Source organism: Heterodontus francisci, chromosome 6 (assembly GCF_036365525.1).
Source record: "Heterodontus francisci isolate sHetFra1 chromosome 6, sHetFra1.hap1, whole genome shotgun sequence".
In the NCBI taxonomy this organism is placed as follows: Eukaryota; Metazoa; Chordata; class Chondrichthyes; order Heterodontiformes; family Heterodontidae; genus Heterodontus; species Heterodontus francisci.
The window spans coordinates 96,050,549-96,589,201 of record NC_090376.1 but is presented as its reverse complement, the minus strand read 5'-3'; the positions used below and the strand labels follow the sequence as shown (position 1 = coordinate 96,589,201).

General features: G+C 42.7%; 7 protein-coding genes across 15 annotated transcripts; 4 read left to right on the top strand and 3 right to left on the bottom strand.

The window, feature by feature from the left end:
- Positions 1-90,557: 90,557 nt before the first annotated feature.
- LOC137371463 (putative methyltransferase-like protein 21E) lies at positions 90,558-123,575 on the bottom strand. Of its 3 annotated transcripts, XM_068034100.1 has the most exons (5): positions 123,499-123,575; positions 106,254-106,306; positions 98,413-98,570; positions 97,973-98,090; positions 90,558-91,859 (listed from the first exon to the last, which is right to left on the bottom strand). In XM_068034100.1, exons 2-5 carry the CDS (start codon positions 106,285-106,287, stop codon positions 91,447-91,449), a joined length of 723 nt encoding a protein of 240 aa, XP_067890201.1. In that variant the 5' UTR covers positions 106,288-106,306; positions 123,499-123,575; the 3' UTR covers positions 90,558-91,446. The 3 variants fall into 3 exon arrangements, with proteins under 3 accessions (XP_067890201.1, XP_067890203.1, XP_067890204.1); XM_068034102.1 differs by lacking the exons at positions 106,254-106,306; positions 123,499-123,575 and adding an exon at positions 106,071-106,144; XM_068034103.1 differs by lacking the exons at positions 106,254-106,306; positions 123,499-123,575 and adding an exon at positions 102,666-102,713.
- Positions 123,576-153,393: 29,818 nt separating this feature from the next.
- On the bottom strand, positions 153,394-335,706 carry ercc5 (excision repair cross-complementation group 5). The gene is made up of 38 exons (XM_068034427.1): positions 335,170-335,706; positions 327,570-328,233; positions 306,390-306,519; positions 298,805-298,900; positions 296,006-296,110; positions 281,647-281,741; positions 276,519-276,651; positions 274,763-274,846; positions 271,163-271,259; positions 264,298-264,600; positions 261,635-261,824; positions 260,084-260,170; positions 257,591-257,873; positions 250,810-250,885; positions 248,695-248,865; positions 247,994-248,078; positions 246,683-246,816; positions 242,264-242,472; positions 235,866-235,988; positions 235,637-235,799; positions 233,218-233,285; positions 216,871-216,952; positions 216,684-216,756; positions 215,511-215,615; positions 205,512-205,687; positions 202,704-202,819; positions 188,188-188,280; positions 180,879-180,939; positions 177,881-178,024; positions 174,736-174,943; positions 172,571-173,620; positions 167,143-167,423; positions 165,724-165,843; positions 162,781-162,994; positions 160,136-160,280; positions 158,706-158,906; positions 155,734-155,818; positions 153,394-154,473 (listed from the first exon to the last, which is right to left on the bottom strand). Exons 2-38 carry the CDS (start codon positions 328,096-328,098, stop codon positions 153,895-153,897), a joined length of 6,894 nt encoding a protein of 2,297 aa, XP_067890528.1. The 5' UTR covers positions 328,099-328,233; positions 335,170-335,706; the 3' UTR covers positions 153,394-153,894.
- Positions 229,525-260,745, top strand: zgc:172121 (uncharacterized protein LOC337599 homolog). 2 transcript variants are annotated; one of them, XM_068034098.1, is made up of 9 exons: positions 229,525-229,664; positions 239,087-239,154; positions 246,931-247,103; positions 248,151-248,254; positions 251,248-251,409; positions 253,520-253,725; positions 254,007-254,084; positions 256,292-256,368; positions 260,093-260,745. In XM_068034098.1, exons 1-9 carry the CDS (start codon positions 229,587-229,589, stop codon positions 260,167-260,169), a joined length of 1,023 nt encoding a protein of 340 aa, XP_067890199.1. In that variant the 5' UTR covers positions 229,525-229,586; the 3' UTR covers positions 260,170-260,745. The 2 variants fall into 2 exon arrangements, with proteins under 2 accessions (XP_067890199.1, XP_067890200.1); XM_068034099.1 differs by lacking the exon at positions 254,007-254,084 and having other exon boundaries at positions 229,529-229,664.
- Positions 335,131-447,338, top strand: poglut2 (protein O-glucosyltransferase 2). 5 transcript variants are annotated; one of them, XM_068034096.1, is made up of 12 exons: positions 335,797-335,858; positions 337,921-338,009; positions 342,705-342,910; positions 357,422-357,627; positions 369,831-369,908; positions 379,061-379,233; positions 396,834-397,071; positions 401,142-401,351; positions 413,629-413,718; positions 424,718-424,822; positions 436,025-436,088; positions 445,202-447,338. In XM_068034096.1, exons 3-11 carry the CDS (start codon positions 342,829-342,831, stop codon positions 436,085-436,087), a joined length of 1,245 nt encoding a protein of 414 aa, XP_067890197.1. In that variant the 5' UTR covers positions 335,797-335,858; positions 337,921-338,009; positions 342,705-342,828; the 3' UTR covers position 436,088; positions 445,202-447,338. The 5 variants fall into 5 exon arrangements, with proteins under 5 accessions (XP_067890198.1, XP_067890194.1, XP_067890195.1 ...); XM_068034097.1 differs by lacking the exons at positions 335,797-335,858; positions 337,921-338,009 and adding an exon at positions 335,131-335,347; XM_068034093.1 differs by lacking the exon at positions 337,921-338,009 and having other exon boundaries at positions 335,795-336,266; positions 445,202-447,337.
- A 14,005-nt stretch (positions 447,339-461,343) lies between these two features.
- Positions 461,344-468,348, top strand: tex30 (testis expressed 30). Its single transcript, XM_068034104.1, has 5 exons — positions 461,344-461,443; positions 465,638-465,868; positions 466,419-466,470; positions 466,608-466,813; positions 467,497-468,348. The coding sequence occupies exons 1-5, from the start codon at positions 461,408-461,410 to the stop codon at positions 467,662-467,664; spliced, it is 693 nt and encodes a 230-aa protein (XP_067890205.1). The 5' UTR covers positions 461,344-461,407; the 3' UTR covers positions 467,665-468,348.
- Positions 468,349-492,457: 24,109 nt separating this feature from the next.
- nepro (nucleolus and neural progenitor protein) lies at positions 492,458-509,783 on the top strand. 2 transcript variants are annotated; one of them, XM_068034089.1, is made up of 9 exons: positions 492,458-492,544; positions 493,980-494,134; positions 494,402-494,478; positions 497,317-497,448; positions 502,625-502,702; positions 502,808-503,187; positions 503,387-503,451; positions 505,946-506,187; positions 507,860-509,783. In XM_068034089.1, the coding sequence occupies exons 1-9, from the start codon at positions 492,460-492,462 to the stop codon at positions 508,299-508,301; spliced, it is 1,656 nt and encodes a 551-aa protein (XP_067890190.1). In that variant the 5' UTR covers positions 492,458-492,459; the 3' UTR covers positions 508,302-509,783. The 2 variants fall into 2 exon arrangements, with proteins under 2 accessions (XP_067890190.1, XP_067890191.1); XM_068034090.1 differs by lacking the exons at positions 497,317-497,448; positions 502,625-502,702.
- Positions 509,784-509,947: 164 nt separating this feature from the next.
- Positions 509,948-537,409, bottom strand: slc10a2 (solute carrier family 10 member 2). Its single transcript, XM_068034091.1, has 6 exons — positions 536,961-537,409; positions 533,773-533,891; positions 533,576-533,664; positions 530,768-530,943; positions 520,055-520,212; positions 509,948-510,204 (listed from the first exon to the last, which is right to left on the bottom strand). The coding sequence occupies exons 1-6, from the start codon at positions 537,362-537,364 to the stop codon at positions 509,948-509,950; spliced, it is 1,203 nt and encodes a 400-aa protein (XP_067890192.1). The 5' UTR covers positions 537,365-537,409.
- Between the last annotated feature and the right edge of the window lie 1,244 nt (positions 537,410-538,653).

Genomic DNA, 538,653 nt, shown 5'->3' with positions numbered 1-538,653 from the left:
TTTAAAATGTATAACCCTCATCTTGATTAAACTTGAGAATACAGGTAAAGCCATCATTGAAATAGGAATAATCTATTCTAATACGTTACTAAACAATGTATTAATACTACCTTTCAAAGTAATCTGAACAAAACTTTGTCAAACAGGAATAGTGTTTACAATGCAAGTTGCATGGAAACAGTGCCGTGGTATTACTGTGTTTTAAATTAAGGCCCAATATACTTGTCTTGAATCTGGACACCTGATAGGCCTTCAGTTGGCTTGAGTGGAGTTCTGTGAATATGGGTACTGGTGCCCATGTGTCTGTTATTGAGAAGATTTCCATGGAAGTGGCAACATGTTCAAAATCTTCTTGCAATTAGTTCAACCATTTTTATTCATTTTTTCAATATGTGTGGTATAACATTTATTGTTCAGAGACCATGAAAACATGATTACCTAGTGTTTCTCCTGTGTTGGTGTCACCAACTTCAGTTTAATGTATAAACACATGTATTGTCCTTTATTGAGTAAAAAAAAAACATTATTAAAATGCCAAACCGTGATGCATAAAACATAGATTTGTATGCCTTTAAGTCTCTACTTTAAATATCATTAACCATCTTTTCTATATTGTTTTCAGACTTTTATTTTCTATTTTGAAAATCATCAGTATGGCAAAAATTGGGAGTAATACTGCTCAATTTATGATCAAAACAGTTGCAGATTCAAGGCATAGAAACACATTGAAATATTAATATTTTACTTTAATATTGTACATCAAATCATTTCTTTTTACATTCCCCAATGATATTTTGGGATATTGCCCTTTGTACAAGAAATGTAGTTTTGTTGCAATCACTTAAATATGTTGAAACTTAATCTAATTTGACAAAAATGCAAGATCCTTCGTGTTAGGGTGTGTAAACTATTTTTCAAATGTGCATTTTTGCTGATAATTATTGATATCAGCCCCTTCTAATTTTGTGTCATGTTAGAATTGTTTCACCTGTTGGTTAAGTGGCCATTGTACCTTTGCAATGCTGTTCTTAAAATGTATGTACTACTGGCCTCAATATTTGTCCAAATTTCCCCACCGTTAGCTCTCCACCTTCTTTAACAACAGAACTGAGATTGCTAACTCATGCAGACAATAGTGTTTGCAAGCCCACCATTTAATACTTCCTGGCATATCATGTTGCAGTTGAAAGATTTTGCATTGCACATAATCATGTGTTTGAGTTTTTAATTCAAGTTGGCCAATCTTGGGAGAGGGAAATGCTATTCTAACCATGTTTTAAATGAATATCCTGAGTTCAATACATGTCTTTGGACCTAGATACAGAAAACTTTCCAAATTACTGCGCTGCATGTTTAATTAAGTTATTTAAGTATATTTCAAAATGGTTCTAAATCAAAAATATGGATCCATGGAAATAGGTTAGAATGCAATTCTTTTTTCTTTTGGGCCTCCTTATCTCGAGAGACAATGGATACGCGCCTGGAGGTGGTCAGTGGTTTGTGAAGCAGCGCCTGGAGTGGCTATAAAGGCCAATTCTGGAGTGACAGGCTCTTCCACAGGTGCTGCAGAGAAATTTGTTTGTTGGGGCTGTTGCACAGTTGGCTCTCCCCTTGCGCCTCTGTCTTTTTTATGCAATTGCAATTGCAATTGCAGGACTCAAATACACCCTAAATTACAAGAGCAAGACATGAGTGCTTAGATTACAGGATTGATTTCACTCCTTAGTATCTGCAACTTTTTTTAAAGTTTGTTTTTGGTCTTTTTATTTCAATTTGTGAGCTGTTTCATGTCAGCTGCAGCTGATAAGCATATCCTTGACATCTAGTATTCACATCTAGTTATTGATACTCTAGATGACATTTTAAAAGCTCTTACAATGGTTAATATGCTGCTTGCAGGATTTACCAATCTGCCTAAATTTTATCATCACCATCTGTTCATAGTGTAATTTTATATAAAGAGTGTGCAGCGTATAAAAGCCAATTCACCTCCATTTGGTATTCAGTGCCTTATTTACAGATTATAAACCCATGTGAACCCCAAGTCCCTCTGCCCCTGCACACTCTTTAGAGCTGTGCCATTAAGTCTATATTGCCTCTCCATGTCTGTTCTGCAAGAACATCCCACCTCACACTTTGTGTATTAAATTCCATCTGCCATTTGTTTGCCCATTCTGCTAGCCTATCTATGTCCTGTTGCAGTCAATCGGTATCATCCCTATTGTTTGACACACTTCCCCCAAGTTTGGTCTCATCAGCAAATTTTGAAATTTTACTCTGTATTCCAGTATCCAAGTCATTTATACATATCAAAAAAGTATTGGTCCTAGAACTGACCCTTGGGGAACATCGTTGCCTACCATCCTCTGAAAAACAACCATCTGTCCTAAAGCCAATTTTTTTATCCAAGCTGACTGACACTGACCATAAGCCTCAATTTTGTTAACCAGCTTTTTATGTGGTACTTTGTCAAAGGCTTTCTTAAAGTCTCTATAGACAATATCCACTGCACTCCCCTCATCGACCTTTTCAGTTACTTCATCAAAATTGCAATTAGATTAATCAAACATTATCTGCCTTTTACAAACACGTGCTAGCTCTCCTTAATTAACTCAAACCTCTCCAAGTGCCTGCTAATTTTTTCCCTGATTATTGTTTCTAAAACCTTACCCATCACTGATGTTAAAGTGAATGGCCTGTAGTTAAAAAGAATGTCCTAGCGTCCTTTCTTAAACAAGGGTGTCATATTTGCCATTTTCCAATCCTCTGGCAATTCTCCCATCTCAAGGAAAGATTGGAAGATCTCCACCCCACTTCCCTTAGCAATCTAGGATGCAAGCCATATGGACCGGGCAACTTCTCCATTCTTAAGCATAGCCAGCCTTTCCAGTACATCCTGCCCATCAATTTTCACCCCATCCAGTATTTCTACCATCTCCGTTTCTACCGATGTTTTGTCAGCATCCTCGTCTTTAGATTTTATTATGGCTGTAAATTATAAAGCAACATATTTTTCTTTTCTTGTTCCATTCCTATGCATTTTAGTTAGTTTAATTTTTTGTAGCGAAGTACCATGTACATAATGTTTGAAAACTCCACAAGGTAAAACATCATGGACATACATCCATTAATTTATTTGAACAAATAAACCTTGAATGAATGACAAAATCATAGATCCAAAATAAAGTACACACAGCATTATTGACAAAAAAACATTTTTGAAAAAACTTTTATATTATCATCCCCATCTGTCTTTGAATTTCCGTGCGGTTGGTGTGGAAATGGATGTGAGAATAGGATGGATTCATGTGTTTAAGCTAATTGTTCACGTGGAGGGTAAACACCAACATGAACAAATTGGGCTAAATGCCCTCTTTCCATATTGTAACTTCTATGTATTTCTATGTATCCCTTACCTTCTAAGTGACTGGTTTAAAGTCTTCTGCTAATGCTGTTCTGTGAGTAGCCTTGAGGAAGTACACAATTGATCTTGGTATTCCTGTTTCCTAAGAGGAAGTTCTTAACTGTCCCATCTCCAATGGGACTATTAGAGATCAATAAATTGCTGAGAGCTTTCAAAGTGGCTAAGTGGGTAAATACATTGTCCCTATGGCAAATACTGTGACCAGAAACAAGAGGAAACCAGATATGCTCTTTTTTGGAAGAAAATAAGTGTTGGTCAATTAACATGAATGTGAGCGAGACAGCATTGTTTAACACCATATAATTTGTGTAGTATCAATGCTGTAATGCTGCTCTTATTAGCAAACCAGTAAACAGTATTGAAGTGGCATTCTGTTTCATTAATTGATAGCACTTACTAATCTAAAATAGAACTGAAAAGCTACCCTCAAATGGAGGAAGAAGATGGAGTTCAGCTCAATGCCGAGAACTAATACTGAACTTCAGAATGTGCAAAGAAATTAATGCTCTTGTATTGGCCCAGATTTTGCAGTGGTAATGACAGTGAAACTGTCTGCATTCACTGTCATCACTCCACTGGAACTGACAGCAACTTCTGGAGTCTGCACATGCACAGAATAACGTGGAAATCTGGAAGATGCTTTCAGTGATTCTACGCTACTCCAGAAGGCACTCTGTTGCAGTACCACAGACTGCAATCAATGGAAATGATGAAAACTTCCACTCTTAAGCTGTTAGTCCTGCTGTAGAGCTTCTTTAAAAAGTTACACCTTGTTGAATGTGGTGTAACTAGGTTTTTAACGGCATACTAACTTCATAATTACTGCTCTAACCACCCGCACCAGCTTTGAGAAGCTAATTTTATACTTGTGGAATGTCAAATTTCTCCATAATGGTCATTTGGTAAAGCCTGGCTACCTGACGCAAACCTGACTACATGTGTCGGGTTCAGGTCGGGTCTTTCTTCCAGGTCCAGCATTCGGGCTCGGGTCGGGTTGGCCTGCCTCCGGGTAGTAATCTTCAATTCAACATTGTCAAGGTGGAAAACATGCAGTCTGGACTCTGCACTCTGCAGTGAGTGACTCTCTGATGTCATTGCGCTCATGCTGTAGCTTCCATACATCCAAAAGTAATTCTACACTACAGTACACTAAGTACAGATGTAAAACGAATGCTGTCAATTGGAGAATGTTTAGCAGTGGAAAGTCCTGTAGCCGGAAAAGGTAAATCTTCTGTTTGGAAACATTTCAACACAGTTGTTTTCTGCAATAGTAAAAGTTCAAGTGGATTTGTACAATGCAAATCTTGCAAACTTCTACTAAAAAATGACAGCGAAAAGACGGGAAATCCATCTTTGCAGCGGCACACTGAAAAAGGTTGTACTCGATCCACAGCAGGGCCACGTCAGTTGGACCTAACTTCGTTTGTACAGACGAGCAAAAAAAAATACCCACTCACAAGGAATCAGAAATTGCAGACAAATGCGTGAGTCTCTGTTGCAAGGATATTCGACCTTTCCAAACTGTCTCTGATGAAGGGTTTGTTGAGCTAGCACAAGAGCTTATCAATGTGGGTGCTACATACGGTCGAGTATCAGCATCAAGTATGTTACCAAATCAAACTACAGTTTCAAGAAGGTGTCATGATGTGGACTAAGAAAAGAGAAAACAACTAATTTCTCAGATTACTGACATACTGAAGGATGTGAATGTGGGAATGAGAACTGACATGTGGACGAACGACTACGGTAAAATCCATTATATGTCAGTAACTTGTCATTACCTCACAGTAGATTTTAAATTTAATGCCAAAGTTTTAACAACAACAACAACAACACTGGAGAATGCCAAAACTGGTGAAAACATCAAGCGTGAGATTTTAAAGCTGCTAGTGAATACTTTTGGATTCGACCCAGCAAATTTAAATAGATTAGTCTGCGTGACAGCTCAAGGCGCTAACATCGTGCTTGCTCTTTGACCATATCAACGTCTGCATTGTTAGATTAACACGGTCCTTCGACATTCACCTGATCCAAAGGAATTAGCTTCTGAAGCTCTGGATGTTGTAGAAACTATACATCATGCCTAAGCCTTGGTGACCTATGTTAATCAGTCTGGCCTTGCTGCACAGTTGACTAAAACTGTAAATCCAATGGGAGAAACGAGGTACAGTACTGTGTATCTGACACTGAATTCAATTCAGGATATTTATCATGAGCTGCACGAGAAACAGGAACAGCGTGGGGAAAACTACAGGCTGGAAAACATCGCCCCTGATGTCTTGCAGTTTTTGGTTGATTTCCCCTGACCATTTTATGAAGCTCAGAGGGAACTCAAGGGAGACCAGTATCCTACATTGAATCTGGTAATTCCGTGGTTTGAGAAACTTAACTCTGTATGCCACTTTCTCCAGATACTCCAATGCAAGCAGTTGTCAGGCAACGGCACAGAGAGTGGCTTCTGAAGAAAGTTGAAGTAAATGACGTGCACAAGATAGCAACATTTCTCTGGCCTAAATTTAATCAGCTACGAATTTTGTCCAACCATGATAGGGAAGAAGTTTGTTCTGAAGTGCGCAGACTTATCAACAACTTTAAAACAGATGACCCTGTGAAGGAAATGGAGGTGGTTGATGATGAACCTACAGCTGCCAAAAAAGCAGTGACTGAATTTGCTGATTAGGAGAATGTTCATGAAGAAGTGGACGCAAATGATGACGTGCAGCAGTACACAGCACAGAGGCCTGCTGTGCTGGCAATGGCAAACGAGTGTGATCTGTTGGGCTGGTGGAAGGAATACAGTGTTGTATACCCTAAATTGGCCAGCTGGCCAGAAGTATTCTTTGCATTCCGGCGAGCAGTAGCAACAGTGACAGGAGCTTCAGTGTAGCTGGAAGGAAAATTGACCAGCGGAGGACTGCCCTTAAGCCTTCCACTGTTACTCTTTTTTTTGCATGACAATGTATAAAACCTTTTGTTATTTTTTTTGCTATATCTGTAACTGAGACTGCTTACTTTCTATGTCTGTAACTGAGACTACTAAATCAAATGTTCACCTAACTGTCTATTAGGTGCTTCGTTGGAATAGGCTATTTGTTCTTTTTTAATCTGCGGTTTGACGCGATTTGTTTCTGTTTTATCTGGTTATTATCACAGTGCTGTTTGTGGGAGCTTGCTGTGGGCAATGGCTGCTGCGTTTCCTACTTTACAACAGTGACTACAATTCACAAAGACCTTCATTGGGTGGAAAGTGGTTTGGGACGTTCTGAGGTTATGAAATGTGCTAGAGAAGTTCAAGTATTTCTTTGTGGAGAGAAAATGGATAGTCTCAGAAGAGACAGGCTGATATTTCTGACAGAAAACAGAAATACTGTGTGTATTTGAAAGTTATCTACAAAAACCTAGTTCGGCTCCTAGAGTTGAGATCTTTAATTTTATGTATTCAAGGAGGTGGAAGAAAGATGTTCAATAGATACATAACTGTATTTGACCACTATAAGATTATTTGTTTTGCATTTTAATACTTCAAATCAAGGCTCCTGGGATGCTTTATCTCTTCTAAGACTGAACTGTAATCTTATCGAGGAACAAGACAGTCCAGTATGTAAAAGCAATTAACAAGCAGCGCTTGCTGATTGTACGTTTTTGTAGCACTGCCAGATAAAGATCTCAAAGGATAGATGGACACTCTGAAAGCTTTGAGCGTTGAGATTCACCCATGACATCAAATAATCGAGGGTAAGAATATTTCTTTAAAGGAAGTGATAGGAACCTTTATGTAAAATTGTATTAAATGACAATGCTAGAAATTGCTCAACATACTTTGTCAACATTAACATATCTGTTTTTTTTTATTTGCTTTGTAAGCTATTCGAGGTGCTAGCCATTATGTGTATGCTGATCAACCAGAAGTCTTCAATCAAACAGTACTGCACATCTGCAGTACTGTAGACTAATAATCAGACAGCACTGGGATTCTACAGTACTGTACATTAACAATCAAACAGCACTGGGAAAGCCTGCTATCTGATCTGCCATTTTTCCAGTCAATCAGTCTTTCCTTTCACTGAAATTTGGCTTCCAGTCCAATCTCTCTGAATTGAATTCACTGAGCTTAGGAATAGCAGTAAGAAAATGATAATTGGCGTCTGTGTTGTTCATAACATTTGGACAAGGTAGAGCACAATAACCTGTTTGATATCATTAACTTTATTACAATGGATGGATGTGGTCGGGTCAGGTTTCTATTTTACACCCGAGCAGGCTTTTATTGTTTGGTAGTACAGAACTTGAGTGTTTGCTGAAAACAGAGGCAAATGCATTAACACACAGAGTGAAAAATGAAAGTTCCCTTTTACCTTAGCCCCTCACACAAACACACACACCAGTTAACCGATAAAAGAGATTTTCTCTTTCCAGAACAGTTCTTTTCAGGCGACGGTTGAAAATCAGTTTGGCAGGCTTTCTAGGAGAAATCAGGCAACAGGAGGTTTCTGGCAGGCCTTTCAGGAGGAATGCCACATCAATTTCTCTATTTCTTACACTCACTTCTAAGAGCTTCTCAAAGAGATGGAAAAGCTGGCAGGCTTTTCAAACAGATGGAAAGGCTGAGCTGGGGTTTCGTCCTTGGCAGGTTGGTTTAAAATTCCTTTCAAAACACTCCACACCCCAACTGACTGTCCAAAGTGAAACCAAAACAATATCTCATGAGTCAAGCCTCCTGCCCCCTATAAATCTTGACCGGTCACTTCTCTGTAAAGATCTCCCCAAAGTCAAAAAGCCCCTGCTGGGTATTTATTTGAAGACAGGTGACTTCCAGTAAATGTTGTTTTCAGACAAGATCTCAGTGTCCTTTCAGTGACCCCAGTGAAAGAAAATCCATGGAATCCTTTTCAGTTTTCCCAAATAAAACAAAATACTTAACAAAAAAATATAGAAGCACCATCATAACAATTTGTATGACCTGATCGCCATTACAGAGACATGGCTACAAGGAAACCAAAGCTGGGACCCGAATAGCCAAGGGTACGTGACATTCAGGAAGGACAGGAAGCTGGGAAAAGGTGGTGGGGTAGCACTGTTAATTAAAGAGGGCATTAGTACTGTAGTGAGAGATGGCCTCAATTCTAAAGATCAAGATGTAAAATAAATTTGGGTGGAACTAAGTAACAGCAAGAGGCAGAAGACATTGGTGGATGTTGTTTATAGATTATCAAACAGCAGTGATAATGTAGTAAATTAGAGGTGCACATAACAAGGGTGATACAGTAATCCTAGGGGATTTCAATCTACATATAGACTGGATAAACCTTAGTATTAATGTTGTGGAGGACGAATTCTTGGAATGTATGCTAGATGGTTTTCTAGAGCAGTACATTGAGGAACAAAATAAGGAGCAGGATATTTTAGATCTAGCATTGTGCAATGTAAAGGCGTTTAGGAAAGAGTGACCATAATATGATAGAATTTTACATTTAGTTTGAAAGTAATGTAGTTCAATCAGAAACTAGGGTCTTAAATCTAAGCAAAGGAAACTATGAAGGTATGGGGACAAATTGGCTATGGTGGATTGGGAAACTTTAAAGTTATCAAGGTAAACAGGCAACGGCTAACATTTAAAGAACTAATACATAGTTTACAACAAAAATGCATTCCTTTAATGCACAAGAACTCAGCAAAGAAAGTGTTCCAACCATGGGTAACAAAAGAAATAAAAGATTGTATTAGAGCAATCTAAGGGCGCATAAAATTGTCAAAAAAAATGGTAAGCCTGAGGATTAGGTCCTCTGCCTCCCACTGGTCATGAGCACTATCTGACATCCTCATCACACACAACTGTCATTACCATCTCCTGGTAAAGCCTCAGCGTCCTGCCTGCTTCTTCTAATCCCTAGTCACCTGGCCCCCTCTTCATTTCTCATCCTCATGTGGTGCAGAAGATGGATGAGACACATCATATGCCACAGGCTTTTAACTAAACTTTTGATAAGCCTCCATTTTAATTTGAAGGGCTTCAACTAGCATTTTAACTCAAGTTCACCAGTTCTGATGAAAGGTCACAGACCTGAAATGTTAACTCTGCTTCTCTCTCCATAGATGCTGCCTGACCTGCTTTCTGTTTTTACTTCAGATTTCTAGCATCTGCAGTATTTTGCTTTTATTTAAGCATTTTAACTGTCTTCATCTGATGGAAACAGGTAAGGAGTAGAGTTAAAATTCAGATGGTGAGCTTAACCGTCTTTTTCCGCTCACAGCATAAAGCCATATTAACTGCCCATAGGGTGCAGTGTAAGCTATGGATGGCCACTTAGTGAAAACTGCCATTACAGCACAAGAGGCCCAAAAACACAAGTGCTAAAGTGCTCCTCCAAACTCTGCAAGAGTAGCATTGGCTACTGCTGCCCCAGGCTCCTCCTCCCCCAGTGTAGCGTTTCCTGGGCATGGCTGACCTCTGGGCCACCCAATATTGCATCAGCCTGGAGCCGTGAGCTGTATTGGGATACCTGTTTTGGATGTGCAACTCACTATATATGTTAATGAGGAACAGCCTTAAAAAATTGTCCAGGCCTGCCCCCACCACTGCCACGCTCCCCACCACCCCCACCCCACAATGGTTGAAATTAGTTTTTAAATATCAAATATTTTAACAAATTTGAACGTAATCCCAAATGATCACCTCAAAGATAACTCATTTCAGCACATTCTCTTTAGTGAACTGCCAATGACTTATTGCATCCTGTGTTTCCATTTGCTAGTTGCTCAAGAATTGAATAGCAAGTTTAATCCATCCGTCATGCTAACAATTTCAAGTTAAAATTTGCTAGAGGCTCTTGTCTGGCTGAAATTGACTTAAAACTACTCTGCAAGTTAATCACAGAGAACAGTTTCAAACTGAGCCAGTTCTGACTTTGAAAATAGTGGGTTCGTACAGAGACTAAAACAGGTAAGTTTTAGCAAACCAATTCCAATGTTTTGGAAATAAGTAAAAATAAATGATAAAACAGAAAAATAAAAGTTAATAGCAAAGCTATTATTCTCAAAACATGTGTAGGTGGCCAGCATCCATACAATGAAAGCCATGCTGCCGCACAAAATGCAATAGAGCAGACCAGTGGTATACTGAAACAATACTTCTGCTTAGATGGCTCCGACGGAGCCCTGCAGTACTTGGTAGAGCAGATGTCAAGACCCAGGATGGTCTACTGCATACTGCACAACCTCACCATCATGAAGACACATCTCCTAACACCAGCTACATGGCAAGCAGCTGAGAAGCAGCAGAAGGCTGTGGAACAGGAAGGGAGCAGGCAATCTAGGCAGCCCTTTCTGGCAAGCTGTTTGTCAACAACTCCTCTAACTGTAGTATCAGTGTAGCAGGCTTGAAGGGCCAAATGACCTACTCCTACTTCTTATGCTCTTATGTCATCATCTGATAGCCCTGGTCATCCATTAGACACCCTTTGGTTTGATGTGGTGGTTCAAATACCAATGGCACAGCAGACTGCTACAGAATGAGGGCATCATGACTGCCAGTATACCAGGCATTGACTTGCATGATTCACTGTGTATGGTCACACACTAGCTGGAAATTGAGGGAGTGGAATCCCTTTTGATTGCGGTACATCTCAAAGTTGACATGCAGTGCCCACAAAGCAATGGTACAGTCAATAGCATCCTGCACCATGGGGAAGCCTCCAATCCTCATAAAGCCCCATGCACAATTCGCTTGTTGCTTTCGACAAGAGAGAATGAAATGTAGTCATCTCCCTTGGAATAGAGAGATTCAGTGACCTCTCTTATGCAACAGTGGATGGCAAATTGGGAGATGTTGCAAATATTTCCAGTTCCAGCCCAGAAGGAGTCTGATGCATAAAAATTCATGACCACAATCACCTTCACAGCCACTGGCAATGCAGTCATTGTCCTACTCAGGTTGGAGCTTTGTGGCAGCAGCAAGTGGCAGATTTCATTGAGGACGTCCCTATTGAAACAAAAACATCTCACACTTCCTCTAACTCTCTGAGGTTCAGATAGGAGAATTGTTCCCTGACCATCCTGGGCAGATACGGCCTCCTGCCGAGTGCCCTTCTTCCCCCCGCCCCCTTTCCTCCTCCTCCCTCTTCCAGCAGATTACCCTGCTCTGTGTGCTCACTCTCCCAGTTGTGCTCTATTCTCAGAGGAATGTTTACCAGTGGGCTCATGTCTGGGAGCAACTAGTTTCTGCCAAAGCCATGAAGTCAGGACAAAGTCCTTCAGCACCTACCACATCATTCCCTGTAGGCTTTAGCAACTTAAAACAACTCTAGAAAACACTAAACACTTGTAGAATCTTAGTGACAGCCAGTAGAAATCAATCAGCAACTAACCTCAAAGTAGATGATGATCCCTTTTAATAACACTGCTAAACGCATGTTCAACCCTGTGTGGCTAAGAGACAGCATTAGCTGGAGCGTTGAACTCCAAAATGGGAACACTGGGTCAAATCTGCATTACACGCTGATTGCCAACATGGTTCGCCTACCCTGCATACTTCCCATAGATGCTCACAGTGGCACGCAAACGCCCTCACCAATATGGCATATAGTGCGACTCGCGCCAGAAGTGTGTATGCACGCTGTGGACGCCATTTTGGACAAGCAGGCCCTTATTATCTGAATTTTGCATCCTATCTGTTGTTAAAGACAACAGATTTAATTCACTATAAATTCAATATTCAAACAATTTAAGTAACAAACAATGCAAACTATATATGAATAGTAAAGTCTTGCAATATATTTCAGTGTTCTCAATGTTATAATAAAAGCTAGTGCACAACATGAAAGGAACTGAATTCTGAAACAAAACAATTCATACAGAACATAATGTTCAATGTGTAAATTTCAGAAGCATTGAATACTGTACAGGGTTTATTTAAAATAGATTTAACAGAAACCACTCTTTCTTCTGAATTAAGTGCATTGTTTTGAATGGAAAACATGCCTATTTCCCACTAACTATTGTTAGCCAATTGCACTTTTTTTGTCCCTTTAATTATTACTATTTCCAAATTAGGGATATCTGCCAGAACTACAGCATCAAATGTTGCCTTGAATTTTTCCAAAAATTCATAGTCTGAATTAAATCTTAATTTGTTTGCCCATAATATTACACTGCCTGGTTGACAAAAGTAATCAAATGTAGCCAGTAAATCATCCAGACAATCATGAAGATAAACAATATCAGCTGCTAGGATGTAATCATAATGATGAATAGATTGAGGAAAGTTTTTATCTAAATCTACATTCCAAACCAACTCCTTAACCTGGGGTTGATGCTTGCTTCTCCATCGTGTATTTCTCATAAGATTACTTTGTAAATTTCCAACCACACAAGTGAGATCTGTAGCAGTTACATAAGCACCTGAGAGGAAAGGTAAATTAATTAGAGATAAAGGTGTATACAAAATTGTCTACATCATTGACCAATGAATGATATATACATATGTTACTCCATATTAGTAAGTTAATTATGTCACATTGAAAAATATAGTGTACATATGACTTCACTTGTGCCAGAGGGTCTGTGTAAGTCAGTAAATATACACATAAAATTTAATTATGATTTCTTTAAATCAAAACTCTTGATTAATTTGATTTGATTTAGAGATACAGCACTGAAACAGGCCCTTCAGCCCACCGAGTCTGTGCCGACCATTAACCACCCATTTATACTAATCCTACACTAATCCCATATCCCTACCACATTCTCACCTATCCCTATATTCCCCTACCACCTACCTATACTAGGGGCAATTTATAATGGCCAGTTTACCTATCAGCCTGCAAGTCTTTTGGCTGTGGGAGGAAACCGGAGCACCCGGAGAAAACCCACGCAGACACAGGGAGAACTTGCAAACTCCACACAGGCAGTACCCAGAATTGAACCCGGGTCGCTGGAGCTGTGAGGCTGCGGTGCTAACCACTGCGCCACTGTGCACAAATTACTTCACAACTTCATTTGTTTGAGAGAAAGTGTAGGCTAAATTTTAACACCCAAAAATGGGGGATTGGGGTTGGGTCAGATGTTAAAAGTTTTTAAAATCTGAAACCCGATCCCAACCTATCCACTTCTGGGTTAAACAGAGGCGGGACAAGGGGCAGGCAGGCAGCCAACCCACTCCCAGGAGGTGGGTTGGTAATTTAAATATCTTACTGAGGCTGACAGCTCTGATTTAACCTCATTTCCAGGCCTTGGGAAGCCTGGCAACTGAAAAGTGAAGACAATTTCAGGGAGGAGGTAAGTGCCTTTACAGCGCTGTTTGTGTTTAAATTCCTATCTCTCTAGCCTTCTCCTCTATTACAGTCCCTCCCCTAAACTGACTGTTCCTTTGACTTCAGTCTGTTGCACACAACTTCCCCGCCAACCCCACCACCCACCTCCTTTCCATGGTAGCTAGCCTTAAACTGCCTAGGCTCCATGCTTTTGATTCCTTCCCTCAACCCCTATGCCTCTCCACCCCTTCTCCTGAAAACCCCACTCTTTGTCCAAGTTTTTGGTTGCTCCTGCTTCTTTAATTGTATGACCATGTTACAACCAAGTGAGAAAGAGGTCTAGGGTTCCCTTTTAGCCTTCACCTGGTCTTACCGTAACAGGGTTTAATTTTAAACACACTGTTTTTAGGTCCCCTTGGTGAATCTTTGTTCACCGCTTTCCAATTATAAGGCAAAGAAACCGGCACAAAAGGGCTTTCTTAGGTTTAAAGGAGAAAAGTTGAAATTTATTAAACTTAAATTCTAATTCGGTTAACACCTACCGATACACAACAAGCTAGCATGCATATGCAATGCACACATGCAAATAGAGACAGAAAGAGCAGAAGAAAAATAATGTGGAAAAGTGTGAGGCAATATCTGAAGAGTTGTTGTTACGGTTCTTCGAGCTCACTGTAGAGTTCTTGATTGTAGGTAGATCTTGCTTTTCATTGGGGCCCAGAATTATTCTTAAACCTTGTTCTCTGTAGGAGACTTTTCTCTCTTGGGGTTCATGTGTGTTCAGTGGATTCAGAGGCTTGTGAGAAAGAGATGGGAGCAGACAGGAAAGATCTTCTCCGTCCAAGAGCAAACACTCCCCCTGAGTTCAAACTCTCTGTGGCCAGTTCAAAAGAAAACCCTGGAACAGCCAGGTAGTCATGTGACCAGCTGGTCTAACCAGTCCTGCCCCTTGTGGATTGTATCCTCCTTAGCAGGCCCTGGAATGTGCTTGGTCATCTTTGATATCTGTTAGTATGTAAATGTTTCTCCAGCCACGGGTGATCTGTTTAATAAATCCTTTCTTCACTCCAGTAACAGTTTAAAATCAATGTTCATGACAAAATTAATGTGCCTCATCTTGGCATGACAGTCCATTTTTTCTTTATGCCTCCCGGCAACATCTTGAGATGATTTTCCACATTAAAGGTGCTATATACATGCAAGTTGTTACAACGAAAGTAAAAGTAGGAATAAAAATATAAGTGCATGTTTCAAAATACTAACCCAGTAAGCCAGCCACAATAGACAACAATCCTGTTCCAGCACCTAGTTCTATTACATTTTTGCCATTGAGGTTGAATTCCTTCCAGTTGTTTTCCAGAAAATGGCACAGCTCAACTGCCTATAAGAAGAAACAATTATAACCCTGGTCAATATTTATATATGTTACATTTATAATAATATTGCCTGCAGTGACTTGATGAATAGAAGTACATTTTTCCATACAAGAGTGAAATTTGTACAGCTTGTTTCACAATGATAACTATTCATTTACCTGTTTGATGTCAAAGCTGTCTATCAAAGACAGGGAGAACCACATGGTGGCACATGGTAGGTTCACTAAGCTGGTGTACAGTGGCAAGGGTTCTTTGTTCAAGCCCCAGTTCTAGACACATTTTATCTCGATATTGGGCACGAAAAAATACACTATAGATAATAGGGGCCACAAGATGTGATTATGGGGACAATTGATACTGAATCCAAGTAGAATATTTAGCATAAAACACAAAATATAATAGTGGCAAATACAAATATGTTGCATGGTTCCAATTAATTCATGATTAAAGTGATACGGTGTTTGTGATACTACGACGTGCTGTGCCATTTTGGGCCATATTTATGAACTGGCTTATTGCTGTATTCAGAAATCTGTCAGCTTCTTATCAATTTTTTTTTTAAAAGCCAAAAGCACCCACCACTTTGATACAATATAAAGTTTATCATATTGCTTAAAGAGACTCTCACCATTAGGACCTTATTTTAAAAGAAAGTTTGTTCCAACTACCATATGATTGTATTATTGCTTAAATGTTGAGTGCTGATGACTCCTGTTTGCTGATTTCAACAGTACATGGTATAAGAGAACTGCATTAACGCAGACAATGTTAATTGATCCCTGTGTGTATTACTTTCCATCTAGTAGAAAAATTCAAAGCTCAGCAGGATCAGGCAAACCATAACAATATTGTTTTTACTTATAATTATTTAAAAGTTTTAATTTTAAAAAGAGGCCTGAATGGAGCAACTCCATCTTTGATATAATATTAATAGCATTTTGGGGGGAAATAATCCAATATACCCCAATTCATCACTAATAATTGGATTTTATTTGCAATTTTAGAACATAATTTGGGAAATCTGGTCTGAAGTATACATGGGAGGGTGGTGTAAATCTATTCAACAGCATGATCCTCAGCTATACAGTGTTGTAATAGGAATCATTTTAATTTTAACTCCCTGTTAAATGCATTTACACTTTGTGGTCTAACTATGTCATGCACTATGAGAAGGTGACAAGCTGCTTCCAGGCTTCTCCCTGGGCTACTCTAACCGGGTGACCTACAGTGACTCAAGCGGACTCTCACTCCGTGTTCATAACCATCCCTAGGTGGGAAGCATGAACTTGTGACTTGCCCTCCCTTCTCTGGCACAGACAGCAACGCAAAGCTCTAGGATAGATCAACTCCAGAGAACCATAGGAAGTGTGGTGTTTGTTAATTTGTTTCTTCATGCTATGTCTCCTTTTTTTTTTCTCCTCTCCAAGCCTAAATTCTAAATTTAATAAGTGTTAAGTAAGACATACCCCTGGCCAGATCACAGCTCCAAAGTGATCAATAGATTCTTGGATGGTGATCTCATAACCTGCAAACAGGTAGTGTTCCTTTGGTGCATAGCTAAACACTGAGGGGGACCAAATCCTATGAGCAGCATCTGAAGACTTTTTGAGAATTTCTGGTGGAAAGAAAACATAAATCTACAATTAACAAAGAACATATAATTTGGATTGAAATAATAGTGTGCCATCAATAATCCATCCATTCACATACAGGTTGATGACATATTGTTCTTTATGTAAGCCCCAATGTTATTCTTGTATATTTTCATCATAATTAAAAACACACCCTAACATCTGCTTCTATTTTCTCATTTACAATGTCCTCAAGGAGGTATAAAATGTTACCTGTCTTTGAAATAGGCTGGCACTGAAAACAGAATCCTCTGACTAATCTTTAAGAATTCATGGCCTTATTTCTCCATTTGTTTTTAACCTACACCAGTCCTGCAGCCTACTCCCATGCCTGTAAATTCTCTGTCCCTCCCACTCTAGTGTCTTGTCTACTACCTCCTTTCATCCCGCAGTTTGTGGCCTTGCCTTGATCCATCTCAGCCCCATGCTCTGGAATTCCCTCCTGAATCTCCTCCACTTCTCCAGCTCCCTCTCCTCCCTTAAGTCCCTCTTAGATTCCACCTCTGTGAAGCATCTAAGCATGTTTTCCTATGTTAAAGGTGCAATATAAAGGAAAGTTTGTGTTGTTCAAGAAAGATTTTAATCAGGACATATTCATACTATGAGTGAAAATACAAGTAGTTTCAGAGTAGCATTGTTCTCTTGGCTGCAGATTCTCTGTACAGTGCAGAACTAAGGAAAAGCAAAATATACTTCAATAGGGAGAAATGTCCACAGCACTGCGGCACAGTGGCGCAGTGGTTAGCACCGCAGCCTCACAGCTCCAGCGACCCGGGTTCAATTCTGGGTACTGCCTGTGTGGAGTTTGCAAGTTCTCCCTGTGTCTGCGTGGGTTTCCTCCGGGTGCTCCGGTTTCCTCCCGCATGCCAAAGACTTGCAGGTTGATAGGTAAATTGGCCATTATAAATTGCCCCTAGTATAGGTAGGCGGTAGGGAAATATAGGGACAGGTGGGGATGTGGTAGAAATATGGAATTAGTGTAGGATTAGTATAAATGGGTGGTTGATGGTCGGCACAGACTCGGTGGGCCGAAGGGCCTGTTTCAGTGCTGTATCTCTAAATCAAATCTAAATCAAATTAAATCACCACCAACTCTCTCCCTAATAGCCTCAGATGTACCTCAGCTATTTTTTTCTTCTGATCAAGAGAGTTCACAGCTTGGTTATTAAATGAACAAGTTCCAAAATGAAAAGCACACTAATTGTTGATCAATAATTTTCCAAAGAAAATGTATTTCCATAATTTTACATGCAAGCTACCCTCCCACCTGAGATAATAAGAAAATAATAGACAATAGATGTACTTGCTCCATGTACTTGCAAAATCTATTTGTAGAAAAAAGCTACAAAACATTTACTTGAAGACAAATTTCAAATGTGCTACTTTTTTCTTTGTTGTCAAAAAATCATTGCCTCTTCACAGCAATGTGAAAAAAATAAAGCTGGGAGCTTAGGTCTGAATCGGGGGGCAGTGAATGGCATTATTATAAATAACACAAGAAGAAAGAGAATCACAGATTATGTAGAATTACATTAAAACAGAAAGTGCTGGAAATACTCAGCAGATCTGACAGCATCTGTGGAGAGAGAAGCAGAGGTAACGTTTCAGGTCAGTGACCTTCAGGTGCCAGTCCTGTTGAATATTTCCAGCACTTTCTGTTTTTATTTCAGATTTCCAGCATCTGTGGTATTTTGATTTTACTATTATTACATTAAAACATCTTGGAGATGCAGTACCTTGATTGTGATTCTTCCCATTGATGACTGAGGCTATTACTCAGCAAGTGAAGGATAACATCATAATTCACAGAATAAGGAAGATACTGTGAAGGCACATGAACAGTCTTTTGGCTTACAAGGAAAGAGGTTCTGCATAGGGAATATGAACAGCTAGGGGCTAAATTAAAAAGCAGAGCCTCAAAGGTAATAATCTCTATTATTACCTGAGCCACAAACAAATTGGCATAGGGTAAATAAGATTAGAGAGTTAAATGCGTGTCTCAAAGATTGGAGTGGGAGAAATGGGTTTCGATTCATGGGGCACTGGCACCAGTACTGGGGATAGTGGGAGCTGTACCATTGGAATGGTCTTCACCTGAACCGTACTGGGACCAGTGTTCTGGCAGGTCATATAACTAGGGCGGTAGAGAGGGCTTTAAAGTAAATAGTGGGGGCGAGGGATCAAATGAGACAAGATGTGATAAATTAAAAAGAGAGGACAAGGCAGCAATGAGGGAAATAATCAGAACATAACAGGAATGGACAGAATGTACAAAATTAAGAGTGTGCAAGCAACTAAGTTTGCGTAAATAGTAAAAAGACAGACTTGAAGTCTCTGTATTTGAATGCGCGTAGCATTGGTAATAAAACAAATGAATTGATAGCTCAAATAGAAATAAATATGTGTAAGATCTGATAGCCATTACAGAGATATGGCTACAAGATGACAAAGGCTGGGACCTGAATTTTCAAGGGTAAATGACATTTTGGAAGGACAGGAAACTAGGAAAAGATGGAGTGGTAACAATATTTATTAAGAATGACATTAGTACAATAGACAGAGGTGACCTTAGTTCTAAAAATCAAGATGTAGAATCAGTTTGAGGAGAGATAAGTAATAGTAAATGTAGGAAGTCACTTGTGGGAGTAGTGTATAGGCCTCCTAATAGTAACCACCCTGTAGGACAGGGTATAGAGGAAGAAATAATGGGGTCTTGTGAGAAAGGTACGGCGATAATCATGGGTAATTTTAATCTACATATAGATTGAATGAATCAGATTGGCAAAGGTAGCCTGGATGATGAGTTCATAGAGTGATTTAAGGACAGTTTCTTAGAGCAGCATGTTCTAGAGCCAACCAGAGAGCAGGCTTTACTAGATCTAGTAATATATAACGAGACACATTACCATGGTTTACTAAGGAAGTTAAAGATAGTATCAAATTGAAAGAAAAAGCGTACAATTCAGCGAAGAGTATTGGCAGGTCAGACGATGGGACAGAATACAATAAACAGCAAAGAATGAATAAAAGAAAAATGAGAGAGAAATTAGAGTATGAGAGAAAGCTAGATAGAAATATAAAAATGGATAGTAAGAGCTTCTACAGGTATTTAAAAAGGAAAATAATAAGTAAAGTGAGTGTTGATCCTCTAGAGAGTGAGCCTGGGTGTTAATAATGGATAATAAGGAAATGGCGGAGGAACTGAACAGACTTTTTGCATCTTTCTTCACTGTAGAAGATACAAATAACATCTCAGAAATAATTCTGATTCAAGAGTTGAAAGGAGGGAGGAACTTAAACAATTGCCATCACCAGGGAAAGGGTACTGAGAAAATTATTAGAACTAAAAGCTGACAAGTCCCCAGGTCCTGATCGATGTCATCCTAGGATCTTAAAAGAAGTGGCTGCTGAGATCATGGATGCATTGGTTTTAATTTTCCAAAATTCCCTAGATTCTGGCAAGGTCCCATCAGATTGGAAAATAATAAATGTAACTCTGCTATTCAAGAAAGGAGGAAGAAAGAAAGCAGGAAACTACAGGCCAGTTAGCTTAACATCTGTCCTAGGAAAATGATGGAATATATTATTAAGGAGGTTATAGCAGATCATTTAGAAAATCTCAATGCAATCAGGCAGAATCAGCATAACTTTGTGAAGGGGAAATCGTGTTTGACTAATTTATTAGAGTTCTTTGAGGAAGTAACAAGCAATGTGGATGAAGGGGAACCTGTAGATGTGGTGTATTTGGATTTCCAGAAGGCATTTGACAAGGTGCCACATCAAAGGTTACTAAACAAAATAAGAGCTCATAGTATAGGGGGTAACATATTAGCATGGATAGAGGATTGGTTAGCTAACAGTAAACAGAGAGTAGGCATAAATGAGTCATTTTCAGGTTGGCGAGCTGTAAATAATGGAGTGCCACAGGGATCTGTGCTGGGGCCTCAACTATTTACAATCTATATCAATGACTTGGATGAAAGGATAAAATGGATGGTTGCTAAATTTGCTGATGACACAAAGATAGGAGAGTAAGTTGTGAAGAGAACATAAGGAGTCTGCAAAGGGATATGGATAGGTTAAGTGAGTGGGCAAAGATTTGGCAGATGGAGTATAATGTGGGAAAGTGTGAACTTGTCCACTTTGGGGAGAAGAATAGAGAAGCAGCATGTTATTTAAATGGAGAGAGACTGCAGAATTCTGAGATACAGAGGGATCTGGACGTCCTAATACACAAAACATAAAAAGTTAGTATGCAGGTACAGCAAGTGATTAAGAAGGCAAATGCAATGTTGTTGTTTATTGCAAGGAGAATGGAATATAAAAGTAGAGATGTTTTGCAACAGTTATACAGGGCATTGGTGAGACCATATTAAGAGTATTGTGTACAGTTTGGTTTCCTTACTTAAGAAAGGATATAATTGCATTGGAAGCATTTCAGAGAAGGTTCACTCGACTGATTCCTGGGATGAGAGGGTTATCTTATGAGGAAAAGTTGGACAGGTTGGGTCTGTATTCACTGGAGTTCAGAAGGATGAGAGGTGATCTTATTGAAATATATAAGATTCTGAGGGGACTTGACAGCTTGGATGTTGAAAGGATGTTTCCTCTTGTGGGAGAGACTAAAACTAGGGGGCACAGTTTAAAAATAAGGGGTCTCCTATTTCAGACAAAGATGAGAGATTTTTTTCTCTCAGAGGGTCGTTAGTCTGTGGAACTCTCTTCCCTGAAGAGCAATGGATGCAGGGTAATTGAATATTTTTAAGGCAGAGGTAGACAGATTCTTGACAAACAAGGAGTCAAAGGGTATCGGGGATAGACAGGAAAGTGGAATTGACTCCACAAACAGATCAGCCTTGATCTAATAGAATGGTGGAACAGGCTCAAGGGGCCGAATAGACCATTCCTGCTCCTAGCTCGTATGTGCAAATCTAGATCTAAATCTTCTTTCAAACTTGGCTTAAATTCCTGAACTTCTCTTGACATCTAGAATATGCTTCTGCTCTGGACTACACTGGTTATACTGCAAGACCTAATCTGATCAGTCTCTGATTTGCTGCTCTTTTGTGATATTTAAAGTAACCCTGATCAGTCTACTACCCTTCCCACATCACTGCTTTGAGAGACCTCAGTCTCCTGCTGAGCCTGTGACTGGCCACTGCTTATACTGGTTTTTCAACTTCAATCAATTCCTGGACAGAATATCAGCCACTTGGGCAGAAGAACATACCTCTACTGCTTCAGGATTTTATGGTTTGCTCCAACTTCGCCATCATCTTTTTAACTGACTCTGTACACCTCCTGGATCTTCATTTGTGTGAAAGTACCTCCATCAGTGCATGCTCCAATACTCTATCCTCAAACAGCTTCTGGACTTCACTCACTACACCTGTCTCCAAACTCAGACAACAGCTCATTGATGCTCTATGCTGATTTCACCCTCCCTGAGTCATCATTATTCCACTACGGGGCCTCCGACTTTATCTCTGGACTCCTTCCTATTATCTCCATCTATTTCCCATTTACTATCATGTTTTTATGTACCCTAATTTTTATGTAACTAGATCAATGTAACTCAAGCTCTCCCTGAGTCGATCCACGTGCACATTTTGGATGCTCCTCTAGACCCAAGCCCATCAATCAATTTCCACTTTCGCTCTTTCTCTTTAACTTCTTTTCTCTTTACCCCTCTGTTATGACCGACTGCTCCAGTCAAAGCCCCCAATCAAAATATATGATTCTGATTGTGGTGGGAGAAATGCACTGTTAATTCAATCCCGTCGCTCCACAGATCGCCTAACATATCATTTAAAACTTTCGAAATTAAAGAAAGACCCAGCCAAATTGTACCATCTATTAACCCCTGAATGAGGCTAACCAAACCAGGTGTCTTTCAATCAACAAATTAACTGTTTAATTAAAAAAAACTAAATTCTTAAACACTATGAAGATGTAAACAACATTTAAAATAGAAAAAATTAGAGTCCTTGCAAATTTACAGTCCAATGTTGCTTGAAGTCCTCACAGCCATCCAATGGGGAAAAAAGGTTCTTCAACAGTAGAACAGTCCATATTCTAACTCCAGCAGTAACTGATGCTTCCTTCTTCAGCGATGGATTTCAACAATTAACAATTTGCAAACACTTTCAATAGAATCAATCTGACTTTAGAGTTTTTGAGGGATATAAGATTGTCACAGTCTAACTTCCCTTCCTTCAGTTCAAATTATCAGAGATCTCTGTTTTGGCTTGACTTTTTTTTAGAATTTTGAGAGATGATAATTAAACAGACTAAAAATCTCTTTCTTCAGTTTAAATGGCTAAGAGCTCTTTTTTCAGGTGTTAACACCACAGCTGTCTGTCTTCTCTGTGTTCTGTTAGAACAAACTGTCTTCAACTAAAAAGCCAGTTCAAAATTGAATTTTAACAAATGTATCGCCTGATACTCACTCCAAGTGGCTGTTTCTATGGTAACGAGAATGCACCCTTTGCATCGCAGTCTCCAAATGGTTGTATCCAACGGCAACTGAAAATGCATTTTCTCTAACTCCTGAGGCTTGCTGGTTCTTAAAGCAGTACTGATCCTTTGCAAGCCTTAAAGGCAAACCGCATATTCCCAGAAAAAAAACTACAGGACCATGACACATCCTAGACTCTCTTCTATTGTCATGCCTCCTATCAATTCTCCACTCTCGGGTACTCTGCCCTCCCACTTCCCTACCGTAACCATTCAGTGCTCCTCGGCCTTCCTGCACTCTTGCTGTCAAGCTAGGCTTGAATCCCTATTAGTTGAGCCTAGAGCTTTCCTCTGTGCCTCTCTTGGTATCCTCCAACAGGCTCATCGAGGCAGTCAATGCTGGCTCATTTTGAGCAGCAACCCCAATTGCCCATCCCACTCCCGTGTTGACCTTCCTACCCAATGCGCCCACTGGGGGCTAATTGTGTCTATCTTCTTCCTGTCCAACTCATGCCTCCCACTGCTGACCCTGTGGACTCTGCCAGCGGATCAGCTGTCACCACCCCTCTATGCATCTCTCACCAGAATGTCCGTTCACTTGTGAACAAGGCCCTTGCCACCCATGAACTTATTGTGTACAATTGCATTGACATCGTGGCCTTAACGGAAACCTGAATGAAGGGTGATGACAGCTTGCCGTTTAATAAAGCATCCCCACCTGGCTGCATCTTCCACCATTTACCCTGGCAAGAACGTCATGGTGGCAGCGCGGTGCTACCCCGGATCATCCTTGGCCTGAACCCTTACTCCTCTGGCACTTTCTCCCCCTTTGAGCATCTCACCTCATTCCATCCCTCCCACTTCTCTTTCAAAATCATCATTCTCTACCTTGGTCCCAAGTACAAAGATATTTTATCACTGAGATACCTTCACTGCTTTCCTCCCTCAGCCTCTGCACCGAATGACTTCTCACCCTAGGTGATTTCAATCTTCATCTCAACTCATCATGTTCCCTCTCCTCTGATTTCACTGCCCTCTTATCCTCATCTCACTAACTCTCTCCCTGCATGTAAACTCCCCAACCCATATTCAGGGCCTCCCCCTTGACCTTGCAATCTCACGTGGTGTTGCTAATCCCATCGTATCACTTCCTTATATCACTCTCCTTCCACGCCCCAACCCTACCCATTCTGTATCCGTCCCTGGAAAAATCTATCCCCCTATTCACTTACAACTGCACTTTCAAAATCTCAACTATCTAGCCTTTGGCCCTCCATTTACCACATTTCTGCAGCTACTGATTTGCTCAACCACATCTTCACCTTTACCTTTGGCCTAGTCCCTAATAAAAAGATCAGTTTCTCTCACCCTGGCATTCCCCCAGTTTGGCCTTCACCTCTACTCCCTTAAGTCCAAGGGACATAGACTTGAAAGGTAATGGCAAATAACTGGTTTAGTCATCCACCATCAGATCTGGTCAGACCACTTAAAATACTATTGTCTGCTAAAACTGCTCACTAATCCATGATCATCCGAGAATGCAAAGATAACCCCCGGCTTCTTTTCTCACCTGCAAACAGTCGTCTTAAACCCCTCTCCTCTGTCCCCTCCACCCTCACCTCCAACAATAAGTATGAGGAGCTCATGGACTTCTTTGTCACTAAGATCACCATCCAATCAGCTGCCTCTGCCACGCCTTTCCCTTCCACTAGCTCACCTGGCCAAACTTCCTATAATGCTTCCCTCTGCCCTAGCCATGAAGTTGAATCTTTCTCTCCTATCTCCCTCATGCCATCTCTGAGCTCATCATGTCCAGGAGATCCACCTCCTGTTCCCTTGATCTTTCCCACTAAACTACTGATCACCCAACTTCCTCTCCTGGTCCCATGTTAGCCGATATTGTAAATGGTTCACTCTTCAGGTGTTGTCCCTCTCTCCTTCAAATCTGCCATCATCACCCCTCTCCTCAAAAAAAGCACAACCCTTGAACCCACTGCCCTTGCAAACTACCATCGCATCTCTAACCTTCCTTTCCTTTCCAAAGTCCTTGAACGTGTTGTTACTTCCCAAGTCCATTCCCATTGTTCCCAGAACTCCATGTTTGAATCCCTCCAGTCAAGTTTCCACCCCGTCACAGTACCGAAACAGCTCGTCAAAATCAGAAATGACATCCTTTGTGACTGTGACAAAGGTCAACTTTCCTTCCTCATCCTTCTTGACCTGTCTGCAGCCTATGACACGGTTGACTGCAGCATCCTCCTCCAACGCCCTTCCACTGTCATTCAGCTGGGTGGATTGCTCTCACCTGGTTCCATTCTTCTCTATCTAATCGTCGCCAGAGAATCACTTGCAATGCCTTATCTTCCTGCTCCCACACCATTACCTCTAGTGTCCCTCAAAGATCTATGCTTGGCCCCTCCTATTTTTCATCTACATGTTGCCCCTCGCGACATCATCCAAAAGTACAGCATTAGTTTTCACAAGTATGCTGATGACACTCTACCTCACCACCACTTCTCTCAATTGTTCCTCTGTTGCTAAATTATCAGACTGCTTATCTGATTTCCAAAACTGGATGAGCAGAAATTTCCTCCAATTAAATATTGGGCATACTGAAGCTCTTGTTCTCAGTCCGCGCTCGAAATTCTGTTCACTAGCTACCAACTCCATCCCTCTCCCTGGCAACAGTCTGAGAATAAGCCAGTCTGTTCACAACTCTGGTGTCACATTTGACCCCAAGATGCACTTCCGGCATCATATTCATGCCTATTTCCACCTCTGTAACATCACCCGACTTCGCCCCGTCATAGCTTATCTACTGCTGAAACCCTCACTTGTGTCTTTGTTACCTCTAGACTTGATTATTCCAATGACTCCTGGCTGGTCTCCCACATTCTACGCTCTCTAAATTTGAGGTCATCCAAAAATCTAGTTTCCTGTGTCTTAACATGCACTAAGTCCTGTTCTCTTCAGCAGCGCTTTGAGGATGATGTACTGGTGTTGTCAACCATGCACAAAGTGGTTAACCCTTGTCACCCAGGATCCAGCCGCCTACTTCGGCTGGTTCCTCAAAAACTGCTGGCAACTGGGAGTTCCTCAAAATGTAGGAGTCGTGACAGCTCCCTGGGAAATGTGTGCAAACATGCATGATTCTTCTCCTGTGGTCGCAAACCAGTTGTACACTTGAAGAGTGGAAGCCTTTGCAATTGACAAAGACAGCAGGCTGGTCCCAGGGAGCTTGAATGGCCACATGAATACAGTCGGTCAACCCTTGCACTGTAGGGAACTCAGCAATGGTACCTGGCTGTCCTCGTTTACAGGTAAGTAGATGAAATCATTGGCATATTGAAAAAGGGCACTGTTCACCTCTTTGATGCACCTGTGGGTCGCAGACTGCGAGATACCACATATGTCATCTATGGATCCCTGGAAGGACCTGCTAGCAAAAAAATTGAATGCAGCAGTCATCTTGAGGGCAACTGACATGGGATTGCCACCTGTAGTTATCGGTCATGCTGCAGGATCCTAAAAATTTCTGTGACCATTTCACATGACATCCTTCGGCATCTCTGGCATTGCCTCTCTGACACTTAAATATAATTTATCCTTGTCCTAAGGATGTGATGACGTGCCAGTGCTCATTTTCGATAAGGCCATTCCTGGATGTTATCATTTTGAGGATCCTCACCTTCCTGTTCTGCCTGTTGCTGCCATCAAGAATTGAGGGAAAAGAGCCCTCCTTAGTCTCGCCCTTTGCTGTTCTTCCCATGGTACCTGACAAATTGAGTGTATGAGACCCATGTCTCTGCAGTTTTTCTGAACAATAAATAAGTAGAGCGTGGCAATTCAGCCCACTGTTGCCAGTGAGCTAAAATATTGAGGCAAAGAGCAGTTCCCTTATATCTGCCTTAAAATTGCAGCCAGGTAGAAGACACACGCACTATCATTTGCCTCCACCCATTCTCCTGCAATCCTTGAGCTGTCACGTGGTTTTCATTATCATTGGAGAAACTGGTGTGTAGAATTCATGGCAAGTTTCCCCACCTTCCAACCTCCTCCTGCAATCTTCCAGCCTGAACCTATCAGCCTTGACCCACCCAATGTTACTGTTACCCTTCCCTCCTTTACCACTGAACCTCCCTCCATTACTGTGCACAGTATAATAAATTTATTCATGCCATTCGTCCCCCGATCCTACTCCTGTTACTACTGACATGCCGACTCTGACCCTTGATCCTCCTCAAATTGACCTGACAATTGTTGCTGAGTTCCGTTCCCCTCTCCATGATGTTGTTGAATACCCAACCATAAGTCTTGACCTTCCCCCGCACTACAAAATCCATTTGTCCCATTGACTGTGACCATTCCCTTTACCAACCAGTATCCTCAATTTGCCCCACAGATCCATGATGTTAACAGCACACATCCCTCCCTTTAGGCCATTGCCAACTAACTTCTGACTATAATGCTCTAATCAAACCACCATCCCCGGAGCCGCCCACATTCATCTTCAGCAGCAATAGCAAAATCCTGGACACTCCGCTCCTCCCTCCCCCACTCCTCTATGCATCTGATCACCCCACCCTTTCCTTCCCGAGTGACCTCCCCTGATCCATGCCTTTGCTGCCAACCCTTGAGATGAATCACCCTTGTTGCTGAGACTGGAGGCAAACATCCATTTCAATGCTACCATTCGTTTTTTCAATGAGTAGATGAGGGCGGCACAGAGGCGCAGTGGTTAGCACCTCAGCCTCACAGCTCCAGCGACCCGGGTTCAATTCTGGGTACTGCCTGTGTGGAGTTTGCAAGTTCTCCCTGTGTCTGCGTGGATTTTCTCCGGGTGCTCCGGTTTCCTCCCACAGCCAAAAGACTTGCAGGTTGGTAGGTAAATTGGCCATTATAAATTGCCCGTAGTATGGGTAGGTGGTAGGGGAATATAGGGACAGGTGGGGATGTGGTAGGAATATGGGATTAGTGTAGGATTAGTATAAGTGGGTGGTTGATGGTCGGCACAGACTCGGTGGGCCGAAGGGCCTGTTTCAGTGCTGTATCTCTAAACTAAACTAAACTAAAGAGAGGACAACACAGACCTGAGACGCAACTACACAAATCCGACTGTTGTACGTCACGGTGAAACAATCGTGAACTGGGTGGCATGGGAGTAAAGCTCGCCGTTCACTTAATCTGGCAGGTACTGAATTGTAACTAAGCATAGGGTAATGTGTATTCATTGCATGTAAATGAATGCAAAGCTGCAGTCCGCCACTGTGCGGAACCTCAGAACGCCACAAACACACCACCGACTTAATTTCTTTAAAATATCCTGTGATTGGGAATCTGAAAAAAACAATTCCCGCCAAATTAAATCACCCCACACGCCACCAAATCCACTCTTGCACAGCCCATAAATTCCACCGCAGAAGTTTCTGTCAGTTTCAGAGGACGAATACTGACAGTTTCACCCTCAATATTACCACAAAATCAGGCCATATTTTTATGTCAATGGTGTACTCGTTGCTCTTGCTGCTGTATGTTCCATATGCCACCATTCTCTTTTTAATGTGGCCTGAGTACAGCCATATGACTCTGCCATGTGGTCATCAAATGATCAGTAGAATGTGGAGTTGAGTCAGAATTCTCTTTTGTAGTCTACAGCTTCAACTTCATTTTATATTTCTTTTCTTTAATATTAGCACATTAATCACCATTGAAGAATCTTGACATTTTTATACTCTCCCATATATTTAAATACATCCATGCTCCGGGAGAAAGAGAAATGCACAGTTACTATAAAGATGCTGATCAAATGCTATAACTATATATTGGTTAACTATACCTTCATTTTCACCAGAGGATTCCATTTCTGACTGTTCTTCCTGGTGTTGAATTTCAAATTCTTCTTCACCCTCTGCAGATATATCTATCGTCGAGATGGTCTCCATTGCAGAAAGATACTGCACAAGTCAAAATTAGATTATTGCACAATACCAATAATTTTGGGGGGTCAGTTGAGTGGAGTGTGGCAAGGGGAAGACTAGGGATGACAAATAGAAGGCTGCTGGCTCCAGTCCAACAGGGAAGAAGCATAGGTGGCGGAGTGACTGAGGAACATTTCTCAGTGTTCAGAAAAACCTCTCAATTGCTTTAAGTTTGGGATCAGGAATGGGGATGGACAAAAAGAGGGCAAATGGAAAGAGTTCTGCTCCCAGTATTTCTCTTTTCTTTTTATTTCATTTGCACTTTGGTGTGCTATTTATTCCAATTCCTGGTATCTATATTTTTCAGTCACTCCCAATCTGTTTTTTAATTAGATGTCGTTTAGTGTTGTTGACTATAACTCCCAGAACCCATCAGCTCATGAAAACATTTTTGTCTCAAATTAACCATGGGAGACAATAATGTCTGTTCTGTCCCCCAACCAAATTGATCGGTTTGGTACCCTCAAAACCGGCCTTTCAATTGATCTGATTGAGCCCCCAATCCCAGTAGTAAACTTGATATTTTCTTGTGAAATAAAGGAAGATAAAGAGTGAATTATGCAGTCTTTTTATAGTGCTTGTAATTTATAGTGCTTGTAATTGACGTGTAAGATGTGGGACTTGAGACCTGCTGAATAGCCTCTAGAGCTAACCACCAGGAGGTAGAAGCAAGGAACACTGATTGCTTAGCCTGGGCTCAGTAAATTCTCACCGCAGCACAGCAAGATTGTGAAGTTACATATAGGTGAATCTGTATCTTTGCTGTGCAATCCATGCTGTGTTGTGCTAGAGAATTCTTTGAATGGAGGCGGAAGGCTGCATATTTTTTCTTAGGTTGGGGGAGGGGATTTGTTGGCCAAATGCTAAATCCTGACTCCCCTCCTACAAAATTAATGTGATAAACCCAATCACAGTCCTTCCCTTTGTTCTTTCCTTTCCCCATTTTCTCTGCTTCTGTACTTGCTTAAAAGCAGTTAATCTCTAACATCTTCCAGGTCTGATAAAAGGTCATCGATCTAAAACGTTGGCTGGAATTTTCCCAGCATCTTGGAGTTGCGTTCGGATGCAGGGGCTGGGAAAGTGGCAGAAAAACATGTTGGGCCAGCTCCCTGGTGTGTTCCCGCCTCCGTGCACTTTTACTGGGAGTGGCATCGTAGTATTGATGGCTACCCACCCGGAAGCGCATGAAGCAAGTTAAGGGAGATGATTAGGCTGCATTTTTTCGCACCATTCCTATCTGCCCAGAGGCAGCCGGGAACCCCGCAGTGTGCACGACTCACCAGCTGATAGGAGGTGAGTGCACAGGGGGAGGACCTATGGCTCCAGCTTTACATGGGATTGGTAAATAATTGGAAGATAACAGGAAGCCTGCAACCGAGGGTAGGCAGAGGCCTGCCATTGCTCTTGCAGCGTACTGGTCACTGTAGCTGCACTCCAAAAACAAAATACTGCCAGCCTCCCTCACATGCCAGCTCCTGATTGGCCCTCCCGCTTCCACAGCCCACCCACCATCCCAAATTAAACGGTGAACATGGAGCCAGCCTATTAATTGGCTGCCTCCTGTAAAGTTAAGCCAGCAGGCACACTACTGGAACTCATGGGCTACGGACCTGCAAATGGTTCTGACACTGACAGCAAAATTCAGCCCATTAACTTTGTTTCTCTCTCCGCATATCCTTCCAAACCTGCTGAGTATTTCCAGCATGTTATGTTTTTATTTCAGATTTTCAGCATCTGCAGCATTTTGCTTTTGTTCTTGTAGGAATAAGTTCTGTTCTGTTGCGTTGTTCATTTTAATTTAATTAAAAACAGAGTGACCAAACCTGGCTTCATTTTTCTCAACACTTCACTGTATCAGCACATAATTATGCAGAGTGGAAAGTCATTCAATCCAGGACATACACACTGTTGGAACTGAGACAAAGAAGTATCACTTTAGAAGTGGGGTTTGGTAATGAATTGCTAACTTGGTTAATCTAGTCCGTTACACTATTTGTTGACAACCAAACTAAAAGGGTTACACTGATCATGTTTCTTGGACCTATTCCCCTGGTGTTAATGTATTTCTTCATCATTACTTTGCTATGCTTTAATATTTTTAGGTTGGTCACTTATCAACTTTTAGTAGATTATTTGGCAGTCAGTGCTCAGGGCTTACACACAGCCATGCAAACCCTTTAGCAGCTGCTGAATATGAAGACCCAATTTATTTCTTACAAACATGATTTAGGGGCTAAATTGGATAGCCCCTGAAAACAGGATCAAGGAGCACAATGTGCAATTAACCCTTGCCTATTCAATGTAATGCAGGCCGCATGCCAACTTCGTGTTGCTGGCCCATTTGAATGCTTGGTATGTACATCCAGCGCTAACCGAGTTGTTCATTTGCTTCGCACATCAGCAGGGGATCCAAAATCGTAACTTGCTACCACCACTTAAAGCTTGCCTGCACTGCTTAAAACTAAAGAGAAGGTGCATTTTGACTGAAGCAGATGCTGACAGTTGTGCAGGAAATGAATGTGACCTGGGAAACAGTGAAGAATGGCACAACATGGGAAAGAGTGGGCTCCAAGTTCTTTGGATGTTGCACTAAAGACCTTGGTGGAGAAGCTGGAAAATAGGAGAGATGTCCTGTATCTGCAGGGCACCAGGAGCCCCTCTCGACTCGCTCTAAAAGGAGTGGGACCAGATAGCCATAGAGAGTTAAGTCCCGAGGCCCTGTTTGCAGTTCTGCAAGAAGTTTAATGACCTTACATGAGTAATGAAGGTCCATGAAGGCATATTCAAAAAAGCTATATCCTATCAACTGCACCATTAGGCTCAGCCAAAGCTCAATTTCCCATATCTCATCATTCACCTACCAACAATCTCTGTCGATCATGACATACCTAACATTCATATGCCTCACCTTACCCCCACAAAATTAGTATTGCTGCATGCCTCACACTCACATCTTACAGCTTGCACACATTGTCAGCTATTCAACCATGGCAGGCACAACACCCAAACACATTGCACAACACTCACAGAAACACTTCCCTTTCTCTTGCAGGACAAGTTGGCACAACTGGAGGCAACAGGAGGTACCCCAATGGGGACAGGCATACCTCCATGTCCTAACCCCCATGGAAAAGACAATACTGGTCATTATTGGGCCACCCATTGCTGAGGCCGTGGTCAGCAGTAGGATTGAAACCATCGAAGATGCTGGTATCCTCATATCTAATCCTCCTTTTCATGTCCCACTTTCCCCTCATCCCACATTCTCTTCTGATTTACAAGCAGGTGTAAGCATGCACCTCTTACTTTTCCCCCTCCCCTACCCCCATCATATCTCTGGCCTTGTGCCTTTCCACTGTCAGATACCCAGGTGCAACCTGGCCAGGAAGTGGAGGCACACCAAGAAGAGAGCAATGGTCAAGACACAGCACCATCAATTCATTTCACAATTGCAGTCACCAGCTGACATACTGGCACTGTGCATATCTTAGAGGATAGATTAGAGGTGGGATCTGCACATGGTGAGACCCCAGGCACAAGTGGTTTGCAGCCAGGACTGGGGGTAAGGATAGCGCAGGTGTCAGTTCATTGGGGTGGTAAGTCGCACATGGGTTTCACTGCAGAGGACTCAAATAATAACTTTCATGGTGCAGCTGACAGAAGAACACTGATGGGTATACACAATGAAATGCTTGGTGTCTTGGGAAGCCTACCAAAAAACACGAGGTTAATGTTGAGGAGCATGGAGGAATGCAGCACCAACTTGGCACAGGGCTTTGTGCAGAGCTTGGAGCCCAACCTTTCCAGCATGAAAGTGGTGGCCAACTCCCTTTCCACACATGTGGACCCAACCCCACCGTGTCTGATCGCCAATGGCACAACTTCTACCACAGCACAAGCAGCAGCCAATATGTGAGTGCTGCAATGGAAACTCAGACATCTCTTTCATGGTCAGCTTGGGCATTGCAAGCTTAGGCTGCTGCCATCATAGGCTGTGGATTACATTGTGGAAAGGGGCTTGTAGCGTGTGACAGTAGCCCAACAATCTGTCCTCCGAAAGATGTTTAGGATTGCTGAGGTGCCATCCAGGGGGATTGGTAATGGCTCCATGGAGCACAAACCTGCTGTCCTCCTCCAGAAGACAGCATTCATCCTCCCACCATTGTCAGTCCACCCAGCCAGCCAACCCAGACTGCTGCCACCCATGCCGAGGTGGTACAGTCTACAGCCAGAACTTCTAGGTGCAGAGCTGCTCAAGGTTGTCATCCAAAGTCAACTGCATTATTTCCACTGAAAATCAGCAGCCTTCCACCAGCCATGCTGCAGCCACTGGGGTAGCACATGGTAAGAGCACGAGGACAGGCAAGGACACACAGAATATAGGCACTAAGAGAATACACAAGGATGGTTTGTTGACTTTTGTATGCAACATGATTTCATTTATAAATTTGGTTTGGAATGTTTATTTTGCAGTGACAATTATTTGTGCATTGTAGCCAAGCAGGGACTGTGATGGTCAATGACAGAGGGAAGGTAAAGTGTGGGACAGTTGGTGAATGGAAAAGGGGTGTGAAGTATTGGATGTGATAAACATAGGGAGAGGGGAAGTATTAATGGGATTAGCATCCTTGAAAGTTGATAAATCACCAGGGCCGAATGAAATGCACCTCAGGCTGTTAAAAGAAGCAAGAGAGGAAATAGCAGAAGGTCCAACCATCATTTTCCCGTCCTCACTGAATACAGGTGTGGTGCCAGAGGATTGGAGAACTGTTAACGTTGAACCTCTGTTTAAAAAGGGAGTGAGGGATAGACCGAATAATTACAGGCCAGTCAGTCGAACCTCAGTAGTGGGCAAATTATTGAAATCTATTCGGAGACAGGATAAACTGTCACTTGGAAAGGCATAGATTAATCAAGAATAGTCCACATGAATTTGTTAAGGGAAGATCTTGTCTGACCAACTTGATCAAATTTTTTGAAGAAGTAACAAGGAAGATAGATGACGATAGTGCAGTTGATGTGGTCTACATGGATTTTAGCAAGGCTTTTGACAAGGTCTCACATGGCAGACTAATTAAAAAAATTAAAAATCCCATGGGATCCAGGCAAGGTGAATACAAAATTGGCTCAGTGGCAGGAAACAAAGGGTAATTGTTGAGGGGTGTTTTTGCGACTGGGGAGCTGTTCCCAGTGGCGTTCCGCAGGGCTCAGTGCTGGGTCCCCTGCTTTTTGTGGTATCTATTAACAATTTGGATATAAATGTAGGGGGCATGATCAAGAAGTTTGCAGATGACACAAAGATTGGTCGTGTGGTTGATAGCAAGGAGGATAGCTGGAGGCTGCAGGAAGATATTGATGATCTGGTGAGATGGGCAGAAAATTGGCAAATGGAATTCAACCTGGAGAAGTGTGAGATGATGCATTTGGGGAGGTCAAACAAGGCAAAAATAAATGATTAATGGGAAAATACTGAGAAGTATAGAGGAAGTAAGGGACCTTGGAGTAAATGTCCACAGTTCCCTGAAGGTACCAGGACAGGTTGATAAGGTGGTTAAGAAGGCATAGGGAATCCTTTCCTTTATTAGTTGAGGTATAGAATATAAGAGCAGGGAGGTTATGCTGGAACTGTATAACTCATTAGTTAGGCCACAACTTGAGTTAATGTGTGCAGTTCTGGTCACCTCATTACAGAAAGGATGTAATTGCACTAGACAGGTACAGAGGAGATTTACGAGGATGTTGCCAGGACTGGAAAAATGCAGCTATGAAGAAAGATTGGATGGGCTAGGGTTGTTCGCCTTGGAACAGAGAAGGCTGAGGGGAGATCTGATTGAAATGTACAACATTTTGAGGGGCCTAGATAGAGTGGAGGTGAAGGGCCTATTCACCTTAGCAGCGAGGTCAGTGACTAGGGGGCATAGATTTCAAGTGATTGGTAGAAAAATTAGAGGGGAGTTAAGGAAAACATTTTTCACCCAGAGGGTGGTGGGATTCTGGAGCTCACTGTCTCAGAGAGTAGTTGAGGCAGAAACCCTCAACTCATTCAAAAAGAGTCTGGATATGCACCTCAAGTGCCATAATCTGCAGGGCTATGGACCAAATGCTGGAAGGTGGGATTAGAATGGGTGGATCGTTTTTCGGCTGGCACAGACACAATGGGCCAAGTGGCCTCTTTTTGTGCCTTAAACTTTCTATGATTCTATGATTCTTCTATTCTAATGGGGAATTGGGGTTGCAGTTACTGTTATCTCACTCAGGTTATTTCTTCATGAAAAGCCTGGACAGAAAGGGGATGTCTAGGTTGCATCCACCCAGACTCTTCCTCCTGTTCCTCTTACTGCTCCTCCTCATGTTCCTGCTCACCATATAGCTCATGGCAAGGGTTGTCCCCTCATGATGGCAAGGTCGTGCTGCATACAGCAGACCACCATGAGTACTGAGTATGGCAGGGCTCCTCCAGAGGGACAGAACCATTGCTTCAGCGCAGAAAAAGTCTGCCCTATCATATTTTGTGTGATGGCATGGCTCTTATTGTCTTCATGCTGTAAACGTGTGCATTGATTGCACAACAGTCATCTGTCATACCATCAGCTGATAGTCCTTGTTGCAAAGTAACCACCTTATGATTTACTGTGGTGGCTCAAATGCAGATGGCACAGCAGACTGCCACAAAATGAAGGCATCATTAATGCTTTCACACACCAGCTTTTTTCCATTCTTTCATGGGATGTTGGCATCGTTGGCAAGGCCAGCATTTGTTGCCCATCCCTAATTGCCCTTGACAACTGAGGGGTTTGCTAGGCTATTTCACAGGGCAGTTAAGAGTCAACCACATTGCTGTGGGTCTGGAGTCATATGTAGTCATATGTAGGCAGATTTTGTTCCCTAAAGGACAATCAATGATAGTTTCATGGCACCATTACTGGCTTTCAATTCCAGATTTTTATTATTAATTAATTGTATTTAATTGAATTTAAATAACACTAGCTGCCGTGGTGGGATTTAAACCTGTGTTCCCAGAGCATTAGCCTGGGCCTCTGGATGCCTAGTTTAGTGACATTACCACTACAACACCATCTCCACAGCTGGGCATTGAGGGAGTGGAATCCTTTTTGGTTCCAGTACAGGGCAGAGTTGACATGTTGCACCTACAAAGCAATGTGCATGCAGTCAGTGGAACTGTGCACCATGCGGAAGCCTGTAATCCAAGCATCACTGCTTGCTTGCTCTGCCTGCTTGTCTCTGGCAACTGAGAATGAATGCAGTTGGCTCCCATTGAATGGAGAGCCTCAGTGACTATCCACCTCCTACTGCACCTCCCTCCTTCCCCCCAACTCCCGGCCTTATGCAACAGTGGTTGGCAAACTGGGAGATGTTGCAAATATCTCCAGCTCTGGCCTGGAAGGAGCCAGGTGCTGAAAGGTTCATGGCCATGTTCACCTTCTGAGCTACTGGCAATGCGATCCTTGCCCTGCCTGCTGTAATGTTGATTTGTGGCTGCAACAGGTAGAAGATTTCATTGAGGATGGCTTTACTGAAGCACAGACATCACATACATTGTTCCTGACTGAGGTTCAATTGGGAGAATTGCTCCCTGAACATCCTGGGAAGTTATGACCACCAGCTGAAATACCTACTCTACCCCTCCTCCTGCTTTCAGCAGCTTATCATGCTCTATGTGGTCTCTGTTCATTCTTTAAGTCTGGCTGTATGCAAAGGGACTACCTACTAGTGCACCCATATCTGGGAGCAACTGGCTTGTGCAGAAACCTTGAAGTCAGCAAAAAGTACGCCAGCACCTGCCACACCACTCCTTGTAGACTTTTGCAACTTTAAACAAACTCTTGTAGATTTGTGTCAATCGCCAGAAGATATCAAACAGAAACTAACTTGTAAGTAATTAATGAGCCCTTTAAATAGTACTGGTGGGTGTCCTCCCTGCTGCTGAACACGTGTTCAGCTGTGCGAACTTAAGAGAAAGCGTTAGCTGGAGCACTGACCTCCAAGATGGCACCACTGGTCTCAAATCAACGTTAGACGTTGATTGATGTTGCGATCTGCCAGCTCTGCATACTTCTGCGGCACAGTGGCGCAATGGTTAGCACCGCAGCCTCACAGCTCCAGCGACCCGGGTTCAATTCTGGGTACTGCCTGTGTGGAGTTTGCAAGTTCTCCCTCTGTCTGCGTGGGTTTCCTCCGGGTGCTCCTGTTTCCTCCCGCATGCCAAAGACTTGCAGGTTGATAGGTAAATTGGCCATTAGCAATGCCCCTAGTATAGGTAGGTGGTAGGGAAAATATAGGGACAGGTGGGAATGTGGTAGGAATATGGAATTAGTGTAGGATTAGTATAAATGGGTGGTTGATGGTCGGCACAGACTCGGTGGGCCGAAGGGCCTGTTTCAGTGCTGTATCTCTAAAACTAAAAACTAAAAGATGTTCATTGCACATACTAACATCCTCACCAATATGGCATCTTATGCAATTTGCCCCAAAAGTGTGCACAAATGCCCTGGATGTCATTTTGGATTTCTAAGGGCACTCATAGCACCCAAAAATCAGTCACAAATGAGTGCCAATTTCTTGCTCTTTGTTTCTAATGGTTAGCAGTAATGTACAATAAATACTAATTCAAGTTAAGTGCACATATTTTAGCAAAACGTGAGAAAAATATGAGCTAGAAAAATTCAGTGATGTACCACATGTGAATGAAAGTAAAATAAATTTTTACACATTGAGTAGATAAGCAGCATGAATTAGTAATATAAAAATACACATAAAAACTTGTACCTTTTCCAAAGTAGATTGAGAACTGTGATGTGTCTTCACTCTTGTGAAGTGTCAGCAGCAATCGGAGTTGGACTGCAATAAATAAAGCTAATTCCGGAGGACACGCCTCCCCTCCAGCAAGGCCAAATAGTTTAGTTATCGTCAATTACAGAGCAATATTATCCAATAACAACAGAATTTATTATATAAGGGGAAGAGAATTCAAACACTTGCTCCTGGTCTCGTCTAAGTGAGGATAGTGCCAACACTACAACTCGCCTAAAATGCTGAGCAGTTATAATTCCGCGACAGAAGTAGAGAAGGAGAAGGACACATCTGGGAGAAGGATTCTATTCCACATTCCGGCATCCTGAAAATGGAGCAGCCATAATTCATTCGTCTCTAGTTTGACTTCCTGTAAGTGTAATCTATTGACAGCGCCAATACTGATGACAGGCAGACACCAGATTCAAACATCTGACATGACTTGATCATTGAGAGAAACATCCTGAACAAAAAGGATGAATTCTGGATTATCCCCTAAAATGTTGGTGGAAGATCAACGAAAATCAGAGAATTGGCAGAAACAGCCATTTAAGTTGTTTCTCTGGGGTTTGCGACGAATTTACAATGGCAAATCAGGAGAACCCTTGTGGAAACTTCACCTCGCAGTGCCTCTGTTCAATGTGCTGCTCCATGAATCGGACTGACCTAGACGTATATCCTGGACAATGTAAGGTGCTCTCCGGGAGGAATGACCTCAGAACCTCAATGGAAAGTTTATTTAATTATTCATTTGAGCAAACAAATGTAAATGTCTGTTGGTTTGAGTGCAGTATCTGTTTAGCACAATGCAAGACCTAATCTATGTCCCTCGACTGTCCCTTGTTGCACAAAGGTCTCGACCCAGCCAGGTCAGGGCTCTGCCAATAATGCACTTTTGCGGCACGTGAACTTATGTAATGAGAGTGGCCAGCAGCTCCTGTCTTCTTGTATTAAAACGGTACAGCACTAACTTTAAAACATTTACATTCAGGCCAACAACCTAGACAGATTTAAATAAAAGCAAAATACTGCGGATGCTGGAAATCTGAAATAAAAACAAGAAATGCTGGAACCACTCAGCAGGTCTGGCAGCATCTCTGGAAAGAAAAGCAGAGTTAACGTTTCGGGTCAGTGACCCTTCTTCGGAACAGATTTATAGACAGATTTAAAGCTTGGCTTTACACGGAGCTGGCGTTATGCTACAACTAGTATGAACTGCAAGCGGTATGAGAATCCCGATTGACGTTAATCCCACATATCTTCTTGTATATTTATAAAATGATGCAGATAAGGAAAAGGTAGACTATTACTTCAAAGTAAACCAGAAAAGTAAGACCAAGAGTTTTTAAAAACCACATTTTGTAGTGAGAAAGAAAAAAAAGTAAATTTAAAAGAATAGGGAAAACTTTATTCAGAGGGGGATATATGTTTGGGATAATGTATCAGGTAAGATAGTGGATATATTTTAAGGAGTGTTCTGTGTACAGCTGAATGTTATGGAGGAGTTTGAAGGATCCAAAGGGATGAACTTTTGTGCTCTTTCTCGATCTTAGCTTTTCTGGCACTTACCCAGTTCGAGGAGCAGCCAGTGAAAGTTATGTGAGGTGTAGAGGAGAATATCTGTACTGAAAACAATATCAAAGTCAGCGACAATAATAAATAATAAGATTCCAAAAATTAAGCAGCATATTTCCCATTTTAGAAATAAGTATTAAAATGCATCTTTTTTCTGTTCATGTGTAGCTGTTTTATTTAAGTTACCGTCAATCTGATTTGTTATATGATGCCATTGTCATCAGTAAAAAGGATATCACTTTTACTAATGTTCGCTATGGTGAGGATGGTAAAGCTGTGTGAGTTGAGCAAAGCACAAAATGATCCTCTATGTGAGAGGAAGGCAGTGACATTAGCCTTTCATTTCTAATTTGTGGTCTGTCTGTAACCCGTTCAGAAGCTGATCAGATATGCTTCTTATAAATGCAAGATGTCCATTCTCAGTCTGTAACTTTATAGTGTGCACTAAATCATTCCAAGATGTGAGAGGGTCATAAGATGATGGATTTGATTTGAAGCCAATTTGATAACCAGGTAGTGGCTTATAGTGAAAGAAGTATTGCTACATATCTCACTATTAATTGCGATTTAATAGGACTGGTAGCAGGATAGTGAGCTACATTATAGGATCTGACTATGATCCTTGGTTGGAAATAAGTTCACATTTGCTGCCTTCTTTTCAGGTAGAACATTAATAGACAAGGACAGTTAAAATAGATCAGCCAAGGAAACAGTCAATCCCTCAGGTAGGTTTTTGAGACTTGGAGCAGTAATTCTATCTAGATCAACAGGGTTTCAGGGTTGCACTTCTGAAGGAAATATCTAACCTAAGTTGTCATGCATGTTCTTTCTCCCAAACTAGAAAGGTCAAAGCTGGAAGCAAACTTTGTGGAATTTTTACGATAAACACTACTAAACCTCATGTGTAGTCTGGACCTTGAGTTGTTTCCCCTAATGTTTGCTGCAGAACCTCTGTGTAAATTTGCCTCACGTATTGTGCCTCTTGCTGAGTTTTTGGTGTAAATGTATTCTGATTCCTACTGAGTTATTGGTGTATATGTATTGTGAATTTGCTGAGTTGCTGGTGTACATGTGTTGTGATTCTTGCTGTGGTTTGGAGTATATGCATTGTGCATCTTGCTGAGTTGTTAGTGTACATGTATTGTGATTCTTGCTGAGTTGAAGGACATGCGTGATTCTTGCTGAGTTTTTGGTGTACATGTAATGTGATTCTTACTGAGTTGTTTCTGTACATGTATTATGATTCTTGCTGAGTTGTACTACAGGTATTGTGATTCTTGCAGTGTTGTTAGTGTGCATGTATTGTGATCCTTGCTGAATTGTTGTGTATGTGTACTGTGCGTCTTGCTGAGTTATTGGTATACACGTATTGTGATTCTCATTGAATTAGTGGTGTACATATATTGTGATTTTTGCTGAGTTGTTGTCCATGTAGTGTGGTCCTTGATGAGTTGTTGTACATTCATTGTGATTCTTGCTGAGTTGTTGTGGTGTACATGTATTATGTTTCTTGCTGAGTTTTTGGTGTAAATGTATTGATTCTTCCTGAGTTGTTGTGTATTGCGATTCTTGCTGAGTTGTTGATGTATATGAATTGTGCTTCTTGCTGTGTTGTTGTTGGTATACATGTATCGTGGTTCTTCCTGAGTTGGTATGAACATGTATAGTCATACCTGCTGAGTCATTGGCTTATAGGTATTGTGATTGTAGCTGAATTGTTCTGGAGCTGTTCTTTGATTCTTGCTGAGTTATTGTTGGTGTACATGTAGTGTGTTTCTTGCTGGTTTTTTTGGTGTACATGTATTGTGATTCTTGCTGAGTTGTTTTTGTTGTATGTGTATATATTTATGGATAGTGTTTCTTGGCTTGTTACAACCATGTGGTGTGACATGGGTGTTCCCACTGTTCAACTCAGTGGCGCAGTGGTTAGCACCGCAGCCTCACAGCTCCAGCGACCCGGGTTCAATTCTGGGTACTGCCTGTGTGGAGTTTGCAAGTTCTCCCTGTGTCTGCGTGTGTTTTCGCCGTGTACTCCGGTTTCCTCCCACCACCAAAAGACTTGCAGGTTGATAGGTAAATTGGCCATTATAAATTACCCCTAGTATAGGTAGGTGGTAGGGGAATATAGGGACAGGTGGGAATGTGGTAGGAATATGGGATTAGTGTAGGATTAGTATAAGTGGATGTAAGAGAGCTTTTGGGCCAACCATCAAGAAGATCGCACCCCTCAAATCTAAATCAGGGGACATAATCACTGACCAACGCAAGCAAATGGACCGCTGGATTGAGCACTACCTAGAACTGTACTCCAGGGAGAATGTTGTCACTGAGACTGCCCTCAATGCAGCCCAGCCTCTACCAGTCATGGATGAGCTGGACGTACAGCCAACAAAATCGGAACTCAGTGATGCCATTGATTCTCTAGCCAGCGGAAAAGCCCCTGAAATAATCAAGAGTGCCAAGCCTGCTATACTCTCAGCACTACATGAACTGCTTTGCCTGTGCTGGGATGAGGGAGCAGTACCTCAGGACATGCGCGATGCCAATATCATCACCCTCTATAAAAACAAAGGTGACCGCGGTGACTGCAACAACTACCGTAGAATCTCCCTGCTCAGCATAGTGGGGAAGTCTTTGCTCGAGTCGCTTTAAACAGGCTCCAGAAGCTGGCCGAGCGCGTCTACCCTGAGGCACAGTGTGGCTTTCGAGCAGAGAGATCGACCATTGACATGCTGTTCTCCCTTCATCAGATACAGGAGAAATGCCGTGAACAACAGATGCCCCTCTACATTGCTTTCATTGATCTCACCAAAGCCTTTGACCTCGTCAGCAGACGTGGTCTCTTCAGACTACGAGAAAAGATTGGATGTCCACCAAAGCTACTAAGTATCATCACCTCATTCCATGACAATATGAAAGGCACAATTCAGCATAGCGGCACCTCATCAAACCCCTTTCTTATCCTGAGTGGCGTGAAACAGGGCTGTGTTCTCACACCCACACTTTTTGGGATTTTTTCCTTCCTGCTGCTCTCATGCGTTCAAGTCCTCAGAAGAAGGAATTTTCCTCCACACAAGATCAGGGGGCAGGTTGTTCAACCTTGCCCGTCCAAGAACTAAGTCCAAAGTACGGAAAGTCCTCATCAGGGAACTCCTCTTTGCTGACGATGCTGCTTTAACATCTCACACTGAAGAGTGTCTGCAGAGTCTCATCGACAGCTTTGCGGCTGCCTGCAACGAATTTGACCTAACCATCAGCCTCAAGAAAACGAACATCATGGGACAGGACGTCAGAAATGCTCCATCCATCAATATTGGTGACCACGCTCTGGAAGTGGTTCAGGAGTTCACCTACCTAGGCTCAACTATCACCAGTAACCTGTCCCTAGATGCAGAAATCAACAAGTGCATGGGAAAGGCTTCCAATGCTATGTCCAGACTGGCCAAGAGAGTGTGGGAAAATGGCGCACTGACACGGAACACAAACGTCCGAGTGTATCAGGCCTGTGTCCTCAGTACCTTGCTCTATGGCAACGTATCTCAGCCAAGAGAGACGCCTCAATTCATTCCATCTTTGCTGCCTCCGGAGAATACTTGGCATCAGGTGGCAGGACCGTATCTCCAAGACAGAAGTCCTCGAGACGGCCAACTTCCCTAGCTTATACACACTACTGAGTCAGCGGCGCTTGAGATGGCTTGGCCATGTGAGCCACATGAAAGATGGCAGGATCCCCAAGGACACATTGTACAGCGAGCTCGCCACTGGTATCAGACCCACCAGCCGTCCATGTCTCCGCTTTAAAGATGTCTGCAAACACGACATGAAGTCCTGTGACATTGATCACAAGTCGTGGGAGTCAGTTGCCAGCATTCGCCAGAGCTGGCGGGCAGCTATAAAGGTGGGGCTAAAGTGTGGTGAGTCGAAGAGACTTAGCAGTTGGCAGGAAAAAAGACAGAAGCGCAAGGGGAGAGCCAATTGTGGAACAGCCCCGACCAACAAATTTTTTTGCAGCACCTGTGGAAGAGCCTGTCACTCTAGAATTGGCCTTTATAGCCACTCCAGGCGCTCCTCCACAAACCACTGACCACCTCCAGGTGCTTACCCATTGTCTCTCGAGATAAGGAGGTCAAAGCAGGAGAAGAAGCAGAAGTATAAATGGGTGGTTGATGGCCGGCACAGACTCGGTGGGCTGAAGGGCATGTTTCAGTGTTGTATCAATAAATAAAAATAAAAATAAATAAACTGCAGCAAGTATATTTGTATTAGAGTTTAGCCTCTTGGTGTTTTATTTTTCAAATAAACAGACAGCAACAAGTTATCTTGTCGGTTTAAAAAAAACAGAAAATCAATTGTTTCTTGATCAATAGACCTTTGTGATGGAATATAGATATAATAGGCTTAATTAAGTCTTTCATCTGAATTAAGTAGAATTTGGAAATAGTGTATTATGCTTTTTAGAAGTAAAGATTGAATGAATGGTCAGTTTTCAGACCTCACTCAAATTCCCCTTTAAGAAGTTAGAAAGTTTCATAGTCCCTGTTAGAATAGAATTTCTGTTGTCAGGAATTGGACGATAAACATACACATTGAAATATCTTGTGTGACCTCAGTAAGAGGTAGCAATAAACTTAATTAGTTTATGGGGTTGTTGATGCAGACAAATTGGCTCCAGAGGTTGCTTTAAAGTACCATAAAAAGCCAATTATAGATAATAAAACAATAAATGAAATTGGACTTATAGGGACAAGAGGTCAAGTAAACACAATTATAAACATTTTGACCAGATAAAAGCTCACAACTTCAAATTCCAGTAAAACATTAAGTAGAAATGGTAATTAAAAATATGGATTTTAAACACACATATATGTTGGAAGTCAGATGACACCTTAGAAATAGTATAAAAATGAGAGGTTTTGAAAGCAAAGTTTAGAGGTGTTGTATCCTCAAACAACACTTTTCATCCCATTCCTTGCTTGGAGGATTTAAGGTAAAAGTTTACTTTAAATTTTGATGGATATTCTGGATACTCTAAGATAATTTTGATGTAACATTAGCAAGGTTAAACTTTTGGATTCTATGTTAGAAATAAGAATATGTCTTACATCTCTCAGTAATATTTGATATTGTGATATACTTATCCACTTAAGTTTGTTACATTAAAAGCAAAATACTGCGGATGCTGGAAATCTGAAATAAAAACAAGAAATGCTGGAACCACTCAGCAGGTCTGGCAGCATCTGGGGATAGGTTGTCTACTAATATCCATTATAAGATCTTTGACACTTCCCTTCCCTTCCTCGACTTCTCTGTCTCCATCTCTGAGGATAGGTTGTCTACTAATATCCATTATAAGATCTTTGACACTTCCCTTCCCTTCCTCGACTTCTCTGTCTCCATCTCTGGGGATAGGTTGCCTATTAATATCCATTATAAGATCTTTGACACTTCCCTTCCCTTCCTCGACTTCTCTGTCTCCATCTCTGAGGATAGGTTGTCTACTAATATCCATTATAAGATCTTTGACACTTCCCTTCCCTTCCTCGACTTCTCTGTCTCCATCTCTGAGGATAGGTTGTCTACTAATATCCATTATAAGATCTCTGACACTTCCCTTCCCTTCCTCGACTTCTCTGTCTCCATCTCTGGGGATAGGTTGTCTATTAATATCCATTATAAGCCCACCGACTCCCACAGCTACCTCAACTACACTTCTTCACACCCTACCTCCTGTAAGGACTCCATTCCATTCTCCCAGTTTCTCCGTCTCTGACGCATCTGCTCTGATGATGCTACCTTCCACTGATGGTGCTTCTGATATGACCTCCTTTTTCCTCAAATGAGGATTTCCCCCCACTGTGGTTGACAGGGCCCTCAACCATGTCCGGCCCATTTCCCGCACCTCTACCCTCACCCCTTCCCCTCCCTCCCAGAACTGTGACAGGGTTCCCCTTGTCCTCACTTTCCACCCCATGAGCCTCCATATCCAAAGGATCATCCTCCGCCATTTCCGCCACCTACAGCTTGATGCCACTACCAAACGCATCTTCTCCTCCCTTCCCCTGTCAGCATTCCAAAGGGATCGTTCCCTCCGCGACACCCTGGTCCACTCCTCCATTACCCCCACCACCTCGTCCCTGTCCCATGGCACCTTCCCCTGCAATCGCAGGAGGTGTAATATCTGCCCATTTACCTCCTCTCTTCTCACTATCCCAGGCCCCAAACACTCCTTTCAGGTGAAGCAGCGATTTACTTGTACTTCTTTCAATGTAGTATATTGTATTCGCTGCTCACAATGTGGTTTCCTCTACATTGGGGAGACCAAGCGCAGACTGGGTGACCGCTTTGCGGAACATCTCCGCTCAGTCCGCAAGCAGGACCCTGAGCTTCCAGTTGCTTGCCATTTCAACACTCCCCCCATCTCTCATGCTCACATCTCTGCCCTGGGATTGCTGCAGTGTTCCAGCGAACATCAACGCAAGCTCGAGGAACAGCATCTCAGCTACCGATTAGGCACACTACAGCCTGCCGGACTGAACATTGAGTTCAATAATTTCAGAGCATGACAGCCCCCCATTTTACTTTCATTTTTAGTTAATTTTTCTTTTTTCATTTTTTACAATCTTTTTTTTGCATTTATTTCATTTCATCTTAGTTTGTTCAGTTTCCTTACCCACTGTTTTTTTTCAGGTTTGCATTTGCTGCTGTTCAATATTCAGTCCGTTAACACCTAATCTGTACTAATGCTTTGTCTTTCAACACACCATTAACATATTTTTTGCCTTTGCTCCATGACCTTTTGGTCAGCTATGTGGCCTTGTCCAATCTACACCTTCTCCTTTGTTATCTCTTGCCCCACCCCCACCTCACTTTCTTATAACCTGTGACTTTTCTAATATTTGTCAATTCCGAAGAAGGGTCACTGACCCGAAACGTTAACTCTGCTTCTCTTTTCACAGATGCTGCCAGACCTGCTGAGTGGTTCCAGCATTTCTTGTTTTTATTTAAGTTTATTACATGTTAAATTCTGAAAGAAATATACAGAAGTTAATAAATTGTCTCATGTAGTATTCTGTATACAGCTACAAGAACCCCCTCTCTGTGTCTCTTTAAGTGGAGAGATATGTATTGAAGAGAGTTTCCCAGACCCTTATAATATCTGGGATATTTATGACTTAGCCATAATTATTAAAATAGGCTATCCAAAAAATGGTAATATTCTCTGTTGGTTTTCTTTCTTTCAGGGAAAACTAGTACAATTCTTGGGACCCAAATGATAGTCTGAGAATTTGTCTGGTTTGAACTTGATTAAAGGAGATTTATAGGGATGTACTTCTGATTTGGTTTAGTCCCTATAAGGGGTTAAAGTCATAAATCACTTCACCTTAATTAGTTTATGGGGTTGTTGATACATGCACGGCAACTACATCCACTCATACCTTCACTTGCAAACACACATAAGAAGAGACAAATGGAGAAAGAAAAAGGAAGGTGACTTTTAGGTGGGGGGGTGGTTGGGGGAAAGTTACGATAAACCTTTTGAATTCTCTTGGAAATCAAATTCTCAATGGATGCAAGCCTGAGATGATTGTACATTTCTCTCTTGATAGAAGTAACTCACCGTCTACAACTGAATCTTCAATCTCTCACTGCTGTATAAGGTAGATGTAGGATTCTGCAGCAGGACATTTGCTTTTTTTCTGACCCGGCCGGAACAGAAGCTGTTATGATGTTGCTCCTTTCTCTCTCTCTCTCTGTCTTTGGCTGTCTTTTTTTAAGATTAAGCTGTATATCTTACCTCCTGTTAGGAGATGCTCTGGTCTCTTCCCCATGGTGATCAACAATAGCCCAGGACATGGCTACTTTACACCTTCTTTGTTTCAGAAGAAGACATTCAATCCTGGAATGTTCGAGGATAGGTTTAAGATGGGTTCAATTGACACCTCTTAGCTTTGAGGATATATTCTTTGTCTTTGTCAGACAGTTTGAATACAAAAGGCCATTCCTTTTTTCTGATGGCCATTTTGGACCATTGCTCACTTTTTAAAATGTATGTTCATTTTTTAAAGACAAAGTCAGTTCTTCACAACTCGTCAAAGTTAGTCCATGATTGTTGTATCATTGCACTTCCGGTGTGCATGTCACTGTCTTGTTTTGTATGTGTGTTTTGATTCTCGCTGAGATTTTATTGGTGTTCATTTAATGTGACTCTTGCTGACTTATAATTATGTACATTTATTGTGATACTTGCTGAGCTGTAGGTGAACCTCTATTGTGATTCTTGTTGAGTTGTTGCTCTGTATGTATTGTGATTTTTGCTGAGTTGTTAGTGTACATTATTGTGGTTCTTGCTCAATTGTTAGTGTACATGTGTTGTGATCCTTTTTGAGTTTTTGTTGTACATGTATTGTGATTTTTGCTAAGTTATTCTACAGGTATTGTGATTCTTGCTCAGTTGTTGGTGTATATGTATTGTGATTCTTGCTCAGTTGTTGGTGTATATGCATTGTGATTCTTTCTGAGTTGTTGCCGATGTAAATGTATTCTGATTAGTTAGTCTACATGTCGTGTGGCTGTTGCTGCGTTATTGGTATAAATGTATTGTGCTTCTTGCTGAGTTGTCAGTGCACATGTAATGTCATTCTTGCTGACTTGTTCTTGTACTTGTATTGTGGTTCTTACTGAGTTTTTGGTGTACAGGTATTGTGGTTCTGGCTAAATTGTTTTTGGTGTAAATGCATTGTGGTTCTTGCCGAATTGTTGGTGTAGATGATTTGTGGTCCTTGCTCTATTGTTGTTGGCATCCTTCTATCAATGAAAGAAAAGACATGCAGCAAACAATCCATTTAGGTGGGATGTCTTCTCTTGGTGCACCTTTGTTGATGGCTGTGAAGGCTAATCCTCGAGAGGCAGGTTTTGCATCAAATTCTGCACTGGAATCTGCCAAGTGATGCTGTGGGTTGTTGTTTTTGACATTGGTGCCTGTTGCCAAACTGCTGCAGCAACTGGTCATTGTGGCAGTACATATCAGTCCAAAGGATGTGTCACCATTTCCCTCCTTCACCAGCTAATGACTCCCAAGTGCGATAGTCGACATTTTAGGGCCTTCATGTCACGCTTGCAAGCATCCTTGAAGTGGAGCTTTGGGCACCACACTGGTCATCTGGCCCCGGCTACCTCACCGTACAGAAGATCCTTGGGTACACGACCATCTTCCATCCTGTGGATATGTCCAATCCACCGAAGCCACCTCTGTTTGATTGGTGCCAACACATTTGGGAGCTCTGCCTTTGAGAGAACAATTACATTTGTGATTTTTTTCCTGCCAGGATATACTCATAATGTGCCGCCAACAGCAAAGATGGAAATTATTGCGCTTCTTTTCCTGGGAGCTGTAAGTCACCCATGTTTCATTGCCATACAGCAAGGTGCTTAGAATGCAGGCCTTATAAACCATCAGCTTGGTCATAAGGGTCAGCTTGGTGTTATCCCATGCATGTTTCGCAAGTCGGCCAAAGGTGGTTGCTGCTTTCCCTATGGGTGTATCGAGCTCTGCATCAAGGGACAGATTGTCTGTCACCGTGGACTCAAGGTAGCAGAATTTTCTAAGCACTTCCAGTGGGGTGTTACTTCGTGTGATCAGGGATGGAGATGCAACACCTTGTCCCATGACCATGGTTTTCTTAATACTATAGTCAAGGCGAACAAGATGGGAGAGACAGTCCATTCGTCTTTGTAGCTGAGTTTCTGCGTGAGTGACTAGTGCAGCATCATCAGCGTAGAGGAGTTCTCTGATCAGGACACGATGTGTTTTTGTCTTTGCTTTTAGCCTTGATAGATTGTAAAGATTGCCATCTGACCTTGTGTGCAGCTAGACTCCTTCCATATCTGCATGGAAGGCAGATATATGGAGAAGAAGATGCCAAACAGAGTGGGGGGTGGGGTTAGGACACAACCCTGTTTCTGTCCATTCTTCACTCTGAAACTGTCAAAAGTGGAGCCATCAAACTGTACAGCGCAGTGCATGTTGTCATGGAAGGAGCGGATAGCTTCTGTGGACAGCCAATTTTTCCCAAAGACTTGTAGAGTCCTGCTCGGCTGATGGTGTCAAATGCCTTAGTGGGATCTATGAAAGTAATGTAAAGGGGTATATTCTGTTCCCGACACTTCTCTTGTAGCTGGCATATGGAGAAGTTCATAGCCACAGTAGATCTGGCGGCACAGAAACTGCACTGTGCCTTCAGGTACACTCAATATGCACGTAAATAGAGTCTTTTAAATATGAGCCTAGCAAAGGCCTTCCCCATGGTGCTAAGGAGTGAGATGCCCCTTTAGTTGTTGCACTCTCCTTTGTTGCCTTTGTTTTTGTACAGTGTGATGATTTTGGCATCCTGCATCTCCTGTGGAACAGAACCTACTTTCCAGCAGAGAAGGAGAAGGTCATAAAGGTGTGGCAATAGATGGGACTTGAGAATTGCTAAAAACAGAAGCATTTTGTACTTTTCGTCTTGCAATCATCAGGACAATTCGCAAGAATACCAATGTAAGGGAAAGCAACAAATTTATACTGTATGATAAAAGAGGGCTGATTGGTTGGCAAGTGGACTCTGATTGGTAGAGGCATTGCCATGAAGAATGCACCAGTTTACGGTGACTGACAGTTAACCGCCAAGCTTTGTTTGAAATTTAAACCAGGCAGCTTGACTCTGGTCAAGGCATTTCCCTGAGGAATGAACCAGCGAATGGCTGTCACTTATTTTGTTTAGCTGAAACAGGCGCAATGTGTGTACATGTTCTTTCTGTCTGCAAAGAACAGGGCCTTGTGTATTAATATATGTAGCTTCCAGTATGGCCAAATGCACCACACTGCGAGCCCAACTGACAAGCTTAAATTGGGTGTCAACATAATTCCTAGCACACTGAGGATTATTTAGAAAATATTGACCAATCGTGGAATCACATCTAATGTTGGACACAGTGTTTAGAGTTTTGCAAGCATGGGTTGGCTGGATACGGCCACTACCTTGCCCATTGCGAACAGCAGAGGGTCACGTTGTTTGATATGATCCGCTGGTCTTTGGGATGTACGGCCTATATACCTAGCATCACACTGACATGAAAACTCATATATCACATAACTCATTTGTGTGATGGGCAGAACATCTTTTTGGCTTGGCAGCAGCATCCTGTTAGTGGCGAACACCACATGTGTTGCTACTGCATTGTAGTAGCACGAAACAGCTAACTTCACCTGTTGCTCAAATTTTTGGGATACATTACCCTTCCAGGGTAATCTGAGGTAGACTGGGCACTTTTCAGGGCCAAAAATGATGGCCTTGGGCAGCCATTCACTGGTTCATTCCTCAGGGCAATGCCTTGACCAATCAAAGTGGGAGAGCATTAAGCGCAGATTGGGAAATGTCCAATTCACAGAAATACAGCTCACAGTAGTGTTCAGCCCTTTGGGACGTCTGTTACCTTTGTCAGTGAGTACTTCACCATCTGCCAACTTCACAGAAGCAACTTTGGTGATGGCAGGGCCAAGCGCCCTCTTGATCTCTTCGTACATAGCTCGTAGATTTCTTTTGTCACGTGCAGTTTTAATTTCTTGACTTAAGCTAATCCAGTGTTTGTTTGCACGGTATCTCCCTCTCCTTTGCACCACTGTTTTGGCTACTTTCAGGTCATGCAGAGTCTTAGCTGTTGGGTTTATGTTGTGCATCATGTAGGCTTTGTTTTTTGCATCAATGTTAGATGTCTGGCTGGATTTTAAGAGCTTTTGGCGGTGACCTCAATAAATGGTGGCCCGTACACACAGGCTGCACACCGAAGAGCCACCACGATCTCCCGCGCGGTGGCTCATTTAAATAGCCGGGGTGGCCGCCACCCCCCCCCAGTCACATGGAGGTGGCGGACTGTCTGTCACCTGCAATGGCCTCAGCTGGCTGTGTGCAGGCACTGGTGCCATTTTAAAAGGGCAGCCAGCCCTGCTGGCATTTTTGAAGTTTTAAAGTGAACCACCCCCACACCCACAATAAAAGTTGCATTAGGTATTTGCCTTTACCCCCACCCCCGCATTCCACAATTGGTCCAAAACACTTACCTTTGAATTCTGACCCTAGTCCCCAAGACTGTACAAAGTTGAAAGTTCACCCCTTCCCACTATCCCCTACACTCATCATGTTTATTTGACCCTGTCTCCCATCCCCGCACTGAAAATCCTAACTCCTCCACCCTCCCCGCCAGACTGGGAGGCTTTCCCCAGACAGGGAACTGAAGGCACAGGAGTGCCGGCCGCCTGCTAAGGATTGCGGTGGACCTGGAAGATTGCCAGTAAGTTGAGGGCCCAGTAAAATCCAGCCCAACATCTCAGCTGAGTATGTCTCAAACCAGCTCTTGTCGCGGGTTCTGCCTTTACCAAATGATGCTTCTGCTGCTTCATAAATGATTGAGTTTAGTGACTTCAAGGTTTCATCAATGCCAGCATCAGTGCTTCCCACTAAGGCTTTGGTAGGTAGCAAGCATTCTAGCGACAGTCCAAAGTGCTGGTATTTGGCATCATTGTTTATGCAAGGGATGTTGGTGCTTGGCGGGCCAATGTATTTGGAGCTGTGCAACTTTTGGGAGTGCAGCTTCACTCTGCTCCTGATAAGAGAGTGGTCAGTGTCACAATCTGCGCTATGGTAGGTGCGGGTGTGAAGAACACTGGGCAGATCACGTCTCCTCATGGTGACTAGGTCTCGTTGGTGCCAATGACCAGAACTTGGGTGGCGCCATGATACTTTGTGGTGATGTCTGCCCTGGAAGAAGGTGTCGGGGATGCACAGTTCATTCAGGACATAAAGGTAGATACATATTGTGATTCGTGCTGAGTTGTTGGTGTACATGTAATGTAGCTTTTGTTGAGCTGTTGGTGTACATGTATTGTGATTCATGCTGAGTTGTGTGTATGTATTGTGATTCGTGTTGCATTTTTGGTGTACATGTGTTGTGATGCTTGCTGTGTTAGTGTAACTGTATTGTGGTTTTTCCTGATTTGTTGATGGTGTACATGTATTATATTACGGAAAGGTAGAAAGGAGTATGAGTGATTCCCACTGTTTCCTTCCAACTGACTGCAATTGTGTTTTATTAAAATGATGAGATTGCACCCGAGTGTTTTTAGGGTCAAATAAATAGACAAATGATAGGTTTTCTTATAGGTTAAAACAATTACTATTTTTACACAATTCCTGAAATGGTCACAACCTTGCCCATACACACATTCACTCACACACACATATACATGATCTTATGAAAGTGCTTCCATTTTTAAAATACTTTTGTGGAATCGGATTCATTTGAAAGACTAAAGAGATTCCATACATGCTGGACTTTGTTTTTTAAAAAAAAGTCACTGGAAGGACTTGAGATTTTGTTGAAAAATCACCCTTACTGGATTACATACCGTAAGCTAAATAAATAGCAGGAGCCTTGGTGACAAGGGAAGTTGTTTACAGAGAAGTGATATGTCACGATTTATGGTGGTCAAGAGTTGGTTTCATTTTGGATATTATTTTGAGTCAGCTGGAGGTAAGCCTCCTAAGAGTGAAAGCACCAGCTTATCCTTTTCTCACCTCTTTGAGAAAAACTGAGAATCCAGTGTGATAGCTGAAACCCCTGATGCTGAATTTCCTCCGGAAAGCCTGCCAGCCTAATCCTTGAAGTCGCCTGAAGTGAACTGCTACAGAAAGATCCCAGTGACAGCTGTCTATGCGTATTTGGGACACCAGGATAAAGGGACAACTGATATCATTCCATATCTTATCCTTTTATCTTCAAGAATTAACAAGTATTTGGCCAAAGTATTTTTTTGTCTTTTTTGTAAAGAGACCTCTGCAGAGAAAACTTCTTTATTTTTTTCTTTAAACGTGTGTGTGTGTGTGTGTGTGTGTGTGTGTGTGTTTGTGTGTTGGGCTAATTTAGAAGGGAACTTGCATATTTCAATCTGTGTGTTAATGCTTTGCATCTTTACTGAATACATCTTGTTTTATAATAAATTAATAATTTTGTTGTTAAAGAAAACTGGTTGGTGGATTTTATTCTGAAATAGAAATAGAGTATATAATTGGTTATATCAGTAACTGGGTAAAACATTTAAATATATGTTGTGATCCATGGAGAAGTGGAACTAGAAGTGGGATCTAGGTATCCAATTAAACAGTTGGACCTCAAAGCTTGTAATCTCTGTGTTTCTTCCGATGCCAGGGGCTAGTGAGTATATGAATAAGAGGTTAGAGCAAATGACTGCTTGGTTGAGGAGATGGTGCAGGAGGGTGGGCTTTAGTTTCCTGGATCACTGGGCCTGTTTCTGGCAAAGGTGGGATCTGTACAAGTTGGAGGGGTTGCACCTGAACCGGAACGGGACCAACATTCTTGCTGGGAGGTTTGCTAATGCTGTTGGGGGTGGTGGTTCAAACTAATTTGGCAGGGGGGTGGAATACAGAGTGGAAGCATAGTACGGGGTGATGTACGATCAAATATAAATGAGAAGCTAAGTCAATCTGGAGGGCAGAGTAAATGTAGACCTGTTAAGGCTCAGGCAAATAATGCAAGGCTGGATTGTATCTATTTTAATGCAAGAAGTCTTACTAGTAAGGCAGATGAATTGAGGGCGTTGATTAACACATGGGAATATGATATTATTGCTATCACTGAGACATGATTGAGGGAAGGGCAGGACTGGCAGCTCAATATCCCAGGGTATAGAATCTTCAGACGTGATATGGGAGGGGGTAAAAGAGGAGGTGGCATTGCACTGTTGATCAAGGAGTCAATTACTGCAGTAAGGAGGGATGATATCTTACAAGGTTCCTCTAATGAGGCCATATGGGTAGAACTTAAAAACAAAAAGGGGACAATCACTTGGCTGGGAGTGTACTACAGGCCTCTAAACAGTCAAGGAGTGATAGAGGAGCAGATATGTAGGCAAATCACAGAGATGCAAAAATAATAGGGTAATAATAGTAGGGGATTTCAACTTCCCCTATATTAGAGGGGATAGTATTAGTGCAAAAGGCTTAAAGGGGGCGGAATTCTTCAAGTGCATTCAGAAGAGCTTTTTGAGCCAGCACGTAGAGTCCTACAAGAGGAGCGGCGGTACTGGACTTAATCCTAGGGAATGAAGCCGGACAAGTGGTAGAAGTGGCAGTGGGGGAACATTTCGGGGATAGTGACCATAACTCTGTAAGATTTAAGGTAGTTATGGATAAGGACATAGAGGGACCAAAAATAAAAGTACTGAATTGGGGGAAGGCAGATTTCAATATGATAAAGCAGGATTTGGCCAAAGTGGACTGGGAGCAGCTCCTTATAGGAAAGTCTACATCAGACCAGTGGGAGTCATTCAGAAAGGAAATTGTGAGGGTTCAGGTCCAACATGTTCCTGTAAAGGTGAAGAGTAGGACCTACAGGTCAAAAGATATAGAGGATTGGATCAGGGGAAAAAAAGGAGGCTTATGGCAGATTCAAAGCGCTGAGAACAGCTGAGGCATGAGAGGAGTATAGAAAGTGTAGGAGGGTACTTAAAGTAATTAGGAGAGCAAAGAGGGGGCATGAAAACTCACTGGCAGACAAGATAAAGGAAAATTCCAAAGTGTTTTATAAGTATGTTAAGGGCAGGAGGATAATCAGGGAAATAGTGGGACCCATTAGGGATCAAAGAGGCAATCTGTGTGTGGAGCCGGAGGACATAGGTGAGGTTTTAAATGATTACTTTTCACCTGTGTTCACTATGGAGAGGGATGATGTAGGTGTAGAAATCAGGGAGGGAGATTGTGATATACTTGATCAAATTGTCATTGAAAAGGAGGAATTATTAGCTGTATTAGTGTGCTTAAAAGTGGATAAGTCCCCAGGCCCAGATGAGATCTATTCCAGGCTGCTATGTGAGGCAAGGGAAGAGATAGCAGGGGCTCTGACACAAATTTTCAAATCCTCTCTGGCCACAGGAGAGGTACCAGAGGACTGGAGGACAGCAAATGTGGTACCATTATTCAAGAAGGGTAGCAGGGATAAACCAGGTATTTATAGACCTGTGAGTCTAACATCAGTGGTAGGGAAATTATTGGAAAAGATTCTGAGACACAGGATTAATCTCCACTTGGAGAAGCAGGAATAGTCAGCATGGCTTTGTCAGGGGGAGATCGTGTCTAACAAATTTGATTGAATATTTCAAGGAGGTGACTAGATGTGTAAATGAGGGTAAAGCATTTGATGTAGTGTACATGGACTTCAGTAAGGCTTTTGATAAGGCCCCGCATGGGAGATTGGTTAAGAAGGTAAGAGCCCATGGGATCCAGGGTAATTTGGCAAATTGGATTCAAAATTGGCTTAGTGGAAGGAGGCAGAGGGTGATGGTCAAGGGTTGTTTTTGCAAATGGAGGCCTGTGACCAGTGGGGTACTGCAGGGTTCGGTGCTGGGACCCTTACTGTTTGTAGTGTACATTAATGATTTAGACATGAATATAGGAGGTATGATCAGTAAGTTCACAGACGACATGAAAATTGGTGTTGTCATAAATAGTGTGGAGGAAAGCCTTAGATTGCAGGGCGATATAGATGGGCCGATAAGATGGGCGGAGCTGTGGCAGATGGAGTTTAATCCTGAGAAGTGTGATGTGATGCACTTTGGGAGGACGAACAAGGCAAGGGAATATACAATGGATGGCAGGACCCAAGGGAGTACAGAGGGTCAGAGGGACCTTGGTGTGCTTGTCCATAGATCACTGAAGGCAGCAGCACAGGTAGATAAGGTGGTTAGGAAGGTATATGGGATACTTGCCTTTATTAGCCGAGGCATAGAATATAAGAGCAGGGAGGTTATGATGGAGCTGTATAAAACATTGGTTAGGCCATAGCTGGAATACTATGTACAGTTCTGGTCACCACACTATAGGAAGGATGTGATTGCACTGGAGAGGGTGCAGAGGAGATTCACCAGGATGTTGCCTGGGTTGGAGCATTTCACTTATGAAGAAAGACTAGATAGGCTGGGGTTGTTTTCCTTGGAGCGGAGAAGGCTGAGCGGGGACCTGATTGAGTTATACAAAATTATGAGGGGCATAGAGAGGATAGATAGGAAGAAACTTTATCCCTTGGGAAAATGGGATTAGTTTGGACGGGTGCTTGATGGTTTTTGCAGGTGCGTTGGGTCGAAAAGCCTGTTTCTGTGCTGTAAAACCCTATAGCTCTATGACTCTAGAGAAAGACAGTGTACTTCTCCAGCCTTGGTCGTAACAATGAATAGATAGAAAGAGAGAAAAAGCTAAGTAGTTTAAAATCCAAAGTGAGGTAGGTGTTCGTGGTTTACGGTAAACCTGTTAAATTTTCTCAGGAGGACAATCTGTTTTAAAGGTGCAGGCCAGGGTGTTTGTTTTAAAGGTGCAGGCCTGGGTGTTTGTAGTCTTGAACTTGTTGAGGTGTTGTAGATTTTCTCATGGTTAAAACTTCAGATGATGGTCGCTTTACGTTCTCTGCTGCAGCAAGTTGATGTGTAGAATTAGCAGCAGGGCTTCTTTCTTGTTGGCTGGACCTCCTTCACAGTCCCTGGCTGGACTGCTTTCTGAAGGTGTTGGCTTGATCTCCCCCTCTTTCTCCAGATAAAAATGAATCACATCAAATTTTCTGTTCGGTGACTCATGGCTCGCTCCCCTCATGTGACCACACAATGGACCGGAATGTGGACACCATGGCTATTGATTGATGTCAGAATGGGGACCCTTCTGGTAACACAGTGCTATTTCACACCTGTTCAATTTTGGTTTGTGCTGTGAGTCCGTCTGTGTTCAGAATCTTTTGCTAATTCATTCATGTTGATAAAGAGTCATTAATGCAATAGTGCTCTTTTCAATTTCAAAGGGGTTCTCCCCAGAACTATTTCAGATGAGGTTAATGACTTCCATTCTTGTAGACAGGTTTGTTGATTTCCAGTACAGGAGAAGTCATGTGACTGCTATGTCATTTTGACTGTGGTACCACCTTCTTGTGGTTTAACAGTTGATTTTTTAAAAATTCATAATTCTTCCATTTCATTGTATATTTCATCTCAGCTCCTTCCATGCATGACAGTTGTCATTCTTGTTGTGTTGTTGGTGTGCATGAATTGTGATTCTTACTGAGTTGTTTTCATGTATTTTTATAGTATGATTCTTGCTAAGTTGTTGTGTATGTGTGTTGTGATTCTTTCTGTGTTGTTATTGTATACATGTATTGTTATTCTTGCTGAATTGTTGGTGTACCTGTATTGTGCTTTTTGCTGTGATGTTGTTGGTATACATGTATTGTGATTCTTGCTGAGTTCTCAAAGAGATGGAAGAGGGTACTGATGGTGTCTGTTCTCTTGGCTGGTTTTCTCCAACTGCCTTCAAAACAGTTCACACCCCAACATACTATCCAGAGTGAAACTAAAAACAATATCTCATGTGTCAAGCCTCCTGACCCCTATAAATCTTGACCTGTGACTTCTCTGTCGATATCTCCCCCAAGTCAAAAATCCCCTGCTGGGTATTAATCTGAAGACAGGTAACGTCCAGTAAATATTGTTTTCAAGTAAGACCTCTCAGTGTCCTTTCAGTGACCCCGGTGAAGAAACATCCATGGAATCCTTTTCAGTTTTCCCAAATAAAACAATGTCCATAATTCAAAAATACGAGTACATTTTCAAATGGGTTTCATTACAAAGAAAGGGAGAAAATAGAAGGTGAAAAATATTTTAAAACACATTTTCACATTCATACTCATTCACTCTTTACCTGTAGCTAATACAGTTCTGTTTTGTACCATCCTTGCACTCAGATAACTCAAAGCAAAGTTAAATCCTAGACAGAGCATTTGAAATTACGTTATTTTTTTCCCGCAATGTGGATAGCCTTTATGTGATAAGGTTGCAATAGTAAATTCCATCAGAATAGTCTGGCATTCTGGTTTTGGAATTTTTCCACAAAGGCTTGGGTGTTATGATCAGTGTGTCTCTGTAGTCATGGCAGACAAAGGCCTCAAAATGGTTAAGAGCTAGTAATAAGCCAGGGGTTTCTTTTTCCACTGTTGAGTATCTCTTTTGGTACCTATTTAGCTTTTTGGAAAAGTATCCCACTGGTCTTTCTATGCCCGATTCATCTACTTGTAACAGGAAGAAAGACAAGTTTGGCAAGTTTCGGGAAGCTTGGATAACACGGGATATTGTGAGCCTAGTCAAAAAGAAAAAGGAAGCATTTGTAAGGGCTGGAAGGCTAGGAACAGATGAAGCACTTGAGGGATATAAAGACAGTAGGAAGGAACTTAAGCAAGGAGTTAGGAGGGCTAAAATGGGTCATGAAAAGTCATTGGCAAACAGAATTAAGGAAAATCCCAAGGCTTTTTATGCATATATAAAGAGCAAGAGGGTAACCAGGGAAAGGGTTGGCCCACTCAAGGACAGAGATGGGAATCTATGCGTGGAGCCAGAGGAAATGGGTGAGGTGCTAAATGAGTACTTTGCATCAGTATTCACCAAGGAGAAGGACTTGGTGGATGATGAGCCTAGGGAAGGGAGTGCAGATAGTTTCAGTCATCTCATTATCAAAAAGGAGGAGATGTTGGGTGTCTTGCAGAGCATTAAAGTAGATAAGTCCCCAGGGCCTGGGGGATCTACCCTAGAATACTGAGGGAGGCAAGGGAGAAAATTGCTGGGGCCTTGACAGAAATCTTTGTATCCTCATTGGCTACAGGTGAGGTCCCAGAGAACTGGAGAATAGACAATGTTGTTCTTTTGTTGAAGAAGGGTGGTAAGGATAATCCAGGAAATTATAGGCCGGTGAGCCTTACGTCAGTGGTAGGGAAACTATTAGAGAGGTTTCTTCGGGATAGGATTTACTCCCATTTGGAAACAAACAAACTTATTAGCGAGAGACAGCATGGTTTTGTGAAGGGGAGGTCGTGTCTTACTAATTTGATTGAGTTTTTTGAGGAAGTGACTTTAGTAAAGCCTTTGACAAGATCCCGCATGGCAGACTGGTGCAAAAGGTGAAGTCACACGGGATCAGAGGTGAGCTGGCAAGATGGATACAGAACTGGCTCAGTCACAGAAGACAGAGGGTAACAGTGAATGGGTGTTTTTCTGAATGGAGGGATGTTCCGCAGGGATCAGTGCTGAGACCTTTGCTGTTTGTGGTATATATAAATGATTTGGAGGAAAATGTAGCTGGTCTGATCAGTAAGTTTGCGGACGACACAAAGGTTGGTGGAGTTGCGGATATTGATGAGGATTGTCAGAGGATACAGCAGGATATAGATCAGTTGGAGACTTGGGCGGAGAAATGGCAGATGGAGTTTAATCCGGACAAATGTGAGGTCATGCATTTTGGAAGGTCTAATGCAGGTGGGAGGTATACAGTAAATGGCAGAACCCTTAGGAGTATTGACAGGCAGAGAGATCTGGGCGTACAGGTCCACAGGTCACTGAAAGTGGCAACGCAGGTGGATAAGGTAGTCAAGAAGGCATACGGCATGCTTGCCTTCATCATTCGGGGCATAGAGTATAAAAATTGGCAAGTCATGTTGCAGCTGTACAGATCCTTAGTTAGGCCACACTTAGAATATTGCGTGCAATTCTGGTCGCCACACTACCAGAAGGACGTGGAGGCTTTGGAGAGGGTACAGAGGAGGTTTACCAGGATGTTGCCTGGTCTGGAGGGCATTAGCTATGAGGAGAGGTTGGAAAAACTCGGATTGTTTTCACTGGAACGACGGAGGTGGCGGGGCAACATGATAGAGGTTTACAAAGTTATGAGCGGCATGGACAGAGTGGATAGTCAGAAGCTTTTTCCCAGGGTGGAAGAGTCAGTTACTAGGGGACATAGGTTTAAGGTGCGAGGGGCAAAGTTTAGAGGGGATGTGTGAGGCAAGTTTTTTACACAGAGGGTGGTGAGTGCCTGGAACTTGCAGCCAGGGGAGGTGGTGGAAGCAGATACGATAGCCACATTTAAGAGACATTTTGACAAATATATGAATAGGAAGGGAATAGAGGGATATGGGCCCCGGAAGTGCAGAAGGTGTTAGTTTCGGCAGGCATCAAGATCGGCGCAGGCTTGGAGGGCTGAATGGCCTGTTCCTGTGCTGTACTGTTCTTTGTTCTTTGACTGCACCGACCCCCAAGTCACGAGCATCAATTGCTACCTTGAAGGGCTTAGTGAAATTTAGAGCAGCCAACACTAGTTCATTAATCAAAATGGCTTTCAACCTCTCAAAAGATGCTTGGCACTTCCCTGATCACACTACCTTGGCTTTCTTTTTTTTGTAGCAAATCTGTCAGTGGAGCTAAAATTTAGTACTAACTTGCGGTAGGAACCATACATCCCCAAGAACCTCATGATTTTTTGCTTAGCCCGAGGATGGGGAATTCCACCAATGCTCGTACTTTTGCTGTTCTTGGCAACATTTGTCCTTGCCCGACTATATGCACGAGGCAGGTTACTCTGGCTTTTGCAATTTCACTTTTGGCAAGATTTATCACTAAATTAGCTGATTGTAATTTTCTAAACAGAGCTTCTAGTTGTTTAAAGTGATCCTTCCAAATGTCACTGTTTAACAGCACATCATCAAGATAAACCACACAGTTGGGAGCACTGACTACCACTTGGTTCATTAGTCTCTGAAAAGTGGCTGCGGCATTTTTTAGCCCGAATAGCATCACTCAGCATTGGAAAAGACCATCTGGTGTGACAAAGATCGCTATTTCTTTTGGTCGGGGTGTTAAATGTACTTGCCAGTATCCCTTTAACAAATCTATTTTTGTAAGAAACATGGCATTGCCCACTCTGTCAATACAGTCTTTCAAGCAAGGAATTGGCCTGTGTTATGCATTAAAATTTCTCTCGTCTATACAGAATCTAGTTGAACCATCAGGTTTAGGACTAACATGGTTGGGGAACTCCAGCTGCTTTGACTGTGTTCAATTAAGTGGTTTCCAACAGGTATTGGATTTCTGCTTTTACCTGGGCCTGTTTCTCTGGACTTAAGTGATAAGGATGCTATTTTATAGGAAAAGATTCCCCTATATCCACATCATGCATAGCTAAGGTTGTCCATTCTAGTTTGTCCCTACAGACTCTTTTAAATGCCGTGAGTAGCCTCTTTGTTCTGCAACTAAATAGGAAAGCATAGTGTCCAATCTCCCTAACAATTCAGTATTAGCTAACCAGATAGTAGGAGGTTCAATTTGAGAATTGTCCAGGCTGGCTTCCTTCTGCCTCATCCTTACTTTCATCGTTCACTGTCCCTGCTACCTGACATACCTGTTCTTGCATATCCTCCTCCTGACGATGATATTGTCTCGACATATTGATAAGACACAGCTGATTCTTTTTCCAGTGATCTGGGATGTCAACCAAATAATTTACCAATTCTTTTGACTACTTTATATGGACCACTGAACTGTGCTGTCAGCAGTTCACCCTGTAAAGGCAGTAATACTAACACCTCATCCCCTGGTTGAAAAGCCTTGACCAATTCTGATAAAAGGTCACAGACCTGAAAAGTTAGTTCTCCTTCTCTCTCCAGAGATGTTGCCTGACCTGCTGAGCATTTCCAGCATTTTCTGTTTTTATTACAGAAGATTCATCCCTCTATTCAAAAAACCTTTCTTTAATTAGCCTTAGAGGACCTCTTATCTCATGTGACCATCGCACAGTGCTTGTGGAGACAAGGTCCCATCTTCACATTGAAGATACCCTCCATCATGTTGTGTGGCACTACCACTGTGCTAAATGGGATAGATTTCGAACACATCTAGCAATGCAAAACTGGGCATCCATGAGGTGCTGTGGGCCATCAGCAGCAGCTAAATTGTACTTAACCACAATCTGTAACCTCATGGTCCGGCATATCTCCCACTCTATCATTACCATCAAGTCGGGAGACCACCCTGGTTCAATGAAGAGTGTAGGAGGGCATGCCAGCAGCAGCACCAGGCATACCTGCATGCCAAACAGCATAAGCAGCATGGGATAGACAGAGCTAAGCGATCCCATAACCAACGGATCTGATATAAGCTCTGCTGTCCTACATCCAGTCATGAATGGCGGTGGACAATTGAACAACTAACTGGAGGAGGTGGCTCCACAAATACCCCCACCCTCAATGATGGGGGAGCCCAGCACATCAGTGCAAAAGATAAGGCTGAAGCATTTGCAACAATCTTCAGCCAGAACTGCCGAGTTGATGATCCATCTTGGCCTCTTCCTGAAGTCCCCAGCATCACAGATGCCGTTCCTTCACTGTTGCTGGGTCAATATCCTGGAACTCCCTAACAGCACTGTGGGTGGACTGCAGCGGTTCAAGAAGGCAGCTCACCACCACCTTTTCAAGAGCAGTTAAAGATGGTCAATAAATGCTGGCCAAGCCAGCGATGCCCACATCCCAGGAATTAATAAAAAAAAGTCCATAAACTAATTTGAAATGACTAAAACTGGTAGACTCATTAGGTGAATCCCTAGTGGCAAACAAAATAAATTCTAGCCCTTTATCCTAATCATGGGGATATTCATGACAGTATGTCCTGATCATCGTTTTGAGGGTCTGATGGTACGTTCTAAAGCTCCTTGTGTCTGTGGGTGGTATGCTGAAGACTTTAACTGTGTTATACCCAAATTACCCAGAACTCACTGAAAAGTTTTAGACAGAAACTTGATCCGACTGAATGTCAATCGGTAATCCATATCTAGTGAAGAACTGGGTTAACTTCTCTGCCACTACCTTAGCAGAAACTGTGCTCAAGGGAATGGCCTCTGGGAATTGAGTCACCATATCCCTGATAGTGAGTATATATTGGTGTCCCGCTTTTGTTTTCGGTAAAGGTCCTACACAGTCTACCAACGCCCTACTAAATAGTTCCCCAGAAACTGGTATGGGAATTAGAGGTGCTGGTTTTATGGCAGATTGCGGTTTTCCCATAATCTGGCACGTTTTTAAAACTGCACCACATCCTTGTAAAGACCTGGCCAGTAAAAGTATCGATTTATACGTTCTTATTTGGTCTTCCGAATCCCCACATGTCCTGCTATAGGAATTTCATGGGCTATCTTTAATATTTCCCAGCAATACTTGGGCGGTGCCACTGTCTGATGAACAACTGTCCGTTCTTTATCCGCAGGTCTGAGAGGAGGTCCTCATCAGAATCTCATTTTTAATATATTAGCTTTCTGGAACTCCCTTTCCCTCAGCTTCAGTTACAACTAATTGTGCCACTTTATTTAACTCTGGATCGGCTTCCTGAGCCTTGATCAGAGAGGATTTATTGAACATTTCCTTTGGATTATCCAACTCCCCAAAGAAAGTTTAAAATATTCGACTATCTGACTGTGGTGCCAATTTTGCCTCCAACAATGGAACTTGTTTAGCCATTGCTCGGGTCACTACACATGAAGGAAAAATTCCTGGAACCTTTTTCTGCAACTGTTCTGTCTCTTTGACTTCACTTGGTCTTTCCGTGACTACTGGAGAAGCTACTATCTTTGCTCCGGCCAAATCATTCCCCAGGAGTGGTTAACTCTGTCTACTGGCAAATTATGGACAACTCTGACAGTTACCGTTCCAGACGTTAGGTCACACTCTAGGTACACCAGATACAAAGGTACGGGTATATACTCCCCGCCAATACCATTCAGTGTGCTCTCTGGTGGAAAAGTTATGCCTTTTCCCAGCAAAAGAGTTTGAGTGGCTCCTGTATTCCTAAGTATAACTATAGGTTTACCTGCCTTACTTGATGGATAAGGAGTTACTTTTCCTTTCGAAAAGAATTCTCTATAACTCTCAAGTATCTTACTCACAATCCCCGCACTTACAGAAGTTTTTGTACTTGGCTTTACAACTGCAGTCAGAGCTACAGCCTGATCTGTCATACTCTCGGTCAGGCCACCTTTCTCTGCTTTGGCTCTGTGTACCCCAATAAGTCCCATTGGTTTACCCCGCAACTTCTAGCATTCTGCACGAAAGTGTCCCACTTTGTGGCAATGATAACTTAGGCTTGTGGACCTCACTTCCATCCTCAACATCTTCCTTTCTGGCCGGAGGAGGAGCTCCCAGGGTGATCCCAGCTGTCCCTTCTTGTCCCCAGCTACTTGCCTTCCTTTCACCCTCCTACTTTCTATCCTTCTTGGGTATGTGTAGGTGACAGACAAAAAGTTTGGGCTTGTAAACAAGTTTGTAATCATTAGCGATTTCTGCTGCCTGTCTGGCTGCTGAAACTTTCTGGTTCTCTACATGGGTTCTCACTAACGGAGGGAGTGAAGTTTTAAATTCTTCCAGGAGAATTCATTCCCTAAGGTTCTCGTATGTGGCCTCTACCTTTAGTGCCCGCATCCAACGATCAAAATTGATTTGCTTAACCCTTTCAAATTCTATACAAGTCTGCCCAGGCTGTCTCCAGATGTTCCGAAATTTCTGCCTGTAATCTTCAGGGACCGACTCAGAAGCAGCAAGAATAGCCTTTTTGACCATCTCATAATCTGCAGAAGTCTCCTCAGAAAACATGGCATAAACTTCATGAGCTCTGCCCATCAACCAGCTTTGCATTAGCAGTGTCCAGCTTTCCTTTTGCCACTTCATCTGTTTGGCTTCCTTTTCAAAAGAAATGAAAAGTGCCTCTACATCCCTTTCCTCAAATTTACAGAGGGCTTGCACAAATTTAAACAGACTTCCACTGGGTCCTGGGCTGGAGACAGGTCTTTCCCCACCTGCATTTTCATTGGGGTCAAGGGCATCCTTTCTTTTTCTCTAGTTCCAGCCTTCTAATCTGGGATTCCCTTTCTCTCTCCTTTTCCTTTCTTTCTTTTGCTTTTTCTCTCTCCTGCTGCTCTGCTTGCTCCCTTTGAAATGTTCTCTCTTTTGTCCTTTCCTCTCTTTCCTCCTTTTCCCTTTCAAGTTCAAGCTGTTTCATCTGCAACTGAATTTTAGCTAATTCAACTGCGCTACCAGCTAGTTTGCCTTCTTCTTCTTACAGTTGCAAATGCTGTGCTATTACTTCAATTATGTCTGCTTTCTTATCTCCTGATTTTAACTCTAATGCCAACAGGTCTGCCAAATCCTGTGGTCTAACCTTGGTTAAGTTTCTCAAATCACTCAGGGATCCCTCCTTCCCCAGAAAGGTCGTAACAACTAATGAAGACATTCCAGTAGGGTAGACTTTACTCTATTGCACAAAAAACCTGGTTATTCTTTAGAGTCATAGAGTCATAGAGTCGTACAGCATAGAAACAGGCCCTTCGGCCCACCGCGTCCATGCCGACCATACTGCCTATCTATACTAATCCTACCTGGATGCATTAATTCCATATCCCTCTATGCCTTGCTCATTCAAGTACCTGTCCATATGCCTCTTAAATATCGCTACTGTTCCTGCCTCCACCACCTCCTCTGGCAGCTCATTCCAGATACCCATTATTCTTTGTGTGAAAAATTTACCCCTTTAATCCCCTTTAAACCTCCTCCCTCTCACCTTAAATCTATGCCCTCTAGTTTTAGTCACCCCTACCATGGGAAACAGACTCTGGCTATCTACCCTATCTATGCCTCTCATAATTTTATATACCTCTATCATGTCCTCTCTCACCCTTCTTCGCTCCAGGGAAAACAGACCCAGCCTATCCAATCTCTCTTTGTAACTCAAGCCCTCCAAACCAAGCAACATCCTTGTGAACCTTTTCTGCACCCTCACGAGCTTAATCACATCTTTCCTGTAGTGCGGCGACCAGAACTGCACACAGTACTCCAAATGCGACATAACCAATGCTATGTACAACTTTAACATGACGTCCCAACTCTTGTACTCAATGCCTCGGCCGATGAAGGCAAGCATGCCATACGCCTTCTTCACCACCCTGTCTACCTGTGTTGCCATTTTCAGGGAACTATGTACTTGCACCCCAAGGTCTCTCTGCTCAACAACACTCCCCAGGGCCCTGCCATTCACTATATATGTCCTGCCCTGGTTTAACTTCCCAAAATGCATCACTTCACACTTGCCTGCGTTAAATTCCGTTTGCCACTCTCTTGCCCACTTTCCCAGTTGATCTATATCCTGTTGCAACCTTAGACAACCTTCTTCACTGTCCACTATACCACCAATTTTGGTGTCATCTTCAAACTTACTAATCATGCCCCTTACATTCACATCCAAATCATTAATATATATGACAAACAAAAGAGGGGCCAGCACTGATCCCTGCGGCACACCACTGGTCACCGGCCTCCAATCTGAAAAACAACCCTCCACTATCACCCTCTGCCTCCTATCACCAAGCCAATTTTGTATCCAATTTGCTAGCTCACCCTGGATCCCATGTGTTCAAACCTTCTGGACCAGCCTACCATGCGGGACCTTGTCAAAGGCCTTGCTACAGTCGATGTAGACAATGTCCATCGCCCTGCCCTCGTCAATCCTCTTGGTCATCTCCTTGAAAAACTCAATCAAATTCGTGAAACATGATTCCCCACGCACAAAGCCATGCTGACTATCCCTAATCCAACCATGCCTTTCCAGATGCATATAAATCCTGTCTTTAAGAATCCCTTCCAATAACTTTCCCACTACTGATGTAAGGCTCACCGGCCTGTAGATCCTTGGCTCATCCCTGCTGCACTTCTTAAATAAAGGCACAACATTAGCTATCCTCCAGTCTTCCGGTACCTCACCCGTGGCTAACAATGATACAAAAATCTCTGCCAGGGCCCCAGCAATCTCCTCCCTTGCTTCCCATAGCATCCTAGGATACACCTGGTCAGGCCCTGGGGATTTATCCACCTTAATGCTCTTCAAAACCTCCAACACCTCCTCCTCTGTAATGTTGATATGCTCCAGGATATCAGTGTTCCTTCCCTTGAACTCATTAGCTTCCATGACCTTCTCCACAGTAAATATGGACGAGAAATATTCATTTAAGACCTCGCCCATTTCCCGTGGCTCCACACATAGATTGCCACACTAATCCTTAAGGGGACCTACTCTCTCCCTAGCTACCCTTTTGCTCTCAATATACTTATAGAATCTTTTAGGATTCTCCTTTATCTTATCTGCCAGGGAAATCTCAGGGCCCCTTTTTGCTCTCCGAATTTCCTTCTTACGTGTAGTCCTATACTCCTCGAGGGATCCGCTCGATCCCAGCTGCCTGTACCTGACATATGCCTCCTTCTTTGTCCTGACCAGACCCTCAAAATCCCTCGTCAACCAAGGTTCCCTAAACTTGCCAGCCTTGCCCTTCCATCTAACAGGAACATGCCGGCCCTGAACTCTTCCTATCTCACTTTTAAAAGCCTCCCACTTGCCAGACGTCCCTTTACCTGTAAACAGCCTCTCCCATTCAACTTATGAGAGTTCCTGTCAGATGCCATCGAAATTTGCCTTCCCCCAATTTAGGACTTCAATCTGAGGACCAGTCCTATCCTTTTCCATAACTATCTTGAGGCTAATAGAGTTATGGTCACTGGTCCCAAAGTGCTCTCCCACTGACACATCAACCACCTGCCTATCCTCATTTCCTAAGAGGAGGTCGAGTGTAGCCCCTTCTCTAGTAGGGCCATCCACATACTGCTTCAGAAAACTGTCCTGGACACACTTAAATTCTTCCCCATCTGATCCCTTAGCACTAAGGCAGTCCCAGTCAATATTAGGGAAGTTAAAATCACCTACTATTACAACCCTATAATTCCTACACCTATCTGTGATTTCCCTACATATATGCTCCTCCACTTCCCTCTGACTATTGGGGGGTCTATAGTATAATCTCCTCTAAGTGATCACCCCTTTCTTATTTCTAAGTTCTACCCATATGGCCTCGCTGGATGCTCCCCCCCAGGATATCCTCTCTAAGTACTGCTGTGATGTCCTCCCTAATCAATAGTGCAACTCCCCCTCCTCTCTTACCTCCACCTCTGTCACGCCGGAAAGATTGGTACCCCAGAACATTGAGCTGCCAGTCCTGCCCATCCCTCAACCACGTTTCCGTAATAGCTATAATATCACAATCCCATGTACCGATCCATGCTCTGAGTTCATCTGCCTTACCTGTAAGGCTTCTTGCATTAAAGTAAATGCAGTTTAGCCTACCAGACCTTCCACGCTCCCTGTCCTGCCCGGCCTGCCTACTGGACTTGCTTGCTTTAACCTCTACATTTGCCTCAACTATCTCATCTGAGAGACTACTACTTTGGGTCCCACCCCCCAGCAAGACTAGTTTAAACCCTCCCAAGTAGTGCTAGCAAACCTCCTCTTTTCAAATATTTTTACCTCACTTACAATTGCATGTCGTCAGCATTGGGTTATCCCACATATACCCCCAATTATATGTTATGACCAAGGTGGGAGGAGGGCACTGTCTTTTCTAGTTCCTCTTCTCCACAGGTCACAATATATATTTAAATGTTTACCCAGTTACCAATGCGGTCAATCATATGCTCTACTCTTTATCCCAGAATAAAATAAACCAACCAAGTTTCTTTAATAAAGATCAAAATTATCAGTTCATGATAAAACACGTCATAACCAGTAATGAAGCAAAGCATTAACACACAGATTGAAATATAAAAGTTCCCTTTTTACCTTAGTCCCTCACACACACTCATCGGTTAACCGAAAAATAAAGAGATTTTCTCTTTAGAGCTCTGTTACAAAAAAAAACAAAAAAATACTTTGGCAAAATACTTGCTAATTCTTGAAGAAAAAAAGAGAAGATATGGAAAGTTGTCAGTTGTCCCTTTTAGGTTTGGCATCCCAAATACGCGTAGATGGCTGTCACTGGGATCTTTCCAGAACAGTTCTTTTCAGGCGACGTTGAAAATCAGTCTGGCAGGCTTTCTAGGAGAAATACTATAACAGGGGTTTCCGGCAGGCTTTTCAGGAGAAATGCAGCATCAGTTTCTCTATTTCTTACACTTGATTCTCAGGAAGTTCTCAAAGAACTTAAGAACTAGGAGCAGGAGTAGACAATTCAGACCCTCGAGCCTGCTCCGCCATTCAATACGATCATGGCTGATCTCATCTCGGCCTCAACTCCACTTTCCTGCCTGTTCTCCATAACCCATCAACCCATTACCAATTAAAAATCTGTCTATCTCCTCCTTAAATTTACTCAATGTCCCAGCATCCACCGCACTCTGGGGTAGTGAATTCCACAGACTCACGACCCTTTGAGAGAAGTAATTTCTCCTCATCTCTGTTTTAAATCTGCTACCTCTTATCCTAAAACTGTGACCTGTCGTTCTAGATTGCCCCACAAGAGGAAACATCCTCTCTATGTCTACTTTGTCAATCCCCTTAATCATCTTATATACCTCAATTAGATCTCCACTCATTCTTCTAAACTCGAGAGAGTAAAGGCCTAAACTGCTCAATCTCTCTTCATAAGACAAACCCCTCATCTCTGGAATCAATCTAGTGAACCTCCTCTGAACTGCCTCCAATGCAACTACATCCCTTCTCAAGTAAGGGGACCAAAACTGTACGCAATACTCCAAGTGCGGTCTCACTAATGCCTTGTACAGTTGCAGCAACACTTCCCTACTTTTATACTCTATTCCTTTAGCAATAAATGCCATTTGTCTTCCTTATTACCTGCTGCACCTGCATACTAGTTTTCTGCAATTCATGCACAAGGACAGCCAGATCCCTCTGCACTGAAGCACTCTGAAGTTTCTCTCCATTTAGATAATAATTTGACTTTCTATTCTTTCGACCAAAATGGATAACCTCACACTTATCCACGTTAAACTCCATCTGCCAAATTTTGGTCCATTCACCTAACCTATCCATATCCATTTGTAAATTTCTTATTTCTTTATTGCAACTTACTATCCCACATATTTTAGTGTCATCTGCAAATTTGGCTATAGTACCTTCTATCCCTGCATCCAAGTCATTAATATAGATTGTAAATTGTTAGGGCCTGAAGACTGAACCCTGTGGCACCCCACTAGTTACATCTTGCCAACCAGAAAAAGACCCATTTATCCTGACTCTGTTTTCTGTTGGTTAGCCAATCCTCTATCCAAGCTAATAAATTGCCCCAACCCCATGTGATCTTACCTTGTATATTACCTTTTGTGCCGCACCTTAACAAATGCCTTCTGGAAGTCCAGATATACTATATCTACAGGACCCCCATTATCCACTTTGCTTGTTACAGCTTTGAAGAACTCGAGCAAATTAGTCAAACACAATTTACCCTTCATAAAACCACGCTGACTCTGATGGATTGCATTTTGACTTTTTAAATGTCCTGTTATTACTTCCTTAATAATGGGTTCTAACAATTTCCCAATGACAGGTGTTAAACTAACTGGTCTATAGTTTCCTACTTTCTGCCTCCCTCCCTTTTTGAATAAGGGCGTTATATTAGCATTTTTCCAATCCACTGGAACCTTTCCCACATCCAGGGAATTTTGGAATATTGTAACCAATGGATCCACTATCTCTGCTGCCACTTCCTTTAAGATCCTAGGATGTAGTCCATCAGGCCCTGGGGACTTGTCTGCCTTCAATTCCAATAGTTTGCTCAGTACTTTTCCCCTAGTGAAGATGGTTGTTCTACGTTCCTCCCTTTCTATAACCTCTGCATTATCTGTTACTATTGGGTTGGTACTAGTGTCCTCCACCATGAAAACTGAGGCAAAATAGTGATTTAATATCTCCGCTATTTCTGTGTTCCCCACTATTAACTCTCCAGTCTCATCCTCCAAGGGACCAACATTCACTTTAGCTACTCTCTTCCCTTTTATAGAAGGTTTTGCTATCCGTTTTTATATTTTGATATTTTATATTTTTATAAAGAGATGGAAAAGGGTGAGCTGATGGTGTTTGCTGTCTTGGCTGGTTTTCTCCAACTGCCTTCTAAGCAGTTCACACCCCAACACACTGTCCAAAGTGAAACCAAAACAATATTGCAAGAATCAAGCCTCCTGACCTCTATAAATCTTGACTGGTCACTTCTCTGTAAATATCTCCCCCAAGTCAAAAAGCCCCTGCTAGGTATTTACCTGAAGACAGGTGACTTCCAGTAAATGTTGATTTCAAACAAAACTTCTCAGTGTCCTTTCAATGAAACTAGTGAAAAAACATCCATGGAATCTTTTTCAGTTTTCCCAAATAAAACAATGTCAATAATTCTAAAATTAATGAGTCCTCAAAAAAAATTAACAAAAAATAGAAGCACTGTCATAACAATATGAATTATGCTTCTTGTTGTGTTGTAGTTGGTATACATGTATTGTGTTTCTTATTGAGTTTTTGGGGCATTGGTATTGTGATTGTCGCTGATTTGTTGTCGGTATTGTCATGCTGGGCCCCCACCTGCCAAGAATGAGGCAACATTGATTTTAAGCTGTTGCTGGAGCGAGGAAATAACTTGTCAAACAGATCAGCTGTAGCTGAAAAAAATATTTGCATACTAACAGACAGTGCTTGGAGGGACAAAGGAGCTATTCCCTGCTCCAATTTAACCCGCAATGGACTTTGGGCACCAGGTATTGTGTGTAAGAAAAGACATTCCAGGGTTGGCTAAGACAAGAGAATCCACAAACAGACATCAGACCAGCTAGTCACATGACTAACCTGCTTGGCAACCTAGGTTTTTCTGAATTGTACAAAGCGTTTGAATTCAAAAAGACTGTTTGCTCCTAGAGTGGGAAGACCTCTCCTGTTTGCTCCCATCTCTTTCTCACAAGCCTCTGGACCCACTGAGGCCACATGGACTTCAAGAGAGAAAAGTCTCCTAAATCGAACAAGGTTTAAGAAGAATACTGGGCCCCAATGAAAAGCAAGGCCTACCTACAATCAAGGACTTTACAGCGAGTTTGAAGAACAGTAACCAAAACCATCTTCAGATATTGCTTCAAATTTTTCCATTTTATTTCTTTTGCTCTTTTCTGTCTCTCTGCCTGTGTGTATAGCGTGTGCATGCTAGCGTGGGTGCATTGCCTATCCGTAGGCATTAACCGAATTAGAGTTTAAGTTTAATAAAGTTCAACCTTTTTCTTTAAACCTAAGAAAACCTGTTTGTCTAGTTTCTTTGCCTTATAATTGGAAGTTAGTGAACAAGGATTCACTAAGGGGGAGCTAAAAAAACAACGGTGTGTTTCAAATTAAACCCTGTTACAGTAAAACCAAGTGAAGGCTGAGAGGGAACCCTAGACCTCTTTCTCACCTGGTCTTAACAGTATACATGTATTGAGGTTCTTGATGAGTTGTTGTTGTTGTGTATGTGTTTTGTGATTCTTGCTGAGTTTTTCGTGTATAGTGTGTTTTTTGCTGAGTTGTTGGTGTAAATGCAATTTGTTTCTTGCTGAGTTGTTGGTGGACATGTAGTATGGTTCTTGCTCAGTTGTTGGTGTACATATATTGTGATTCTTGCTGGGGTATTCGGTGTGTATGTATATATAGATATTATATAGTGATTCTTGCTGACTTGTGTATGTGTATTGTGATTCTCGCTGATTTTTTGCTGCCACTATCGTGAGTTTCTTGCTGAATTGTTGGTATACATGGATTGTGATTCTTGCTGAGTTGTTGGTGCATAGGTATTGTGATTGTCATTGGTTTGTTGTTGTATACATGTAATGTGATTCTTGCTGTGTTGTTGGTGTACATGTAGGCCTGAATTTTACGATTGCCTGTCACTCAGCCCCCGCTATATTAAGCGCGGTGTCTCATTAGCATCATGGTGGCGCGCACCGGCACCCCCCCGTCATATTAGGTGGTCGGATGCGGTACATCCGGCGCCATGTTGGGCGTTGGCTCAGCTGTGCATTAAGTGCTGGGGCCCTATTTAAAGTGCCCCAGCACCTGCTTCTTGACAGCTGCCAAATAAATACTTACCTCACTGTTGAAGAGTGGGGATTCTGTCAATCTGGCAGCAAAACAGAAAGTGCTGGAGAAACTCAGCAGGTCAGGCAGCATCTGTGGAGAGAGAAACAGAGTTAACTTTCAGGTTTGTTACCACTTTCCGCTTTGCTACCACATACTTACTCTGCTGTGTCCCAGTGTCCTGTGCAGTTGAGATCCTCTTCTCCCACTCAAGTGTAACATTCCTTCTTGTAGGCATGCTGCACCTGGGTGAATAATCTTAATTTTGCACATACCAGAATTTGAGACTAAATTGTATCATAAAAGGCAAATACACTATCAGAAATAAAAGCATGATTTAAGAATATCTACATACTATGGGCTTTTAATTACCTGAATAGGAAAAGCCACAGACTAATATGCATTTGGAATCTATATTCATTTCTCTGCTAACTGTTATGTGAAAAGACATGTAACTCGAATTAAAAGTACTTCTTAAAGAACCAGGAAAATATGTTTATGTTCTAGCTGCATTGCAAAACAGAAATATTACATCAATAATTATGATCAGCTGCTGCAGAAGCAAAGTGTACGTGAACATGTGTCGATCTGTCAAAGATGAGAAACCAGGGCAACAGCACAGATTCCTTGCTAGACCAGCATTAGTTTTCACACATGTGTAAGACAAACCTGGCAGCCAGAAGTTAGAGCAGTTACACTGTGGAATCACCTTTGCATTTAAAAGACCAGAGTAAAAACCAAAGATGGCAGAGGGGCACTCTAGGGCAGCCCCACGGTTCAGAGATCCCTCCCTGCTCGCTCTCCTCCAGACTGTGTGGGCAAGGCAGGAAATCCTTATCCCCAGCAACGATAAGAAGAGGCCCTCCCGCCTGACCAATGCAGCCTGGTTGGAGGTGGCAGAGGAGGTAAGTAGCCATGGCGCCATCCAACATCAAAGGGTCCAATGCCGGAAGAGGATGAACGAACATTTCCCCAGCTTACCGGGGCCTTCTAGGCCTCATGCGCATAGAATACGACCGTCAAAGTCATCCACAGCCAAAGGGCAATCTGATCAGCAGCCTTCCTCCGGTCAGGCTGCTGACGCAGAAGTGGCACCGCAACAAGCATTTACAGAAACCAACATGACACAAATGAGTCTGTATGGGTGACACAGCACTGTGAAAAGTTCAATCTCTAAATCTTCTTCATGAACATGTGTGTTGCTTTTCCTGTGTGAATGATGTGTGCCAGCATGTACCGATCGTGTCTCTTCCCATTACATTATTGGCCTTTCAGAACTGCCAATTTATGGAATAATATCATTGCAATGCCAGCATCACTCATGTGCGTCTCCACGGATGCAGTAACATGGCCAATGGCTCAGGCTGCTACTGCCAGTAATGGTTGATGCAAAGATGTTGCAGATGCAGACTACTGCACAACAGGTAAATGAGGGTGCTATGTGGCTTGCAGAGCCCATGGTGGTTCCTATGGCCTGGAGAACCTTTAATTAATAAGGCATTGCCGTGCATCTCTTGCTCGCTGCTCGCCCTGCATGCGGCACCTGGATGCTCTTTGTCCTTCCATGCGCCTTTCCTGCTGTAAGTCCTCAGCATCTTCATCGTCCGAGGATGAGTCCTGCTCATGTCTGTCCTCATCCTGCAAGGCCTGCCCCCCTATTGAGTGCCTAGTTGTGCAGAGCACAGCATTCAGCAACGATACGAGCTACCCTTTCTGGCTTGTACTGCAAGGCACCACCCGATCTATCCAGGCAGCAGAAGCACATTTTCAGCATGCCGATCGCCTCTGTGGCTGTTGTATCTCAATGGTGTCAGGAGCCATGTCTGCAAGGGATAGCCCTTGTTTCCAAGAAGCCACCCCTCCATCTGAGCCAGTTCAGTGTGCCAGCTGGGACTGGCGCAGGATGAAAGTGTCATGGCAGCTGCCTGGAAAATGGGCACAGATTTTCATGAAGCATTTCCGGTGATCACATACTAACTCACATTGAGTTAGTGGAAGCCCTTATGGTTTACTTATATAACTGATCCCCCGGCGGGAGCCTTGATGGCCACATGGGTGCAGTCTATGACACCGCGCACCTGTGGGAATCCCAGAATGGAGCCGGAACTATTGGCCCTCTGGGTCTGGCTCCCAGGCTCCGTCGTGAAGTGGACATAATCACCAGCCCTCCGGTACAGGGGTTCAGTGATCTCCCTGATGTAGCTGTGCAATGCTAACTGAGTGACCCCACAAAGGTCACTGGTAGGCCCCTGAAATGATGCAGAGGTGTAAAAGTTAGGAGCCACTGTCACTATGGCATAGGATGTTCACCAAAGTTCGAGTGCAGGTCATCGTTGGGCTGCACTGGCCTGCTGGTTTTTCCCGCGGTGCATATGGATCCTCACGAGAAGCGGATCAGACAATATAGGTTGAATTATATCCATCTCCACGTGACAAATAAAGTTGTATCTCTCCCTCCTTCGGAGGTTCCTAACAGGGCAAGTATTGTTGTTGACTGTTACATCAGGTGCTTTCATGCATCAACCATGTGGCGTGGCATGGCATTGCCCATCTTAGCTCCCACTAAGATCGGCACAGGATGACCACATCAAGATTCTACCAGCTGCATCGATTGCCCCACCAGTCAGGTAACCTTTACACGCCTGCTGTTTCTGGCACCCTCCCCACTCACAGGGTGACTGGAATACCATTGCTTTCTCACTCACAAGCAAACAACGCAGAGCAGCCTCCCTTTATGGAGGGAGGATAGTCGGAACCTCCCTTCATGCCTGCGAGGCTGTGCTCCCAGTAATCCCATCCCCCTCCCACCTCCCTTCAAGTATGCATAGTGGAGACCCCAGTATACAGAGACTTACCTGCACTGTCTCCAATTGCTCCCTCTTCTGCTGTCCCGCCGTCTTCTCTTATTCATGAATGGGATGGCACGTGACCGCTGCCCGTTCAGCAAAAAATGCGAAACTGAGGAGCGACGAGCAGCAGGATGCATAATCAGGCAAGGCAAGTAGCGGTTAGCATACTTAAATTGGGGTGTCGCTGCCGAGCGGCAGGAAGACCGCACCGAGGTCCTGCCAGCACTGGTAAAATGGCGCGGGACATACCTGGCGCAGGGGTTGTGGCGGGCTTCTCCTGCTAGAATATTCTGCAACCCCCCCCCCCCTCCGCTGCCCGCCACGACATCGGAGGGCTGGTAAAATTCAGCCTGTAGTGTGGTTCCTCTTGAATTGTTAGCGTACATGTATTGTGATTCTATAAAATAGTGACTCTTGATCACTTCTGTACGTGTGTATCATGATTCTCCCTGGTTTGTTGGTAGTATACATGTATTGTGATTCTTGGTGTAAATATAATTTGTTTCTTGTTGAGTTGTTGGGGCACGTGTAGTGTGGTTCTTGCTGAGTTGTTTCACATGCATAGTGATTTTTGCTGAGTTTTGTATGTGTATTGTGATTCTTGCTGATTTGTTGTTGGTGTACATGTCTTGTGATTCATGCTGAGTTGTTGGTGTACATGTCTTGTGCTTCTTGCTGTGTTAGTGTACATATATTGCAATTTCTTGCTGAGTTGTTATGTACATATACTGTGCTTCTTGCTGAGTTGTTCTTGTAAATGTATTGTAACTCTTGCTGATTTGTTGTTGGTGTACATGTATTGTGATTCTTTCTTAGTTGTTGTACATGTCTTGTGATTCTTGCTGAGCTGTTGTGTATGTATTTTCTAAGTGCGCTGATATAATCGCCTTAATAATAGATTCTACCATTTTCCCTATGAAGATGTTAGGCTAACTGGCCTGTCGTTTCCTGCTTTCTGTCTCCCTCCGTTCTTGAATAGAGGAGTTCACTATTTTCCAATCTGATGGGACCTTTTCACAATCTAGGGAATTTTGAAAAATTATAACCAATGCATCTACTATCTCAGCAGCCACTTCTTTTAATATACTAGGATGCAGGCCATTGGGTCCTGGGGACTTGTCAGCCTTTAGATTTTTTAGTACCCTTTCCCTGGTGATTGTAATTGTTTTAAGATCCTCCCTCCCTTTCACCTCTTGATTTACAAGTATTTGTGGGATGTTAGTTGTGTCTACAGTGAAAACAGACACAAAATATCTGTTCAATGCTTCTGTCATTTCTTTATTCCCCATTATTAATTCCCCAGACTCACTCTCTAGAAGACCAACACTCACTTTAGTTGCTCTATTCCTTTTAAAATACTTGTAGAAACTCATAGTATCTGTTTTTATATTTCTAGCTAGCTTTTTCTCATACTTTAATTTCTTCCTCCTTATTTTTTTTATTAGCCACAACACTCAGCTGAGGCCAAACTAGCATTTTATAAAGGATTATCCCAGCTTCTTTGCTTTTGTACTTTATTTCTGTATTAATAAAACCAAAGATTCTATATGCTTTTTAACAGCCTTCCCAATGCGTCCTGGCAGCTTCAAAGCTTTGTGTACATACACCCCAGGTCTCTTTGTTCCTGCAGCCCCTTAGAAATTGCACCATTTCATTCTCGCAACTAGCAGTCTGTGCCCACATGCAGCAAGACATTCAGACTTAGGCTGATAAGTGACAAGTAACATTCACGCCACGCAACTGCCAGGCAATGACGATCTCCAAAAAGAGAGAAACTAACCATCTCCCCTTGACTTCAATGGTGTCACCATCGCTGAATCCCCCACCATCAACATCCTGGGGGTTACCATTGACCAGAAACTGAAATGGACCAGCCATATAAACACTGTGGCTACAGGAGCAGGTCAGAGATTGGGAATTCTGCAGTGAGTAAATCACCTTCTGGCTCCCCAAAGCCTGTCCAGCATCTACAAGGCACGGGTCAGGAATGTTATGGAATACTCTCCACTTGCCTGGATAAGTGCTGCTCCAACAACACTCAAGAAGCTTGACACCATCCAAGACAAACCCACCCACTTGTTCAGCATACCATCCACCACCTTAAACATTCACTGCCTCCACCACCGGCGCACAGTGGCAGCAGTGTGTACCATCGACAAGAAGCACGACAGAAACTCGCCAAGGATTCTTCAGCAGCACCTTCCAAACCCGCAAGCTCTACGACCTAGAAGGACAAGGGCAGCAGACGCATGGGAACACCACCACCTGGAAGTTTCTCTCCAAGCCACACGCTATTCTGAATTGGAAATATATTGCCGTTCCTTCACTGTCACTAGATCAAAATCCTGAAATTCCCCTCCTAACAGCACCCTGTGCCACTTGGACAGCAGCGGTTCAAGAAGGTGGCTCACCATCACCTTCTCAAGGACAATTAGGGATGGGCAATAACTGCTGGTCTTGCCAGCTCACATCCCACGAAAAAATAAAAAAAATTGCCTCTCCTCATTCTTCGTACCAAAGTATTTATCACTTTATTCTTCACTGCGTTAAATTTCATCTGCTGTGTCTGCCCATTTTAGCAGTCTGTTTATATCCTCCTGATGTCTGTGACCATCCTCCTCATTGTTTATTACATTTCTGAGTTTTGTATCATCTCCAGACTTTGAAATTATGCGTGGTATACCCAGGTCTAGATCATTAATATGTATCATTAAGAGCACTGGTTCTAATAACGACCCCTGGGGAACACCAATGTGTACTTGCCTCTCGTCTGAAAAACAATCGTTCAGCACTCTCTGCTTTCTGTCCCTTTGCCAATATTGGGCTGGATCTTGTTCTCCCGACATCCACTTCAATCACATGGTGGGGGGGCCTCAGCGACCCCCTTCACGGCATCACCTGTTGAAGGAGCAGGTGTGCTGGTGCATTTTTAAAAGGCTGCCAGCCTTGCAAAGAGCACAACATAATGCAGAGTTGACCTGTTTCCCGCCTCCATACAGTACATAGTACAGGATTAACCACTTCCCCCTCCATACAGTACATAGTACAGAGTTCACCCCTTCCTCCTCCATACAGTACATAGTACAGAGTTCACCCCTTCCTCCTCCATACAGTACATAGTGCAGAGTTCACACCTTCCTCCTCCATACCGTACATAGTGCAGGATTAACCCCATCCTCCTCCATACAGTACATGGTGCAGGATTAACCACTTCCCCCTCCATACAGTACATAGTGCAAAGTTCATCCCTTCCTCCACCATACAGTACATAGTGCAGAGTTCACCCCTTCCCCTCAGACAGCACATAGTGCAGAGTTCACCTCTTCCTCCTCCATAAAGTACATCATGCAGAGATCACCCCTTCCCCTCAGACAGTACATAGTGCAGAGTTCACCCCTTCCCCTCAGACAGTACAAAGTGCAGAGTTCACCCCTTGCTCCTTCATAAAGTACATAGTGCAGAGCTCACCCCTTGCTCCTTAATAAAGTACATAGTGCAGAGTTCACCCCTTCCTCCTCCAAACAGTACATAGTGCAGGATTAACCCCTTCCTCCTCCATACGGTACATAGTGCAGAGTTCACAACTTCCTCCTTCATACCGTACATAGTGCAGAGTTCACCCCTTCCTCCTCCATACAGTACATAGTGCAGAGTTCACCCCTTCCCCTCAGACAGTACATAGTGCAGAGTTCACTCCTTCCTCCTCCATAAAGTACATCGTGCAGAGATCACCCCTTCCCCTCAGACAGTACATAGTGCAGAGTTCACTCCTTCCTCCTCCATAAAGTACATCGTGCAGAGATCACCCCTTCCCCTCAGACAGTACATAGTGCAGAGTTCACCCCTTCCTCCTCCATAAAGTACATCATGCAGAGATCACCCCTTCCCCTCAGACAGTACATAGTGCAGAGTTCACCCCTTCCTCCTCCATAAAGTACATCGTGCAGAGATCACCCCTTCCCCTCAGACAGTACATAGTGCAGAGTTCACCCCTTCCCCTCAGACAGTATATAGTGCAGAGTTCACCCCTTCCCCTCAGACAGTACATAGTGCAGAGTTCACCCCTTCCTCCTCCATAAAGTACATCATGCAGAGATCACCCCTTCCCCTCAGACAGTACATAGTGCAGAGTTCACCCCTTCCCCTCAGACAGTACATAGTGCAGAGTTCACCCCTTCCTCCTCCATACAGTACATAGTGCAGAGTTCGACCCCTTCCTCCTCCATACAGTACATAGTGCAGAGTTCGACCCCTTCCCCTCAGACAGTACATAGTGCAGAATTCACCCCTTCCCCTCAGACAGTACATAGTGCAGAGTTGACACCTTCCTCCTCCATACAGTGCATCGTGCAGAGATCACCCCTGCCCCTCAGACAGTACATAGTGCAGAGTTCGACCCCTTCCCCTCAGACAGTACATAGTGCAGAGTTCACTCCTTCCTCCTCCATACAGTGCATCGTGCAGAGATCACCCCTGCCCCTCAGACAGTACATTGTGCAGAGTTCACCCCTTCCTCCTGAAAACAGTACATTGTGCAGAGTTCACCCCTTCCTCCTCCATACAGTACATAGTGCAGAGTTCACCCCTTCCTCCTCCATACAGTACATAGTGCAGAGTTCACCCCTTCCTCCTGCAAACAGTACATAGTGCAGAGTTCACCCCTTCCTCCTCCATACAGTACATAGTGCAGAGTTCACCCCTTCCTCCTGCAAACAGTACATTGTGCAGAGTTCACCCCTTCCTCCTCCATACAGTACATAGTGCAGAGTTCACCCCTACCTCCTCCATACAGTACATAGTGCAGAGTTCACCCCTACCTCCTCCATACAGTACATAGTGCAGAGTTCACCCCTTGCTCCTTAATAAAGTACGTAGTGCAGAGTTCACCCCTTGCTCATTCATACAGTACTTAGTGCAGAGTTCACCCCTTCCTCCTCCATACAGTACATAGTGCAGAGTTCACCCCTTGCTCCTTAATAAAGTACGTAGTGCAGAGTTCACCCCTTGCTCCTTAATAAAGTACATAGTGCAGAGTTCACCCCTTCCTCCTCCATACAGTACATAGTGCAGAGTTCACCCCTTGCTCCTTAATGCAGTACATAGTGCAGAGTTCAACCCTTGCTCCTCCATACAGTACATAGTGCAGAGTTCACCCTTTGCTCCTTCATACAGTACATAGTGCAGAGTTCACCCCTTCCTCCTCCATACAGTACATAGTGCAGAGTTCACCCCTTGCTCCTTAATGCAGTACATAGTGCAGAGTTCACCGCTTCCTCATGCAAACAGTACATTGTGCAGAGTTCACCCCTTCCTCCTCCATACTGTACATAGTGCAGAGTCACCCCTTGCTCCTTCATGTAGTACAGAGTGCAGAGTTCACCCGTTCCTCCTTCATACAGTACATATTGCAGAGTTCACCCCTTCCTCCTCCATACAGTACATAGTGCAGAGTTCACCCCTTCCTCCTCCATAAAGTACATCATGCAGAGATCACCCCTTCCCCTCCGACAGTACATAGTGCAGAGTTCACCCCTTGCTCCTTCTTAAAGTACATAGTGCAGAGTTCACCCCTTGCTCCTTCTTAAAGTACATAGTGCAGAGTTCACCCCATGCTCCTTAATAAAGTACATAGTGCAGAGTTCACCCCTTCCTCCTCCAAACAGTACATAGTGCAGAGATCACCCCTTCCCCTCAGACAGTACATAGTGCAGACTTCACCCCTTGCTCCTGAATAAAGTATATAGTGCAGAGATCACCCCTTCCCCTCAGACCGTACATAGTGCAGAGTTCACCCCTTCCCCTCACACTGCACATAGTGCAGAGTTCACCCCTTCCTCTCAGACAGTACATAGTGCAGAGTTCACCCCTTGCTCCCTAATAAAGTACATAGTGCAGAGTTCACCCCTTGCTCCTTCATACAGTACATAGTGCAGAGTTCACCCCTTCCCCTCACACTGCACATAGTGCAGAGTTCACCCCTTCCTCTCAGACAGTACATAGTGCAGAGTTCACCCCTTGCTCCCTAATAAAGTACATAGTGCAGAGTTCACCCCTTCCTCCTCCATACAGTACATAGTGCAGAGTTCACCCCTTGCTCCCTAATAAAGTACATAGTGCAGAGTTCACCCCTTGCTCCTTCATACAGTACATAGTGCAGAGTTCGACCCCTTGCTCCCTAATAAAGTACATAGTGCAGAGTTCACCCCTTGCTCCTTCATACAGTACATAGTGCAGAGTTCACCCCTTCCCCTCACACTGCACATAGTGCAGAGTTCACCCCTTCCTCTCAGACAGTACATAGTGCAGAGTTCACCCCTTGCTCCCTAATAAAGTACATAGTGCAGAGTTCACCCCTTCCTCCTCCATACAGTACATAGTGCAGAGTTCACCCCTTGCTCCCTAATAAAGTACATAGTGCAGAGTTCACCCCTTGCTCCTTCATACAGTACATAGTGCAGAGTTCGACCCCTTGCTCCCTAATAAAGTACATAGTGCAGAGTTCACCCCTTGCTCCTTCATACAGTACATAGTGCAGAGTTCACCCCTTGCTCCTTCATACAGTACATAGTGCAGAGTTCACCCCTTGCTCCTCCAAACAGTACATTGTGCAGAGTTCACCCCTTGCTCCTTCATACAGTACATAGTGCAGAGTTCACCCCTTGCTCCTTCATACAGTACATAGTGCAGAGTTCACCCCTTGCTCCTTCATACAGTACATAGTGCAGAGTTCACCCCTTGCTCCTCCAAACAGTACATAGTGCAGAGTTCATCCCTTCCTCCTCCATACAGTACATAGTGCAGAGTTCACCCCTTCCCCTCAGACAGTACATAGTGCAGAGTTCACCCCTTCCTCCTCCATACTGTACATAGTGCAGAATTCACCCCTTCCCCTCAGACAGTACATAGTGCAGAGTTCACCCCTTCCTCCTCCACACAGTACATAGTGCAGAGTTCACCCCTTGCTCATTCATACAGTACTTAGTGCAGAGTTCACCCCTTGCTCCTTAATAAAGTACGTAGTGCAGAGTTCACCCCTTGCTCATTCATACAGTGCATCGTGCAGAGATCACCCCTGCCCCTCAGACAGTACATTGTGCAGAGTTCACCCCTTCCTCCTGCAAACAGTACATTGTGCAGAGTTCACCCCTTCCTCCTCCATACAGTACATAGTGCAGAGTTCACCCCTTCCTCCTCCATACAGTACATAGTGCAGAGTTCACCCCTTCCTCCTGCAAACAGTACATTGTGCAGAGTTCACCCCTTCCTCCTCCATACAGTACATAGTGCAGAGTTCACCCCTACCTCCTCCATACAGTACATAGTGCAGAGTTCACCCCTACCTCCTTCATACAGTACATAGTGCAGAGTTCACCCCTACCTCCTCCATACAGTACATAGTGCAGGATTCACCCCTTGCTCCTTAATAAGGTACGTAGTGCAGAGTTCACCCCTTGCTCATTCATACAATACTTAGTGCAGAGTTCACCCCTTGCTCCTTAAACAGTACATAGTGCAGAGTTCACCCCTTCCTCCTCCATACAGTACATAGTGCAGAGTTCACCCCTACCTCCTCCATACAGTACATAGTGCAGAGTTCACCCCTACCTCCTCCATACAGTACATAGTGCAGAGTTCACCCCTACCTCCTTCATACAGTACATAGTGCAGAGTTCACCCCTACCTCCTTCATACAGTACATATTGCAGAGTTCACCCCTTCCTCCTCCATACTGTACATAGTGCAGAGTTCACCCCTTCCTCCTCCATAAAGTACATCATGCAGAGATCACCCCTTCCCCTCCGACAGTACATAGTGCAGAGTTCACCCCTTGCTCCTTCTTAAAGTACATAGTGCAGAGTTCACCCCATGCTCCTTAATAAAGTACATAGTGCAGAGTTCACCCCTTCCTCCTCCAAACAGTACATAGTGCAGAGACCACCCCTTCCCCTCAGACAGTACATAGTGCAGAGTTCACCCCTTCCGCTCAGACAGTACATAATGCAGAGATCACCCCTTCCCCTCAGACAGTACATAGTGCAGACTTCACCCCTTGCTCCTGAATAAAGTACATAGTGCAGAGATCACCCCTTCCCCTCAGACCGTACATAATGCAGAGATCACCCCTTCCCCTCAGACAGTACATAGTGCAGAGTTCACCCCTTGCTCCCTAATAAAGTACATAGTGCAGAGTTCACCCCTTGCTCCTTCATACAGTACATAGTGCAGAGTTCACCCCTTCCTCCTCCATACCGTACATAGTGCAGAGTTCACCCCTTCCTCCTTCATACGGTACATTGTGCAGAGTTCACCCCTTCCTCCTTCAGACAGTACATTGTGCAGAGTTCACCCCTTCCTCCTTCATACGGTACATTGTGCAGAGTTCACCCCTTCCTCCTTCATACAGTACATAGTGCAGAGTTCACCCCTTCCCCCTCCATACAGTACATTGTGCAGAGTTCACCCCTTCCTCCTCCATACAGTACATAGTACAGAGTTCACCCCTTCCTCCTCCATACCGTACATAGTGCAGAGTTCACCCCTTCCTCCTCCATACCGTACATAGTGCAGAGTTCACCCCTTCCTCCTTCATACGGTACATTGTGCAGAGTTCACCCCTTCCTCCTCCATACCGTACATAGTGCAGAGTTCACCCCTTCCTCCTCCATACCGTACATAGTGCAGAGTTCACCCCTTCCTCCTTCATACGGTACATTGTGCAGAGTTCACCCCTTCCTCTTTCATACAGTAAATAGTGCAGAGTTCACCCCTTCCTCCTCCATACCGTACATAGTGCAGAGTTCACCTCTTCCTCCTTCATACGGTACATTGTGCAGAGTTCACCCCTTCCTCTTTCATACAGTAAATAGTGCAGAGTTCACCCCTTCCTCCTCCATACCGTACATAGTGCAGAGTTCACCCCTTCCTCCTTCATACGGTACATTGTGCAGACTTCACCCCTTCCTCCTCCATACCGTACATAGTGCAGAGTTCACCCCTTCCTCCTTCATACGGTACATTGTGCAGACTTCACCCCTTCCTCCTTCATACGGTACATTGTGCAGAGTTCACCCCTTCCCCCTCCATACAGTAAATAGTGCAGAGTTCACCCCTTCCTCCTCCATACAGTGCATAGTACAGAGTTCACCCCTTCCTCCTCCATTCAGTACATAGTGCAGAGATCATCCCTTCCCCTCAGACAGTACATAGTGCAGAGATCATCCCTTCCCCTCAGACAGTACATAGTGCAGAGATCACCCCTTCCCCTCAGACAGTACATTGTGCAGAGTTCACCCCTTCCTCCTCCTTCAGTACATTGTGCAGAGTTCACCCCTTCCTCCCCCATACAGTACATAGTGCAGAGTTCACCCATTCTCCCCCATACAGTACATCGTGCAGACTTCACCTATTCTCCCCCATACAGTACATAGTGCAGATTAGGGGGTAGGGGGAAAGGAGCAAAAGGGAAGGTCTGTGATAGGACAGAGGGCCGGAGAGATTAATTAGGTCCTCTGTCCAATCACACACCTTCCCTTTTGTTCCCTTTTCCCCCATCTCTGCTTTATTTGCTTTAAATCTATCACATTTCTAACCGTCGCCCGCTCTGATGAAATGTCACTGATCTGAAAGGTTAACTGTGCTTCTCTCTCCACAGACTGCTGAGTATTTCCAGCACTTTCTGCTTTTATTTCAGATTTTCCAGCATCTGTAGTATTTTGCTTTTATTTATATAGCTTGTCCAGTTAAGTGCCTGGTCAATGGTGACCTCAGAATGTTGGTGGTGGAGGATTCACGATGGTGATGCCATTGAATGTCATGGGGAGATGGTTAGATTCTCTCTTGTTGGAAATGATCATTGCCTGGCACTTGTGGGGCACGAATGTTACTTGCCACTTATCAGCCCAAGCCTGAATGTTGTCCAGGTCTTGCTGCATCTGGACACAGGCTGCTTCAGTGCCCGAGGTGTTGCAAATGGTACTGAACACTGTGCAATTATCAGCGAACATCACCCCTTATGTTCGCGGGAAGGTCATTGATGAAGCAGCTGAAGATTGTTGGGCCTAGGACACTACACTGAGGAACACCTGTGACGATGTCCTGGGGCTAAGGTAATTGGCATGCACCAACCACCACCATCTTCCTTTGTATTAGGTATGACTCCAACCCAGTGGAGATCTTTTCCCTGCTTCCCAGTGACTTCAATTTTGCTCAGGCTCCTTGATATCACACTCAGTCAAATGCTGCCTTCATGTCAAGGGCAGAGACTCTCTGGAATTCAACTCTTTTGTCCAAGGCAGTAATGAGATCTGAAGCCATATTTCATACTTGTGCTGTATTGTTTTTCTCATGTTAGTGATTAGAGGAGTAACTCTTACTCATTGCACCACCCAGTCATCCTTCCTCTCATTCACTGTAGCTGTGCAGGAAATTACATTTGCCATGCAACTAAATTTGAAGTGATGAGTTTTAGCAAGATGAAAATATAACCTAAAATATATAGTCAGATGGAATAACTAAGTGTTATCAGAGCACGGGGTTCACTTTGCAATAATGATAGATCACTAAAACATTAGCCTAGCATCCCCAGATAGTAAAGAGAACAAACCAAGTGCTGCTCTGCAGAACAAAAGCTGTAACATAAATCAAAAGAGGCAATTTTAAAATTGAATGGAGTCACCTACATCGAAAGGAATTTGATATTGGAGAGGATTCAGCGATCTGCACATGATTATTACCAGAAAATAGAAAATGGAGTGGTGAGGAAGGATTATTGCTTTGATGAGCCTAGAAGACTAATGGGAGACTTGATAGAAATTTTTTAAGATTATGAAGGGATTTCAAAGGCTGGAAACACATCCATTTTTCTGATGTATACTGAATTCCAACTGTATGGTACTAGATAAGGAAAACTGAAGTAAATATGCAACTCAGAAAAAAAAATTGTTTAGCAAAGGGGTGGTCAACATATGGAGCAAATTACCAGTGCAGATGATTAAAAAGGAAACCATAGAAACCATAGAAAAATTTATGGCACAGAAAGAGGCCATTCAGACCTGTGGACATGCACTCCAAGGTCTCTCACTTCTTCTTCTACCCCTCTCAGTATCCTCCTGTTTATTGTATATTCCCTCGCTTTATTTGCCCTCCCCAAATGCAAACCTCACACTTCTCAGGATTTAATTCCATTTGCCACTTTTCCACCCACTGAACTAAACAATTGATATCTTTCTGGAGTCTACGGCTATCCTCTTCACTATTACTACACAGCCAATTTTTGTGTCATCAGCAAATTTTCCACTTTTAAGTCCAAATCATTAATATACACCACAAACATCAAGGGATCCAACACTGAGCCCTGTGGAACACCAATGGAAACCGTTTTCCACTTGCAAAAACATCTGTCAACTACTACCCTTTGTTTCCTGTCACTGAGCCAATTCTGGATCCAACCTGCCACATTCCCCTGTATCCCATGGGCTTTCATTTTACTGACCAGTCTGCCGTGCAGGACCTTGTCAAATGCTTTACTTAAATCCATGCAGACCACATCCACTGCACTACCCTCATCAATCCTCCTCGCTACTTCTTCAAAAACCTCAATTCAGTTAGTAAGACATAACCATCCCCTAACAAATCCATTCTGACTATTCCTGATTAATCTGTGCTAAGTGGCAGTTTATCCTGTTGCTCAGAATTGATTCTAACAATTTACACACCACCGAGGTCAGACTGACCAGCCTATAATTATTTGGCCTATCCCTCACACCCTTTTTAAACAATGGTTTAATGTTCACAGATCGCCAAACGTCTGATACCTCGCCTGTATCTAGTGAGGATTTGAAGATGACCCTCAGTGCATCTGCTATTCCCTCCCTGGCTTCCCTTAACAACCTTAGATGAAATCCATCCAGCCCTGGCAGTTTATCCACTTTCAAGATGTCAGACCCTCTGGTACTTCCTCTCTCATTATGCTTACCATATCTAATATTTCACACTCCTCCTCTTTAACTACAATGTCAGCATCAACCCTCTCCTTTGTGAAAACAGAGACAAAAAACTCATTAAGAACCCTGCCCATATCTTCTGCATCCACGCAGAAGTTCCCTTGTACATCTCTGATAGGGCCTACCCTTTCCTTGGTTATCCTCTTGCTTTTAATGCACTGATAAAACATCTTCGGGTTTTCCTTGATTTTACCTGCCAATAATTTTTCATGTCCTCTCTTTGCTTTTCTAATTTCCTTTTTTACTTCACCCCTGCACTTTCTATACTCCTGTAGGATTTCTAAAGTATTAAGATTTTTGTGATCATCATAAGCTTTCTTTTTCTGCTTTAACTTGCCCTGTAAGCTTCTAGATAACCAGGGGGCTCTAGATTTGGCAGTACCACCCTTTATCTTTGTGAGGACATGCCTACATTGTGCCTGTAGTATCTCGCTTTTGAATGCCTTCCACTGGTTTGCCACTGATTTTCCTTCAAGTAGCTGTATCCAGTCCACTTTCGCCAGGTCACCTCTCAGTTTCGTAAAATTTGCCTTCCCCAATTTAAAACTTTTACTCCTGTTTTATCCTTGTCCTTTTCCATGGTTTTGCTAAAACTAACTGTATTATGGTCACTATTTCCAAAATGGTCACCCACTGTTACTTCATCCACTTGCCCAGCTTCATTCCCAAAGACTAAATCTAGAATTGCGCCCCCTCTCATTGGGCTTGTTATATGCTGGCTAAAAAAGTTCTCTTGAATGCAGTTCAAGAATTTTGTGCCCTGTGTGCCCATCACACTGTTTGTACCCCAGTTGATATTGGGGTAGTTGAAATCCCCAACTATTATTGCCCTACAGTTTATGCACTCAGAAATTTGCCTTCGTTTTGTTCTTCTATCTCCCTGTCACTACTTAGGGGTCTATAGTACACTCCTAGTAGTGTGGCTGGCCCTTTTATTATTCCTGGCCATGGGCCCCATTTGATGATTCATTTAGCATATCATCCCTCCTTTTTTATCCCCCTCTCTATCCTGCCTGAAAACTTTATATCCAGGGATGTTGAGCTGCCATTCTTGCCTCTCTTTAAGCCAAGTTTCTGTTATAGCAATGATATCGTGTTGCCATGTGTCTATCTGTATCCTCAGCTCATCGACTTTATTTACTATACTCCTTGCATTTAAGTAAATACCTTTTAACACTGCCAAATTGCTGTACTGCACACTTTTTAACCTTTTCTTCTTTTGTCTTTCAGAGTCAGTCACTAATTTTCTGCCCCCCATTCCCTGCCCTGAATTTGTCCTATCTGAAACTGCCCTCAGGTTCCCATCCCCCTGCCAAACTAATTTAAACCATCCCCAATAGCACTAGCAAACCTTCCTGCAAGGATATTTGTCCCAGTCCTGTTCAGGTGTAGACCGTCTGGCTTGTACAGGTCCCACCTTCCCCAGAATCGGTCCCAATGCCCCAGAAATCTGAAGCCCGCCCTCCTGCACCATCTCTCCAGCCATCCATTCATCTGGTGTATTCTCATATTTCTATACTAACTAGCACGTGGCCTTGGGGGTAATCCGGAGATTACTACCTTTTGAGGTCCTGCTTGCTAATCTCTTTCCTAACTCCCTAAACTCAGCCTGCAGGACCTCATCCCTCTTTCTTCCTACATCATTGGTACCAATGTGGACCACGACCTCTGGCTGTGCACCCTCATCCTCCAGAATGCTCTGTAACTGCTCAGTGATATCCATAACCCTTGCGCCAGTGAGGTAATATACCATCACGTCTGCGACCACAGAAACACTGTTCCTTTAAATATCACATCCCCTACCACTATTGCTGTCTTGACTGTTCTCCTCCCTCCCTGTACATTTGAGCCACCCATGGTGCTCTGGTCATGATTCTCGGTGCACTCTCCAGAGGAACCCACTCTCCCATCGGTACTCAGAACTGAATACCGGTTAGAAAGTGGGATGTCTTCTGGGGACTCCTGTACTACCTGCCTTGACCACCTTGTTTGTCTGGCAGCCACCCAGTCCCTCTCTGCCTGTGCTCTCTTAAGCTCCGGGGTGACTACCTCCTGAAATGTGCTATCCACGTTCCCCTCAAAAGATTCACAATTATTAGTAGTTGTTACTCTTCTTTGGACTATAACAGGCAAAGAAAGATGCCAAGAACTGGCTTCACAAAGTGCACAACCAAACAAAAATGAATACAATAATTGTAAACAGAAGTTTGTTATGGTGTATTAATTAATAAGTAAATATTCTTTAATCATTTTGTACTTACTACAAAGATAAGTTACATTTTGAAAACAATTACTTCATTTTTTTTTTAAAAGACAGTATACTTGATTGTCTTTCAGTATCTGCTATATGTCAATATAATTTCCAATAGTGTCGTCTTCCTATATTCTTGCCAGAAAATTGAAGAATGCTGTCTCCCATGGAAGATATTCAGAGCCAATTCTGGTTACTGCTTCAGTCATGCTCCGTATGGCAGTCACATATGGAAGATTAAACATGAAGGTATTTTGCTAACCTAATGTCTTATCCTATGCCACAAGTGGGCATTTTTAGCAAAATTAAATCATGTTTTAACATGCTGGTGGGAGCTTGTTTGCAATTAAAATCTAAGTTTGTTTATTTTTAGAATTTGAACCTATTTCTTCATTTTGCAAAAGCTAATTTTCAAGAACAGTTTGGCAATAATTGAGCAAAATCAAAATGAAAGTGGATAGTTTAGAATTTTAACTTAAAAGAAGAAATTCTAGTGGCTAAAAAAGGTTTTGCTAAAATCAAAATCGCTGGCAATGTCATAGCACAGATGGATAGAACATTTTGATTGTTACTTGGCATGCCGGAATACTTGAATAGTGAGTTAGTGAATGTTCTCCTTCTGTAATGTAATAAATGCAGGCACTTTGTGATTGTGCTCTTAGTAAGAGGCATATCAACTGACAGTTTCTGATCCCAAGCTAATCTGTTGATGCCAAAAATCTGATCTAGAGATTTCTTTTATATTACGCCTGGAGTTTAAACATGTTTGTTGGTAGCTAAACTTGCCTTAGAAGGCTTCTTAGCTGGGAGCTCCTGGCAAGCAAGGCTAGCAATATAAACTTTGTTGGAAGCATATCACCTCATATCATTTTGTAAGTCTGATTTCCAGGGAGTTAAACTTAACTCTCCAAGATAAGGAGAACTATTGCTTCACAGGTATAAGCCGTTAGCTCCCATGTTTCCTTTCTGACCCTGTACTTTTCTTTATACAACTTTGTCTGTACATAAAACTTTTCTTTTTGCTTTATACAACTTTATCTGTAAAGTTGGAAGATCATATATAACTTCAACATCAAATATACACTTGAATTTTTCCACAAAGTTGTTGTCTTTATCAAGCCTAAATTTCATTGTCCACAAAATGATGGTATCATCTTGACATAAGTGATCAAAAGTCATTAGAAGTTCATCCAGATACGGGTGGCTATACACAACATCAGCGGCCATAACATAATCATAATGCCAAGCACTTTTGGGGAAGTTTTTTTCCAAATCTACTCCCCATCTAAGTTCTCTGACCTGTGGCTGATATTTACTTCTCATTTTTGTATTTCGTGATATATTGTACTGTAAGTTGCTCAGTAAATGAGGCAGGTCTGTGGCAGTCACGTAGGAACCTGCAAAATTGGGAATGTATATTTAGCAAGCAGGCAAATAGCATCATCAAAAATAATGCAATATGAAAGGATCTGTTAGGGACATTACTCCAAGGACTGGATTTAATGGGCCCCCAGAGATGAGTTCGGAGGCAGGGGTGCTCATAGAATTGCGGCGGATGGCATGGGTTGGAGGGCCCGTCACCTTACCTTGCAACGGATCAAATCAGCGGAGGAAAAGGCCAAAGATTCCTGCCCTGAGGCCAATTGAGGCCATGAAGTGGCCTATTATTAGCCACTTAAGGGCCTCTTCCCATTGGGCGTCCAGGGAAATCTGAAAGGTTTACCCCGTATCCTTAGACTATGACCCCTGGTTCTGGACACCCCCACCATCGGGAACATCCTTCCTGCATCTACCCTGTCAAGTCCTGTTAAAATTTTATTGGTTTCTATGAGATCCCCCCTCACTCTTCTGAACTCCAGCGAATATAATCCTAATCGACTCAATCTCTCCTCATACGTCAGTCCCGCCATCCCAGAAATCAGTCTGGTAAACCTTCGCTGCACTCCCTCTATAGCAAGAACATCCTTCCTCAAATAAGGAGACCAAAACTGCACAATATTCCAGGTGTGGCTTCACCAAGGCTCTGAATTGCAGCAAGACATCCCTGCTTCGGTACTTGAATCCTCTCGCTATGAAGGCCAACATACCATTTGCCTTTTTTACCGCCTGTTGCACCTGCATGCTTACCTTCAGCGACTGGTGTACACGAACACCCAGGTCTCGCTGCATATTCCCCTCTCTCAGTTTATAGCCGTTCAGATAATCTGCCTTCCTGTTTTTGCTACCAAAGTGGATAACCTCACATTTATCCACATTATACTGCATCTACCATGCATTAGCCCACTCTGAATTTGTCCAAATCACCCTGAAGCCACTCTGCATCCTCCTCACAACTCACCCTCCCACCCAGTTTTGTGTCATTTGCAAATTTGGAGATATTACATTTAGTTCCCTCATCTAAATCATTAATGTATATTGTGAATAGCTGGGGTCCTAGCACCGATCCCTGCGGTACCCCACTAGTCACTACCTGCCATTTATCCCTACTCTTTGTTTCCTGTCCGCCAACCAATTTTCTATCCATCGCAATACACTATCCCCAATCCCATGCACTTTAATTTTACACGCTAATCTCTTATGTGGGACTTTGTTGAAAGCCTTCTGAAAGTCCAAATAAACCACATCCATTGGCTCCCCCTCATCAACTCTACTAGTTACATCCTTAAAGAATTCCAGTAGATTTGTGAAGCATGATTTCCCTTTCATAAATCCATGCTGACTCTGCCCGATTCTACCACTGTTCTCTAAGTGCTCTGTTATAAAATCTGTGATAATTGACTCTAGAATTTTCCCCACTACCGACGTCAGGCTGACTGGTCTATAATTCCCTGCTTTCTATCTACCTCCATTTTTAAATAGTGGGGTTACATTAGCTACCCTCCAATCTGTGGGAACTGTTCCAGAGTCTATAGAATCTTGGAAGATGACCACCAATGCATCCACTATTTTTCGGGCCACTTCCTTAAGTACTCTGGGATGTGGACCATCAGGTCCTGGGGATTTATCCACTTTCAAGGATGTCAGACCCTCTAGTACTTCCTCTCTCATTATGCTTATTGTATCTAATATTTCACACTCCTCTTTAACTACGATGTCTGGATCAACCCTCTCCTTTGTGAAGACAGAGACAAAAATCTCTTTAAGAACCATGACCACATCTTCTGCATCCACGCATAAGTTCCCTTGTACATCCCTGATAGGCCCTACCCTTTCCTTAATTATCCTCTTGCTCTTAATGTACTGATAAAACATCTTCGGGTTTTCCTTGATTTTACCTGCCAATAATTTTTCATGTCCTCTATTACCTTTTCTAATTTTCTTTTTTACTTCACCCCTGCACTTTCTATACTACTCTAGGCTTTTTGTTAAGTTTTTTGTGATCGTCATAAGCTTTCTTTTTCTGCTTTAACTTACCCTGTCAGCTAAAGGTCTGCTACCCAACCCAAACCTGATGGGACCCGACAACGTGTCGGGGTCGGGTCGGGTCGCACTTCCAGGTCCAGTTTTCCGGCTCGGGCCGGGTCCAGGTCGGGCCGGGTCCGGGTCGGACACACACAGCAAGAATTGCATTTTGCTCTGCTGGTAAGTGTTAAAAGTAAAAAACCTACTTGAGCTGGGCTCAACCTCCATAAATTTGCCCAGGCATGCGCCATGGAGAGGTCACTCCACTGACCACCTCCAGGCGCGTATCTCGAGATAAGGAGGCCCAAAAGAAAGAAAGAAAGGATGTCAAGGTGGGAAACTCTGAGTCTGCGCAGTGAGCGAGTGTGCATCTCTATGACGTCATCACGCTCATGCTGCAGCTTGCTGCAGATTGGGAGTCGCAAGGTAGGTAAAGGGAACATTCCGGTGGTTGGTTCGGGTCTGGAAAAAATGGAGGGACTCGGGCCAGGTCGGGCTCGGGTCCAATGTGGTTCTGTCGGGTTCGGGTCAGGTTTTTTTCGTGACCTGAGCAGGCTTTTACTGTATGCTTCTAGATAACTAAGGGGCTCGAGATTTGGCAGTACCACCCTTTATCTTTGTGGAGACATGCCTACACTGTGCCTGTAGTATCTTGCTTTTGAATGCCTCCCACTGGTTTGACTCTGATTTTCTTTCAAGTAGCTGTATCCAGTCCACTTTCGCCAGGTCACTTCTCAGCTTCATAAAATTTGCCTTCGCCAATTTAGAACTTTTACTCCTGTTTTATCCTTGTCCTTTTCTATGCTAAATTTTATGCTAAAATTATGGGCACTGTCTCCAAAAGGGTCACCCACTGTTACTTCATCCACTTGCCCAGCTTCATTACCAAAGACTAAATCTAGAATTGCGCCCCCTCTCATTGGGCTTGTTACGTGTTGGCCAAAAGATTTCTCTCTGCCCTGCACACTGTTTGTATCCCAGTTGAAATTGGGGTAGTTGAAATCCCCAACTATTATTGCCCTATAGTTTTTGCACTCAGAAATTTGCCTGCATATTTGTTCTTCTACCTCCCTCTCACTATTTGGGGGTCTATAGTATACTCCTAGTAGTGTGGCTGCCCCTTTTCTATTTCTGAGCTCCACCCAGGTGACCTCATTTAATGTTTCATTTAGCATATCATCCCTCCTCAAAGCTGTTATTGATTCCCAAACTAATAATGCTACACCCCCTCTTTTTTTATCCCCCTCTCTATCCTGCCTGAAAACTTTATATCCAGGGATGTTGAGCTGCCATTCTTGCCCCTCTTTAAGCCAAGTTTCCGTTATAGTAACAATATTGTGTAGCCATGTGTCTATCTGTGTCCTCAGCTCATCGGCTGTATTTACTATACTCCTTGCATTTGAATAAATACCCTTTAACACTGCCAACTTCCTTTGCTGCACACTTTTGAATCTTTGCTTCTTTTGTCTTTCAGAGTCAGTCACTAATTTTCTGCCTTCTGTTCCCTGCCCACAATTTGTCCTATCTGAAACTGCCCTCAGGTTCCCATCCCCCTGCCAATCTAGTTTAAACCATCCCCAACAGCGCTAGCAAACATTCCTGCAAGGATATTTGTCCCGGTCCTTTTCAGGTGTGGATCATCTGGCTTGTACAGGTCCCACCTTCCCCAGAACTGGTCCCAATGCCCCAGAAATCTGAAGCCCTCCCTCCTGCACCATCTCTCCAGCCATGCATTTATCTGGTGGATTCTCTTACTTCTATACTCACTAGCATGTTGCCTTGGGAGTAATCCGGAGATTACTACCTTTGAGATCCTACTTGCTAATCTCTTTCCTAACTCCCTAAACTCCCTCTTTTTTCCTATAGCATTGGTACCAATGTGGACCACGACCTCTGGCTTTGCACCCTCACCCTCCAGAATGCTCTGTAGCTGCTCGGTGATATCCATGATCCTTGCGCAAGTGAGGCAACGTACCATCCTGGAATCATGTCCGTGACCACAGAAACACCTGTCTGTTGCCCTAACTATCGAAACCCCGACCACTATTGCTCTCTTGTCTTTTCCAGCGACCTGGGTTCGGTTCTGGGTACTGCCTGTGCAGCTGCACAGGTTCTCCAGTCAGGGGGATCAGCAGCACACGGTCTCCAGTCAGGGGGATCAGCAGCACAGGGTCTCCAGTCAGGGGGATCAGCAGCACAGGGTCTCCAGTCAGGGGGATCAGCAGCACAGGGTCTCCAGTCAGGGCGATCAGCAACACAGGGTCTCCAGTCAGGGGGATCAGCAGCACAGGGTCTCCAGTCAGGGCGATCAGCAACACAGAGTCTCCAGTCAGGGCGATCAGCAACACAGAGTCTCCAGTCAGGGCGATCAGCTGCACAGAGTCTCCAGTCAGGGGGATCAGCAGCACAGGGTCTCCAGTCAGGGAGATCAGCAACACAGAGTCTCCAGTCAGGGTGATCAGCTGCACAGAGTCTCCAGTCAGGGGGATCAGCAGCACAGGGTCTCCAGTCAGGGGGATTAGCAGCACAGGGTCTCCAGTCAGGGGGATCAGCAGCACAGGGTCTCCAGTCAGGTGGATCAGCAGCACAGAGTCTCCAGTCAGGGGGATTAGCAGCACAGGGTCTCCAGTCAGGGCGATCAGCAGTACAAGGTCTCCAGTCAGGGGGATCAGCAGTACAGGGTCTCCAGTCAGGGCGATCAGCAGTACAAGGTCACCAGTCAGCAGCACAAAGGCAAAGAAGCATTAAACTCACTATGTGGAGCTGCAGTTCAAGCTGGACAGGCAAAGCTTTAAATATGGTGCCAGCACTTGCATTCGTCTCAGCTGACAATACCATCGGGCTTTTGTCACTTTCCCCGGTCCTCCAGTGGGACGGCCCCGCAACTCCTGCATTCAAATCGGCTGCTCATTGCGTGATTGCGCTCAGCCAGCCATGCCTTGGATGACTTCCAGGTCCGCCACCTGGACCTGTGACAGGCTGATAAAATTCTGCCTGCTGTCTCAATTTCCTCTGGCAAATCTCTGGCAGAAGGTACATGTGTAGATACAGCTTTTGTCAACCTTTAAGGATTTCAAATTGACAAGATCAGAATGGGAGTTACCTTGGATGTATTTGACAGCACATCAGGAGAGGAAAAACCATCACAATCCACAGCAGTGACTACGTGCTGTGGTGAGATCAACACATACACAGAAGACAGATGAACAGAGGGTGGCACACAGGAGAGTGGAAGACAGGAGAGGGGCTTAGGTTGCACGAGCCATGCCCCACATCACAAAGTTTACAGAGAGATGCTCAGCTTCCTTGACCTCTGAAAGAGCAGTGCTTCCACAGGCTGGGCTCATCAGGTCTGGTGGTGGCAGACAATTGCAGCCTCCTACAGGAACACCTTGGCCTCACATTACCAGTGCTGTGAAAGTGACCACTATCCTCAACTTTTTTCACCTCCGGATCCTTCCAGGGCACTACCAGAGACATATCCAGATCTCCCAGTCGGCTGCACGTCAATGGTTTGTTTGCCAATGCCAACAGTTATGCAAATTTCCCCATGATGACAATAGCTGGAATGAGTGGGCACTCAGATTTGCGTAATTCCCCCAGGTACAGGGTTCCATTGACTTCACATGTAGCAATCCAAGCACCTCTCCACCAACCAGGAACTTTGATGAATGATTATCCCTTGCGGTTTACAAATGTGCAGCTGGTGCACAACTGAAACAGATTCATGTAGGTGTGTGCCACTTGGGAGCTGCCATGATGCCTTCATATTGAGGCAGTCAAAATCCTTGACCATTTTGTTCCAGGAAACAGAATTAAGAACTGGTGGGAGATAGCAAACAAACAAATGTAGTCTTGCCACTTTGCTCACACCCTGAGTGAAAATTATCTTTAAAGCCATTTGGCCTTTCTACTTCTCTCCTTACCTTCAGAAACCTTCCATATAGCAGTACCAACTTATCTCTTTCAGCAATCATTCAGTTTCCCTTCCTAAATTGCTTTTGCTTTTGCTTCTTGCTCAGTGCCCACATCTTCCTGTGGTAAAATTCTCTGACACTGTCTTTTGTATGAGCAATACTGTATGAATGTAAGACATCATTTTACTCACCAAGTAAACCAGCAACAATTGACACCAGTCCTGTTCCTGATCCTATTTCAATTACATTTTTATCAATGAATCTGTTCTCTTTTTGACTGTTTTCCAGGTAATAGCACAACACCAAGGCCTGTGTGATGCAACAATAGAAATATGAGTTAGTTTCTTTTTAACATATTCTATGGTTGGCAGTGGTATTTTTATTTCAAATTCTCTCACTGTTAACAAAGAGATGGAAATTATATCAAATGAGCCGGAAAATGACTTTTGCTGACACTCATGGACAAGTGCTTAAAACTTCCATATAACATTCATGTGCTTGCCATTTTATCAGATGTTTAAATCCACTCAAAACAATGGACAGAAGCATGTCATAAATGCATTAAGCATTTATTCACTAAAACCAGGCAAAGAAATTTCTAAGCTATATTATAACTGACAACAGTGCTTACCGAAGGCCAGACATATGCACCATAGCAATCAGTGGCCTCTGTAATTTTGATTTCATACCCAGCAAATTGAAAACACTCCCAGGATGTGCTTTTGAAAACATTTGGCATCCATCGCCTTTTCATGATTTCTGATGATAAATGTTCATCATCGGTCCTTTCTGAAGAAAATCAAAGGTATTGTATATTACAAAGAAAAAATATTAATGAGCATTTTATGGATTGTAATTGTTGCTACTTATTTAATGACCTATCACATAAAGAGACCTCTCGGAGTTGTGTAAAGTGCTAGTTTAATTTTTAAAAAAATCACTTTTCTGTTTACTGATAATTTTATTTAATTTGAATTTTGCACATCTATTTACATCATGCATTAAACTCTTGTATCTAACATACACTTTCTATTTGTCACACTTGTTGTCACATTTCTCTGTTCACTTTTACCATTATCTGTTGAACCAATCAGTACTTCGTAAAGTAAAAGAGAAGCACTCAGAACTGCAGAGGTGGCTAACATTTAAATCAAGAATAAGGAAAGTTACTGGAAAATTCCTAACGAATAGCTACAAATATTTTATGAAAACAACCAACACTAAATGACCAGTCAGGAGAACTTAATAATAATTCAAAAGCAAAATAAATAGCTTAAAACATGTTTTTAAATAATTTTCATCTGTCATTTTCCCCCAATAACTGACATTTGAAATATCCAAAATAAGGTTAGAAACAAAAAAGAATCTATTGTGATATTGCTTTAATTCTGATTAATATACTACTGAATATGTAATTATTTTATTGGACATCATCAAAGGAAGTGATGCAAGTTAGTATGTGATACAGTAGTTGGAGCAGTGTTAGTCAGCAGGCAATACGTGTATTAAAGAGCTCTCCTGGAATCCTGTTATTCTTCAATAAAGAACCCTTTATTTATTTACCAATCATTGTTATAGTGTTTGTGTTAACGCCAATGGCACAATATGATGGCAGCAATGCAAAGGTGCACAATGTGTTAGCAGCGGTGTTTGACATAGTGACAGTGATCACAAGTGCGACATCGTGGACAACAGGAGAAGCCAGAAAAGCCTGGACCTACACTGAAAACAGCTGAAAGAAGGAGCAGCAGTGAGATTTGGGAGCAGATTCGAAAATCACCCTTGAGAATCGGTACCCCGAGAGAGTGAGTAAATGAAAGGGGAATTTTATCAGAACAGTAGTCGACCAGAAAGGCAGTGCTCTGGCGGAATCTGGTCTTTTAAAAAAATGGATCTGAATCGGGGCTGTGAGACTGCACTGCCATTAAACGTCATGAGTTTTCCTTCAAAAAGAGCTCCATGGGCAGAGTTTCCCCATGCAATAGCTGAAAGCCTGCACTACAGCTACAGAGCTCAGGGCGTGGCAGAGGCCCGGTGCTGCAGATGCAGTCGACCTGCATTGATTTTCCTCTAAGAAAAGCCATTAAAGAAAAAGTAGTTTAAGGGAAAAGCCCTGGCAAAAAGAATTCTTGTGAAGCAAATAATTTTGATGCCATAACAACAAAATATCCAGCTATGAATTGGAAGGTTCCGGACGTCCTTTTTTGAATTCCAACTATTTTAAAAGCATATAAAGTTAAGCGTTTTAGACCTTGCAGTTATAGAACCCGACAAGCAAGCAATAAAAATAAAGATAGTAATTGACCATGAAAGTCTCCATCGCATCAACACTTCTGGACTGTCAGAAATAAACCAGAAAGACCCATCTAAACTCTGCACAACGCTGGAGGATCAGTTAAGAGTCAAGGTCAACTTCAGAGTCCATTGTTTCAAACTGATGGCCAATAAACAACAGCCCAAAGAAACTATTGACCAGTTCGTCAGTCAATGTGGAGAAAAAGGCAAAGATTGCGATTTTTCAGATGCAGAGCTCTCCAAGAGAATAATGGAACTGGTAATCGCATCAACTCCCATAGAGGTGCTCCAAAAGCATCTGCTTTATAAGAAAAAGGGATACAACAGTCTACTCGAAGATGGCAGAAAATATGAAGCCTTGGCTGTGAGCAAGCAATATATACAAGCACTTGGAGCAGTAACAACCATAGGTAAGGTAGCCAAGACAACCTGACAGGGCAGGGCGTGTGGCAAGTGTGGTCTAATGCATCAGCTACATAACTGTCCTGCATTCAGAGATACCTGCAAGGCATGTGGCCTAAAGGGACACTGGGCAAGACTGTGTGGAAAATCTGGCAGCAAAGAAGTGGTCAGAAGCCACAGCTCGACAAAAAACTGACACTGCCAAGTGTCAAGAATAAAAAAGAGTTCACCAAGTACCCATTTCAAGCACAGGCAGAGATGTAGGCAGAGACCTGGACAGCAAAGAATGCACTGAAAGAAGCAAACTCAAGCTAGAAAGTGAACAAGCTTTCCATACAGTGACAGTCACAAAACATATGGACGCAATCACACAACTGGAAGCTTTCACCGCTGTTGAAATGATATGTCCTAACAAGAGTGGCAAGTACAAGCTATGACTGAAGGTAGATATTGGGGCAAGTGCCAACATTTTACCACTGCGGATACTCAAAGACATGTACCTAGTGAAGTGGGAATCTAAGTTACAGCCAGCAAGAGCTAGACTCACTGCATATAATGGTTCACAAATCTCCTGCATGGGAGCATTAATGTTGAAGTGCAGATGTGGAAGTTCTGCACGATCACCCAAGTCTTCTATGTTGTTGGTCCAGCAGTTGCCGGACTACCAGCATGCAGTGAACTCCAGATCATGACAATTCACAAGATCAATAAAGCACCAATGCTAGATATTCAAGGCAAGTGTGACCCTATTGAGTCTATTCAGGATCTGCAACAGAAGTACCTGGATAGATTTGACACCATGGACAGTTTTATAGGAGACACCATTCCTCATCTGAAAGACGACGCAGTTCCCTCCATAGATCCACCATGGAAGTGCAGTGACCAAATAAAGGACAAATTAAAGGCTGAGCTTGACATGATGGAACAACAAGTGATTATTCACCATGTTCAGCAACACACGGATTGGTGTAGCTCTATAACCACTGTATGCTTGCATCCCAGAAGATTAAATCAAATACTCAAGACATGTCCTCACAAGATTCCTACTTTAGAGGAGCTCACCCCAAGGTTTGCTAGAGCCAAGTTCTTCTCAAAGTTGGACATGAGACATGGTTATTGGTCAGTGCACCTTTCTGAGAATTCACAGGAGCTAACAATATTTAGAACACCATTTGGGAGGTATTGCTTTCTGTGGTTATCATACAGTCTGTCAGTGAGTCAAGACCTGTTCCAACAGCATATGGATCACATTACTGAGAGTGTTCCTGGCTGTGTTTGCATTGCAGATGACATTGCGGTCATGAGAAGTAGCAATGAAGAGCATGACAAGAATCTTCACATTCCAATGGAGATGGCCAGAAGAGAAGGTATCGTGTTTAATAGCAAAAAATGTGCTATTAATGTGAACCAAATACATTTTTTTGGTTCAATCTAAATGTAAATCATGTTACGTCATTTACGTCTTTCTATGTTTCTATAGCTCTTTCTATGTTTCTATAGCTCTTTCTATGTTTCTATAGCTCTTGGGTCTAAAGGGATCAAAGGGTATGGGGCGAAAGCGGAAACAGGCTACTGAGTTGGATGATCAACCATGATCATAATGAAGGGCGGAGCAGGCTCGAAGGGCCAAATGGCCTACTCCTGCTCCTATTTTCTATGTTTCTATTTCCATACTATCCAAGGTTAAATGGATTAGCGGAAAGGATGGTGCGAGCGGTAAAGTCATTAATCTTGAAATGGAAGGAAGCTAATCAAGACATTCAAGTAGCAATGTTGCAACTATGAGCAACACCACTGGATACAGGATTACCATCCCCAGAAGAGATCATGTTTGTAAGGTAAGTCAGGACAACTCTTCCGAGCCATCATCCAAGATAAATTATTGGTGAGACAAGAGAAAATGAAAATCACACATCGCGAACATGCTGGTCTGGAGTTGCCTCCTCTGCATGTCCAGAAGGTCAGAGTGATCCACCCACAAGAGAAACATGGTTCCCTGCGCAAGTGTCCAAGATCTGTAATGAGCCACGGTCATATGAGGTAACAACCCCGAATGGAGTGACATTGGGAAGGCATAGATGTCACCTGAGAGAGTTATCCAACATCATCAAACCTAACACTCCTGTAGCGTCAAGAATATGATCACATTCAAGTTCTGAAGGTGGAGTTAAAGAAGATGACACGTACAACACTCAAGTACAAGATAATTGTCAGTCCAGACCTTCGAGTCAAGAGAAAAGAATTGACAATTCCAGATCTCGGCAAAGTTTCACTGTTATCAGATCAGGTCGAGTCAGCAGGCCACCTGGACCTTTCAGAGACACTTGATTAATTAATGTGAGAGTCCATACATGTGTAAATACTGCTCATAATTATCCTATTTCATTATGTACATAGCTTATAACTTATGTAACTTTTCTATTTAAGGAAAGGATGTTGTGATATTACTTTAATTGCTTTAGTACTGATTAACATACTACTGAATTTGTAAATAGTTTAGTATACATCATCACAGGAAGTGATGCAAGTTAACATGTGATACAGTAGTTGGAACTGTGTTATTCAACTGGTAGCACATGTATTGAAGAGCTCTCCTGGAATCCTGTTATCCTTCAATAAAGGACTGTTTGTTTGGTTTACCAATTGTTGTTATAGTGTTTGGTATATTTGTGTTCAGAGCTAATAACACAACAAAAATTATATATTCCACATTCTCTTTTTATGCCTTCATCTTTTTTTTTCTTGAAGGCTCCAGCCTCTCCATACATGAGGGCCGAGGGAGTGATACATGGGTTCTGAGAGAAGGTTCTGGGCAACATTGTCCCCCTTCCTTCAACAATGGCCAAGTGTTGGATTTTGAATCTTCATGTGCAGATGAGCACCTGAGAGCTGTCTGTAGTGGTGTTTGAACATCTGATTCCAAGCAAATTAGACATCCTCCCATGGATTCCACAAACTCCAACAGAGTCAACCCTGGTGTAATCTTGGTGTAAATGTTGATATCATGACCCATGGGTTTTGGGGTGCAGGTACCCCCACCTCCATCTCATACATTTTGCATACCCGCCTGCTGTGTATTTGCAGCTTTAAAAATGATAAGGCTGAAGAATTAAATACAGCGTTGAAGACTACTCATTTATGGTATGCATAAAATAATGGACAGTCACGGCATATAATCCCCAAGCACTGGTTAAATAAAATCCCAGAATATCATATAATAAAAGTATAATTTCAGTCCTGTAAAACAGTGGCCATAGTGTTATAACACCTTCATTGTTATAAAAAGCATTTCCTTCAACTCACTGTGAACAATACCACAGCTAGAATACTTGTATGTATAAAGTTAATATTTGCCTAACTTAACGCAAATTTCTCCTTTTTACTTTTATGAGATGCCAGCTCTGGCACATTGGTAGCATTCTCTGCTCAGAGTCAGACGGCTGTAGATTCATAGACTCCAGAGAATTGAGCACAAAAATCTAGGCTGATACTCCAGTTCAGTACTGAGGGAGTGCTGCAGTGTTGGAGGTGGTCTTTCTGATGAGACGTTATACCAATTCTGCTCACTTAGGTGGGGTCAAAAGATACCATGGCACTATTTGAAAAAAGAGCAGGAGCATTCTCCTTGCTGTACTGGTCAACATCACTAGAACAGATTACCTTATTATTGTTTGTGGAATCTTGCTGTGTGCAAATTAGCTGCTGTGATCCCTTATATTACAACAGTGAGTACACTTCTAAAGTACTTCATTGACTGTAAAGCACTTTGGGATGTCCTAAGGTTGTGAAAGGTGCTACATTCTTTCTCTTAATGCCATGAGAGAATTGTGAGTCTTATGTATACATTGCACTTCTTGTACAAGCAGCACTTAGTTTATGTAAGTTGTTACACTGATGTGAAGTGCAGTGATTGAAAATACAAGAGCTCAAACTGAAGAGTTATAAAAATTGACTTTTCTTTTAAAAAGTGGACAATGTGCTGGAAAAATGGCCGCCGAAGTTCAAACCTATATATTCAAACTGTCTTACTGTCTGGTATGAATAAAGGGTACATTTGAAAGCTAAGAGATGTCAATTACACCTATCCTGAACCCATCAAGAAACATTTTTGAATTGAATGGGTTCTTCTGAAACAAAGAAGGTGTGACATAACTACATCCTGGTCCATTGGTGGTCACCATAGGGCGGAAGAGCTATATCTCCCAACACAGGCAAGATGTGAGACCATTTTGACCTTAAAAGTAGCTCTCTGGAGAGAGAGAAAAGAGACCCAGGACAAACATCATGAAAGTCTGTCCAACTGAGAGCTGGTAGAAAATCCAGCAAGCCAAAAGAAAGGTGCCCTGCTGTAACTTCTACACTTCAACTTTTGCAGTAGAGAACTGGAAGTGATCCCCTGTCTTCAAACTGAACTTTTGACCAACAGAGAAATCTACAAAAAACCCTGGCCTAGAAATTTAAAAAGAGAAATTGACCTCCGAGAAGATTCAACAGGTTTCCATGAACCCCGAAAACCTACCTCACTTCAAACTACTTACCCTTTTTATTTCTATCGTGTGTGTGCACGCGTGTGCGTGTGTGTGTTTGTGCAAGTGAATACGTGTATGGGTGCAGTTGTGACAATTTTGGGAAAATGAATATTGCTAAATAAATAACTAATCTTCGGTTTTAAACCTACAAGAAAACCTGTTGCTGTTTATTGGACAAATAAAACACAAAAGGATAAAAACCTAGTAACAAAAACATTTGCTGTGGTCAGGTTGGAGTAGAGCAGTGGCCGTAACAAAATAAATACTTGGTGTTTTTGTCTTGCTTTATTGACCCCACTAATGTGTCACTTTTTGTCATACTCTGCTGATTGGTTCAAAGTAAAACAGCAGCACATTGAAACTAAAGAGGCGGGAAACATGAATTAAAAATGAGGAAGTGACTGGAAAACTACCAGTGAAAAACTTCTGGACTTTTAAAAACAGTCAATCTTGAATGGCTAGTCAGGAGTATCGATGAATAAAAGAAAGGTGAAAGTAAATCAATCAAAGAGTTCAAAATTTTCCAACTCATTTTATTCATCACTTGTTTCTCATTAATTGAAATGTGTAATCTCCCAAATAAGGTTGTAAACAAGATAAAAACATTAAAAGTTTTCGTATAAAATGACTTTTGTTTCTCCACTGCTTTCAGTAAAATGTTTACTTCAAGGCTCAAGCCATCCTAAACACCTAGGCTTTGACTGGATTGTTATTAACAGTACCCGTGTAATCCGTGCATGTGCAGTTTGCTGTATTTTCCAGCATGTATTAGTTAGGTTTCTATCAAGATTTGCCAAGCACAAATTTCAGCTCCTTATTCTGTAACAAAATTGCCAAATGTTAGACAGCAGATTGAGCAAGCCAGAAAAAAGAGAAAAACAAAGGCAACAGTAAAAGTTGTGGTAGCTATTGGAGAAAATGGCATATATTTAATCATGTAATTGTTAATGCAGTTTTTTCTACGTTTATCATCATAGGAAGCCTGTTTTTGAGGATTTTTTCTTAAAAAATAAATTGAATCTGCATAGTTTGAAAAAATAAAATTAGTAGTGAAATTAAATACCTAGCTGAAGGGCATGGTGTTGAAGTATGTGAGTGGATTAACTACTCATTTATAACTCAGGATAGTCCATGCTGACATCTTTAATCCAGAGCTTGTCATCATTGTAGATAAATACCAGAGCTAGCTACATATAATCTTTCATGTTAAGCCCTTAGTTCTTATTAGTATATTAATTTGTGATACCGTTTTTAATGCTGGTCTTCTCTGTATTGTTCATTGTCACAGGTTATAAATTTCTGCATAGATTAAAAGAAAATTTGGGGATTTGAAAATTTACACACAAAACAATGGTATAATACAAAGTACATATAAATAGAACATTTTTGAAATGTGCAACCCGATAAATTTCTCATTTAATGTCAGAATTTACACAAGAATAAACCTGTAATATGCTGTCTTTCTGATAAGACATTGGAACCGATTTTATTGAAAATATAACTGCATTTAAACAACACATAAATGAATGCACAAATTGACTGGCAACTTGTGTTGATGAAGAGATACCCCGTGAATTGTGATTGCCACAAGTTACTGATCAATTTGCACCACTACGTCGTTAGCTTTGCAAAAACAGCGTCTTACGCTTGACCTCTTCATGAGTTTCATGAAGATGCTGCATTTGCACCTTGATTCCCCATTAAACTCACCACAGAAAGTTAAGTCTATTAATTATCAACGTACATACTCTTTTAACAACATGATAATTGTTTGCCAATCAACCTCTCTTGCCCTGAAAATAAAATAGTTATAATTGTGGAGTCTCATTCTTTCAGGTTGTGAATTGCTTTAGAAGTGTTTAAAAATGTCACATTTTAATTTTTTCTATTTTTTCTTATTTTTCCTTTCTGTCCCTTTTTTTCTCTCTCCCAATCCAATCTTTTTTTCTCTCTATTTTACTTTCTGTATCTGATTTGACATTGAATTGACCCACTTTAATTCACCCTCCTTCTCAGTCTGTCCTCTGTTTATTTCTTAACCCTTTAATCTCATTGGTTAAGAAGATACCCTGTTTGTCCCATGGTTTAGTAAAGTCTCAGATACCCTGTTGCTCTCCGTTATCAGTTCACACTGTCAGCAACTGCATGGGCGAAAAATGTTAAAAGCTAGATGCGCACAAACAGATCTAACTCACGCGGCATACCATGAGATTTCTCGCTGCAACAGAATCTGGTCCAGTAACTGAGGCCTTGCCTGCCTGTTCAGGTGGATGTAAAAATTCTCAGTGCACTTTTTTGCTTTATTTTGCTTTATTGTTTCAACAACAGCTTAAATATATGTAGTAATGGACGGGGAGCTGTTGAAACAGGATGGTGTGGTCAGCAGTAACAAAGGCTGCATACAGGTCGAGAAGGATCAGGAGGGACAGTGCACCATGGTCATAGTTGCATAGCATGTCATTTGAGACTTTGATTAGTGCTGTGGCAGGAGTGAAAACTGGTTGGAGAAGCTCAAACATGAAATTGTGGGAAACTTGGTCACGGATTTGGGAGGTAACAACATGTTCAAGGAATTTTGGAAGGAAAGTGAAGTTGGACTGCAACAGTTCAAGAAGGTGGCTCACCATCAAGGGCAACCAGCCAAGGGCAATAAATGCTAGTCTTGCCAAAAATGCCAATATCCCAAGAATCAATAAAATAACTTCCATTTCACCAGCCGTCTGCAACCCTATGTTGCTCTTTTGTGGAGTCTATAAGTCAAATATAAACTGTGGTTAATTTGAATTTTGGCCTCAAATTAATTTATTTAAATAACATTTGCCACAGCAAAACATCTGCCCTAAAGAAATTGTAATCCTCAGAGATTCTGAAGCAGCTTGTTCTTACCACTACAATGGCACAGATATTAGAAAAAAATCAGCCTACAAAGAATGATGGAAAGGCAAAGACCCTCTGGCACGTCCAGCATGTCCCACACAACTGCAGTGTCTCACAATATGAACCTTCTCACCCGAAGGTTCTGTGAACTCCTGGGACTGGTGATAAACCAGATAAAAATCCAGGCCAACTAGGGAAAAAATCCAGAAACCTCTTCTCCAACCCCCTTAGGTGGGTGAAGTAGTCCTCAATACACCATTCTGGATTAATGTTAGACAGTTTGTATCTCTGTATGAGATGATCTTTGCCATAGCCAGAAACAAGTCCAGCTCTCACTTGAAGGAATTCAATGAATCAGCATTCACCACATGAGTCAGCCGCCTGTTCCCAAGGTCCACTAATCTCTGGAAAAAGAAGCACCTCCTGACATCTAACCAAGTTGTGGACTGACATGACTTTAGATTATGACTCCTGGACCTCCCTCAGCTACTTAGCTATTTAGTTATCTTATCAACTGTGGCCAAATCATCAGTAAGCCTAAACTTCTCTCAAGTGTGGAGACATAGCTCCTTGAGCCTAGCTTAGTAACTAAGATCTTGTGGCACTTATCTGCACCTTTTCCAAAGCCTCAATATCATCCATGTGAGGAAACCAATACAGTATTCTAACTGAGACCTGATTAAAATCTTGTAGAAGGACAAAATAGTATGTTTGCTCTTATAGTAAATTGTAAATACACTCTAGCATCCTAGTCGCTCAAGCAATCGCTTCATGACATTGGTCATGATCCTTTAGCGATCTATGCACTAAAAAGCCCAAATCCCTTCCTTTCTCATGATCATTAATAAATATATTATCATTGAAAACCTTGGAGTTGAACAAAATACCTTTAACCCATCAGTACCCCAGTTATTGGTAATGCCATGCAAGGAAGGAACCATGATGAAATAAACATTGAAATGGAAGAATTATGAATTTTTTAAAAAGTCCACTGTTAGACAAAACCACAAGAAATGGACACTTACACCGTGATCAAAATGGAGTAGCAGTCATATGAGCCCTCCTATACTGGAAATCAACAAACTTGTCTACAAAGAAGGAACTCGTTAACCTCATCTGAAATAGCTCTGCACCCTTTGAAATTGAAATTGAAAGGAGCACTATTGCATATTAATGACTCATCAACATGAATGAACTAACAAAGGATTCTGGAGACAGACTAACTCACAGCCCGAACCAAGATGAATAGCAGTGAAGTAGCACTGTGTTACTAGAATGGTCCCCATTCAGACATCAATCGATAGCCATGGTTATCATATCCTTGCCCATTGTGCTCAAAGCAGGGGACAGGGCCATGTGTCTCCAAGCAGAAACTCTAAAGTGATGAATTTTTACCTTACAAAGTTCGCCTTCTGGATCAAGCCAACACCTCAGAAAGCAGTCCGGTCAGAGGCTGTGCAAGGGATCCAGCCAAGCAAGATGAACCCTGCTGAACAATAACTGAACAACCACTACAGCATAGACATCACAAAGTGACTTTAAGACTCTCCATCTGTAAAGGTAACAAAATCCACACTACCAACTACCTCATACAACTACCTCATACTACCTCAACAAGTTCAAGACTATTAACACCTGGCCTGCACCTTTTAAAAAAAGACTTGCCTCCTAAGAAGATTTAAGTGGTTTACTGTAAATCACGAACACTTACCTCACTTTGGACTTTAAACTACCTACCCTTTTCTCTTGATCTGTCTATTCTTGTATATATGTGTGTGGATGAGTGTGTGTGTGGGTGAGGTTGTGACTATTTCAGGGATTGTATAAAAATAAATAGTGTTTTTAACCTACGAGAAAAACTGTCATTTGTTTCTTTATTTTATCTGAAAGACACTCAGGGGCTAACGCATTATTTTTAACAAAACACGATTGCGGTCAGTTGGGAGGTGAACAGTGGAAACCACCCATACCCATTTCCACCTGTCCGTAGCAGTAATAACTAGAAAGGATATCACTGAACAGGTGCAAGACATTCTGCAATGGGAAGAAGGATAGCCAGAAGTCGTAATCCATATTGGAACCAATGATATAGGCAGGTAAAGGGTTGAGGTTCTACAGGCAGAGTTCATGGAGCTTGGAAAAAGATTAAAGAACAGGGCCTCAAAGGTGGTAATATCTGGATTACTCACAGTACCACATCCTAGTGAGTATGGAAACAAGAAAATAGTGCACGTGAATGAGTGGCTGGAGAGATGGTGCAGGAGGGAGAGCTTCAGATTCCTTGGACATTGGGACCAGTTCTGGGTCAGAAGGGACCCTGTACAAGTTGGATAGGCTGCACCTGAGCCAATGGGACCAATGTTCACACGGAGAGGTTAACTAATATATGGGGGGAGGCACCAGAGCAGAGCAATAGAGAGGAGAGACTGGTTACAAAAAAGACTAGGAGGAACAAACAGAACAAAGAATAGCACAAAGAGCAGCAATTAGATGGAGCAAAAAAGCGAAGTTGATTAACATGGTGTTGGAATGCATGTGTGTTAATGCGAAGAACATTACACACAAGGTTGATGAGCTACAGGCACAAGTTGCCACATGGGGTTATGATATGGTGGCTATAAAGGAGACTTGTCTTAAACACAGTAAGAATAAGAACTAAACACTCCTGGCTACAAAGTATGCAGGAGGGATAGGGAATGAAAAAATACAGCAACCAGGAACGTGAGAGGAGGTGGGCCTGCAGATGCAATATTGATCAACATTAATATCACAGTTCTACAGAGGGGCAATATACTAAAGGGTTCAAAGATTGAATCTATTTTGTTAGAGTTAGGGAACAATAAAGGAACTGTTACATTGCTGAATGTTTACTACCAACCCCAAATAGTGAGAAGGTGATAGAGGAGCAAATCTGTAGGCAAATTTCAGAGAACTGTAAAAATAATACAGCAGTAATGGTAGGGGACTTCAATTACTCTAACCTGCTGGGAAGAAAAGTTTTAAAGGGCAAGGAGAATGAAGAGTTCCTAAAATGTGTACAGGAGAACTTCCTTAATTGAATGTTTCTAGCCTAATGAGGGAGGAAGCAGTGCTGGGTCTTGTTCCGGGGAATGAAGGAGGGCAAGTGGAGGGTGTCTCAATTGAAGAACATTGGGCTAATAGTGATCATAATATAAATAGGCTTAAAGTAGTTATGGAAAGGGACAAAGAAAAATTAAAGGTTCAAATACCCAATTGGAAACAAATGAATTTCAGTGATTTGAGAAGGAATCTAACACAGGTGGACTAGAAACAAAGATTGGCCAAGAAAACATTAAATAAGCAATGGCAGGCCTTCAAGGAGGAGATACTTTGGGTACAAACCAAACATACTTCCATAAGGAAGAAAGATGGGACATCTAAAGCTAGAGCTCCCTGAATGACAAAGAGAGCAGGAAGAGAAGCCATTGCAAGTGATTCTCTGGCTACGATTAGATTGAGAAGAATGTGAGAGCAGTCCCACCCAGCTGGACAACAGTGAGAGGCATTGGAGGAAGATGGTGTGGTTGGGGACTTCAGTTATGTGGATAGATTGGAGAAGCTGGTATTATTCTCCTTAAGAACAGAGAAGGTCAGACGAAGAGCTCTGAGGATGAGTAAATCGGGTGAGAAAACAGGAAGTAATTTTTTTTAACAAAAGCAGTTTACCTAATTTTAATTCAGGCTATCAATAAGCAAATGGATTTAAAAAACTAGAGGGTTTGTGTCGGGACGGTAGTATGTGGGAGTTTGTGGACAGCAAGACTGTCCCTGATTCCCACACCTGCAGGAAAAGTCTTTGCCTTCAGTCACTCCGGCTCAGAGTCATTGAGCTGGAGTAAACGTTAGAGACACTTCAACATAAGGGAGGGGGAGGAATTTCTGGATAGCTTTATCCAGAACAGAGTCACACACCACAGGAAAGCACAGGTTCAGGAAGAGGAGGGTGTGAGTGTCAGGGAGCCAGATAGCAGGGACTTAGGAGAGGTCAAGAAGGAGGACCTGTAGGCAGTAGTCCTATCCAACAGGTATGATGTACTTGCTAACTGTGAGGATAAGGAGAAAGACTGCAGGGAAGACAGCAACAATGCAGACCAAGGCACTCTTGCTCAGAAGGCTGTCCAAGGATGGGAAGGAGCAGAATAGATATGTAGTAGTGATAGTAGATTCTATAATGAAGGGGAGGGTAGGCTGCCATGGTAAGGGATACCTTGAGGTGGCTAGAGAGGTAATTGGAAGGAGAAGGAAAAAATGTAATTGTTGTAGTCCACATTGGAACAAAAAGGAACAGGGAGGAGATCTTGCTGGGGGAATATCAGGAGTTGGGAGCTAAATTAAAAAGCAGGACCTCAACTGTAGTAATCTCTGGATTATTGTACAAGCCGTCTGCAAATTGGCATGAGACAGACAGATTAAAGGAATTAACATGTGGCTAAAGACCAGGGGCTGAATTTTATTTCAAAATGTGCGCGGTGCACATGAGAGACGTGCGCTGTGGAGCCGCCGCAATATTTCACGCGGCGGCTTATTAACAAGGAGGGGGCGGACCGCCTGCCGCCGATGACTTGACACCAGCAATGGTGTCCAGCACCACCACGTAGGTGCAGGCACTGGCACCATTTTTAAAGGGCTTCAAGCCCTGAGAGGTTATTTTAATTTTTAAAGGGACAGGTTTGGCAAAAGATTAAAATAAAATTATACTCACACTTCCAATCCCCTCCCTCACCTCCACCCAATGAATAAACCGTTTATTATTTATCCTATCACCCCCAAAAAAGTAAGTTTTCACTCACCACCTTTCCCCCCGCAATCTTTAATCCCTTTGACCCTCAACCCCTTCCCACCAACCCCACAACCAATCATGTTAGTTTTTGCATCTACACCCCCCCCCCACCTCGCCCCCAGCGCCTTGAAAAATTCAACCCTCCCTCCTCCCCACCTGTGTCACGCCTCAGATCTCCGAACAGAGATCTGAAGGTGCGGGAATTCCGGTCACCAGCCGGAATATCGGCATGGGACGGCTTTTGCATATATTTATATTAAATTAAATATTTAAATGAAGGCTCTGCCGCTGAGTGGTGGTGGGAGGGCTGCCACAAAGCCTCACTGCTGCCGGTAAAATGCGGCAGGGCCTCCCGACATCGAGGCCCATGGCAGGCCTCTCCTGGAAGTATTTTCCGGGCTCCCCCGCCATGACCCCTGATATCGGGTGGCTTATAAAATGCAGTCCTTGACGTGGGAAAGAGGAGTTTCTTTTCATGGGATACTGCCACTAGTACTGGCACAAGAAGGAGCTAGATAATGGGACAGGCTCCACGTGAACCGGACTGGGAGCAGCATCCTAGCAGAAAGGATAAATAGAGAGGTGGCAAAGGCTTCAAACTAGTAAGATAGGGAAGGGATCTACAGAAATGAAGCAAGCCTAAACATAAATGAAACAAGAAAGAAGAACATAGGGCAGACTAAACTAAGGGAGGACATAAATGGCCAGGCAATAAATAGAATTGTAGATCAGAAGTGTAAAACGATTTAACCATCCTTTTAAAATAAAGTGAAAGGAACTGCTACAAAAGATGAGTTAAACTGTCTGTCCAGCAATGCACATGGTATCTGTAATAAAACAAGGGAAAATGAATCATAACAACAACTTGTATTAATATAGCACCTGTAACGTAATAAAATGTCCCAAGATGGAGGTAAATATAAGTTGCAAGGAACCAGATATAATAGAGATTACCGAGACATTGCTCCAAAAAAATCAGGACTGGGAATTAAACTGTCAGCTATAGGCACAGAGAGAGAGGGAGAAAAGGGGAGGTGGAGTAACTGTACTTATTAGAGATAACATAATGGCAGGTGAAAAAAGTGATGGAACCATCAGTAAAACAGAAATAGAATGCATGTGGGCAGAGATAAAAGATAATAAAAGATCAATTACAATAATAAGGGTAGACTATAGACCACCTTATAGTGGGAGGGAGGTGGAGGAAGAAATATGCAAACAAATTAGGGAAATAAGTAAAACGCATTGAATAACAATCATGCAGGATTTCAACTACCCTGAAATTAATTGGCCAGAAGAGGTAGATAAAGGGAATAATGGAATGGAGTTCCCACAATGTAGGGAATTCAATTAGGGAAGAATTGTTACTGGATTTAGTAATAGGGAATGAACAAGAGCAGTTAAGAGAACAACAGCAAGTTATATTTAAATAGTGCCTTTAATGTAATAAAACATCCCAAGGTGCATTATAAAAGTATCACACGAGCCACAAAAGAAGATATTAGCTCAGATAACCAAAAGCTTGGTCAAAGAGGTAGGTTTTAAGGAGTGTCTTACAAGAAGAAAAGCGAGGTGAGGAGTCAGAAAGCTGTAGGGAGTGTATTCCACAGTCTGGGGCCTAGGCAACTGAGGGCGCGGTGACCCATGGTGGAGCAATTAAAATCAGGGATGCACAACAGGTCAAAATTAGAGGAGCACAAATATTTTGGAGGGTTGTGGGGCCAGAGGAGATTTCAAAGATAGGGAGGGGTGAGGCCATGAAGGGATTTGAAAACAAGGATAAGAATGTTAAGATCAAGAGATTGGCTCCTGGTCAAGCAATGTCGGTCAATGAGCACAAGGGTGATAGGAGAAAGGGACTTGGTGCAAGTTAAGACATGGACAGCAGAGTTTTGGATGACTTCAAGTTTACAGAGACCAGCCAGGAGTGCATTGGAAAAGTCAAGTATAGAGGTAGCAAAGGCATGAATGAGGGTTTCAGCAGCAGATGAGCTGAGACAGGGCGACGTCGAATGATATTACGGAGGTGGAAATAGGTGGTCATAGTGATGGCATGAATATGCGGTCAGAAGCTCATCTCAGGGTCAAGGTTCAGGTTGCGGATGGACTGGCTTAATCTCAGTTTCTTTCCAGGGAGAGGAATGGAATCAGTAGCTAGGGAACAGAATTTGGAGCGAAGACCGAAAACAATAGCTTCAGTATGCCCAATATTTAACTGAAGGAAATTTCTGCTCATCCGGTATTGGATGTCAGATAAGCAGTCTGATAATTTAGTAACAGTGGAGGAGTCGAGAGAAGTGGTGCTGAGGTAGAGCTGGGTGTCATTAGCATACAAGTGAAAACTAACGCTGTGCTTTTGGATGATGTCACCGAGCGGCACAATGCAGAGGAGAAATAGGAGAGGGCCAAAGATAGATCGTTGGGGGACACCAGAGGTGACGGTGCGGGAGCAGGAAGAGAAGCCATTGCAAGTGATTCTCTGGGTACGATTAGATAGATAAGCATGGAACCAGGTGAGAACACTCCACCCAGCTGGACAACAGTGGAGAGGCGTTGGAGGACGATGGTGTGGTCAACCACGTCAAAGGCTGCAGACAGATCGATTAGGATGAGGAGGGGAAGTTTATCTTTGTCACAGTCACTTAGGATGTCATCTTGGAATGCAAAGATAACCCCCAGCTTCTTTTCTCTACTGCAAACTGTCTTCTTAAACCCCTCTCCCCAGTACCCTTCACCCTCACCTCCAACAATAATTGTAAGGAGCTCATGGACTTACATGTCACTAAAATCAAGCCCATCTTTTGCTTCTGCCGCATCTTTCCCTTCCACTCACCCACCTATGATAAGAGCTGTTTTGGTACTTTGATAGGGGTGGGAACCTGATTGGCGGGATTCAAACAAGGAGTTTGGGGAAAGATGGGAATGGATTTGTGAGGCGACAACACATTCAAGGACTTTGGAGAGGAAAGGGAGGTTGGAGATGGTAGTTTGCAAGGACGGTGGGGTCAGGGTTGTTCTTGTTGAGAGGGGTTGTTGAAGGTAAATTTGAAGGAGAGAATAACAATATCTGAAGAGAGAGAACAATTTAAATATTGGCTGTCATGGCAACCAGGGGGGGAAGTTTGGTGATCAGCAATTTAGTGGGAAAAGATCAAGGGAACAGGAGGTGGGTGTCATGGACAAGATGAGCTCAGAGAGGGCATGAGGGGAGACAAGAGAGAAAGATGTGACTTCATGGCTAAGGCAAAGGGAAGCATTATAGGAAATTTGGTCAGGTAAATAAGGTCAGAGCATGTGAAGTCAGGGGACCAGTAGCAGACTGGATAGCTAGCTGGCTGCAGGTCAGAGAGTAGGGGGTAAAAGGTTGCTATTCAGAGTAGCAGAAGGTGGGAAGTGGGGGTCCCACAAGAATCAGTGCTGGGACCACTGTTGTTCACTATTTACATTAATAATTTAGACTTTGGAATCAAAAGCACAACTCCTAAATTTGTGGGTGACTCCAAATTGGCAGAGGTGGGGGATTCATTTCCAAAGAGGACTGCAACCAATTACAAGAAGTCATTAATAAACTTACAGAATGGACATATGAATTTCAACATAGATAAGTATGAGGTATTACATTATGATAAGAATAATAAGATCACATATTACTTGAAAAATAAGAATCTAAATTGAGTAGATCTGGGAGTACAAATACACAAATCACAGAAAGTAGCAATGTAGGTTAATAAGATCATAACAAAAACAAACCAAACAGGAGGATTTATTTCTAGAGGGATCGAATTGAAAAGTAGAAGGGTAGCTATGCTAAACTTGTATTGAACCTTTGTTAGAACTCTCTTGAAGTACTGTTATAGTATTGGTCACCATATTATAAAAATTATAGAGGATCTGGAGAAGATGCAAATAAGATTTACAAGGATGATAGCAGAACTGCGAGGTTATACGTATTCAAGGATGAACAGACTGGGTCTCTTTTTTTTCTTGAAAAGACCAGGCTGAGGGGGTGACTTGATAGAGATTTTTAAATTATAAAAGATTTTGATATGTTTGACACAGAGTGCTTCCACTTAGGGGTAAGCTGAATAATAGAGGACATCAATATAAGCTAGTCAACAAGAAATCAAATAGCGTCATGATCCTTTTGGGTTTTTTTTGGGAAATATTGCGGTGCATCTTTAAGACAGCAAAAGATCAGTACTGCTTTAAGGCAGCCTCAGAAGTTACCTAGCATCTTGGTTGCCCTGGATACAGCCATTCAGAGACCAAAGACAGGACATACAATGTTGCAATTGACTTTTGAAAAACTGGCTTTTGCAGAGACAGTTGAGAGACAGACACAGACACAGCTTGGCCAGTATGAACTGAAGAAGAGAAGTCTGTCAATTTAAACTGAAGAAAGTGAAATTAAGCTAATTATTTTTACCCCTCAAAATTCTAAAAGTTAAGCTAGATTGGTTCTTTTGAAAGTTGATGCGAGTTGTTGATCTGCTGTGGTCATCACTGGAAGAAAGAGGAGTTTGAAGCTTCGGATGTTGGACTGGATTCCCAAATTCCTCATCGGACCCTGGAAGATTGCGAGTGGACTTTGAATCGGAGGACTGTTTCGTCAGGAAGCGTAACTCTGAAAGGACTTTATTGTTATTCCTATTTTTAAATGTTGTTTTCTCTTAGTAGTGTTTAAGATTTTTAGTTTTCTCGAATAAACTTTGTTGATATCTAAAGATACCTAGTTTGGGTTTGCCTCATTCGGGGGTTAATAGATAGTTCAATTCGGCTGTGGCTTTCTTTGATTTGGGAAAGCTTAAAGATATGTTATGCGATCTGTGACGTTTTGGGACTGAATTGACTGTGCGTTGCTCCCACCGCAATCAGAATCATATATTTTGATTGGGAGCTTTGTCTTGAGCGGTCGTGTCATAACAATAGGGAGTTCAGAAGAAAGTTCTTTACCCAGAGAGTGTTGAGAATGTGGAACTCGCCACCACAGGAGGAGTTAAGGCAAGTAGTATAGATGCATTTAAGGAGAAGCTTGATAAGCATACTTTGTGTCTGTCTTTATGGAGAAAGATACAGAAAATTGCCCAGAAATAATAGGGAATCAAGGGACTTGTGAAAAGGAGGAACTGAAAGTCATTAGTATTAATAAAGAAGTAGTACTTGAAAATTAACTGGATTGAAGGTTGATAGATCCCCTGGACCAGATGAGCGACATCCCAAAGTGTTGAAGGAGGTGGCTATAGAGATAGTGGATGCATTGGTGGCTATCTCTCAAAATTCAATAGATTCTTGAAAGGTTCCTGCAGACTGGAAAGTAGCAAATGTAATCCAACTATTTAAGAAAGGAGGGAGAGAGAAAATGGGGAACTACAGACCTGCTAGTTTGATGTCAGTCATAAGGAAAATGTTAGAATCTATTATAAAGGATGTGATAACTCGACACTTGGAAAATAATGATATGAGTGGACAGAGTCAACATGGCTTTATGAAAGGGAAATCATGTTTGACAAACCTGTTGGAGTTTTTAGAGGACGTTACTTGTAGCATAGATAAAGGAGAACCAATGGATGTGATGTATTTAGATTTTCAGAAGGCTTTTGATAAGGTCCCATACAGGAGGTTAGTAAACAAAATTAGAGCACATGCGATTGGGGATAATATACTGGTATGGATTGAGAATTGGTTGACAGACAGAAAACAGAGAGTAGGAATAAACAGGCCATTCTCAGGATGGCAGGCTGTTACCAGTGGGGTACCACAAGGATCAATACTGGGGCCACAGCTGTTCACAATTTATATAAATGATTTGGAATGTGGGGACCAAATGTAATATTTCCAAATTTGCTGATGACAGAAAACTAGGTAAGAATGTAAATTGTGAGGAGAATTCAAGGGTACTAGGATAGGCTATGTGAATGGGCAAGAACGTGGCAGATGGAGTATTAATGTGAATAAGTATGAAGCTATCCACTTTGGTAGAAAAAAACAGAAAGGCAGAGTATTTCCTAAACGATGAGAGTTTGGGAGGTGTTGATGTCCAAAGGAGCCTGGTGTCCTTGTTAATGAGTCACTATAAGCAGCAAGCAATTAGGAAGGCATGTTGGCCTGCATCGCAAGCAGTTTTGAGCACTAAAGAAGTCTTGCTGCAATTGTACAGAACCTTGGTGAGAGTGCAGCTGGAGTATTACGTACAATTTTGGTCTCCTCATCTAAGGTAAGATGTACTTGCCTAGAGGGAATGCAACGGAGGTTCACCAGACTAATCCCTGGAGTGGCGGAGTTGTCTTATGAGGAGAGATTGAGGAAACTGGACCTGTATTCTCTAGAGTTTCAAAGAATGAGAGGTGATCTCATTGAAACTTACAAAATTCTTACAGGGCGTGACAGGATGGATGTAGATAGGATGTTTCCCCTGGCTGGAGGGTCTAGAACCAGGGGACACATGCTCAGAATAAGTGGTTTGCCATTTAATACTGAGATGAGGAATTTCTTCACTCAGAGGGAGGTGAATCGTTGGAATTCTCTACCCCAGAGGACTGAGGAAGCTCAATCATTGAATATGTTCAAGATAGAAATCAATAGATATCTGGATACTAATGACATCAAAGGATATGTGGGATAGAGCAGGAAAGTGGCGTTGAGGTAAATGAATGGCAGAGCAGTCTCAATGGGCCAATTAGCCTACTCCTGCTCCTATGTTCCTATGCTGATAGAGTTAGATGAGGAAGAATGGGAAGAGGCTCAAGTGGAGCACAAATGCCTGCATGGACTGGTTGGGCCAAATGGCCTATTTCTTTGCTGTAAGATTCTATGATTCTAAAATCACAATTCAAAGAATGTTATCAAAACAAGTGTTGATCTTTTCTCCCATCCTGTTCTGAAGGCAGTGATTCAGATGTGGCCTTGCACCACCAACCCTTCTGTTATTTAATTTTTCCTGTCTTCCACCCTCTCACAAACCTTCCTTTTTGATCTTTTTCCCATCCTTCGTCCTTGCACTTGCTTAAAACCTATTACATTTCTAACTGCTCCCAGTTCCGATGAAAGGTCATCAACTTGTTAACTGTTTCTCTTTCCACTGATGCTACCTGACCTGCTGTGTATTTCCAGTGTTTTCTATTTTTATTTTGGAATTCCAGCATCTGTAATATTTTGCTTTTGCCTCAGATGATGTATGGTTTCACAGGTGTTGGCTGCTCTCTCATACCTCACCCCAGCATTCATTCTTCATATGAATCTAGACAGCAAGGGGGTGATTTTGGCCGAATACTTTAGGTGCAAAATATTTAGAGGTGGTCAAGCTGGGGTATGAAGCTGCAACACTGGTTTAATCTGTGTTTAGCACAAGATCTTGGTAAAGGAGTTAAAGTGCATACTAGGAAAAGCCACCTGGAGGATTGTTACGGGGCAATTAAATTACCTGCAGGTGATCATTAAAGAGGCTGCATGAAATTTTGGTAGGTAATACTTCATTTAATGACCTCTCCTAACAGCAACCAGCTGAACAGGACTAAACAGTTGTTGCTCAGGATTGTGCATGCTGTTTAAAGCCATGCTCCGCTTTCACTGTTTTTTTTATTCATTCATGGGATGTAGGCATCGTTGGCTAGGCCAGCATTTATTGCCCATCCCTAATTGCCCTTGAGAAGGTGGTGGTGAGCTGCCTTCTTGATCCGTTGCAGTCCATGTGAGGTAGGTACACCCACAGTGCTATTAGGAAGGGAGTTCCAGGATGTTGACGCAGCGACATTGAAGGAACGGCGAGAGAGTTTCACGTCAGGATGGTGTGTGACTTGGATGGGAACTTGCAGGTGGTGATATTCCCATGCATCTGCTGTTCTTGTCCTTCGAGGTGGTAGAGGTTGCGGATTTGTAAGGTGCTGTCGAAGGAGCCTTGGTGCGTTGCTGTAGTGCATCTTGTAGATGGTACACACTGCTGCCACTGTACGTCGGTGGTGGAGGGAGTGAATGTTTGTGGATGGTGTGCCAATCAAGTGGGCTGCTTTGTTGAGCTGCACGCATCCAGGCAAGTGGAGAGCATTCCATCACACTCCTGACTTGTGCCTTGTAGATGGTGGACAGGCTTTGGGGAGTCATGAGGTGAGTTACTCGCCGCAGGATTCCTAGCTTTGACCTGCTCTTGTAGCCATGGTATTTATATGGATACTCCAGTTCAGTTTCTGGTCAATGGTAGCCCCTAGGATGTTGATAGTGGGGGATTCAGTGATGGTAATGCCATTGAATGTCAAGGAGAGATGGTTAGATTCTCACTTGTTTGATATGGTCATTGCCTGGCACTTGTGTGGCGCGAATGTTACTTGCCACTTATCAGCCCAAGCCTGAATATTGTCCAGGTCTTGCTGCATTTCTACACGGACTGCTTCAGTACCTGAGGAGTCACGAATGGTGCTGAACATTGTGCAATCATCAGCGAACATCCCCACTTCTGACCTTATGATTGAAGGAAGGTCATTGATGAAGCAGCTGAAGATGGTTGGGCCTAGGACACTACCTTGAGGAACTCCTGTAGTGATGTCCTGGAGCTCAGATGATTGACCTCCAAAAACCACAACCATCTTCCTTTGCGCTAGGTATGACTCCAACCAGCAGAGAGTTTTCCCCCTGATTCCCATTGACCTTAGTTTTGCTAGGGCTCCTTGATGCCATACTCAGTCAAATACTGCCTTGATGTCAAGGGCAATCACTCTCACCTCACCTCTTCAGTTCAGCTCTTTTGTCCATGTTTGAACCAAGGCTGTAATGAGGTCAGGAGCTGAGTGGCCCTGGCGGAACCCAAACTGAGCGTCACTGAGCAGGTTATTGCTAAGCAAGTGCTGCTTGATGGCACTGTTGATGACACCTTCCATCACTTTACTGATGATTGAGAGTAGACTGATGGGGCAGTAATTGGCCGGGTTGGACTGGTCCTGCTTTTTGTGCACAGGACATACCTGGGAAATTTTCCAGATTGCCGGGTAGATGCCAGTGTTGTAGCTGGACTGGAACAGCTTGGCTAGGGGCACGGCAAGTTCTGGAGCACAGATCTGCAGTCCTATTGCCGGAATGTTGTCAGGACCCATAGCCTTTGCAGTATCCAGTGCCTTCAGTCGTTTTTTGATATCACGCGTTCTCTTTGTAATATTACTTTTCCATCTACACAGCTTGCAATGTTGCCAATCTTTGTGGAGATCTGGCTTTCTATTCCATCGTTAATATGATGAATAGTTGAGTCCCGAATACAAATTATTGTGGGACACCACTAATCACATCCAGCCAATTACAGCACCTGTCCATTATCCCCACTTTCTGTCTCTTGCTGCTCATCCAATTTCCAAACCAGGTCAGTTCCATGAGCTTCAACTTACATAACAGTCTCTTATGAGTAACTTTATCAAATACCTTCTGGAATTCACTATAAGTGACATCCATAGACATTCCCCTGTCCACTAATTTAGTCACCTCTTCTAAAAATTCAATTAGATTCATCAGGTCTGACCTACCCTTTACAAATCCATGCCGACCCTCTTTGATCAGCTGAAAATTTTCGACCTGTTCAGTCCTTAATTATAGACTCTAGTAATTTTCCAATAACAAATGTTAAGCTAACAGGTCTATAATTTCCTGGTTTCCCTCTGTCGTCTCTATTAAATAGCAGAGCAACATGAGCAATTTCCCAATCTAAAGGAATGGTCCCTTAATGAGGAGAACTTTGAAAGATGATAGTGAGGTCAGCAGGAGGACTGGCTGATTTTAACCGGTGGACAGCTCTCTGCCGGAAACAACCAGAAAAAGGCAACTGACACGTAGTTGAAGATTGGTCACTTTCCAACTCTTAGGTCAGCTATGAAGAGAAAGGGGATTTTGCCAAAGACTCATGGGTGGGAAGGACGGGAACCTGGCTAACTGAGGCGCAGATTTCTTTTCTCTGGCCCAGAGAAACGCTCCTGCTCCTTCTTATCGTAGAATCATAGAACAGAAGGAGGCCATTTGGCCCCTCGTGTCCATGCTGGCTCTCTGCGAGAGCGACTCACCTAGGCCCAGTCCTCTGCCTTTTCCTCATAGCCCTGTACATTTTTTCTCTTCAGATATTTGTCTAATTTTCTTTTGAAAGCCACGATTGAATCTGCCTCCACCACATTCTGAGGCAGTGCATTCCAGATCCTAACCACTCGCTGCTGTTGGTTCTTCTGCCAATCGCCTTAAATTGGTGTCCTCCGGTTCTCGACCCTTCTGCCAGTGGGAACAGTTTTTCCCTATCTACTCTGTCCAGACCCCTCATGATTCTGAACACCTCTATCAAATCTCCTCTCAATCTTCTCTAAAGAATACAGCCCCCGCTTATCTGATCTATCCACGTAACTGAAGTCCCTCATCCTTGGAACCATTCTAATAAATCTTTTCTGCACCTTCTCTAATGCCATCATATCCTTCCTAAAGGGAAATTGGCCATTTTAAATCCTGCTCTGCCCAGTTTCTGCCTGATGGGGAGGAATTAAAATGCCCTGCAGCAGTTTTCTATTCCGCTGTCGGTCTGTGTATTTAGGACAGGCTTCAGTGTACTAAAATGACTAACAGGTCTTCTGTTTAATAAGTTCTTTATTAGTAAACTTTGGTCTAAGTAATTTTATTTCTGTAATCAATTATAGCTATTGAAACAACAAATATGCATTTTGTCTTTCATTTTCATATAAATATAGCTGACCTCTGATTAAGGGTTTTGATTGTTACTCATTGCTGTGGAACTTTCAACATATAACTAAGTCTACACAAAGCAATCAGATCTTATTGACAGTGACATTAGTTATGGCCTTACCTAAACCATGAGCTCTTTTCCTGCAGTACAAAAGTCCTAAAGATGTGTCTTCCAGCTTTTTCCTCACATAATTCAACAATCCCAGAAGACTGTGACCTTAATTCAAAGTTCCAATATTTGCCAACAATTTCTGTGAGGCAGAAAACAAATTGCAACAGCTGCAAGTTGACAAGGTCACACAATCCCATGTCATGTAATATCTACACTAAATATGGCAATAGAAGCACTTAGAAATATCAGATTTCATCTGTGATAACTATCACTGTTTAACAAGAGGAATCAAATCAACTTATTTGACACATCAGTCAAAGTTTCTGTTGCAATATTTGACCATATTTTATTTTTTTAAAAACAGAAATAACCATTTTTATTGCAATGTACTGCAGTACTGAAGGTTTTGAAACATGCATTCTGAAGAATGTGATTTTTTAAATAAATAATGAAAAATACCAAGCAATCATGATGCATGAGGCAATATAAACTCAAGGTATAATTTTAAAGGGGTGCAGGAACAGAGACCTGAGGAGTTACAGACACAAATCATTGAAGGTGGCAGGATGAGTTGAAAAGGCTGTTAAAAAAGCATATGGGATTCTTGGCTTTATTAATAGAGATATAGAGGGGAAAAATGTGTTCACATAGCACTGCTTTAAAGCATTGCTGTGCAGACTATGATGATTTCCCGGGGGCAGGCAGCACCCCAGGCCACTATCTGCATGTAATGCGCGGTGTTCCTCACAGTGGCGCAGTGGTTAGCACCGCAGCCTCACAGCTCCAGCGACCCGGGTTCAGTTCTGGGTACTGCCTGCGTGGAGTTTGCAAGTTCTCCCTGTGACCGCATGGGTTTCCGCCGGGTGCTCTGGTTTCCTCCCACAGCCAAAGACTTGCAGGTTGATAGGTAAAATTGGCCATTGTAAATTGCCCCTAGTGTAGGTAGGTGGTGGGGATGTAGTAGGGAATATGGGATTCATGGAGAATTAGTATAAATGGGTGGTTGTTGGTCGGCACAGACTCGGTGGGCCGAAGGGCCTGTTTCAGTGCTGTATCTCTAAATAAAAAAATAAAATAAAATATCAATGGGAAATGCCACGTGGACTGCGCAGGTAAGCCACAGCACTGTCTGTCCACAGAGCATCTCCATAGTCTGCATCATGCCACTTTACCCCAGAGTATAAAAACAAGGTAGTCATACTAAACTTTTATGAATCAGAGGTTAGGCCCCAATTCTGGGCACCATACTTTAGGAAGGATGTTGAGGTCTAGAGAAAATTTAGTACATTTGGGGGATGTGAGCATCACTAGCTGGGCCAAAATTTATTGCCCATCCCTAATTGCCTTTGAACTATTGAGCTTGTTCAGCCATTTCAAAGGGAATTTTAAGAGTTAACCACATTGCTGTGAGTCTGGAGTCACATGTAGGCCAAACCAGGTAAGGACAGCAGATTTCCTTCCCTAAAGGACATTAGTGAACTAGATGGGTTTTTACAACAATGGCTTCATGGTCATCATTAGACTAGCTTTTTAATTCCAGATTTATTAGTTGAATTCAAATTTCACCATCTGCTGTGGTGGGATTTGAACCCATGTATCCAAAGCATTAGCCTGGGCTCTGCATTACTAGTCCAGTGACAATACCACGACACCACCGCCTTGGTATTAGGCACAAGGGACTTTACTTTAATGGAGAGACTGAAGAAGCTGGGCTTGTTCTCCTTAGAGCAGAGAAAGTTAAAGGGTGATTTAACAGAGGTGTCCAAAATTCTGAAGGGTTTTGATAAGAGGAAATAAGAAGAAACTGTTTCCATTGGCAGGAGGGTCACTCACCAGAGGACACAGATTTAAGGTCATTGGCAAAAATGCCAGAGGGGATTTCGTAAGAATTTTTTTTTTTTACGCAGTGAGTTATTGTAATACATTCCCTGAAAGGGGGGGTGGAAGCAGATTTAACAGTAACTTTCAAAAGGCAATTTAAAGGGAAGAATTTAATGGGCTATGGGGAAAAAGCAGGGTTGTGGGACTAAATGGATAGCTCTTTCAAAAAGCTGACACAGGCATAATGGGCTGAATGGCCTCCTTCTGCGCTGTATGATTCTTTGATTCTGTAAGTAACAAGGATCCTTTAGCACTTCTGAAGCAGTTGATGGGTCACTTAATCAGTACAACTGCCAAAGTGTTTGCCAGTCCAGCTGTGGAGTGGGCAATTTTTATGAGGGACTCAATGGATATTTAGAAACTCCCGAGTATCCACAAAACCCTGCATGTTCTGACATTTCTACTCAATAAATTGAGATCTGGTACAATATCTACTCAGGTTCAGTGGCATCAATCACTCTCCCTTAAACAATCTGGTTGCCAGCTTTTTTTTCATATTTGACTCCTATTTAGCCTGATCTGCTATTATGACAGCCAAACCTACAAGTCTAAACAATGATACTGCCCTGTAACACGGACCAGATCGCCGTGGCTTAAAAATATAGGCCATGAAATTGGCTTCGTAGTGCTATGGAATCCCTGGAGCGAGATAATGACAGTCAGAAGAGTTCTGGCCACCTCCAGTGCGGAGCGGGTGGTGCACCCTAACTGGCAGCGGTACTAGCACCGGTGTGCCATGCGTGCACCAGAAGTATACAGAGTGGGTGGATCATGACATCATTCAGTCTCAAGGCTGATTTGGCGCTCATTCTGCCAATTTTTTTTTACACAGAGGGTGGTGAGTGCCTGGAACTTGCTGCCAGGGGAGGTGGTGGAAGCAGATACGATAGCGACGTTTAAGAGACATCTTGACAAATACATGAATAGGAAGGGAATAGAGGGATATGGGCCCCAGAAGTGCAGAAGGTGTTAGTTTAGGCAGGCATCAAGATCGGCGCAGGCTTGGAGGCCTGTTCCTGTGCTGTACTGTTCTTTGTTCTTTGTTCTTTGTACCGCACAGGTCCAGTTAACATCATCTCCTAATCACTCACAGCTGAACATGTGTTTAGTTACTCGAGGGACCCCTTCCCCACTTGCTTTATTTAAAGGGCTAAACATCCAACTTCCAGTTGCAGTACTTTTGACTTATTTTTGCTGTTGGAGAGTTTGTGGTGTCCTGTGTTCTTGGAGCAAGGGAGTGGTGCTGCATCCTGACGGAGCTCAGAGGAGTTTTCTACCCTGTTCTGTTCTAGTATTGGAGGCTCTAGTTGGAGTCCCTCTTGGGCTGCAGAGAGATTTGGAAATGGAGCACAGGGAGCAGAGAGGGGAAGCAGTTCGTAGAGGGAGGAGGAGGAGAACTCTCAATAAAAGGCCTTACCTACCAAGGGTCTTTACAGAGCACTTCTTTTACTCCCACTTCAGCCAGGAGCAGTATCTGAGGTGTCTGCATTTCACAAAGGAGGTGGTCACTGAACTGTACACCTCCCACAACCAGGCCTGCAGCCTCACAGGAGGGCGAGGGCAGCACTACCAGTGGCCGTCAAGGTCATTGTTGCCCTAAATTTTTACACCAGTGGATCCTTCCAGGCAGGAGCAAACGACATCAACAACATCTCACACATCACTGTCCATTGCTGCATAGGGGAGATGACAGAGGCCCTGTATAGAAGGAGAGGGGATTTCATCATCTTCTCATTGACCAGAGAGGAACAGGAGATGGAATGTGGATTTACCAGGCTGGCAGGATTCCCAAAGGTACATCATGCAATCAACTGCACTCACATGGTTGTCTGGGCCCCACATGTTAACGGAGAGATATTCGGTAACCTCAACAGCTACCAATCTATTAACATAGAGTAGGTGTCTGACCATGACCAAAAGATCCTCTCAGTGAATGCCCGCTATCCTGGCAGCAGCCATGACAACTTCCTGCTGTGCCAGTCAGCCATACCCGCCATCTTTGGCGCACCACAAAGAACCAGAGGTTGGCTGCTGGGTGACAAGGGATGCTGGCTCTACACCAGGCTAATGACTCCCCTCCATCACCCGACCACATGAGGACAGCACACTTGTAATGAGAGTCAGGCAGCAAAAAGGAATGTCATGGAGCAAACCATCACATCCTGAAACATCCTTGTTCCACAGCCTGGACCACTTGGGGTGGGAGGGGGGTGTGTCTCAGTACTTGTCAGAGGATGTGTCAAAGTTCATGGTGGTCTGCAGTGTCATCCATAACCTAGCTATCATGAAGGTGCCTTTGGAGGCCACCTTGGGGGTGGGGGGTAGGGGGAGGAGGAAGAGGAAAGGGAGGTAGGGAGGAAGCTTTTTTTTATTATTTCCAAAATATACTTCATTCATAAAAATCTGTAAAAAATATATTACAAAACAGTTCCAAACAGCACCAAGTCAAAAAATACAAAGAGTGCAAAGGAGATCAGTTTCCTTCAATACAGGAGTGAGTTGCCTCACAACCCTTCCATTTCATTTTTCATGCCATGTACATTTAACAGCAAACAAATATTTTCCGGATACAGTTCGAGGGGTTTCCCATGGATCCAGCTCCTCAGTTCACCTTGGTGGGGGGGCCTTACACAGTGGTCTTTCCCCATTGAGCCTTTGCCACGGCTGCCCCAAGCTTTAGTGCGCCCCTCAGCACGTAGTCCTGGACCTTGGAATGTGCCAGTCTGCAACATTAAGTCACGGACAATTCTTTGCGCTGGAAGACCAGCAAGTTTCGGGCAGACCAAAGGACGTCTTTCACCGAATTGATAGTCCTCCAGCAGCAGTTGATGTTTATCTCGGTGTGCGTCCCTGGGAACAGCCCGTAGAGCACAGACTCCTGTGTTACAGAGCTGCCTGGGATGAACCTCGACAAAAACCACTGCATCTCTTTCCACACCTGCTTTGCAAAGACACATTCCAGAAGGAGGTGGTCTCTTCCCCACCATAGCCACCTCGAGGGCATTGTGAGGAGGGGGTGAGACTCCAGGCGCGCAGGAAGGATCTGACGGGGAGGGCTCTTCTCACCACCAGCCAAGCTACATCTTGGTGCTTGTTTGAAAGTTCTGGTGATGAGGCATTCCGCCAAATGACTTTAGCAATCTGCTCAGGGAACCATCCGACAGGATCCACCATCTCCGTTTCCCATAGGGCCTTGAGGACATTCCGTGCAGACCACTGCCTAATGGATTGGTGTTCAAAGGTGTTTTTCCGCAGAAACTTTTCCACGAAGGATAGGTGGTACGGCACAGTTCAACTGGATGGAGCGTTCCACGGCAATGTGACCAGGCCCATCCTTCTCAACACCGGGGACAGATAGAACCTCAGCACATAGTGACACTTGGAGTTTGCTTACCGGGGATCTACGCACAGCTTGATGCAGCCACACACGAAGGTAGTCATCAGGATGAGGGCGATGTTGGGTACATTTTTCCCGCCCTTATCCAGAGGTTTGAACATCGTGTCCCTCTGGACCCGGTCCACCTTGGATCCCCAGATGAAGCGGAAAATGGCTCGGGTGACCGCCACAGCGCAGGAGTGGGGTATGGGCCAGACCTGCGCCACATACATCAACAACGTGAGCACCTCACACCTGATGACCAGGTTCTTACCCACAATGGAGAGAGATCGCTGCCCCCACAAGCTCAGCTTGTGTTGTACCCTGGTTACTTGCTCCTCCCAGGCGTCAGTGCACGCCCCGGCCCTTCCGAACCATATCCCCAGCACCTTCAGGTAGTCTGACCTGACGGTGAAGGGGACAAAGGATCGGTCAGCCCAGTTCCCAAAGAACATGGCCTCGCTCTTGCCGTGGTTAACTTTGGCTCCCGAGGCCAGGTCGAACTGGTCGCAGATGCTCATCAGTCTGCGAATGGACAGCTGATCCGAGCAGAAGACGGCGATGTCATCCATGTACAGGGAGGTTTTCACCTGAGTGCCTCCACTGCCTGGGATTGTCACCCCTCTTATGCTCGCATCCTTCCTAATAGACTCAGCAAAGGGTTCAATACAGCAAACAAACAAGACCGGGGAGAGAGGACAGCCCTGTCTGACTCCAGATTGGATTGGGAAACTTTCTGATTCCCACCCGTTGATTGAGACTGCGCTACTGATGTTTGTGTAGAGCAGTTTGATCCAATTGCAGATTTCGTCCCCAAACCCCATTTTGGAAAGCACGTCCATCATGTAGGTGTGCGATATCCTGTCAAAAGCCTTCTCCTGGTCCAGGCTGATGAGGCAGGTGTCCACCCTCCTGTCCCATACATAGGCGATTGTATCCCTGAGTAGCGTGAGACTATCAGAGATCTTCCTGCCGGGTACAGTACAGGTCTGATCAGGGTGAATCACCAACTCCAGAGCAGACTTGACTCGACTGGTTATGACTTTGGACAGAATCTTGTAGTCAACATTAAGCAGTGAGATGGGCCACCAATTTCTGAGTTCTGCCCTCTCCCCCTTCCGCTTGTAGATGAGGGTGATGATGCCTTTCCTCATGGATTCTGACATGCTGCCGGCCAGGAGCATATTCTCATATACTCCCAGCAGGTCTGGGCCGACCCAGTCCCACAGGGCCAAATACAACTCAACCAGTAAGCCATCCCTTCCGGGAAGTTTATTCGTCTCGAAGGACTTGACGGCCTTTGTCAGCTCGTCCAGAGTTAGTGGCTTGTCCAGTCTCTCCCTCATGCTGTCATCTAAGACCTCTGTGATAGATGACAGGAAGGACTGGGAGGCTCTGCTGTCTGTGAGCTTTGCGTCATACAGCCCAGCATAAAAGGATTTGCTGATCCTTAGTATGTCGGACTGCGAAGATGTTACCGAGCCATCCTCTTCCTTCAGGCTACTGATCACAGAGCTCTCTCTGTGTACCTTTTGGAAGAAGTAATGCGAGCACGTCTCATCCTGCTCAATGGAGCGAACTCTGGACCGGAAGATGACCTTGGAGGCCTCCGTGGCAAAGAGCGAGGCCGGTTGACTCTTCACCTCATGGAAGTCCTCCTTGACCTCGACCCCTATCGACTGCAGCCGGAGCAGATTTTGCATTCTTTTCTGGAGTCGGGACATTTCTCTCTGTCTCTCTCTCGCCCTCTAAACACCTTTGAGGATAAAGAACCTCTTGATGTTCTCCTTGATCGCCTCCCACCAGTGAACTGGAGACTCAAAGAGGGGTTTCACGGTCCTCCAACCTTTGTAATCCCTTTTGAGTTCCTCAACGTTCTCTGAGGTTAGCAGTGTTGCATTGAGCTTCCATGTCCCCCTGCCAACCCGCTGGTCATACTGTAAGTGACAGTCAGCCAGTAAGAGGCAATGGTCGGAGAAGAACACCGGCTTGACGTCAGTGGATCTGACCGTGACAGCACGGGACACAAACAGGAAGTCAATCCCGGAACGGGCAGACCCGTCCGTTCTTGACCATGTGTATCTACTCTGTGCTCCGTCTGCAGGTTTGAAGACGTCGTGCAGTTTGGCATCTTTTACTGTTTCTATTAGGAATCTGGACATAGCGTCCAGTTTGCTGTCATCTCTGCCAGATCGTCCAGCTGCATCGATGATGCAGTTGAAATCACCGCCTAGGATGACCGGCCTGGATGCCGCCAGCAGCAGCAGGAGCTGCTGGAAGACGGTCAGCCGCTCGCTGCATTGAACCGGGGTATACACGTTGATCAACCGGAGTGGAGCATTGCTGTACATTACATCGGCTCCGAGGAGGCGACCGCCCGCCACCTCCTTAACTTCGGAGACAGTGAAGTTGCCTCCCCGCAGCAGAATACCCAGGCTGGAGGAACGGGAATCATTAGCCCTTGACCAGCTCGATGGCCCGTGGGACCACCATCGCAACCATTGCCTGTAGGTGCTGAGGTGTGGTATTCCACACCTCTGCAGAAACAGTAGGTCGGCTTTGACCTTGGCGAGGTAATCCAAGGTTGAAACACATCGCGTAGTGGCTTTAATGTTACGCACATTAATTGAAGCAATCCTTATACCCTTTTTTTTAAGTTAGTTGTTGCTTCCCATACCATTTGTCCTTGCTAGTCCCAGTCCTTCGGGATGTTCCTGCATACCCATAGTGTACGCAAGCTGTTTCATGTTCGTTGGGCTTAGAAACCCCTCCTGGTTTTTCATGCAGGATTTGTTCCGCTGGGGTGACATCAGGGGGTCTTGTCGGCAGCAAGGATTGGGCTGTCCTCTGCTGTTCCCCTCTGTTCCTCCTCGAAAACATCACTGCTTCCGGCTTCCCGGAGCTGAGGTGCGCCAGACGTGTCTTTGCTCTCAGTGTCCCGGAGCTGGGATGCTCTGGCCATGTCGCTAGGTGTGGCGCTTTGGGTTTGGGGCATGCCGGGTCCATCACAGCTTCCAGTGCCCGGGGGCTGGGGGGGCTTTATCTTCCAGCTCCTTTGAGTTCTGCCGCCTCTTTTGCAGGTGCCATCGTTCCGACACTTCCTCGTCCAGTGAAGAGGAGCTGCTGTGGTCTGTCTCAGACGGTAGCCTCCTCTTGCCACTGGTTTGGGTGGTGGCCTGTTCCGCTTTTGGAGGTTTTTTCTTTGCGGTTTTCCTTTGTACCACTTGCCACTGACCTGTTTGTCCATCTGCTGCCTCCTCCTCCATTGATTCTGTCTGTGGAGGAGGGGTTTCCGGGCGCAGGGTAGGTGCTGGGTCGCTGGTTTCAGCTGCCTCCCCTTTCTTCTCCTCAGGTAGACTTTCCTCACTGTGGAGAAGGTTACTTGTCTCCTTTCCAGCACCGGACGCCTTCATCGTTCCTTCTCCCAGCCTTTCCTTGGACCTTGCCAGCTGAGCATAACTGAGGCAGCGTTTGGGGCAGGTTTTGTAGAGGTGGCCTGCCGCCCAGCACAAGTTGCAACACTTACTCTGCTTACAGTCCTTGGTCTGATGGCCTTCCTTCTTGCAGTTCTTGTATACAACCGTGCTGCAGTTAGCTGCCACATGACCAGATTTGCCACAGGTGCGACAAACTCTGGGCTGCCCAGCGTAGACCAAGAAGCCTTGACTTCCCCCGATAGCGAAGCTGGAGGGAGGATGAATGATGGCTCCATTGGCATCGACGTTCAAGGTCACCTTGACCTGCCGCTTGCTGGTCCAAATCCCAAATGGGTCCTTGACATCAGTGCTGCTGCCCGCCACCTCGACATACCTGGCGAGGAAGGTGAGTACATCCACCACCGGAACATGGGGGTTGTAGAGGTGAATTGTCACCACCCGGTCATGTTGTGACGGAAGCGTGAAGAGTGGCTTCACTGTGAGGATCGACAGTGGCGCCAGGTTCCCTTTCTCCTTGAATGGCTTCAGGAACTTGATGCATCCCGCCACATTCTTAAACGTCACGTCGAAATATCCACTGCTGGGGAAATCCTGCAGGCAGAAGATGTCCGTAGCTTGGAATCCACAGCAATCGATGAGGATTTTCTTGATGAAGAAGGTACAATCAACTGGTGCATCTCCTTCCTTGTCCTTCACCACCACCCAAACAGTGTTACACACTCCCTGGCCTGAAGCTTGGTTATAGCCATTTTACTCAAAGCATACCCAGGACAGGATCAAAGACAGGATCATGGTTTCTCCCCTGCCAGTTAAGTATGCCAGGTAGGGAGGAGGCATCCAGGACTCCTTCACTCTGGACAGATTGTTGTGTACAGATACTCAGACTCTAGCTCTCCTAAGATGCCATCTTAGTCACTCTACTGTTTCCCTGCCTTCAATGCATCTGCAGTGTCCCATTATAGTGTCCTCTTGGACAAAATCCTGAAATAAAAGCCACCAACAAAAAAAAATCCATAACAACTTTATCCAGCAACACTTCCAATGGCACATACAAAAATGAACAATTCACCGTTATGCATTTGCTTAATGCCTGCCTTACAGGTGTCTTTGTCTATCCTGGTGTTCATATTCAGTGGCTGCAGCATGGCTGGTACAAGGCTTCTGACATTCAGTGGGAGAGACAGCAAATGGCCTTTCAGGATGCCCTTGAAAGGCTCTGGGCCTTGTGGGCCTGATATCAGACTGCACCAGTTCACCATAGGCAGCAGGTCTAGGCTGGCTGAAAGGAAACAGTGGCGGAAAGGAGTGGCAGTTGTGGAGGATGAATGCTGCCACCCTGAGAGAGGATAGCAGGTTTGTGCTCCATGGAACACTGCCACTCCCCTGGGGTGATGCCTTAGCAATGCTAGCAATCTGGTAGAGGATACATTGCTGGACTGCTGTGAGAGTCTGCAAGCCCCTTTGAGCTCTGGTATCTAGAGCCATGATGACTGCTGTCTGAGCCTGCATGGCACCAAGCTGGGGTTGCATAGCAACAACCATGGATCTCAAAACCTCAATCTGAGCTTCCAGTGTAACACTCAGATGTTGGGTGGCTTTTTTCTGTGCTACAATGGAAACTGAGTCATCAGCCACCAAACACTGCATCACAACTGGGTCCACAACTGCTGTCATGGAGTTGGTCACTACTTCCACATTGAAATGGATGCTCGCCAAACTCTGTGTGAAGCCCTGTGACAAGTTGGACGGGACTCCTCTATGCTGCTTGATGGTGACAGGAGGTTGTCTGGCAGGCCTGCAATGCACCCAGTATCTCCACGTGCATGATCATCTGCCTTCTCCTGTACGCCACCCCACTGGGCTCCTCTTTCGAATTCTCTGCAGTAGAACTCATCTGCAACGTCACATTCCGATAAGCTGGCACACAAATTATCCTTTCCCCTGGCCTGCTGTAGGCCACTTCTGTCCAGTCACTTACCATGTGCTGATCCTGCCTCTCTGCTGCCCTCTAAGCTTCATGTAGTGCCAGTATCTGAGCTATTGGCTGCGAGTGTCAGAACAAGCGATGGTGCTTCTTCCTCAGAGGTCAGGTGTTGCTCTCATTTTTCTTCAGGAGGCTGCATTGGCTGGCCAGGCAACAGTTCTTGGGTATCTGAAAGCAGAAATGCAGAATGGGAGGGTTGGGGTGAGGGAGTGGGGTCAGTGTGGAAAACAAAAGGTCCATGGTCACACCATCTGAAGCTTGTGCTTCGTGCCAGATAGCAGCATGTGGGCGAGGTGGGATTTCAGAAGTGGCATAGGCAAGAATATACCATCATCCTGAATGACAATGTGCCTATAACAGGAAGGAGCAGAAAAGAACAGGAAGAGGACAAGCACAGCTGCATCTTCAAAGGGCTGAGGAGATGCAGCTGTGCTTGTCCCCAGCCAGTTCTGCTCTGTTCCTTCTTGTTATAGGCCACCTTGTCCTGCAAGAGAGAGGGAAGAATGTCGCAAAGTGTTTGGGTAATGTGCCTGCCATAGTTGAATAGCTGGAGGCATGTGGAAGACGTGAGAGGTGGGTATGAGCCTGGAAACATTGGTGGATGTGTGAGGGTGATGTGGAGTATCTAAATGTAAAGCCTGAGTGCTCGGGACTGCTAATGAGTGAGTGATAGGGATGTGTTGCATTGAGCAGCACGAGAGGTTGATGGTGCAGCAGGTAGGAGATGTCATGTGAAGACACATTCATTGACCTTGACCACCCATGTGAGGTCATTGACCTTCTCCCGGCACTGCCACCTGGTTCTCAGGCCCAGACGCCGGGAATTGACCTCCCTGCCCACTTGCTCCCATTCCCTTCTCGGGGTGTGCCCCTGTGGAGATATTGTGTCTCTCCTCCTTTCCACCTCCTGTACTGATACTAGTGCCACATCAGAAAACCTGGAAGCCCTTGCTCTTGCCTGTTGCTCCATTTTCTGTGCTTTTGCTTCTCTCCAAGTCTTCCACAGATTATCTGAAGCAACTTCAGTACAATTCAGCACTCCCCAAGCTGAATTTTGTCAGGCACAGGGTCCCTAACAACGGACCTGAAATCCAGGGGTAACCCCACCACGGCTGTTTCCAGAAACCCCAGCCTCATTTTGGGCCCGCCTAGCAACTAATTAGTTGCCAACGGGGCACCTATCCCTTTAAAGGACAAGAGCCCACCTCCTACAGCTGCCAGCCAATTGGAGGGCCCTCCCCACTGTTGAGGTCAGGGGACTCTGTTGCCACAGGGGTGGCCATTGCCACTGGGGGGACCCCTCCGTGGGTCACAGAGTGCCCGAAGAGGAGGGCCCCCCACCCCATCCTACCCAACGAGCCTGCAGGTAGATTGCCTGTGTTTACCAGGCGGTCTCCCCACATGGTGGAGGGTCCACCCGCCACTGGTAAGATGCCATGGCAGCAGGAAGGCAACAGGCACTGCACCCCCCCCCCCCCACCTTCCCTTGCTATTTTACAGGGGCCCCTGTCTGGCTGGTGCTGAAGTACTTTTCTGTTAATTTAAAAGCTGGTGCTGAAACAAGTTGCTTCCAGACATGGATGACTTGGTAAGCTTTTGTTTTGGAATTAAGCATGACTGGGAGAATGAAGAGAGGCCATGCAGAGCAGAACAAGCTGCAGAAGAGGGAGGAGGAGGTGGAGAAGGGTTCTCAACACAAGGCCTTATCGACCCATTGGGGCAATTCTCTTACCTGAACTTTAGTGAAGACCAATGCTTGAGATGTTTTCACTTCATTAAAGAAGTTGTGACTGAAATGTGCAGCCACAGCAGCAACCTTAAAGTAGGGCAAGGACTGTATTGCCATTGCCTGGAGTTGTCAAGCTGACCATGGCTCTTAACTTTTATGCATCTGGTTCCTTCCAGACTATAGCTGGAGATATGAGAACCATCTCATAGCTTGCAGTACACAGTTGTATAAGCGACTGGGGTGAGGGGGCCATCGAGGTGCTCTAAACACAGAGAGACAGCTTCATCTCATTCCTTCTTGCCAGGGACAAGCATGCAGAATGAGCACAAGAATTTGCCCAGATTGCAAGATTCCCCATGGTGTAAATTGCCATTGACTACACACACATTGCCTTGCAAGTGCCTCAACTGAACTGAGATATTTTCATGAACCAAAAGGGATTCCACTGACTCACTGTACAGCTGGTGTGCAACCACAGGCAGCACATCATGCAGGTCAATGCCCACTGGCAGTAGTCACAAATCCTTCATTTTTCAGGAATCCTCTGCGCCACCTGTATTTCAACCACTTTGACTTTGCAAGTCAAAGGCTGGCTACTGGATGACAAGAATTGTCACTTATGACATGACTCATGACTCCCACCTGGACCACACATGCATTTGCTGCCTGGACTGCGCTGTAAGAGCCCTGCAGTACTTGGCTGAGCAGGTCTCAGGACTTATGCGTTATGCTGCATGCTGCACAACCTGGCCATTATGAGGGAACAGTCATTGGCACCACCTATCAGATGAGAAGCTAAAGAGCAGGAACATGAAGAACAGAAGGAAGAGGAGATGGGGGGGGATGGAAAAGCATCAGGAAGTTTTTTTAAAATTCATTCATGGGATGTGGGCATCGCTGGCCAGGCCAGCATTTATTTCCCATCCCTCATTGCCCTTGAGAAGGTGGTGGTGAGCTGCCTTCCTGAACCACTGCAGTCCTTGGGGTGTAGGTACACCCACAGTGCTATTAGGAAGGGAGTTCCAGGATTTTGACCCAGTGACAGTGAAGGAACGGTGATATAGTTCCAAGCCAGGATGGTGTGTGACTTGGAGGGGAACTTGCAGGTGGTGGTGTTCCCATGCATCTGCTGCCCTTGTCCTTCTAGCTGTTAGAGGTCGTGGTTTTGATAGGTGCTATATAAAGAGCCTTGGTGCATTGCTGCAGTGCATCTTGCAGATGGTACACACTGCTGCCACTGTGCGTCGGTGGTGGAGGCAGTGAATGTTTGTGGATGGGGACTGCTTTGTCCTGGATGGTGTTGAGCTTCTTGAGTGTTGTTGGAGCTGCACCAATCCAGGCAAGTGGAGAGTATTCCATCACACTCCTGACTTGTGCCTTGTAGATGGTGGACAGGCTTTGGGGAGTCAGGAGGTGAGTTACTCGCCTCAGGATTCCTAGCCTCTGACCTGCTCTTGTAGCCACTGTATTTATATGGCTACTCCAGTTCAGTTTCTGGTCAATGGTAACCCCCAGGATGTTGATAGTGGGGGATTCAGCGATTATAATGCCATTGAATGTCAAGGGGAGATGGTTAGATTCTCTCTTGTTGGAGATGGTCATTGTCTGGCACTTGTGTGGCGCGAATGTTACTTGCCACTTATCAGCCCAAGCCTGGATATTGTCCAGGTCTTGCTGCATTTCTACACAGACAGCTTCAGTATCTGAGGAGTCGCGAATGGTGCTGAACATTGTGCAATCATCAGCGAACGTCCCCACTTCTGACCTTATGATTGAAGGAAGGTCATTGATGAAGTAGCTGAAGATGGTTGGGCCTAGGACACTACCCTGAGGAACTCCTGCAGTGATGTCCTGGAGCTCAGATGATTGACCTCCAACAACCACAACAATCTTCCTTTGCGCTAGGTATGACTCCAACCAGCAGAGACTTTTCCCCCTGATTCCCATTGACTGCAGTTTTGCTAGGGCTCCTCGATGCCATACTCGGTCAAATACTGCCTTGATGTCAAGGGCAGTCACTCTCACTTCCCCTCTTCAGTTCAGCTCTTTTGTCCATGTTTGAACCAAGGCTGTAATAAGGTCAGGAGCTGAGTGGCCCTGGGGGAACCCAAACTGACCGTCAGTGAGCAGGTTATTGCTAAGCAAGTGCTACCTGATAGCATTGTCGACGACACCTTCCATCACTTTACTGATGATTGAGAGTCGGCTGATGGGGCGGTAATTGGCTGGGTTGGACATGTCCTGCTTTTTGTGTACAGGACATACCTGGGCAATTTTCCAGATTGCCGGGTAGATGCCAGTGTTGTAGCTGTACTGGAACAGCTTGGCTAGCGGCACGGCAAGTTCTGGAGCACAGGTCCTATTGCCAGAATGTTGTCAGGGCCTGTAGCTTTGCAATATCCAGTACCTTCAGTCATTTCTTGATATCACGCAGAGTGAATTGAATTGGCTAAAGTCTAGCATCTGTGATGCTGGGGACTTCAGGAGGAGGCCGAGATGGATCATCAACTCGGCACTTCTGGCTGAAGATTGTTGCAAATGCACTGGCCATCACATCATCCTCTTTCTCACAACACAAAAAAAAACAGAAAATGCACATTCCAATCCTGATTTATAAATTCAACAATGAATAATGCATACATAAATAAACTAATCACCCTTATGCATTCCCTTTATGCCTGTCTTCATCTCTGCTAATGTTCCTACGAACTGCTTCCCCAGAGGCTACAGCATTGGTGCTGGAAGTCTGTTGACCTCCAATTGAGGAGACTGCAAATGGCCTTGGAGGGCAACCTCAAGCAAGTCTAGGTCTAGCTTCAGGCTGCACCTTCTCACCTGGGCTGCAGCAGTCTGGGCTGGCTGGCGTGGTGAGAGCTGTCATTCTGAGCGAGGAAAGCAGGCTAATGCTCCAGGGAACCACTGCCACTCTCCTGGGGCGATGCCTCAGCAATCCTACTGATTTGTTGCAAAATAGATTGATGGACTGCTGGAAGCCATTTTGCACAGTGGTAGCTCGTGCATGATGGCAACAGCCTGAGCTTGCAAGCCAGCAGTCTGAGCCTCCACTGCAGCACCCAGACCTTAGATGAAAGCTGTTTGTGATGCAATAGAAACTATGACATTGACCATCAGATATTGCACCATGGTGTGTTCCACAGGTGTGCTAATGGAGATCAGCACCTGTTCCATGTTGGAAAGGATGGGCTCTGAGTTCTCTGCAAAACCCTGTACAAAGTTAATGCTGGACTCTTACAAGCTTCTTGGCATTGAAGACAGTCTTTCCACTCCACCAAGCCATCAGCCTTTGTCTGGACCTTAGCCCATCAAACTTCTCATCTGACTCCTCTGCAAAAGAACTAGTGTGTAACCTCACCCTCCTGGGAGCTGGCACCTGTTCTATCTTTTGCCCCCCAGCCCAGCTCCTGGCACTCATTGGCCCAGGCCTCATCATGTGCAGATCCTTCCTCTATCCCAGCCACTAAAATATTCACAGTGTCAGCATTGGAGCTGGTGGCTATGAGATCATGTCTCTTCCTCACTGTCTTCTTCCTCTTCCTCCACGGACTGGGAAGGGTCCAGTTCTTGGGTACCTGAAATGAAAAAAGAACAAGAGTGTTTTGTGGTGAGCAGAGAGGGGAAATATAAGAAGTATGTGTTTACACAATCTGTAGCTTTCAAGTCAGAAGAGATTGTCATATGGGAAATAGTGGAATGACAAAGGAGGATTAAATATACAGATACCCTCATTATCAATCTCTCCAACACGGTCCATGGCCCTGGCCTCAGTGATGCCACTTTCGTTGATGGCCAGCAATCTCCACTCCATGGGGTTGAAGCAGTGTGAAGCAGGTCAGGATCAGAGTGAAGCAGACCGGATTGGAGCAGAGTGAAACAGACCGGGATCAGAGCAGAGTGAAGCAGATTGGGATCGGTGCAGAGTGAAACAGACTGGGATCGGAGCAGAGTGAAGCAGACTGGGATCGGAGCAGAGTGAAACAGACTGGGATCGGAGCAGAGTGAAGCAGATTGGGATCGGAGCAGAGTGAAGCAGATTGGGATTGGAGCAGAGTGAAGCAGACTGGGATCGGAGCAGAGTGAAGCAGATTGGGATTGGAGCAGAGTGAAGCGGATTGGGATCGGAGCAGAGTGAAGCAGACTGGGATCGGAGCAGAGTGAAGCAGACTGGGATCGGAGCAGAGTGAAGCGGATTGGGATCGGAGCAGAGTGAAGCAGACTGGGTTCGGAGCAGAGTGAAGCGGATTGGGATCGGAGCAGAGTGAATCAGTTTGGGATCGGAGCAGAGTGAAGCAGACTGGGATCAGAGCAGAGTGAAGCAGACTGGGATCGGAGCAGAGTGAAGCAGACTGGGTTCGGAGCAGAGTGAAGCAGATTGGGATCGGAGCAGAGTGAAGCAGACTGGGTTCGGAGCAGAGTGAAGCAGATTGGGATCGGAGCCGAGTGAAGCAGACTGGGATCGGAGCAGGGTAAAGCAGATTGGGATCAGAGCAGAGTGAAGCAGACCAGGATCGGAGCAGAATGAAGCAGATTGGGATCAGAGCAGAGTGAAGCAGATAGGGATTGGAGCAGAGTGAAGCAGATAGGGATTGGAGTAATGTGCAGTAGATTGGGATCGGAGCAGAGTGAAGCAGATAGGGATTGGAGTAATGTGCAGCAGATTGGGATCACTGTGAAGCAGACCAAGATTGGAACAGAGTGAAGCGGGTCAGGATCACTGTGAAGCAGATGGAGTGGATGGGGCTGTGATGGGTGAGTCTGAAATGAACAGGAGAGGTGAAAATGGAAAAATAACCGCCAGTGACATCACAGGATAAGGAGTCATTTAGGATGAGTATGCTGGTAACTTTTTAATTTAATCTAAATTAATTAACTGTATAGTAAGACTTGATCAATTAATTAGTATAAAAACCAAAAGCTAAAGCCAATTTGATAATTATCCATATAATTAAAATCATTGCTCAATTAATCAGTTAAAGTTGGAACTAAAAATTGAGAAGAATAACACTAAAGAAGTCTGACTTTTTCAGTAAATTAAAATCTAAGGTTTTTGATCATGTACAAGCAACCTTCCATCTACGAAGGACGATGGACACGCAGCAAACAATCCATTTGGGTGGGGTGTCTTCTCCTTTGTGCAACTTTGTTGATGGCTGTGAAGGCCAATCCTTGAAAGGCTGGTTCTGCTACAAGTTCTGCATGTGAAGCTGCCAAGTGATGCAGTGAGTTGTTGTTTTTGACATTGGCGCATGTTGCCGAGCTGTTGTGGCGACTGGTCATCGTAGTAGTGCACACCAGTCCCCAGGATGTGCCGGCATTTCCCTCTTTCGCCAGCTAATGGCTCCCAGGTGCAATTGTTGACATTTAGGGCCTTCAAGTCACGCTTGCAAGCATCCTAGAAGCAGAGATTTGGGTTCCTGTCTGGTCGTCTGGCCCTGGCTACCTCACCATACAGAAGGGCCTTAGGTATGTGACCATCTTTCATCCTGTGAATGTGTGATTTTGTCCTGCCAGGATATACTCATAATGTGCCACAGACAGCGAAGATGGAAATTATTGAGCTTCTTTTTCTGGTAGCTGTACGTCACCCATGTTCCACAGCCATACAGCAAGGTGCTGAGAACACAGGCCTTATAAACCATCAGCTTGTTCCTAAGGGTGTAATAAAAACATAGAAACATAGAAAATAGGAGCAGGAGTAGGCCATTGGTGATGGCAGGGGCAAGCGCCCTCTTGATCCCTTTGTACATAACTTGTAGCTATCCTTTATCATATGCAATTTGGAATTCTTGACATGAGGTCGATCCAGTGTTTGTTTGCACAGTATCTCCCTGTCTTTTGCACAGCTGTCTTGGCTACTTTCAGGTTGTGCAGGATCATAACTTTGGGGTTTATGTTGTGCATCATGTAGGCTTTGTATTTTTGCATCAATAACAGATATCATCTCAGCTGAGTAGGTCTCAAACCAGCCCTTGATGCAGGTTCCACCTTTACCAAATCATGCTTCTGCTGCTTCATAGATGTTTGAGTTTAGTGATTTCCAAGCTTCATTGATGCCAGTATCAGTGCTTCTCATTAAGGCTTTGGGTAGCAAGTGTTCTAGCAACAGTGTGAAGTGACGGTATTTGGCACCATTTCTTGTGCAAGGGATGTTGATAGATGGCGGGCCGTAATGTTTGGAGCTGTGGAACTTTTGGGATTGCACCTTCACCCTGCTAAGAGAGTGATCAGTGTCACAATCTGCATGGTACTAGGTGTGGGTGTGAAGAACACTGGGCAGATTGCACCTCCTTGTGATGATTAGGTCTGGTTGGTGCCAATGACAAGATCTTGGGTGATGACATAATACCTTGGGTGGTTGATGGTCGGCACAGACTCAGTGGGCCGAAGGGCCTGTTTCAGTGCTGTATCTCTAAACTAAACTAAACTAAACCTTGTGATGATGTTTGCCCTCAAAGAAGGTTTTGGTGATGCAGAGTTCATTCAGGGCACAAAACTCAAGAAGGTGTTGTCCATTACTGTTGATCTTGCTCACCCCATGATGACTGAGGCATGTTGGCCATAAATCACTGTCTGCGCCAAAATGTGCATTGAAGTTACCCAGGATAATTGGCCTCTCACCATTTGGGATGTTCCTCAGAACATTACCTAAGGAGTCATAGAAATGCTCTTTACCTGAGATGCTGGTGTACAGAATTGGTGCGTAGACGCATATATTGTTGACTGTGCCTCCATCAGATGATAGGTTCAGGGAGATGAGGCGCTCCAAGGTTGCTACTGGTGGCTCAATTGACTGTGTCTGCTGGTTGCTCACCCTGAAGCCTACACTATACTTTTTTTTCAGTAATTTTCAGCACTCTTTCCATCCCAGTAGAAGGTTAGCCTCTCAAATAGAGCATGTGTTGACGAGTTTTGTTTCTTGGCAGTGTCGATAACAAGCTTGTGTAGCTCATGTTAAATCAGAGCTGTTTTACGCACGCCAGCCGTGGAGTGTGGGTTGTTGTTCATTCCAGGGTACATAGTCCTCACATTCCAGCTTCCAAGTCAAAAGATTACCTTTCTTTGTTTGCTGTGTAGCCTAGGCATGGTTTTAGGAGATACAGACTTGCCTAGCATCTATACCCCCCTCTCGACCTCGTAGGCTGGTGTCCAGAGGAAAGTTGAAAGCCTATGTGTCTGGGGCCTGTTCAGTTGCAGGAGTTGCTGGATGGTGCTAACTTGAGGGAAACACCAACTACCTAATGGGACTTCACTCCAGATTTTGTCAGCTTAACTCCCTTAGCCATTAGCTCCTGATGGTATTGCTGTTGACCAGCGGGGAGAATAAAGGAATGGGAGTAGCAGTGAAAGGCTGACCAGCGGGGAGGATAAAGGACTGGGAGCAGTGACAAGAGGCAGACCAGCGGGGAGGATAAAGGACTGGGAGCAGTGACAAGAGGCAGACCAGTGGGGGAAGGTGCGTGGGTCCAGATCCCACCGACAGCATTCAAAAAAAACTTCGTGTGATGTCGGGGAAAGATGGATAAGTGACTGTGGCATGGACCTGGCTGGAAACACCGGCAGCTGCAAAGGATAAGAAACAGAGAGCAGGGGAAGTGCACAGACCTAGCTGGAAGGTTCAGGGATTGAGGTGGCAATCTGGTGGTGGGAAGTAGCGACCTGGAGCTGCTCCCTTTGCACACCTGGAGGACAAGATGACACCTATGTTTGTGGCAATCTGAGCCCTGCTGGTCAGGACATTCAACATTACATAATAGTTAAAACATTTCAGTTAACCACCCTATAAAATAAAGTGACATCAGCAGAGAAGAAACAGGTGATTGGTGAGTAGCTGGTGAGTATTTATTTAAGTAGTACGTTTAATAGTCTAATAAATAAAGGCAGGGGAGGGCAGCTCAGACCTGTTGTGTGTGCATCCTGTTCCATGTGGGAACTTCGGAACACATCTTGTGTGCTGGACAACCTCCTGTGCAGCAAGTCTTGTCACCTGGAAGAGCTCCTGTTCTGGGTTTCGGAGCATCGCTGTGGCACATCCATGAGAATGAGAATTTCGTGGATAGCCTGTTTATAGATGTGGTCACCCCATAGTTTAAGGGTATGCAGGCAAAGGGGGAATGTGTGACTGCCAGGCAGCCAAGAAGGACCAGGCAGGCAGTGCAGGAGTCCCCTAAGTGCGTCTCACTCTCCAACCAGTATTCAATTATGCACTCCCCAGATGAACCATCACTCTCAACAGTATTCAGTTCTGAATACTGGTGAGAGTGATGGTTCATCTGGGGAATGCAGCCAGAGTCAGGTCCCATGGCACTATGGCTGTCTCAGCTGTATGGAGGGGGGGAAAGCAGGACAAAGATTGGAATAGCAATAGTGATAGGAGAACGACAGGCATTTCTGCGGCAGCAGACGAGACTCCAGGATGGTATGTTACCTCCTTGTGCCAGGGTCAAGGATATCACTGAGTGGCTGCAGAGTACTCTGAGGGGGGAGGGTGAACAGCCAGTGGTTGTGATCCATATCGGTACCGACGACATAGGAGAAAGAGGGATGAGGTCTTGCAGGCAGAGTTTAGGGAGCTAGGGAAGAAACTAGCAAGCAGGACCTCAAAGGCAGTTATCTCTGGATTACTCTTGGTGCCATGCACTTGTGAATATAGAAATAGGAGCATGATTGGAGAGATGATGCAGAAGGGAGGGCTTTAGATTCCTGTAATATTGGGACTGTTTCTGGGGGAGATGGAACCTGGACAGGTCGCACCTGAATGCTGGGACCAATGCCTTTGTGGGGTGATTTTCTCGTGCTCTTGGGGAGGTTCTAAACTAAATTGGCATGGGTGTGGGAACCAAGAGTTAATAGTAGAGAGGAAAACCAATGTGCACAGAGAATTGACACGAAAGAATGAAATAGTAAGGTATTAGGTGGGTCACAGTAAGAGGGAATGTATAAGGCTTTCCCTCTGAAACTTCTATATTCAGCCTGGTTCTTTTTTGTTTTGTCTATCTGACATCTGTCATATGCACCTTTTTTCTGCATCTTCTTGCTCTCTATCTCTTTTATCATCCAGGGAGATCTGGATTTGTTTGCCATACTTATCCCCCTCGTGGGAATGTACCTCAACTGTACCCGAATGATCTCCTCTTTAAAGGAAGCCCATTGTCCTGTTTTGTCTGCCAATCTTTGATTCCAATTCACCTGGGCCAGATCCATTCTTGTCCCACTGAAGTTGGCTTTGGATTGCTCCTTGCCTTTTTTATGACCTTATCAACCTGAGGTGCTTTCAGCCAGCCACCCCAGACTACTCCTGCCCAGGCTAATGTGGTGCAGTTCGAAGCCAGGCCAGAGATGCTCGAGGTCATCCTCCAAGGCAATCAGCAGTCTCCCCAATGAAAATCATGCTGCAGGCACTGTGGTAGCACTGCATGGAAGCACTAGGACAAGGAAAGGCACACCGAAGACGGGTACTAAGGGATTGCACAAGGGCATGTGTTGACATTTGTATGCAAAATGACATGGTTTGATTTATAAATTTGGTTTGGAATGTTTGTTTTGTGGTGGCTTTTATTTTTGCAATATGGCCAAGCAGACTCTGCAATGGGCAGTAACTGAGGGAAGGCAAGGTTCAGGACTGTTGGTGAATGGGGAATTATTGTTGTGTTTACTGGTGTTGCAGTTGGATGAGTCGTTCATGAACAGCCTGACTGGAAAGGCACTGTGTTGGTTGCCTCCTCCCTGATTATCTCAGCCATAGCACTTTCTGAGTTAGAAGGTTGTGGGTTCAAGCTCCACTCCAGAGACTTGAGCAGATAATCTTGGCTGACACTCCAGTGCACCACTGAGAGAATGTAACACTGTCAGAGGTGGCGTCTTTCAGATGAGACACCAAACTGATGCTCCACCTGCACTCCTAGGGCGATGTAAATGATCCATGTCACTATTCAAAGTACAAGGAGTTCCCTCAGTGTCCTACCTGATATATATCCCTGAAAATGCACTACCAAAACAGATTAACTGGTCATTAACACATTGCTATTCATGGCACCTTGCAAATTGATTATTACAATTCCCTACATTACAACAGTTACCCACTTGAAAAGTATTTCATTGGCTGTGAGCTCTTGGGATATGTGACATTATAAAAGGTGCTTTATAAATGCAAGTTATTTTTCTTTACCTCGTACTAGTTTTAAGATATCATTTAAATTGCTCATCTCATTTAGCCCCAACCCTATGTAATTCACACAGTGGTAGTTTCACTAATTAGAATATAATTGTGAATATACTCCCCACAATTTACACCATCCCTGCTTATCCCAGACAACACCTGTTATGGAGTTGTCAACCCTTCAGGATTGTCCTGGAATCTCCAAGAATTAAAGACTGAGCTCTTGAGCATTGCTGCGAACAACCCAGGAAAAAAATCATAGGAACATTAAAAACATTGTGTGCTTGTTTTCAATTGTCTTTGAACACTCTTGTTTAATAGTTCTTAAAATACAGGAGTTGGCAAAATAAGGCAGTTTCACAATCAAGAATCTTCCAATTAAGCCACGAAGAGACTCTTCACTTTACAATTGATGTGGGAAAATGGTGTGCCATATAAATTTACGTGTTGGTCGTGAGGGTGGGGCAATGGGAGATCAAATGATGAAACTTCCAGGACCATATCTAACCAGAGTTAGCGACCCTACACCTGTATCCACTCAATGGTGCTAACCAAGGCCATTACCATAGCCGTTTAGTGCAAAGGCACCACTTAAACTGTATTAAGCGAGCCATCTATTTCGGGAGGTTCAAACAGCTGTTTGTGGTCAATATTCACCTGCCCTTAACCAGCAGGATTCTTTCAATGATTTCTTTTTTGATTCATTCACGGGATGTGGGCGTCGCTGGCCAGGCCAGCATTTATTGCCCATCCCTAATTGCCCTTGAGAAGGTGGTGGTGAGCTGCCTTCTTGAACCGCTGCAGCCCATGTGGGGTAGGTACACCCACAGTGCTGTTAGGAAGGGAGTTCCAGTATTTTGACCCAGCGACAGTGAAGGACCGGCAATATAGTTCCAAGTCAGGATGGTGTGTGACTTGGAGGGGAACTTGCAGGTGGTGGTGTTCCCATGTATTTGCTGCCCTTGTCCTTCTAGTTGGTAGAGGTTGCGGGTTTGGAAGTTGCTGTCGAAGGAGCCTTGGTGCAGTGCATCTTGTAGATGGTACACACTGCTGCCACTGTGCGTCAGTGGTGGAGGGAGTGAATGTTTGTAGATGGGGTGCCAATCAAGCGGGCTGCTTTATCCTGGATGGTGTCGAGCTTCTTGAGTGTTGTTGGAGCTGCAGCCATCCAGGCAAGTGGAGAGTATTCCATCACACTCCTGACTTGTGCCTTGTAGATAGTGGACAGGCTTTGGGGAGTCAGGTGAGTTACTCGCCTCAAGATTCCTAGCCTCTGACCTGCTCTTGTAGCCACAGTATTTATATGGCTACTCCAGTTCAGTTTTCGGTCAATGGTAGTTCCTAGGCTGTTGATAGTGAGGGATTCAGCAATGGTAATGCCGTTGAATGTCAAGGGGAGATGGTTAGATTCTCTTTTGTTGATGATGATAATGTGCAAGCTTTGGAATTGACCAGGCCCGTTCATAAGCAGCAACTGCCACAGTTTAACCTTTGCTAGGAGAAGCTGATGATAATGTAAACTTTGAAATTTCCTATTAAACGATGGATTTATCACCCACCACGATCTTCGGGCAAATCACGTTTGCAAGAACGTGACCCCAAAATGCAACGGGGCTGTAATTCTATCTCAAACAAAAACAAGAAATGCTGGATTCACTCAGCAGGTCTGGCAGCATCTGTGGAAAGAGAAGCAGAGTTAACGTTTCGGGTCAGTGACCCTTCTTCTATCTCTTATCTTCGGATCTGCAGTGGGATATTGGAGAAAACACTACCTGGTGGTTTTGATCAGCTTCCAGTTCCATATTCACTGCTTCCTAGAACCAGCCTTTATCTTAAATCTAAAAGAGACAATGATTCAAATAGCTGGTTCAACACAATTGATATTCAACAATGACACGCATTTTAGATTGCAAAGGAAGAAAATCATTTAAATAATCAGATGAAAGATTTATTTAAAGCAGATTTAAAATTATCAGTAGGAGTTTATTATTTGCAAAATAATTGGACAAGGGGTGGCAGTAATAATGTTAAAGGTCTTTTTAAAGTTCAGTTTTAATTCATTAAATATCAATATGGAAACACTTTATTACTAAGTTATCGAAAACTGATTTTGCTGCTCATCACCTAAAATTAAACAGTAGGGTTTATTTTTCATTTTTAATATCTTTTAAAGATTCAGCAAGGAGCTAAAGTAATACAAATATTAAGAAAAGTTCATGTTCATTTAAGACTTTCACCTTTTGAAAATAGTATTAGGCATTCAAATACGTCCACTATCAATAATTTTACTTGGGAGAAAAGTTATATGTAGATATGTGTGTGGAAGACTTTGCAGATTTTATTCCATCATGATCATTCACATTTTCATCTATAATTCAAGGCCCCCAATTATCTGCATTTATAAATATTTCAATTTCATTTGTTTCAAGGAAAGAGGAAATTAATTTTTTTTAAAATTATAAATAAAATATCTTCACAGTTAATCATGTTCATTTTATTTAGATATCTTATCTTTTCCAAATTTGAGGAAAACAACTTTAATAACTTGAAAGAAATGTTTTTTCCTAAGCTGCTGCTCATTACAAAAATAAAAAAGTAACACTTTAATCATTATCCCAACATGTATGAGAATCAGTCAGTAAGACAACATTAAACTGGTTCTGGACTTTTTACGATTGAAATCTGATCATTAATACCAAGTCTGACCTGGAGTAAGATATTCACTTTACAATTTCACTCTGCAGTTGTGAAATGTTGCACAAATGGGTCATTACTGACTGTAAAAATTAGCTTTCCCCCACCCCACAGTTGGTCAGGAATCCTCAGATCCATAATAAACGTGGATAGATTTAAAAAGAACTAATTTCTATCTGTTTTGACATAGACATAGCCCTTAAAACAAATGGTAAACTAACACCTTCAGCTTACATTACAGCCATTTTACTCAGGTCTGCTGAAATTAGCAGTGAGCAATGGCAGCTCAGCTCATACTAGGTGTTTTCAGAAACGTTTGTAGGGATGATTGCCTCTAGTTGGTATTAACATCAATACAATTCCTAATTATGATATTCCTTTTTAAATATATTCATAATGAGACACACAAAAAAATGAAGCAGAGGATATCTTCTTGTTTTGTTGTGCTTAACGACTAGAACCAGTCATCCCAGAGTGGTAGACTTCCATTGCAAATAGCTCATGCCATATAGTCAAGTAGTCACATTGGATGTAGGGAACTTGAAGAGAAGAATCTGCATGATTACTAATCTGTGGAAATCCTTGAAAGGATGGTCCTTTTTGCTTGGGATCCGCAGACTTGCATTTGAGACTGGATGTAGGTTAATACTCTTGCAAAATGGAATATAATTCATAGATTTGGATTCTAGCTTGGGACTAGCCCGAAAATGGGCTATACTTCACACTGCAGTTTTATAATATTGTACTTCATCGAAATGCAACCTTACATTCATGGTTGATGTCTGAAAACCTCTTGACATGGAACAGCACAGTACAGCATACATTCTGTGTTACCATATATGTTTGCATTATTAACTGCACAGGCAAGATTTTCATCCCCGGATCCAGATTCCACCTTCCGAACAAATGTGGTAGGGAACCCACCAATGCCAGCAGCAAGACACAGAGGGCAATTTTGGTGGAGACTGGGCCAATTAACTGCCTTCTACCAGGAGCCCCGACCAGCTAAGGATGGTGGGCAGGCTCCCGTGTGGAGAAAGCCAATAAGAGGCCGTCCAGCATTGGAAGATCAGCAGCCCCACCATTAGAGTTGGGGGCTGAAGGAGGTGCGGCCTGCATGGGGACTTTCAGGTTGCAACATTGCCACACAGCTGACAGGGAACATTGCCGATAAACATGACTCCACACAAGAATGGCATAGAGCCAGACCTCTTCTTCTTTGGCCTCCTTGTCTCGAGAGACAATGGGTAAGCGCCTAGAGGTGGTCAGTGGTTTGTGAAGCAGTGTCTGAAGTGGCTATAAAGGCCAATTATAGAGTGCCAGCCTCTTCCACAGGCGCTGCAGATAAAATTGGTTGTCGGGGCTGTTACAGTTGGCCCTCTCCTTGCACTTCTGTCTTTTTTCCTGCCAACTGCTAAGTCTCTTCGACTCGCCACTCTTTAGCCCCACCTTTATGGCTGTCCGCCAGCTCTGGCGATCACTGAAAATGACTCCCATGACTTGTGGTCAATGTCACAGGACTTTATGTCGCGTTTGCAGACATTTTTAAAGTGGAGCATGGACGGCCAGTGGGTCTGATACCAGTGACGAGCTCGCTGTACAATGTGTCCTTGGGGATCCTGCCATCTTCTATGCGGCTCACATGGCCAAGCCATCTCAAGCGCCGCTGGCTCAGTAGGGTGTATATGCTGGGGACGTTGGCCGGCTCGAGGACGTCTGCGTTGAAGATACGGTTCTGCCACCTGATGCCAAGGATTCTCCGGAGGCAGCAAAGATGGAATGAGTTGAGACGTCACTCTTGGCTGACATACCTTGTCCAGGCCTCGCTACCGTAGAGCAAGGTACTGAGGACACAGGCTTGAAACACTCGGATTTTTGTGTTCCGTGTCAGTGCGCCATTTTCCCACACCCTCTTGGCCAGGCCTAAGACATATTAAAACACATTGTACACAAGCGCTTTCTGGAGTGACTTGCACTTGATTTCCTTTACTCCTTGTGAGCAAGCTACAAAAATTTGCTTACGTTCAACTTCTTGAGATCAGAAACTATCTTTTTAAAGGAACGTCAGGTGCAAAACTCCAAGTACACAGCCAGACCGCCCAAAGCATTAGCCATCTTGTATAGATAGGCACAATTAAACAACTGACAAGTGGCGGTTGCTGCACAAACATCCCCATCGTCAACAACGCGGGAGCCCAGCACATCAGTGTAAAAGACAAGGCTGAAGCATTTGCATCCATCTTCAGCCAGAAGTGCTGAGTGGAAGATCCATCTCGGCCTCCTCCTGAGGTCCCCAGCATCACAGATGCATCTTTAGCCAATCCAATTCACTCCAGGTGATATCATGAAACGGCTGAAGGCACTGGATACTGCAAAGGCTATGGGCCCTGACAACATTCCGGCAATGGTACTGAAGACTTGTGCTCCAGAACTTGCCACGCCCCTAGCTGAGCTGTTCCGGTACAGCTACAACGCTGACATCATACTGGCAATGTGGAAAATTGCCCAGGTATGTCCTGTGCACAAAAAGGACAAATCCAACCCAGCCAATTACTGCCCCATCGGTCTACTCCCGATCAGCAGCAAAGTGATGGAAGGTGTCGTCCACAGTGCTATCAAGCAGCACTTAGTCAGCAATAACCTGCTCACTGACACTCAGTTTGTGTTCCACCAGGGCCGCTCAGCTCCTGACCTTATTACAGCCTTGTTCCAAACATGGACAAAAGAGCGGAACTCCAGAGGTGAAGTGAGTGAATTCCCTTGACATCAAGGCAGCATTTGACCGAGTATGGCATCAATGACCCCTAGCAAAACTGGAGTCAGTGGGAATCAGGGGGAAAACTCTCCGTTGGTTGGAGTCATACCTAGCACAAAGGAAGATGGTTCTGGTTGTTGGAGGTCAATCATCTCAGTCCCAGGACATTACTGCAGGAGTTCCTCAGGGTAGTGCCTTGGCCCAGCCATCTGCTTCATCAATGACCTTCCCTCCATCACAAGGTCAGAAGTGGGGATGCCCACTGATGATTGTACAATGTTCAGCACCATTCATGACCCTTCACATACTGAAGCAGCCCATATCCAAATGCAGTAAGACCTGGACAACATCCAGGCTTGGGCTGATAAGTGGCAAGTAACATTCATGCCGCACAAGTTCCAGGCAATGACTATCTCAAACGAGAGAATCTAACCATCTCCCCTTGACGTTGAAAGGCATTACCATCGCTGAATCACCCAGTATCAACATTCTGGGGTCACCATTGACCAGAAACTGAACTGGACCAGCCATATAAATATTGTGGCTACAAGAGCCGGTCAGAAGATGGGAATTCTGCAGCGAGTAACTCACCCCCCCATCCCCCCAAAGCCTGTCCACCATTTACAAAGCACAAGTCAAGAGTGTGATGGAATACGCTCCACTTGCCTGGATAGGTGCAGCTCCAAGAACACTCAAGAAGCTCGACACCATCCAGAACAAAGTAGCCCACTTGATTGGCACCCCATCCATCGCCTTCAGCATTCACTCCTTCCACTGACGCAGTGGCAACTGCGTGTACCATCAACAAGATGCACTGCAGCAACTCACCAAGCCTCCTTCGACAGCACCTTGCAAACCCACGACCTCTACCACCTAGAAGAACAAGGGCAGCAGATGCATGAGAACACCACCACCTGCAAGTTCCCCACCAAGCCACACACCGTCCTGACTTGGAACCATATCGCCGTTCTTTCACTGTCGCTGGGTCAAAATCCTTGAACTCCCTTCCTAACAGCACTGTTGGTGTACCTACACGATTGCAGCGGTTCAAGAAGGCAGCTCACCACTATCTTCTCAAGGGCAATTAGGGATGGGCAATAAATGTTGGCCTTGCCAGAGACGCCCACATCCCCCAACAAATAAAAAAAAACGTAGAAATCTAAACTTCATTTAGAAGCCCAAAAGCATAAACTTTTCTTGGTGTCATATTTCATCATACAATAAGCAATTCTGCTAAAAGTTTCACTTCTTTAAAGTGCAATGTGGACATGCCTACCCAAAGTAACACTCCACCTGTGTCTCTGCAGTCAGATCCAAATATGAAATTGTGTACTGAATATGTAAAGGTTATTCCCTTTGGTTATCTTGCAAATGCTAATACAAAATTCTTGAAGTCAGTCAATAAGTGAGATATTAATTATGCCTTTCAATGATTTGCGTGCTTTAACAAGGTATGTAGCACATTCACTAAAGGAAACCACTAAGCCAGCGTTTATCATTCTTCTGTATGGGTCAAATGTTCTTTACTAGTTGTCACTGTCATATCGAATATTGTTTGTGTTCATCTGTACATTCCCCTCTGTTGCCAAACATTTTCCAAGTCGCAAACAGGTAACCATCAACTATAAAGCAATAGCCCAACTTAATTCACATTTGTAAATAATTTCACAGAACAATTTAAAACTCAGGAAGGGAGTAGGGACACAAAATTGGATAGGATGACTGAATAGCCAGCGTGGAATCTGGTCTATTGCTGAAATAATTTTGGCAATTGCTTTGAAAAGGAGATACTTAGCAGAACACAAAGACATATTTTATCTTTTGCTGAAAGAACAAACAGAAAATTACCATGAGTCAGTTTGTCTACAAGGCCACTGTTTTATGGTACAAATTTAAACATTACATATATACACTTTTTCACATTTATTCAAGGTTAGAGCCTATTGCTCCCATGATTTTGTTTTCTGCAGAACCTAAAAATATCTAATCTACACTTACAGCAAAATGAAGTTCATTATTTTTTGCACTCATTGGTGGAGGAATAAAAATAACCATTCATAATGGTAGCTTGCAAACTGGTGGTATATAGTTAACAGTTTTCGGTAATTTAAGCACGGCAGAAATGCTTTCAAGCTGTACTCCAGGGTGCAAACTGGAGTCAATTTAACTGAACTAAGCAACTTGTAGGGGTTTCAAAGCTACTTATGAACAAGACTTTAGCTTGTGTCTGGTCACTTTTGGGATGTAACCTTGAATTCACAGAAGATGCAAGAGCTTCCTATAGAAAGAAACCTCTAAATATTTGACTTTTAAAACATGTGATATAAGTCGACACTTGTAAATTTGGCTTGAAATAATTACAACTGTAAAAAGTGCTACTGGAATTTTCTCAATTTTTTTCTTGGTTTTATTTTAAGTCCTTTAACCATTCCTCTCTTTTCAAATACAGATCTAGCTGTTACCAGAGTACTATCGCCACTCTCATCACTAGAGCTGCTGCTCATATTGGCAGTTTTGATTTCAGCTTTCTCTCTTCCATCTTTCATTTGCTTTTCTGGAGTTTTTCTATTCAAATTAATCATTTTAGAATACTTTTTTGACTTAATTTCAGAATCATCCTCTGCACAGTCATCAGACATTTTAGATAAATTTATAGATTCAATAAAACCTCCTCCAGAAGGTTGTTCTGGAGATTTCTGTGTTTGCTTCCTCTTTCTGTGTTGTATTTGGGAATTATTTGATCTGCCTTTGGTTCCTGATGCTACTCCTTCGTCCTTTTCTTCTACTGCCGAGTTAGTAGCCCCTTCTGTAATACCAGTCGTTTCTTGTACCGCCCCTAAAGCTTCTTGTTCTTTCCTCAACATGCAAGTCACAGCTCTGCGAAGCCTTTGGCTTTTAATTGCTTGCTTTGCATGTTGTTCCATCCTGAAGAAGGAATCAATATGTAGTTGGGACTGCAAGAGAAATAAGTGTTTAGAACAATCTATAAAAAAAAATCTAAACTCAGCAGTAGTATATGGAGGAGTGTCTTACTGAAAAATGTTTGAATACAGTAAAAGAGAAAATTATTGGAGAAAATGAGCATGAAGCTGAAGTTTCTAAAACAGGTCAAAATATAAAATTACAGACGCAAATGTCAGCTTTTTCTTCCCTTGAGTTGGAGCATTTATACTCCAAATGATAGCTCACTCAGAGCCAGAGAGTAAACACAAGATAGTCAACTGAGACAAACTGGCCTGTAGCACGCTACTTCACTCACACCATTCTGGTTGAGATTCCAATGTATCCATTGTTTTAGCTATTAGTGCCACAAATGTCTACATTTTTATATTTCTTGAATAATTTTTTCAAATTGAACATGATTACATATATGGTCAAATGAACATCAATGTTTCTACCACCATTTACATTTCTCCAAATGTTGGAATTTTTAAAAAACATTAATAGACCCTGGAGGAAATATTTTTCCAATTCCAACGTTTGCAATTATTGGGAGAAGATATGTATTGCAATTGCTTCCATTAAAGGTACACAAATCTATTTCACTTAGGAGCCTTCAGGGAAAGGGGCTTTAACTCTCACCATTGGATTAGAAACCCGAAGCTAGTGGCAAAGAATTGTGTTGTAACTTACTGTGACATATAGGGAGCAGAGGCAGGGTGGCCATTTAATGGCCACTTAAGGGCCTCTTCCTGCCTCCACTCTAATTTTGTGGAGGATGGAGGGACCTGCCGCCCCGTGGAGACATCGCCAGAACTGGCAGCCTCCTAGTGGGGTCGGGAGGGGGGCAGGTATCCCTCCTTTGGGAGCAATCCATAGCTGCGCACCCCCACCCCAGGGAAGACCCCACCCATCCTCACGAACACCACCCCAAATCCCGTCACTGGGACCTTCCTGACTGGCCCTGGCGACCATGACCCTACTCACTTGTCCCGGGGTATCCAATGGCCCGACGGTGGGCAGTTAATTGGCTGCCTGCCGTTTGATTGCAATGGGCGACCGATGGGCGGGGCTGAGGCAGGTTCTCGCCCTGCCTTCCGGCCCACCACCAGGACCCTCATTGCCAGAATAAAATATGGTCCATGGTCCCTTTTGAGCTTCATTAAAAAAAAAACTTAGCTTACCTACAGATTTTGCCGAAGTGCTTAATATCCAAATAGCCTTAAAGGGAATGTCTACAATGAAATACTTATCACTGTTCAATTAAGATATACCTGGTGTGTATTGAGTTGCTTCATTACAGGTAAAAGAACTTCATCAGTCTTCTTCCTGGTCCAGCCAAAACGGTTCTCACAAAATGTGCCAAAAGTTAAAGATATATTTTACAAAGTGAAAAAATTGTCAAATATTATCAACAGTTGGGTGAATGTGACAAATTATTATGCACGAGTTAAGCAAAAGGATTTGGTGGCAGTGATCTATTTAATATTATCCATATTTTCTTGGTCTGGAACCTTCTCCAGCTCAGGATAGGTTGGCTATTTTGATGCTGGTCAATTTGCGTTTGAGACTAAAAGAATGTTGCCGACTTTTAAGTGAGGGGCGCTGTGGAAAGTTGCTGCAGAATGGGAAAAGATTCAAATAGGCATCATCTTGTTACGTTCCCTACTCAGATAGTGGCAGCTCTTCTATGACCTCTAAACACAAGGCGCTGAAAATCCATGCGGACTGGCTTCCCACTGTAATTCTTGTGGAAACCTGTGGAAAATGGCAAGGACCTGGTTGCACCATGTTTCTGCTATTTTCCATCCATCTTATACAGAAGTGTCACCCACCCTTTACAAGGCAACTGTTGATCAGGGCAGGACTCCCTAAGCTGAGAGTTCCTGCTTCCTTGGCTCATTCAGGACTTGGTGTAGTACTGTAGGCCCATTCGTCAATTGAGATTATGTTTACTGGCATACAGGTAGGCAGTAACATGCCTGTACAAGGAAGTGGTCTGGATCTCCTGAAGATTGACTCAAGTTTATTCTTCTCTACGTAGAGACAGACAGACAACTGCATTAGATTGGAGGTGGTGGTGGGGAAGGAAGAGAAATTTGGGTATTTCCCCAACCCATAAAAGGCAGCCAGATTTTCCAATTCCATGAAGCAGGTGGGTGCAGCTGCACCCAAAGTGAAACTTGCACACACTTGCCCCAGGCAAATTAGTTACCCTCTCACTGACCTTGCAGGCCAAAGCTCACCAGGGTCAAGACCAAAGGGTGCAATCTTCGTGCAATTACCTGGACACTTTTGAAGCCCTAACAAGATAGGGGCGGCACAGTGGTTAGCACCGCAGCCTCACAGCTCCAGGGACCCAGGTTCAATTCTGGGTACTGCCTGTGCGGAGTTTGCAAGTTCTCCCTGTGACCACGTGGGTTTTCGCCGGGTGCTCCGGTTTCCTCCCACCGCCAAAGACTTGCAGGTGATAGGTAAATTGGCCATTGTAAATTGCCCCTAGTGTAGGTAGGTGGTAGGGAATATGGGATTACTGTAGGGTTAGTGGTGGTTGTTGGTCGGCCGAAGGGCCTGTTTCAGTGCTGTATCTCTAAATAAATAAATAAATACAGGCCAGCACCTCCAAGTCTATGGACAACAGGAGTTCCTTGATCCATGCTTCTCAGTGCTACAATAAAGCATTTTCTCCTGCCCTTCAGCAGACAATGTGGTAACTGAGGAATAAAGCACAGGAGCAGCAAGATTCAGCCATTTAACAAGCTCCCTCATGACTCCTGGATATATGCCCAGCACATTCTCATCCACAGACGTGGACATCCCAACTAACTAAATGGAAGAACCAAACCTACCTACCTACCATGTTGCAGCTGCCAATCAACCACCCACCCACAACCCCTCCAACCCAGCCACAATTCTAAACTGGTTCTTCTTGAAGAACAATCAGATTTTCTGTTTCCTCACATCCGATACCACAATGATAAACAATTGCAACTTACATTTATATAGCACATCTAATGTAATAAAAAGTCCCAAGGTGCTTAACAAGAGTGATATCAATAAAAAGATTTTTGGCACCAAACCACACAAACATCTTGACAGACAGAGAGAGAGAGAGAGGGAAGGGGGAGGTTTAGGGAGGAAATTCCACAGCTCAGGACCAAGGCAGCTGAAAACACAGTCACCAATGGTGGAGTGATTAAAACCAGGGATGAGCAAGAGGTCAGAACTGGGGGAGCGCAGAGATCTTGAAGGGTTGTAGGAGGGAGGGGCAATGCCAATGAGGACTTTGAAACAAGGATGAAGATTTTTAAATTGAGACATTGTTGACTGGAAGCCAGTGAAGGTAAGCAAGCACAGATGTGATGGATGAATGAGCTTTGGAGTGAGTTATGATAGGGACAGCAGAAATTTGAATGAGCACAAGTTTGTGTAGGCTGGAAAACAGGAGGCCAGCCAGGAGAGCATTGGAATTGTCTAGTCTATTCAACAAAGGCATGAGTGATGGTTTCATCAGTAGATGAGCAGAGACAGGGTTGGAGTTGAGCGATGTTACGGAGGTAAAAGTAGTAGTCCTAGTGATTGTGCAGATATATGGTCAGATAGGCACCTCAGGGTCAAACACAACACCAAGCTTTCGAGTGGTCTTGCTCAGCTTAAGACAGTTGCCAGGGATGGAAATGGTGGTCAGGGAACGGAATTTGTGGTACAGACCGAAGACATTGGCTTCAATATTCCCAAAATTTAGTTGAAGGAAATTTCTACGCATCCAAAACTGGATGTCGGACCAGCAGTGTGACAAAGCAGAGGGGTCCAAAGAGGTAAGTGGTGAACTAGAGCGGAGAGTTGTTGGCATACAGGTGGAACCTATGTACCTTTGGAACATATAGCCTGGGGGTAGCATGTAGATGAGAAATAGAAGGGACCAAGGATAGATCTTTGGAGGGGGGAACTGTCGAGGTAAAAGTGCAAGGGTGGGAAGAGAAGCCACTGCAGATGGCCACTGTTACATAGATAAGAATGGAATTAAGCTAGGGCAGTTGCACCCAGCTGGATGACGGATATCATGATATTCTTTACTATCCAGTTTACACAGGGCTGCCTGAAGAAAAGAACATGTAATATGTATATTATATACAGTGTGAAATAGCAGATAACTAATTAGACAAATGTGGTCAATAAAATTGTATTTATTCTCCATAAATACAATCCTAATTTACTTCCATTACTTCTTTGTACAAAAGGATATTCCCTGATCTCATCTAGGTCTGGCCTACCCCAGGAAAGTGATACTTTAGATTCATCTACAGCTGGTTTCAGATATTCTTCTGCCACAGCTGGATTTGGAAACCCAGGGTAAATGTCTAGGTGTCGCAGCTTTTTTTTCACTTTAGTATCATTGGGATTATCTCGCAGTTTTTTATTTTTCTGAGCTTCAGTCCACCAGTCTCTGAAAGACAAGACATTTATTAATTCTATGTTTAACACTTCTTAATTAATGTAACTTTTTCACAGAACTATTCCATAAATCTACAATTGTATACTTTAAGACATTTTAAAACATATTTTCAATCCATATATACAAATATAATGTGTATATATATATATATATATATATATATATATATATATATGTAAACTATAATATATAAATACACTTACTGTGTATGAGCTGACTAAGTAACTCCAAAGCAAAAAATTTAGCCATTTAACACTGAATTGTTCACAATTCTATCTATATCACATTTACTTTGTAATTAACTGCCTTCTGGAAAATCTACAAAGTATGAGTTAAGTACTAAATTCATGGGGTCATGACACAACCACAACAGAACTTAATACATTGGTATAGCATGGAATTGAAATTAATTTTTAATTCTGTGAACTTATAGAAGCATTACAAAAAAAAAAATGTACTTTAGAACTTCAACACTGGGCACTGCACAGAAATAAAACTTTCAGCTCTAAACTTTCAAATCTAAATGATCAGTGCTGCTACAAAGTCCAAATATGAATTCAGCTCAACATTTACAAGTGCTAACTTATTTCTGTACTGTAGGTGACAATTAATTGTAACAGTTTCTATGCATTTATACAGTGTTAGTATGAATTTTTAGCTCTATATTTGGGATTCACTACTGAAACAAAGTGGAATTAGTGAAGACTGTCCCAACTATTACAGTTGACAGAAGGTAGCTGTAGAATGCCATTTATCTTGAGGACTGAAGACTAAGAACAATGTAGTAGTATTTTCCATAGTCACTAAATATAGATGATGAAAGGCATAATGGAGCATAACTATGTTCAACTCCAGATTAATAAACAATGCCAATCTTGCTGGGACTGTGGGGATGTTGTTTGTAGATTGCAACTGGTCAGGGCTTAATAAAAGTAGGTTGCAATGTTATCCTAGTAAACCGGAGTTTTGTAAGTTAACTTGAGAACTCGAGAACAAATTTCACAGAGCTTATTTTACTGGAATTTATTACTCACTTTCCTCATGAGATTAAAAATATTAAATAAAGCCCACGGTAAGGTATATGTTATGTGGACAATGGAAGGAATGAACAGAAAGGGCCAAATGGCCTTATCATATTCACATTCCATCCTCCTATTGTTGACCAGAAAAAGGCAACAGGATAAGGAATTGTGATGAATCATAAGCACATTATATCCTACCGAATGTGAATAAGAGGTTCCAGTCCAGGTCCAATGAATTCATTCAGGAGTTCCATTGCTGTTACATAACCCACACCAGGGATCCCCTCAGTGTAGTCACTGCCCAGAAAATAGGCAAGATTTATCATCTTTGTTCTATCAAGGCCTGAAACACAGAGACATTTGCCAAAATTGTTTCCACTGTTGCCTGAAATACTGTATTAATAACAAAGGAACATCCATCTCCCTGGCAGCTGTCTGAGGCTGAACCAGACCGTTTGCAACCTTGGTGTTGTATTTGGCGCAGAGAAGCACTCCTCCAATTCTGACTTCTTGTGCATTCCTAATTTTAATTACTCTACCATTGGCAGCTGTGCTTTCAGCTGCTTAGGCCCTAAAGCTCTGGAATTCCTCTCTCAACCTCTCTGCCTCTCTCTTCTCCTTTAAGACACTCTTGAAAGCTACCTCTGACCAAGCGTTGGTCATATTCTTAGGTGACTCGGTGTCAAAATCTGTTTGATAACGTCCTGAGAAGTGTCTCAGAACATTTTGCTACATTACAGGCAATACATAAATGCAAATTGTTGTTGGAGCTACTAACCTTGCGTAACTCATAAAAACTTGAATAGTTTCAAAAAGATTGCAAAGATAGCTGGTGTCAACCATTTGAGACATTAGTTTAAATATGCTGAATACTAATTTTGTAATGCTTCTTATTGACAAGTGTGATGTTGATTATATTTATCGTCACACCCACAATGCTGTACCTTGAAACAAGCAATGCTATTTTATTATTTACCAGGTACCATAAAGGGCTAATCTTACAGGTTAAATTTTCCATGAGAATTTAGTGGCTTCATGACAGTGATATAATATTTCAATTAGTTTGACAGAAGGATTTTCTGCAGATACCTTCTTGGGTTCAGTGGACCAGTAACTTCTGAAAGTAAATTTCACAACTCTTATGTACCAAAGTAGACTGACACTGCCCAATACCTAGACAATTGTGCCTTTTCCATATGGCCCTTTCGTACCAATATTTTCAAAGATGTATCAAGAAAATACCTAGTGAGATAGAGCAATTCTTTAGCTGCTTTGTTTTACAGCGAATAAATATCCAAAGCTGATTGAACTCACTTAGTTCAAATCAGTACCACTCATCTTTGCTTATTACAAAATAATGAATATACTGTGCTTCCCTGCAGTGTGTGGTCTTGCTTGACTTAGACAAACTAACTCTGAACTACCCTGCTACATTGTCCTACCAAGCCTGTTGAAAGATTGTCCTTGTAACTTGCTGTTCACAAACTGTGTCTGTCTTTCATTTGTCTTTTGTTCACAACCCAAAAGGAGGGTCTAAGCCACATAAAGCAATGATAAGTGCTCAAGATCGGGGATCTCCCAGCATAATGAATGTGATGTGTTTTTCGATTGCCGTGACAGAGTAATGAACTACTTGGTGTTTAAAAAGGTCTCTGGAGAAACACCAAAGCACTGCTCATTATCATTTTAATCATCTTTCTTCTGTTTTTTTTTTAACTGGTGTGAATATAATTTGATCACAACCCTCCAATGTAACCTCATTTCTCCCAAATTCACAGTGGAAACGTGAATGACCATTTCAAAATTTTAGTAAGCCTGGAGTTCAGAATCTCCAATAAATACAAAAGGGTTTGCAAATTTGGTAAAATACACATTAGTTTTGCATTAAATCCTTTACCTGCTATTTAAACAGCTTAATGTCTTGTTAAAATACTGAACAAAGGAATTTCATTTGAATGCATTATCAGTTACTAATACAGCCCAGTGTGATTTCAACCCAGAAGCCAGTTATAAATTTACAATGCAATGCAAATAAAATTAATGAAGAAAATCTCATCTGTTTTAATTACGAACATATGAAAATGACAGGCAAGAAAAGATCAGCTGGTCCATCAAGTTTGCACCACATTCATGATGCCTGAAGCATCATGATTCCAACTTCCTACCCCCACATCTGATGGAGCCAAAAAATCTGGGGGAAAAATGGGCAAAAAGAATCAGGAAAATTTCACTCAGACCTCCTCACGCAATCAAACCAAACCAATCTAGGAGACCAAAAGCTTCATTTCACACTTAATTTATGTGCAGGCTTGGTCTCTTATCTGAGGAAGGATGCTCTTGCCATGGAGGGAGTGCAAAGAAGATTTACTAGGCTGATTCCTGGGATGGCAGGATTGAAGTACGAGGAAAGACTGGGTCAACTCGGCCTATATTCACTAGCGTTTAGAAGACTGAGAGGGGATCTCAGAAACCTATAAAATTCTAACAGGACTGGACAGGCTAGATGCAGGGAGGATGTTCCCAATGGCTGGGGAGTCCAGAATCAGGGGTCACAGTCTCAGGATACAGGCTATGCCATTTAGAACTGAGATGAGGAGAAATTTCTTCACTCAGAGGGTGGTGAACCTGTGGAATTCTCTACCGCAGAAGGGTGTGGAAACCAAGTCATTATATATATTCAAGGAGATAAGATATATTTCTTAATGCCAAAGGGATCAAGCGATATGGGGAGAAAGTGGGAGCAGGGTACTGAATTAGACGATCAGCCATGATCTTTTTTTGAATGGCAGAGCAGGCTCCTATTTTCTATGTTTTGATGTTTAATTTACAAATATTTTGCTTACCCAGTTGATTATGAATGTGGATGTATTGATAATACTCCACATACTTGTCTTGATTGAAGAAGTTCTTATACACGTGACGTGCTCCAAACAGCCATATGTCACTGTCATCAGTAATAGTTCCACTGGTTTGATCAGTCAGATCCAGGTAAGCACATTGTGCTTCTGCCTCCGTGGGAGCAACAATATAAGGAATACCAAAAAGTCGCAACAACTCCTATAAACAGCACACAACCAAATTAGCAGTCAACATTCATTAATTCAAATTTTACAACTGAAAGGTAATAATTCAACTGTATTTCCCCAGTCTGAAAAGGTTGATAACCATCATAAAAACCTACACTGCCACACAGTAGAAAGTTTCTGGCATAGTTTGAATTTAAACTTCAGCTATGTTTAACTTCTAACTTCATGTCACTGTAAAACTAGCAACTGGAATTTCCAAGTATTTTGGCGTGGTGATTTTCAATTATATCACTTCATATTCTGAAAAACCTGGAAACCCACTCCAAAGGAATTTTTAAAAAAATCAATGACTACTGAAAATAATTAGGGCTGTTTTCACTTTGAAGTTCTTGCATTCTTTTCAAATAAAAAAAATAGAAGCAGGTAAATTCAAGGTGTGGGAAGGAAGATTACATTTTGAGTAGAAATCAGGAGAAAATTCAACATTTACAAGGCTCAAGAAAAAGCATTTTCCACATGTACATAGTTTAATGCTTTTTGGTAATTTTATCTTAAGTGTAAAATAAATTTGAAAAATATAAAAAGGTGAAGTTTTTTTTTTAAGAAACACTTTGATTTTAGATGAAAAATCTAAAGTGATAATGAATTTGAATTCAGCTGCTCTTAGAAACATTTACTTTGAATTAGATTCAATTAGTCCTGAAAGTGGCCAGGTTGGAGACAACAGAAACACAAAGGCCCACATTTTGTTGCACTATAATGGTAAGGCTATCAATTGTTATGATCCCCTGGAGAACAATAAACCAAAAGAATCAAATCCACCGACGGACTCCATTTTAGAAAAACAAATGGACAAGATACAAACAGTCAAATCAAGGTCGAGATTTGGCTTAAGGATTACATGGTAATTATCAGATGCAACAAAGACAGATATCAAGGCTTTATTTATTTATTTAGAGATACAGCACTGAAACAGGCCCTTCGGCCCACCGAGTCTGTGCCAACCATTTATACTAATCCTACACTAATCCCATATTCCTACCACATCCCCACCTGTCCCTATATTTCCCTACCACCTACCTATACTAGGGGCAATTTATAATGGCCAATTTACCTACCAACCTGCAAGTCTTTGGCTGTGGGAGGAAACCGGAGCACCCGGCGAAAACCCACGCAGACACATGGAGAACTTGCAAACTCCACACAGGCAGTACCCAGAATTGAACCCGGGTCGCTGGAGCGGTGAGGCTGCGGTGCTAACCACTGCGCCGCCCTTGGCAGTCCTCTCAGCAAAGATAGCACTGAGCAGTGACAAAGTTCTTTAAATTGAATTGAACTTCTTCAGGTAGAATTCCAGCTCCTGTCCTTCAAGAGGCTGAAATGGAAGTGAAATGCTCTTGCCAAAAGCGAGCATTGCAGTCTTCCCTTAAGCTTTTCGCTCTTGTCGCTTCTTGAATGATCCTGATTCTGCTCATGACTGTCTTGATGGAGTGGTTTCACCCGTAGCTCTTTAGGTCACCAAAAACAGCTGCTGCAAGTCATATTTGCCAATGGCCAGCTCCCAGAATCAAGACTTTTCTCTTTGCAGCTGATCTTTGTTTTAAAATCAACTACTTGCAGCCGGTTTCAAATTGCAGTCTTGTAAACGTGAGCTTGAATAGCTCTGGTCACACCTCTGTTTTTAAATGTTTCTCCAGAACTCTGAAGCTTTTAGTTTCATTTTCAAATAAAGAACTGTCTCAAAAAACAAGCTTTGACACCAGAGTCAGTGCGTCTAACAGTACATTCAACAAGCCAATTGTTCAGATAACAGTATGCACACACAGACTCCATCACACAATGTTGATCATCATTACAGGATAAAACTGACAGTAACTTCTGGCTTCTGCACATGAGGATAAATGCGGAAATCAGAAGTGATACTCTACTCCTTCAAAGGCTGTTCTGTTGCAGCCTTTGTCGACGTAATCAGCACAGAATGCAATGTTATGGCCTGACCTTTGCCTAATTGCTCACTATTCCCGCTATAAAGATGGATGAAAAAGTTAGAGCTGGTAGCATCAGCAGTAACTGAGTTTTTAAACAGCTGATAAGGGACATATACTGAACAACCTCTCTAGCTTTGAAGTGCAATTTTACAAGTGTGGTGTTACATTCCTGAAGAAAAGCAATGTTTCAGAATTTAAAAGAAAAATTAAAGATATATTTTAAGTTTTCTGTGTTTCTATTTAACATTGCTTCCTTAATCCCATGTGCATGCCTCAATCTTTATTTTGCCTCCTGAACGATGATTTAAATTCAATTTATATTTCCTGATTTTTACTTCCTGCTTTGACGTCTATGTGTCTCAGTGAGGATTCTTCAATCTGATTGGTTCAACAGCCTCCCTGCTCACAGCACATTCCCTGTAAAGGGCATTGAATTCAAACAGATGCCCGAAGAGTGGAAATCTGAGCTGACAAGGCTGCTGAAAGATTGTGGGCAACTATACGCAAGGTGAATAGTGAAAGCCGTTCCTTTGCCAATCACAGCAAAATCTGGGCCATTGTGTTCAGGAGATGGAGAAGTTGAAGAGGGTCTTCAAATAAACAGCAGAGAAGCATCACAATGTAAGATTCTATTTTGGTTGAATTTACTAGTCTAAGGAAGAAAAGAAGTCTATTTAAGCTCTAATATCTATTTAACATTATGAAAGCAACATCTGTTATTCAGTTTATGGATTAGATTCATCACTAGTGCACCATAAGATTATTGCTTTACCTGACTGTCCAAGTACATCTGCCCTGTGACAGTAGCAGCAATACGTTCCTGCTGTTGCTTCCGAGATTGTAGGCCAGACTGCTCTATAAACAAGTTGTTCTCTAGATCCTCTATTTCACACTAACATACAGGAAACATAAAAATTAGTATGGAATTAATGAAAAATAATGGTTGATTTAAGAATGGCAAGTTATTTGATGTTTCAATATTTTACTTTTTTTAAAAACAAACCTGCAGAGAATACACAATGTTGTTTGATAAACAATGCCTGGGCGATAAGAACCTCAACTGAAAAATCTGAATTTTTCTCTACAACTTCACTGATGTCGCTGGTGCATGCAACGACTGTGGCTGAAGGCAGGCAGTTAACTGCTCTCAGGCCTCTAACAGTGCTGCTCTGAAATCAACTGACAAGAGGGAGTTGTATTCAAGTGGCCCAGGGATAACCATCCCTCTGATTTTCTTTGACAACTTGCAGGGAGGCTTGCTATCTCCCAGGAATAGTGCAGATGAAATCAGAACCATAGCCCAGTTTAGGACAGAACCTGCACCACACCATTCATGATTTCTGTTACTTCATGTCAGCAGAAGTTATTGTGTGACCCTCCACCCAACCTAGACCCTTATGAGCCACTTTTATGGGCTACATCCAGGACCATCTTGATCAGCCCTGACACTGATGCTAACTACCTTCTACTGCATTGAGTGGCTGAATACTCAAAAAGCTGCACAAAACATTTGAAGACATTCTATTGGCCTATCAGTCCTTGATTAGATTCCAATATAATGTAATCTCAATTGCACTGTTCTCACACATGGCCTCCTTATCAACAGAATGATCTGTAATGTTTTGTGCAGGTTTGAAAAAACCCTTCCAGAAACAGTTCCTATGAACACTATACTAGTCTTCTTTCAACTGTACACAATTAATTTTTATAACATATAATATAAAAGACAACAGGTAGACATTTTGCACCACAGCATCATACATAAGCTACAATCTCCCTGCAGCAAGTTGCTCCATGGATCCTTGATCCCCATTATGAGGCATCTGTGAATGGAAGAGTACGCGCGCAAGTGAACTTGCATGGATATAATGTCTTTCTCAGCCTCTGGCCATCCCAAGACACTTTAAAGCCAATTAACTTCTTTTGAAGTATAGTCACTGTTGTAATGTAGGGAACAGCAGCAGATAACTTGCATACAGCAAGGTGCCACAAACAGTAATGAATTAAGTGACCCAATTAAACTATTTCAGTGATATTGGTCGAGGGATAAATGTTAGCCAAAACAACACCCTTGCTCTTCCTCAAACAGTGGCATGGGATCCTTTATGTCCACCTTAGGGACCTCTGTTTCGTGGCTCGAGTCAGTTTTTGATAAAATAAAAATAAAAGCATGAAGGTTGATTCAGTTTACCAGATCTAGATCACTCCAATTATCAGTTGTGGCTTCTTCCACACTTGGCTGTTTGTGCTGGTCTACCTCCACTTTCATCCTCTGTTGAACAACTTTTCCAACTTCTTCCATATGATCACAGATAAAAGCCTGTGATTGTATAGTTTCTGAAGTAACTTCCACATTACAACTGGCCATTGGTGTGGATTCAGCTGCAGGTGTCAAAGGTGTGAAGATATCAGGAAGAAAGAGTTCATTGTGCAGGTCCACCTTATTGGTGTCAATAACTTCAATGAAGCTACCTGAATATGAAAAAAAAACACTATTTGGAAATTGCGAGAGGGAAATTGAAAAAAAAAACATTAACTGAGCCCAATGAACTTCACATACTGTATTCAGGTGCTTTTGGAAGTCGAATACAGAGTATCTCATTATTGTTACACTACAACTGAGGCACCTGTGGATCAGCAGAAGCTGGAAATGTTAGTGGTTGGCAGGTTGGTCACAATATTTATCACTTATCTGTTATAAGTACCCAACGTGTAAGTGGTTGTGAAAAGAGTGCAGCATTAACAGGGTCTGAAATTTGGTGCAGAGGAGGAAAAGAGGCACTTAAAAAAAAACTTCCAATACTTATAGTGAAAGCTTGAAAAATTATTTAAAATTATTGTCCATAGCTAAGTGCAAGTTAGTGTGTAGAAGAAAAACAAAAACTTAATCTAAAAGTTAGATATGAATAATACAAATAATCAAGGTTATGATATGGCAGATCAGGTTGTGTGCCTCGACTGCAGTATATGGGAGACTGCAGACAGCACGACTGTCCCGAGCAAACCCATCTGCAGTAGATATCGCTGTCTCAAATCTCCAGCTCGGAGTCATAGAGAGATACAGCACTGAAACAGGCCCTTCGGCCCACCGAGTCTGTGCCAACCATCAACCACCCATTTGTACTAATCCTACATTAATCCCATATCCCCTACCATTCTCCTCTCACCACTAGGGGCAATTTACAATGATCAATTTACCTATCAACCTGCAAGTCTTTGGCGGTGGGAGGAAACCGGAGCACCCGGCAGAAACCCATGCGGTCACAGGCAGAACTTGCAAACTCCACACAGGCAGTACCCAGAACCGAACCCGGATCGCTGTGGTGCTAACCACTGCGCCGCCCAGAGTCATGAGCTAGAGACACTCCAACACATAGGGGAGGAGAAGCAGTACGTGGACAGTTTGCTCCAGACTTTGGTCACACATTGTAGAGGTGCAGGCTCAGAATCGTGTTGGAGTGACCAATGGTGTACAGAGTAAGGGAAACAAAAGGTGAAATAGAAAATGAGAACCACAGAAACTGATCCTATCCAACAAGTGAAATGCACTTGCTACCTATGAGGATAAAGACTGTCAGAAGGACAGGCAGAATGTGAACCATGGTACTTTGCCAAAGGTGGGTGTGAGCAGGGAGGAGGAGGAGAGGAAGCCTAATGTGATAATTGTAAGAGATTCAACAATTCAGGGCACAGAGAGCATCATTTGTAAGCAAGATCGAGAGACCCGTATGGTTTGTTGTCTACCTGGTGCCAAGGTGAGGGGCATTTCAAACTGGCTTGAAAGGATATTGTTGGGGGAGGGGGGGGTGGGGAGAAAGAGATCCAGTCATTGTGGTCCATGTTAGGCCAAACATAGAAAAAAGTAGGCAAGAGGTAGAAGAGTATCAGGGGCTAAATTAAAAGGATAAGACATCAGGCATTATAATCTCTGGATTATTAATTGAGCCATGTGCAAACTGGCAGAGGGATAAACAGATTAAAGATGTGAACACATGGGTGAAGGAGTGGTGTGGGAAAGAGGGGTTCCATTTCATGGGACATCGGCAGCAGTACTGGGACAGGAAGGAACTGTACTGTTGGGACAGGCTCCACCCGAACTGGGCTGGGACCAAGGTCCAAGCAGAAAGGACAAATAGAGTGATCACAAGGACTTTAAATTATTACATGGGGACAGAGGGCTCAGGTGGTAAAAGTAGTATAGATAATAATTTGAAAACAAACAAAAAGGGAAGAAACTAGAGTAACATTCAGAAATTGCACTTTAGGCACTACAGCTGAAGGGAAAACTCAAAGATGAAAATTCATTAAACAAGGAGAAAGAAATAGGCAATGTGTGAGCTGAAGGACAGGTTAGGGCGTGTAGTCCAATAAGCATTCTTTATACAAATGCATGGAGTATAAGGAACAAATTGCATGTACAAATTCAGCTTGGAGGGTATGACATGGCAGCTATTATGGAGACATGGCTGCAAAACAGTCTGGGACTGGGAACTAAATATACCAGGTAATAAGGTCTACAAGAAAGATAGAGAAAATGGTGGAGGGGAAGGAGTAGCCTTAGTGATTAAGGATGAATTCACTTCAATGATGAGAGGATAATAACAAGAGGTTAGCAGACAGTGGAGATGTCATGGGTAGAATTTAGTAGAAAAGGATTTAAGACTGTAGCGGGAGTTGTGCATCGGCCCCCGGTAGTAGTTGTGAAGTGGAAGCTCGTAGAAATGCTGAGATTAGACCAGCATGCAGAAAAGGCAGGGTGGTTTTAATAGGAAACCATTCAAAAGCAAAATATTGTAGATGCTAGATATCTGAAATAAAAGCAGAAAATGCTGGAAATACCTAGCAGTTCTGGCAACATCTGCGGAGAGAGGAAGAGAGTTAATGCTTCAGGTCAGTTTTCATGAAGGGTCATTGACCTGAAATATTAACACTTTTTTCTCTCTCCACAGATGCCGTCAGATCTGTTGAGTATTTCCAGCATTTTCTGTTTTTATTTGTGGTTTTAATGGGGGATTTTAACTTTCAAATAGATTGGGACAAGGAGACTAATACATGTCAGAAAGGTAGTGAATTTCTTGAGTGTGTCTGGGATAGTTTTCTGCAACAGTATGTCCTAGATCCAACAAGGGGAAAGACCATAGTTGATTTAGTAATGAGTAATAAGCCATATTTAGTTAACAGCCGAACGGTGCGTGAACATTTATCTAAGAGATTATAATTTGGTGAGTTCAACATGGTGTTTGAAAGGCAGAAACACGAAACAGCTAAGATTCTAAATTTAGGTAAGACTAATTTCAATGTGATGAGACAGAGAATGTCCACAGTAAACTGGGAAAATTTATTAATGGGTAAAATGACAGAAGATCAGTGGGAGATGTTCAAAGAAGAATTTGTGATACGGAACAAGTTCATACCCCTAAGGGGCAAAAGTTCTACTTGCCTAAAAAAGACAGCCATGGACAACTAAAGAGGTAAGAGACAGCACAAAAGAAATAGCATATAAAAATGCAAAAAAAAAAAAAAGCACAGATCCTGGCAAATGGGAGAAATATAAAGAACAGCAGAGGGTGACAAACTGATAGTAAGAGCTACAAAAAGAGGGTATGACAGGAAACTTGCAAGAGATATCAAAATCAACACAAGAAACTTTTAGAATTTATTTAAGAGTGGTCAGAAGTAATGTGGGTCCCTTTAAAATTGATAATGAATATCAATGAAAATAAGCAAATGGTGGACATGTTGAATAATTACTTTGCATCAAAACTTACAGTAGAGCAAGAGGTCAGCATGCCAGGCAATCCAAGGTTGAATTAGGGTTAAGGACACACCAAAATTAATGTAAGCATGATAATAATAATGGAGAAATTAATGGCACTAAAGAGTGACAACTCCTCAGGACCAGATGGGTGGCCATCTCAGGCTTTAAAAGGAAGTAGTTGAGAACATTGCAGATGCCCCAATTATAACTTTCCAAAGTTCTCTCTATTCGGGAACCGTTTCTTTAGATTGGAAATTGTGCATGTCACTCTGCTATTTAATGAAAGTGAAAAAAAGAAACAAGGGAGTTACAGACCAGTCAGCCTAACTTCTGTTGTTGGGAAATTGCTAGTGTCTACAATAAAGGATAGGATGAATGCACATCTTTAAAGTTTTCAGTTGATCAGAGACTGCTAGCATGGATTTGTAAAGGGTAGGTCATGTCTGACAAACCTGATTGAATTTTTTGAGGAGGTGTTGAAAGTAGTAGACAGGGGAATGTCCAGGGATGTTATTTACATGGATTTTCAGAAGGTATTTGATAAAGTCCCTCATAAGAGGCTATTAGCTAAAGTTGAAGCCCATGAAATAGGCAAATTATTGACCTGGTTCGGAAACTGGGCGAGTAGCAGGCGACAGAGAATAGGGATAACGGGCAAGTACTCTTAATTGGCAGGATGTGATTAGTGGTATCCCACAAAGATCTGTGTTGGGGCCTTGACTATTCACCATGTTTAATAATGACATAGATGATGTGATAGAAAGCCACATATCCAAATTTGACAATGATACAAAAGCCAAGCGGCATTATAAGCAGCATAGATGGAAGGGTAAAATTACAAAGAGATATTAGTAATTAAGTGAATGGGTAAAACTGTGGCAAATTGATTCCAATGTAGGCACATGCAAAGTCATCCACTTTAGATCCAAAAAGGGTACTTTCTAAATGGTGAAAACAGTGGAGAACCAAACAGATTTGGTGGTTCAGGTACATCGACCAGTAAAATGTTATCAACAGGTACAGAAAATAAACAAAAAGGCTAGTGGAATGCTGGCATTTATATCTGGAGAAATAGATTACAAGGGGATAGAAGTCATGCTTCAGCTATACAAAGCCCTGGTTAGACCATACCGAGCAGCTCCTGGCACTACACCTTTGGAAGATGATAAATGATCTTGGAGGGAGTGCAGTGTAGATTTGATAGAATTATACTGGGACTCCAAGGGTTAAGTTACAGGAGAGATTAAACAAACTAGGGTTGCATTCCCAGGAATTAAATATGTTATGGGGTGATTTGATTGAAGTTTTCAAGATATTAAGGGGAACAGATAGGGTAGATTGGGAGGAATTAATTCCGCTAGTTGGGGAGTCTCAGGATGGGGGCATAGTCAAAAAATTAGAGCCAGACCTTTCAGGAGTTAAATTAGGAAACACTTCTTTACACAAAAGGTTGGTCAACATTTGGAACTCTCTTCAGCAAATGACTAGATCAATTGTTAATTTTAAAACAGAGTTTGATAGATTTTTGTTGGACAAAGGTATTATGAGATATGGGGCAAAGGTAGGAATATGGAGTTAAGTCACAGATCAGCCATGATCTCATTGAATGGCTAAATGGCCTACTCCTGTTCCTATGTTACTGAAATACTCAATCTATCAAAATCACAAACTTAGAAAGGATGGGCAGTAAATTATCTATGGAAGAGTGTTTTAAATCAAAATTTAAATGGAAGCACTGAGAGCTTACAATAATTTCTTACTGATATAGCATGTCTTCTCTATTACTCTCTTAAGCCCTGCTGTCCTACACAACAGCCTTTGGCCTTTCATTTAGTTTTCACAATTTAAAAAAAAGAATTACCCTCCGAATCACTTCCATCTTCATTCTTAGTGCATATTTTCTGATGGTCAAAGTTTTTTTCTACTAAATCTTGCTTTTCTTTTGAAGAAATAAAACTCTTGAGATCGAACTCTCCTTTTATCTTTGTGTATGGGGGTGGCTTTACACGATCAGGCTGGATGCTCATAGCAACACCAGATGAAGAAGGATGATCCATGTTTGGAATTGCTTCATTGCTATTTTCTGCTAATTTAGTTGTTTTGAGTGGATGAACATATTTCCTGTTGTTGATTATTTCTCCATTGTCTTCTGAATGTATCTTTGTATGATTTTCATGTTCATTCAAAGTTTCAGAAGTTTGTAAATGTAGCTGCTCGCTATTAATTACTTCGGCTATATCTACTGTACCAGAATTAATATTTTGTTCTCCTGCATTGACTGAAAGGATGAGGGAATGCTGATCTGCTAGAGGAAATTTTTCTTGCATTTCACAACTTAGAACAGTTCTAGATATGATCAGTTTATTTTGAGTAGTCTGTGGATTAAATGATATTTTCAGAAGCTGATTTTCACAGTCATATACTTTTTGATCTTCATGCTCATTGTTTGAGCTGCAGCTCTGAACCATTTGTTTTCTAGCACTATCATATTGATTCTCGCTATCCTTTTTATCATCCATCATTTCATTATCTTTTAAATCTTGTTGGATGGCTTGCTGAGTTCTTGGTGACAAATTTAAATATTTGGCAGGAATATTTGCTGAATGCAGAGTGCTGCCATGCTCAACAGGAAACAATTTATCTTTTCCAAATTCCATTTCCTCATCTGAGCTACTTTCTAACATGGCTGCCTGTATGGCAATCATAGTCCGTGGGGAAGGAGGAGCAGCAGCAGCGACGTCATTCTGAGCTCTGGATGCTCTTGCTGAGAGAGGAGATTGTGAACCTGAATCTTTAAAGGGCTCCAAACCAGCATCTGAGACCAGCTCTGCAGCTGTTGATTTAGCAATTTTCTCTGGTGTAGTATTTTGCAAATTAGTCTCTCTATCTTCACTGTTTTTTGATTGGATTCCTGGAAATTAAAAGAACATACATTAATTACAATATTCAATTTCAATTCTTCTGCCATACGGACTTGCTGAAATATGAATAAGTAGTAAATTCTACTGCAAGTTCAGTTAATCATCCATGCACATTATTTACACAAGTGTCTATAATTAGAATGAAGGATATTTATTGGGTTTATGGAGCTTCAATGAACCTCAATCAGATTGTTTAGCTCTGCCATAATTTCAGGTTATTAAAGATAAAACACAAAACTGGTAAACTATCCAAAAATATTTTAGTTTTGATTTTCTGATATTTATTGCCATAATCAGCTTTTATCTGTTCTTTGACATCAGTGAAAAGAACATTTTTAAATCAAAGTGCAATATTTTTGTTGGTACTACAGATAATACTCAATGGGAAGCAGCTAATGAATTGGACAACTTTGATTTTCTCTGGGTGTTGTAATTACACAGCTCTAACATGTTAACCGTCCCCTCCCCACCACCACTCCAATAAACCTAGATCCCTGGTGAACAAGATTCAGGATATAAGTAAACAAGGAGCTGTTGGAAAAGCCCTTCCATTTGAAAATTGCTAGTATCAAATGCCACTAGTAAACTTAAAACTTTTGCAAAGTAGGGATTAATTTTTTTTTCAATAAAAAAGGGATAATTTCAGCAAAGTAAAAGACTTGGAGAAAATATCTGCTGAAAGGATGCCGTGTGTATTTTCCTTATTGTTTGTATAAAACTGACGAACATATTACAAATCTTAGTGCAATGCACTTTTGTATAAATTTCAATACATGAAAATTGAACATTGTCAAATGAGTGAAGAACGGCGCCAAAAGGAAAAATAAGGTAACAATAAATACATGGGAGGGATTAAAAAGGTGCTGTTTCCTAATCATCTTTAACTTTACTGATGACACTAAGTAAGCCTGAAATGTTCCTCATGTATTTTTGCTCTACTACAGAAGCAGAAAAATAACTTTACTTGGAGAGAGCTGCTACTAAAGCTTTGAATGAAATGGACAACATACATGAGGCAGTAATGTAAATACAATTTAATTAAAAATATTAAAGCCCATTAGTGATACATGGTAAGCACTTGCTTGTATAATTGTACTCACTGTACCTTTTATCAGAATATAGTGTGAAGCATCTTCTGATACAAGCCGCCTAGTTTCCACGTCCTTTATGAATCCCCCCTCATTATTACACTCCATTTGAATTTGCCCACAGTATTGTTTGTTCATCTCTTTCTGGATGCCTTCAATGTGTTGGTTAAGTCTGTTGCGTTTAAGGAGACCTGACAGCTGGTACTGGGAAAAATCTGTAGACTCCTTTGAAAAAGTACCAAGTCTTATTAAAACAAATTTGTGCTTAGGCATAAGATACACCTTAACTTAAAGAATTGTTACCTTTCAAGTCAATAGCTGATATAAGTAATTAATTATGTGAATTGTGTGTTAAGAAAAGCACTATTTTCCTGCAATACTCTGTCAGCCAGTCAGCTATTTATTGTCTCCATTGTCAGGCTGGTGGAACCCTATTTAATCGCATAAAGATATGGCAGTCATAATGCAACAGCCTCATAACATAAAATACAAGCTCTGATTATAAAGTACCTAGATAACGTATAGAGAATGGTACCCATAACTCCAACTAAATATTGGGAAGACCGAAGCCATTGCTTTCAGTCCCTCCCACAAACTCTGTTCCCTAGCCACAGACAACATTCTTCTCCCTGGCAACTGGCTGAGGCTGAACCAGACCATTCACAAGCATGATGTCATATATGACTCTAAGATGAGCTTCTGACAACATAACCGCACCAAGACCATCTACTTCCACCTCTGTAACATTGCCCGACTCTGTCCTGCTTCAGCTCATCTGCTACTGAAATCCTTATCCATGCCTTTGTTACCTCTAGTCTTCAGTATTTCAATGCTCTCCTGGCCGGCCTCCCTGCATAAACTTGAGCTCATCTATCTACTGCCCATATCCTAACTTGCACAAAGTCCTGTCACCTGTGTTCGTTGGCCTACATTGTCTCCCAGTCCAGAAATCCCTCAATTTTAAAATGCTCATTTTTTTTTCCATAAAGCCCTCCATGGCTCACCCTCCCTATCCCTGTAATCTCCTCCTGCCTTACAGCCCTCAGATATCTGTGCTCTTCCAATTCTGGCCTCTTGCATATCCCCAATTTTAAATTGCTCCACCACTGGGCGGCACAGTGGCGCAGTGGTTAGCACTGCAGCCTCACAGCTCCAGCGACCCGGGTTAAATTCTGGATACTGCCTGTGTGGAGTTTGCAAGTTCTCCCTGTGTCTGTGTGGGTTTCCTCCGGGTGCTCCGGATTCCTCCCACATGCCAAAGACTTGCTGGTTGATAGGTTAATTGGCCATTATAAATTGCCCCTAGTATAGGTAGGTGGTAGGGAAATATAGGGACAGGTGGGGATGTGGTAGAAATATGGAATTAGTGTAGGATTAGTATAAATAGGTGGTTGATGGTCGGCACAGACTCGGTGGGCCGAAGGGCCTGTTTCAGTGCTGTATCTCTGAAACTAAAACTAAAACACTGGCAGCCATGCTTTCAACTGCCTAGGCCCCAAACTCTGGAATTCCCTCCCTAAACCTCTTCATCTTTCCCTCCTCTTTTAAGATGCTCCTTGAAAACCTACCTCTTTGACCAAGCTTTTGGTCATCTGTCCCAATATCCCCCAATATGGTTTGGTGTCACATTTCGTTTGGCAACACATCTCTACATTATGGTCACTAAATAAATGAAAATTGCTGTCGTAAGGAATGGAACATCTAAAAATCACTTTTGAGCCTGAAAAGTGCCCAGTCTACCTCAAATTACCTTGGAAGGATAAGGTTTCTCAAATTTTTGAGCAACAGGTGAAGCTAGCCGTTTCACACTGCTACTATGCAGTAGTAACACATTAACAGGATTCTGCCATTAAGTCAAAAGATATTCTGCCTACCACACAAATGAGTAATGTGGTATATGAGTTCCAGTGCCAATGCAATGCCAGGTAAGTAGGCCGTATGTCCCAACGACTGGCGGATCATATCAAATAGCACGTCCCTTTGGCTGTTAGCAATAGTACTGACCATACTCAACCAGCCCATACTTGCAAAACTCAGAACACAATGTCTAACGTTAGATGTGATTCTGTGATGGGATTATTCAGTAAGTGCAGTCCAAAGTGTGCTAAGAATTACACCCACAACCAATTTAAGATTATCAGTCGGGCCTGCAATGTGACTCACTTACGCTTGCTTGAAGCAACATATGTTCATACGCAAGGACCTGTCCTCTGCAGGCAAAGGGAACATGTCCAGGCTTTGCGCCTTTTTGAATTAACAAAAGCATGGGGAAACAATAGTTCCCTGGTGCATTCTCCATGACAACATCACAACCAGAGTCGACTTGCCAACCTTTTTCTCATGCAGTATAAATTGTTGCGCCCTTTGAAATTTGGCATTCTTGTTTCTGTCCTGATGAGTGCTAGATGAAAAGCTTCAACAGCATGTCTTTTTTTCAGCAATACTCAAGTTCTGTACTACCAAATGACTATTTATAAAAAAGTGTATGCTAATATGGAACAGAGGAAGAGTAAAAATGAGAAGTCTGTGTCTTTAAATTTTTTAAGTATATATCATAACATCCTAGGTATTATAGTAGTAATAGCTTTCTGTAGCACTATTGTAGTGTTACATGGTATCTCAGCATCTTGGTGGAACATGTTAAAAATGTTACTGGTCTAGCTGCATTCAGTTTTGGGTACATGTTTGCACAAACAGGATGAGCTCCAATTTATCAGATCATTAGAGCGACAGGATGAACAGTCCTGACACTAGAGGGCAATGTTACAGAACTATGCCATCAGCATGGAGCCTGATTAGTGGCAAGCACAGGTCAGAGATAAATCTGTTACATTACAGCCTTGAGTTTTCAACCTGTATTCACTACTACTAAGGCTCCACTCCTCTGTTCTGGAGTCTTGTGAAGCTCTCCCTTAACTGCTTGCCATATGCTCCGCACACTGACGCATGGTGCCATCCGTATTAACAGATTAATGAATACAACCAAATTACTGTAAATTTATGGCAAAAAATTAACTGGATTTTTTCAAAATTGTGACTTGTTCATTTAATAATTCATAAAGTTTTCATGCTTTAAGATAGAATAAAGCATAAATATACAAACTAATCTCTGAATAAATCTCAACTGTAACAATTCTTGCCACTATGAAACAATGAACATACCTGAGGCATGGTCTGCAATAGACTTCTTCGACGTTTGGTGAATTCTTTGAGGTCCGTCAGGATTTCATGTCTTACTTCTGGAGGTAAACTAGCAAAGTCCTCTGACTCAATGTCTACAGAATGAGGATTCTCAAGAAATGTATTCTAAATGGAAAAGAAAAAAATAAATTAAAAAGCATTATTTGTCACCTTTCATTATGTAAAAAATAAGGTACAGTAGAAGTTTGATTATTCCTGAGAATTTGTGCTAGCCAAGCGATCAGAGGATTGCATTGTAGGAAACAACAAGCGAGGGACGTACATTGAATAGCTGTTTAGGGAGAGCCTCTCATATATGGCTCTTCTTGCATTTTGCTGCTTTTCAAAAACTTGCCAGCTGAAGAATAGTAACCTAATAAAAAAATCTGGGGGAAAAAAAAAAGAGAATTTGGAGGAGAACTGCGATTGGAGGAGGACTCTGGCAGTAGTTGGAAAATTTTTTGTAGGAAAAGGATACAAGCAGCATCAGTATCAGCAAGAGGAGTAAACTCATCGACTGTTCAGGGCAGAGATACATGACATGCTTTGGTTTTCCTCACATTTGCTTTATTTTCAGGTTTTTGTCAGCTGGACAATGTGCAAAAGATTTTTTTTTTAAAAACACATTATGTAAGAAAGGCTTGTAAAGCACTTCGGTTTCCTTAAAGTACAGATCATTGCACATGGACTGACACAAAATCATTGGCATATCTACATGATAACAATTTATATTCAATTTATTTTGCCTTATAAATGTCGCATCAGTGAGATCTCCTTTTGAGAGAACATTCATTAAGACATTTCAGTCTTACTTCCTCAACGGCTGATTAGTACAACCTTTATCCCAGTGAAATCATCATTATTCACCAATCTGTCGGAGGTGGGGAAGGTCAATTAGAACATTACAGCGCAGTACAGGCCCTTCGGCCCTCGATGTTGCGCCGACCTGTGAAACCATCTGACCTACACTATTCCATTTTCATCCATATGTCTATCCAATGACCACTTAAATGCCCTTAAAGTTGGCGAGTCTACTACTGTTGCAGGCAGGGCGTTCCACGCCCCTACTACTCTCTGAGTAAAGAAACTACCTCTGACATCTGTCCTATATCTATCACCCCTCAACTTAAAGCTATGTCCCCTCGTGTTTGCCATCACCATCCGAGGAAAAAGACTCTCACTATCCACCCTATCTAACCCTCTGATTATCTTATATGTCTCTATTAAGTCACCTCTCCTCCTCCTTCTCTCCAACGAAAACAACCTCAAGTCCCTCAGCCTTTCCTCGTAAGACCTTCCCTCCATACCAGGCAACATCCTAGTAAATCTCCTCTGCACCCTTTCCATAGCTTCCACATCCTTCCTATAATGCGGTGACCAGAACTGCACGCAATACTCCAGGTGCGGTCTCACCAGAGTTTTGTACAGCTGCAGCATGACCTCGTGGCTCCGAAACTCGATCCCCCTACTAATAAAAGCTAACACACCATATGCCTTCTTAACAGCCCTATTAACCTGGGTAGCAACCTTCAGGGATTTATGCACCTGGACACCAAGATCTCTCTGTTCATCTACACTACCAAGAATCTTCCCATTAGCCCAGTACTCTGCATTCCTGTTACTCCTTCCAAAGTGAATCACCTCACACTTTTCCACATTAAACTCCATTTGCCATCTCTCAGCCCAGCTCTGCAGCCTATCTATGTCCCTCTGTACCCTACAACATCCTTCGGCACTATCCACAACTCCACCGACCTTAGTGTCATCCGCAAATTTACTAACCCACCCTTCTACACCCTCTTCCAGGTCATTTATAAAAATGACAAACAGCAGTGGCCCCAAAACAGATCCTTGCGGTACACCACTAGTAACTAAACTCCAGGATGAACATTTGCCATCAACCACCACCCTCTGTCTTCTTTCAGCTAGCCAATTTCTGATCCAAAGCTCTAAATCATCTTCAACCCCATACTTCCGTATTTTCTGCAATAGCCTACCGTGGGGAACCTTATCAAACGCCTTACTGAAATCCATATACACCACATCCACTGCTTTACCCTCATCCACCTGTTTGGTCACCTTCTCGAAAAACTCAATAAGGTTTGTGAGGCACAACCTACCTGCTCTACACTTGCTTAAAAAGCTGTACACCTCGAATATCTCCCTTTTTTAAAAATCATTGATTTGAAATGTTACTCTCTTTCCTTCTCCACAGACGCTCATTGACCTGCTGAGTATTGCTGAGATTTGCTTTTGTAAAATTTAATGACGTCAATATAGACATCTCAAATATATATAATATATATATATGTAAAATACATTTTTCAAGAACACCCACCAGACATTCCAAAGCGCTTTACAGCCAATGAAGTACTTTTGAAATGTAGCCATTGTTGTAATGTAGGAAACCAGAAAATGGGTATGACCTGACCACACAGCGCAGTCCACTAGAAAAAATAAAATGCACCAAATAAAACTGGTCAAAGTAACCAATGAGCCCATCTCCCACATTGATCCAGGAGATTTTTCTTAAGCACATGATGCCAACACTCCTTGCATACTCTACACAACTAAACTTCCAAACTTACAGCCCATTAAAACTCGATCAGACGTCTGGTCTCACATTGCACGCATAAATTCTTGACCAACTACATGTACCCACTTCACTACCAGTCTACTAGAATTACTGCTGTTGGTGAAGTAAAGGCAAAATGTTCCAACACAAAGATCTTAAATGAACTTGTGATATTGTGGATCCTGGAGGCTGGTGCTTGTTTTACTCTTCACGGATAGTTCAGTTTTTGGGAGTTTTGGAGGAGAGTGCTTTTGATCAATAGTGCTATGTCATTTACTGTGGCGTGGTTGGGAAGACTGCTGTTGGAGCTTGGAAAGCCCATGTTACAAAGCAATGTATCCCCAGACATGATGGCCAATTCCATGACACACTGTCACACACACAAAATCATTGCAGATACTTCACCTGGAAAAGTTTCTCATTTTTCATCCGTTCTTCCCATTCCTTTTCTGCCTCTTCTTCTGAACTAAAAACAGTAAACGATTACTTATCTGAAAAGTATATATGGATTTAAATATCCTCTTAATAGCAAATCTCATCAAGTTAACATCCAATGGCAAAATAAAATAAAAGGTAAAACTAAAAACAGGCAGGTTTTCCTGCCGTCCCCACCTTGGCACTGGGCAGGAATAGAACATCTGAAGTGTGTTGCTCCATTTCTGGGATTGTGTGCTTAGACCATTGACATGGACACAGAATGCTCCTGAAGCTTGCCAGCTCATGGCTGGAGCTAATGCAAGTAAAGGAAATGGGAAATGTACAGGCATATCAGTCTTCCCACTGCATGTTTGCGTCAGGGGGTGAGGGTCCTTCTTGAAGACACTTCCAGACCCTCCAGTTTGGCAAGCGTTGGGAAGGACACAATGCCAAGTTTCTTTGGATGGCCTTGTGCAAGGGAGCTCTCCCAGGAATAGCTCAGGAAGAGGTGGTGAGAAGCCAGGAATACCTCCTCCTTACCAAGACGTGGCAAAAAGGTTTCTACCCACCATGAGGCTACACACAGAGTCTACGGCACAGAAACAGGTCATTCAGTCCAACAAATCTATATGTGCCTTTATTTGCCACTCGAGTTGCCTCTCACCCTATTTCCATATCCTTATACTTCCTTTCTTCTTTATGGGATTATCTAGCTTCCCCTTAAATATATCTATGCGATTTGCCTCAACTTCAACATTTTTGTAGCACATTTCATATCCTGACCACTCTGTGGGTAAAATTGTTCTCCAATTCCCTAACAGATTTAGTAGTGACTATCTTATATTTATGATCCTTAGTTTTGGACTCACCCACAAGTGGATATCAAATCCTATCACCTAAGGTACCTCTTAGCTTTCTCTTTGAGAGAAAAGAGCCCCAGCATGTTAGCCTTTCTTGATAAGTATATTCTCTCAGTCCTGATATCATCCTTTTGAATCTTTATTTCACCTTCTTCAGTGTATGGTCACACACATCAGAAGTGCAATGACACAAACGATGGACCAACTCTGAAGACAAAGGAAAAACGAATCCTTTTGTGTCTCAGGCACCAGACAAGATACCAGTTGTTTTCATATGCTACTGGCAGCCAAACTGACAGAAATGCCAACGGAAAACAGAACAAATACCACAGTATTAGTAAAAGGGCTTACTGGCAAATGCTTGAAGGTTCCCTTAGTTAGGATTTACCTACACAGAGTACGTTGGTTACCAGGATAGTGACAGTTGAAATCATTCTGAGTTTACCAATGTGGGGGGTGGGGGCGATGAGTAAGACCTATTGCTGGGCAATGACTTGGCAGGAAGCACAAAAAGTACCCTGAGGGTCCAGAACAGTCCATGGAGACTGGAGAAACTAAGGGGAAAAAGCAAAACCCTATACAGCTGCAGACGGCTGGGGGAGTCCCGAAAATTCCAGAGGAGATGATTGGGCCCTTTTAACTTCATCTGGCTCTGAGACAGTCAAAAAGATTTAAAGAAGCTAAGATAAAAGCCACAAATATTGAAGGAAAAGCACCAGAGATATGGTTAGCGGAAACTTTTTTTCAAAGATTTGAATAGGGACAAGGAAAGTTCTGAAACAAGGAAGCCAAGCATGAGGGAGATGCCTCACCTAGTTGACATGCCACAGGGGAGTACAGTGGAAGCTGGACAACCACCTGTGAGAAGTAATGTCCCAGAGGAAATGGGCAGATTAGGGAAACACCCACCTCTGAAGTAAAAGAGAAAGGGAAGGTAACATGCCCTAAAGTGAAACACACCTGTGAAAACTAAAAGTGAGGTCAGTGTGGATCTACCCACTGAAGAATCAAACGATCAGGTTCCAAATCCAAACTAATCAAACCCAACAATTTAGATTCAGAACTCGGCAAGAACAAGGGGCAGGAAGAAATCTCAGATGTCTCACAGGGGCTAAAAAACAATGCATCACCCACTATCACCTTAGAAATAAGAACCATCAATGTGCCAGAACCTGAATGGCAAACACCATGTATTCTGGAAGCAGTAGTTAAGGGGTAAAAGCTGGTACAGACAGGAAACCTTGCAACAAGCAGTAACAGAAATTTACATACTGCAAGCTTCACCAACAATCACATGTTCTTGGAGATTAATGTTCCTAAAGTAATACAAACTAGTGAGAGAGAAACTACAACCCTATTTGACAAAAGCTAACCAAAAGAAATGCACTTTCTTAATGGTACCTCATCCGAAGGAAAGAGGATAAAAAACTTCAAATTGAACCTGAAATGGCTGCTACAAGCAACGTCAGCTGCAGCAGCTGTAGGATGGAGGAGTGAATGAAATGAACACGTACAGTGCTGTGAGTCTATACTTTCTTAATGTTTCTTTTCCCCCCTCTTTCTAAACCCAAAAAAACCCATAAAAAATGAAATCCAAGGAATTTCATTTTCCCCCTTTTTGGGGGGCGGTGACACATACATCGGAAGTGTGATGATACAAATTATGGATCAACTCTGAAGAGTTATGAAAAACTGACTTTGTCTTTTAAAATGAACTTTTATTTTTTTTTAAATGGACAATGGTTCAAAATGGCTACTGAGAAAAAAGGTATTGACATTTGTGTATTCAATCTGACAAAGACAAAGGACAAATCTTCAAAGCCAAGAGGTATCAATTGCACCCATCCAAAAGCATTCCAGAATTGATCATCTTCTGAAACATAGAAGGCGTGATATAGCCATGTCCTGGGCCATTGGGCGATTACCATGGGGAAGAGATCAGAACATTTCCTGTCAGGAGGTAAGAAGTAACACAGCTTTACCTTGAAAAAAAGGCAGCCTAAAGAGAGAGCGAGCCAAGGGAAACACAGGGAAGCAACATCCAGCAATTTGTTTTCCAGCAAACCAGAAGGCACATGCCCTGCTGCAGAATCCTACATCTACATTAGACAGCATTGAACTAGAAGTGATCCACCGCTTTCAACTGAACTTTCAATCAAGAGAGAAATCTACAATCATCTCAGGCCTGCACCCATTGAGAACCTGATTTCCAAGAGAATTCAACAGCTGATCGTGACCCCCCCGCCCTCCCCAATAAAAATCACTTTCTGTTTTTGCCCTTCTCCATCTATCCCTTTGGCCGCGTGTATGGGGTGTGCATGTGTGTGGTGTGTGCGTGAGAAAATGTGTGAGTGGATGCAGTTACAACAATTTTGGGATAAGGCGTATTGATCAATAAACTCTTAATTTTCTGTTTTCTTTTTAAACCTACAAGAAAACCTGTCGCTGTCTGTTTATTTGAAAAATAAAACACTATAGGCTTAAACCCTAATAGCAAAACACTTGCTGCAGTCAGGTGCAGAGTTGAACAGTGGGAAGCACCCACATTACACCATGTGGCCCTAACAGTCTCTATAGAACCATAGAAAAATTACGGCACAGAAGGAGGCCACTCAGCCACCCAATCTAATCCCACCTTCCAGCACCTGGTCCATAGCCTTGCCGGTTACAGCACTTCAGGTGCATGTCCAGGTACCTTTTAAAAGAACTGAGGGTTTCTGTCTCCACCACCGAGCCGGGCAGTGAATTCCAGACACCCACCACCCTCTGGGTGAAAACATTTTTCCTCATGTCAATTCTAATCCTTCTACCAATCACCTTAAATCTGTGCCCCCTGGTAATTGACCTCTCCGCTAGGGGAAACAGGTCCTTCCTGTCTACTCTATCTATGCCTCTCATAATTTTGTACACCTCTATTAAGTCACCTCTCAGCCTCCTCTTCTAAGGAAAACAACCCTAGCCTATCCAATTTTTCCTCATAGCTGCAACTTTCGAGCCCTGGCAACATTTTTGTAAATCTCCTCTGTACTCTCTCCAGAGCAATTATGTCCTTTCTGTAATGTGACGACCAGAACTGTACGCAATACTCCAACTGTGATCTAACCAGCATTTTATACAGTTCCAGCATTACATCCCTGCTTTTGTATTCTATACCTCAGCCAATAAAGGATAGCATTCTATATGCCTTCTTCACCACTATATCTACCTGTCCTGCCACCTTCAGGGACCTGTGGACATGCACTCCAAGGTCTCTCACTTCTTCTACCCCTCTCAATATCCTCCCGTTTATTGTGTGTTCCCTTGCTTTGTTTGCCTTCCCCAAGTGAGTCACCTCACACTTTTCTGGATTAAATCCCATTTGCCACTTTTTCGCTCACTCAACCAAACATGGATATCTTTCTGGAGCCTACAGCCATCCTCTTCATTATCAACTACAGGGCCAATTTTTGTTTCATCAGCAAATTTCCCAATCATGCCTCCCACATTGTGGTATATATTAATGATTTGGACTTCAAACAGCAAGGGATCCAACACTGAGCCCTGTGGAATGCCACTGGAAACTGCTTTCCATTCACAAAAACATCTGTCAACTACTATCCTTTGCTTCCTGTCACTGAGCCAATTCTGGATCTAACCTGCCACATTCCTCTGTATCCCAAGGGCTTTCATTTTACTGACCAGTCTGCCATGTGGGACATTGTCAAATGCCTTACTAAAATCCATGTAGACCACATCCACTGTACTACCCTCATCAATCCTCCTGGTTACTTCGTCAAAGAATTCAATTAAGTTAGTAAGACATGACCTTCCCTCAACAAATCCATGCTGACTATCCCTGATCAGTCTATGCCTTTCTAAGTGGCAGTTTATCCTGTTCCTCAGAATTGATTCTAATAATTTACCCACCACCGAGGTCAGACTGACCGGCCTATAATAATTTGGCCTATCCCTCGCACCCTTTTTAAACAATCATATAACATTCGCAGACCTCCAATCCTCTGGCACCTCGTCCGTATCCAGTGAGGATTTGAAGATGATCCTCAGCACATCCGCTATTTCCTCCCTGGCTTTCTTTACCATGGGATGCAACCCATTCAGCTCTGGTGACTTATCCACTTTCAAGGATGTCACACCCTCTAGTACTTCCTCTCTTAATATGCAAATCGTATCTATTATTTCACACTCCTCCTCTTTTACTACAATGTCTGCACCATCCCTCTCCTTGGTGAAAATATTAAGAACCCTGCCCACATCATCTGCATCCACGCATAAGTTCCCTTGTACATCTCTGATATGCCCTACCCTTTCCTTAGTTATCCTCTTGCTCTTAATGTACTGATAAAATACCTTTGGGTTTTCCTCGATTTTACCTGCCAGTAATTTTTCATGTTCTCTCTTTGCTTTTCTAATTTCCTTTTTCACTTCACCCCTGCACTTTCTATACTCCTCTAGGCTTTCAAAAGTATTAAGTTTTTGTGATCATCATAAGCTTTCTTTTTCTGCTTCAACATACCATGTAAGCCTCTAGATAACCAGGGGGCTCTAGATTTAGCCGTACCACCCTTTATCTTTGTGGGGACATGGCTACACTGTGCCTGTAGAATTTCGCTTTTGAATGCCTCCCACTAGTTTGCCTCTGATTTTTCTTCCAGTAGCTGTATCCAATCCACTTTCGCCAGATCGCTTCTCAGTTTCGTAAAATTTGCCTTCGCCCAATTTAGACCTTTAACTCCCGTCTTATCTTTGTCCTTTTTCATGCTATGCTAAAACCAGCTGTATTATGATCACTATCTCAAAAATGGTCACCACTGCTACTTCACCTACTTGCCCAGCTTCATTACTGAAGACTAAACCTAGACTTGTGCCCCTTCTCATTGGGCATGTTACGTGCTGGCCAAATAAGTTCTCTTGAATGCAGTTCAAGAATTTTGTGCCCTCTATGCCCATCACACTGTTTGTATCCCAGTTGATATTAGGGTAGTTGAAATCCCCGACTATTATTGCCCTATAGTTTTTACACTCAGAAATATGCCTACATATTTGTTCCTCTATCTCCCTCTCACTATTTGGGGGTCTATAGTACACTCCTAGTAGTGTGGCTGGCCTCTTTATTTCTGATCTTCCACCCATATGGCCTCATTTGATGATTCAATTTTAAAATTATTTATGGAAACAGCTTCCACCACTTTTTAAAGGTATATACAGGTCCAGATTCCAATGACCTTGGAGTGAAATCATTTCTCTGTATGCCCCTCTAGATCTTTTGCCAATTATTTTAATTCTAGGACCTCAGGATCTAACCCACTTGCCAGAGGAAATAGCGCTTCTCTACCTACTCTTTCAAAATGTATCATCTTGAAATCTCTATATGGTCACCTCTTAATAATCTTTATTCCAAGGAGAACAGTCCTAACTTTTCTTGCCTCTCCTCAAATAAAGTCCTTCATCCCTGGTAACATCCTGGCAAATTTCCTCTGTATCCTTTCAAAGGCCTTTACTGAAATGTGATGCTAGAATTGTCCACAATACTCCTGATGAGGCATAACCAGTGATTTATAAAGCATGATCTCTTTTGAACCCCAATGCTTGGTTTGCTTTTTTTGTGACCTTATTAACCTACATCACTGCTTTTAGTGATCTGTATAGTTGTACCCTGGATTCCTTTGCTCTTCAACCCATTTCAGACTGTTATCCAAGTATGCGTCCACCTTATTCTTTCTACAAAAATGCATCATCTCACACTGATCTATATTGCAATTAATTTGACAATTACACCCCATTGTGTAAGTCTATTAATGCCTTCTTGTATATTGCCACATTCTCCACTGTATTAACTAGAATCCTCAATTTGGTGCCGTCTGCAAATGTTGAAATTTTACTTACGATTCCCAAGTCCAAATCATTCATGTAAATTGTGAACAATGGCTCCTGCACCTATCCCTGTGGAACAACTGTTCCCACCTTTTGCCAGTCTGAGCAACTACCCTGAACCTCAACTCTACTACTTTGTTTTGTCAGCTTGCTATCCATTCTGGTACTTGTTCCCTGTCTCCACACGTTCTGAGGTTAGTCATGATACTTCAATCGGAGGCCTTCTGGAAATCCAAATACATTATATCTACTGCATTACTCTTGTCTACTCTTTGTTACTTCTTCAAAGAATTGGGAATTCCTTGATGGAAAGGGTTGGGAAGGTCAGCCCGAAAACATTGAATTTAATGGTATGTAGGCATAACAATGATGGTTTTTGTTTTGGGGAAAACCAAAATACTCTTACAAGCAGTATAAGCCTGCCAATGAACATGTGACAGCACTTGAGTATAAAGCAGCATTTAGCAGAACTTGATCATCAAACCCAATATATTGCACACACAGAAATCTACTAAATTCATATACTGATTGCAACATTGCGATTAGAGCTTTAAAAGAAAACAAACCTGTTTTCCTCTTCGTTTACCAAGGAAGGTAGAATAAAAATGTCATCTGTTTCTCCTCTTCTCACTTGAGAAAGGCTGGGAATGACCTCATCACTGTTGAGAAGAAAAAAAAAACTTTTCTAAAATCTTTAATGTCCAACAAGGATATTTCTTGCAAATGCAAGTAGAAACATTGATTCACATATTCTTGTTCAATAACTCAGTAACTCTCAGTTTGGGTTCTGCCAGGGCCACTCAGCTCCTGACCTCATTACAGCCTTGGTTCAAACATGGACAAAAGAGCTGAACTGAGAGTGACTGCCCTTCATCAAGGCAGTTGACCAAATATGGCATCAAGGAGCCCTATCAAAAATGCAGCAAAGGAAATCAGGGGGAAAACTCTCTACTGGTTGGAGTCATACGGAGCGCAAAGGAAGATGGTTGTGGTTGTTGGAGGTCAATCATCTCAGCTCCAGGACATCACTGCAGGAGTGGCTCAGGGCAGTGTCCTAGGCCCATCTTCCTTCAATCCATAAGGTCAAAAGTGGGGATGTTCGCTGATGATTACACAATGTTCAGCACCATTCGCGACGCCTCAGATAATGAAGCAGTCCGTGTAGAAATGCAGCAAGACCAGGACAATATCCAGGCTTGGGCTGATAAGTGGCAAATATGATTTGTGCCACACAAGCGTCCATCTCCAACAAGAGAATCTAACCAACTCCCCTTCACATTCAATGGCATTACAATCATTGAATCCCCCACTATCAATATCCTGGGAGCTACCATTGACCAGAAACTGAACTGGAGTAAGGGCCTGTTTCAGTGCTGTATCTCTCTATGACTCTAAGAGTGATATCCCCTCATTTCCCGGCGGAGCAGCAGGAGAAGGTAGCGACTCTTCGGTGGGTGAGTGAAGGCATCAGGAGCTGTGTTTTAAAAGTAAGTACTTACTGTTTTACTTACTGTTTTCCTTGTCTTTGAGTTTCTTTTGGCGCCGGAGGAACCGGAAGCTGGTCGGCAGCGAGGACTCCTGGGTAGGTATTTTCCTTAAAGGTGCGGAGCTCCGTGGACTCGGCCTCATTTCCCGGCGGAGCAGCAGGAGAAGGTAGCGACTCTTCGGTGGGTGAGTGAAGGCATCAGGAGCTGTGTTTTAAAAGTAAGTACTTACTGTTTTACTTACTGTTTTCCTTGTCTTTGAGTTTCTTTTGGCGCCGGAGGAACCGGAAGCTGGTCGGCAGCGAGGACTCCTGGGTAGGTATTTTCCTTAAAGGTGCGGAGCTCCGTGGACTCGGCCTCATTTCCCGGCGGAGCAGCAGGAGAAGGTAGCGACTCTTCGGTGGGTGAGTGAAGGCATCAGGAGCTGTGTTTTAAAAGTAAGTACTTACTGTTTTACTTACTGTTTTCCTTGTCTTTGAGTTTCTTTTGGCGCCGGAGGAACCGGAAGCTGGTCGGCAGCGAGGACTCCTGGGTAGGTATTTTCCTTAAAGGTGCGGAGCTCCGTGGACTCGGCCTCATTTCCCGGCGGAGCAGCAGGAGAAGGTAGCGACTCTTCGGTGGGTGAGTGAAGGCATCAGGAGCTGTGTTTTAAAAGTAAGTACTTACTGTTTTACTTACTGTTTTCCTTGTCTTTGAGTTTCTTTTGGCGCCGGAGGAACCGGAAGCTGGTCGGCAGCGAGGACTCCTGGGTAGGTATTTTCCTTAAAGGTGCGGAGCTCCGTGGACTCGGCCTCATTTCCCGGCGGAGCAGCAGGAGAAGGTAGCAACTATTTATAGTTGTACTTAACTAAGGGGTAATTGAATAAAAGAAATGGCAGCCAGTGTAGTGTATTGCTCCTCCTGCAGAATGTTCGAGGTGAGGGGAACCTCCGGTGGCCCTGCCGACTTCACCTGCTGGAAGTGCATCCGTCTCCAGCTCCTATCAGACCGTGTTAGGGAATTGGAGCTGGAGCTGGATGAACTGAGGATCATTCGGGAAGCTGAGGGGTTGATAGATAGAAGCTACACGGAGGTCGTTACTCCACAAATCAAAGGCAGCTGGGTAACAGTTAGAGGTGGGAAGAGGTCAGTGCAGGGATCTCCTGTGGTCGTTCCCCTCAACAACAAGTATACAGTTTTAGATACTGTTGGGGGGGACGGCCTATCGGGGGCAGGCTGCAGTGACCGGGCCTCTGGCACGGGGTCCTGCACTGTGGCTCAGAAGGGAAGGAGGGAGAATGGGAGAGCACTAGTCATCGGGGACTCGATGGTGAGGAGTACGGACAGGCGGTTCTGTGGGCGCAGGCGAGACGCACGGATGGTTTGTTGCCTCCCTGGTGCCAGGGTCCGTGATGTTTGTGATCGCGTCTTCAGGATCCTTAAAGGGGAGGGGGAGCAGCCAGAGGTCGTGGTGCACATTGGCACCAACGACGTAGGAAGGAAGGGTGGCACAGATGTTAGAAGTGAGTTTAGGGAGTTAGGCTGGAAGCTGAAAGCTCGGACGGACAGAGTTGTTATCTCTGGTTTGTTGCCGGCGCCACGTGATAGTGAGGCTAGGAATAGGGAGAGAGCACAGCTGAACACGTGGCTGCAGGAATGGTGTAGGAGGGAGGGCTTCCAGTTCTTGGATAATTGGACTGCATTCTGGGGAAGATGGGACCTGTTCAAACAGGACGGGCTGCATCTGAACCAGAGGGGCACCAATATCCTGGGAGGGAGGTTTGCTAGTACTGTTCGGGAGGGTTTAAACTAGTTTGGGAGGGGGATGGGAACCGGACTTGTAATCCAGGGACCAGTGGGTCCACTCAGAAAGACAAAGAGTGTAGTGAGGTATTGGGGAAGGTAGCACTGTCACAGAGGACAGATGGGCACGGAGAAGGGTTAAAGTGCGTATACTTCAACGCAAGAAGCATCAGGAATAAGGTGAGTGAATTGAAGGCGTGGATGGGCACTTGGGACTACGATGTTGTGGCCATCACTGAAACGTGGATAGGTGAGGGGGAGGAATGGTTTTTGGAGGTACCTGGTTATAGATGTTTTCATAAGATTAGGAATGGTGGTAAAAGAGGTGGGGGGGGTGGCATTGTTAGTTAGAAATAGTGTAACAACTGCTGAAAGAATTTTCGAGGAGGATCTGCCGACTGAGGCACTGTGGGTTGAGGTCAGGAACAGGAAAGGAGCAGTCACCTTGATGGGAGTTTTCTATAGGCCCCCCAATAGCAGCAGGGAGGTGGAAGAGCAGATTGGGAAACAGATTTTGGAAAGGAGCAGAAGTCACAGGGTAGTAATTATGGGGGATTTCAACTTCCCAAATATTGATTGGCAACTCTTTAGATCGAATAGTTTGGATGGGGTAGTGTTTGTGCAGTATGTCCAGGAAGCTTTTCTGACTCAGTATGTAGACTGCCCGACCAGAGGGGAGGCAATATTGGATTTGGTACTAGGTAATGAACCAGGGCAAGTGATAGAGCTGTTGGTGGGCGAGCACTTTGGAGATAGTGATCACAATTCTGTAGCATTCACTGTGGTAATGGAGAGGGATAGGTATGTGCAACAGGGCAAGGTTTACAATTGGGGGAAGGGTAGATATGATGCTGTCAGGCAGGAACTGAGGAGCATAAGTTGGGAGCATATGCTGGCAGGGAAGGGCACGGTCGAAATGTGGAACTTTTTCAAGGAGCAGATAGTAGGGGCCATTGATAAGCATGTCCCTGTCAGACAGGGAAGGGATGGTCATGTGAGGGAACCGTGGTTGACAAGAGAGGTTGAGAGTCTTGTTAGGAAGAAGAAGGATGCGTATATAAAGTTGAGGAAAAAGGGCACAGGCATAGCTCTGGAGGGATACAAGATGGCCAGGAAGGATCTGAAGAAAGGGATTAGGAGAGCTAAGAGAGGGCATGAAAAATGCTTGGCGGGTAGGATAAAAGAAAACCCCAAGGCCTTTTACGCGTATGTCAGAAATATGAGGATGACTAGGGGGACCGTAGGTCCGGTCAAGGACAATAGCGGGAGACTGTGTGTTGAGCCGGAAGAGATAAGTGAGGTTTTGAATGAGTACTTCTCTTCGGTATTTACGAATGAGAAGGGGTGTATTACTGAAGAGGACGGTGTGAAACAGATTGGTAAGCTCGAGGAAGTGCTCGTTAGGAGGGAAGATGTGTTGGGGTTTTTGAATAACTTGAAGATAGACAAGTCTCCCGGGCCTGACGGGGTATATCCAAGGATGTTATGGGAAGCAAGGGATGAAATTGCAGAGCCGCTGGCAATGATCTTTTCATCTTCTCTGTTGACGGGGGTGGTACCAGGTGATTGGAGGGTGGCAAATGTTGTGCCCCTGTTCAAGAAAGGGAATAGGAACAACCCTGGGAATTACAGGCCAGTTAGTCTTACTTCGGTGGTAGGCAAGTTGATGGAAAAGGTGCTGAGGGATAGGATTTCTGAGCATCTGGAAAGACACTGCTTGATTCGGGACAGTCAGCACGGTTTTGTGAGGGGTAGGTCTTGCCTCACAAGCCTGATTGAATTCTTTGAGCAGGTGACCAAGCAAGTGGATGAGGGTAAACCAGTGGATGTGGTGTACATGGATTTTAGTAAGGCATTTGATAAGGTCCCCCATGGTAGACTTATGGAGAAAGTCAGGAGGCATGGGATAGTGGGGAATGTGGCCAGTTGGATTAAGAATTGGCTAACTGATAGAAGGCAGAGAGTGGTCTTAGATGGTAAATACTCAGCCTGGAGCCCAGTTACCAGTGGCGTGCCGCAGGGATCAGTTCTGGGTCCTCTCCTGTTTGTGATTTTTATTAACGACTTGGATGAGGAAGTCGAAGGGTGGGTCAGTAAATTTGCAGATGATACAAAGGTTGGTGGAGTTGTGGATACCGAGGAGGGCTATTGTCGTCTGCAAAGGGACTTGGATAGGTTGCAGTGCTGGGCTGAAAAGTGGCAGATGGAGTTTAACCCTGAAAAGTGTGAGGTCGTCCATTTTGGAAGGACAAACATGAATGCAAAATACTGGGTTAACGGTAGGGTTCTTGGGCATGTGGAGGAGCAGAGAGACCTTGGGGTCTATGTGCATAGATCTTTGAAAGTTGCAACTCAAGTGGATAGGGCTGTGAAGAAGGCATATGGGGTGTTAGCGTTCATTAGCAGAGGGATTGAATTTAAGAGCCGTGAGGTGATGATGCAGCTGTACAGGACCTTGGTAAGGCCTCATTTGGAGTACTGTGTGCAGTTCTGGTCGCCTCATTTTAGGAAGGATGTGGAAGCCTTGGAGAGGGTGCAGAGGAGATTTACCAGGATGTTGCCTGGAATGGAGAATAAGTCTTACGAGGAAAGGCTGAACATTCTAGGCCTCTTCTCATTAGAAAGGAGAAGGATGAGGGGTGACATGATAGAGGTTTATAAGATGATCAGGGGAATAGATAGGGTAGACAGTCAGAAACTTTTTCCCCGGGTGGAGCAAAGCGTTACAAGGGGTCATAAATTTAAGGTGAAGGGTGGGAGATATAAGGGGGATGTCAGGGGAAGGTTCTTTACCCAGAGAGTGGTCGAGGCATGGAATGCCTTGCCCGGGGAAGTTGTTGAGTCAGAAACTTTAGGGACTTTCAAAAGGCTTTTGGATAGGTATATGGATAAAGGAGAATGATGGGGTATAGATTAAATTGTCCTTGACAGAGGACAAAGGATCGGCACAACATTGTGGGCCGAAGGGCCTGTTCTGTGCTGTATGTTCTATGTTCTATGTTCTATAAGATCTTAGTAAGCAAATGAGCCAAGTACCAGGATGCAGTCATGTGACTACAAGTCTGGGGGACTCTAACTGTAACACCTCAAGTAAGTTTCTGTAAATAGTTAGCTCAGTACTGTATAAAAAAGAAAAGGAAAAAGGGCGGCACAGTTAGCACTGGAGCCTCACAGCTCCAGCGACCTGCGTTCAGTTCTGGGTACTGCCTGTGCGGAGTTTGCAAATTCTCCCTGTGACCGCGTGGGTTTCCGCCGGGTGCTCTGGTTTCCTCCCACAGCCAAAGACTTGCAGGTGGATAGGTAAATTGGCCATTGTAAGTTGCCCCTAGTGTAGGTAGGTGGTAGGAGAATTGAGGGAAGGTGGGGATGTAAGGGAATATGGGATTAATGTAGGATTAGTATAAATGGGTGGCTGTCGGTCAGCACAGACTCGGGGGGCCGAAGGGTCTGTTTCAGTGCTGTATCTCTCTATGACTCTATGAGTAGCCATATAAATACTGTGGCTACAAGAGGTCAGAGGCTGGGAATCCTCTGTGGCGAGTAACTCAACTCACGACTCCCCAAAGCCTGTCCACCATCTACAAGGCACAAGTCAGGAGTGTGATGGAATACTCTCCACTTGCCTGGATGGGTGCAGCTCCAACAACACTCAAGAAGCTCGACACCATCCAGGACAAAACAGTCCGCTGGATTGGCACCCCATCCACGAACATTCACTCCCTCCACCACCGACGTACAGTGACAGCAGCAGCAGTATGAACCATCAACAAGATGCGCTGCAGCAACACACAAAGGCTCCTTAGACAGCACCTGCCAGACCCGCAACATCTACCACCTAGAAGGACAAGGGCAGCAGATACATGGGAATGCCACCACCTTCAAGTTCTGACTTGGAACTATATTGCCGTTCCTTTACTGTGGCTGGGGCAAAATCCTGGAACTCCCTTCCTAACAGCACTGTAGGTGTACCTACCCCACATGGACCACAGTGGTTCAAGAAGGCAGTTCACCACCACCTTCTCGAGGGCAGTTAGGGATGGGCAATAAATGCTGGCCCTGTCAGCGACGCCCACATCCCATGAACGAATAAAAAAAGTCACCAACTTTTCACTCACATTAGTGAATGGAATTAAATAAATAGGGCATTGAATATTTAGGATCAACAAGTTTCAAATTTTGAACCTATCAGCACAAAGTTTTACTTTCCATTCCCATCTTCCTTCTCTATATTCCCTGCTTTTAAATGTCAGTGTGATCCATTTAACTACTTTATGTATGTATTGATTCAGCGGCACCTCTTCTCAAAATGACAATAAAGGTAACATGTTGAAAACTATCACCACTTTCAAAGCAGGTGCAGCTTAGTAGCTCCACCACGGATTATATCCCACATACATGTTAGTGCCAAGCTATTATCAATGTGGGCAACAATTGGAAAATAATTTTAACGTGTGAATGCTATGACTGCTATCCAAAAGAACAGCAATACTCAGACACAGAAGCTTCGCCCACAGGAAAATCCAACTATATGTGGCTGCAGCAACAATGACACGTCAGCAAACAAGATGGTCAATCAAACAAAAGGATCTATGCCAACCACTCAGCACATATTGATGACTTGTTACTTAACTAACTATGGCCTTCCATTAGTTGACTTTCAAAATCCCAAATGTCTAGCCTCCATTCGCCACAACCATACCCTCACCTCCACTTTTGATGCCCTAGTCTCCAATAAAAGCATTAATCTCTCTCACCCTAGCCGTTCCCCTGGTATGGCCCTCATCTCTGCTCCCTTAAGCCCGTGGGACCAGACTTGAAAGGACAAGGCAGACAACTGGTTTAGTCATCTCTCGCCAGATCTGGCAGGACCACTTAAAACTCTATCAGATCATTCTCTTGGCTTCAAAAACTGCTCACTATTCCAGGATCATCCTGGAATGCAAAGATACCAGACGCAACGGTGCGAGAGCAAGAAAGCCACTACAAGTGATACACTGACTACAATTAAATAGATAAAAATGGAACTAGGTGAGAGCAATCCCATCCAGCTGGATGACAGTGGAGGGGTGTTGCAGGAGGATGGTGTGGTCAATACTATCAAAGGCTGCAGACAGGTTGAGAAGGACAAGGAGGGAGCAGCAGCTGGGTCTCATGGACTCAGATGAGCTTAGAGAGGGCATGAGGGGAGATAAGAGAGAAACTAGAGAAAGATGCGAGTTCAGGGCTAGGGCAGGGGGTAGCATTAGAGGAAGTTTGGCCAGGTAGGCCAGTGGAAGGAAGGGACGTGATAGAGGCAGCTGATCGATTAGTCTTGAAGTGACAAAGAAGTCCATGAGCTCCTCGCATTTATTGTTGGAGGCAGGGACAGGGGAAGGAGCTTTAAGAAGACAGTAGTACAGGAAAGAAGCAAGGGGCAACCCTCCCATCTCCAACCTCCTTTTCCTCTCCAAAGTCCTTGAACTTCTTGTCTCCTCCCAAATCACGGCCAATCATTCCAGGAATTCCGTGTTTGAATCCCTGCAATCAGATTTCTGCCCCGCCACAGTACAAAACTGCTCTCATCAAAGTCACAAATGGCATCCTACGTGACTGTGACAAAGGTAAATCTTCCCTCTTTGTTCTTCTCGACCTATCTGCAGCATTTGACACTGCTGACCACACCATCCTCTTCCAATGCCTTTTCACTGTCATCTGGCTAGGTGGGACTCCTCTCACCTGGTTTTAACTGGGATGGAATTGGGAGCTGGAGTATCACTTGACGCAGCTTTTCTTTCTGCTCCTGCACTGTTACCTCTGGTGTCACGCAAGAATCTATCCTTGGCCCCTTCCTATTTCTCATCTACATGTTGCCTCTCGGCGGCATCATTCAAAAGCATGACGTTAGTTTACATGTGTTGCTGACGACACCCAGCTCCACCTCACCACCATCGCTCTTGACTCCTCCACTATTGCTCAACTAGCAGTCTGCTCATTCAACATCCAGTACTTTTTTTGGCTATTTATTCGTTCATGGGATGTGGGCATCGCTGGCTAGGCCAGCATTTATTGCCCATCCCAATTGCCCTCGAGAAGGTGGTGGTGAGCTGCCTTCTTGAACTGCTGCAGTCCCTGGGGTGTAGGTACACCAACAGTATTGTTAGTATTTTTTAAAATATATTTAGAGATACAGCACTGAAACAGGCCCTTCGGCCCACCGAGTCTGTGCCGACCATCAACCACCCATTTATACTAATCCTACATTAATCCCATATTCCTGCCACATCCCCACCTTCCCTCAATTCCCCTACCACCTACCTATACTAGGGGCAATTTATAATGGCCAATTTACCTATCAACCTGCAAGTCTTTGGCTGTGGGAGGAAACCGGAGCACCCGGCGAAAACCCACGCGGTTTTAGGAAGGGAGCGCCAGGATTTAGACCCAGCAATGGTGAAGGAACGGCAATACAGTTCCAAATCAGGATTGTGTGTGACTTGGAGGAGAACTTCCAGCTGGTGGTGTTCCCATGCATCTGCTGCCCTTGTTCCTCTAGGTGGTAGAGGTCGTGGGTTTGCTGTCGAAGGAGCCTTGGTGCGTTGCCGCAGTGCATCTTTTAGAATGTACACACTGCTGCCTCTGTGCATTGGTGGTAGAGGGAGTGTATGTTGAAGGTGGTGGATGGGGTGCCAATCAAGTAGGCTGCTTTGTCCTGGATGGTGTTGAGCTTCTTGAGTGTTGTTGGAGCTGCACCCATCCAGGCAAGTGGAGAGTATTCCATCACACTCCTAACTTGTGCCTTGTAGATGGTGGACAGGCATTGGGGAGACAGCAGGTGAATTACTCACCACAGAATTCTTAGTCTCTGATCTACTCACAGCACTTATGAAGCTGGTCCACTTCAGTTTCTGGTCAATGGTAACCCCCCCGGATGTTGATAGTGGGGTTTCAGCAAAGGTAATGCCATTGAACATTAAGGGGAGATGGTTAGATTCTCTCTTGTTTGAGATAGTCATTGACTCGCGCTTGCGTGGTTTGAGTGTTACTTGCCACTTATCAGCCCAAGCCAGGATGTTGCTGCATCTGGACACTGGCTGCTTCAGTATCTGAGGAATCACAAATAGTGCTGAACATTGTTCGCTGACGATTGCACATCCCCACTTCTGACCTTATGATGGAGGGAAGGTCATTGATGAAGCAGCTAATGATTGTTGGGCCTCGGAAGCGGTCATGGAGTGGCAATGTCATTGGACCAGCAATCCAGAGGTCCAGGCCAATTCTCTGGGGACATGGATGCGAATCCCACCACGGCAAATGATGAAATTTGAATTCAATTAATAAATCTGGAATTAAAAGCTAGTCTGATGGTGACCATGAAACCATCATCAATTGTTGTAAAAACCCGTCTGGTTCACTAATATCCCTCAGGGAAGGAAATCTGCCATTCTTACCTGGTCTGGCCTACATGTGACTCCAGACCCACGGTAATGTGGCTGGCTCTTAAATGCTCTTTGAAATGACCAAGCATGGCACTCAGTTGTATCAAACTGCTACAAAGTCTAAGAAAAGGAATGAAACCGGACAGACCACCAAGCATCGACCTAGGCACCAGAAGTGGCAACGGCAAACCCTGCAAAGTCCTCCGTACTAACATCTGGGTGCTTGTGCAAAAATTGGGAGAGCTATCCCACAGACGAGTCAAGCAACAGTCTGATATAGTCATACGTACTGAATCATACCTGACAGACAATATCCCTGACACCAGCATCACCATCTCTGGGTATGACCTGTCCCACCAGCAGGACAGACCCACCAGTGGTGGTGGCACAGTGGTATACAGTCAGGAGGGAGTTTCCCTGTTAGTCCTCAACATTGACTCCGGACCACATGAAGTCTCATGGTATCAGGTCAAACACGGGCAAGGAAACCTCCTGCTGATTATCACCTACTGCCCCTCCTCGGCTGATGAATCAGTGCTTCTCCATGTTGAACACCAACTGGAAGAAGCAATGAGGATAGCAAGGGCACAGAATGTACTCTGGTTGGGAGACTTCAATGTCCATCACCAAGAGTGGCTCGGTAGCAGCACTACTGACTGAGCTGGTCGATTCCTAAAGGACATAGCTGCTAGATTGGGTCCGCAGCAGATGGTGAGGGAACCAACAAGAGGGAAAAACATACGTGACCTCATCCTCACGAATCTATCTGTCGCAGATGCATCTGTCCGTGACAGCATTGGTAGGAGTGACTGCCGCACAGTCCTCGTGGAGATGAAGTCCTGACTTCATGTTGAGGATACCCTCCACCGTGTTGTTTGGCACTACCACCATGCTAAATGGGATAGATTTCAAATAGAACTAGCAACTCAAACTGGGTATCCATGAGGCGCTGTGGGCCATCAGCAGCAGCAGTATTCAACCACAATCTGCAACCTCGGGATCAGCATATCCCCCACTCTACCATTACCATCAAGCTGGGGGACCACCCTGGTTCAAGGAAGAGTGCAGGAGGGCAAGCCTGGAGCAGCACCAGGCATACTTAAAAATGAGGCGCCAGCCTGGTGAAGCTACAACACAGGACTACTTGCATGCCAAACTGTGGAAGCAGCATGCAATAGACAGGGCTAAGCGAACCCACAACCAACGGATCAGCTCTAGACTCTGCAGTCCTGCCACATCCAGTCATGAATGGTGGTGAACAATTAAACAACTAATAGCAGGAGGAGGCTCCACAAACATCCCCATCCTCAAATGATGGGGGAGCCCAGCACATCAAGTGCAAAGGACAAGGATGAAGCATTTGCAACCATCTTCAGCTAGAAGTGCCGAGTGGATGATCCATCTCGGCCTCCTCCTGGGCTCCACAGCATCACAGATGCCAGTCTTCAGCCAAGCTGATTCACTCCACGTGATATCAAGAAATGGCTGAAGCCACTGGATACTGCAATGACTATGGGCTCGAGCAACATTCCAGCAATAGTACTGAAGACTTGTGCTCCAGAACTAGCCACACCCCTCGCCAAGCTGTTCCAAGTACAGCTACAACACTGGCATCTACCCAGCAACGTGGGAAATTGCTCAGGTATGTCCTGTCCATTAAAAGCAGGACAAATCCAACCCAGCAAATTACCGCCCTATCAATCTGTTCTCAATCATCAGCAAAGTGATGGAAGGTTATGCACTTGCTCAGCAATAACAGTTTGGGTTCTGCCAGGGCCACTCAGCTCCTGACCTCATTACAGCCTTGGCAAAAACATGGACAAGAGCTGAACTCAAGAGGTGAGTCGAGAGTGACTGTCCTTGACATCAAGGCAGCATTTGACAGAGTATGGCATCAAGAAGCCAGAGCAGAACTGGAGTCAATGGGAATCAGGGGGAAACACTCCGCTGGTTGGAGTCATACCTAATACTGGATGAGCAGACATTTTCTTCAATTAAATATCGGGAAGACTGAAGCGGTTGGTTTCTGACCCACTCTAAACTCTGTTCCGTAGATACTAACTCCATCCCTCTGCCTGGCAACAGACAGAGTAATTCAGTTTGTTCGCAAACTTGGTGTCACATTTGACCAAGATGAGCTTCCAACCTCATATTCGCGCCATCACTTAGACTGCCAATTTTTACTTCTGTAAAAATTGCCCGACTTCGTTCCTGTCTCAGCTCAGCTACTGAAACCCTCATTCATACCATTTTACCCTCCATAAACTTGAGGTCATCCAGAATTCTGTCCCCCATGTCTTAACTCACACCACTTCCCATTCAGCTTTCACCCCCGTGCTTGCTGACTTACAGCAGCTCCCAGTCAAGCAATGTCTTGATTTTAATATTCTCATTCTTGTTTTCAAATTCCTCCATGGCCACACCCCTCCCTATCTCTGTAATCTCCTCCAGCCCCACAAAATACAATCTATTAGCATTCTTCTAATTCTGGCCTCTTGAACATCCTTGATATTAATTTCTCCTCCTTTGGTGGCCGTGCTTTCAGTTGCCTAGGCCCTAAGCTCTGGAATATCCTTCCCACACCTCTCTGTCCTTCTTAAAACACAGCTCTTTGACCAAGCTTTTGGTCATCTGACCTAATCACCTTATGCAGCTTGGTGTCATATTTTGTTTTATAATGCTTCAGGGTTACCTTAAAGGTACTATGGTGGTAGTGTGGGATGGCAGGTGCTGCTATTGACTCGGGTATAATTTTAGATTAAAATTTGATTGGAAAGAATCAACAATCTGAAATATTACAATTGAACACCAGATTTACACATCAGCGACACGGTACTTTGAAGCACTCCTATATGGCACATGGAGTGCAAAGGGTGCAGATATAATTCTCTGGTTTTATCAAATTCTCAACTGCACGGTTGAGATAGCACAGATGTTTAGTTGCTGTTTTATACCTCTCCACAGGGGTAGAGAAAATTAGCTCAAATTGGACATCTTTCAACAGACTGTCAAAGAATTGCAAAGACCTTAGTGCAAGTTACCCATTCACTTGAGGAGGAAAACCCCCATGTTCTTCATGATATTTTTCCATTACAATTTACCTCCAATACCTGTTAAGCCTGAAAGAGCGGCATGATAGAGATTTCAACGTTTTGTCTTAGTTGATGTTAGCGACACCTTAACTGCTGAAGACAGGAATAAAAAAACCCCATCAGTTTGCCTGCAGTTTCTGGTTTTGGCCACTGGGGGGGGGGGCTCATGCCACTGGATAATCAATTAATTATATATTTAAATCACTGGATGGGTCACAACATTCAATTTTTAAATGGATTGAAAAGTCCTAAATCAGATGATAGCCATGGTAAAATCTATTATAAAAGTGTTCACATAAACTGTGATAGCAGTTATACCTGTAGGTGACGCAGTGATTGGAGGTTTACAATGTTAAAAATGTCTAGTTAAATAGGTGCAAATCAAGAACTAATCTAAACTGGTTATAGAGTTTTCATGCAGCGGGTGGCTCTCTAGCAATGTTTAAGGCTCAAAACCCATGTACAAATATGAAGTGTAATGGTTTTTAAGAATAGTACTTATTATCTATCATGCAATTATCAAATTATTCTGCTTTAACGTGCTGGCACCATCCACATTGCTTAACTTCCCAAATTGCCCATTTCTGTAAACAATGGCTGCGCTGAGCTGAATACACGTCCCCTTTTGCTCTCCCAATTTGATGCCTTTTACTTGGCAAGCCTGGTCATACTCAAACTTCCCCGTGACTCTCCTAATGCGCTGGCTCTCTGCCCACTCACACATCAGTCAAATTATCACCACCCTCCACTGACTCGCTGCATCCTATTATCTTGCACTACCCAGCCGTAAGAAAGGACCCTTGTGTAATCTGTAATCTCTTCCTTTTCCCCCATCCTCAATTCAGACACTTAATGGATGTAGCATATTTATCCTTCTGTACTCCGCATGCTAACATACTGCTCTCCCATAAAATATCCCAAATATGTTTATAGTTCTCCTACCAGAGCTACTTCTCCCTCAAGTAAGTAAGTTTACAAACCCTACCTTCACTGAGTGATGTTTTCCATTATTGCTTAATTCGTTCTCCTTCCAACTCCACTGATGAAATTGTCTGACCTTACCCTCTCCTCTCTTTGAACCTTCCCACTACTTTCTCTACTTCCTTCCCTGTCCTCTCTTATTTCTCCCGCCCCATGGTCCAATTATCCCCTTTTCTAACCCAGATTAAACTGAATAGTGTACATGGTCTTTACTCCATGTGTGCAACATCCAAGGAGATAAACTACTTTATTAAAACATTCAACATCTTTTAAAACTTTTGTTTCTGTTGAAATCAAAATAATCTTAAACTTTAAATACTTTACTAACCTTCTGCCTCCGAAAGCATTTTTTAAGGCATGCTGCTTCAAGATGGTTCTCAACAGCTTGTCTGTAGTTTTCTTTGTGTCTTTAATTGCCAACTCTTTTCTCTGCCATCTATTTATCTAAGATAGATGATTTCAAATTAACCAGGAGCAAGTGCCATTGTACAGCATTACAGCATATACGAAGCCCTGTTAAGATCAACTCAAAGAAAACTGAATGAAATTAATCTTATCTGGGATAGAACTCCATTAGAGCAAACAACTGAGGGCAAAAGGTATAAGCTTGATACAAACATAATTTTTGTAAGGCTTTCATATTTTTATATCAACTTTTCTTAATATAAATTCAAATGTTCACATTCATTATGGAAGCTGCCCAAGTAAACTTACCTATTTCTGCCAGTGGTGGTGCTGTAGCTATTATGCATCACCCAGCCTCTTAGCTTGTACTTCAGGAAAACAACTACGCTCCAACCAAAGCTACATCTCTGATTCCTAAACTGCATATCAGTAACATTAATATACAGGATCAAATATAAGGATAGAATATGATATTTCAATCAGGAGAGAATTATGCTTGTACATTCTCGTCCAATTATCCCTGCAACCCTGCTTCACCTGAAGATTACAGCTGAACTTTGCTCCCCATGAGCAATGCCAGGGAGATTGTACAACTTATATTTGTAAATTGTGTCTTACCAATATTTTTTTTGTATAATGCATATACACCATTCAAATATTGAGAAATGGTTTTTGGAACCAAAAATTTGAACATTTTAAAATTTATTTTTAATTCTTTCATGGTATGTTGGTGTTGCTGGCAAGGCCAAAATTTGTTGCCCATCCCTAATTGCCCCTGACAACTGAGTGGCTTGCTAAGCCATTTCAGAGGGCAGTTAAGAGTCAACTACATTGGTGTGGATTTGGAGTTACATGTAGGCCAGACCGGGTAAGGACAGCAGATTTCCTTCCCTAAAAGGGCATTAGTACTTCTATTGTTTAGAACCTTGGTTAGACTGCACTGTGTGCAGTTTTAGTCCCCTTACCTTTGAAAGGATATTATTGCCATCGAGGGAGTGCAACGAAGATTCACCAGACTTGTTCCCGGGACGGCGGGACTGTGCAATGAAGGGAGATTGGGGAAACTGGGTTGTATTCTCCAGAGAGTTTCGAAGAATGAGAGGTGATCTACCGACAAAATACTTAAAGGGACAGACAAGGTAGACGCAACTAAGATGTTTCCCTTGGTTGGGGAGTCTAGAACCAGGGGACATAATTTCAAAATAAGGGGGAAACCACTTAGGAGGACCAAGATGAGGAGAAATTTCCTTACTCAGAGGGTTGTGAATCTTTGGAATTCTCTACCCCAGATGGCTGTGGAAGCTCAGTCATTGAGTATGTTTAAAGCAGAGATTGACAGATTTCTAAATACAAATAACATAAGGGGATTTGGGGATAGTGTGGGAAACAGGCATTGAAGTTGATGATCAGCCATGAACATATTGAATGGCGGGGCAGGCTCGATGGGCTGAATGGCCTACTTCTGCTCCTATGTTCCTAACCATATGGAGTTTTACAACAATTGATGGGATAGTTTCACGGCACCATTACTGAGACTAACTTTCAATTCTAGATTTTTATTAATTAACTGAATTTATTAATTGATTGAATTTAAATTCCACCAGCTGCCATGGTGGGATTTGAATCAGTGCCCCAGGACATTAGCCTGGGGCTCTGGATTACTTGTTCAGTGACATTACCACTATGTCACCTTAATACATTATACAGTACTTGGAAAACTTTTGGGTATATTCCTGCCAACAGTGCAATCAATTTTTTTTCTTTCTATTTCTACATTTTGTACTTTTACAGAATCACAGAAAAATTTAAAATCTTTCCTGGTAGCAAACTACAATTTCAGAATAGCCCAGATTCAGGTGCAGTCAAAAAAGTTCATCTGCCTCATTTCCTAAAACATAAACTCCCTCGTGTCAGTAAGTTACTACCTATATTATGAAACAGCAATGTGTGACAGCTGTTGTATGAAGTTCAAGTCACCATTTCTCCTTTCCCTAATTTGATTGAAGGGAGAAGCAAGAAAGGAATAGCAAAAATGATAATGAATTAGTACACACCAATCTACTAATTGAAGACAAATTTATGTTCTGATTAAGTGAAAGTTCTTAGTATTGGACAAATAATTGATTTGGCACTTATTAAAAAAAACACACAACCAGTTTCAGCACTGAGAACATCTACTTCAAGTACATCATGTCAATGTAGGAATTAAAGTTCTCTCTTACTGCCTCAGTAATATGTCTTAATTCCCTCTTCGCAAAAAGATATCTTACTGAAAGCTTGTTTTTGTTTTGCATTCCCATCATGACCTCTGCATGAGATTGCCAATTTATATGAAGTTATATAGTTGGTTTTGTGCTGTGACCTCTTGTTCAGTAGGACTTGGGTTGAGATCACCTAAACTTAGGAGTCATCTCACTTAGGATCCTAGCTCCCTGCAGAGAAAGGAGAATTCTGTTCAATTAACCTGGAGTGTATTCAAACCAAGAGAAGAAAAACTAATTAATTTTTAAGGAATATACAGGTTAACAGTTGTTGAGAAACTTTTACAAACCTGCATAAAACGATTTATTTTGTTGTACAATGTTGCTTTTAATTTTCTTGACCTTGGATGATGTTTATATAAACAATTGCACCATTTTCTAAAATAAATTTTGGACTAATAAAAATTGTATGGCTTTTGCTATCTAATCACAATCACTGAAATTAAACTGCATCATTAGACCGTACTTACCAAAGTTTGCTTCTTGAGCAGAGGTGTCTTTCCATCAAAAACAACTATTGGTCGTATTCGATAAAACAACAGTTTACAAAGTCGATGGAGCAAAATCAGAAGGTGAGCATTTGGTACAGCATTACCATGGCAATCTCGTGCTCCCTTCACTGCCTGGTTTAACCAAATGCTGATATCTTTTAAAAGTGGTTAAGAAAAATCTTTAGCAAACAGTACATAAAAATTCAAATTATAAAGTTATAATTTAGCTTCACTGAGGAAGCATCAATTCAGACCACAAAGAATTCAGGGATCCAACAAAAAAGTACACAAGTCACAGCACAACCCACAACTGTGAGACTAAACATAACATACTCTACTTTAAAGCATGAGTTACTCAGTCTTCCCAGTGGAATTATTTAACAGATCTCACTGAGAATGTGGTGGACTTAAACAACTACAGTGTTTTTTCAATTAAACCAATCAAATTTTAAAACTATTCTGTCACTGATGACACACCTGTGGAAATGTAGCTTTTAATTCAACATATTTGATGATAAACCTAAGGAATGGAAACATAAAAACTTCCATGTTGTTGGCTGTATACTTAAACTACCCGTTTTAGTTCTAAATCACAAAAATAATGTTTTTCAAAAGGAACTTTGGAAATATGCACTAATGGGATGTAATTTTGCTTATGCAATTAAGAATATTAATGCTGATAAATGTGTTTTTTTTCCCGGGAAGTATGCGTGTGTCTTTAAGGCTAGAAAAGGATCAGTACTGCTTGAAGGCAACAAGCTCCAGGCACTGTGATTCAAAGAGTGCATGCTGGTTGCCCCAGGATACAGCCACTCAGGACCAAGGACACAAGGTACAATGTTGCCAATTGATGTTTGAAGCCAGCTAAAAAACTGGCTTTTGAGAGACAGTTAACAGACAGACAGCTGGACCAGCATGAACAGAACAGAGATCTCTGATAATTTAAACTGAAGGAAGGGAAGTTAGACTGTGACAATCTTCTATCCCTCAAAATTCTAAAGCCAAATTAATTCATTAAAATGCTTGTGAGTTGGTGATCGGCTGAGGTCATCGCGGGACGAAAGAGAAGTCGAAGTTTTGGATGTTGGACATTTTTTTTTTATCCCCAACGGACAGCTGAGAGCAACCTTGGACTGTTCCACATTGGAAGATTGCACTTAGACAAGAGCGTAAATCTGCAAGGACACTAATTTTTTCTATTTTAAGTGTTGTTTACATCTTAGTACTGTTTAAGAATTTAGTTTTTCTAATTAAACAGTTAAATTGTTGATCTAAAGACATCTGGTTGGTGCCTCATTCGGGGGTTAATAGATGGTACAATTTGGCTGGGTCTTTCTTTAATTTGGAAAGTTTAAAATTATATGTTAGGCGATCTGTGGAGGGGCGGGTCTGAATCAACAGTGCATTTCTCCCACCACAATCAGAATCATATATTTTGATTGGGGGCTTTGTCTTGAGCGGTCGGTCGTAACATATGACTTGGGGGCTCGCTCACAGTTGAATCATATTTAATTAAACGACTCGTGTCTGGGATCAGAATCAGACTAATTTGGAGGGCTCGCATTTGGAATCAATATTAATTCCTTGTCTCTGGGATAACATTTAAATTGGGGTCTTGCGTTCGGCATCATACTTAATTGCTCTCACGTCTGGAATCATAGCAATTGGAAACTCAATTGTTGGGATCCAAATCTAACCCCAATTACAAAGAAATTAAAATAACCAGGTCTCTTGTATAATAAAGGTTCAGTCTATATCCATTGTATTGGAATTAGTGGATGCAGCAAAGTTTTTGGGAAAACAGAATGTTTCCCCGAGTGACTTGATAACTTTAACTAAGAACAAATTAAAAGAATTGGCAGCGAAATTGGGGTTGGAATTTAAATTAGGTGCAAAAAAAGCAGAGATAATCGACATAATAGCCGACCATCTGGAATTAGATGACGATGATGAAGGGCAATACGAGAAACAAGAAGGTAATATGGCCAGGAGTGATGCAGTGGTATTGGCTATGGTATTGGATTCAGTTAGAAACAAAAAAACCTTGAGGCTGAAAAGGAATTAAGAAAACTTGAATTTGAAAAAAAAAGGAAGGGGAAAAAGAAAAAGCAATAGCAATAAGAAAACTTGAAGAGGAAAGGGAGAAAGAGAGCACTTCAGAGAGAAAGTGAAAGAGAAGAGAGGGAATTTAAGTTAAAAGAGATGGAACTAAGACAAATGGCTAGTCTTAAATCCAGGGAAAATGTGGGTCAGGAAGAATCTGAATTTAGCTCAGGACCTACCAAAAAGTTGTTCAAATTTATGCAATTTATAAGTTCAAGGAAAGGGACATAGAGGCATTTTTTATATTAAAAAAAAATACCCAAACAGATGACACGGTCGAAAGAAAGCTGGACACTACTTATGCAGGGCAGGTTGGTAGGTTAGCTCATTATGCCAGGCTTCCTGAAGAGGCTTCAGCAGATTATGAGATGGCAAAACAGGCTATCCTCGCTGCGTATGAGTTAGTCCCTGAAGCTTACCGTCAGAAGTTTTGGAACTTACGGAGATTGGTTGGGCAGACATATTTAGAATTTGAGAAGGTGAAGCAAATTACTTTTGACCATTGGATATTGGCATTGAAAATTGAAACCACATACGAGAACCTTTGAGAATTGATTCTCTTAGAGTTTAAAAACTCCATTCCTTCAGTTGTGAGAACTCATATAAACTGAAAGTTTTGAAAGCTAGGCAAGCAGCAGAAATTGATGATTTTGAGCTTGTGAATAAGCCAACCTATTTTGTCCGTCACCCCCATAAACCCGAGAAGGATAGAAAGTGGGAGAGTCCAAGAAGGAATAGCTGGGAATGCTCCAGGATCACCTCCTCAGGTCAGAAAGGAAGGTGCTGAGGGTAGAAGTGAGGTTCGCAAGCCAAGTGCTTTCATTGCAACAACTCGGGTCATCCGGGGGCGGCACTGTGGCGCACTGGTTAGCACCGCAGACTCCAGGGACCCGGGTTTGGTTCTGGGTACTACCTGTGCGGAGTTTGCAAGTTCTCCCTGTGACCCCGTGGGTTTCTGCTGGGTGCTCCGGTTTCCTCCCACAGCCAAACACTTGCAGGTTGATAGGTAAATTGGCCATTGTAATTTGCCCCTAGTGTAGGGATGTGGTAGGGAATATGGGATTAACGTAGGATTAGCATAAATGGGTGATTGTTGATCGGCAGAGACTCGGTGGGCCAAAGGGCCCGTTTCAGTGCTGTATCTCTCTATGACTCTATCTTCATTCAGAGCGCTAGAAATTGCAAGGTAAACCCATAGGACTTGTTGGGGTATGCAAAGCTAGTGCAGAGGAAAAGACTCTGACAGAGAGTATAGCGGACCAGGCTATAGCTTTAACGACAGCTGTGAACCCAGATACTAAAATTAAAAGGAGTGCAGAGATTAAGAATAAAATACCCAAGAATTATAATGAATTTTTGTCAAAGAGGAGAGTAACTCCATATCCTGTAAGTGAGGCAAGGATACATGAGTAACCCAAACACTCTTGCTGGGGAAAGATATAACGTTTCCACCAGAGAGTGCTTTGAACGTTAAAGTTTTAGTTAATGGAATTGGCTGGGAGTGTAAAACCATACCTTTATATAAAAGTACACCTAGACAGTGACACAATATCTGGGATAGTAACTGTAGGTGTTGTCCACAGTTTACTAGCAAAGGGAATTGATCTACTCCTAGGAAATGATTTGGCTGGATCAAAAGGATCAGTTTCTCCTATGGTTACAGAGGAACCAAGTGATATTAAGGAAATGGAGCAATTACAGGAACAAGTTCTGGGAATATTTCCTGCGTGTGTAGTCACCCGAACAATGGCTAAACAGGATCCTTTGTCAGGGTAAAAGGGGCACCACAAATAGATAGCCAAGTACCAGAAATCTTATTTGGGGATTTAGATAATCCAAATGAGTTGTTTAACAGATCATCTATCATTACAAAACAGCAAGCTGATTTAGAGATATACCGAATAGCACAGATGGCTTTGTCAGAAGCGGAGGCGAAAGGAGTTCCGGGAGGCTAATACATGGCAAACGCCGTTTTGAGGAGGAAATGGAGACCACCTCGTAGACCTGCTGATGAAGACAGGGCAGTTGTTGAACAGATAGTGGTACCATCTAAATATCGATAAGTATTCTTAAGGTTAGCACACGACATTCCTTTTGCAGGACATAGGGGAATTCGGAAGACCAAATCACACAAAAGCCAACATTAGAACTGGCCAGGTCTTACAAAGGATGTGAGACAATTTTGTAGGACATGCCATACCTGTCAAATGGTGGGAAAACCACAACCTACCATAAAACCAGTACTACAAGTTCCCATTCCAGTGATTGAGGAACCATTTAGCAGGGTATTAGTAGACTGTGTAGTACCCTTGCTGAAAACAAAAGTGGGGCATCAATACATACCATCATGGATATGGCTACTCGATTTCCAGAGGCCATCCTTTGAGGACAATTACTGCTAGAGTAGTGGTAGAAATGTTAACTCAATTCTTTACGAGATATGGGTTGCCACTTGAAGTTCAATCAGATCAAGGTTCTAATTTCATGTGTAGGATATTTCAAGAAGTCATTGACAATTTGGGGATTAGACAGTTGAAATCTTCAGCATATCACTTACAGTCACAGGGAGCTTTAGAGAGATTTCACCAGACTCTCAAAATGATGATTAGAACATACAGTCACAAATATCCACATGACCGGGATAAAGAACTAGACTTTCTTTTATTTGCTACCAGAGACTCACCAAATGAGTCTACAGGCTTCAGTCCTTTTGGTGAATCCTTGTTCATTGCTCTCCAATTATAAGGTAAAGAAACCAGTACAAACAGGCTTTCTTAGGTTTAAAGGAGAAAGGTTGAAATTTATTAAACTTAAACTCTAATTCGGTTAATGCCTACGGATAGACGACGCGCCTGAGCTAGCATGCTTACGCGATATACACATGCAGATAGTGACAGAACAGAGCAGAAGAAATAAAGTGGAAAAGTTTGAGGCAATCTCTGAAGAGGGTTTTTGTTACAGATCTTCGAGCTCACTGTAGAGTCTTTGATTGTAGATCTTGCTTTTCGTTGGGGCCCAGTATTCTTCTTAAACCTTGTCCGCTGTAGCAGACTTTTTCCTCTTGGGGTTCATGTGTCTTCAGTGGATTTGGAGTTCCGTAAGAAAGAGATGGGAGCAGACAGGAGAGGCTGGGGCGAGCCAGCCAGGAGAGGTCTTTTCAGTCCAGGAGCAAACAGACACTCTGCTCAAACTCTCTGTAGCTAGTTCAAAAAACCCTGGAACAGTTAGTCACGTGACCAGCTGGTCCAACCAGTCCTGGCCCCTGTGGATTGCATCACCCCAGCAGGCCCTGGAATGCGCTTCCCCACCCCCTCACTCTCCGGTGATCAACATCCATTGTGGGTTGAATGTGTCAGGGAACGGTCCTTTATCTACACAAGCACCGTCTGTTAGTATACAAATGTTTTTTTCCAGCCACAGCTAATCTGTTCAACAAGTCATTTCCTCGCTCCAGCAACAGTTAAAAATCAATGTTCATATGACAAAATCAATGTGCCTCATTCTTGGCAGGTGGGGGCCTGTATGACAGAAGTATTAGTGTTGTTACCATTGCAGGGAGAACCATTAAAAGCATGGTTCAGTGGACCATATAGAGTGATCAAAAGAGTGGGTAAGGTAGATTACTTGATTGACACCCCTGATTGTGGGAGAAGAACTGGTTGTGTCACATTAATATGCTCAAACAATATTACCCTCGGGAGGAGGATAAGCCAGTACAAGTATGTCAGGTAAATGGGACTGTTGAGAAGGAAAAAGGACAGTGAGGATGAGGCAGAAACAGGCCTAGGAAATTTTCAGATTGAACCTCCAACTGTCAGATTAGCGAATACAGAATGGTTCGGAAAATTAGACAATATGCTTTTACATTTAGAGGCAAAACAGCATGAAGACCTAACCAGGCTTTTCACAACGTTTCAAAAGGTTTGTAGGGATAAGCCAGGATGTACAACCTTAGCCACACATGATGTGGATACAGGGGGAACCGTTTCTTTAAAACAACATCCTTACCGCTCGAGTCCAAACAAACAGGCCCAAGTAAAAGCGGAAATCCAGTATATGCTGGAAAACAATTTGATCGAACCTAGTCAAAGTAGCTGGAATTCGCCAGTAGTTCTAGTACCTAAACCTGACTTTGTATAGATTGTAGAAAAGTCAATGCTGTAACAAAGGCAGATTCCTATCCAATTTCACGCTTAGAAGATTGCATCAACAGAGTAGGCAGCGCTATGTTCCTTACCAAGATTGACTTGTTAAAGGGAGATTGCAAGCTCCTTTGACTCCTCGAGTCAAAGAGATATCAGCTTTTGTAACACCTGATGGTCTTTATCAGTACCGAGTGATGCCGTTCGGGCAAAGGAATGCCCCAGCAACTTTTCAAAGATTAATGAACCAGGTGGTAGCCAGTGTTCCCAATTGTGTAGTATATCTCAATGATGTACTAATATACAGTAACACTTGGCAAGAACACTTAAACCAATTAAAACTTTTGTTTAAAAAATTACAAACCGCAGATGTGGTAAATTTAGAAAGGCAAGAGTAACTTATCTCGGACACATAGTGGGGCAATGTCAGCTATTACCAAAAATGGAAAAGGTGCAAGAGGTTCCCTATCCCTAAATCGAAATGGGAAATAATGAGATTTTTAGGGATGTGCAGGTTTTACTGGAAATTTGTATGAAACTTTAGTGCTGTGGCTGCTCTGTTAACTGACTTGCTAAAATAAAAAGAAAAACTAAGTGGTATGGTCAGATGAATGCCAGGTAGTTTTTGAAAAGCTAAAGGCAATCCTAACTAATGAACCAGCGTTGGCTGCTCCAAATTTCACTAAACCCTTTAAATTAGCAATCGATGATAGCGACCTGGGAGTCGGTGCAGTCCTGACTCTATGACAAATCGGGTAAAGGCCTGCTACCCGAACTGAATCCAACGGGACCCAATGACGTGTTGGGTTTGGGTTGGGTCGCTCTTCCGAGTCCGGCTTTTGGGCTCGTGTCAGGCTGGGTCCGGGTCGGACACACACAGCAAGAAGTGTTAAAAGTAAAAAACCTACCTGAGCTGGGAGTCCGGGATGTCAGAAGTAAACTCTGAGTATGTGCAGTGAGTGAGTGAGCGTCTCTATGACATCATTACGCTCATGCTGCAGCTTCCTTCAGATTGGGAGTCGGAAGGTAAGTAAAGGGAACATTCCAGTGGTCGGGCCGGGCTCAGTTGTAAAAATGGAGGGACTCGGGCCGGGTCGGGCTTGGGTCCGATGTGGCGCTGTCGGGTTCGGGTAGGGGTTTTTTTTGTGACCTGAGCAGGCCTTTAGAATCGGGCATGGAGAAGCCAATAGGGTATTTTTCCAGAAAGCTAAATTGTCATCAGAAAAAATATTCCATTATGGAATAAGAAACATTGGGACTTTTACTGGCTATCAAATATTTTGAGGTCTATGTCCGCCAGGACAATAAAGAGATATTACTATACACTGACCATAACCCATCAACATTTGTGGAAAAGATTAAAAACCGAAATGCTAGAATCTTTAGATGGGAGTCTGTTGTTACAGCCTTACCATCTAAGGGTTGTACACATTTCAGGGAAAAATAATGTTATCGCCGACACTTTGATGTGGATTTAACCATGTTAACGTATGTGGATGGCGATGGAATAAACAAACGCTGTAAATTATCAATAGAGTATATCAGTAAAATCGGAAAAGAACATGTTAGCATTTTTTCAATTTGTATTTTTTACACATTGTAATGAAATGCATTCTATGAATGGCATTGCATTCCGCCAGGGACGGAGGTGTTATGATCCTGTAGTTTTTTTTTTCTAGGAAGTATGCGGTGTGCCTTTAAACCTGGAAAAGGATCAGTAATGCTTTAAGGCAACAAGCGCCGAGGACAGTGATTCAAAGAGTAAATTCTGGATACAGCCATTCAGGGCAATACAATGTTGCCGACTGACATCTGAAACTAGCTAAAAAAAAAACTGGCTTTTGAGAGACAATGAACAGTCACAGACAGACAGCTGGACCAGCATGAATGGAACAGAGATCTCTGATAATTTAAACTGAAGGAAGGGAAGTTAGACTGCGACAATCTTTTATCCCTCAAAATTCTAAAGCCAAATTGATTCATTAAAATGTTTGCGAGTTGTTGATTGGCAAAGGTCATCACTGGACGAAAGAGAAGTTGAAGTTTTGGATGTTGAACATTTGTTTATCCCCATTGGATGGCTGTGAGAACTTCAAGCAACCTTGGACTGTTCCACATTGGAAGATTTCACTTCGGCAGGAGCGTAAATCTGCAAGGACATTAATTTTCTCTATTTTAAATGTTGTTTATATCTTAGTAGTGTTTAAGAATTTAGTTTTTCTAATTAAACAGTTAATTTGTTGATCTAAAGACATCTGGTTTGGTTAGCCTCATTCGGGGGTTAATAGATGGTACTATTTGACAGGGTCTTTCTTTAATTTGGAAAGTTTAAAATGATACGTTAGGCAATCTGGGGAGGGACGGGACTGAATCAACAGTGCGTTTCTTCCACCACAATCAGAATCATATATTTTGATTGGGGGCTTTGTCTTGAGCAGTCGGTCGTAACAAATTGTAGAACCATTGGTTGGAGCACACCGCTGGGCTATAGAGGCTTATACAGCCTCCAGGGAAGTGACGAAAGTGAACAAAGTTACAAATACAATAAATTGGTAATATAGCAAAATGCAGACAAACATTCACAGTATACCATGGTCTATCCAATCTCCTGCACCAAACGGGTTTGCTGAATCAAGTGACACATATTCTAACTAACTCCCAGAATTCATTTATCTTTTTGTTTTGCCTGTGATGCATTCTGAGTGAGAAGGCAGACGTACAACCAGCTCTCCACCAACAATACTCCAATCAGCTAAGTATCTCTCTCTTGCTATTTTTCCCTAAAAGGAACATCTTGCATTTATATAACATCTTTCACAACCTCAGGAGCTCTCAAAATGCTTTACAACAAATTAATGTTTTTAAGCGTAGTCACTAATGTAATGCAATAAACACAGCAGCCAATTTGCACACAGCAAGGTCTCACAAACAATGAAATTAATAATAATCTGTTTTAGTAATGTTGATTGTAGGGTAAATGCTGGCCAGGACACCGGGTAGAACTTTTCTACTCCTCTTTGAAATAGCGCCATGGGATCTTAAGTCCACCAGAGAGGGCAGACAGGGCATCAGTATAGCATCTCATCTGAAAGACAGCACCTCCAACAGCACTGCACTTAGTATGTACTAGAGTGTCAGCCTAAGTTGTGTCCTCAAGTCTCTGGAGTGGGGTTTGAAACAATAATCTTTCAACATCCACTTCCCTCACAATACACCACAGTGTTTCCTTGTAATCTTTAAATGCATCCATTTGCTGAATGCACTTGCTCTTCAGCCCATAAAATCACGTGTTTTCAACATTCAAACAGGTTTGCCTAGAAAAAGAGGTGCTACATAATGCAATTTCTAGGCCTTTATCTCAAAAATTACCAACTCAGACGCTAATCAACAGACACTTAATGTTGCGGCTGTCATGCATTGAATAGTACTTAGGTATGAGTAGAAATACATCGCTGTCCCAATTAGAGTGCACTTACCATCGTGTCAGCGTGAAGCACTTTAACTTTGTACCAAAAGCTGCAATTATAGTGCCAATCCAGCCCCAATCCCACTGCTGATTAGCACTATGATTTACATTAAACTTTAAATGTTAGAGCAAAGACAGAAACCATTTCACACCAAACCTGAAGCTGTAATGCCAATACATCTGCAGATATAATCTGCTTTTTCAGCTTCTACCAGAGCTGAGAACACAGGTAGTCCTAACAGCCAAAAGTAGCTATATAAAGGATACCAACAGCAAGTATTTTTCCTTCAAGAGTTTCTGGATTGATGGGTTGTCCTGTACACTCCAACAGTTTCCATAGTCCCTTAACTCCCATAATGCTGCTTACAATCACTCAAAAGTCTGTAACAGGACACAAATTGAGAGAGAAAACAGTGCAATATTGGTCTTGCAAGTATGATCACAAAGAAATTTTAGGTTTGATTAGTATAAGTATTAGTATAGCTAAAGGTAGTTATAAGTTTACAAATAACTAACTTATGAGATTACCCACACCACGAACAATCACAAAATTACTTTTCATATTTGCATAACAGAACACACTAATTTAAACTTGAAAAATATAATTGCTTTGTCAAAGGTGTTGTTTTTACCAGTCTGCTCATTGAGTGATTAACTGTGGTTGAAACAGATCAGTCCCACTAATGCCAATGATTTGTTACGAAAGTGCTTCCATTTTTTAATATTTTAGATTTTTGAAGATTTGTGTTTAAAACTGAAAAGATTCCATGGAATTTTTTTAAACCAAGTTCACTGAAAGGATATGTTGTTTGAAAGCAACCTTTTGCTGGAAATCATGTGCTGTAAGTTCAATAAACAACAAAAACCTTGGTGATCTGGAGAAGCTGTTTACAGAAAAGCCATTGTTTATGGAGGTCAGAAGGTTGAATTTCTGTTTGTGGTTTCGCTTCTGAGATATTGTTTTCAGGAGCTGGGATGTGAACTGTTTTGAAGACAATTGGAGATCAACTTGCCAAGGAAAATCCACCCAGCTCACCTCTTTTTCTAACTCTTTGAAGAAACACTGCAAAGATCCAGTGTGGGACAGCTAAAATCCCTGGTGCTGCATCTCACCGGATAAGCTGGAAAAACCTGCCAAATTAATTCTCAACGCCAGCTGAAAACAACTGCTGCAGGAAAGATCCCAATGACCCATCTCCGCATACCCAGATGCCAGACCAAAAGGGACAACTGACTTCCTTCCATTTCTTCTCTTTATTCTTCAAGAATTAGCAAGTATTAGGCCAAATATTCTCTGTCTTTTTTTGCAATAGTCCTCTGCAGAGAGAATTCCTGTATTTTTTTCTTCTGTGTGCGTGTGTGTTGTTGGGTGGGAGAGAGGGGAATTTAAAAAGGAAACTAGCATATTTCATTCTGTGTGTTAATGCTTTGCTTCGTTACTGGATAAGCCTTGTTTGATAATAGACTGATAATTTTGCTGTTCATTAAAGAAACCCGGTTGCTGAATTTTATTCTGGGATAAAGAGTACAATATATGATTGACTGCATCAGTAACTGGGCAAACATTTAAATATACGTTGTAACCTGCGGAGAAGTGGAACTAGAAAAGATAGTGCACTCCTCCCACCTCAGTCGTAACATATAACTGGGGGCTCTGTACAGGATAACCCAAAGCCGACGATAGGCAATTGAAATTGGGGTAATAATAACTGAAAGAGGAAAAGGAAAAACCAAGTTTCTTGTGCTTTGAAGTAAAGTTTACATTACCAGAATGGATTTGTCAGTTGCTAAAACCTTTCTGGGAAGGAAAATTTATCCCTGAGTGATTTAGAAAACTTAACCAAGGCTAGGCTAAAGGAATTGGCAACAGAATTGGAGTTAGTTAAAACCAGGAGCTAAGAAAATGGACATAATTGAGGTAATAGCACAGCATTTGAAATTGGAAGAAAAAGGCATTCCAGATGGTCGTGCAGTTGAATCAGCTAGGATTCAGTTGCAGTTGAAGCAGCTTGAACTTGAAAAAGAAAAAAGGAAAAGAATTGGTAATAGAAAAACTTAAGCTTGGAAAAAAAAGAAATGGAAAATTAAGCTTGAACAAGAGAATTGACAATGAAAAAGCTTGAACTGGAATTTCAGAAGAGGAAGTGAAAGGAAGGGAATTTGAATTTTAAAAAAAGATGAACTAAGACAAAGCGGTGATCTTGACTCCAAGGAAAATACTGGTGAGAAAGGTCTGACTCCAGCCCAGGACCCAGTGGAGAGCTGTTTAAATTTGTGCAAGCCCTCCCAAGGTTTGAGGAAAGGGATGTAGAGGCATTTTTCATTTCTTTTAAAAAGAAAACCAAACAGATGAAGTGACCGAAGGAAAGCTGGACACTGCTTATGCAAAGCAGGTTGACGGGCATAGCTCATGTAGTTTGTGCCATGCTTTCTGAGGAGGCTTCTGCAGTTTATGAGATGGCAAAAAAGTCTACTCTCACTGCTTATGAGTTGGTCCTGAAGTGTATAGAAAGAAATTTCAGAACCTTTGGAGACAGCCTGGGCAGACTTATAAAGAATTTGAGAGGGAAAAGCAAATGCATTTTGATTGTTGGATGCAGGAATTAAAAGGTAGAAGCCACATATGAGAACCTTAGAGAACTAACTCTCCTGGAAGAATTTAAAAATTCACTCCCTCCATTAGTAAGGGCCCATGTAGAGAACCAGAATGTTTTAACAGCCAGGCAGCAGGGATCGCTGATGATTACAAGCTTGTTTACCAGGCCAAGCCCTTTGTTGGTCACCCTCACGAACCCGACAAAGGATAGAAGGTGGGAAGGTGAAAGGAAGGCATGTAGCTGGGACAAGAAAGGACAGCTGTGAACACCCCAGGATCTCCTACTCAGGCCAGAAAGGAAGGTGCTGAGGGTGTAAGTGAGGCCTGCAAGCCGTTGTCACATCTTCGTGCAGAAGATGGAGGTTGCGGGGAAAATCCGTGAGACGTATTGGGTGCAAAAGGCCAATGTAGAGGAAAGCGCCCTGATCGAGAGTATGATAGATCAGGCTGTAGCTCTGACTGCAGTTGTAAGGCCAAGTACAAAAACCACTGAGAGTGGGGGACATGAACAATATACTTGAGTGTTATAGGGAATTCTCGTCAAAAGGAAAAGTAACTCCTTATCCCTCAAGTGAGGCAGGTGATCCTACAGTTATACTTAGGGATACAGTAACCACCCAAACTCTTTTGCTGGAGAAAGGCATAATTTTCCACCAGGGAGCACACCTAATGCCAAGGTTTTAGTGAATGGTATCGGCGAGGAGTATATACCCATAACTTTGCATCGGGTGCACGGAGAGTGTGACCTAATGTCCGGAACAGTAACTGTAGGAGGTTCTCATAGTTTGCCTGTAGACGGAGTTGACCTACTCCTGGGGAATGATTTGGCTGGAGCAAAGGTAGTAGCTTCCCCAGTAGACACGGAAAAACCAAGTGATGTTAAAGAGACAGAACAGTTGCAGGAAAAGGTTCCAGGAATTTTTCCTTCATGTGTAGTGACCTGAGCAATGGCTAAACAAGTTTCATTGTTAGACGTAAAAGTGGTACCATAGACCGATAACCAAATATCTGAAACTTTCTTCGGGGATTTGGATAATCTGAAGGAAATGTTCAGTAAGTTTTTTTTTTTATTCGTTCCTGGGATGTAGGTGTCGCTGGCTAGGCCAGCATTTATTGCCCATCCCCAATTGCCCTTGAGAAAGTGGTGGTGAGCTGTCTTCTTGAACTGCTGCAGTCCATGTCATAGAGTCAGAGTTATACAGCACAGAAACAGGCCCTTCGTGTCTGTGCCAGCCATTTTCCAGCACTTGGCCCGTAGCCTTGTATGCTATGGCGTCTCAAGTGCTCATCTAAATACTTCTTAAATGTTGTGAGGGTTCCTGCCTCTACCACCTCTTCAGACAGTGCGTTCCAGATTCCAACCACCCTCTGAGTGAAAACTTTTTTCCTCAAATCCCCCCTAAACCTCCTGCCCCTTACCTTAAATTTAAGCCGCCTGGTTCTTGACCCCTCCACTAAGGAAAAAAGTTTCATCCTATCTAACCTATCAATGCCCCTCATAATTTTGTATACCTCGATCATGTCCCCCCTCAGCTCTAAGGAGAACAACCCTAGCCTTTTCAGTCTCTGTTCATAGCTGAAATGCTCCAGCCAAGCAACATCCTGGTGAATCTCCTCTGCACCCTCTCCAGTGCAATCACATCCTTCCTATAGCGTGGTGCCCAGAACTGTATGCAGTACTCCAGCTGTGGCCTAACTAGCGTTTTATACAGTTCCATCGTAACCTCCCTGCTCTTATATTCTATGCCTCGGCTAATAAAGGCAAGTATCGCATATGCCTTCCTAATCACCTTATCTACTTGTGCTGTTGCCTTCAGTGATCAATGGACAAGTACACCAAAGTCCCTCTGACCCTCTGTACTTCCTAGGGTCCTACTATCCATTGTATATTCCCTTGCCTTGTTAGTCCTCCCAAAACGCATCAGCTCACACTTCTCAGGATTAAATTCCATTTGCCACTGCTCCACACATCTTAGCAGTCCATCTATATAGTCTTGTAATCTAAGGCTTTCCTCCTCACTACTTATGACATCACCAATTTTCATGTCATCTGCAAACTTACTGATCATACCTCCTATATTCATGTCTAAATCATTAATATGCAGTACAAACAGCAAGGGTCCCAGCACTGATCCCTGCAGTACACCACTGGTCACAGGCTTCCACTCGCAAAAACTACCCTCGACTATCACCCTCTTCCTCCTGCCAACTAAGCCAATTTTGGATCCAATTTGCCAAATTGCCCTGGATCCCATGGGCTCTTACCTTCTTAACTAATCTCCTATGCAGGACCTTATCAAAAGTGGAGTAGGTACACTCACAGTGCTGTTAGGAAGGGAGTTCCAGGATTTTGACCAAGCAACAGTGAAGGAACGGGATTATATAGTTCCAAGTTAGGATGGTGTGTGGCTTGGAAGGGAACTTGTAGGTGGTGGTGTTCCCAAGCATCTGCTGCCCTTGTCCTTCTAGGTGGTAGACATCGCAAGTTTGGAAGGTGATGTCCAAGGAGCCTTGGTGCGTTGCTGCACTGCATCTTGTAGATGGTACACACTGCTGCCACTGTGCGTCGGTGGTGGAGGGAGTGAATAATGTGGTGGATGGGGTACCAGTCAAGCAAGCTGCTTTGTCCTGGATGGTGTTGAGCTTCTTGAGTGTTGTTGAAGCTGCACCCATCCAGGCCAGTGCAGAGTATCCCATGACACTCCTGACTTGTGCCTTGTAGATGTTGGATAGGCATTGGGGAGTCATGAGGTGAGTTACTCGCCGAGGATTCCTAGCCTCTGACCTGCTCTTGTAGCCCCTGTATTTATATCGCTGGTCCAGTTGTGTTTCTGGTCAATGGTAACCCCCAGGATGTTGATAGTGGGGGATTCAGCAATCGTAATGCCATTGAATGTCAAGGGGAGATGGTTAGATTCTCTCTTGTTGGAGATGGTCATTGCCTGGCGCGAATGTTACTTGCCACTTATCAGCCCAAGCCTAGATATTGTCCAGGTCTTGCTGCATATGGACACGGGCTGCTTCATTATCTGAGGAGTCGCGAATGGTGCTGAACATTGTGCAATCATCAGCAAACTTCCCCACTTCTGATTTTATAATTGAAGGAACGTCATTGATGAAGCAGCTGAAGATGGTTGGGCCTAGGACACTACCCTGAGGAACTCCTGCAGTGATGTCCTGGAGCTGAAATGATTGACCTCCAAAAACCACAACCATCTTCCTTTGTGTTCGGTATGACTCCAACCAGCAGGGAATTTTCCCCCCGATTCCCATCAACTCTAGTTTTGCTAGGGCTCCTTGATGCCATACTCGGTCAAATGCTGCCTTGATGTCAAGGGCATCACTCTCAACTCACCTCTGGAGTTCAGCTCTTTTGTGCATGTTTGAACCAAGGCTGTAATGAGGTCAGGAGCTGAGCGTCAGTGAGCAGTTTATTGCTAAGCTTCCATCACTTTACTGATGACTGAGAGTAGGCTGATGGAGCAGTAATTGACCGGGTTGAACTTGTCCTGCTTTTTGTGTACAGGACATACCTGTGCAATTTTAAACATTGCAGGGTAGATGCCAGTGTTGTAGCTGTACAGGAACAGCTTGTCTAGGGGCGCGGCTAGTTCTGGAGCACAGGTACTATTGCTGAAATGTTGTCAGGGCCCATATTCTTTGCAGTATCCAGTGCCTCCAGTCGTTTCTTGATATCACGCAGAGTGAATCGAATTGGCTGAAGACTGGCATCTGTGATGCTGGGGACCTCAGGAGGAGGCCGAGATGGATCATCAACTCGCCACATCTGGCTGAAGATTGTTGCAAATGCTTCAGCCTTATCTTTCGCACTGATGTGCTGGGCTCCCCCGTCATTGAGGATGGGGATATTTGTGGAGCCACCTCCTCCAGTTAGTTGTTTAATTGTCCACTTGTCCACCACCATTCATGACTGGATGTGGCAGGACTGCAGAGCTTAGATCTGATCCATTGGTTATGGGCTCGCTTAGCTCTGTCTGTCGCATGCTGCTTCTGCTGTTTGGCATGCAAGTAGCCCTGTGTTGCAGCTTCACCAGGTTGACACCTCATTTTGAGGTATGCCTGGTGCTGCTCCTGGCATGCCCTCCTACACTCTTCATTGAACCAGGGTTGGGGATAGAGTGGGGGATATGCCAGGCCATGAAGTTACAGATTGCGGCCGAGTACAATTCTGCTGCTGCTGATGGCCCACAGTGCCTGATGGACGCACAGTTTTGCATTGCTAGATCTGTTCGAAATCTCTCCCAGTCTTCTCTGATCAAGGCTCATTAAGCCGATCCAAAGTTAAATAAAGTGGCACAATCAGCTCTACCTGAAGCTGAGGTAAAGGGAGTTCTAGAAATCTAATATATTAAAAATGGGATTCTGATGAGGAAATGGAGACCTCTCTCACAGACCTGCAGACGAAGAATGGACAGTTGTTCACCAGAAAGTGGTACCGCCCAAGTATCGCTGGGAAATATTAAGGATAGCCCATGAAATTCCTATGGCAGGACATGTGGGGATCCGGAAGACCAAATCTCATATAAATCGACATTTTTACCGGCCAGGTCTTTCTAAGGATGTGGTGCAGTTTTGTGATACGTGTCAGATTGTGGGAAAACCGCAACATGCCATAAAACCAGCACCTCCAATTCCCATACCAGTTTTTGAGGAACCATTTAGTAGGGCGTTGGTAGACTGTGTAGGATCTTTACCGAAAACAAAAGTTGGACGTCAATATGTACTCACTATCATGGATATGGCTACTCGGTTCCCAGAGGCCATTCCCTTGAGAACAATTTCTGCTAAGGTAGTGGTAGAGAAGTTAACCCAGTTCTTCACTAGATATGGATTACCGATTGAGATTCAGTCAGATCAAGGATCCAATTTTAAGTCTAAAATTTTCCAGGAAGTTGTGAATAATATGGCTATAACACAGTTAAGGTTTTCAGCATACCACCCACAGACACAAGAGGCTTTAGAACGTACCATCAGACCTTCAAAACGATGATCATGGCATACTGTCATGAATACCCCCATGATTGGGATAAGGGGTTAGAATTTCTTTTGTTTGCTGCTAGGGATTCACCTGATCAGACCGGTTTTCGTCCTTTCGAATTAGTTTATGGACACGAGATAAGAGGCCCTCTAAAACTAATTAAAGAAAGGTTTTTGGAACAGTGGGACGAATCGTCTGTGCTAGATGATGTATCCGTGTTCTGGGAGCGGCTCAGGAGAGCCTGCAAAGTAGCTCAGGGACATCTTAAAGCTTCCCAAAGAACCATGAAAAAATGGGCAGACAAGCATGCAAAGACCCAAACATTTCAACCAGGGAACAAGGTGCTCGTATTACTGCCTTTACAGGGTGAACCGCTGAAAGCATGGTTCAGTGGTCTATATAAAGTGGACAGCACCTTCCAAACCCGCGACCTCTACCAACTAGAAGGACAAGGGCAGCAAATACATGGGAACACCACCACCTGCAAGTTCCCCTCCAAGTCACACACCATCCTGACTTGGAACTATATCGCCGTTCCTTCACTGTCGCTGGGTCAAAATCCTGGAACTCCCTTCCTAACAGCACTGTGGGTGTACCTACCCCACATGAACTGCAGCGGTTCAAGAAGGCAGCTCACCACCACCTTCTCATGGGCAATTAGGGATGGGCAATAAATGCTGGCCTGGCCAGCGACACCCACATCCCATGAATGAATTTTAAAACATTACGGCCAGCCAGCATGGATTTATAAAAGGCAGGTCTTGTTCAAGTAATCTAATTGAATTTTTTGAGGACATAACAAAGAAGGTTGATAGGGGGAAAGCAATGGATGTTGTCTATATGGATTTTAAAGATATAAAAGGCTGGTTAACAAAATTGAGGCTCATGGATTAAGAGGGTCAGTGTCAGCTTGGATAAAAAAAAAATTGGCTACAGGACAGAAACAGCAAATGATGGTAAATGGTTGCTTTTCCAGACTGGAGGATGGTATACTGTGGTGTTCCAAGGTTCAGTGTTACGATCACTGCTTTTTCCTATATAATAAATGACTTGGATATTGGAATACAGAGTAAAACTTCAAAATTTGATGATACTAAACTTGGAGGTGCAGCAAGCAGTGAGGATGATACCAATTGACAGCAACAGGACATAGATAGGCTAACAGGAATGTGCAGATAAGTGGCAGATTAAATTTAAATTAAATTAAATTTAATAGAGAAGTGCGAGGTGATGAATTTTGGCAGAAGGGATAGGGAGAGGCAATATATAACTAATGGCACAGTTTTATAGAGTGTGAACGGACAGAGGGACCTGGGGATTCACGTGCATAGATCTTTGAAGGTGCCAGGACGTATTGAAAGAGTAGTTAGCAAAGCATATGGGATCTTCTGAGTACAGAAGCAGGGACATTGTGCTGAAACTTTATAAAGCTCTGGTTAGGCCATAACTAGATTTCTAGTCACCACACTTTAGGAAGGATGTGACAGTCCTCAAGAAGGTGCAAAGGAGCTTTACAAGAATCGTTCCTGGAATGAGGGATTTTAGTTACAGGTTAGATTGGAGAAGCTAGAGTTGTTCTCCTTGGAGCAAAGAAGATTGAGGGGAGATTTGATAGAAGTGTACAGATTATGACAGGTTTAGATAAGGTAGAAAAAGAAAGGTTGTTCCTATTAGCTGATGGTACAAGAACTAGGGGACATAGATTTAAGGTTTTTGGTAAGAGAAACAGCAGGGGATATGAGGAAGAACAGTCAGTGGCAATGAGCTGGAATTTGCTACTTACAAGGATTGTGGAAGTGGAACACTGAATTTCAGAAGGAAATTGGAAGGGCACTTGAGGGAAACAATATTGAAGGGCTACGGGGACAAAGCAGGGAAATGGGACCAACTGAATTGCTTTACAGATAACTGGCATGGACTTGATGGGCCAAATGGCCTCTTTCTGTGTCATAATGACTATGACTATGACTTCACATTGAAATGCATTTGCCACATTTTTACCCATTTATTTAATGTGTCAATACTGCTTTGTAATTTTATGCTTCCATCTACACTGCTTATAATGCACCTATCTTTCTGTCATAAGCAAAGTTGGATATGTGGTTTTATATCCCATCATCTAAGTTATGAATAAATATGGCAAATAGCTGAGGCCTCAACACGGAGCTTTACAGGACATTACTCACTTCCTGTCAATTACAGTACCTGTCCATTATCCCTACTGTCTATCGTCTGCCAATCAGACAATTTCTTAACCAGGTCAATAATTTGCCTCCAATACCAGGAGCTTCAACCTTAGTTAACAGTCTCTTATGAGGAACTTCATCAAATGCCTTTTGGAAGTCCATATAAAAAACATCCATAGTCATTCCCCTGTCCATCACTTAAGTCATTTTTCAAAAACTTTCAATCAGGTTCTCCAGGCATGACCTACCCTTTACAAATCCATGCTGGTTTTCTCCAGTCAGCTGAATATTCGAGGTGCTCAATCACTCTATCCTTAAAGACTCCAGTAATTTCCTGACAACAGACGTTAGGCTAACTGGTCTATAATTCCCTGGTTTCCTTCTCTCTCATCTTTCTTAAATAACGGAGTGACATGCACATTTTTCCAATCTGAAGGAACAGTTCCCGAATTGACAGAACTTTGGATGATTTAGTTAGGGCATCTGTAATGTTCTCAACTGCTTCCTTTAAAACCCAGGAAGGGTTTCTAGTCCTGGCAATTTGTCACTCTTTTGTACCAGTTATTTTGCTTATGCTAATTATGGCAAGTACAGTCCTTGACTCAATATTAGCTTCCTTGGAGTGTCCAGCATGCTATCCACTCCTACTGTAAATACTGACACAAAGTAATTATTCAACATGTCAGCTATTTCCATATTTTCATTTACAATATTATCTGTTTTCAAGGAAGCCACATTGCTTCCAATCACCCTCTTTACCTAATATAATTGTAAAAGATTTTTGTGTTGATTTGGATGTCCCTTGCAAGTTTCTTTTCATACTCTCTTTTTGTAGCCCTGTATTGCCACCTTTAACTGTTCTTTACATCATTCCCATTCACCAGGATCTTGCTTTTTTTGCATTTTTTTATGCTTCTTCTTATAGTTTTAATGTTGTCTTTAGCCATACATGCCTTTTTCCCCCACAACTACAGCTTTTGCCCCATCTGAGTCTAATGAAACATACATGTACATGAAATTATTTACCCAACAACAGATTTGCCCAGTTTGTTGTGGATAGTCTCCGTCTCATCACATTGAAGTTAGTCTTACTAAATCTAGAATCTTAGTAGTTTCGTGTTTTTCCCCTTTCAAACACTAGGTTGAATTTGATCATATTTTAGTCACTATTTGATAAATGTTCACACACCATTAGTCTGTTAACTATATCTGGCTCATTACTAAACCTAATATCGTCTGCCCCCTTGTTGGTTCTAGGACATACCGCAGAAAACTAAGGAGCACACTCATGAAATTTGCAGAATGGACTTGTAATGGCAAATTAATTTCAATATAGATAAGTGTGAGGAGATGCACTTTGGTAGGAAGATTAAGAAGGCCGCATATGCCTTGGAAAATAAGTCTCAATGGAGGAGGGAAGCAAAGGCATCTGGGGTACAGGTATACAAAATCACTTAAAGTAATGATACAGGCTAATAAGACCATAAAAAAGCATGGGGGCTTATTTAGAGAGAGAAAGAATTAAAAAGCAGAGTTATGTTAAACTTGCATTGAACCTTGGTTAGACCATAATTTTAGAACCACAAAAAAAATCTGGTCTACATATTATAAAAAAAGATATGGAGACACTAGGGAAGGTGCAAATAAGATTTACAAGATGATACCAGAACTGAAGGGTTAGATCTACCAGGAAAGATTGACCAGGCTGGAGTTCTTTTCTCTTGAAAAGAGAAGGGTGAGGGATAACCTGATATGGTTCTTTAAGATTGTGAAAGGGTTTGATAGGGTAGATGGAGAAAAGTTCTTTTCACTTGTGGGGGCAAACTAAAACAAAGGGCCTTAAATATAAAAATAGTCACTAATAAATTCAATAGGAAATTCAGGAGAAAATTCTTTATTCAGAGAATGGTTCAAATGTGCAACATACTACCAAAAAGTAGTTAAGGTGAATAGCATGGACGCATTCAAGGGGAAGCTTGATGCACATGAGGGAGAAAGGAATAGAGATTTTGCCGATATGGTTAGATGAAAAGGGGTGGGAGGACATGCCAGGAATAGACAAGTTAGGCAGTTTCTGTAATGTATATTCTTATGTAAATCGCTTAAGATAGTCCTGACAGAGACCTAGGAGGGTTAACAGAATCATAGGATGATACAGCACAGAAGGAGGCCCATCACGTTTCTTTGAGAGAGTCATCCAACTAGTCGCGCTCCCCATTCTTTCCCCATAACCCTCCAAGGTCTCCATCAGGACTATCCTAAGCTATTTACATAAGAATATACATTAGAGAAACTGCCTAGCTTGTCCATTCCGGGCACCACATTCCAGCCCTTTTCATTTAACCATAGCCCTGAAAATTTTATCCCTTCAAATATTTATCCAATTGCCCTTTGAAAGTTACTATTGAATCTGCGTCCAGCACCCTTTCAGGCAGCACATTCTAGATCACAATAATTTGCTGTGTAAAAAAAAAGGTTCCCTCACTTCACCTCTGGGTCTTTTGCCAATCTGTGTCCTCTGGTTACCAATCCTTCTGCTACTGGAAACAGTTTCTCATTATTTACTTTGTCAAAACCATTCATGATTTTGAACAGCCTTATCAAATCACCTTCTCTACTCAAGAGAAAAACTTCAGATTTTCAACATAACACAAGTCCCTCATCCTAGTCTTCTTCTTCGGCCTCCTTGTCTCGAGAGACAATGGGTAAGCGCCTGGAGGTGGTCAGTGGTTTGTGGAGCAGCACCTGGAGTGGCTATAAAGGCCAATTCTAGAGTGACAGACTCTTCCACAGGTGCTGCAGAAAAATTTGCTTGTCGGGTCTGTTATACAGTTGGCTCTCCCCTTGCGCTTCTGTCTGTTTTCCTGCCAACTGCTAAGTCTCTTTGACTCGCCACACTTCAGCCCCGCCTTTATGGCTGCCCGCCAGCTCTGGCGATCACTGGCAACTGACTCCCACGACTTGTGATCAATGTCACAGGACTTCATGTCGCATCCCTCATCCTAGTACCATTCTAGTAAATCTCTTCTGCACCCTCTCCCTGCCCTTGACATCCTTCCTGAAGTGTGGTCTACCTAGAATTGAACACAATACTCCAGTATTTTATAAAGGTTTTGCAAAATTTCCATTGCTTCCGCTCCAGCGTAAAGCCACCACCAAACACATCTTTCCCTCTCCCACATTGTCAGCATTCTTAAGGGATTATTCCCTCTGCGACACCCTGGTCCACTCCCCCATTACCCCGACACCTCATGCCCTTGCAATCGCAGGTGGTGCGATACCTGCTCTTTTACTCCTCTCTCCTCACCATCCAAGGCCCCAAACACTCCTTCCAGGTGAAGCAGCGATTTACTTGTACTTCTTTCATACTGGGCGACTGCTTTGCAGAACACCTCCACTCAGTCTGCAAGCGTGAGCCCAGGCCTCTGAATGCTTGCCATTTCAATTCTTCACCCCACTCCCAAGCCAACATTTCTGACCTGGGCCTGTTGCAGTGTTCCAGTGAACCTCAACGCAAGCTCGAGGAACAGCACCTCATCTTCCGAATAGACACTCTACAGCATTCTCTGGACTCAACATCGAGTTCAACAATTTCAAAGCATGACTGCCTTTTTAAAAAATTATTTTGTTTTTTATGGGCCTGTTTTAACATGTTTCAGGTTTTTGCTTTTAGACAGAGCTGTTCATATTCTGCCATTAACACTCTCTTTGGACTGATGCTTTGTCTTTTAATACAACTATTAGCACTCCCTTTGCCTTTGTTCCTTTGTCATTTAGCCTCTCCTGTCCTATCACACACCTCTTTTGTTTTCCTTCCCCCTCCGTCTTTTCACTTGCTCAAAGCCTATTACATTTCTAACCTATGCCAATTCTGATGAAAGGTCACAGAGCTGAAACGTTAACTCTGTTTCTCTCTCTCTCCACAGATGCTGCCTGACCTGTACAATATTTCCAGCACTTTTTGTTTTTAGTTCAGATTTCCAGCATCCGCAGTATTTTGCCTTTATAGTAAGGGGTCAATGCCCAGCAAGATCATAGAAGGAAACAATACTGAAACAAATTCCTGAAAAGTAGCTATAGCGTTCAAGGAGTTTACTTTTGGAGGCACTCAATAAAATAACAGCAATATAAAGAAAAACATTATACATCAAGGTTTTCCTGTTAGCTCATGCAATTTTGATTAACCTCCGACTCGGACCGAACATATCTAATCCCCCGCCCCCAGTATCTCCAAACCCCATCCTGACCGAACCGAATTACCTTCACTCTTCCATGAATTTACCCGGACTACGCTTTATATCCACTCACCCGGCAACTGAAACTGCAATAAACAGTTCTGCATTATTAAAAGCGGAACTGAACGCAACGGTCATTAATCGATGCAAACGCGAAAAAAGCCAGTTCCCCGCTGCCAGACCGGAATCAATATCAATGGCGCAGGAGCTACCGGAATACATTCTATGGTACACCTGACCTTCCGATCACCGGTCTGTGATTGGTCAGTTCCGTGCCGACTCTCTAGGGTATGTTTCTATTGGTCGTCAAAGTGACGGAGCTCTGGGATGGCTGGTGAGCGCGAGGTGACGATTGTTGATGGCGGTTTAGCGACCGAGCTCGAGGCGGCGGGCTTTAACCTGCAGGTGATGGGAGCAGGAGTGTTGAGGGCTGGGAATGGCATAAGGGATTAAAATAGTTCAGAGGCAACGACTCCGCCCTACCTGATTATGCAACCTTGACCCCTGCCCCTACCTGATTATGCAACCTTGACCCCTGCCCCACCTGATTATGCAACTTTGACTCCGCCCCTACCTGATTATGCAACCTTGACCCCTGCCCCACCTGATTATGCAACCTTGACTCCGCCCCACCAGATTATGCAACCTTGACTCCGCCCCATCCTCTGTGTAACTTGGATTCTACATGGTCCTAAGCCTTTGGCTAGGAGCATCTACAACCAACATGAATGTCCAGCAAATTAAGAAGCAGTAATTTGCAGTTAGCCTGCGTGAAAATGACTTGCATTTGGTTGGTTGGCTGGCATCCTTCCATCTACGAAAGATGATGGACAGGCAGCAAACAATCCAAATAGGTGGGGTATCTTCTTTGCTGATGCCTGTGAAGGCCAATCCTTGAGAGGCAGTTTCTGCCAGAAGTGCTGCACATGAAGCAGCAAAGTGACGCTGTGAGTTGTTTTTGACGTTGGCGGCTGTGGTCAAGCTGCTGTAGCAAATGGTCATCATGGTAGCATACACCAGTCCACAGGATGTGTCGCTATTTCCCTTTTTCGCCAGCTAGTGGCTCCCAAGTGCGATTGTCAACACTTAGGACCTTCATGTCACGCTTGTAAGCATCCTTAAAATTGAGCTAACATTTCTTCAGCCTTTTATCACATCACAGTCATTTGCAGCATGGAAGGGGCCATTTGGCCCATCAAAGCCATGCCAGCTCTCCGTGAAGCACTCCAGTTAGTCCCATTTCCCCACTCAATCGTCATAGCCCTGCAAGTTTATATCCTTCAAGTACCCATAACATTTTAAATAAAATAAAAACAAGAAATGCTGGAAATACTCAGCAGGTCTGGCAGCATCTGTGGAAAGAAAAGCAGAGTTAACGTTTCAGGTCAGTGAAGAAGGGTCAGTGACCTGAAACGTTAACTCTGCTTCTCTTTCCACAGATGCTACCAGACTTGCTGAATATTTCCAGCATTTCTTGTTTTTATTTCAGATTTTCAACATCTGCAATTTAGTTTAGTTTAGAGATACAGCACTGAAACAGGCCCTTCGGCCCACCGAGTCTGTGCCATCAACCACCCATTTATACTAATCCTACACTAATTCTATCAATGTTGTCTCTCCCTTTCGCTTCTGCCAAAATGCATCACCTCACACTTGTCTGTATTAAATTCCATCTGCCACTTATCAGCCCATTCTGCTAGACTATCTCTGTCCTGTTGTAGGCTGTTCATATCATCCTCACCATTTGCCACTCCTCCAAGTTTGGTATCATTGGCAAATTTTGAAATTCTACTCAGTATTCCATGATAGAAGTGATATATATCGAAAAAAGCAGTGGTCCTAGCACTGACACCACTGTCTATCATGCTGCAGTCTGAAAAACAACCATTTACCATCACTTGCTGTTTTTTGTCCTTAAGCCATTTTTCTATTCAATTGGACATTGACCCTCCTATTCCACGAGCCTCAATTTTGTTAACCAGCCTTTTAAGTGGTACCCTGGTTCAATGAAGAGTGCAGGAGGGCATGCCTGGAGCAGCACCAGGGACACCTAAAAATGAGGTGTCAGCCTGGTGAAGCTGCAACACAGGACTACTTGCATGCCTAAACAGCAGAAGCAGCATGTGATAGACAGGGCTAAGCAATCCCACAAGCATCGGATCAGATCTAAGCTCTGCAGTGCTGCCACATCCAGTTGTAAATGGTGGTGGACAATTAAACAACTAATAGGAAGAGGTTTCACAAGTATCCCCATCCTCAACAATGGGGGAGTCCAAGACATCAGTGCAAAAGACAAGAGTGAAGCATTTGCATCCATCTTCAGCCAGAGGTTCCGAGTGGATGATCCATCACGGCCTCCTCCTGAGATCCCCATCAATACAGATGCCAGTCTTCAGCAAATTCGATTCACTCTACGTGATATCAAGAAACGGCTGAAGGCACTGAATACTGCAAAGGCTATGGGCCCTGACAACATTCCAGCAATAGTACTGAAGACTTGTGCTCCAGAACTGGTCGTGCCCTTAGCCAAGCTGTTCCAGTTCAGCCACAACACTGGCATCTACCTGACAATGTAGAAAATTGCCCAGGTATGTCCTGTACACAAAAAGTAGGACAAATTCAACCCGGCCAATTATCTCCCCATCAGTATGCCCTCGATCATCAGCAAATTGAGGAAAGGAGTCACCGACAATGCTATCAAGTGGCACTTGCTCAGCAATAACCTGCTCACTGATGCTCAGTTTGGGTTCCATTATGGCCACTCAGGTCCTGACCTCATTACAGCCTTGTCCAAACATGGACAAAAGAGTTGAACTCCAGAGATGAGGTGAGAGTGACTGCCCTTGACATCAAGGCAGCTTTTGACCTAGTATGGCATCAAGGAGCCCTAGCAAAACTAGAGTCAATGGGAATCGGGGGGAAAACTCTCCATTGTTTGGAGTCATACCTAGCACAAAGGAAGCTGTTGGGGTTTTTGGAGGTCAATCATCTCAGTCCCAGGACATCACTGCAGGAGTTCCTCAGGGTAGTGTCCTTAGCCCAACCATCTTCAGCTGCTTCATCAATGACGTTCCCTCCAACATAAGGTCAGAAGTGGGAATGTTCGCTGATGACTGCACAATGTTCAGTACCATTCGTGACTCCTCAGATAATGAAGCAGCCCATGTCCATATGCAGCAAGACCTGGACAATATCCAGGCTTGGGCTGATAAGTGGCAAGTAACATTCATGCCACACAAGTGCTAGGCAATTACCATCTCAAACAAAAGAGAATCTGACCATCTCCCCTTACCAGCATTACCATCGCTGAATCCCCCACTATCAACACCCTGGGGGGTTACCATTGACCAGAAGCTGAACTGGACCAGCGATATAAATACTGTGGCTGCAAGAGCAGGTCAGAGGCTGGGAATTCTGTGGCGAGTAACTCACCTCTTGTCTTCCCAATGCCTATCTACAAGGCACAAGTCAGGAGTATGATGGCAAACTGTCCACTTGCCTGGATGAGTGTAGCTCCAGCAGCCCTTGAGAAGCTCGACACCATCCAAGACAAAGCAGTCCCCTTGATTAGCACCCCATCCACCACCTTCAACAGTCACTCCCTTTACCACCGATGCACAATGGCAGCAGTGTGTACCATCTACTAGATGTACTGCAGCAACTCATCAAGGCTCTTTTGACAGCACCTTCCAAACCCACGACCTCTAGAAGAACAAGAACAGCAGATGCATGGAAACACCACCACCTGCAAGCTCACCTCCAAGCTGCATGCCACCCTGACCTGGAACTATATTGCCTTTCCTTCACTGTTGCTGGGTCGTAATCCTGAAACTCCATTCCTAACAGCACTGTGGGTTGTTACAACCAGGTGAGGAAGGGGTCTCAGGCTTCCCTTTCGCCCTTTCTCTGATTTGACTGCAACAGAGTTTTATTCTGTTAACACAATGATCTGGCTTACCAACTCAGTGAGCCCTTACTCACTGTTCCTCGAATATAATTACAAATGAACCAATCAGACAGGTTTTCCTGAGATTAAAAAAGAATGATCTAAGCTTATTAACCTTATCACTCTAAACCGGTTAAAATTACTAAAATACGTGACACGTCCACTCTCATTCATATGAGAGGCACACACACAAATAGCTACAGAGGGGAAAAAAAGAGTTGGGAGGTTGAAGTAATAAATGGAATTCAAATACTGAGTTTCAGTGTCCTTAGTTGAAGTCTTGAAGTCTTCGCTGGGCCACGCACAATTCAGGCTTGCTCCTCTGGCTCTTGAAGGTAGGAGAGGGGCTTTATCCGTGTTCCCTGGTTGTTGCTTGTAAAGGTCTGTAGTCTTGAGCCTTAGTAGCTGCCACCGAGGCTTCCCTGGGACTTTGCTGGAGAAGGAGAGAGGAGAGATGTTCCTTCTTGGCGTTCAGTTACTGTTTTTTTTTCTTAGGCACAATGCACAAACTCAGAGTTACACAGGCAGGGATGTCATGTGACCACCTCTTTGTTTGGAAAAACAGAAGTTTCTGGAAAGTTTTTTGAAATTCAAAATTCTTCTCAAGCTGTGCAAACGTACTTGCTGGGGTTGGGCGGGGGGTTTGGCTCTTTCAAAGGTCAATGGGTGTCGATGGCTTTTGACGACCAATGTTGACAAAACCATTCTAGTTAATTGAATGAGGGAGCACCCCCATTGTTCTGGCTAGACAGGGCAATCACCTCTGTCTCCCAGCTGGCCTTTGGCTTCTCAAATGCAAATTGTGTGTGGTCATCTTTAGCTGTTCTGCTTTTTAAAAGTTGTTTGTAATAATGTCCAGTAAAAAGTCTCAGGCAACGTTCCATCGAACAAAATTAATATTTTCCATTTGGCATGTGGGATTTCTGTCACAGGGTCTACCTACACCCCAAGGACTGCAGCGGTTAAAGAAGGCAGCTCACCACCACCTTCTCAAGGGCAATTAGGGATGGGCAGTAAATGCTGGCCTAGCCAGCGACACCCACATCCCATGAACGAATAAAAAAAACTTCATCTAATGCTTTCTTAAGATCCATAGGGCGGCACAGTGGCGTAGTGGTTAGCACCGCAGCCTCACAGCTCCAGGGACCCGGGTTCGATTCCGGGTACTGCCTGTGTGGAGTTTGCAAGTTCTCCCTGTGTCTGCGTGGGTTTTCTCCGGGTGCTCCGGTTTCCTCCCACAAGCCAAAAGACTTGCAGGTTGATAGGTAAATTGGCCATTATAAATTGTCACTAGTATAGGTAGGTGGTAGGGAAATATAGGGACAGGTGGGGATGTTTGGTAGGAATATGGGATTAGTGTAGGATTAGTATTAATGGGTGGTTGATGTTCGGCACAGACTCGGTGGGCCGAAGGGCCTGTTTCAGTGCTGTATCTCTAATCTAATCTAATCTAAAAAATCTAATCGTATAGACAACATCCACCGCATTCCCCTCATCAGCCTTGGAATCATAGAATGTTTACAGCTCAGAAAGAGGTCACTTGGCCCATCAAGTCTGTGCCTGCCAAAAAACAAGCAACCCAGCCTAATCCCATTTTCCAGCATTTGGTCTGTAGCCCTGCAGGTTATGGCACTTTTACTTCATCAAAAAATAAAATTAGATTAGTCAAGCATGATCTTTTTACAAATTTGTGCTGGCTATTCTCAATTAACTCAAACTTCTCCAAGTGCCTGATGATTTTTTTCCCCTGATTATTGTTTCTAGAACCTTACCCACCACTGGGGTTAAACTAACTGGCCTGAAGATGCTAGGACTGTCCTTGCACTTTTTCTTGAATAAGGGTGTCACATTTGCCACTCTCGAATCTTCTGGCAGCTTCCTCATATCTAGGGACGCCCTTCCTTTAGCTACTGGGGATGCAAGCCATCCAGACCAGGTGACTTATCTGCCCTAAGCATAGCCAAGCTTTACAGACACTCCTCCCTCTCAATTTTTCCCCTATCCATTGCCTCTATCTCTGCACTTCTACCGATATTTTGTCAGATTCCCTCTTCTTTAGTAAACACCGATATAAGATACTCCTTAAGTATTCTAGCTTTGCACTGTGCCTCTAAGCATATATTACCCTCTTTCTCCCAAATAGGCCCAACTCCGCCTCTTACTACCCGCTTACTATTTACATGCCAGTAGATGATTCTTGGGTTCCCTTTATGTTAACTGCCATTCTATTCTAATGTTCTCTCTTTGCCAGTCTTATTTTCCTCTCTCAAGTTATTGTATTTGGCCTGGTTCTCAATTAAAGAATTCACCTGACATGCATCATAGACCCTTTTTTTTGTTTCATCATATTCCCTATCTCCCTTGTCATCCATGGAACCCTGGCTTTGGTTCCCTTACCTTTCACTCTTGTTGGAATGTACCTAGCCTGTACCTGAAACATCTCCTCCTTAAAGATCACCCATTGTTCCATTACAGTTTTTCCTGTCAATATCTGGTTCAATTTAAGCCTGGCTGTAGCCCTTTTCATCCCATTGAAGCCTTCTTCCAGCTTAGAAGTTCTTTTAGATTGTTCCTTGATCTTTTCCATTACTAATCTAAACCTTATGATACAATGATCACTCTTACCCAAGTGCTCCTCCACAGGCACATGGTCCACTTACCCCACCTCATTTCCCAGCACCAGATGCAGCAATGCCTTCTTTCTAGTTGGGCTGAGACCATACTGATCAAGGAAGTTCGCCAGAACACAATCCAGAATGTCTTCTTCCTCCTTTCCCTTTACTCTAAAATGGTCAGAATCAATATTTGAGTAATTAAAGTCCCCCAATATCACCACATCTCTATGATTTCCTTGCGGATTTGCTCCTCTGTCTCTCTCAATATTTGGAGGCCTGTAGAATACGCCTTGTAGTGTGATCATACCCTTTTGCTTCTCAACTCTAAACAAGTGGATTCTGTCATTGCCCCCTCAAGAACATCCCCTCTTTCTAACACCACAATGTCTTCCCTAATCAGTACTGCCACCTCACCTCCCTTTTTTTCCTTCTCTATCTTTTCTGAACACTTTATATCCTTGTATATTAAGTGCCCAGTTGTCACTATTTTTCAGCCACTGTTATGGTCAACTGAGGAGGTGTCAAAGGGCTTCCCTCTTTTTCCTCTCCTTGTTCGAACACAAGAAGTTTAATTTTTTCTTACTGGCTAATTCAGAAGGACCAATCGGACAGATTTTCTAGAGTTAACAAAGAGGTTAACTTTATTGTACCAAAACCCAACTAATGAAAATAATAAACTACGTGCCAACTTTCACTCATACACATACACTGGAGGTTTACACACACACAAATAGGTTACAGAGTGGGGAAAAGTAGATTGGTTGAGTTAGACGCCATAGAAAAAAGGGCTTTACAGTCTGTGGCGTTTGGTGATTCAGCTGGCTTCCAGCTGAATTCGGTGGTCCTGAGGTTTTTAGTTTGAAGAGGTAGATGACTGGTTTGATGGGTCTCTTGGAGACAACGATGCGGATGATTTCTTCTAATGGGGTTTCTGATTGTAGCTGGAGTATGCAAAGGTGGTTGGTCAACTGGCAGGATTTAAAAGCTTTCAAGCTGGAATGGAGAGGGAGAGAGAGAGAGAGACCCCCAGTCGGGTCTGCACGTGTCAGAATCCAGTAGCTTCTCTCTGCTGCAGACAGACACAAGCTTCAAACCACAGATGGGGAGGGGCTTGTTACATGACAGTCACTCAGTGATTCAAAATATAGCAGTTAGCAGTATTTCTCTCTTGCTAAAAAGAAAAAGAACAAGCAGTTCCCTTAAACTTCCTGGGTCTTAGTTCTTGCTGGGCACTGAGTAGCCATTTCGTCTGCCTCCTTAGAGACCTTACATGTAGGATACAGTGTTGCAAACTAGGTAGCCATCTTAAGCTGCTAGCAAAGTTATCCTTTTAGCTTTTTAAAAAAAATGTCCCTTAAAAAATATAAATTCAGATCTCCAGTCAGTGGATTAAAGAAAATTATCATTCAACAAAGCACATTGGCATTACAGCCATATTTCTGTTATTACCACGATATCATATTCCCATACTGCTATTTGTGCTTGTAGCTCACCAACCTTATTCACCACACTTTGTGCGTTTACATTCATGTATTGTAATCCTGTCTATTCATTCCACGTAGCCCTTCTCAGTCTGCTCCTATCTAATATGGAACTACTCCCGTCTCTAGTACTGTTCAACACACTCACATTATACACCTTATTCCTCTTTTTTACTTCTATATGCTGGTGCCCATCCCCCTGCCAATTTACTTTAAACTCACTCCAACTACACTAGTGAATCTCCCCATGAGGACATTGGTCCCAGTCCTGTTGAGGTGCAACCTGCCCCTTTTGAATAGGTGCCTCCTGCCCCAGACCTGGTCCCAATGTGCCAAGAATTTGAAGACCTCTCTCCTGCACCATGTTTCAAGCCACACATTGCTCCTCCCTACCTTCCTATTCTACTTTTGCTAGCGTATGACACTGGGAGTAATCCAGAGACAATTACGTTTGATGTTCTACTCTTTAACTTCCTCCCTAGCTCCTGAAAATCTGACTGACATAGCCCTTGCTATGTCATTGGTACCAATGTGTACTGCAACTTCTGGCTCACTACCTTCCCCCTGCAGAATACCCTGCACCCTCTCCGTGATGTCCTTTACCCTGGGACCAGGGAGGCAACACACCGTGGGGGACTTACAATGATGGTTACAGAAATTCCTGTCTGTCGCCTTGACTATGGAATCTCCTATAACAACTGCATTTCTACACTTTGCTGTTCCCTCGTGTACAGTCCCTTGCCCATTGGTGCCATAGTCTGGACTGCACTCCTTCAGGGTATCGTCATTTCCAGCAGTCTCCAATGCTGAGTACCTGTTTGAGAGTGGCAGACACCCTGAAGTCTCCTGCACCTCCTGCCTCTTCCTAGTGTTCTGGTCATCCACCTAGTATCCTGAACTCTTACTGCCTGTGGAGCGACCACCTCCAGGAAAGTACACCTGCTCTTGACTGCAGCTGCCCCTCAAAGTTGGAAATCCTGAGCTCGAGCTCAAGCAACTGGAGACACTTCCAACACACGTGGTTGCCCAAGACACATGAAGTGTCTGGGAGTTTCCACATGGGGCAGAAATTGCAAGCAACTGATCTCAGTTGACCAGTCATGATCTTAAAAAACTCTATTGCCTCTTTTAGAATCTAGTTGGTACCTTGTTTAAACTATTAATTTTAATTAATGCCTCTGGACCTGCTGTGTGCTACTTCTCTTATTAAATCACTGTTAACTCATCCTGATTGAGGTTATTAATTTCCCAGTTCCTAATTTTAAAGACTACCCTATATAGAGACCGAAAAAAAGAAATATTCACCAACAAATCACTTTCCCACTTTCCTATGACATCACACTTTGATTTTCTCTCTCTCTCTCTCTCTCTCTCTCTCTCTCTCTGTCGTCTCTGTCTCTGTCTCTCTCTCTCTCTCTCTATATCCCTGCTGTGCTCTCAGACCTTCTGCTGTCCTTGCAGTACCTCTATTGGAAATATCTGAACAACGTGCCCTCCATCCACTGGCTATTATGCAATCGAACAATCACTCTACCTCTTGAGTTTCTTCAAGTGGCAGCAAAATGTGCAGTTTGGTCTCACTGCTTCCCCAGTCATTGACCTGAAAGCCTGTATGGCAGAGGGGTACAAATGTGGCCATATGTAGCTTGCGAGCACTGGCTATCAGGCTCATGCAGACATAGATATTCATTTGGAGGTGAATTTCATTGCGTTGATTTGAGCTAAAAGCCCAGTGAGTGTCGATTAAAATTGCACTTTAATAATGAATACTTTTATCTGCAATAGGAAGATCCATTGTGGAGTGCCAGAGTATTGCAAACTAACCCCCAGGCTATCAAAAATGTGCACGCAAGGTAATTAGAAACAGCTATTTTTGTTTTACTGTTTTAAATTTGCTCTGTAATTTAATGTTAAAGATAGAGCTCCTCTTTGTTCTTTGTTCTCCAGTTCTTTGTGGGCATGGACCTGGAGCACAATTGCCCCAACTTCAACACTGGTACTCAATTGGTAATCTGCCGCAGAGAGGTGACAGCATGGATAGCGTGAGATGGAAAAATGTCTCATGCGTGTGATAGGGGATGATCTTCAGAGGTTGGGGTTGTCATGTTTTTGGGGAAGAGCAGAGGGTCATTTACTCTGTGTCTAACTCACATGACTGTCTGGTGTATTAAGTGCTACTTTGGAAGAATTATTCCAATGGAAATATGTACTGGTTGCAAAACAAGCAGAAAGTAGAACACTGACAGCTTAATTTGTCTGAAAATTAATCAAATTAAGGTGAAGTGCTGGGTAATGTGCAAATGGGCTGGTGTCTTGAACAGGGTGAAGTTCAGGAAGCATTGCATGAGTTTGATAAACTTGATTCAAATATAATCCACACCTTTTGTCTGGAATTTTACGAGTGGGCTGGTGAAGGAGGTGGGGGTGGGAGGAGGGCATTCTCAACGCCTTCCTGCCTCCACTGCAATTTTACGTGGGGTGGCGATGGCGATCAGGGCCCTTCAGTGGCCAATTAACTGCCACTTAAGGGCCTCCTCCCACAGCTGCTGTTATTTTACCAGCAGCCAGACCGCTTGCGGGCTGGAGGGGCCCCTCCTGATCGGGCACTCTGGGCCCATGGAGGGCCCCCCCCCCCCTCCCATGGCCCAACCACCTCCACTACACAACACCTCCCCCCTCCCCTTTTCCTCGCCGGGGCCATCATCCCACTTGCTTCTATTGGCTGGGTTCAGTCTCAGTCGTGGCCACCGGTCCCAGTGGCGCTGCTGGGACTGAGAGCTGCCAGCCTGCTGATTGGCCAGAAGCTCCATTAGGTGGGACTTCCTGCCTCAGAGAGGTGGCAGTTCAAATCCAAGGCCAATTAAGGGCCTTGGGGGCATAAAATCCCAGTGTGACTCCCCATGCCCAATGGAGGCGGACTCACCCCCGACTTTTTGAGAATACTGAGAGGTGTAGAGGAAGGCGGTACAGTGGCGCAGTGGTTAGCACCGCAGCCTCACAGCTCCAGCGACCTGGGTTCAATTCTGGGTACTGCCTGTGTGGAGTTTGCAAGTTCTCCCTGTGTCTGCGTGGGTTTCCTCCGGGTGCTCCGGTTTCCTCCCACAAGCCAAAGACTTGCTGGTTGATAGGTTAATTGGCCATTATAAATTGCCCTTAGTATAGGTAGGTGGTAGGGAAATATAGGGACAGGTGGGGATGTGGTAGGAATATGGAATTAGTGTAGGATTAGTATCAATGGGTGGTTGATGGTCGGCACAGACTCGGTGGGCCGAAGGGCCTGTTTCAGTGCTGTATCTCTGTAACTGTAACTGAAGTGAGGGACCTTGGTGTGACTGTCCACAGATCCCTGATGGTAGCAGGATAGATTGATAAGGTGGTTAAAAAGGCATATGGAATCCTTTATTAGCCAAGGTTATGCTGGAAATGTATAAATCATTGGAACACAACTTGAGTACTGTGTGCAGTTCTGGTCACCTCATTACAGAAAGGAGGGAATTGCACGAGAGAGGGTACAGAGGAGATTTACGAGGATGTTGCTGGGACTGGAAAAATGCAGCTATAAGAGAATGATTGGGTAGGCTGGGGTTCTCCTTGGAACAGAGAAGGCTGAGGGGAGATTTGATTGAAATGTACAAAATTGTGAGGGGCCTAGATAGAGTGGATGTGAAGGGCCTATTTACCTTAGCAGACTAGGGGGCATAGATTTAAAGTGATTGGTAGAAAGATTTGAGGGAAGATGAGAAATAAAATTCACCCAGAGGGTGGTGGGGGTCTGGAACTCACTGCCTGAAAAGGTTTTTTTTCATTTATTCATGGGATATGTGTGTCGCTGGTGAGGACAGTATTTATTGCCCATCCATAATTGCCCTTGAGAAGGTGGTGGTGAGCCGCCTTCTTGAACTGCTGCAGTCCATGTGGGGTAGGTACACCCACAGTGCTGTTAGGAAGGGAGTTCCAGGATTTTGACCCAGCGATGGTGAAGGACCGGTGATATTGTTCCAAGTCAGGATGGTGTGTGGCTTGGAGGGGAACTTGCAGGTGATGATGTTCCCATACATCTGCTGCCCTTGTCCTTCCAGGTGGTAGAGGTCACGGGTTTGGAAGGTGCTGTCTAAAGAGCCTTGGTGCATAGCTGCAGTGCATCTTGTAGATGGTACACACTGCTGCCACTGTTCGTCAGTGGTGGAGGGAGTGAATGTTTGTGCCAATCAAATGGGCTACTCTGTCCTGGATGGTGTCGAGCTTCTTGAGTGTTGTTGGAGCTGCACCAATCCAGGCAAGTGGAGAGTATTCCATCACACTCCTGGCTTGTGCCTTGTAGATGGTGGACAGGCATTGGGGAGCCAGGAGGTGAGTCACTCGCCGCAGGATTCCTAGCCTCTGACCTGCTCTTGTAACCATGGTATTTATATGGCTACTCCAGTTGTGTTTCTGGTCAATGGTCACCGCCAGGATGTTGATAGTGGGGGATTCAGCAATCGTATTGCCATTGAATGTTATGAGGAGATGGTTAGATTCTCTCTTATTTGAGATAGTCATTGCCTGGCACTTGTGTGGCGCAAGTGTTACTTGCCACATATCAGTCCAAGCCTGGATATTGTCCATATCTGCATTTCTACACAGACTGTTTCAGTATCTGAGGAGTCACGAATGGTGCTGAACATTGTACAATCATCAGCGAACATCCCCACTTCTGACCTTATGATTGAAGGAAGGTCATTGATGAAGCAGCTGAAGATGGTTGGGCCTAGGACACTACCCTGAGGAACTCCTGCAGTGATGTCCTGGAGCTCAGATGATTGACCTCCAACAACCACAACCATCTTCCTTTGTGCTCGGTATGACTCCAACCAGCAGAGAGTTTTCCCCCTGTTTCCCATTGTCTCCAGTTTTGCCAGGGCTCCTTGATGCCATAGTTGGTCAGATGCTGTCTTGATGTCAAGGGCGTCACTTTCAACTCACCTTGAGTTCAGCCCTTTTGCCCATATTTGAACCAAGGCTGTAATGAGATCAGGAGCTGAGTGGCCCTGGTGGAACCCAAACTGAGCGTCACTGAGCAGGTTATTGCTGAGTAAGTGCCACTTGAAAGCACTCTCAACAACACCTTCCGTCACTTTGCTGATGATCGAGAGTTGACTGATGGGGCAATAATTGGCTGAGCTGGATTTGTCCTGCTTTTTGTGTACAGGACATAACTGGGCAATTTTCCACATTGCCGGGTTGGTGCCAGTGTTGTAGCTGTACTGGAACATCTGCGCTAGGGTCGTGGCAAGTTCTGGAGCACAGGTCTTCAGTACTATTGATGGAATGTTGTCAGAGCCCTTTGCAGTATCCAGTGCCTCAGTCGTTTCCTGATATCATGCGGAGTGAATCGAATTGGCTGAAGTCTGGCATCTGTGATGCTGGGGACCTCAGGAGGAGGCCGAGATGGATCATCAACTTGGCACTTCTGGCTGAAGATTGTTGCAAATGCTTCAGCCTTATCTTTTGCACTGATGTGCTGGGCTCCCTCATTATTGAGAATGGGGATATTTGTGGAGTCACCTCCTCCAGTTAGTTGTTTAATTGTCCACCACCATTCATGACTGGATGTGGCACGTCTGCAGAACTTAGATCTGATCTGTTGCTTGTGGGGTCGCATAGCTCTGCCTGTCGCATGCTGCTTACGCAGTTTGGCACGCAAGTAGTCCTGGGTTGTAGCTTCACCAGGTTGACACCTCATTTTGAGGTATGCCTGGTGTTGCTCCTGGCATTCCCTCCTGCACTCTTTATTGAACCAGGGTTAATCCCCCAGCTTGATAGTAATGGTAGAGTGGGGGATTTGGCGGGTCATGAGGTTACAGATTGTGGTTGAGTACAGTTCTGCTGCTGCTGATGGCCCACAGCGCTTCATGTATGCCCAGTTATGCGTTGCTAGATCTGTTCGAAATCTGTCCCATTTGGCATGGTGGTAGTACCACACAGCACGATGGAGGGTATCCTCAATGTGAAGACGGGACTTCGTCTCCACAAGGGCTGTGCGGTGGTCACTCCTACCAATACTGTCATGGATAGATGCATCTGCGACAGGCAGATTGGTGAGGATGAGATCCAGTATGTTTTTCCCTCTTGTTGATTCCCTCACCACCTGCAGACCCAGTCTAGCAGCTATGTCCTTTAGGACTCGGCGAGCTCAGTCAGTAATGGTGCGACCGAGCCACTCTTGGTGACGGACATTGTAGTCCTCCACCCAGAGTACATTCTGCACCTTTGCCACCCTCAGTGCTTCCTCCAAGTGGTGTTCAACATGGAGGAGTACTGATTCATCAGCTCAGGGGTGGGGGTGGGTGTGGGTGGTAGATGGTAATCAGCAGGAGGTTTCCTTGCCCATGTTTGACCTGATGACATCAGACTTCATGAGGTCCAGAGCCGATGTTGAGGACTCCCACAGCAACTCCCTCCCGTCTATATACCACTGTGTAAAGGCCTGCTCAAGTCACAAAAGAAAACCCGACCTGAACCCTACCTGGGCCGAGTCCCTCCATTTTCCCCCCCGAGCCCGACTCGACGCGAGCCCAACCCGACCACCACAATGTTTACTAACTTCCGACTCCCAATCTTCAGGAAGCCACAGCATGAGCGTGATGATGTCATAGAGACGCTCACTGCGCTGGCTCAGAGTTTCCCTGCTTGACGTTCCGGACTCGCAGTTCAGGTAAGTTTTTAACTTTTAACACTTACCTGCAATTCTTGCTGTGTGTGTCTGACCCGTACCCGGCCCAACCCGACCCGTCTTGAGCCCGAAGGCCAGACCTGGAAGAGTGGTCCGACCCGACCCGACCCGACCCGAACCTGACTCGTGTTATCGGGTCCTGTCGGGTTCGGGTCGGGTAGCAGGCCTTTACCACTGTGCCGCTGCCTCTGCAGCGTCCACCTCTACCCGGGGATGGGGATGGCGGTGTCTGGCACATTGACTGTAAGTTATGATTCCCTGAGTATGACTATGTCAGGCTGCTGCTTGACTAGTCTGTGGAACAGCTCTCCCAACTTTGGCACAAGCCAAAGTTAGTAAGGAGGACTTAGCAGGGTCAGCAGGGCTGGGTTTGCCTTGTCGTTTCCGGTCCTAGGTTGATGCCGGGTGGTCCGTCCAGGTTCATTCCTTATTGACTTTATAGTAGCTTGATGCAACTGGAGTGGCTTGCTCGGCCATTTCAGAGGGCATTTAATAGTCAACAATATTGCTGTCGGTCTGGAGTCACATGTAGGCCAGACCAAGTAAAGACAGCAGATTTCCTTCCCTTAATGACATTAGTGAACCAGATGGGTTTTTACGACAATTGACAATGGTTTAATAGCCATCATTAGACTAGCTTTAAATTCCAGAATTTTTTGGGGTTACTAGTCCATTGACAATACCACTGCCTCCCCCAGTAGTAGAGGCATAAACCCTTAACTCATTTAAAAGGTGTCTGGATATGCACCTCAAGAGCTGTAACCTGCAGGGTTACGGACCAAATGCTGGAAGGGGGGATTAGGCTGGGTTTTTTTGCCAGTGCAGACACGATGGGCCAAGTGGCATCTTTCTGTGCCTTAAACTTTCTATGATTCTATGATTTTTTTCATCAAAAATATTCAATTGGATTTGTCAAGCATGATCTGCCTTTTACAAATCTGTGCTGCCTCTCCATAATTAACTCAAACCTCTCCAAGTACCAGTTAATTTTTTTCAATTATTGTTTTTAAACCTTACCCACCACTGATGTTAAACTGATCGGCCTGTAGTTACACGGAATGTCTTACACCCTTTCTTGAATAAGGGTGTCACATTTGCCAATTTCCAATCCTACGGCACCTCCCTGTATCTAGGGACGATTGGAAGAATATGGCAAGCCCATCCGCTACCTCTACCCCCCATTTCCCTTAGCAACCTGGGATATAAGCTATCCGGACCAGGTGACTTATTCACTCTAAGCATATTCAGCCTTTTCAGTACGTCCTGCAGATCAATTTTCACCCCATCCAAGTACCTCTGTGATCTCTGCTTCCAATATTTTGTCCGCGTACCCTTCCTTAGTAAACACCGATACAAACTACTCATTAAGTATTCTTGCCTGGTGCCTCTAAGCATATATCACCTTCTTTGTCCCTAATAGGAGCCACCCTGCCTCTTAGTATCCGCTTATTATTTACATGCCGGTAGAAGATTTTTGGATTCCCTTTTATGTTAACTGACATATTCTCTCTTTGTTGGTCTTATTTTCCTCTTCACCTCCCCTCTCAACTTGCTATATTTGGCCTGGTTCTCACTTGAAGAATTCATCTGACATGCATTATACACTCTTTTTTTGTTTCATCATATTCTCTAACATCTTCGTCATCCAAGGAGCCCTGGCTTTTGTTCCACTACCTTTTGCCCTTGTTGGAATGTACCTACCCTCTGCCTGAAACATCTCCTTAAAGATCACACATTGTTCTGTTACAGTTTTTCTGTCAATCTTTGGTTCCATTTTACCCTGGCTAGATCCCCTCTCATCCAATTGAAGCTAGCCTTTTCCAATTTAGAAATTCTACCTTAGATTGTTCCTTGCTCTTCTTCATTGCTAATCTAAACCTAATGATCACTCTTACCCAAGTGTTCCCCCACAGACACTTGGTCTGCTTGGCCCACCTCATTTCCCAGCACCAGATCCAGCAATGCCTCCTTCCCATAATAAAAGCAACACCCTGCTTCTCTCTCCATAGATGCTGCCTGACCTGCCAAGTATTTTCAACACTTTTTGTTTTTATGCCTCCTTCCTAGTTGGGCCGAGAACATACTGGTCAAGGAGGTTCGCCTGAACACATTTCAAAAATTCCTCCCCCTCCTTACCCTTTACTCTAACATTATCCCAATTGCTATTTGGGTAATTAAAGTCCCCCAATATCACCACAGTATAGTTCTTGCACATCTCTGTGATTTCCCTGCAGATTTGCTCCTCTCTTTCATTATTTTTGAGGCCTATAGAATACTTCTTAGTACCCTGATCATACCTTTTTTGCTTTTCAACTCTGACCAAATGGATTCTGTCCTTGCCCCCTCAAGGGAATCCCCTCTTTTTAACACTACAATATTTTCCCTAATCAGTATTGCCACCCTACCTCCCTTTCCTTCCCTATCTTTTCTGAACACTTTATATCCTTGAATATTAAGCACCCAGTCTTCACAATTTTAAAGCCATGTTTCCATTATTGCTACTATAGCATATTCTCAGAGGGCTACCTGTGCTTGTCGCTCACCAACCTTATTCACCACACTTTGTGTGTTTACATGCACGCATTCTAAACCTGTCTATTCCTTCTGCTCCTTTCGAATATGGTACTACTTCCTTCTCGAGTACTATCCAATATTCTTATTTTATGCACCTTATTCTTCTTTTCAACTTCTATATGCTGGTGCCCATCTTCTGCCAATTTAGCTGAAACCTGCCCCAGCCGCACCGGTGAACCTCCCTGGGAGGACATTGGTCCCAATCCTGTGGTGTAACCATTTGGAAAATCTACAATATTGTATTTAAGCTTGATTTGTCATTACATATAGAATTTGAGTTAAATATGCCTATCTCTAATTTCAACACTAAATTTATTTTAAAGTATATTTTTTTCACTTCTAGGTACCTTTGTAGTGGTGCTGATGTAATTGCCACAGCCACATACCAGGCGACTGTGGCAGGATTTGTTAAGTATCTTAGTTTGAGATCAGATGAGGCAGCCCTGCTCTTGCAGTCAGGAGTACAACTTGCTAAAGAGGCTGTTGATGAGTTTCTGTCAGAATCCAGAAGTTTAGGTAAGTTTTGCAACTACTGTTAGCTTTTCACTTCAGAGATATTTTAACAATTTTCAGACTTGCTTTTCAGTTTCACTCCACAACCCATATTGTACAGGCTGAAATATTGCAAGAATTTTTTTCAACCAAACTGAGAAGCAAAAATGTAAATTTATATTTTTTCTACATGACATGTTGCTTTGAAGAATTACTTTCTGGGGCTATGAATTCCTCCAATGTCTGTTGTCAATTTTAGTATGAAATTTTAGCCAGTATTAATAACATTTACTAAAGTGAAATTATTAGTCCATAGTGCTTTATTTTTACTCAAGTTAATAAATAAGGTGTATTGGCACAGACTTGGTGCATTACCAGCTTAAAATTTTTCCTGCTTCCAAAAATTGTAACCTAAGCGCAAAACTTTGACAGCTACCAAATTCAGTTAGTGGAATGCTGAGAATCATGACCACTATGAATTCATTTTCTAATATTTTAGAAATAATTAATATTTATGTAATTTAGTGGAATCATGTCTTTGTTATTATGTTTAATAGACATTTCCATATTTTTTCTTTTTTTTTTTCAAATTTTCTTTCCTCCTCTCTTCAAAGCATTGACTCATACAGAGGTGTAGTACCAGGGATGTTTGCATTCATTTCTATACTTGGCTAAAGTGACTGCTATTAATGTATGAGCCTTAACAGTGACTGAGCAGATTATTTGATTACAAGGAGCATCACAGCCAAGCTTGATCTTGTCGTAGCCCAACATCCACATGCACACTTCTAGCAGGGGTCATTTAATAATGATCAGGAGTGGGAATGTTTCCCCAGGATATTTAAGTTAATTGTAGCATCCTAGCCACCACACTGGCTGTGACCAACTAACTTCCAACGGACAGGAGATTGAACCTGGGCACTTATTGATCAATATAACTAAGCTGCTCACTGGATAGATTTGCTGGCCTTTGAGGTAGCCACTTTCTACAAGTTCTTTCTGTAATGTAATTAATTAATTAGTTCATATTATCTTAGCAATAACCTGTTTAAAGTATTTTGTGATTTTAAGAGAGGGGAAAACCTCTCATTGCAGGTTCCATTGGGCCTTATGGAGCTTTTCTACATGATGGTTCTGAATATTCAGGAAACTATGTTGAATGGATGACTAAAGAGGTATCGATCAAATTGTATATAATCTTATTTCAATGACTTAGCAGGTAGCAATTTTGTCTTATTCAACAGCCAATATTTGTACAGAGTATTCTTTGCTGATTCATGCATAGTATCTATTTGAGTTTTCAATCTCTGTTGAAGAGACAATTGCAATGGTTATAGTACTGGACTAGAGGTTATGAGTTCAGTTGCCCTGTAACAACTTGTGAAATTGCATCTGGGAAGGGAACTTGAGGTTCCTGCCCACGCTATGTGGTTGACTGTTGATATTCTATAAAGAGCAATGGGCTGCAGGTGTAGTCAATACTTCCAGCCTTGCCAGTGTCGCCAATGCCCACAAAAAAAAAATTATCTGTGCTTTGGATAGAGTTTTACTTTGTTTGCGGTTTAATTTTTACAGTGAAAGGGGCCCTTTCCAAATTAAAAAGTGTTTAACAAACCTTAGAAGAAGAATTGTATTGTTTAGCCTCAATCAATTCAATAGTGTTACTGAGTTTCAAAAAATGAATACTGTGCCTCATGAACCCAATTGAGTTCTTTGAGGAAGAATGGTGGATTATGTTTTCTACTTTGATTTCCAGGAAGTATTTGATGAAGTCCCACATAGAATGCTATTGGATAAAATTAGATCATATGGGATTATTAGATACTATGCTGTATGAATAACTGGTTGAGATGTCATAGGCAGAGGGTTGACATTAGTGGAGTGTATCTGAATGGGACATGGTCATGAGTAGTTTCACAAGACTCTGTGTTGGACCATTGCTAGACATCATTTTCATTAATTATTTAAGTAAGGATATAAATGCTACCATTCTTAAATTTGCAGATGACATGAAAATGTATACAGGATAAGTAATTCAGATGCTATCACCAAGTTTCAGGCTGAACTAGATAATGGTCTGTGTGTGCTTGGCAGATGTCATTTAATGTGGACAAAAGTAATGTTATATATTTGGGATTGGTAAACCTGAGGCATTTTTAAACTATGCAGAGGTGTCCATTATGGATCTCAGATCAAGAAAGAGACCTGGGGTATTTGCAGATCACTCCTGAAAGGTGTACATTTGAGGTGGCTATAAATAAGGTTTTAGCTTGTATAGCTGACACCATCAAGTATAAAACAAAGATCACTGTAATTAGGTCATAAGAGGCTTTGATATGTTTACACTCGGAGTATTGTGCCCAATTTGGGACCCCACACACACTGAAGAATATTGAGGCTCTGTACTTTTGCGGAGGAGGGTGACAGAGCAATATTTCGCCTTAAGGTAGACTCAAATGTTCCCGTGCACGCTGAGCACATTTAGGAACATAGCAGGAGTAGGCCATTCAGCCCATCGAGCCTGCTCTGCCATTCAATACGATCATGGCTGATGATCCACTTCAGGGCCTTTTTCCCAGACTAACCCCATATCCCTTTATGTCATTGGTATTTAGAAATCTGTCAATCTCTACTTTAAACATACTGAATGACTGAGCTTCCACAACCCTCTAGGGTAGAGAATTCCAAAGATTCATAACCCTCTGAGTAAAGAAATTTTTCCTCATCTCTGTCCTAACTGGCTTCCCCCTTATTTTGAAATTGTGTCCCCTGGTTCTTGACTCCCCACCAGGGGAAACATCTTACCTGCATCTACCCTGTCTATCCCTTTAAGTATTTTGTAAGTTTCAATGAGATCACCTCTCATTCTTTGAAACTCTAGAGAATACAAGCCCAGTGTCCCCAATTTCTCTTCATAGGACAGTCCTGCCATCCTGGGAACAAGTCTGGTGAATCTTCGTTGCACTTCCTCTATGGCAATAATATCCTTCCTAAGATCAGAGGACCAAAACTGCACACAGTACTCCAGGTGCGGTCTAACCAAGGTTCTATACAATTGAAGGAAGACTTCACTACTCCTGTTCTTCTGCCCTTTTAAGTTACAGCTCATGCGCAGTTTGGAAAAATATTTAAAGGGTCTGCACACTTAAATGAATTGGCTGTTCATTACAATAAAAATAAATCAGAGGGAACATTGGTCGTAGTTTTCTTTTTTTGCCTTTACCAGTAGATTATGTGGTTAACATGTGGGTTAGTAATGTTGGGTGTTGCACCATGTCTGGTTGGGGCTGGCTTAGTTGTCCTATCTTTTTTCTTTCATATTTGGGGGTTTGTTTGGCACAGTTTATGTAATTTAATTGATTTTGTAAACAATTTAACAGTTTGTCAAATAATTTTCATAAGAATGGTATCCTTTTAATTGCTAAAAAGTTGTGTCATGTAGTGATGACCTATTTAAGAGTTTAATTTAAGCTTATTGATAATTACCTTGTTTTATGTGTTAATGTATCATGTATTAATTGTCAGTCTTACTCAGGCCATTGGATAGCTGGCGTGGGAAATAGAGAATATTCCACTAATGCTCTAAGCTTGGAGCCAGTTTTATCATCTCACTATGTAAAGCTTGGGAATGTAATAATTGGGAATGCTTGTTGCCAACAATTGATTCAGATGTCTGAAATAGAAAAGTTCCTAGGCAGAGAGAGATGTGGACGCTGGTAGTATAACTCACATCTGCCAGCCTCGCATTGTACTTTACAGTTGCTAGTCCGACACTGATACTAGTTGTGTAACTAGTCTCTTTAACTCTTTAAAGAGTTATTTATTGTCTATTATTTATTGTCCTAACATTCAAATTTTGGAGATGTTAAAAATACAAGGCTTTCTTTCCTAAAACATTGATCAAACTTACATAGTTCTAGAGAGGTAAGCATTTTGTTCATCAACTAAGGAGAATGAAGGTCTGGTTTATAACTTTTTCTGATTTATTGGAAATAGATAGACAATTTGCCTGATCATGTAATACAAACTGTTTTTTTGAGAAGGGAGATTCAGTGCTTGAGTTAAAATTGTAGCATAATTTTGTAACTGATTACCTTTAACTTCACATGCTTATTTATTTGTAAAATGATTTTGAAATGCTGTATAATCTTTTTATGGATTGTTGCAGGAATTAAAGGCTTGGCATCGACCTCAGATGCAGTCTTTGATAACGGCAGGAGTGGATCTCATTGCTATGGAAACAATTCCCAGTCAGAAAGAAGGAGAAGCTCTGGTGGAACTTCTTAGAGAATTTCCTAACACTAAAGCCTGGCTGTCATTTTCCATCAAGGTACTTAGACATAGACTTGAATTATTAATGAAAGTTAGCTTTTTTATTGATTTCTAAAATACTGTAAAAGCTTAGCGACAGATAGAATCTAATTTAGACTTGATGAATTATGTCAAACTACTTGGAGGAAGAGACTGAAAGGGATCCAGGAGTTCTTGTAGACTGAATGCTGACCATGTCTGGCCTATGCACAACCAACAAAACAAACTGAATGCTGAGCTATATTGCCAAATTAGTAGGTTTATGAGCTGAAGGTGATTATGAGGAAAGGTTTTGGGGCCTGAAATTCCTGGGGCTGGCAAGGATGGAAAGCCTGATTTTTGACAGGGAAGTGGGACTCATAAAATTTGTGGCAAAACATGGTTCTGCCCCATTTTTGTGTGTACACATTCCATGGGAAAATATTCTATTTGCTCCCCATGTCAAGGTGGCATATCTGGGGGATGGCCAAGGGTGACGGGGTCTGGGCTTTCTCTGGAGTTCTGCCCACTGTGACCTCAGTAAGCCTCAGCACAACACATGTTCATCCCTGAATGGCCTGGGGATACCTTGGGTGTAACGATTGTAGAGGTAAGCATTTAGCTCAACCTTCCAGCAAGTGGATTGTAAGCATCACTGAAGCACCAGCCCCAGTTATGCAGATAACCTGGACTCTGGGATTTGGAACACGTTTTCCAGCTTTGGGCTACTCTGACATACTTGTGAACCCCAGGAATTTGGGACCTTGGACTCCCTAAATGTGAAAGGAGCAGAATGAGAGGAGTCCTGTAGAGTTGCATAAACCACTAAATGGATTGGAGAAGTTAATCTTGCGCAATGCCTCAAGTTAAACTATGACTGCATGCAGGCCAAGAAGATATAGATACAAACTGGTAAGCATCAAGTTCAGGGCTGATGTTTCTTCACACAAAAGAGTGATACCTGTAGTGGCCTTCTGGTCAGCAGTTAGGCAAAAAGCCTGGTCATTCAAGATACAAATGCATGCTATAAGGGAGGGATGAAAGAACGAACGAAGAACAAGCTAAATGAGCTGAATGGCTTTCTTTGTCTTTCTATGTGATGTTTATAATTATGTAAATTGTTCCTTGGAATAGAAATAAATTGCTTACAGATGCTTTTTCTGGTTACGAATTTTCTTGGAACACTAAATGCCATTAGGACACAATTTAACAAAGCTTATTTTACACAGTAAACGAAAAGTTTCTATTGTGATGCTGCATCTCTTTTACTAGAAAATCAGAACAGGTGGGACAATGGAGTTCCCTGTGGCTATATCAGACTCACTGCGAGAGGTTAATACAAAGTAGTTTTCTTTTGAGCAATTCTTTCTCTTATGAGTGAAGTGCTCCACTGCTCTACAATGTTCCATCTGACAACCTGGCTAAGTGTTGCTAACTCTTACAAGAACATAAGAACTCATTTAATAATGAGATCATCTAAAGATAGGATTTGAAGGGAAATTCTAACTCCCTCCACCTGGCAGAAATGGGACTTGTAACAGCATCGAAATTGAGGTGATTGACTGAACACCTTGTTCACATTCCATCATCATGTGTCCTAGGGTCTGCTGGCAGCCTCATGAATCCATGCAAATAGATGACATACATAGAACTCCAAGACAATTTGGACAGCTTACTGTGCAGAGTGAGCACTGTGAATCCTTAACTCAGTAAAAATTGGTTGACAAAAGAAAGAGGCTGGAAAGGTAAATGTTAAAATGATTGTTGTGGGGCCAGGAGGAAGGACAGTGCTCTTCTGGGCTCCACAGGAATATAATGTGGGCTGCTAATGCTTCGGGCTCCCAACCTGCACAGTTGCAGACTCTTCTCCCTGTCTTATCTTTCTACTGGCTGGATAGGACCTCTGGGCTACCCAAATGGCCTGGAGATGGTGGGCTGTGGCAAGACATCTGTTCAAAATGGATTGGGCAGTTATCAACTGGCTAGTGACTGCCCAATAGTTAAAATACCTCCTTCAATTTTTTTTTATTATTTCACATGGAATTTACAATTTTTCTATTAGTGTTACCTGATCACCCTTTGGATTTTTACAGCTTTGTAGTGCAGTTTTTACATGAATTTCCTAATTTTTATTTCGAACTATGTTGCAGGATGAGCAATGTATTTCCCATGGAGAGAAGTTTGCTGATGCAGTGAAATTTGCAATTAAATCGAATCAGCTGGTAGCTGTAGGATTAAACTGCTGCACCCCTGATCTAGTTAGTCCACTCCTTGTTACTATCAACAAAAATATAAATCCAGAAAGAGGATGGATTGTATATCCCAACAGTGGAGAAAGATGGAATCCTAATACACGGTGCGTCATTTAAACCAACAATTGTAGAACCATTTTAGTTTAAGAAGTAATATAGCAATGCAGGCTATCTTATCCATTTGTCATTGGCCAACACAAATAATGGGCTGAATTTTACTGGCCCCTTGACGCCGCAGGTTGCGGCGCGGGGGCTGGTAAAATTCTATGGGGAGAGGCCCGTCTCGACCCACGATGTCGAGAAGGGCCCACCGCATGTTACCGGTGGCGGGCTCTTCATCTGCATATTTAAATAAATATTAATATGTAAATATATTTACCTGCAGGCGGCGGCTGCCCCACGCCGATTTGACGGCCGCCATTCGTGTTTCATGCGCCTTTGGAATTCCATGTGGAGTTCTGAGGTGAGAACCTGGTGGGGAGGGGGGAGGAATAAAATTTTCAGGGGGGGAGGGGTGGGGGAGCGGGGAAAACAAATTTGATTGGTTGTGTGAATGGTGGTAAGGGGTTAGAGGCCAAATGTTAGAAGGTTGGAGGGGGGGGGTAAGTTCGGGACAGGAATAAAGTATTTTTTGACAATAAGTGCCAATTAAATGATCATTTGGGGGGGGGGTTGGGGAAGGGCCTCCACATCTTTATTAATTGTTAATAAAAAAATTTATGTACCTGTAAAAATTAATTCTAAGGGCGTAAAGCCCTTTAAAGATGGCATCTGTGCCTGCGCAGTGGAGCTGTTGCCGGGGACGAGGCGGCTGCCCCCTATATGTCATTGGGGGCGGTTGCTCCGCCCCCCTCTAGTTAAATAAGCCCCCACGCGTATTATTGCGATGGCTGCTTGGCTTCCGTGTCGGAAGGCCACCGAGTTCGCACTTATAAAATTCAGGCCAATGGCTCTATTTTTAAATCCAGTAAGACTTTTAATCCTGCTGAGTCTCTTCAAACAGGTTAGACCTGTTTATTTATGTTGGTTGCACAGTGGGAAATATTAATTAATATTTTTTCAAAAAGTTTAGCTTTAAATTAGGCTTTTGATTTGATGATTGGCTGCTATGCAGATTCCAGCCTTTGGTTTTCCAATAGTAGTGATTCCACAAGTTGAAAAGATTAAAATTCATTAATGTTATCGAAATTGATGCTCTGTTGCAAGTGTGATTATCCATGAAAGATTGAGAATTTCGAGATGTATGGATCAATGGTAAAGTAAAGCCGGGTAGATTGTGATTATTCTTTGCTCACTGCAACTAATATGTGCAAACAGAACTTGAACCGAGTGACTTTCATTGTACTAGACTTTCTGAAATACAGCAGCTTACAAATAAACCAATTGATGTCTAGTATTAGCTTGGTCCACCTTTGGAGAACATGTACAGATGCCACAGAGATCCAGCCCAGAACAGAGGGGAGTTTCATTGTAATCCTCCAATCCCGCTGCTCCACTAGTAGATGTAGGATAGTGAGAGCGAATTTCTACAAGACACAAGCAACCAGATCACCTAAAGGAGTAACTAACACCACTGAACCCAAGTAAATGCCTGCAACAGACCCAAGTTTTTAACTAGGTTAAAACTAAAAAAAAAGCCAACAACATTGTGTTTTAAAAATAGGGTGTAGAGAATAAAGAAATAATGATTAATGTGTACAAAGCATTGGTTAGGCTACAGTTAATGTATGCAGTTTTGGGCACTCCATTATAGACGGAGAATTAAAGCCCTATAAAGTGCACAGTATAAATTCACCAAGATAATGCCAGGGATGGGAAACTATAGTTATGCAGAGAGACTTGAGATATTGAGACTATTTCCACTGTAGTAGAAAAGGCAGAGAAAATTTAATAGAGGCTTTAAAATTATGAAGGGTTTGATAGTGAATAGGGAAAGACAATTTCCTCTGGCTTGGGAGTCAGTGACAACAGGGTCATCAATTTAAAATTCTTATCATGAGCAAGAGGAGAGTTTAGGAGAAATTTTTCATGTGGAGAGCAGTTGGAGCATGGAATGCATTGTATAGGGAGTGGTTGATGCAGAGACCGGTGCATCTTTTGATGAAAAATTGGATGAAGAGGAAGGTACAGGGCTATGGGGAAAGAAAGGGTCTTTTGGATTGCTCTTGCAAAAAGACAGCAAAAACCCAACGGGCCTCGGAAAATTACCCTCCTTTAGGAGGGGGTTGAAAATTGGGATCAAGAATCCTTTATTGCATATGTTTTACCCATAAATGGCAGGACGGGAAGAGACACCATACCACTGCAAATGGCCTCAATAAAATGAGTAGGATGATATAGGCAGTGCAATAACAAACTGATGAGATTGTTTACAATAATTAATCAGGGATGAAATTGAAAGAAAGAGTTCACTAGGATTCACTTCTAGATGGCAGTATTGCATTTTGACCACATTTAGAGTTATGATTAATATATTGTTTTACAGGATGCATTGTTGGATTATTTTCATGCATCTTTCTCGATATTTGGAAGACAGTGAGCAGTAGTTTGGGAAAATGCTGTACTGTGAAACCCACATAGAGAGTTGTAGAAAGTGATTTTCTCTGTATGCTGTATAATGCCTAGGTTATATATTTCTTCATGTTGTGTTCCAATGTCTTATATTCCCAGCTGGGAAAACAGGCCAATCAATAGTCAACTTACAAAATTTGCACTGGAATGGAAGGAACTTGGTGCTAAATGGATTGGTAAGTTTTTAGAAACTTGGGTTGTATGGCTATGATCAAGCAGACCGTAACAAAAACAAAATGTTTTGTGTCTTTACTAATCTTAAACAGATTTCCAGATTTTTAATTCAAGATTAATTGACACCTTTGAAAGAGTGATAGGTTGGCTCTTGAGAAGGGGGATTGAGAATTGTAGGGATATTAATGGCATTGCTTATTTTTGTAGGGAAGGAAATTTGTCCAATTCTGTAGGACAGTCCTTGCATAGTTCAATTTCCACCTGTGAGCATAGGCAATATATTTCTAGCAATGACTTCTCTTCCTTATCTAACTGCTGCTTCTCTACAACAGTCGTCTGCAGGCACAAGGTGAGCTTTCACACATACATTGATTATAGACAACTCCACCTGTCTACAAATCTCTCAAGCCCTTAAATGTAAATCAAAGCAAATAGTGCATTAATACTAGATAATCTTTCCACTGCATAGAAAATCTGTACATCTAAAAAGTTAGACATGTATTTTTATTCCATTTCTGTTTCCAGCTTCTACATTTATTTTTTCCTTCCCATGTTTTTGCTAGCTACCCTTTTGCACATATAACATTTGGAAAAGCTTAAAAATATACTGAAAATATAAGATTGAAACAACTTCCAACCCCATATGTTAAGTAACCAGACACCTTCAGATGTTGACTGTAGTCCCTAACAAGAACAATTTGCATTTATATAGCATCTTTAACATAGAAAAATGGCCATAGCGCTTTGTAGAAGTGTTATCAGACAAAAATGGACGTCAAGTCAAATAAGGACATATTAGGTAGGGTGACTAAGCTTGGTCAAAAAGGTGGGTCTTAAAAGAGAAGAGGTAGAGTGGCAGAGGGGTTTAAGGACTGATAATGTGTGCAATGTTCTTCCCTTCCCTTTTTGTGAGTTCTCAGCACAACATCCGAAATGGACCAAAAGTACACCTTGCAAGTAATTAGAGCCGAACAAAAAGCCCTGGACTATTAACTATTTTTAAGCTACTGGAATTATTCCTGTGCCATTCCAAGAAGGCATCAAATGTATAACTAAACCAACCACAAATATTATATATATTTGAAATTGTCTGCTTGAATCTTTCTTGAATCTTGAATACCTTCCCCCAGTGTAGTTGGGATACCCCTCCACTGATCCCAAATCAGGAGACCCCTGGCAAAACTGGCAGACACATCTGCAGGCTCTCTTCCTCCAAACTCTCACAATGCTTGCAAACCTTGGAATCCACCACTTCCATACGTGGAAACACCCTCCCAATTGCTCCCACACTTACAGGTCCACACCCCACTACTCAGAATTCTCACAGACTCTGAGACTCGGCTGAATCCATCCTGATTGTAACACGTGGAAAAGTTACAGTTTTCCAATGTTTTCTGCATTTTATCTCTGAAAATCATTTCAGCCAATGTCTTACTGTTTGGTAGTTTCTGGCATGTCTCTTGACCCTGTTTTAAATGATGTGAGCTGCTTTCTGCTTCTTGGGAATCTCTTCCAGAATTTAGAAAATGTCACTTATAGCTCCACAAATGACACTTGGTGCACACCAAAGTGACCAAGTCCTTTATCTATTTTAATAAGGGGCAGGCCATTTAAGACTGAGATGAGGAGGAATTTCTTCACTCAGAGGGTGATGAATCTGTGGAATTCATGAGCATGTTCAAGACAGAAATCAACGGGTTTCTGGATACTAATGACAAGGAGGGATATGGGGATAGCGTGGGAAAGGGGTGTTGAGGTAGATGATCAGCCATGATCTAATTGAATGGCGGAGCAGGTTCGATGGGCTGAATGGTGTACTCCTGTTCCTATAGCCATACTTTATCATAATCTGCATTGTATAGCTTCTGTCTGGCTATCCTTTGAGGGAATTTTAAAAAATTGTTGTTATCTTGGGTATCTTTCCTTCCTGTTCCAGAGTAAAGATAAATGTATTTAATAAATCTCTCTCTTGATTTGCAGTTACCACTTTCCTGCTCTGATTTTTAAATGGACCAATATTTTGTTTATTGTATACATTTGAAGAATCCCTTGTTATTTCCATTGTTCTCATATGAATTTCTCTTAGGTTCTTATTACATTTGCCTTTCATATCTCTATGATTTGCCCAATCCTCTTGTCTACAAGATTCCTTATATATTTTCAAAGACTTTGTTTTATCCTAATGACATACTTAATTCTTCTACCATATTGGCTTAGGATGCTCTTTTTGAATAGTTTTAATTTTCTAGAATAAATTTCAGTTATAACTTCAACATTTCACCTTCCACTCTGTGATCTCACAGCCATTAATTTATTCCAATTAACCTTTTTCTCAACTAGTTTCACATTCCTTCTAAGGCTGCTGTTTTACAGACCAACATTTTTGTGTCAGTCTTTTTTTCATGAGCATTTCAGTTCCAACTGTATTGTGATCAGTGCTGGATGCTCCAGTTTCTTTCTTTTGTACCATACCTGGATCATTACTAATAACCTGGATGTAGAATAGCTCTATTTATATTGTCTGTTCAACAAACGAGGTGTGAAAATTTGCTCTTACCTATGGTATTTTGTTTTAAAGTAATGGATATATTTTGCTCAAAAACAATTGTTCTTTTTCCATAAATACATGACCTAGAATTAACAGCACTCACCGTTATTATGGAGTATTTTGGATGGCCGTTAAACTCAGAAATCTGCCCCTTCCCACAGCACCTTCCCCTGCAATCACAGGAGATGTAATACCTGCCCATTTACCTCCTCTCTCCACACTATCCAAGGCCCCAAACACTCCTTTCAGGTGAAGCAGCGATTTACTTGTACTTCTTTCAATTTAGTATACTGTATTCGCTTCCCACAATGTGGTCTCCTCTACATTGGGGAGACCAAATGCAGATTGGGTGACTGCTTTGCAGAACACCTCCACCCAGTCCGAAGGAATGACCCCGAACTTCCAGTTGCTGGCCATTTCAACCCCCTCCCCCCACCCCGCTTTCATGCTCACATCTCTGTCCTGGGAATGCTGCAGTGTTCCATTGAACATCAACGCAAGCTCAAAGAACAGCACCTCATTTACCAATTAGGCACGCTACAGCCTTCGGGACTGAACATTGAGTTCAATAATTTCAGAGCATGACAGGCCCCCCTTTTTATTTTTAGCTATTTTTTCTTTTTTCTTTGTTTATTTTATTTTAGTTTGTTTCTACTGTGCCTACCCATTGTTTTTTTCATGTTTGTGCTTGGGGCCAGGCTGTTCATTTTTCTGTCAATTAACACCCTCTCTGCACTAAGGCTTTGTCTTTCACCACACCATCAACGTACAGTTTGCCTTTGCTCCATGACCTTCTGGTTGGTTATTCTCTGTGACCTTGTCCTATCAACACCTTCTCTTTAGTTATCTCTTACCCCACCCCCACTTTACTTGCTTAAAATCTATTACATTTCTAATTATTGCCAGTTCTGATGAAGGGTCGCTGACCTGAAACGTTAACTCGGCTTCTCTCTCCACAGATGTTGCCAGACCTGCCGAGTATTTCCAGCATTTCTTGTTTTTATTTCATATTTCCAGCATCTGCAGTATTTTGCTTTTATTTGATAATAGTAAGTCTATGTTTGATAATAGTTAATATTTGTTAAGATGGATGTGTGCTGAAGCATCTCTGAGCTTTATTAATAATGCTGAAGAATTGACCCTTTTAATTTTGTATTTTTTTTAAATACCTATTATAGGTGGCTGTTGCAGAACTACCCCAGCTGATATAACAGAGCTACGAGATACTCTAAAACTGAACTTGTCACTTGAATGAGCTTCAAATATTGACAAGAGGAATGTGAATGCTGTTAACTTTCCTTGCCATTATGGAATATTACAGTTTGTTAATATATATACCATTAACCTATTAAATAAAGTATTAAATAGACTGGTTGCTTGGTGAGTTTGTAAAATTCTTATTCTGATGTACCGTTTAACTCCATGATCTAATCTCCAAATGGAAGAAAGTATACACTGATTTTTCAAAAGTTTTAATTTGGAATAATCCATAAGATGACTTCCCATAGCATGCAGATAGCATTTGATCAGATAGATCCCAAATGCACTCATGAATGAACAACATGTAAGTATTCGCTATCTCCAGCAGCAGCAAGTTTTAAATGGGATTGCTCTGTAATCTTAATTGCTTTTTTGCTGTTATTTCACTGTCTGTATTTCAAACACTGTAACCCTTGGAAATCATGAACCTAAACATAAATATTTTATTTTGTAACAGCTAGCATAATAGCATGTCTATCTTTGATAATAGTATGTGATGTATATTAATAATGTATATTATGATGGCTAGATTACTGAAAATAAAGCTAATTTCATGGTAATTTTCTTACTACATTTGAGTATCAGTAGCTCCATGGAAATTTATCATGAAATATTAATGTTTCAAGTTGTTGCAAGAGAAGCTTTATCGCAGCATCTTGAGAGTGAGTGAAGATACTGATTTTAAATTTTAGATGCTTGTTAAAAATTGCTAGCCTTGTGTAAATTAGGTACTCTCCCACTCTCCCACTGCCACAATCAGATCCTAAAAACCTTTAGGAACAGAGTGTCAGCAGCTGTTCCACTGTGCAGAACTTAACTCACACATGAAGAATGGCCACTTGGAGTGATCGTAACATGGGTTTGGATGACAAGGCCGACTTGATTTCATCTTTCCACAATACCAGTCCTACCATTTTCCCATAACAGCAATTAGCTGTCTCTTAAATGACTCCAATGTTCTGGCCTCAGTCATCCCTTCTGGCAACCTGTTCCATTGAAAAGAAATACTTTCTCCCTTTTTCTCTGTCATAAATTTCCCCTTCACAACCCGAACCTGCAATCTTGTCCTCCTGCCTAGGTGTATCTGAAGTATTGTATAATTTTAATTTCACAAACCCATTAAAGACTCTTACGCAAGCCCTATTTTATCAAGTGATTCCTCACAACTCTTCATTCTGAGTTACTTATTTTAACCAATTTTCTCTTTTCCTGAAGAAACTGACTCTTGCTGAGGTATTTTCAACCTCATTGCTCTTTTCTATTCCATCCTTGGGGTTTTTGATGGCTGCCAGTATTGCAGTGGCCAGAGCATTGTATAACTTTTTCGAGACCTCTAGAGATTTGAATGTAACTGATTTGGATCCTATTTGTTTTGTTTGTTATTCAGACATGTTGAGCGATAAATCAACTTATGTCCTTAGGTCTATCAACATCCCCCTGAGCATGCCTGCTAATTTTACTTCCAATATGCAGGACCTTGCAATTGTCAATGAGCAAATTAAGTTCATTAATCATCCCAGGCATAAAGCTTGTTGAGCTGTCTCTTAAGATATTGGTTGTCTCCTCTAGAGTTCTTAGCTTGCTGGACCGGGAGTGGAAGTATACTGCAGCAGCAGTCAGTGCCATCATAAGAATAAGAAAGGGGAACACCTGAATAGAACATCTGTTCTAATAATTTGAAAAAGCATCAACACTGCATCCAGGTAACTTACAAAGCAGTCTCTGAAAGGACTGTGTACATTGACCAAAGGGACCTAGCCTTCCCTGGGAATTTTTGCCTACCAGGTGGCAATACAAAGATGTCATATTGATGGAACATCTTGCTGATACAATGTACTGTTGAGCCATATTAGAGAAGCCTCCATTTGTTTGCTGGTCTCAGTAGCACTATTGCTTCCGAGCCAGACGATTGTGGGTTTATAGAATGTACAGACCAGAAACAGGCCTTTTGGTCCAACGAGCCCATGCTAGCATTTATGGTCCACTCAATCCACTCCAGAACTTAAGCATAATCTAGGCTTACATCTTAGTGCAGTACTGACAGACTCTGGCATTTCTAAGGAAATTCTATTGTCTATTCCCCCCCTCCCACCCGAATAATTTTCCTGTCAATTGAAAAAAGTGATTGGGAGCAATTGTGAGCTGGGGAATGCACATGTGGAAGGACCTGGCCTTTATGTCCAATGGCCACATATTGGGCTGGATTTTGTATAGAAGGGGGGCTCCCGAATCCGGGCTGTAAAGGCAAGGGGAACCCAGCCTCAGCCTTTTCGTGCCTCCACCTCCCCAAGATCAATCCGCTAGTCTTTTTACATTTAAGTTTCATGAGGTGGGATCCCTGTCCCTTTAAAGATGGAGTTCCCGTCTCCATGAGCTGCTAGCCAATGTGAGGGCTGGCAGCTCAGCAGTATTGGCAGTGCCACTGGGAGCAGTAGCCATGCTGGTACTGCAGAGGCCTTGGACCCAGTCCCAGCGCTAGAACCCTTGACCTCAGGGAAGTGAGGCGGGGTCACTGGGGCCAGTCCAGAAAGCCTTGGCAACGGAAGGCAGAGGTGGTGGTTGTGCAGTCCAGGGAGAGGCTTCCTGGGGGGTCCTCCATGGGGCAAAGGTTGCTCACAAAGGAGGGATGCCCCCTAGCCCGCAGGGCATGAGCCTCGTTTTATAAGGCGTTCTCCCCACTGATAATATCCCAGTGGCGGTGGGAAGAGACCCTTAATTGGCCATTATTAGGTCACTTAAGGGCCTCAATTGGCCTCTGGGCATGGAGACTGTCGTCAGTCTATCCCGCCCCTGGTAAGATCACTCAATGACGGGTCTTCCGTGCCCTATGATTCTCTGTTCCCCATTGCCTCCGAACCCGACTCAGGGGTGCTGATAAAATCTAGCCCATTAAATGTGCAGTTGCAAAAACACTCTGGCAGAAAACAACTGTGCTGAAGAATAATCTTTTGGCATAAACTACAGTTCCATCTCAAGCTAATCTTACAGAGATCATGCTAGATATAAACTATAAAGCTTCCTTTTGGAGACACCTCCATATTATCATGCATCATCATTTAGAAATCTATGGCTGGGTTGTAATTTAATAGGTATGTTCTAGCTAGATGTGTTGTCTCGATTGAGCAAAGATTAGTATGCAGAGATGGTTGAAATATTGCTTGCCTTGTTCAATTTTAGTTTCTCTTTGAATGGAAGAAATCATATCAAAGTGCCTCCTACCCACTGTTGCTGTCCACTTCGAATGGAATTAAAAATTATATAACAAAGTTACATTATTCTGTCCAGAAAGGGGCAGTCACAGCGATACTATACTATTAAGCATAAAAAGTATAAATGGAGTATATCCTGCAGTCCTTATGAGAATTTCCATTGAAATAGTGAAAGGCCACATAAGATTGGTGTATACCTTTCTTATTTATGTTCTAATAAGGTGTTATTGTAAATATGTTCCTGCTTAACTTAATGAAAGGAGTGATAACATTGCTGATAAACTCTGGCCTTTCTTGAACTTAATATTAGTAGCTAAATAGCCAGTCTCTAAGGCAGTTTTTCCACTTTGTGCATTGAACTGTACTCAAAATAGTTTCTGTACCACTATTTCCTCTGTGTAACTAACAATATTTCTTATGTGTGCCTTGCACAGACATCAATCCACATCCTGAATAAATTAGAAGAGCACTTTATTAATTTTTAAAATGTAATCTCTTAAAGAGATGATTCTATTTTTCTTTACAGTGGTTTCTGGAACATTTTTCTTTAAAAAAATGTCACTGAAAAATGGAAAATAAAAACAAGACTTGTCTTTGACAAGCCCTCAATGTGCTTATATTGATTTTAATTCCTACAGTTATGCAATAGTACTGTACACAACAGACTGACCTATGCATGACACATCATACAATTATAACACAGGTCTTCAACTTCACTTTTTGTAACACCTTTAACATCACTGAACAAATAATTTGTATACTTTGTTGCTGAGACCAATGTCATTTTTCTCAAACTTTTTGCAGACCACACTTTACATTTGTAATACCTACTTAAGTTCGGAAGCTAAAGCATGCCCGAGTCATTTTATGTCCCAACTAGTCATACCGCATTCCATTGAACACTGTTAAATTCATTCAATACTTTCTTCATCAGTTTCACTTTCAGGAGATCCACCATCTCTGTATTCATATAGACTTGAGTTTTGCTTCCACTCAGATGCTTGCTGAAATCCATCACTACTGTTCTTGTCATTCATTGATGGTTCATGATCATCATTTAAAACTCTTTCCAGACCAATGGCAGAATTACTGGCCTTGCAGTCTGATACCTTTGAACATGTTTCACATCTGAAATTTCCAATGTTCATCATCCAAGTGCTTAATTTTTGCCAGTTCGGTTTTTGAAAAGCTATTATGCAATGCAGGTTTCCACCGACCTATTTAGAGAACACATCAAACCATAATTAAGGCAATGATCATAGAATGATACAGCACAGAAGGCGGCCATTGGGCCCATCATGCCTGTGCTAGGCTTTTGAAAGAACTATGCAATTAGTCCCACTCCCCCGCTCTTACCCCATAGTCCTTCAAATTTTACCTTTTCAAGTATTTATCCAATTCCCTTTTGAAAGTTATCAAATCTGTTTCCTCCACACTTTGAAGCAGTGCATTTCAGATCAGAACTCACTGTGTGTAATGTTTTTTTCCTCCTATTGCCTCTGGTTCTTTTGCCATTTACCTTAAATCTGTGTCCTTATAGTTACCGAACCTTCTGTCACTGAAAACAGTTTCTGCTTACTCTGTCAAAAACTTCAAGATTTTGAACACCTCTATCAAATTTCCCCTTAACCTATTCAGCTCAAAGAAGAACAATCCCATCAGTCTCTCCATGTAACTGAAGTCTTTCATGTTTGATAACATTCTAGTATATCTCCTCTGCACCCTTTCTAAGGCCTTAAAATCCTTCCTAAAGCTTGGTGCCCAGAATTGGCCACAATGCTCCAGCTGGGGCCGAGTCACTGATTTCTCAAGATCTAGCATAACTCACTTGATTTGGTGCTCTATGACCCTGTTTATAAAGCCAACAATCAAATGTTTAGAGGTGTTCATCACTATGGCTTTTAAGTACAATTAAGCTAATTATATAGCTTTCACCCTGCATGAATTGTGATTAATGTTAAAGCATTCAAACCAAATTGATCCAGCAGCTTAAGTAGTTGCTATACTCGGTTCCCAAATGCAAGGTTGCAAATTATTAAAATTTGTTTGACTAGGTGGAGTGAATTTTACTAGTCAATATAGTGCTGCAGAAAAGGCGGCAAGGGGCATACCTATGTTTCTTTTACTAAAGACAGGCAAACAAGACTCCTGCTAGAGAAAAGTGTGTGGAGGGCAAGTTCTATTGCTAGTACTCAAGTATAATTCTCACATACACTCACACAAGAGTGTTTCAAGTTTAAAGTGTAATTTTTCTTTACCCCCTTTTATTTCGCCACCTCCAAAAGTTGTTTTTTTTCCATAAATACTCTTCCATTTGGAAGAACTGGTAAATGGGTCAAGGATTACTCCTAAGTATAAATTCAGTGCTGCTGGCAGGCACAGAGTGTGAAGAAAGGAGTTTGGTAACGGAGGGTGTTTGCTAAGGAGGGGAACTATAAATGAAGAAAAAATACATTTAATTAAATTATCACAATAAAGATGACAGGACAGGTGATGTGTCACAGCTGGAGTATGTGGGAGCTCCTGGATGCCATGGCAATCATGTCTGTAATAAGTGTCTGTGGCTTGAAGAGCTCCGGCTCAGAGTCATTGAGCTTGAGGCTGAGCTGCAGACACTTCGATGCATCAGGGAGGGGGAAGGTTACCTGGACACTTGTTCCAGAAGGCAGTCACACTCCTTAGGATAGGGTCATCTGTTTTGGTCAGTGGTCAGGGACAGGAAGGTGTGACTGCAAGTCAGGCAGGTAAGGGGATCGAGAGGTGGGAGTGGAGGAGCCTCAGCCTTTGCAATTGAGCAACAAGCTCAAGGTTCTTGCAGCTTGTATGGACAAGAGTGAGAGCTGTAGTGTGGATGAGCAGACTGACCATGGCACCATGGTACAGGAAGCTGATCAAATGCGGGGAGCAAAAAGGAAAGTAGTGGTAGTAGGGGACAGTAGAGTAAGGTGGAGTGGCACTGTTCTCTGCAGCAAAGAGCGAGAGTCCAGAAGGCTGTGTTGCCTGCCCGGTGCCAGGGTTCGGGCCATCTGCTCAGGGCTGGAGAAGACCTTAGATTGGGAGGGGAAGGATCCAGTTGTTGTGGTCCATGTAGGTACCAACGACACAGGCAGGACAAGTGAAGAGGTTCTGCACAGTCAGTATGAGGAGCTAGGCACCAAATTAAGAAACAGAACCTCAAAAGTAATAATCTCTGGATTATTACCTGAGTCATGTGCAAATTGAAGTAGGGCAAATAAGATTAGAGAAATGAATGCGTGGCTCAAAGACTGGTGTGGTAGAAGTCGGTTCCGGTTTGTGGGACACTGGCAGCAGTATTGGGGAAAGTGGGGGCTCTACCGGTGGGACGATCTACACCTGAACCGTGGTGGGACCAGTTTTTCAGCGAGCCGCATAACTAGGGACGTAAAGAGGGTTTTAAACTAAATAGTGGGGACAAGGGATCAAATTTGGGATGGTGTGGTAAATCAAAGAGTAGAGACATGGCAAGAGAGAAAGGTATAAATATAGGAAAAGATAAACAGACCGTGACAAGAAGGGACAGTGAGTACAAATCCAAGAGTAAATCGGCAGACAAGGCTAAAGGTTACAAAAATAGTAAAAGGACAAAACTAAAGGCTCAGTATCTGAATGCACATAGCATTCGAAACAAAACAGATGAACTGACAGCGTAAATAGAAATAAATAAGTACGATCTGATAGCCATTACAGAGACATAGCTGCAGGATGACATAGATTGGGACCTGAATATTGAAAGGTACATGGAATTTTGAGAAGAACAGGAAGCTTGGAAAAGGTGGAAGTGTGGCTCTGTTAATTAATGATGGTATTAGCACAATAGAGAGGATGACCTAAGTTCAGGAAACCAGGATGTAGAAGTGGTTTGGGTTGAGATGAGAAATGATAAAGGCAAGAAGTCACTTGTGGGAGTGGTGTACAGGCCCCCTCACAGTAACCACACAGTAGGATGGGGTATAAAGGAAGAAATAATGGGTGCTTGTAAGAAAGGTACGGCGATAATAATGGGGGATTTTAACCTACATATAAACTGGAAAAATCAAATGGGCAAAGGTAGCCTAGATGAGGAGTTCATCGAGTGTTTTTGGGATAGTTTCTTCGAACAGTACATTCTGGAGCCAACCAGACAGCAGGCTATACTAGATCTAGTATTGTGCAACAAGATAAAATTAATTAATGACCTCATAGTGAAGGGGCCCCTAGGCAGCAGCGATCATACTATGATTGAATTTTACATTCAGTTTGAGGGAGAGAAGAGTGGGTCTAAGACTAGTATTTTAAACTTAAATAAGGACAATTATGAGGGCTTGAAAGCAGAGCTAGCAAAACTGAACTGGCAAAGTAGGTTAAGGGATAGGTCAATAGCGATGCAGTGGTAGACATTTAAGGGGATATTTCAGAATACACAGAATAGATACATTCCAACGAGAAAGGAAAATTTCCAAGGGGAGGACCCACCCCATCCGTGGTTAACTAAAACAGTTAAAGATAGTATCAAACTTAAAGAAAAAGCAAGAAATGCTGGAAATGCTGGAAATACTCAGCAGGTCTGGCAGCATCTGTGGAGAGAGAAGCAGAGTTAACATTTCGGGTCATTAACTCTGCTTCTCTTTCCACAGATGCTGCCAGACCTGCTGAGTATTTCCAGCATTTCTTGTTTTTATTTCAGATTTCCAGCATCTGCAGTATTTTGCTTTTATTAAAGAAAAAGCATATAATTGCACAAAGATGGGTGGCAGGTCAGAAGATTTGACAGAATGTAAAAAGTGAAGAACGACTAAGATTAATAAGACGGGAAAAATTAGAGTACGAGAGAAAGCTACTAGAAATAATAAGTTTCTATAGATATTTAATAAAAAGAGTTAACAAAGTGAGCTTGGGGAATTAATAAGAGAAAATAAGGCAGGTGAATTAAGCAGGTGTTTTGCATCGGTCTTCACCATAGAGGATACAGGCAACATTGCAGAAATAGCTGCAAATCAGGAAATGGAAGGGAGAGAGGAACTCAAGAAAATCACAATCACCAGCGAAGTGGTACTGAACAAATTGTTGGAGATGTGGGCTGACAAGTCCCCGGGTCCTGATGGACTACATCCTAGGGTGTTAAAAGAAGTGGCTAGTGAGATAGTTGATGTGTTGTTTTTAATTTTCCAAAATTCCCTAGATCCGGGGAAGGTTCCATTAGATTGGAAAATAACAAATGTAACTACTTTATTCAAAAAGGGAGGGAGACAGAAAGCAGGAAACTACAAGCCAGTTAGCTTGACATCGGTCATAGAGAAAATGTTGGAAGCTATTATTAAAGACAGTATAGCAGGGCACTTAGAAAAATTCAAGGTAATCAGGCAGAATCAAAACATGGTTTTGTGAAAGGGAAATCATGTTTAACCAATTTATTGGAGTTCTTTGAAGAAGTAACATGTACTGTGGATAAAGGGGAACCGGTGGATATACTGTACTTAGATTTTCGGAAGACATTTGATAAGGTGCCACATCAAAGATTATTGCAGAAAATAAAAGCTAATGGTGTAGGGGGTAACATTTTGGTAAGGATAGAACATTGGCTGGCTAACAGGAAACAGAGTAGGCATAAATGGATCATTTTCTGGTTGGCAAGATGTAACGAGTGGTATGCCACAGGGATCAGTGCTGGGGCCTCAACATCTTACAATTTATATAAATGATTTGGATGAAGGGACCGAAGGTATGGTTGCTAAAATTGATGACACAAAGATAGGAAGGAAAGTAAGTTGTGAAGAGGACATAAGGAGGCTACAAAGGGATATAGATAAGTTAAGTGAATGGGCAAAGATCTGGCAAATGGAGTACAATGTGGGAAAATATGAAATGGTACATTTTGGCAGGAAGAATAAAAAGAAGCATATTTAAATGGTGAGAGATTGCAGAGCTCTGAGATGCAGGGAGATCTGGGTGTCCTAGTGCATGAATCGCATAAGGTTAGTATGCAGTTACAGCAAGTAATTAGGAAGGCTGATAGAATGTTCTAGTTTATTGCGATGGGAACTGAATACAAAAGTAGGGAGGTTATGCTTCAGTTATAAAGGGCACTGGTGAGACCACATCTGGAATACTGTGTACAGTATTGCTCTCCTTATTTAAAGAGGAATGTACATGCATTCAAAGCAGTTCAGAAAAGGTTTACTAGACTAATACCTGGAATGGGTGGGTTGTTTTATGAGGAAAGGTTGGACAGGCTAGGCTTGTATCCGCTACAGTTTAGAAATGTAAGAGGTGACTTGATTGAAACATATAAGATTCTGAGGGATCTTGACAGGGTGGATGTGGAAAGGATGTTTCCTCTTGTGGGAGAATCTAGAACTAGGGGTCACTGTTTAAACATAAGGGGTCGCCCATTAAGACAGAGATGAGGAGAATTTTTTTCTCTCAGAGGGTCGTGAGTCTTTGGAACTCTCTTCCTCAAAAAGCAGTGGAAGCAGAGTCTTTGAATATTTTTAAGGCAGAGGTACCATCGAACCATAGAAAAATTATGGCACAGAAGGAGCCCATTCAGCCCGTCGTGTCCGTGCTGGCCGAAAAAACTAGCTGCCCAATCTAATCCCACCTTCCAGCACCTGGTCCTTAGCCTTGCCAGTTACTTCACTTCAGGTAGATAGATTCTTGATATGCAAGGGGGTGAAAGGTTATTGGGGGTAGGCGGGAATGTGCAGTTGAGGTTACAATCAGATCAGCCATGATCTTGTTGAATGGTGGAGCAAGCTCAAGGAGCCGAGTTGCCTACTCCTGCTCCTAACTCGCATGTTCATATGTAAAACCAAATGTTAAGCTGGATGGTTGATTTGCTGAAATAATGTGTTGGTTTGTCAAAAGCTGACTTTGCTTAATGTTTTTTTCGTCTGAATTATAGTGATTAAAACTTTGCATATAATTTTACTGAATAAATTCATTTGTAACTGGATAGCTGGATTCCAGCAGCATACTGGAGTCATTCCTGGTCATACTTGTGCATATCCTTGCAGCATAGTGCCAGAGACTAAGATTTAACTGTGTGTCAATGGACAACAGACAAAAAGGAAACCTCAACATGTTGTTAAGAGGGAAAAAAGACTATCATTGGAAACCCTGCTAGATCTGTACAGTAGGTTCATGCTATTACTAGAATAAGTTCTACAGATACTAGTCCTATATAATTTAACCTAAATGATTCCAAGCCATGCATTGTGCAAGTAACTTTACTTCTGTTTCACATGGATCAGCTCATGGCTTTCCAGCAACTATTTGGTAAATTTTATTTTGCATATAGCCTATTTTATTACTCCGAAATCTGACACTGGCTGCAGGACTCAGCTCTCCGTACATATTGGGCAAATTGAACCAAAAATTTAACCCACGGTATATCCAGTTTCATGTTAAGGGAAAACTTGAAAAATAGCCTTGGAGCAAAATTTTAACAAACTCACTATGAACAGAGTGAGATGTTAAAGCTAGCCCTCAGTTTCTAGGTACGTCAAAATGTGAAAAGTTAACTCAAAAACAAGCACATCATAACCATCGCTTACAAAGGGTAGGGAAGTCACATCCCTGTATCTCGCTCTTCTGGACAGTGATCCTGGAGACCACATGTACCAGTTTCCCAAGACCCAAACCCTGCCTGCTGGGTCCATCCTGTTGTAATGCATATTAATCTTATAATTCACAGCACATGTACAAAACTGAGATTACTTAAACATGTTATTTACCATACCACAGATACCTTCCAAAAATGACATCCAATATCTTTGATACCTTTTTGGTTTTTCTGTACTGTATACCCTTTTCAGGATTTCGAATATCAAGGTACTCAGGATTCTGAGTGTTAAGATCTGTCACTATGTCTGCCCACCTAAAGTTAGAAATAAGTCATTGTATTAGGGGACACATATTTATTGCAACCCTCGATAATTTGTAGTAACTGCAAAAAAAATCTATATCCCTTTTGGAAGACGAAATCCACCATACTTCAGATTATCATCTCAACACAGCAACTGAAATAGTTCCACATAAACTTATAAGTTTCCAACCACACAATCGACATAAGTTAATGATAAAGCATAGCTTAAAACATTCAGTTAAATAATTATTTATTTAAATTGAATGTTCTGTAGAGATAATTACACAAAAAAATTAGATATGCAATGGTTCTAGTGTTAGGAGAATCTGGGTATAATTTCGGCAAAAAAAGACTTGCATTTATATACTACCTTTCCAAACTTCAAGACATCTCAAAAGTGCTTTAGAGCCAATGAAGTACTTTTGAAGTGTAGTCACTATTTTAACGTAGGAAACAGTGATTTTGTTTGAAAGCAACTAGCATTGCTAACATGTCTGTGAAGCTCCATAAATATCGAGTAGGTTTGCGTGATTCTCTTTGAGGTCAGGGAACAATTTTCATCTACTATGGTTATTATCCTCCCACAGGATATTATGTTGGAGAATTTATGACACTGTAAATTGTACAGCCAATGTGAAGCAGTGGACTGACCTTTCCTCAATTCAAAACTCCATAATATAAAAGGTCACAAAATAACACATTCCATGAGTAGGGTGGTGTGAGATGAGGGGGCAAAAAAGAAACAGGATAATTGTTGAAGCAAGTTTAAATCACAACATTCTAAATTTTAGGATATCTTGCAACATAGTTTCAGAACTGTACATGTGAGTAAAAATGTAAATTTCCCAAGAATTGTGAAATTATCTGAGTTGTCTAAATTTAGTTATGGCCATAAAAGTTAAACTTGGTACACTGCAATTTGCATTTCTTGTTTTGGTTATTTTCTTGTTTGAATACTAGAGGAAGGAAGTGAGGATAAAACAGTCCTGTTTCAGTTAAGGCAATTTTTTGACAAAGAATATCCGCTCACTGATTCTAGCTATCACTGGATATTGTTACGATCACCTAGTTCATGGTTTGTATTAATATTTTAGAAGTAACTTTTAATTTGGGAATTGAATTTGTTTTAATACAAGACAAATGAAAACACCTGGTTTGAGAAGCTGGCAAACGAAACCTAGGTGGGGTTGCAAATCAAAGCATAGCCCATGTTTATTTAGTAAGGTCATAATGGGAAGTGTGGAGACGGTTAGTCTACAGCTACCATCATCAAGAGTTTAAATTATATAATTTCCTAGAACAAAGAGAATATTTAAAGTTAGAGTTAATTAGATTAAATTGCTATCTGGGACATACTGCTATGGAAATAGATGTTGCTATGGAAATAGATGTTGCTAGGGGGATGAGTCAGAGGTGCTTTTTGATCTCTGTGTTTGCTGACAGACTTTGGAACAAGCTGTTGGCTTTTGGAAAAGCAGGTTGGCTTTTGGAAAGGCCAATGCTCAAGCTGGGAAATCCAGATTCGCGAGGTGTTGAACTGGAGGATTTTCCTAGCCAAAATTAAAGGGTGAATTCCCAGGAAATCTCAAACCTCAGAAAACAGATGAGAAAGTCAGGAAATCAAAGTAAATTCTTAAAGAGCTGAGGTACACTTTGGATTGGCCCCAGGAGAAGGGAACAAACCACCAAGATCATGTAAAGTATAGGGGACTGCTAGGGTGGAGGTAATAGTCAAACAGCTGTGTTCTATTGGTATTTAGAGTTTGAAGTATACATCTTCATGTTCTGTTCATATTTTAAGCTTGAAGTATAAGTGTTTCCAAATTTTACTGTTAAGTTAGTAGTATTTTGCTTTGTTTAATTCTTGTACAATATAGTTTGTTTAAAACATGAAATCCTGTGGTGTAATTCTTTCAGTAATAACTGGGAATTCGACTTTCCCTTTTTAAAAAATAATGGCCCCTAACAGGATTGTAAAAATATTTACAATATTATCTATATTCCTGAAAAATTTACACTTGACAAGTTAGGTAAAATTATGCTGGTCAGCCACTGTAAGTGAAACATTACCACAAACAGATGGGATTAGAGTATAAGAGTAAAGAAGTCTTACTACAATCATTCAGGGCATTGGTGAGGCCACACCTGGAGTACTGTGTGCAATTTTGGTTTCCTTACCTAAGGAAGGATATACTTTTCCTAGAGGGAGTGCAACAAAGGTTCACTAGACTTGTTCTGGGATGACGGGATTATCCTATGAGGAGAGATTGAGTAGACTAGGCCTATATTCCTTGCAGTATATTAGAATGAGAGGTGATCTAATTAAAACATACAAAATTCTTAAGGGACTTGACAGGGTAGATGTGAAAATGATTCCTCTGGCTGGGGAATCTAAAACATGAGGTCACAGTCTCAGCATATGGGATCAGCCATTTAAGACTGAGATGAGGAGAAATTTCTTCAATCAAAGAGTTATGAATCTTTGGAATTCTCTACCCAGAAAGGTAGTGGATGCTCAATCATTGAATATATTCAACACAGAGGTTGATAGATTTTGGGATTCCAAGGAAATTAAACAGTATGGGGATAGTGCGTGAAGGTGGAGTTGAGGTAGATTAGCCATAATCTTACTGAACGGTGAAGCAGACTCGAAGGCCAAATGGCCCACTCCAGCTCTTACTTTTTATGTTATTATAGTGTTCAGGCATATATGCTGTTTTAGGTCCTCTGGGGCCTTAGCTTCAAATGTATTTGTTTAGATAGTACTTTGGCTGATGCCAATTAATTAGCTAAACAAATTGCAAAATTGTCCAAATAAAATTTTGTATATGTAGTATAAATTAAATTAAAAATTAATTAAATCTAATTTAAAAATAATTTCTCCATAAAAATGTAGTCAGGTACGGGTGACTGCATAATGTCAAAGTTGTGCTATCTTGCCTTTTTAAAAAAAAACTCTACTCTGCTGCCTTGAGGAGCCCTTCCATTTCTTTATTAATATGCTAACAACACAAACCTGCATAAACAGGCTGAATTCATGGAGTACTTAAAATAAAAATTGTGACTTTTTTGCTGGTTTTCTCCCTTAAGGCATTGACTCCTTGGGGTAATTCATAGGTACCCTGTTGTTCAAGTGACTAATTTTTTTCTGTGAGCTTAGAGAGGGTCAGCTGGCTCTTCAAATGCAGGGCCCACCAGAATTTAGCCCAATCCTCTCCTCTTTTAATGCTTGTTTACGTATATAGTTATGCTGACCACCTCCAGGCGTTTACCCATTGTCTCCCGAGACAAGGAGGCCAAAGAAGAAGAAGAATAGTTATTGGATAGTGATCAGGAATAGGAACCCTTTGCCCAGCTGAGATAACTGGTTCAGTGCTGACTCATGATCAAACTTTGGACCTTTCTGTTCTGTACTGTTTCAGTACTCATCGTTTTACCCAGCTGCGCCATCAGGGGACCTTGGAGTGTAGCCTTCTTATATGATTATCAAAATAATGTTTAAATGTCAAACTTACTTTTTGCAGTGAATGGCTGGATGTTTCTTACTTGGTTCACCTATTAAAATCCAAAATTCCATTTCATCAAGGGGAAGCTTTCCTCTGTTATCAAAGGGGGAAAAAATGAACACAATACTTAACTGAAAACAGAATATGCTTTTTTCCTCCTTTCCTATGCAAGTAATACAGGCATACAAGTGACGGTTGCCATTCAATTTAGAAACAAAATGTGAAATAAAACATTTTGGGGTCAAGAATGGAAGAAGGAAATACTGCTTAAATTGTAAGAGTTTGTTTATTCGTTGATGGGATGTGGGCGTCGCGGGCTCGGCCAGCATTTGTTGCCCATCTCTAGGCTTGCTAGGCCATTTCAGAGGGCATGTAAGAGTCAACCACATTGCTATGGGTCTGGAGTCACATGTAGGCCAGACCAGGTGAGGATGGTAGATTTCCTTCCCTAAAGGACATTAGTGAACTAAATGGGTTTTTGCAACAATAGAGAATGGTTTCATGGTCACCATTAGACTAGCTATTTTTTTAATGAATGGATCAAAAGAGCAGCAACGCATACAGATAATGCCATAAAAAGACAAACCAGATCCTCTGCTTTAAAAATGGAGGCACAGAATAAAAGCAAGGACTTAATGCTGAACTTGTAACAACACCCTGATTAGGCCACTGCTGGAATACTGCATAAAGTTTTGGGAATCCAATTATAGGAATGGAAAAGGTTCATTAGGACTTTACTGGGAATGAGAGGTTACAATTATGCAGAGGGACTCGAGAAATTAGCTTTTTCCCCCTTTAGTGCTGATAAGGTGAATAAAAGGTGTTCACAATTTGGTTATAAGATAAATAGTAATAGATTGTTTCTATTGGTTGTAGATATTTGAAATATAACAAAAAGAATTAGAAGTGTGGAAACATTTTACATAGGGTGGTTAGGATGTAGAATTCTCTGCCACAAACCCATTGAAGGAGAGCTCATAATTTATTTTAGACATGAAATAATTGCTTAAAAATATGACCATACAAAAGAAGTAATTTAACCATCTTCATTGTAACATCTTTCACATACTGCAGGTATCTAACCTTTTGGTACTGCAGTAGTAGTAGGCTCTCTGAACAAATTTGTCCATTTATCTTTTGCTGATTAGTCCATTGATTGAAAACCACACTTCTTCACAATATTTATGTACCCATTTAAATTATTACTCATTCAGTTCCCTAAAATGTAAAACTTGTTTATTTTAGCAGTAATATGTTTTTGAACAGTACTTTTAGAACTTTCTAGACATCCACCTTTAGAGAAGCTTGCTTACAATTAATTGTTCAGTTGAAAAAGACAATATTTAACTTTTATAATAATAAAAACAAGAAATGCTGGAAATACTCAGCAGGTCTGGCAGCAACTGTGGAGAGAGAAGCAGAGTTAACATTTCAGGTCAGTGACCCTCATCGCAACTGAAGAAGGGTCACTGACCTGAAACGTTAACTCTGCTTCTCTCTCCACAGATGCTGCCAGACCTGCTGAGTATTTCCAGCATTTCTTGTTTTTATTTCAGATTTCCAGTATCTGCAATATTTTGCTTTTATTTTAATATTTAACTTTTTCTTGGCAGAACTTGTCTTTTGTTCCAGTTCTAATGATTAAAATTAAATAGAATTACAGCATTCTTGCAGTTTGTCCAACATTGAAATCTATATTTAAACAACAGCCTTGACAAGCTATCCAGGGAAGAAACAGTGCAGTTATAGAGTTATATGTACTCACCGAAATGCTTTGGATGCCTTTAAAGGGGTAGCCTCAAATCCAATAGGACAGAAGTAATGATTCTGGCAATGGTAGATATAGGCCATAGAGTCATTCCTCAGTCCTTGAGTTAATTTCATTAAAGCCCCTTCAGCTGGAATATCAATATGCATCAAAATCCAACTATATCACATGATTTCACATTCATCATGCCACAAATTGATCAATTATCTTTATGTTTTGATAGATTACCACAGTATTTAAAATTGGTCATAGCCAAAATATCGAAGACAAAATATGCAGTTATGGGGTGGTGAAAGGACACTATAATTTCACTCAGTATCCTGACTTACAGAAGAGGAGACAAAAAAAAATCCTGTGGAGTTCCCATTTCAGACCCCAACAACAAATCCTTGTCAGAAGTGCTATTGTGTGCATGTTTGCTGAAAACAAGATAGGATTGGCTGTGATGTCCCCCAACATTGTCAAAGGTCGCACATGAATAATCGTCAGTTAGGCAAGACACTGAACGATGCATATAGTACTATACCCAGCAGAAGTCAACACATTCAGGAGAGGGCAGGAAAGGAGAAATTGGTAAAAAGAAAGCGTAACTGGTGTTAACATAGCTCCTAGGTGGCAGGTGTGTACAGCACACAATTATCCACAATTTGTAACTAACTGGTAGTTTGAGTCTGATAGCACAAAGACAGATGGTGTTGAAACTGGTATAGCTGTGGATTGTCTAATGTGCAGTGTTATCAAGGTAAATTGCTGGAACAAGAAGGAATACATTTACAAAAGCAAAATACTGTGAATAGTGGAAATCTGAAATAAAAACCAAGGATGCTGGAAATACTCAGCAAGTCTGGCAGCATGTGTGGAGAGAGAAACAGAGTTAACGTTTCAGGTCGATGATCCTGCATCAGAACTGGGAAAAGTTAGAAATGCAACAGGTTTCAAGCAAGTGAAAGGGGGGGGAGGGAAGGTGGGAAAAAATTTTGCTCTTCTCTCCAACAGGCTTTCCGTCTGTCTCTTATACTTTGTTTACCTTCATTGCTTCCTATTGCCCTTCTCGTTTTTGATATCTACCAAAACTCACTTTCACAGCCACTCAGCAGCTGTCTCCAGCTCCAACTATTCCAACTGGATTCCAACTGAAATTCCACCCACGATTACAGATATCTCCAAGATATTCAGTGTTCCTTGAACCACTGTTCTCAGTGCATCCCGAGATTCACACTCAATACCACGCGCAGCCACATGCATGCACTCAAATTCTCTCTTCAGCAGCACCGACTCACTCTATCTCAAAGCTATCCTGGTCTGCACTTTCATTTCATCCTTCTTCTCATCCGCGCCTTAAGAAAAAACTATTTTTCTTCCTTGTGAAAGAATGTAAGCTTCAACAACTTATGGGTACCAATTCCCCTCCGGATCCTCCCTCCTCTTCACTTCCCTCTGACCCCACTCCTTCTTCTAATTTCATCCCTTGCCACGTATTCACGATACCCCCCGACCTTCCCCTCTCTGACCCTGATCTGTCCTTAGCAAAGACCTCAGCTTCATCCCCTTACGCCCTACCTCAATTTTGAGCTCAGCACAATGCTGAGCTTTTCTTCTATCATCTTTGCGTCCACTCCTTTGGTCAGGCGTCTTCCCCAGCTTATCTGATCCTTTTACCCGTCTTCAGAGTTCTCCTTCCACCTGGTCCCCTCCCCTCTGGCTCCTTACCTTTTATAGATCTTTTCACTGAGACATCCACTGTCTCAATTTCTCTGTTCCCCTTACTCACTCTAACCTAGCTCCCTCTGAACTTGCAACACTCTGTTCTCTTAGGTCCAACCCCAACATGGTCATCAAACCTGCTGACATGGGTGGTGGTGTTGTTTGGCATACCCAACAGAGGCCTAATGCCAACTCTCTGACACTTCCTCCTACCTCCCCTGGACCATGACCCCACCACTGAACATCAAGCCATCGGGCTGGATTTTCTTCTCCCGTCACTAAGAGCAGTGGCGGGCAAAAAAAAGGCGGCTCGCTTGCGCAGGTCACGTGCTGCCATGATCTTCCTCGTGGCAGCCCATGATAAGATGCCGGTTGGGCCGCTGCCGCCGCCCCCCCCTTCCCCACCCAATCATGTGGAGGGGGTGGGCTCTCTGATGCTGGCAATGGCATCAGCTGCCGGTGCCATTTTTAAAGGGCAGCCAGCCCTGCCGGCTCATTTATATTTTTAACGTTATACCCCTCCCCCCCACTGTACCGATTAAAAATCTATCGCCTTTTCCCACCCCCCAATAACAAGAAAATTCAATATTTGCCCTCTCCACCCCACAAAATACTTCCCTTCAACACGTGACCTTCCCACCCCCCCAAACTGAACAAAGTGCAGATGGGAAAATGAAGGCGAGTGCTGGCTGCTGCTCAGATGATCGCGGCCCGAAGGTAAGATCACAGTGTATTTGCTTAATTTAAATATGTTAATCTGGGTCCCATTACACAGCGGTGGGGGGGCCGCCACGGAGCCTCGCCGCTGCTGGGAAGATCAGGCCCGGCACTCCCGACGTCTAACTCCGTAGCGGGCCACTGCTGGAATGATCTTCCGCACCCCCACCCCCAGCACCTTGGAGCCCGAAGTCGGGAGCTTAGTAAAATCCCGGCCATCATTTCCAAGACTGTCACTGACCTCATCTCCTCTGGAGATCTTCCCTCCACGGCCTTCAACCTCATCGACCCCCAACCCTTAACAGCTTTTTCTACCTCCTTCCCAAGATCCACAAACAGGACTGCCCCGTCGTTTCAACCTGTTCCTGCCCCACTGAACTGATTTCATCCTACTTTGACTCTATTTTCCCCCTTGTCTTCTCTTCCCACCTACATCCGTGATACTTTCAATGCCTGTCACTTTAACAGTTTCCAGTTTCCTGGCCCTAACAGTCTCCTTTTCACCATGGATGTCCAAACTTTCTACACCTCCATCCCCCACCATGACAGTCTGAAGGCTCTCTGCTTCTTCCTTGAACGGAGGCCCAAGCAGTCCCCATCTGCCACCAGCCTCCAGCGCCTGGCTGAACTTGTTTTCACATTGTACAACTTCTCCATTAACTCCACTCACTTCCTCCAAATAAAAGGTCTTGCTATGGGTACTGCATGGATCCTAGCTATGCCTGCCTTTTTATGGGATATGTGGAACATTCTTTTTTCAAGTCCTGCTCAGGCCCCCTCCCTCACCTTTTTTGGAACATAGAGGACTGTATCGATGCTGTTTCCTGCTCTCGCCCTGAACTGGAAAATTTCATCAACTTTGCTTCCAATTTCCACTCTTGTCTTGCCTTCACATGGTCCATCTCCGACTCGTCCCTTCCCCGACTTCTCTGCCTCCAATTCTGAGCAAAGCCTATTAACCAGTCTTCACTATAAGCCCACAGCTACCTTGACTATACTTCCTCTCACCCTGCTTCCTGTAAGGACTCCATTCCATTCTTCCAGTTTCTCAGTCACATCTGTTTCTACAATGCAACCTTTTATACCAGTACTTTCAATTGTTCTTCATTTTTCCTCAATTGAGGATTTCCCCCAATCGTGGTTGATAAGGGCCTCAACTGTGTCTGTTCCATTTCATGCATTTCTGTTCTCACTCTTTCCCTGCCCTCTCAGAATCATGATAGGGTTCCCCTCGTCTTCACCTTGGACCCACTAGCCTCCGTATTCAACAGATCACCCACTGTCTTTTCTGTTCCATCTAGCATGATGCCACCATCAAATACATCCTCCCCTTCCCTCCCCTTTCAGCATTTGGACGTGACCATTTCTTCCGCAACACCCTGGTGCACCCCTCAATAACCCCCAACATCCCCTCCCCTTCCCACGGCACCTTTCCATGCAAGCACAGGAGATTCAACACCTGCCCTTTTATCTCCTGCCTTCTCACTGACCAAGGCCCCAAACACTCCTTCCAGGTGAAACAGTGTACTTCTTTCAATTTAGTATATTTGCTGCTCACAATGTGGTCTCCTGTACACTGGGGAGACCAAACGCAGGATGGGAGACCACTTTGCAGAACTCCTCTCTTCTGTCTGCAAGTGTGACCCTGAGCTTCCGGTCACCTGTCATTTTAATTCTCTATCTTGCTCTCACTCTGACTCCTCTGTCCTTGGCCTCCTGCAGTGTTCCAAAGAAGCCACGAGGTCATGCTGCAGCTGTACAAGACTCTGGTGAGACCGCACCTGGAGTATTGTGTGCAGTTCTGGTCACCGCATTATAGGAAGGATGTGGAAGCTTTGGAAAGGGTGCAGAGGAGATTTACTAGGATGTTGCCTGGTATGGAGGGAAGGTCTTACGAGGAAAGGCTGAGGGACTTGAGGTTGTTTTCGTTGGAGAGAAGGAGGAGGAGAGGTGACTTAATAGAGACATATAAGATAATCAGAGGGTTAGATAGGGTGGATAGTGAGCGTCTTTTTCCTCGGATGGTGATGGCAAACACGAGGGGACATAGCTTCAAGTTGAGGGGTGATAGATATAGGACAGATGTGAGAGGTAGTTTCTTTACTCAGAGAGTAGTAAGGGCGTGGAACGCCCTGCCTGCAGCAGTAGTAGATTCGCCAACTTTAAGGGCATTTAAGTGGACATTGGATAGACACATGGATGAAAATGGAATAGTGTAGGTCAGATGGTTTCACAGGTCGGCGCAAAATCGAGGGCCGAAGGGCCTGTACTGCGCTGTAATGTTCTAATTCTAATTCTAATTCTAATTCTAAAAGAAGCTCAATGTAAGCTTGAAGGACCAGCACCTCTCCATTTTATTGGGCACTTTACAGCTTTGTTGGCTCAACATTGAATTCGACAAGTTTATATGGTAACCTCTTTTCTTATTTAATTCTTTTTCTTTGCTTGTTTTGTTTTTCGTGCTTGTTTTTCTCTCTTTTTAAATCCACATCAAATCCTTATTATACCTCACCTCAGACTCAAATAGAGTAGTAAAACATATTGCAAGATCAATATCCCTTACTTTGAAAAATAGATCACTTTTTTAAGTTGGATGCAATTTTACATGACACAAACATATGCACATTTTAGAACTTCAAGACGGTCATGCAGTCATTAATGGATTAATGAATGTTTTAATACAGCAATAATGTGTTTCATGTACCAGTTTCTCCAGCTGTTCTATTTTTCCCATGGGGTTTGTACAGAACATAGGAACAGCCTCTCATATGAAAATGCTCATTAAGCTGCCTGAACCATCTGTGAAAAGACAGAGAGAAAAGAAAAGTAAGATTTAAGTAATCATTGAAATCTAAATGAATCTGGTTTAATTTTGGTCTAAGAATTTTTAGACTAATGGCACTGTGGTAACATTTATCCAGAACCGGCCAGATGGATCGCAATGGTCTTTTCTCATCCTGTACATTCACTACAGGGCACATTCCAACATGGTAAATCCAAATTTTTGTTATGCACATCTCCAAATATAACTATTCTGCCAGAGCATTTACTAAATAAGGAGATTCCTCAGAATAACTAAACATATTTGCATTTATACTCTGCGTTGTCAAAGCTTTGAGGAACATCTTAAATAACTATTGAATGAAATCATTTTTATGTAAGCAAAAGCAGCAACCAATTTGTGCACAGCAAGCTCCATCAAAAATAAATGACAAGTTTAGGTATTTATGAAGGTGTTGGCTGAGAGATGAATATGCTACATTTATTTCTTGTATCTAGAAATTAATTTTAAGGTTCAAACACCAAAACGACCCAATGAAGTGACTACATGTCACCTGTCAAAATGCTACAAAGCAAAGTCTCTTTAACTCATGTCCTTAACCCATCCTCCCTCTTCTCCTCAACAGTACAAACTAAAGCCTGGCTCCAGTATAAAATTAAAACCCGACCCAGGCCCGACTCGAAACAGCCAACCGAAACGCGACCCGAGCCCGAGTCCGAGTCCTTTAATTTTTTTAAATGCCCAACACAACCCAAACCCGACATGTATTCGGGTTTGGTCGGGTAGCCAGGCTTTAGACCAGTGATCGAGTACTGGTGCCAGTTGTTGTTGTACTCGTGTTCAATTAACATCATGAAGTTTTTAAAAAAAAACAAACACTGATTTCAAACAGGCTAAGGCGCCGCGATCCTGAGCACTCGCGGGAAAAAAAGTATCCACCTTCAGGAAACCATGCAATGTAACAAACAAGCTTCTGAACTGTATCAAGTTCCAATGTTATTAACAAAAAAAATCTCCACGGAGAACTCAGGTTGGGAAATTTAATCTCCCCATTTCTAGATAATTTTCAATCTTTGGGCCAAGTATAGATGAAAGCAAGAGCTCAGCTGATGTTTCTGTACTTACTGCAGTTACTGGTATTGTCCCCGGGCTTGTCAGTTTTTCCCAGACTTGATTTTCAGAGTGTAGGGGGGTTGGGTTAATTTCACTCGGTTGCTTTATGTCTGAACTTCTAGCTGTTTCTTTCCCCTCCTTCCCCCTCCGCCCCCCCCCCCCCCCACTCTTCTCAGCTCTGATTTCTGTTTGTCCTGATCTCTGTCCACGTCTAGCCCGACCGAAGCCCAAATTTTGGACCCGGAAGAGAGACCCGAGCCAACCCGAGCCCGACACATGTCGTCAGGTCCCGTCGGGTTCGGGTCGGGTAGTCATGCTCTTGTACAGATGCAAAATATTGAGGTAAGCAGAACAGAAATGTGACAAGTTCTCCAGAGGAAGAGAAGAATGTTCACCGGGTCACATTTATTTAAGTGAAAAAATCATTCCAAAAATGATTTCCACAGTCACTAGAATTTAGATCATCTAAATATCCAACTATCTTTAAAAATTCTGCTGTTCGCAGCTCGCCATCTAACAAAGATATTTAGTTATAGCCTTATAAAACACACACACACACACACACACACACGCGCGCGCGCAAAAACACAATACAATGAAATTTTTGGTCACAGCAGGAAAAGGAAGCTCGGTGGTACCACCGTGCACCTACTAACACAGTACACCTTACTTTCCTACATTACAATGCTTTTCTCATTTGACTATTTAGCAGTACAAACCAAGGATACTCAAGAGACAGCGAAATGAATGGCAGAACCTGTTGTATTGGAAGATTATAAGCCTGTGTGTCAAAATTGAATGTTGAGAGTCAACAACTATCAAAGAATATATTTTATAGACTTGCTGTTCTGGTAACTTGGCTCTCATGCTTAACGTTAGCAACTGATCACTGAAAATTTGCTAAAGAAAAGACTCAAGGAATGCATGCACAGTTGATTGCTGATGAAACACACTCCAGAATTGAAATACCAGAAACAGAAAGAGCTGGTCATCTCTTAATCTTTGGTGTGATGAAGAATTCGTACAGTAAAAAATATATATAAAAATTAAATCATCTGCGGTTAGCAAATCTGATTGCTAAATTGTGACTTAAGAGGGTAGAGACAGCAACTTTCACTTACAGAGCACCTTTAAGGTAAAATATGTCTGAAGGAACTTTATAGGCAGTTAAGAAATAAAATAGATAAAAGGGGATAAAGAATAAATGGCTGATTTGTGGTGGGAGAACTGGGAAAGGTGATTGACAGCTTGATTGAAATTTAGGTTTTGAGAAGTTTATTTTTTAAAAAGAGAAGTGAGGAGCAGGGAGATTTAGGGAGAGAATTTCAGTGGGGTAGGGTCATGGTGGTTGATGGCTCCACCACCAGTAATAGGGTAAAGGGATTTGGGAATGTACAAAAGCCAAAGTTGGAATTCTGAAAGGCAAGGAAAGGATACAAGGCTGGAAGAAGTTGCAGAGATAAGGACAGGATAAAGGGATTTGAAGGCAAGGAAAATAGTTTAGAGTAAATGTAGGCCAATGAGGAGGGGGTGATGCACAAGCAGGACAAGATGAGTTTTCAAGAAATTAGAATTTACTGAAGATAATGATGGAAGTCTGGTAAGGAAAAACATTGATGAAAAACAGTCTAGATCAAGGTTGTCCAACCTTTTCGAGCAGAGGGTCGCATTACAATTTTTGCTCAGCCCAGGGGGGCCGATGAGCAAATTTTGAAAGATGAAGGCATTAAAAATTTATCGTACTAATGAAAAGAATAACAAATGTGGATTTTTGTGAAGAAGCTTTAAATGAGAAGACTAATTTATTGACTTACTTTCTCGTCATTATATTGAAACCTGATTTAGTAACAGACCTCGCATTGTTTTTGCTTTAATAAGTAGTCAATCTCTGCCAGCATACTTGATGTAGCGATGTAGAGTATTCTGGATAGATGTCCATCTTTCAGGAGAGAACTTGATCTCTCTCTCCCCTCTCCCCGTGTTGTGTGTGTTTCTCGTTCTCTCTTCCCTCCCCCCTCCCTTCTAGGACTAGGGAACACAGATTGAAAGTTTTGTGCAAAAGATGCAGGGGGAATATGAGGAAGCACTTTTTTTACTTAGTGCGTGGTAATGACCTGGAACTCGCTGCCCACAAGGGTGGTGGAAGTGGAGAAGATCAATGACTTCAAGAGGAAGTTGGATGGCCATCTGCCAGAAATAGACTTGCAGGGCTGCGAAGATCGAGCCAGGGAGTGGGACTGACTGCATAGCTCCGTGGAAAGCCAGCATGAACTATGGACAGAATGGTCTCCTTCTGTGCCGTAAGTAAATGACTCTTTGACTCTCTCTCTCCCCTTTCTATCTCTCTCTCTCCCCTTGTCTCTCTGTCTCCCTCTCCCCCCATGTCTCTTCACCCCCCGTGTCTCCAGTGCTCCTCGCTCCCCGCTCAGTGTTCCCTGCTCTCTCTGTTCTCCCGTCTCTCTGTTCCTCCCTCCCTCTCTCCCTATTTCTCTCTCTGTCCCCCCACTCTGATCCTCTGCCCCCTCTCTCTCTTTCTGTCCCCCCTCTCTCTCTGTCCTTCCTCTCTCTCTGTCCCCCCCCCCCGTCTTTCTGCCCCCATCTCTGTCTCTCACTGTCCCCCACCACCCCCCGCACTCTCTCTCTCTCTCTCTCTCTGTCTGTCCTCCGTCTCTCTCTTTCTCTTACACACAGTTGCCGAGAGTGGAATGCTCAGCAGAAGGTTGGTCAGTTCTTTTTTTTTTTAAATCACGCTGTCAGTTTCACAGCTGACAGATGCTGACATTGGGAACAGCCATTTCCCAACAGACTCGGGGTTTTCCGACGGGTTTTAAAAAAAAAGTCAGAACCCACTAGAAAACCCCGTATCTGTTGGGAAACGGTTGTTCCCAATGTCAGCATCTGTCAGCTGTGAAATTGACAGCGTGATGTTTTTAAAAGGCCGCACTGTAAGAGGAAGACAATGAGAAATTTCTCATTTCCAGTGACAATGAGGATGAGGAATGGCCTGGAGAACAGTTTACATCCACCACTGCATGAAAATGTTTAGCGGGCTGGATCCTGGCCCGTGGGCCGTATGTTGGACAACCCTGGTCTAAATGTGGATAAGGGTTTCAATGGCAGTGGAATGAGGTAGGAGGAGACAGACATTAGGGTGGAGATGGAAGTAAGATTGTAGTGTATAGAATCCAGAGCTTGAAATTCAACTTTGCGTCAAATAGAAGGCCAAATTTTGGATGCCTGTCAAGGGAAATATTGCTAACCTTGCCACTGCTGCAAGGGTTGAAAACAATTGCCTCAATCTTCTCGATGTTCAGTTGGAGGAAATTTAGTCTCATCCTTTATATGATTTCAGACATAGGAACAGTCGGCCATTCAGGCCCTTGAGCCTATTCCACCATTCATTTACATCAAGGCTGATTTGTACCTCAATTTCATTTACTCGCCTTTGCTCCATATCCCTTGATACCCTTACCTAACAAAAATCTATTGGTTTCAGTCTTAAATTTCAATTGACCCAGCATCCACAGCCTTTTGGGGATGAGTGTTCCAGATTTCTACTATTCTTCGTGCAAAATAGTGCTTCCTTTCACTCTTGAATTGCGGAATGGCTCTAATTTTAGATCATGCATGCCTCCTTGTTCTGGGTTCCCCTACCAGGAAAATTAAGTTCTCTGTATTTAACCTATTAAATCATATTATTTTAAACACCTTGATCAGATCACCTCTCAGACAAAAAACTGACAGCATAAAATGGTTGTAGGATCTTGTATGTGGCAGTAAATTTTTTTAAAATTCCCAATGCAAAGCCAAAGTTAAAAAAACAAAAATCAAGCTACCTGGGGCAAAATCATACTGGATATGTCATGCCACATTAATCATAAAAATTATCACAGCTCTAGCTTTACTCATGATTGATGCACAAAAACCTCTTATTATGAATGCTGAACTTTGTACTATGATTATGTTTTTAAAAATGAGATTTTTAATGCAGTATAAAATGGAGTCAGAGGAGACATGTGACTTCACTCAAATTCTGCCTCGAGACAAGCCGGGGGCTTGGTTACCATGACAACTAGGAACCCAGATCAAAGACCCTTTTGAAAGCAGAGTACAAGGTTGTAACACCTGACGGGCAACAGATTTTATTCTCCCAGACTCTGAGCGTAAACAGGGAGCTAAGGACTCTGAAAATACAAATTCGAGTCGCAATAGCTAACAGCTGGAAACAAAGGAAGGCCCAGGTGGTTTTGATATGGGCAGACGTATGGACTCTGAATATTGTAAAAGGAAAATGACTATTGACTTTTGATTCTAGATAAATACAATAGGTTTTCCTAGGTCTGACAGGCTGTAAGGAAGAAAGGATGACACAAAGAAACCAGCTGGAGCTACATAATCAAACTACAAAGTTCAACTGGAGCTGCACAGCCTCAGGAGAGAAACAGAGAAAACAACCGCTCTCAGAACACAGGAACAGTGAACAGCAGCTAAGACTTAAACCTGGATCGAAGGCTCGAGGTTTGCAGAGGAGAAAAGACCAACAGGATCACCAGAGATTGCCTTATGAACAGAAGACCAGTTGAACGTGCTCGGAATAAGTGAGTAAAGAGGACATTGGCTTTGTTAAGGATACTGGAAGTTCCAACCCATTGCAACTCGGAGGAGTTTGTGACTTTTAACTGCAAAGGTACCACATTCATGAGAACACTGTAAGTATAAATGTGGTGTAGGGTTTTCAAGTGTTTTAATAAGTTCATGGGAAATACCATTTTCTGTAATTTATTGTATTAGCTACCTGCTAAGTACTGATTAGTTAATGCTGATTTTTAGTTTAGAGTTATAGTAAAAGTCTTAAAATGTGAAATTTGTTGTGTAATTCTTTAATCAGTCCGGGGAGTTCATTTTTTTTAATTCATTCATGGGATGTGGGCATCGCAGGCCAGGCCAGCATTTATTGCCCATCCCTAATTGTCCTTGAGAAGGTGGTGGTGAGCTGCCTTCTTGAACCGCTGGGTTTCATGTGGGGTAGATACACCCACTGTGCTGTTAGGAAGGGAGTTCCAGGATTTTGACCCAGCGACAGTGAAGGAACGGCGATATAGTTCCAAGTCAGGATGGTGTGTGACTTGGAGGGGAACTTGCAGGTGGCAGTGTTCCCATGTATTTGCTGCCCTTGTCCTTCTAGTTGGTAGAGGTCGTGGGTTTGGAAGGTGCTGTCAAAGCAGCCTTGGTGCATTGCTGCAGTGCATCTTGTATATGGTACACACTGCTGCCACTGTGCGTCAGTGGTGGAGGGAGTGAATGTTTATAGATGGGGTGCCAATCAAGTGGGCTGCTTTATCCTGGATGGTGTCGAGCTTCTTGAGTGTTGTTGGAGCTGCACCCATCCAGGCAAGTGGAGAGTATTCCATCACACTCCTGACTTGTGCCTTATAGATGGTGGACAGGCTTTGGGGAGTCAGGAGGTGAGTTACTCGCCTCAGGATTCCTAGCCTCTGACCTGCTCTTGTAGCCATGGTATTTATATGGCTACTCCAGTTCAGTTTCAGGTCAATGGTAGCCACTAGGATGTTAATAGTGGGGGATTCAACAATGGTAATGTCAAGGGGAGATGGTTAGATTCTCCCTTGTTGCAGATGGTCATTGACTGGCACTTGTGTGGCACGAATGTTACTTGCCACTTATCAGCCCAAGCCTGGATATTATCCAGTTCTTGCTGCATTTCTACACGGACTGCTTCCGTATCTGAGGAGTCATGAATGGTGTTGAACATTGTGCAATCATCAGCGAACATCCCCACTTCTGACCTTATGATTGAAGGAAGGTCATTGATGAAGCAGCTGAAGATGGTTGGGCCTAGGACACTACCCTGTGGAACTCCTGCAGTGATGTCCTGGAGCTCAGATGATTGACCTCCAACAACCACAACCACCTTCCTTTGCGCAAGGTATGACTCCAGCCAGCGGAGGGTTTTGCTCCGGATTCCCATTGACCTCAGTTTTGCTATGGCTCCTTGATGCCGTACTCGCTCAAATGCTGCCTTGATGTTAAGGGCGGTCACTCTCACCTCACCTCTTGACTTCAGGTCTTTTGTCCATGTTTGAACCAAGGCTGTAATGAGGTCAGGAGCTGAGTGGCCCTGGCGGAACCCAAACTGAGCATCACTGAGCAGGTTATTGCTAAGCAAGTGACGCTAGATGGCACTGTCGATGACACCTTCCATCACTTTACTGATGAGTGAGAGTAGGCTGATGGGGCAGTAATTGGCCGGGTTGGACTTGTCCTGCTTTTTGTGTACAGGACATACCTGAGAAATCTTCCACATTGCAGGGTAGATGCCAGTGTTGTAGCTGTACTGGAACAGCTTGGCTAGGGGCGCGGCAGGTTTTGGAGTACAGGCCAGAATATTGTCAGGGCCCATAGCTTTTGCAGATCCAGTGCCTCAGCCGTTTCTTGATATCACGCAGAGTGAATCAACTTGGCTGAAGTCTGGCATCTGTGATGCTGGTGACTTCAGGAGGAGGCTGAGATGGATCGCTCACACGGCACTTCTGGCTGAAGATTGTTGCAAATGCTTCAGCCTTATCTTTCGCACTGATGTGCTGGGCTCCCCCATCATTGAGGATGGGGATATTTGTGGAGCCACCTCCTCCAGTTAGTTGTTTAATTGTCCACCACCATTCATGGCTGGATGCGCAGGACTGCAGAGCTTAGATCTGATCCGTTGGTTATGGGATCTCTTCGCTCTGTCTATCACATGCTGCTTACCTAGTTTGGCACGCAGATAATCCTGTGTTGTAGCTTCATCAGGTTGATACCTCATTTTGAGGTATGCCTGGTGCTGCTCCTGGCATGCCCTCCTGCACTCTTCATTGAACCAGGGTTGGTCTCCTGGCTTGATGGTAATGTTAGAGTGGGGGATATGCCAGGCCATGAGGTTACAGATTGTGGTTGAGTACAATTCTGCTGCTGCTGATGGCCCACAGCACCTCATGGATGCCCAGTTTTGCATTGCTAGATCTGTTCGAAATCTAGCCCATTTAGCTCGGTGGTAGTGCCACGCAACACGATTGATGGTATCCTCAATGTGAAGGCCGGACTTCGTCTCCACAAGGACTGTGTGGTGGTCACTCCTACCAATACTGTCATGGACAGATGCATCTGCAGCAGGCAGATTGGTGAGGACGAGGTCAAGTATGTTTTCCCCTCTCGTTGGTTCCCTCACCACCTGCCGCATACCCAGTATAGCAGATATGTCCTTTAGGACTCGGCCAGCTCGGTCAGTAGAGGTGCTACCAAGCCACTCTTGGTGATGGGCATTGAAGTCCCCCACCCAGAGTACATTCTGTGCCCTTGCCACCATCAGTGCTTCCTCCAAGTGGTGTTCAACATGGAGGGGTACTGACTAATCTGCTGAGGGAGGGCAATAGGTGGTAATCAGCAGGAGGTTTCCTTGTCCATGTTTGATCTGATGCCATGAGAGTTCATGGGGTCCTGAGTCGATGTTGAGGACTCCCAGGGCAACTCCCTCCCTACTGTATACCACTGTGCCACTACCTCTGGTGGGTCTGTCCTGCCGGTGGGACAGGACATACCTGGGGATGGTGATGGCAGTGTCTGGGACATTGTCTGTAAGGTATGATTCCGTGAGTAGAACATAGAACATAGAACATAGAAAAATACAGCACAGAACAGGCCCTTCGGCCCACGATGTTGTGCCGATCCTTTGTCCTCTGTCAAGGACAATTTAATCTATACCCCATATTTTCCTTTATCCATATACCTATCTAAAAGCCGTTTGAAAGTCCCTAAAGTTTCTGACTCAACAACTTCCCCAGGCAAGGCATTCCATGCCCCGACCACTCTCTGGGTAAAGAACCTTCCCCTGACATCCCCCTTATATCTCCCACCCTTCACCTTAAATTTATGACCCCTTGTAACGCTTTGCTCCACCCGGGGAAAAAGTTTCTGACTGTCTACCCTATCTATTCCCCTGATCATCTTATAAACCTCTATCATGTCACCCCTCATCCTTCTCCGTTCTAATGAGAAGAGGCCTAGAATGTTCAGCCTTTCCTCGTAAGACTTATTCTCCATTCCAGGCAACATCTCCAAGGCTTCCACATCCTTCCTAAAATGAGGCGACCAGAACTGCACACAGTACTCCAAATGAGGCCTTACCAAGGTCCTGTACAGCTGCATCATCACCTCACGGCTCTTAAATTCAATCCCTCTGCTAATGAACGCTAACACCCCATATGCCTTCTTCACAGCCCTATCCACTTGAGTTGCAACTTTCAACGATCTATGCACATAGACCCCAAGGTCTCTCTGCTCCTCCACATGCCCAAGAACCCTACCGTTAACCCAGTATTTTGCATTCGTGTTTGTCCTTCCAAAATGGACGACCTCACACTTTTCAGGGTTAAACTCCATCTGCCACTTTTCAGCCCAGCACTGCAACCTATCCAAGTCCCTTTGCAGACGACAATAGCCCTCCTCAGTATCCACAACTCCACCAACCTTTGTATCATCTGCAAATTTACTGACCCACCCTTCGACTTCCTCATCCAATTCGTTAATAAAAATCACAAACACTAGAGGACCCAGAACTGATCCCTGTGGCACGCCACTGGTAACTGGGCTCCAGGCTGAGTATTTACCATGTAAGACCACTCTCTGCCTTCTATCAGTTAGCCAATTCTTAATCCAACTGGCCACATTCCCCACTATCCCATGCCTCCTGACTTTCTCCATAAGTCTACCATGGGGGACCTTATCAAATGCCTTACTAAAATCCATGTACACCACATCCACTGGTTTACCCTCATCCACTTGCTTGGTCACCTGCTCAAAGAATTCAATCAGGCTTGTGAGGCAAGACCTACCCCTCACAAAACCGTGCTGACTGTCCCGAATCAAGCAGTGTCTTTCCAGATGCTCAGAAATCCTATCCCTCAGCACCTTTTCCATCAACTTGCCTACCACCGAAGTAAGACTAACTGGCCTGTAATTCCCAGGGTTGTTCCTATTTCCTTTCTTGAACAGGGGCACAACATTTGCCACCCTCCAATCACCTGGTACCACCCCCGTCAACAGAGAAGATGAAAAGATCATTGCCAGCGGCTCTGCAATTTCATCCCTTGCTTCCCATAACATCCTTGGATATACCCCGTCAGGCCCGGGAGACTTGTCTATCTTCAAGTTATTCAAAAACCCCAACACATCTTCCCTCCTAACGAGCACTTCCTCGAGCTTACCAGTCTGTTTCACACCGTCCTCTTCAGTAATACACCCCTTCTCATTCGTAAATACCGAAGAGAAGTACTCATTCAAAACCTCACTTATCTCTTCCGGCTCAACACACAGTCTCCCGCTATTGTCCTTGACCGGACCTACGGTCCCCCTAGTCATCCTCATATTTCTGACATACGCGTAAAAGGCCTTGGGGTTTTCTTTTATCCTACCCGCCAAGCATTTTTCATGCCCTCTCTTAGCTCTCCTAATCCCTTTCTTCAGATCCTTCCTGGCCATCTTGTATCCCTCCAGAGCTATGCCTGTGCCCTTTTTCCTCAACCTTATATACGCATCCTTCTTCTTCCTAACAAGACTCTCAACCTCTCTTGTCAACCACGGTTCCCTCACATGACCATCCCTTCCCTGTCTGACAGGGACATGCTTATCAATGGCCCCTACTATCTGCTCCTTGAAAAAGTTCCACATTTCGACCGTGCCCTTCCCTGCCAGCATATGCTCCCAACTTATGCTCCTCAGTTCCTGCCTGACAGCATCATATCTACCCTTCCCCCAATTGTAAACCTTGCCCTGTTGCACATACCTATCCCTCTCCATTACCACAGTGAATGCTACAGAATTGTGATCACTATCTCCAAAGTGCTCGCCCACCAACAGCTCTATCACTTGCCCTGGTTCATTACCTAGTACCAAATCCAATATTGCCTCCCCTCTGGTCGGGCAGTCTACATACTGAGTCAGAAAAGCTTCCTGGACATACTGCACAAACACTACCCCATCCAAACTATTCGATCTAAAGAGTTGCCAATCAATATTTGGGAAGTTGAAATCCCCCATAATTACTACCCTGTGACTTCTGCTCCTTTCCAAAATCTGTTTCCCAATCTGCTCTTCCACCTCCCTGCTGCTATTGGGGGGCCGATAGAAAACTCCCATCAAGGTGACTGCTCCTTTCCTGTTCCTGACCTCAACCCACAGTGCCTCAGTCGGCAGATCCTCCTCGAAAATTCTTTCAGCAGTTGTTACACTATTTCTAACTAACAATGCCACCCCCCCACCTCTTTTACCACCATTCCTAATCTTATGAAAACATCTATAACCAGGTACCTCCAAGAACCATTCCTCCCCCTCACCTATCCACGTTTCAGTGATGGCCACAACATCGTAGTCCCAAGTGCCCATCCACGCCTTCAATTCACTCACCTTATTCCTGATGCTTCTTGCGTTGAAGTATACGCACTTTAACCCTTCTCCGTGCCCATCTGTCCTCTGCGACAGTGCTACCTTCCCCAATACCTCACTACACTCTTTGTCTTTCTGAGTGGACCCACTGGTCCCTGGACTACAAGTCCGGTTCCCATCCCCCTCCCAAACTAGTTTAAACCCTCCCGAACAGTACTAGCAAACCTCCCTCCCAGGATATTGGTATATATATATATATATATATATATATATATATATATATATACCACCTAACTCCCTAAACTCACTTCTAACATCATAGCGAGACGCACGGATGGTTTGCTGCCTCCCTGGTGCCAGGGTCCGTGATGTTTGTGATCGCGTCTTCAGGATCTTTATATATATATACCTCTTCTACTCTATATGAACCACTGAACCGTGCTATTAATGGTTCTCGCTGTAATGGTAACAAACATATATATATATATATAAAATATATATATATATACATATGTTTGTGATCGCGTCTTCAGGATCCTTATATATATATACCTCTTCTACTCTATATGAACCACTGAACCGTGCTATTAATGGTTCTCGCTGTAATGGTAACAACACTAATACCTCATCCACATAGAGTATGACTATGTCAGGCTGTTGCTTGACTAGTCTGTGAGACAGCTCTCCCAACTTTGGCACAAGCCCCCAGATGTTAGTAAGGAGGACTTTGCAGGTTCGACAGGGCTGGGTTTGCCGTTGTCGTTTCCGGTGCCTAGGTCGATGCCAGGCGGTCCGTCCGGTTTCATTCCTTTTTATTGACTTCATAGCGGTTAGATACAACTGAGTGGCTTGCTAGGCCATTTCAGAGGGCATGTAAGAGTCAACCACATTGCTGTGGGTCTGGAGTCACATGTAGGCCAGACCAGGTAAGGACAGCAGATTTCCTTCCCTAAAGGACATTAGTGAACCAGATGGATTTTTACAACAATCGACAATGGTTTCATGGCCATCATTAGACTAGCTTTTAATTCCAGATTTTTATTAATTGAATTCAAATTTCACCTTCTGCTGTGGTGGGATTCGAACCCATGTCCCCAGAGCAATACCCTGGGTCTCTGGGTTACTAGTCCAGTGACAATACCACTACGCCACCGCCTCCCCTCTCGTTTTTAAAGTTAACAGTCTCAATGTTGATTGTAACACTTCTAAACAGAAAACTTTAGAACCAGCTCTTAACTTCCTTTAACTTTACTTCCTAAATGCAGAATTCCCCCCAGCACAGCATCCTGTGAATCTGGGACAGTATTATTCTGTAGTGACACCAACATGATAACACCAGTATTCAATCAATACAATTGCAGCTCTATTTTTAAGAGCCATGGACTTCCCAGTCACTTTATCTAGTAGTAACGTCCCTAATTTAAACCGCTGTTAGGCGATCTCAGCTGGCAAAGAATCACAGAGCATTACATCACAGGAGGTGACCATTTGGTCGATGCACTAAAATTGAACTTAATGACCCTCTCCCATCACTACTGACCCTCTCTCACTATCCCATCCCTCTCACCAAGTTGAGGGTCAAGGTGTGGGAAAAATAAGGTTGCCCAAGGGTCCTGTTTCTGTGCATTATCCAGCAATTCTGCTGGAAGTACCATTGCACGCACATCAGGCTCAAATGTCTTACTCCTTTGGTTACATAATCACTGCCAAGGCTCACACAAGAATAATGCCTACATGGGTCAGTACCTGAGGACATCCAATGTCTTCAGGGGAGGAGTGGAAAATGGGGAAGGAAGACAAAAAAAGCCAAAACATGATTTTCATAGTTAGACCAAAGTGTATAATTTGCATATATTTTACATACAACAGAAATATATATTTAAGATTTGTGGGGTGGCAGGAAGCAATAACAAGGCTGTAATTTAACCCCATTCTGCCTTTGCATTTCCAGCACGTAATATCTCATCTCTTTAATTGCGATATCGCCTTATGCTACTCCCAGTCATCTAGAATCCTATTACTGGTCCTCTCTGTGAACCAGTGTCTCTTCATTCAGCCAATTTTAGCTGTATCTCAGTTTACCTGACAGTGGTTGAAACCTATGAATTCCATCAATGGGCCTTTCCCCACCCTGGATGAAAATGACATTTGTGTGTTACCCATCTTCTACAAACAAGTTACAATACATTGAACAATATATTAGACTTAAAAGAAATGTGAAATGGAAGTGATATAAGGACAATCCATGCATCCATATACATTGGTCTGAATATCTATGTGTATTCACTTAAGGTTGTGCATTTGGCAGTTGTGAACAACTGTTCATATTTCTGAATATTGAAGTAAGGTAATGGCCACCCTTTCAAGTTGATGTGTGTGAATAAAAACAGCCATCAGGGTGGAAGCAACACCAACACCACTGGGAAAAAATAAAATCAGAAAAGCAGATACAGTTATCAGTCAGATAGGCTTATTTTTAAAATTGTTAAAACTTAAAATTAATATTTTTCATAGATATGCTGACAAATATACAGCATGACAGCTTGATCACCTTGCAAGAAACAAAACTGCTTTGCCATAAAAAAAAAAGAGCTGTGGTATGGCAGATGGGAGGGAACAGAACCAATGAAAGGATAAATTGTGAAGAATGTTTGTCATGCAGTGTATCGTAGAGCATTTTTTTGCTACAATGCCAATGTAATAAAGTTCTGATCTTCTTTCTATGACTTACCTCATCAGTGTTGCATTTCCGGTAAAGGGCCCAAATCTGATATCTTCAAAGGGTTGGTGGAAACCCAAGATATGTAAGGCTTCCTCCTGGGTAATTGGTGGAAGACTGTGGAAAACATCACAATAAATCTTTACATTATCTTAAATAGCAACAACTTGTTTTAGAGATCACAACTGCCTATCCTTTTGGAACAAGATGTTTTTAATCCAGCAATAAAGAGGACTTTATTTTTATTTAAAATAGCAACAGAAAGTAAGCATGCTGTGGAATATTGACTTGGACTATTCTCAAAAGATTATGATCATCATTACCAGTGATCCTACTAATTTATCTCTTTAAGAATTACTATATACCTGGTCCATTTCTGCTTTCAAATTTTATAAAATCATAATTTGCCACATTGGAATGAAACAGGAAATTAAGAGCAGATTTTAAAAATGTATTTCACCTGACCCTTTTGGGATTGTTTTTGATTTAATTGTTTAGATTGTATTTTATGTTTAAAGTATTTTCTCAAAAATATCCATTAAAAATTCTCCAATGATTAATTTCCTTCCTATACCCATTTTGTTTTTCCTGTGCATCCTGCACCTTTGAGAATTCCACTCTTGAACTGGCCATGTGGATAGGAGGAGAGGAGAAAGAAGGATTGGGGACAGCTGACAGGGGTAGCTTTTGCATCACCTGAACTTGCATAGAAAGGTGCTGGGGAAGGAGAGCAGGTTTAGAGGTTGGGGAGTAGCGCACTAGGGAGTCACAGAGGAAACGGTTGCTTCAGAATGTTCAAAGGAGAGAGGAAAGGGTGAGGTGTTTGGTGGTTGCAACATGTACCCCTTTACCTCCTCCCATAACACTGTCCAGGGCCTTGAACACTCCTTCCTGGTGAGACAGCAATTTAGTACTTCTTCCACTCTTGTATACTGCATTCGCTGGATCGCTTTACTGAAACTCCCATTCCATTTGCAAGCGTGACCTTAAACTATCACCTTAATTCTCCATCCCACAGACCTCTCTGACCATGTCCTCCTACACAGTTCCAGTAAAGTTCATGCAAGCTTGAAGAACAGCACCTTATCTCTTTTACGAGGTACTTTACAGCTTTCTAGCTTTAACAAATTTAGACCTTACAACAGTTCCCATTTTCTCTCAGACAGCAAGTGATGCTAAAATAGAATGGGTGCACCAGCACTTCAGGATGTGGGCCTTTGCTTGCAACAGGAATTCCCTCTAGCAACTGGGTGTCACCTGTCTTTTTCTTTAACCATACTTCCTTGCCAATGGAATGTTAACTGCTTTATCAGATTTTTCATGCTTCCTCTGCTATTCCGTTGTAACCATTTACACAGCTTCTAGGTCTCAGATACATTTCTTATTTCTGTAACTTCTCTCACTATTATCCCCTTTTGTCACACAATTTATTCATCTCTCATCCTCCACCTAATCCCAGACTATTCTTTTATCCTTCTACCTCATTTTCCCTCTGATGACACTCAGCTGTATCACACCATAATATCTTTTGACCCCCTCCACTGTCTCACTTGTCACACTACCTACCCAACATTCAATACTGAATGAGCAGAAATTTCCCCCAACTAAAAAGTGGGAAGACTGAAGCTGCTGTCTTTGGATCCCACTACAAACTCCATTTCCTAGCCACCATTTCCATCCCTGGAGCTCAGCTAGACCGCTTGCAATCTTGTGTTGAGTTTGACCTAGAGATGTGCTTCCAATCACATATCTGCTCCATCACCAAGACTGCCAAGACACATCTGTAACATCACCCAACTCTACCCCATCTCGGCTCATCAGCCATTGAAAGCCTCATCCGTGCCTTTGTTACCTCTAGACTTGTCTTTCCAATGCTGTCCTGGCCAGCCTCCCCATCTTTCCATCCGACATAAAACTTGTGCTCATTCAAATCTTTGTGGCCTGAATCTTAAATCGCATCAAGTCTCATTCACCCATCACCTCTTTCATGCTCACCTACACTGGTTCCCATTCTGACAACACCTCAATTTTAAAATCTTTATCCTCGTTTTCAAATCCCTCCTCGCCCTTTCCATCTCTGTAACCTCCTCCAACCCTACAAGCCAATGAGCTCTCTGTACTCCTCCAATTCTGGCCTCTTGTGTATCCCCAATTTCACTCCAACATTGGTCGCCCAAAGCTCTGAAATTCCCTCCCTAAACATCTCTGTCTCTCTACCCTCCTTTACGATACTCCTTAAAACCCACATTATGAACAAGCATCTGTTATGAGAGCTCCTTCTATAGCACAATAGCAATATTTGCTAAGCACCTGTCCTGCTACGTTAAAGGCATTATATAAATGCAACTTGTTGTTCATTTGTTGCATCTCCCAGTTCTGGTGAAAGGTCATGACCTGAAATGTTAACTCTACCTTTCTCTCTCCACAGATGCTGTCTGACCTAATGAATGTTTCCAGTATTTCATTTTTGATTTTAGATTTCCAACATCTATATATTTATTTTCCTGAAAACTTATAGTGCAGCAAGTAGCAGCTCCGAATCCATGTCCCACTACTTTATAATGAGTTCACTTTTCTACCACTGTATTTAAGTTTCACTTTTTTTTATAATGCATCAGGTAAAAGTAGATCAAAAGTCTTAGCATACAGTCACACAAGAAAATATTGTTCTGGTTTCGTAAGAAATACTGCTTACTAAGACACTACGATAGAAATTGCCACAATCACTGAACGCTAAATATAAAAGAGTGGCCCTTTCAAAATTAAGAGAACTGACATTGATATACCAAATTGGAAAAGAAATAGCCACACCTTCCTGTTCCACAGGTACTAAACAAATAATTCCAGCATGACACTAAAGAGGAAATTCCACATGAAGTCTTGTACTGCGGACGACTGATGCAATACCTGGAATAAGACAGGACAGAGAAGAATTAAGAATTAATGTCTCAGTAGTCTTCCATATGTATTATCATTGTCCTTAAGATTCTAATTTTAAAAGATGCAATTGGGGAAATACTGTATTCTTTGAACACTAACTAAATAAAAAGTTCAAGAATGAGGTATAAAGAGGACAATATGTATACAAGTTTCATGAGTGGGCACCATTAATAATTAACAGTTTTGCAATAAAGTCTTGAGGGAGTATTAAGGTATTCTGATTTCACGACATATCAATAAACCTCATTCCTCAACTCTCTGTTCCTCTGGCTCTGGCCTCTCATCCTCCCTCCTTTGCCTCACCACTGGCAGCTATGCTTCAGCGACCCAAGCCCTACTTAGAGGGATTTCCTCCTTAAACCGCTTCCCCTACTCTCCTCCTTAAAAACTAAGGGGGGAATTTTACACTCTTCCCCCATGGTGGTTTTGGAGGCGGGAAGAGATGGAAGGACCCTGCCACCTTCCTGCCTCCGCCCAAATTAAGTCCAGGGCGGGAAAGCCTGTGAACGGCCTTCCTGCCCTGCTGCCAATTGAGGCCCTTAAGTGGGCAATTAATGTCTAATTAAGGGCCTCATCCCACCACTACCACAATTAGCCAAGCGTTGAGCAGGCCTGTCGCCGTATGGGAAGAAAAAACGTACGGATTGCTTGCCGACTCCAAGAGGGGAAGGAGGAGTGGGAGGTGGGAAAGGAAGTGGGGGGCCCGCGCTAAAAGACGCTTGGTGCCAGAACGAGGGACCCAGCATAGGGAAGGGTGGGGTGGGGAAGGCACGTTGAGAGCCACCCCAATGCCCTTTGTTCCCCCCCACCCCCGCCTCCCCTGTGACCCCCACCCCACAAGACCCCTCCCACCCTGACCTACCTGTGGCCTGGGTCCAGCTCCACTACGGGCCTCAGGTGGGTGCTCCACTGGCAGCAGCCACTGCCTTTGCGGTGGCGATGCTCAGTTAAAGAACTGCCAGCCTCTGATTGGTCGACAGTTCTCAGAGAGTGGAACTTCCATCGCCGGTGTCCCTGATCTCGCGGAAAGGATGCTGCTGTCCAGCTAAGTGCCTAATTGGCACTTTACTCGGAGGGCCTCCCACAGAAGGAGCGAGGCAGGGTTCTCGGCAGCGCTTTTACTGGAGGTCGAGACTTCCATCACCCGGATAAAATTCTGGCCTACCTCTTTGACCAAGCTTTCGGTCATATCTCTTAATCTTAATTTTGTTTGCCTCAGGATGTTTTTCTACGCTATTACAACCAGTTGAGAAAGGTGTCTAGGGGTCTGTTGCTGTCTTCATCTGGTCTTATTGTAACAGGGTTTAATTTTTAAACACAGTGTTTTGAGCTCCCCCTTTGTGAATCCTTGTTCACAGCTTTTCAATTATAAGGCAAAGAAATGAGCATAAACAGGCTTTCTTAGGTTTAAAGAAGGAAAGTGAAATTTATTAAACCTTAAACTTAAACTCTAATATGGTTAACACCTACGGATATACGACGCACCCACGCTAGCATGCACACACGATACACACATGAAAATAGGGACAGAAAAGAGTAGAAGAAAAATAAAATGGAGAGGTTTGAGACAGTGTCTAATGGGGAGTTCTTGTTACTGTTTCTGTGTTTCCAGCTCGCTGTAGAGTCCTTGATTGTAGACAGCTCTTACTTTTCGTTGGGGCCCAGTATTCTTCTTAAACCTTTTCACTGTAGGAGACTTTTCTCTCTTGGGGTTCATATGTCTTTAATGGTTTCTGAAGCTGGTGAGAGCAAGATGACAGCAAACAGGAAAGGGGTCTTCTCAGTCCAGGAGAAAAGTGCTTTCTTATTTCAAATCTGTGGCAAGTTCAAAAAACCAACAGCCAGCTAGTCATGTGACTAAAACTTGTTTGACCACTTCTTCTGTGTATTGGGGAAGCAAAGATTGGCTACCTTTGTTCCAACACTGTCTGTTACTATGCAAATGTCTTTCCAGTCAGGGGCTTGCAATTTTAAGTTTTAATGTTCATATGGCAAAATAATGTGTGCCTCAGTCTTGGCAGGTGGGGGGTTTCCCTGACAACACTAAAGGCAAGTTGTTGTTGCATTCTCTAGATTTGGCTTACAAAACTAGCTTATCTTCTATGATTGATTACAATTAATGTAACATCTTTCTATAAACTTACAATGACTAAATCACTGTCCTTTACTTTTCAATATCCAATTACATCATTCAAGGTTAAGATCCTGATGAGCACACTATCTTTTCACCTCTGGGATTGGAGTTTGAATTCAGGCCAGATTGAGGATAACAAAAATCTCTTCACTTTGCAAAATGAAAAAATACCACAAATAATGTTAATGATTTAAGAAAACAAGCCTCTTAACTGTTGGTATAAAGGTTTACGCCAGTGGCAATTGTGTGGAGCCTGCCCATTCCGAGACAATAGCAATAATGCTGCTAAAAGAACTTAAAGTATCAGCACAAATGCATCTATTTCGTGCAGAACACTAATTAAACTGGTATATTGGACATTTAATAGAGTAGTGCCAATATTTAATGTAGGAAAGGAACTTAAAGAAAGTGCCTTTCACATCCTCAGGATATCCAAACATGCTTTACAATGATTGAATTATTTTTGAACTGAGATCACTGTAGGGAAACATGATAGTTAATTTGTGCTCAGCAGGGTCCCACAAATAGAAATGACAGGAAAGACCAGTGTTATCTGTTTTCAGTAGTGTTGGTTGAGGGTCAAATATTGGCCACAGCACCAGGAAAAATTACTTGCTGTTCTTCAAAATGTGCAGTGGGATCTTTTACATGCATCATCGCAAGCAGGTGCAGCCTCAGTTTAACTTCTCCTCCAAAAGATTGCACCTCTGGCAGACTGATCAGTTGTATAAAATTTTCTACTTACTTTCTAGGTCTATCTGTATCATGGTGACCATTAATAATGGCCTAGATTTTACAGTAAACAGTGAGGCTATCAGCGCTTTCTGTTATTAAAGGGCAATTCGGACAGCAACTGCTTGCATCTCCACATGTGTAATTAAACGTGGAAATCACGAATTTGTTATCTGAGTTGCACTGCTTCTCCAGAAGCTTCTCCATACTGGTACTTCACCAAGAAACTCGGCATTGAATACATGGAGTAGTGTGAAGCTGAGGTACTTACGTGATAGATACCCACTAAGTATACCAAAAAAGATTAGGGAAGCAGAAAATGCTGGAAATACTCAGCAGGTCTGGCAGCATCTGTGGGGAGAGAAGCAGAGTTAACATTTCAGGATGATGATGCTTCAAAGGGTCACTGATCTGAAATGTTAACTCTGTTTCTCTCTCCACAGATGCTGCCAGACCTATTGAGTATTTCCAGCATTTTCTGCCTTCATTTCAGACTTCCATCTCCAAAGTACTTTGCTCTTGTATCAGAAAAAAAGGAATTGTCCATTCAAGTGTAAGGGAATTTTTAAACAGCAAAATAAGTCTTACTTACTTCTAAACAACCTCTCTGGCACTGAAAATTAATTTCTACAATTGTGGAGTCTCATTCCTTCAGATTTCAATTATTGTTGGAGATTTAACATTTTCTGTCACTTTTAGTTCTTTCTCTTAACCTCGTCTTTCTTTTCCTCTCTTTATTTCACTTTCTGTATGTGATTTGGCACAGAATTAACTACCCTTACTTACACTTCCTGGTTCAGACTCTGTGTCTCAGTAAGCATTCTTCAATTTGATTGGTTGAGGCACAGTTGCTTGCCCTGCTCACACAAATCCCAGACCCCCGTTTCGGCTCCCTAATTGCCAGCAAGTTTAAGCGTAATGAAGGGCAAGCTTTGGGTTAGGAATGGCAAACAAAAACAAAATAAAAATTAGTTCCTAGATGGTACTCCTCTAAGGGGGTTTTCCTCAAAGTACGCATGTGTGTCTATCAGATGAGAATAGAAATGGGCAGAGCTATGAGCCTTTCTATGGTAGAATAACCTACTCACATTCACCCTCAGGCTTATACATTAAAAAAGGCCAATTGGACAAAGGTATCGGAAGGTGCCTGGAATCAGTGGAATTGTACCACAGTAGGGAGATAAGTGCCTTCAGGAGAACAAAATTGGCAAAAGAATTAGTGACAAGTACGATTTGATATAAGAACAGGGTTAAAAATGACAATAAAATAAAAGCAAAATACTGCAGATACTGGAAATCTGAAATAAAAACAAGAAATGCTGGAAATACTAAGCAGGTCTGGCAGCCCCTGTGGAGAGAGAAGCAGAGTTAACGTTTCAGGTCAGTTTCTGATGAAGGGTCACTGACCTGAAACATTAACTCTGCTTCTCTCTCCACAGATGCTGTCAGACCTGCTGAGTATTTCTAGCATTTCTTGTTTTTATTTTAGTTAAAAATGACAGGCTTATTCACTTAATTTGCACTGCTCACCATTCCAGCTCTAGCTCTGTTGCAAGACACAATGAAAGATGATGCAAAGAGTGGCAAAGCGCAGAAGGGAAGGAAAAGTACAATACCAGCAAGGCTATATTACCAGAATATTTAGTACCTTTTTTAAAACCTAAGTTTTTTTCCAAATTAAAAAAACAAATGAATTAAAATTTGAATCAGAAAACTCTATCATGTGTTCTGCAAATGATTAAATTATTTACATTTGATTTTACAGGTGCTAGTGAGAGGTAAGCAACAAATTAATGTTTGTAAAGATCCTATCGGAAGTCACAAATAAGTGGTGTCAGACATAGGAAATAAAAACAAGAAATGCTGGAAATACTCAGCAGGTCTGGCAGCATCTGTGGAGAGAGAAACAGAGTTAACATTTCAGGTCAGTGACCCTTCTTCAGAACTAGCAGATATCAGAAATGTGAAAGGTTTTAAGTAAGTAAAGCGTGGGTGGGGCAAGAGATAACAGAGGAGAAGGTGTAGATAGGACAAGGTCACAGAAACTAACCGACCAGAAGGTCATGGAGCAAAGGCAAACAATATGTTAATGGCGTGTTGAAAGACAAAGCATTAGTACAGATAGGGTGTTAATGGACTGAAAACTGAACAGCCACAAGCACAAACATGAAAAAAAGTGGGTAGGCAAACTGAACAAACTAAGATAAAATTAAATAAAAACAGAATTTAAAAAAAAAACGAAAAAATAACTACAAAGTAAAATGGGGGGCCCCGTCATGCTCTGAAATTATTGAACTCAATGTTCAGTCCGGCAGGCTGTAGTGTGCCTAATCGGTAAATGAGATGCTGTTCCTCGAGCTTGCATTGATGTTCACTGGAACACTGTTGCAATCCCAGGACAGAGATGTGAGCATGAGAGCAGGGGGGAGTGTTGAAATGGCAAGCAACCGGAAGCTCAGGGTCATGCTTTCGGACTGAGCAGAGGTGTTCCGCAAAGCGGTCACCCAGTCTGCGCTTGGTCTCCCCAATGTAGAGGAGACCACATTGTGAGCAGCGAATACAGTATACTACATTGAAAGAAGTACAAGTAAATCGCTGCTTCACCTGAAAGGAGTGTTTGGGCCTGGGATAGTGAGGAGAGAGGAGGTAAATGGGCAGGTATTACACCTCCTGCGATTGCAGGGGAAGTTGCCGTGGGAAGGGGACGAGGTGGTGGGGCTGATGGAGGAGTGGACCAGGGTGTCGCTAAGGGAACATAGGGTTTCCCCCTGCCCCCATCTATTGCTGTCAGGCCCAGGTTCTCTCCCTCCACTCACTGCTGACGGAATCCACCTGTAAACAAAAGTAAATATTCCAACCTGTTATGTGCAGTAGCTGAATAATAAACGTTCCAGTGCCAAATGACGAACCGGACCAGCCGGGGGAGGGATAATACAGCCATAAATTACAAGCATTATTGATAACTGTAATAGCTCTGTACAATGTTAATTATTACAAGTGCTGGAACTCATTCTTCTCCCTCAATCCAGGCCCACTCATCATCATGACTAAAACCAAATGAGTAAAACCCATGAGAAGTTAAGTGTCTGCCAAGCTGGGAGGTTTTGCACTGGTGGAGGGAGGGGAGCAAGATGAGATGGGGTAAGTAAGAATATGGCAGGTGCACACAGGGTCCTAGAGTTGAAAGAAGTGAGAGAACTTTTTTAAAAATTGGGTAATTAAAAAAAGCACACAGTCACAGACCTTATTATGTAAGCTGCTAAACTGTGAAACAGATAGACTGGGATGTTCTAGGCCAAGGTGGTTCTTGAAGCATGTTTTCTTTCCAATGGTTGGTGGACCAATTTTTTTTGCTTCAGCCTTCACTATTACAACAATTTTCTGTGTTTTACTCCAAAACACTATAGCAGTGGCAGAAGCAATGTGGTTGACTCTTACATGCCCTCTGAAATGGCCTAGCAAGCCACTCAGTTAGGGCAATTAGGGATGGGCAATAAATGCTGGCCTAGCGACACCCACATCCCATGAATGAATTTTTAAAAAGCAGCATTAAAGTTAAAGCATTGCCCACATCTGTAAGTCATGAGAATAGGACTGAAAGATGGAGAACAAACCTCGAGAGAAACAAAATAAAAAGAATAAAACTGTTAAACTAAAAATGCCCCTTTATTTTGGATGACTTGGATGTTAGTTGGCACACATTCACCTGGGTCACAAAGTTGTGGGCCCCACTCCAGAACTTAAGCAGATATCCTAGGCTGGCACTTCAGTATAGTAGTGAGGAAGTGTTACATTAATGAATGGGCCATTTTTTGGATTAGACCTTTAGTTCATATCCTGCCTTCCTTTTAAAGTGGGGCTGTTTGAAGAGCAGCAAGTTCTCAAGGTGCTCCAACCAACATTGCTTTCTTTACCAATATCACAAAAGAACAAACAGATTAGCTAGTCGTTTATCTTATTTGCTATTTGTGGGATTGACCACAAATTGGCTGCTGCATTTGTCTATGTATCATTAGCTATACTTCAAAAATGTTATTCATTGCCTATGAGGCACTTTGACACAGCCTGTGGGTACAGTAAGGATCTCTAAAAATGCAATTTCTTCCTCTGCATCTGTAACAAAAATCAGAAAGTAAATAGGACCTGTAGGGGTAGGCATAACTATAGAACACACTAATCTATCATAATAGTCACAAACAGATCAGAAAAAATATTATCCAAATAACGTTTGATTTAAATTAGAAGCTACAGCATATTTCTTAAAACTGATGGAAGTTGGGATATACAATACTACTGCAGTTTTAAAAAGCCGCTACAGAAGATATTACTCAAGCTAACATAAAATTGCTTTTCTTTGACTTTTGGTCGTTCTTATTTTACAACAAATTGCATTTATATAGTGCCTTCAATGTAGTGAAATGTACCAAGGCTACAAGAACTCCGGGTGAATATAATTAATATACACACATGCAGATAAACTTTACATTTCATTATTACTCAAGCTTGCAATGGCCCAATCACAATTCAAATTATGGTCACTATCGGTTCATTAAAAACAAATTAACAATAAAAATGAATAAAAATACTCACCACCTCCGAAGATCCAAAACCTTGCGGTGTTTCATTTCTTCCAGAACTGTATATGGAGAGGAATCATTGTTTTTTTTGTTGTGTTTCTCCAAAGGTCTTATCTTTTTTGTATTTTGTTTCTTTAAACTACCTGCAAAGAAAAAAGCTCTTTTTTCATGGCTGCAACAAAGCCACTGAAATGAAATATGGTTTAGACCATCCAAGTCTTCAAAGCTTCACCCAGCTATGCATTCAAAAGAGACTGAGCAGGCATTGTGATGAGAAGCAAGATAAATAAAAAACATGAAAAAAATAAAAGCAAGGGCAAACCAATCAGATACGTAATTTTAAAAAATGTAATCTCAACTTACAAATTAGTCTTTCTGAACAATTAAACTTTACAGTGGTAAATGAGCTGATACGTCACTTCTAACCTTATACAATGTTTATATTCAGTTGATTAATATTGTTGTTATAATTGTCAGGCAAACTCCCCCATGTGCCAAGACTGAGGCACACATTATTTCACCAAACGAACATTAAAACTTAAAATTGCAAGCCCTTGACTGGAAAGACATTTGCATAGTAACAGAAAGTGTTGGATCAAGGGACAAAGGGCCATGCCCTGACACATTCAACCAACAATGAACTTTTGATTACCAGACGTTGAAGGTGGGGGAGCGAGCATTCCAGGTTAACTGCTAAGATAGCAGAATCCACAAACACAGACGTCGTCAGACCAATGTTTAGTCACATGACTAACTGGCTGTTGCAGAGGTTTGAATTGAGAGTTTCAAATTGCAGCAAACAGTGTTTTAAGTCAGAAATCACTTTTCTCCTGGACTGATAAGACCTCCCTCCTGTCTGCTCTCATCTTGCTCACACCAGCATCAGAAACCATTGAAGACAGATGAACACTAAGACAGTCTCCTACAGTGAACAAGGTTTAAGAAGAATACTGGGCCTCAAAGAAAAGCAAGACTACCTACATCAAGGATTACAGCGAGCTCGAAGCACAGTAAAAACCCCTCTTCAGAATTGCCTCAAACTTCTTACTTTATTTTTCTTCTGCTTTTTTCTATCTCCAAATTCACGTGTGCATGCTAGTGTGGGCGCGTCATATATCTGTAGGCATTAACCGCATTAGAGTTTAAGTCTAAGGTTTAATAAATTTCATTTTTTCTTCTTTAAAACAAAGAATGCCTGTTTATGCTCAATTCTTTGTCTTATAATTGGAAAGCTATGTACAAAGAATAATACAGGGGGAGCTCAAAACACAGTGTGTTTAAAATTAAACCCTGCTACAATAAGACCAGATGAAGACAGCAACAGGCACCTAGACATCTTTCTCACCTGGTCGTACCATAATATATCCATCAGGAGTTTTGCCATTAGAAAATTTATTTTGAGTGAAAGTAACACTTGCCAAAATGGAATGGTGAGCAGCAGACAAGGGTTACAAAAACATCTATAGTTGCAAATTCCAAATCAAACTGGAATTTTTGAAACCAGTCAAATTATATTTTCCACAGAACTAATTAAAACTCAATAACAAGACCTTACTTATGCAAAGAAGCTCTGCTTTGTAGTTGTAGTACAGAGCAAAGTGATGATATTTCTAAAATTTACGTGTCAAACTGTTGAATTTTTCATCTATTTAACAATGTTATTATTTTTGGCTTTTTAATTTTAGGCCATTATTTGTCATTATTTTATGTCGCTTTACCCTAGTTTCCCAGGTGGAAAGACAACCACAACCCAGAGAGTAGGCAGGTGACCCTACTTTCCCATGTGAATGAAATGGACCTTCATGCAGTAATTTCTCCATAGCAACATACGCTAGACTAGGAAGTCAACAGTGTAAATTCACTTTTCACCACTTCATGGCGTTACAAATTAATGCTTCAACAGACTATATCACCGTTGCATCTGCTCTCTCATTCCCCTCCCCCACCACCCTGTACCAATTCCTGTTTTAATTTCTTTCATTTCTCATTGCAACAGTCTCTACAATCAACAAAGTTCATGCAATCTTCATGCAGGGAAACATGAGAGAGCATGCAAGAGTGAAAAGAGAATAGAAAAAGTGGCACACAGATAGCACAGAATAACAAACACCTAGTGAAGCAAAGATAAAGACAATTATTCAAAAACATTGCTATTCAGACCCTTAAAAACTCTAATATAAAACAGATATAGGTTTAATTAATGGTTACTGCTGACTAACAAGACTGCAAACTAGAATTAGCTTTAGTTTCAGAATTAAGTCTAGACAGCACATGTGAGGGCAATTGTAAATTTGAGGAAATCTACTTCAATGTTGAGGTTAAAATTATACGCAAAATTACTGGCTTAGTTCTGTACCAGTTCTTTTCTCAGGTTCAATTGCTAACCCAAGTAAAACTGCTATTCCATATCAAAATTATTTGCACAAGTACTTCTTAGAAACACTTGAAAATTTCAATTATATTGTGATATTAAGGCTTACAACCATCATCCATTGACCATGTTGGAAATGAAAAACATTCACTACCTGCTCAGACATTCCTGAAGGGTGTTATATTTGAAGTTGGGGTGAGGCAAAATACATGTTTACTAAAGGGATTGCTGACAATGTGACAGAAAATTGACTGCAATGAAAGGTGCTTTGGCTTGATATAAATTATACACTATTTTCTTTGAATTATTACTATATTCAGCACTCTTGAGGAATAATAAAACCTAATGTAGTCACAAATAAATGATTTGCTCAGACGTCATCCATTAGTTTCAACAGTGCATATACTAAATTCTGTGGAGCTACCAATAAATTTCCCACAGCTATGTGTTGGTCACATGAAATTTAGACAATGTAACAAGTTTGGGGGGAAAAGTGCTCTTGTCTCCTCAATTACCACGCTTTAATTCTTCTGATAAATTAAGAAACAACATTCATGTAAGGCCAATCTTTCTAACTTCAGTTCTATTTAGTTTGTATCAGAGCAACTGGAATTCATTTTTGTGCATTTCAAGTACGTTATTTACAACACATCTATTCAACAATTGCCACTGGACAGAAATGGAATGCTTCCTCACGATGATATTTCCTTGCTTTCAATTAAGAAAATATTGGTATAATTACCTTCGTGCCTAGTCACAGATCAAAGATTGGGAGTACCTTTCTCTTTCCCCACCCAACCCAGAAACACCTTTTGACCTTAAATTTGTTCCTCAGTGAAGCTGTTGTAGCTTCAAAGCAAATAGTTTTGAAACTCAAGTATTTCAACAGATGAATTGGTAGATTATGGATGTGTCATTACTGTAATGATTTTGAAAAGAATCACATTAAATACTGTGTTCATGCAATATATTGACATTGCACATAGGTTTCTCACAACCCTGTATTCAGGTGCAGCAAATCGTGGGAATAACATGTCTGCTACTAACAACCTAGTTATCAAAATATCAAATCAAAATATTCTGGCATTCTACTATTCCCAATAGTGTAAGTACTTAGAAAACTCATGATGATTACACACAATTTGTCTTCCTAGAAATAGAAATGGCTAAGTAACGTTTCTGATCAGTTTGTACATAGCTACCATCTGGAGAAAAATCGGAAACTTACAAGGAAAAATCTAATAACATAAGAAATAACAGCAGGAGTAGACCATATGGGGTGCATGGAGTGGAGACTTCGCCAGAGTGAGAAAGAAGAATTGACGTGTGACATTTCATCAAAGAAGGTGACTAGTTGGTGAACATTTTCTCTTTTTCTCTTATCTAAGCTAAGGAATTTTAATTGGGGTTGGTGTAACATTAAATGGAACGATGAGAATAAGAATCTTCTGAGACTCAGGTAATTTATTGATAAGGTTTTTATTAGCAGCAGTAAGGTTTACCAGCAGTAGTAAAGCTTATTAATAGTGGGGCTTAGTAGTAGTGGGGTTTATTAATTAATTATGAGAAATAAATAAACACATATTAAAGATGGCAGGGCAGGTGATGTGTTGAGGCTGCAGTGCATGGGAGCTGGTGGACACCAGTGTGATCCACGGCAAACAAGTCTGCAGTATGTGTCTGCAGCTTGAGGAGCTTCGGCTCACAGTCAATGAGCTAGAGCCGAGCCATAGACACTGCGATGCATCAGGAAGGAGGAAAGTTACCTGGACACTTTGTTCCAGAAGGCAGTCACACTTGGTCAGTGGTCAGGGACAGGAGGGTGTAACTGCAAGTAAGGCAGGTAAGGAGATCGAGAAGGCAGAAATGGAGGAGCCTCAACCCTTGCAATTGTCCAAAAGGTTTGAGGTTCTTTCAACTTATATGGATGAGAGTGAGGGCTGCAGGGTGGATGAGCGAACTGACCATGGCACCGTGGTACAGGAAGCCATTCAAGCGGGGGGAGGGAGGGTAAATAGGAATGTAGTAATAGTAGGGGACAGTATAGTTGGGGGACACACACAGTTCTCTGTAGCCGAGAGAGAGCCAGAAGGCTGTGTTGCATACCAAATGCCAGAGGCTGGGCCATCTGCTCAGGGCTGGAGAGGAACATGCAGTGGGAGGGGCAAGGATCCAATTGTTGTGGTCAACCAACGACATAGACGGGACTAGGAAAGAGGTTCTACATAGGGAGTATGAGCAGCTAGGGGTGAAATTAAAAAGGAAAACCTCAAATATAGTAATGTCTGGGCCACGAGCAAATTGGCGTAGGGTAAATAAGATTAAAGAGTTAAATGCGTGGCTCAAAAATGAAGGTCCCACCACTGAGCAGTGGTGAAATAGGTTTCCATTCATGAGACACTGGCACCAATACTGAGGAAAGTGGGAGCTATACTGCTGGGACAGTGTTCACCTGAACCATGCTGGGACCAGTGGTCTGGCAAGTCATATAACTAGGGCGGTAGAGAGAGCTTTAAACTAAATAGTGGGGGCGAGGGATCAAGTGAGGGAAGATGTGATAATTTCAAGAGAGAGGAAAAGGCAAGAGAGCAAGATAGCAATAAGGGTAATGATAATCAGAGTGTGGCAGAAAGGGACAGAGTATACAAACTGAAGAGTGTACCAGCAGATAAGGCTAGAGGGTCTGAACTAACAGAGTGGGGGAAGAGTTAGGTGAAGAGAGATTTAGAAATCCAAAGAGAAAGCTTGTGGCATTGGAACAGTATAGCATTGTGGGTAAAGACAAACAGAATGGGGTAGGAAGGGACAGAGAGTTTAACAAAAATTGTATCTCAGTGAATAAGGTCATTGCAGGGAATAGAAGCAAAAAAATAAAATTAAGGATTCTTTATCTGAATGCATGAAGAATCTGTAATAATTTAGATGAACGAGTGGCACAAATAGAGGTAAATGATTTAGATCTAATCACCACTACAGAGACATGGGGCTGGATTTTAATAGTGCGCCACAAATCATGGCGCGAACATTCACCCCCTCCACATTCAGAACCTTTGACGCTCAACGCCTTCTACCATCCCCACAACCAATCAGAGCAGTTTTCCCCGCTCCCACACCCCTCCGAGTTCCGAAGGCGCAGGGGTTCCGGCCTGTGGCCGGAATATTGGCGTGGGACGGTCACCGGGATGAGGTAGGTTATTTGAATGATTTTAACTTAATTTTAATACTAAAATGAAGGTCCCACCACTGAGCAGTGGGAGGGGCCGCACTGAGGCCTCCCTGCCGCCAGTAAAATGCGGCGACGCCTTCATGGCGTCGGGGATTGTGGTGGGCCTCTCCAGGAAGAATTTTCCAGGTCCCTCCGCCACGAACCCCAACGTCGAAGGGCTAGTAAAATTCAGCCCATGGTTACATGGTGATCAAGGTTAGGAAATAAATATTCCTAGGCATACAATATTTCAGAAAGACAGACAGAATGGCAAAGGAGGAGGGTTAGCCCTGATAGCAAAGGATCACATAAGGATGTTAGGGAGAAAGGATCTGGCCTCAGAAGATCATGAAGTAGAATCGGTATGGGTGGAAATTAGGAATAGCAAGAATCAAAAAACACATCTGGCAGTAGTTTATAGGCCCCCGACCAGTAGTTATACCGTTGGACAGAAGATTAAACAAGAAATTATTGGAACTTGTAACAAAGGCAATGTAATAATTGTGGGGGATTTAAATCTTCATATAGACTGGGACAATGAAATTTGGAACAGTGAGTTTGTACAATGTTTTTGGGACAGTTTCTTGGAGTAATACCTTGTGGAACTGACTAGGGATAAAGCTATTTTAGATCTAGTTTTGTGTAATGAAGCAGGGTTAATTAGTAATATTATAGTAAAAGATCCACTGGGGAATAGTATCATAATACTATTGAAGTCTATGTTAAGTTTGGAAGTGACATATTCCAATCACAAACAAGAATCCTAAACTGGAGAACTGACCAAGATAAACTGGGTAAATAGACAAAAGGTATGGTGGTAAATAAAAAGTGGGAAACATTTAAAGAAACAATTCAACATGTTCAACAAAAATACATTCCGCTGAAAAACAAAAACTCAGCAAGAAAGACCCATCCGTGGCTCACTCAGGAAGTTAAGGATTAAAAGAGGCAGCTTACAATTTTGCAAAAAAAAAAGTAGCAAGTCTGATTGGGAGTGTTTTATAAACCAGCAAAGGGCCACCAAAAAGTTGACAAAAATGGAAAAAATAGAATAAGAGTAAACTAGCCAGTAATATAAAAAGATTTTTAGAGCTTTTATAGCTGTATAAAGAGAGTCGCTAAAGTAAATGTTGGTCCCTTTGAAGCAGAGACAGGAAAAGTTATCACGGGGAAATGGCAGAGGCATTGAACAAAGAATTTGAGTCAGTCTTCACAGTAGAAGACACAAGTTTCATACCAGAAATAGTTGGTAACCTAGAGGCTAAAAAGTGAGGAAATTAAGGAAATTAATATCAGCAGAGAAAAAGTATTGGAGAAACCTAAGGGTTTAAAATCTGACAAATCCCCAGGACCTGATGGCCTATGCTCTAGGTTTCGAAAAGAGATAGCTGCAGAGATAGTGGATGTACTAGCTATGATTTTCCAAAATTCATTAGGTATGGGAATGGTACCATCAGATTGAAAGTTGGCAAATGTTACACTGCTTTTCAAGAAAGGAGGGAGAGGGAAAACAGGGAACTACAGGCCAGTCAGTCTATCAGTCATTGGGAAAATGTTGGAATCTATTATTAAGGAAGTCTTAACAATGCACATAGAAAAAAACAGTTTGATTAGAACAAGTCAGCATGGTTGTACTAAAAGCAAATTCTGTTTGACAAATTTATTAAAGTTTTTTGAAGATGTAACTAGTAGGGTAAATAAAGGGGAATCAGTAGATATAGCATACCTGAATTTCCAAAAGGCATTCGATAAGGTGCCACAGAAAAGGTTAATAGGCAAGATAAGGGCTCATGGAGTTTGGCGTAATATATTAGCACGGATACAGGATTGGGTAATAGACAGGAAGTAAACAGTGGGCATAAACGGGGCACTTTCATGTTGGCAGACAGTGAACAGTGGAGTAGCGCAATCCTCAGCTATTTACAATCTATATTAATGACTTAGATGAAGAGACAGCGAGTAATGTATCGAAGTTTGCTCATGATGCAAAGGTAGGTGGAAAGGTAAACTGTAGGGAGGACACGGAGAGGCTGCAAAGAGATATAGACAGGTTAAGTGAGTGGGCAACAAGATGGCAGATGGAGTATAATGTAGGAAAGCATGAAGTTATTCACTTTGGTCATAAAAATAGAAAAGCAGATTTTTTTTTTAAAAAGGTGTGAAACTTGTAAGTGCTGATTTTCAAAGAGATTTGGATGTACTTGTACAAGGAATGCAAAAAATTAGCATGCAGGAGGTTTAGAGGGGATTTGAGGAAACATTTTTTCACGCAGAAGGTGGTTGGAATCTGGAACGCACTGCCTGAAGAGGTGGTAGAGGTAGGAATCGTCACAACATTTAAGAACTGTTTAGATGAGCACTTGAAATGCCATAAGATACAAGGCTACAGGCCAAGTGCTGGAAAATGGGATTAGAATAGTTAGGTGCTTGATGGCCGGCACAGACACGATGGTCAGATGTTTCTGTGCTGTATAACTCTATGACTCTATGAGGTACAGCAAGCAATTAGGAAGGAAAATGGCATGTTGGTCTTTATTGCAAGGGGATTGGAGTACAGGAATAAAGAAGTCTTGCTGCAATTGTACAGGGTTTTCATCGGACCACATCTGGAATACCATGTGCAGTTTTGGTCTCTGCATTTAAGAAAGGATATACTTGCATTGGAGGCAGTACAGCGAAGGTTCACTAAATTGGACCTAGGATGATGGAATTGTCCTTTGTGTTAGAGAAACTTCCAAGCCTGTTTGTGAAGAAGACACTGAGACTAAGGATGCTTTGGTGGAGACTGTTTATTGCTTGCCACAGAGCTTACTTCTCCACTCTGAACAACAACCAGCCAGTGCTGGCTGGCTTTTCTTTATATACACATCAAAGTACAATTAATTAATCAACACCCAACACCTGTTCACCCTATTACCTTCAACTACTAGATATTTAACATCCATTAACAGAAATTAGGCACCAACACATTCCCCTCTTTTTTTTAAAATTAAATACATATATGTATAAAAACAAAAGAGACAAAATAATGATAACTTTTTTGCATCTTATATTATTATACCATTAACCTTCAACACCAGCCATTAACATACTGTATATTCCCCCTTTATTTTTTAAGAATTACACCAAGCGATCTTAACATAAAAAAATTTCCACGTTTTTCTAACTCATCCTAACACAAGACAGCCCTCTTCGAGGACATCCAAAAATTTCTTAGAACAAGAACCTCGCTGCATAAAACAATGCGACAACTGATGACTTGAGTCTACCCATTTTATTTTGGAAATTTCTTTCCAACATTTCTTTTATACTCGCGAGATCAATCCTCAACTTCTTTTCCGTGACACCTTTTGCCAAATGGACATTGTCCCAGAAAGAATGGTTATCTATATAGCATTCTATTGGAATATTTTTCTCCGATTGCCCCTTATGTAAAAGTTCCTTTAAAATACTCGATAAATATATACTCATATCTATCCCTCCGATCGGTGCAAGTGTCTAAGCAGCTCAGGCGCTTTTAGCTATCCCCTTTATGTTCTTCAATTCCCAGACTAACAGACAACATTTATCATTTCTTCCCACCAAAAATATAATGAACCCTGCTGTGCTCGAATAACCATCAGGAAAATTAGCGTGCGAGGCGTCGCTAAAATGACTAATTTCATATCTTCTGGGTCACCCAATGCTGGAAACTAGAGTGTACATTTGTCTAAACTCAAGTTATTCAATGTCTTATTTGCTTTCAGTGCTTCCCAAACAGTAGCATGTTTCAGCATGGTGCTCAATACGCAATACATCACAACAAGTATCTGGCCTAGTTTGTGTGCACAACCAGTTTAATTGCCCGATTAAGTTCCTTAACTGGTCTGCTTTTTCCTTGGATGCAGAGTCTTCCTTTTGTGAGGATCTGACCCAACTTATTGGGATCCTATTAACATTCTCTAGGTAAGACTGTTGACCAATTCAGTCTGCCTAATATTCGACCCTATATATTTAAAAGCTCCAGCAGCCTGACTTCCAATTTTAAATTCCTGTATAACTTTATCTACCACAGATTTCTCAAATGCCAAAGATCATCCCCACACAAAATTGTCTACATTCATCAAGAAAATGCCTGCTAGTTTTTCTTCATAGTACCAATAAAACTTTGCTGGATCTGCTTTTAGCTGAATACAACCAGCTTTTAGTAGGATGGACCTAACTGAAAAATACCACACCCTGGATGCATCGTTTAGCCCATAAACACACTCGTTTAACTTCCATAATTTCCCCTCTATATCTCCAGCTTCATTTGGTGGCTTTAAAAATAATTCCCTTTGAAATTTCTCCCCTTGCAAAAATGCTGCTTTGATATCAATGGACTGAAAATCCCATGAGTGTATCGCTAAAAGGGGAGGAAATTCCTCACACTCACTTTTCCTGCTGTTGGGGAATCTACTTAACTTCTTGGTCGCCTAGTCATTTCTCAAATTCCTGGCTACAAGTCTGGCCTTAGCTTTATACGTACCATCGGGAAGTACTTTCTCCGTACAGATCCATCTCTGGGACAATGTTGGTTGTCCTCTGTCGGGCACCTCCTTGTATATGCCAAACTCTCTCCAACGCTCAAGCTCTTTTTGTTTTGCATCCTTTACCAACTTACCATCTAACTTATTAGTAGACACTAGAGCTCTATCGTAAGGGCTCCTACTTCTTGTCTGCTCTCTGGTCTTTGCTCTTGTGAAACCACGTCCCCTACTAGATTTCCTATCCCTTTCTTGACTGCTACTACTTGACTGTTCCTTCTACAACCAGACTTCCTTTCACAAGTTTGTGACCTTTTCCTTGGACTATGATCATCTTCAGGCCCACTGTCTGAACTTACACTACATTTTCTGGCCTTGCACATTTTCACCTCCTTCTGCCAATCTATAGGTCTGATATCCTGTCCCCTGTCTTGCACATTCAGCCAATGTTTGTATTTCCCTGTGGCCTTTCCTGCTCTTCCTATAATGGTGGCTTCCCTCCATTCACTAGCCCTTTCTGGCATATACGTCACTCTAGTCCCAACTTTCGATAGTTGACCATTGGGATAAATGGCCTTATGTTGATCTTCACTATCACCTGGTCCACTCTCAGTTCGCCTGTGATCTGCCACAATCTGTTGTTCGTAAAGATCCGACATATGTGCATGCGAAGTACATGGTGCATCATCAGTGTCCATCATTTGTTCAGATTCTGTCAATGTATAATTAGTGCCAATAAGCTGTGATTAATGTACTCCAATGGTTTGGTTGCCATGTTGCAAAATTACCATTTTGCCATCAGTGCCTATAACTCTTCCTGGGCCTCTCCATTCTTTCTGTCCTTCTCTTTTGTAATACACCGTGTCCCTGGTATTAAAATTCTTTTCTGATGGCCTGATCTGATACCTCAAAGCTCTCCTGATTTTTTCTGAAACCTCCACCTGAATAAATGCTCTTCTTCCTGCATGCATGGCACTCAAATATTTCACAAAAATTGAACTAATTGTAGTCCTCTCTAAAGCCGGGGGATGATCCCACATTACCAAAGATATTTTTGGATTCATGCCATAAACTAATTGATAGGTAGGGACTGTAGCCCCCAACCATTTAAGCACGTTTTTCGCATGTACTGCCCACGCCACAGCAATCTTCAATTTACAGTTTGGTTGGTCAGCTAAAATTTTTCGGAACATTTCGTCAATCACAGCATGATTTCTCTCACAAATCCCATTAATAAAAGGACTTTCTGCTGCCGTGTGCATTGCTACAATATTCATATTTTCACACATACTCCTGAACTCATCATTGGCAAATTCTCCTCCATTGTCAGTTAGAAATCTAGCCTGTCCGCAGTCCCGTTCTTATCCACTTTCCATTATCTTGTCCACTATTACTTTTTTTGTCCTTACTATAAATTACCGTTGACAGACTGAATCTAGTTGCCATGTCTTTAAAGTGTAGAAGAAAAATATTTTTGTCTTTATCCCATACTTTCAAGTCCATTGCCAAGGCTTCATTAAAGTCCCTTGCTAATGGGAGACTCACTATGAGTCGCAATGGCTTCCTCCTGTATTTTCTTTTACTGTTATCACATTTTTCACTGATATCCTCGATACGTTTAGTGTAGTCATCATCTATTATCCCAGCGTCTTTTAACAGACTCTTCAACCTATGACATGATGGATCGGCAAATTGTCGATGTAGTTTTGAAATAATTTGCTTTTTCTCCTTTAAATCCCTACCCCCGGACGGCATCAATACCTCTTTAACATCCTGCTTAGAGATGTTAGGTCTCACTAAAGGAATGCAATAATGTCCCGACTGTGTAAATTGCAAAGATAACTGCCTTATCATGTTCCATATTCCATTTTTACAAGACGTTTTACTTAGCAGCAAAGGTATTTCACTGGAAAATACATCCATACTAATAAAATGGTTTACCCCTGCTATTTTAAATGGAATTACCATCCTTTTTTTAGTGATTTCAACATGTTGTCATCCCCAAACCTGAAACAGAAACCAGAGCTTTATAAAGCTTCAGCATAACTTCCCTGCTTTTGTACTCAACAACTCTATTTATGAAGCCCAGGATCCCATATGCTTTACTAACTGCGCTCTCAATATGTCCTGCCACCTTCAAAGATCGATACACATGCACCCCCAGGTCCCTCTGTTCCTGCATACTGTTTAGAACTGTGCCATTCAGTTCATATTGCCTCACCCTATCCTTTCTGCCAAAATGCATCAACTCACACTTGTCAGTATTAAATTCCATCTGCCAGTTGTCAGCCCATTCTGCTAGCCTATCCATATCCTGTTGTAGGCAGTTCATATCATCCTCACTGTTTGCCATTCTTCCAAGTTTGGTATCATCGGAAAATTTTGAAATTCTACTCTGTATTCCAAATCCAAGTCATTTATATATATCAAAAAAGCAGTGGTCCTAACACTGAACCTAAGGGAACACCACTGACTACCATACTCCAGTCTGAAAAACAACCATTACCATGACTCACTGTTTTCTGTCCTTAAGCTGATTTTTTTTTACCCAGTTGGACACTGATCCTCCTATTCCATGAGCCTCAGCCTTTTATGTGGTACCTCATCAAACACTTTCTTAAAATTCATATAGACAACATCCACCACATTCCCTTCATCAACCTTCTCTGTTATTTCATCAAAAAATTCAATTAGTCAAGCATGATCTCTCTTTTACAAATCTCTGCTGGCTCTCTTTAATTAACTCGAACCTCTCTAAGTATCTGTTGATTTTTTTCTCTGATTATTGTTGCTAAAACCTTACCCACCACTGATGTTAATCTAACTGGCTTGTAGTTGCTAGGACTATCCTTACACCCTTTCTTGAATAAAGGGGTCACATTTCCCACTCTCCAATCCTCTAGCACCTCCCCCATATCCAGGGAATATTGAAAGATTATGGCAAGCCCTTCTGCTATCTCCTCCCCCCACTTCCTTTACAGTATTATTAAAAACTGCATCTCTCATACATCTATTTTCAGGTTGCCAGCTACATAAGGACGTGTAGCCCTATCGCAACCACTTAGAATGATCTGGAAATGAACCATAGTCCACTTCATTAGCACCACTCTTTCAGCCCCGTTCTTTAGAACTCCCAAAATTCCTCTGCATCACAACCTTCCTCACTGCTTTCAAAACCTTCCTTAAAACACTTCTCTAACCACATTTTTGTTTCCTCTTGTCTATTCATCCCTCCTGCTCACTGTTCACCTCTTGTAAAGAAAGATACACTGTTTTGTGTGAGAATTGTTGTATTAACGTATATGATTGTTGCAGCTGTGAAAATAGAAATACCACTGTACCATGCTGTAGCAAGATGGAAACTATTTGTAATCAATACATTTGAATATTTTACATTCTTTGAGAACAAATTTAGAGAAGCGATCACACTCCTCTGTATCAGTCAATGAAATAAACAGGTACAACTTTTAAACTAACCATACTACAGGCGCAAGTCAACTATCTTTGACACAACACCTTCAACCTCCATATCCACCCCTCCCCCTCAAGAAGTTAGAAGTTACTAAGTTTCTAGTTATGGGATGCATTCTGGACTGCATTACAAAGCTGTAATAAATCTCAGCACTTGAATGATGCTGAGTAACACTCAATTTTTATTCTTCCAGTTTATGTACATCTCATCTCTGAAACATTACTGTGAGCTAATCTCTTCTTACAAATGCTCAAATTCACTTTGGTAATAGGCGCTGTGACATTCCTTGATTGATACTGCAGGTGGACCCTAACCAGCAAGAGTGTAAGGTACTGAAGGGTAGGAATAGAAACAGTTTCCTACTGGTCTTGTCAGTTACTCGGAACTGACATTTCACTATCACTATCACTAGCAACATCCAAGTTGATATAGCTAAAGTCTGACATGTTCTGCACTTCCAATCATAAAAATAGATACTGAAGTAGTCTGTGCCCACTTGCAGCAAGATCTGGACAACATTCAGACTTGGGCTGAAAGTGGCAAGTGACATTCATGCTGCACAAATGCCAGGCAATGACCATCTCCAATAAGAGAGAATCTAACCATCTTCCCTTGATATTCAGCAGCATTACCATCGCTGAATACCCCTCCATCAACATCCTGGGGGTTACTATTGATCAAAAGCTTAACTGGAGAAGTCATAAAAATACTGTGGCTACAAGAGGAGGGCAAAGGCTGGGAATTCTGTAGCGAGTAACTCCTGTACTGACTTCCCAAAGCCTGTCCACCATCTACAAGGCATAAGTGAGGAGTGTGATGGAATACTCTCCACTCCCTGGATCAGTGCAGCTCCAACTACACTCAAGAAGCTCCAAAAGCAGCAGTGTGTATTATCTACAAGATGTACTGCAGCCACACGCCAAAGCTCCTTCGATTGCACCTTCTAAACCCACTTCTCACACTGGACTGCTTCATATCAGCTCCATGCAGGTCATCCTTGGCACCATTCACTTTACAGATTGTCCTTTAATAACAGCCGTTTTGGAACTTGTTAACCAGCTCCCTGGCAATGCCATTTTGTGATTGGTGGCTATAAGATCCACAAGAACAACTTGGAATGATTTTTTCCCCCAATTTCTCCTCTGCCAAGTGGGAAAATCATCTGACCTTTATTGTATCTTGGTAACTTAGTGGCTGGAAAGCTGTGGCTATGAAATCATGTTATCAGCATTCCAGCATATTGAACTTCCAATGCTCAGTGCCATTGTATTCTTATTTTCTTAAAAACACACCATACAGTACTACATTCTCATTTGGGTCCTGGTTTATACTTAATTTTGATATACATTTCAGGATGTCGTACATTTATTTTTTAAACTGAATCCTTACAGGGAGTGTGGCCCCACGCGCAACAGTGCTCTCCAGTACCTTCACAACTGGGTGCATAGTGAAAATCCTACCAATAAATCCAGAAATAACAAAACAGATCTATTCTTCATTCAGCATTCGCAACCAGAGGTTACCTAAGATAGGTTACTCATAGGTTCACAGAGATCTAACTTTCGTCTTGAGTATGAAAAGTATTTTATGAAGGCTTCAATTGTGCCAATTATTCATAACATAAATATGCTGTTGTAGTTGAAATGGCAAAGACTAGTTCTTTACATGTTGGATTTTTAACACCTAAACTAGCTTGGCAGGAGGATGGGAAACTGAGTACAGATTGAGAAGGATCAAAGCTAGAAATGAAAGGCAGAAAATTAGTAAGCAAGTATAGAAGGCACAGCAAATAAAGGTTGGAAAATAGACAACCAACAAAAGTAGTCATTCCGTGATTAATAGTATATACTTTAATGCAAGGAGTTTAGTGAATAAGGCAATTTGACTGAGGCCGCAACAGACACTTGGAAGTAGTATATCATAGCTATTACTGAAACATGGCTAAAAGGGCAGGAATGGCAGCTCAACATTCCCAGTTACAGGGTTTTCAGATGTGATAGAGAAGCGAGATAAATAAAGGAGGGGGGAGTCGCAATACTGGCTAAAGAAACAATCACAGCTGTGAGGAGGGATGACATGCTAGAAGGATCATCAAATGAGGCCATATGGGTTAAACTGAGGTACAAAAAAAAATGGACAATTACACTGCTGGAAGAAAACTATAGATTCCAAACAGCCAGAGGGAGATAGAAGAGCAAATGTGTTGGCAAATTGCCAAGAAGTGCAGAAACAATAGGGTAGTAATAGTAGGGTATTTCAACTATCCTAATATTAACTGGGATAAAACCACTGTAAAAGGCACAGAGCACACAAAGGGCTGGATTTTATGGGGCCCCCCCGAGATGGGGTCAGAGGTTGGGGAGCCCACAGAATCTCAACAGGAGGTGGAGAATCCGTCATCACTCTGTCACCAAGCGATTTTGCTAGGGGCAATTTTCCCGCCCAGAGGCTAATGGAAGTAAAGGCCTGCTATCCGACACGGACCCGACGACATATGTCGGGTTCGGGTTGGGTCAGTTTGCACTTCTGGGTCTGGCATTCGGGCTCAGGTCGGGCCGGATCGGGCACGCCCCATCACAGGTAAGTGGCTTCACTGTTAATGTAATTTTTTGACGAGAAAGGTTTTTATTTAGTTATTTTAAGCTTGTGCAGATCAGCAACAAAGTGAAAAATGGAAGGTAAGTTAACTGATGGTTGGATCGGGTCAGGCGCGGGAAAAAAATGGAAGGACTGGGGCCTGGTTGGGCTCAGGTCGGATGTGGTTCTGTCGTGCTTGGGTTGTTTTTTTTTTTGCAGACCTAAGCAGGCCTTTAAATGGAAGCCCTTAAGTGACCTATTACCGGCCAATTAAGGGCCTCTTTCCCCCTCCGCTGGGATGTAACCAGCAGTGGGTGGGGGTGGGGGAGGGCCTCCGCTTTGTAATACAAGGCGCCTTCCCTGTGGCAATCTGTGGCCCATGGAAGACCCCTTCACTGGCAAAACCTCAACCTTCATGGACCCCCCCACCACCCCCACACAGACCTCATGCCCACCCCACCTCGCCTGAGCCTTCCAAACTGGCCCCAGTGACCCCACCTCACTTACCTGGTCCAGGTCTTCAGCGTTGGGCTTGGGTCCAAGGCCTCTGCAGTACAAGCAGTGGCCACCTCTCCCAGTGGCGCTCCCGATACGGGGGAGCTGCCAGCCCTGTGATTGGCTGGCAGCTCTCGGAGGCAGGTTCCCCATGTTTAAAGGGACAGAGATCCCGGTGCTGGAAACGTCACTTCCGGTACAACGGAGGATCATGTTGGGAGACTCTAAAAGGCCGTGGTGGGGGATCCCCCGGCTTTTTGGCCCAGTGCCAGGAGCCTCACCAGCTGCACAAAATCCAGCCCAAAATTCTTAAAATGCATTCAAAAGAAAATTTTTCGCCAGTACATAGCAAGCCAAATAAGAGAAGGAACAGTTCTGGACTTAGTTTTAGGGAATGAAGCTGGGCAGGTGGAAAGAAGATATGAGTGGGAAAGCATTTTTGTCATATTGATCATAACTCCACTAGATTTATTGTAGTTATGGAAAAGGACAAAGATAGAGCAGGAGTAAAAGTTCTAAATTGGGGAAAGGCTAATTTTACGAAGCTGATATGAGATTTGGCAAAAGTAGACTGGAAACAGCTACTTGAGGGTAAATCAGTGTCAGAGCAGTGGGAGGCATTTCAGAAAGAGACAGATAGGGTTCAGAACAAATACATGCCACAAAGGAAAAGGATAGACTGCTAAATCTAGATCACCCTGTTTGTCAAAGAGCATACAGAGTAGGATAAGACACAAAAAGGGGTTTATGCCAGATACCGAGACCTCAATACGCAGAAAGCCTAGTGGAGTATAAAAAGTGCAGGGTGAAATTAAAGAGGAAATTAAGAAAGCAAAGGAAGCCATGAAAAAATATCAGTAAGTAAAATCAAGGAAAACCCAAAATGTTTTCTAAATATTGTCAGGCAAGACTGAGGCACACATTATTTCGCCACATGAACATTAAAACTTATAATTGCAAGCCACTGACTGGAAAGACATTTGCATAGTTACAGTGCTAGAACAAGGGACATTCCCCGACACATTCAACCAACAATGGACTTTTGATTACCGGACATCGAAGCAGTCCAGTTTAATTACTAAGATGGCCAAATAGACAGAAGAAGTGGTCAGACCCGTTTTGGTCACATAACTGACCGACCGTTGGAGTTTTGAATTTGAACTTCCAACAGGGAATTTGTAACCTGAAGGTACTCTTCTCCTGGACTGAGAACACCTCTTTCCTGTCTGCTCTCATTTCGCTCACACCAGCATCGGAAACCACTGAAGACATATGAAGGCAACTAAGAGAGCAAAGTCTCCTACAATGAACAAGGTTTAAGAATAATACTGGGCCCCAACAAAAAACAAGAGCTGTCTACAATCAAGGATTCTACGGAGAGCTGGAAACACAGCACAGTAAACAAGAAACTCTTCTGAAATTGCCTCATACCTCTCCATTTTATTTTCTTCTCTTTTCTGTCCCTATTTGCATGTGTGTATCGCGTGTGCATGCTAGCGTGGGCGCATCGTATATCCGTAGGCGTTAACTGTAGTATTAGAGTTTAATGTTTAATAAATTTCACTTTCCTTCTTTAAACCTGAGAAAAACCTGGTGTGCTAATTTCTTTGCCTTATAATTGGAAAGCTGTGAACAAGGATTCATAAAGGGGGAGCTCAAAACACAGTGTGTTTAAAAATTAAACCCTGTTAGGATAAGACCAGGTGAAGACAGCAAAAGATCCCTAGACACCTTTCTCACCTGGTCATAACAATATATAAAAAGCATGAGGATAACTAATGAAAGAGTAGGGCTTATTAGACATCAGAAAGGTAACCTGCATGTGGAAGTGGAAATCGTGGGCATAGTTCTCAACAAATATTTTGCATTCATCTTCACAATAGGGGAGAGCGATGCAGTTAAGAATGAGCAGCTTGAAATATTGGATGGGATAAACGTAGTGAGATAGGAAATATTAAGGGGCTTAACATCATTAAAAGTAGATAAATCACTAGGCTAGGATAAAATGTATCCCAGGCTGTTAAGAGAAGCAAGGAAAGAAATAGTGGAGGCTCTGAACATCATTTTCCAATTCTGTCTGGCTACAGGTGTGGTGCGAGAGAACTGCTAACGTTGTACCGTTATTTAAAAAGAGAGAAAGGGATAGACTGAATAATTATATACAGGCCAGCCTAACCTCAGTGGTGGACAAATTATTGGAAAAAATTCTGAGAGACAGTATAAATTGTCATTTAGAAAGGCACGTATTAGTCAAGGACAATCAGCATGGACTTATTATCGGGAGGGTCACGTCTCACCTTTGAGATGGTAACAAGGAGGATCGATTAGGGGAGCAGGTTTGATGCAGTCTACATGGATTTCAACAGGCTTTTGACAAGGTCCTACATGTCAGACTGATCAGAAAAGTAAAAGCCCATGGGATTCGTGGGAAAGGCAAGTTGGATCCAAAATTGGCTCAGTGGTAGGAAGTAAAGGGTAATGGCCTATGAGGTTTTTAATGACTGGAATGACGTTTCCATTTGGGTTCTGCAGGGCTCAATGTTAGATTCCTTGCTTTTTGTGGTGTATGTCGATGATTTAGACTTAAATGAAGAGGGTATGATGAAGTTTGCAGATGATTCAAAAATTGGCTGTGTGGTTGATAGTGAGGAAGAAAGCTGTAGACTGAAGGAAGGTATCAATGGACTGGTCAGGTGGGCAGAAAAGGGGCAAATGGAATTCAATCTGGAAAAGTGAGGTAACACATTTGGGGAGGACAAACAAGGAAGTACACAATAAATGGTCGGATGCTGAGAAGTGCAGAGGAACAGGAGGACCTTGGGAGTGCATGCCCACCCCGAAGATAACAAGACAGGTAGATAGGGTGGTTAAGAAGGCATATGGGATAGGCCACAGCTAGAGGACTGTGTACAGTTCTGGTCACTGCATTACAGGAAGGATGTGATCGCACTAGACAAGAGTACAGAGGAGATTTACAAGGATGTTGCCAGGAATGGAGAATTTTAGTTATGAGGAAAGATTGGACAGGCTGGGGTTGTTCCCTTTGGAACAGAGGAAGCTGAGGGGAGATTTAATTGAGGTGTACAAAATTATAAGAGGCCTAGGTACAGTGAATAAGAGGGACTTATTTCCTTGAGCAGAGGTCAATAACCAGGAGTTACAGATTTGAAGTAATTGGTGGAAGGATTACAGGGGAGCTGTGGAGAATTTTTTTCACCCAGAGGATGGCGGAGGTTTGGAACTCACTGCCCAAAAGGGCGGTAAAAGCAGAAATCCTTATCACAGTTTAAAAATAGTTGAATATGCACTTTAAGTGCCGTAACCTACAAGGCTATGGACCAAAAGCTGGAAGGTGAGATCAGGCTGGATAGCTCTTTTCTTCAGCCAGCACAGACACGATGGGCCGAATGGCTTCTTTCTGTGCCATAACTTTTCAATGTTTCTAAAAATGTATTTATATGATCGATTTTAAGAAGAATTAAATGAAGAAAAAAATGTGGCATTTCTATTGCAGTTTAATCAGCTGTGGATGTTTTCAGGATATCTTGCATTCTAGCAGTATACACAATTCATTAATTTATTGTACATTAAACCCAAATTAACCATCTGGCATTTTAGTGTCTGAAATTTAATGCCTCATCTCAATCGACGGGATCACTGGAATTTCAGCAATAGCAGGTAGAGGGGAAGTAAGATTAGTGAAGTCATGCCTTTTACAACAGCACTCGTCTCTCTAATTAAGTATCATGAAATAGTCGACAATCATCTTAAAACCCTGTTCAATTATTCAGATTGAGATGCCATGACTCCTTTGTTTCTAAAAGTAAAATGTAATCTGAGGACTTGCATATCCTGTGTATCCCCACAATAAAAGTTTAATTACTTAAATGAAAATGAGTTATTGGGGGAGGGGGGTAGTTTTACAAAGTGAATAAATGACCACATTATCAGTTTATAATTTATAGCGTGAAAGAGATGCTCTCACACAAGGATGGCTAGAATAAATCAGTACAAAGTGGAAAGGAATAATAGTTGAAATGTATTCACAATTAAGTAACAATTTCACTTTTGCTACTTAGAAATGGTGAAAAGAAAACCAATTTCAAGTTACCATCCAGTAACTGAATTGTCAACTATATAGATAAAACTGGACAGGAGATGCTTTGAATTTGGAAAAAATGTGATAAAAGGTCAAAGAGCAGTGTGAAAATTAGAATGTTTGCCTCAGCGCTTCCTTTCCAAATTAAGTTGACAAGTGAACAATTATGGTCAGATAGACAGTCATAAACACAAATCACCCTCACAACCTGTGTGGAAAGTAGGCATATTAAAAACAAAAGTTCCCTATATGGGAATTATTATATAAGAAGGATCATTGAATGGCATTAACGATAACATTATATTAAAAAGAAGAATGCATTGGAGGTAAGGAGTCAGATAGCCTTCAGTTCTTGAGAAAGACTTCCAAAAATAATCTTTCCAACTCAAAGCATACTGCAATGCAGCCATTTATCTTTGGTTAAGAACTGAACTAAGTTAGTTATTTATTGTTTGTGGGATTTTCTCACCTGTTCTACTTTTCAATTTAGATGTTACTACATTAAAATCTGACGTATCTATCTCCCAGGCAAGCAGCTGTTTCCCATGGCTGACAGGCAGAGCACCCATTTCTGCATTACCTCTATGGGTTACATCTGGAGGATCAACTTGAATGTCAACATAACTAGAATTATGTGCTGGACAATCTACTGAAGAAATTCCATCTTGTGCTGGACAATCTATTGAAGAAGTTCCACCTTGTATTGGAGTAGGGTCACTGGAAGTACATGGCGTTCTGGCAATAATGGTGGCCTTATTTAGTAAACCGTAATCTGAACAGACATTGTAAAACACTTCCCGAGCCCGGACCACAGGAAACATCCATGGCCCATGTCCTGTTGCAGTGGAACTTAGATTGAATGATGGAGTACCATAACAGGAGAACAGATTTGAATCAGAAGTTCCTGGTGGGTCACCAGCAGCAAGCTCATCAATAACATTGATACTCTTTATGTTTCCAGTAGGCTTTGGTGGTTGATTTTCGACAGAGTTGGGCATTGAATGTTGCTAGTAGGAATCTGGTCTTTGGTAGACTGAAGTGGCCTTCCTTAAATAACCGTAATCAACTAGATATTTGTTTTTATATTTCATGCATTTCATCTCAAGGTACTCATGCTTCGACACCATTAGAATCTAAAAGAAAATATAATGAATAAGAATGAATTTAAAATACAATGAAAGCAAACAAAATACAATATCTTTCAGTATATATTCAGAGTACACCTATGACAGAAAACATTGTAAACCTGAAGATGAATTCATTCATATTCTGGAATGTACGGAGCATTCTAATATTTCATAACTGTGAACCATATTGTCCAAATCATCGGAAAGCAACAGCAATTCTTCATTGACGTGGACTTTATGTCTGAATTAACTAAACTAGTAAATATTATGACACAACTATCCCTGGAGATGGAGCACTTATTTACCCCCATTTGATTGTGCTGGAAGGTTGACTGGAAATAAATAAATTTTTTCAGACTGTTAGTCTGAAATCGTGTCAGAGTAAAATTAAAACGTAGCTCTTAGTCAGGATAATCACTATCAGAAATCTCCAGAAAAACATCCATCCCAAATTATTTTGTTGAAGCGACATATTTTGCAACAACTAATCTGCAAAACAGAGCCTTTTTCCACCTGGTTTATCATGACTTTCAGTAACTGCAATCAAGGATTAGATTCTGGAAGCATCAGCCTCATCTATTTTCTGTCTAGAAGCAGCTAAACTTAATTTTAAAATGACATCTTTTGCATTAGTCCTGGAACTGCAACACAAAGTTTGAATCTCTCCAATCGGGTTTCCACCCCTGCCACAGCACTGAAACGGCCCATTCCCTAGTCACCAATGACAACCAATGTCACTGTCATGGTAAACTATTGCTCCTTATCCTTCTTGGCCTGACTGCAGTCTTTGGCGCAGCTGACCACACCAGCCTCCTTCAACATCTCTCCTCCGTTGTCCAATCGGGTGGGATTGCCCTCATTTTTGAGTTCCATTCCTTTCTACCCAATCGCATTCAGAAAATCAGCTGCAACGGCTTCGTATCCCACTCCTGCACTGAGACTGAGGGAGACCGGCAGAGTTTAAAAGTGCAGCGGGAAGCAGCGAAACTGAGTGAGACCGGCAGAGTTTAAAAGTGCAGCAGCAGCCCGCCGGAGTTTTGAAAAAACAAGCCAACAGTGACATCACAAGAGAGCTACAAAGTGATTGATTGGCGAGTCACTGCTGTTAGGGAATAGCTCTAAATAGCTGGGTAAGTATCTCAGGTAAGAAAAGTTTAAAAGTTTATTTCAAATATAGTAAGTAGTTTATTTTTTTAGGGAGTTCTGTAGTAACGAGGACCAGGGAAGAAGGGCCCTAGAGTAACTGATGTTATTGGACATTAAGATCTTCCAGAAGGTTTAATTTAATTTAAAGGGTTAAGGAGAGCTCAAAGCCGGGGTGTGCTCCTCGAGCTCCATGTCGGAAGCCGGGAACAATTCCAGTGCCCGGGATCAGCATGTGTGCAGGAAGTGTCTCCAGCTGCAACTCCTGGAAGCTTGGGTTTCGGAGCTGGAGCGGCAGCTGGGGACACGTGGAGCATCCACGAGGTGGAATGTATCGTGGATAGCACGTATAGAGAGGTGGTCACACTGCAGGCTCAGACCCCACAGGCAGGAGGGGATTGGTGACCACCAGGCAGAGCAAGAGGACTAGGCAGGCAGTTCAGGAATCTCCTGTGGCTATTCCCCTGCAAAACAGGTATACTGCTTTGGATACTGTTGGGGGGAATAGCCTCTCAGGGGAAAGCAGCAACAGCCCAATTTGTTGCACCACGGTTGGCTCTGCTACACAGGGGAGGAGTAAAAAATGTGGGAATGCAATAGTTATAGGGGATTCAATTGTAAGGGGAATAGATAGGCGTTTCTGTGGCCACAAAAGAGACTCCAGGATGGTATGTTGCCTCCCTGGTGCTAGGGTCAAGGATGTCTCAGAGCAATTACAGGACATTCTGAAGGGGGAGGGTGAACAGCCAGTGGTCGTGGTACACATTGGTACAAACGACATAGGTAAAAAAAAAAAAGGATGCGGTCCTAAAAGCAGAATATAGGGAGCTAGGAAGTAAGTTGAAAAGCAGGACCTCAAAGGTAGCGATCTCAGGATTACTACCAGTGCCAGGTGCTAGTCAGAGTAGAAATAGCAGGATATATCGGATGAATACGTGGCTGAAGAGATGGTGTGAGGGGGAGGGTTTTAGATTCCTGGGGCATTAGGACCAGTTCTGGGGGAAGTGGGACCAGTACAAACTGGACGGGTTACACCTGGGCAGGACGGGGACTGATGTCCTCGGGGGAGTATTTGCTAGAGTGGTTGGGGAGTGTTTAAACTAAAATGGCAGGGGGCTGGGAAACTTTGCAAGGAGTCAGAGGAGGGGGGATCAAAGACAAGAACAAAAGACAGTAAGGGGAATAAGAAAAGTGATAGGCAGAGAAGTTAAGGGCCAGAATCAAACAGGGCCACAGTGAAAAATAGTGGGAAGGGGACAAGTAATGTTAAAAAGACAAGCCTTAAGGCTTTATGCCTTAACGCGCAGAGCATTTGCAATAAAGTGGATGAATTAATCGCGTAAATAGATGTAAACAGGTATGATATAGTCGGGATTACGGAGACATGGCTGCAAGATGACCAGGGATGGGAAATGAACATCCAGGAATATTCATTATTTAGGAAGGACAGACAAAAAGCAAAAGGCTGTGGAGTTGCATTGCTGGTTAAAGAGGAAATTAACGCAACAGTGAGGAAAGATATTAGCTCTGACGATGTGGAATCTGTATGGGTAGAGCTGAGAAACACTAAGGGGCAAAAAACTGTAGTGATGATATTGGGAATGGCATGAAATAGGAAATCAGAGATGCATGTGATAAAGGAACATCTGTAATTATGGGTGACTTTCATCTGCATATAGATTGGGCAAATCAAATTAGTCACAATACCATAAAGGAGGACTTCTTGAAGTGTATATGGGATGGTTTTCTGGACCAATATGTTGAGGGACCACCTAGAGAAGAGGCCATCCTAGACTGGGTATTGTGTAATGAGAGAAGAATAATTTACAATCTAGTGGTGTGAGACCCCTTGGGGACGAGCGACCATAATATGATAGAATTCTTCATCAAGATGGAGAGTGACGTAGCTGATTCTGAGACAAGGGTCCTGAATCTTAGTAAAGGAAACTATGAAGGTATGTGGCGCGAGTTGGCCATGATGGATTGGGAAACGTTAGTCAAAGGGATGACGGTGGATAGGCAATGGCAAACATTTAAAGAGCACATGGATGAACTGCAACAATTGTTTATCCCTGTCTGGCGCAAGGCGCAAAAGTAAAACAGGAAAGGTAGCCAAACCATGGCTTACAAAGGAAATTAGAGATAGCATTAGATCCAAGGAAGAGGCATATAAATTTGCCAGGAAAAACAACAGACCTGAGGATTGGGAGCAGTTTAGAATTCAGCAAAGGAGGACCAAGGGATTGCTTAAGAAGGGGAAAATAGAGTACGAGAGCAAGCTTGCGGGGAACATAAAAACTGACTGTAAAAGTTTCTATAGGTATGTGAAGAGAAAAAGATTGGTGAAGACAAATGTAGGTCCCTTACAGTCAGAAACAGGGGAATTTATTATGGGGAATAAAGAAATGGCTGACCAACTATATGCATACTTTGGTTCTGTCTTCACAAAGGAGGACACAAATATCAGAAATGTTGGGGAACACAGGGCTTCGTGAGAGAAAGGAACTGAAAGAAATCAGTACTGGTAGAGAAATGGTGTTGGGGAAATTGATGGGATTGAAGGCCGATAAATCGCCTGGGCCTGATGCTATGCATCCCAGAGTACTTAAGGAAGTGGCCCTGGAAATAGAGGAAGAATTGATGGTCATCTTCCAAGATTCTATAGACTCTGGAACAGTTCCTACAGATTGGAGGGTAGCTAATGTAACCCCACTATTTAAAAATGGAGGTAGAGAGAAAGCAGGGAATTATAGACCAGTCAGCCTGACATCGGTAGTGGGGAAAATTCTAGAGTCCATTATCAAAGATTTTATAGCACAGCACTTAGAGAACAGTGGCAGAATCAGGCAGAGTCAGAATGGATTTACGAAAAGGAAATCATGCTTGACAAATCTACTAGAATTCTTCGAGGATGTAACTAGTAGAGTTGTTGAGGGGGAGCCAGTGGATGTGGTTTATTTGGACTTTCAGAAGGCTTTCGACAAAGTCCCACATAAGAGATTAGCATGTAAAATTAAAGCGCATGGGATTGGGGGTAGTGTATTGCGATGGATGGAAAATTGGTTGGCGGACAAGAAACAAAGAGTAGGGATAAATGGGTCTTTTTCCGAATGGCAGGCAGTGACTAGTGGAGTACCGCAAGGATCGGTGCTAGGACCCCAGCTATTCACAATATACATTAATGATTTAGATGAGGGAACTAAATGTAATATCTCTAAATTTGCAGATGACACAAAACTGGGTACGAGGGTGAGTTGTGAGGAGGATGCAGAGAGGCTTCATGGTGATTTCGACAAGTTGAGTGAGTGGGCTAATGCATGGCAGATGCAGTATAATGTGGATAAATGTGAGGTTATCCACTTTGGTAGCAAAAACAGGAAGGCAGATTATCTGAACGGCTATAAACTGAGGGAGCGGAATATGCAGCAAGACCTGGGTGTTCATGTACACCAGTCGCTGAAGGTAATCTTACAGGTGCAACAGGCGGTAAAAAAGGAAAATGGTATGTTGGCCTGCATAGCAAGAGGATTCGAGTACAGGAGCAGGGCTGTCTTGCTGCAATTGTACAGGGCCTTGGCGAGGCCACACCAGGAATATTGTGCGCAGTTTTGGTCTCCTTATCTGAGGAAGGATGTTCCTGCTATAGAGGGAGTGCAGCGAAGGTTTACCAGACTGATTCCTGGGATGGTGGGACTGACGTGTGAGGAGAGATTGAGTCAGTTAGTATTATATTCACTGGAGTTCAGAAGAGTGAGGGGGGATTTCATAGAAACCTATAAAATTCTAACAGGACTTGACAGGGTAGATGCAGGAAGGATGTTCCTGATGGTGGGGGAGTCTAGAACCAGGGGTCATAGTCTAAGGATATGGGGTAAACCTGTCAGGACTGAGATAAGAAATTTCTTCACCCAGAGAGTGGTGAGCCTGTGGAATTCACTGCCACAGAAAGCAGTTGAGGCCAAAACATTGTATGGTTTCAAGAAGGAGTTAGATATAGCTCTTGGGTCTAAAGTGATCAAATGGTATGGGGTGAAAGCGGGAACAGGCTCTGAGTTGAATGATCAGCCTTGATCATAATGAATGGTGGAGTAGGCGCGAAGGGCCGAATGGCCTACTCCTGCTCCTATTTTCTATGTTTCTACCGCTGGAATCCCTCAAGGATCTATTGTTGGACCCCTCCTATTTACATCTACATGCTGACCCTCGGCAACACCATCAGAAAACACAATGTCTGGTTCCACGTGATAACGACACTCAGTTCTACCTCGTCATCACCCCTTTCAACCCCGCTACCGTCTCCGATTTGTCACACTGCTTGTCTGACATCCAATACTGGATAAACAGGGATTTCCTTATAAGGGCGGCACAGTGGCACAGTTGTTAGCACTGCAGCCTCACAGCTCCAGGGACCCGGGTTCGATTCCGGGTACTGCCTGTGTGGAGTTTGCAAGTTCTCCCTGTGTCTGCGTGGGTTTTCTCCGGGTGCTCCGGTTTCCTCCCACAAGCCAAAAGACTTGCAGGTTGATAGGTAAATTGGCCATTATAAATTGTCACTAGTATAGGTAGGTGGTAGGGAAATATAGGGACAGGTGGGGATGTTTGGTAGGAATATGGGATTAGTGTAGGATTAGTATAAATGGGCGGTTGATGTTCGGCACAGACTCGGTGGGCCGAAGGGCCTGTTTCAGTGCTGTATCTCTAATCTAAATATTGGAAAGACTGAGCCATTGTCTTCAGCCCCACAACAAACTGTTCCCTAGCCACTGACTCCACCCCTCTCCTTGGCAACGTCAGGACGCTGAACCCATGCCATTCTATTTGAACCTGAGCTGATCTTCTGACCCCATATTTTCTCCATCATCATGACTGCCTACTTCCATCTCCATAACATCATCTGTCTCCACTCCACCCCTCAGCTCACCTGTTGCTGAAGTCTTCATCCATGCCTTTGTTAGTTCCAGACTCAACTATTCCAAAACTCTCCTGGCCAGCCTCCTATCTTCCACCCGCCATAAACTTGAGCTCATCCAAACTTCCACTGTCCATATCCTAACTCACACCAAGTTCTGTTCACCCATCACTCCTGTGTTTGCTGACCTATATTGGTTCCCAGTCCAGCAATATCTACTTCTTAAAATTCTTATCCTTGTTTTCAAATCCCTCTAAAGCCTCACCCCTTCCTATCTCTGTAACCGCCTTCTGCCCTACAACCTTTTGAAATCCCTGCATTCTTCCAATTCTGGTTGCTTGCGCATCTCCAATTTTCATCACTTAGCTTTTGGCAGACATGCCTTCAGCTGCCTAGGCCCCAAGTTCTCGAGTTCTGATGAATGGTCACAGGCCTGAAACATTAACTTTGTTTCTCTCTCCATAGATGCTGCCAGACCTGTTGAGTATCTCCAGCGCTTTCTGTTTTTATTCCTAAACTCTGGAATTCTCTCCCTAAACTTCTCTGCTTTTTTAAGTATCGTCCTTGAAGACACTCCTTAAAACCTATCTCTTTGACCAAGATTTTAATCATCTGTCCTAATATCTCCTTATGCGTGGTGTGGTGTGAAATTTTGTTTGATAATTTTGGTACGTTTGCTTCGTTAAAGGCGCCATATAATGGCAATTGTTATTGTTGTCTCCATTCTGTACTTGCACTTCCTTTGAACAACGAACTACTGCCGACTGCCATTAATCCTCCGGGACTAAAGCATCTGTCAACAATTCACAATAAGAGCCCTATGATCCGATGTGAGGCCAATGTTGCTGTCGGCTATGAGACCTGTAAAATACCACTAGACTGAAGGTTACCTGGACCAGTGGCTTGTTTCGGCTCCGTTCCACCAGCTCCTTCCTCTCACAACCAACTCTTCGACTCGACCACTGCAATCAGTCGCGGGATCAGGGAATGAAACACTCCGATCATTTGTTACGGTGAGAGCGGAACGTCGATTTGAACACGTTGTTTAGGGACACACAGACATCACAGGTAGTAATCTTTTCGTTACAATACTAGTGAGTTACCAACAAACACCACCTCCCCTTCTTCTGCTCCTATTTGCCGTGTCCAAGGGGTGGAGCTACGACGCTGCTTTGACGGACAACGTACCGGCGGCAGCCCGGTTACTAACAGTCCCAGAGGCCGGGGCTGGGAATGGTGCAGTTGCTGGGTGGCTCCACTCTCTCCCTTTCCTGCTCGACAATAATGAATTTAGTCCTCGCAGCAGTAATGTTTTCGCTGTTACTTTAATGACATTCGATGTGCTGAGACCGCGTTCTACTGCGGGCAGATTTTGAATTAGCGATCAACGCGAACGGTCTTAACCCCGCCAACAGAAAGACTACATTTCCCAACAGGCATGTGGCTCTGACGCATGCGCCGCTTTTTGCTGCGACGCCCCTTTGCAAAGTGGACGCACGATTTGTGCGTCATTGAGCAGCTGCCTGTTGTGTCCACGGTGGAGCAGGAGGGCTTTGTGTGCTTTGGAGTTTGAACTGATGTAAATATTTTCAGAAGTTAGGTAGATGGCGATATGATACTGATGAAAGTTAAAACCACATAATTGAGATTTAGCGTAGTTTAGGACAAAATGAACAAATATTAATTCAGTTGAACGGATCACCTGTTTTAGTTTGGATTCGTCACTTTAAACTTTGAAGTTAGGATAAATAACGTAGAATTTTCTCATTTAATTGCTTACATCCTATAAGACAGCATTTTTTTTTACTATGCCAGAAAAATGGTTACTTTGTACTTTCCTTCTTATTGCAATAATGAACTATGGAGTTGAAAGTACGCTCACAGTAAGTCAAAAGGGAAGTTTAGTTTGGGGGCCTGGACTGGATGCAAACATAGTTCTTCCAGCTCGATATTTCTATATTCAGGCTGTAGCAGAAGACAATGTCAAGTAAGTAAAGCATGCTTTACATTTTTACTTGTAAAGCAATTTATTTTTAGGATCGACAGTGGCAGCCTACAAAGAACGTACAAAGAAACCAATGTGATTGGGATTTTTTGTCAAGCGAAGTGTTTTTCTTGCCCAATTTACCCATTGAAAATCTAAAATGATAATGAAAAAAGACTTGCATTTATGTAGCGCCTTTCAAAAATTCCAAACATTCTTAATGTATTAATTGTCTAATATTTAAAATAAAATTATACTGTTTTCTCGATTTATTCTATTGTACAATAGCTTTTAGTGCAGAAAACACTTTTATGTTCCATGCTTTGATTTTAATTTTGCTTTTTGTAATTTTCTCCAAGTTCAAACTCTTTTGCAAGCTCTATCCTTGGTTTCCTTTCTGAGAGGGTGGGTAGGTGATTAGTTCTGAGATATTAGCCAATAAAATGTACAAGATTTGTGGAAAGTCAACTTGCTGTTTGATTTTACTCTCCCACTCGTGCAGTATCTTTTGTTTGACACTGTTGTAATGGAAGGCACGAGGTCTGGAATCAGATGATAGTATCCATGTTCAACATAAAGCACAGTAAGGGTTCCATTATTTTGATAGCTTCAGAGTTGGAAAAAAAAGTAATGTATCATGTTTCAGGTTCCACACTACAATAAGCTAGGAAAAGGTGGTGGGGTAGCTTTTGTTAATTAGGGTTGTCATTCGTACAGTAGTGAGAGATGACCTTAACTTGGAAGAGCAAGATATAGAATGAGTTTGGGTAGAGATAAGAAATAGGAAGGGTCAGAGGACACTTGCGGGAGTAGTTTATAGGTCTCCTAACAGTGGAGGACAGAGTATACAGGAAGAAATAAATGAGGTGTGTAAGAAGGGTAATGCAATAGTCATGGGTGATATTAATCAACATGTAGATTGGGCAAATCAGATTGGCAAAGGTAGCCCGGAAAATGAGATCATAGAATGTATTTGGGACAATTTCTTAGGGCAGTCTGTTCTAGAGCTAACTAGGTCGCAGGCAATTCTAGACCTGGTAATGTGCAGTGAGACAGGATTAAACAATAACATTATGGTAAAGGAGCCTCTAGGCGACAGCGATCATAACATGATAGAATTTCATGTTCAGTTTGGAAGGGAGAAGTGTGGTTTTGTGACTAGTGTTTTCAACCTAAATAAAGGTAATTTCAATTGAATGAAGGCAGAGTGAACTGGAAAACTAGGTTAAAAGGTAGGACAGTAGAGATGTAGTGGCAGACTTTTAAGGCCATATTTAATCACTCTCAGCGAAGATTTATGCCAGTAAGAAAGAAAGGTTCTTTGAGAAGGATGCATCATCTGTGGCTAAAGAAGTTAAGGATCGTATCAAATTAAAAGACACACTGTACAAATTGTAAAGATTTGTGGTAGGTCAGAAGATTGGACAGATTTTAAGAACCAGCAAAGAATGACAAAAAATTTACTAAGAGGGAGAAAGTAGAGTATGAGCTAGTAATATAAAATAGATAGTAAGAGTTTCTACAGGTATTTAAATAGGGAAAAAAAGTAACTAAAGCTAGAGTTGGTCCTTAGCGAGAGTGCCTGGGGAATTGATAATTGAAATCAAGGAAATGGCAGAGGCATTGAATCGGTATTTTGTCTCTCTTTTCGCTGTAGAAGATGTAGAAAACCTGCCAAAGATACTTGAAAATCAAGAGGTGAAATGGAAGGAGGAACTTAAAACAATCACCATCACCAGGGAAAAGGTGCTTGGAAAACTATTAGACCTAAAGGCTGACAAGTCCCCAGGACCAGATGGCTTGCATCCTAGGAACTTAAAAGAAGTGGCTGTAGAGATAGTAGAGGCATTGGATATAATCTTGCAACATTCCTTAGATTCTGGAAGAGTCCCAGTGGATTGGAAAATAGCAAATGCAACACCTTTATTCAAGAAAGGAGGGAGACAGAAAGCAGGAAATTACAGGCCAGTTAGCCGAACATCTGTCATAGGGAAATTACTAAAATACATTATTAAGGAGATTATAGCAGGATACTTAGACATTCATAATGGGATCAGACAGAGTCAGCATGGTTTTGTGAAAGGGAAATCATGTTTAACTAATTTATTAGAGTTCTTTGAGGAAGTGGCAAGCAGGGTGGATAAAGGGGAACCTGTAGATGTAGTGTACTTGGATTTCCAAAAGACATTTGATAAGGTGCCAGGTCAAAGGTTATTACACAAGATAAGAGCACATGTTGTAGGGGGTAACATATTAGCGTGGATAAAGGACTGGTTAGATAACAGGAAGCAGAGAGTAGGGATAAATGGGTCTTTTTCAGGTAGGCAAGCTGTAACTAGTGGAGTGTCACAGGGATCAGTGCTGAGGCTTCAACTATTTATATCAATGACTTGGATGAAGGGACCGAATGTATGATTGCTAAATTTGCCAACAACACCAAGATAGGAAGGAAAGTAAGTTGTCAAGAGGCGGGTAAGAGTCTACAAAAGGATATAGATAGGTTAAGTGAGTGGGCAGAAATTTGGCAGATGTGAACTTGTCCACTTCGGTAGGAAGAATAGAAAAGCTGTGTGCTATTTAAATGGAGAGAGATTGCATAGCTTGGTGGTACTAAGGGATCTGGGTATCCTGGTACATGAATCACGAAAGGTTAGTATGCAGGTACAGCAAGTGATTAGGAAGACAAATAGGATGTTGGTGTCTATGGCAAGGGGAATTGAGTATAAAAGTAGGGAGGTTTTACTGCGGCTGTGCAGGACCTTGGTGAGACCACATCTGGAGGACTGTGCACAGTTTTGGTCTCCTTATTTGAAACAGAATATAATTGCATTAGAAGCAGTTCAGAGAAGGTTCACTTGACTAATTCTGGGGATGAAGGGCTTACCTTATGAAGGAAGGTTGAACAGGTTGGGCCTATACCCATTGGAGTTTCAATGAATGAGAGGTGATCTTATTGAAATGTATAGGATCCTGAGAGGACTTGACAGAGTGGATACTGGAAGGATCTTTCCTCTTGTGGGGGAGACGAGAACCATGGGACACTGTTTAAGAATAAGAGGTCTCCCTTTTAAGACGGAGATGAGGAGAACATTTTTTTCTCAAAGGGTCATTAGTCTGTGGAATTCTCTTCCCCGGAAAGCGGTGGAGGTTATATCATTGAACTTATTCAAGGCTGAGTTAGATAGATTTTTGATAGACAAGGGAGTCAAGGGTTACGGGGGACAGACAGGAAAGTGTAGTTAAGACCACAACCAGATCAGCCATGATCTTATTGAATGGCAGAGTAGGCTCGAAGGGCCGAATGGCCTACTCCTGTTCATAAGTCCTATGTTCCTATAAATACATCCACACTAATGTACTTTGAAAATAAGCATCCTGTTTCTACCTAAATAATTTCACTCAAAGTTTACCTTGTGGTTAAGTTTTATATATAATCCCTCTCTCTCTCTCTCACTCGCTCACTCACCCTCCAACCACCTTTAATCTATGCATTTTACCAATGACTATCCAATATTCTATTAATTATTGAAAAATGACAAAGTGGCGCAGTGGTTAGCACCGCAGCCTCACAGCTCCAGGGACCCGGGTTCGATTCTGGGTACTGCCTTTGCGGAGTTTGCAAGTTCTCCCTGTGACCGCGTGGGTTTGCACCGGGTGCTCCGGTTTCCTCCCACAACCAAAAGACTTGCAGGTGATAGATAAATTGGCCATTGTAAATTGCCCCTAGTGTAGGTCGATGGTAGGGAATATGGGATTACTGTAGGGTTAGTATAAATGGGTGGTTGTTGGTTGGCACAGACTCAGTGGGCCGAAGGACCTGTTTCAGTGCTGTATCTCTAAATAAATAAATAAAAAATAAATAAAATAAGGTTGCTTAACGCACAAAATGTACAAAAGTTATGGTTTGAGAAATAAGGGTTCCGAAAAGAGCCAGCTGGGTGATTATTTTCACAGTCACCAAAGTGAGAGATACTAGAATCTTGTAAAGAGCACTGTGTTTAGAAGTCAAATCAAATAATTTGACTTGGAATAAGACACACTAATGTTTAGAATGATGTCTTAACTCAGTAAACAATTCATAGTCAGAAAGGTCAATCATTATGGCAGTATGATTTGCTATCATGATTTATATTACCTTAATCACAGAATAATACAGTGCAGAAGAGGCCGTTCGGCCCATCGAGTCTGCACCGATGCATTAAAACACCTGACCTGTCTACCTAATCCCATTTGCCAGCACTTGGCTCATAGCCTTGAATGTTATGACGTGCCAAGTGCTCATCCAGGTACTTTTTAAAGGATGTGAAGCAACCTGCATCTACCACCCTCCCAGGCAGGGCATTCCAGACCGTCACCACCCTCTGGGTAAAAAGTTTCTTCCTCAAATCCTCCTTAAACCTCCTGCCCTTCACCTTAATGCCCCACAGAATGAAGATTGGCATATTTAGGTGCATTTTCCAATATACCCTTTAATAGTTTGGCATTAACTGTGTGTAAGGGGTAACGATCCCTTTTGAAGCAAATTGAAGCTTCCAGCACTCATTGTAGTAAAGTTCTGAAGTTTGTTTGCTTTATGGTGACTGGTCATCAAAATAGCACTGATCGGATCTCCAGATCCAGAATTCCCTTCATGTATATCAGTATTCGGTTCAGATCAGGTAGTGGATTTGCAGCTAGACAAGATCCCTTAAAAACTTTTGTATTTAATCAAAACTGTAAAAAAAAAATGTTGTTGCACCCCCAGTATCCAGTATTCCTCAGTAAAGATCTGAACTAGGTTGTCTAACTTGCTATCAGTGGAATGGTACAGGTTTGTACTTCAATCTCCTCCATGCTGAGTTCGCTATTTGTGGGATGGTATCAAGCAGAAACCAGGAGTTCCTCACAGGAAGAGAGGGAATATCTGAAGGATATCTTACCTTAAATGGTCTATTCTCTCAGTTAAATTGTGGAAACCCAAGCAAAGGATAAGACAAAAAGCTTTGATAAAGTAGAGAGAGAAATCTCAGGCTTAAAAATGAATCCAGCAGTCATATTAAAATGAACTCAGCCAAAATCTGGTATTTTTAAACAGTGTTACTGGGCAGAGGATAATGAGTAGTTAGATTCTAGTGCAAAGCAACTGCAGAAGACAAAAACAGTTTATTGACAAGACAAAGGTCATAATTATAATTAGTAAAGAATAGAAATCTAAAGCAAAATAGTGTCTTGCAACATTTTGGCACCATCCGCATCTTTGTCCCTGCCCTCACTCCCCGCCCCTGCCCCATCTTGTAAAGCTGGTGACTCATGCTAGGATTCTGTCCCAATCCTCCAGTGCTTTTCTCAAGTGAAGAAAGAGTTTGCATTTATATAGTGCCTTGCATGACCTCAGGACAACCCAAAGCACATCAGAGCCGATAAATAACTTTTGAATTGCAGGCACTGTTTTAGAGGAATGCAGCAGCCAATTTGTGAACAGCCAGGTTCCAGAAACAGCAATCAGATAAATGTCCAATTAAACTGTTTTAGTGGTGTTGGTTGAGAGATAACTGTTGGCCAACACACCAGAACTCCCCTGCTATTCAAATAGTGGAATAGGATCTTTTATGTCCACCTGAGAGGACAAATTGGACTTTGGCTTAATATCTTAGCCAAATGGTAGCATGATCCAACAGTGCAGTACTCCTTCAGAACTGTGCTGGAGTAACAGCCAAAGTTATATGCTCAAGTCCTGGAGTGGGTCTTGAACCTCGACCTTCTGGCACAAAGGCAAGAGTGGTATCATTGAAACAAATGGACGACAAATTATTAGTTCTTTTATTTCTGTTAACCAAAAAATAACTGGGTTTGTACAGTGTTTCATTATTGGGAAATGAGTGGATCATTGTTTTCTTGTGATTTGCAAATAGTTTGTAAACTAGCGGAATTACAAAAATATTATGATTTGTCCATGTCTTTTAATAATTGGTGTAGCTCATGTTAGAACATCCAGATTAAGTTCTTATTTTTACTAATAGCATTATTTTTCAAATCTACTATTGAATGTCACTCAGTAAACTTTGTCGCAATTACATTGTAATGATTAATCCAATAGTATAGGCATTGTTGCACATTTAACAAATTAAGCACAGTCTGTTATTCCACTTTTTCTTTAAAGGCTGAAAGTACTGCTGTATGCAACAAGCTTTGAATTATAACTCAAAGTGGGGGGAAAAACATTTGGAATGATTACAAATAGTACTCTCATTTTGGAGTTTTTAAATGAGAAGTTTAGAACAATTTTATCATACCTTTTAAAGATTAGGAAACTGATGTGCTGTGTGGTTTTGATTTTATATTTGTCTTTGTGGCTATCTAAAACCTGTACTGGACTAGACACCTCTGTAATGTGTTCCTTGCTATGCATTATCATGTACTTTTGCAATGTTACTTGCGTTAATGATTCTCCTTTCCCAACAGCTTTACTTCCTCACCAGGTGAAAATACATTTACTGTGAACATTTATTCCCCTGGTGAGCAATTCACCCGGATTTGGGTACAAGTATTGGACCGGAAGGATGGATCATTCCTTGTCAGATACCGAATGTACTCAAGCTACAGAGGCCTGGTAATTGAGGTTAAATTCCAAGATAAACATGTCGCTCAGTCACCATATGTTTTAAAAGGTACTTGTGATTTTTCTATATAATTACCATGGAACACCACAATGGTGTAATATGTTGGTATACTAATACACTGGGCCAAATCTTACTGAAGCAAACATCTTGTGGCATATGCTATTAGAACTTTTCCTGAGCCCTTCACCTCAAACAGTTTTTGTACAGCAACTTGCTTCAGTGTGAACAGCATGGTGAGGACAACGAGCCATCTGGGATCTTAGTGAACAACAGAACCAACAGTCTATCTTAACCAATGAGATTTAAGGATTGAGAAAGAAACAGAGATATGAGGGAGCAGGAGGGTGAATTAGAGTCAAATCAGGTACTGAAAGAGAAGTTAATACAGAGAAATAAAGATTGGAGTATGAGAGGAAAAAAGTTAGGAAAAGTTTTTTAAAAAATTAATCAGCATTTTAAAAATCTCTACTATCAATTTACTACATGCAAGAATTATATAACATTTTAATTTGATTCCTTTCTGGGCTAGAGGGATTGATTGGATTGCATTAACAATTGCCATGGTGTTAAAAGAGTACATACGCTCTTAATCAGTGCACCTGATTTTCTGCGGAAGGTTTAATGGGCAATTAATGTGCAATCCAGCAAGTTCTGAACAATAATGGGGAGGCTAACGGTGAGATGCCATTTGTGCAAAGCAGACAGCGGAACCACGTGAATCAACCAGCAAGTTCTGGAGATTTGCAACTCGCATTTCTTAATCCCCTGACCGTGCTGGCCATTTTGCGGATTAATATCAGTGTGTCCCATTGTGGAAGAGCTACAGCTAATCTCATACTTTCTGGCTTCTCTTACGTTCAACTCCTGATTGCAACTGAATCACCTCAGGCAAGTACTGAACAGGAATGAGGAGCTTTCTTACAGCGAAAGAGAAGAAAGCTACAGAGTAACCTGAAACGTTAACTCTGGTTCTCTCTCCACAGATGCTGCCAGACCTGCTGAGTATTTCCAGCATTTTATGCTTTTATTAAAAGATTATTTGAGTTGGAGTACCCATAAAGCAGAAATGTGGCACAGTACAATGACATTCCAGTATGTGATGGCATAAAGTGATAGATGCAAGTTTTCACCTACCATCTCCTGCATAAGTGTAATGCAGATGTCAGCTGTTCATTTCTAGGGATGCACTGAGTGGAGGGAAAAACACACAGAGTTATACTCAGGCCATAGTTCTATGCTTCCTGGCAGTTTGTTCAAGATCCTCTAGGTAGATAGAGCCTTAAAAGAAGGCAAGGCACAAGTAAGTGGTGTTGGAAAAGCAAAAAATAAAGGTTACATACCTTTAGAGGGCAGGCAATTCCTAATGGAGGAAGAGAAAAAAATCTAGTGAGTTAGTTTTGCACATCTTGCATCACATGTTTTTGTTTCAGCTTGGGGAGAACAAGCCTTGTGCAGTATTGTCATTTTTACATTGGCGTTTTGTTCCTGTATGTGTAATCCTAGTAGAGACCTATACATGGCATGTGTCTGGCAATGCATTCTTATTTAGATGCCCTACATGATTTGCAAACACTGCAACATTTAGAATCGTGTGAAATCTTTACCACACAGGTCTCTATATACAGAAGCAGTCCCAAAACATGGTAGACACTGTCAGAGGGACTTCTTATAGCAGTAGCAACCTTGCAATATTTCTGTCTGGCGAGATACTGCAGGTCACAATGAAATTAGGCCATCATTGGTTCTTCGAATGTTGGATAATTTATATCCAGCAGAGATAGAACTGCACATCCATTCCTAGCTATGCTCCTGTAGAATGTGAGGTGAGATGACCGCCCTTGACATCAAGGCAGCATTTGACTGAGTATGGCATCAAGGAGCCCTAGCAAAACTGGAGTCAATGGGAATGATGGGGGGGGAACACTCCGCTGGTTGGCGTCATACCTGGTACAAAGGAAGATGGTTATGGTTGTTGGAGGTCAAACATCTGAGCTCCAGGACATCACTGCAGGGGTTCCTCAGAGTAGTGTCCTAGGCCTAACCATCTTCAGCTGCTTCATCAATGACCTTCAATCATAAGGTCAGAAGGGGCGATGTGCAATTATCAGCGAACAATGTTCAGCACCATTTGTGACTCCTCAGATACTGAAGCAGTCCATGTAGAAATGCAGCAAGACCTGGACAATGTCTAGACTTGCGCTGATAAGTGGCAAGTAACATTCACACCACACAAGTGCCAGGCAATGACCATCTCCAACAAGAGAGAATCTAACCGTCTCTCCTTGGCATTCAATGGCATTACAATCGCTGAATCTCCCATTATCAACATCATGGGGGTTACCATTGGCCTGAAACTGAACTGGAGTAGCCATATAAATACTGTGGCTACAACAACAGGTCAAAGGCCAGGTGTCCTGCGGCGAGTAACTCATCTCCTGACTCCCCAAAGCCTGTTCACCATCTACAAGGCACAAGTCAGGAGTGTGCTGGAATACTCTCCACTTGCCAGGATGAGTGCAGCTCCAAGAACACTCAAGAAGCTCGACACCATCCAGGACAAAGCAGCCCGCTTGATTGGCACACCATCCACAAACATTCACTCCCTCCACCACCGATGCACAGTGGCAGCAGTGTGTCCCATCTACAGGATCCTTAGACAGCACCTCCAAACCCACGACCTTTACAACCTAGAAGGATAGGGGTAGTAGTTGCATGGGAACACCACCACCTGCAAGTTCCTTTCCAGGCCACACACCATCCTGACTTGGAACTATATCACCGTTCCTTCACTGTCGCTGGGTCAAAATCCTGGAACTCCCGAACAGCACTGTGGGTGTACCTACCCCACATGCACTGCAGTGGTTCAAGAAGACGGTTCACCACCACCTTCTCAAGGGCAATTAGGGATGGGCAATAAATGCTGTCCTAGCCAATAATGCCCACATCCCACGAATGAATAAATGAAAAATAAATGTGCAGCTGCAAGGTGCATCAAGACTGTAATATGAATCACGTCAACTCTCAAGTGTGATTGAGAGAGAACAGAAGAATAGAATTAAAGCCAAGACATGTTTAAAATGCCAGGCCTGATGAAGGGTCACAGACCTGAAATGTTAACTCTGTTTCTCTCTATACAGATGCTGCCAGACCTGCTGAGTATTTCCAGCACTTTCTGTTCTCATTTCAGAGTTCCAGCATCTGCAGTATTTTGCTCTTATTTTAGTGTTTAATTTACTGCCACTTCTCTTCCAGGAATGCCTACCTTGAAGACGTTCTGCTCTTCTCTCCGACAGGATTCACGTTTATCTCTTTTACCTTGCTCACCTTCATTTCCATTTCCCTCTTAGTGCTTGATGAGGTTTCTGTTAAAACTCGTTTTCACAGCCACATTTCCTTCCTCAGCGACTGTATCCAGCTCCGACTTATTCCATGTGGATTCCAACTGAAGTTTCATCCTTCATGTTTAGAATCCACCCAGGATAACCAGTATCTCCGAGACCTATCACGTTCCTCGGACTGCTGTTCTCGCCGCATCCTGAAATCCACGCTCAGTGCCATGCGTCGTCACATGTACACACTCGACCTCTCTCTCCAGAAGCACTGCCTCACCTTATCTCAAAGCTGTCCTACTCCGCAGTTTCATTTCATCCTTTGCCTTATCCGACACATTAAGAAAAAACTTTTTCTCTTCCTTTCAGGCGTTAAGGAATGGAAGCTCCAGCAACTCATGGGTACCAACACCCCTCCAGATCTTTCTTCCCCTTTTCTTCCCTCTGCCCCCATCCCTTCTCCTAATCTGACCCCTTGTCATGTATTCACAATACCCTCTGACCTTCCCCTCTCTGACGCTGAACAATCTGTACTTAGCAAAGGACTCAGTTTTATACCCTTATGCCCCCACCCTCAATGGATTTTGCGCTCAACATGATGTTGAGCTTTCCTTCTGCCACCTTCGCCTCCTGGCTCACTTCTATGGCCAGGAGTCCTCCCCCCGGCCATTCACCCACCTCCAGTATTCTCCCTCCATCTGGACCCCTTCCTCTGGCTCTTCCTTGCTCTTGATCTTTTCATTGAAAACTGTCGGCGTGACATCAGCCGCCTTAATTTCTCTGCACCCCTCGCTCACTCACTCTAACGGACGACACTAAGATTGGTGGAGTAGCAGATAGTGAAGGGGACTGTCAGAGAATACAGCAGAATATAGATAGATTGGAGAGTTGGGCAGAGAAATGGCAGATGGAGTTCAATCAGGGCAAATGCGAGGTGATGCATTTTGGAAGATCCAATTCAAGAGTGAACTATACAGTAAATGGAAAAGTCCTGGGGAAAATTGATGTCCAGAGAGATTTGGGTGTTCAGGTCCACTGTTCCCTGAAGGTGGCAACGCAGGTCAATAGAGTGGTCAAGAAGGCATACGGCATGCTTTCCTTCATCGGACGGGGTATTGAGTACAAGAGTTGGCAGGTCATGTTACAGTTGTATAGGACTTTGGTTCGGCCACATTTGGAATACAGCGTGCAGTTCTGGTCGCCACATTACCGAAAGGATGTGGATGCTTTGGAGAGGGTGCAGAGGAGGTTCACCAGGATGTTGCCTGGTATGGAGGGCGCTAGCTATGAAGAGAGGTTGAGTAGATTAGGATTATTTTCATTAGAAAGACGGAGGTTGAGGGGGGACCTGATTGAGGTGTACAAAATCATGAGAGGTATAGACAGGGTGGATAGCAAGAGGCTTTTTCCCAGAGTGGGGGATTCAATTACTAGAGGACACGAGTTCAAAGTGAGAGGGGAAAAGTTTAGGGGGGATATGCGTGGAAAGTTCTTTACGCAGAGGGTGGTGGGTGCCTGGAACGCGTTGCCAGCGGAGGTGGTAGATGCGGGCACGATGGCGTCTTTTAAGATGTGTCTAGACAGATACATGAATGGGCAGGAAGAAAAGAGATACAGACCCTTAGAAAATAGGCGACATGTTTAGATAGAGGATCTGGATCGGCGCAGGCTTGGAGGGCCGAAGGGCCTGTTCCTGTGCTGTAATTTTCTTTGTTCTTTGTTCTAACCTGTCTCCCGCTGAACTTGCTGCACTACAAACATATGAACACATGAATTAGGAGCAGGAGTAGGCCACTCGACCCCTCGAGCTTGCTCCGCCATTCAGTAAGTTCATGGCTGAACTGATTATTCCACATTTCCATTCCCTTGCTTATCAAAACTCTATCTACCTTTGCCTTACAAATATTCAAAGACTCCGCTTCCACTGCCTTTTGAAGAAAGAATTCCAAAGACTCATGACCCTCAGAGAAAACATTTCTCCTCATCTTTGTCTTAAATGGGCGACCCCTTATTTTTAAACAGTGACCCCTAGTTCGAGATTCTCCCACAAGGGGAAACATCCTTTCCACATCCAGCCTGTCAAGACCCTCAGGATCTTATATGTATCAATCAAGTGGCCTCTTACTCTTCTAAATTCCAGTAGATACAAGCCTAGCCTGTCCAATTGTTCCTCGTAAGACAGCCCACCTATTCCAGCTATTAGTCTAGTAAACCTTCTCTGTACTGCCTCCAACACATTTATATCCTTCCTTAAATAAGGAGACCAGTACTGTACACAGAACTCCAGATATGGTCTCACCAATGTATAGCTGAAGCATAACCTCCTTACTTTTGTATTCAAGTCCCCTCGCGATAAACAATAACATTCTATTAGCTTTACTAATTACGTGCTAGACCTGCATACTAACCTTTTGCGATTCATGCACTAGGACACCCAGATCCCTCTGCATCTCAGAGCTCTGCAATCTCTCACCATTGAGATAATATGCTTCCTTTTTATTGTTCCTGCCAAGGTGGACAGTTTCACACTTTCCCACATTATACTCCATTTGCCAGATCTTTGCTCACTCACTTAACCTATCTATATCCCTTTGTAGCCTCCTTATGTCCTCTTCACAACTTACTTTCCTACCTATCTTTGTGTCATCAGTAAATTTAGCAACCATACCTTTGGTCCCTGCATCGAAGTCATTTATATGAATTGTACAATGTTGAGGCCCTGGCACAGATCCCTGGTGGCATACAACTTGTTACATCTTATCAGCCAGAAAATGACCCATTTATGCCTACTTTCTGTTTCCTGTTAGCTAACCAATCTTCCATCTATACCAATATATTACCAACACCATGAGCTTTTATTTTCTGCAGTAACCTTTGGTGTGGCACCTTATCAAATGCCTTCTGGAAATCTAAGTACAATACATCCACCAGTTCCCCTTTATCCACAGCACATGGAACTCCCTCAAAGAACTCCAATAAATTGGTTAAACATGATTTCCCTTTCACATAACCATGTTGACTCTGCATGATTACCATGAATTTTTCTAAATGCCCTGCTATAACATCTTTAATAATAGCTTCTAACATTTTCCCTAAGACAAATGTTAAGCTAACTGGCCTGTAGTTTCCTGCTTTCTGTCTCCCCTTTTTGAATAAATGCATTACATTCGCTATTTTCCAATCTAAAGGAACCTTCCCCGAATCTAGGGAATTTTGGAAAGTTAAAACTAATGCATCAACTATCTCACTATCCACTGAACACCCTAGGATGAAGTCCATCAGGACCCGGGGACTTGTCAGCATGCAGCTCCAACAATTTGTTCAGTACCACTTCCTGGTGATTGTAGTTTTCTTGAGTTCCTCCCTGCCTTCCATTTCCTGACTTACAGCTGATACTGGGATGTTACTTATATCCTCAATAGTGAAGACCGATGCAAAATATCTATTCAATTCATCTGCCATCTCAATATCAATTATTAATTCACCAGACTCACTTTCTATAGGACCAACACTCACTTTGTTAACTCTTTTCTTTTTAAAATGTCTATAGAAACTCTTACTATCTGTCTTTATATTTCTAGTTAGTTTTCTCTCGTACTCTAATTTTACCTTCCTTATCAATCTTTTAGTCCTTCTTTGCTGTCTTTTATATTCTGTCCAATCTTCTGACCTGCCTCCCATCTTTGCACAATTATAGGCTTTTTCTTAAGTTTGATACTATCTTTAACTGTTTTAGTTAACCACGGATGGCAGGTCCCACCCTTGGAATTTTTCTCTCTCGTTGAAATGTGTCTATTCTGTAATATCCCCTTAAATGTCTGCCACTGCATCTCTGTTGACCTATCCCTTAACCTGATTTGCCAGTTCACTTTAGCTAGCTCTGCTTTCATGCCCTCATAAGTGCCCTTATTTAAGTTTAAAATACTAGTCTTGGACCCACTCTTCTCTCCCTCAAACTGAATGTAAACTTTAATCATATTATGATTGCTGCTTCCTCGGGGCGCCTTAACTATGAGGTCATTAATTATTCATATCTCGTTGCACAATACCAGCTCTATTATAGCCTGCTCTCTGGTTGGCTGTAGAATGTATTGTTCCAAGAAATTATTCCAAAAACATTCTATGTACTCCTCATCTAGGCTACCTCTGCCCATGTGATTTCTCCAGTCTATATTTAGGTTAAAATCCCCCATAATTATCGCTGTACCTTTCTGACAAGCTGCCATTATTTCTTCCTTTTATACGCCGTCCCACAGTGTGGTTAATGTTAGGTGGCCTGTACACCACACCCACAAGTGACTTCTTGCCTTTATGATTTCTCATTTCTACCCAAACTGCTTCTACATCCTGGTCTCCTGAACTTAGATCATCCCTCTCTATTGCGCTAATACCATCATTAATTAACAGAGCTACCCCTCCAACTTTTCCTAGCTTCCTAAATGCTATGTATCCTTTAATATTCAGGTCCCAATCTATGCACTCCGTTCTCTCAGGTCTAACCCTGACATTGTGATCAAACCCGCTGACAAGGGTGGTGCTGTTGTTGTCTGGTACATTGACCTCTACCTTGCAGAGACTGAGCGCCAATTCTCAGACGCTTCTTCCTACCTCCCCCTGGACCATGACCCTACCACCGAACATCAAGCCACTGTCACCAGGACTGTCACTGACCTCCTCTGGAGATCTTCCCTCTACAGTTTCCAACCTCATAGTCTCGCAATCTTGAACAGCCCGCTTCTATCTTCTTCCCAAAAATCCACAAACAGGACTGTCCTGGTAGACCGATCATTTTAGCCAGTTCCTGCCCCACTGAACTTATTTCCTCCTATCTTGATTCTGTTTTTTCTCCCCTTGCCCAGTCTCTCCCCACCTACATCCATGACCCTTCTGATGCCCTATGCCATTTCGACAGTTTCCAGTTTCCTGGCCTTAACTGCCTCCTTTTCACTACGGACGTCCAATCTCTCTACACCTCCATCCCCCACCATGACAGTCTGAGGGCTCTCTGCTTCTTCCTTGAACAGAAGCCCAACCAGTCCCCATCCACCACCACCCTCCCCCGCCTGGCTGAACTTGTTCTCATATTGAACAACTTCTCCTTCAACTCCACTCACTTCCTTCAAATAAAAGGTGTTGCCATGGGTCCTCGTTATGCCTTTCTTTTTGTGGGGTATGTCGATCATTCCTTGTTCCAGTCCTACTCAGGCCCCCTTCCCCAACTCTTTATCAGGTACATTGATGATTGTATTGGTGCCGCTTCCTGCTCTTGCCCTGAACTGGAAAATTTAATCAACTTTGCTTCCAATTTCCACCCTTCTCTCTCCTTCACCTGGCCCATCTCCGACACTTCCCTTCCCTTCCCTTCCTTGACTTCTGTATCATCATCTCTGGGTATAGGCTGTCCATTAGTATTTATTATAAGCCCACCAATTCCCATGGCTACCTTGACTACACTTCCTCACACCCTTCCCCTTGTGAGAACTCCATTTCATTCTCCCAGTTTCTCCCTTTTTCTGATGATGCAACTTCCAGAACAGTGCCTCTGATATGTCTTCCTTTTTTCTCAACCGAGGATTCCCCCGCACTGTGGTTGACAGGGCCCTCGACTGTGTCCGACCCATTTCCCACACTTCTACACTCACCCCTTCCTCTCCCTCCCAGCACTGTGACAAGGTTCCCCTTGTTCTCACTTTCCACCCCACCAGCCTCCACATCCAAAGGATCATCCTCCGCCATTTCTTCCACCTCCAGTGTGATGCCACCATCAAACATCTTCCCCTTCCCTCCCCTGTCAGCATTCCGAAGGGACCGTTCCCTGCACGATACCCTAGTCCACTCCTCCATCACCCCCGACACCTTGTTCCTTTCCCACGGCACCTTCCTATGTAATTGTTGGAGCTGTAATACCTGCCCTTTTAGCTCCTTTCTCCTCACCATCCAAGACCCCAAACACTCCTTCCAGATGAAGCAGCGATTTACTTGTACTTCTTTCAATTTAGTATACTGTATTCGCTGCTCACAGTGCGGTCTCCTCTACATTGGGGAGACCAAACGCAGATTGGGTGACCGCTTTGCAGAACAGCTCCGCTTAGTCTGCAAGCATGATCCCGAGCTTCCAGTTGCTTGCCATTTTAATTCACCACCTTGTTCCCATGCCCACATTTCTGCCCTCGGTCCGTTGCAGTGTTCCAGTGAACATCAACGCAAGCTCGAGGAACAGCACCTCATCTTTCTGATTAGGCTCAATAGTGAGTTCAATAATTTCAGACCATGAGATGCATTTTTTTTGTTTATTTTTATTTTATTATTTTTTAACCATGTGCTAGTCTTAAACTTGTTTTTCATGTTTTTGCTTTCATACAGAGCTGTTCATTCTACCATTCACACTCTCTCTGGACTCGTGCTTTGTCTTTCGCTACAACTATTTAGCACTCCATTTGCATTCTGTTCCATGACATCTGTCATTTAATCTCTCCCCCGTCCATTCTATTACAGACCGTCCTTCCTTGTTCTTCTTCCCTCCACCACCACCCCCCGAACCCCTTTCACTTGCTCAAAGACTGTTACATTTCTAACTTTTGCCAGTTCTGATGAAGGGTCACAGACCTGAAACGTTAACTCTGTGTCTCCCAACACAGTTGCTGACAGACCTGCTGAATATTTCCGGAACATTCTGTTCTCATCACATGTTTAAAAAGGGTGTTTTAATTTTAAATGTGATGTCATCCAGTTTAACCAGTACACGAGCCTTTGTAATTAAGCCAGTTAATGTATTGCTGTATTGTGCATATTTTAGTGAATAAACATTCTATTTGTATTTTTCCGTACATTGTACTTTTAAATTATAATACAGTAAACTTGGGACATAACCTATAAAGTGTCTGCCTCCCTAGTATGTGTAATGGCCCAATGCTCCAAATCTAAAACATAGGAATACATAGCAGTTACAGTACAGAAACAGGTCATTCAACCCAGCCAGTCCTGGTCAGTGTTTAACCTCCACGTGAGCAAATAATTCTAATCACATTTGTGCACCTTGTTCTCATATCCTTTCATCCACTTATCCAATATAATATGAATACTGACATAGTGTTTGCCTCACCACGAACCCTGGGAGTGAATTCCATAGCCTCCTATCTCTTTGTGAAGAAATTTCTCTTGCCTCAGTTCTAAATCTCTTGCATTTAATCTTGTGTATATGGCCCTTCGATGTAACACCTCCTCTCCCACAATTACTAGAAGCTATCTGCTACCTTGTTGCACAATTTCAGACATCTCAATTATATCAGCCTGTAGTCTACATTATTTTAATGAAAAAAGGATCCAAATTTTCGAGGCTTTCTTTGTATTTGCATTTCCTCATACCAGATGGCATCCCAGTGAATCTCTGTTGTGCACTCTCTCAAGCCTCAATATCCTTTCTCTAGTGTGGTGTCCAATTATGTACACGTTACTCTAACTGAGGTCTTAATGAGATTTTATATAAGTTCAATATTACCTCTTGGCTTTTATATTCTATTTCTCTTCTGATAAGACGTAGGATTCTATTAGCTTTTTCACAGCCTTATCAACTCGAGATACTGCTTTTAATGTGATGTAAATCTACACCACCACCCCCAGGCTCCTCTGCTCTTCCACAACAACAGTCTACTTTCAGTCAGTATATAATTAATGATTTTTTCAGCCAAAATACATCACCTCATACTTGAATTCCATCTGCCACTTTTAACCCTCTTCCCCCATATCAGTATCCTTTTCCTGTTTCCTTTGGTCTTCTAAAGAACTAACTACACCTCCAATTTTGGTATCATTTGCAAATGTTGAAACCAGTCCCTCTAGACTTATATCCAAATTATTGAACAGAAAAGACCACAGAAATGATTCCTGAGCGACACCAGTACCCACTTCCAACTACTCTGGCAAAACTGTCCATAACTCTTACTCTCTAACTAATTTTGAATCTAGCTTTCTACCCTTCCCCTAATTCCATAACCTTTAAATTTCTGCAGTAATCTACCAACTTTATAAATTATGAGTTTAGAAGGAACAATTTTTTCTCTTTAATTATGCATACATCAGAATTCTTCTAATACTTTATGAATAAGTATGGATTAATATCATTTTCAAACATTAAGGGCACTGCACATAGGGCAGCCTACTCTTTTTAGTGTGTTGCTGTAAAATGCTATGCCATAGATTTGCATCTGCATTTTCCTATATTATGGGCTTAGATAGGTCAGACAACGAGACTGATAAAATATTCATTTTTATACATTACTTGAAAGGTTATATATGAAGTTGCTTCAATTTTAATCTTGAAGATCAATTTTGGATCCTATTTACAAATTTCATATTGGGTTGGAGTATAAATTTAGCTTTTTTTTTATTTAGAGATACAGCACTGAAACAGGCCCTTCGGCCTACCGAGTCTGTGCCGACCATCAACCATTTATACTAATCCTACACTAATTCCATATTCCTACCACATCCCCACCTGTCCCTATATTTCCCTACCACCTATCTATACTTCTTTGGCCTCCTTTTCTCAAGAGACAATGGGTAAGCGCCTGGAGGTGGTCAGTGGTGTGTGGAGCAGCGCCTGGAGTGGCTATAAAGGCCAATTCTAGAGTGACGGGCTCTTCCACAGGTGCTGCAGAAAAATTTGATTGTCGGGGCTGTTACACAGTTGGCTCTTCCCTTGCGCCTCTGTCTTTTTTCCTGCCAGCTGCTAAGTCTCTTCGACTCGCCACACTTTAGCCCCGCCTTTATGGCTGTCCGCCAGCTTTGGCGAACGCTGGCAACTGACTCCCACGACTTGTGATCAATGTCACAGGATTTCATGTCGCGTTTGCAGACGTCTTTAAAGCGGAGACGTGGACGGCCGATGGGTCTGATACCAGTGGCGAGCTCGCTGTACAATGTGTCTTTGGGGATCCTGCCATCTTCCAAATGGCTCACATGGCCAAGCCATCTCAAGCGCCGCTGACTCAGTAGTATGTATAAGCTGGGGGTGTTGGCCGCCTCGAGGACTTCTGTGTTGGAGATATGGTCCTGCCACCTGATGCCAAGTATTCTCCGGAGGCAGCGAAGATGGAATGAATTGAGACGTCGCTCTTGGCTGACATGCGTTGTCCTGGCCTCGCTGCCATAGAGCAAGGTACTGAGGATCTATCTATACTAGGGGCAATTTATAATGGCCAATTTACCTATCAACCTGCAAGTCTTTGGCATGTGGGAGGAAACCGGAGCACCTGGCGAAAACCCACGCAGACACGGAGAACTTGCAAACTCCACACAGGCAGTACCCAGAATTGAACCCAGGTCCCTGGAGCTGTGAGGCTGCAGTGCTCACCACTGTGCCGCCCTTAAATGCGTGGAAAGAATTGGGTTGATGTGAAGAAGTTATTTTTTCTAAATCCAGGAAATAGATCTAAGTAACTTGATTATAAGACAAGGAGCCAACAGCCAAACATAATTTTGAGAGTAACTGCTCCACATTTATTGTTTTTGTTTTGGTCATCCAGATGCTTAATAATATGAATAAAAGTATACCAACCAATAAAGTGAGAAATCCACCTAAGTAGAGTTTCTGCTTGCCTAATGTGGTCTGTGCACTCCCTCCCTACAGGGACACATCCTCCTTACCTGAGTCCAGGAAACTTGGTAATACGTTGGCAAAAGCCAAGGTTTAAAGATCCCAAGTTTGTGTCAGGATACTGCTAGAATTTAACCAGCCAAAACCATGCACATTACCAGCATGCACACTGGAAACTTATAGAACAGGTTTCCACCTAGTGCAGGGAATACAGCATTGATTGAAACATTGCTGGAGTACCTGTATTATTTCAAATGTATTCTACTAAATAGAATTTTCCCCAAGTCACTGGGCAAATCCTTTCAAGAAATTGTGGCTGGACCTGGACACCTTGAACATCCATAGCTTCTCACCCATCCACCATCTCAATTATGATCATGGCTCACATAGATCAGTCTCCTAGAACTTCCTCAATCTGAGAATCCTCCCACACTCCAGGACGTTTTCCTTCCCTCACCGTTACTCCCAAACTCAAAAGGTGGTAGGGGGTCACCCTCCCAAAACTTTCCAACTTCCCATTATCGCTACATATAGTTCTTAGAACCTGGTTGCACAGAACATCCTGATTACCATCTTCTTCTATATCCTAGACTTTAAAAAAGGTAACAGATAACATTTTCCACATAATTAACTAACTTTAATCCAGGCCTGTAAGCTGTTTCTACACACAAGTATACACATAATCACTCTGAGCACTTTTGTCTTTCTCTCCTATCACCTCTTGCCACTTGTGCCCCTGCCCTTCCTCCGAGCATCAATGCCTTTTCTTACTGATGAAAATCTCAAAAACTGGCAATCCCACCTTCCAGGATTTCCACACAGAGTAATCCCCTGCCTTTGAAAGCTTCCACACCTTGCCAGCTCCATCACAACGCTACCATACTGAAGGACTTGTATCTCACTCTCCTGCACCCTTGGACTCCACTGTCTACTCTCAACTCTCGTGCTTCTCTGTCTGAAAACCTTTTCCTTTGAGAGCATTGTGCTCCCAAACATCATGTTGTAGTATTAAAGAGTTATGGTGTTAGAAAGGGTGGTTGTTGGGTGCAGGAGCTTTACAAATAAGAGTTGATGAGTTGTGGAAGCATCAGGTATTATGTATTTATCGCGTCACACGTCTCAAATTTTATTCTTTGTACTTTAAGGGACTTGTTTAACTCGTACCTGTGGTATTTGTGATTTATGTGTTTTTCACATCTGTGAAAGAATTCCCATTATGTCACTGGTGCAATTTCCTATGTATACCACAGTCTTTACATGCCACAGGGGAGGAAGTTAAGGATACTTTCTACAATGTTATATATTTTAATTAGTGAGCCATATATGATGTGTACCAGTTTTAATAATGTACTATAAATGCAATGTTGTTCATATGGTGTTGTATTTTGCCCATCAGTACATCTTCATTTATTGCCATAGACTTTTCCAGACTATCTACACTGATGTTACACAATGAGCTTGCAATGATCCAAATTTACATTTATATTGATAAGCTAAAATAGATTGCACTCAGAAGACATGCATGCATAAATAAGGGTTTACTGTTTTTATTATTATTTTGGTGACTTGTGATTTTCTGTTAAGATACTGTTTGGGAGGTTAATGGTAACAGTAAATGCATTTTTGCTGTTACAGGCCATGTGTACCATGAGTCCTGTGACTGTCCACAAGAAGATGGAACCAAGTGGTACAAGGACATGCTTTGTCCTCCGTCTTTTCCACAGATACAACGAGATTTGGCTCATTTTCCTTTTGTGGATCCAGACAGAATTGCTATAGAAATTGCAAAAAGATTTGGCCAAAGACAAAGTCTGTGCCATTACACAATAAAGGATAATAAGGTATTTCTGTTTGATTTTGTCTGCAGATTTAACAGTAATGCTAAATCTATACTTACGTAGAGAGCTTCAGAAAGATGTTCCAGATCTTTAGTCAAAGCAGTGTTCTTATAATGTATTAACATAGTCCATTGACTGAAAATCTGCATCATGCCCTAAACATGTTGAGTGTCACATGCAGTCAGCTCCCATTGTTTTCAAAATGAGAGTACAATTTTTTTGCATAAAGTATTTCTGATAATATCTATACTGGGCCAGAATTCACTCTAGTCAACAAAGTAACAATGCTTGCCAGTTGTAAGATTTGCCCTTGCCCATTTAATTTCTATGACCTATTACACAGGAAGTTGCTGTAAATTAGAGCTAGCCAATCTACAGGGTCTCTGGGGCCTGCGTGAACAGGGCAAGCAACTGTGCCTCCCGTTTATTAATCGGATTGAAGTATCGATAATGAAAAGTGCAGAATCTGAACCAGGAAGTGCAAGTTAGAATACTGAATTCGATGTCAAATCAGTTACAGAAAGCAAAATAAAGGAAGATTGGATTAAGAGAGATAAAGGATAAAAAGAAAACATTTTTAAAAATTGTTACAAATTTTAAAAAGATCTCCAACAACAATTAAAATCAGAAGGAATGAGACTTCACACTCGTCAGCGTTAATTTTCAGTGCCAGAGAGGTTGTTTGACAGTAATTAAAACTCATCATGCCATTAAAAAGGGGACTTAGACTGAAATGAACAATCCCTAACTGTCTTTGGGGAGTTTAATCAGTATATACAATGTGTAATTACAGAACCTTCACACTGTTCAATACATTTGAACAGGGAGGCAGACGACGAGATATCATTTTCATGCAGCTTATGGAGGAGCAGGGCATCTTGGACAGCAGCTTCTGGATTTGCATGTGCACTCGCTCGCTCACTCTGCGCTTGCCTGAAGTTGCTGTCCAATTTACATATAATTAATGGTGAGTGCTATGAGCTTCACTGTTACATGTAAATTCTTGCCCATTAAGTCTTGTGTCTACAAAAAGTAAATTTCACAGTAACTTTTCATTAGTGGCCTGGCCAGTATTTATTCTTCAATCAACATCACATAACCAGATTATCTGGTCATTATCACATTGCTGTTTGTGGGAGCTTGCTGTGTGCGAATTGGCTGCGGGATTTCCTACATTACAACAGTGACTACACTTCAAAAGTACTTCATTGACTGTAAAGTGCTTTGAGATGTCCAGTGGTTATGAAAGTTGCTATATAAGTGCAAGTGTTTGCGTTTACTTGTATATTGAAATAAGAAAATCTAAGTTTTAAGTTTACATTCCCACCCGGCATATGGTGTTGATCCCTTCTTGGTCCTTTGTTGACTTTGTATACACTCTTCCTGCTGCCTGCTTAGAGCTTGACCACACACCTTTCTTGTCCTCGCCGTCAGCTCTGCCTGCTGCTCCTCTCACACTCTTCTGACCCAATGCAGCCTCAGCCTTAGCAAGTAGAGCCACCCAAATCCACAGTTCCGTACTTTGAGGATGTCTGAAACTGTTCAGATCTCTAGTTTCACTGTGCTCCTAATTACTATACAAGGAATAGAACAACCTACCTACTTACAGCAATGTGAAGCTGGGGCCTAGAAATATCACCTGCACGGGCTAGAGAGACAGCCCATCCCATATCTGTATGCCAGCTGGCCTGTGTCTCACCCATGTTCCAGGCTGGGGCTCACCATGTACAATAGTTTCATAGATTGTTAATATGGAAACATTAATTATCTGAGTGGAATAATTTATTAACTGATGGACTGTCAGCTGAATAATTTGTCTGACAAGCATATATATGGTTATTCTTCTCGCTGTCAGCAAGCATTAGATGCCAGTCAGAAATGTGGATTATATTCTGGAATTCAATTCTCTAGACCATGACTTACAAATGAGATTTTCTTGTATGTTACTAGGAGGACAGATAAAAGGAGCTAGATTAGAAAAAGAAAAGTAATGTCAAAGAATGCACAGACAAGAAAAGAAGATACAAAATCCGTCAAATGAGCAGTGGGCAGGAACAGGAAATTCTAAACATAAGGAAGAACATGCAATGTGGAATAATTAAAAACCCAACATCTAGCATGTATCTGTAGTGCAACGGAAATACCTTATAACCGTTGTAATTGTCGGACATGTGAAGTATCCATCTTCGTTTCCCACATAATAAACCCCTTAAAAAGTTACATAATTCAGAACAAAATTTAGTGTTACATTGTTTGTGTTTGAAACCAGTGTGATAATTTTCCCCTCCACAGGCGCACCCTTGTCTCGGGCCTGGCTATAAATTCTGCTACATTAAGAAAATGTGTTAAGCTGACATTTGCCACAGAACAGTACACCCATAAGCTCCCAGTTCTTCTGCATTGTAGAGAAGCTTTTGTTTTGTATTTAAAAACACAAAGCAATATTGTATGTGGAACTCAAAAAATTAAGTAATGTAGACAGAATCCACTTTGTGCATTTATATCTTGCATTTTAATTGCAATTTTACAATTTAACTGAATCATGATAATATGTATGTATATTTCTGTCAGTCTTCAGACATCACAAACTGCCTGTTGTAAACTTCAAAAGTGTAAAGGAGCAGAGTTTGTCAGTTTCAGTGTATAGAAAAGCTCTCCAGTAGCAAAAGTATTGGAATTAGAACATTGTCAGGCTTTTAATTGACTGCTCCACAAAAAGAGCCAGGATTTTCATCTCCAGCTTGAATAGCAATTAACCTTTAAATAAACAGTTTGATTTTTTACATGACACCAATTATACCTTGAAGCATGAGATACATAAGAAATAGGAGCAGAAGTAGGCCATTTGGTCCCTCGAGCCTGCTCCACCATTCAATAATGGCTGATCTGATTGTGGCCTCAACTCCACTTTCCTGCCTGCCCCCCATAACCTTTGACTCCCTTGTAGATCAAAAATCTGTCTAACTCAGCCTTGAATATATTCAATGACCCAGTCTCCACTGCTGTCTGGGGAGGAGAATTCCAAAGATTAACGATCCTCTGAGAGAAGAAATCCCTCCTCATCTCCGTCTTAAATGGGAAAACCTTATTTTGAAACTGTGCCCCCTAGTTGTAAATTTCCCCATGAAGAGAAACATTCTCTCAACATCTACCCTGTCAAGCCCCATCACAATCCTGTAAGTTTCAAGAAGATCACTTTTCATTCTTCTAAACGCCAATGAGTATAGGCCCAACCTGTTCAACCTTTCCTCATAAGACAACCCCTTCATCCCAGGAATCAGCCTTCTCTGAACTGCTTCCATTGCAAGTATATCCCTCCTTAACTAAGGAGACCAAAACTGTACTTGTATTCTAGGTGCAGTCTCACCAATGCCCTGTACAGTTGTAGCAAGACTTCCCTACTTTTGTACTCCAGCCCCTTGCAATAAATGCCAACATTCCATTTGCCTTCCTAATTACTTAATGTATGCTAACTTTTTGTGATTCAAATACAAGGACACCCAGATCCCTCTGTTCTGCAGCATTCTGCAGTCTCTTTCCATTTAAATAATATTCAGCTTTTCTATTCTTCTTGCCAAAATGGACAACTTCACATTTTCCCACATCATACTCTATCTGCCAAATTTTTGCCCACCCACTTAACCTATCTATATCTCTTTCGAGACTCTGTGCCCTCCTCTCAATTTACTTTCCTATCTATCTTTGTATTGTCCGTAAATTTGGCTACAATACACTCGGTCCTGTCACACAAGTCATTAATATAAATCGTAAATAGTTGAGGTCCCAGCACTGATTCCTTTGGCATGCCACTAGTTACAGTTTGCCAAACTGAAAATGTCCCATTTAGCCCAACTCTGTTTCCTGTTAGTTAGTCAATCCTATATCCATGCTAAAATATTACCCCAACACCATGAGCTGTTATCTTGTGTAACCTTTTATGTGGCACCTTATCAAATGCCTTTTGGAAATCCAAATACACTACATCTACTGGTTACCCATTATCCACCCTTATCGTTACATCCTCAAAGAACTCTAATAAAATTCTCAATGCGATTTCCCTTTCATAAAACCATATTGACTCTGCTTGATTGCATTAATGTCCTGCTACTACTTCCTTAGTGATGGATTCTAGCATTTTCCCAATGACGGATGTTAGACTAACTGGCCTATAATTTCCTACTTTCTGTTGTCACCTCACCCTCAGCCCCCCTCCCCTTTCCTGAATAGAGATGTTACATTTTCAGTTTTCCGATCTACTGGGACCTTTTCGGAATTGAGGGAATTCTGGAAGATTACAACCAATGCATCCACTATCTCTGTAGCACTTCTTTTAAGACCCTAGAATGCAGGCCATCAAGTCCAAAGCCTTGTCAGTCTTTAGTCCCATTAGTTTTCCTAGTATTTTTTCTCTAGTGATAGTGATTATTTTAATTTAATCCCTTCCTTTTGCCTCTTGATTTTCTGCTACTCTCAGGTTGCTTTTTGTATCTTGTACTATGAAGGAACATACAAAATACTTGTTCAAAGTCTCCGCCATTTCCTTTTTTCCCATTATTAATTCCCCCGTCTCATCCTCTAAGGGACCAACACTTAGTTTAACTACTCTTTTCCTTTTTATATGTGTGTTTTTTTATTTATTTCTGGTCTACTCTTACACTCTAATTTCTCCCTCTTTATTATTTTTTAGTCGTCCTTTGCTGGTTTCTAAAATTTTCCCAATCTTCTGACCTACCACAAATCTTTACAGCATTGTACACCTTTTCTTTCAATTTGATACCATCTTTAACTGCCTTAGTTAACCACGGATGGTGCATCCTTCTCTTAGAGTCTTTCTTTCTCAATGGAATATATCTTTGTTGAGAGTTATGAAATATCTCCTTAAATGTGTGCCACTGTTTCTCTACTGTCCTACCTTTTAACTTATTTTCCCAGTCCACTTTAGCCAGCTTTGTCTTCCTACCCTTTTAATTGCCTGTATTTAAGTTTGAAACACTAGTTTCAGACCAAAGTTCTCTCTCTCAAAATGAATGTGAAATTCATCATGTTATGATCACTCTTGTCTAGAGGATCCTTTACTATGAGGTCATTTATTAATCCTGTCTCATTACATGTTACCAGGTCTAAAATAGCCTGCTCGCTGGTTGGTTCTAGAATGTATTGTTCAAAGAAACTGTTCCTAATATACTCTATGAACTCATCCTCCAGGCTACCTTTGCAAATTTGATTCATCCAATCTATATGAAGATTAAAATTGCCCAGGATTATTGCAGTACCTTTCCTACAAGCCCCCATTACTTCTTGATTTATCTTCTGTCCTGCAGTGTAGCTACCGTTTGGCGGGCCTATAAATTGCTCCCACCAGTGACTTCTTCCCTTTGCTATTTCTTATCTCCATGCAAACTGATTCTACATCTTGATCTTCTGAGCCAAGATCATTTCTCACTACTGTACTGGTCTCATCCTTTATCAACAGAGCTACACCACCCACTTTTCATTTCTTTCTATCCTTCTGAAATATCCAATACCTTTGAATATTTAGTTCCCAGCTGGGTCACCTTGCAACCACGTCTCTATAATGGCTATCACATCATACCCATTTATTTCTATTTGTGTTATCAATTCATCCATCTTGTTGTGAATACTGCGTGCATTCAGATAAAGACCCAGGATGCTTATGGCTGCAAGTGCGGGAAAGTTGAGGTTCATCAAGGTTTTGTGTTTGAAGGGAAAGTAACCCCATACCTCTCGAGTGGGCCAAGCAAGCCCATAGTAATTCTCAGGGACACAGAGGCCACTAGATCCCTTTTACTGGGAAAAGGCCAGACCTTTCCCCCAGAGAGTGCAGTGCACACCAAAATGGGGGTGAATGTATTGGAGGGCAGTGTATGCCTGTACCTGAACACCAGATGTCCTAGCCTTGCCACGTACATTGATCCCACACTGGTCAGCCATTTCCCTCAACTCCTCCATAGACAGTGCTTTTAACTTATCCCAAGTTACTTCACCCTGGCTTGGAGAGCTTCAGTTGCAGACATGTTAGTATTCAATCACACACAACCACAAGACAATCTGTATTAATCTTGCTCTTTTTTGATTGCGAACAATTTGGCTTCCCTTTTCCAATTTCTCTCGTTTGTCTGTGGGTTAATTCCGGATGCTAGCACCCAAATTTCTGTTATGACCAGGTGAGAAAAAGGTCTTGGGGTCCCTTTCAGCCTTCGTCTTACTGTAACAGGGTTTTTTTTTTTAACACTATGTTTTGAGCTCCCCTTGGTGAATCCTTGTTCAATGCTTTCCAACTATAAGGCAAAGAAATGAGCACAAACAGGCTTTCTTAGGATTAAAGAAGAAAAGTGAAATTTATTAAACTCAAACTCTAATTTGGTTGACGCCTACGGATACACGACGCGCCCACACTAGCATGCATACGCTGTACACACATGCAAATAGACAGAAAAAAGCAGAAGAAATAAAATGGAAAAGTTTGAAACAATATCTGAAGAGTTTTTGGTTACGGGTCTTCGAGCTCACTGTATAGTCCTTGCTTGTAGGTAGATCTTGCTTTTCATGGGGCCCAGTATTCTTAAACCTTGTTCACTGTAGGAGACTTTTCTCTTTTCGTGTTCGTGTGTCTTAAATGGATTCCGAAGCTGGTGAGAAAGAGTTGGGAGCAGACAGGAGAGAGATGTTCTCAGTCCAGGAGCAAAACTGCCTTCTGCCAGTTCAAACACTGTCTCTACAATTTAAAACTCCCCAAGTTGGCCAGCAGGGTAGTCACGTGACTGGAATAACCACTTCTGGCTTTGTGTATTGGGTGGGTCAGGGAATAGTCCTTTGTTCCAAGCAGTGTCTGTTAATATGCAAAAATGTCCTTCCAGCCAGGGGCTTGGCAACCCCTTGTATCAGGCCTTCTCTTCTTCTCAGCAACAATTTGAAATTTAATGTCCATGAGGCAAAGTTAATATGTCTCATTCTTGGCAGGTGGGGTCTGCATGACATCATTACCTGTATTGCAACCCTGCACTGTTGCCTTGTCCTTTCTTGTTACCTTTCTAAATTTCCCTTCACCTGAACACTTCCTCCCTCCACAACCCACTATTTAAAGCCGTCTCTACAGCGCTAGTTATACGATTTACCAGGATACTAGTGCCAGTGAGTTCAGGTGAAGGCCGTCTGAATGATACAATTCCCTTTTTCCTCAGAACTGGTGCTCGTGCCCCATGATTCGAAACCCACTTCTCCCACACCAACCTTTGAACCACACATTTAACTCTCTAATCTTATTTATCCTATGCCAATTTGCTCGTGGCTCAGTTAGTAATCCAAAGATTATTACCTTTATGGTTCTGCTTTTGAATTTAGCCCCTAGCTGCTCATACTCCCTCAACAGAACCTCTTTCTTAGTCTTACCTGTGTCATTGGTACCCACATGGGCCACGACAACTGGATCCTTCCCTCCCACTCCCAAGTTCCCCCAAAGAGATGTCCGGAACCCTGGAACCATTTTGATAAATCGCCTCTGAACCCTCTCAAGGACCCTCACACCCTTCCTAAAGTGTGGTGACCAGAACTGAACACAGTGTTCTAGTTGTGGCCAAACCAAAGCTTTATAAAGGTTCAGCATAACATTCCTGCTTTTGTACTCAAAGAGCAGGGGAGTGGGGCTAATTGGATACCTCTTTCAAAGAGCTAGCACAGGCGCGATGGGATGAATGGCTTCCTTTTGCGTTGCATCAGTCTATGATTTTCCTTTGTCTCTTTTCCAACATAACTGAAATGTTTGCTTAACTATTAGTTTGTAGTTCCATGTATGCATTCAACATGTTAATTTGTCCTTTCTCATTACAGCAGGTCTTTGTATTTGTTCCTTTTTCTGTTTTATTGCAGTATTTGCAGTCTTTTGTTTGTGTTTTACATGGTAAATTCCTACCCTTATAAAACAATTCACTGCTTATGTAATTTATGCTAATAATCTAGAATTCACTAAAACTCTTGAGAATTCCTCTTTGTCACAAATTTTTCTTGTTGTCATGATTTAGTAATGCTGTTCTAGCGTAGTAATGCCTAGAGATAATGCTTATAATGTATCACTAATACTGGCCTCCATTATTTTTAATAGGTAACCTGAATACTGCAGTTAATCTTCCCACTGACGTGATGCGAAGCATCCAACTACTGTCATTATTTTCCTTCTGCTGCTTGGCTAACTTTACATCAGTACATTTGACCTGAAATTTTAATTCTGTTTTCCTCTCCTTTATAAAGCTTCGGTTTGGCCACAACTAGGACACTGTGTTCAGTTCTGGTCTCCACACTTTAGGAAGGATGTGAGGGTTCAGAGGAAATTTATCAAAATGATTCCAGGGATGGGGGATTTTAGCTGCAAGGTTAGGTTGGACAAGCTGGGGCTGTTCTCCTTGGAGCAAAGGAGATTGAGAGGAGATTTGATAGAGGTGTACAAGATTATGACAGGTTTAGATAAAGTAGACAAAGAAAAGCTGTTCCCAGTAGCTGATGGTATAAGTACTAGGGGACACAAATTGAAAGTTTTGAGCAAGAGATGCAGGGCGATGTGAGGAAGAACTTTTTTTAAAATGCAATGACAAAAACAAAATGCAAAAAAACAAATGCAAAAACACTCTGCCTGCGAGCGTGCGAAGATGATTAATGATTTCAAAAGGAAACTGGATGGGCACTTGAGAAGCTGTCTGACCTGTTGTATATTTCAAGCCATTTCTGTTCGTATTTGCCTAAAGATCCCCAGTTCTCTTCTCTTCACCATCTCTGCCTGCCACCAGGCTTCTCTTCCCAGACTCTCTTTCGCCCTGTACTGGCTTCTCCCACTCACCCTTCCCCTAACTATGGCCTTTCCACCTCTCGTGCTCGTCACCTCTTTTTCACCACCTATCTCCTACTTCTGCCTCTCATTCCCTGTCAGCAGTCCTCCAATGTCCTCTGCCATCTTTGCCACTGCCATAGCCTTTCCATGATCTCCTGTCATCCAGCCCAGCCTGACTAACCTTTCAGCTATTGGCTGCCTCTCTCAGCTTGCCTAGCTATGCTTCCCACTGCCATTATCCTTCTCCTTTCCCTTTCCCTTATTACTGCGAACCCTTTGTTCCCATTTCTCTTTGTCGCATTCTGAGCTGTTCACTGATAATTCTCTCTGCACCACAAATCTACCTCTGGGCCATTCATAGCCTCCTGGGTCCCACAAACCCTCTTTTGCTATGTTTGTTACGTTCTTTTGTACCCTGAAGTCTTGCAGTCCAATTGGACCTCTGTCTTTACCCACTCTATTTTCTCTCCTTTCTCCTCCACTATCATCCTTTTCTGGTGTTTTCAATCTATGTATCCCCTTCTTCACTATTCACCTTTCTTCCCTTCCTCTCTCCCTCTCCTCCCCCAATCATTTTTTTAATCCAAGAGTTCAAAATCAGAGCACACAATATTGCTCCATGTCTCCCTCTCTCCCCACTTTTTTTCACATCTCTCCCTCTCCTCGTCCCAATTATTTTTTTTCAACTATCAAAAGGATAAAAACATGGCACAGGACATAAGAGCACAGTCTTGCAGAAATTGCACAATTTAGAAAAATCAAATGATTCACATACAGACAACTACATATAGATCGAGCAGATGACAGACATCATTTAAGAAAACAGTCCACAGTTCACTACAACACATACATCACTAATGGCATAAACCAAATATGCATTTACAGACAAAAGAACCACTCAATAGCACAGATGCAAACTAACATCACCTGCATAATATATCATTCAATACACAGGCATTATGTCCCCAAACATCATAAACTGTCAAGTTCACACCCATTACTTCAGACAAATACATCAACAACTTGCACTGGTACAGCACAGAATGGGTCCCAACCCATGGAAAAGAGATTTAGATGATTGAAGACTAATTTGAAGAGAGAGGTTTTGGAGGAGATTTTTAAAGGAAGACAGAAAGGTTTAGGGAGGGAGTTCCAGCAAGTACAACCAAGATAACTGAACAATCTGTCACTAGTGGTGAAGCAGAGGAAGGGATTGTAAACTCAGGCCATTGGAGTCAGAGGACCAGAGGGTCTGTAAGTAATGGCAACCATTAACCATGTTCTACACCTTTTAAAGTTTGCATTATGAATTAGAATTAGAACATTACAGCGCAGTACAGGCCCTTCGGCCCTCGATGTTGCGCCGACCTGTGAAACCATCTGACCTACACTATTCCATTTTCATCCATATGTCTATCCAATGACCACTTAAATGCCCTTAAAGTTGGCGAGTCTACTACTGCTGCAGGCAGGGCGTTCCACGCCCCTACTACTCTCTGAGTAAAGAAACTACCTCTCACATCTGTCCTATATCTATCACCCCTCAACTTAAAGCTATGTCCCCTCGTGTTTGCCATCACCGTCCAAGGAAAAAGACTCTCACTATCCACCCTATCTAACCCTCTGATTATCTTATATGTCTCTATTAAGTCACCTCTCCTCCTCCTCCTCTCCAACGAAAACAACCTCAAGTCCCTCAGCCTTTCCTCGTAAGACCTTCCCTCCATACCAGGCAACATCCTAGTAAATCTCCTCTGCACCCTTTCCAAAGCTTCCACATCCTTCCTATAATGCGGTGACCAGAACTGCACGCAATACTCCAGGTGCGGTCTCACCAGAGTTTTGTACAGCTGCAGCATGACCTCGTGGCTCCGAAACTCGATCCCCCTACTAATAAAAGCTAACACACCATATGCCTTCTTAACAGCCCTATTAACCTGGGTAGCAACCTTCAGGGATTTATGTACCTGGACACCAAGATCTCTCTGTTCATCTACACTACCAAGAATCTTCCCATTAGCCCAGTACTCTGCATTCCTGTTACTCCTTCCAAAGTGAATCACCTCACACTTTTCCGCATTAAACTCCATTTGCTATCTCTCAGCCCAGCTCTGCAGCCTATCTATGTCCCTCTGTACCCTACAACATCCTTCGGCACTATCCACAACTCCACCGACCTTAGTGTCATCCGCAAATTTACTAACCCACCCTTCTACACCCTCTTCCAGGTCATTTATAAAAATGACAAACAGCAGTGGCCCCAAAACAGATCCTTGCGGTACACCACTAGTAACTAAACTCCAGGATGAACATATGCCATCAATCACCACCCTCTGTCTTCTTTCAGCTAGCCAATTTCTGATCCAAAGCTCTCAATCACCTTCAACCCCATACTTCCGTATTTTCTGCAATAGCCTACCGTGGGGAACCTTATCAAACGCCTTACTGAATTCCATATACACCACATCCACTGCTTTACCCTCATCCACCTGTTTGGTCACCTTCTCGAAAAACTCAATAAGGTTTGTGAGGCACGACCTACCCTTCACAAAACTGTGCTGACTATCGCTAATGAACTTATTCTTCTCTAGATGATTATAAATCCTGTCTCTTATAACCTTTTCCAACATTTTACCCACAACCGAAGTAAGGCTCACAGGTCTATAATTACCAGGGCTGTCTCTACTCCCCTTCTTGAACAAGGGGACAACATTTGCTATCCTCCAGTCTTCCGGCACTATTCCTGTCGACAATGACGACATAAAGATCAAGGACAAAGGCTCTGCAATCTCCTCCCTAGCTTCCCAGAGAATCCTAGGATAAATCCCATCTGGCCCAGGGGACTTATCTATTTTCACACTTTCCATAATTGCTAACACCTCCTCCTTGTGAACCTCAATCCCATCTAGCCTAGTAGCCTGAATCTCAGTATTCTCCTCGACAACATTTTCTTTCTCTACTGTAAATACTGACGCAAAATATTCATTTAACGCTTCCCCTATCTCCTCTGATTCCACATACAACTTCCCACTACTATCCTTGATTGGCCCTAATCTAACTCTAGTCATTCTTTTATTCCTGATATACCTATAGAAAGCCTTAGGATTTTCCCTGATCCTATCCGCCAATGACTTCTCGTGTCCTCTCCTTGCTCTTCTTAGCTCTCCCTTTAGATCCTTCCTGGCTAGCTTGTAACTCTCAAGCGCCCTAACTGAGCCTTCACGTCTCATCCTAACATAAGCCTTCTTCCTCTTGACAAGCGCTTCAACTTCTTTAGTAAACCACGGCTCCCTCGCTCGAGGGAGTTAAATTCAGTGACTGTTTAATTTAATTCTCATGTTAATCACATTTTTAAAATATATTTTAGGTTTACGTAAAAACATTTGGAGAACATGTTGGCTTTCGGATATTCATGGATTCCATTTTGCTGTCTCTGACCCGAAAGGTAAGCAATCTTGCTTGTGTTTAAGTGGGTTTTACAATAGGAACATAGGAACAGATCCTCTTAAGTCTGTTCCACCATTCAATGAGATCGTGACTGGTCTGCAAACTAACTCCATAAATCTGTCTTTGAACCTTTGATGCCTTTGTAGTTAGCAAAATTTTATCAATCTCAGCTTTAAAATTAACAATTGATCTAGCATCAATTGCCATTTTCGGAAGAGAGTTCCAACTTCTACCACCCTTTGTAGAAATGCTTCCTAACTTCATCCCCGAAAGATCAAACTCTAATTTTTAGACTATGCCCTGTAATACTAGACTCCCCAACCAGCAGAAATAGTTTCTATCTCTCTACCCTATTAAATTCCCTTGATATCTTGAAAACTTTGATCAAATCACCCCTTAACCTTTTAAATTCCGGGCAATTCAACCCTAGTTTGTGTAATCTTGCCTTGTGTTTTAACTCTTAGAGTCCAGGTATCATTTCTGGTAAATCTATGTTGTATGCCCTCCAAGGCCAGTATATCCCTCCTAAGGTGTGGTGCCCAGAACTGCTTACAGTACTGCAGATGTGGTCTAACCAGGGCTTTGTACAGCTGCAGCATTACTTTTATCCCCTTCTCATAGCATCAAAACGGCACAGAAGGAGGCATTCAGCCCATCAAGTCCATGCCAGTTCTCTACAGCAATCTAATCCATCCCATTTCCTAGTTCTATCCCCGTAGCCCTGTAATTTTATTTCCCTCAAATGCCCATCCAGTTTCATTTTGAAATCTTTAATTGCCTCTGCTTCCATCAGCCTCGTCGGCAGAGTGTTCCAGGTCATTACCACTTCTGTGTTTAAAAAAAAGTTCTTCCTTACATCCCCCCATTGCACCTCCTGCCCAAAACTTTAAATCTGTGTTCCCTAGCCGTTGTACCATCAACTAATGGGAACAGCTTTTCTTTGTCTACCCTCTCCAAACCTATCGTCATCTTGTACACCTCTATCAAATCTCCCCACAATCTCCTTTGCTTCAAGGAGAACAACCCCAGCTTCTCCAACCTAAGCTTGTAGCTAAACTCTCTCATCCCTGGAACCATTTCCACAAAGAGAAAGGGTGAGACGGCCAAATCCAGAGTCCCATGGATGTCAAGGAGCCTACAGGGTAAGATAAGGCAGAAAAGGAAAGCTTATGTCCGACACTGAGAACTCTACTATAGAAATTTGAAGAGTATAGAAAGTGGAGGGGTGAAATCAAAAAGGAAAGCAAAGAGAGGGCATGAAAGAATATTGGCTAGCAAAACCTAGGTAAACCCAAAGATGTTTTATCAATACATTAAGTAAGAGGATAACTAAGGAGAGAGCAGGGCCATAAAACACTAAAAGGTAACCTATGTGCAGGGGTGGAAGATGTTGGTATGGTTCTTGATGAATACATGCGACTGTCTTCACAAAAGAGGGGGACGATGCAGATATTGTAGTTAAGGAGGAGGACTATGAAGTATTGGATGTGATAACCAAAGGAAGATAGGAAGAATTAACGGGACTAGCATTCTTGAAAGTTGATAAATCACCAGGGCCAGATGAAATGTACCCAAGGCTGTTAAAAGAAGCAAGAGAGGAATTAGCAGAAAGTCTGACCATCATTTTCCAATCCTAACTGGATACAGGTGTGGTGCCGGAGAATTGGAGAACTGCTACCATTATACCTCTGTTTAAAAAGGGAGTAAAGGATAGATTGAATAATTACTGGCCAGTCAGTCTAACCTCAGTAGTGGGCAAATTATCTATTCTGAGAGACAGGATAAACTGTCACTTAGGCACAGGTTAATCAAGGATATTCAGCATGGATTTGTTAAGGGAAGATTTTGTTTGACCAACTTGATTGAATCTTTTGAAGAAGTAAAAAGGAAGATAGATGAGGGTAGTGAAGTTGATGTGGTCTACATGGATTTTATCAAGGCTTTTGACAAGGTCCCACATGGCAGACTGGTTAAAAAAATGAAATCCCATGGGATCCAGGGAAATGCAGCAAGTTGGATACAAAATTGGCTCAGTGGCAGGAAACAAAGGGTAATTGTTGACGGGTGTTTTAGCGACTGGAGGACTGTTTCCAGTGGCGTTCTGCAGGGCTCAGTATTGGGTCCCCTGCTTTTTGTGGTATATATTAGCAATTTGGGCGTAAATGTAGGGGGCATGATCAAGAAGTTTGCAGACGACACAAAGATTAGCCATGTGGTAGATAGCAAGGAGCATAATTGTAGGCTGCAGGAAGATATTGATGGTCTGGTCAGTTGGGTCTATGTTTTTCCTCTGTCAAGATGGCTCCTGGGCTGTAAGCTCCCTAGGAAGCTCCCTTGCTGTTCAACTCTATCCATGACCATCTGCTCCCCTTCTTAGTGTTTTCTCCCCCAATCTACCCTCTTAAACTGTTTAAACTCCCCTGGCTCTTTAATCAGTTCATTTTAGCCCTAACTACAAGCTAACAGCTAGTTTATGTTACTTGGGCCCGCTGCCCTCCCCCAGCCATACCTGCTCTTTGTTTTCTCAATGAAATTGAACGTAATCCGGACGAAACTGCAAAGTACAGCTGGTGATACTTTGATCTCAGATCCTGCTGTCTACAACATCCAGAGTGTCCGCGGCCACGGCGTGCGGTAAGTCCATTGCAGAGAAGAAGGAGCAGCGGGACCCGAGGGAAATAAGTCTATCACCGAGGGGAAGCCCCGAACACGCAAAAAGCCATGAACGGCTCCTCGGCCGCAACTTCAAAGCGCCCGCGGGAGATGGCTCGGAGAGCATCTGCAGCGCAATGTCGGCAATGCTGGTACCGGCGCCCGAGGATGTCGCTCACCTCCCGAAGGACGTGGAACTGTGTAACTCATTGGTTACGCCACAACATGAGTACTGTGTGCAGTTCTGGTCACCTCATTACAGAAAGGATGTAATTACACTAGAGAGGGTCCAGAGGAGATTTACAAGGATGTTGCCAGGACTGGAAAAATGCAGCTATGAGGAAAAATTGGATAGGCTGGAGTTGTTCTCCTTGGAACAGAGAAGGCTGAGGGGAGATTTGATTTGAGATGTACAAAATTGTGAGGGGCCTGGATAGAATGGAGGTGAAGGGCCTATTTACCTTAGCAGAGTGGACAGTGATTAGGGGGCATAGATTTAAAGTGATTGGTAGAAAAATTAGAGGAGAGATGAGGAAAATCTTTTTCACCCAGAGGGTGGTGGGGGTCTGGAACTCATTGCGTGAAAGTGTAGATGAGGCAGAGACACTCGACTCATTCAAAAGGAGTCTGGCTATGCATCTCAAGTGCCATAATCTGCAGAGCTACGGGCAAAATGCTGCAAGGTAGGATTAGAATAGGTGGATTGTTTTTCAGCTGGCACAGACACGATGGGCCAAGTGACCTCTTTCTGTGCCTTAAATTTTCTATGATTCTATTCTGGTAAATCTCCTCTGCACCCTCTCAAGGACCCACACGTCATTCCTAAAGTGTGGTGCCTAAACTGGAATGCAATATTCTAGTTGTAGCCTCACCAGACCTTTATAAAGGTTCAGCATAACTTCCCTGTTTTTGTACACAGTATCTCTATTTATGAAGCTCAAGATCCCATATGCTTTGCTAACTACTGTCTCATTATGTCCTGCCACCTTCAAAGATCTATGCGCCTGAACTCCTAAGTCCCTCTGCCCCTGTGCACACTTTACAATTCTGCCATTTAGTCTATATTGCGCCTCCCTATCCTTTTTTCCAAAGGCTGCGTTTGCTGACAAATCAACCACAAGGGCGGCGCAGTGGTTAGCGCCGCAGCCTCACAGCTCCAGCGACCCGGGTTCAATTCTGGGTACTGCCTGTGTGGAGTTTGCAAGTTCTCCCTGTGTCTGTGTGGGTTTCCTCCGGGTGCTCCAGTTTCCTCTTACAGCCAAAAGACTTGCAGCTTGAAAGGTAAATTGGCCATTATAAATTGCTCCTAGTATAGGTAGGTGGTAGGGGAATATAGAGACAGGTGAGGATGTGGTAGGAATATGGGATTAGTGTAGGATTAGTATAAATGGGTGGTTAATGGTCGGCACAGACTCGGTGGGCTGAAGGGCCTGTTTCAGTGCTGTATCTCTGAATCTTAAATCTAAAGGTGGCACCGTACCAGCACATGCGAAAATGCAGCCTCTTCCACTGAAATGTTGCTGTCTCGGATGTTCAGGCAGCTGCTGGGATTAAAGATGGCACTGCTCAATTTATCATAGAAAAACAACTTCAACCTGAAAATCCCCTCAATGGCTGACATCGCTGCCTCCATCCCACTCCAACAGTACCCAGCTCCCTCCTGCCCTTACACTTCTGTCTATCGGTCCATCCTGCACCCGTCTTCCCACCGCTGGCTCTCCGCTGCCTTCCCTTATGCACTTGCTACAGCCTCACCAATCGCCCCCCCCCCAACCACTTGCTCCAGACCTCGCCACTGCTCCCCCGACCTTCCCCTCCCCTCGGCCGATTGTTCGCCACTCCTCGCTTCCCACCACCCCGCTCTCTGGCTACTCGCTTCCTGCTTTCCCCCCCCCCCCCGCCCCCCCTGTCCAGCCCGTAGGTCCCTCCTCTTGGCCACTCACTCCCACTTTCGATCGTCCTCTGCACGCTGCCCGAAGAAGCAAGGTGGGCCGCGAAGGGTGACGGGGCGACGTAGGAACGAGTGGCCGAGAGGAGGGAAGCAGCGCAGCCTAGAGCTAGCAGCTGGGGGGCAGAGGGGGAAGTGGGGAGCGAGTGGCCGGAGAGCGGGTGGCGGGAAGCAAGGAGTGGGGAACAATCGGCCGAGGGGAGTCAGGGAGAGCAATGGCGAGGTCAGGAGCAAGTGGCTGAGGGGGGGAAGTGGTTGGTGGGGAGGAGGGAGGGAGGGGCAGAAAGCGTCGAGGCCTGGAGCAGGTGGCCGAGGGGGGAGTGCAGCCAGTGGGGTGGGAGTGAGTAGCTGTGTGGGGGGAAGGGGGTGGGCGAGTGAGTAACTGAGTTGGGGTTAGTGAGTGGCGGGGATCGAGCTGCAGGCTCCAATTTCCCATTCAGCCCAATGGAAATCCCAATGATAGGCCCATTCACTTAGGAGCATCCTTAGGCTCATTGTTGGATCAGAATTATGTAGCAGTCAGGCATAGTAGCATGGTGGTTATGATATTGGAATAGCAGCCTGGAGGTGCTGAGATTAAATCCCACCATAGTAGGTTATGAAATTGAATCAATAAATCTGGTAATGGTCTGAAAAATGACCATGAAAGCTGCCAGATTGTTGTAAAAACCCATTTGGACACTAATGTCTTTCAAGGAAGACAACTTGCTACCCAACCAATTTGCACTACACGTGACTCCAGTCCCCCCATTTTTGACACTTCTGATGTGGCCTAGCAAGCCACTCAACTGCTACAGAGTGGGATAATTGCAAAAATATAGGACAGACTATCCAGGTAAAAGATTAGGATAAGACCTGGGTAATGTCAGTCAAACTTCCTCTCCACCATCTTGGGAATTGTTCCCAAGGTGGGTAAACTGAGCTACAAGCTGGTTAAGCGACAACCTGACATAGATATCATTATGTGAGTATGACTATCAGCCAAAGTCCCAGACTCCTCCTTCACTATCCCTCAGTATGTCCCGTCCAAGCAGATAGCAGGGGGCAGGGGGATGGCAGGGGGTTGCTCTGACATCCAATTGGGTGATCATGATCCTGGGCATCCTGAACATTGATTCCAGACTCTCTGAAATGTTAGGGCTTCAGTTCAAACAAGGCCATAGAAATCTCCTGATTACCGTTTACCAACTCACAACTGGCCATGTTTTAATTTTTTCCATGTTGAACACCACTTGATGAAAGCACTGTAGGAGGCCAAGAGAGAGGATGTACTCTGTATCCACAGCAATGTTCACGGATACTTAGTAGTACCACCACTGACTGAGCTGGCAAGTTGAGAGAGATTGGGGGTGCATCAGGTGCTGAGGGACTAACCTGTTTGACCTCATCCTAATAAACCCACCCTTTCCAAATATATTTATCTATGAAAGTATTGGTAGGAGTGACCACAACACAGTCCTTGCGAAGACAAGGTCTCATTTTCACAGCGAGAATATCCTCCATTGTGTAATATGGCATCACCATTCTTAGTGGGACAGACTGAAGTCAGGTCTAACAGCTAAAAGCTGGGCATCCATGAGGTGCTGTGGGCCATCAGCAGCAGCAACCATAGTTTGTGACTTCATAGTCCAGCATATTCCTTGCTCCTGCATCTCCATCATGCTTGGAGACTAATCCTGACCTGAAGGTGAGTGTAGAAGTGCATTCTCAGAATAGCACCACGCACACCTTACAATGAGGCACAAGGCTACAATACAGGGCTACTTGCTTGCGAAACACCAAAAGCAGCAAACTATAGGAAACAAATCTAAGTAATCCTACAATCAACCAATCAGAGCAGAAACATTACTAGCATTTCCACATCCGGGTGAGAATGGTGGTAAGCAATCAGGTGACGAATAGGAGGAGGATGCTCCATGAATATCCTCCTCTACCAAGACAAGGTCCAGCACAAGTGCCAGAGACAAAACCCTAGACCCTGTTCCTGCAGGCAAGCAGTGTCAAAATTACCCCTGATAGGCTTTAAACCCAACAAGGAAACAGATCATACTTGATTTAGTGGTGTGCATCATACCAGGATTAGTTAATAGTAGACTAAGGGAATAGCTTGCAGATAGTAACCATTATGTGATGGAATTTGATATTAGAGTTAAGAGGGAAAGAAGGGTGGAATCACAAACCAGCTTTTAAATTTAAGTAAAGCAAACTTTGAAATGATGAATTGGCCACAGTAAATTGGACTGAACTATTAATGGGTAAACCTACAGTGAAACAGTGGGAAGTATTCAAAGTATTTGGTATGATACCAAACCAGTGTACAGCCTTAAAAGGCAAAGGTTTCACTTATGTAGTTAAGCAACCATGGTCAACAAACTATGTAGAGTCAGTATAAATGCATACATGGCTGAAGGCACTGGATACCGCAAAGGCTATGGGCCCTGACAACATCCTTAGGTAGTACAGAAGACTTGTGTTCCAGAACTAGCTGCGCCCCTAGCCAGGCTCTTCCGGTACAGCTACAACACTGGCATCTGTCTGACAATGTGGAAAATTGCCCAGGTATGTCCTGTCCACAAAAAACAGGGGAAATCCAATCCAGACAATTGCCACCCCAACAGTCGACTCTCAATTATCAGCAAAGTGATGGAAAGTGTCACTGATGACCCTATCAAATGGCATTTACCTGCTCACTGATGCGCAGTATGGGTTCTGCCAGGACCATTCAGCTCCAGACCTCATCACAGCCTTATTCCAAACAGGGACAGAAGAGCTGAATTCCAGAGGTGAGGTGAGAGTGACTGCCTTGACATCAATGCAGCATTTGACCAAGTGTGGCTTCATGAAGCCCTACAAAATTGAAGTCATTGAGAATCAGGCGGAAAACTCTCTACTCATTGGAGGGATACCTCGCACAAAGTAAGATGATTGTCATTGTTGAAGGCCAATTATTTCAGCCCCAGAACGCCGCTACAGGAGTTCCTCAGCATAGTGTCCGAGGCCCAACCATCTTCAGCTGCTTCATAAATGACTTTCCCTCCATCATAAAGTCAGAAGTGGGAATGTTTACTGATGATCGAACACTGTTCAGTACCATTTGCAACTCCTCATACTGAAGAAATTCATGTCCACATACAGCAAGATCTGAGCAACATTCAGGCTTGGGCTGATGATTGGCAAGTAACATTCAATCTAGAACAAGAGGTCATAGTTTTAGGGGAAGGGGTAACAGATTTAAAACAGAGTTGAGGAGAAATTACTTCTCTCAAAGGGTCATGAGTCTGTGGAATTTACTACCCCAGAGTGTGGTGGATGCTGGGACATTGAGTAAATTTAAGGAGGAGATAGACAGATTTTTAATTAGTAAAGGGTTGAAGGGTTATGGAGAATGGGCAGGAAAGTGGAGTTGAGGCCGAGATGAGATCAGCCATGATTGTGTTGAATGGCAGAGCAGGCTCAAGGAGCTGAATTGCCTACTCCTGCTCCTAGTTCTTATGACCTTACGAATTTATGCCATACAAGTGCCAGGCAATGACCATCTCCAACAAAAGAGAATCTAATCATCTCCCCTTGACAGTCAACAGCATTATCATTATTGAAACCTCTACTGTCAACATCCTGGGGTCACCATTGACCAGAAAGTTAACTGGATCAGCCATATAAATACTGTAACTACAAGAGCAGGTCAGAAGCTGTGAATTCTGTGGCGAGTAACTCACCTTCTGACTTCCCAAAACCTGTCCACCATCTAGAAGGCATAAGTCAGGAGTGTGACGGAATACCTTCCACTTTCCTGGATGAGTGCAGCTCCAACAACTCTCAAGAAGCTTGACACCATCCTGGGCAGAGAAGCCTGCTTGATTGGCACCCCATCCACCATCTTAAGCAGTCAGTCTCCCCACCACTGGTGCACAGTGACAGCAGTGTGTACCATCTACAAGATGCACTGCAGCAACTCACCAAGGTCTCTTCAACAGCACCTTCCAAACCCCTGACCTCTCTCACCTAGAAGAACAAGGACAGCAGACACGTGGGACCACCACCACCTCCAAGTTCCCCTTCAAACCACGCACCATGATGACTTGTTCCTTTGCTGTCGCTAGGTCAAAAACCTGGAACTCCCTTCCTAACAATACTATGGGCATATCTGCACCACAACGACAGCAGCAATTCAAGAACGTGGCTCACCACCACCTGCTCAAGGGCAATTAGGGATGGGCTGTCTACCTGCCACAAACTTTATCAAGCCTCAGCTTCACTGCTAGAAGAAGCATCTTTCTAAATTTTGATACAGATTAAGATCCTTTTGGTTGAACTCAGATAGCGCTAACTGTGGACATAGAGTGATACATGAACCAGGACATTGCAAATATGATTTGTGAAAGATGTATTTCAAATGCTTCATGACTTCAAATTCTCATTGATTATGTACTTGGTTGTCTCTGCTGAAATCTTACTAAATATGCAAGAACTGTGGACAGAATACTGACAAAAAATGCTTTGCCAATAAAACACTGGTGCAGTGTGTTCATGCTAATATATTTTGCTTTTAGGTAAAAATACAAGATTTAGAGTTCTTTGTAAATCTTGGAGACTGGCCTTTAGAAAAGAGAAAAACTACTGAGAAGCTTCACCCTATTTTCTCCTGGTGTGGGTCAGATAATACAAGAGATATTGTAATGCCAACGTATGACATTACTGATTCAGTTCTAGAAACTATGGGACGGTAAGATGTTATTTACAATTGCATTACTTAAAATCAACTTTTAATTTTAATTGTCAAATGTATAAATAATCCATAATATCCAGTGATCAATGTGTTAAGACAAATTATATTCATGAGTAATGCCTTGATGCTACTTTGTCCAACTAACCATGGTGCCAACAAGCAAATATAACTTGTGCTCAAGATGGCAGTAGAAACATAAATGACTTAAACTAACTTTACAGTAAAACGAGGAGGGTCTCCAGACAGTGTTTGTTCCATTGAGGATATAATGTTCCAGCTATCTGACTGGGCAGCCTGAGTAGAAAAGTCTGTACTATTAATTCAGGTGATTGAGTGATTAGCAGATCATTCCATTGGCCATATTTCAGGAGTTTAGAGGAAACTATCCAACTGAGTTGCCCAGTTATCCTAAGTATTCTAAAGGGAGAGATCTGCATATCTATTATAATTACAGTTAATTAAACTGTCACAATGTTCTGAATTGTTCTGATGTAACATAATGATTTATTACACACATAAAAGATGATTGTCCAACATTTCCAGCAAAATCCTTGGTGAATGTTTGAAAGGCAAAAGATGCTCAAAATGCATGCTGTTAATCATAGGACATGGCATTTTCGTGTCAACTCTCAAGTGCATAATTATTTATTTCATTTTTTTGTAATTTTTTTGTTAAGGGTTTATAAAATAAAAATATAGTTGTGAAGGTAACACTGGTTACTTTTGTAATTGTAGCAAGCTCCCTCCTTTACAGAAAGGGTTCAAGACTTGGATGTGTTAGAAGTAAGCCTAAAGAACATTTTTATGCCTTTGGAACCAATGGAAACAGTAAGGAGGAGTGGTGCTTCATCTCATTTGTTTTGCACTAGATTTCTTAAAGTGCTGTAATGGTAGTTGAAGGTGCTGTTTTTTTCTGTCATGCCCCTTCTGAATGGTCGCCTTACTCAGCTGAGACCTCATGGTTACTCTTGAGTAAATGCTGTCACCTCAAAGATAATCCTGCCATAACAAAATTATATAATACAGCTGGTTGAGGCACGCAAATCCCCACCTCATGAAAGTTCTGTTCTAGTGGCATGATAATAGTGATTGCTGTCCATATCTCTACTTGCTTTCATAACAACAGGACAGTGAATGGGAGGGCTGTACAAATATCTGCTTCGATGTAACCTTAAATGAAACATTTTAAATCATAAAGCTTTTGGGAGAAATGAAGAACCAGTAATACTTCTATTTTACTGAGTTTCTGTCAATGGAAATGACTCCGTAACATGTCAAGGTCTGTATTGTACCAAAGCTAAACAGCGCCTGTGTGTTTTGTACTTGCAGTTTCTCAAGTCATGATTATGACCAGTGGAGAGTCAGGTTAATTTTGTAGATTGGACCACGGACTTCCCAAATGTTGGAGGAATGTCCATGCAGGCTATCAATTACAGTTCAAAGAACAAAGAACAAAGAAAATTACAGCACAGGAACAGGCCCTTCGGCCCTCCAAGCCTGCGCCGATCCAGATCCTCTATCTAAACATGTCGCCTATTTTCTTAGGGTCTGTATCTCTTTGCTTCATGCCCATTCATGTATCTGTCTAGATACATCTTAAAAGACGCTATCGTGCCCGCGTCTACCACCTCCGCTGGCAATGCGTTCCAGGCACCCACCATCCTCTGCGTAAAGAACTTTCCACGCATATCCCCCCTAAACTTTTCCCCTCTCACTTTGAACTTGTGACCCCTAGTAATTGAATCCCCCACTCTGGGGAAAAAGCATCTTGCTATCCACCCTGTCTATACCTCTCATGATTTTGTACACCTCAGTCAGGTCCCCCCTCAAACTCCGTCTTTCTAATGAAAATAATCCTAATCTGCTCAACCTCTCTTCATAGCTAGCGCCCTCCATACCAGGCAACATCCTGGTGAACCTCCTCTGCACCCTCTCCAAAGCATCTACATCCTTTTGGTAATGTGGCGACCAGAACTGCACGCAGTATTCCAAATGTGGCCGAACCAAAGTCTTATACAGCTGTAACATGACCTGCCAACCCTTGTACTCAATACCCCGTCCGATGAAGGAAAGCATGCCGTATGCCTTCTTGACCACTCTATTGACCTGCGTTGCCACCTTCAGGGAACAATGGACCTGAACACCCAAGTCTCTCTGTACATCAATTTTCCCCAGGACTTTTCCATTTACTGTATAGTTCACTCTTGAATTGGATCTTCCAAAATGCATCACCTCGCATTTGCCCTGATTGAACTCCATCTGCCATTTTTCTGCCCAACTCTCCAATCTATTTATATTCTGCTGTATTCTCTGACAGTCCCCTTCACTATCTGCTACTCCACCAATCTTAGTGTCGTCTGCAAACTTGCTAATCAGACCACCTATACTTTCCTCCAAATCATTTATGTATATCACAAACAACAGTGGTCCCAGCACGGATCCCTGTGGAACACCACTGGTCACACGTCTCCATTTTGAGAAACTCCCTTCCACTGCTACTCTCTGTCTCCTGTTGCCCAGCCAGTTCTTTATCCATCTAGCTAGTACACCCTGGACCCCATGCGACTTCACTTTCTCCATCAGCCTACCATGGGGAACCTTATCAAACGCCTTACTGAAGTCCATGTATATGACATCTACAGCCCTTCCCTCATCAATCAACTTTGTCACTTCCTCAAAGAATTCTATTAAGTTGGTAAGACATGACCTTCCCTTCAGTATGGCCATGGCTACACTCAGCCTAAGTGTAACTAATGCAATGCATACTATTATGTTAGTAGGTCGAGACAGTGATTTAATTCCCCTTTCCAGAAAGTTGGCATGACTTTAAATGGCTAGAGAATTGAGTTTCTGATATTGCAGGGTTGCCATAAATGGCATTCATTCTTTTGGAGGCAACCTTGTGGTACATAAGGGTCAAAAAGACAACAGAATCTGCATTTATGCAAATGGAATTGTTTGATAATTCAGTTTCTGTTTCTGGGGTATCAAAGTAGACAATGAATAGGTTATGTGCTGACTTTCTTCCACTAGGTGGCCATCTTCATAATTTTGCCTCATAGTGACAATTACTTGAAACAATCGTGCCTGAGATGTTGTTGAAGTGTTTTGTAGCACAACAGTAAATTACTTTTGGAATTCAATTGACTGTTACTTTTATGACTCTGAATTGGTGCAGCATAATGTGTCAGCATAATAATGGTGGGGCAGGACATCATCTATCCACTAGTTTCCCCAGGCCCCATCACACTTTCAGGATCAGTGTAAGATTTGATTTGGGAGTCACAGATACCCAAAGAAGGGTAGTGGGGGGTGGCGGGGGAGTCAAAGTCATAGGTGGGTTTTGAAGTATTTTATTAAGAAGCAGCAGTTTAAAGACAGAAAAGAAGTATGACTATAAAAGGTTGAGCAGATTACTCATCCCAGCTCATATGGTGGGGCAGAATGATGGTGGCAGTCTCCCTGACTGATGAGGCAGGCGCGATGTTGGTGTTCTCTTCGCTCCTCGGGGTCCCCAGGCTTCTTAAACTAGCCAAAGTGTTAGACCAAATCCTTACACTCAGCTGAAGCCAAGCTTCAGGAAGCTCTCCTGTCCGAAAAAGACTATTTCCCTCCCGGGGACCTGTTTATATACATTATTTCTAGGGGCTGGCATGTGCCCAATCACCAAGGGACAGGTAATAAAAGTAAACCCCCCCCCCCCCCCCCCCATGCCCATCACTCTGCCTTGAAGTCATCTTGTGGCTATTGCTTGCTAGGTACCACTTGTCTAGAGAGGTTACAAGGCTCCATCTTATCAGCTTTAGGAATGTCTTGTTTCAGAGCCGGTGCTAGAGTCATGTCCTTGTCAGAGATAACAGGCCAATGCTGTCCTCTGTCTGTCAGCCTGGCGGACTGTTATAGAATCTTTATTGAGAGAGAGAGAGATTCTATAATCAATTAATTTGCTGAACATTTTATAATGTTATTGGACAGCCATTTCTTACATCAAGGGCATTTGTGTAAATTCAAACATTTGTTGCTCGCTTGCAGGTCAAGGAAACTGGTTGCAGAGCCATGTTACAACATTGAAGTGCTGGTTTACCAGCAGAAGATTTCAGAACTTCTCAATTATAAGAACTAAGAACTAGGAGCAGGAGTAGGCCGTCCGGCCCCTCGAGCCTGCTCCGCCATTCAATAAGATCATGGCTGATCTTTTCGTGGACTCAGATCCACTTACCTGCGCTCTCATCGTATCCCTTAATTCCTTTATTGTTCAAAAAGATATCTACCTTAGCTTTAAAAACGTTTACTGAAGAAGCGTCAACTACTTCACTGGGCAAGGAATTCCATAGATTAACAACCCTCTGGGTGAAGAAGTTCCTTCTTAATTCAGTCCTAAATCTGCTCCCTCTAATCTTGAGGCGATGCCCTCTTGTCCTAGCTTCACCTGCCAGTGGAAACATCCTCTCTACTTGTATCTTATCTATTCCCTTCAAAATTTATATGTTTCTGTAAGATCCCCCCTCATTCTTCTGAATTTCAATGAATATAATCCCAATCTACTCAGTCTCTCCTCATAAGCCAACCCCCTCAACTCCAGAATCAACCTAGTGAACCTCCTCTGCACCCTCTCCAGTGCCAGTACATCCTTTCTCAAGTAAGGAGACCAAAACTGCACACAGTACTCCAGGTGCGGCCTCACCAGTACCTTATACAGCTGCAACATAACCTCTCTGCTTTTAAACTCAATCCCTTTAGCAATGAAGGACAAAATTCCATTTGCCTTCCTAATTACTTGCTGTACCTGCAGACCAACCTTTTGCGATTCATGCACAAGGACACCCAGGTCCCTTTGCATAGCAGCATGCTGCAACTTTTTACCATTCAAGTAATAATCCTTTTTACTGTTACTCCTACCGAAATGAATGACTTCACATTTATTAACATTGTATTCCATCTGCCAGACCTTTGCCCACTCACTCAATGTATCTATGTTCCTCTGCAAAGTTTCACAGTCATCTGCACACTTTGCTCTGCCACTCATCTTAGTGTCATCTACAAACTTTGACACCCTACACGTGGTCCCCAACTCCAAATCATCTATTTAAATTGTAAATAATTGCCATCCCAACACTGATCCCTGAGGCACACCACTAGTGACTGATTGCCAACCAGAATAGCACTCATTTATCCCCACTCTCTGCTTCCTGTTAGTCAACCAATCCTCTATCCATGCTAATACTTTACCCCTAACGCCATGCATCCTTATCTTATGCAGCAGCACCTTGTCGAAGGCCTTTTGGAAATCTAGGTACACCACATCCACTGTGTCCCCATTGTCCACCTTGCTCGTAATGTCATCATCGAATTCCAAAAGATTTGTCAAGCATGACCTGCCCTTCATGAACCCATGCTGCGTCTGCCCAATGGGACAATTTCTATCGAGATGCCCTGCTATTTCTTCCTTGATAATAGACTCAAGTATCTTCCCCACTACAGAGGTTAAGCTATAATTCCCCATCTTTTGTCTACCTCCCTTTTTAAACAGTGGCGTCACATCTGCTGTTTTCCAATCTGCTGGGACTACCCCAGAGTCCAGCGAATTTTGGAAAATTACCGCCAGTGCACCTGCTATTTCTCCCGCCATCTCTTTTAGTACCCTGGGATGCATTCCATCAGGGCCAGGAGACTTATCAATCCTTAGCTCCATTAGCTTGCCCAACACTACCTCTTCCATAATAATGATTGTTTCCAGGTCCTCACCTACGTTCGTCTCTTTGTCAATTACTGGCATGTTATTAATGTCCTCCACTGTGAAGACCGATACAAAATACCTGTTCAATGCCTCGGCCATTTCATCATATCCCATAACTAAATTCCCCTTCTCATCCTCTAAAGGACCAACGTTTACTTTAGCCACTCTTTTTCGTTTTATATATTTATAGAAACTTTTGCTATCAGTCTTTATATTCTGTGCTAGTTTTTTCTCATGTTCTATCTTACTTTTCTTTATAGCTCTTTTTGTGGCTTTCTGTTGACCTTTAAAGTTTTCCCAATCTTCTAGTTTCATGCTGTTTTTGGCCACTTTGTATGCCTTCTCTTTCAATTTGATAGCCTCCCTTATTTCCTTAGACACCCATGGCAGATTACCCCTTTTCTTCCAGTCCTTCCTTTTCACTGGAATATACTTTTGCTGAGCACTTTGAAAAATTGCTTTGAAAGTCCTCCACTGCTCGTCAACTGTCCCACCATAAAATCTTTGTTTCCAGTCTACTTTAGCCAAGTCCTCCCTCATTCTATTGTAGTCCCCCTTGTTCAAGCGCAGGACGCTGGTATTGGATTTTATCTTCACACACTCCATCTGTATTTTAAATTCAACCATACTGTGATCACTCCTTCCAAGAGGATCCCTAACTATGAGGTCATTAATTATTCCTGTCTCATTACACAGGACTAGATCTAAGATAGCTTGCTCCCTCGTCGGTTCCATTACATACTGTTCAAGAAAACTATCACGGATACACTCAACGAGCTCCTCCTCAAGGCTACCCTGACTGAGCTGGTTCGACCTATCTACATGTAGATTAAAATCCCCCATGATAATTAAATGGCTTGTTTCAAAATAGACAACTGTAGTTCTCTATGAAACCGATCATTCCACAATCAATTACTGTGGAGAAACAAGTCTCTAATTGTCATGGGCTCCACTTTTGCTCGGATTAACTCCGGGCAAAGTATGTAAGCCTGTTTCATGCTGGTGCCATTGTTTCAGGAACAGTTGAAGCCAGACTGGTGGGAATTTGACTGGTTGATGTCATGCCATCAGTCTTGCCTCTTTCACTCACGCCTACATAAAAGAGAGCAAACAAAAGAAGCAGGGCCCTACTTCCTGGTGCAAACTCCAAGAGACAAAATGGGGTGAAATTGGCAGAATTTGATATTTCCCTAATTTCTGCCCAAACATAGCTAATTATTTAACAGTTGCTGTTTGGGTTGGAGAAGGTGAGTTTTATACCAGCTTAAAACAGAGTTCACTCAGGCTCTGCTTGCAACTGCGGGATAGAGGATCTGGAGGCTTGGAGGGCCGAAGGGCCTGTTCCTGTAATTTTCTTTGTTCTTTGCACCTTGTTAATTAGATAATTGGCTTAAACCAGTTTTCAGGGGCTAGAGTCAGACAGTATAAAAGTGGGTCATCTTACAGTGCTGACTTTGTTTGCACTAGAATGCTGACTTGGGTTGCATTAGAGTGCTAAAGTGGGAGTTTTGTGACTGAGGGAGTTCGGTCAGGAGGGAGTGAGGAGCTCCTTTCATTTCCTACCTCAGCGTGAGGGGAGCCGAGAGTTTCCACAGAGCACAGTTGACTGGTGAGTAAGTCCTGGTGGGTATTTTTCAAGCTGGATTGAATTGTAAGTCATTGTTTTAGCAAGACTTAGTTGATTTATTTTTTTTATTATAATAGTCTTCTAAAGTTTTAAATTTAAAGGGTTTAGTCATGGCAGGAGAGCTTAAAGCCGTTGTTTGCTCCTGTTGCTGCATGTGGGAATCCGGGCACATTTCCAGTCCCCGGGGCCAGCATGTGTGCAGGAAGTGTGTCCAGCTGCAGCTCCTGGAAGCTCGGGTTTCTGAGCTGGAACGGCAGCTGGAAACACTGTGGAACATCCGCGAGTCTCAGAGCATCGTGGATAGCACGTATAGAGAGGTGGTCACACCGCAGCTGAAGGGACTTGAGGAAGAAAGGGAATGGGTGACCATCAGGCAGGTAGTTCAGGAGTCCCCTGGGGTCCCGCTTGCAAATCAGTATTCCATTTTGGAGGCTGATGAGGCTGGTTCCTCCAGGGAGTGCGGACAGAGCCAAGCTTCTGGCACCACAAGCAGCCTGTCTGCACAGGAAGGGGGAAAGAGAGGAAGAGCAATAGTAATAGGGGATTTGATAGTCAGGGGAACAGATAGGCGCTACTGTCGCCGTCAATGTGACTCCAGGATGGTGTGTTGCCTCCCTGGTGCCAGGGTCCGGGATGTCACTGAACGGCTGCAGGGCATCCTGAAGGGGGAGGGTGATAAGGCAGAGGTCATGGTACATGTTGGTACTAATGACATAGATAGAAAGAGGGATGAGGTCTTGCATCAAGAAATCAGGGAGTTAGGCAGCAGACTAAAAAGCACGACCTCTCGGGTTGTAATCTCTGGATTACTCCCAGTGCCACATGCTAGCGAGTATAGAAATAGGAGAATAGCACAGATGAATGCGTGGCTTAAGAGTTGGTGCAGGAGGGAGGGTTTTAGATTCCTGGGCCACTGGGACCATTTCTGGGGAAGGTGGGACCTGTACAAGAGGGACGGTCTACATCTGAACCAGAGGGGGGGACTAACATCTTTGCTGGCGGGTTTGCTAGTGCTGTTGGGAGGAGTTTAAACTAATTTGGCAGGGGGAGGGGACGCAGACTCCTAGCAGAATAGGGACACAGCTAAACACCGGAAAGCAAACAAGTCAGAGGGAATACAACGGAAGTAAGTTTCAAGGGAGTAAGGCCAGGATGGATGGCCTTTACTTTAATGCCAGGAGTATTGCAGGTAAAACGGATGAGTTAAGGGCAAGGATTGACACGTGGAATTGTGATATTGTAGCCATCACGGAGACATGGTTGAGGGAGGAATAGGATTGGCAGCTCAGGGGCGGCGCAGTGGTTTGCACCGCAGCCTCGCAGCTCCAGGGATCCAGGTTCAATTCTGGGTACTGCCTGTGTGGCGTTTGCAAGTTCTCCCTGTGTCTGCGTGGGTTTCCTCCGGGTGCTCCGGTTTCCTCCCACATGCCAAAGACTTGCAGGTTGATAGGTAAATTGGCCATTATAAATTGCCCCTAGTATAGGTAGGTGGTAGGGAAATATAGGGACAGATGGGGATGTGGTAGGAATATGGAATTAGTATAGGATTAGTATAAATGGGTGGTTGATGGTCGGCACAGACTCGGTGGGCCGAAGGGCCTGTTTCAGTGCTGTATCTCTAAATCTAAATCTCTAAATATCCCAGGATATAGAATCTTCAGGCAAGACAGAGGAGGGGGTAAAAGAGGAGGGGGTATTGCAATATTAGTTAAGGAGTCAGTTACTGCAGTAAGGAGAGATGATTTCTTGGAGGGGGCATGAAATGAAACTTTATGGGTAGAGTTTAGAATTAAAAAAGGGACAGCCACATTGCTAGGTGTTTATTATAGACCCCCAGATAGTCAGTGGGAAATTGAGGAGCAAATATGTGTGCAGTTCGCAGAGGTGTGTAAAAATAATAATAGGATAATTATATTAGGTGATTTCAACTTTCCCAACATTAATTGGGATAGTCATCGTGTTAAGGGCTTAGATGGAGTGGAGTTCTTAAAATGTATACAGGTGAACTTTTTAGTTCAATATGTAGAGGATCCAACAAGGGAGGGTGCAGTGCTGGACCTAATTCTGGGGAATGAAGCCGGCCAGGTGGTTGATGCGTTGGTGGGGGAGCATTTTGGTGATAGTGACCACAACATGGTACAATTTAAGCTTGTTATGGAGAAAGAAATAGACAAGTTGCAAAAAAAGATTTTGGATTGGGGGAGAGCGAATTTTAGTAAAATAAGGCAGGATCTGGCCAAGGTAGACTGGAAAGAGTTACTTGTTGGGAAATCTACAGAAGAGCAGTGGGTGGCATTCAAAAAGGAAATAGGGAGGGTACAGGCCCAACATGTTCCCTCTACGGTAACAGGTAGGATCAACAAGCCCAGAGAACCATGGATGACCAGAAACATTCAGGGTACAATGAGAAGGAAAAGAGAGGCTTTTAGCAAATACAAGGAGAGCAAATCAACAGAAGCATTAGTGGAGTACAGAAAGTGTAGGATGGGGCTTAAGAAAGCAATTAGGAGAGCAAAGAGGGGATATGAGAAAGCTCTGGCTGGTAAAAGTAGGGAAAATCCCAAGATATTCTATATATCAATGGGAAGAGGATAACCAGGTAAAGAGTAGGACCCATTAGGGACCAATGGGGAAATCTGTGGGTGGAGCCAGAGGACATTGGTAGGGTGTTGAACGAATATTTCACATCTGTCTTCACCCAAGAGAAAGAGGATGTAGATATGGAACTCAGAGAGAGAGACTGTGAGGTTCTTGAACAAATTGTCATAGTGAGTGACAAGGTATTGGAGGTTTTGGCAGGCTTAAAAGTGGACAAATATCCAGGTCCGGACGATTTGTGTCCTAGGATGCTGTGGGAGATGAGGGTGGAGATTGCAGGGGCTCTGACCCTAATTTTTAATTCCTCTCTGGCCACGGGTGAGGTGCCAGAGGACTGGAGAACAGCTAATGTAGTCCCACTATGTAAGAAAGGTTGCAGAGCTCAGCCAGGGAACTATAGACCAGTGAGTCTCACATCAGTGGTAGGGAAACTATTGGAGAAAATTCTGAAGGAGAGAATCTATCTCCACTTGGAGAGGCAAAATTTGATTAGGAATAGTCAGCATGGCTTTGTCAGAAGGAGGTCATGCCTAACGAATGTGATTGTGCTTTTTGAGCATGTGACCAGGTGTGTAGATGAGGGTCGTGCAGTCGATGTAGTTTACATGGATTTCAGCCAAGCCTTTGACAAGGTCCCACATGGGAGACTTATCAAGAAAGCAAATGCACATGGGATACAGGGTAACTTGATAAGGTGGATTCAAAGTTGGCTTAGCTGTAGGAGACAGAGAGTGATGACAGATGGCTGTTTTAGTGACTGGAAGCCAGTGTCCAGTGGTGTACCACAGGGATCTGTGCTGGGTCCCCTATTGTTTGTCAATTATATAAACGACATAGATGACTATGTGGGGGGTATTATCAGTAAGTTCGCGGATGACACAAAGATTGGCCAAGTGGTTAACAGTGAGGTTGAGTGGCTTGGGTTACAGGAAGATATAGACAGGATTGTCAAATGGGCAGAACAGTGGCAGATGGAATTTAACCCTGAAAAGTGTGAGGTGATACACTTTGGAAGGAGTAATGTGACACGGAAGTATTCAATGAATTGCCTGACACTGGGAAATTCCGAGGAACAAAGGGACCTTGGCGTGTTTGTCCATAGATCTCTCAAGGTAGAAGTGCAGGTTGATAGGGTGGTGAAAAAGGCATTTGTGACACTTGCATACATTACAAAAGCAGGGAGGTCATGTTGGAGTTGTATGGAACTTTGGTAAGGCCACAGCTGGAGTACTGTGTGCAGCTCTGGTCGCCACATTATATGAATGATGTGATTGCACTCGATGGGGTGCAGAGGCGATTGACCAGGATGTTACCTGGGATGGAACATTTACACTATGAATAGAGGTTGGATAGGCTTGGGTTGTTTTCACTGGAGCAGAGAAAACTGAGGGGTGACCTGATCGAGATGTACAAGATTATGAGTTGCATCGACGGGGTGGATAGGGAGCAGCTGTTCCCCTTAGTAGAAGGGTCTGTTATGAGGGAACACAAGTTTAATGTGAGGGGCAGCAGGTTTAACAGGGATTTGACCAAGAACTTTTTTACCCAGAGGGTGGTGATGGTCTGGAATGCACTGCCTGGGAGGGTGGTAAAGGCGGGTTGCCTCACATCCTTTAAAAAGTACCTGGATGAGCACTTGGCACGTCATAACATTCAAAGCTATGGGCCAAGTGCTGGCAAATGGGATTAGGTAGACAGGTCAGGTGTCTTTAATGCATCGGTGCAGACTTGATGGGCCGAAGGGCCTCTTCTGCACTGTATTATACTGTGATTCTGTGACTTTAAAATAGATGCATCATTTCAGGACCATTATGTCAGCCAGTTATGTCAAAAAGATAGTTGAGGCTGTGAAGTGATAGTTTAATATGTAGATCTGTTTCTCACTTGTGTGACTGCAACTTTGAATGAAGCTAACTGGTTGTGTGACTACAACCATTCCTCTGGATCTTCTGCAAAGTTTGTCCCAAATCCAGATTTACCAGATACACTTGCAGACTTCTCATGGCGTTGCTTACTGATTCATGGTTATCCTCGCTATTGCAGAAGAGGTGTTGAGGTATAGAGTGGAGGAGAAGCAGACATCTCCTTTGAAAAGATTTGGAGACAAGTTTCTAAGAGGTCTTCTCAGACAGTGAAACAGGTGTATTTTGTTAGTTCCTGAAAAATAAATAAAGCAGGGTTTCCTAACCTGCTGCAGGCAGATTAGTTAGCATATTGGCCTGTATTTTGTGGTTTTAATGATGGCAAAACTGTTGGTGTTCATCCTTGCAGCTGTGAAACTGACAGCAAATTCTGCCACCCACACATGCACAGTTAAATGTGGAAATCCTGAAGTTGCTGTCAGTGTTCCCTGCTTCTCCACTGGCTGTGCTATTGAAGTCCTTGCGATGGAAATCAATTGGAAATCACTGAATTGATGTGAACTCCCTCTCAATTCTTACTGTAAAAACCCTTGAGAAAGTGAGTCTTGTTGAATGAATGTAACTGGGTTTTTAACTGCTGATTAATTACTACTGAACAACCTCTCTGGCTCTGAAAAACTCATTTGTAGAATGTAACATTTCTCCATTGTGTGATAAAAATTCCATTGATTTTTTTGCAATATTTTTTCAAGTTTGTTTATAATATTTCAGTTTCTACCTTAATCCCATATGTATGTCCCAATTTTTATTTTGTTTGCTGTAAAATTACAAAAGTGAATGATAAACCTGCTTATTACTTCCTGGTTTGCTGTCTGTGAGAATTCTTCAATGTGATTGCTGCTTAGCCTGCTTGATGACATCACTGTTGCTGGGTACCAGTGAACCTCTATCTGGTGCCAAAATGAAATTAACATTGATAAAGCAGAAATCCATGCCACAGAGCTCACAAGATCTTTATGGGAAGCTTTCTTGAAGGATAGCAGTGAGCACCATCATTTCACAAAATCCAGGCCTCTGTGTTTCTTAAGTTATTATATCTTTAACAGTAAAATTATCAGTTGAAGGAAAAAAATACAAGATTCTGGCTGAGACTCAAACCTCAAAGTATCAATTCTTTCAACAGATCAAATTTATGCAGCTTGAAACTTTTTTTATAAGATTTAACTGAAATTGTAATTCATTGAATTGGATGGAAGCGAAAGGTAGTTTTAACATTGCACATGCTAAATATCACAAATAATAGGCTTTCATTATTTTGAATGATCCTTTTATTTTTTAAAGCTATTTTGTGATATCTGAAGTTTTCAAGCTGGGATTAAGATGTTCAAACCATTTTTATCTTCTTGTTTTCACAGTAGTAGTACATTGGATAATTGATTTATTCTTAATGTTTTTTTAGCAGCAAATCCATGCTACTCTTTAGAAGTGACCCCATTTTTGATTTTGCGATTATATATTTAGCAAATTCTGTTACATCAACCTTACTTTCTTTGATTTCTGCACTTTATGGCCATTAGTATCTCTTGCACAATATCTGCTGTTAAGTAACTGTTTACAACAGTGTTTGAGCTATGATCAAGCTCACTTGGATAGTCAGTTGTAAAACTTGCACAGTTGAATGTGCTCCATTTGTGTGCTTTTTCAATTGCTAGATTAATTTGTCAGATTAAATTGGGTAAGTGGTTATCTTAAATCTTCTTCTTCTTCTTCTTCTTCTTCTTCTTTGGCCTCCTTGTCTCGAGAGACAATGGGTAAGCGCCTAGAGGTGGTCAGTGGTGTCAGTCGCTGTGAGGCAACTATGGAGTGACCTCTCCATGGCGCATGCCTGGGCGAATGTATGGAGGTTGAGAGTTGCCCAAGCGTCAAAACCCCCCTCTCGGCCTTTCTGGTGGGGTCCAAAGGAGTGCAGAGCACGAAATCTAGTACTTTGAATAATATGATATGCACATTGTATGTAACAATATCTTGGAGAATAGAAAAAGCACTATGGTGTTAGATTACATACAGGTCGAGTGACTGATATGTAGTGAATACTGGTAGTACTCGAGTTTCACAATATCCTTAAAGTGATGAAAGCATTCTTTAGCAATTTATAAGGAATAATTTTTTTCATTTTATTACTGAAATTCAAACAAGTTTTATAGGTCTTTGACATTGGAAGAATAGACCAACTGGAGTGTACTCAGCATGATTTGCATGTCAAATAACAGCAGCTGAATCATCCAACCTCATAAACAAAGGTTATACATGACATACACACATATAGCACTTTTCAGATTTCAACATTAATCATTTTATACTCTGATTAAGCAACTTCAGACAGTTCAAAAGTAAGCATCATCTGCTTTATAGTTTTTGCTGGGTAATTTAGTTTAATTTTAATTTGTTCGGGAAGCTCTGTTGCCAAGAGATTTTATCACTGCTTCTCAAACAGATAGTGTTAGTTCTGATGCCAGCACTGACTGGTACTTCAATATGTCATTCAGTATGTCAGTTATATAGTTTTTTATGGATTGGCAAGTTGATGCAGCAACTCTTTACTGCCTAATCTTCCATTTGACGAAAGAAAAGTGACATTGCTTTGTGAATAAAAGCAAAATACTACAACTGCTGGAAATCTAAAATAAAAGCAGAAAATGCTGGAAACACTCAGCAGGTCAGTAAGGCAGCATCTGTAGAGAAAGGAGCAGCGTGAATGTTTTTGGTCGATGATTCGTGAACTGGATAAACACTATCCAGTTGAGACATATACTTCGAACCAATAGTTGGTTTACTTGCATAAGATAAATTAATGAACAGTATATGGTTTTTACAGAGATAAAATTTCCCTGTCCTTCTTGATATATAAAATAGCAAAGATGCAACTTACTTTCTTCCTGAATGTAATCTCTAACCATGCCATTACTTACTGGTTTTAAGTTCTGACTCTTTTTTGCACTCTGTGAGATCTGCCACTTTACGTTTGTGAGATAGAAGTCTCTTGTCACTGAGCTGTCAACTGCAAAATGCTTCAGTCAATCAAGAGCCTTCACCTTCCTTCAAAGGGCTCAGAAATAGCTGTCAATCTAGTCACTGCCCATAAGTTGAGGGCTTATGCTTTGATGTTTGATCAGGAATGTGTCTGACCATGCCACCTCACACATTGTATATATGGAAAAGACTTTAAGCAACCAGATGTCAATGAGTATACACCTGCTGGTCAACAGAGCCACAGGATGTTTGAGGGTCGAAATTATGGGCCCTTGGGATGACTAATTAGCACTTCAGGTCAGCATTTTAGAGGTCAACATGAATACATTTGAAGAAATTTCACTAGGCAAACAAACTAGTTCAGCTGATGGCTTTCAGGTAAAAGGAATACTATGTGTTGTTTTAGAAGTTAACACAAATTTTAGCAACAACATTTTACCTTTATTAGCACCTTTAGTGTAGGAAAACATCCCAAGGCACTTCACAGGAATGCTATCAAACAAAATTTGACACTGAGCCAGATGAGATATCCCGACAGTTGACCAAAAGCTTAGCCAAAGTACTAGATTTTAAGAAGCGTCTTGAAGGAGAAGAGAGAGGTGGAGAGGCTTAAGGAAGGAATTCCAGACCTAGGGCTTGGGCAGCTGTAAGTACTGCTACCAATAATGGAATGATTAAAATCGGAAATGCGCAAAAGGCCGGAATTGAAGGAGTGCCAAGATCTCGGAGAGTTGGGGCTGGGGGTGGTTACAGAGATAAGAAGTGAGCAGCATTCAGGATTGCAAGAATACAAGTTAAAAATAATGAAAAGGATGCAGATGCATGAAAAAGGTTGGGATAAAATGGAGTTCGAGTAGAGAGGAATTTTTGGGAGGAGTTGGAATGGGCACTGGCCGTTCAATGGTCAAGCAGTGTTGGGGTGGAAAACATTATTTGGTGAGATTGGGCTGTAGGAATTTTAGTGAGTGTTGGTTTTAGTGGATTTATAGTAAATGGGGAGTTATTATTTAGTATGCTGAGGTGGTCTGAAAGACGAGCAGGAGGGGAAGGTAAAGTGGAAATAATGGGAAGTGGTCTTTGAGGAGGATATGAGACTGAAGGCAAGGAAAAAGCAGGCGCAGTGTAGATGGAGGAAAGTTTGAGCTTGGAAATGGGCAGAAGATGTTGGATTGGGTGAAGAGAAGTCCAGTGAGGTCGGAGCTGAAATATGGTGCATGCAAGCAGGAAAAACGAGCAGTGGCAGTGAGAGCTGATTCTTTTATCCCCCCCACAGGTACCTTCACACTCTCAAGCAACATGTTTCATGGTCCACCAGCGTGCGCCAATGGTTTAGAGTCATAGAGTGATACAGCACTGAAACAGGCCCTTCAGCCCACTGAGTCTGTGCCGACCATCAACCACCCATTTATACTAATCCTACATTAATCCCATATTCCCTACCACATTCCCACCTTCCCCTACCTACACTAGGGGCAATTTACAATGGGCAATTTACCTATCAACCTGCATGTCTTTGGCTGTGGGAGGAAACCGGAGCACCCGATGGAAACCCACGCAGTCACAGGGAGAACTTGTAAACTCCACACAGGCAGTACCCAGAACCGAACCCAGGTTGCTGGAGCTGTGAGGCTGCGGTGCTAACCACTGCGCCACTGTGCCTTTGGCAAATGGAGAGCTGTTCCTCCACCTGCTGTTTTTTCTGCTGTAGACCTCTTTAATCTTCACCAGTAAAATGTCACGACAGTCCAGACATCAAAGGTGTATTAAAGTCACTGAGCTAAATATGCTAACTTTTCTCATGCCTGAAATGGTAGTTAACTCATATTGTATCCTTCAGTATGGTACAAAGGTGACAAAAATTTACTTTTTGTTTTATCAATCTTTATCGTTTTCTCTTATTTTATGATGTATTCTGCTGATCTCCCTTTTCTCTTTCTTTTCACTTATCTTTCACTTTTCTTTCTCACTCCATAGCTGCTATTCAGTGTTCTTTTCTTCCTTCTTTTATTCTTTAGCAAGAGAGTGCTTTGCCTGCATCCAGAGCAAGAAAAAGCACAAAATGAAAACTATAGGTTCTTTGATTTTAATAAAGTTGAGCAGGGATAGTCCCAATTCTATGCATTTTATTTGCTACAGGTTGGAGTTAGATGGAAATAAATTTTCCTCTAGTTGAGAAACTAGTATTTTCTAGTGCAGTAGATATAAATTGGGACAGTAACTATTTCACACCGGATTTAGTTCATCCTAATAATCCAGGATACTTGATGTGTGAATTCAATCATTATTTAGAAGATTTTAAAGATGTTGAACAACACTTGTTGGAAAGTGGCTTGGGAATTCACATCATGGGTTCTGTACATTCTCTACCTCTCATAATTCATATTAAAAGCTAAGACTGTTGACTCCTTAGTGAGGTACAGTTCCAGGTGTTCTCAGGTACCTTACCTAAGTAGGCATTATTCACATGTGAATAGAATGCACAGTGGAGAACAATGCAATGTTTAATTTACTTCACTGATGAGAGAGCACTTTGTAACTCATTTTGGCATCCGTGCATCACCAAGTCTTTCTTATTCATCTGACAGGTTGTAGCAAGTTTCTTTATTCATTGTATATTTGTGTAAATTAAATTAATTTTTTGTTTAACTCCTTTCTATCAAGGGATTCTTGATTGAAAGTATTAGTTCTCAGAATACATTCCTTGTCGTGATTTACTTGATTATTTGTATCCTGGTTTCCACAGAGTAAGTCTGGATATGATGTCTGTTCAGGCCAACACAGGTGCTTCTTGGGAAAATAAAAATTGTACAGCATTTTGGAGAGGACGTGACAGCCGAAAGGAGCGTCTAGAGCTTGTAAAACTCAGTATCAAACACCCTGATTTGATCGATGCTGCATTTACAAACTTTTTCTTTTTCCCCCATAATGAAAGCATTTATGGTCCAATTGTAAAGCACGTGTCATTTTTTGATTTTTTCCAGGTATGTGGATGTAGTTTCAAAATGTTACCTAGTTTATTGTTTCAAAAAATACAGAAATATATGTTGGTATGCTTTTGAAATTAGCTGCAACACCATTTGCATTGTAATCATTTATGTTTATCAGTTAAGACATTCGGTTTTTAAACTGAGTAATGTAAGCTTACAGTACCTTGCACTGTTATTCTGGAATGCATTCATCCTGAACATTATTACATCTTTATTGATCGTACTAAACCCCACAGAGATATTCCTTAATCACAACTATTTATTTGGCTCATTTTCTGTGTTTCTTTTCTTTTCCCACTAACGCATTAGGGTGAAATTATATGAGAGTGATAAACTGGCTTATTTGAAGATTTCTCTGGTTGATACAATAGAAATGCATGTCAAACAAATAATGTTAACCATGAAATCATTATTGCTAAAAAGGAAGCTAACATGGAAACATTATAACCAAATATAAATTCTCTCTTGGCAGTTTTACTGTATCGTTCCAGTATAACAACTCGACTCTCATCTTTGAAGAATAGACTTGTTTTACCAACATGTCATTTCTAGTCTCCACAATCTGACATTGCTGGAACTGTTAGTGCTGAGAAAGCAGTAACGGGACCAAATTAAAGCAGTTTCATGCTTTTCATGTGTAAACAAACTTGACATTATGGAGGTTGGGGTGCAGTATATTAGTTTTAGACAGGTATTCGTCTTCCTGAGATGGATTTGAACTTTAGTTTCTGAAGATGAAAGCTAATGCCCAGGAGCTATGTAATTGAGTTTTATCCCTTCAAAGATTATAACATGATCCACATTTTTTTTTAAATCATCTTTGTTATTGAACCATTGAATACTCCATTTCTTTTACCTATATGCATCTTGTCTCAACTTAAAAAATTAATGCAGTTCTCTGGAACTATAAACAATTTACAATGTGGATTAATTTCCCACAGGTATGCAGTGATTCCAAATTGGTACATGACCTATGTATGTTTTACTTTTTAATGGAAAAATAGCATTTCATTTTGTTCTGATAGAGGTGTGGTATGTTTTGATTCTTGCTGAGTTTGTTCATTTAAGTCCTTAAAGAAAGGAAGATCTGGTAATGTCTTTCATGAGCTCAGGACATCACAAAGTCCTTCTAGCCAATGAAGTACTTTTGCAGTGTGGTCACTGTTATAATGTAGAGAAACCCAGGAACTACTTGCACATAGCAAGGTCCCAAATATAGCAGTAGGAAAAATTACCAGCTTTTAGTGGTGATGATGGAGGGATGAATGCTGACTAGGACACTGGGAGAATTTCCCTCCTCATCTTCAAATAGTGCCGTGGGATCTTTTTTATCCCTCTGAGAGAGTGTTTTGTCTCTTCAAAACGAGGCACCTCTGACATTACAGCAAAACCCCTCCCCCCCACCACACCCCCGTACTGCATTGAATGAAGTGTTAGCCTAGATTTTGTTTTCCAGGTATCCAGAGTGAAGCTTTAATTTCTAGCCTTCTGACTCAGAAGTGCTACCGATGAGCCAGTGTTGCCACACACATTTTACTGTTGCCAAACTATCATGAGTGACATGACTAATTGTGCCTGAATATTACAAATTTAGGTAATGTAGGCCTATTGCTGATACTATTCATAAACCAGTTATTGAGAATAATGGATGTTTCTGCTTTTCATTTCTGGGTTCAAAATCAGAGCTGTAGTTCTTCTATGCGTTCTATTAGAAATATTGTAGTTTCTAATGGCTTAATATTAAGGAGTCCTGGAAACCAGCACAACCAGGTTAAAGTTTTGTTAAAGCTTATCATTTTTCTTACATTTACAGTTGTTTAATCTTTCATGATTGTTGGGTATCCTTCAGTTTTCACTGAGGGACAGTAAAGCAACTTAAGGTACCTCACAATGCTCCTCCTATGGTTTGACAAAAGAACCTGAGCCAAGTCCATGAAATCAAAGAAAGAAGTGTGACTTGGTAAATTTTTCATGTGACCCATAATTATACTGTGTCCTTTTCTAATCAAAAGCTAAACACACGTATTTGCAGCAGGCATTATTATATAAACAAAATACTGTGGATGCTGGAAATCTGAAGCAAAAACAGAGTTCTAGAAATATTCAGTCGGTTTGGCGCATCTGTGGAGAGACAAACAGAGTTGAACTTTCAGGTTGATGACCTTTCATTTGCCAATGCCTCAGTTACAGAGGTTCCCTGACTTGCTGACCGAATTGGAAGTAGATAGAGACATAACTGGTTTTAAACAAGTACAGAGGCAGAGAAATGGAGCGGGGAGACGAGAACAAAATGGAAGGCAGCAGAGGTTAAATAACAAAACAGGTGATGGTGCAAGGCAAATAGGGATAGTAGAGAAACAAAAGATGGGTCTCGAGAAGTTGTATATGACGACAGCAGAATTTTAACTGGAAGTTGCTCTCCAAAAAAATGGGAGCAGTGATTGTGATCTGAAATTGTTGAATGCAATGCTGAGTCTGGAAGGCTGTAAAGTATCTTATCAAGAGATTAGGTGCTGTTCATTTTGAGTCATTTTAATTCTCTGCCTCACTCCCAATCTGACCTCTGTCCTTGGCCTTCTACACTACTACAACAAAGCTCAACAGAAGCTCAAGGAACAGCACCTCATCTTTCAATTAGGCACTTTCCAGCCTTCTGGACTTTACATTGCATTCAGCAATTTTAGATCATGACTACTGCTCTCTTTTTTTTCCAGACAACAGATTCTTGTAATGATTTTGCTGTTGTCACTAACAGCTCCTCTGGACCCATCCTTAGTTTCTTTACTTGGTCCCAGCATCTCTTTTGTCATTAAATTACTCCTGCCTTCCACTGTATCCCAGAGTTTTCTTTTGTTCTACCCATCTCCCAACTCCAACCTTTCCCTGCCTCTGCATTGCTTACAACCTGTTAGATCTCTAACTTTTTCCAGTTATGATGAAAGGTCATTGACCTGAAAAGTTAACTCTTTCTTTCTTCACAGATGCTGCCTGGCCTACAGAGTATTTCCAGCATTTTGTTTTTATTGCAGCAAGCATTAGTTCAGATCTCATTTTCAAGTAATGCATCCAACCACTACTATACTGCTTTCAGGATTACTAGGTAGCAGATGGATAATGTGAAAGTATTATTGGATTGCAGAAATTTAGCATTATTTCTATGGAACAATAACCTTAGTAGTCACCATCTCAAAAACAACCTTGAGCTGAAAAATATAGACAACATCAGTCTTATGAAATTACAGGGTAATAAACCACAGAAATACTTTTATAGACATTAGAAACGACACACCTCAAAAACCTTGAAGTTTGATGGCATCATAGATGTCATAAAAATTCAACAATTGTTGTGTGGAATTCTAAGGTGTTTACTGACTGTAGGGTTGTCATAAAAACTACTTCAAATGCAACACTGGAGTTTAGAAAAAAGAACTTTGCCCACCTCACTGATGTAAGTATGATAACCACTGTTTGAAATCTAGGAAGAAATGTAAATATGCTTTTTAGTTTTGGAAAAGGATTTAAAATTAATCTTTTTCCTGAAAATCAGGGGCAAACCATTGGGTCAGTTTCCACTTAAAATTAAACCTTGGAGATTAAAGATATAAAAAGGAACTCTATTGCTATGCTAATACAAGTTTTTACCATGAACGAGGATTACTTAACTATAGTTTAAAATCTTAAATTCTTAATATGAATATAGAAATAACAATTAACAATGCGTAAGGATAGTTAGAAAGTTCATGTAGATGGAAAGTATTATAAATATTTGCCCAAATTCATGCATTAAAGTGGTCCAGATGTTTGTTAACCAGCACTAGTTGCATACAGAGTGGAACCTGGGGAAAAAATTATAACGGCCAGTACACATCATGTCATTCATTGTTATTTCTTATGTTGCTTTAAAATAGACATGTGATAGCAAGGCATTAAATAAGCTGAATGACCAATGTGCATCTGCTTCTTCTCTCAGACAAACAAAAAATGTTTGTGTATCTCACTTAAATAGCTATCATTTAAGCAAATTGCATCAGATCTGAGAATCCGTTGAACTTTTTGTTTTGTAGTACAAGTATCAAATCAACATTGATGGTACTGTGGCAGCATACAGAATGCCTTATTTGCTAGCAGGCGATGGTGTTATCCTAAAACAAGATTCAGTCTACTATGAACATTTCTACAATGACCTGCAACCATGGGAGCATTACATTCCATTTAAGAGTGATTTAAGTGACCTTTTGGATAAAATTCAATGGGCAAAATCTCATGATGAAGAGGTAATTTTCAGTATGTTTAATTTCCTTGAATTCCATAAGCTGAACATTATTAATAATTGTGCCTCTATTGCTTTTTTTGTTTTTCTAACTGACATGAATAGAATACCACGCAAGCATCGACTGAATTAAACACACTTGCACCTTTGCTTGCGACTTTTGTGTTGCATGATGAGATCTAGTAATTGTGTGAATATAGTATTGTAGTGGGATGTGTTGTATTCCCAACTTAAGAACACTGTAATTTCCGTGGAGGCGGGCAGAGGCCGTTAAGTGGCCACTTAATGGTCTTGATTGGCTTGGGGCAGGCGGGCCATTTTTCACCGCCGCCACTCTGCGTAAAGTGGCGGCTGAGGCAGGAGCAGATTGGGAAAGGCCCCCCGAGGCTCCTGCTCCATTTTACAACCCCCACCCGCCACCTACCCACTCTTTGGAGGGGTGTAAAATTCCAGCCAATGCCTCTATTTATGAAGCCAAAATTCCATATGCTTTATTAATCACTCAATATGTCTTGCCACTTTCAAAGATCGATACACATGCACTTCTAGGTTCCCCTGTTCCTGCACACTCTTTAGAACTGTGACATTAAATATAAATTGCCTCTCCCTATTCCTTCCACCAAAATGTATCACCTCACACTTGACAGTATTAAATTCCATTTGCCACCTGTTTGGCCATTCTGCTAGCCTATCTGTGTCCTGTTGCAGGCGGTTCGTACCATCCTCACTGTTTGCCACACCTCCAGGTTTGGTGTCATCGGCAAATTTGAAATTCTACTCTGTATTCCAAGATCCAAGTCATTTATATATAACAAAAAAAGTAGAGGTCCTAGCACTGACCCTTGGGGAACATCACTGTCTGCTATCCTCCAGTCTGAAAAACGAGCATTTACTATGACTCACTGTTTTCTGTCCTTGAGCCAATTTTATATTCAATTGGACACTGACCCTCCTATTCCATGAGCCTCAATTTTGTTAACTAGCCTTTTATTTGGTACCTTATCAAACATTTTCTCAAAATTGATATAAACAACATCCACCATATTCCCTTCATCAACCATCTTTGTTACTTCATCAAAAAATTCAGTTAGATTAGTCAAGCATGATCTCCCTTTTACGAATCCATACTGGCTCTCCTTAATTAACTCGAACCTCTCCAAGTGTCCGTTTATTTTTTTCCCCTGGTTATTGTTGCTGAAACCTTACGCACCACTGATGTTTATCTAACTGGCCTGTAGTTGATGGGACTGTCCTTACACCCTTTCTTGAATAAGAGTGTCATATTTGCCACTCTCCAATCCTCTGGCATCTTCCCTTTATCCAAGGAAGACTGGAATATTATGGCAAGCCCTTTTGCTATCTCCACCTCCTACTTCCTTTATTAACCTGGTATGCAAGCCATCTGTATCAGGTGACTAATCTACCCTAAGCATAGCCAGCCTTTCCAGTACATCCTACCTCTCAGTTTTTACCCTATCCATTGCCTCTACTCTCTCCACTTCTACCGATTATTTTCAGATTCCACTTCCTTAGTGAACACTGATACAAACTACTCACTAAGAATATTAGCCTTGCCCTGTGCCTCTAAGCATATATTACCCTCTTTGTCCCTAATAGGTCCCACTCACCCACTGTCTATTTACATGCCGATAGAAGATTTTTGGGTTCCCTTTATGTTGACTGCCATTCTATTCTAATGTTCTCTCTTTGCCAGTCTTATTTACCTCTTCACCTCCTCTCAACTTATTGTATATGGCCTTGTTCTGACTTGAAGAATTTAACTGACATGCATTATACACCCTCTTGTTTCATTCTAATCTCTATCTCCTTCATCAAACAAGGAGCCCTGTTTTTGGTCACATTACCTTTTACCCTTATTGGAATGTACCTAATCTGTACCTGAAGCAACTCTTGCTTGAACATAACCCATCGTTTCGCGACAGCTCTTCCTGTCAGTCTTTGGTTCCATTTTACCCTGGCTAGATCTCTTCTCATCACTTTGACATTAGCCCTCTTCCAATCTAGATGTTCTACCTTATTTCATTCTTTGCTTTTCTGCATTACTAGTTTAAAGCTTTATGATACGCGAATCACACTCATCCAAGTGCTGCCCAACAGACGCTTGGTCCACTTGGCCCACCTCATTTCCGAGCATCAGATCCAGCAATGCCTCCTTGTTAGTTGGACTGAGAACATACTGATCAAGGAAGTTCTCCTGAACGCGTTTCAGAAATTCCGCCCCCTCCTTCCCTTTACTCTAAAATTATCCCAATTGATATTTGAGTAATTGAAGTTCCCCACAATGAAAGAGAGAACACTCTATTACATTTCTGTGATTTCCCTGCAGAAATTAGAACCAGAATGAGTAATAATGGTAAAACATCAAAGCTTAAGGCTCTTTACCTGAATGTACACAGCAATTGTAACGATATAGATGAGTTGACGGCACATATAGAAATAAATGAATATGACTTGCTAGCTATTATCTATCTTCATAACTGAAATTCCTCATCCCTGGAACCATTCTCGTGAATCTTTTCTGTACTCCCTCCAACGCCCTCATGTCTTTCCTAATGTGCGACGCCCAGAACTGAATGCAATATTCCAGCTGAGGCCAAACCAGTGTCTTACACAAGTTCAACATAACTTCCTTGCTCTTGTACTCAATGCCCCTATTAATAATGTCCAGGACACTGTATGCTTTATTAATTGCTCTCTCAATCTGTCCTGCCACCTTCAATGACTTATGCACATATACACCCAGGTCCCTCTGCTCCTGCACCCCCTTTCACCCTTTATTCTATATTGTCTATCCATGTTGTTCCTACCAAAATGAATCACTTCACATTTCTCTGCATTGAACTTCATCTGCCACCTGTCTGCCCATTCCACCAACTTGGCTATATCCTTTTGAAGTTCTACACTAGCCTCCTCACAGTTCACACTGCTTCCAAATTTTGTATCATTTGCAAACTTTGAAATTGTGCCCTGTACACCAAGGTCTAGGTCATTAATATATATCAGGAAAAGCAAGAGTCCCATCACTGATCCCTGTGGAACTCCATTACAAACCTTCTTCCAGCCCGAAAAACATCCATTAACCACTACTCTTTGTTTCCTGTCACTCAGCCAATTTTGTTTCCATATTGCTACCATCCCTTTTATTCCATGAGCTACAAGTTTGCTCACAAGTCTGTTGTGTGGCACTGTATCATACACCTTTTGAAAGTCCATGTGCACTACATCAACAGCATTGCCCTCATTAACCCTCTCTGTTACGTCCTCAAAAAACTCCAGAAGTTAGTTAAACATGATTTTCCCATAATAAATCCATGCTGGCTTTCCTTAATTAACTCGCATTTGTCTATATGACTATTGATTTTGTCCCAAATTATTTATTCTATAAGTTTTCCCACCACCAAAGTTAAACTGACTGGCCTGTAGTTGCTGGGCTTATCTTTACACCCTTTTTTGAACAAGGGTGTAACATTTTCAATTCTCCAGTCCTCTGGCACCACCCCGAGACTAAGGGAGACTGAAGAATTATGGCCAGTGCTTCTGCGATTTCCACCCTTACTTCCCTCAGTAACCTGGGATGCATCTCATCTGGTCCTGGTGCTTTATCCACTTTAAGTACAGACAGCCTATCTAATACTTCCTCTTTACCAGTTTTAAACCCCTCTAATGTCTGACTTACCTCCTCTTTCAACATTGCCTGGGTTGCATCATCTTCCTTGGTAAAGACAGATGCAAAATATTCATTTAATACCTCAGCTATGCCCTCTGCCTCCATATGTAAATCCCCTTTCTGGTCCCTAATGGGCCACGTTCCTCCTTTTACCACCCTTTTACTGTTTATATGCCTATAGAAAACTTTGGGATTTCCTTTAATGCTAGCTGCCAGTCTCTTTTCATGCTCTCTCTTTGCTTCTCTTATTTGCTTTTTCACTTCCCCTCTGGACCTGCTATATTCAGCCTGGTTCTCAACAGTAGTGGCGAACACCACATGTGTTGCTACTGCATAGTAGCAGCATGAAACAGCTAGTTTCACCTGTTGCTCAAATTTTTGGGATAGATTACCCTTCCAGGGTAATTTGAATGACAGGTGAAGCTATCTGCTTCATGCTGCTGCTATGCAGTAGCAGTATGTGTGATATTCACCACTAACAGGATGCTGCCATCAAGCCAAAAAGACGTCCTGCCTATCACACAAATGAGTAATGTGATATAGGAATTTCAACGCCAGTATGATGCTAGGTATATAGGCCATACGACCCAAAGACTGGCAGATCGCATCAAACAACATGTCCCTTCCGCTGTTCGCAACGGGTAAGGGTACAGGCTGTACCCAACCAGCCTGTGCTTGCAAAACTCAAAACACAGTGTCCAACATTAGATGTAATTCCACGATTGGACAACATTTGCTAAATAATCCTCTGTGTACTAAGAATTATGCTGACAACCAATTTAAGATTGTCAGTAGGGCTCACAGTGTGGCGCATTTGCATGTACTGGAAGCTACATATATTAATACACAGGGTCCTATTCTTTGCAGACAGAAAGAACATGTACACACATTGTGCCTGTTTCAGCTAAACAAAATAAGTGACAGCCATTCGCTGGTTCATTCCTCAGGGCAATGCCTTGACCAATCAGAGTCAAAGTCAAGCGGCCTGGTTTAAATTTCAAACAAAGCCTGGCAGTTAACTATCATTCACCATAAACTGGTGCGTTCTCCATGGCAACACCTCTACCAATCAGAGTTCACTTGCCAACCAATCAGCACTGTCATACAGTATAAAGTTGTTGCTTTCCCTTACATTGGTATTCTTGCGTGTTGTCCTGATGAATACAAGATGGAATGCTTCGACAACATGTCTCTATTTTCAGTAATGCTAATCCTCTGTGTCTTCTAACATTCTCTGAATCAAGGCACCCGTCCGTGCCTCTGACGAGCAACAACCCCAACGACTGTTCTCCTCTCTTGATGACCTTCTCAGCCAGCACGCCATCGGGGAACGAACATCTCTAACTTCCTTCTTGTCCCACCCAGCTCATCCACCACTACCCCCTTGAACTCTGCTGGCAGATCAACAATCACCACTCCTTCGATATTCCCTCTAGAATATTCATTGATTCGTACACACAGCCTTATCGTGCGTGTATGATTGTACTGACATCCTGGCTTGGAAACATGGCTCACAGATAGCAACACTTTAGCCTTACTGTGCTGCAGCTTTTCTATAGAGTCATTGCGGCACAGAAGGAGCCCATTCGGCCCATTAAGTCTATGCAAGCTCTCTATAAAGCAATCCAGTCAGTCCCATTCCACCACTTTGTCCCATAGATCTGCAAGTTTATTTCCCCATCTAATTTCCTTTTGAAATCATTGATTGTCTCCATTTTCACCACCCTCATAGGTAGTGAGTTCCAGGTCATTATCACTTGCTGTGTAAAGAAAAAACGGCTTCCTCACATCCCACTGTGTCTCTTACCCAAAACCTTAAATCTGCGTCTCCAAGTTCTTATACCATCAGCTATTGGGAACAACTTTTTTTTGTCCACCTTATTTAAACCTGCCATAATCTTGTATACCTCTATCAAATCTCCCCTCAATCTCCTTTACTCTAAGGAGAACAACTCCAGTTTCTCCAACATAACCTTGTAGCTAAAATCCCTCACCCCGGAACCATTTGGTAAATCTCCTCTGCACCCTCTGAAGGGTCCTCACATCCTTCCTAAAGTGTGATGACAAGAACTGGATGCAGTACTCTAGTTGTGGCCTAATCAGAGCTTTATAAAGGTTCAGCATAACTTCTCTGCTTTTGTACTCAATGCCTTTGTTTATGAAACCCAAGATCCCATATACTTTTGTTAACTACTCACTATGCACATGAACCCTCAGGTCCCTCTGTCCCTGTACACACTTTAGAACTGTGCCATTTAGTCTATATTGCCTCTCCCTAACCCTTCTGTCAAAATGCATCACCTCACACTTCTCTGCATTAAATTCCATCTGCCACTTGTCAGCCTATTCTGCTAGCCTATCTATGTCCTGTTGTCAATTGGTGCCATCCTCACTATCTGCCACACCTCAAAATTGGTATCATTGGCAAATTTTGAAATTTTACTCTGTATTCCAATATCCAAAAAGCAGTGGTCTTCGCGCTGACCCTTTTGGGAACACCACTGGCTACCATCCTCTTGTCTGAAAAGCAGCCATTTACCATGACTTGCTGTTTTCTATCCTTAAGTATTTTTTTTTATCCAGGCTGACACTGACCCTCCTATTCCACGAGCCTCAATTTTATTAATTTTTGTATGGTACTTTGTCAAAGAATTTCTTAAAATCCATTTCGACAACATCCATTTCATTCCCTTCATCCCTTCTCTGACACTTAATTTCTTTTGGGCCTCCTTATCTCGAGAGACAATGGATACGCGCCTGGAGGTGGTCAGTGGTTTGTGAAGCAGCGCCTGGAGTGGCTATAAAGGCCAATTCTGGAGTGACAGGCTCTTCCACAGGTGCTGCAGAGAAATTTGTTTGTTGGGGCTGTTGCACAGTTGGCTCTCCCCTTGCGCCTCTGTCTTTTTTCCTGCCAACTACTAAGTCTCTTCGACTCGCCACAATTTAGCCCTGTCTTTATGGCTGCCCGCCAGCTCTGGCGAATGCTGGCAACTGACTCCCACGACTTGTGATCAATGTCACACGATTTCATGTCGCGTTTGCAGACGTCTTTATAACGGAGACATGGACGGCCGGTGGGTCTGATACCAGTGGCGAGCTCGCTGTACAATGTGTCTTTGGGGATCCTGCCATCTTCCATGCGGCTCACATGGCCAAGCCATCTCAAGCGCCGCTGACTCAGTAGTGTGTATAAGCTGGGGATGTTGGCCGCTTCAAGGACTTCTGTGTTGGAGATATAGTCCTGCCACCTGATGCCAAGTATTCTCCGAAGGCAGCGAAGATGGAATGAATTGAGACGTCGCTCTTGGCTGGCATACGTTGTCCAGGCCTCGCTGCCGTAGAGCAAGGTACTGAGGACACAGGCCTGATACACTCGGACTTTTGTGTTCCGTGTCAGTGCGCCATTTTCCCACACTCTCTTGGCCAGTCTGAACATAGCAGTGGAAGCCTTACCCATGCGCTTGTTGATTTCTGCATCGAGAGACAGGTTACTGGTGATAGTTGAGCCTAGGTAGGTGAACTCTTGAACCACTTCCAGAGCGTGGTCGCCAATATTGATGGATGGAGCATTTCTGACATCCTGCCCCATGATGTTCGTTTTCTTGAGGCTGATGGTTAGGCCAAATTCATTGCAGGCAGACGCAAACCTGTCGATGAGACTCTGCAGGCATTCTTCAGTGTGAGATGTTAAAGCAGCATCGTCAGCAAAGAGGAGTTCTCTGATGAGGACTTTCCGTACTTTGGACTTCGCTCTTAGACGGGCAAGGTTGAACAACCTGCCCCCTGATCTTGTGTGGAGGAAAATTCCTTCTTCAGAGGATTTGAACGCATGTGAAAGCAGCAGGGAGAAGAAAATCCCAAAAAGTGTGGGTGCAAGAACACAGCCCTGTTTCACACCACTCAGGATAGGAAAGGGCTCTGATGAGGAGCCACCATGTTGAATTGTGCCTTTCATATTGTCATGGAATGAGGTGATGATACTTAGTAGCTTTGGTGGACATCCGATCTTTTCTAGTAGTCTGAAGAGACCACGTCTGCTGACGAGGTCAAAGGCTTTGGTGAGATCAATGAAAGCAATGTAGAGGGGCATCTGTTGTTCACGGCATTTCTCCTGTATCTGACGAAGGGAGAACAGCATGTCAATAGTCGATCTCTCTGCACGAAAGCCACACTGTGCCTCAGGGTAGACGCGCTCGGCCAGCTTCTGGAGCCTGTTCAGAGCGACTCGAGCAAAGACTTTCCCCACTATGCTGAGCAGGGAGATTCCACGGTAGTTGTTGCAGTCACCGCGGTCACCTTTGTTTTTATAGAGGGTGATGATGTTGGCATCGCGCATGTCCTGGGGTACTGCTCCCTCGTCCCAGCACAGGCATAGCAGTTCATGTAGTGCTGAGAGTATAGCAGGCTTGGCACTCTTGATTATTTCAGGGGTAATGCTGTCCTTCCCAGGGGCTTTTCCGCTGGCTAGGGAATCAATGGCATCACTGAGTTCTGATTTTGTTGGCTGTACGTCCAGCTCATCCATGACTGGTAGAGGCTGGGCTGCATTGAGGGCAGTCTCAGTGACAGCATTCTCCCTGGAGTACAGTTCTAGGTAGTGCTCAACCCAGCGGTCCATCTGTTTGCATTGGTCAGTGATTATGTCCCCCGATTTAGATTTGAGGGGGGTGATCTTCTTGATGGTTGGCCCAAGAGCTCTCTTCATGCCATCATACATTCCTCTGATGTTTCCGGTGTCTGAGGCCAGCTGAATATGGCTGCATAGGTGTTGCCAGTAGTCGTTTGCGCAACGCCTAGCTGTTCTTTGTGCAGTACTTCTGGCTGCTTTAAGTGCTGCGGATGTTAAATCGCTGGGGGCTTTCTTGTAGTTCAAAAGTGCAATGCGCTTAGCGGCTATGACAGGTTCCAGCTCTTCATTATGAGATTGAAACCAGTCTGCATTTCTCTTCGCACTTTTGCCGTAGGTGGTCAAAGCTGACTCATAGATGGCGTCTCTGATGTGGGCCCACTTGGTCTCAGCATCCCCTGTGGGAGTGTTTTGAAGGGCTGTTACAAGTGAATTTAGAAATTTTTGTAACAGCTGTGGGTGAGAAATTCTGCTCGTGTTGATGCGCGGGTGGCCCTTCTGCTTGGAATGATGCAACTTCTTTGGTCTGAGTCTAACCTTGCTGCACACCAGGGAGTGGTCGGTGTCGCAGTCCGCACTGTGGAAGCTGCGTGTGATTTGAACACTGTTTAAGGCGGCTCGCCTTGTGACAATGAGGTCTAGCTGGTGCCAACGACGTGATCTTGGGTGCCTCCATGAAACCTGGTGACAGGGTTTAGTGTGAAAGAACGAGTTGGTGATGCAGAGGTTATGATAGGTACACAACTCAAGCAGTCTCTGCCCGTTCTCATTCATCCTTCCAACGCCATAGCGCCCAAGGCAGGAGGGCCATGAGTCATGGTCGGCCCCAACCCTGGCATTAAAGTCCCCCAGCAGGAATAGGTGTTCGGTGTTGGGGATGCTGCTAATGATGTTATGGAGTTGTTCATAGAACTGGTCTTTAGCTTCAGGTGCGGAACAGAGTGTTGGAGCATAGATGCTGAGTAGGTGTACTGGACCAGAGGTGGTGAGCAGTCGGATGGACAGTATGCGTTCCGAGCCATTTGAGGGAGGCTCTATCATGCTGAGCAAGGAGTTTCTGATGGCGAAGCCCACTCCATGCTGTCTTGGTTCTTCAGGATCCCTGCCCTGCCAGAAGAAGGTGTAGTCTTGCTCTGCTAGAGAGCCACTCGCGGGGAGGCGAGTCTCCTGAAGTGCTGCAATGTCCACATTGAGTCTACTGAGCTCGTTGTTAATGATGGCGGTCTTCCGAGAATCGTTGATTTGTGTAAGGTCTTCCGACAGGCCAGGACACATAGTTCTGACGTTCCAGCTTGCAAAGCGAAGGGCTGGTACCTTCTTTCCTTTTTTCATGTTGTTTGGTGCGGTGTATCAGTCCACCTTTCGGGCAATGACCCTGAGCTCCAAGCACCCATTGAAGCAGGCAGACTGTGGCGGGACAGAACCTTATTGACCGGGGGCTGCCCGGTTTGAGGCGGGCGGTAGCTGTCCAGTGAGGTGCAATTTCTTAAAATCCATTTCGACAACATCCATTTCATTCCCTTCATCCCTTCTCTGACACTTAATTAGAAAATGCAATTATTTATTTTTATTTTATTTATTTATAGATACAGCACTGAAACAGGCCCTTCGGCCCACCGACCAACAACCACCCATTTATACTAACCCTGCAGTAATCCTATATTCCCTACCACCTACCTACATTAGGGGCAATTTACAATGGCCAATTTACCTATCAACCTGCAAGTCTTTGGCTGTGGGAGGAAACCGGAGCACCCGGCGAAAACCCACGCGGTCATAGGGAGAACTTGCAAACTCCGCACAGGCAGTACCCAGAATCGAACCCAGGTCCCTGGAGCTGTGAGGCTGCGGTGCTAACCACTGTGCTGCCCACGTGCCAATTAGATTGGTCAAACATGATCTGCCTTTTACAAATCCATGCTGGCTCTCCTTAATTAACTCAAACCTCTCCAAATGCTTGTTAATTTTTTCCCTGATTGTTGTTTCTAAAATGTTACCCACCACTGATGTTAAACTGACCAGCCTGTAATTACTAGGAATGTCCTTTATACCCTTTCTTGAATCAGGATGTCAAATTTGCCACTTTCCAATCTTCTGGCACCTCTCATGGATCTAGGGAAGATTATGGCAAGACCTTCAGCTATCTCCGCCTGCCATTTCCCTCAGCACCCTGAGATGCAAGCCATCAGGACCAGGTGACTTACCCAGTCTAAGCATAGCCAAGCTTTCTAGTAGATTCTGCCTATCAATTTTCACCCCATTCATTACCTCTATCATCTCCGCTTCTACTGATGTTTTGTCAACATCTTCCTTAATAAACACTGATAGAAAGTACTCATTAAGCATTGTAGCCTTGCCCTGCACCTCTAAGCAGATATCACCCTCTTTGTCCCTACTCGGACCTCATCCCACCTCTTCCTACCCGCTTACTATTTACATGCTGGTAGAAGATTTTTGGATTCTCTTTGAAGTTAATTGCCATTCTAGTCTCATATTCTTTCTTTGTCGGTCTTTTTTTTGTCTTCTCTTCCCCCTCTTTGATCTGGTTTTCGCTTGAAGAATTCACCTGACATGTTTTGTCATATTTTCTGTCTGCCTTATCATCCATGGAGCCCTGGCTTTGGTTCCCTTACATTGTGCCCCTGTTGGAATGTACCTTAAACATCTCCTCCTTAAGGATCATGCATTGTTCCATTACAGTTTTTCCAGTCAGTCTGGTTTATTTTACCCTGGCTCTATCCTCTCTCGTCCCATTGACGTTCGCCCTCTTCCAATTTAGAGGTTCTAGTTTAGATTGTTCCTTGCTGTTCTCCATTATTAACCTAAACGTTATGATATGACAATCAGTCTTACCTGAGTGTTCTCCTACAAACATTGGTTCACTTAGTCCACCTCATTCCCCAGCACCAGATCCAGGAATGCCCCTTCCTGGTTGGGCCAAGAACATAATGTGAAGGAACTTCTCCTGAACACATTACAGAAATACTTGCTCCTCCTTGCCCTTTAGTCTAACATTATCCCAATCGATATTTGAGTAATTGAAGTCCCCCACTATCACCACCCTATAGTTCTTGCACATTTCTGTGATTCCCTGCAGTTTTGCTCCTCTATTTCTCTCTCACTATTTAGAGGCTTATAGAATACCCCCAGTAGCGTGATCATATCCTTTTTTGCTTCTCAAGTTTAACCAGATGGATTCTGTCCTTGTCGCTCAAGGATATACTCTCTTTCCAACACACACAATGTCTTCCCTAATCAGTACTGCCATCCCACCTTCCTTTTTTCCTTCCCTATCTTTTCTGAACACTTTTCGTATCCTTGAATATTATGCATCCAGTCCTCACCATTTTTAAGCCACATTTTCGTTATTGCTACTACATCATATTCCCACACGGCTATTTGCTCATGTAGCTGACCAACCTTATTTACCACACTTTGTCTATTTATATACATGCATCACAAACCTGTCTTTGTATTCCTCGTTGTCCTTCTTAGTCTGCTTCTATCAAATATGGTACTACATCCTGTTCTACTACTATTCAGCACTGTCCTTTATGCACCTTATTCCTCTTTTCTCCTTCTATATGTTAGTGTCCATCCCCTACCAATTTACTTTAAACCTCCCAACCACACTAGTGAACCTCCTCGTGAGGACATTGGTCCCAGTCCTATTTGAGGTGCAACCCATCCATAAAATGTTAAAAATAGGTAGGTGTTCTGTGACATAAAAGCTGTGTATATGGAAAGTTTAATAAAAATGAATAAAGGATATGGCTTATTTGATGATTATTATCCTAATGTGTTATTTTAAAAGAGCAAAAGTCATGGAGGGCTTCTTTAGTTCTGGACACACACTGGGTATTTCTGTGGTTGTCTGTTCCCGGCATGAAAGTGCAAATATTGACATGATACAAAGTATTAAATGCATTCTTTGGAAATGTATTCTCTTTTTGTTTTTGATCATAGGCCAAAATGATTGCAAAAACTGGACAAGATTATGCTAGGAACAAGCTTATGGCAGATCACATCTTCTGTTATTATTTTAAACTTTTCCAGGTAAGCAGAAGCATTTGCTTCATGAAATACCCATATTTTAAACCTGCTATACCCAGAGTTAATAAATTAATATAATTGTAGAATAATATTTAAATCAGTAATTATTTATCAGGTTATGAAGTTTAAATATTGCATTTAAATCCTTAGCATTTTATGGGGGTTTGATGCAAAATCCTACAGTTTTAACATACACTTTGAAATTCCTGCTTGCCAGTTAGAAATATTGAAATTCTTTACGTGTGAAAATTGTGGATTTTCAAGGAATTATACATTTTCTTCCTAGGGTGCAATAAACAAAGTGACCAGCATTCAAAAGCTTTCCATCAGTTTATAAATGAGGCACTAATTGAGCTTCAGTATTTTCTGATAAATGGCTACTGACCAGAAAAAGAAGTCCAAACCTTGAGCAGACACTATTATATTTGTTAGAGGTGAGCCATTTACTAATGGCTATTGCACAAATGTTACAATGTTAAAAATCTGAGATTCAGCCAATTTCTAGTTCATTGAAGTTCACCCCTCTAATAAATTAACTTTTCCTTTTTATTTTCAATAAGCCTAATATTTGTTTCTCGGCCTTTGGTAGAGTATTGCAAACAATTGGTGGGATATCAATCTTATAAGGAAATGGAAAGAGATAGGGATGAGAAAATAACGACAAGTGTGTGAGCACAGTAATCACTGGTAATTGTGGCCATTTAGATAGAAGTCACCAAAAATTCAGAAAGATCCTCACATCACAGGTTGGACCCTAAAGGACCAATTGGCTTTTTCAAAGAATGAAGGATTACTAGGGACTTAACTCTTCTCTTTTAATCAGGAATATAATGAAGTCATCAATGGCATTTGGATATTGGAACCTTAATCCGTGTGACATTGATCACAAGTCGTGGGAGTCAGTTGCCAGCATTCGCCAGAGCTGGCAGGCAGCCATAAAGACAGGGCTAAATTGTGGCGAGTCGAAGAGACTTGGTAGTTGGCAGGAAAAAAGACAGCGGCGCAAGGGGAGAGCCAACTGTGCAACAGCCCCGACAAACAAATTTCTCTGCAGCACCTGTGGAAGAGCCTGTCACTCCAGAATTGGCCTTTATAGCCACTCCAGGCGCTGCTTCACAAACCACTGACCACCTCCAGGCGCGTATCCATTGTCTCTCGAGATAAGGAGGCCCAAAAGAATCCTTTATACGTGTGTCTTCATTGAAGGGCATAGTTTATCTGTTTATAATATGCAGTTTCATGCATTAACATTTTCTCAATGCTGTTCTGCATGCTTGAGTTGCTCTGCAACTTTGCCGACCCTATCTCTGCAACTGTCTTCAACCTGTATATTCCCCTGCCCAACCACACAGTTAATACCCTTTTGTTCTCCGACTGAGGCTTTTTGCGTGCACCCCTTGCTTTTGGCCCACTATTGATAGGAGAAACTTCAGCTGCCTTGGCCTCACTCTCTGAAATTTCTCCCTAAATCCACTTGCCTCGCCACTTTTTTCACTCTTTTCAAAACCCATCTTTTCTTGATGTCTTACTCTGTGGTTGAATGTCCATTTCTATTTGTGAAATACCTTGGAATATTTTGTATGTTAAAGAAGATATATAAATACATGTCATTTAATGTTTCATTGAAAGTTGACACTTACAAACACTAAGTATTTCTGCTATATGGCAGGCTAAATTATTTATATATTCTTGTTTGTTTCTTTTTATGGTGGCTGTAAAGGTTTTTTGGTTTGTTATGTACACAAGGACTAAGAAATGAATGGAAGCTTTGGGAGAGGGGAAAGATTTGATCTGTTCACTATTTATAGCAAAATCTTATGTGTTTAAAGAACATGTTTATGATTTTGCTACAAATAGCAAACCAAGGAAATTCTACTAGAGGCAAAACTTGATTTGAGATGAAGTAAATTAGATTAAGAATTTTTGAAATTTATTTATTTGTGGGATGATGGCATCTCCGGCAAGGCCAGCATTTATTGCCCAAACCTAATTGCCCTTGAGAAGGTGATGATGGCGAGCCGCCCTTTTGAACCGCTGCAGTCGTATGGATTGTAGACTTTCATGGCGATTTTATTATAATCGAGTGGCTTGGTCAGCCATTTCAGAGAGTTGTTAAAAGTTAACCACTTTCCTGTGAGTCTGGAGTCACACATAGGCCAGACCAGGTAAGGATGACACTTTTCCTTCCCTAAATTACATTCATAAACCACCTGAGTTTTTACGACAATCCGGTAGTTTCATGGCCATCAAAGTACCCTCTAATTTTTTTTGGAGTTTGCAGGTGATTTGGTTAAGAACAGAACTCCTTTAGACTTTTTGCGTGGCCACACACTTGTGGTAAATTAAAGGGGTCGACTTCTACATGGGAACCTTCAGGTGGCCGTGCAGCTTAGAAGGAGCATTAATTGTCACCATTACTGATATAAGCTTTTTATTACAGATTTCAGGTTTATTTAATTAACTGAATTCAAATTCCCCAGCTGCCTTGGTAGGACTTAAACTTCCATCTCCGCGATATTAGTCAAGTAGCATAATCACTATGCTACAGTATCCGTAAAAGTCAACAAATATGCTCATCAGGAGTTATCATTCAAAAGCTCTAAGTTTTTTTTAAAATAGTGGCTCAATATTTTGCAGCTTTTGTGCTTTGAGTGTTGTTAGCTTCTAGCGCCCTGAACTTTGTTTTTATGTTCTCATTTTTACAATCAGTACCTTTCACTGAACAGCTTTCTTTGAAATACAACTAAATTGCTAAGCACAAATGTTTTATTGTACTTTCTTCCATATCATGAGAAGCCCTCAGCATTTCAACTGCACGTTTTTTCTAAATTAAGCCTTGAAAAGATGATTATCGATGGCTCTTTATTATCAGTTCTTTATAGATGCCTCTTTATCAGTTTTTATCTAGGATAGCTCTTATGAGATAAACTTTGGAATTTTGTAACTGAGGGAGGACTGCTACCACTTACTTCAACAGTAGCTGAGTGATTACATTACAACAGACTGATATGCATATGATCAGAGGAGTAGCCTTAACTCTTGAACAGTTTACTCTTTGAAAAATGTTCTTTCAAATTGTTTTTCCACTTAGGCATATAGTGCTAAGTCTATCGCCATATGCTACCAGAGTTCAGATCATAGTAGCCACTATTATATTTATCTCAAATGATAAGAATTCCTGCATTCCCAAAGACTTCAGTTATCTGTTATCAAAACTGGAATTGGGGAACACCGCTCAATTTAATTTGATCTTATCAAACAGAAACTGTACATTAACAATCTGATAATTAAGCCAAAATACAAAAAAAAACTTTAAAACTTATTTTAACATGCTATGCTTGCTAATTTTCCAATGGACTGAAACCTGAATATTTACTCTCTGCCATATTTGGGTTAACATAGCCCAAATAAGTTGCTTACTGCAGAATGTGTGAATGCCCACAATTTTCTCCTGTTATCTAAGAGTGCATAAAATGCCTCATCAAATCTTGTTATAAAGTCTAAAGTGCTGTTTTGAATTTATTTAAAAATGAAATTTTGCACAGAAACAAAAAAGGCAAAATACTATCCAGTGCAATTATCAAATTTCCAAACATTTTATTTATTCATTCATGGGATGTGGGCGTCGCTGGCATTTATTACCCATCCCTAATTGACCTTGAAAAGGTGGTGGTGAGCTGCCTTCTTGAACCGCTGCAGTCCATTTGGGGTAGGTACACCCACTGTGCTGTTAGGAAGGGAGTTCCAGGATTTTGACCCAGCGACAGTGAAGGAACGGCGATATAGTTCCAAGTCAGGATGGTGTGTGACTTGGAGGGGAACTTGCAGGTGGCGGTGTTCCCATGCATTTGCTGCCCTTGTCCTTCTAGTTGGTAGAGGTGGCAGGTTTGGAAGGTGCTGTTTAAGGAGCCTTGGTGTGTTGCTGCAGTGCATCTTGTGGATGATACACACTGCTGCCACTGTGCATCGGTGGTGGAGGGAGTGAATGTTTGTGGATGGGGTGCCAATCAAGCGGGCTGCTTTGTCCTGGATGGTGTCGAGCTTCTTGAGTGTTGTTGGAGCTGCACCCATCCAGGCAAGTGGAGAGTATTCCATCACACTCCTGACTTGTGCCTTGTAGATGGTGAACAGGCTTTGGGGAGTCAGGTGGTGAGTTACTCACCGCAGGACTCCTGGTCTCTGACCTGCTCTTGTAGCCACGGTATTAATATGGCTACTTCAGTTCAATTTCTGGTCAATGGTAGTTCCTAGGATGTTGATAGTGGGGGATTCAGCGATGGTAATGCCATTGAATGTCATGGGGAGATGGTTAGATTCTCTCTTGTTGGAGATGGTCATTGCCTGGCACTTGTGTGGCGCGAATGTTACTTGCCACTTATCAGCCCAAGCCTGGATATTGTCCAGGTCTTGCTGCATTTCTACATGGACTGCTTCAGTATCTGAGGAGTTGCGAATGGTGCTGAACATTGTGCAATCATCAGCGAACATCCCCACTTCTGACCTTATGATTGAAGGAAGGTCATTGATAAAGCAGCTGAAGATGGTTGGGCCTAGGACACTACCCTGAGGAACTCCTGTAGTGATGTCCTTGGAGCTGAGATGATTGACCTCCAACAACCACAACCATCTTCCTTTGCACTAGGTATGACTCCAACCAGCGGGGTTGATTGTTTTAAGAGTGATAACATGGTGAAGTTTGATTAATACAGCTGAAAATAGGTTTATCACAAAAAAATAAGCATTATTAATCAAAGTGTCAATTCACCACCTGTAACACTGAAAATGGATTTTTAAAAAGGCTGCATCTGTTGGCACTGCAACACTAGGGGGAGCACTTACCCCACATGTGCAGTGTCTGTTATGTACTCAGCGACGTCTTCAGCAGCTGCCCGTACCAGAGATGGCACCACTAATTCAGAGAATCACACAATCAGAGAGAGAGACTGGGGGAGGGAGGGGGAAAAAGAATAATCGGACAGCACAGCTGCCTGCTGGTTTGAAAGGTCGTGCTGCTGGGTGGGTGCGTGGTGACATCCCTGCACGCGTGTACAGATTGAACTTTGAGCTGGTACTGGCAAATTACTCCTGACACGATTTTGATGACATCACCATCTCTGCACATGCACAAATAAGACTTCCCATCAGTGTCAGGAGTTAGTGTTTAAACAATTTACCAAACTATCTCCCTGTTACATTGGAGTACAGTAGTCAGTTTCTTAGTATTTTTTTTAAAATACATTCAAAATCTTTTAAAATGTACCTATTAGTTTCCTTGCACACAACAGATCCAGCTTAATTTTTAGAGCCTCCTTGAAGGCCTGAAAATGAATGCAATTAGCAGATTTTCCAATGTTGATTAATTCAGCCTGATGCCGGCCCACCTTCTAGCACAATGTTTTTAAAACTAGTACAAAAGATCCGTGCTGTAGGACAGGGTATAAAGGAAGAAATAATGGCAGCTTGTCAGAAAGGTACAGTGATAATTATGGGGGATTTTAACCTACATATAGACTGGAAAAATCAAATGGGCAGAGGTAGCCTAGATGAGGAGTACATAGAATATTTTGGGGATAATTTCTTGGAACAGTACATTCTGGAACCAACCAGAGAGCAGGCTATACTAGACCTGGTTGTGAAACAAGATAGGATTAATTAATGACCTCATAGTTAAGGCGCCCCTAGGTAGCAGCGATCATAATATGATTAAAGTTTACATTCAGTTTGAAGGAGAGAAAACTAGTATTTTAAACTTAAATAAGGGCAATTATGAGGGCATGAAAGCAGAGCTAGCTAAAGTGAACTGGCAAATCAGGTTAAGGGATAGGTCAATAGAAATACAGTAGCAGACATTTAAGGGGATATTTCAGAATACACAGAATAGTGACATTTCAACGAGAAAGAAAAATTCCAAGGGTGGGACCCACCATCCGTGGTTAACTAAAACAGTTAAAGATAGTATCAAGTTTAAAGAAAAAGCATATAATTGCGCAAAGATGGGAGGCAGGTCAGAAGATTGGACAGAATATAAAAAAACAGCAAAGAATGACTAAAAGATTGATAAGGAAGATAAAATTAGAGTACGAGAGAAAACTAGCTAGAAATACAAAGCTAGATATTAAGAGTGTCTATGGATATTTGAAAAAGAAAATAGTTAACAAAGTGAGTGTTGGTCCTATAGAAAGTGAGTCTGGGGAATTAATAATGGATAATGAGGAGATGGCAGATGAATTGAACAGATATTTTGCATCAGTCTTCACTATTGAGGATACAAGTAACATCCTAGAATTAGCTGTAAGTCAGGAAATGGAAGGAAGGGAGGAACACAAGAAAATTACAATCACCAGGGAAGTGGTACTGAACGAATTGTTGGAGATGCGGGCTGACAAGTCCCCGGATCTTGATGGACTTCATCCTAGGGTGTTAAAAGAAGTGGCTAGTGAGATAGTTGATATTTAGTTTTAATTTTCCAAAATTCCCTAGATTCGGGGAAGGTTCCGTGGCCTACCTACTCCTGCTCCTAAGTTGTACGTTCGTATCGCAGAAACCTGAGTTGCTGAAAGGGACGCGCAGTGGTGAATCTCCTCTGCACCCTCTCCAGTGCAATCACATCCTTCCTATAGTGTGGTGACCAGAATTGTACACAGTACTCCAGCTGTGGCCTAACTAGCATTTTGTACAGTTCCAACATCACCTCCCTGCTCTTATATTCTGTGCCTCGGCCGATAAAGACAAGTATCCCATATGCCTTCCTAACCACCCCATCTACCTGTGCTGCTGCCTTCAGTGATCTACGGACAAGTACACCAAGGTCCCTCTGACACTCTGTACTTCCTTGGTTCTTACCATCCATTGTATCTTCCCTTGCTTTGTTAGTCCTCCCAAAATGCATCACTTCACAGTTCTCAGGATTAAATTCCATTTGCCACTGCTCCGCCCATCTTACCAGCCCATTTATATTGTCCTGTAATCGAAGACTTTCCTCCTCACTATCTAAGACACTACTAATTTTCATGTCATCTGCGAACTTAACTATCGTACCTCCTATATTCACGTCTAAATCATTAGTGTACACTACAAACAGCAAGGGTCCCAGCACTGATCCCTGTGGTACACCACTGGTCACAGGCTTCCACTCGCAAAAACAACCCTCGACCATTACCTCTGCCTCCTGCCACTAAGCCAATTTTGGATCCAATTTGCCAAATTACCCTGGATCCCATGGGCTCTTACCTTCTTAACCAATCTCCCATGCAGGACCTTATCAAAAACCTTACTGAAGTCCATGGAGAATACATCAACTGCTTTACCCTCATCTACACATCTAGTCACTTCCTCGAATAATTCATAATTCCAGTAATACAGCTCCTAGAACGTAGCTTGAGCTTCAGTTAGCTTTGATCTTCAAAGAGCATCTCTGCAGCAACTCAGTGAGGGTATAGATAGGCAACAAGAAAGTAGTGATGTAAATAAACAAGTCCTACCTGCTCTTTCAAGATTCCTTACAAATATAACATAAATATCTTTGAAATATCACAGCTGTCTGCTGAACAGAGTTAATCAAAAGAAATCTTAAGGCTCTCAGTTTAAGATCAGCAAATCTATTAATTAGTCCCACCAGTTAAGATTTCCATTCTCTCAGCAACCTGTATTCAATAAAGTGTTTAATCATCTCTCTCAATATTTGTTCTTATAGCCTTCAATTCCATTCGTAAGCTGCTATTTATTTAGCTCATTACTTAAAGGTGGTGATCGATATAGCAGTTTTGGTTCTGATATGCTACTCAGTATTTTGGCGTACTTGATTTAACAGCTTGCAACAGATGTTACAAAATACCTTATTCACAACAGTGAAACTAGTGTAACTCATTTTTTTCTTCCCCTAATTTAGTTTGACCAGATTCAGAAGCACTCATGTGAAGTACTGGAGAGCAAAACTGCTTGTTGGGAGGAGGGAAAAACATCTTGCAACTTCTGGTCTCATTTGACACCTTCAAATTTTGTATTCATGCACTCCAGTCTGCATTCACACAGCATGTTAAATAACCTGCATATATTTACACTAACCATGCCTTTCATCATTCTCAGTAAAGCACTGTTGACCAGCAAGCATGTCCCATAGAACCTCAAATCAATGACATACTGAAAATAGGCTTGATGTAATCCTTGTAATATTGCTGAAGACAGCTCTTCTGTAATTAAATACAACAAAGAGCTGAGGTGCAACAAAATTTACAAAGTTGCATATGAATTTCATTTTATATGGATGTAAAGTTTTTTGCAAGGTAATTATAAAACAAAATACTTTTTTACTAAGGGATAATCCCCAGCATAAGAAATAAAAACACATAAAAGTATGATCCAAGGCAATAAATTTGAATTTTGGATGGATCCAATGACACTCTTAAGCAAAAGATTGGCAAAAGAACCAAAGGTGACATAAAACATTTTTTTACGTGGCACAGTTAGGATCAGGAATGCACTGCCTGAGAGGGTTGTGGAGGCGGATTCAATTGTGCCTTTCAAAAGGGAACTGGATAAGCATCTGAAGATAAAACTTTCAGCGTTATGAGAAAAGGGTGGGTGAGCGGGACTAGCTGAATTGATCTTGCATAGAGCTAGCACAGACTCAGCAGGCCGAAATGGTATCAAATTTTGCTTTATAACGTTTCTGTGAAGTACTTTGGGACTATTTATTATGTTGACAGTGCTATATAAATACAAGTGTTGTTGAAACCAGCAGATCGGACATCAACTCCGCCAATGCAGTACTCCCTCAGTATGGTACCAAAGTTTCAGTTTAGATGCTCAAGTTCTGGAGTGGGAGTCTGAACCCACAATCTCTGACTCAACAAGCAAGTGCACTATCAACTAATCAACTTTGGCACAAGTAAAATTAGCTGACTTGAGGTCTTGACCTCCAGCATGGTGTGTACATTAGTGCAATGGCTTCTCAATTTCAGGGCTTTACTATCCTGTGCCTTTGACCAAGGGACAGAAAACCTTAAAAATGTAAAGATCATAATAACAAGAACCTGACATTGTAGGATAATCATAGTCAATCGTTACATTAGACACATTGAAGAATGGCCACCCTATTGAGGCACAGGATTGTATGCTCTGCATCATATTCAAAAGAAATAGAACTAACTGGTTATCAGAATCAGATCCTTGTAGACATTGCCATAATGGGGTCTTTTCACTAAATCATCACTGAGAACTGCACCAGATGTAAAATATGGAAGTAGCACTTGAAAAGACAGGGGCAGCATAGAAGCAGGTGATAGTAAATACATTCATTACGTGAACTGTAACTCCACTGAAAATGCAAATATAATGATTGCTTAACTTTGCTTCAATATATCCAGAAAAATATTTTTAAAGTAGCAGAAGAAGTTGTAAAGTGGCCCAAATTGATGCACATAGACAGTCAATGCAATTGGCAACAATTTTTTGAGCATTAACATGAATTTTTTTTTATGGTCACTGGTTATTTAAACATAAAGGGCTGATGTCTGATTCTGTTAGGAAAGCTAATACATTTTCCACAGAAGAACAAATTGTAATGTGGGGCAGCTGGATGATTTTTTGCACCCTGGATTTTTCTCTACAGTTGTTGCTGTTGCCCTTCCTTGACAGGGACACGCCTCCTGGTGTGCTGAAAATGGTGTCTGTGGCTTCTACAATTCACCGGTGCACAGCAGTCTTACTGACCCCCTGTGGAAACATTTGAGGGTGACCAGAAGAAATCAGTGACATAAATAGTTAAAGCAATCATGACTAACTTCCATTGGCAATGTTGTACCACTCCTGGGCAGCAGTCGCTCTGCTACCAGATGACTTATTGAAGTTTGGCTGGCCTGTTGAGGCACAGCATTATATACCCTGCATTTGTGATGCCTGCGGTACACTAAGTCCTGGTAGAATGACTTCTATTTCTTCAATCATTGTGCACTATCCTGTAGTTCCTGTTATTCCTCCTTCTCTCTCCCGAAGTATTTCAGTTTTCTGAAAATGGCATACCCCATGTTAGTTTCCACCAGAAAAGGTGCTCTAGAATCGAGAGGAAAAGCCATAAAAGTCAACAGACAGCAGATACAAGGTGGAAAGAACAGAACATGCAATTGTATTTTTACACTTAGACTGCCTGTGGGTCCAGGAAAATTCCTGTCACCAAGTCAAATAATTTTGGAACATTGCAGCTCAGTCATTCAGATGCTAAAATGGCTCGCGAGTATTATAGTAATAAAACCACTCCCAATAACCCGTGTAGTTTTATTACTACAGTATGAACTTTGTAGAACTAAAATAATTAGAACTATTTAATGTTTTTCAAATCGTTTTGTGATATATGATGTCCAGCATTGCCAAATGATTTGTAAAATGAATAACAGAAAATTATACTTTGTGTTTATATAAAGTTGTGCTTTGTGAAGTCGTACTTGGCTAATTGCATACATTTTTCAATTTTCAAGGATTTCATCTGTAAAACTTGTCCCATTATCTACTGTTTTTCAGAGTTGAAATTTATAGGTCTTTTCTCCCAGGTCAACTGAAGTTATTGATGCAGAAAACAAACAGAGGTACAGCACTTCAGCTGCTGGGATGTATATTCCATTTCTGCAGAACATTAAGAGGGAAAAGAGTAGGAAATGGGATCAGAGTAGGTAACACTGAATTGGATGGCATTCTTCCGTGCCAAAATTTCTATGATGATTTCCTGATTCAGGCTATGCCATCCATAGTTGAGTACCAATCAAAGGCCAAGCATAGCACATAGAGAAGGAGGAAATTGGAATGCAATTCACAGTTAGTTGGGTCTTGCCAAAATAATTTGGTCAATTGATCACCGAATTGATTAAAGAATGTTCTGTAGTGTGAGGAAAATGAGAAAATATATCTAAATGGGACAGAAACGATAAAACAGAGAAACGATAATTCAAGTGCAACCACACACTATGTATAATATCACTGATAAACTACATGTGTGTTTTTTTTTAAACAGGAGTATGCTGATCTTCAGGTGAGTGAACCAAAGATAAGAGATGGTATGGAACTAGTGGACCAACCAAAAGATGACCTTTTCCCTTGCGTGTGTCATAGAACAAAGGTACAGTACAAATTTTTTAAAAAACGTTTGTTTGAAGATTGCTTTCTGTTCCATGATGGACTAAATGTTGGAGAAACTAAATCTGAGGATAATTTGAGAAGAACTGAAGTTGTAGAACCAGCAGACATCAGAACATAAATAGGAACAGGAGTAGACAGTATGGCCCCTTGAGCATGCTCTGCCATTCAGTAGGATCATGGCAGACCTTCTGCCTTAACTTCATTTTCCTCCCGTTCCCCTTATCCCTTGATTCCCTGAAAGATCAAAAATCTGTCTCAGCCTTGAATGTACTCAAGGATGGAGCATCCACAGCCCTCTGGGGTAGAGAATCCCAAAGATTCACAACCTTTGAGTGAAGAAATTTCTTCTCATCTCAGTCCAAAATGATCGACCCCTTTATCCTGAGAATGTTCCCATGTTCTAGATTACCCATCTTCAAGACCCTTCAGAATCTTGTAGGTTTCAATGAGATCACCTCTTATTTTTCTAAACTCCGGAGAGTATAGGCCCATTTTGCTCAGCCTCTCATCATAGGACAACCCTCTCATCCCAGGAACCAATCTAGCGAACCTTCACTGTACTGCGTCCAAGTCATGTATATTCTTCCTTAGGTATGGAGACCATAAATGTGGACAGTCTTCCAGGTGTAGTCTCACCGAAGCTCTATACAATTGTGGCAAGACTTCCTTATTTTTGTATTCCAATCTCCTTGCAACAAAGGTCAACATGCTATTTACCTTCCTAATTGCTTGCTGTACCAGCATGCTAATTTTCTGTGTTCCTTGTACAAGTACATCCAAATCTCTCTGAACGTCAATATTTAAAAGTTTCACACCTTTTAAAAAATATTCTGTTTTGCTATTCTTATTACCACAGTGAATACCATCACACTTCCTCACATTATACTCCATCTGCCACCTTGTTGCCCACTTACTTAACCTGGCTATATCTCTTTATGTCATTCTCACAGCTTACATTCCCATATAGCTTTGTATCATCAGCAAACCTGAATACATTACTCAAGGTCTCTTCATCTAAGTCATTAATATAGATTGTAAATAGCTGAGCTCCAGCACTGATCCTTGAGGCACTCCACTATTTACAGCCTGCCAACTTGAAAATGTCCCTTTTATCCCTATCTCTGCAACCTGTCCATTAACGAATCCTCCATCCATGCTAATTCATGCTATATTCCCCCCCATCTCGATGAGCCCTTATCTTGCATATTAACCTTTTTTGTGGCACCTTATTAAATGTCTTTTAGAAATCCATCTACTGGTTTCCCTTTATCTACCCTACTAGTTACATCCTCAAAAAACACTAATAAGTTGTCAAAAATTATTTCCCTTTCTGGAAACCATTTCTGATCATACAATGATTTTCTAGGTGCATTGTTAAGTTGTTAATAATAGCTTTCAGCATTTTTCCAATGACAGATGTCAGGCTAACTGTTTTCTCTCTCCCTCTTCTTGAATAGCAGTGTTACATTTGCTAACTTACAATCTGCTGGAACTGTTCTAGAATCTATGTAATTTTGGAAAATCATAACCAGTGTATCCACTTTCTCTGCAGCTACCTCAGATGTAGGCCATCAGGTCCTGGGGATTTGTTAACTTTTGATCCTTTAAGTTTCTCTAATACTTTTTCTCTGACGATATTAATTACTTTAAGTTCCTCCATCTTATTAGCCCCTTGGTTACTCTCTCTTTCTGGTACGTAATTTATGTCTTCTACTGTGAAGACAGACGCAAGATACTTGTTCAACATCTCTGCCATTTCCTCATTTCCCATAATTTCTCCTATCTCTGCCTCTAAAAGACCAATGGTGAACTTGGCTACTCTCCTTTTTAGATACTTGTAAAGTTCTTACAATCTGTTTTTATATTCCTGGCTAGTTTATTTTCATTCTATCTTTTCCCTTTTTATCAACTTTTTGGTCACCTTTGCTGGTTTCTAAAACTCTCCCAATCCTCAGGCTTACTCCTATTCTTCACAACATTATAAGCCTGTTTTAATTGAATACTATCCTTAACTTCCCTTTTAGTGGAACGTACTTTTGTTGAAAATTTTGAATCATTTCTTTAAATTTACTGCCATACATTTTAGTCTATTTACCCAGCAACTTTAGCCAGTTCTTCCCTCATACATATGTAATTGGCTTGTTTAAGTTTGAGATTCTTGTTTTGGATTCAAGTATGCCGCTCTCAAAACTAATATGGAATTCAGGCGTATTTTTCCCAGAGGATCTTTTACTATGCGATTACTAATTAACCCTGCCTTATTACACAATACTAAATCTAAAAAACCTTTATCTCTAGTTGGGACCACAATGTATTGTTTTTGCAAGCTTTTGTGAAAGCATTCCAGAAACTCATCTTCCAGACTACCTTTTCCAATTTGATTTGTCCAGTCTATATGAAGATTAAAGTCCCCCACGCTTATTGCGTTGCCTTTGTTACAAGAACCAATTATTTCTTGCTAAATGTCCCTTCCTGTTCCACTCTGCTTGTCTTTACCCAATTCACTACACTGCTCTATTGCCTCGATTTTACATTTAGATTTCTTAATTTCCCTTCACCTGACCTGTCCCGCTCCCCCCACCCTGTAGTTTAAAACCTTATCCACAACCCTAGTTATAATATTCACCAGGACACTGATCACAACCCAGTTTAAATGAAGCTCATCCCAACAGAACATCTCCCTCTTTCACCGGTACTGGTGCCAGTGTGGCCTTATGCCAATTTGTGCATGGCTCAGGTAGTAATCCAGAGGTTATTAAGCCTGAGGTTCTTTTTAATTTCGAACCCAGTTCCTCAAACTCCCTCTGCAGAACTTCATTCTTTGTTCTACTTATGTTGTTGGTTCCTACATGGATCACAACAACTGGATCCTTTCCCTCCCACTCGAGGTTCTTTTCCAACCTGAGAAGATATCCCAAACCTTGGCACGAGGCAGGCAACACAACCTTTGGAACTACCAGTTGCGGCTGCAGCGAATAGTATCTATTCCCCTGATTATACTGTCCCCTACCACTACCACATTTATTTTTACTTCCCCACCTCCCCCCCCCCCCCCCCCTACCTTGAATGGTCTCTTGCACTATGGTGCCAGGGTCAGTTTGCCCATTGTCTCTGCAGACCTCAATCTCATCCTCACAGGCAGCAAGTACCTCCTAACTGTTGGACAAAGACAAGGGCCGAGGCTCCTCCAGCACTATATCCTGGATCCCCATATCTGCCTGACTTCAGTCACATCCTCCTGCCCCTGACCATTGGCCACCTCTAAAGTTATACTTAACTTAAGGGGTGGGGGGGGGTGGGGAGTGAGACTGTCCCTTGGAACAACGTATCCAGATCACTCTCCTTCCTGTTGCCCCGCAATTTCTGCACCTCAGATTCCAGCTCAACAACTCGGAGACAAAGTTCCTCGAGCTGCAGACACTTACCACAGAAATGGTTGTCTGGGACCACAGTGCTGTCCAGAAACACCCACATGCTGCAGCTGCGGCACGCCACCTACTCTGCCATGTCTGTCGAAAGTATTATTTATTTAATTAGTTCATATTATTGTTCGATCTATTATTTTAGTGCTATTGATTAATTACTTTATCTAGTTTATTATTTTAATAAAATAATATGTTACAATTTCTTAACTCTGAGTTTGACCCAACTCCCTAGCTTAAAGTGCAAAAATAAAACTGCAGTATTCACCAACCAATCACCTACCTACCTGCCATCCTGTGACATCACTCCTTGACTATGTTTTGATCATGAAGCTCCAGCTCCAGCTCCAGCTCCCGGCCCTCTCTTAAATTTAGAGAGATCATTGATCCATAACATCAAGTATTAGTCTACCAAAATATGTTGTATGCACCAATACAAAGTTAAAACAGAAAACCTGAGCAACAGCATGCCTATAATTCTATGCCCAAAATTTTGTACTATTTCAGGATCATTCTTGGAGAGAAAGACAATTCCAGTCTACTTTCATAACTGATAAACTGCCATGTTCAATCCCCCATTCTCCATCCCTTCCATCCTCATTTCTAATACTATTTCATCTACATGTAGATTGGGCGAATCAGATTGGTGAAGGTAGCCTGGAAGATGAGTTTGCAGAGTGTATTCTGGACAATTTCTTAGAGCAGCATGTTCTAGAGCTAACCAGAGAGCAGGCTATTCTAAACCTGGTAAAGTGCAATGAGACAGGATTCATTAATGACCTCATAGTAACGGAGCCTCTAGGTAGCAGTGATCATAACATGATTGAATTTCACATTCAGTTTGAGGGCGAGAAATGCGAATCTAAAACTAGTGTTTTAAAATTAAATAAAGGTAATTGCAAGGGTATGAAGACAGAGCTGGCTAAAGTGAAATGTCCACTTTGGGAGGAAGAATAGAAAAGCAGTATATTATTTAAATCGAGAGAGATTGCAGAACCCTGTGGTAAACAGGGATCTGGGTGACCTGGTACATGAATCACAGAAAGTTAGTATGCAGGAACAGCAAGTGATTAGGAAGACAAATGGAATGTTGGTGTTTATTGCAAGGGGAATGGAATATAAAAGTAGGAAGTTTTGCTACAGTTGTACAGGGCATTGGTGAGACTACATCTGGAGTACACGCGTACAGTTTTGGTCTCCTTACTTAGGAAAGGATATCATTGCATTCGAAGCAGTTCAGTGAAGCATCACCCAACTGATTCCTGGAATGAAGGAGTCATCTTATGAGGAAAGATTGGACCTGTATCCATTGAAGTTTAGGAGAATGAGAGGTAATCTTATTGAAACATATAAGATCCTGAGGGAATTTGACAGGGTAGATGGTGAGAGGATGCTTCCCCTTATGGCAGAGACCAGAACCAGGGGACACAGTTTAAAAATAAGGGGTCTCCCATTTAAGACAGAGATGAGGAGAATTTTTTTTCTCTCAGAGGATTGTTAGTCTGTGGCATTCTCCTCCCCAGAGAGCTGTGGAGGCAGGGTCATTGAATATTTTAAGGTTGAGCTAGATAGATTCTTGATTGACAAGGAAGTCAAAGGAAACTTTTTTCATGCAGCGAGTGGTTAAGTCTGGAATGCACTGCCTCAGAGTCTGGTAGAGGCAGGTTCAATTGAAGCATTCAAAAGGGAATTAGACTGTTACATGAGAAGGAAGAATGTGCAGGGTTACGGAGAGAAGGCAGGGGAATGGAACTGAGTGAATTGCTTTCTTGGAGTAGACACGATGGGCTGAATGGCCTCCTTCTGTACTGTAACAATTCTGTGATTCTGTCATAGCGGGTAGACAGGAAAGTGGGTTGAGGACACAATCAGATCAGCTATGATCTTACCAAATGGCAGAGCCGGCTCAAGGGACTGAATAGTCTACTCCTGTTCCTAATTCCTATGTTCGTATGTATGTACATATCTCCAAGGAGCATCATACAGCTGCCTCCTCAAACTTTTGTATCTTACTCACTGCAGCTCCTTACCCATCCCATCCTAACCCTTATAATTAATCATGATCTAGTTGAATGGCGGAGCAGGCTCAAGGGGCCGAATGGCCTACTCCTCCTATTTCCTATGATTCTGTATTTTCTCCTCCATCTCCACCCACTTCTCTAACCCATCTCTTCAGGAAATGCAGTACCTGTTCTCTCAATCCCTCCCCACTCAGCTCTTGACCAGTCAGCTACCATTTCTTGCCTCTTGCCAGCAATACCGTAACAGGTTCAAAAGGAAAATACCGCCGATGCTGAAAATCTGATATAAAAACAGTAAATGCTGAAAATATTTAGGTCTGGCAGCATCTGTGCAGAGAGAAACAGAGTTGATCCTTCATCAGAACTGGTTCTCTCTGCTCAAGAACAGCCCTCTTCCCCTTCAAAGCCACGATGTTCATCTCTCACCTGACCCTCCTCAAAAAGCCTTGCTATGCTTTCCATCTACCATCCCATCTTCAACCTTTCTCCCTTCCAAGGTCTGTGCTTTCCAAATCTGTGCTTACCCCTCTCATAACTCCCTGTTTAACCTTAAAACCATCCATCACAGTGGATTAGACTCAAATTTCATTCCTTTGCCAGTGCCACATTGTGGTGCATTAATTACTATTTCTACAGATACACTGCAGTAACTCACCAAGGTTACTTCGATAGCACTTCTTAATTCCATGACCTCTTTCAGTGCAAACAAGCCACAATGGCAGCTGCAAGTTTCTCTTCAATTAACACAGAATGCTGAATTGGATAAATAACTGCTTTGTCAGTAGTATTGAATCAAAAGCCTGGAATTCTATACCTAACACAATTATGAGAGCACAAGGACTGCTGTGATTCAACAAGGTGTCCCAAAACCACTTCAGAGTAAATAGGGATATAGAAATAAATGTGATAAAAGTATGTAAGTGTAGCCTTGCCTGTGTTACTCACATCCTGAGAACAAATAAAAAATACCTATAGAACCATAGAAAAATTACAGCACAGAAGGAGGCCATTCAGCCTGTCGTGTCCGTGCCGGCCGCAAAAAAAAACTAGCCGCCCAATCTAATCCCACCTTTCAGCACCTGGTCTATAGCCTTGCCGGTTACAGCACTTCAGGTGCATGTCCAGGTACCTTTTAAAAGAGTTAATGGTTTCTGCCTCCACCACTGATCCAGCCAGTGAATTCCAGACACCCACCACCCTCTGGGTGAAAACGTTTTTCCTCATGTCAACTCTAATCCTTCTACCAATCACCTTAAATCTGTACCCCCTGGTAATTGACCTCTCCACTAGGGGAAACAGGTCCTTACTGTCTACTCTATCTAGGCCCCTCATAATTTTATACACCTCTTAAGTCACCCCTCAACCTCCTCTGTTCGAAGGAAAACACTGCCAGCCTATCCAATCTTTCCTCATAGCTGCAACTTTCGAGCCCTGGCAACATTCTTGTAAATCTCCTCTGTACTCGCTCCAGAGCAGTTATGTCCTTTCTGTAATGTGGTGACCAGAACTGTACGCAATACTCGAACAGTTCCAGCATTACATCCCTGCTTTTGAACTCTATACCTCGGCCAATAAAGGAAAGCATTCCATATGCCTTCTTCACCACTCTATCTACCTGTCCTGCCACCTTCAGGGACCTGTGGGCATGCATTCCAAGGTCTCTCACTTCTTCTACCCCTCACAATATCCTCCCATTTATTGTGTATTCCCTTGCTTTATTTGCCCTCCCCAAATGCATTGCCTCACACTTTTCTGGATTGAATTCCATTTGCCACTTTCCCGCCCACTCAACCAAACTATTGATATCGGCGCAGTGGTTAGCACCACAGCCTCACAGCTCCAGCGACCCGGGTTCAATTCCGGGTACTACCTGTGTGGAGTTTGCAAGTTCTCCCTGTGTCTGCGTGGGTTTCCTCCGGGTGCTCCGGTTTCCTCCCACATGCCAAAAACTTGCAGGTTGATAGGTAAATTGGCCATTAGAAATTACCCCTAGTATGGGTAGGTGGTAGGGATAATATAAGGACAGGTGGGGATGTGGTAGGAATATGGAATTAGTATAGGATTAGTATAAACGGTTGGTTGATGGTCGGCACAGACTCGGTGGGCCGAAGGGCCTGTTTCAGTGCTGTATCTCTAAACTTTCTGAAGTCTACGGCTATCCTCTTTACTATCAACTACATGGCCAATTTTTGTGTCATCAGCAAATTTCCCAATCATGCCTCCCACATTTAAGTCAAATAATTAATATATACCACAACAGCAAGGAACCCAACACTGAGCCCTGTGGAACACCACTGGAAACAGCTTTCCATTCACAAAAGCATCTGTCGACTACAACCCTTTGTTTCCTGTCCCTGAACCATTTCTGGATCCAACCTGCCACATTCTCCTGTATCCCATGGGCTTTCATTTTACTGACCAGTCTGCTATTTGGGACCTTGTCAATTGCTTTACTAAAGTCCATGTAGACCACATCCACTGCACTACCCTCACCAATCCTTCTTGTTACATCCTCAAAAAGTTCAGTTAAGTTAGTAAGACATGACCTTCCCTTAACAAATCCATGCTGACCATCCCTGATTAATCCGTGCCTTTCTAAGTAGCAGTTTATCCTGTCCCTCAGAATAGATTCTAACAATTTACCCACCTATATGACAGGCCTATAATTATTTGGTCTATCCCTCGCACCCTTTTTAAATAATGGCACAACGTTCGCAGACTTCCAATCGTCTGGAACCTCTCCTGTATCTAGTGAGGATTTGAAGATGATCCTCAGTGCATCCGCTATTTCGTCCCTGGCTTCCTTTAACAACCTGGGATGCAATCCATCCGGCCCTGGTGATATTTCCACTTTCAAGGATGTCAGACCCTCTAGTACTTCCTCTCTCATTATGCTTATTGTATCTAATATTTCACACTCCTCTTTAACTACAATGTCTACATCAACCCTCTCCTTTGTGAAGACAGAGACAAAAAACTCATTAAGAACCCTTCCCACATCTTCTGCATCCACGCATAAGTTCCCTTGTACATCCCTGATAGGCCCTACCCTTTCTTTGGTTATCCTCTTGCTTTTAATGCACTGATAAAACATCTTCGGGTTTTCCTTGATTTTACCCGCCAATAATTTTCATGTCCTCTCTTTGCTTTTCTAATTTCCTTTTTTACTTCACCCCTGCACTTTCTATACTCCTATAGGCTTTCTAAAGTATTAAGATATTTGTGATCGTCATAAGCTTTCTTTTTCTGCTTTAACTTACCCTGTAAGCTTCTAGATAACCAGGGGGCTCGAAATTAGGCAGTACCACCCTTTGACTTTGTGGGGACATGGCTACACTGTGCCTGTAGTATCTCGCTTTTGAAAGTCTCCCACTCGTTTGCCACTGATTTTCCTTCAAGTAGCTTTATCCAGTCCACTTTTGCCAGGTCACCTCACAGCTTCTTAAAATTTACCTTCCCTCAATTTAGAACTTTTATCTTTGTCCTGTTCCATGATTATGCTAAAACTTACTGTATTATGGTCACTATCTCCAAAATGGTCACCCACTGTTATTTCCTCCACTTGCCCAGCTTCATTACTGAAGACTAAATCTAGAATTTCACCCCCTCTTGTTGGGTTTGTTCATTGCAGGTTAAAAAAGTTCTCTTGCACCGAGTTTAAAAATTTGTTCCCTCTGTGCCCTTCACACTGTTTGTATCCCAGTTGTTATTGGGGTAGTTGAAATCCCCAACTATTATTGCCCTATAGCTTTTACACTCAGAAATGTGCCTACATATTTGTTCTTCTACCTCCCTCTCATTATTTGGGGGTCTATAGTACATCCCTAGTAGTGTGGCTGCCCCTTTTTTATTTCTGAGCTCCACCCATATGGCCTCATTTGATGATTCATTTAGCATATCATCCCTCCTTAAAGGTGTTATTGATTCCTTAACTAATAATGTTATATCCCCTCCTTTTTTATCTCCCTCTCTAACCCGCCTGAAAACTCTATATCCAGGGATGCTGAGTTGCCATTCTTGCCCCTCCTTAAGCCAAGTTTCCGTTATAGCAATGATATCATGTTGCCATTTGTCTGTCTGTGCCCTCAGCTCATCGGCTTTATTTACTATACTCCTTGCATTCAAATAAATACCCTTGAACACTGCCAAATTCCTGTGCTGCACACTTTTTTACCTTTATTGCTTCTTTCAGAGTCACTTGCTAATTTTCTGCCTCCTGTTCCCTGCCCTGAATTTGTCCTATTTAAGACTGTGCTCAGATTCCCATCCCCCTGCCATGCTAGTTTAAACCATCCCCAACAACACTAGCAAACCTTTCTGCAAGGATATTTATCCCAGTCCTGTTCAGGTGCAGACCGTCCGGCTTGTACAGGTCCCACCTTCCCCAGAATTAGTTCCAATGCCCCAGAAATCTGAAGCCCTCCCTCCTGCGCCATCTCTGCAACCACGCATTCATCTGGTGTATTTTCCTATTTCTATACTCACTAGCATGTGGTTTTGGGAGTAATCCAGAGATTACTACCTTTGAGGTCCTGCTTGCTAATCTTGTTCCTAACTCCCTAAACTCAGCCTGCAGGACCTCATCCCTCTTTCTTCGTATATCATTGGTACCAATGTGGACCATGACCTCTGGCTGTGCACCCTCACCCTCTAGAATGCCTTGTAGCTGCTCAGTGATTTCCATGACCCTTGGACCAGGGAGGCAACATACCATCCTGGAATCCTGTCTGCGACCACAGAAATGCCTATCTGTTCTCATAACTATAGAATCCCCTATCACAATTGCTCTCTTGTCCTTTCTCCTCCCTCCCTGTACAGCTGAGCCACCCATGGTGCTCTGGTCATGACACTCACTGCACTCTCCAGAGGAATCCCCTCTCCCATAGGTACTCAGAACTGAATACCGGTTAGAAAGTGGGATGTCCTCTGGGAACTCCTGCACTACCCGCCTTGGCCGCCTTGTATATTTGTCTTTCTGGCAGCCACCCAATCCCTCTCTGCCTGTGCTCTCTTAAGCTTCGAGATGACTACCTCCTGAGACATGCTATCCATATAGTTCCCTGCCTCGCAGATGCGCCACAGTGACTCCAGCTGCCGCTCGAGTTCCGAAACCCGGAACTCAAGCTTCTGCAACCAGTGACGCTTGTTGCAGATGTGCTCGTCAAGGAGGCATGGTGCATCCACGACTTCCCATATGCCACAGGAGGCACATTCCGCTTGGCCAAGCTGCCCTGTCATTGCTTAGCTTTACAAACTAACTATTGCTAATGTAATAAGTGGAATAACTTACCAGTTACTCACCAATCAGCTTCTTCCCCTGTACCGTGGAGGCTGAAAAGGCAGAAAAGAAAAGAAAGACTGCAAAGAGCACCTCTTTCCTCTAGTCAGTAAAATCCATCACACTAGACTCACAGCCTGACTTTGCCCAAACAGCACTATTCTAATTAATGATTATTAATAAATTACACTAATTAAACCAAAACCTTAGTAGTACTAACCTTATCATTTACAAGCTATTTGAGGGTTTAAAGAAAAGAACTTTTTTCCCTCTGATTTTTTAAGCTAGTTACAGGTAATAACAGCTGTTACTTACCAACCAATCAGCTTACAGATCTCCCTGAATGTCACTGGTAGTTTTTTTCCTCTTTTGAAACCCAGTGCGCACCGAGACAAACCAAACCGCCAATTGCCTGGTCTAAGGTAGGTAAGGGCCTCGAGCCCTGCTCTTTATTTCTCCAGGTCCCGCTCCAGATCCGCCGCATCCTCCCAGGTCCGCTGTCGACTGCCGTCACTCTGGTCTAAGGTAGGTAAGGGCCTCAAGCCCCGCTCTTTATTTTTCCAGGTCCCACTCCAGATCCACCTCCTCCTACATTCTGGTTTCCATCTGACTCTCCGCATCATTGGTCAAAGTCATCAGTTATATGTTTTGTGACTGCTAACATGGCACATTGTCCCCCATTGACCTCTCCATGATATGTAACACAGTCATAGTATCCTCCACAAGCTGCCTCCATGGTCCACCTACATGGGACTGCCATGGCACAATTATATTCCTACCTGTTCCAATGTGTCTAGTGTATCTCTAACAAAAATTCTTCTCATCTGAACCACCACCTCCAATTCTTATTTTACTCATTACCCTTTCCTGTTTCTTCATTTGCTTGGTGACCCTTATAAAAGTACAGAACTGATTTCAATATATATGCTAATAAAATCAGGCGATACCTCTTTACCACATCAGTGCATTCCAGAGCTCCCTCCATGTTGTCAAATGCCTGTCGGACATCAAGTCATGGATGAGCAGTATTTCCTCCATATCCCTCTCCTACTGTATATTTAGGCTACACCAGATGGTCTGCTTCTATGGTGATGATCTTGACGCAAAAATATGCTTCAAACTCTGTATTCTAGCAACAGAGATGACTGGTTATGTTCACCTCCATAACATTAGATGCGTCCTCCCCAACATGGTGAAAGAAACCTTTAGGCACATTTTTATTATTTCTTTAACACCTTCCTTGCCAGCCTCCTAAATTTCACCCTCCACAAGCTCTAGTTTGTTTAAAATTCCATATTCCAATCCCACTTCACCACTCTTCTGATCTGGAATGGCTCCCTGTTCCTCACTACATTAATTTCAAAGTCCTCTTCTTTATTTACAGAGCCATTCCTGGCCTTGCACCACCTTATTTCTGTGACTTCCTCCATAAAAAGCCTTTGTTCTTCCTAAACTGGATTACTATGCAGTTTCTCCCCACCTCTCTCCCCATTTACATCATTGGTAGCAGAGCTTTGCTGTTGAGGTCGTACTTTCTAAACTCTCTCGCTAAACCCCTCCGCCTTGTTTCTTCTCTCTCCACCTTTAAATGCCTTCTCACAATCTACCTATTTAACAGTGCTTTTAGTCACCTTTTCTAATTCCTCCTCTAATGCTCACTGGCCATTTCTTTCCTCTGTGAAACCCCTTTGGATGTTTTTACATGTTAATGGTTGGTACATAGATGCATGGTTGTTGTTGTAGGATAGTATAGTGTTAGATGAGATTTTGTCTTCCCAAGAACTGTGCGGTGGTCCCTTTCACCATTGCTGCTCTGGACACTTTTGCCAATGCTGTTGTAGACAGATTTGTCTGTAGGGATAGGCTATCAGGGATGTGGTCATAGGTGTTTACTGTTTCATGTTGTTCCTCACTGATTGAAATAGATCCAGTCTAGCAGTTATGACCTTTAGGATTCAACCAGCTCAGTCAGTGATGGTATTACCAGATCACGTTGAAGTCCTCCACACAAAGCATATTTGGTGCCCATGCTTTCCTCAATGCTTTTCCTCCAAATGGTGTTCAACTTGGGGGAGCATGGATTTGCTAGTTGAGGAACAGGGCAGAAAGTGATAATCAGCAGGAGGCTTCCTTGGCTTTGTATTACCTGAAGCTTTGAGATCCAGAGTTGATGTTGAGGACTCCAGGGCCACTTCCATCTGGCTGCAAATCACTGTACCTCCACATATGATATGTCGATCCAGTGGAACAGGACATATTCAATGATGTTAGTGGAGGAGCCTGGAATGTTGGCTGATAGATCCTGACAGAGATGGTTTGCTCAGTGGTGAAGCAACAGCGCTGACCTTGAAGAAAGCTGCCCGCAAAGATCAAGCGATCTCTGTGGCATGGACTGCCCCTTTCCTGACCACAGTTTAACTCTCGATGTCAGTGGGGAGGATTTTGCCGGACCAATGCCCTTAATTGTAATACAATGCCAGGGCCATTATCAATAGATGTGACTATTTTTTTTCATATTGAAATTGCTTTACAAATGATTTTCTTGCCAGGCTACTTCAGAGGACTCTACGGGCAGAATTGTCACCCTAATATGGGGGTGAGTACAGAGGCAGGCAGACATAAAAATTTGCACCGCTGGTCGGCATACTGGTTTACTAGCACCATCCTGTCCCCAGGCTAATTTCCCAGAGGCAGGATCGGGGATGAAAGGCTAACCGCCCACAAGCAATGGGTAGCCAATTAAGGGCAATTAACAGGGGCCGACTGGAATTTTCCAATCGGCCTGTGAGCCCTCCCACGCCGTCAGGAACTAGGCCGCTGCCTGGAGGTGGGATCCGGCAGCATACAGAGGGGGTGAAGCGCAGCAGGCAAGCTTTGAGGCCCTGCCCACCTGCCTGGTAACAGCTGCAGCCACAGACTGCCCTGTGGAAGGGATACCCCTCCATGATGGTGGCCCAGCAGCTGTAGCCATTTTTTAATTTAAAAGTTTTAAAGGCTGCAGACAGGGCACCACAAGATGGAGGCATCCTCACTCTCTCTCTCTCTCTTTCCCTTACCTGAAACAGCAGGCTCAGCTCCTTCCTAGCTGTCCTTAATTGGACAGCGAGCGTGCCCTCTGACTACTAATTAGCCAATTCGGGGAAAATCAATGTTCCTATACAATGCAGGGTTGTGACCCCCATTTGACCCCAACATCGGGGTCATAACTCAAAAACGAAAGTTCTGCCCTAAGAGTCAGTCAAGTTGTGTGGGACTGGAGTCATTAAACTCCCTTCCCTGAACGATATTATTGAATTAGCCAACCTATTACTTCTAATGACTGATGATATTTTGCATTCAATTCCACAACTTGCCATTGTGGAATTTAAACTCAACCTCTGGGTCGCTGGTCCATTATCATACCTAGTATAGTGGTGTAACTCAGTGGCGTAAAGATGTGAAGTATGGCAGTCTTCGAGCATAATTGGTGGGAACTGACTTAACAGTTTTGTCTACCTCATGGAAATTGGCAGAAATGTTACAGGATACTTTTGGTCTTATCTTTAAGCACCATCAGTCAGAGAGGGAAAATTAATCTTGCTGAGGTGCCATGAGTCCCAGTCATTCTTTGGTGCATCACTCAAGTGCCCAGTCTTTATGTTTAAGATTAAACTATGACTACCGGGGCATTCAACTGTGGAAGCATCACCTGTTTTCTCCCAATGTCCATGTATAAGCATTTTTCAATAGTGGCCACTGAATAGCAGTTAGGTGTTGGAATATTGGTTGATTTTTTTTTCGTCCCTACCTTGCTCAGCACAACTGAAGCCAATTGTAGCTCGGATTAGCCAACTGAGAATTGAACCCATTATTTCTGATATTTATAGTTTACTGCTATGCTGACATTTGGATATGCTGCTTTTCAAAGAAGTTTGGAAAATGATGGTCATTTTCTACTATTTCTTTCCTTGCTTCCCTCAGGATCTGTGATTGTAAACCATCAGATCTTGATGATTTGTCTGCTTTCAGTTTGAGTGCCTTCTTTAGAACTGTCGCTCATTAAATTACCTCCATTAATTGTACCACAACTCGCTTTGAAGGTTTTATAATCTAAAGATCCAACTCCCTTGAAAGCTGAGGCAATGTAGTTACTATTCCTGACATTGCCTCATGCTATGCTACAAGGTAAAAGAAGTAGGTAGATGGGTTACCGTCAGGGGAAGGAAAGGGAACCAGCAGGCAGTGCAGGGATCCCCTGTGGCCGTTTCCCTCAACAACAGGTATACCGTTTTGGATACTGTTGGGGGGGACGACTTACCAGGGGTAAGCAATGGGGTGCAGGTCTCTGGCACAGAGTCTGTCCCTGTTGCTCAGAAGGGAAAAGGGAAGAGGAGCAGAGCATTAGTCATTGGGGACTCCATAGTTAGGGGAACAGATAGGAGGTTCTGTGGGAACGAGAGAGACTCACGGTTGGTGTGTTGCCTCCCAGGTGCCAGGGTACGTGATGTCTCCGATCGTGTTTTTGGGATCCTTAAGGGGGAGGGGGAGCACCCCCAAGTCGTGGTCCACATAGGCACCAACGACATAGGTAGGAAGAGAGATGGGGATTTAAGGCAGAAATTCAGGGAGCTAGGGTGGAAGCTTAGAGCGAGAACAACCAGAGTTGTTATCTCTGGGTTGTTGCCTGTGCCACGTGCTAGCGAAGAGAGGAATAGGGAGAGAGAGGAGTTGAACACGTGGCTGCAGGGATGGTGTAGGAGGGAGGGTTTTGGTTTCCTGGATAATTGGGGCTCTTTCTGGGGTAGGTGGGACCTCTACAAACAGGATGGTCTTCACCTGAACCAGAGGGGTACCAATATCCTGGGGGGGAGATTTGTTAGTGCTCTTCGGGGGGGGTTTAAACTAAATCAGCAGGGGAATGGGAACCTAAATTGCAGTGCCAGTGTACAGGCTGTTGAGAGTAGTGAGGTAGGGGATAAGGTTACAGGGACGCAAGAGGGCACTGGCAAGCAAGAACTTGGTTTAAAGTGTGTCTACTTCAATGCCAGGAGCATCCGGAATAAGGTGGGTGAGCTTGCAGCATGGGTTGGTACCTGGGATCCTGATGTTGTGGCCATTTCGGAGACATGGGTAGAGCAGGGGCAGGAATGGATGTTGCAGGTTCCGGGATTTAGATGTTTCAGAAAGAACAGAGAAGAGGGTAAAAGAGGGGGGGGTGTGGCATTGTTAATCAAGGAAAGTATTACAGCGGCAGAAAGGACGTTTGAGGACTCGTCTACTGAGGTAGTATGGGCCGAGGTTAGAAACAGGAGAGGAGAGGTCACCCTGTTGGGAGTTTTCTATAGACCTCCGAATAGTTCCAGAGATGTAGAGGAAAGGATAGCGAAGATGATTCTCGACAGGAGCGAGAGTAACAGGGTAGTGGTTATGGGGGACTTTAACTTTCCAAATATTGACTGGAAATACTATAGTTCGAGTACTTTAGATGGGTCTGTTTTTGTCCAGTGTGTGCAGGAGGGTTTTCTGACACAGTATGTAGACAGGCCAACCAGGGGCGATGCCACATTGGATTTGGTACTGGGTAATGAACCCGGCCAGGTGTTCGATTTAGATGTAGGTGAGCACTTTGGCGATAGTGATCACAATTCAGTTAGGTTTACCTTAGCGATGGGCAGGGACAGGTATATACCGCAGGGCAAGAATTATAGCTGGGGGAAAGGAAATTATGACGCGATTAGGCAAGATTTAGGATGTGTAGGATGGGGAAGGAAACTGCAGGGGATGGGCACAAACGAAATGTGGAGCTTATTCAAGGAGCAGCTAATGCGTGTCCTTGATAAGTATGTACCTGTCAGGCAGGGAGGAAGTTGTCGAGCAAGGGAGCCGTGGTTTACTCAAGAAGTTGAAGCGCTTGTCAAGAGGAAGAGGGCGGCTTATGTTAGGATGAGACGTGAAGGCTCAGTTAGGGCGCTTGAGAGTTACAAGCAAGCCAGGAAGGATCTAAAGGGAGGGCTAAGAAGAGCAAGGAGAGGACACGAGAAGTCATTGGCGGATAGGATCAAAGAAAACCCTAAGGCTTTCTATAGGTATATCAGGAATAAACGAATGATAAGAGTTAGAACAGGGCCAATCAAGGATAGTAGTGGGAAGTTGTGTGCGGAATCAGAGGAGATAGGGGAAGCGTTAAATGAATATTTTTCGTCAGTATTTACAGTAGAGAAAGAAAATGTTGCCGAGGAGATTACTGAGATACAGCCTACTAGGCTAGATGGGATTGAGATTCACAAGGAGGAGGTGTTAGCAATTTTGGAAAGAGTGAAAATAGATAAGTCCCCTGGGCCAGATGGGATTTATCCTAGGATTCTCTGGGAAGCCAGGGAGGAGATTGCAGAGCCGTTGTTGTTGATCTTCAAGTCGTCATTGTCGACAGGAGTAGTGCCGGAGGACTGGAGGATAGCAAATGTTGTCCCCTTGTTCAAGAAGGGGAGTAGAGACAGCCCTGGTAATTATAGACCTGTGAGCCTTACTTCGGTTGTGGGTAAAATGTTGGAAAAGGTTATAAGAGACAGGATTTATAATCATCTTGAAAAGAATAAGTTCATTTGCGATAGTCAGCACGGTTTTGTGAAAGGTAGGTCGTGCCTCACAAACCTTATTGAGTTTTTCGAGAAGGTGACCAAACAGGTGGATGAGGGTAAAGCCGTGGATGTGGTGTATATGGATTTCAGTAAGGCGTTTGATAAGGTTCCCCACGGTAGGCTATTGCAGAAAATACGGAAGTATGGGGTTGAAGGTGATTTAGAGCTTTGGATCAGAAATTGGCTAGCTGAAAGAAGACAGAGGGTGGTGGTTGATGGCAAATGTTCATCCTGGAGTTTAGTTACTAGTGGTGTACCGCAAGGTTCTGTTTTGGGGCCACTGCTGTTTGTCATTTTTATAAACGACCTGGATGAGGGTGTAGAAGGGTGGGTTAGTAAATTTGCGGATGACACGAAGGTCGGTGGAGTTGTGGATAGTGTCGAAGGGTGTTGTAGGGTACAGAGGGACATAGATAGGCTGCAGAGCTGGGCTGAGAGATGGCAAATGGAGTTTAATGCGGAGAAGTGTGAGGTGATTCACTTTGGAAGGAGTAACAGCAATGCAGAGTACTGGGCTAATGGGAAGATTCTTGGTAGTGTAGATGAGCAGAGAGATCTTGGTATCCAGGTACATAAATCCCTGAAAGTTGCTACCCAGGTTAATAGGGCTGTTAAGAAGGCATATGGTGTGTTAGCCTTTATTAGTAGGGGGATCGAGTTTCAGAGCCACGGGGTCATGATGCAGCTGTACAAAACTCTGGTGAGGCCGCACCTGGAGTATTGCGTGCAGTTCTGGTCACCGCATTATAGGAAGGATGTCGAAGCTTTGGAAAGGGTGCAGAGGAGATTTACTAGGATGTTGCCTGGTATGGAAGGAAGGTCTTACGAGGAAAGGCTGAGGGACTTGGGGTTGTTTTCGTTAGAGAGAAGGAGGAGGAGAGGTGACTTAATAGAGACATACAAGATAATCAGAGGGTTAGATAGGGTGGATAGTGAGAGTCTTTTTCCTCGGATGAGGATGGCAAACACGAGGGGACATAGCTTTAAGTTGAGGGGTGAAAGATATAGGACAGATGTCAGAGGTAGTTTCTTTACGCAGAGAGTAGTAGGGGCGTGGAACGCCCTGCCTGCAACAGTAGTAGACTCGTCAACTTTAAGGGCATTTAAGTGGTCATTGGATAGACATATGGATGTAAATGGAATAGTGTAGGTCAGATGATCGGCGCAACATCGAGGGCCGAAGGGCCTGTACTGCGCTGTAATATTCTAATTCTAAAAAAAAAGTTTTTTCCTTTTGTCTTGGTGGCCTTAGTGCTGTCTTCACTATGTACTTCTACGGTGCTTGTTGAAATTTTTAAAAATGATCCTTTCTGTTTTCAAAGTGATTCCTGACAACGCAGCCGGCCACTGATGTCATCAGGCTGCGCCAAGGTGTGCACATACTCAGATAGTCTCCTGCTCTCTGCGCGTGTGCTGCGCTCTGACTAGCCAGGACTGGTTAGCGCATGCGCCGATGACATCATCGCGTGACGTGAGCATCTTTGGGCAACGCGCCTGGTCGGCCTCTGTGCATGCGCTTTACGCGTACAGCAATGAACACTAACCCATGCGTCAAGCTCCACTCCCCCCCCCCCCCCCGCTGCTCTCTCCGGCTGCTCCGCTCTCCCCCGGCCCACTCACTTGCTTGCCCCCGTCCCGCTCCGCTCCCCCCCGCCCCGTCCCCGACCTGCTCTGCTCCCGCCCCCCCCCCAACCCGCTCTGCTCCCCCAACCCCCCCGACTCGCTCCGCTCTCTCCCCCCCCCGGCCCACTCCCCTCCCCCACCGGCCCACTCCCCTCCCCTCCCCCGTTCCTATTTGAACTCTTTCAACCTGTTTCATTTCCAATAAGCCACTGCAGTGCCACCTAGCGGTAGTGTTGTCAGCAAATGCAGCCTTCTGGTTTTGCTACCATCTCTTCCTTATAACCCATCTAAACACTTTTGCAGCTTTCCTATATACTTTTCCTATTTATTCTGGCTTTCACCTTTTTATCTGCCTTATAAGTTGTTCCATGGAATCCAGACCTTAAACATCTGACCTTTATCCCTTGCTGAAACATATTAGATTTGTACATTTTGTACACTTTCCACCTCATGTTTAAATATTTCCCATTGTTTTAGATATGCTTCCTTTTGCCAGTTTTTCCTTCCATTCAATCCAATTTAGGCAGTTTCATTGTGGTAACTGTTTCATGGATGTTTCACTGCCCACTATAGTTCACTGCCCTTCTCCAATTCATTACCCAGAACTGCTAAAGTAATGTTTCCTTCCTTGTTTGAGTATTGAGTTAAAACATTTTAGACTTGCTTGATTTAGCAATTTTTCCTTTTATTGCTTTCCACATCCTGATTGTTTTCATTTTTTAAATTTTCTTATCCTATTTGAACTCTTTCAATAAAAGCAAAATACTGCGGATGCTGGAAATCTGAAACAAAAACAAGAAATGCTGGATTCACTCAGCAGGTCTGGCAGCATCTGTGGAAAGAGAAGCAGAGTTAACGTTTCGGGTCAGTGACCCTTCTTCGGAACTCTTGAACTCTTTCAACCTTTCTGTTTCATTTCCAATAAGCCTGGAGTTTGCTTTCCCTTCCAAATTATCTATCCTATCTTTTTCTTTTCTCTCTCTTTCCACCCCCCACCCCAAACACTATTATTAAATTGTCTCCCATAGTTCTTGTTAACCTCGTTATGAGGATATTGATCCCATTTACGTTAAGCTTAAAATAATAAGGAAGCCAAGGACAAGATGCTGTTTATGAGAAGCAAATGTTGTAGCAGCGTAAATCAACTAGCATGTTCTGGAGATTCACAATTTACAGTGCATCTCTTAATTGTTGGCCGACTGGCACATTAATAACAGCATTCGTCATTAACACATTTTTCCAGCAAGGTTCAGTCCAATATGTAAATGATGAAATATGAATACGTCTTATTATCGACTGTAAAATCAATTTGTTTTGCTCACTCAAGTATTAAGGAGCAATAAAGGTTCTTCATGCCAATTGAGAGTATTAAAATATTCTCCATAATTTTGTTTTCAGACCAAAGATGAACTTTGACCCCCAAAGGTGAAGAAAAAGACAATGGAGCGATATGGTTACATAGACATCAGTTTTTAGTTTGACTGCATAAAGATGCTTTTAATAGTAAGCAACTCTGGAACGCTTACAAGATCCTGTGCAGGCTGCTATAAATACGTACACTAAAGGAAAAGAATTTGGTGACTTACAATTGAAAGGAGATACCTCATAGTTGCCACAAATCTGTTACTCAGCTGAATAAAATATTTGTTAATTCAAAATTACTAAGATTTTTCAGATTTTACTAAAAACAAAATGCTGTATTCCAAATTCAGCTTTTTTTTTTAAGGTGACCATAACTACGCAAGTGTTAAATAAATGAATAAAAATGCAATATGCCAAAAATGATTCACTGATAGGAAAACTGAAGCTATGTTTATATTGTGGAACTACTTTCTTTAGGACAGTGTCCTCCTGTTTTATTTCCAAAGACCCTATTGTAACAGCCTGCACTTGTTCACCATTTATCTACACATTTAAAATAGACAGCTGGAGAGGTTTAAGACACTAGGGTTGCTGTTAGCTTGATTGAATGAACTACAAATAAATAATGAGAAAATGAGACCTGTGGTGTTTGAGTATGCAAACATGAATGTTCTCTATTTCTCTTGGATGACACACTTTAAAGATCTTCAGATACAATTGATCTTAAGGAGGATTGAACAAAGAATAATGCAACAATTGGTGCTACTTATACTCACAAGTAAACAAATTTTCTGCTTTTATCATTTTCAGAATATTATCAAAATGTTACATATTATGTGAGTGGTTATCTGTTTTTCAAACGTTTTTTAAAATAAAAGCGTACACAATTTTTGGGTCTGTTTGTATTACCTAATATTACCTCACTATATGTGTTACTATTTAAATCTTGGAGTTCATCGTGAAATGTTTTTAATACAAAATGCCATACATATTTAACACAAAGCATTACATGAGTCGAAATTTGAGGTAGTTGCCAAAGCTCATTATGATGTCCTACCATTTCAAAGCCTCTGTGCCAAAGTAAATTTTTAGTAAATGATTTGAGAAACAATTTTATTTCAGTGTTAATAACAGTAGAAGAGTGTGATTTGAAGTAGAGTCTCAGCTTCTGTAAGGAAAATTTTAACTATTCTATGGTATCATTTTAAAAAGGGACTAAAATGGAATAGCTCATCAAAGTAATTTGGATTTTATTTCTTTACTTGAAAGAGCTTGAATCTATTAAATTGTCTTGGATACTTCAAGGGTTAAAGTCAGCTTCATTCGTACCTTTTTCCAATGTCATTGCATTAGAAAGATGAATGTGTCCTCAACCTTAGTGTGTGGCACAATGGAGATTAATAAGATACTTTGCCACAAAGCAGATCACAGTCCCAGTTTCCAGTATGGTGAGTTCCTTTTACGGGCTGGCCACCAGAGAATGCCAGACATTTTCCCCTCAGGGATGGGGAGGGTGGGAAAAGAGCAGCATGTGAACCACATCAGTCTATCAATACGAGGCCTGACTGCAGTTTACCTACCAGTCTGTTTTCTTAGCCAGTGAATGATGTGTAGACCTTGGAGATCTAATTAGGAAAAACTTAATTGAAAAACAGCAGAGGGACATTCTCTAATCTGTTAAAGTTTTCTGGAATTGTTGAGCAGAGACTGGAAGCAAAAGTCTGTCAGCTAAACTACTCCAAATCCAGACAGTGCATGCTACTTAGAATTTTATTGAGACATTACTTGTAATTTTCAAGTAATGGAAACTGTACACAATGGATTTATAGCGATCGCATTTTTGTAGTTATAAGTTGCATCATAAATGACGCTAGTGGTGTTTTTAATATGTTTATGAAATGTTACAGCATTATACAACTGAAACCAAGAAGTATTGTAGAGACTGGTAGCTTATTTTTTCTACAGGATAGCAATCTCTTATTTAGTAAAACTATACTGGGATAGTCAAAGGTGTTGGTTTTGACCATCTTTTATACATAGGTATTTTCTTGAACTATATAAAATAGTCTGCTGTGCTTCACTTTGTAAGACTGTTAAGTATTTTAAATTGCAAGCGCATAAAACCATTTTGTATGGCATGTTTACTGAAGACAATAATAAATGTAAAGTATATTGCTGCTTTAACTTTGCATTGGGAAAGTTGAAATTGTGAAAATATAATGGTACACTGATGAAAAAATTTTCTTTGAGTTTATTATAATTTTTTTTAACTTTTCCTTCCATTTGTAATTTGTGAAACTTTGTTTTAAAATAAACAGTAGACTCACTGCACCAGCGAGAAACAGAGGCTGGGAATTTCCCAGAAGGGTATAGGTCCTGATGCCGGGGCCATATGCGGGTCCCATGCCCGCCTGGACAGCCAGCAGCTTCCTGGTGGCAGCCTCTTAATTGGCTGCCACTGGGCCCGCCATCCAATTAAGGACAGCAGGCTGGCTGTCCATGCTGCTGACCCAAGCAGGGGGCCGGCAACTCTGCAGCCTTGGCAGTGCCACTGTGAGAGGTGGCTGTTGCTGAGGCTGCAAGAGAGGCGCCCTCGCAGGGGACTTAGAAATTTTTTTTTCTGCTGGCGCCAGGCAGACAAGCAGTGGTGAACAGAGGGGTAACCCATCCAGCGGCAGCATTGGGGCCGTGGGGTGGCCTTTGCTGCTGGATCCCCCCCCACCCCCCCCCACCAATCCCCTGAAGGCCGCCTGCATGTAGCTGGTGGCCTTCCCACATGGCAGGGGCCGCTCTGCCACTGGCAAAATGCCAGGAGGATGGCCCCTAATTGGTTAGATTGGCGGCCCGCCTCCGGTCGGTGAGCGGCTGAGCCACTGCCATTCCTGCAGCTGGTAAAATGGCCCGGCGGGGGGATAACATCGGGGAGCCCTCCCAACGGGGCTCCCTGGCATTTTATTTGCATTCTTCCCCCCCCACCCCACCATCCCCGCCTCTGAGTCCAACAAACGGGGGCCGGTATAATCTCACCCAAAACCTCTTTCTGGCAACTGGCAATTAAATATAAGGCTGTTTATGATTACCTGGAAGAGTATTTGGAGCAGAAATTACAGTAACAAGAGCTTAAATTTATATAGTGCTTTTAATATTTTAAAAAATGCGCCAAAATGTTAACAGAGGCACAATCAGACAAAGAAAATATTAGAAGGGGTGACCATAAGTGCACATACTAGCATCATAGTAAGCAAAAGAACCCAGAGTTTTGGATGTTTAGTATTCTTTTGTGCAAAAGAGGATTTTTCTTTGGATTGCTTGTTATTTTATACATTAATTTGAGCTGCATGGACATAAATTGAATGAAACTGTATCTTGTGGGTGTAGGTAATATTAGTTGATCTCTCATGGTGTTGACCATAGGGAAGCAAGACCAAGTACAATCTTTGAGTCCTGCGAGACCGAGTGCTTAACTCGGGAATTTGGTAAGTTTGGGAATTTGGTGCAATGGGGCTGGAAAAGAACTTGGAGTGGAATTGTCCAGCTATCATGGCCCATGTGGGCATTAATGACATAGGTAAGACTAAGAAAGAGGTTCTGCTGGGGAATTATGAGCAGCTAGGGGCTAAATTAAAAAGCAGAACCACAAAGGTGGTAATCTCTGGATTACTACCTGAGCCACAAGCAAATTGGCATAGGGTAAGATCAGAAAGTTGATTCCCTGGCTGAAAGATTGGTGTGGGTGAAATGGGTTTTGATTCATGGGGCACTGGCGCCCATACTGAGGAAAGAGGTAGCTGTACCATTGGGACAGCCTTCACCTGAACCATCCTGTTTTTCAATTTAGCCTCTAGCTGTTCATAATTCCCCAGCAGAACCTCTTTCTTAGTCATACCTATGTCGCTGGTACCCACGTGGACCACAATAGCTGGACCCTTCCACTTCCACTCCCAAGTTACTTTCCAGCCCCGAGGAGATGTCCTTAACCCTGTCGCTGGGCAGACAACATAGCCTTCGGGACTCATGCTGTCCGCTGCAGTGAACAGTATCTATCCCCCTAACTATACTGTACCCTACTAATACAACATTCGTTTTTACTCCCTACACTTGAATGGTCTCCTGTACCACACTAGTGTCCTGGCGAATTGTATAACTAGGGCTGTAGAGAGCACTTTAAACTAAATATTGGGGTGGGGAGGGTTCAGGTGAGGAGAAAGTTAACAAGAAAGGGCAAGGCAATAGTACAGCACAGCAATATGCATAATGATAACCAGAGTGTGACAGGAAGGGACAGAGTGTACAAACATGCACCAGCAAATAAGGTCAGAACATTGTAATAAGGCAGAATTAAAAGCAGAATTAAAATGCACACAGCATTTGTAACAAGATGGATGAATTGCACAACAGAAATAAATATGATATGATATAGCCATTACAGAGACGTGGTTGCAAGTTGACCAAGGCTGGGAACTAAATATTCAAGGGTATTTGATATTTCAAAAGGATAGGAAGAACAAAAAAGGTGGCTCTGTTAATAAAGGATGAGATCAGTACAGTAGTGAGAAATTATCTTGACAGAAGATCAAGATGTAGAATCAGTTTCGTGGAGATGAGAAATATAAAGGGAAAGAAGTCACTGGTGGGAGCAGTTTATAGGCCCCTAACGGTAGCTACACTGTAGGACAGAGTATATATCAAGAAATAATGGGGGCTTGAGGGAAATTCTGCAATAATCCTGGGAGATTTTAATCTTCATATAGATTGGACAAATCAAATTGGCAAAGGTAGTCTGGAGGATGAGTTCATAGAGTGTATTCGGGTCAGTTTTTTCGAAGAATATATTCTAGAGCCAACCCACGAGCAGGCTATTTAGAACTGGTAATGTGTAATGAGATAGGATTAATGAATGACCTCATTGTAAAGGATCATCTAGCCAAGAGTGATTATAACATGATAGAATTTCAGATTCAGTTTGAGTGAGAAATTTGGGTCTGCAACGAGTGTCTTAAACTTAAAGGCAATGACAAGGGTATGAAGACAGAGTTGGCTAAAATGGACAGGGAAAATAGGTTATAAGGTAAGACGTTAGAGAAGCAGTGACAGACATTTAAGGAAATATTTCATGACTCTCAACAAAGCTATATTCCATTGCAAAAGAAAGACTCTATGAGAAGGATGCACCATCCCTGGCTAACGAAGGAAGTTAAGGATGGTATTAAATTGAAGGAAAAGGTGTACAATACTGTGAAGAAGTGGGTTCCTGTTCGTGGGGCAATGGCACAAATACTGGGGAAAGTGGCGGCTGTACCGTTGGGACAGTCTACAACTGAACCATGCTGGGGCCCGTATTCTAGTGATCTGCATAACTAGGGAATTAGAGAGGGTATTAAATTGAATAGTGGGGGTAAGGGATCAAATTTGGGAAGATATGGGTTTTTTTTTTATTCATTCAGGGGATGTGGGCGATGCTGGCCAGGCCAGCATTTATTGCCCATCCTTAATTGCCCTTGAGAAGGTGGTGGTGAGCTGCCTTCTTGAACAGCTGCAGTCCATTTGGGGTAGGTATACCCACTGTGCTGTTAGGAAGGGAGTTCCAGGATTTTGACCCAACGACAGTGAAGGAACAGCGATATAGTTTCAAGTCAGGATGGTGTGTGACTTGGAGGAGAACTTGCAGGTGGCGGTGTTCCCATGTATTTGCTGCCCTTGTCCTTCTAGTTGGTAGAGGTCGCAGGTTTGGAAGGTGCTGTCTAAGGAGCCTTGGTGGATTGCTGCAGTGCATCTTGGAGATGGTACACACTGCTGCCACTGTGCGTCGGTGGTGGAGGGAGTGACTGTTTGTAGATGGGGTGCCAATCAAGCGGGCTGCTTTGTCCCAGATGGTGTCGAGCTTCTTGAGTGTTGTTGGAGCTGCACCCATCCAGGCAAGTGGAGAGTATTCCATCAAACTCCTGACTTGTGCCTTGTAGAGGGTGGACAGGCTTTGTGGAGTCAGGAGGTGAGTTACTCGCCTCAGGATTCCTAACCTCTGACCTGCTCTTGTAGCCATGGTATTTATATGGCTACTCCAGTTCAGTTTCTGGTCAATGGTAGCCCCTAGGATGTTGATAGTGGGGGGATTGAGCGATGGTAATGCAGTTGAATGTCAAGGGGAGATGGTTAGATTCTCTCTTGTTGGAGATGGTCATTGCTTGGCACTTGTGTGGCGCAAATGTTACATGCCACTTATCAGCCCAAGCCTGCATATTGTCCAGGTCTTGCTGCATTTCTACATGGACTGCTTCAGTATCTGAGGAGTCACAAATGGTGCTGAACATTGTGCAATCATCAGCGAACATCCCCACTTCTGACCTTATGATTGAAGGAAGGTCATTGATGAAGCAGCTGAAGATGGTTGGGCCTAGGACACTACCCTGAGGAACTCCTGCAGTGATGTCCTGGAGCTCAGATGATTGACCTCCAACAACCACAACCATCTTTTTTTGCGGTAGGTATGACTCCAGCCAGTGGAGGGTTTTCCCCCTGATTCCCATTGACCTCAGTTTTGCTAGGACTCCTTGATACCATACTCGGTCAAATGCTGCCTTGACGTCAAGGGCAGTCACTCTCACCTCACCTTGAGTTCAGCTCTTTTGTCCATTTTTGAACCAAGGCTGTAATGAGGTCAGGAGCTGAGTGGCCCTGGCGGAACCCAAACTGAGCATCACTGAACAAAGTTATTGCTAAGCAAGTGCTGCATGATGGCACTGTTGATGACACCTTCCATCACTTTACTGATGATTGAGAGTAGACTGATGGGGCGGCAATTGGCCGGGTTGGACTTGTCCTGCTTTTTGTGTACAGGACATACCTGGGCAATTTTCCACATTGCAGGGTAGATGCCAGTGTTGTAGCTGTACTGGAACAGCTTGGCTAGGGGCGCAGCAAGTTCTGGAGCACAGGTCTTCAGTACTATTGCCGGAATATTATCAGGACCCATAGCTTTTGCAGTATTCAGTGCCTTCAGTCGTTTCTTGATGTCACGCTGAATTAATCGAATTGGCTGAAGTCTGGCATCTGTGATGCTGGGGACTTCAGGAGGAGGCGGAGATGGATCATCAACTCGCCACTTCCGTCTGAAGATTGTTGCAAATGCTTCAGCCTTATCTTTCGCACTGATGTGCTGGGCTTCCCCATCATTGAGGATGGGGATATTTGTGGAGCCGCCTCCTCCAGTTAGTTGTTTAATTGTCCACCACCATTCATGACTGGATGTGGCAGGACTGCAGAGCTTCGATCTGATCCGTTGGTTATGGGATTGCTTAGCTCTGTCTATCGCATGCTGCTTACGTAGTTTGGCACGCAGATAGTCCTGGGTTGTAGCTTCACCAGGTTGACGCCTCATTTTGAGGTATGCCTGGTGCTGCTCCTGGCATGCCCTCCTGCACTCCTCATTGAACCAGGGTTGGTCTCCTGGCTTGATGGTAATGGTAGAGTGGGGGATATGCTGGGCCATGAGGTTACAGATTGTGGTTGAGTACAATTCTGCTGCTGCTGATGGCCCACAGCGCCTCATGGATGCCCAGTTTTGCATTGCTAGATCTGTTCGAAATCTATCCCATTTAGCATGGTGACAGTGCCACACAACACGATGGACGGTATCCTCAATGTGAAGGCGGGACTTCGTCTCCACAAGGACTGTGCGGTGGTCACTCCTACCAATACAGTCATGGACAGAAGCATCTACAGCAGGCAGATTGGTGAGGGCAAGGTCAAGTATGTTTTTCCCTCGTGTTGGTTCCCCCACCACCTGCCGCAGACCCAGTCTAGCAGCTATGTCTTTTAGGACTCGGCCAGCTCGGTCAGTAGTGGTGCTACCGAGCCACTCTTGGTGATGGACATTGAAGTCCCCCACCCAGAGTACATTTTGTGCCCTTGCCACCCTCAGTGCTTCCTCCAAGTGGTGTTCAACATGGTGGAGTACTGAGTCATCAGCTGTGGGAGGGCGGTAGATGGTAATCAGTAGGAGGTTACCTTGCCCATGTTTGACCTGATGCCATGAGACTTCTTGGGGTCCGGAGTCGATGTTGAGGACTCCCAGGGCAACTCCCTCCCTACTGTATACCACTGTGCCACCACCTCTGCTGGGTCTGTCCTGCCGGTGGGATAGTGATTGCAGTGTCTGGGACATTGTCTGTAAGGTATGATTCCATGTCAGGCTGTTGCTTGACTAGTCTGTGGGACAGCTCTCCCAATTTTGGCACAAGCCCCCAGATGTTAGTAAGGAGGACTTTGCAGGGTCAACAGGGCTGGGGTGGCCGTTGTCGTTTCCGGTGCCTAGGTCGATGCCGGGTGGTCCGTCCGGTTTCATTCCTTTTTATCAACTTCGTAGCAGTTAGGTACAACTGAGTGGCTTGCTAGGCCATTTCAGAGGGCATGTAAGAGTTAACCACATTGCTGTGATTCTGGAGTCACATGTAGGCCAGACCAGGTAAGGACAGCAGTGAAGCAGATGGGTTTTTACAACAATCGACAATCGTTTCATGGCCATCATTAGACTAGCTTTTAATTCCAGTTTTATTAATTAAATTCAAATTCCACCTTCTGCTGTGGTGGGATTCGAACCCATGTCCTCAGAGTAATACCCTGGGTCTCTGGGTTACTAGTCCAATGATAATACCACTATGCCACCGCCTACCCTTAAAAATCAAGGATAAAAATCATGGTAAATGGAGTACAGGCAAGGCAAGAGAGAAAGGTATTAATATGGGCAATGATACAGACTGAAAGGAAGGGACAGAGCCTACAAATCTAAGAGTAAATCAACAGATAAGGCTAGAGGTTACAATAATAATAAAAGGACAAAACTAAAGGCTCTGTATCTGAATGCATGGAGCATTCAAAACAAAACAGATGAACTGAGAGTGCAAATAGAAATAAATAAGTATGATTTGATAGCCATTATAGAGGCATGGCTGCAGGATGACATAGATTGGGACCTGAATATTGGAGGGTACATGGCATTTAGGAAGGACAGGAAGGTCGGAAAATGTGAAGGGGTAGCTCTGTTAATTAATGGTGATAGCGCAATAGAGAGGGATGACCTAAGTTCAGGAAACCAGGATGTAGAAGGAGTTTGGGTAGAGATGAGAAATCATAAAGGCAAAAAGTCACTTGTGGGAGAGCAGGCCACCTAACATTAACCACACTGTAGGACGGGGTGTAAAGGAAGAAATAATGCCAGCTTTTCAGAAAGGTATGGCGACAATAAAGGGGGATTTTAATCTACATATAGACTGGAAAAATCAGATGGGCAGAGGTAGCCTAGATGAGGAGTACATAGAATGTTTTCGGGATAATTTCTTGGAACAGTACGTTCTGGAGCCAACCAGAGAGCAGGCTATACTAGACCTGGTATTGTACAACGAGATAGAATTAATTAATGACCTCATAGTTAAGGCACCCCCTAGGAAGCAGCAATCATAATATGATTAAAGTTTACATTCAGTTTGAGGGAGAGAAGCGTGGGTCCAAGCCTAGTATTTTAAAATTAAATAAGGGCAATTATGAGGGCATGAAAGCAGAGCTAGCTAAAGTGAACTGGCAAATTAGGTTAAGGGATAGGTCAATAGAGATGCAATGGCAGACATTTTAGGGGATAATTCAGAACACACAGAATAGATACATTTCAACGAGAAAGAAAAATTCTAAGGGTGGGACCCGCCATCCGTGGTTAACTAAAACAGTTAAAGATAGTATCAAACTTAAAGAAAAAGCCTATAATTGCTCAAAAATGGAGGAAGGTCAGAAGATTGGACAGAACGTAAAAAACAGCAAAGAATGTCTAAAAGATTGATAAGGAAGATAAAGTTTGAATACGAGAGAAAGCCAGTTAGAAATATAAAGACAGATAGTAAGAGTTTCTATAGATTTTTTAAAAATAGAGTTAACAAAATGCTCCTATAGAAAGTGAGTCTGGGGAATTAATAATGGATAATAAGGAGATGGCAGATGAATTGAACAGGTACTTTGCATCGGTCTTCACTGTAAAGGATACAAATAACATCTCAGAATTAGCTGTAAGTCCGAAACTGAAAGGGAGGGAAGAACTCAAGAAAATGACAATCACCAGGGAAATGGTACTGAACAAATTGTTGGAGCTGCGGGCTGATAAGTCCCCGGGTCCTGATGGACTTCATCCTAGGGTGTTAAAAGAAGTGGCTAATGAGATAGTTGATGCGTTAGTTTTAATGTTCCAAAATTCCCTAGATTCGGGGAAGGTTCCGTTAAATTGGAAAATAGCAAATGTAACTACTTTATTCAAAAAGGGAGGGAGAAAAAAAGCAGGAAACTACAGGCCTGTTAGCTTAACATTGGTCATAGGGAAAATGTTAGAAGCTGTTATTGAAGACATTATAGCAGGGCATTCAGAAAACGTCAAGGTAATCAGGCAGAGTCAACATGGTTTTATGAAAGGGAAATCATATTTAACCAATTTGTTGGAGTTCTTTGAGGGAGTTACATTGCTGTGGATCAAGGGGAACCAGTGGATGTATTGTACTTAAATTTCCAGAAGGCATTTGATGAGGTCCCACATCAAAGATTATTGCAGAAAATAAAAGCTCATGGTGTAGGGGAGTAACATATTGGCATGGCTAGAAGATTGGCTAGCTAACAAGAAGCAGAGAGTAGGCATAAATGGGTCATTTTCTTGTTGGCAAGATGTAACAAATGGTGTGCTACAGGAGTCTGTGCTGGGGCCTCAATGTTTCACAATTTATATAAATTACTTAGATGAAGGGACCAAAGGTATGGTTGCTAAATTTGCTGATGACACAAAGATAGGTAGGAAAGTAAGTTGTGAAGAGGACATAAGGAGGCTACAAAGGGATATAGATAGGTTAAGTGAGTGGGCAAAGACCTGGCAAATGGACTATAATGTGGGAAAATGTGAAATTGTACATTGTGGCAGAAAGAATAAAAAAGCATATTATCTAAATGGTGAGAGATTGCAGAGTTCTGAGATGCAGAGGGATCTGGGTGTCCTAGTGCATGCATGGCAAAACGTTAGTACGAAGGTACAGCACGTAATTAGGAAAGCTAATAGAATGTTATCGTTTATCGCGAGGAGAATTGAATACAAAAGTAGGGAGGTTTTGCTTCAGCTATACAGGGCATTGGTGAGACCACATCTGGAGTACTGTGCTCCTTATTTAAGGATGTAAATGCATTGGAGGCAGTTCAGAGAAGGTTTACTAGACCAATACCTGGAATGGGTGGGCTATCTTACGAGGAAAGATTGGACAGGCTAGGCTTGTATCTGCTGGAATTTAGAAGAGTATGAGGCGACTTGATTGAAACATATAAGATCCTGAGGGGTCTTCACAGGGTGGATGTGGAAAGGATGTTTCCCCTTGTTGGCGAATCTAGAACTAAACACTGTTTAAAAATAAGGGGTCGCCCATTTAAGACAAAGATGAGGAGAAATTTTTTCTCTCAGAGGGTCTTGAGTCTTTGGAATTCTCTTTCTCAAAAGGCGGTGGAAGCAGAGTCTTTGAATATTTTTAAGGCAGAGGTAGATAGATTCTTCATAAGCAAGGGGGTGAAAGGTTATTGGGGGTAGATGGAAATGTGGAGTAATCGCTTCAGCCTTGAACTTATTGAATGGCGGAGCAGGCTTGAGGTGCCAAGTGGCGTACTCCTTCTCCTAATTCATAAGTTTGTATGTTCGTAGGCCAGAGGATTGGGAAAATTTTAGAAACCAGCAAAGGATGGCTAAGAGAATAATAAAGAAGGAGTAATTAGAGTATGAGAGCAAACTAGAAAGAAATATAAAACAATAAAGCTGCTACAAATATACAAAAAGGAAAAGATTAGCTAAAGTATGCATTGGTCCCTTAGAGGATGAGACTGGGGAATTAATAATGGGAAACAAGGAAATGGCAGAGACTTTGAACAAGTATTTTGTATCTGCCTTCACAGTAGAAGATACAAAAAAGCATCTCAAGAATGGTAGAAAATCAAAAGGCAAAAGGGAGGAACTCAATCGCGATCGGTACAGAAAAAGTACTAGGAAACCTCATGGGGCTAAAGGCTGACAAGTCATCTGGACTTGATGGCCTGCATTCTAGAGTCTTAAAATAAGTGGCTGCAGAGATAATGGATGCATTGGTTATAATCCAAAATTCCCTAGTTTTTGGAAAGGTCCCAACAGATCGGAAAACCACAAATATAACATCTCTATTCAAGAAATTGGGGCAGTGGGTGGGGTGGTGGTGCGACAGAAAGCAGGAAACTATAAGCCAGTTAGCCTAACATCATTGGGAAAATGCTAGAATCCATCACTAAGGAAGTAGTAGCAGCACATTAATGCAATCAAGCAGAGTCAACGTGGTTTTATGAAAGGGAAATCATGTTTGACAAATTTATTAGAGTTCTTGGAGGATGTAACAAGTAGGGTGGATAAAGAGGAACCAGTAGATGTCGTGTATTTGGATTTCCAAAAGGCATTTGATAAGGTGCCATATAAAAGGTTACGACGCAAGATAAGAGCTCAATGTGTTGGGGGTAATATATTAGTATGGACAGAGGATTGGCTAACTAACAGGAAACAAAGAGTCGGGATAATTGGGTCATTTTCAGGTTGTCTAACTAGTGGAATGCCACAGGGATTAGTGACAGAGCCTCAACTATTTATGATCTATATTAATGACTTGGATGAAGGGACCCAAATGTGTTGTAGCCAAATTTGCTGACGATACAAAGACAGGTAGGAAAGCAAGTTGTGAGGAGGACACAAAGTATCTCCAAAGAGATATAGATAGGTTAAGTGCTTGGCAAAAATTTGGCAGATGGAGTATAATGTGTGGTTTGTCCACTTTGGCGGGAAGAATAGAAAAGTAGAATGTTACTTAAATGGAGAGAAACTGCAGAATGCTGCTCTACAGAGAGATCTGGGTGTTGCACCAAGATGTAGCTTGGCTGGTGGTGAGAAGAGCCCTCCCCATCAGATCCTTCCTGCACGCCCGAAGTCTCACCCCTCCACACAATGCCCCCACGGTGGCTGTGGTGGGGAAGAGACGGGTGCCCACCTCCTTCTGGAATGTGTCTTTACAAAGCAGGTGTGGAAAGAGATGCAGTGGTGTTTGTCGAGGTTCATCCCAAGCAGCTCTGTAACACAGGAGTCTGTGCTCTATGGGCTGTTCCCAGGGACTCACACCGAGACAAATATCAACTGCTGCTGGAGGACTATCAATTTGGTGAAAGACGCCCTTTGGTCTGCCCTAAACTCGCTGGTCTTCCAGCGCAAAGAGTTGTCCACGACCGAATGTTGCAGACTGGCACGTTCCAAGGTCCAGGACTACATGCTGAGGGACGCACTAAAGCTCAATGGGGAAAGACCACTGTGTAAGGCCCCCCCACCAAGCTGAACTGAGGGGCTGGATCCATGGGAAACCCCTCGAACTGTATTGGGAAATTTTTCGTTTGCTGTAAAATGTGAAAAATGAATCTGGCACTTCAAATGAAATGGAAGGGTTGTGAGGCAACTCATGATTGTATTGAAGGAAACTGATCTCCCTTGCAATGTTTGTAATTTTTGACTTGGTGCTGTTTGAAACTGTTTGGTAATGTATTTTTTACAGATTTTTATGAATAAAGTATATTTTGGAAATAGAAAAAAAGAGATCTGGGTGTCCTTGTATATGAATCACAAAAAAGTTACCATGCTTGCACAGTAAATAATTAGGAAGGCACTGTGGCGCAGTGGTTAGCACCGCAGCCTCACAGCTCCAGGGACCCGGGTTCGATTCTGGGTACTGCCTGTGCGGAGTCTGCAAGTTCTCCCTGTGACCGCGTGGATTTTCGCCGGGTGCTCCGGTTTCCTCCCACAGCCAAAGACTTGCAGGCTGATAGGTAAATTGGCCATTGTAAATTGCCTCTAGTGTAGGTAGGTGGTAGGGAATATGGGATTACTGTAGGGTTAATATAAATGGGTGGTTGTTGGTCGGCACAGACTCGGTGGGCCGAAGGGCCTGTTTCAGTGCTGTATCTATAAATAAAATAAAATGGAATGTTGGCATTTATTGCAAGGGGTTGGAGTATAGAAGTAGGGAAGTCTTGCTACAACTGTACAGGGCATTGGTGAGACTGCACCTATAGTACTGTGTACAGTTTTGGTCTGCTTACTTAAGGAGGGATATACTTGCAATGGAAGCAGTTCAGAAAATGTTCACTCGGCTGATTCCTGAGATGAAGGGGTTGTCTTATGAGGAAAGGTTGGGCCTATACACATTGGAGTTTAGAAGAATGAGAGGTGATCTTATTGAAACATATAAGATTCTGAGGGAACTTGACAGGGTAGATCAGAGTTGTCCAACATACGGCCTGCGGGCCAGGATGCGTCCCACCAAAGGTTTCCATCCGGCGCACGGAGGTAAACTGTACCCGACCATTCCTCATCCTCGCCAAGGGTCCGTGACCGGTAATTTCAGAGATGATAAATTTACCATTGGCCTCTTGTTTCCGAGCAGATTAGCTTTTTAAATAAAAATCACACTATCTATTTCACAGCTGAATTGAAATTTCTAAGCTTAGATCTGTATCTAATCCTCATTAACACTCCTTTTCATATTCACAGCTGACAGGTGCTGAGAGCGGGAACAGCAGCTTCCAAACTTCAGACAGATTTGAGGTTTTCTGGTGGGCTTTTTAAAAAAAATTGGAACCTGCCAGAAAATCCCGAATCTGTCCAAAGTTCGGAAACCGCTGTTCCCGCTCTCAGCAACTGTGAGAAAGGCAGAGAGGGACAGATATAGAGAGATGGAGGACAGAGAGAAGGGGAATGACACAGAGGGGAGGGAACAATACAGAGTGGGGGAATGATGGTGGGAACAGAGAAGGGGGACACAGAAAGGGAGGGGGAGATAGACAGAGAGGAGGGAGAGGGAATGATCAAGATCACTTCTGACAGATGGAGACCTAAAGGAATACTCCATATCGATACTAGAAGTGTGCAGGCAGATATTATCCACTTGTGCAAGCAAAGTTATCTCACTAAATCAGTGTTCAACTAGTGAAGAGAAGGTAAGTCAATAAATTATCATTTAAAATCTCATTTAAAACTTCTTCACAAAAATGCATATTTATTGTTTTGATAGTAAGATAAATTTTTAATGCCTTTATCTTACTGAAATAGTCTCACCAGCTCCCTATGTAAGACAAAAATTGTAATGTGCCCCCCCACTCTCCGCATGAAAGGTTGGACACTCCTGGGGTAGATGTTGAGAGGATGTTTCCTTCGTGAGGGAATCTAGAACTCGGGCACAGTTTCAAAATAAGGGATCTCCCATTTAAGATGCAGATGAGGAGGAATTTCTCCTCTCAGGAGTGTGTTAATCTTTGGAATTCACTTATCCAGAGAGCAGTGGAGACTTGGTCATTGAATATATACAAGGCTGAGTTAGATTTTTGATCTACAAGGGAGTCCAGGGTTATGGGGGGGCCAGGCAGGAAAGTGGAGTTAAGACAAGAATCAGATCAGCCATAATCTTATTGAATAGCGGAGCAGGCTCGAAGGACCAAACGGCCTACTCCTGCTCCTATTTCTTATGACCAAGGTTGCAAACAGACTGGCTTAATCTCAAGCATGCCAGGAAGAGGAATGGAGGTGGTAGCTAGCAAAAGGAGTTTGGAACAGGCACCGAAAAGAATGGCTTCAGTCTTCCCATTATTTAATTGGAGGAGATTTGTGCTCATCTAATACTGGATGTTGGATAAGCAGTCTGATAATTTAGCAACAGGGGAGGAATTGAGAGAAAAGGTCTTGATACTAATGATGTTACTAACAAATGAAGTCATGCATGACAGAATATAATGAAAAATTAATTTGTAAAGCAATAAAAGGAAAATCAAATCAAATATGTTACTAAATTTTTTAAGAATAAAAGGAAAGCATAGAAGAGGTAGTGTGATACCAAGGCCGAGACACCACAATAAAACAAGTTCAATACTTTAAAAACCTCAAGCACATTAAATTAGTTGGCAAAGTGTTTAATTTAAAAATGGATTTATTTTTGCAAATATTAACATGTTGGAAACAGAATAAAATCAATGATACAGTTTACATACTATACATGATTAAAGCTTGACAGCGTTTTTCTTAAATTCTTGCTCAGAGAATGTGATTGACATCTGAATTGGCAAATAGAGCACTGGGACGTGCGTGCGCCTCTCTGGACGAGGAGGTACTTTCCGCAGAGCTGATGTTAAACGATGCAGGGGTTGAAGGATTTGGTCTCAGTGGAAATGGTGTGTTTCTTCTTAATCGTTCCCAACGTCTCGAGCTGCCGCAGTATTTTTTTGCTGTGGGATGTTTGGAGGTTTTGAACCGGGAGTGGGGGTTGGGTGAGCACGTTGTTCACTATCGGATATCGGGATTTCAGTTTTTACGTTTCCTGTAGTTTAAATGTTCTTGTTTGTACACTCCAAACAGCAGCAGCATTCTTTTCGCACCAAGATGTTTGGAATTTAGTTAAATGTCCATAGCAGATTTAGTAACTCAGTTCCTCAGCAAGACAGGTTCGTAGTACTCAAGGGCATTGTTTATTTGACCAACAAACTTGGTTTATTAATGGAACCTGGTAGGCTGGACCAGTTACAGATAATACTATCAATCAGTTCTCTAATCGGTAAAGTAATTCTGGTTGGACAAGCTGTAGGAAGCTTATCAGTACTCGGTACTGATATAAGCTGCACAGTTTTAGCTGATAAAATTCCAGCAGTACCCCTGTAAACATTTAGGAGTGCATAAGGTTTGTTCTTGCCAGTCTGCATTTATGTAAGTGGGATACGTGCCAACAGCAGAGCATGTATATATGCCATGTCGACCAAGCGGAAATTCTACCTGTGTGGATTTCTTAGTTGTTTAGGCATGGTGATGGATTTCCACTTATCAAATACCAAGTTTACAAAAAAAACTAAGAAGAAATTTATCATGGGTGGTGGTGCTAAAAGGATGGTATTGGATCAGTTTTGACAAGGTTCCTCATGGCAGACTGATACAAAAGGTGAAGTCACATGGGATCAGAGGGGAGCTGGCAAGATGTATACAGAACTGGCTCGGTCATAGAAGACAGAGGGTAGCAGTGGAAGGGTGCTCTTCTGAATGGAGGGATGTGACTAGTGGTGTTCTGCAGGGATCAGTGCTGGGACCTTTGCTGTTTGTAGTATACATAAATGATTTGGAGGAAAATGTAGCTGGTCTGATTAGTAAGTTTGCGGACAACACAAATGTTGGTGGAGTTGCGGACAGTGATGAGGATTGTCAGAGGATACAGCAGGATATAGCTCGGTTGGAGACTTGGGTGGAGAAATCAGATGGAGTTTAATTCGGACAAATGTGAGGTAATGCATTTTGGAAGGTCTAATGCAGGTGGGAAGTATACAGTAAATGGCAGGACCCTTAGGAGTATTGACAGGCAGAGAGATCTGGGCGTACAGGTCCACAGGTCACTGAAAGTGGCAACGCAGGTGGATAAGGTAGTCAAGAAGGCATACGGCATGCTTGCCTTCATCGGTCGGGGCATAGAGTATAAAAATAGGCAAGTCATGCTGCAGCTGTACAGAACTTTAGTTAGGCCTCACTTAGAATATTGCGTGCAGTTCTGGTCGCCACACTACCAGAAGGACGTGGAGGCTTTGGAGAGGGTACAGAAGAGGTTTACCAGGATGTTGCCTGGTTTGGAGGGCATTAGCTATGAGGAGAGGTTGGATAAACCCGGATTGTTTTCACTGGAACGACGGAGGTGGAGGGGAGACATGATAGAGGTTTACAAAGTTATAAGCGGCATGGACAGAGTGAATAGTCAGAAGCTTTTTCCCAGGGTGGAAGAGTCAGTTACTAGGGGTCATAGGTTTAAGGTGTGAGGGGCAAAGTTTAGAGGGGATGTGCGAGGCAAGTTCTTTACACAGAAGGTGGTGAGTGCCTGGAACCTGTTGCCGGGAGAGGTGGTGGAAGCAGGTACCATAGAGACGTTTAAGAGGCATCTTGACAAATACATGAATAGGATGGGAATAGAGGGATACGGACCCCGGAAGTGCAGAAGGTTTTAGTTTAGGCAGGCATCAAGATCGGCGCAGGCTTGGAGGGCCGAATGGCCTGTTCCTGTGCTGTACTGTTCTTTGTTTTATACACACAGCCTGACATTCAATTCCATTTCACTCAATGGAATTGAATATCAGGTGATACACAACTGGTGGTCGATACGATAGGACTGGTTTTGCGCTACTGCCCGAGACAAATTTCTACCCTGATAACAACAACTTAAATTTAACATAATAAAACGTTCCTCTACGCTTTCCAGGAGTATTATAAAACAAAGTATGACACGAGCCACAAAAGGAGATATTAGGTCAGATGACCAAAACCTTTGTCAAAGAGATAGGTTTTAAGGAGTGTCTTAAAGGAGCAAAGAGAGGCGGAGAGTTGTAGGAAGGATATTCCAGAGCTTAGGGCCTAGGCAACTGAAGTTTTGGCCGCCAGTGGTGCAGCGATTAAAATCAGGGATGCACAAGAGGCTAGAATTAGAGGAACGCAGTTATCTTGGAGGGTTGTGGGGCTAGAGGAGATTACAGGGATAGGGAGGGGTGAGGCCTTGGAGGGATTTGAAAACAAGGATGAAAATTTTAAAATAAAGATGTTGCTTGACTGGGAGCCAATGTAGGTCAGCAAGCACAGGGGTGATAAGGAAACCGCACTGGGTGTCAGTTAAGACACAGGCAGCAGAGTTTTGGATGACCTCGGAGGAAATTTTATGCTCTCCCCCACAGCAGATTTGGAGTCGGTGAGAGCATAAAATTGGGTGGGATAGTGGAGGGGGGATGTGGTTTCCCGCCTCCGCCAAAATTTAGTCTGGGCTGGGCCTTCCCGTCCTGCCGCCAATTGAGGCCATTAACTGGGCAATTGACCCCACTTAAGGGCCTCATCCCACCACCAATTAGATGGGCAACCCTGTCGCCAAAAGAAAGCACAGCACAAAAAACCATGCAGGCTGCTTCCTGGGGATGGGGGAATGGGGAGGGGATGCGGGGGGTGGAGGGGATGCGGGGGGTGGAGGGGATGGGGGAATGGGGGGGGTGGAGGGAATGGGGGGGGTGGAGGGGATGCGGGGGGTGGAGGGGATGGGGGAATGGGGGGGGTGGAGGGAATGGGGAGGGGATGCGGGGGGTGGAGGGGATGGGGGAATGGGGGGGGTGGAGGGGATGGGAATGGTGGGGGGGGGGGTTCCCTGTTTAAAAGGCAATTAGTGCATGAACAATGGAACCGGCAATGGCAAGGTGGAGGGGAGGGGGAAGGGTGGGGGGCAGGGGGGCCCAGCTGAGAGCCAACCCCCAGCCCTTGCTTGCAACCCCCCCATGAGACCCCTCCCACCTTGACCTACCTGTGACCTGGGTCCAGCGATGCTCCTGGGCCTCCAGTAGGTGCTCCTCTGGCAGCAGCCACCACCTCCGCGGTGGCGCTGCACAGTGGAAGAGCTGCCGCCTGTGGTTGGCCAGCAGTTCTCCAAAGGCAGAACTTCTGGCAACAGGGTCCTTGATCCCGTAGAAGGCACACCCCTGTCCACTTAAGTCCCTGATTGGCACTAAATTTGGTGGGGCCTTCCAGAAAAGAGGTGATGCAGGGTTCTGGGCATCGCTTTTCCCGGACTTCAACACCCCCATCACCAGCATAAAATCTCAGCCCTCAAGTTTATGGAGAGTAGAATGTGGGAGACCAACCAGGAGTGTGTTGGAATAGTCAAGTCTAGAGGTAACGAAGGCATGAATGAGGGTTTCAGCTATAGACGAGCTGAAACAGAGGCGAAGTTGGGCGATATTATGGAGGTGGAAAAGGCAGTCTTTGTGATGGCAGGCATATGAGGTCAGAAGCTCATCTCGGGGTCAAATATGACACCATGGTTGCAAACAGACTGGCTTAATCTCAGACTGTTGCCAGGGAGAGGGATGGAGTCGGTAGCTAAGGATCCTGTAACGGTGGAGTTTACAAACAGGCAATTTGATTTCAAGTAGTTTTGAGGAAAGAAAATCTATAATTCTCTACTGGAATCATTATGTTTAACAATATTAATGACATTGAAAATTCTGTTAGTAGATAAATATTTCACAACAGAAAAACAGACATCCCATTCAAATTCATTACAAGAAGTGGGTTTAATGGTCTAGCAATTTGGACTGAGCCATTTAATGTATGCAACTGATGGAGGTTGGAGGATAAAGTGAACTGATGGATATTGAACCAAAACCCTAATTTTGTAAGAAAGACAACTTTCATAAAATATTTTCTTCTTCCATCTTACTTCAGTAGAAGTAATTTAACTTTTGTGCTGATGTTTTCAATTCAAAAACAGTTATGTGCATTATTTTAAGAACATAAGTTGCTGGCATGTTAGATTGTGCATTAGTTTTGGTGCATTGAAATGGTAATTTATGTTCTTGATTTTTCAGGTTAAATTAAAAATACCATTTGGGGGAAAAGTTCTGAATGCAATCTATACAGTACCAAATGCTCCTTTCACACATGGAGTAATCCTTACACACGGTGCAGGTGGAGACATGAACTTCCATCAGCTAGTATCCATGACACAATTCCTGGCTTCCAATGGGATCCTATGTCTTAGATTCACATGTAAAGGCCTCAACCTAGACTATAGAATTAGAGCTTACAGGGCAGTGATGGTAAGATTAAGTTATTCTATGTGCAATTTGTTTAAAAATTTTCTGGCTGATTTTCTGCTCCGGTATTTTGTTTGCTCCTACTTATCATTTCTCCCTCCTCTCTGAAGAATATTAATCCATTTCTGGGTACTATTTCACAGGCTCCAGTTCTCCAGTACTTCATACTTCAAACATTCAGCATTTGAGCGTGAATCTTGACAGTGAGCGTCAGCAGACTATGCGGTTGTGGGGTGGCATTACTACTACCCCAGTGTTGTCTTCATACAGTGTCCACACATGTATACATTACAGTGGTCACTGGAAGTGATCAGGAATGGAGACTATGGTTGAGTTTCCCCTCCCTAATCCAGGGGTGTTGACAGCCAGTTTGGCTGAGATTGGCTAACTCAGCACAGAATGCTGATTAACTCTGGAACCTTTCCAGTTTGCATGGCTCAACCACTCCCTGAGCTAATGGGCAGCTCGCTTAAGTCCTTTTGAAAGTCACACTTTTTTCTCACTTTGGATTACTCTACATTGTAACTTGCCATCTCAATAATGATTATTGCAGGAATATCTAAAATCATCAAAGGAATATGAAGTGAAAAGCTGGTTTCTTGGGGGTAGGTGAAAACTTTCCTCATCAGTAACACTCATCATTAACTATTTCTACATTGAATAGAATGTGTATGAAAAGTTGATTTCTTCAAAAAAATTAATTACCAGAAATGTGGATGTGTAAGCAATCTTTGTTTCCCAGGTCGTTCCATGGGATCTAGAGCTGCTGCCTGTATCATCAAGCAGTGTAAGGACAGCCCTGATGAAGAACTTGTGCGAGGTCTCATTTGCCTGTCATATCCACTACATCCACCAAAGCAGCACAGTAAGCTTCGATCAGAGGATCTGATTCTTGTGCGCCACCCAGTCCTTCTGATTTCTGGATCAGCAGATGAAATGTGTGAGAAAGTGAGTCACAGTGAAACAATTTTTCCGACTAATGGAAGTACTGAGGGATATCCACTAGACTGCTGTGCATTAATTTGATGTTGATGGTTCTTTTTATGAAAATATAACCAGAAGAAATTGCCATAAACTAGGTTGATCCAATGCCTGACAAGATGCCACGAGGACAGTAACATAAGTTGACGTAGCTTTGTAACTGTAGTAAAGATTATTGCTGTTTTACTTTTCTATTATCCACAGTCTCTTTGGTGCAACACTACTGAAGTGTAAGATGTAGACCTTTTACATAATGTCCAAAATCCATGCAAAAAGGGTAATTTTTGATGTTAGCTCTGGTATCCTTTCTAATGTGCAACACCAGGAACAGGTTCAGTGCCTTAATGTGAGATTTGTCTGGGGATACTGCAAGTGTTATTGCTAGACATAATCTGAAAATGAGGGGTGCTTAATTCTGGCAACTATACTTAGTAATTAGTGAGACAACTTAATCTGCTGTAGATGAAGCATTTTATAAAGTAATTGTTTACAGTAAAAAGGGAAGCCATCATAAAGCATAAAGTTTGAGTAAGCATTGAAGGGTTCAGTGTAATATGCTAATGTTATTTAATGTATTATATTGATTATGCTGCTAAATTCTGATTGATATTTGTATTTATTGATGATATTAAAACCATTTGCAATTGTAGGATTTGTTGGAAAGCATATTGAACCAAATGCCAGTGGCTGTCAAAGTACACTGGGTATTAGGAGCTAGCCATGGAATGGAAGTTAAAGGACGAGCAACAGAAGACATCATGGCAGAAATTAATACTGAGGTCCTTTCATGGATTAGAGAAATCCTTCAAGAGAAATAAGATTTAAATGATTTGCGTGGTGATCATAGATGTCAACAATTAAAACAATCTCATTTGTAATATGCGTATCATGAATGGTTTTGATTACCTAGCTGCTGTGAAACCTCCAACACCAAACATTGGACAAGAATTGTTTTATCCTAATTAGGGTATTCATTGTTACTTAAAGTAAAACAAGCTTTCCAATATCTGAGCACTTAAACTAAATGTTACTGCAATTTATGCTTTGGGGCTTCTTTATGTCTGTAAAAGAACATATTTTAGCAACTTTATCAGTAAAATATTCAGTCATACATGCCATTAAATAATTACAATGCAAATGAGGTTAAACACAAACTTTCATTTAGCCTCAGACGTTTCATTAATATATGTCGGATCTGCTGCTAGAAAATCTAAATAATCAGATAGCAGTGGGAAAATACAATTAAAAGTAATAAAATAAGAGTAATACCCATATCTAATTCCAATAATATAGCCAGATGTGATCATTTAGCATGTGGTCATTTCTTGCCCCATCATTCATGGTATAGTTCAAATCCATGATGAAAACACATTCGTCATTCTAATTGTGGCAAGATGTAACTTATGTGGAAAATTCTATTGCATATACCTTCATAGAAAAGATATAATGTGATGTTTTTAAGTTGACACATAACTATTAAAAATCTGGCTGTCTCCTGTAAATGTATTCTGTACTATTTCAGTGTTTGAACAGTAGGTTGACCAGGGCTGCTGAGATATATATCAGTTTTTTTTCTTGTGTCATTGTTTTCTATCTTCTCTTTGAATTCAGTTTTGTTTGGTCAGATTTGATCTCTTAGACTCAAAATCCTAGAATTTTAAAGCACAAAAGGGGACCATTTGGGCAATCATGCTACTGCTGGCTTTCTGAAGGAGCGGTCCACAAAATTACGTCCGCCTGTCCTTTGCGTTCACCCATCTAAATTTTACATTTTCAAATATTTATCTAAATCCCTTTTAAATGCTTTATGGATTCTATTTTGTCATGCAGGCCCCCACCTGCTAAGAATGTGGCACACATTATTTTGCCACATGAACATTAAAAACTTTAAAATGTTGCTGGGAAGAAAAGAGGGCCTATCACAAGGAATTGCCAGGCCCCGCGCCGGTAAGACCTTTTTTGCATACTATCAGACAGTGTTGGAACAAAGGACCGAGTCCCTGCTTCTCCAATATACAGAAGATCCGGTCAGACCAGTTTAGTCACATGACTAACTGCCTGTTGAATTTGAACTTTCCACAGAGTGTTTGAAACTCAGAAAGCTGTTTGCTCCTGGACTGCAAAGATCTCTCTTCTGTTTGCTCCCTTCTCTTTCTCACGGAACTGAAGACCCATTGAAGACATATGAACCCCAAGAGAGAAAAGTCTCCTACAGTAAACAACGTTTAAGAAGAATACTGGGCCCCAACGAAAAGCAAGACTACCTATAATCAAGGACTACAGCGAGATCAAAGCACAGTAAAAAACCCCTCTTCAGAGATTGCCTAAAAGATTTTTACTTTATTTTTTCTTCTGCTCTTTTCTGTCTCCATTTGCATGTATCATGTATCCATGCTAGTGTGGGGCACAGTTTGTATTCATAGGCGTTAACCGAATTGGAATTTAAGTTTAGGGTTTAATAAATTTCACTTTTCTTCTTTAAACCTGAGAAAATCTGGTTCTGTTCATTTCTTTGCCTTATAACTGGAAAGCGGTGAACAAGGATTCACCAAGGGGGAGCTCTGAACACAGTGTGTTTAAAAATTAAATCCTGTTACAATAAGACCAGGTGAAGGCTGAAAGAGACCCCTAGACACCTTTCTCACCTGGTCGTAACAATTTCCATTACTATTTCCGGTAGGGATTCCGTGTCTGCATTCATACTTTTAAAAAATCCTAACTGTTCCTTTCATTATTCTGATGATTATTTAAATTAATGTGCTCTAATTAAGTTACTGACCAGTAGAAATAGTTTTTCCATATTTCAGCATTTCTATCAGCTCCTCTTAAACTTGTTTTGTTTGAAAAGAGCTTCAGATTCTCTAATCTCAAAGGCAATTAAGGTTGGGCAATAAATGCTGGCCTGGCCAGCAATGTCTACACCCCACGAATGAATTAAAAAATCTCTCCTTGTACCTAAAGTCATCCATCCCTGGTATCATTGTAGTGAATCTCTTCTGTGTCCTTTCCATGACCTTGACATCCTTCCTAAACTGGACACAAAATTGTAATTGGCTTAATCATACTACCTATGAAAGTCAACAAGACTTTAAGAACAGTATGAAAATAATTGTTCACAACCAAATTAAAATAAATTAATTTCTCTTGATTGATTATCACTAGTAAAAGATAAGTCTCACAGGAAAGTACATGATCCCATCCTGGACTTAACTGTTTGTAGGAGGAACCTTGGCCTTTCAGACTGGTGTAAATTGCAGAGTTAGGGACTTGATTTTTAGGCACCGCCGGGGCCAGGATTGGAGAGGGATGAGTGCTAAAAATAGTGTTACTGCATGCTGGTTCACCGGCTCCATCCTACTCTCAGACCATTTTTGTGGCGGGGGGATGGGGGGGGGGGGGGGTGCGCAGTGGTTGGGGGGGTGGAAACGGCAGTGCTACCTGCCTGCACATGGCTGCTATCCAATTAAGGTCATTAATAGCCTATTAAGACCAATTAAAGGAGGCTGACTGGGATTTTCCTGTTGGACTCCAAGTTCCCGGAGGCAGCAGGAGCCAGTTTAACTTCTTGCAGGTAGCCTCCCGGCGTCAGACCTGGGGACCAGTGCTCCAGGCAGGCCTAGGGGCCCTCCCTGCCTGCGTGCTGCAGCAGCTACAGGCTGCCCTGTAGAGGGGCTCCCCTCTCACAGTGGTGGCCCGGATGCAAAAGCCTTTTTTAATTTAAATTAAAGTTGGAGAGAGGGGACCTCCATTTTGAAGTTCCCTCTCCCTTACTTATCTGCCATCACAGCCTGCTGCTCCTTTCAAGCTGGAAGGCCTCTGATTGATGTTATCAAGTCTTCATGTGGAAACTTGAGTTCTGTATAACTTGTGCTTGTGTTTTTGAGACGGTCCCTGATTTGGGGCTGGTGTTTCCAGGTTGGAAGTCAAACCCAGGTTGGACAAACAAACAATCCTCTGGTTGAAAACAAATGTTTTTTTTTACCATGGACATATGACTGGAGGTTTATAGTTTCAGTTTGTCAAGAAACCACCAGAGAGTATTAAGTCAGCAAAAAGAGCTGGGTGTGTTTTTAAAAGAAGGCTTCTACTTGGAGTGGAAGCAGACTACAAGGCAACAGTTAGGCTGCCGGAAAAGAAGCCTGGATTGAGGGCTGACCATTGATCATCTGTAGTGTTGTGCCAGCAGGACAGTGGTGTGAAGGCCAAGGTGGTTTGAAAGGCAACAAAGCATCAAAGAGAAGACTGTATCGCTCGCTATTGACAGGACATCTTTACTTCCATATCTGCAACCTTGAGGACCAGAATTTTAAAAAACGTACCAGAAGAGGATCCTGATCTTGTTGTACTGTGGAACTGTTCAAAGCCATTTTGCTGATAAGACGGTTGAGCGGACCGTAAGGACTACCTTTGTTGCATCTGCTAATTAACATGTAACTGTTGAGATAAGTACATCGATTGTGATTTAGCTGTTAGTTCATGTTTAATTTATGTTGGTTTTAGTTTGAGTGTTAAAATAAAGTTTTTTTAATCTCCTAAATAGGGGTCAGTCAGTGGATTCCATTCTTTTGGTTTGTTGGTGGTCCACGGGGATCATAACATTGGCCCTCCAGCTTTGACAGCCCACCTGCCGTTCTTAATTGGATGGCGAGCCTGCCCTCTGGCCATTAATTGGCCGCCCTGGGGAAAATCACGAGTGACTGTTTCACACAGTGCGGGCTTCTGGCCCACATTTCAGCCTAATGGCAGGGTTCAGAAGCACACAGGGAAAATCCTCCCAGGGTTTTGGGGAAGATCTAGGGCTGGGGATGTTGCAGAGATGGGTGGCACTGGAGAGATTTCATAATCAGTGCGATAAGGGTCAGTGAGTCATTGGAGGTTAACAAGGATAGGGTAGATATGGGACAGGATGCATACAGTGAAGTTCAGGATGATTTGTATTTTATGGAGGGTTCAATTCAGGAGGCCAACAATGAGGGTGTTGTAAAAGTCTGGAGGTGACAAAAGCATGGATAAGCATTTTGGTGGCACTGTAGATGAGGTAGGGATGGAGATGAGCAATATTTCCAAGGTGGACTGAATTTCAGGATAAACAGGATGGCCTCCGTCTGGGCAATACTGAAGTGCAAGAAGTTCTGCTCATCATTGTGGTTAACATAGTGCAACATTTGTGAATTCAGAGCTTATAGTGTTTAGTTTAGAGATACAGCACTGAAACAGGCCCTTCGGCCCACCGAGTCTGTGCCGACCATCAACCACCCATTTATACTAATCCTACACTAATCCCATATTCCTACCACATCCCCACCTGTCCCTATATTTCCCTACCACCTACCTCTACTAGTGGCAATTGATAATGGGCAATTTACCTACCAACCTGCAAGTCTTTTGGCTTGTGGGAGGAAACCGGAGCACCCGGAGAAAACCCACGCAGACACAGGGAGAACTTGCAAACTCCACACAGGCAGTACCCAGAATTGAACCCGGGTCGCTGAAGTAATAAAACTGGGTATCATCATGAAAATTGAGCCCATGCTGATGGATAATGTGCTGAGGGACAACATATTGAGGAGTAGGAGAGTGCCAAGAATGGAATCTTGGGACACGTGGAAGACAATGATGCAAACATGGGTGGACAATCCATTGCAGCACGTATGACAGCTTTGTTGGGATAAGTAGAACTGGGACCAAGTAAACTTAGTAATATGGAGGTGGAAAATAAAGTTGTGGAGATTGGTATGGTTGAGTGAGTTGAAAGCTGTAGCGAGGATGAGAAGATGGAACATGCAGCAGTCACACAATTCTGTTGGTGATTTAATCTTGGTTCTGATTTATCTTTTTGTGGAATGTCATTTATAATAGAATTATAGTTAAAGTGACTACTTCAAGATGTTAAATCAAAGCCCCGTCTATTTGCCCAGGTGGATATAAAAGACCTCATGGCAGTAATTGAAGAGCAGGGAGTTCTCATATCCTGGAGCTCATGGTATTGGGGGTAATGTATTAGGATTGATTGAGGATTAGTTAACTCACAGAAGACAGAGAGTTGGGATTAAAGGATCTTTTTCAGATTGGAAATACGTAACTAGTGGAGTGCCACAAGGATCAGTCCTAGGGCCTCAATTATTTACTATCTATATTAATGACTAGGAGGAGGGGGCACAGTATAAAATATTCAAATTTCCTAACGATACAAAAATAGGTGGGAGGGCATGTTGTGATGAGGACATAAGGAATCTGCAAGGGGATATAGATAGGTTGAGTGAGTGGGCAAAAACTTGGCAGATGGAGTTTAATGTATGAAAGTGTGAGGTCATGCACTTTGGTAGGAAGAATCAAAAGGCAGATTATTATTTAAATGGAGAGAGACTCCAAAAAAGTGCAGCACAGAGGGATCTAGGTGTTCTTGTGCATGAAACACAAAAAGTTAGCATGCAGGTGCAGCAAGTAATTAAGAAGGCAAATGGAATTTCGGCCTTTATTGTAGGGAGTTAGAGTTTAAAAATAGGGAAGTCTTGTTACAACTGAAAAGGGTGTTGGTGAGGCCACACAAGAATGAGGGGTTATCTTATTGAAATGTACAAGATTCTGAGGGGGTTTGACAGGGTAGATGTTGAGAAGATATTTTCAATAGTGGGGGAATCTCGAACTTGGGGACATAGTTACAGAATAAGAGGACATGAAAAGTCATTGGCAAACAGGATTAAAGAAAATCCCAAGGCTTTTTATACGTATATAAAGAGCAAGAGGGTAACTAGGGAAAGGGTTGGCCCGCTCAAGGACAAAGAAGGGAATCTATGTGTGGAGCCAGAGGAAATGGGCGAGGTACTAAATGGGTACTTTGCATCAGTATTCACCAAAGAGAAGGACTTGGTGGATGATGAGCCTAGGGAAGGGAGTGCAGATAGTCTCAGTCATCTCATTATCAAAAAGGAGGTGTTGGGTGTCTTGCAAAGCATTAAGGTAGATAAGTCCCCAGGGCCTGATGGGATCTACCCCAGAATACTGAGGGAGGCAAGGGAAGAAATTGCTGGGGCCTTGACAGAAATCTTTGTATCCTCATCGGCTACAGGTGAGGTCCCAGAGGACTGGAGAATAGCCAATGTTGTCCCTTTGTTTAAGAAGGGTAGCAAGGATAATCCAGGAAATTATAGGCCGGTGAGCCTTACGTCAGTGGTAGGGAAATTATTATAGAGGATTCTTCGGGACAGGATTTACTCCCATTTGGAAACAAACGAACTTATTAGCGAGAGGCAGCATGGTTTTGTGAAGGGGACTGTCTCACTAATTTGATTGAGTTTTTTGAGGAAGTGACAAAGATGATTGATGAAGGAAGGGCAGTGGATGTTATTTATATGGACTTCAGTAAAGCCTTTGACAAGATCCCTCATGGCAGACTGGTACAAAAGGTGAAGTCACACGGAATCAGAGGTAAGCTGGCAAGATGGATACAGAACTGGCTCTGTCATAGAAGACAGAGGGTAGCAGTGGAAGCGTGCTTTTTTGAATGGAGGGATGTGACTAGAGGTGTTCCGCAGGGATCAGTGCTGGGACCTTTGCTGTTTGTAGTATATATAAATGATTTGGAGGAAAATGTAGCTGGTCTGATTAGTAAGTTTGCGGACGACACAAAGGTTGGTGGAGTTGCGGATAGTGATGAGGATTGTCAGAGGATACAGCAGGATATAGATCGGTTGGAGACTTGGGCGGAGATTGGCAGATGGAGTTTAATCCGGACAAATGTGAGGTAATGCATTTTGGAAGGTCTAATGCAGGTGGGAAGTATACAGTAAATGGCAGAACCCTTAGGAGTATTGACAGGCAGAGAGATCTGGGCGTACAGGTCCACAGGTCACTGAAAGTGGCAACGCAGGTGGATAAGGTAGTCAAGAAGGCGTACGGCATGCTCGCCTTCATCGGGCATAGAGTATAAAAATTGGCACGTCATGCTGCAGCTGTACAGAACTTTAGTTAGGCCACACTTAGAATATTGCGTGCAATTCTGGTCGCCACACTACCAGAAGGATGTGGAGGCTTTGGAGAGGATACAGAAGAGGTTTACCAGGATGTTGCCTGGTCTGGAGGGCATTAGCTATGAGGAGAGGTTGGATAAACCCGGATTGTTTTCACTTGAACGACGGAGGTTTACAAAGTTATGAGCGGCATGGACAGAGTGGATAGTCAGAAGCTTTTTCCCAGGGTGGAAGAATCAGTTACTAGGGGATATAGGTTTAAGGTGAGAGGGGCAAAGTTTAGAGGGGATGTGCAAGGCAAGTTCTTTACACAGAAGGTGGTGAGTGCCTGGAACTTGCTGCCGGGGGAGGTGGTGGAAGCAGGTACAATAGCGATGTTTAAGAGACATCTTGACAAATACATGAATAGGATGGGAATAGAGGGATACGGTCCCCGGAAGTGCAGAAGGTTTTAGTTTAGGCAGGAATTAAGATCGGCGGAGGCTTGGAGGGCCGAATGGCCTGTTCCTATGCTGTACTGTTCTTTGTTCTTTGACACTCATTTAAAACTGAGATGCGAAGGAATTTCTTCTCTGAGGATAGTGAATGTCTGGAATTCTCTACCCCAGAGAGCTGTGGAGGCTAGAGCACTGAAAGTATTTAAAGAGGAGGTAGATATATTTTTGAAATATCGGGGAGTTGAGGGCTATGAGGAGCTGGCATGAAAGAGGAGTTGAAGTCTGGGACAGATTAGCCATGATCTTATTGAATGGCAGGGCAGGCTTGAGGGGCTGAATGGCCTACTCCTACTCCTATTTCTTATGTTCTGTGGCCAACATTCCTCTCTCAACCAACTTCCAATAAAAAGAATGTCATTCATTAATTTCCCATTTGTGGAAGTTTACTATGTGAAAATTGGTTACCACACTTGGCTACATAAAAACTGTGGCAAATACTTCAAAAGTAATCCATTAGTTGGAATGTGCTTTGAGGCATCCTGACAATGTGATAAGACACTACATAAATGCAGGCTTTTCTTTTATTAAGATCAGTAATGTCAAAGAATTTTCATCACCAACAAACAAAACATCTGCATTTTTACCATAGTCTCAGTGCATGCACAGTCTCTATCTTGACAAGTGTCTTGTTTTAGTCTTTGCAAAAAGTGCAGCTTCCAAAATTGATCAAAATCGCAATGGCCCATATTTTGCAGTCAGTGGCAAAGCAACAGCGCTCACCACTGACCTCAGCCTAAAGTGCCCACTTAATGCCATGTTGCTGGTGAGAATTTGACTGGGAAGGCAGGGGGATTCTCTCATGACGTGTGTCCCAGCATAGCTCTGCAGCGTACTCTTAACATGAGCATGAAGGACAGAACACATGGCACAATGAATAGAAACCACACCCACAGAATTTGTCAAAACTCAAGAGGAGCAAACGACACAGCCACAAAAGTTAAAAAATATTGTTTAAGTAATAAAGCCAATTTTTAAAATGTCATATTCATGTAAACAGGATTTTAAAAGTCAAATATTCAGAATCATGTTAAATCTAAAATTAATCATTTAACAAGTCATATCAGTTTAATCATTAAAAAGTCAGAAATATTCTGGAACAGAAACATGTTAGATAAATTGGAGGAGAGTTGAAGAATCTCATACCAGTGTCCTTATTAAATATTCACAAACTGACACTGGAGGTTCCTTCTGTCTCAAAACACCAGCCCTAAAATTCTGTGGCATGAAAAATTTGTTATAAATGGGCGATTAGCCCAAAGTCATAATAATACCATTTTTTCCCCCCTGTTAGTGTTTGTGACCTGGATTTTGCTGGCAGCGTTCACCGCTGAGAAATGTGAACTTGCTTAGTTTGTTGGCTGCAACGAGAACTTCAACTTCTCTCTGCACTATGGCCTGTCGAAGCAAGGCACATACTGGGTGAAGCAACACCCTCTGGTGACACGTAAACTAAAGACGCACCCAATAAGGTCAGTGTTCAGTTGAACGGCAGGTGTTTTATAATGTTAAAAACTTTTAAATACTTGTAAACACTTTTTAAAATTTATTAAAAACTTCAACAAACTGCCATAATTTAATAAACCTTTGAAAACTTTTAAAGACTTTAAAATAAATGGGACAGTACATTGGACAGTCTTTAAAAAGATAAGTAAAACAGTTTTTTTGTAAAGCACTGTTTACTTGCTTACAGAAAAGAAAACGGCAGCACAAGAGGCAGATAAGCAGAACAGGTGTCATAAGTTAATAAGACCTCAACACAATTCTGAATGAGGGTGATGCAAAGGGTCACCAGCTCATTGGTAACAGTAAGTGTAGCGTACATAAAAAAAGGTAGCATCTTGGCGTGGAAGGAGATCACAGAGGCTGTGATTGCTAACAGCACTATTCCATGGACCGCAGAGTAATGTCGCAAGAAGTTGAATGATTAACGCAATCTGCCAGGGTTTATAGATTTTTTAAATTTTTTAATTTAAATTTTTATTTAAGATTCAAAAGGTTATAAAGCGAAGAACTCATTTGTCGGTGGATGGGGTGTTCAGGGTTAGATAGCGTCAAGTAGTCACAACATCTGGTTGCCTTTGGAGATGGGGCTCACTAAGTGCTTGTAAAGATCTCTTATCTGCAACCCACAGAATAGAAATGTGAAAGTGTCTCCAAACCACCTAACAAGTCTTACCAAACCAACAAAGAAGCACAAAGTGATATTTATTTTGCATGTCTGTTTAGAGTAAGATGATTCACAATGCCCAGAGATGTTCTTTGATCAAGGATAGTGTGGCCTTTTTGAAGGATATTATTGAGTATGAAGATAAGGCCAGGCAGTGTTGTGTTAAATATTGGTAATTATATTTATAAATTATTGTTTGTGTTCTACTTGAATCTGTTATTGTATTTACACATTAGCTTGTAGTCAATTCTATTGTGTTCAAAATAATTTTATTAACATGAATGTTACAACAATTTACAAAGTAGAAAAATAACTAATTGGCACAAATGATATTAAAAGTCTTGCATTAAGCACCTGAAGTTTACATTGTTCAGCAATGTCTTGCAATGAGTCTTTGTCACTAAAATAAGATGCCACTTGTTTCACTTTCCATCTACATTGTTCTTTTGTCTGATTTCCTGCTGGAAGAAGAGAGATTTTGCCACTCTCAAAGTCTAAATGCATCAGTCCACCAGCTGCTCTCTGGCTGCCCTGGCTTCCTCAGGTGGTCTATGAGAGGTGGCTTCAGTGGCATCCATGTTGGGATTCTCCATTTCATCGATATCTGGTGCAATCTCATCTGCAGGGTGAAGGATCAGTCCTTCACAATGAAAAGTTGTGCAATGCGCAACAGGCCACCACAATCTTTGACACCTTAACAGGAGAGTACTGTAAAGCTCCCCTGACCTGTGCAGGCACTGGAAACATGATTTCAGAACCCCAGTTGTTCTCTCCACCACTTGACATGTGGACACTTGCGCGGTTGTATCTTTCCTGTGCTTCACAATTAGGCCTGCAGTAAGGTGTCATCGGCCATGTTTTGAGCGGGCAATCCTTGTCGCCTAATAGCCATCCAGATCTTTGACTCTTTGTTGATCCCTGTATTAGGCTATTATATAATAGAAACCATACAAAGCACAGAGTGGAAAAGGCATGTTTCTCCCCCTTAATCTTAATCTTTAAGGTATTACACAAGAAATAGGAACAGACCATATGGCCCATCGAGCCTTCTCCGCTATTCAAAAACGATCTTGGCTGATCTTAGGATTCAACTCCACTTTCCCGTCCACTCACCATATCCCTTGATTCTCTGAGAGACCAAAAAACTGTTTATCCTAGCCTTAAATGTACTCAACAATGGAGCATCCACAGCCCTCAATGACAGTAAGTGTTAAAAAGATAGTTTGTTATTTTTAAGTCTTCTTACAATGTCGTAAATGCATGTAAGCAGGATTTTAAAAGAGCAGATACATTTTTTAAAAGTCACTTTAATCCTGCCAAAGAATTTTTTACATTGAAACATCAAAGAAGTCAGATAAATCTTAATTAAAAATCAGATGCATTTAAAGATCTTTTAAAAGTAATTTCAATCTTGTTTAAAAAATAAGTCAGATAAATAAAATCCATTTAAGTAGTCTCATAAGCCATACTAAAAAGCTACATTTAACAAATAAAACTCATTTAAAATGTCTGTACTCACAAAAGTTTACTCCTGCTGCTGCCAGGGCCTTCCTGGAATGACAGATCCACTCCCAAGCAAGCTTTACGCCTGCTAATACCAGCTCTAAAACAATCCACATAAAATGTGACGTCCGTTATGGCAATCAGTGCAAATTCTTGAAGAACGGGTCTCTGCCGCTTTAGAGTGGGTCAGTAGAACCAACAGCAGAGGCTCCTCCAAAGCGCACTGTTGCACATCGCAACTTCTGGTTTTTGGTACAAGTGTGCAGATGTGCACATGCTGGAAGTTGCGGTGCCATTTCAAACCTCAATAACAGCGCACGCCTCAATGTTCATCACTATTGGGCATGCAGAATCCGGCCCAATGTCGCAGAGTTAAGGAGTGAACTCACTGAAACAGTGCAGAACGACCCATCACAACTTCAGGATTTCTGCATTATCATGCATATGTGTGCACTCCCGTAGCTGGTAGCACTTTCACCGGTGTGCTGACGCTGAATGCTAACGGTGTCGCCATCATTACCATTGCAAAATCTGGCCCTTTAAAGTTTCTGTGAGAACCACATTCTTCAGCATACATGTATGAAATTCAAAACCAGATTGTGCAAGCAGTATCATATGATGTTGTTACAACTGACCGCTCCAGTCGAAGCCCCCAATCAAAATACACGATTCTGATTGTGGTAGGACCAACGCACTGTTAATTCAATCCCCTCGCTCCACAGATCGGCCAACATATCATTTAAAACTTTCCAAATTAAAGAAAGACCCAACCAAATTTTACCTTCTATTAACCCCCAAATGAGGCTAACCAAACCAGGTGGCTTTAAATCAACAAATTAACTCTTTAATTAGAAGAACTAAATTCTTAAACACAATGAAGATATAAACAACATTTAAAATAGAAAAAAATTAGAGTCCTTGCAAATTTACAGCCCAATGTTGCTCGACGTCCTCACAGGATGTTGCTCGATGTCCTCACAGTATGTTGCTTTCCTTCTCCAGCGAATTTCAACAATTAACGACTTGCAAACACTTTCAACAGAATCAATCTGACTTTAGAGTTTTTGAGGGATAAAAGATTGTCACAGTCTAACTTCCCTTCCTTCAATTTAAATTACCGGAGATCTTTGTTTCGTCTTGACTTTTTCTAGAAGTTTGAGAGATAATAATTAAACAGACTAAAATCCTCTTCCTTCAGTTTAAATGGTTGCGAGCTCTTTTTCCAGGTGCTGTCATCACAGCTGTGTCCTGTGTCTGTGTTCTGTTAGAACAAACTGTCTTCAACTCAAAGCCAGTTCAAAACTGAATTGTAACAAATGTATCGCATGAGACTCACTCCCAGTGGCTGTTTCCATGGTATTGAGAATGTACCCTTTGAATCGCAGTCTCCAAATGGCTGTTTCTAAGGCAACGAAAATGCACCTTCCTGAGGCTTGCTGGTTCTTAAAGCAATACTGTTCCTTTGCAAGCCTTAAAGGCAAACCGCATATTCCTGGAAAAAAAACTACAGGACCATGACAATGTATAATATTTAATGAGGTATAAAAGAAAAAGTATGTTTTTTGGGAAAATAAAAAATGGGTTGTTTGGAAAAAAAATTATACATTCATACTATTAGTGAACTTCTAAGTGTTCAGTTACAGACCAAATTAACAATGAAAATGTTTCCAATGTTAGATGATGGCTGACCTTTTCAACAAATCGTTACCAGTATTTAAATTTCACTGAAAGCTAGAAGCTAATAAAGAGAACTCTGCACATCATTTAAGTACTCCTGCAGAGCTGAACTTCCTAACTTCACAGCATTGTGAGTGGGCAGTACAATTCAAAATGTCAGCATAATTGTAGCATTAGTAACTTATATGAAGTGTTCAGAGTCCTGTCAATATTGGGGAAACATATGAAAATATGATTTTTAAAAATCAGCTGCAAACACACAATTTTTTTTATTCCTTCGTGGGATGGGGGCGTCGCTGGCTCGACCTGCATTTATTGCCCATTCATAATTGCCCTTCAGAAGGTGGTGGTGAGCTGCCTTCTTGAACCGTTGCAGTCTTTGGGATGCAAGTACACCCACAGTGCTGTTAGGAAGGGAATTACAGGATTTTGACCCAGTGACAGTGAAGGAACGGTGATATAGTTCCAAGTTAGGATGGTGTGTGGCTTGGAAGGGAACATGTAGGTGGTGGAGTTCCCATGCATCTGCTGCCCTTGTCCTTCTAGGTGGTAGAGGTCGCGGATTTGGAAGGTGCTGTTGAAGGAGCCTTGGTGAGTGGCTACAGTGCATCTTGTATATGGTACACACAGCTGCCACTGTGCATCGGTGGTGGAGGGAGTGAACGTTGAAGGTGGTTGATGGGGTGCCAATCAAGCGGGCTGTTTTGTGCTGGATGGTGTCGCGCTTCTTGAGTGTTGTTGAAGCTGCGCCCATCCAGGCAAGTGGACAGTATTCCAACACACACCTGACTTGTGCCTTGTAGATGGTGGACAGGCATTGGGGAGACAGCAGGTGAGTTATTCGTCGCAAAATTCCCAGCCTCTGGCCTGCTGTTGTAGCCACAGCATTTATGAGCCTGGTTCAGTTCAGTTTCTGGTCAATGGTAACCTCCCAGGATGTTGATTGTGGGCGATTAACGATGGTAATGCCATTGAACGTCAAGGGGGAGATGCTTAGATTCTCTCTTGTTTGAGATGTCATTGCCTGGCATCATGTGGCGTGAATGTTACTTGCCACTTATCAGTCCAAGCCTAGATGTTGTCCAGGTCTTGCTGCATTTCTACACAGACTGCTTCAGTATCTGAGGAGTCACAAAAGGTGCTGAACATTGTGGAATCATCAACGAACATCCCCACTTGTGACCTTATGATGGAGGGAAGGTCATTGATGAAGCAGCTGAAGATGGTTGGGCCTAGGACACTACCCTGTGGAACTCCTGCAGCAATGTCCTGGGACTGAGATGCTTGATCTCCAACAACCACAACCAGCTTCCTTTGTGCTAGGTATGACTCCAACTAGTGGAGAGTTTCGCCACTGTTACCCATTGACTCCAGTTTTGCTAGGGCTCCTTGATACCATACTCGGTCAATTGCTGCCTTGATGTCAAGGGCAGTCACTCTCAAGTCACCTCGCGAGTTCAGCTCTTTTGTCCATGTTTGGACCAAGGCTGTAATGAAATCAGGAGATGTGTGGCCCTGGCGGAATCCAAACTGAGCATGTGAGCGGGTTATTGCTGAGCAAGTGCCACTTGATGGCACTGTCGATGACCCCTTCCATCACTTTGCTGCTGATCAAGAGTAGGCTGAAAGGATGATAATTGGCTGGGTTGGATTTGTCCTGCTTTTTGTGCACAGGACATAGCTGGGCAATTTTCCACATTGCCCAGTAGATGCCAATGTTGTAGCTGTACTGGAACAGCTTGGCCAGAGGCGCAGCTAGTTCTGGAGCACAGGTCTTCTGTACTATTGCCGGAATGTTGTCAGGACCCATAGCCTTTGCAGTATCCAGTACCTTCAGCCATTTCTTGACATCACATGGAGTGAATCGGATTGGCTGAAGACTGGCATCTGTGATGCTGGGCACCTGAGCAGGACGTCGAGATGGATCATCCACTCAGCACTTCTGGCTGAAGATTGTTGCAAATGATGTGCTGGGCTCCCCCAACATTGAGGTTGGGGATATATGTGTGGAGCCATCTCCTCCTGTCAGTTGTTTCATCGTCCACCACCATTCAGAACTGAATGCGGCAGGACTGCAGAGCTTAGATCTGATCCATTGGTTGTGGGATCACTTAGCCCTATTTATTGTATGCTGCTTCCGCTGTCTGGCATGCAAGTAGCCCTGGGTTGTAGCTTCACCAGGCTGACACCTCATTTTTAGGTATGCCTTGTGCTGCTCCTGGCATGCCCTCCTGCACTCTTCATTGAACCAGGGTTGGTCTTCTGGCTTGATGGTAATGGTAGAGTGGGGGATAAGCTGGGCCATGAGGTTACAGATTGTGATTGAATACAATTCTGCTGCTGCTGATGGCCCACAGCATGGATGCCCAGTTTTGAGTTGCTAGATCTGTTTGAAATCTATCCCCTTTAGCACGGTGGTAGTGCCACACAACACAATGGTGGGTATCCTCAGTGTGAAGATGGAACTTTGTCTCCATGAGGACTGTGCGGTGGTCACTCCTACAAGTATTGTCATGGACAAATGCATCTGTGATAGGACGAGGTCAAGTAGGTTTTTCCCTCTTGTTGGTTCCCTCACCATCTGCCACAGACCCAGTCTAGCAGCTATGTCCTTTAGGACTCGGCCAACTCAGTCAGTAGTGGTACTACTGAGCCACTGTTGGTGATGGACATTGAAGTTCCTCACCCAGAGTACATTTTGTACCTTTGTTACCCTCAGTGCTTCTTCCAATTGGTCTTCAACATGGAGAAGCACTGATTCATCAGCCGAGGGGGGCGGGGTGCAGTAGGTGGTAATCAGTAGGAGGTTACCTTGCCCATGTTTGATCTGATGCCATGAGACATCATGGGGTCCAGAGTCAATGTTGAGGACTCCCACGGCAACTCCCTCCCAACTGTATACCACTATGCCGCCACCGGCAGGACAGACCCAGGGATGGTGATGGTGGTGTCTGGGACATTGTCTGCAAGGTATGATTCCGTGAGTATGACTATGTCAGGCTGTTGCTTGACTCGTCTGTGGGACAGCTCTCTCAATTTTAGCACAAGTTCCCAGATGTTAGTAAGGAGGACTTTGCAGGGGCGACAGGGCTGGGTTTGCCATTGTTGTTTCCGGTGCCTAGGTTGATGCCTGGTGGTCCGTCTGGTTTCAAGCCTTTTCTTAGACTTTGTAGCGGTTTGATGTTACTGAGTGGCTTGCTAGGCCTTTGCAGAGGGCATTTGAGAGTCAACCACATTGCTGTGGTCTGGTGCCACATGAGGCCAGACCAGGTAAGGATGGCAGATTTCCTTCCCTAAAGGACATTAGTGAACCAGATGGGTTTTATACAACAATCAGTAATGGTTCCATGGTCACCATTAGACAAGCTTTTTAATTCCAGATCTATTAATTGAATTAAAATCCTATTGTCTGCTGTGGTGGGATTGAAACCCATGTCCCCAGCGCATTAGTTTGGGGCTCTGGGTTACTAGTTTAGTGACATTACCACTACGCCACTGCCTCCACCATGAATACATGTTTATTTTTGAGTGATACACATGATGTCAATTTTTTAAAGCAATGTGATTGATACTTGCCTGATCTGTACTGTATGGGATTTGCTAATTACAGTAGGCTTCACTATATTGGAGAGACCAGATGAAGGTTGGGTGACTGCTTTGACCCCTTCATTCTGTCCGCAGCTGTGATTCTGATCTCTCTGTGGCTCTCAACTTCAGCTCCCTGTTTCATTCTCATTTTGACCTCTATTCCAACCAAGCTGAACGCAAGTTTCAGGGACACTATCTCATCTTCTTCGGGTATTTTGATCTAAACATTAACTTTAGCAACTTTAAACTAAAGCTATGACTTTTTTTCTCCAAAGCAGGGGGTGCGGTGATGTATGGCAGCTCTGACTATGCCCTATTCACCTTCATTTTTGATTTCCCCTGAGTTTCTTTGTTTCTGTTCCATACTCTTTGACCACTTTATTTTCTCAACCTTTTATTATTTTAATGCATTTTCATGGCCTTGTTGGGATTACTTCTTGTGTCACACATGACTTCTCACTTTTGAAGACCATTTAATTCATTAAATCTAATTTTTTCAGGGCTGTTTAGATACATACTGTAAGGTATCGACCACATGTGTTTAAATCCATGTTCCCACTTGCTTTGATGTATCTCAAGATGCTGATGCTAACAGAGTTTGGTATTATGATTGTGGATTTAACTACAAATAGGACGAGGTAAAGAAGAGATAGTTTGGGCACAATCAAGGTATATTCCCATGAAGGGGTGAGGTAGGGCAAACAAATCCAGAGCTTGCTAGATGATGAAAGAGGTAGAGATTAAGATGAAGGAGAAAAAGTGTGCTTATGACAGATGTCCGGTGGATAATACAACTGAGAACCAGGCAGAATATAGAAGGTTCAGAGAAGAAGTGAAAAAGCAAATACCAGAAGCAAAGAGAGAGCATGAAAACAGAATGGCAGCTAACATAAAAGGGATTCAAAAAGTCTTCTATAGGCATATAAATAGTAAAAGGGTGATAAAAAGAGGAATGGGGCTGATTCGTGTCCAAAAAGGGGATTTACACATGGAGGCAGGGGGCAAGGCTGAGATATTAAATGAATACTTTGCATCTGTCTTTACCAAGGAAGATGCTGCACAGGTCATGGTGAAACAGATGGTAATACAGACACTTGAAGGGTTTAAAATAGATAAGGAGGAGGTACTGGATTGGCTGTCTGTACTTAAAGTTGATAAGGCACCAGGACTGGATGTAATGCATCCCGGGACGCTGAGGGAAGTGAGAGTGGAAATTGTGCCATAATTTTCCAGTTTTCCTTAGATTCAGGGATGGTGCCAGAGGATTGGAGAATTGCAAATGTTACACCTTTGTTCAATAAAGGATGTTAAGGTAAGCCCAGAAACTACAGGCCAGTCAGTTTAACCTTGGTGGTGGGGAAGCTTCTAGAAACGATAATTCAGGACAAAGTTAATAGTCACTTGGGCAAATAAGGGTTAATTAAGGAAAGTCAGAATGGATGGCGTTTAACTAACTTGCTTCAGTTTTTTGATGAGGTAACAGAGAGGATTGATGAGGGCAATGCTATTGATGTGGCTTCCAAAAGGCATTTGATAAAGTGCCACACAACAGACTTGTGAGCAATGTTATAGCTCATGGAATAAAAAGGACAGTAGCAACATGGAAACGAAATTGGCTGAGCAACAGGAAACAGAGTAATGGTTAATGGATGTTTTTCAGACAGGAGGAAGGATTGTTCTCCCAGGGTCAGTGTTAGGACCCTTGCTCTTCTTGATATATATTAATGACCTAGACCTTGTACAGGGCACAATTTCAAAATTTGTGGATGATACGAAACCTGGAAGCATTGTGAGCTGTGAGGAGGATAGTGTAGAACTTCAAAAGTACATAGGTTAAGGTGGTGGAATGGGCAGACAAGTGGCAGATGAAATTTAATGAAATTTTAAGAGAAGTGTGAAGTGATTCATTTTGGTAGGAAGAATATGGAGAGACAATATAAAATAAAGGGTACAATTTGAAAAGGCATGCAGGAGCAGAGGGAGCTGGGTGTATATGTGCATAAATCATTGAAAGTGGCAGGACAGATTGAGAGAGCGGTTAATAAAGCATACAGCATCCTACGCTTTAGTAATAGGGCCATTGAGTACAAAAGCAAGGAAGTTATGTTAAACTTGTATAGAAGACTGGTTTGGCCTCAATAACTGGAGTATTGCCACACTTTAGGAAGGATGTGATGGCATCAGAGAGAGTAGAAAAGATTCATGAGAACGATTCCAGGGATGAGGAACTTAGGTAAGGTAGGGTACAAGGGTACATGACATTCCGGAGGGATAAGAAACTAGGGAACGGTGGAGGGGTAGCTCTGTTAATTATGGATGACATTAGAAGAATAGAGAAAGGTTACCTTAGTTCTAAAAATCAAGATGTTGAATCAGTTTGGCTGGAGATAAGAAATAGTAAAGGTAGAAAGTCACTTGTGGGAGTAGGTTATAGGCCTCCTAACAGTAACCACCCTGTAGGACGGGGTATACAGGAAGAAGTAATGGGGGCTTGTGAGAAAGGTACGGTGATAATCATGGGTGATTTAAATCTACAGGTAGATTGGATGAATCAGACTGTCAAAGGTAGCCTGGAGGATGAGTTCATGGAGTGCGGGACAGTTTTTTAGAACAGCACATTCTAAAACCAACCAGAGAGCAGGCTACTCTAGATCTGGTAATGTGTAATGAAACAAGATTAATCAATGACCTCATAGTAAAGGCGCCCCTAGGTAGCAGTGATCACAACAGGTTTGAATTTTGTATTTAGTTTGAGGGTGAGAAGAGTGGATCCAAGACTAGTGTTTTAAATTTAAAGAAGGGTAATTATGAGGGTTTGAAGAGAGAGCTGACTAAAATAAACTGGGAAATTAGGTTAAGGGATAGGTCAGTAGAGATGCAGTGGCAAACATTTAAGGAGATATTACATAATACTCAACAAAGATACATTCAGTGAGAAAGACAGACTCTTGGGGAAGGACGCACCATCTGTGGCTAACTAAGGAAGTTAAAGATGGTATCAAATTGAAAGAAAAAGCATACAGATAGTCATTTGGTAGTACAGAACTTGAGTATTTCTCAAAGTGAAAGCTTTTCATCTTGCACTTATCAGGACAATCTGCAAGAATACCAATGTAAGGGAAACAACACATTTATACTGTATGAGAAGAGAGTGCTGATTGGTTGGTAAGTGGACTCTGATTGGTAGAGGCGTTGCCATGGAGAATGCACCAGTTTATGGTGACTGACAGTTAATTGCCAAGCTTTGTTTGAAATTTAAACCAGGCAGCTTGCCTCTGATTGATCAAGGCATTGCCCTGAGGAATGAACAAGCAAATGGCTGTCACCTGTTTTGATTAGCTGAAACAGGCACATTCTTTCTGTCTGCAAAGAACAGGGCCCTGTGTATTAATATATGTAGCTTCCAGTACACGCAAATGCGTCACACTGTGAGCGCGACTGACAATCTTAAATTGGTTGTCAGCACACTGAGGGTCATTTAGCAAATGTTGTCCAATCATGGAATCACATCTAATGTTGGACACTGTGTTTAGAGTTTTGCAAGCACGGGATGGTTGGGTACGGCCTGTACCTTGCCCGTTGCGAACAGCGGAAGGGACATGTTTGATATGATCCGCCAGTCTTTGGGATGTACGGCCGATATACCTCGCATCACATTGGCATTAAAATTCATATATAACATTATTCATTTGTGTGATAGGCAAAACGTCTTTTTGGCTTGATGGCAGCATCCTGTTAGTGGCGAAGTAGCAGCGTGAAACAGCTAGCTTCACCTGTTGCTGACATTTTGGGGATACATTACCCTTCCAGGGTAATCTGAGGTGGACTGGGCACTTTTCAGGGCCGAAAATGACGGCCTTAGGCCCGTTCGTAGGTTTGCGTGATACATAGCGGGAAATGATTTGATCAGGGTAACCATTGTCATGCAGGATGCCTTTGATTTGCCCTATTTCAGCATCAAGCTTGCATGGTGAGCAAATATCTCGGGCCCTATTTATGAGGATGTCGATAAGGCCAAACTTATAGTGTGTGGAACTGTAAGAATCCCAACGCGTGTATTGGTCAGTGAAGGTAAGTTTGCAGTAGACCGTGGTAGAGAACCTCTTAGCAGATTTCTCAACTAGTATGTCAAGGAAAGGGAACTCATTTGACTGCTCCATTTCAAAGGTAAATTTGAGCACAGGATGGAGCCCATTAAGATGTGTAAGGAAATTATTACATGCAGCTGCGGCTTCAAATGTAGCAAACGTATCATCTATATATCAGAAATATGCAAGAGGTAGGGTGTTAGGTGTCATTCCCTCAAAGACACCTTTCTCATGGAACCCAACAAAGATGTTTGTGAGAGCTGGGCCTAGTGGGGATCCCATGGCAACACCATCTATTTGGGCATACATGGTGTCGTTAAAACTGAACTCAACTGCGCGAGTTGCCCAGTTCATAAGTTCAACGAATACTGATTCATGCAATGGTGGCAGGTCAAGATCGCCATGATATAGTGCTGCTGCGCAAATATCTATGGCTTCCTTAAGTGGTACATTGGTGAATAGGCTAGCAATGTCAAATGTGCACATGGACATGATATTGCTATCAATATGCAAGTCCTGTATGGTCATCGTAAATGTGAAGGAATCCTTCACTGTGTATGTGGAGAACTTGCTCAAAACTGGTTGTAACAATTCACCTAACCATTTGGCCAATTCATGTTGTGCAGAACCAGTCATAGATAAGAGAGGGCGTAGAGGGACATCACTTTTCTGTGCCTTGGGCAGCCCATACATACGCGGAACGCAGCAAGTCGTGTGGACGAACCGTGTCATATATACTACCCGGCAGCTCATTGCTCTTACACAAGTCCAGCAAGCGTTTCTTTAGCTTACTTTTGAGCTAGTCTGTCCAGTCATGTTGAGTGGCAGATCCAATGGATAAGAATTTGGACCCGTCATTAAGAATGGTGTGCATTTTGTTGATAGTCATGCTTGTTAAGGATGACTATTCCCATTCTTTTGTCAGGTTACTGATGTGTATGACCGGGTTGGTCTTAAGGCCTCGCAACGTTGTCAGACATTCATGTTGCATGTGGAAATCAGACACGTCATTCAGAATCCCACACTATAAGTGCGCTAGATCAGCTAAGTATGCTTTCAAGGATTTAGCGTCTTCAGTGGACGCTGGTTTGTGGCGGGAAATTTGGAGTAGAGGAATATGAACTCAGCAAATACCTCTTCCCGTTTTATTTGGGATGAAGGCACACCAAAATTTAAACCATGTGCAAGAACAAATTCCTTGCTTCCTGAGAGTACATGTTCAGACAGATTTGTTATGTGTTTAGTGGCGTTGTTAATTCTGTTGCCAAACCGCTTCCACTTAAGTGTTTCAATTGGGTACTGTTTATGGTGCGGTCATCTATTGAAGCAATATAGCGGCATATTTCCAGCAAAAAGCATACAATTCAGCAAAGAGTAGTGGCAGATCAGAGGATTGGACGGAATATAAAAAACAGCAAGAATGACTAAAATAATAATGAGAGAGATTAGAGTACGAGAGAAAGCTAGATAGAAATATAACAATGGATAGTAAGAGTTTCTATAGATATTTAAAAAGGAAAAGAGTAAGTAAAGTGAGTGTTGGTCCTCTAGAGAGAGAATCTGGGGAGTTAACAATGGAAAATAAGGAAATGGCGGAGGAATTGAACAGATTGTAGAAGATACAAATAACATCCCAGAAATAATCGTGAATCAAGTGTTGAAAGGGAGGGAGGAACTTAAAACAATTGCCATCATCAGGGAAGGGGTACTGCGAAAATTATTAGAACTAAAAGGTGACAAGTCCCCAGGTCCTGATGGACTTCATCCTAGTGGCTACTGAGATAGTGGATGTATTTGTTTTAATTTTCCAAAATTCCCTCGATTCTGGAAAGGTCCCATCAGATTGGAAAATAGTGAATGTAACTCTGCTATTCAAGAAAGGAGGAAGACAGAAAGCAGGAAACTACAGGCCAATTAGCTTAACATCTGTCCTAGGGAAAATGCTGGAATCTATTATTAAGGAGGTTGTAGCATGTCATTTAGAAAATCTTAGTGCAATCAGGCAGAGTCAACATGGTTTTGTGAAAGGGAAATCGTGTTTGAATAATTTATTACAGTTCTTTGAGGAAGTAACCAGCAACGTGGATAAGGGGGATTCTGTGGATGTGTGTACTTGAATTTTCAGGAGGTGTTTGACAAGGTATCACAACAAAGGTTACTAAACAACATAAGAGCCCATGGTGTAGGAAGTAACATATTAGCATGGATAGAGGATTAGTTAGTTAACAGGAAACAGAGAGTGGGCATAAATGGGGCATTTTCAGGTTGGCTCGCTGTAACCAGTAGAGTGCCACATGGATCAGTGCTGGGGCCTTAACTATTTACAATCTACATCAATGACTTGGATGAAGGGACAGAATGCATAGTTGCTAAGTTTGCTGATGACACAAAGATAGGGAGGAAAGTAAGTTGTGAAGAGGACATAAGGAGTCTGCAAAGGTATATAGATAGGTTAAGTGAGTGGGAAAAGATTTGGCAGATGGAGTATAATGTGGGAAAGTATGAACTTGTCCACTTTGGCTGGAAAAATAGAAAAGCAACATATTATTTAAATGGAGAGTTTGCATAATCCTGAGATGCAGCAGGATCTGGGTGTCCTGGTGCACGAAACACAAAATTAGAATGCAGGTACAGCAAGTGATTAAGAAGGCAAAAGCAATGCTGTCATTTATTGCAAGCAGAATGGAATATAAAAGTAGAGATGTTTTGCTACAGTTGTACAGGTCATTGGTGAGAACACATCTAGAGTATTGTGTACAGGTTTGGTCTCCTTACGTAAGAAAGGATAAAACTGCATTGGAAGCAGTTCAGAGGAGGTTTACTCGAGATTCCTGAGATGAGAGGGTTATCTTATGAGGAAAGGTTGGACTGGTTGGGCATCTGTATTCACTGGAGTTCAGAAGGATGAGAGGTGATCTTATTGAAACATACAAGATCCTTAGGAGAATAGATAGGGTGGATGTTGAAAGGATGTTTTCCCTTGTGGGAGAGACTAAAACTAGTGGGCACAGTTTAAAAATAAGGAGTTTCCCATTTAAGACAGAGATGAGAATTTTTTTCTCAGAGGGATATGAGTGTGTGGAACTCTCTTACCTGGACAGTGGTGGAAGCAGGGTCACTGAATGCTTTTTAAGGCAGAGGTAGACATATTCTTGACAAACAAGGGAGTCAAAGGGTATCGGGGGTCGGCAGGAAAGTTGAGTTGAGACTACAAACAGATCAGCCATTATTTTATAGAATAATGGAGCAGGCTCGAGGGGCCAAATGGTCTATTCCTGCTGCTAGTTTGTATGTTTGTAGATAGATTGGAGAAGTTGGGACTGTTTTCCTCGAAGAGAAGGTTGAGAGGAGATTTGATTGAGGTATTCAAAATCCTGAGGGGTCTGGACAGAGTAGATAGGGAAAAACTGTTCTCATTGGTGGAAGGATGGAGAACAAAAGGGCTCAGATTTAAGGTAATGCAAAAGAAGCAATGGCGACATGAGGAAAAATTTCACACAGCTAGTGGTTAGGATCTGGAATGCACTGCCTGAGAGTGTGGTGGAGGCAGGTTCAATTGAGGCAGGCATGAGGGAATTGGATTGTTATCTGAAAAGGAAAAATACGCAGGGCAACAGGAGATGGTGGGGGAGCTGCACTCGGTAAATTGCTTTTTCGGAGAGCCAGCGCAGACATGATGGGCAGAATGGCGTCCTTCTAAACTGTAACAATTCAGTGATTCTTTCCAGTTTCCGAAGCCCTCAAAATTCAAACAAAGTTAATGCAGAGTACAATAAATATAAGCATAAACAGGGCTCAGGTGTCGCAGTTTGCATGAACTGTGTTAACTGGTTTCTGTGACAGCACTTCTGACTTGCCCTTTGCCAATACTCCTCTACTTCTATTCGGTCTTCCTACTTTTTTTCCTGCAGATTCTGGGTCTGTACATCACTGTTACCCATCCATTCTATGTACAGACGTTAATGGATAGATAGACATGTTTGATAAACACTTTGATTTAAAATTTGCAGTTCAAGGTACATCCGACCTGTCGCTATAATCCCGCCCTTTTGCTGCTGGCGCTCCGATTGGATGAGGTGCTGATTGACTTGTGGGCGCGAGGTTGGGCTTCCTGCTCTAGAACATGGCGGTGGAACGTTGGAACGCGGTGGAGATTCCATTCCCGGGTACCGGCTGCAGTGTGGCGGTGCCTGCGTGCAGCAGCTCAGGTACTCGCTCAGCCTTTCAGTTTTTCTGGAGGCTGCACGCCAGTGGAGCGGGCGGGACACCGCCACCATTGCACAGCTCAAAAACTACACACACGTGTTTATACTCGGGAAGGGTTTCAGTACTGTGTTTGCTTGTGCTGAGTAGTCACAATAAAACGCTGATCATAAGTGGCATCCATGGATTTAAAAAAAGCTGGAAAGTTTTGACGTGATTAGGGAACAGTTTCACTTTGTTATTAGCCCTTGTCTGGTTGTCCTTCTGTAGAGAATGTGTCTGGGGTCTTGCTCAATTTGCTGGTTGTGAGGTTTTTTTATTCAAGGTTTTTTTTAAAGATGCTGGTTTTTGTATGCTCTTGTTAGTTCAATTACTGTTTCTCTTCCCCCTTATGACTTCAGTTTTGTTGTATTTATTTCTGTGTAATGGTGAACATTTTACATACATGTGCACAGGTTTATTAACTCAAATGGAAAAAAAACAAAATGCTGGAAATACTCAGCAGGTTTGTAGAGAGAGAAGCCGAGTTGATGTTTCAGGTCTGTGAACCTTCATTGGTGCTGCTCTGATGAATATGATACAAGTCTACACTTCCTGCAATATAGTTTCAGCCCTAGTGATTTTGTTAAAGTTAAGACGAGCACATCTTATTGAAATAAACCCCTATATACTATGTAGGCCAAATTAATGAATTTGTGATCATCTGACTCTCATCCCTATTAAGTTACAGCCAAACTAGTTCCTGAGCTTTTATTCTGCTATTACTAACTGTATACTCTTTTAACTCCAGACCCTAGTAATTAAAAATAAGAAATGCTGGAAACACTCAGCAGGTCTGGCAGCATCTGTGGAGAGATTTCCAGTATCCGCAGTATTTTGCTTTTAACCCAGTAATTAAAACACCTTCAGTTTTGTAGACGGCCTGTCTAGATGACAGCAGAAAAACGGTATGGATACTATGGTTTCTGTGTGTTATTTAAATGCAGGCACAATACTTGGCATGGTTGTTGCTGGAAGTGTTTTGGGGGGCGGGGGGGTGAAAGTTGTAAGTTAGTGGTGCACCAGATGACTGTTAAAACAATTTGGCTCTCCCTTATGGTACTCAAGTTTTGATAATTTGCAAGAAAATCATGAACTGAGCAGTAAAATGGTGATTCCACATCCTAATGGGTGCTTAGTGTTAAGTATGGTTTGCTATGTTTAGTTGACAGAATATTTTTGTACTAAAACACTCAGTAATCTGTGGTGGGGAAAATCCTTAGCTTTTTAATTGTTTAAACCCTAGTCCTAGAATTGAGTTTGTTTTATTTTAACAGAAAATTATCTGTCTGACTTTTGGGCTCATTCATGAGGATTGGAATAAAGTGTTTAAAAACATTCAACATGTATCTGTAGTGGTTGAAGTGAATATAAATGACTCGAATTGCCCTTTTATTCTAGATGGATGCATACAAGATCTTGTAAGCGCCTGTGAAAGTGTCTTAAAAGCATTAAGGAGTAAGCTTCTTACAGTAGAGCTTAATGTCCTGTGTTCTCTGCTGTATGTTTTCCACAACAGGCTACGTCAGCACAAACCTTACCTTGCATTGAAGCAGGTTAGTATGTTCGTACAAAATTTGTGTTAACGCTGGATCGATTTAATAAAATCAATTCTCATGACTTTGAGTACAGTTAAAATTTTACTAAGATAATGGTTTAGTGTGAAAATGAAGGGAAAAAATCGAGCAGTGTACAAAATTGATTTCAAACCTGAATTTATTAATTTATGTATTAACGTGCATCCAAACATAAATTACTAAGTTGTATTTTATATTTTTTGTGTTAAAATCATTTCATGAACTTAATTTCATTAATCCTATTAGGTTGAACAGTGTTTGAAGCGTTTACACAATATGCAACTTGAAGGTTCAATTCAAGACCTGATCAAGTTGTGTCCAAGGTAATCTAAGAAACAAAAGTGTAAAAGCATGCTTTATTTTACAGTTTTAATTTGTAATAAATGCAGCAGGAAAAGAGAAAACAGGGAGCTACGAGCCTGCTAGCTTAACAGCAGTCGATGGGGAAATGTTGAAATCTATTACTAACAAAGTCTTAATACACTTAGAAAATCATTGTATGATCAGACAGAGTCGTCATGATTTTATAAAAGTGAAATCATGTTTGACAAATTTATTAACATTTTTGAGGATATAACTAGTAGGGTAGATAAAGGGTAACCAGTAGATGTAGTATACTTGTATTTCCAAACAGCATTTGATAAGGTCCCACACAAAAGGGTAAAATGCAAGTTAAGGACTCGTGGAGTTGGGGGATAATATATGAGCATAGATGGAGGATTGGCTAATAGATAGGAAGAAAGAGTAGGGATAAATGGGAATAAAAACAGAAAGTGCTGGAAATACTCAGGTGTGGCAGCATCTGTGGAGAGAGAAGCAGAGTTAATGTTTCTGATCTGTGACCTTTCATCAGAACTGGCAAAGGTTAGAAAAGTAATAGGTTTTAAGCAAGTGGAGGGGAAAGAGAACAAAAGGGAAGGTGTGTGATAGGGCAGAGGCAGGAGAGATTTAGTAACAAAGATGTCATGGGCCAAAGGCAAAGGAAGTGCGAATGGTTGTGGTGAAAGACAAAGCATTAGTCCAGAGAGTGTTAGTGGCAGAATAATGAATAGCTCTGTCCAAAAGCACAAACATGAAAAAACAAGTTTAAGGCAGGCACATGGTATAAAAAAATCTTTTTTTAAAAAGGGCCAGACATGCTCTGAAATTATTGAACTCCGTGTTGAATCTGGAAGGCTGTAGAATGCCTAATCAGAAGATGGGGTGCTGTTCCTTGAGCTTGCATTGATGTTCACTGCAAAACTGCAGCAGACCAAGGACAGAACTGTGAGCATGAGAGCAGAGTGGTGAATTGAAATGGCAAGCAACCAGAAGTTCGGGCTCATGCTTGCGGACTGAGCAGAGGTGTTCTGCAAAGCAGTCACTCAGTCTGCATTTGGTCTCCCCAATGTGGAGGCGACTGCATTGCAACGAGCAGCGAATACCGTATACTAAATTGAAGCAAGTACAATTAAATCACTGCTTCAGCTGGAAGGAGTGCTTGGAGCTATGAATGGTGAGGAGAGAGGAGGTAAAAGGGCAGATATTACACCTCCTGCGAATGCATGGGAAGGGGACGATGTATCGGGTAATGGAATAGTGGACCAGGGTGTTGTGGAGGGAATGATCCCTTCGGAATGCTGATGGGAGGGGAGGGGAGGGGAGGGGGAGATGTGTTTGCTGGTGGCATCACGCTGGAGGTGGTGGAAATGGAGGATAATCCTTTGGATATGGAGTCTGGTGGGATGGAAAGTGAGGTGGGGGGATCCTTGTGGTTCTGGGAGGGAGGGATGGGAAGGGGTGAGGGCAAAAGTGCGAGAAATGGGCCCTATCAACCATAGCGGGGGGGAATCCTCGGTTGAGGAAAAAGGAAGACATATTGGAAGCGCTGTTGTGGAAGGTTGCAACATCAGAACAGATGTGTTGGAGACTGAGACACTGGGAGAATGGAATGGAGTCCTTGCTTAACACCTATTGTATTTTTAACCTTTGCCAGTTCCGATGAAAGGTCATAGACCTGAAATGTTAACTCTGTTTCTCTCTCCCCAGATGCTGCCAGACCTGCTGAGTATTTTCAGTACTTCTGTTTTTATTTTAGATTTCCAGCATCCACAGTAATTTGCTTTTATTTTAGGGATAAATGGGGCATTTTAACATTGGCAGGCTGTAACTAAAGTGGAGTGCTGCAAGGATCAGTGTTGGGGCCCTTAGCTATTTACAATCTATATTAATCTTAGACAAAAGAGACCAAGAGTAATGCATCCAAGTTTGCTGACGCTACAAAGCTAGGTGGGAATATAATCTGAGGAGGGCACAAAGCACCTGCAAAGCGATATAAACAGGTGAAGTGGTTGGGCAACAAGGTGGCAGATGGAGTATAATGTGGGGAAGGTGAGGTTATTAACTCTGGTAGTAAGAATAGGAAAGCAGAATATATTTTAAAAGGCATAAAATTTATAAATATTTATGTTCAGAGAGACTTGGATGTACTCGTACAAAGAACACTAAGTTAGAGTTCAGGTAAAGCAGGCAATTAGGAAGGCAAATGGCATGTTGTTTATTGCAAGGTGATTGGAGTACAAGAATAAAGACGCCTTGCTACAGTTTTATAGGGCTTTGGTGAGACCACGCCTGCAATACTGTGCGCAGTTTTGGTCTCCATATTTAAGGAAGGATATACTTGCTTTGGAGATGGTACAGCGAAGGTTCACTAGATTCGTTCTATAATGAGAGGCTGAGTAAATTGGGCCTACTCTCCCTAGAGTTTAGGTGATCTTGTTGAAGCAAACAGGATTCTGAAGAGGCTTGACAGAGTAGACACTGAGAGGTTGTTTTCCCCGACAGGAATCTAGAACATGGGGACATAGTCTCAGGATAAGAGGTCGATCATTTAAGACTGAGATAAGGAAAAATATCTTCATTCCGAGGGTTGTGAATCTTTGGAATCCTCTATTCCAGAGGGTTGTGGATGCTTCATTGTTGAGTATATTTAAGGCTGGGATATATAAATTGTTGGTGTCTGTGAATCAAGGTATATGGGAAGTGGGTGAGAAAGTGGAGTTGAGGCAGAAAATCAGCCATAATCGTACTGAATGGTGGAGCAGGCTTGAGGGGGTATAGGGTCTTTGCTTATTTCTTATGAACTTTACCAGTTAACTTTGATTTTTTTTTTTAAACATCAGAATGCCTAAGATGCAAAATACTGACACAAAGCATGTCCCCAGCCAACCAGTCCTGGAGTGGACGTCCCTGAAAGTGTTGGGGGGCTGTAAGTTGGTGCTGCGTCTGATGGAAATGTGCTCCAAAGCATTTCTGTATCCTTAAATTTGATATTGTACTTTGTACGTATGTCATATTGTGTCTGAAATTTGCTGATTTATTAATAGGATAGACCATTGGTACTCAATGTAGCCATCTGTCTTTCATCTGTGGCCTTCGGAAAAAGTGCTGTCTTGTGCTTTCCTAAGATAAGTGTATGTGTGTATATAATTTGGCAACAGAAAATTATTGAATTAATACAGGGAATTTGGCCATGTGTTGTGGACTATTGAAATCATACAGCTTATCTTGATTGCAGTTTCTTTTTGAGTGAACAGAGTTCCTTTTGTTTTATTCTAGTCTACTGCTGATCACCCACCTTCCCCTCCTGGACTCCATGTTAGCCCATATTGTAAATGGTGTTCTCTCTTCAGGTATTGTCCCTCTCTCCTTTAAATCTGCTGTCCTCACCCCTCTCAAAAAAAAAACCATTGACCTCACTGCCTTTGCAAACTACTGTCCCAGCTCCAACCTCCCTTTCCTCACCAAAGTCTTTGAACGGGTTGTCTCATCCCAAATCTGTTCCTGGAACTCCATGTTTGAATCCCTCTAATCAGGTTTTCGCCTCGCCACAGTACCAAAACAGCTCTTGCCGAAGTCACAAATGACATACTACATGACTGTGACAGGTTAACCTCCCCTTTTCATCCTTCTCTACTCATCTGCAGCCTTTGACACAGTTAACCACACAATCCTCCTCGACCACCTCTCCACTGTCATACAGCTGGGTGGGACTGCTCTAATCTGGTTCCATCCTTACCTATCTAATCATAGCCAGAGAATCACTTGCAGTGGCTTCTCTTCCTGCTCCCACACCATTAGCTCTGGTGTCCCCCAAGGATCTATCCTTGGCATTCGCCCATTTCTCATCTACGTGCTGCCCCTTGATGACATCATCCGAAAGCACAATGTTAGTTTACACATATACGCTGACAACGCCCAACTGTACCTCACCACCACCTGTTGTGACTGCTGCAATGTTGCCAAATTATCAGACTGCTTATCTGACATCCACTACTGGATGAGCAGAAATTTCTTCCAGTTAAATATTGGGAAGACTGAAGCCAATGTTTTCCATCTCCACTCCAACTCCGATCCCTTGCTACCGACTTCATTGCTCTCCCTAGTGTTATGACCAGGTGAGAAGGGGTCTAGGGGTTCCCTTCAGCCTTTGCCTGGTTTAACCATAACAAGGTTTAATTTTAGGAAGTGTTTTCAGCTCCCCCTCAGTGAACCCTAGTTTATTGATCTTAAACTCTAATCCGGTTAACGACTACGAATATGCGCCGCGACCATGTGCATGCATACACAATAAATGTACACGCAGATAGAGACAGAGAAAGTAGAAAAGAATAAAGGGGAAAAGTTTGAGGCAATATCGGGATTATAATTACAGTCCTTTTAAGTTTAGTGTGGAGTCTTTGGTTGCTGATAAGTCCTGCAGTTCGTTGGGGCCCGGAGCACGCTTCAGCCTGTTTTGATGTCGGAGTCTTTTCTCTCTTGAGGTTTACATGTCTTCCATAGGTCCGGTGGCTTGGGAGAAAGTGAGAGAAACACAGCCAGGAGAGAGGCTTCCTTGTTCCAGCTTCAGTTGCAAACTGTAGTCTCAGTTCTTTGTGTGGCACAATTCAACTCCAAGTTGGCCAGCAGGTCAGTCATGTGACTAACTGGCTTAACCACTGCTGCATTCGTGGATTGTATCATCATAGCAGTCCTTGGAATGTGCTTCCTTATGCCTTCAGTGTCTGGTAATCAAAATCCATTTGGGTTAATTGGATTCAGGGAGTAGTGCTTTGTCTCCACAAGCACCGTCTCTTAGTATACAAATGTCCTCCAGTCAAAGGTCTGGTGATCTCTTTAACAAGTCATTTCTTCACTCCAGCAACAGTTTAACATAAATGTTCATATGATGAAATGAATATGCCTCATTCTTGGCAGGTGGGGTCTGCATGACACTAGCAACAGCCTGAGATTAAGCCAGTCTGTTCACAATCTTGATACCCAAGATGAGCTTTCGACCTCATATTTGTGCCGTCACTAAGACCACCTATTTCGCTCCTGTTTCAGCTCATCTGCTGCTGAAACCCTCATTCATGCCTTTGTTACCTCTAGACTTGGCTATTCCAATACACTCCTGGCTGATTTCCCACATTCTACTCTCGCGTAAACTTGAGACCATCCAAAACTGTTGTGCGTGCACCAAGTCCTGTTCCCCTATCACCTCTGTGCTCGCTGACCTACATTGGCACCATCTTGATTTAAAAATTCTCATCCTTGTTTTCAAATCCCTGACCTCGCCCCTACCTATCTTTGTAATCTCCTGCACCCCACAACCCTCCAAGATATCAGCGCTCCTCTAATTTTAGCCTCTTGTGCATTCCTAATTTTAATCACTCCACCATTGATGGCCATGCCTTCAGTTGCCTCGGCCCCAAGCTCAGTAATAGGCTCCCCACACCCCTCCACCTCGCTTTCCTCCTTTTAAGACACTCCTTACAACCTTCCTCGTTGACCAAGCTTTTGGACATCTGATTTAATATCTCCTTATATGACTCGGTGTCATATTTTGTTTTAATGCTCCTGGGATGTGCCTTGGGACGTTTTATTCATGCAACCAATTGACAGCTGCTTTGAAATGGGTGTTGAGGTATGTGTCTTTCTTGTTTTTTTTCCCCACTAGCATTGTGCAATGTGTCGATGGATGACCATCTTACCTTATTTTTAATTTATTTTAAGTTCAAATTACTAAAATTGTGGAAGGCAAGAGCTAAACAAAATTCTTCTTTAAACTTATATTGAAAACTGTTTAATTCGTTGGTTGCTTAAAATATTTAGACAAATGTACTGTTTGCATATTTTTAAAGTATGTTTCTAATCACAACCAAGCATTGTGAATGTATATAATGTTCCTAAACACAACCTGTGGTCAGACAGCATTATGCATATTGTCATGCAGGCCCCCACTGAGGCACACATTATTTTGCCACATGAATATTAAAATTTAAAATTGGGGCTGGGAAGAAAAGAGGGCCTGTCACAAGGAGTTGCCAAGCCCCTGACTGGATAGATGTTTGCATACTAGCAGACAGTGTTGGAACAAAGGACCCAGTCCCTGCTTCTCCAATGCACAAAAGACCTGGTCAGGCCAGTTTCACATGACTAACTGGCTGTTTGAATTTGAACTTGCTGAGAGAAAGAAACTCAGAAAGCTGTTTGCTCCTGGACTGAGAACACATCTCTCCTGTCTGCTCCCATCTCTTTTTCACAGAACTGAAGAACCATTGAAGACACGTAAACTCAAAGAGAAAAGTCTCCTACAGGAAGAAGGTTTAAGAAGAATACTGGGCCCCAACGAAAAGTAAGAGCTGTCTACAATCAGAGACTACGCCGAGCTGGAAACACGAACAGTAACAAGCAACCCCCTCAAGAGACTGCCTCACACCTCTCTATTTTTCTTCTCTTCTGTCCCTATTTGCATGCGTGTATAGTGTGTGCATGCTAGCGTGGGCGTGACGTATATCCAGTAGGCGTTAACCAAATTAAAGTTTAAGTTTTAATAAATTTCATTTTTCTTCTTTAACCCTAAGAAAACCTGGTGTGCTCATTTCTTTGCCTTATAATTGGAAAGTGGTGAACAAGGATTCACCAAGGGGGGAGCTCAAAACACAGTCTGTTTAAAAATCAAACCCTGTTACAATAAGACCAAGTGAAGACAGTAAAGACCCCTAGACACCTTTCTTACCTGGTCGTAACAATATATACAATTAATTATGTTGATGTTTGCATATTAGATGCTTAATATCAAAATTGAATTTCAGTGAACTAAAATTTAATGGTTCTCTTTATTTTTTTTAAAAAAGGTTCATATGACTACTTTTAATTTCTTAAGCAGTCGAATTTTGTTGCAGAAAATTACGTTATTTGTTTAGATTCAATCAAGGATCTAACAATGATAACCAGTTATAATTCCTTTTAACTTTGCAAAATGTTGAAGGATATTTTTTCTGAGGGCAAAAGAACAGATGCAAAGTAAAAGGAGGAGAGATTAGGAAGGGTGACCATAAGAGAGAAGTCTTGGGGAAGAGAGAAGTGTTGAGGCAGAATGAGGGAATTTCATGAAATAAAGCCCAGGCAGTTGTAGGCGTGGTTGCCAATAGTAGGGCAAAAGGATGAAGAGGTCAAAGGAAGGAAGGAGCAATGTCATTTGGGAATTTAAACATGAGGGTGAGCATTCTAAATTTGAAGCATTGAGGTGGTGGATGCCATGTAGATCAGCAATGATGGTAAATGGGATATGCTGGCAGAGTTTTTGATTAACTGAATTGATGGAAAATGTGAGGCTGGCAGAAGAGCATTAAAGTGATCAGGTCTGGAGAAGGCAAAGGCATAAATAAGGGTTTTAGTAGCAGGTGGGTTGAGGTAGGGATGGAGTTAGGTGATTGTTGAGATGAAAGTCAGTGGTTTTTATGCAAAGATATTGGGTCAGTCTCTAAGCGACTGCAGCACAGGTTAGCCCCTTTAAGTTACCACCGATGCGCAGTTGCACAGGAAGGTTTAAAGGGCCAGTGCACTTAAAGGAATCAGCCGCGCGCCACAAAAGAAAAATTAGAGGGTACGTTAGTTAGAAGCTCAGCTGCGGTTTGAACAGAAGTGGTTGCAAACCATTCAGTTTACCCTGAGACAATGGCCAGGGAAGGGGGTGGAGTCTCTGGCAAAGGTATGAAATTTGTGGCGAGGTCAAAGATATTGACTTCAGTCTTTCCAGAAATTGAAGCTGACCTGAGAGTGGTTCTTGGACAAGCAATCTGATGGCACAGAGAGTTAGAGGGCTTGAGAGAAGTATGGAGAGGGCTAGGTGTCATTAGTGTATATGTGGAAGCTGACTCCATGACTGGTTGTGTGGTAGAATAGCAGATTTAAAGTGGAATTTACGCTTTTCCTTGAAAGCATATGTTTCTGGAAAACTAAAATCGGGATATTTTGGGGAAATTACCTAATGGAAAGCTGCTGTTTTGATTTGGTTAGAAAAGCCTTTTGAAATTATGTATCCAGCATGTTTGTCTTTGTAAGTTACCATTCAAGTGAAAGAGGATTGGTTCCTTTCTTGTCCCAGTCTAACACTTATTAAAAGCATTCTGCACTGTTGGTTACCTTAATTCTAATGTATGGTAGTTTGACTATTCGGTATCTTCATTGTGAAGAATTTATAGTCCTAAATGTGGTTGTTACAGGATTGCTCAGCAGACTGTGGTAAGTGAAGAATTGTTAGTTGAAATTTTATTCGTATTCACTGAATATTAGTAAATCTTTCAGTAAAAATATTAACTGAAATTTCACTTTTTTTTTTCTTTCTAGGGTCCTATTTAGAAGTATTTTAATAAGCCTAGATGTTTTGTATGACAAACTTATCCTGTTACTGAATGAGGTGACTAAAATTCAACATATGACCTATGTGAAGGAGTTTTCTTTCCCTGTTAGTATCAGGCAATGGCTTGGTCTTTCCTACTCCAAAGTCATACAAATGAAGTTACCAAGTGTTTCATCTCAGATGAGTGAAATGCCTTCAGGAAAGCTAGGTTTGCTTGACAAATTGTTCTCTGAGCCTGAACCTCTATTACTGGAGGATAAGCAAGATGCAAAATCAGGAGATAAAATGAATGACAACATCATCCCTAAAGCAAATCGGATTCTGGATATCGGACTCGCTGTACAGGACCAAAGACTCGGTGAAATTGGTGAGTGTTTGTGTGATGCTATTGCAGTAAATTATTCTATTGCTTTGTCAGTCTAATAAAGTCTAAACTATACTGCTATTTTTCCAAAATGACATATGGTAATGTTATATGCTTTTTACAAATGTGGTATAGTGACTTGTTTCAAACGTATGAATTGCTTTGGAATTGAATTGAACTAAATTTTCTGTTTCAATTGAAGAAACTAGAATGCAGTTGGGATTTGAAATGAAGTCTCTGCGGGCTCACAGTCATAACTGTTCTGAGGTTAGTATAGTTCTATAACTCTTATTAATTCTCTACCCTACTCCGGCTCTGATCTGTCCTCAACCATCTACCCTAATCTAATGAAGCTCAATGGAAACTCCAGGAACAGCACCTCATTTTTCTGTTAGGCAGTTTAGAGTCTTTCGGACTTTACATTGCACTCAACAGTTTCAGATCATAACCACTGCTACCATTTTTTTCAGACAGCAGCTTCTGATAATTTTGTTATTTACAGCTCTTCTGGATCCATACTGTATTTTTTTTCTTGTCCCATTTGCCTTTCCCTGTCGTCCATTTTGTCATTTAATCACTCCTCCTTTCCCTGTTGCTTTTTCCTCCCCTCCCCATCCTTCATCTGGCTTTTGTACTTGCTTAAAAGGGTAACATCTCTAACTTTCTGACCTTTTCATCAGCACTGGGTAATCACAGAATAGTTACAGCACAGAAGGAGGCCATTTGGTCCATCGTGACTGCGCTGGCTCTCCAAAGGAGCAATTTACTTAATGTCACTCCACCACTTCTCCCATCGCCCTGCATTTCTTCCGTTTCAGTTAACAGTCCAATTACCTCTTCAATGCCTCTATTGAACCTGCCTCCACCATACGCTCGGGCGGTCTATTCCAGATTCTAGCCACTTGCTGCATGAAAACATTGTTACTCATGTCGTCATTGCGTCTTTTGCCAATTAGCTCAAATCTGTGCCCTCTTGTTCTTGATAGTTCACCAATGGGAACACTTTTTCCCTCTCTACTCTGTCTAGACCCTTCATGATTTTAAATACCTCTCAAATCTCCTCTCAACCTTCTCTTGTCCAAGGGAAACGGTCCCAACTTCTGCAGTCTATCTACACAACTGAAGTGCCTCATCTCGAGAACCATTCTCATGAATCTTTTCTGCACACTCTCTAATGCCTTCACAGCTTTCCTAAAGTGTGGCATCCAGAACTAGATACAATACTCCAGTTGAGGCCAACAGCATTACCCTCATCAACACTCTCTGTTACCTCATCAAAAAAGCTCCAGCAAGTTAGTTCAACACAATTTGTCCTTTTTATTAAAAGAAATCCATGCTGGCTTTACTTAATTAACCTGCATTTGTCCAAGTGACTATTAATTTTGTCCTGAATTCTCACTTCTAGTAGCTTCCCCACTGGAATATGATTGCTGGGCTTATCTTTATGCACTTTGTTGAACAAGGTTGTAACATTTGCAATTCTGTAGTCCTCTGGCACTACCCCTGAGTCTATGGAAGACTGGAAAATTATGGCCAGTGACTCTGCAATTTCCACTCTCGCTTTCCTCCGTATCCTTGGATATATTTCATCCGATCCTGGTGCCTTATTAGCTTTAAGTACCACCTCCTTATTAATTTTAAACTCTTCAAGTGTCTGAATTACCTCTTTCACCATGATCTGCGCAGCGGTATCTTCCTTGGTAAAGACAGATGCACAGTATTCATGTAATACCTCAGCCATGCCTCCATGCATAAATCCCCTTTTTGGTCCTTAATCGGCCCCACTCCTCCTTTTACCACCTTTTTCCCCTATTTATATGCCTGTAGAAGGCTTTTGGATTCCTTTTATGTTGGCTGCCAGTCTCTCTCCATCCTCTCTCTTTGCCTCCTTTCTTATTGGACTGGAAACATACTGCTTTAGAAAATATCAGTTAACCTGCCTTCCGTTTTTCACTTTGCTTAAAATAACTAACAAAACCACCTTTCTAGTCCAAAAATTACATTAACAGTGGAGCCACTTACCTGAGGTTGTGATGGCGCGTGTCCGACCCGGCCCATTCCCGACCCAAGCCCGAATGCCGGACCCGGAAGTGCAACCCGACCTGACCCGAACCCGACACATCGTCAGGTTCAGGTTGGATAGCTGGCCTTTATCCTGCACCATCTTTCCAGCCATGCAGTCATCTGCTATATCCTCCTATTTCTATCCTCGCTTGTGCCTGGTACCGGGAGTAATCTGGAGATTCCTACTTTTGAGGTTCTGCTTGCTAATTTCCTACTTGGATCCCTAGTTTCTGACTGCAGGACCACATCCCTCTTTCTGCCTATATCGTTGGTACCAATGTGGACCACGACTGCTGGCTCTTCACCCTCTCCCTTCAGCTGCTCAGTGACATCCTTGACCGTAGCACCAGAGAGGCAATGCATCCTGGATTCGTGTCTGTGGCTGCAGGGATGCCAGTCTATTCCCCTAACTATCCAATCTCCTATCACTATTGCTCTTCCAGTTGTCTTTGTGCCCCGCTGTGCCAACCGTGCTGCCATGGACTTGGCTCTGCTCCCCCCAGATGAACCATCAGAGACTTGAAACGTTAATTCTCTTTCTCTCCACAGATGCTCCCTGACTTGCTGAGCATTTCCAGCGTTTTCTGTTTTTATTTCAGGCTACCAGCAAATGCATTGTATTGGTTTTAGTGCTATATCTCTACACAATAGTATATATCTACCATTTTTTTTTTTTAAACTGATTTTGTTTTTCTAGAATATCCAGAAATTTGTGAGGAAATTTAACTGCAGAAGATCAAAGAAGAATAAGCAACCACTTCCTTTGGATGAGTTTGTGAGGAGGATTAGTGCAACACAGACTTTCAGCATCCTGTGTTGGGAGCTCAAGACAATATTACATTGGTTCAGGCGTAGGAAGTTAAAACATGAAACCTGCTATTTAGGATATCAGCTTCTCAGATGTCACAGACTTAGAATGGTGGAAGCTCTTGGCTACAGGTATGTATAGTATATGGCAGGGGGTTGGAGGGGATTGGAGCAGAGGAGAATAAAATCTTGCTGATCATTATTTCACCATCAGAACATTTTCAGCTGCAGATTTTTATTTGTCTTTAGTATTGACGTCCTGGCTGCTGGTATTCTACAGCCAAAATAAAAATGGCAAGGTGTATAAAACACCTGCACAGAAAACCGAAATCTGCAAGCAATCTGGCCATTATTCCTCACAAAGGTCAATCTATAAATGTGGTTTGTTTTACATAATTGAAACTATAAGAAGAAACTTTCTGTACAGGTAGTGATGCAAATAAAACAGTAACTAAACATAATGGGTAATTACTATTTGAAATGAGATGTAGATCCCCTGAATTTTAGTACCTAATCACCACCAAGGAAATATTCATGGTGTTAGTCACTTTTGGGAGGGTTGAACAAGGTTCATGATGGTGAAATGTTGAGTCATTCCCATTTCCTTGTGCTTGTAACTATAAAATATATTGATCATTAAATATTTAATCGGAGCCCCACTAGGAAAAGTGGAATATTCCTTTCTTGAAGGAGAACTTGCACATGACTATTACTTACAAGTTAGGTTATTCTCACTTGTTCAATCGATTGGGTATTCGCTATCTGTCATTAATGAACAGTAGTTGTGCTTTCTCATCGGGGAGGAAAGGAAGGAAGGGAATACTGCTTTATTTTGAAAGTTAGCCTAACTAGTATGTTCTAACTCATGATCATAGAAGTGTCTCCCATCTCACCCAGCCACCATGTCCTTTCCCATTAGTCACCCTTTGGGCCTTTCACTACTGAAAATAGTTTTGTTGCATAGAAATATGGGCCCAAGGTTCATTACATTTAAGACTGTTTTCAGCTGACAAAAGGAATGAGACTTTTCATCTCATTAGAGACCAGGTCATATAAATACTCTGGCTACAAGAGCAGGCCAAAGGCTGGCAATTCTGCAACAAGTAACTCTCCTCCTGACTTCCCAAAGCTTGTCGACCATCCACAAGGCAAAAGTCTGGAGTGTGATGGAATACTCTGCACTTACTTGGATGGGTGCTGCTCCAACAACGCCCAAGAAGCTTGACACCATTCACGCAAAGCAGCTTGCTCGATCGACACTCCTCCACCACCTTAAACATTCACTCCCTCCACCACCTGTGTATAGTGGCAGCGGCGTGTACCATATACAAGATGCACTGCAGCAGCTGGCCAAGCCTCCTACAACAGCACCTTTCAAAACTGTGATCTCTACCACCTAGAAAGACACGGGTAGCAGATGCATGGAAACACTACCACCTGCAAGTTCCCTGCGAAGTCGCACATCATCCTGACATTGGTCATATATCGCTGTTCCTTCACTGTCACTAGATCAAAAAGCTGGAACTCCCTTCCTAACACCACTGTGGGTAGACCTACACAACCTGGACCTCAGTGATTCAAGAAGGCGGCTCACAACCACCTTCTCGAGGGCAATTGGGGATGGGGAACAAAATGCTGGCCTTACCAGTGATGTTCACATCCCACGAAAAAAAAATTCAAGCCCAAGCTAGAGGTGAAAAAAGTGTATTAACTGAGTGTATTAACTGAATGAAAGTAACAAATTATAAATATCCTATGAAAGCCGAATAGTAACTATCTGTATTCCTTTTTTTAAACAATATAGTTTTCCAAGGAAGATCCATTTCATAAAAATGGCTGTCTGCAGATATCTTGCTAAAAGGTTTCAGGGAACATTGCATCACAAAAATTGCAAGAGCACAGTGACCCATCTCAAAAAGTGTACGATGAGACAGTCAAAGTTATACAAGGTATTGCCAAGGAGAAGGAAGTCCTCACTCAAGAAGAAATGGATAAGGGTTAGACTTGATGCAAAGAAAGGGAGCAAAAGGACATTGCAAACTACTCCACATTTTGCATTTGATACACAAACTGCTGTAAAGAAACAGGGTGTTACTGGAGATATGCCTGCTGAACTTGTTGGAAATAGTGGTCAGTATCAGAATCTCAAAAATATGACAGTCCCACTCGTTTCTTCAGGAGGAGGTTCTGCAGTTGTACAAAGCCTGGATGATATTGATGACATTTTTGCATCAATTGGTATATAGTTTGTTCCTTGAAATTTAAAACCACTGCAAGTTAAAAATTTGACAATGCAAGATAACTGGAAGCAAACTTGGAGAAGTGCATTTCTCTTACCATGGAATTGAAAATAGGATGCTTATTTTATATGTTGCATTCTACTTGTGCCACTTTAACTTCAATTCTAATAACTTAAATTGCAAGAAATCTGGTTCCAATGAAAGGAACAAGAAGGTGGACTATGTATTTTTACCCTTCTAAAACTGAGGATCTGTTAAGATTGCAAAAAGGAAAAGATCCATTTTCCTTCAGGTTTTCCGTTTTGCATTCCTATCACCTGGATTTCGCAGTTGCGGTCATAAGTTTAATAGCTGTGTTATTGCTATGTTTAAGACCTGGGTCATATTCCTCCAAAATATTTCCTATTCTGATGAAAACTAGTTCAGTTCAATGAGTCACCTCTTGTAATTTAGCTTCAATTCCCAAAATCATTTTTATTTAAACATTGTATAAGACTGGTATAAATTTGAAAGTATGCCTTCGGCAGTTGTTTATCCCTGTTACTGCAAAATAGTTTTCTAGTACACAAAATAGACCATTACCTAGCTTTTCTGCACACTTAAACTTTAAGTTGATTTTATTACTGTACAGCATTTCACATATTTGCAATTTTGTGTGAGGCTGAGTAACAAACAGCAGTATAGCAATACCTCTTCGTTTAAATGTTAAGCTCCAAAGTGTACAAACTGTTAGACATGGTTAAAATTCACCTTGACAAATGTGTTGTCCTGTTTGAACACTGGTGTAAAGTCAGATTTTTCTCCAGTTTTGATTGGTGCACCATGTGTTTCTCTCAGCCACGAGTGGGGAGCTAGAGCTGCTATGTGCAGTGAAATCAGCTTTGGGTATCAACACTATTTCCCTCCCTCCTTCATTTAGTCCGGCATTTGGAATTTACAGCATAAGAATTGATTAATGGCGCAATAAGTTGAAATTTTCATAATAAATATAATTTATCAATTTAAGTCATTACACTTTTTTAAAAATAGATGGATGCAACTTTTAAAACAGGAGGCAGTCACAATCACTTGGCAGTATATTGTGTTCTCATTGCTGAACGAACTGCCTGAATTCTAACTGAAATTCATGAATGGTTCTCAAACATATTTGGGCTGCGCCTGCAAAATCATTTGTATTGCTACCCACTAACTGGATACTGGTAACCTCAAACAGGATAGCCATCATTCTTGTTCCATTCTGCTTTCCTTTCCCCTTTCTCTCATTTTTACTTGAATGACGTTTTTCTTTTTTGCTATTGTACTAATGCATGGAAGGTAATGTAAGTGAGCAAGCATGATGACTGAGCAGGAAGTGGCAATAGGGTGAGAGTTGGGGCCCCGTACTGCATTGGACTGGCCAGGTCACACCACAGTTTGAGAACCACTGCTGTAAACTGTTTCCAGCTCCCTTCACTCTTGCCTGCAACACTAGAAAGGGGGGGGGGGGGGGTGACACAAAGGATGACACAGTACGATTAACCCATGATATTAAGAATATAGAGGTTTTGTTCCGTTCTTTCAGAAAGATAACGCTCCATTGTAATCTGTAAAGGTAAAATCCAAATTATCTTGGCAACAAGAATATTATCAAGCACAAACGTTAAGCAAAATCTTTATAGGTTGGTACTTGTGTCCAAAACATCGTTTGGTGACTTCTCTTCTGCTGGGCACCTCCTCTTCAAGATGCCATTGTGTAATTTCTCTTCCAAATGGGGGCCCCCATTTGTTAAGACATCACCTGGTAATTTCTCATCTGTTTGAAATCCTTCATTTGTTAAAGCATTGGCTGAGACTGCATTTTCTTCATCATTTGCACATTCTGAAGAATTATCCATGGTGCTCTTGCTATACCGTTTGTAAAGTTGATAAGCTGGTAAAGTATATAAAATGTTAAGACTTTGTGAATTTACTAAAATAGCAAATATTGGCGATACCTACTTCATAACAAATTGCATTTAGATAGTACATTTAACATAGAAAAATGTCCCAACAAATTTCATAGGTATAATTGGACAAGAATGAACATCATATCAATGGAGGAGATACAATTAGGTTTTAAGGGGGGTCTTGATGGCGATGGAGGCAGAAAAGGGGTTTAGTTTGGGAATGCCATAGCATAGGGCTGAAATGCCTGAAGGCGCACAGCAAGTGGTATGAAAACAATGGGGGATGGACAAGAGACCAGACGCAGAAGAACAGAGTGTTTTAAGGGAGGGTCCAGGCAATGAAGGATTAAATTTGAGGTTTTGGAGAACTGGGAGCAAGCATTCAGCAAAGGGCCTGAGACTTGCTCCTGACCGATATTGATCTAGAATGCAGCATAGGAGTAGGATGATCAGGAAGCACCCGAGAAGGGCTGGTCCCTATCAAAGTTGTCAGTATCCAATGGGGTCTGGAGTGGATGTAACTTCTGCCAACCCTAAACATGGATCCTAACGTTAAAGAAGACAGGACTGGAAGAAAGGCTTTCCCGATTCTTGCTGCTCCCAACTTCCTATTTGCCTGTGGGCTGATCAACTACAGCGTTTGCATTTGTGGAGTGGCCTGCCAGCAGCTGCTTTACCCCACCTCAAGTGAATATCTGTTGTCATATTTCCTGCCCGCACCTCCTCTAGTATGTGTGAGAGAGATGCACCAATACTGGTACACGTGCTCACCAAAGCCATTACAATGAGTTGACCCTGAATACTCCAGTCAGGTTAGGAGCAAAGGTTAGCAGCACCTGTGCCACTGCATTGCGTGAACAGAGTGTTCATGAGCATTTTCTGAGCCATCAGCCACTTTCAAATCTGAAATAAAGTTGTAATTCTAGTAAATGTGTTAGGCGATCCCTCCCTCCTATTATTACCTACTTTCCCTTTCATAATGACTTCCAATATTCAACCCACAACAGATGATAGGCTCACTGGCCTGTAGTTTCCTCAGTCAACACATGTCCCTTTTTGAAGATTTGTGGTGTTAGTTCCTTTTCAATCCTTGGCCACACTATTATTTCTAATGATTACCTAAAGATGTGATTGATTTCAGTTTAAGTACTACTGTCATATGTTCATCCAGATCTTGTCCCTTGCCTTCTGTTAGCTTCCCTAGCCTTATCAGAAACTGATATGTAAATTTTCTATTTCTTTTTAGTACTCTGCCACACCCCATCCCAGAAATCCAACTTCTGTGCTGGCAACAAGGAACAAAGAAAATAATTTGATACTTTCTATCCCTTGTGATACCCTTGGGTTCTCTCTTGCTGCAAATATAAGGAGTAGGAACAGACCATATGGCCACTAATTGAGTCTGCTCTGCCATTCAATTTTTTTTTTATTTATGGGATATGGGCGTTGTGGAACTAAATGTAATATCTCCAAATTTGCAGATGACACAAAATTGGATGGGAGGGTGAGTTGTGAGGAGGATGCAGAGAGGCTTCAGGGTGATTTGGACAAGTTGAGTGAGTGGGCAAATGCATGGCAGAAGCAGTATAATGTGCTTTGCTAGCAAAAACAGGACGGCAGATTATTATCTGAACGGCTATAAACTGAGAGGAAGTTCCTGAGTGACTAATTATTATAAAATATACAGTATTTATATAAAAAATATAAAACGATCACCGTCAGGACTCTAGTCTACACACATACAGGACTGCACGAGGCTAGAGTCCTGACTGATCATTTTATATTTTTTATATAAATACTGTATATTTTATAATAATCACTCAGGACCTTTCTGGTCTCTGCATCTCAGCTGCTCACTGGGTAAACTTGCAGCAAGTATTTCAACCTGTAAAGCAGGAGTCTAGGTAATGTATAATAAAAACAAGAAATGCTGGAACCACTCAGCAGGTCTGGCAGCATCTGTGGAAAGAGAAGCAGAGTTAACGTTTCGGGTCAGTGACCCTTCATCGGAACTGCTAATGTATAATATTTTCTGAGATTTGGGGCAATTATTGTCTTTATTTTAAGCAATACAGATACTGGTACAGTGTGGCACAATCTGTCTGGGCACAACTCCATGGATTTCTGTTTAACTCTTGACCAAACACTGACCTCGTGGCTCCAATCTTCATCTTTTTAAACAAGTCCAATTACAGTTTTTGTTGCTTATCTGCACAAAGTGAAAAACGGATTCGGAATCGGAAGGTAGGTGAAGTGAACATTCCAGTGGTCGGGTTGGGCGCGGGAAACAATGGAAGGACTCTGGCTGGGTCGGGCTCGGGTCCGATGTGGTTCTGTCGGGTTCGGGTCAGGTTTTTTTTTCCAGACCTGAGCAGGCCTTTACCCCCAATCCTGTGTGGGACCTTGTCGAAAACCTTCTGAAAATCCAAATTCACCACACCCACTGGTTCCCCCTTATATTCTCTTCGTTACATCTTCAAAAAACACTTAACAGGTTTGTCAAACATGATTTCCCTTTCATAAATCCATGTTGACTCCGCTCAATAATTTTCTAAGTGTCCAGTTAATACATCCTTTGAGAATAGATTCTACCATTTTCCCTAGTACTGATGCCAGACTAGCAGGTCTGAACTTCAGTGTTTTCTCCCTCTCCTTTCTTAAATAGTGGGGTTACATTTGCAACCTTCCAATCTGGCGGAAGCATTCCAGAATCTATAGAATTTTGGAAGATGACCACTAACGCATCCACTATCTCTACAGCCACCTCTGTCAACACTCGGATGTAGATCATCGGGTCCAGGGGATTTATTAACTTTCAGTCCCATTAATTTCACCAGTACTACTGTTTTACTAATACAAATTTCTTTCAGTTCCTCATTCTCATTGGTCCCTCTCTGCTTCCTGTTAGCTAACCAACCCTCCATCTTTGGAGCTGAGTGCCAACTCTCAGATACTTCCTACCTCCCCCTGGACCATGATCCCACCACTGAACATCAAGCCATTGTTTTCAGGACTGCCACTGACCTGAACTCCTTGTGAGATATTTCCTCTACAGCTTCCCACCTCAAAAGTCCTGCAATCGTGGACAGTTCACTTTTACTTCCTTCCCAAAATCCAACAACAAGGCTGTCCTGGTAGATCCATTGTTTCAGCCTGTTCCTGCCCCATCGAACTTATTTCTTCCTACCTTGACTATTTTTTATCCGCTGGTCCAAGCTCTTCCCACCTACATTGTGACTCTTCTGACGCCCTGTGTAATTTCGACGATTTCCAGTTTCATGGCCCTAACCGCCGCCTCTTCACTCTGGATGCCCAATCTCTCTACACCTCCATCCCCCACCAGGACGGTCTGAGGCTCTCGCTTCTTCCTTGATTGGAGGCCCAACCAGTCCCCATCCAATACCACCCCCCTCTGCCTGGCTGAACTTGTTCTCATATTGAACAACGTCTCTTTCAATTCCACGTACTTCCTTCAAATAAAAGGTGCTGGTAGGGTCCCAGTTATGCCTGTCTTTTTGTGAGGTATGTCATTCCTTGTTCCAATCCAGGTCCCCTCCACCAACACTTTTTTCCCCAGAGATTGATGTCTGTATCAGTACTGTTTCCTGCTTCTGGCCCGAACTGGAAAATTTCATCAACTTTGATTCCAGTTTCCACCCTTCTCTCACCTTCACGTGGTCCATCTCAACTTCCCTTCCTTGACTTTTCTGTCTCCATCTCTGGAGATAGGCTGACCACTAATATTCATTATAAGCCTACCAACTCCCACAGCTACCTTGACTACACTTCCTCACACCCTGCCCCCTGCAAGAACTCCATTCCATTCTCCCAGTTTCTCCATCTCTGCACATTTGTTCTAATGATGCCTTCAACAATGGCACTTCTGATGTGTCTTCCTTTTTTCTCAAACCCCCAACTGTGGTTGACGGGGCTCTCAACTGTGTCTGACCCATTTCCCACACTTCTGCCCTCACCCCTTCCCCTCCCTCCCAGAACTGCGACAGGGTTCCCCTTGTCCTCACTTTCCACCCGACCAGCCTTTACATCCAAAGGGTCATCCTCTGCCATTTCTGCCACCTCCAGTGTGATGCCAGCACCAAACACATCTTCCCCTTCCCTAACCTATCAGCATTCAGAATGGAAAGTTCCCTCCATGATACCCTGGTGCACTCCTCCAACACCCCGACACCACGTCCCCTTTGCACTGCACCTCCCCATGCAGTCGCAGGATGTGTAATAACTGCCCTTTTACCTCCTCTCCCCTCATCATCCAAGACTCCAAACACTCATTCCAGTTGAAGCAACGATTTACTGGTACTTCCTTCAATTTAGTATACTGTATTCGCTGCTCACAATGCGGTCTCCTCTACATTGAGACCAAACACAGATTGGGTGATCACTTTGCAGAACACATCCATTCAGTCCACAAACATGACCCCTAGCTTCCAGTTGCTTGACTTTTTAATTGATCCCCCTGCTTCCATGCCAACATTTCTGTCTTTGGCCTGCTACAGTGTTCTAGTGAAACTAAACGCAAGCTCGAGGAACACCACCTCATCTTCTGATTAGGAATTCTACAATAAAGGCCTACTTGGGTCTGCAAATGAGGCCCGACCCGGCCCGAGTCCTTCCATTTTTTCCCGCGCACGACCTGGCCCAACCATCAGTTAACTTATCTTCCATTTTTCACTTTGTTCGTTACCTGCACAATCTTAAAATAACTAACAAAACCACCTTTAAAGTTCAAAAAGTAAATTAACATTAGAGTCATTTACCTGAGGTTGTGAGAGCATGTCCGATCTGGCCCAACCCGACCTGAGCCTGAATGCCAGACCCGGAAGTGCGACCTGACGTGATCCCGACACATGTCGTCTGGTCCCGTTGGGTTCGGGTCAGGTAGCAGGCCTTTACTCTACAATCTTAACATTGAGTTCAACAATTTCTGAGCATAACTGCCTTTTGTAATTTATCTTATTTGGTTTTATTTTATTCCGTTTTTCAAACCATGGGCCTGGGATTTTGCTTTTGGATGGAGCTGTTCATTTTCCTGCCATTAACACTGTCTCTGGACTAATGCTTTGTCTTTTAATACAACTATTAGCACTCCCTTTGCCTTTGTTCCGTGACCTCTTTTTGTCATTTAATGTCTCCTGCGCTCTGCCCTTTTGATCATCTTCACTCCCCCCCACCCCCCACCTCACCATTTTCGCTTGCTCAGAGCCTATTACATTTCTAACCCTTGCCAGTTCTGATGAAAGGTCATAGACCTGAAATGTTGGCTGGAATTTGACGCCCCCTGCAGGAGTGGGTGGGGGTGGGGTGGCATTCACAACACCTTCCTGCCCCCGCTGCAATTTTACGAGAGGTGGCGATGGCAAGAAATGGCCTGCCCATCGCAGGCCAATCAAGGCTTTTAGGTGGCCAATTAACTCCTACTTAAGGGCCTCCTCCTGCTGCTGCTGGTATTTTACCAAGTAAAACCTGGTGGCCTCCTGATTGAACATCCTGTGCCCCATGGAGGGCCATCCCTGAAGCCCCAACGCACAACACCCAACCCCCCACCCTCCCCCTACTGACTCCCCCTTCCCTTGCTAGGGCCTGACTGATTGTCCCCAGTGAGGCCCCAAATACTTACCTTATTTCTGGGGCCATCCTTCCTCTTCCTGTTCCTGTTGAAGCTGGGTGTCGTGCCAGCAGTGGCCACCACTTTCAGTAATGCTGCTGGGATTAAGAGCTGCCAGTCTGCCGATTGGCTGGCAGCTCTTGGGCTGGGCCTCCCGCCCAACCTTAAATTCCGACCAGAGTTTCTTACGGATAAATAAACTGAACACTAACAAAACTTATCAGCCCAACAAGAGCACTATTTGAATCTTGGATAATTTTGTAAAAATATCAGTACAATTTAGAGGGTTACTTTTGAGTAATAAAAGGTCATCTAAAATAAAGAATGAACAAAATATGTTAATGCCTGGAATCAAATGAGAATGTTTGATTTCACTTTAATGAGTATTGGACAGTAAAGATTCTCCGGGGCTCAAAAATTGAATAGAATTGTTCTTAATGGGATCCTACATTTAGGATAGAAGATAGAGATAGGAAAATCACACCACCAAATAGGAATTGGAAATTAAATCTGGCTGATGCGAGAGTTAATAAAGGAATTTTGGGAACAAACATTTGCAGAATTAGAATTTAAATCATTAAATTAATGTACTCCAGAATTTCCAAGAAGTCCAGAATTTTCCAGTGAAAGCCAGGAAAGTGTAGGTAGAACTAATGGTTTGATAACTTTCTCTTGGAGATGTTTGCGTCCTTGCCTGTGAGTTTTTTTTTGAATGAGAACTGCATTTGGTAGTCTGATAAGAGAGATCGGATTCAAATGTACTAAGTTTTGAGGGACCTGGATAGAGTGGAGGTGAAGGGCTTATTTACCTTTGCAGGGAGGTCAGTGACAAGGGAGCATAGATTTAAAGTGATTGATAGAAAAATTAGAGGGGAGATGAAAAACTTTTTCACCCAGAGACTGGTGGGGGTCTGGAACTCTCTGTCTGAAAGGGTAGTTGAGGCAGAAACCCTCAACTCATTCAAAAGGAGTCTGGATATGCACCTCAAGTGCTGTAATCTGCAGGGCTATGGGCTACATGCTGGAAGGTGGGACTAGAATAGGTGGATTGTTTTTTGGCCGGCACAGACATGATGGGAACGTGGCCTCTTTCTGTGCCTTAAACCTGCTATGAGAAAAGCTATTCTTGACTTAGAATAGAAAGAATCAGAGGAACATGTGGCAGGATATTGGAATAATATTAGTGCAATTGTGATTTGTTATATGTGAAGCAACCAACATTCAAAAAATGCACAGTGAAATGCACTGAAAAATTGATCTCAGACATGCTCAGCCATCTGACAACAGAATGACATGTGGCCAGGAGAGTGAGAACACATTTTAAATTATCAAGGCATTAACACATACTCCATAGAGAAATTGACTTTACAATAATCGGGATAAAGTAAACACACTGGTAATGGTCAGATAGAGTCAAATTAAAGTTCAGACAGGCAGACAAAGGACTGGAAAAAATACTTAGCAAGAATTATCCACAAGATGGATGCAAGTAGTGGGAGAGCTGGAGAATCTTTTACGTCCATACATGTTCTGTTATCTTAATGTTATTGAGCAAGGTGATCTGTACGTGGGGAGTGCCAAACCAATCGATAGTATTCAGGAATGAAAAGAAGAAATGCTGGAAATACTCAGCAGTTCTGGCAGCATTTGTGAAGAGAGAAGCAGAGTTAACGTTTCAGGTCAGTGACCCTTCAGAAGTATCCAGGGATCAGGATCACATTTGAAAAATTTTCACTCTGGTACAGGAAATCATGGGAATCAGGCATAAATTGCATATTTCTCACAACCCCCAATCCTCAGGAGTGGTGGAAATGGGAAACCAGATCCTTTAAACAATGCTGGAAAAATTATGTGTGGATGACCCCAATCATGGGCTAGAGGAAGCAAGAGTGGTAAAGAACAATAATGAGACGTGGAATGACTGTGACACCTTAAGGTTCCAAGAATTGTTTAGTGGTAACTCATACCCATGAAGTCAAGTCTATCAGCCAGTTGTATTATTTGAGATGTTTGATTAAGAAATTGTAAAGGCAAACCGACTGTTTTGTTTGGGTAACCTCAGTTATCAGATATAATTAACTGTCAGGAATCAATGCGAGGATGCATTTCATCCTCAAAGTGGGGACTCTAAGAATATGACCCATGTTCCAATTACTTTATCCATGGACATCAATGAATCAAGTATATTTTGCAATCTTGCCATATTTTATACATCATATTTATATACAAATTTTTAGTTTTGTATTAGCTTTGAGATTAGGTAATTTACCACCTTACTTTCGTCATGGTTGAAAACATTATTCACCCTTAATAATTTCATTTATAAGCTAACATGAGATGTGCTGACCTATTCCTGGAAACCACATGATCTCCTCACAGTTCGGGTTCCTGGAAATCATGTGGTCTCCTCAGTCACAGTGATCAGCAGGATTTCTGGAAATCTCACGACCCTAATTCCCGTAAAATATGTGACCCCTTATCTCCAGAGAACAAAGGGACTGTATAATGGATACCATGCCCTGCGGTGTCTGTCACTTTAAGAAACCAGTGAGTATTTGATCACATGCACCTGCGACCAATCAAAAGAACTAGGGAGGGACATTTGGCTAGGGGGGTTAGAAGTCTATGCCCAGTCACCTTTGGCACACAGTTTCACAGAAGTAAGACGACCAGAACTAAAGTCGACCTGTGTCCAAGAGGTTCTGGAGCATAAAGGCCATGTGTAACTTGTAAATTATTGCCTGGTTGTGAAGTATAACTTTGCTACTTAATAAATCCTCTTAATTTGTTGCACCGGAACTACTGTCTGCCAACTGTTTGGTCTTGTTCCAGAACCCAAATAAGGTTCAGAACCTCCCAGAACCATTACAATCTTTCAGGTCATGTGATAGAACTGATTAAAGGTAAATTAGAGCTGAAACATTAAATTTTGCTGGAATTTTACATTGGGCGGGAGGTCCCGCCCACCAGCCGAAAAGTCGGGGGTGAGCTCGCCCCCACTGGACCTGAGAAGCGGGCCAGGACTTTTCACTCCCCAGGCCCATAATTGATCTTGGGTGGGACTTCCACCTACTCGAGGCAGGATGTCCCACCTAATGGTGGCCAATCGGGGGGTGGGTAGGGGGAGTGTTGTGTGTTGGGGCAGTTATGGCTTCAGGGGCGGCCCTCCGTGGGGCACAGGGTGCCCAATCAGAAGGATCCCCCCACCCCCCCCCCCCCCCCCCCAGCTCGCAAGAAGGTTGCCTGGTTTTACCAGGCCGGGTTCTTGGGGCCTTTTCTGTCTGGCCACCTAGGGTAAAATACCCGTGGCACTGGGAGCAGACCCTCAAAGTGGCTACTTAAGGGCCTTGATTGGCCTGGGCGGGTGGGCCATTCCTTGGTGTTGCTGTCGCCCCACATAAAATTGCAGCAGGGGCAGGAACAGCCCCCCAGTCTCCCACTCAATTTTACAACCCCTCCACCCGCCGCCACCAGTCCACTCGTTAAGGGACCATAAAATTGTGGCCTTTGTTTTTCTCTTCACAGATGCTGTCTGACCTTTTGAGTATTTCCAGCATTTTCTGTTTTTGTTTTAGTTATCAAGTTTTCTCTCTCATATAAGGTTACACAGTCTCCCAGTTTCTATTTTCTATTTCTATGGAATAATCTGTCTTCCTGTATATTTATCCAATCTGTGTCATTGTTGAGCCCAGTTCCCGTGTCACTGATATTGGAGCCTACCTGTCCAACAGGAATCTCCAAGGTTTCCCTATTTTATTTCCAAGATTCCTCATATTTATATAGAGTTTTGAGGGATGCATATCCCCAATACCTAGTCCAATGTATATTATGTCAATGTTTTTCCATTTAGTCATATGCTTATAGTTCTCCACTTTCCTGTGACTTTCACCTGAACTGCTATCTACCAGCTCCTGCTCTGTAGCATAACGTACAGCTTCTTTCACTTTTTCCTTCATTATGAACCTGCTCTGTACTCCCTTCTTTCCCACTTTATTAATTGAAATCCTCCTCTTATGCCTTAATTACCTCTGTGCAAGGACACTGGTACTAGTTCAATTCAGATGAAAGCTGCCCTGCCCACCTCTTGTCCAAATGGGAATCTGAAGTCTTCTACACCATCTTTCCAGCTATTTGCTGATATGCTTCTCCCCGACGTGTTTTCATTCTATACAATGGTCTATTTGAAGACTAAAGAAAAACAAAAAACTTACATCCAATCATTATAGCTGCAAACGCTATTTGAAAAACACTGTAGATGAGTGGAAAGGTGAACATAAGCACAAGCTGTTCAGGTGAGAAGGAGAGCTGGACAATGGTTGTGCAAAGCTGAGTGTTCTGTGCACCAGTCTCTAAAGCTACTGTACGGCATCTGCAAGATAAAGAAAATTGTAATGGTTAGAAGACCCTGGTCCAATGACTAAAGAGAAATCACAGTACCTAGCATTGCAGTGAATTCATAAATCATTGGGAAGCATGCTAGGAACTTTGTTCCCTTTAATTTGAGTTAGGTAATTCCATCTAGGAACATTAAAGCAGGAGTAGACCATTCAGTCCTTCAAGCCTGCTCTGCCATTCTAGATCATAGTTGATCGCCTACCTCAATGCCATATTTCCGCACTATCCTTATATCCCTTGATGTCATTAGCATTTAGAAATCTATCGATCTCTGTCTTGAACTTACTCAGTGACTGAGCTTCACTGCCCTCTGGGCTGGAGAATTCCACAGATTCACCACCCTCTGAGTGAAGAAGTTCCTCCTCAGCTCAGTTGTAAATGGCTTGCCCTTTATTCTGAGATTGTGTCCCCTGGTTCTAGACCCCACATCCAAGGGAAACATTCTTTCTGCATCTACCCTGTCGAGACCTTTAAGAATTTTGTAAGTTTCTATGAGATCGCCTCTCATTCTTCTGAACTCCATAGAATACAGGCCCAGTCTCCTCATAGGACAATCACACCATCCCAGGAATCAGTCTAGTGAACCTCTGCTACACTCCCTCTAGGGCAAGTACATCCTTCCTCAGGCAAGAGGACTAGAACTGCACACAATATTCGAATTGCAGCCTCACCAGTGCTCTATATAATTGAAGCAAGACTTCTTTCCTCCTGTAACTCAAATACTCTTGTGATAAAGGCGAACATAATGTTTGTCTTCCTAATTGCTTGCTGCACCTGCACGTTAGCTTTCAGTGACTTGTGAAAAAGGACAGCTAGATCGCTTTGGACACCCTCCTCCTCTAACCAAAAAAAAAGGACTCTAGGGTGTTGATAAGGTAAGCTTTTTATTTAAAACTTCAGTCCGTCGGATTGCTAAGCGAACAAGTTTTGACTTTTTTTTTCGTTTGGTTTTTCAGTAGATTTATTGGGAATCTAGAATAGTGGGAATGGAGGTAAAGGCAGTTGTATGTTCCTCCTGCAGAATGTGGGAGGTAGGGGTCGCCAAGAGTGTCCCTGCTGACTGCATCTGCGGGAAGTGCACCCAACTCCAGCTCCTCGCAGACCGCGTTAGGGAACTGGAGCTGGAGCTGGATGAACTTCGGATCATTCGGGAGGCGGAGGGGATTATTGACAGGAGTTATAGGGAGGCAGTCACACCTCAGGTAAAAGAAGTAGGTAGATGGGTTACCGTCAGGGGAAGGAAAGGGAACCAGCAGGCAGTGCAGGGATCCCCTGTGGCCGTTTCCCTCAACAACAGGTATACCGTTTTGGATACTGTTGGGGGGGACGACTTACCAGGGGTCAGCAATGGGGTGCAGGTCTCTGGCACAGAGTCTGTCCCTGTTGCTCAGAAGGGAAAAGGGAAGAGGAGCAGAGCATTAGTCATTGGGGACTCCATAGTTAGGGGAACAGATAGGAGGTTCTGTGGGAACGAGAGAGACTCACAGTTGGTGTGTTGCCTCCCAGGTGCCAGGGTACGTGATGTCTCCGATCGTGTTTTTGGGATCCTTAAGGGGGAGGGGGAGCACCCCCAAGTCGTGGTCCACATAGGCACCAACGACATAGGTAGGAAGAGAGATGGGGATTTAAGGCAGAAATTCAGGGAGCTAGGGTGGAAGCTTAGAGCGAGAACAACCAGAGTTGTTATCTCTGGGTTGTTGCCTGTGCCACGTGCTAGCGAAGAGAGGAATAGGGAGAGAGAGGAGTTGAACACGTGGCTGCAGGGATGGTGTAGGAGGGAGGGTTTTGGTTTCCTGGATAATTGGGGCTCTTTCTGGGGTAGGTGGGACCTCTACAAACAGGATGGTCTTCACCTGAACCAGAGGGGTACCAATATCCTGGGGGGGAGATTTGTTAGTGCTCTTCGGGGGGGTTTAAACTAAATCAGCAGGGGAATGGGAACCTAAATTGCAGTGCCAGTGTACAGGCTGTTGAGAGTAGTGAGGTAGGGGATAAGGTTACAGGGACGCAAGAGGGCACTGGCAAGCAAGAACTTGGTTTAAAGTGTGTCTACTTCAACGCCAGGAGCATCCGGAATAAGGTGGGTGAGCTTGCAGCATGGGTTGGTACCTGGGATCCTGATGTTGTGGCCATTTCGGAGACATGGGTAGAGCAGGGGCAGGAATGGATGTTGCAGGTTCCGGGATTTAGATGTTTCAGAAAGAACAGAGAAGAGGGTAAAAGAGGGGGGGGTGTGGCATTGTTAATCAAGGAAAGTATTACAGCGGCAGAAAGGACGTTTGAGGACTCGTCTACTGAGGTAGTCTGGGCCGAGGTTAGAAACAGGAGAGGAGAGGTCACCCTGTTGGGAGTTTTCTATAGACCTCCGAATAGTTCCAGAGATGTAGAGGAAAGGATAGTGAAGATGATTCTCGACAGGAGCGAGAGTAACAGGGTAGTGGTTATGGGGGACTTTAACTTTCCAAATATTGACTGGAAATACTATAGTTCGAGTACTTTAGATGGGTCTGTTTTTGTCCAGTGTGTGCAGGAGGGTTTTCTGACACAGTATGTGGACAGGCCAACCAGGGGCGATGCCACATTGGATTTGGTACTGGGTAATGAACCCGGCCAGGTGTTAGATTTAGATGTAGGTGAGCACTTTGGCGATAGTGATCACAATTCGGTTAGGTTTACCTTAGCGATGGGCAGGGACAGGTATATACCGCAGGGCAAGAATTATAGCTGGGGGAAAGGAAATTATGACGCGATTAGGCAAGATTTAGGATGTGTAGGATGGGGAAGGAAACTGCAGGGGATGGGCACAAACGAAATGTGGAGCTTATTCAAGGAGCAGCTAATGCGTGTCCTTGATAAGTGTGTACCTGTCAGGCAGGGAGGAAGTTGTCGAGCAAGGGAGCCGTGGTTTACTCAAGAAGTTGAAGCGCTTGTCAAGAGGAAGAGGGCGGCTTATGTTAGGATGAGACGTGAAGGCTCAGTTAGGGCGCTTGAGAGTTACAAGCTAGCCAGGAAGGATCTAAAGGGAGGGCTAAGAAGAGCAAGGAGAGGACACGAGAAGTCATTGGCGGATAGGATCAAAGAAAACCCTAAGGCTTTCTATAGGTATATCAGGAATAAACGAATGATAAGAGTTAGAACAGGGCCAATCAAGGATAGTAGTGGGAAGTTGTGTGCGGAATCAGAGGAGATAGGGGAAGCGTTAAATGAATATTTTTCGTCAGTATTTACAGTAGAGAAAGAAAATGTTGCCGAGGAGATTACTGAGATACAGCCTACTAGGCTAGATGGGATTGAGATTCACAAGGAGGAGGTGTTAGCAATTTTGGAAAGAGTGAAAATAGATAAGTCCCCTGGGCCAGATGGGATTTATCCTAGGATTCTCTGGGAAGCCAGGGAGGAGATTGCAGAGCCGTTGTTGTTGATCTTTAAGTCGTCATTGTCGACAGGAGTAGTGCCGGAGGACTGGAGGATAGCAAATGTTGTCCCCTTGTTCAAGAAGGGGAGTAGAGACAGCCCTGGTAATTATAGACCTGTGAGCCTTACTTCGGTTGTGGGTAAAATGTTGGAAAAGGTTATAAGAGACAGGATTTATAATCATCTTGAAAAGAATAAGTTCATTTGCGATAGTCAGCACGGTTTTGTGAAAGGTAGGTCGTACCTCACAAACCTTATTGAGTTTTTCGAGAAGGTGACCAAACAGGTGGATGAGGGTAAAGCCGTGGATGTGGTGTATATGGATTTCAGTAAGGCGTTTGATAAGGTTCCCCACGGTAGGCTATTGCAGAAAATACGCAAGTATGGGGTTGAAGGTGATTTAGAGCTTTGGATCAGAAATTGGCTAGCTGAAAGAAGACAGAGGGTGGTGGTTGATGGCAAATGTTCATCCTGGAGTTTAGTTACTAGTGGTGTACCGCAAGGTTCTGTTTTGGGGCCACTGCTGTTTGTCATTTTTATAAACGACCTGGATGAGGGTGTAGAAGGGTGGGTTAGTAAATTTGCGGATGACACGAAGGTCGGTGGAGTTGTGGATAGTGTCAAAGGGTGTTGTAGGGTACAGAGGGACATAGATAGGCTGCAGAGCTGGGCTGAGAGATGGCAAATGGAGTTTAATGCGGAGAAGTGTGAGGTGATTCACTTTGGAAGGAGTAACAGCAATGCAGAGTACTGGGCTAATGGGAAGATTCTTGGTAGTGTAGATGAGCAGAGAGATCTTGGTATCCAGGTACATAAATCCCTGAAAGTTGCTACCCAGGTTAATAGGGCTGTTAAGAAGGCATATGGTGTGTTAGCCTTTATTAGTAGGGGGATCGAGTTTCAGAGCCACGGGGTCATGATGCAGCTGTACAAAACTCTGGTGAGGCCGCACCTGGAGTATTGCGTGCAGTTCTGGTCACCGCATTATAGGAAGGATGTCGAAGCTTTGGAAAGGGTGCAGAGGAGATTTACTAGGATGTTGCCTGGTATGAAAGGAAGGTCTTACGAGGAAAGGCTGAGGGACTTGGGGTTGTTTTCGTTAGAGAGAAGGAGGAGGAGAGGTGACTTAATAGAGACATACAAGATAATCAGAGGGTTAGATAGGGTGGATAGTGAGAGTCTTTTTCCTCGGATGAGGATGGCAAACACGAGGGGACATAGCTTTAAGTTGAGGGGTGAAAGATATAGGACAGATGTCAGAGGTAGTTTCTTTACGCAGAGAGTAGTAGGGGCGTGGAACGCCCTGCCTGCAACAGTAGTAGACTCGCCAACTTTAAGGGCATTTAAGTGGTCATTGGATAGACATATGGATGTAAATGGAATAGTGTAGGTCAGATGATCGGCGCAACATCGAGGGCCGAAGGGCCTGTACTGCGCTGTAATATTCTAATTCTAATCAACACTTTCCAATCTCTCACCATTTAAGCAATACTCTACACATCTATTCCTCCTACCAAAGTGGGTAACCTCACACTTATCCACATTATATTCCATTCTTGCCCGCTCACTCAGCCTGTCCAAATCCCCTTGAGGCCTTTTTGCATCCTCCTCATAACTCACATTCCCATCCAGTTTTGTGCCATCTGCAAATTTGGAAATATTACAATTGGTTCCCACAGCCAAATCATTGATTTAGATTGTGAACTGCTGAAGCCCAAGCACTGATCCTTGCAGTACCCCACTGGTCACAGCCTGCCAACCTGAGAATGATCCTGCTCTGTTTTCTGCCCGTTACCCGATCCTCAATCAATGCTAGTATATTACCCCCAATCACATGTGCCTTAATTTTGTTTACTAACCTCCAATGTGGGACTTTATTAAAAGTCTTCTGAAAGTCCAAATGCACTACATTCACTGGTCCCCCCTTATCCATTCTGCTAGTAACATCCTCAAAAAACTCTAACAACTTTGTTAAACATGATTTCCCCTTCATAAATTCATGTTGACTCCCAATCAGACCATTATTTTCTAAGTGTTCAGTATTCACATCCTTTATAATAGATTCTAGTATTTTCCCTACTACCAACGTTAGGCTAACAGGTCTGTAGTTCCCCATTTTCTCTCTCCCTCCTTTCTTAAACAGTGGGGTCACAGTCAAAGTGGAGTAGCAGTCACGTGACCCCTCTTGTACTGGAAATCAACAAATCTGTCTGCAACGATGGAACTCAAACTCATCTAAAATAGCTCTGGGGGAAACCCTTTTGAAACTGAAAGGAACACTATTGCATATTGATGACCATGATCAACATGAATGTACTAGCAAAGGTTCTAAAAGCAGATTAACTCACAGCCCAAACCAAAATGAATAAGTGTGATGTAGCACTGTGTTAACAGAATAGTCCCCAGTCAGACATCAATTGATAGCCGTGGTCTCCACTTCCTGATCCATTGTGTGGTTACAAAAGAGGAGAGGGTGATGTGTCTCCTAACAGAAACTCGATTGTGATGGATTTTACCTTAAAAAGGTAGCCCTCTGGAGAGAGAGGGGAGATCAAGAAAATACCTTCAGAAAGCAGTCCAGTCAGAGGCTGTGCAAGAGATCCAGCCAGGCAAGAAGAAACCTGCTGAACAATAACTGAACAACCACTACAGCAGAGACATCACAAATAAAATCCACACCACCCAGCTTTGTGCTGAATTGTAATGACTAGAACCTTACAATACCTCAACAAATTCAAGGGTACAAACATCCAGGCCTACACCTAAAAAAGACAGTCCTCTTGAGAAAATTTAACAGATTTACTGTAAACCACAAACACTTATCTCACGTTGGACTTTAAACTACCCTTTTCTCTCTATCTATCTGTTCTTGCGTACATGTCTGTGTGAGTGAATGTGTGTGTGGATGAGATTACAACCATTACGGGAATTATGTCAAAATAAATATATTTTTTTAAACCTACGAGAAAACCTAACATTTGTCTGTTTATTTGACTTAAAAAATTCTCAGAGTAGCTCATCATATTTAACAAAACATGATTGTGGTCAGTTGGGAGGTGAACAGTGGGAACCACCTACACCCCTTTCCACCTGTCCGTAACACCCCACTGCAAGCCTCATACTCACATCTCATAGGTTGCATACACTGCCAGTTATTCAACCATAACAGCCATATCAGCAAATAAATCACACCATGCTTACTGACACTTCTCTCTCTCTCTTTTGCAGGACAAGGTGATGCACAACTGGAGGAAGCAGGAGTTAACTGGAAGGGGATAAGTAAGCCTGCATGTCCTAACTCTATGGAGTAGAGGGTGCTGGCTGTTATTCAGACAGCCGTTGCAGGGGCTGTGGCCATTGGCAGGGCTGAAACATTCGAAGATGACAGTATTCTCAGACGATAATCCTCCTCCTCACATCCCACTTACCCCTCATCTCATACTCTCTTCTAATTTCCAAGCTACAGATAGTGTAAGCATGCACCTCCTACTTTAGCCTCCACCCCGACCCCCTCCCCACATCACAACCTTACCCTTGTGCCTTTCTCCTTCTAGATACTCAAGAGGTGCAACCTGGCCAGGCAGTTGAGGAACACCAAAAAGAGGGTGCTGCTGAAGACACAGCACTGTCACTTGATTTCACACTCATAGCCACTAGCTCAGATATTGGCACTGCACATACCTTAGAGGATAGATTAGAGACAGGATCTCTAATCTATCCTCTAAGGTATGTGCAGTGCCAATATCTGGCAGAGGCAGAGGGAAAGGATAGCACAGGTGCCAGCTCACCAGAGGACAAGGTTGCATATGGGTTCCGTTGCAGAGGACTCAGATGAGAACTTCGATTGGGTAACTTTTAGAAGAATACTTATGGGTATGCTCAACAAAATGGTTGGTGTATTGGGAAGCCTGCCAGAAAGCTTGCGGTCAGTGTCGAGGAGCATGGAGGAGTCCAGAATCAGCTTGACGCAGGGCTTTGCATAGAGCTTGGAACTCATTGCTCAGGATGAGAATAGTGCCCAACTCCACCTGCACACTTGTGGACCCAACCATGATGCAGGATCCACTGCAACACAAGTAGCAGCCACCCAATGTCTGAGTGCGGCAGTGGAAGCTCAGACTGCTGTCATGCAAGGTTAGATCACATCATGGTTGTGGATTACAGTGCTGAAGGGGGCTCGCAGGGTCTCACAGCAATTCAGCAATCTGTCCTCCAACAGATTACTAGGATTGCTGAGGCGCCACCCCAGGGGAGTGGGAGTGGCTCCATGCAGCATGATTCTGCTGTCCTCTCTCCAGAAGACAGCAGTTATCCTCCCATTCTGCCACTTGCTATTGCTTGACAGCCAGCCAACCCAGACTGCTGCTGCCCATGCTGAGTTGGTGCAGCTCACAGCTGGACCTTCTAGGCCCAGAGCTGCTGGAGGTCATTTTCCAAGGCCATCTGCAGTCTCCTCCACTGAGGGTCAACAGTCTTCCACCAGCCATGCTGCAGCCACTGTGGTAGCCCTGCGTAGGAGCAATAGGAACCCGCAAGACAGGCACTAAGGGAATGCATAAGAGTGATTAGTTTAGGTTTGTATCCAATATGGCATGATTTCATTTATAAATTTGGTTTGGAAATTTTATTTTGTGGTGGCTTTTATTTTTGCATTGCCGCAAAGCGGACGCTGTGATGGCCAATGGCAGAGGGAAATTAAGGCATGTGGGACTGTCAGTAAATGTAACCCAATTCCCCATTCACCATTATTTCACAAAGATAGGTTCTACAAGGACTTCCCAGGCAGAAAGGGCTGTTTAGGTTGCCTCCTCCCTTGCTTTTCCTCCTCTTTGTGTTGCTGCTCCACAGCTGTTCGCTGTATAGTTGGTGGCAATCGCTCCCTCACGATGGCGAGATTATGCAGCATGTAACAGACCACCAGGGATCCTTCACGTCAATAGTCTGTTCCATCACATTTTCTGTGGCAGCATGGTTTTCATAGTATGCATGCCATGCACATATGTGTGGATTATGCACTGGAGTCATGAACCATGTTGTTAACTGATCACTCTCGTCATTCAGTACCCACCCTCTGGTTTGCTGTGGTGGCTCAAATGCAACTGGCACAGTAGACTGCCATAGTATGAATGCATCATGACTATTGCCAGGATATGAGGCATTTATCTGCATGATTTACTGCCTATGGTCACACACCAGCTGGACGTTGATGAAGTGGAATCCCTTTCGGTTCCTGTATGGGACAGAATTGCCATGTGATGTCTGCAAATGTGTGCGTGCGGTCAGTGGTACCTTGCACCATGAGGGAGTCTGCAATCCAGGCAAAGCTGCGGGCTTGCTTCATCTGCTTCTCTCTGGAAAGAGGGAATGAAACATAGTTTTTTCTTTTTGAATGCAGAGCCTCAGTGTCCTCTCTTATGCAACAGTGGTTGGCAAACTGTTAAATGTTGCAAATATCTCCAGCTCCAGCCTGGAAGGAGCCAGCATCTTCACAGCCACTTGTAGTGTGGCCCTTGCCCTGCCCTGAGGTTCTGGCTGCAGCAGTTGACAAATGTCAGTGAGGAAATCTTTACTGAAGCACAGACATCTGGGATACTGTTCCTCACTCAGGTTCAGGTAAGAAAATTGTCCCACGAACACTCCAGGTGGCTATTGCCTCCTTCTGAGAGCCCTCCGCCTCCTCCTCCTCCTCCTCCTCACTCTTCCAGCAGCTTGTCCTGCTTTGCATGATTCTGTTTAGTCTCCCAGTCATGCTGTATTCCAAGGGAATTGCCTACTAGTGCATCTATTTCTGGGAGCAACTGTCTTGCGCAGAAGCTTTGAAGTCAGCAAAAAGTCCTTCAGCACCTGCCACACCACTTTCTGTAGCCTTTGTGTGTGTCAGCTGTGGCGCAGTGGGTAGCACTCCCACCTCTGAGTCACAATATTCTGGGTTCAAATCCCACTCCAGGGCTTGAGCACAAAAATCAAGGCTAAGACATAAGTGCTGGCTTTTGGATGAAATGTTAAACTGAGACCCCATCTGCCTACTTGAGTGGATGTAAAAGATCCATGGCACTATTTGAAGAGGAGCAGGGGAATTATTCCCTTTGTCCTGGCCAATATTTATTCCTCAATCAACATCATAAAAACAGATTATCTGGTCATTATCACATTGCTGTTTGTGGTTGTTTGCTGTGCTCAAATTGGCTGTCGTGTTTTGTATGTTACAACAGTGACTGCACTTCAAAAGTACCTCATTGGCTGCAAAGTGCTTTGAGATGTCCAGTGGTCAGTGCTATATAAATACAAGTATTTATTTCTTTTTGCAACAGGAAATAGATATAGAAAGCACCAAACACATTTAGAATCATAGCAACAGTTAGAAGAAATCAACCAGCAACTAACCTGTAAATACTTAATGAACCCTTTAAATAGCATTAGTGCAGGGTCCTTCCTGCTATTGAACACATGTTAAGGGACTGCATTGGCTGGAGTGTTGAGCACCAAAATAAAACTGCTGATGTCAAATCAGCGTTGCATGCTGAGTGACATCATGATCTGCCTGCTCTGCATACTTTCGGCACATGTTTACTGCATGCTGCTGACACACTCCCCAATAAGGCTTCCCGCACGATTCGCCCCATAGGTATGCGAGCAGGCCAAAGACAGCATTTTGGAATTCCAAGGGCACTCGTATCGCCCACAAAAACAGGTGCCAACAAGCTCAATTTCACGCCCAATGGTTCTTTAATGTCGTTCATGCTTCTGACTGTTACTTGACTGAAATGATCTGTTACATCATCCAGCCACCACTGACAATTCATGCGATATTTTAACTTACTCAAAACCCATTCACTTACACAGAGCTAAAATCAGGCCTTTCTTGTCTGTGTGTGTTTGTCTGCTTTTTCCTCCTAGTTCCCTTATTCTGGTTCTAGCATGCTTGTTCGTCTCTTATTTTTCAATTCTGCATAAGGATATGAACCTGAAACATTGATTGTCTGTTCTCCCCACAGGTGCTGTGACTGGCTTTCCACCTGTTTCTGGTTTTGTTTCTCTTCTGAAAAACTGGATTACAAATTATGTCAGTGCATCATGTAACTACATTTCATTTATGATTTCACAAGTAATCTTACCTAAACCAAGGCTGACCAGCAATACGAGCCAAGATAAATCCCAGTACATATCCAATAGCTGGATAGATTGTTCCAATGATCCAAAGGGATGGAGATGTTGCCCAGGATCCTCTGTACAGCAGGGCACCAGTCACAGCTATACCAACTATGAGGAATATTCCGGTGATAGAGCCAACCTAGGAGAAAAGTTATTTTGGAATTAGAAAGGTTATAGAGTCATTACAGCACAGAAGGAAGCCATTCGGTCTATCAAGTCTATGCTGGTTCTCAAGAGCAATCCTGTCAGACCCATTCCCCCGCTCTATCCCTGTAGCCCTGCAAGTTCATTTCCCTCAAGTGCGCATCTAAGTAAAGCAGTAAAATGCACAAATTTTAAAAAGTGAACAATTATTTTCTGAATATTGTATCACATTGAGGCCAGGAGTACCAGGAGGTCGAAGTTAGAAGCAGCACTGAAGGGCAGGCTCTGGACTGGATATGAACAGATCATTACCCTCAAAATACTATCTGTCAACATGAGATGTGGTGATTTTCATATATGCATATTACACTTGCTATTTGATAGTCAACAATTTTTATTATCATTAGCTAAGTTTTACTTTTGTTGCCTAAATTTCAGCAAAAATCTACATGCATTAGATCTTTTCCCATGATACCAAACCAGTTTTAGAAATTTTCAAGTAAAGCATGACAAAACTAATCACCACATATAAAAAATCATTTTCTGATGTGTTGCTGTTGGGGAGAGAGCTGCACACTAAACGCGTGCTGGCAATGTGTGCGTGAAGTTTTGATATGCAAAGCTCTTTACCAATAGTGCAAGTTAAAATGTCACTGTATAAAGTAGTAAACATACAAGGCAATCTCTCAAAAACCCTGAAAAATCTAGAACTCATAAAATGAAGACCAACATTTCGGTAGATTTATCCTCCAAATTTCTTATCTTCATGGTTCTCTCTGCTTTTTCACATTTCAACCAAGAATTTTAATCTGCTGTTGCTCCACTGCCATGATATTGGGACAGAATTTGTTGAAAAAAATAACAGCCTGTAAATGACGCATGCCATTATTAATGTGCAAATTGAACAGCAACTTGTGCTGAGGCAGAGATACCCCACCGAATTGTGAATTGCCACAACTAACTCAAATTTGTAATCTTCTACGGGAAGATATGGATTATGGCCCTGCAATTCATTGGGGTCCTCCTGACTTCTCAGCGCAACTTTGACCAAAGACAGGAAGATCCTCCGGTAAACATTATAACTAGCTGACTTCAGTCATTTACTGTGGGCTTCAGCCAAGCTGGAGTTAACAGCCGGAAACTGGGAAAACTCCACGTGTAATATTAAGGCAAGTACCTTGTGTAAATCGATAGTTAAGCAATTTTTATTTATTTAATGTAATATTTTTAGTCTTGAAAATTACATGAATAAAATCAACAGGTAGAATTTCTGTGAAATTGTCTTGATTCCCCATTGTAAATTTGGCAGAAAATTGGCAGAAATGCTGTAAGTAGCTGTTTATGAAGTTACATTCGCAAAATCCTCATGGAAATTCTACGTCCATTATTTTTTCTTGATCCAATAACTGAAATATTTGGCTAGAGCTTTTCATCAGCAGCGAAGCAAGGGTGCTTGCCATTGACCAGGAAGCTAATCGCACTAAGATCCAGCGATCTCTCTGGCGAGAATTTGAGCTCTGTTACTGTGCAGTGATACGACAACTGATTAGTGTTATTTACTGGGCATTCCCAACGTCGAGCAACAGTGATGTCATCAGACTGTCCAAGCAGCCAATCACATTAAAAGATTTTCACAACCTCCCCCCCAAACAGAAAACTAAAAACACTAAAATAAAATCACTGAATTTTTTTTACATAGAGCAAATTAAAGATTGGGATATTGACAAGGGGTGGAGGTAGAAGATAAAATATTCAGAAAAACTTTAACAAAATTATATTAGCATAAACTCTACAAATCAATTAACAGAACTCTATGAATATAAAATTTATTTTTTCAGGGCCAGTTCTGTTCATCAAATTTTATTAATCACTTCGCCGTTAAAAACCCCCATTTATACATGTTTGAATTTCTCTTCTTTGGCCTCCTTATCTCGAGAGACAATGGGTAAGCGCCTGGAGGTGGTCAGTGGTGTGTGGAGCAGCTCTAAAGGCCAATTCTAGAGTGACAGACTCTTTCACAGGTGCTGCAGAAAAATGTGTTTGTCGGGGCTGTTACACAGTTGGCTCTCCCCTTGCGCTTCTGTCTTTTTCCTGCCAACTGCTAAGTCTCGTCGACTCGCCTGTTTGTATAAGGTGCAACTTTTTAAGGGGTTTCAAATGCGATGTGGAAGTGGGAAAATTGAAATTCTTGCTGATTTTGGTGATGGCTGGTTCTGGGAGGAACCCGAGTGCAGCCTGTGTCAGAACCTTGCAATGACAGACCATCATTACCCCTCTGAAACTGACTGCAACTTCAGGATTTCGGCACTAATCTGTGCACGCCCGACATCCTGAATTTGCAGTCAGTTTCAGAAGGGTAATGATGGTGAACGCTGACAGTTCGCCATCAACCCCCCTACCACCACAACCCCCGCTGTTTTAAAAAAGTTTTGCATTTTTTTTGTGCAGTTTCTCTCGATCATTAGTCCCAACCTTGGCAAAAGATCGTTGGAAATCTCAGAACAGCATTTACGCCAGTACCCCCACTGACGATCTAAAGTTTAGGAAGGTGATTTGGAGAAGCTCCAGAGACATTCTAAGCTCTCTTAAATGTTTCTCTAGTTTAAAAACTGTTTGATATTGCTTACCTTCAATATTAGCTTGGCCTTCTCCGGCCACCTATAGTTCACATAAATCCCAACGGCAACGGGAATTAGGAGGCTTGCAAGCGTAATACCTAGAATGTATAAATTTCAGCTTTATTCCCTTCCCATAACTGAACACATAAACATAGACTCATGTTCTAACACTTATTGTGAAATTTGGTGTTCACAAACAAATTTACCTATGCTGTCATAAGGGATCTGAATGGAATCTGTGTCAACCCAGGTTTTAGTGTAGATGAAGAGGCAAAGAGGCATCATTCCCATCCCAAGTACTGTAGAGCACGTTGTCATACTTATGCTGAAAGCAAACATATTTTTAAATAAATATGGAAAGTAATACTAAACAGCAAAATAAGTTCTTAGGCCTTGAAAGTATGTTGTGATATATAAGTAGAGAAGTGTTTAATTATTGTATAACAAACGAGCACCGTTTTCAATTTGAATGTGCTAATATAATAAAGGTTGTGTCTTTCAGAGCTCCACTTGTGAAATAGAATTTTCCACGTTGTAAATAACAGGAACTAATTGAAGGGTAAATTAGATAATTTTTCACTGAACACTTACCCTTGAAACGTTGATTTGCTAACAATATTTCATTGCACAGCTAATTTGGCTTTTCTTTAAATCTTTTGCTCTCGCTTAGTTACAGATTATTTCAGGTAATAAAATTGAAGACTGCCAGTTCAATTCTGTATATTCCACAGGTCAGGGTAGATCACCATATTGGTTTCATTTTGTCTCTATGCTGTTTTTAATGTGTTCACCAATCCACTGAAAAGCGGTACGTATTGGTAATTAAATTAATAAGCGGAATTGTGTCTTTCACTACTAGCAATACCTTTCTAACAAGGTTGTGATACTCCTTGGGGTTGAAATTGATCTTCGGCAATAGCGGTTTGGCAGCTGGTTTTACACCATGTTTGACTTTATTTTCATGCAGGGTGTAAAACCAGCCGTCGTATCGTTAGAACCCGATTTGTATTATCACCAAAGATCAATTTCACTCCTTTGAAATCTATCCTGTTGAGTTGTCACTGATTTTAAATAGTACTTGTATTTAAATTTCATCCGTAATTGCTCAGTTTGATTAAATAGTCATCATGTTAGAAATATAAATTACATATATGACAACTTATTTAAATATCACCATTGGGCAATAACTGAAATGGGTTAAAATCTCAATTACATGTTTAACCTACAATTACATTATTTATCATTATGTAAGCATTTTCATTGCAATTTTGAACTGTCTTTGCTTATTGCTTCAGATACCGTTTTTGTTAAAATAAGAGCAATAGAAACACAGGATACAAAGGTGGAGCCGGATCATTTCTGCAAATACGTAAACAGATGGTATTAGATTAGATTAGAGATACAGCACTGAAACAGGCCCTTCAGCCCACCGAGTCTGTGCCGACCATCAACCACCCATTTATACTAATCCCATATTCCTACCAAACATCCCCACCTGCCCCTGTATTTCCCTACCACCTACCTATTCTAGTGACAATTTATAATGGCCAATTTACCTACCAATCTGCAAGTCTTTTGGCTTGTGGGAGGAAACCGGAGCACCCGGAGAAAACCCACGCAGACACAGGGAGAACTTGCAAACTCCACACAGGCAGTACCCAGAATCGAACCCGGGTCCCTGGAGCTGTGAGGCTGCGGTGCTAACCACTGCGCCGCCCTAATATATTACATTTAATATCTGACATTTAATACAGACAAATGTAAAATATTTCATTTGCTGGAAATCTGAAACAGAAGCAGAAAATGCTGGAAACACGTAGCAGGTTGGTCAGTTTACATGGAGAGAAAAGATGGGTCAAAACTTTTGGCCCAGTCTTAAAATAGAATTCGCACACAGTCATCATTTTAGCATTAGAATCAAACTGACAAGTGCAGAAAAAGTGATCAAAAAATTGAGAGTGTAGAATGCATTGTTCCCAGAAAAGCATAGCCATACAATCTACATAACAAATAAGGTATTAAGGATATGGAGAAAGCTTAGCAATTTGAATTTTTAAAAAAATGCTGGGGTGGATTTGCAATTTGCTTACTGGACATAAAACTGGAGTTATGGATCAATTCCTTGTTATAAAAATGACCTGATTTGTATTTCTATTTATTGGGTGGCTGATTTGCAATACCAATTTTAGACCCTGGCGCAAGTTGAAAATCTACCCCAAAGGGTTGCCATGGCTAACAGCAGAGAGAGCCGGATATGCAGATTGGCATCCACCTATCCCTGGGGTAATTCAGAAATGACCAACTACATTCGGTTTTAGTTTCCAAGCAAGGGAAGTATTCCTATTGTTTCTTGTCGTCCAGTGACCCCTGCTAGAAATTTTTTTTTTGGGGGTGGGGTGGGGGAGGGGAGTTGGGTAAGTACAAGATGGAGCTTGGTTGTGAATAGTTAACACTTGGTCGGCTCAGGCATGGAGACTGGGTGAGGTTCTGAAGGGTACCAGCGCATGTGAAATTGAGTCTCAGTGTGAGAAACTCGGCCTCAGTGAGAGTCGCAGCCTTTGGCAGAGAAGGGAAGCAAACAGGATTCTGAAATGTGTCACATAATGCAGGCAGATAAATAAAAATGAACTTCTGATAGATTTTTAAATTTTTTGTTACACTTAACCACAAAATTCATACAATAACCAATTGAAACTAAAGGGATTTATGTTTGAACTTTTTCATTCGGAATGAAGCTGTATATTTTATCTGTTCACTCTGCATGCATCGCTTTGTCTATTCCTCAATTGCATCTCAGCGAAGGTTTAATGCATAGGCAATGTGAAAATACAATTTTTTCTGTACTGTAATGTTAAGTAATTCACGAGAGGCAGGGCTAATACAAAATAGAATATTGCAAATAGATTATGTAGAAAGTTAGTATAAATCTGGATAAAGCCATTATTGTCATGACGATTAAGCATGCGTGTGGAAGTATACAAAATATATCTGATACAGCTGGTATGCTGGCTGAGGTTTCCTGCATTCACCAGCATGCAATTCTCTGTCTGTTAAAGCGAATGAGCAGAAAATTATAGGCTAACTAACACAGAGGCAGAAAATCTTGGCTGATGAGTGTTAGGTCCGCATGGCCCAAAACATTTTGTGATCAAAATTGTCAGCAATTTGCACCAATTTAACCATTACCAATGTGCAACAGAACAATAGATAAGCTACCAATCAATAGCTTTGGATTTTATGGCTGCTTTCTTGTTAATATCACTCTCCTCCAGAAAAAGCAAATCTTGCATTTGATGGCAATAATATATGAAAAGCAGAAAAACGCCATTTTGAAAATGACAGCATTTAATATGTTGATAAAACATCAAGTCAAAATGCGAAGTTATCTTCTTACCTAAGATCCATGTCTCCATCCATCCAGTAGGTCATAATGTTTGAACCTGTTCCACCAGGACAGCATCCCATTATTAATACTGCAACTGCTTGAACAGGGTAGATTTTAAAGGCTGTTGACAGCAGAAAGGCTGTAAGGGGCATAATACCAAACTGACATATAAAACCCACACATATACCCCATGGTCTCTTAATATGGCACCAAAGTTTTTTTGCTTCGACATTGCAACCCATTGAAAACATAACCAAAGCCAACAGGATTGTTAGCACAGTACTCAAAATAAGACTCATAAATTGGTTAAAATTGTCAACAGGCAACAGACAGGATGTGTCATTGCAGTTGGTGGCATTTTCAGGACAGAAGGAATAACTCATTGTCAGGCTTCTCACTGTCTCCATCGTCATAGTTTCTCCTGTCTTCTCAGGTCCTCAGCCTTTTGAATAGTTGTTTCTTATCAAAAACAGATCTTTGGGAGAGAAACAGAAAGATGTAAGGAGCTGGGGAGGCAATCTGCTCAGTATCCTCAATATAAAAAGGAGCTGAATGTGCTTTCCCTTTTAATATAGTTAGACAGCAATAAAAAATGTCATAAACACCTACTCATTTTATAGGTTTGGTGATTGGAAATATAAAGAAATGAGTATCATGATACGAGTTAAATCATATTCTTAACCTTAACCTTTTCGCTTTCAAAGTACTGCACAGACATTATTGAACAAACAGTTGCAAAAGTATTTTTCATATACTTATGTGACTGAGAAGTACATAGTAAGAAATGTACGGAATCTAAGAACTGGCTTTAATTTACGGAGAGTGTTATGATTTGTGCTTATTGCAAAGGCCGGCTTTTATAAGTAGACCTGCTCCGTTAAGAATCCCATCTAATCTTATGCGGGCAGTTAATGAGGTTTAGCTAGTTCTAGGTTAACAAACTATATTTATTTTAACCAGAGTGTTGTAACAGAAATATTACATGATTCCACCATATGCTACAGATCTCTTAAATAGATGGGGAAACATCATGCGATAGCTGCCGAAAACAGGCAGGGGAATCAGGAACAAAAACAAGAAATGCTGGAATCACTCAGCAGGTCTGGCAGCATCTGTGGAAAGAGAAGCAGAGTTAACGTTTCGGGTCAGTGACCCTTCTTCGGAACTGATTAACCTGCACCTGTTCCTTCTCATGCAGGCAACAGACAAACTTCGTACTGCCTGCTCCTTTAAGTGATCGTGGCATGCAGCCCAGCGCTAAACGCGCAGCTGAGTGGCTGTTTGCCTCAGCAGGGGGCCCAAGTTCATACACGGCTAACACCATATCAAACCTGTTACATTTCCAACATTTGCCAGTTCTGATGAAGGGTCCACTGACCTGAAACATTAACTCTGCTTCGCTCTCCACAGATATTGCCAGACTTGCTGAGTATTTTCAGCATTTGAACAAAGGACAAAGAAAATTACAGCACAGGAACAGGCCCTTCGGCTCTCCAAGCCTGCGCCCATCCAGATCCTCTACCTAAACATGTCGCCTATTTTCTAAGGGTCTGTATCTCTCTGCTTCCTGCCCATTCATGTATCTGTCTAGATACATCTTAAAAGACGCTATCGTGTTCGCATCTACCACCTCCACTGGCAACGCGTTCCAGGCACCCACCACCCTCAGCGTAAAGAACTTTCCACGCATATCCCCCCTAAA

Excerpts from the sequence above, each read along its gene's own strand:
- slc10a2 (XM_068034091.1), bottom strand. The coding sequence starts at position 537,364 with ATGACGATGGAGACAGTGAGAAGCCTGACAATGAGTTATTCCTTCTGT. Across the intron at positions 533,892-536,960 it reads GATGGAGACATGGATCTTAG|CATAAGTATGACAACGTGCT; the intron begins GTAAGAAGATAA and ends GTTTGCTTTCAG. Across the intron at positions 533,665-533,772 it reads GATCCCTTATGACAGCATAG|GTATTACGCTTGCAAGCCTC; the intron begins GTAAATTTGTTT and ends TATACATTCTAG.
- LOC137371463 (XM_068034100.1), bottom strand. The coding sequence starts at position 106,287 with ATGAACAATACAGAGAAGACCAGCATTAAAAACG. Across the intron at positions 98,091-98,412 it reads GTGCATATGTCTGGCCTTCG|GCCTTGGTGTTGTGCTATTA; the intron begins GTAAGCACTGTT and ends TGCATCACACAG. Across the intron at positions 91,860-97,972 it reads AATTGTTGCTGGTTTACTTG|GTTCCTACGTGACTGCCACA; the intron begins GTGAGTAAAATG and ends CCAATTTTGCAG.
- poglut2 (XM_068034093.1), top strand. The coding sequence starts at position 336,088 with ATGCCAGAAAAATGGTTACTTTGTACTTTCCTTCTTATTGCAATAATG. Across the intron at positions 357,628-369,830 it reads ACACAATAAAGGATAATAAG|GTTTACGTAAAAACATTTGG; the intron begins GTATTTCTGTTT and ends AATATATTTTAG. Across the intron at positions 369,909-379,060 it reads TGCTGTCTCTGACCCGAAAG|GTAAAAATACAAGATTTAGA; the intron begins GTAAGCAATCTT and ends TTTTGCTTTTAG.
- zgc:172121 (XM_068034098.1), top strand. The coding sequence starts at position 229,587 with ATGGCTGGTGAGCGCGAGGTGACGATTGTTGATGGCGGTTTAGCGACC. Across the intron at positions 229,665-239,086 it reads CGGCGGGCTTTAACCTGCAG|GAAGATCCATTGTGGAGTGC; the intron begins GTGATGGGAGCA and ends TATCTGCAATAG. Across the intron at positions 256,369-260,092 it reads ACTTGGTGCTAAATGGATTG|GTGGCTGTTGCAGAACTACC; the intron begins GTAAGTTTTTAG and ends TACCTATTATAG.
- nepro (XM_068034089.1), top strand. The coding sequence starts at position 492,460 with ATGGCGGTGGAACGTTGGAACGCGGTGGAGATTCCATTCCCGGGTACC. Across the intron at positions 497,449-502,624 it reads ATGTGCTCCAAAGCATTTCT|TTTGACTATTCGGTATCTTC; the intron begins GTATCCTTAAAT and ends AATGTATGGTAG. Across the intron at positions 502,703-502,807 it reads GGATTGCTCAGCAGACTGTG|GGTCCTATTTAGAAGTATTT; the intron begins GTAAGTGAAGAA and ends TTTTCTTTCTAG.
- ercc5 (XM_068034427.1), bottom strand. The coding sequence starts at position 328,098 with ATGCCCAACTCTGTCGAAAATCAACCACCAAAGCCTACTGGAAACATA. Across the intron at positions 306,520-327,569 it reads TAAATTGAAAAGTAGAACAG|GTAGTTTAAAGAAACAAAAT; the intron begins GTGAGAAAATCC and ends TTTTCTTTGCAG. Across the intron at positions 274,847-276,518 it reads AAGGCATCCAAAGCATTTCG|AGGAAAGCTTCCCCTTGATG; the intron begins GTGAGTACATAT and ends CTTTGATAACAG.
- tex30 (XM_068034104.1), top strand. The coding sequence starts at position 461,408 with ATGCAGGGGTTGAAGGATTTGGTCTCAGTGGAAATG. Across the intron at positions 461,444-465,637 it reads ATTTGGTCTCAGTGGAAATG|GTTAAATTAAAAATACCATT; the intron begins GTGTGTTTCTTC and ends TTGATTTTTCAG. Across the intron at positions 466,471-466,607 it reads GAAAAGCTGGTTTCTTGGGG|GTCGTTCCATGGGATCTAGA; the intron begins GTAGGTGAAAAC and ends TTTGTTTCCCAG.